General features: G+C 33.1%; 28 protein-coding genes, 2 long non-coding RNA genes, 1 other non-coding gene and 1 pseudogene across 41 annotated transcripts in view; 16 read left to right on the forward strand and 16 right to left on the reverse strand.

Moving 5' to 3' along the window:
* Positions 1-874: 874 nt before the first annotated feature.
* LOC140052383 (uncharacterized) lies at positions 875-3,623 on the reverse strand. The gene is made up of 4 exons (XR_011845623.1): positions 3,409-3,623; positions 2,506-2,533; positions 1,789-1,912; positions 875-1,227 (listed from the first exon to the last, which is right to left on the reverse strand). It is a non-coding gene; the product is annotated as an uncharacterized lncRNA (long non-coding RNA).
* A 456-nt stretch (positions 3,624-4,079) lies between these two features.
* Positions 4,080-10,004, forward strand: LOC140050980 (transcription factor A, mitochondrial-like). Its single transcript, XM_072096024.1, has 7 exons — positions 4,080-4,166; positions 4,798-4,967; positions 5,173-5,243; positions 6,721-6,870; positions 7,917-8,021; positions 8,436-8,492; positions 8,982-10,004. Exons 1-7 carry the CDS (start codon positions 4,081-4,083, stop codon positions 9,156-9,158), a joined length of 816 nt encoding a protein of 271 aa, XP_071952125.1. The 5' UTR covers position 4,080; the 3' UTR covers positions 9,159-10,004.
* LOC140050979 (carbohydrate sulfotransferase 11-like) lies at positions 10,001-14,363 on the reverse strand. The gene is made up of 4 exons (XM_072096023.1): positions 14,245-14,363; positions 12,663-12,770; positions 12,175-12,329; positions 10,001-11,041 (listed from the first exon to the last, which is right to left on the reverse strand). The coding sequence occupies exons 2-4, from the start codon at positions 12,766-12,768 to the stop codon at positions 10,205-10,207; spliced, it is 1,098 nt and encodes a 365-aa protein (XP_071952124.1). The 5' UTR covers positions 12,769-12,770; positions 14,245-14,363; the 3' UTR covers positions 10,001-10,204.
* Positions 14,364-15,276: 913 nt separating this feature from the next.
* LOC140050978 (E3 ubiquitin-protein ligase TRIM71-like) lies at positions 15,277-21,082 on the reverse strand. The gene is made up of 2 exons (XM_072096021.1): positions 20,830-21,082; positions 15,277-17,338 (listed from the first exon to the last, which is right to left on the reverse strand). Exon 2 carries the CDS (start codon positions 17,279-17,281, stop codon positions 15,284-15,286), a length of 1,998 nt encoding a protein of 665 aa, XP_071952122.1. The 5' UTR covers positions 17,282-17,338; positions 20,830-21,082; the 3' UTR covers positions 15,277-15,283.
* A 15,573-nt stretch (positions 21,083-36,655) lies between these two features.
* Positions 36,656-41,536, reverse strand: LOC140051875 (uncharacterized). Its single transcript, XM_072097206.1, has 8 exons — positions 41,221-41,536; positions 40,430-40,807; positions 40,143-40,200; positions 39,131-39,403; positions 38,344-38,613; positions 37,816-38,091; positions 37,449-37,706; positions 36,656-37,181 (listed from the first exon to the last, which is right to left on the reverse strand). Exons 1-8 carry the CDS (start codon positions 41,323-41,325, stop codon positions 36,850-36,852), a joined length of 1,950 nt encoding a protein of 649 aa, XP_071953307.1. The 5' UTR covers positions 41,326-41,536; the 3' UTR covers positions 36,656-36,849.
* Positions 39,515-39,588, reverse strand: Trnan-guu (transfer RNA asparagine (anticodon GUU)). The gene has a single exon. It is a non-coding gene; the product is annotated as a tRNA-Asn (tRNA).
* Positions 41,537-43,711: 2,175 nt separating the features above from the next.
* Positions 43,712-46,798, reverse strand: LOC140051957 (chondroitin proteoglycan 2-like). The gene is made up of 4 exons (XM_072097314.1): positions 46,597-46,798; positions 45,576-45,689; positions 45,358-45,471; positions 43,712-45,162 (listed from the first exon to the last, which is right to left on the reverse strand). The coding sequence occupies exons 1-4, from the start codon at positions 46,796-46,798 to the stop codon at positions 43,712-43,714; spliced, it is 1,881 nt and encodes a 626-aa protein (XP_071953415.1).
* Positions 46,799-56,214: 9,416 nt separating this feature from the next.
* On the forward strand, positions 56,215-78,177 carry LOC140051958 (uncharacterized). The gene is made up of 43 exons (XM_072097315.1): positions 56,215-56,299; positions 58,009-58,085; positions 58,232-58,421; positions 58,645-58,752; positions 58,964-59,077; positions 59,529-59,639; positions 60,240-60,353; positions 60,500-60,610; positions 60,791-60,901; positions 61,020-61,133; positions 61,394-61,507; positions 61,848-61,964; positions 62,344-62,457; positions 62,933-63,046; positions 63,390-63,503; positions 63,651-63,764; positions 63,961-64,074; positions 64,161-64,274; positions 64,568-64,678; positions 64,896-65,009; positions 65,820-65,933; positions 66,163-66,273; positions 66,475-66,588; positions 66,854-66,967; positions 67,101-67,214; positions 67,607-67,717; positions 67,905-68,015; positions 68,280-68,393; positions 68,528-68,641; positions 69,020-69,142; positions 69,330-69,440; positions 69,705-69,818; positions 69,952-70,065; positions 70,465-70,575; positions 70,763-70,873; positions 71,138-71,251; positions 71,385-71,498; positions 72,418-72,531; positions 73,032-73,262; positions 73,817-74,038; positions 74,466-74,597; positions 74,744-74,860; positions 75,059-78,177. The coding sequence occupies exons 1-43, from the start codon at positions 56,215-56,217 to the stop codon at positions 78,175-78,177; spliced, it is 8,139 nt and encodes a 2,712-aa protein (XP_071953416.1).
* A 25,492-nt stretch (positions 78,178-103,669) lies between these two features.
* LOC140050984 (protein obstructor-E-like) lies at positions 103,670-115,558 on the forward strand. Its single transcript, XM_072096033.1, has 3 exons — positions 103,670-103,717; positions 108,216-108,410; positions 114,791-115,558. Exons 2-3 carry the CDS (start codon positions 108,242-108,244, stop codon positions 115,168-115,170), a joined length of 549 nt encoding a protein of 182 aa, XP_071952134.1. The 5' UTR covers positions 103,670-103,717; positions 108,216-108,241; the 3' UTR covers positions 115,171-115,558.
* A 32,981-nt stretch (positions 115,559-148,539) lies between these two features.
* Positions 148,540-150,474, forward strand: LOC140051969 (uncharacterized). Its single transcript, XM_072097329.1, has one exon. The coding sequence runs from the start codon at positions 148,540-148,542 to the stop codon at positions 150,472-150,474; it is 1,935 nt and encodes a 644-aa protein (XP_071953430.1).
* An 11,427-nt stretch (positions 150,475-161,901) lies between these two features.
* On the forward strand, positions 161,902-178,787 carry LOC140050983 (uncharacterized). 2 transcript variants are annotated; one of them, XM_072096031.1, is made up of 5 exons: positions 161,902-162,237; positions 169,714-169,809; positions 170,365-170,478; positions 173,680-173,793; positions 178,408-178,787. In XM_072096031.1, the coding sequence occupies exons 1-5, from the start codon at positions 162,156-162,158 to the stop codon at positions 178,602-178,604; spliced, it is 603 nt and encodes a 200-aa protein (XP_071952132.1). In that variant the 5' UTR covers positions 161,902-162,155; the 3' UTR covers positions 178,605-178,787. The 2 variants fall into 2 exon arrangements, with proteins under 2 accessions (XP_071952132.1, XP_071952133.1); XM_072096032.1 differs by having other exon boundaries at positions 161,906-162,237; positions 173,680-173,808.
* A 2,971-nt stretch (positions 178,788-181,758) lies between these two features.
* On the forward strand, positions 181,759-187,316 carry LOC140051972 (protein obstructor-E-like). The gene is made up of 4 exons (XM_072097333.1): positions 181,759-181,840; positions 183,076-183,195; positions 183,320-183,433; positions 186,035-187,316. The coding sequence occupies exons 1-4, from the start codon at positions 181,759-181,761 to the stop codon at positions 186,805-186,807; spliced, it is 1,089 nt and encodes a 362-aa protein (XP_071953434.1). The 3' UTR covers positions 186,808-187,316.
* A 12,668-nt stretch (positions 187,317-199,984) lies between these two features.
* On the reverse strand, positions 199,985-202,912 carry LOC140051973 (uncharacterized). The gene has a single exon (XM_072097334.1). It carries the CDS (start codon positions 202,910-202,912, stop codon positions 199,985-199,987), a length of 2,928 nt encoding a protein of 975 aa, XP_071953435.1.
* An 8,263-nt stretch (positions 202,913-211,175) lies between these two features.
* On the reverse strand, positions 211,176-212,918 carry LOC140050986 (uncharacterized). Of its 2 annotated transcripts, none has more exons than XR_011845471.1 (4): positions 212,759-212,918; positions 211,956-212,057; positions 211,618-211,681; positions 211,176-211,354 (listed from the first exon to the last, which is right to left on the reverse strand). It is a non-coding gene; the product is annotated as an uncharacterized lncRNA (long non-coding RNA). The 2 variants fall into 2 exon arrangements; XR_011845472.1 differs by lacking the exon at positions 212,759-212,918 and adding an exon at positions 212,546-212,672.
* Positions 212,919-225,515: 12,597 nt separating this feature from the next.
* Positions 225,516-318,099, forward strand: LOC140050981 (uncharacterized). Of its 6 annotated transcripts, none has more exons than XM_072096028.1 (7): positions 225,516-225,686; positions 292,016-292,129; positions 292,580-292,675; positions 293,225-293,338; positions 293,731-293,844; positions 315,790-315,895; positions 317,372-318,099. In XM_072096028.1, exons 1-7 carry the CDS (start codon positions 225,605-225,607, stop codon positions 317,394-317,396), a joined length of 651 nt encoding a protein of 216 aa, XP_071952129.1. In that variant the 5' UTR covers positions 225,516-225,604; the 3' UTR covers positions 317,397-318,099. The 6 variants fall into 6 exon arrangements, with proteins under 6 accessions (XP_071952129.1, XP_071952126.1, XP_071952131.1 ...); XM_072096026.1 differs by lacking the exons at positions 225,516-225,686; positions 315,790-315,895; positions 317,372-318,099 and adding exons at positions 290,552-290,619; positions 291,230-291,389; positions 297,458-297,792; XM_072096025.1 differs by lacking the exons at positions 315,790-315,895; positions 317,372-318,099 and adding an exon at positions 297,458-297,792.
* On the forward strand, positions 233,761-235,700 carry LOC140051700 (uncharacterized). The gene is made up of 7 exons (XM_072096992.1): positions 233,761-233,829; positions 233,977-234,145; positions 234,337-234,462; positions 234,556-234,672; positions 234,767-234,886; positions 235,107-235,232; positions 235,576-235,700. Exons 1-7 carry the CDS (start codon positions 233,761-233,763, stop codon positions 235,608-235,610), a joined length of 762 nt encoding a protein of 253 aa, XP_071953093.1. The 3' UTR covers positions 235,611-235,700.
* Positions 237,845-245,110, reverse strand: LOC140050985 (uncharacterized). Of its 2 annotated transcripts, none has more exons than XM_072096034.1 (4): positions 244,740-245,110; positions 240,071-240,230; positions 239,616-239,738; positions 237,845-238,939 (listed from the first exon to the last, which is right to left on the reverse strand). In XM_072096034.1, the coding sequence occupies exons 1-4, from the start codon at positions 244,809-244,811 to the stop codon at positions 238,869-238,871; spliced, it is 426 nt and encodes a 141-aa protein (XP_071952135.1). In that variant the 5' UTR covers positions 244,812-245,110; the 3' UTR covers positions 237,845-238,868. The 2 variants fall into 2 exon arrangements, with proteins under 2 accessions (XP_071952135.1, XP_071952138.1); XM_072096037.1 differs by having other exon boundaries at positions 244,872-244,907.
* On the forward strand, positions 258,145-262,173 carry LOC140051702 (uncharacterized; annotated as a pseudogene).
* A 10,221-nt stretch (positions 318,100-328,320) lies between the features above and the next one.
* LOC140051975 (tyrosine-protein kinase receptor Tie-1-like) lies at positions 328,321-335,228 on the forward strand. Its single transcript, XM_072097336.1, has 6 exons — positions 328,321-328,430; positions 329,120-329,371; positions 329,787-329,918; positions 332,428-332,571; positions 334,709-334,840; positions 335,182-335,228. The coding sequence occupies exons 2-6, from the start codon at positions 329,182-329,184 to the stop codon at positions 335,226-335,228; spliced, it is 645 nt and encodes a 214-aa protein (XP_071953437.1). The 5' UTR covers positions 328,321-328,430; positions 329,120-329,181.
* Positions 335,229-336,771: 1,543 nt separating this feature from the next.
* LOC140051976 (receptor-type tyrosine-protein phosphatase mu-like) lies at positions 336,772-387,344 on the forward strand. The gene is made up of 34 exons (XM_072097337.1): positions 336,772-337,084; positions 337,348-337,418; positions 342,416-342,653; positions 343,138-343,443; positions 353,927-354,235; positions 354,555-354,878; positions 360,712-360,999; positions 361,247-361,540; positions 362,229-362,522; positions 363,236-363,465; positions 364,010-364,079; positions 364,934-365,040; positions 365,348-365,561; positions 365,833-365,923; positions 366,542-366,773; positions 367,526-367,556; positions 368,687-368,792; positions 369,013-369,062; positions 369,345-369,541; positions 370,308-370,395; positions 370,923-370,999; positions 371,803-371,839; positions 373,942-374,039; positions 375,426-375,542; positions 375,833-375,981; positions 377,004-377,139; positions 379,694-379,843; positions 380,012-380,111; positions 380,287-380,363; positions 382,458-382,592; positions 383,255-383,383; positions 383,808-383,959; positions 384,322-384,457; positions 385,026-387,344. The coding sequence occupies exons 1-34, from the start codon at positions 336,772-336,774 to the stop codon at positions 385,098-385,100; spliced, it is 5,421 nt and encodes a 1,806-aa protein (XP_071953438.1). The 3' UTR covers positions 385,101-387,344.
* A 443-nt stretch (positions 387,345-387,787) lies between these two features.
* LOC140051979 (PHD finger protein 24-like) lies at positions 387,788-396,619 on the reverse strand. Its single transcript, XM_072097341.1, has 7 exons — positions 396,047-396,619; positions 393,084-393,269; positions 391,975-392,053; positions 389,317-389,516; positions 388,808-388,980; positions 388,399-388,503; positions 387,788-388,092 (listed from the first exon to the last, which is right to left on the reverse strand). The coding sequence occupies exons 1-7, from the start codon at positions 396,617-396,619 to the stop codon at positions 387,984-387,986; spliced, it is 1,425 nt and encodes a 474-aa protein (XP_071953442.1). The 3' UTR covers positions 387,788-387,983.
* Positions 396,620-397,105: 486 nt separating this feature from the next.
* LOC140051266 (uncharacterized protein C1orf87-like) lies at positions 397,106-407,276 on the forward strand. Its single transcript, XM_072096421.1, has 12 exons — positions 397,106-397,216; positions 400,549-400,685; positions 400,882-401,008; positions 401,540-401,646; positions 401,926-402,342; positions 402,770-402,946; positions 403,435-403,488; positions 403,722-403,884; positions 404,313-404,407; positions 404,606-404,816; positions 405,213-405,468; positions 405,906-407,276. The coding sequence occupies exons 2-12, from the start codon at positions 400,561-400,563 to the stop codon at positions 406,073-406,075; spliced, it is 1,902 nt and encodes a 633-aa protein (XP_071952522.1). The 5' UTR covers positions 397,106-397,216; positions 400,549-400,560; the 3' UTR covers positions 406,076-407,276.
* Positions 407,277-410,422: 3,146 nt separating this feature from the next.
* On the forward strand, positions 410,423-424,854 carry LOC140051981 (uncharacterized; the record flags this gene model as incomplete). Its single annotated transcript, XM_072097343.1, has 14 exons — positions 410,423-410,500; positions 410,988-411,601; positions 412,066-412,244; positions 413,630-413,788; positions 414,477-414,580; positions 418,484-418,681; positions 420,076-420,277; positions 420,576-420,698; positions 421,262-421,434; positions 421,779-421,910; positions 422,463-422,527; positions 422,908-422,948; positions 423,399-423,595; positions 423,910-424,854. Coding segments are annotated over 14 exons (2,367 nt in total), but the record flags the coding sequence as incomplete, so codon positions are not given.
* On the reverse strand, positions 423,464-435,211 carry LOC140051516 (uncharacterized). Its single transcript, XM_072096760.1, has 12 exons — positions 435,092-435,211; positions 432,441-432,527; positions 431,586-431,759; positions 430,756-431,100; positions 429,942-430,160; positions 429,368-429,517; positions 428,717-428,803; positions 427,486-427,623; positions 427,093-427,182; positions 426,573-426,651; positions 425,898-426,167; positions 423,464-423,553 (listed from the first exon to the last, which is right to left on the reverse strand). Exons 1-11 carry the CDS (start codon positions 435,189-435,191, stop codon positions 425,945-425,947), a joined length of 1,692 nt encoding a protein of 563 aa, XP_071952861.1. The 5' UTR covers positions 435,192-435,211; the 3' UTR covers positions 423,464-423,553; positions 425,898-425,944.
* Positions 435,212-435,817: 606 nt separating this feature from the next.
* LOC140052222 (sulfotransferase 1C4-like) lies at positions 435,818-439,975 on the forward strand. Its single transcript, XM_072097687.1, has 6 exons — positions 435,818-436,201; positions 437,702-437,943; positions 438,341-438,470; positions 438,672-438,766; positions 438,996-439,173; positions 439,701-439,975. The coding sequence occupies exons 1-6, from the start codon at positions 436,054-436,056 to the stop codon at positions 439,808-439,810; spliced, it is 903 nt and encodes a 300-aa protein (XP_071953788.1). The 5' UTR covers positions 435,818-436,053; the 3' UTR covers positions 439,811-439,975.
* A 157-nt stretch (positions 439,976-440,132) lies between these two features.
* LOC140051090 (uncharacterized) lies at positions 440,133-447,756 on the reverse strand. The gene is made up of 14 exons (XM_072096182.1): positions 447,452-447,756; positions 447,024-447,152; positions 446,761-446,891; positions 446,230-446,345; positions 445,547-445,753; positions 445,031-445,185; positions 443,970-444,203; positions 443,661-443,749; positions 443,405-443,494; positions 443,026-443,091; positions 442,583-442,759; positions 442,055-442,186; positions 441,662-441,776; positions 440,133-441,411 (listed from the first exon to the last, which is right to left on the reverse strand). The coding sequence occupies exons 2-14, from the start codon at positions 447,138-447,140 to the stop codon at positions 440,830-440,832; spliced, it is 2,211 nt and encodes a 736-aa protein (XP_071952283.1). The 5' UTR covers positions 447,141-447,152; positions 447,452-447,756; the 3' UTR covers positions 440,133-440,829.
* A 268-nt stretch (positions 447,757-448,024) lies between these two features.
* LOC140051983 (protocadherin Fat 4-like) lies at positions 448,025-456,866 on the reverse strand. The gene is made up of 17 exons (XM_072097345.1): positions 456,722-456,866; positions 456,148-456,224; positions 455,570-455,654; positions 455,328-455,447; positions 454,732-454,830; positions 454,175-454,285; positions 453,645-453,837; positions 453,126-453,232; positions 452,786-452,932; positions 452,388-452,502; positions 451,372-451,659; positions 450,627-450,775; positions 450,054-450,249; positions 449,302-449,534; positions 448,884-449,063; positions 448,501-448,596; positions 448,025-448,168 (listed from the first exon to the last, which is right to left on the reverse strand). The coding sequence occupies exons 6-17, from the start codon at positions 454,259-454,261 to the stop codon at positions 448,025-448,027; spliced, it is 1,935 nt and encodes a 644-aa protein (XP_071953446.1). The 5' UTR covers positions 454,262-454,285; positions 454,732-454,830; positions 455,328-455,447; positions 455,570-455,654; positions 456,148-456,224; positions 456,722-456,866.
* Positions 456,867-470,774: 13,908 nt separating this feature from the next.
* LOC140051239 (vitamin K-dependent gamma-carboxylase-like) lies at positions 470,775-477,323 on the forward strand. The gene is made up of 13 exons (XM_072096379.1): positions 470,775-470,854; positions 471,157-471,322; positions 471,758-471,836; positions 471,973-472,079; positions 472,596-472,759; positions 472,883-473,262; positions 473,516-473,653; positions 473,747-473,901; positions 474,144-474,313; positions 474,509-474,639; positions 475,091-475,241; positions 475,706-475,841; positions 476,239-477,323. Exons 1-13 carry the CDS (start codon positions 470,824-470,826, stop codon positions 476,297-476,299), a joined length of 1,869 nt encoding a protein of 622 aa, XP_071952480.1. The 5' UTR covers positions 470,775-470,823; the 3' UTR covers positions 476,300-477,323.
* Positions 477,324-477,336: 13 nt separating this feature from the next.
* LOC140051240 (serum paraoxonase/arylesterase 2-like) lies at positions 477,337-484,981 on the reverse strand. The gene is made up of 9 exons (XM_072096380.1): positions 484,862-484,981; positions 484,350-484,420; positions 482,291-482,346; positions 481,810-481,954; positions 481,457-481,580; positions 480,333-480,530; positions 479,645-479,726; positions 479,402-479,530; positions 477,337-478,655 (listed from the first exon to the last, which is right to left on the reverse strand). The coding sequence occupies exons 1-9, from the start codon at positions 484,930-484,932 to the stop codon at positions 478,488-478,490; spliced, it is 1,044 nt and encodes a 347-aa protein (XP_071952481.1). The 5' UTR covers positions 484,933-484,981; the 3' UTR covers positions 477,337-478,487.
* A 3,341-nt stretch (positions 484,982-488,322) lies between these two features.
* On the forward strand, positions 488,323-512,314 carry LOC140051183 (piwi-like protein 1). The gene is made up of 18 exons (XM_072096317.1): positions 488,323-488,433; positions 494,455-494,682; positions 496,445-496,598; positions 500,182-500,377; positions 500,804-500,916; positions 501,433-501,627; positions 502,693-502,881; positions 503,199-503,295; positions 503,975-504,061; positions 504,650-504,790; positions 506,067-506,177; positions 507,065-507,253; positions 507,666-507,878; positions 508,036-508,124; positions 508,558-508,663; positions 510,965-511,156; positions 511,503-511,678; positions 511,923-512,314. Exons 2-18 carry the CDS (start codon positions 494,478-494,480, stop codon positions 512,077-512,079), a joined length of 2,610 nt encoding a protein of 869 aa, XP_071952418.1. The 5' UTR covers positions 488,323-488,433; positions 494,455-494,477; the 3' UTR covers positions 512,080-512,314.
* A 1,478-nt stretch (positions 512,315-513,792) lies between these two features.
* Positions 513,793-561,769, reverse strand: LOC140051987 (cadherin-23-like). The gene is made up of 62 exons (XM_072097348.1): positions 561,399-561,769; positions 556,467-556,553; positions 556,023-556,171; positions 554,705-554,758; positions 552,934-553,110; positions 552,041-552,145; positions 551,780-551,905; positions 551,433-551,624; positions 550,551-550,724; positions 550,259-550,408; positions 548,947-549,173; positions 548,461-548,710; positions 547,590-547,841; positions 547,162-547,413; positions 546,068-546,173; positions 545,475-545,605; positions 544,907-545,031; positions 544,390-544,489; positions 543,978-544,080; positions 542,084-542,322; positions 541,782-541,950; positions 541,490-541,635; positions 540,613-540,931; positions 539,502-539,996; positions 537,937-538,113; positions 537,321-537,574; positions 536,613-536,708; positions 535,941-536,192; positions 535,553-535,681; positions 535,228-535,356; positions 534,584-534,808; positions 534,230-534,451; positions 533,552-533,662; positions 533,209-533,386; positions 532,581-532,714; positions 532,170-532,376; positions 531,732-531,842; positions 531,490-531,609; positions 531,254-531,359; positions 530,889-531,080; positions 530,361-530,473; positions 529,468-529,921; positions 528,799-529,313; positions 528,149-528,268; positions 527,492-527,669; positions 526,839-526,948; positions 526,409-526,549; positions 526,187-526,280; positions 525,402-525,602; positions 524,995-525,212; positions 524,631-524,814; positions 523,969-524,192; positions 522,963-523,160; positions 521,718-521,952; positions 520,906-521,166; positions 520,072-520,349; positions 519,561-519,649; positions 519,100-519,313; positions 518,797-518,921; positions 518,109-518,189; positions 516,575-516,665; positions 513,793-515,526 (listed from the first exon to the last, which is right to left on the reverse strand). The coding sequence occupies exons 1-62, from the start codon at positions 561,583-561,585 to the stop codon at positions 514,555-514,557; spliced, it is 12,054 nt and encodes a 4,017-aa protein (XP_071953449.1). The 5' UTR covers positions 561,586-561,769; the 3' UTR covers positions 513,793-514,554.
* Positions 561,770-567,289: 5,520 nt separating this feature from the next.
* LOC140051432 (serine incorporator 3-like) overlaps positions 567,290-576,716 on the reverse strand; it is an 18,964-nt gene continuing 9,537 nt past the window's right edge. For 2 of the 3 annotated variants that reach the window (XM_072096644.1, XM_072096646.1), the window contains 8 exons: positions 576,406-576,579; positions 576,055-576,150; positions 575,311-575,485; positions 574,653-574,728; positions 571,133-571,184; positions 570,765-571,026; positions 569,424-569,591; positions 567,290-569,254 (listed from right to left, as the gene is read on the reverse strand). In XM_072096644.1, the coding sequence (XP_071952745.1) occupies positions 569,224-569,254; positions 569,424-569,591; positions 570,765-571,026; positions 571,133-571,184; positions 574,653-574,728; positions 575,311-575,485; positions 576,055-576,150; positions 576,406-576,579 (1,034 nt within the window). In that variant the 3' untranslated portion in view covers positions 567,290-569,223. Of the gene's footprint in view, positions 569,255-569,423; positions 569,592-570,764; positions 571,027-571,132; positions 571,185-571,881; positions 571,928-574,652; positions 574,729-575,310; positions 575,486-576,054; positions 576,151-576,405; positions 576,580-576,716 lie in introns of all 3 variants that reach the window. The other variant, XM_072096645.1, reaches the window with a different exon arrangement.

Consider the following 576,716-nt stretch of genomic DNA (forward strand, 5'->3'; position numbering starts at 1 on the left):
CATTTTCAGTTTTTTTTTGTTATCAATAGACCGAATAAATAATGAAATGAAATGAAATGAGAAACACCTCTCAACAAACTCATAATGTTCATACTGTAGGTTTTTGCATGTAAATATTATTGATTGAACGTTGTCTGCCAACATTCTGAAGTTATCGTTGTCGTTTTTTAAATGTGTAAACAGATATACCAACAAATATTTATTGTTTAGGAAAACGGTATATTTTTAAAATCTAACGCACTTATTAAAATCTCTTCTCTGTATCTTCAATAAGGGCCAAAATAAAAAAAAAAATTAAAAATCTTTCTCTGGCATTCCAAAAAAAAAAAATGGACTACACCATTTCATATTAACAGCAAACGGTAAAAAAAGGCCCAACATAAACCAATGGTAATTTGTACATTGTATTAGCAACATAGTTTTATGTAAAACTCCTGTTACCAAACATTTCCACTATAATTAATTTGCCACATATAGCGCCCTCTATATCGTCACACAAAAATGTTCTGCATGGCGTAATCACTATAATATCACACGTCACGTTGGTTATTTTTATAGAAAGTACATTCTCATTCATAACACTAAACATTCTCCAAGTCTGTATTAAATTTGTCTTTGTTATTTTAGTCCACCAGTCGACGTTTTTGTCTGGAAAATACAGATTCGAGTTTTATACGTTTAAAACGCCATTTGTGCCAAAATATTGATCTTTTATTAATATTAGGTCAAAACAGCTGTACTGTTGTTTGTCATACTGTTCAATAGCAGTATTCGATCGATACCTTAAAAAACACAAGTTCAAACCAAATGGAATACAACATATCTTTTATTCATTTTCTTTACTTAAACACATTACATTGTGAATTACCTTCCGGTTACAAGGTCCTGAGATATCAACTTTAGCCAGTCACGCGTAGTTTTCCTAAAACGATATGTTTATTATGGTGTAGCAAATAATATCTTAGACGACTGTTTCTTTCAAAGACGGGTTTGTTATAGACTAGGATGACGTCACTAAGATATTATCACGCTTCCTGGTGGACTTGTTTCCATTGTTGTATTTGAATTCTGATGATAGAGAAAGCATTGTGCCTAGGCGCGCCTACAAGTGATAATTTGGGGTAAAAATACCGTTAGCTAGTATTAGTATTATTTTTTTAATATAACGTTTTAATATAATGATTGATTGACGAGATGAAAATATTCTGAAACGGGTTGACACTCAATCTGAAAAATATAAAGATACATTTTTCTATTAATACAATATCTGAAGTTTGTATTTTTTTGCTAAGATAGTTCAAACAGCAGGGAACGTTCGATTATTCATGTATTATGTTCATTTATTTATCTTAATAGGAGTGGAATTCTGTATACTTCATGTTTTATATATCAAGGTGACGTAATGCATTTATGTAATAAAATGCGCATGTTTGTGACATCATTAACATATCGATTTTATAAAATCAAAGGACAGGGTCTGTATATAGATTCCTACTTAGAAAGAAATTGAAGATGATAAGCTCTCAAAATTGTGGACGTTGTCGTATTAAGAATACAAACATATATACTACTTTGAGTTAAAGAGCTATATAGTCAGATGTTTGCCCGACTCTTAAATAACCGTAGTAGATTAGTACATACGAGAACTAAAAAAAAAAGTAATTCTTGAGATTCTAACTCAGAACCTCCAGAAGTTGCATAATTTGAGTTCATCTTCTTAATAATAATACATTACAATGACGCCATAGTAGGGCAGACATCTGACCAAATAATACAAACATCACTTACACATTTTAAGTGCAGAATTTGCATGTCTTCCAGCAGTCATAGATCAAATTAACGTACGCCTCTTGATCGCATTTTCCAGCAATAGCTGAACAGTCCACCCCTGGTGTATCGGAGCAACTAATATCTACAAACAACACGTAAAAAAAGTATAAGAAAATATGTTGCCGTGTTTAATAAGTATATATTTGGTATACAGGCTAATATGGTGGTACGAACATACAGCGTGTATTCATTCAAATGACTGGAGATGTTGAAAGTCAATGGAGGAAAAGATTTCATGAACAATCTGTGCTTTTCCTTTATTAGTTTTTAAAGATGTATTGTCCCCCTGAAAAAAATAGTTATTAAAAAATGTTCTGTTGAATATGCCATTTTAATGTTATATAATAGTTATCCACTTTGACCAAAAATTAGATCGAAAAAAATGTATTTACCTGAAAAAATTTAAAGCAAAAAAATAAATGAATTTTTGGTTGAATTTAACCATTTATTTGTCATTTTATAAGTGAAAAACAATGTTTTTTGGGGTTTTTTTTCTACTGAAGTGATTAACTTTATTGAAACTACGAACTAACCTATTCAAAGTCTGATAATTAATCCTCATTTTTTATGTTTTTGTAGGACAATACATCTTTAAGTATTATTTATTTTACTAATTTATATATTCAATATGTGTATATTTACTGGATTGGACCACGTCATCAGTAGCTTACTTACCAGCATCGTTGACTCCAGCGCAGTATGCCTGTGGAAAAATCAGGATATTATAAATACTGTACTGATTTAAACAATGTTATTATACGCTAAAATCACGCATTATTGTTATAGTTGTTTTAGAGTAATATTAGGCCTAAACGTAATTCTCAGCTAACACAGAACGTAAAAAGAGATGTGATCACCAGTACGTCGTTCGTCTTTTATGTGACCACCACCTAATTCCTGCTGATTCATTCAAGTCGCTTTTTTGTCAGTAAAGGCGAAGGCTAATTACAGCTCTCTGGGTGCAGCATATACCCAGACTATTAAACTAGTAAAGGCGAAGGCTAATTACAGCTCTCTGGGCGCAGCATATACCCAGACTATTAAACTAGTAAAAGCGAAGGCTAATTACAGCTCTCTGGGCGCAGCATATACACAGACTATTAAACTAGATTTCTAAAATTACAATAGATATACAGTAGTTGACTTTGGTCTATTTCGGATCTAGTGACGGTCCTAAAGTACTACAACAAGGTAGGCCTACTCAGTATCCATGCTCCACGTTGTCTATTTCGGATCTAGTGACGGTCCTACAGTACTACAATACGGTATGCCTACTCAAGTCAAGTCAAGTCAAGTCAAGTATCATTTATTATCATTTGTTTTAGGAAAAACATAGAATTCTGTTTGCTCTGTTGGCGGAGCACAATATCCAACGGACACAACACGAACTCAAAAACAAAAACATTACAAAAAAAAAAGTCTACATCATATTTAAGGCTCTAATAGATCCTGGAAAGAAACTATTTGTACTCAGTATTCATGCTCCACGTTATCATTATTATTATTATTATTGGTGGGTGAGTGGTTGGAGGGGGTGGGGGGGAGCTGATTAATTATAATTTAAAAACATACACTTACCATTTGAATTATGCAAAGTGCAATCATTCCAACTAAGATAAATGCTAACGTCTTTGACATCGTGAAGTGAAAGTATCTTGTGATCTACTGGTTGTCTTGCAAAAGTTCTTTCAGAAGGGTGGTGTGTTTGCTCTGAAATCCGTACTTATATAAGGTTGGAAGTTGTCATAAAAGTAATAATCGTGTGTTCTCATTGGTTACATTAAATCAAAGTAAGGGAGTAAGTCCGATTATTACCATAATGACCGCATTAGCTAATCTTGTTTTCTCTCAATAATTCACCAAAACCATCTACTTAATTTGTTATTACTTCTCCCCGGGAATAAAAAAAATCACACGTAGACTTACATATTCACAACAACCAACCGCCCAGGATGAGTAGGGACATTTGATCTCAAATACAAACTGTTTTATCAAAGTTGTGTCCCACTTTTTTTAGCCGTGCGGCGTCTGAGCCTCTCCTTTTTAGAATTATTTAATAATGTTTTACTCTGCATAATTATGATATATATCAGGTGGTTGGATGCATAAAACAAACTATGTGTGATGTAACAATGATACAAGATACAAAAGAAAAGTTTATTTATTAAAACCTATTGTTTAATTTTTATAACATTTTAAAATACACGATGGATTTGGCGAAATTTGCATTTATTTTCTGGCAATCTTAAAATGGCAGCGCCCATGAAACAAATGAAGTCGTTGGTGTTATGCGCTATCGCCCAATATTCTAGGACAATATTGACTTTCCGTTCGAGGTTATTGAATTATGATAATTTATTATCTAGTTTTTATTTTTTAATGGTGTATTTTACATTCAGTAAAGTATATAAACTGGTTTGTTAAGCTAGGCCTAGCTAGGCTAGTATAGTAGTAGTTAGTTAGGACTGCAAATGAAGGGTACCCGCTTGGACGCGCCGGCACCGCCGTTGGAGATCGGTTCCACTGTACACTCTCGTTTAGGCTAGACCTAGCGCATGAATGCTTTAAATCAATCAGTATTTGTTTTATTTAGAGTCGATTAATTATCACAGATACAGTACATTACTATTGTCAAGTATTGTCCATACCATACTAGGCCTATGATAGGCCAGGCCTGGCCCTCTAGCTAGACTAACTCTAGTTTAGGCTAGAGTAGAGTTATGCCTTTTTTAGTTACGGCCTCATTCCAAACAAACCCGTTTTCCGGACTGATGATGAACAAGAGACATCATTTCATAATTCTCATTTCATAATTTAGAAACCTAGGCAGGGAGGTATTTTGTATACCCTCTGGATACTATTACTGATGACTACTTCTTATTTTTTACATTGATGCTGTGATTATTATATGATGTGAATATCTCTGTGAACATATTTGAACTAACTCATTTTTTTGTTTTGTTTCAGGCACGCTTTACAAAACAATGCATATTTTAGTTTATCACATGGGAATCACAGGCGCATAACAGATGCAACAATTTTATCAAGTATAATTCCAACAAAATTGAAAAGACCTGGAAACAGTTACGGCCTTTTCTTGGCTGATGTTCGAGCACAACTGACAGCCGAACACTCTGGTTAGCGAATGTTTTAGTTTTCAATGACAATCAAATAATAACCAATACAATTTAATGTTGTTTTTAAAATCTGATATTATTTTCTGTTGTGTCATTTGTTTCTCAGTAACTGTATCTAAATTCAGTATCATACAAAAATTCTTTAATACAGCAAATACACAGACTAGTAGCATAAAACCATAATCTTTTAACCCTTTTTTTGTAGATAAATCTTTTAAAGAAATTTCCCAAATGTTAGGTAACATGTGGAAGGAACTGCCTGAACCAGAGAAAGAAGTAAGTGGATTACACTATTATTTTTTACAATTACCATAAATCCTCGTGTATAATCCCACCTCTGGTTTAATCCCACCTCTGGTTTAATCCCACCCCTACAGTACTTTAATCCCACCCCTACTTTATTTAAAAAAAATTGACATAACTTAAACATTTTCCACTGCTCGATAGCATTAAGCACATCTCCAAATGAGAGGTAAAATTATAAATTTGGATCATCTATGGTCATCCTTGCTGACCAGTAATGGTTTATTATTCCTAGTGGTCAAATAAAAATGATTCATCATGAGGAACAATTACCATTAGTAGAGTCATTATATTCTTCACACTCCTTATTAGGAGTTATTAAATAGAGTAAATATTTTGAATTATGATTGGGTTATTTCAACTTCATCAATCACTTTTTAAACTCCCAATATAAACCCAAAATTCCAGCTAAGATTATTCCAGTGTGATATTAAAGAATGTCACGTTCCATCGGTATTACTGTTTATTCCCAAATCCCAATGGTCATTATGATTGCGCACACCATCATTATACTTGCTTAAATTACTTGTATAATTAGCCAACCTGTTAATCAACCCTCATTGAGTGCACTTAAGGTTAGTCATTTGGTAGGTTTTTACTGCTATGCATAAGTTCAAGTGTGCATGTGTCAATTGTGTAACATTAGTAGTTATTTATACATGAAATTAGGAATTGACAATTGATAACGAATTACATTAAGGAAATTTGATATTTAGTAGTAAAATAGCCTTAATCTCTGTCTACACAATCAAACTTTATATTTTATATGACAAAAAATGTGATGTGCTCTTATATACAGTAGAAATGATGATGTCATATCACTACCATATTTTAACATATCACTACCATATTTGGGTATGTCACACTTTTCTTGTCAAACTAGATTGATAGTGTAGACAGAGCTTTATAAAATTGTGTTTAAAAATGACAGTGTTTCTGTAAATTGTGACTGTAAATATGGTCACAGATTTTTTGCTCAGTTTCAAACGGTCCAAAATTCTTACCTATAATGAAATTATAATCGAAAAACCACACTTCTTTTGATTGTCCTGCCATTTTGTCAGCTATGGTGTAGGTAACTGACTACAAAACAATACAAATGGAAAAATGTTTTAAAAACAAAATTAAACTTATCAAGGACACTGGCAAATATAACTAACAGTATATTCAAAGACTATTACAAATAATTTAGTGGCAAAATGAATGGGTATTTTGTATACCAACACTACTTTAAGATCTTTATTTCACAATTTAAAAAAAGTTTACGTTACGTTAAAATTTTAGATTATATCAAGTAATTGGTCCTTGACATTTTGATATGAAAGCTGTAAATGCATCTACCATTATTAGCATGCTGAGATGAGCCCCACTTTTTTTTTCTTCTTTTTTACAATTGACCAACAGCTTTATGTCCCATCTAAAGTGTGAACAAAATCTTTGTTCTTTCTAGCAATACAGAGAACGTGCAGAAAAAATTAGATCAGAATTCAAACAACAGTTTGAATATTATAAAGCAAATTTAACAGAAAATCACATCAGAGTTTTACTTGAGATGGAGAGGACAAAACTCAGACGACGAAAACTGAGGAAGGGTAAACAGGTAATGCTATATATTTTGTTCATAATTACATATTCAATCAAGGAGTAGAGTTAATCTCTCCGTAGGCCTAAGTCATACGTTGACAGGAATTTCCTGATATTTCAGCTAATCCTCCCGCCCCCCACTAAAATACAATTTCTCCCGATTGTTTTATAGTATTTATGTTGTTAACCTGAAATGTGCCTAATTATACCCACACTGTTTACACTGGCACTGACATATTCTTGAAATTAGCCATTCAAAATCAAAAGTGTATTTTATTTCACAAACTCGCTCCCTTAATGACCTGCAGTGACCTTTTCGCAGCATATTCAAGATTAAAGTATGATTTAATGACTTCTGTAGTAATCTAAAGATGCTGATAAACTTCTAAGAAAAAGAGAATATACATCACAAAAATATGAAAAAGATCAGGCCGCCTGTTGTCTTTCACACCTACACTCACACACGCTGTCGGCCCTTGGTCGTTGACGTTATTGACTGAATTCTTGCGTCATATATACACATTTTTACTTTTATCTAACCTCATTGTGCTTAGATAAACTTGACACAGTCAGTTGGTTTTCTTTAATTGTGACATTTTACATCTTCATATTACTGAACATCAGTTAATATTTGTTTGTACTTTAAGTATTAAATTGTTTTTCTTAAATATTTTTTTTGGTTTCCAAGAGCTATCTGCTCTCTCATTTCATTGTTTTTTTAAAAATGTATTTAGCTAAGAGTTCATGTGTGTTTATGCATATTTTTCTTGTTTTACATATTTGTTTAGTTAAGTTTGTGAGTTTGTAACTTTTTATTTACGAACGCACCAATTGTCATTGATTAAGTGCCACCGATCTAAAGGTGTAAATTCAAATATATAAGTATAATATTACATTGGGTCATATTACATTTCATCATATTACATAGCGCCTCCTATTACTTCGCACAATACATTAGATCTTGCTTATTACCATATGCTGCTTTTCAAAATTCAAATTCAATCAAAAATTCATTTCACCCCAGGTGATTAGATGAAAAACAGACAGAACTTTATTTTACAGGAAATGAAAGAATTAGACAAACCAAAGCGGTTCTCTGGACCGTTTGCTTTTTACGCGCGAGCTAAACTGTCGGAGCTGAAAGCCGAAGGTGCAATAATCAGAAAAGTAAGTTTTAAGTCATTTTTCTTTATTAAATATAATTGAATGAATTTATCATTAGTTCTCGGGGCTCAAATTTATCAAACATGCATAGCAAAAAATCTTCTTTTAAATCAAATGATTTTGCTTAAGTCAGTTTTCAAAATAACCTAAGCAAAAATGTATTTTTAGGTATAGTATTTAAAAAAAGTCTGTTTATAAGATTAATATTTACGTTTTTTACTCACCATGTAAATAAAATAGATGGCAGTATAACATGTTTAAGTACTTTGCAGATACTGTATAGCACTTAGCTTTTAAAAATTCACAGGAATAACAGAAATTCTAAAGCATGTGTATTTGTGTATTACTATAGATGGCAGTATTGTTATTATTATTTCTGGTTGTGTTTACAGAAGACATTTTTGTATTTTATTTTAGGCTCCTTTAGCTGATGTTAGCCTTGATTGGAATGTAATGGATGAAGAAGACAAATATGTAAGTACAATTTGTGCAGTGACTTAAAGGGTAATGGGATGGGACATTTAGCTGGTGGTCTTACATTCATGAATACACATGTAAACATCAAAGTGGCATAGTGAAGAACTATTTGATAAGATGGATTGTTTCCCAGTTTTCCAGTCTACAGTGGTGACCTACGATTTTGCATTAGGGGAAGCCCAGGGCCCAAAAGTAGTGAAATGTAGTGCTAAACTTAATTTGATGTCCTATCTTTTGCATTTCAATTTGCGCAATTTAGAGGGGGCCCGGGCCGACAGGCACCCCCACCCCCACCTTGATTCTTCTCCTAGGTCGTGGTAGCTCTTTAGTATTTTCCATTATCCACATATTTCAGTATCCTATATACACCACAGGCACAGAATAAATCTAAACCACCTGGTGATATACTGAAATGGAATTAATTAATTTGAAACGATAAGATGAGGAAATCTGTCATATATATTTTGTTTTAATTATGCTGTTTAGGTTTATAAAGAGCTTGCAAAGGAAGATATGGTAAGGTACCGCAAAGAGATGGATGAATGGGAGCAAAGAATGGAAGCAGAGGGGAGATACGATTTATTACGCAAAAAAAAAGCACATCGTAAAGAACAGGAAAATGATACTGATAAAAATGATTCTGAACATGATGATACTACATGACATGTAGATAAAAGGAATGCTTTGATATAGTACTAATGAATTGATTTTAACTATACTACAACATGATGATGTACAGGGAGTAACAAACCAGTGTGTTGATTATGTGCATTGTAAAAACACTGTGCTGAAACAATGATAGTCATGAGCAAGACAATTGGGTTACGTTCTGGTTATGTAATGGGTCAACAGTGTTTGTGTCCTGAAGCGTGTTTTGAAAAGGTCCAGAATGAAACAATTTGATGGTGCTAAATGTTTCCCGACAAGATGGTGTTTGATATCAGCCTTTACTATTACATTCTTATTTATGAGAATAGAGAATATTGGAAACTGCAATGAATGAAACGTATTGTGTGGTCTACTATGTGGAAAAATAACATAATGTTATTGAGAAACAGTCTTTTGCATTGTATAAAGATGACGTCTGCTCTGTACTAGCTGATTCGGCTTGATATCCAGTTTGGCACATATGGCGTGTCATACCTATACTTGAGACGTAAAAATCAAAACGACCACTGGTGGCGATACGTAAAAGAAACTATCACTTCGTGCGTATATTTCTAAGTCTAATGAAATTACAACAACATATAAAGATGGTTAATCATACTCAATCAGTGATTTCTTTTAAAATATATTGTGGATGAAAATACAATAATTTTATACAAAATATCCTGTTTTGTGTTTTATATCGATTGACGTAGATTTCTGTGTAAAGATAATATTAAAGTATGCAGTACACATTTTTATTTCAGTAAAACAGTACAAATTAAATACACATAATGTAAATACCTTTTACGCTATGACAAAAATATCAAATTCTTTAATATAAAAGTACAGACCTACAACAAATATTCCAAATAAAAATTCTAAAAGAAAACATAACGTGTTTACGTGCAGTGCAATTGGACCTATTTGTATCAAGGTATCTTCATTTTAAGAATCACATAAATCAACATTTAGTCTTTATTGAAGTTAAAAAAGTACACTGCGAAAAAGAAGTTTACAAATTTCAAATGCATGACAGAGATGTTGTTAAATGATTTAGTTTTTTACATTTCTGGCAAATTATATCCAAACAATAAAAAATCAGGTTCATATATTCGGTACAGTTGTGCTATAGATTCTCTTGTCAAAGATGAGTAATATGTTTTGATTCGAAGTTTTTCACTAGCTGGGTCCGTGAAAGCCTTATGGTAATATGCCTTACCCCATATACCTATTTTCATTAAAACATATTTTATGTCATCGTTCGCGTCTTCTAGTTTACCAATATAATCAAAATCGATTTCACACGGACAGTTTTGTATATGTATCGGTGTCCAATGGACATTGGCGGTGTAGTGACCATCGGTCAAGTAATCAACAAATTCCTGGAAAGAAACATCAGTTCCGTCTATTTCGGACACGTTAAATCTAGATTTCCTATACTTTTTGATTATCGTTCTACCAATACTATTAAAAGACGGAAAATGATGATCCACAAACTTATCTTTATAAGCAGAAAGTATTCGAGAAAATGGATTTCGAACAAATATAAATTTAGTGTAGTTATGTAGACGCTCAATAACCTCCTTGTTTGTTAACTTTCCTGTCCATTTTAAAGCGTTATGTTTGTATAACTGTTGGTTTGGTACATTTTTATAGCCGGCCATTTCTACAATTATGCGTTCCCAGTTCGTAGAACCAACTTTATATGCGATACTGTAAAGAAATCTATTCTGGTCGTTTACAATAAGCGCCCTCAATTGTTGTCTGGGTTTCTCTGCAAGTGTTTTAATCTTGACACGATATCGGTTGTAACGATTTCCACAAATACCAGTCAGTAGTTGTTTTCTTACAAGCATCTTTTCGTCCATTAAACTCATCCATTTATCAGCGTCTATTTCCTGTTATAGAATGAAGTTAAAATTGAGTATTTTTTTAATAGGCCTAATGACAGAGTGTCAATTATTGTAAAATAGTCCTAGGTCAAAAGTGATTTAGAAATTATACACCATTATGTTAGTGAATCCAGGCTTGTCCTCACTAGCACGCAAGCTTGACCAATCACGACGCGACGGATCATCATCCTTCGCATGCGCTTTGTCATAGTGTGAACCAAACTTTCGATCAAAGCTATGACGTACGTACGCTCAATGAAAGTACAAACAAGAACTGTTGCCAGATTATTTTATTTATTAATTTCTGCAACAGCTGAACACATTATAGACTTTAAATGTAACAAGAAGTAGCAAAAGCGGCCGGGGGCCCACTGTCGCCATAAGGGGTAATTGTCGCTTGTGATTGGCCAAATCATTCGCGTTGCACCTTGTCCTAGTTGCAACCTAGTGAGAACCAAGCATAAAATCTTCCGGAACTGTTTCCTCGGTGAATCTTTTCTATCTGTGAAATCCAAGGAAGCTCTCATGGCTTGAATTATTTCCTGTAGGCCTACCAGCAGCAATAGTAAAACATGAATAAATTTATATTTATTTTTCTGTTTATGACCTTGCAATAATGTAACTATATGCCTTCATGCCATCTTGTAAATTCATATGTTAAGCTTACTATTGTTTTATTAGACATAGATCATAAATCTCAGAAAAGGCTCAATCCTGGGGCATTGCTAACTTTCTAATGTATTTATAAAGCGTCTTGAGCACCTTTGGTGGCGCGGCAAGTGCGCATTATATATTATATTAAAGCTAGGACGTAAACGCAACACGGTATTTTGACCAATCACAAGGGATGGATTATTCGAACTTTCACTTGTCCTTAGTAAACGTAACTCGCTTGCGTTGTGCACTTAATTTACATCGTTGCGTTGTATCCTAGTGGGAACCAAGCTTTAATGCAACGTTTTATGCGGAATTCGAAATGAGTTATAGTTATTCTCTAACATTCGCACCTATTTTTTTTACCATTTTGTCGAAGTTGTAATAGTTACCGTACCGTACATTTTTACACCTATTTTTAGACCCTCGATTTATAACTTAGGTCCTGTTTTATCGATCACCTTCCTATACACTAGCTTTCTTACCGTCGTTGTACTATTAACAAACTGTGTTTTTCTCTGTCGATCAAAACGATCTGAACTACCAATATGTTCTCGGAAATCCGGCGGAGGCTGCCTCTCCTCAATATACTTGTTTCGTTGAGCGTTTACCTGAATTCGTCCGAACAAGAAGTCTTTTCCTGTAATAATAGCAACAATGTAGCTTTATGTGGGATTATGACTAAATCTACTTAAGCACGTACTTAAATAATAATGGTTGGTGTTGATTTTCATGTTGTCCGTGTATATTATTTTTAGGGATGCAAAAGGTTTCATATAAAAGTACCTGATAAAACCGTGTGGTCAACATCAACACTAACTTTTTTACGTTCGGAGGAGTGGTGGTAAGGCGTTATTCTGAACCCTGCGTTGTGCCAATTAAATAATAAATAATACAAAATAGGCCTTTATAATGTGACATGTGTTATTATTTAATTAACTAGTAACGGATACAATTAAGCAACACGCCTTACTGTTATATATGACGTAGGCCAAACTTGAAAATATTCCAATGGCGTATACAGCTAATGTTCCAAAGACAACAATGACGATAAGACGTCTTAGTCGTATCCTCGGCATATCTACGTAAATAGTACTGTAGGTAAAATATTGTCTTGTTTATCTAGAAGTTGTTGCTCTTTTAATGTCTAGTAATGATTAACAAACACAATACATTACAGAAGTAATCATGTAGGACTGTCTGTCGTACTGATATCCCATCATTCAAGTTTCAAAACGTATGTTTCTGTGCAATGAGTGTATTAAATATAAAGTAGAACCCGAGGGGACAACTTCCGGACCCAACAAAGTACATAGGAGTGTCCCCTAAACATTGTGTTATCCTCACGGGGTGGTGTTAGAACTGATCAGTGTGTCTCAAAGGAGGGATCTACTCTACCTCTGCAATGTGTTTCAAAACCCTTTCCATTGTTTAACTCCCCAGTGGGTTACGGTGCGGTACATAACTTTCAACATCGAGTACATTACATAAATCAAAAGGACCAAAACAAGAAAAGAGTAACATAATTTGCACACAGGGGGGTTATAGTTTTACTTTTGAATGTTTATGAGTTTTTTCTAAATCATTTCCTTGTTATCGTATTATATTATATTAGGTTTAATGTTTGTGATAGTAATACTCATTTTCAAAATTCGTTAATTGCTCAAACATGACGTGCGCAAAAAAAAGACAAAAGTTGAACGTGTACTACTATACTTCATAATTTGAATACAGCTAGCGAAAAATAAAATAGTGAAAATACCATTGTTAGTTTGTTAAGCATCTATTTATTGTAGTTGATTGCATTGCATTGTTTTTTAACCATAATTAACATAGTCGAACATCATTTACGTCGCCTTAAATAATACTTAATTGAAAAATACGCGATATAAACACACAAATGATTTTATTTTATTATTTATTATTAGTATACATTGCTGTTGTAATACTAATTAGGCGAGATCCTAGATATGGGAGCATCATTGGTAAAACACGTGGAAATAGTTATATTGATTTATTGACGATAACAATGATAGTAATATGAATTAACGGCAAGATATGGATTTAATATTATAATTGCATCGCAGTCTACAAATAAGACAACAACGACTAACCCATTACACGGTAACTATTTCATTACAGATAGCACATCGATTGTCTGTTTAAAACTTGGAGTCTAAATAGGACATTTTCTTATTTTCATAATCGTATTTAATGTCAATGTTTCAAGATGCCATAATTTAAAAACAAAGACATAAATAGTATTAAATAGTGAAATATTATTTATAAAATTATTTAGATTTTAACGGACGAAATCAAATATGTTTTGGTTTGCGCAGATTGGTATGGCTAAATAACGTACAGTAGTACTGTACCTCTATAATAGATAATGTCGTATTGACAAGCTTTGTAGCCTACAACCCGTTGGAGCAAGGCAAGAAATGACTTCAACGGATCTCTGCAAGGGTAGCTACAACTATCGTGTACATACTAAAGGTAATTGCAAAAAAAAATCTGGAAAATGTGTTTGGATTCGATATCGGTTCAAGGCTTACCTTAAATGCTCTAGTTAATGTTTATATCTTCATATATATTCAGTATTATGATATTAGTCATAATGCCCTTAAAAGTAGTGTTAGCGTTGCTGTTTCTACCTGTCTACAACGCTACGTTAATTTAGCACAATATAGTAAAGTGTCAACAGTGTCCATTGTTAGAATTTTAGGCACGACAATAGATATAATAAAGCCCAACGTCAAGCTTAAATGAGTTATAATAAAAATGTAAACTATTGAAAGTCGAGCGCATGCGTAGTAGTCAACTCTCCCAATACCGGACTCTCTGAAAACCAGAAACTCTCCCAATACCAGACTTTTTTTGAGGACCAAAAGGTCCCAAATTTAATTTTACCATTAAAAACACATTCCGAATACCAGACTTTCCGGAAAACCAGACTTATTTGGCCGGCCCAAAGGTGTCCGGTATTGGGAGAGTTGACTGTACTACAATATAATGTCTATTCTCCTATAATAAAAATGTCAGAAGGCTAAAGTGAAAAGAATTAATTTCATTAATAAAGACTACTTTAAATACAAGTGTTATCGAAGAAGCTTAAACACTGGACTTGGTACATGGTTACATCCCTTTTCCCACCTAGCAAAACTCCAGAGTTTAAAACAACATACAAAACGCTGATCTTGAGGCAACGGTGAATGTGTTAACTCTAGAGTTTTGCTGCGATTCAAAGCGGTAAAGGCGTAAGACTTTCTCTAGGCCTACACGATAACGATATTTTTGTATAGAATGTCCGGTTGATATACAGTATACGCTATTACAGAAAGCACGGAAACATAAACAATAACTTATAATAAATAATAACACTTCAAAATATGAAAGACTAACTCAACAAGAGTAGGCCTATAGTTATACAAAATATGCAGCACACGAAAATATATCGAAGACATTTTGATAGTGGCATTGAATTCAAATGAAATGTGTGTAGTTTGATTAATACTGCAAGTTTTAGTTCTACATAATACAAAGTTAATACAGTTAATAAACACATTTACAATAGCAATCATTGATGGAATTTACTCATTGTTCAAATGTATCTTTGAATATTTTGATATTTGCCGTTTTTGACCCAAGGCCTCTCCAATTTGCAACTGCTATTCTGCCTTTAGTGATTGTTATCCCATACGGAAACATGATGTCATCATTTCGGTGGTCAAGTTGCGTCACAAATTGACCTGTCTCGTGGTCAAACAACTGTAATCTGTCACTGCTTCCAACAATAACGCGACCCTTGCCATCTAGTGCTACAGCTCTAGGGAACTCCAGTTTACCATTTCCATGTCCACGGCCTTTTCCAATGGTTCTAATGTATTTACCACCGAATGTAAAAACCTGCAGACGATGATTGAGACTGTCGGACACAATCAGTTGATCGTTTTTATCTATCACCGCAATAGAATGGGGAGTGTTCAGCTGACCATTGCTATTCCCGTAACCACCGATCTTTGTCAATAGACGTCCCTCATTACTGAAGCGGAATACACAGTGTGCATGGCAATCCACAACAAAAACTTCACTTCTTCTGACTGAAACGGCAATGCCCTTTGGATTCTGCAGCAATCCTTTTCCGAACTGTCGAACAATAGCACCATCTTGCTTGCAGATCAGTACTTCACTTCCTGTTTTTTCAGTCACTGCCATCAAGTCAAAATCAATACAATAAATACCCTGGATTTCTTTCTTATCTTCTAAGAAAACAGTGTTCAAGTAATTTCCTTGTAAATCAAATCGTAAAATTTGGTTTGTCGAACTGCAAGCGAGAAGAACATCATCTGTGGTGAAGCAGACGTCGTCGATGTTGCTTTTCTTTTTCGTCCAGAAATGTCCCGTATCGATGGTCTTGAGAAGCAACTGATGTCGAAGGCCAACCGCTTTAAACGGAGAACCACAAATTGGCTTCCCGAACACTTCTACATGAAGCTTGTATTCCGTTTCCCATTTACACAAACAGGTTATTTGAAATACACCTTTGGAAACCTTGGCTACTTCGCCAATCACCTGGCCACCATATTCGTTTTGGAGCACTGCAGAAATGGACTCTTCTATTACGTGTTTTTTCCTTCCATTGGAATCATTGGTCGTCAGTTTAAACTGGATAGTTTCGCCGACAGTTTTTTCAATCTTCCCTGTGATGTCAGTGCTACATTTAGATTGGTCCAATAATCCACCTTCGTAGACGGTACCTAACTTAAACCCTTCAATACATTCACGATCTGGGTCAAACTCCAGATTTCCAACGTTAATAGGGTGCACTTTTGGGATGTTTTCAAGAGCACTTTGAAGTTGTAGAAGTCCATCATTAATCATACAAAGAGCACCATTTGGGTTCAATGTTCCCATAATACCTTGATTCCGCAATCGCGCATTCCTCACGGTACCGTCAATCGATTTCAATTTTTGAATTTCATCGTCAAGTTGCTTCTCTTTTCTTGTACTTATTTCATTCATGCCCTCTAAGAGTTGATCTCTCGCATTTTCTAGTTGTTGCTGCAACCGATCGACATACGCTATGATATCTTGCTCACATTTTATTGTCGACGTCACCCATTTTCTGTTTGTTGCTTCTAATGTTGCAAGTTTCTCCTTTGCCGACTCTTCCTCCTTTAATGCACAGTTCACTAGCGTCTCAGCTGCGTTTTTATACTGTTGAAACGCGTCATCAACAGTTATAATATGATGACCATCGTGCGTTCGTGCGCAGTCAGCACATATAGGCGTCTCGCACGGTGATTTGCAATATGACGAAATCGGCGTATATCGGTGTTCAGTACACCAAGTGTCTTTAGAGTTGCGATGTTCCCAATTAAGAGTGTTCTTTTGTGAAATGGTACAAAATCGATGGGGATCGCTGGCTGGACGTTTCTCGTGGGTTAGCTTGCAACCGTTGCATAGTAGGTTGTTACACTGAAAGCAATGAAAATTTGCTGGATGTCCACAAACTTCGCATTTTCCGGTTTCGACCTTTTCTTGTAGACCACGATAGTCAAACATATAATTCATGAAACAGTTACCCGCCATGTTTTATCGTCTTCAACTCGTTTCGAATGTGTACCGTACAGCGTAGTTATGGGTTATCTGCGAATAAAGAAAATATTTATATCAGAATGGTAGGAATTTATAAGTATTAGGAAACGCAACCATATACATCGATCAAGATCAAGACTATAAAGTTCAGTAATTATAACGTTGCTCGTCCTCGTGATTGTGTGGGCCTATACGTATATGCCTATTATTTAAAATATTAATACAGTAATATAAATAATAGGAACCGATTTGACTCGACCTTTACCCAAACAGTGTCAAAGTCAATGAAATCAGGCCAAACACGTTAATACCTTGTCATTGTTTATGTTTTTAAAACTGAACAATAGGATCACGTTTAGAATTTATAGAATTGTTCTCGTCAACCTATTTTGGTCATTTTGTATATCAGTAGCACAGTGTTGTTTGTAATTGCCCAATGCACTGTACCATGAACTGGGGAAACCCTATTAACTCAGTGAGTCACATAACATATAATGAATATAGAGTTTTTATCATGTAAATTGGTTTAATTAATTTTGTATGAGAGTAAATTTATATAATTAATTAATTACGTAATTATATTACAGTAATTAGATCAACATTTGTCACAATTAACGTGCCGTATGTAGTACGTGTTGTGTTTGAAAACATCCTATTCTACTAAAATGTTCTTTTTGTTACGGAAGGTCAGTTTTGGTCGGTTTTAAAAATAGTATATTAGCAATCATCTAATCTTACGTCACATTACATACCCACATCATCGCAAACTAACTCACGTCGTATAGTCGCAATTTGGACATCACAAGGCAGGCCTACATAATAGCCGAGCCCGTAACACGATTTCAAATTATCACCACTCATATATCGCATTATACATATCACTTTACCCTATCATATCATCATCATCTTCGTCGCCGTCGTTTTATAACCATTAACTGATTCATCATCATCAGCATATCATCATTATCATCATCATCGTAATCACCAACTGATCCATCATCATCATATCATCATTATCACCATCATTTATCATCGTCATCACCAACTGAGCCATCATTATCATTTTCATCATCATCATCATCGTCATCACCAAACTGATCTATCATCATCATCATTATCATCACCAACTGACCCATCAGCATCACAATTAACATCACCATCATCGTCATCACCAACTGATCCATCATCATATCATTATCATCATAATATCATCATCACCAACTGATCAATCATCATCATTATCATCATATCGTCATCGTCATATCATCGTATAATGTCCTATAACACACTGCATATATACCTTAGCCTTACCTTCCCATCAATCTCAAAATACACTTAATATTAGAGGAGCTTTAAGTGTTATAAAGGTATACATTGTATCGACTACTATGGCAATCAAATACTATTATACACGTCGACTATTTTTCTCAATATGAAGGTCATATACGTGTCCCAGGTACGGAGTTAATCTTTGTAAGAGGCATGTCGAGGCCTGCATACATGATCATAAAAAACTCGAGCGTACAGTATTTATATTCTATCAAAAATATAACACTAAACAAAGAGAATTCCGGAACAAAGAAATCATGAATTGGAAACGTTATAAGCAAACAGTTTATTATAATCGTTCCTTGTTGTAAAGTTATTTGTTTATCCGCATAAATGAGTTGATGGATAAAACATATGCCAGCAAAATATTAAACTGGTAGGAAATGTTCAAATGTTAAAATAAATTATTAACCACAGCCTCATTTATGATGCGTCATTTTCCAATCAGCACGAACCAATAAAAATTAAATAATACCAAATTGTATACATTTTAACAGGGTTGTTTAAATAGTAGGATTAATTAGTGTCCTCTAATGTATTAAGCATCGTTCGGGCAGTATTTTTAATCCGGATCACAGAAATACCAGGGAGTTCCTTAATAAAAAAAGACGATGTACAGCTGGTATCTTATTCGATTTAGCCAATCAGTCACGTCACGGCAACTACGGCAACCCTTTTTACGCCCTAATTAATGGATTTTTCCGTGAACAAACGATCAGGGGAATATATTATATGATGTCTTATATTAAGGGGGATAAAAGTATACGGTAGGCCTATGTCGTAGTCTATGCAGGCAGGTATCTATCTATATATTGCCTTAATTAGGCCTATATTTGTACTAATTGTAGTATTATTGGAAAACATTCGGCTCAAGTGTGCTGGAGGAGATAGTGAAATGTCCTTCAGTAAATAATACAAATAACCATGAGAACAGATACACATTGTGTCAACATACACCTGTAGCATTGTGCAATAGTTTTAAAAGAAATACCACAAAACAAGGCCTATAACCAATATGATCAATCATTGCAATCATGATTTTGCCAACTTCATCGAGTCTAAATCAAAATCATCATCATCATCATCATCACCACCAGGACACGTCTGCTAATTCCTTTTAATTTACATTAAGTATGATATCGATCATGGTTTTAGGTGGTCATAGAGTTTTTTTTTTATAACTCTATGAGCAGGTCTAGGTAGGGAAGAAATAGACAAGTCTGGTGGAAAATATTAATGCCCTTGAAGAGCTACAGCACATCCTAGCCCAGTTCATGACCAGTTCAAGAACAAAATAATCTCTAACACGAAAAAGTGTTAATACAACGGTTTGAGAACAAGGTGAATACAACAATTGCAATATGGCATAACCTGATACAAAATAATTCAAGCGATGCCTCAATAAGGGAGATATTTTCATATAAGAATAACAATATTTCAATATGTATTGTTAATATTACCAGGTATAATAAATATAAAAAAACAGGTCAAGAAAGAAAATGTCACACTTATTTTTAGACAATACATATACGGTACGTCTGTGCCGTACCCACAATCTTCATTCATTTCATTTCATGATTTATTTCAATATAAAAAAAAAAACGTGGACAAAGAACAGAAAAAACATCACATAATACCAAGCAGAGACAGGGTTTCTGAAAAAGCGAACTTAATCACTATCTAGTAGAGGTCTTCTATTGCACTGATTGGATAACAACATTTAGAATATTTTCATAAAGCTTATCGTTAATACATACATACATACATACCAATCAGCACTGTTACTTTGTGAATGTACACAATTCTTATGATTCATATCATCAATCAATAATAACGGAAGTACTAGCAATGAGATGACCATTAATATTAATAGTGAGTTAATGTTAATGCTGGTTTTCATATGCAACGATTATACAGATCACTGGAGATACATAGGATATCGTAGGCCTAGCGAGAATGATTATTCAATATGATTGTAACAATAAAAACATAATGAAATTTAACCCACACGATGATGATTAACAAGGTACTCGACGACGAATCGAATATTTTAAGTTTCGTCAACGTTGGTAACAATGAAGACAGTGAGTGCTCACATTTTAATTCCCCACTAAAACTATAAACGTACCCCAATAGTAATACCCTAGTAACACCCTATATTATACAAATCGTCGAAATATATTAAAGATTTTAAATACATTATGTATACGTACCACACAGCTGACTGGAGGATGACAGAACACAAACGACTGAGAAGTATATACTGATGAATCGAGCCCAATACAAAATACGTCAATGCTCCATTTACTGTTAACAAAAAATTAAATTCAAAACCGCTTAGCAATTTGTGCATGGGTTGATAAATACACAAATATTATATATATAGTATGTAACACGGAGTAGACCAATACAAAAATACCAGATGCACATTACCCGAGTGTGTTTTCCGAAATTGCGTTTTAACAATGAGAGAATCGTGTATACATGCAAATAACAAACACATGAACTTTGACATATCAATATTCCGTACTGACCAATCAGATCACGCAATATGTGTTGCTACGACGAATGGTTAATAAGATCAAAAGAAAATTAATTAGGTGATAGTTCCCAGGGCAGTAAAATTAAGGATATTTCGTAACGTTACATGATTATTCCTAATGATGTGTTATTACCGGTTTTGTAAAATGAGACAAAGACAAAAAATTGTGGTTTTGAGGAATATTCTTGTATCCCTACCATCACAAAACAAAAGGTGTACGAAACAATGAAGTACAATAATACCGGTTTATTTAACAAACGGCTCAGCTGTTCGTCGTGCGAACCATAACACGTTTTTCACCTTGGATGCACTCGGTTGATTAGTAGGCCTAATCGTCATTAATACACTTAATAGCTTCAATATTTTTATATTTATCACTGGTATCTGATCTGTTTAAAATCATCATTTAAAAAATCATGTCCGCTTTGTTTGATCAATGCAGAAATAACCCGATCTAAAGTGGTAAACTGTATTTACTATATATAATGAGTATCGCTTCTGCCTTCTGCCCTTTGTCTTTACGTAGAGGTAGACATCATAGTCCAGTCAATCTAGTGATATTTAGAGGTAAACCCACCACAAATTGCAATAGTAACGAAACATTGATTTTTTCATTCCAACTGTAGTTTAGAATGACATATTAAAAGTCACCGAAAATTGAAGCATTGGAACACACTATTTTTTACGTAATCTCAACAACTATATAGGGATTTTATTCCGTAAATATTTTTGGGGTAGGGGGTAACATTTATGCCCGTAACTTGTGGTTTTATAATCCAATCTCAATAATCTTGATATCAGTGTGTAGAATATATATTTCTTTCTAATATGCAATTTAAAAAAACAAAATACAACACTTATTTATATAACTAGAGGTTAAAAGGTTATTGACCTTTTACAAAAACTCATTTTTTTCCTTTAAAAAATGATTAACTGTTATATCGTATGCCATAATTGTGGATGCATTTAATCAAAATTGTGTTTTTTCTGTACTTATCGATATATAAAATAGGAAACATGATGTTAACTAGAAGAATTTTAAAAGTAATGATGTACTATTCTTATTGAAATTGATTCTTGATCAAATGTAATGTAAACAATTTTTGGGTAGGGGTAGCGTTTATGCCTATAATCCATTGTTTTATAATCATATCTAAATAGCTTTAGTACCAATGTGTAGAGTATATATATCCTACTAATATACATTAAAAAAACAATTAATACAACAGTTATACTTAACTAGAGGTCAAAAGGTCATTGACCTTTTACAAAAACTCAAATTTTTCCTAACAAAATGTCTTATTCCGTAATTGCCGTTGCATTTGATGAAACTTGTGTTTTTTCTGTACCTATCGTCATATGAAATAGGAAAAATGATGTTAAGTATTTTGAATTAATTATGTACTCAAATAAAAATAATAATCCTATAATAATGATAAATTGTTATCAACAACAGGTAGTGTAGTAGTAGGTAACATTTATGCCTGCCAATAACATCTAAATAACTACAAATGTGTATAATATGTATTTCTTACTCTAAAAACTAATTGATACAACAGTTGTTCTGTAACTATAGAGGTCAGTGACCTTTTACGAAAACTCAAATTTTCTTTAAATAGCGTAAAACTAAATTATGTTTATGTATATTTTGCAAGTATTTGGTGCAAATAATGTTTTTCCTGTACCTATTGTATCGTTATGAAATAAGAAAAATGATGCTAGCTAGAAGAACATTGAAATTCATTAGCGGTATGTACTATTGTTGATTAATTAATGAGTCTTGATAATTTGGAATCAACTCATGATTTAACTATAGATAGATTTTTGATGATTTTAGTATCAATGAATGTACGTAATGACAAGTATTGGATCGCCCCAGGGTTGCGTCCTCTCTCATCTCCTGTATATTATATACACGGATGACTGTCGCAGCAAACAGGACAATAGTCATCTTGTCAAATTTGCTGACGACACTGTCTTGCTGTCTCTCCTTAAAAATTCACAGGACGGTCATGGTCCCGCATTAGATGGTTTTATCTAATTTTATGGAAACTCCTACTTGGAACTCAATGTGACCAAAACCAAGGAGATGATTGTAGATTTTAGGAAGGAGAAATGACGCAGCCCTCTGGTATCCCTCATAAATGACGAACCAGTGATATTGTCCATTCCTAAATACCTAGGTACTATATTTTGAGGACAATCTCAGCTGGGAATTAAATACAGAGGCAATAGTAAAGAAAGGACACCATAGACTTTATCTGTTAAGGAAGCTGAACCATTTTAATGTCGATAAAGTAATTCTCAGGTTTTTTTATAATTCCTTTATTGAGAACGTTTTAACTGTTTTCCTTTATATGCTGGTTTTTTAGTCTTAATAGGGTCAAAGAGAGAAACTCACTACAAAGAATTGTTAATTTAAGTTCTAAATTAATAGGTTGTCAACTTCGTAGCTTGTCTTCCTTCTGTGACATGCAAACTCTAGAAAAAAATAGAGCTATTCTAAAAAATGTTAACCATGCCTTGTTCAGTGATTTCGAGCTCATGCCTCATGGGCGTCGCTTTCGATGCCCGGCATGTAGAACAAACCGGAAAAGAAATTCTTTTTTGCCAGTTGCCATCCGACTCTTAATTTCTTGAACTTTGACTCTTGTTATATTGTACTGTGTATTGTGATATTTTTGTATATTTTGTAAGATCATTTTAATCCAGAACTTTTTATTTGAATTGCCCCGTGTGGGATGATATTCTTTAATCCTTCAAATAGAAATGGACTCACAACTATGTCATCAGTATCACTTTCTTGTTCGGGTATTAGTACAGTGCAATGCCATTGCATTCATCACATGTAGTTCTAGTTACCCCTGAATGCTTCAAGGAGATACTCAGGTGCTGGCTTTAAGTCTGTGTGTAGAGAAACCATGTTTCCATCATCTGATCTTCCATCCCCAGTCCTCGGTACACATATCAACCCCACTCCATTGCTAAAAGATAACTTGAACTTGAACATGATGTTAAGTACCTTGGTTGTGGTACGACTATGAAGTTGGCGATATGCGAGGTTGTACTTGTAGATGGGATGGAGTCAAAGGCATTCCACGCTGTCCAGGTCGTCCATTGTACAGACACACTAAATCATTTTCTCTAGCAACCACAATGTCATCCTTTGTATCTTGTTTGCATCTGAAGACTACAGCATAATGTCAGAAATAAGTGCAATGACAAGCTTTTTTTAGAGCCACTTGTTTTCCAATTCCGAAAACTCTGGATGTTGTGTCACCAGTATCGCATGAGCAAACAGAAGGTTATCACAGATGTCTCTAAAAAGTCATCGGATACAGATGTTTTCCTGTTTGCTGATTCAATGGTTTTTTTGTACTATCCGAAATAACATCTGCATCAGCAGCTGCATTCACTCATTGCCATGTTGTTCAATTACTAGTTACGAAGATTTATAAATTGTTGTTTGTTACAGAAAGTGATCCTATTTTGTGGAACATGTCACTGGTAAAATGTACAGGGACACTACCACATGACCCGCCTTACCATGTGCGCCGTCTTTGGCGCTTTCATAATCATCAAAGACTATGATGGCAGAGCAATATTTTTTACAGATCGCATCATAAGTCTCTACACTATTCCATGGAATGCTGTGAAGTAGAGTACTACCATCTAAAATGTAGGCTTACTGGACAGCATTCTGTGAGTTGGATGTGTTAGACTATTCATAAGAAGTTGTTTCCACATGGCATCATGTTGGTTTATTAGCTGAAAGTATTGTAAGTTGGTAGTTTCAAAAAGTGCTGGTGGATAACAAAGTTCATGTTCAAAAACTTCCTTGTTGTCACCTCGAGTCTCCTCTGGAACTGTAGGATCTATGCACACATATTTGCCTGTATGTACTTTATTGCCAGGATCTTGAATACATTGCAAGACTTTCTGGCCTAACATCCTTCCAAAATATTCAATGCTTAATACCGCATTGCCAATATTCCGAGTCACCTGCAGTAACTCCCATGTCAATGGTATGAAGTCTCTGAGTCGTAACCAAATGGATTTTTCAATTGCCATTGTGTTCCTGACGTGTGGCCACAAGGTCTTATGTTGGCCGCTGTTGGAGTAACGCCCTGATACTATTGCAAAGGCATTACATACAGCGCAGATTTGGTCTGAATGTACTCATTCCTAAATCTCTTGTCAAACCTGGTTTTCTTTGAGGCTTCTCATAGAAACCTTTTCAATCACCAGGTCTGTTGACAATCCAGCCCAGATGGTTCCGAATGTCATACAACATGGAGGTCATTGTCAAACTGCTGTTGAACATCTTTGTATTTCTACTGGTTAAAAAATCGTTAAAATACTTATACGTCCCAATATAAATAGTGTAACCATGGCAACACAAATGCCATCTGGAAAAAATGGAATGTAGATCATCGAGAAGTAACAGGAACGGAGATGTCACTCATCTGCATCTTGAGCTGGTCATGTGTATCGCTTTGGACTGAAATGTTCACCCCATGGGTATCCCTGTGTATATACCATTGTTGTTTACAGCGAAAACAACATTTTTAGCCAAAATTGAAACATTTTGTTGTGTTTTTCCGCAAAAATGACATGCTAAATAAAATGTTATGACTATAAGTTTGATATCACTGAATAGGAAATTTAATAAGCTTTCGGATGATATAAATCACACTTGTATATAATGTATTTCAAATGGTTAAATATATGTAATTAATGGGGCATATTAATTTTGACTTAAAATGACCTTTATTGACCTCTGACCCCTTGACCCAATGCTTGGATTTTCGGTGACTTTTAGTATGTCGTTCTACACTTTATATGGAATTCAAAAATACTTGCTTTGTTACTATTGCAATTTGTGGTGGGTATATCATTAGATTGACTGGACTATCACGTATGTATGGCCTACCTAATTAATACATTGAGTACATACACAACTACTCGTCGATTTGGAATTATTTCTTTAAAAATACAATCTTTATTGAAATCAACAATACGCTGAGAACAGACTTAAAATTGTGATTGATTTGTGTCAGGGTAGCAAAGTACTGCACGTGCGCACCTCAATTATGTTGCGCGTGCGTTGTGTGTCTATAAAAACTGATCAGGGAGGTATATAAATATAGACTGATAGACCTAGAGTGTTTCATTTAATAATAATTATAAGTTCAAACGACGGGCTTACGATTGACAGGAAGGCAGATTTCCTACTGGCCGTCATGCCCTGCCACTTAAACCTGTAGAAGAAATTATGCATCGGAAAATATCCCACACATGAGCCTAAAAAATGTAAAGACATATGTTATGTTTAGCAGAAAATACTTACAATACGTTATGGTATTGCACAACTGGTCATCAAAGATGTACACAATATGTGCGTTTAATCTGCCCAATGACAAATCGAGGTCGTAGAGAGTTAATAAAAGCTATTATATAGTTTTAAACTTGTTTACGTTTTACAAAACACACTGGTAATGAATAAATTGCATGCAGACTTAACGTGGACATTGTCCGAGTATCAATTGGTCAGTATGAATGACCAATCATTTTAGTGAAATCGTTGTTCCTAGGGAAAACTTTAGTGAAACAAACGTTTAAAATAAATGTAAATAAAGATCTTCAGTGGGCCTGTCGAAGGTAACATTGGTAAATGTAGAGTGTTTACTTTGTGTTTCTATCAATTTATACACATGTATTATTAGAGCCCCTATCAACTTTTTGTTTGATTGATTTTCCTTTCTTTGTTCATTTATTGTGAGTGGAGTGGTACAGTATGTGACGTGTCTAAAATAAGTCGGCTTAATGGCTTTGAAGAAAAAGCGCACCTGTAATACTTAAGCGTGGTTCCCACTAGAAACGCAACGCAACGTAACGCAACGACGTATTGACGCAAAGTGCTGTATTGCGTAATCACAAGTGGGAACCGACGATGCAACATTGCTGCAAACGTCGCAGGTTTGATTTCACGCAGGCGGGGGCAAACACAATTATTGGAAGGGAATTTTCTTACGTTGCGTAGATTGCGTTACGTTGCGTCGCTAGTGGGAACCAAGCTTTAGTAATTCCACATTTAATGACATTAGATGGACCACACAATGGATTCTATTCATATATAATCCATGACCACATTAAGAAACGCATATTTGTGTAAAACCTAGAGATCGCTATAGGTAAAACCAGAATGGTCAAAGTGTCAGAAACCTCAATGGTCAAAGTGTCAAAGACTGTCAATCTGTTATCTATTACGGTGAAAGGACCGGAAGAGTTACGTAACCTTCTTCTACATCTTGATGTTTCGTCCGGAAACTCGGTGTGGTTACTGCGCAGACGCAGTAGTTATGGGGAACCTAGATTTTATGAATTTTAATCACTTTTTTGATGTGGTTGATTTTCCTTTTGTTTTTGTATGACTTTTTCGTGTTTGATTGTTTTTTGCATAAATTTGTATTACTATAACGTATTGATATTTTTCTATGTTAATGTTTTGATGTTTTTGTGTACTTTTTATACTGATTTTATGTAAATGCAATACTTCTTCTGCTGCTTTTTGTATATATGTTTTTTTATACCGAAATAAATAAATAAATAAATAAATAAATAGATGTACTTACTGTAATCAATTTTAACGTATATAGCCATCGTTGCAATTAATATAGCTTGTTTCTCTTTAAATTATTTATTGTTTTTAATAACCACTCATTAGAGATTGCAAATTGAAAGTGCTGTGACTTAGTTATGGGAGTGAAATGAAAATAAAGATTTCTTTTAAATACGATGTATATTGTAGTTTCGATTGTACAGTAGAGTCGAACAAAGTAATATTATAAAAAAAAGATGGTACCGGATAATGAATTTGAGAACATACATTTTCAATAAAACTTTAATACAAAAACAGAAAATATTTAATTATTATCTTAATTTATTTTGGGGGCCGGATCGAACATTTCTATAGACTTAAGATTTATTCTTCTATTTTATTAGTTGTATTTTATCATGAAGATTATATTAAACATTCCAAAGTTTTCTAAATATATGATTATAAAAACAACGTACGTAAAAGCAATAATAGATTAGAAACCGGAGAAACAATCCATATACATGGATGATGCAGTCGCGTGCTCAAGTTAGTGCTTACCGACCAACCGACCAACCAACCGACCGACATAGTGAGCTGTAGAGTCGCGTGCAAACTGTATTCCGGTAGTATAACGTAGGCCTACAGAGTGCCTAATTGACTGTGTCTGTAATTAAGAAATACAGTGCTGCGGTATCTCATCAAATATAGTTGTGCAATAATCTTGAGTCATATCTATATTCTGAAATGAGAATATAATAACATTACGACTTTCGTTGCTTGTTTCGATTTCATCAGGTGTGTTTAATACAAAGCTAAAAACAGCAGTGAAAGCATTAAACACATAATTATTTGAAAGCAAGAGTATGGATAATTGGTTATGTTCATATTATCTGTAAATCAGAGAAAACAATATTATTTAGAAGAGTTGTTTGTTTGTTTGCAGGCCTGTATTTAGAAAAAAAATTTTATTGACATAGTACAATTAATGAGAAAAACATCAATATATCTTTCAATCCCTTTTAATTAATTCTGGGGACTTTGTTTGCCCGTTTGCCAAATCACTGAGTAGTATAGGCCTACAAACAATGGTTTAATTATATTCACAATAAAAGAGGCCACCTTGTAAGCCTATTAAAATAGTAGGGACTTGCCATGGAGTTACCGAAACTGATACAATTATAGATAAGATCTTAGCTGTTTAATTTCTAAGTACTTATAATGAAGAAATGCGGTAATTACCATTATGAAACGTTTTGTTTTTATTGTCAACCTGTCGGTTTGTCTGTTTGACGTCACAGCTTTCTTCTAGCTTTCAGTCAGAAATGATTAACTAACAAAGATCAGTCAAAACGTAAATGATTAAAACTCTTTTTTTGGGAGGTTTCAACATTAATCTGTAGCCTATTTGAAATGTCTGAGTTCTAAATTAATACCCGTCAACCTAAATATTTAAGTCCATATATTCTCCAGAAGACGTTTGTAGCAACCATTTGAAACACCGCAAACCTATTAATACTAGATTAGGCCTATTTTAGCCTAGAAATAATATTCAAGTAACATTCAAGTAAACACATGTACACCATCTCAGTCATATGACTTTATAAAATCACTAATTGATTCCGATAAGAAATTTTAAATGTCAAAACTCATAAGCTCGCTCATTTATCATAGTTGTTTCCTCATGTCGAATTCCCAATTATGTTTTTTTGACGTTATGTAAAATTGTGTTAAACTAAATACTTAAAGCTCAGGTACAGGCATGACTTTTAAACATAATATCTGGTTAATTGTACATAAATCAAATATTTGTAATAGAAATATAGAAGAAAAAACATTAATTTCCCTTAAAATGGTCAAATACAAAATTTGGTAAAATTCTGCTATAGAGGCCCTAAAACCAGGAAGACTTTTTAGTGATTTTGCTGTGTAATTTTATCTATCCCCCCCCCCCCCCCCACTGATATAAGAAAGTGCTTATTTGCAACAGGCTCGTGTAACACAAATACAATCCTAAAAATTATGAAACATAGTGGAAACTATATATCGATAATTATTGGAATGTATGATCAATAGAAATGTTTTGCCCGCACCTGGCCTTTAACACAAACACCCTTCCGTGATACTCGTAATCAGAAGCTGGCGCTTTCCATGATATGAAAGAGAGGCATGTTTTAACACTATAAACACCTATTATAGGGGACACTTTTCAACATACCATATTAAGGGGATTTGTTGGCCTAGAAAGACTTTTCACCTCGATAGGTTTTTTTACTGTAATTCCTGTGTTGTATGTAATACCATGTCCCGTCAACCATGTACTCTTTTTTGCTTGCATGAGCCCTAGCATTACTATGGAGTAATCACATCCTAATATTGTTATATGAATATGATACTGCACCACTCAAACATACTTAAGTAGGTCTACAGTCAATTAATGTTACACTAGAGTCTGTTGTGACCAACATTACGACTTCAATTTCCTAGTTTTCCTTCCTTCCTTATTTCCCAGTCACATTGAGGACCTGTATCTGATAATTACTTAACCACCCGATTCTCGTATAGGCCTACAGGCATTATCTGTCATATGCAAATTCTTAGTGTAATGCAATGTCACATATGTATCACATGGCGCCTGTATTATGTTAATTAATATAATTAATATGCATACTTATAGCCTATGATACAGGCATTGCGATAACAAATATCTACATAATTTACCTATGATAGAAACTGTGCCAATTTTATATACAGTACCAACAACCGGCTAGTCTCATACTTAAGCTTGGTTCCCACTAGGACGCAAGGACGTGAGTGATTTGACCAATCTCAAGCAATGGATTATTCGAAAAATCGCGTGTGATTGGTCAACTCGCTTGCGTTGCGTCTACGTCCCTGCGTTACGTCCTAGTGAGAACCAGGCTTTAATATAGTTAATTGTTGTTATACTTATTGGCATAATTGTGATCAACATTATTGTTTCAATTTGTTTTAATTACACATTAACAATATCAGTGTTGTTTATCACCGTTTACTATTGTACAATAGACCAGAGGATATGATTTCCTTGTATCTGAACGTATGGGATTGTTCAATATTGACTCAACATCTTTACTGCTCATTATCTGTCGGGTTTCTTACGTATGTCTAATACCAACTTAGTATTTCGAGACAGGTCACTTGGTTTCATAATGTTGAGCGAGACGTGAGACATTCTAAAATAATGGAACATTCGGACATATAGATGAACATTCGAACTCACTCCGCACTATTCATGGATGATATTGAACTACTCAATGGTGGCGCTGTGCAGTAAAAACGTATCCTCAATCAGTGGTACTTTCCTAGTGACAACAATATAGGTCCATGGCCATATAACAAAGTTCGTTTGTTGAAAGAATCAACCAAGAACCAAGGATGGCCATTGTATCTACACTTAAAAGTATTTTCTGTCAGTCCAACATATGTTTCAACTTTGTTAGTGTCATTTCTTGTGACAGTGGCCTGGTATACTACACCACTTGTTTAGCATTTCCCATCTAAAAGGCAAATCAAATACAAATATATAAACTGAAAGATACACAAATTATGATAAATAAGTTAACAAACGTTTCATAACTAAATAACTTTTTTATTAAACATGCAATATATTTTGGAGGGGGCGCTGCTCCATGCTGTGAAATGGCGTCGCCCAGTTTGACCTTTTAACCCTGTACTTCCGATACTGTTTTGAATGCAAATTGAAGAACAGGAGATTCTTGTGTTATAAGTTCTTTGGTATCAATGCAATAGAATCAGATTTGAGAATGGGTCTCCAAATATTGTCGATAATCGAATTAATGGTCTTGTTGGGCCTATCCCCAATTTTATTTTAATACGAATTAATTCTCACAATTAAAATCGAATTACCATAACATTTTCAAATCTATTGGCATACAATATTTATTCATTGGTCAAAAATAAATAAAATTATTAGATTAACTTTCTCAGGGACAGATTTACAAGGAGCGCTAATATAGTTTAAGAAGGCGGTCGTTATAGTTCACTCTTTCTGTTGCATTGTTTTGATTCTCTCAATCTCTTATGCTTGATTCCCACTAGAGAAGCAACGTTTGTGATTGGTCAACACACTTGTGTTGCGTTTACGTCCTTGCGTTGCGTCCTAACGGGAACCAAGCTTTACCAGTAGGCCTACGTATCCACATAATGATTTAAATACAAAGTTATATAATTAGAATATTGGATATTCATTAATTTATTGTAGCTATAAGTGTAGTGGGTACATCTACCCCATGAATCCGCCCCTCTCTGTATTAACAACTTGTATAATCTACGTACCGAGTTTTGAACTGTGAAACCTACACCAATTAGTTGGTTAATTGATCATTTTATTTTAGAATAACAAAATTCCATATCAAAAAAAAAAAAAGAAAAAAGGAAGATCACACTAAAATAGTATTTTCTCCCATTTAGTGAATAGATAAGAGCTTGGTTTACATTAGCATGACTCAACGTAAGCTGCGAAGTATGCGAATTGACCAGTCAAAAGCGATGGATTATTCTTCGCTTACGACTGGTCAATTCGCTTGCGTTGCGGCTTCGTCCTTATAATTATTTGCGTCCTATAATGACTGCCTGTAGTAAAAATGGATATGTTAAAACCAATTAATTTTATCACTGAATAATTTCCAATAAAATAATTCGAGTGTAACTCCAAATAAAAGAGACAGAACACATTTTTATCCCATTGTTTTGATTTGTCGACTTGAAATTGACTAATACCGTATAGCTTAAGACTTTCAATGAACTGACCGACCAATCAATGGTTTTTTAAGTTAAACTTATAAACCTCGATTTAGTAGATCATTTTAAACTTCAGTATGTTATAAGTGGATACGTCTTAATATCATTTCAAATGTAAACCGCATTACTAAACCGGTTTCTTCAAATGCATTATCAATATTGTTATATCAAAGTAATTTTGCCTCGTATTAATACGTGTGACGAGGAATCTAATTGTGTTTCAGTTCCGATTTACGACTTATTGCTATTATATGAGAAACCGCCAAGTAGAATTAAGCCTTTGATAGATAGATAACCCGGTGTTTTCGGAACAAGTCACCGACAAAAGTTGGCCGGATTGTGATTTTCACATCAAGCCAGTAATTACGGTTTGTCTGAGAATGTGCCAAACATGAATAGCTTGTTGATGAAATTGTACGTATTTTATCAATGCTGTATGAGCATCGTAATATCTAGGGTAACATTCAGCATACAACCCGTTGACACAACCGTAGATGTTGGCCAAGCCACGGTACTCTTCTGTTCCGTCACGGGTCGAAGTATATCACAACAGGTTGCCTGGGTAAAAGACGCAACTATCATCAGTTTGAATGGCCAGAACCCAACTTTTAGACCGCAAAACGGAAGATACTTTATCGATGCTAGTCCAGTGGACGGCGATTTTAATCTGGTTATAAGAGATGCAGACCCAGACGATGACGTCGGAATTTATTCCTGTTTTGTACCCTCTACAAGAGTTCTTTCCACATCTGCCAGACTAACTGTTAACTTCCCACCTGCCGATCAATTCCCAATATGTTCCACACACAAATCTGTTTATCGGGAAGGTAACGTTTTAAATGCCGATTGTTCATCGGGAAAAAGTCAACCAACAGTGGATGTTATATGGAGTGACGGCGAGAACGAATTACCGAGTATAGTAAAAGTGGATACAGAATCAAGTATCGGTGTGACGTCAACGTATCAACGTGTACTAACTTATGTTGACAACAATCGTGAATTTTATTGTCTACAAGATCACCCTTTGTTGTCGACAACAAAAATGTGTAAAATAGGACCATTAGATATACACTACGCTCCAAAGAATATTCGATTATTTGCAGCGAATGCTATTGTTGTTAAAGGTTCTGTTTCGGTTACCTGCCAAGCTTCGGCAAACCCGGAAATATTTGAGTACGAATGGGAGGTTTATGGATCTCTCTCCCCAGATCGGTTTAATATTCTCGACAGTATTTTAACTATAGATAGCATTAAGGCCTCTGACAACGGTACAAATATATCATGTAACGCTGTAAATAATTTTGGGTCAGGAAGTGCGTATTTTGTGATTGTCATTGACAGCAATATGTTAGAGCAAGGGAATGTGTCGACAGGTCTTTCCGCTGGGGCGCTGATAGCAGTTGTAGTAAGTGTATCACTTGTAGCATTCTCGATTCTAATTATACTATGCGTGTTCAGAAAGCGAAATACAGATAAACCAACACGGCCTGCTGTAGAAGCCCACTTGGAATCTGTTCTACAGAGGCATGTCGACACCCAACGTAAAAAATCTCTCACAGAAGTAAACACTGCAGAGAAGAATCCAGAAAACTTAACTGAGCTACAGTTACAGTTAAATACCAGTAAACCTACCGAGCCGAATAGAGAAAGTGTCAGACAGTCACCTTTGAATAAAGGGAGTATAAAATCATCGCTTTCTAAAAAAGACAGTAAGAAACCAAATACTTTGAATACATCTACTGGCAGTGTAAAACCATCTCATCCAATTAATAAAGGGAGCATAAAACCAAGTATTTCCAAGAAACCTAATTTAGGAGATATCAATAAACGCAACGTGCCAAAATCAACTATTGACGAAAGAAGGAAAGATGAATCCGCAACCGGTAGGATTAAAAAGTCGCAACAAAGTTTTAAGAAGGACAATTTAGGAGATATTCAAGAGAACAACGTGTCAAAACTTGGGGAGAGAAAGAAAGATGAATCAGTTAAAGGAACAAAACTATCTAAATCTAGAAAGAAACCCCATTTGGGAGATATGGAAGAAAGTGGAGTCAAACCATCTTTTGACGAAAGAAAGGTAGATGATTCCGAGACATATGCAATCGTCCTGTCTGGTAATTCAAATACTAGTGCGATTCAACCCCATCCTATCAATACCAGTGAGTACGCATCACCGGAAAAAACACCAGACAAATCTAATAAAAATGTGGAAGGGCTAACATACGCAGATTTAGATTTTGGAAATATGAAACAGTCAAAAAAATCACAAACACCCGAGCCAACAACGATATACGCTGATGTGAAGATTTAAGGAAATATTAAATGTGTTTAAAATAACTCAAACAGAAACTAGACAAGACAGTAATCAACCTTTGAATGCATTAGCAACGTTTGAGCTTCTGCTGCCGCAAATTTATCATTAACCAATGAAAATTACGTATGATAAGTTCAAGATTACTTGTAAGTACCTTAGATGAGAATGATTGTTATTAGTCATCGATGTTTTAACGGAAATAGTTTGTGAAATAAGCCGCATAGCAGATTTTGAACATAAACATTATTGTATGAATTGTTCCAGTTGGTCATAATACACAATGCGTATACAAGGAAGATTCATCAAAAGTAGAAGCTATAGTTTAAATGTATGAATGCAGTTTATGTTTGCATTAATAATGTGTAGGTCCATAATACAAATATTAAATATGTAGTATGGTACGCCAATGACGACGACACAGCCACAAAGAGACAATACATTTTATACGCACGTTCAGAGTTGGTAATACATACTGTACGCGCCAACCTTCGATACTTGATAAATACATGTTATTTAATATTACGTTACGATTATGCCAAAACAACAAACAGTTAGTTTATAGTTATTTCCTGGATAAGCCATTGAGTGACGAACAATAGGCCTACCGTTGTTATTTTACATTGTAATGGGTCTGCTTTTAAATATTTGTATTCGCACAGTAGCATGCAACGATCGTAAATGTTGGTGTACTGTTAGGCCTAAGTGAGTGAGTGAGCCTCGAACCCCTGCCGATGTTATGGTTACGTAATTACGGTTTCACTGTCTTAACCACTCCATGGTTCTGGTGGTAGAACGAGTCTTCTCGGATAAGGACTATAAACCGTAGGTCCAGTGTACACATCTAGCTCGTGTGCACTTTAAAGAACCTAGTACATCTTTCGAGACGAGTAGGGGGTTACCCCGGTGTATTAGTACATCACAGCCACTGATCACCAACTGGGCCCTCTGGGAGACCAGTCTTTGACTGAAGAGGTTACCCAGTATAAATATAAATATAAATTTCAATAAATATAAATTTCAATACACAATACTTAAACACTATCCAATCCAAATGAAATAGAGTGATTTTATTGCTATTCATCAATTAGAGTATAGATGTACAATGTAATCATTTAGTTTGAAATTTGGAGATGTTGATACAATTTTGAAATGTTAATATTTAAATTGAGAGTGCAATACTTCAACTGTTTTATTGAAATTTTAGTATTCATAAACTATATTGATTTTGATTTAGTCATTTTAATGAAGGTGTCTGAATGGGTTTCAAAACCACCACGTGCGTGGCTGTACATAGCTAAAACTGTGTTTCCACTAGGACACAATGTGCAATTGCAATATGACGGAAAAGCATCCGAACTGTCATTGTGATTGGTCACATGACTTACATTGCACGTATTTCTTTGCTTTGCGTCTAAAGTGAGACCCAAGTAAACCCATATATCGTACTTTGTATTATTGTACTGTTTGTTATGTTTGTTTTTACTATTTTTAAAATTTTGATTTGAGTTAGTAACCAAACAAAAAGATGTTATCAAAACAATGGTTCTAATTAGATTCATTTCTATTACTCAGTTGTGATACTGATTTCCGATGATTATATTTTGAAGTATAATTGTATCACGAACGAAATGAGAGGCCACCATTACACAGGCTAATTAGAGTACATAATATCAAATAAGATGTATACAATTGTTTTGAAATAACTATTTTTTTTATTTTGAACATGCCACTTGATAATACTCCATTAAAATAACATGATCCGATCAGTAACACGTATTTTTTATAACACAAATAAATGTATATTTGCCATTTGATTGGTTATTGTTGTATAACGTGTCGTGCGGTAGTTTTCACATTGCAATGATTCAATGTACAAGTAGATTTCTGGGACATGTTTTGTTTTTTTTGTTCGACGGGGTAGGCTGATGGTTATAATATACGATCGATACCCAAACTGTAGAGTGCGTCGATAATAATCAAACTTCGTAGGGCCTCAACCCGGAGTAGTAAAGTACTGGCCTAGCAACATCTAGAAACGTCTTAGCTGCGTGCTCAAACCCGCACGCAGTCAGACGATCAACGAACTTGGCAACGGTTGGTAAAATGCCACGGTCTCGACACAATGTGAGGGCGTTTGCCATCTGTTCTTGTGGATCTCTCTTATAACGTTGGATCTGATCAATCACTTTACTGTCCAATCCTTCAACCAAAGGCGATGGAATATTTTGAACGATTGACGGCCACTCATGTGCCCTGTTGACGTGCATCCAGCTACTGACGTAACGTAAACAGAAATCACAAAGTGCACCTATAATAGTAAAATTAAATTATTTTATAATTAATGTTTTACGTTTCTTTTGGCATAAAAATAACAAAACCATGCAATTTTCTCTTGCAAAACATGGTCTATAGGACATAATAAATAGGTGTCAGAATGCGCTCCATATTTAAAAGAACTTGTTCCAATTCACCTACGTGTAGCCTACAGCTTTTGAATAATTCCGTCGAAGAAGACAAACCCATTATTAATTGATGGCTAATAATCAAAATCTAAACTCAAAAAATATATATTCACCTCGTTTTGTATCAATTGAACCAATCGCATCAATCTGTGTGACAACAGATGAGAGCCCGACAGCTCGAAGAGCGCTTATCAGCTCCGTGTGCGTAGCGTATTTCCCACGTACCTCCTTCCAACGTTGGAGTAGTCGAAATCGCACTGCCTCTTCGAAGGTTCCCTCAGGGATTTGCATTTTCTCGATATCAACCCCCAATTCAACGGCTAGTGACTGGATATGTTCCGGATCAATTATTTTGGCTAGCTTGCTTAGCCCTAAATTAAATTCAACACATATTAATACATGTATGATCAATCTTTAAATATTGGTAGTGTTTATTCGTCATGTAAAACTTAAATTTGTATATAGGCCTAATGCACTTACGTTTTTGTGATATCAGTTCTTCGTCAAGTATATGCGCATTCATTTTTAGACCGATTGCTTTAGATCGCATAATTCCAAGAATGTGTTCAAATGTTACGTTTTCTCCCTTTTCCATCCATTTTACCAAACAATTCAATAGAAACATTCGCTTGTTGAAATCGATTCCGAAAGTACGTGTTATAGCGTCTATGTTGTCTTGACTAATCCCTAGACTCTTAACCAGACGAAAGATAGTTTCACGACTAGCATCCTTTGTTATGATGCGCAATATAGTGACTGGAAGAGAAAAACAGAAGTAAAACTTTATATTTCATGATTCTAATTTAGGCCTGACGTCTATCTACTTGCAAAAACAACATAGATAGCTATGGTAAGGTATTTTCCCGGGTACTTGCCTCCTATCCGCCAACGTTATCGATAACTGTGCCCATGATACCAACTTACCCCGGGGAAATACCTAAGCATATGCATATTTAATATGAAAATCGTTAACTGAAGTAAAGATTAATGTATAAATTAAAACTATACCGTCTCTTGTATCAACAGATGTAATTTCACCACATTTCTTTGCCAAGTTTTCTAGTCCAATGTTTCGTAGATGTTTGAGGAGGTGCAGGTGGCACGCTCTTGCCGACGACAGCCTCTTGTGCGTTCTCTCTTTCCATCGGCTTAGAATCTGGTAAGTGTGTTCGTTCAGTTCGTCGGTAAATTTTGCCTCCACTTCAGTCATCTTTATCTTGAAATGATCACATAGCTTTTTAGGGTCTGGTGGAAGAGCGTTGGCAACTACTTTCAGAACTGAAAAATAGATAATTAGCCTAGATATGGACATCTTTAAATCATGATCTTTTATTCTTGTTGTTTTATTGCCTCCATTACAAAAACAAAACACTGATATGATATGAAGGGACACAAAAGTTAACTGAATTTGCCGTAGCATATTTAGTCATTGCTCCTTATCACATAAATTACATTATTAATCATGAATAAGAACTATAGGGCCTAGATCATATCAGATATCAATGACAATCAAAGTACCGTATTGTTACATATAAATACAGATTTGTTACGTGTTGAAAATGTGAATGAAAATAATTATTTTATTAGACACTAGTATTTCCAACAGCGCGTACTAACTGGACCCTGTTTAAACACATTGTTTGCGCGTAATATTGAGTTAAGCAATATTCAAACACGATAAAATTTAAATCAGTTACAAAAAAAAAGTCTGATGATAATTGTATTTTGTAATAATCAATAAATTAAAATAAAATAAGAATTTAAATATGTTAGGCCTAGATCTAATGTTACTTACGATTATCTGTAAGTAGATTTCTATTCAACGATTGCGCCGGTGCTGTCATCCGGACTGCTCTGAAGGCCGCTATCAATTTCTCAAACGACGCATTCTCCCCTTCTTGTGTTTTCCATTTCTTTAGAATCAGGTATCTCTGTTCGTTGAAGTCGTAGTGGTTGGGTAGCAGATTTAAGTTAAAAATTTCTGTCTCCGTTAATCCAAACAGGTGCATAGCCAACGGAATAGCAAACCCACGGTGTATATCTTTCGAAATAGTGCGAAGAATAATATCTAAAATAAATAAAATAATTGAAAACGAAATTAAGTGAGTAAGAAGTATAAAATGAAGAAAGTAAATTACCTTTTTTAAAAGAAAAGAAAAAAATAGGTAGAAAAAAAATCCGTCCCTGGGTGGGCTTGAACCACCAACCTTTCGGTTAACAGCCGAACGCGCTAACCGATTGCGCCACAGAGACCCGGATGATTGCTAATCGTCACTAAACAATTCCTTATTATCTACCGGTACTTGCATTGCATGAGTAATAGATAAGTACAATTGCGATATAGGACATTATGTAATACAATGAAATAATAAGTACGTAAGTAAATAAATATGTGCTTTAGCAAACGTTAATTCTGGTTTGGTGTATTAATGAATTAGTATCGATATAATAATACTGCCTAATTACTTTAAAATATTATTATATCATCAATACGAAATCATTTTCTATTATTAACTATAGTTCTACATATTGTTATTTTATCATTAATTAGATATCACTGTTTGAATAGGCCATAAACTCCGTTAATTTACCTGCTTATGTACGTACGCCTTTTCTGGCTGGTAAATACAAAATGTTTTATTATTTTTGTTAAAAATGCATAATAACATTTTTGAGAATCAATTCCGTTCTGGTTAATGTCCAGAGGTAAATATCCTTTTACTTTCGACGTTAAGCCGTAGGTGAACAAAATATGTGGTTCCTAGTAGTAGGCCTAGTATTTTTGGCCTTTTTTAGTATGCACTCACCTTTTTTAGTTTCATCTTCAGTTCCCTCGATGTCTTCTGGTACCGGGTCATCAAGCGCCTTAATAATAATATGATAGTTAAAAATACGTAATGTTTATCCGGATGTGAGGTTTCGATATTGAATTTTAACACATAAGGCTTGTGCTTTCTTATTTCGCCTATCGAGCTTTACTTAGTGTTATCTTATTTATTTTGTTATTTTGAGGTAAATTACATTTTTTTAAATTAAAGTCAAATGTTTTAGTATTTAAAGCAATAGTGTATAACAATAACAACGTATGGTGTACCTTTGGTAAAACAATGGAAGCACTTGCCACAACCTTTCCTATAACACTTTCTAAATTGGTCATTCCGAACTGCCTGCCACTACCCTTATTGGTAGTGCCTGCGTGGATTGTAGTGCGATGTAGCATTACTTTACCAACATACTCAGGCTGGTATCTCCCTCTGTAGTATCCCTTTACGTAGAAATCTCGACGGTTAATACGATTCCGTAGATACTTTAACTGTATCCGATCACTTCTGTAGCTGTGTTCTCCAAAAGTTTTTATAATGACGTCACCGATGACACGAATGATGAACGATTCGTCTACCTTAGCGTAAAATGGATCTGACTTTATAGCTTCGCACAAAGTTGATCCATTTTCCATCATCGTGTCACACAACTGGTAACGAATTTATAAAATAAAGAAAATAAAATATTAAGGTTCATGTATTCCAATACTTTTGTTTGTAAGATAATAGGTTATATTAATTTTATTTAGTCAACATGAATGTATCATCAACAATAATGTTTTGCAATTTGATGTATTTTCTTTGTTGTTTTATTGTCTTGATTATGCCAAGCAAAACTCATTTCCATTTAATAGGAGAATAATAAAATGTCTTGAATCTTCACTTGTCTTGGACGCACGTGACAACGTAGGAGCAACGCAAGTGGTTCGACCAATCACAAGAGACTGGGCTTTCATCCCAATAAAAGTTGTCACTACGCATTTTTTTTAAGTGGAATATTTTTGAGTAAATCAAACTGCGAGTTTTGAGTTCCATGATAAGTTACGACGAGTCCATTTCTTACCTTTTTATATTCATCTTCTTTGATTATATGAGCAAACACTTCATTTGGATCCTTTTCCGTTTGATGTAGAACAAATCGAACCTTATCTCCCTGTGAGTCAGGCATGTTGTCGGCTATTTAATGTCTTAATAATCAAAATGTATACGAATGTATGAAAGTAGGCCACACTGTCTTGATTTCAAATACCTCTAAAATGCGTATGTAATATTTTATAAAAGCATGGACGGTCATCAATGTAACTAATTAGAAAACAAATCTACCTTTTCAAATACCTAGGAGGCCTAACTTAAAAATGTATTGTTCTTTGACTAATTAAAAAAAAAGGTTTCAAAAAAAGTGGGTCATTTCGAAGTATTATAATAGTTATTAACTTTCACAAAAAATTAGACGGAAAAAATAATTTAACTGAAATACAGACGTTTTTTTGTTAGAAAAATAACTTTGACTTCCAGTCAAAGTTTTCAATCAAAACATATCTCATAATGCAACGCGCTTGTTTGGCTACTCTGTATGCATAATCATAAAACATCCTCGCGATCTGTGTGAAAACACTTTCTCAACCGTGACGAGTTGTAAATAATCCTAATTAGCATCATGCATACTCATAGTTTGAAATCTTTGTTTACTTTCGTTCGCGACGATTTTCCAGACGAAATGTAATTAAATTAATTTACCTGTTAATTACGTAAACTTGTTTTTGGCTCGAATTTTCGACTTAAACTGAATAACTTTAATATTACTTTGATATGGGCAATTTAAATTTTGACCTTTATTTATTGTGTTTCAAGGGACAATACATCTTTAAATATAACAATATCTAATTCTTATATAACTCGTTCAGGCTCCCAATGTGCTGTACCGTAACAAAAAGTACAGAAAGAAAATCCTAAAGGCCTATTGTTTTATGCGTTGATTACGAAAAGTAGGCCTATCACTGTATGAAAAGGCACAGCTTTTGATCGTTCCGTCCAGATCTCGTGTATGCTTTCAGTGAATAAGTCACATTGGCCTAATAATATATGCTTTTATCACAATGTTTGTCATTTAACTATATTACAATAGGCCGATCATTGCTTGTTTATTTATTAAGCATTTGGGAATTATACGTGTACCTGCCAACCTATAACCTTGCCTATTCACCTTACCTACGGAGTGGAAGCGACAGACAATGTGTATAGGCCACCTAGGCCTACATCGAACCTCCTGCTAAGTCATAATGATTATCATCTTTCAACTTGATGCAGCTTTACAAATATATAGTATATTTAATGTTTAATATACGTAAACAGACAAATGTGTAGTCGATAGGCCTACCAACAAATTGTTAGAATGTTATATTAGGCCTAGCTAGACAACTTTTTATCAAGATTATAACAGCATATTACCTCAGTGTCTGTAATTCCTTGGTCTTGCCACACAGATAGTATGCCTCCGAGACAAGTTTGGTTTCCAAGACATGAAGTCAAAGGAACAAATGCGGTTTATTGTTTAAAAGACATCGGTGTTTGTCTAATTGTTTTTCTCTTAATGTTCTTTACCCGTCGCAACAAAGGCACTTGTATCGATTATCGTAAGAATTGTATTGTATCATAGCAGTGCTTAGTAATAGAGCTTACTTTTTCATGATGCACTATACCGCCCTCTTACGGACAATCAACTTTAAACTACAGTACATGATTGCTCGTAAAACGAGCACTGAAACTGTCGGGTCATTAACTAATTTTGGTTTGTCGAAATAGAATTTTAAAATAACTTTAAACTATATTTTATTTCCTATCTATTGGCAAATAAATTACATATAGAAATGAATAATGTTTGTGTTAATAAATTCGAATTCACTATATAACATTTGTAATTACTTTTATATTTTGTAGGCCTACCTGTACATACTAGTTTTCTTGTAAATAAGCCTTGTTCAATCACTTTTAGTAATTTACTTTGTCACTGTTTTAAAAGTGGAGCTTCCAAATAAATAAATATTTTTATTGTTTCATAATATATTATTATATTAACAGAAATACATAAGTAGGCTTAGTGACAACGTTTATCATCTTCACTTATTTGCTCTACATTGGTTTAGCCTGCTATAAGTTATTAGTCATTTAAAAAAACTGAACTTAAATCCATGAACGTTTAAAATACTTTGTGAGTAGAATGTTTTAAATATATAATATAATCGTACAGGCATTGTGGATACCATAGACTAAAGTGTTTATCCACGTTAAATCAATGTTAATTTTTTTAAATTTAACATATTGTATATTGTTTCTTTTAAACATGAATATTAATAGGTCAACTTATACTAATTTTTATTTTACTATTATCATCTTCTTTTTTGTGACTTTTTTTAAAGAATCAACTTATTTTGATTGATTGATACTGTGCACATGGCTCGTACTGAACCATTTTCCGGCAGTGTTTCAAAATGTGAGATTTTACCAATTAGTCATACCCAAGTTCATGGATGTACAATTGGATTTGTATATTTTTTCTACTCTTCTTCAACACATGGTTCACAACGTTTAGTTCTGTCACTGTATACCATTCCTTCTTCACATGAATGTTTATAACCAAAACCAGAGCTGCAGTAAATATATTTTCTTTGGTCACGTGGGTGAGGATAATTACCGTCTGGTTTACCTGTACATGTTTCGTCATAGTTGCATCCGGGAACTTGTGATTTTGGTTCGCACTTCTTTGTCTCCGATCTGTAGGCATACCCGTTGTAGCATTTACGGGAAAACTGCATCCCATCCTTACATATGTAAAACCTTGTGCAAGACTTTGGATCTTTAAACACACCATTGCCACGACCAGCACATATATTGGGTTCTTGTGGCGTACATCCAAAGATATGATGGCTTCCTCTACATTTTAACCGCTTTTCATCAAACGCAAGGCCTTCAGCGCAAGATAGATGATATGAAATATGTCCATGACAGCTAAAGAACTTGTTACAATCACTTGGGTCTCGGTAAAGACCGTTTGGTTTTCTATCACAAAAAGGGTTATGGACTCCTACAGGTGCATTACATGTATATACGTACTGCGGATAGTCGCATCTTTTTGTTGGTTCGTTGTACACAAGACCAGAGGGGCATGTAAAGTGATAAGGAATACCATTAGAACATTGATAAAATCGACCACAATCTTCTGAATCTCTGTAGAGTCCGTTAAACTTACCGTGACAAAACCCATTCCCTTTTAATGCAGAGCAGGCACCGGATGACGGTGGGTAGTCACATCTTCTTTTGGAGGCAACGAATACCAAGCCAGAGGGACAAGATTTTGTTAGAATGTTTCCATTCGAGCATTGATAGAACTTCTTGCAGTCTGATGGATGTGGATGCAAGTTTGTGGATGATTTTGAGCAGATGCCACAGTTAGTACACGAGCATTCTGGTACATTGAATGGCCAATCGCAGACTCCAATATTTTGATTATAAAATAGACCTAACGGACACCTGAACACGTATCGTATGTGTGACACGCAGGTGAAGAACCTCTTACAATCATCAGGATGTCTGTAATTTCCGTCAGGACGATTTGTGCAGAATCGGCCATCGGTCCCCTGAGTATATCTACACTCCGGCACGTTGTATGGATAGTCGCATCTGTCTTCATACTGATTGTAAACCAGACCTTTTTGACAATATTGTATAAAGTCCTCCCCACCGGCGCACTGGTAGAACCTTTTGCATTCTGTAGGATCTCTGTAATTTCCGTCCTTCTTTCTGTAGCAAAAGTTCGAGTGTAATCGGCAGTCTTTGATTTTGCCAGGGTAGTCACATGCGTCTGTATGTTCATTATAGGCCAGTTTACCTGGACAATGCTGTACAACGAGTCGGCCTCCGCTACACTGAATGAAGCTGGAGCAGCTTTCCGGGTTTCGATAATTACCATCCTTTTTCCATTTGCAAAAATTCTTCTTTCCTGTCAAAACTATGACAAAATAGAAAAACCTGTTTAATGTCATTTCTTTATAACTTCACGGCTCCTTATTGAATTTAAGTTGTTTATTATCTTTTTCTGTGAAATTACCATATTATATTATACACATTATTGTTAAGGTTAGGTTTTCCTTTACTAGAAGTAGTCGCCACTTATTTGGGCCATTTAATTGCACACAAAACTTACCAATTTCACAGTTTGGCCCAGTATACTTTTTAGTACACACACAAGTGTAACCGTTGAACTGGTCAATACAGTAACCCCCATTTAGACAAGGTGAACTTCGGCATTCGTTAGTTTCTAAAGATAATTACATTTCTGTACTTTAGTTGTATATAAATTATTAAGTCATAATATGACTTGATCGATTCAGATATTGTTAGCCTTCCATAAAGGATTCTTACCTCGTTCACAATTGACACCTTTATACCCGTTACGGCAAATACAACGATATCCATTGATCTCGTCTTGACAAATGCCTCCATGTTGACATGGCATACTGTAGCATTCATCTATCGCTGTAAATTTTAATAAGTATAAGCCTAAGTTAAATAAAATTGTTTAACAAATTTGGCACACTGTTATAATGTTATTATGTCAAATTTTTATTTGTTCTTCCTTAAATTGTATTATATACAAATATATATATATATATATATATATATATATATATATATATATATATATATATATATATATATATATATATATATATATATATATATATATATATATATATATATATATATATGAAAGACGCTAGTAAATTACCAACTGAACATTTTATTGCACTACAGGCTAACAATAACAATAACAATAACAATAATAATAGACTGTCCAGGAAATAGAGATGTGTTGTACTTGCTAATTAGCATACTATTGTTCACATAAACAGTTTGCCTTAAGACTTCATTATAGCTTTTTGTATTCACTTGTGACTATCATTCAGAGCCAAACACATGAAGATTGAGTTCATACTCATGAAACAGCCTGTAGTGCAATAAAATGTTCAGTTGGTAATTTACTAGCGTCTTTCATTTATTTATATTTGGCTCTACATTTTGTATCGAGCACTTTCGCTTTCATGGTCTGCGTTAAATTCACCACGATTTATATATATATATATATATATCATATTATATCTGAACTTCCACATGTACGTAGTAGGCCTACAGTACAGTTGGTTATTCATTTGAGTATATGACAACGAATCTAAGTATGAATGTTAATTTTTCAAATTCTGTATTGAGGCACATGAAGCCCGTTCATACCTTAGGTAATTTAAAGGACACAGTCGTCGCTCTGTGGCGGGTAAAGAACCAACTTACCCGTGGAAATTACCAAGTCAATAGCACAGTCGTATAGTTATCAGCAGGTTTAAGTCGAAAGTTTGTCTTACTTTTGTTCACGTTTTTTATTCATTACCTTGTTCACACCATTTTCCCTGGTAACCAAGTAAGCAATTACACCATACGTTTCCATTCTGGACAACACACTCTGCCCCATTTTGACATATATTTTGATCACATTGCCGTTCTTCAAACATGAAAAGACAAAAATTAATTTTGTGATTGCGTGGCTTGAAATTCCTCATAGAAACAGGATATTTAAGACCACCAATATCCATACGCGTATAAGTTGACCAAATTCTTTATAATTAATTTACGGATAAAGTTCATGCATCTCTCTGTCAGGTGGTTCTTGTCTGCTTCCTGGTTTTACCTGATGTAGTTAAGTTTTTTAAATTATATAAATAAAGGAGATTTAATAATAAAAAAAAGAATTTTGATATTTGGTGAATAAGACGTTTGAATGTTAATATTGTTGTATTATATATTATAAAAGAAACATCAATTTACTACCTTTTTAATGGTTTTTTCTGTGTAATGTAACTATACTGCGATGCAAATATATCAAATCAATAAATGTTGAAGAAGATAACTTTTATTTGACAGAGTAAAAAAAGAGTACAATTTTTTACTTACGATTTCCATAAGATCCAGAGGTCGATGGTAGTTTTTTTGATTGCACCAGCCCTGGTAATAGGAGCAACAAGTAGATAATGTTAAACATTTGGAACTATATAGGCCTATTTGAATAGAAAGAAATCTAACAGTAACATGAGAAACAGCCGTTATGAAATTGAGGTAGAACAATGTTTTCCACTTTACTTATAACCATTTTTTGTAAGCTACTTCAAAAGGTTGCGTTTTTTGTTCAATAATTTGTTGAGTACATACTCTGTCAAAGTGGGATGACAAATTCATCAAAAAATACTACTTATCAGATTAAATGTGCCAAGGTTTTTTGTTTATTACATATTTTTCATCCATGAAGAGATTATATGGTTCTTAGAACTTGTTGAAAGAGTTATAAATAGAAAAATATTCTTCAAAATAAGACAATGTAGGTATCCTGCTTAGATAACCAGATTTAGACTAGTTTTGATAGCTAATATATAAGAAAATAAAGTCAAATGAATTAGAGCATCCTAAATACATTGAATAAACAGCAAATGGAGTTATTTTTTGTATATACATTTGCAACAATGATAGGCCTATGGGTGTGTAGATCGCAGTGGAGATAGAAATAAAATGGGAAGAAGCTAAATGAAAACAAAACGATAAAGTAAAACATGCAGAAAGAAGTGTCAATCTTTATGAATAGACGGTGGATATAATAAGTTAGAAACAAAGAAGACAACAATTATTATCTAATTAAGATTTATTCTATTACAGTTTGGGCTGATACTGTAGTATTTACACATTCATTGGAACACTAACACCATAAACTTAATTCTATTGTAATATGACGTTATATTAATTATTGTGGTGGTTAAATGAACTTTATTCGAACCATTTCGTATTCAAAACACGCTAAGTTTTGGCCCATTATTATTGTGTGAAATGTAAGCATTAACGTTATAATGCGGTATATTCATATTGCTGAAACATGATATTAAATTTAATCTTCGGAATAAACTTCAAGTTGCTATTTGTAAAACCTGTTTTCCATTGGACGAATTAATTTGCGAAGAAAAAGGGGCGTTAGGTATTGCGCATGCATATTCATATTTCTTGAATGAGATTCTCACAAATATAATCGATGCATGAGGAGGAAATAATATGAATATTCATTAGTTTAAATTTTTAGCTAGAATAGAATGAGCTTTGAAGCTTAAATTAAACAATTTTTTTTCAAAACACGAGATCACCGTTATGGAGTTTTGACGAAATGATTATACTGTGACAAGCATGCTCCAATGGCGGGTAATGCATTCATGAATAATTGTATTATTATTTAAATTATCTGTACAATTTAAATCATTACATTTCTTGAACTTCTAGAAAGATCATAGTTTAAAATAGTATTAAAACACACTTAACACGTAAACTTGTGGAATTTAAAGATCGATAACACCTTTGTTTATCGACAGCGTAGGTGTTGTACTGTGACTCTAGTTAATAAGGGTTGTTTAGAATAATTGGGTCAATGAGTCTTCTAACTAACTAGCACTTGAGTTTAGAATACACCAGAATAAAAACAATTATGTCTAAACAAAATCGCAACGTCTGGTGTTTAATCAAAGTATTATTAATATATGTCGAAAAGTATTACTTGAAATATGTTTCCAGCATAGCGTAAGGTCAGTTCAACCTAGATAGGTTGTGAGGTTGTAGGATCACATGAGCATCCTATTTACAAACATTTATTTGCCCTCCACACACCCAAAAACATAAAGCCACACCAAAATGTTCAATAAATGACTGTACGGACCAGCGTGTAAATTCATTCCAGGCTTGGTTGTTCTCTAGCAAACCGAGAGAATCGAACTATTCACGAAAAATAAAATTGAAAAAAAGAAAGTAAAAAGTTACCTATTATATAGTAAAAGTCGATTAAAATCATAAATTAATGTGGTATACTGTTTGTAAACTAAACATTTGTGGAGAAAAGTAAGCCAAGACATATTTGTGTCATAAATAGGCCTAAGCCATAGGCCTATATAAACACTCCAGTCGATGTATAGTAAGGCAGGGGCGCCGTTTACCGTACCTAAAGAGCCAACAACAACATCGGCAAGGGTTCGAGGCCGACTCGCTCCTAGTTCTGGTGGTGGAACAAGTCTTCTCGGATAAGGACTATAAACCGTAGGTCCAGTGTACACAGCTATAACCTGTGTGTACTTTAAAGAACCCAGTTCATTATTCGAAAAAGAGTAGGGGGTTACCCCGGTGAACTGGTTCACACAATAGCCCCTGTATCAGGGGGATTACCACCTATCTGATAGGACAGTGATTAATTCACTATTGGTAATCCTTGGCCACATTGCCTAAAGACATAAAATAAATAAAATTTAAAAAAAAATGTATTACGTTGGATTATTATATGTAGTGTATTTGATGCTTTCTACGGAAATAAAACCACTGAAAGGCAAGACAAAGTTTAAAATATTGAACTGTTAACCTTCTTTAACATAATTCAAGAGATTATATTAACCGTTTAAAACATAATCTGTAAAAATGTTGGCATAACATTGAACTTTATGATATGCCGCTAACCGTACATTACTATAAGTAAGTATATACATATAATACACTGCAACTTTTCCTGGCTGTTTTACTTTATCGTTGTGATTTAGAGCATATTTAGGTGATCATTTAGAATAAAATGATCACCTATTGTTATTGTATGAAATCTTTATTATTATTAGGTGATCATTTAGAATAAAATGATCACCTATTGTTATTGTATGAAATCTTTATTCTTCTCTTTCTTATTATTTATTTCTCTCTGTACAAATTTGTGTAACAAATATCGCAAAAAGTTGAAAGGCAACGATCACAAAAATTCACAATGTCTTTCAAATACTTTAACTTAGCCATAATAAGCTTTTCAGCGTGATCACTCAACCGTGATGTCATTAATACGCGATTTTGTGAAATTACACTATCAATCATATCTCGATAACTCTTTATTACATATCAATAAAATTCACTATACGTAAAGTTCAGGTGAAGGGTAAAAACATTATCAAATAAAAACTTACGTGTTACAAGGTCATCCACGTGAAATTGCGTATTTAAATTTAAAAAGCTCAAAATTGAGTTTTGATCAATTTAGGGCATGAATTAGGCCATTTGCGTGTTCCTAAAAATTACTGCGCAAAAACACGTTTTTGCGCCCACGTTACTTAAAAAGCGTAAAAAAATAAAATTTGATGTATAAATCCCATTTTACGCACCATCCTTAGTACATTCACCGTTTTTTAGTCCATTTAGACCTAAAATAACGCTATACGAGCACGTTAAAAATGACAAAATGCGCACATTAATTGTACAAAAGTGCTAAAAATGGTAAAAAGTAGGCCCTTTTTAAAATGAATATAATTCTTCAGAATGGAAGATGACCCCCAATTTTTTTAACTTAATATGAAAGCAAATGAGTTATATAAATTAATTATATGAGATATAAATGTATATACATATTAGACGTACAAAATGATATGACGTCATCAAAAGGCCACTTGAATTAAAAAATTAGTAATTTTTATCTTTTTGTGTGGGTTATCACATTCAATAGAGCGCATCTCCGTTATTTAAACCCAATTTTTGCACAAATTTTAGTATGTGCTTGCTCAATTAATTAACTTTCTCATGAGTTGTCAACATTTTCATTTTGATGACGGCATCATGCGTAAAAACCTGAATAACCTAGGTCGTGTATTTTCAGCTACACCATACATTTGAATATCTTACAGCTCTTCAGAATTAAAGGTGACCTTGAAGATTATAATTTATTATAAAAGCTGATGAAATGTAGATATGAATTCATATAAAAATTAGGCCTATCGGATGTTGTGACATTATGAAATGGTCAGTTGAAGTTAAAAAGTAGTTTTTTTCTCTCTTTCGTCAAATTTATACAAATTTCAAAGAGCGCGCATTGCGCTTCTACGTGTCAAATTCTCTTCCAATCCGTATATTTATTTGCTCAATTCATTATCTTTCGAAATTGTCATCTTCGAGTTTATTACGATAATTCCATCATACCAAAAAATTAGAACATGATGTGGGTCCCATAATTTCACCTATGCTACACTGTATATAGATATACAGTATATACTGTAGATATTGTATATGACACTCGGACACATAATAGGTACAACTCAGCACTATAAGTGTATATGCATCATGTCATAGGATGGCGTACATCAACTTTTTACGATCGCATGTTAACGTACATGCATGTTTAAAAAATGTTAATTTCATTAAAATGATAAAAATGATCACCTATAATTCGTCAAAGTGACGAATTAAATTCTAGTTTTTCTTTTTTTTTTCTTTTTATTGTTTCTGTACACTATTTTGTGTAACAATTATCTCAAAAAGTTTAATGTCAATGATTACCAAAATTTCAGAATATCTTTCAAATAATATAACTTAATCCTAATCAGCTTTCCAGCGTGATCACTCATCCGTGACGTCATTTATACGCCATTTTGTGAAATCACATTATCAATCATATCTCCATAATTCATTATGACATATTAATGAAATTCACTACAGGTAAACTTCAGGTCAAGGGTAAAAATATTAGCAAATAAAAAGTTGCGCGTTTCAAGGTCATGCACGTGAAATCGCGCGTTAAAAATTTAAAACGCGCAAAATTAGGTTTTGATCAATTTAGAGCATGAATTAGGCCATTTGCGCGTTTCAAAAAATTACTGCACAAAAATGCGTTTTTGTGCGCACGATTCTTAAAATGCGTAAAAAATCAAATTTGATGTATAAATCACATTCTACTCACAATCCTTAGTACATTCACCAATTTTGAGTCCATTCCGACTTAAAATAACGCTATACGAGCACGTTAAAATGACAAAATGCGCACACTAATTGTACAAAAGTGCTAAAAATGGTAAAAAATAAGGACTTTTTAAAATGAATATAACTCTTCAGAATGGCAGATGACCCCCAATTTTTTTAACTTATTATGGAAGCCAATAAGTTGTAGATACAAATGTATATACACATTACACGTACAAAATGGTATGACGTCATCAAATGGCCACTTGAATTAAAAAATTAGGAATTTTTTTTTTTTGTGTGGGTTATCACATTCAATAGAGCGCATCTCAGTTATTTGAGCCCGATTTTTGCACAACTTTTAGTATGTGCTTGCTCAATTAATTATTCTTCTAATGAGTTGTCAACATTTTTATTTTGATGACGTCATCACGCGTAAAAACTTGAATAACCTAGGTCGTGTAATTTCAGCTACACCATACATTTGAATATCTTATAGCTCTTCAGAATTAAAGGTGACCTTGAAGATTATAACTTATTATGAAAGCTGATAAAATGTAGATATGAATTCATATTAAAATTAAGCCTATCGGATGTTGTGATGTTATCATATGGCCAGTTGAAGTTAAAAAGTAGTTTTTAAATTTCTTTAGTCAAAGTTATACAAATTTCAAAGACCGCGCATTGCGCTTCTACGTGTCAAATTTTCTTCCAATCCTTATATTTATTTGCTCAATTCATTATCTTTCGAAATCGTCATCTTCGAGTTTATTTTGAAAATTCCATCATACCAAAAAATTAGAACACGATATGAGTCCCGTAATTTTACCTATGCTACACTACTGTACATATTGTATGACACATAGGTAGAACTCAGCACTATAAGTGTATATGCAATCATGTCATAAGATGGCGTACATCAACTTTTAACGATCGTATGTTAACGTACATGCATGTTTAAAAAATGCTAATTTTATTAAAATGATAAAAATGATCACCTATAATTCGTCAAAGTGACGAATTAAATTCTAGTTTGCTTATTTAGTTTGTATCTCCACAAATTGAGATCCAGCCACTGATTCTCACAGCATTGCCATTTTTTTTCAGTAATTTGCCTTTGAATTTATAAAATACTGTATAGCCTATATAATGCAAAATATTAATAAGAGTTGCATTTTGAACTGTTCAGTAAAGTTTATAGTACTCAGTTACAAGTATCTTTTATAATTTAATTTGAATTATTATTATATTATTATAATTGATAAATCTTTATTTATAATATTATAGATAGGCCTATATAAAGAATGTCAGCAAGAATAAGACTCAACCGACACCCTAACTTGAGTTACCTGATAAATAAAAAGGACAATTAGATCATAGTTTATTTTTCTCCGATTGAATATCCACTCCTCTCACCCACAGCATCGTAGGCCTACTACTGTTAAATCTTGCTGGAGAGAATGCGTAGGCAGACATTAAGCTGTTGGTTAACGAACTATGTTAAAAGTGAGACAATTAGATCCAGAATGTATTGTTTTTTTTTTAAAGATTTTGTATGGAATTCTTTAGAAAATTCTTATTTAAAGGAACACATTGACTGATTTACTTTTGTTTAAAACACTTCAATCTAACTCAAGAGAAGGTCAGGCAGACGATATTTTTCTCGTTTTTAATAAATTTTATTTGGATTAAAATCTTTCCGGTTGCATTTTCAATAGCGTGAATTATTGATGACGATTCTAGGTAATTCTATGTGGTGTTTCTAGTAACTCATTTGCATTCCATCCAACGGATAAAGCAATGGGAATATATTAATAACCCTTTCACACTTGATATTTTATTATTCTGCTTTAATTAAATTACTTTACAGTTTATTACAGTTTAATCTTCTGTAATACACTAAATACAGAATGGAATAGGCTATCAGTCAACGCTAACAAGTATGGGAACTCTTTCTGTTGGTAGGCCTAGTAACCAGTTTAGTTACATAATTAATTAATACAATATAAAACTCCATAACACGAAATTTAAACTTTTTGTGATATGTATTAGAAGCCCTTGATCAATGTTAGGACCAATCAAGGTGCTTTAAACAGTCGTGGCTTTGTTTGTATCAAACCTGTTAGTGGCGGTAATTATCGCTGTTGGTTTTGATTGAATAAAAAAAATAACATATTAAGGACAGCAATGTTCCATTTTCAAACGTCAGCTCAGTATATAATTGCGTAGGTCTAATAACCTTCGTTCGTTATACTATTATTGTTATTTAACTTGAAGCTAGGTCCGTTTCAAACCTTAGGTCAATTTTTAGCGTATCTTAACCCAATAAGTTCCCGGATGTTCGAAATACCTGTCAAAAACGCGGTTTCACCTGGGTTACGCTGTATGCTGAATGCTGAATATTATGTCTGATTGAAATAATGACCTATATTCAATGATTTTATATCAGGGAGAGTATTATTAACTATTTTCTGGTTTTCATGTTGTAGGCCTAAATATGTATTGTTGATTGTTTCATTGCCCATTAAAATGCTCCTACCAGATCTATTTTATCACATAATGTTCAGTATTTTACCCGAAATTCCTGCAGCTGAATGACCGAGAAAATTCCGTGCGTCATTAACAATGTCTTAACTGTTAGCCATATTGATACTATTGTAATTACATTTATTCTGAACTTTTCTTGGAAAGGGATATTCACTTTTGATATATATTGATTCAGCGTACGTTTGTGACAGCAAAGGTATACGTACAGCGCATGCTAAACTTTGCAAAAAAGGAAAGTTGTGTTTTGTAACACGACGAGTATCGACGGGAACCGAAAACAAAGAATATTAAACACAAACATATATTTAATAAAGTAAATAAAAATTGTTTTTGTCCAATTTAAAAAACTTATCCTTTATATTATCCTCTTCAAAACGTTTTTCTTTAAATAAGCATGTATTTAGGTTGAAGTTAAATTTTTATTCTATGGATGTATATTTATTTATACTAATGTCGTTATATAGTTTTTTATATAGATTATATTTGTGTACCAAGTATTTTAGCCATGGTTCCTTCTTGGCTATTTAAAGGAAAATAAACCTTATTAGTATTATTTATTCAGGCAAAAGATACATTTTACAAAATATAATACAAATCAACAAATTAAACAAACACAACGAAAAAGAAAATATAAAATCAAAGTCACATAGTCATGCTGCTAGGAAAGCACTAAATGAGCGATAAGAATTATGGAATAAATATAATTGTTTTTATGGGTTGAAAAATTGCAAATTTTCTGGTCTGCCAGCAAACTAGGTCACCACAACACCACATAATATGGAATTAGCGGAATAATCAAGATGGTATAATCTTTGGTAATTTAGCTTTTGAATTGGTAAATAATAAATTCTTAACAGAGATTGCATTCACTTAACGAGGCTTTAGTTAAAATTCAGGGGGAGTCTGCTTATGTTAAACTAACCGATATTTTTTCTGATATAAATATTTTAGTAAATATAGATACTCAACCAACCTCCAAACTAAGAGCCCACCCCAATCACATATAACCCCAACCACCGTTTCCTTTCAAAAAACCCTTCAAATTTAGTAGCATTAAAACAAAATATTTAGTAGCTTTTTAAAATAGATAATCAATACCGGTAGAGTACCCTAGCTGACCCATAATTATTAATTAGCACTCGAGTCATTTTTTACAAATTTAATTATACTATCAGTTCATTGAAAATTAGGCTAAGAATTGTAGTTAACTTTGAGGTCACGTATACGCCGCTTTCAAGAGAGTCTTGACTCGCCGCTTATTTTTGAGGAGTTATTTTCTCTTCTTAATCAATTGTTTACCGACAAGTTGTTTTACAACAATGTAGGATGATAAAATAGACAAAATACCTTGTATATGAAGTATTCTAACAATTCATAATCTTCAAATCTTTTCATTGTTAAGCAAAGTTGTTCAGATAGAATACTGTCTTTATCCATGCAAATTATCAAATTAATCCAGATAAAACGTTGGATTAAAAAACAATGTTTACGTTGCTACGACTGCACAATTGGAGTCTGAAACAATTTTTTCTATAGAATCGGAACGTCAAAGCTTCCTGATAAAAATGGATTATTGGCCTATAGAGAAATATGTGTATATAAATCAATGTTTATTCTGTTCTTGTCATCTTTAACGTTTTGGAACCGGTCGCACTGGTCAGGTCCGCAACGAACTCAAAGGATCATAATGTTAGACAAATCAGTAAAGTGTTTCCTGTGTATATTATTTTTATCGGCTGTATCAGCCCAAGAGGAAGAAGTTGTTGTTTCAGGTAAAGCCTTCATATTGTTTTTTTTTAAATATTTTTTTTACGTTTGTCTACCTGATCAAGTGTTTTTACCCTAAAATTATTCTTTTTTAAACGGGTATATAATACGAATTCTCTTAAGAACCAAATCATTTGGTTTTTCTTCCTATAACAAATTTAGCCACTAAGCTCAGACTTGTTTTGCTTCTTAACCTAACCAATTCCCTGCTTCACTTGATCAAGTTATATAATAGAGATTGTAATCGTTATACCATTCAGTATTGGTAATGTTAGAGAATTACCTGATTTTATATTTATGTCATTTTATAATTTTGTAATTGTATAATAATCATAATTTAAATTACTAAAGGTAGTTTTAGCTAACTAATAGATAGACTATACTATATTATCTCGTCTGTTCCTTTGTGACTATTGTGGAGTTGCTACCATCTATATTCATTCTGTGTGCGATGGGAATGTAAAATAAATCTTAAAACTAAAATATATTATCTTTTCTTACACCCTGGGAATGCTACTTAACCGTACGGTATGACCAAATTATACTGGCGTATTGTTTAATTAAAGTATGCAACTGAATTTACAGTTTTAAGCATATTTAGAATCTGAGAAATCCATATTACACTTATAAGTCGGCCTATAAAAATATATAAATAATTGCACGGAAAGTTCGTAAGAGTACGTTCCTAGAAATTCTGAGGAGAGCCAATTCCAATTGTAAATTGTAACATGCAATTATTAATAGATAGCATATACCGCGGTGATTATTCTTGCATTCCAATTCATGTCGTGGTTTCAAATCATGGTTTCAGGTCAGGTGTGGCACGTGATCAACACACACATATTAAACAGTTTGAAATGTTTACGTTTATTAAAATTGAAAACAAAACAGATAATATACAGAAATACGATTTCAAGAAACTTCAAGTTTCAATAAACATTTATTTAAAGATGGTCATTACAAACAATATATAACAAACAATATTTCAATAAACAATAATCGTAAAATTTGTCTCACAATGACCCCTAAAATAAAAATAATAATAATTACAACAAAAATAAGAAGTTGCCTATTAAAAGAGTGAAATGTAATTTCACTCTTCCCCGATTGAAAGTTACTTAATTAAGTGGTTTGGAATAGATTGCAATTATTTTAGATACGATATTAGGCCTATATACTGAGAAAAAAGGTACATAGTTGTTAATACTGTATGACGTCAGTCAATCGGTTTGTGTATGTAGTGCACACTATGTAAGTGCAATTCAATTGTCATTGTACTTGGGAGTGATATCACTGAGTAATACAACGTTTAAGAGCTGCTTCAGCGTACTTGTCCTCTTTTTAAGCCAACAGTTGTTTGTTTGTATCGAGTGTGCCTTTATATGAATACATACCTGAACTAAACTAGATCTTATTATCATCATATTCATTAGTAAAGCTCCTTAAAGCCACCGTCCCACTCCCATTTAATGAAATAATGATTTAACGATTCTCAAGGAAATTGAATGGAGATGTTAGCTCTGTTACAACATAGGATTAGTTGTAACATCATTGGCTGATAATTGTTCTTGTATATGCCCGGTACATTTAAAAAAAAAGTTTGTGTAAAGCTAGAGAATGGTTGAATCATTTAATGTGTAATAACTGACATTTCAATCGTATAATCGATTTTAACCTTTTATATATTATCGAAAATGTTTATGTACTTTTGCAGAGGAATGGACAATATGGTTTGATAGTGACGATCCAGACGGTACTGGAGATCTTGAATTATTAGATGAATTAAGACAAGTAAGTTCATCGATCATCTCGAAGAAAAAACTGTTTATTATTAGCCGTACATAACACGTGATCACCTTTATGTAAATTAGTTATGCTGCTAGAAATACACTGACTTGTATGCCTATTATAATGAATCATTTTAATCTTTATTTCAGTTAAACCCATTTCTGATTTGTTCATTCCCTTTTGGGATTGAGTGTCAGACTACTTCTAGGCAGCCATTTACAGTCACTGGACAAGACGTGTCGTGTGAGGCATCTAGAGGTCTAGAGTGTCTGAACGCAGATAATCAGCCAGAAAATTGTCTTGATTATCGAGTTCGATTTCGATGCGCAGAACCAATAGGTAAGTGGTTTCTTTTTGCGCTTCAAAAATAGCTTCAAGAATTTATAATCAACAACAATAATCAAATTGTAAATAAGTAATATTAGAAAAACTTGCTGATGCTGAGACTTAGCAATATCTTTATAGGCTTCTAATTTCCTTCAGTTATGTTGTCTTGTTTCTTTGTATACTTTGAGTATATCTAGATTCTGGTTTATTTAATACAATTATGATTTTTTTTTAGATGAATGCGCATCGCAGCCATGTTTGAATGGTGGAACGTGCAATGATCTTGTAAACGAATTTGAATGTGTTTGTGTTACTGGCTATTCAGGATACCGGTGCGAAATTGGTAGGTTCCATTTACAAATCATACAAACATAAATTATAGTGTTAGATAGAGTCTCCAGGACGTTCGTAAATTGAACATGTCTTCTCATCTACGTTGGGGACCGCGACCCCTCCGTTGGAGGTACACGCCCCCTCGGGGGGAAACCATGACGTCGCCACTACCAACGTCAAATGAAATGGACTTCCACTGACATGGTTTATTCAATTTTTAGATACCAACGAGTGCGCATCAGATCCATGTCAAAATAGTGGGACTTGTGTAGATTTTCTTGGATTTTATGTTTGCAATTGTCAACTCGGATATCAAGGAACACACTGTGAAATAGGTAACAGACATTCACTATTATTCATTCATTCATTCAATATTTTATTTCGGAATCTCTGGTCCATAGAAAGTAAAAATTACATATAAATGAAATAAAATAAACAAGACAAATTACTACTACTCATCTCAGGATGGCATTCCACCTGGAGAGCATTTTCGACTTAACTAAGACGTTGCTTTTATTATTATTATATTATTATTTGGGGTAGATATTAGCAAATAGACCTATCAAGATTACATTTGTATTCAGCGTAGACTCAATTCACACTTTTCTGTCATATTGATCGGTCTCTTCTATTGATCGAGTCTGCTGCCAACTATATTACATATTGCTCCAAAATCACCGCCAAAATATAGCACGGATGTTCGCAACCCACTCCACTTTTGTACATCTCATGCATTGTTTGTATACATTGACATACTGTACTACAATCAAACTTGTGTTCACACAGATATTAATGAATGCAGTTCCAATCCATGTATCAACGGAAATTGTTTTAACCTAGTAAATTCATATTTCTGTAGCTGTTTTCAAGGATACACGGGAACAAACTGTCAAATAAGTAAGTGTTTATTTCAGTCGTTTATTGTTTTTACTCTTATTGTTAAAAGTAGCCGATTCTTGGTACTGTGTCTATAATCTGTGACGCATCAAGGGCAAATTATGTGATGCAGTGGCACATATTACGTATATGATAGGTCATACGCCTAACTAATCGATAACCTAATTAATACTTACTTGTTTACTTACTTATTTACTTGTTTCCGGAGCTCAGCTGTGCTGGGTCCGGAGTCGAGGCTAGGCTATGCCTATAAGCCCCTCTTGATAATTACATCAACTCTTGAATATGGCGCTAATTTAAGAGGGTGGTTGGACCATGCCCGTTCAAGACCGGACTTAAATTGATTGGTTGATCTTGAAGCTACTACATCCTCCGATAGCGCCATATGTGATGCTTGTGTCAGACTTAATGCCTCCTGAATACTGTCATATGTGGAAATACAGTAAAGAGAATTGGATGGTTAATGAAAAATATTATATATATAAACAGTGCTTTCGGTGCCGCTTAAATCATCAGTTTTTTTCAATTATATATACACTTTTATTATTTAACATTTCTACTAATAATCATTATTTAAATGTTATAATTAATGTATTATAGATATCAACGAATGCGCCTCCCAGCCTTGTCTAAATGGCGGAACATGTCAGGATGAAGTGAACGGATACCAGTGTGTATGTGTACTTGGGTACACCGGTGTTAATTGTCAAATAAGTAAGTTTTATTTCAATTAAACAAACTTTATCACTATATCCTGTTACCCCAGGTCACCATGAATGTCATAATGTAATTCCATCCTAGTGAGGAGGGGTTTGACCGTTTGACATTCATACTAAACGTTTTGTATGTTTCTTTATTAGATACAAATGAGTGTGTACCTAACCCATGTGTGTTTGGTTCCTGTACTGACTTGAACAACGGCTATTTTTGTTCATGTAACTCCGGTTATACTGGTACCAACTGTGCACAGAGTAAGTAGACATATTCTTTTTATCGTGTTCGCTTAATTCTCACTATCAAAATTCGTCTTTATATTCTTTTAGGACCTGGTTAGTTAATACCTCTCTTAGGTCACGATTTTTTTTGACGAGGCTTAGAGATGTGTTTGGTTATAAATACAAAACTATTTTCACTTTAAACATTGTCTTCAGATATCAACGAGTGTGCCTCATCTCCATGTTTGTTTGGCACATGCGTAGACGAGATAAACGGCTACCGGTGTGATTGTAATCCAGGGTACACAGGCCTAAGATGTGACATAAGTAAGCAAATCATTATTATAAAACATTCATTTAAACATATAAGGCTTCTGACTTCACCACCTTACCACAGTTTTCTTCTTATTTACATACGGTAATATTCTTACTTATTTGTCAACAGATATTAACGAATGTGCACCTAACCCTTGTTTAAACAATGGAAATTGTGTTGATGGCATCAATAGCTTTCTGTGTATCTGTCCATTTGGCTATGCTGGGACAATTTGTCAGGATGGTAAGTGGTAAAATTACAGTATGTAAATGTTTATCTGGTTGCCAGTACAAAGTAAATTTGTAATTTTAAATCAATCGTAAAAAACCTATACTTGGGCCTAAATGGTATTACTGAAAAAAAAATTCAGGATTACACCATTCATTTTTTAAATGTATTTATACAATCCTGAGCTCCAATGTCAATTTCCTATTATTGATATTGAAATATTATTATTAATAATACTATTTTTTATTAGCATTGTTAATTGTATCTATTTGCAGATATTGATGAATGTACAACCAGCCCTTGTTTGAATGGTGCTACTTGCTTTAACTTCGGCGGTGGCTACTTTTGTAGCTGCGTTCCAGGCTACACCGGCACTGATTGTGAAACAGGTACATTTTCGCCTCTAAAGATATTTAATTCACTAGTCTGCGCTGATCTAGTCCATGGAGGCATAACACATTGTCTCTATGTTTGGAAAATAATATAAATATGAAAAGACTAATAGACAGCTCTTGGAAAGTAGACTGCATAGCAATGGCAAGTAAAACAATAATAATTGAACAGAAACAAGTAATAAGCCAAAGTCTTAGATCCACTGAGGACAGATCGTTGCAGCAGACAGAGAATTTAAAATTGGGCAAGCAGGTATTTAATTGACTCATGCGCGTATCACTCTCCACTTCATGTTTCTTTCGATCTAACACGAATATATTTTGTTTTCCTTTTCAGACATCGATGAATGTGCTCAACCACAACCTTGTTTAAATGGTGGAACTTGTAACGATTTAGTAAACTCTTACCAATGTGACTGTCCACCAGGATACGGAGGCATAAATTGTGAAATAAGTAAGTAATATTAATAATTATATACGAGTTCTTGTATAGCGCCGATTCCTACGAATGGATCATTGCTCATGGCACTTTTCAAATGTTAGTTCAGCCACTTTAAGACAGTGTGCATGTGTACTAGTAGGCCTAAACCGGTGTAACTTCCTACTCATCTCGAAAGATGTACTCCACTGGGCCTACGGTTTAAAGTCTTTGAATTGCCACCAGCACCAAGGAGCGAGTGAACCCTGAACCTTTGCCAATTTCAATGCTCTGGAGTACGGATAACGTGCGTAGAAAATGGAAGAAGGAAAAAGCAGCCATAGATTATACACACAAAATTATTATTATTATAATACATCGTTACTCTAAAGTTTTTTTTCCAATGTATTTCTAGATATCAACGAATGCAGTTCAGCTCCTTGTCAAAATGGAGGAAGTTGTTTAGATGGAATCAACCAATACCTATGCGTCTGCGAAATAGGATTCCAAGGCTTCAATTGTGAAATCAGTAAGAACAATTTAAACACATGTAGGCTACTCCACTTGTAAACAAAGCAGTAACATGTAGACGTTATCGACCCATGATCATTTATTTAGTTTTTGGATTATTTTAAAAGTTATATATTCAATTTTAAATAAACTAATGTCTTTTATATGAATGAATGACACATTTTAATGGATTTCAAATCCTCAAATTAATTTGAAGAATGCTTTGCTTGAAGTGCAATGTGTTGTGTTTTGCGCGGTTATTTCTTGCTTTCAGAGTTTCCAATTGAGCTGGTAGCAGATCAATCCTAATAACATTTAAACAAAAAAATGTTTTTTTTTAAAGGATTTTTATAGACTTTTAGACTTTTTAACGTAGAACTATATTGTTAATCAACTGTTGAAGTCTACCTGATGGTATTGTTCCTAGTAGTGGTTTATGATATGATTATACATTTTCTTTAAATAATCGTGTCCATCTAACTTTGCCAATTTAGATATCAATGACTGTCTCCCGAACCCTTGCTTAAACCAAGGCACGTGTATCGACGGTGTTAATACGTACGTCTGTTTATGTATGGCTGGATACACTGGTTTTAACTGTCAAACAGGTAGGTATAATACTATAGATAACACAGTTCATTATACCGATTGTGTGCAGTTTGTAAAGTGAGTGTATTTTACCTGACTTTGTGCATTTTACCGATTGTGTTTATTTTACCGTCCTGATTTTTATATATTACCGATTGTTTGCATTTTACCGACCTTGTACAATTTACCAAATGTGTGTGTTTATAGATTGTTTAATTTACTGATTGTCTGTATTCAACCGAGTGTGTTCATTTTACCGATTGTGTACAGCTTTACCGGTACACTTTGCCGATATCGTTGCACATTTCACTTTGTGGTGGTTTAACGAAAAATGTGTGTTTTTACTTGTTTTTTTTTAACAAGATATTAATGAATGTGCATCGAATCCCTGTCAAAATGGTGGAACCTGTCTTGATGGTGTGAATGGTTTTATCTGTAGATGCATTCCTGGTTACGTTGGTATCAACTGTGAAACAGGTTAGTTATTTTCGAGAAATTTAGAATCAACAACTTATATCAACGTTGGTTTATTCGTGTAGTTATTGTATGTAGGACTAATAACTAAAATGAATCCAATCTCGTAAACGATTATTACAATATTGGATTCTGTTAATTTTTTTTCAGACTTGGATGATTGTGCCTCAAACCCATGTTTAAACGGAGCTACTTGTGTTGATAGAGTAAATTTCTATGAATGTGAATGTGTCATCGGATACGTTGGTAATAGATGTGAAATAAGTAAGTCATCATCATTATATTTACGCTTCCTCGTCGTTAAATAGGCATATCAGAGTACATACATAATTAATGTTAATTGTCATGAAAGAAATTACATTGGGAGCGGAAGATTACCATATATTATCATGTTTTGTTCATTATTACATATTTGCGACACATACAAAAGTAATAAACAAAAACTAATTTGTTATTACAGATTTCAACGATTGTTTCCAAAATCCGTGTCTGAACGGAGGCTTATGCACAGATCTGGTTAATGGATACATCTGCACATGCGTAGCAGGTTACAGTGGTGTTAACTGTCAAACAAGTGAGTTTAACTGAAAGCTTGACAATGGTTATTTTAGGTAGTCAAATTCATAATTTAAAATTTAAAAAATATTATATTTATTACAGATATCGACGACTGTGCATCTAACCCTTGTATTAATGGTGGAACGTGCAATGACGAGGTCAATTTCTTTTTCTGTACATGTCCTTTTGGTTATACAGGAACAGTATGTCAAATTAGTAAGTCAAAATGATTTACAACGATTAGGTTGCTTAAAGCTTAAAGCTAGGAAGCAACACAAGGACGAAACGCAATGCAAAGTGATTTGACCAATCTCAAGCGATGAATTATTGGAACAGTCTAGTCGCGTGTGATTGGTCAACTCGTTTACGTTGCGTCTACGTCCTTGCGTTACGTCCTAATGGACGCAAAGCTTTAATATGCGAGAATACACACTTAAAGTACGACTAATATCATTTGTTTTTATCTTTTTCAATAAAAATAGTAAATACAATTTTGTTTGTATCAACAGATATTAACGAGTGTTCCTCGAACCCCTGCGTCAATGGTGTATGTAATGATTTGGTCGGTGGATATTTCTGTCTGTGTTCTCCAGGTTATACTGGCACAAACTGTGATATAAGTAAGTAATTCGTTGTCGAGTGATCTGCTATTCACCCACAGGTGTATACTTATATAGTCATAAACAGAAACCGATTGGATTAGATACCGTAACAGAAATGTGATATAGGGCCAGCAAGCTAACTTTATGGTTTATAAGATCCTTAAAAATGAATTCATTTATTTTCTAATTACTTATGCAATGCATTGATGTCATCTTTATTAATAATTTTATTTAGATATTAACGAATGTGCATCAAACCCATGTCAGAATGGAGGAACGTGTGTTGATCTCATCAACGGATTCACGTGCACGTGTGTTGCTGGTTACATTGGTACTCTATGTCAAAATGGTATGTGGCACTCACTATTTATATTATATTTATAAATACAATTTTAGCTTTTGTTGTTAAGATGTTTTTGACAGGCTCGCGATCATGGGTTCAATCGTGTCTCATTTATTATTTACAGCAAAAAATAAATCCAATTAAAAATCGTATTCACTTTTTCATACATGCGCTTACAACGGCTATGTAGAAACCACCAGTCAATGAATAAAGCCTATTTTCGATCCACTAGGCGATTTTGTTCGCATGAATCGAAAACGTCAGCTTATAGGAGGCATGCGTAGAGATGGATTTGGAAATGGAAACATGAATACGCCAAGTGGAAAATAAGCTTGACGGCGTAAGGCTATGTCTACACTATCAAACTGGTTTGACACAAAATTGTGATTTACCTAAATATAGTAGAGATATGTTCAAATATATGGTACTGATATGACATCATTATGTCCATATATAGTCACATCACATTTTTGTCACAAAAAGTTTGATAGTGTATACAGAGCTTCAGAACGCATATAAACAAATAACAGAGCTCAAGAAATCATATTAATATCGTAATCTTTCCAGCAAAAAATAGGAACGTAAACTAAACTAGTACCATGATTCTGTTTACAGTAGTTTATCATTAATTTGTATTGTACATTATTTCCAACGTTTACATATTTAAAAATTCACGTCTGGTGTCTTTACACAATTTAATACATGGATTGTTGTGATCCTCGAAAGCTATGTCAAGCTAGCTATGTGCATTCATAATTCTATAATAACTTGATGATTTGTTTAAGCTTTTACACATTATCATTTAATCAATGACAGATTTTGATAACTGTTCACCTAACCCTTGCCTTAACGGAGGAGTATGTGCAGATCTTTTGGGAGGATACATCTGTAGTTGCCAATCCGGCTATACTGGTGGAAATTGTCAAATCAGTAAGTACTGACATGTATAAAAAGCAAAGCAAACGTTTAATGGAGAGTAGGAGGTTTGTATTAATGTAGGCTAGGTAGGTGTTTTCAGACAGCGTCTTGCTGTTGATTTTTTTAGTGCGTTATGTACAAAACAATTTTATCTCTCACTATCTTTTAACTGATCCTTGTGGAAGTCTTTTTTCTACAGATTGTCACCACCTTTTGTCATTTTTAACGTGCCTTATTACAGATACCGATGATTGTTCACCAAACCCATGTGCCAATGGTGTATGTACTGATTTGGTTGGTGGATACATCTGCGTTTGTTCTCCAGGCTACACTGGTATAAACTGTGATATAAGTAAGTAATTCGTTGTCGAGTGATGATCTGCTATTCACCCACAGGGAATTGACACCGATTGAATTAGGTACCGTAACAGAAATGTGATATAGGCCTAGCAAGCTAACTTTATGGTTTATAAGATCCATAAAAATGAATTCATTTATTTTCTAATTACTTATGCAATGCATTAACGTCATCTTTATTAATAATGTTATTTAGATATTAACGAATGTGCATCAATTCCATGTCAGAATGGAGGAACGTGTGTTGATCTCATCAACGGATTCACGTGCACGTGTGTTGCTGGTTACATTGGTACAAACTGTGATATAAGTAAGTACTATGCGAACCTTAAGACATACATCCTGTAGATGTTTGACCTGAATACGCTGCTGGTACATCACCATTAGTTTGCAAAATCCACTTTTCAAATGTCAACCTGCCCCTGTGATTGCCAATTGATTTTTAAATATTCATATAGATTTATTATTCTTTTTCTAATTTGACTTTCATTCTATAAGTAAAATATGCATTTTTACAGTACTTTATCTTATCACCTCTTTTATACTATAATTTACATTTTTATTTTGCCGTTTAGATGCGGATGATTGTTCTCCAAACCCATGTCAAAATGGAGGGCAGTGTACAGACTTTGTCGGTGGTTATTTGTGCACATGCATCGCTGGGTTTATCGGTCAAAACTGTGATACAAGTAAGTCAATACAAAATGTAATAAAGGATCAATCCAATCATAACATCAACGTAGTGTTATTCATCGATAAAATAGCAATGGGTTAAGTGGTTTTATGACGTTTATAATAATAATTTATAATTTTGCTTTATAGATGTCAATGATTGTTCTCCAAACCCATGTTTGAATGGTGGTCAATGTACAGACTTGATTAATGATTATTTTTGCGCATGCCAAATGGGGTATTCAGGGAGGAATTGTGAAACAAGTGAGTATTAGAATATCGTAACCATATAAGGAGTAGAAATAAGTTATGATTTTAACAGAAAAAAATGAGATTCGCCATTTTTCTAGTTTTACTTTCTTCTTGTTGTATTTTTCCTTGAAAACTTCTGCCAATAGAGTACAATAAACGACTTCCTCTACCGACTTTTGTTCCACCACCACCCTCCACTACATCACTACCTGTAACTAACTGTCTTGTTGTTCTAGTTTCTTACTAAACACGTTTTTGTCACCACCTTTTCTACGACCAGTTTTCTTTGTCTAATTTCGAACATCTAATCTATGTCATAATTTGTGAAAATCGAGAATCTGTGCGAACACAGTGTTTTAAAAACTTCGTTATAAATATTTACATGTTTACTTGTTTTTGTTTAGATGTTGACGATTGTTCTGGAAATCCATGTATAAATGGGCAATGTATTGATTTGGTTGGTGGTTATGTTTGTTCTTGTTTCCAGGGCTATACAGGAATCAACTGTGACATAGGTAAGTAAAGTGAGTGGCCGAGTGCGTGGCCGAGCGGTTAAGACAGTGGAACCGTAATTACGTAGTCATAACATCTGCAAGGGTTTGAGGCTCACGCGCTCCATGGTTCTGGTGGTGGAACAAGTCCTCTCGGATCGATATATACAGTTTATTTATTGTTTTACGAAAATCGAATTTACTTTAACAGATATCAATGATTGTTCGCCGAACCCCTGCATCAATGGTGTATGTACTGATTTGGTTAATGGATATTCCTGCGCGTGTTTCACAGGCTACACTGGTACAAACTGTGATATAAGTAAGTATTATGCGAACCTTAAGACATACATCCTGTAGATTTTTGACTTGATTACGCTGCTGGTACATCACCATTAGTTTGCAAAATCCACTTTTCAAATTTCAACCTGCCCCTATGATTGCCATTAAAAAAAAAATATTCATATAGATTTATTAATCTTTTTCTAACTTGACTTTCATTCTATAAGTAAAATATGCATAAGTACAGTACTTTATCTTATCACTTCTTTGATACTATAATTTAAATTGTTTTTTCGCCGTTTAGATGCTGATGATTGTTCTCCAAACCCATGTCAAAATGGAGGGCAGTGTACAGACTTTGTCGGTGGTTATTTGTGCACATGCATCGCTGGGTTTATCGGTCAAAACTGTGATACAAGTAAGTCAATACAAAAAGTAATAAACGATCAATCCAATCGTATACATCGACGTAGTTTTATTCATCGATAAAATAGCAATGGGTTAAGTGGTTTTATGACGTTTATAATAATAATTTATAATTTTGCTTTATAGATGTCAATGATTGTTCTCCAAACCCATGTTTGAATGGTGGTCAATGTACAGACTTGATTAATGATTATTTTTGTTCATGCCAAACGGGGTATTCAGGGAGGAATTGTGAAACAAGTGAGTATTAGAATATCGTAACTATATAAGGAGTAGAAATGAATTATGATTTTAACAGAAAAAAATGAGATTCGCCATTTTTCTAGTTTTACTTTATTCTTCTTGTATTTTTGCTTGAAAACTTCTGCCAATAGAGTACAATAACCGACTTCCTCTACCGACTTTTGTTCCACCACCACCCTCCTCTACATCACTACCTGTAACTAACTGTCTTGTTTTTCTAGTTTCTTACTAAACACGTTTTTGTCACCACCTCTGCGACCAGTTTTCTTTGTCTAATTTCGAACATCTAATCTTTATCACAATTTGTGAAAATCAAGAATCTGTGCGAACACAGTGTTTCAAAAACTTCGTTATAAATTTTTACATGGTTACTTGTTTTTTTGTTAGATGTTGACGATTGTTCTGGAAATCCATGTATAAATGGGCAATGTATTGATTTGGTTGGTGGCTATGTTTGTTCTTGTTTCCAGGGCTATACAGGAATCAACTGTGACATAGGTAAGTAAAGTGAGTGGCCGTGTGAGTGGCCGAGCGGTTAAGACAGTGGAACCGTAATTACGTAGTCATAACATCTGCAAGGGTTTGAGGCTCACGCGCTCCATGGTTCTGGTGGTGTAACAAGTCTTCTCGGATTGATATATACAGTTTATTTATTGTTTTATGAAAATCGAATTTACTTTCACAGATATCAATGATTGTTCGCCGAACCCCTGCATCAATGGTGCATGTACTGATTTGGTTAATGGATATTCCTGCGCGTGTTTCACAGGCTACACTGGTACAAACTGTGATATTAGTAAGTATTATGCAAACCTTAAGACACACATCCTGCAGATTTTTTACTTGATTACGCTGCTGGTACATCACCATTAGTTTGCAAAATCCACTTTTCAAATTTCAACCTGCCCATGTGATTGCCATTTAAAAAATATATTCATATTTATAGATTTATTATTCTTTTTCTAACTTGACTTTCGTTCTATAAGTAAAATATGCACAAGTACAGTACTTTATCTTATCACCTCTTTTATATAATCTAAATTGTTGTTTCGCTGTTTAGATGCTGATGATTGTTCTCCAAACCCATGTCAAAATGGAGGGCAGTGTACAGACTTTGTCGGTGGTTATTTGTGCACATGCATCGCTGGGTTTATCGGTCAAAACTGTGATACAAGTAAGTCAATACAAAATGTAATAAAGGATCAATCCAATCATAACATCAACGTAGTTTTATTCATCGATAAAATAGCAATGGGTTAAGTAGTTTTATGACGTTTATAATAATAATTTATAATTTTGCTTTATAGATGTCAATGATTGTTCTCCAAACCCATGTTTGAATGGTGGGCAATGTACAGACTTGATTAATGATTATTTTTGTTCATGCCAAACGGGGTATTCAGGGAGGAATTGTGAAACAAGTGAGTATTAGAATATCGTAACCATATAAGGAGTAGAAATAAGTCATGATTTTAACAGAAGAAAATGAGATTCGCCATTTTTATAGTTTTACTTTCTTCTTGTTGTATTTCTCCTTGAAAACTTCTGCCAATAGAGTACAATAACCGACTTTCTCTACCGACTTTTGTTCCACCACCACCCTCCTCTACATCACTACCTGTAACTAACTGTCTTGTTTCTTGTATTCTAGTTTCTTACTAAACACGTTTTTGTCACAACCTTTTCTACGACGAGTTTTCTTTTTCTAATTTCGAACTTCTAATCTTTATCACAATTTGTGAAAATCAAGAATCTGTGCGAACACAGTGTTTCAAAAACTTCGTTATAAATTTTTACATGGTTACTTGTTTTTTTGTTAGATGTTGACGATTGTTCTGGAAATCCATGTATAAATGGGCAATGTATTGATTTGGTTGGTGGCTATGTTTGTTCTTGTTTCCAGGGCTATACAGGAATCAACTGTGACATAGGTAAGTAAAGTGAGTGGCCGTGTGAGTGGCCGAGCGGTTAAGACAGTGGAACCGTAATTACGTAGTCATAACATCTGCAAGGGTTTGAGGCTCACGCGCTCCATGGTTCTGGTGGTGTAACAAGTCTTCTCGGATTGATATATACAGTTTATTTATTGTTTTATGAAAATCGAATTTACTTTCACAGATATCAATGATTGTTCGCCGAACCCCTGCATCAATGGTGCATGTACTGATTTGGTTAATGGATATTCCTGCGCGTGTTTCACAGGCTACACTGGTACAAACTGTGATATTAGTAAGTATTATGCAAACCTTAAGACACACATCCTGCAGATTTTTGGCTTGATTACGCTGCTGGTACATCACCATTAGTTTGCAAAATCCACTTTTCAAATTTCAACCTGCCCCTGTGATTGCCATTTGAAAAAAAATATTCATATAGATTTATTATTCTTTTTCTAACTTGACTTTCATTCTATAAGTAAAATATGCACAAGTACAGTACTTTATCTTATCACCTCTTTTATACTATAATCTAAATTGTTGTTTCGCTGTTTAGATGCTGATGATTGTTCTCCAAACCCATGTCAAAATGGAGGGCAGTGTACAGACTTTGTCGGTGGTTATTTGTGCACATGCATCGCTGGGTTTATCGGTCAAAACTGTGATACAAGTAAGTCAATACAAAAAGTAATAAAGGATCAATCCAATCATAACATCGACGTAGTTTTATTCATCGATAAAATAGCAATTGGTTAAGTAGTTTTATGACGTTTATAATAATAATTTATAATTTTGCTTTATAGATGTCAATGATTGTTCTCCAAACCCATGTTTGAATGGTGGGCAATGTACAGACTTGATTAATGATTATTTTTGTTCATGCCAAACGGGGTATTCAGGGAGGAATTGTGAAACAAGTGAGTATTAGAATATCGTAACCATATAAGGAGTAGAAATAAGTCATGATTTTAACAGAAGAAAATGAGATTCGCCATTTTTATAGTTTTACTTTCTTCTTGTTGTATTTTTCCTTGAAAACTTCTGCCAATAGAGTACAATAACCGACTTTCTCTACCGACTTTTGTTCCACCACCACCCTCCTCTACATCACTACCTGTAACTAACTGTCTTGTTTCTTGTTTCTTACTAAACACGTTTTTGTCACCACCTTTTCTACGATGAGTTTTCTTTGTCTAATTTCGAATATCTAATCTTTATCACAATTTGTGAAAATCAAGAATCTGTGCGAACACACAGTGTTTCAGAAACTTTGCTATAAATATTTACATGGTTACTTGTTGTTTTTGTTTAGATGATGACGATTGTTCTGGAAATCCATGTGTAAATGGGCAATGTTTTGATTTGGTTGGTGGTTATGTTTGTTCTTGTTTCCAGGGTTATACAGGAATCAACTGTGACATAGGTAAGTAAAGTGAGTGCCCGAGTTGAGAGGCCGAGTGGTTAACACAGTGGAACCGTAATTACGGCAAGTGTTCGAGGCTCTCTCGCTCCATTGTTCTGGTGGTAGAACGAGTCTTCTCGTATAAGGACTATAAACCACTGTACACATAGCTCATGTACACTTTACAGACCCTAGTACATCTTTAGTGTTACCCCGGTGTACTAGTCCACATAAACACAGCCACTGTGCAATTGGGACTGGACCATTTTAGAGGTATTTACCATCTGTTGGCCCAGATCCTTCACTAACAGAGTTAGTAAAAAGTTAATAAATAATAAATAATAAACATATTTAGTCTCCATCAATTACATTTCGCATTATTTATACATTTATTTATCCATTTACTTATTTATTCTCCTCCCTTGTTCTTTTAGACATCAATGAATGTGCTAGCTTCCCCTGCCTTAATGGAGGAGCATGTATTGACGAAATAAACAGATACACTTGCATTTGTTTAGGAGGAACATCTGGAGTGAACTGCGAAAATGGTAAGATATACCTTTTCTTCCATTTCATAATGAAAGAAATATTAAAATTACAGCGACAGATTTGACAAAACACAATATACTCATTTGAAAGATTTTAAATAATACTAAATAATAAACACGCAGTAATTTATGCGCTCAAAAACTGGGTGAAATATTGGTTAACTAAACACAACATAGGGCGATAAGCAAGATAAAGATGTTGATAAGATTAAAGTATTTATGTTGTTACAAATATATCTATTTTTCTGAAACTAACGCCCAACAATTCAGGACGATAATTTAAAAATTGAGAATGCTATTGTGAGAACAAACAAATATAACACAAAAACAGTACTATATATTTTTAAAATGAAGACTGTAATCACACATTCAATCAACGTGCTTTGACCGATGTAGACAAATCAAATTATTTTTAATTTATTATTTTGAACTTGAAGAGAAATGTTGATTGATTGAGATGCAAAACATTTACGTTAAATATGACAATACTTGTTTGATAGATGACAGTTGTGACGGTGATCCGTGTGATAACGGTGGTACATGCATAAACATTTCTGGCGCAGGACTCTTCTTCTGTCAGTGTATCCCTGGATATACTGGACCAAGATGCGAGGTTAACATTGATGAATGTGCCTCAGACCCGTGTCAAAATAATGGTCTTTGTATTGATCTGGTTAATGGATATTTCTGTAGCTGCACCGTAGACTATACTGGAACAGTCTGTGAGATAGGTAACTATACGCTTGTTTCACACTAAAAAGTTATTTCGTCAATCACAAGCGTCTCTTTCTTTACTTTACTTTAAAGCTCTGTCTTTACTATCAAAACAATGTGGTCTGCCCATATATGGCCACGACGATGTTATATCACTACCATATTTTGGCACATCACACTTTTTTGTTAAACTAGTTTGATAGTGTAGACAGAGCTTTAGGCTTTAAAATGCACTGATGTACTAAAGCCTTGTCTACACTATCAAACTTAATGTGACATAGGTAACAATGTGATGTGCCCATATGCTGTATGGACATGATAATGACATATCACTGCCATATTTAAGCATATCACTACCATATTTGGGCACAACACACGTTTTTTGTCAAACTAATTTGATAGTGTGACTATTTAGGCCTTTGTGCGTTTTTTGTGTAATTTAAACGTTGAATATGTTACACATTGGTTAAAAATCAAAGGACTCTAAAGTTAACGTCAAACGTATTATTGATTATTATATTACTTATTACTTTTTTTTATTTTTAAATAACTACAATTTTATTTATTTTAGGAGTTGATGCGTGCCAAAGTAATCCGTGTAACAATGGTGCCGATTGTTTTGATTTAACAATCGGATATTTCTGTCGCTGTCTAACGGGATACATTGGTTTCAACTGTGAAATCAACGATAATGATTGTGATCCTAACCCTTGTCTGAACGGAGGAACCTGTTTAGATGGCGTTAATGCTTGTCTATGTCCTTCTGGTTATACTGGACAGTTTTGTGAAATCCGTAAGTATTATTCAAAACCACCACCAATTTAACTAATGATAGACGTCAAGGAGGTCACCACAAGTGGAGCCTCGGTCTGGTCTCTTAGAGTGGATGTTCTGATTCTTAGCATACTGCCAAACATATCAAAATCGATATTTTGTAGATAATCTCCTTTCTTTGTGAACAGTAGGCTACAATGATAAACAAACCAGTCTCGTTATCCTGTATGAATATGTTGTTTTTATTATACCACCGAAAACTATGTCCGTCTAGTTCTGGTGCAGCAGCAATCAATGTGAAGACAAATGCATGATGATAACATAAATAAATGTGAAACAGTTTCTTCCAAAAGTAGGCCTAAATTTTAAAATCTTAAAATTTCATATGTATGCTTCTGAGTTTTTCACAAAACAATTTCTTTTCTTAAAACTTATTATTATTATAGTTATTGACCCCTGTGCCTCTCAACCGTGCCAAAACGGTGGAACATGTCAACGTCTTGGTTCCACTTCAAATTTCGTTTGTATCTGTACAAGTCAGTATACAGGACCAACATGTGAAACTTTCATCCCAGGAGGTATGTAAGCCTACATAGATGGTTAAACATAAACATATTTAAGCCTATTAGACCTTTAATCAATATTGATACATTTATGTGTCAACTAAGCCGATAGTAGAAAAAATGTTTATTTATAATCTGATAATTAACGTATTCTTTTTTAGGAGGAAATCCTTGTAACTCACAACCTTGTGCAAATGGTGGTACGTGTGTTCAGACCGTTGAGGGTGGTTTCAAATGTATTTGTCAAGGATACGGATTTGATTTCTACTGTAATGTCAGTAAGTGTAACTGTTTTAAAAACTTTCTTGCAAAGTTGTGGTATACATTTATATTATTATATATAAGTTTGAGCACACCGTATACATTTTAGTAAACTCGAACACATGATGGTTATTGTTACGAGTTTCATCACTTTACATTCAGATGACAATGTTAGATTGATCTGAATTATTATATTTGTACTTCTTACTTTTCAGATCCCGATCTACTGTGTTATCAGAGAGCGGATGGAAATTATGCTCATCCAACAAACTGTTCTGTAATCGTGGCCTGTGTAAGCGGTATTCCGATATTTATTACGTGTCCACAAGGATTGGCGTACAATGAGACTGCCGATATTTGTGATCGACCAGAAAACGTACCTGGGTGCGGTGGTACTGGAACCGGTACCCCATGTTCTGGACGAGCAGATGGCAACTACGCTATCCCAGGAGCGTGTAATAATTTCTTACAATGTGTTGCAGGCATAGACTATATTGCACAATGTGCCCCAGGTTTGGCTTACGATGAAATTGAAGATGCATGTGTTCAACCGTCTTTGGTTCCAGGCTGTGCTGGTACAGGCGTTGTAACACCTGGTGATTTCTGTTCAGGACGTCCAGATGGATTATACCCTAACGTAGATGATTGTCAATCATTCTTCCAATGCAGTAATGGCAATACTTTCGTGTTGCTATGTGGCGAGAATTTGGTGTACAACCCCATTGAGGAACAATGTGATAGTCCTATAAATGTACCAGGTTGTGAGGATTTCACTGGTGCAGATAATGAGTGTCGAGGACGTGACGATGGCTTTTATTCTGTTCAAGGAAACTGTAGTGCAATTCTTACATGTTCTGGTGGCACTCCCATTTACCTTGTCTGTCCAAATGGTCTTGCATTCAACGATACCACTGACATGTGTGAAAGTCCTCAAAATGTTGACGGATGCCAAGGAACCGTTGGTGGAGACTTCTGCAGTGTTCTTCCAGATGGAAATTATCCATTGTCGTGTATATCATATTATACGTGCGTATCCGGAACATCAATCATACAATCTTGTCAAGCCGGATTAGCTTACAACCCAATTGAAGATATTTGCGATTACCCACAGAACGTGGCAGGATGTACTAATGTTGGTGGTGATCCAGCTTGTTTTAATCGAGAAGATGGCAACTATGCTGTTTCTGGAAATTGTAGTGCCATCTTGAGTTGTGTTGGTGGATTCCCATTCTACCAAGTGTGTCCACAAGGAACAGTTTTTAACGAGACTGCCAATATTTGCGACCAGCCATCGAATGTTCCAGGATGTAACGTATTTCAATCTGGTATCTGTGGAAACCGCCCTGATGGCAACATTCCTAACCCATCTAGTTGTAGATCATTCTACTCGTGTATTGCCGGCCAAGAAACTATTTTATTCTGCCCATCTGGTCTAGTTTATAATCCACTTACAATGGAATGTGACTTTTCATCAAATGTGCCTGGATGTCAGCTTCCTACTACAGGAGATTGTTCTGGGCTACTAGACGGTAATTATGCTGTTCCTGGAAACTGTAGTGCAATTCTCTCTTGTACAGGGGGCGTATCAACATACCAGGTATGTCCAACTGGATTATCCTTTAACCAAACTGGTAATAGGTGCGACCGCAATGTTCCAGGTTGTGCCGGTGGTGGAAGTGGTTTCTGTGCAGGTCTCCCTGATGGAAATTATATTAATCCAAACAATTGTAGTCAGTTTATCTCCTGTGTAGGAGGTAACCCAATTGTACAATCCTGTCCAGCTGGCCTAGGCTTCAACGTTACTGGTAACAGGTGTGATGTAGGTGTCCCTGGATGTTCTGTAGGAGGCCAAGGTTTCTGTACGTCACGTGAAGACGGTAATTACGCTAACCCAATTGATTGCAATAGCTACTACGCATGTAGTGGAGGAGTAACAATAGAACTTGCATGCCCAGAAAGCTTGGCATTTAATGAAGCCGACAATGAATGTCAGCAGCCTGGAAATGTACCTGGATGCTCTGGTGATGTTGGTCCACCAGTAACGTGTACTGGTCGAACAGATGGATTTTACGCTGATGCTTCTAATTGTAACAGCTTTTATAGATGTGAAGGAGGTGCTATTGTTTCTTTCCATTCATGTAACCCAGGATTATATTTTAATGCTGAATTCCGTACCTGTGACCTACCAGAGAATGTGCCAAATTGTGGTGGTGGTGGAGGAGGAGGAGGATTTTGTTCAGCTAGACCTGATGGCAATTACCGAGATCCTCAATTATGTAACCAGTACATTGCCTGCTCTGGAGGCTCGCAAGTAGCAACATTGACTTGTCAAGGAAATTTAGTCTTCAATGAAATTGATAATCAATGTGACTTTGCTCAAAATGTTCCTGGTTGTGAAGATTTTGTCGGTGGCGGTGGAGATCCAGAATGTAATAACCTTCCAGACGGCAACTATGCAGTTGCAAACAACTGCACTGCTATATTGTCCTGCAGTGGAGGTTTTGCTGCTACTCTAGTCTGCCCCGGTGGTACAGCCTACAATAGTGTAAATGACACTTGTGATTTGCCTTCCAATGTTCCTGGATGTGAGCTTTCAGGTGGGTCAGCATTCTGCTCGGGTCTTCAAAATGGTAACTATCCAAACCCCTCTAGCTGTGGTTCCTATTATGCTTGTAGTGGTGGACAAGCTCAATTGCTTTTATGCCCAGACGGACTCGCCTTCAATTCGCAAGAGAATAGATGCGACTTTCCATCGACTGTGCCAGGTTGTTCAGGAGATCGTGGAGACGGTGATGGTAGCGGCGCTTGTTCAAATATACCTGACGGCAACTACCGCGTACCTCAAAATTGTAGTATATTTGCTGCTTGTGCTGGAGGTCTTGCTACATTCTTGTCATGTCCACCAGGTCTTGTATTTAACCAAACCGGAAACCTATGTGATAACCCAGCTAATGTTCCAGAATGTTCAGGATTCTTCCCAGGCAGTGGATTCTGTGCTGGGCTTCCTGACGGAAATTACCCTGACGCTGCTGACTGCTCTCAGTACTACGCATGTTCCGGTGGAGTAACTACATCACTCGAATGTCCAGCTGGACTTGGATATAATCCAGCCATAGACCAATGTGATCTTAGAGGAAACGTGGACAATTGTGTCGCACCTCTTCCTGATCTATGTGAAGAAGGACAGAGCGGACATTTTGCCGATTCTACAGATTGTAGAAAATACTACATCTGTACAGATGGCCAGCTTGGAAGCTTCACGTGTCCACCGCAGCGTGCATTTGATCCGGTCACGTGTTCATGTGTAGATTTTACTCTCGTTCCTTATTGTTAATATCGTTAGATAGTTATGGAGTTTATGTAATGTTCACGAAGATAATGTTAGTGTTCACAGCTTTTAATAAAGAAGGCCATGATGGTGACGGTATAGAATGACAATTCAGTTATAACTCTAATATTTTATTTAATGGCGTTTGTATTTTTATTTAATGGCTACAGTAATTATATTTAATGGTTTGCTATTTGTTATATTTATTTTTGTTTGGTATCCGGTAGTCTATTGAACTGTGTTTTATGGCTATTATAAAGTGTGCTGCTGTGATTTATCGCAGTCTAATTTGATTATTGGTGCTATATATAGTTTAAATGTTTTCCTTTACTTTCTAGACTATACCGTGTAAATTTCCTGATTAGGCTACTTCCATTGCTTCGGGATATTTATTTCAATATTATTATTTTTAAGTTCAAAATTATATGGTGATTAATAATAATGTTGTAGCTCTAAAATTGTTTTATTTATATACATAACTAATTTTATACAACTTATGTTCGAATAATAAAATATTCATAACAAATTGAAATGTTGTTCAATGACATTATTTGATGTTGGTGTAGGACTAGGATATATTTTGCAATAGTTTAAGAGGCAGGGATTAGTATCAGCAGCATGCCGATAGAACAGTTTCTAAGACATGAGATAGTTATTGCAATAATGATGACAATGACAAGGACAAGACATTGAGGAGGAAGATATGACAAAGTTGATGATAATAAAGTTTGTCAAACAATTATCCCCTTCGTACACGGACGTAATTTGTTTTCGTACATAAGTTGGAGACATTAGTGAATTGTAGTTAGATCAATTCATACGTCACATCTTATGGATATGACTAATGAATATTCATGTTTTATTTTTTGACGTTTCATGATGACGCCCCCAACATATGTACGAAAAGAAAATAGCTACACGGAAAATTACCCTCTGGACAGCCTCTTAGGATAATTACCCCAGGACAAATGGAAAATGGCAAAAATATTACCTTTTCTAAAATGTAATTATTATGCCATAATATCATATCATTGATGACGTCATACCGGTCATTGCAATGCAAACGTTTTCGATAAGTCATACTTTAATTTTCTTTCTTTTCATTTTCTTATTTTCTCCGACAACGTGACTGAAACAAATTGATTGATTACTTAATGAAAGTAAACAACTAAAGTTTCACTTTTAAAATTAAGACGTCACAAATTAATAGGTCAAGGATAACATTGTAGGACGTGCAGACATTACTGCGTAGCCTATCCATACCTACTGTACTATACTTTGTTGATTTCTCACATTAGGTCTCGATGAATTTTACTTGTGACGTTCATTATCACATGTATAACTATAACGTAAACAAAATGTAATAATCTTCCCACATCTTACATCAGTATGCATTTATATTATATATCATTTAGGCCTATACAAAATATCTCCACCTTATTCAATCTATTTGATATGCAGTCAAATTAATTCCATCATAACTTAAGTACTGTGTTCTAGTTAGATGCAAACAATAACTAATATGGTTGTTTTCTACACCAACAGTATAGTTAAAATGTAAAAAAAAAGTAGGCCTACTTTAACACAACTAGTAACTGCTGTCCGTTGATTAAACAAGCTACCCGGATGTCGTTTACAAATTAATTGATTTATAAACCCCTGGATCTAGTTGATCTTTACTAGGAAAAATCAACGCGCAGCCTCATATACATATTCGTATTTGTATGATTTTCAAAAAAACATAATGTATTATATTATAATTATATAAATGTATGTATAATGTAATGTATTTATGTGGTTTCTTATTTAGTAGGAAATTAAGCTTTATTTACATGACTTACATGACAATATATCAAATGTAAACAATTCTGACTTTAAACAATATATGAAAGAGAGTCAATCCCAATCCATCCATATATCCATAAGAGGTCATTGAAATAAATAGTCAAATCAAAAATTCAAATTCAGAAGGTGTTGATAACTTAAGTTATCGTATTCTAAAACATATTATTGCTGCTGTGGCATCTCCTCTTGTACATATCTTTAACCTCTCTCTTGAGACAGGCATGGTCCCTGATAGTATGAAAGTAGCTAGAGTAGTTCCAATTTTTAAATCGGGCAATAAAAGTGACGTCAGTAATTATAGGCCGATCTCTATTCTGCCTACCGCTTCAAAAATTGTTGAAAAAATTGTTCAAATTAGAGTAAATAATTATATCACAAAGTTTAACATCAGGCACAATATGGTTTCAGAAAAAACAGTTCTACTTTTATGGCCATTATAGATCTGGTTGAACGAATAACTGATGCGCTTGATAAGAAAGAAAATACCATCGGAATATTTATTGATTTGTCAAAACCTTTTGACACTATGGAACGCCGTTTACGCAACATTTCGATGATATGAATTTTATGACGGGTTATGTGAATGAAATGCATCGATATGAATTGAATGGCGCAATATATGAATGAAATGTTTTGAATTGAATGCTTTGAATTGAATATTTTGAATGAAATGTTTTGAATAAAATGTTTTGAATGATATGTTTTGAATGAAATGTTTTGAATGAAATGTTTTGAAATTTACTGTCTTGAATGTTGCGTAAACGGCGTTCCATATGACACCATCAACCATGATATTCTTCTAAAAAAATTGGAACACTATGGCATAAGAGGTACGGCACTTACATGGTTTAGAAACTATATTAGTGGAAGGAAACAATTTACGTCTATTGATAACACAAGTTCGTGTTTGATGGATATAAATTGCGGTGTACCACTGGGTTCTATTCTTGGGCCTCTACTTTTTATTTTGTACATTAACGATATATTTAATTGCTCAAACAAACATATCTGCATCTCACGAAAACTTGGATACGCTCATAGAGCTAGTTTTAACTAGCATATGTAGGCATACTATATAAAGTAAGACATTTTTTACCAACCAATGCTCTCTGGACAATGTACAAATCAGTCATTGAACCAGTATTAAGTTATTGCAACATGATATGGTGTAGTACATTTCCAAGTTATCTAGATGAGTTATTTAAGCTTCAGAAAAGGGCATTACGAGCTTTAACATGGTCAAAGTTTAATGATTCAATGACTGAATGTTTCTATAAATTGAAACTTCTTAAAATTGCGGATATCAATAAGTACCAAATTGGGCTTTTCATGTACAATGTTATTACTAATCAGGACGTGTGTTTTTCATCACTATTTATAAAAAATGCTTCTTGCCATAATCATAATACAAGATCTAAGGACAAAATGAGACTCAGAAAACGTAATCGTACTTATACTAGTTTTACTGTGTCATGTGTGGGACCCAAATTGTGGAATGACTTGAATTACGAACTACAAAGTACCAACTCATTAAATATATTTAAATCATTGCTGAAAGATCATTTATTATTATTTTACAAATAATTAAAAAAAATACTTGTTGCAGGATTTAGCTTTTATTATTATTTAAGTATTCGTTTTTAGGCTAGTTAGGGACGTACGTATGGGGACACAACTTATCAAGCTCTTTTGAGTGTTTATGTGTTTCCGTTTCATCTTATATTATGTATTATATTGTTGTATTTTTTTATGTTTGATGAATAAAGAATTTGAATTGAATTGGTTGTCTTTCAAATATTAACTTAACGTAACATTCTAATTAATGATCTCTCACAAATCCACAATCGAACCCTTTCTTTCGATTTGGAAGAGCTAACACACTAACCATTCTGTCAAACAGCTGGCTTAGGCCTACAGAAAAGCGTTGAAATAACGTATTTGAAAAAGAGAGGCATGTGTTTTACATAACATTTTATGAATATGTAATTAGTTTATTTTCAACATTTATTTTCTGTGAAAGATATTGTTGTATGTATAGCCATGTTGACAATGAAAACAGTCTCTCACGCGTTAGGCTTGATTCGTCATTCCGGTAAAAACGCGTAGTGACCGCGCAGAGTCACTGAAGTATATTAGCAGACAAGAAACTGTATTATACCTTTTGAGAGTTGGCCGATTAAAGCATCGTAATTATTATAAATAATATGCCACAGACCAACAAATCTTGTCCTAATGTCCTTCTCTAATTAATCTTATTAGTTTATTTATAAATATCCTAGGACTGCATACTTGACAAACCTTCTTGAATAATCTAAGTTGAGTATTAAAACATAATCTAATTTATTGAAACAATGAATTATATATAGGCCTATCATTGATTTTTAGATTAATCTGGTAAGTTGGGCGTTTGCCACTTGAGTTAATTCACAAAAATAACACTTATTCACTGTGGCCTATATATAACTATTACTACCTCCTACTACATTCAATTAGATTATGTCAGCGAAAGTTCTTAATAAATGTATGGAGCAATATAATATAAATAAATGTACAGTATAAATATTATAAATGTCAACGTTGTAGGCCCTATTACTATAAAATATACAATGGATCGATCAAGAGAATCGAAATACAGCTTGCTTGAACCACAAAAACCGTATCCTCTTTAAAAAAAAACATTCCACTGATATGCTGCAGCGGCCCTAATTTAATATGCATGGCGAATCGAACGCTTGTTATGTTATAAAATATCTATAAATTGTATCTAATGGTACTATTCAACACTGTTTGTATATTGTTTTAATAAGTATCAATCCTATATAGGTCATACTAGGAATTAATACTATTTGACCTAATTATGAAGGACAATCAATCCTATGGGATGACCATCGGAAATCACTTATGCGGCTTTTACCACTGCTTCCTGTACGAATTGTGGATTTATGCTAATCCGATATCTTTATTCCTTCAGCTTAAGATTATTATTATTCATTAAACATAGCACCTCCTACTTATATAATTCCTCTAAAATGACTTAATGTTAATATTTTGAATATAATACAGCTTCGTCTATTCCGGATTTAGCGTATTCCATTATTTACGGAATTATTATTATGGTTACGTCACAACCATAAGTAGGCCTACTTATTTTTTATACAGCATGTATGATTAACTTTTATTTATGAAAATAAAATATCTTTTTTGAAATTATTAACCAGTTACATCATTGCAAACACTTTAGACAAATACATATTGTATAGACAAATTTTATAAAGTATGTCACTATGATTAAGTTTTATTTATGAAAATAAAATATGTTTTTTGAAATTATTAACCAGTTACATCATTGCAAACACTTTACACAAATACATATTGCATAGACAAATTTGCTTTGTTTCACTTTGCCATTGGTTATTCCTTTCAACAAACATTAAATAATAATACTCAATTTTCCACATATTTCCCCGTGCATGGGAGGGAATACCGGAAGAAAATAAGAGATTCATTCATTTTAAATACAGGTATTAAGACTTTTATAAACAAGCTTAAAATGTATTGTAAGTAGGATTATTCTATTTATTGATGATTTTTAATGATATTGCAATATATTTCATGCACTTATAATAATCAGTGCAATTGGAGACCTACTAGAAAATGATTAAGTTCGCTTTTTAGGAATCCTGACTCTGCCTGGTTTTGTATGATGTGTTCTTGTTCTTTGTCGAGGTTTTTTTATATTGTATTTTTATGGAGACAAAATAAATGAAATTAAATGCAACACAAGGAAGAGAAGTGATGAGGAACATTACAAAAACAAATTTGATTACAAATTAGGAAAATTAAGAAACATCGGTATATTTATAAATCAATGAATCAATCTACATATCGATTATCAATGTTATTGTAATGTTTAAGCTAATATTCAATTAATTGTCTGTGATTTTAGTATATAATATATTGTATTAGAATTAAAACCGATGAATATCTACAATATAATAAATTTAAATTAAATCAAACGGCAAATTACTGGAAAAAAAATACATTCTTAAACTCAAAATAAAATTAAAAAAAAAACATATAAAGCGTCAACATGAATAAATAAATATAATAAAACAAATAAACATAGCCTAAACGATTATCTGTGTTTGAATTTATTGGAAAATATTTGTAAACTTTACGTCACGAATGGACATGGCTAAATTTGATGACATTTCAATTTAGATAATTTGTTGTGTCCGGATATTTGCCTAAACAGGAAATGTTGAGCCATACAAGGGGACAAATCTCCTTGGACATTAATCGCTTTCTGAAAAAATTTGTTTTCATAATTAAGAATCCCTAAACATATCATAAACCGCATAATGCAATGTAATCTAATAATCATTCACTATAACAAATTCTTGCATCTGATTGGTTATCGAGGAAGTTGTTTTGTGCCAATCAACTGCAGGCTTCCCAGAAGAAAGTTTGCAAAGTTAAGACATCAGGTAGGAATCATCTTTGTGTCCTGTTTCAAGTCAAGGCCAGGGTCGTCGATGTATGTTTATAAGAAGGTACGATGCCTAGCCTCAAACCAAACGAGAGATTTGAGTCTATCAGGCCGGTCGAAAAATAATGAAAATGATGTTATACCTCAAACACAGTCCGGTCTTTTTATGTGCAATATTTGCTGTTATCAGCGCTGTAAACGCCCAGTTTAATACATTCGCTCCGATTGAACAAGGTGAGTTATATTGTCTATCTTTTTAATAACATATACAATATGTATATTGGTTCAAATTAAAGAATGGAAAATTCGGTAATAGAAATTAGAAAAGCAAATTTCATTTGTAACCGTATCATTGCCTTGCATTTCTATATCTTTTATCTTCGTTTTATTATATTCCTTAGAGCATCTTACGGGCTGGTTTAACCGAGATAGTCCGACAGGTGAAGGTGATTTTGAAACATTAGAAGATCTTAAAAGGGTAAGATTACATATATTATATAATATTTATATAAACGTAAATAATATAATATATGTGACGTGAAATACGTACAAATCAGTTATAGGCAACTGAAAAGATTTTGAGACAGTGAATGTGAATAATTATGTGATATATAGGCCTACAACTAGACAAATACCGTTGCCCTACGATAATTTGATATCCTTTATTTAATTATATGATTGGTTCTATCTATCTGACAAAAAAATATTTTTTCCACTGACAATAATTATACTGAAGTTCAAACACAATTATTAGAAATTAAGTACAAATTGTCTGGTCTTTACAGGAAAATCCTTTTCTGTTATGCGACTTTCCATTTGGAATCGAGTGTCAAACTACATCTGGAGTTCCGTACACTGCCACAGGACAGGTCGTGAAATGCGAAGCATCAACTGGCTTGATTTGTCGAAATTCTGAACAAAAACCAGGAGAAAGTTGCCTTGACTACCGCGTGCGATTTAGATGCTCACATCCAATCGGTAAGTAATATTAGGCCTATTTGTAATTATATAAATTATCGAATTGTAATTAAACGTTTTCAGTTCTTTTTTTCTAAAAATATTTACATCGATTTTTTGTCTACTATAATCATAAACTTCGTCTCCTCAATGCAAATCGAAACATTTATTTTCCTTCTTGAATAAAAAAAGACACTTCGAAAACATTTAAAATTTTATAAAGAAACAAATAATTATTATCATATATAAAATAATTCTTCTGTAACGGCAATCTGTTAAATACTTAGTTACTGTATTGTTGAACTATGTTGTTAGGGATCAAATGAAATAAAATGAATATACTATGTATCAATATTTGTTTCATGATAGATGAATGTGCTTCGAATCCTTGTCAGAATGGAGCTACGTGTCGTGATAGAACGAATGCCTTCCAGTGCATTTGTCCTAAAGGATATGAAGGAGAAAGATGCGAAATAAGTAAGGTTCAATATTCCATTTGAGTTACGATTGTTTATTATAATAATTAATCTGCTATACATTTAACTCGTCTGAATATAGGTCTGGGTAGTAGCTAATTATTAAGAAGGCAATACTAATCTACAGTATATTAACATTTCCAAGTTGTTTCAAAATTTCAGCTCTAAATTTGTGCCAATACAATTCTACAGGCTGCTTTTTAAAATTCTATTTACGTTATAACTTATCAATTTTATTTTAGATATAAATGATTGTGAACCGAACCCATGTCAAAATGGTGGAAAATGTATCGATGCCGTATCAGCTTACAAATGTATTTGTGCCAAAGGCTACGATGGAACACATTGCGAGAGAGGTGAGTTTCAAATACCAGTGCTAATGATAAAGACAGGTTCTATACGAATTTGACATAGAGAGAGATACGGTACTGATTATCGGAAATATAATGCCTAAAAATGACTAGTTTTGTTTAAAAGCCATGTAAATATTCTCATAAACATGCATAGGTCTTTTAAAAATAAACAACCATTTTCGTTAATTCACTCAATTTATTAGGAAAAAAACCCAGGAAATCTCACTCTTCTTCGGAAAAAACAATGTATTTTTTTATATAAGTTATTTAAGAAAAGAAAGAAAACACTGCTAGTAAGGTTGAACATTATTGCATTGTATTGGAAACAGAGAAAAGATAATCAAAGTAAAACATCTTTAATCAACAAAAAAATAATGTTATATCTTTGTTTTTGCCTTTATTTTAGACATTAATGAATGTATCGGTAATCGTTGTGAAAACGGAGCTACGTGCAAAGACGTTGTTTATGGATATGTCTGCTTTTGTGCATCAGGATATGCGGGTTTATTCTGTGAAGAAAGTGAGTAACTTTAACTGACAACAATGACCATTGACACGCGCGCTGGGTAATCTAGAGATTGAGACCCTTAGGCTTACTTTTGAATGAAGTGTTCTATATCTAGCCTATGTAGGTCTAACCACTGGTTGATGTTTAACAATTCTGCCCATAAGAATCTAGATGTTGTTTAATATTAGGATTATTTACTGGTGCTTTAAATCCGCCTACCGGTACCGTATCCATACTGATAACGTTTTGGTAGAGGAGTTACACACTCCAGCTTTTGCCAAATTAAGATAATTAAGACTCGTTTGATGCATTGGCTTACTTAATAAATTGTTATAAATTATCTTTTAGATATAAATGATTGCGTGCCACAACCATGTCTGAATAATGGAAAGTGCCAAGATTTAATTAATGGATACAAGTGTTGGTGTGAGCCTGGCTACACTGGAGTAAACTGTGGAACAGGTAAAATTAAAAACCAAATTTCGTTTATTTTACGTTCTACCGTTTTAACAAAATTGTCACAAATGTAAAACTAGAAAACGGTTGGTAACGTATTGGTCATGTCAGACAGAAATGTCAGTCTCTCTCCATCCATCTGCCAAATATTTTCAATCTGTCCCAGCATCATATTATCGTCTAGAAATAATATAACCTTAATTCGTTTATTCGTTCCAATTTTAGACTATATAAGGCATACAATTAGATATTTTTATCATTTCAGATATTGATGAATGCAACCCAGATCCTTGTTTGGCCGGCACATGCGTTGACGGTATAAATGGATACACATGCGACTGTTCGACTGGATTCAGAGGCGATATCTGTCAAATAAGTAAGTATGCCGGGTTGGTTTTTGTTTGTTTTTTCATGTTAAACTCATTCATTAATTACATCATAATAAGTTAAAAGTGTGTATATTTAGAATAATCGCACCCTACTACTTGCACAGATCTTGGAAAACACAGCGCTTTGAAACCTTTGTCTCTTGCACTTTATAAATGTTATTTATTATTATTATTATTATTATATCAACTCAATATTTAATTATCTATTTAGATGAAGACGACTGCAACCCAAATCCATGCGTATACGGATCATGCATTGATGGTGTCGGAGACTATTTCTGCGCATGTCAAGCAGGATTTGAAGGGAAAAATTGTGACATAAGTAAGTACAATTTTAAAGAAGTTGTATGAGAGAAGATAGCATTTATTCTTTTTTAACTATTTGGTTTGGTTGTATAATACTTCGTAAGGTGTAGTTTACACTATTATCTTATTCTTATTATCATAATCTAGACACGGATGATTGTAGCCCTACAGCGTGTATGAATGGGGGAACGTGTCAAGATGGTGTCAATACTTACACCTGTATATGTCCACCTGGATACCAAGGACTAATCTGTGAAATCGGTAAGTTGCTTTTTAAAATTCATTCTGTAATTATGTATATTTAAGCAAATGTTGCAAACTTTGGATTGAAGAATTATTTAACAGTAATCGCAGCTTGTGTGGACATGCACAACAAACAGTAGAAGAAATAGACTTAGTGATTAACGTACTCTCAATTTCCAGGGTTCAATCCTGACCTAGTACCGGGGTTGTAACTCACGACTCTTTCAACTTCACACTCTAATCCTCGAGTGAGACTTAGTTTATAAGCACGATACATTCTAATATTTTAACCATTAATAATTGATGAGTTACTCGCTGTTTGATGCGTAAAAAAAAAATCATATTTATAGAATGAAGCAGTTGAGTGAAATATAAAAGTTTCTTAGAAACAAAAGACAAACATTTCTTTATCTATTTTATTATTCTATGTTTTTGTATGTTTCTTTATTTTCTATGAGATTATATCTTTATCGATAATGCTATAATTACAATGACATTATACAATGTTTATTTCTCTCAGATATTAACGAGTGTAACCCGGAACCTTGTCAAAATAAAGGAGTTTGTGTAAACAGTATCAATGCCTACTACTGCATATGTCCACCTGGGTATATCGGTATCAACTGCGAAATTAGTAAGAATAAAACTATTATTTATAATAAAACAAATCTTACCATATAAAGAAGTGTTGTCTAAAAATATTATTTACCTGATAAAACCGTAATGGAAAGAAAAAATATAGTCAACCGGAAACCGGAATCTTTATTTCTCATGTTTTTGTAGATAAAGAATTTTGTAATATCTCTGTTTTACCCTCTAATTGAATTGTATAATTGAATATATGTTATATTTTAGATGTTGACGACTGTGTCGGAGATCCGTGTAAAAATGGCGCAACGTGTGTTGATCGTATTGGTGACTACAGATGTGAATGTCCAACTGGCTACACAGGAAAAACTTGTGAAATTCGTAAGTGTAATATAATTTATTTTGTAAAGCTTGGTTCTCACTAGCACGCAACGCAAGGACGTAAAACGCAACGAAAGCGAATTGACCAATCAAACGCTAGGTTTTCTAACTGTTGCTTGCGATTGGTAAATTCGTTTGCGTTGCGGCATATTTCCTTGTGTTGCATCCTAGTGAGAACCAAGCTTAAGACAGTATGGGTTTTTAAAATACAAATATGATTCTTAATTCGTGGTAATTTGTAGGCGTATTATTCACATACTATCACATGGGTTATTTTCTTTATTAGCTATCAACGAATGCGCATCATACCCATGTCTGAATGGAGCAACGTGCTTTGATTTTATTGGCTATTATGAGTGTAAATGTAATCCAGGATACACTGGTGTCAATTGCGACCAGAGTAAGTATTGCTTATTAATTACTGAATAATAACTGATTATCCTATGTCATCCCAGAAACGAGTATATAATAATTTACAATTTGACTTGCGATTGTCAGTTAGAATCTGTTTGGTGACAGCTGCTGGCTGGCTGGCTTTGTGGTCATATTAATCTTCTGTAGTTGTTCGTTGTTGGCATATCTATCTATATTTCACCTATATTGTATCGCGTATGTTAATTATATTATCTGCTATAAGTTGAATTTATATTATTTTCAGATGTAAATGAATGTGAACCAAACCCTTGCTTAAACGGAGGAATTTGTCTTGACAAAGTCAACGATTATAAATGTCTTTGTTTAAATGGTTACACAGGCAAGAACTGCGACATCGGTACGTATTTTTTTTTTGTCAGGAAGACTTTAGGAGAGTTCAAGCCTGTTCTTTTAAAATGTTATAGCCTATAATTATTGTTGTATGGAGGAGAACGCCATTTCCCACTTCCTATCCACCTCTAGTGTCCGTTTCTGACATCCATGGGGTTTGTTTAAATTGATTGAAATCTATTTTATTTCAGATACAGACGAGTGCCGCTCAGACCCTTGTGAAAACGGCGGGACTTGCGCTCAGAGTCCAAACGGAGGCTACATATGTACATGCATTCCTGGCTACATTGGTGACAGATGTGAGACTGGTAAGTTATCAATAAATATCTAAACAATAATATTACACATCCATATGACTAATCGAAAAATAGTGTTAGTAGTAAAACTATAATACATTGACAGATATTATTAATCTCACAGATATAAATGAGTGCGACAGCAACCCTTGCCAGAACGGAGCTACATGCATTAATTTGCTAAACATGTTTTGGTGCAACTGCGCCCCTGGTTACCAAGGATACACGTGTGACCAAGGTACGAACGCTGATTTCATTCACCCAAAATATGTTGTAATGTCGTAATCAGGCATCATGTTTAATTTTGAATTAAAGTTATTTAGAATAAAGCTTTGTAAAATATATACTATCTTTAATTGATTGATTGATTAAGAAGCAGCATTTTGTATTATACCTATAAAACTGTGAACAATCCTTTCAACTGTATAGTGTTTCTGAATCTAAACCATAGTCTACACAAGCAGACTTTAAGCTTGGTTCCCACTAGGACGCAACGCAAGGACGTAAGCGCAACGCAAGTGAGTTGACCAATCACAAGAGAAAATTCGGAAAATCCATCGCTTTGTGATTGGTTAAATTGCTTACGTCGCACTTACGTCGTTGCGTTACGTCCTAGTGGGAACCAAGCTTTAGTTTGCAAACGCAAGTAACCTCGCAGTCAAAAGTTGTTTGGTGCAGACTAGGCTCTACTAGGAAACTTGATAAAACTTGTGTTTACAAACTGCGAGTTTGTTCGTTTTATCCTTTACATCAAGCGTGTGATAGGTTTAGATTTTTTTTCAAATGTCGTTATTTTATATTTTATTCAGAGATTGATGAGTGTTACAGCCTACCTTGCCAAAATGGTGCTACCTGTAAAGATGAAGTAAATTCTTACTCATGCATCTGTTTCCCTGGATACGAAGGACCAAACTGTGAAATCTGTGAGTTTTTTAAACAAACACAGCATTAGGCCTATGTATTATCATTTAATAGCAATTCTTATAGTATAACACGTCATATATACTGACACAAGGACCTTACGTAAACACAAGATAAACCAAACGTACAAAATACAAAAATCACAAAATAGGATAAGTTAATGAAAATTAAGAAGAAAAAAGTTATTAAATAGTTACACACATTTTAAAAATAAATATTACCTTAGGTTGCCTATATATTCCCTAATTTAATTGGGAAAACTTTTTAAATTCTATTTATTTAAAAACGTATTTATACAGGATAAAACATATCAGGTATAGATATTGCACTTGTTTTAAATATAATCCTGTTTTTTTTTAGATCAGTAGATTTCAAACATTCATTAAAAGAATTTAAAACTTACTAATATCACTATAAAAGTCACTATACAAAGTAACGAATTATATATAATTGTTTTTATTTTAGCTGTAAATGAATGTGATAACATACCATGTCAACATGATGGAGTATGTCTTACGACTGGTCCTGGAACTTACAAGTGCGTGTGTCCCACTGAATGGTTCGGAGATAACTGCCAATATCGTAAGTACTGTATTTAAAGATTAATTGTCATTTTCCTGCTTATTAAACATGTGTTTATAATAAGTCAGATTTTTCGCGAAGAGTTCTTGATGTACTATGTTGTCAATGAGAGACCATGAACAATTAGATAAATAAAGCTCGTAGGCCTACTTCTATTAATAGTGATTCAAATTGCTAATACGTTGTTGTCTTTATCTACTTAACAGACGAGGATATGTTCTGTGATCATAAGAAAGATGGTTTGTACAGTCACTGGGTGCTTTGTTCTACCTACATCACGTGTAGTAATTTCGTTACATACAAAGTTGAATGTCCAGAAGGTTTAGTTTTTAACGCTAAAGCAGGGTATTGCGACTGGCCATCAAGTGTTCCAGACTGTGATGTACCAACAGAATGTACTGGCCGTCCGGATGGTCTCTACAGCCATCCTTCTGATTGCAGTCAATATATCCATTGTGGCGGTGGAATTGAATACTTACGGCAGTGTCAAGTTGGACTAGTTTTTAACCAGGCAAAAATGAAATGTGACTATCCGTATAATGTTGTTGGATGTTCAAATCAGCAACAGGTTGATCCATTTTGTAACGGTAAACCCGATGGTAGCTACAGACATCCTACGGATTGTACTAAGTATTATATTTGCTCTTATGGAAGCCTTCAAGTTGCCTCTTGTTTTTACAACCTGGTGTACAACGAGCTTCTCAATAAGTGTGATTTCCCTACAAAGTTTCCAGAATGTAACCAAGCACAAACTGGTGACGTCTACTGCAATGGAAAAGATGACGGTAACTACGAATACCCAGGTGATTGTGGTAAATTTGTTCAATGTTCCGGTGGCGTAAGTACTGTCACAACATGTGTACCAGGTTTAGTCTACTCTGTTGAGAATGACGAGTGCGATTATCCATTAACAGTTGGACCATGTGCCCAGGCTGCTCAAGTTGGAGACTTCTGTTCTACAAAGAGTGCTGTCGGCTTATACAAGGATCCATCAAACTGTGGAAAGTTCTACCAATGTTCAAATGGCAAAACGTATCACCACAGTTGTCCAACTGGTTTAGTATATAACGAAGTAGTCGAAAAATGTGACCATCATTCCAATGTACCCGGATGTGCAGAACCACAAATTAAATTCGATCCATTTTGCTGGGATAAAGATGATGGAGCATACGCAGATCCAAGAAACTGCAACATGTATTACTGGTGTGACGACCAGATAGCTTTTCATTATGCTTGTCTTGAAAACCAGGCTTATAATGCGTATCAGAATACTTGTAACAGAGAAAGTGGTTGCAACAGCTTAGAACCTCAATACCAACAACTAGACGCAGAATGCGAAACTGCTAATGGTTACTTTCCAGACAACAATTACTGCAAAGGATACTACGTATGTATCCTAGGCTCTGCCCAACGCCTTGAATGTGATGGAAATCTGGTTTTCAATCCACAAACAAAGAAATGTGACTTTGTTTCCAATGTTCCAGAATGTCAACCTGAAGATCCTCTCTGTGTCGATAGACCCAATGGTAAATATCCTTACCCAGATTCATGTACCACGTATTTAGTATGTGAAAATGGATATTCTGACGTCAGAATATGCAGATCTGGTCTTGCATACAATGCGGACGCTCAAGAATGTAGAGCACCAGCAGACACACCATCCTGCTTTTGCGTCGGGAAGTTGGACGGAAGTTACACAGATACTTCCAGCTGCAATCGATACTATAGCTGTTCAAATGAGGTTACATCACGTCCTAACTGCTCACCCGCGTTAACATACAATGCTGCCATTGGAACCTGTGATTCATCGCCAAATACAGGAACACCAGCGTGCACATTCCAACAACAGTCACCAGATCCATTATGTTTAGGTAAACCAGATGGAATCTACGGATTCGATGACCGATGCGATCTATATTACCAGTGTACCTGGGGAGTGTCACAAGTCAATATATGTGTAGCAGGAAAGGTTTACAATCCGGCTGTCAAGACGTGTTCAGAAGCAACTAAAATAAACGGGCCTTGTGGAGTCCAAGCACAAGTAGATAACCAATTCTGTTTCGACAAGACTAATGGATATCACTACCATCCAACAGACTGTAATAGATTTTACCAATGTTACCAAGGTACAACATACCCTAAAACATGTCAGCCTGGACTTTTCTTCAATGGTGAAGTAACACCTGTAAGGTGTGACTATCCATCAAACGTACCTAGGTGTAATTAATTGTCTCAAATAATTATGTTTAAATTGCCAGTGGCATAGTAAATTTCAACAATGGATATTAAAATGTCCGATACTACGCTTTTAAGCTATTTATACTAGCTGATCCATATTTCATAATGATATATAATTTATCTAATTATTAGCTGGATAGTTTTTCTGTGGCGAAAGCCCTATAATAATAAAGAAGTATAGATACATTAAGGTATTTTGTATTGTAAATTGTTAATTTGAATAATTTAAACTAAATTAATTTGTACAACCAAAGAATAACACTTTTTGAAATAAAGAGATGTTGATAATAAGGTGTTGCTTCTTATATGCTCTTCTATTAATAACTGGAAACAACCATCATATTTTAAAATGTTGTATTGTAAATTGTTCGATCTAATAATACCTCAATGTATGTTAATTTGAATAATTTAAACTGAATTAATTTGTACAACCAAAGATTTTTGAAATTAAAAGATGTTGATAATAATAATGGTGTTGCTTCATTTTTTGCTGCTTTTCAATGACTAAATGGAAACAGCCATCACATTTTAAAAAAGTTTTTAAATTTGCTAGCGGACGATGAGGCTACTAAAACTACAACCAACTTATGGTATTGTTAAACTTTATAAATATATCAGTTTAGTGGGAAGGCAGTTTGTAACAATAATTTTCAGAGAATGTTTGGTGCACCAAATTTTACATTTATGTTCGTGTTTTTATTTCGGTAATATCTACATATTTGCATGCCATTGTTCATAACATTTCTGTAGGCCTAGATCAATTATATCATACCTAAACAATATGTTAGTTCAATTGGTCCAATACATTCTGGTATATAGTATTCTTCAGCCAAGTTTCAAAGTTTGTATATATAACATGTTACTTTATAACACGCATATTATGTTATGGTCATAATATATTCGCCTTCAATGTCTCGTATCAGTAAGATGGAGACAATTGTAGACCTACTGTATATGTATTACAAAAAAATTCTTTTTATTTGAGCACTGTTACCGAATAGTATATCCACATATTTGTGGCGCTGAATATTTGTTCAGAACGTCACATACAATATCACCTATAAAATATCACCTACTGTCTTGTACAATACCATAATTATTAATTACAGCTTACAACTGAATGCGTACTCTAATTGACAGTTGACACTGTGATTTATGTACTGAACTAAAATTAGCACCCTGGGAATTACTTCCGAAAGAGAAACTTGTCACAAAATGAGACCAATTGTTTAAGTCAAATTTAAACCAACTTAATTTGTGTTTTGTATGTAACATTAGGGTTGAGGGATGGGAAAGAGGATGGGTGCAAAGAGGAACAATTTTTAAATATATTCTTTATCCATGTAGTAACGAAATATTAATTGTTTTCATGTTTTACAAATAATATACCACTAAACACAGTAAAACATTGCGATGTAATACTTTGTGAAATTATCACCGTCCTAGTCGATTGAAATAGTACAGTACATGTAACGATACATCACTACGACGTGTATAATATGTTTATATAATGTAAAACAATTTGTGAAAACCACCCCTATTCGTGGCAAATCATAAATTCGATTTAATCGTCAATAAATATTAAATTATCTAACTCAACTTAATTAGTAGGCCTAATGGTTTTCAATTGTTTCTTAGAGCCAATTCATACTTAAGTTGGTTCCTAACCCTACCCACCAAAGTTGTTCTGCGTTTAGGGCATGTGATGCACCGTAGGCCTATCCTCTAGGCCTACTGGCTTTACAACGCTACTCATGCCAGTGAGGGAAGGGTGATGATGTCACGTGGGTGGTTTAACTGCAATAATAAAGATTTGTACATAATAAATATACGGCGACTGAAAACGCTAGCTCATTATCCGTAAAAAAAAATCTATATCCAACCTCTGCAGCACAAAAAAAATGGATCGATTTTCTGTTATGAGTATACAGTACTTGCCTTTACGACGCCTGAGGGAATAGACACTTGTGGAACAGAGATTGGAATGTTCCATTCATTTCAAATCAATACATTTGCATAAACTTTTCTTTCTTTCTTTCTTGGAGATCCAAGAAACATTTATTATATATGGCCTTTGGCCCAAATAATATACAATGTAATACAATATTAAATAAATATCAGTTGAGTGCGTTTAAAAATTCTGTTCTACGTTTAAATGAAAAAAATAAATATTTTCCAAGTTTAACAATAAGATCAGTATTTGTGGCAGACATAAGATAAATATATTTTAATTTAGTTGGGTTGTTTGTATAAAAGGAAAACATATATTTAGTTCTAATATCTGAATAAAATATATTAAATCTATCAAAATAGTATTTTTTAAAGAAAATCGGCCTGTCTTCAACATTATGATACTGTACTCGAGCTGTTCAACTGGTTTTCAGCTATTAAAAACAATTATCGTAGGAGGAGATAGGAAAATGCGAAGCCTCCTCGCATTTTTGTGGCGGGTATTTTTCAAGATGGACATCCATTAGACAGTGTATACCACGATCGGAAAACACCCCTATTTGGGGCAAATCGTTGAACCTAAATTCGTTTTAATCGTCAATAACTAATTATCGAACTCAATTTAATTAGTAAACAGGGTTACATCAGGTGGTTAAAATCAGTACCGAAAGTACGAACCAACTTTATATACCATCGAGTAAACATTCTAGAAGTTACGCGCGATTTACCGAATTTTGCCCTTACGTAAATTTATATATAGATGTCCGTGTTTTTTTCTCATAGTGACATAGGTGGTTATTCACTTCAGAAGACGGATTCTTACAAAAGATTCTAATGCTGTTATTCTTCCTATATTATTGTACAATAACCTTTTACCTATCAATGTATTTGTGAGATATTTGATAATAATATAGAATCTATTCTTCTTTTGTCGCATTGCTGTCATATTTAGGTATCATACGGTAATTATTAGTTTTCCATATATTTTATTTGTACTCCTTTACCTGGAAACATAATAAGAGGCCATTAACTCTTACTAAAAGACAAATCGTAGTTATATAAGGAGCCGATACTCTGGTTTCGCACAAATCTTTCCTGTTATTCTCTTGATTTAACATAGAAGATATGTTCATGTTTGGTACTTACCGGTACTAATATTGTAAGCAATAATAATGCTAATCATAATATCACACGATAGGTTATTGACATGACATATATTGTATAAAAATTGTTGGAACGTCTCCAAATAACTATTCATTACTATTCATTATATCTATGTATTGGTATGAAGATTTTTCCGTGATTTTGTCGTAATCTTTTACCTGGAAACCCATATTGTACCCAGATAGTTGGTCATTTACTTCAACACATATTTTTGAAGACGAATTCTTACCAAAGAACCTGATGCTGTTTTGTCTACCTTATTGTATAATTACCTTTTACCTACTGTAATAAACATAACTAGACATGAAACTCGTCACTTTGACGAGTTAGTTATCCGCACCACGATAAACGCCACGTGCACGTCATACGTTGGAATATTGCACACAGATAAAGATTATGGCATTATGACAAGAACTGAAGAATATGATATGCTGTTAGTGCTGAATTCTGTCAATTTTGTGTCATATAGTATATACATGCAAACACTACAGTATAATCTGTATACATATTACATACAGTGTAGAATAGGTGAAATTACGGGACCCGCCATTTATTCCAATTTTTAACATGGCGACGGTATCAAAATGAAACACTTAGATAGCAATTTCAGAAGGAAATTATCTTAGGAACAACATATTAACGTGTAGAAGAAATTTGAATACGTAAAATATAGATGCGCACCCTTTTAAATGTGATGAACTATTACGCAAAATATGAAAATACGACTTTTTTTATTCAACTGGCCATATGATGACGTCACAACATCCGATTGGCAAAATGTTTACATGAATTCGTATCTACAATCCAATAGCTTCCAGAAAACGTTTTAATCGTGATTATCACATTTTATTCTTACGAGCTATTACAGAATAAAATTTACTGTAAAGATGAAATTAATGACCCACGTAATTGAAATTCTTAGGCATGATGACGTCATAAAAATTAAAATATTTTTATCTCATGCTAAAGAAAGTTGATTGACCTACACAATATATAAATGTAGGAGAAAAAGGAATACAGATAAGCGTGATGCGCTCCATTGAATGTGATGAGCAATAACGAAAGAGACAAAAATCCTATATTTTACATTCGTGTGGCCATACGATGACGTCACAATGTTTTTTTAGCCTTATCGATGCATGATCCGTTATCTACAACTCATCAACTTCTAGATTTTGTAATAAAAATAAACGGTTCACGGTTTACTTTAGAAACTATGACTGTTTAAAAAAAGACAACATTTTGACGATTTTTTAAGCTTTTTCATAAAAAACGCGCATGAAATGTTTAATTCAACGTGTTCGTATGGCGTTATTTAAATTGAAAAAGGTCTAAATTGTTTTCAAAATTACTAGGAAAGGCTTGAAAAATATAATTCAAGAGAAAAAAATATGTTTTTAACGCTACGTGCGCACCGCGTGCGTAAAAAATTGCGCGCCCGTGGGAATTTTTGACATGTTCAAAATGACAAGAAACGCATAAAAAGTTGATTAGAAATTAATTTTGCGCATTTTGAAATTTTAAATGCGCGTGCGCGCGTAACTTCTTGTGAAACATGCCATTTTTAATCCGTAGAAAGTTTGCCCCTGATATGACTTAAATTTTGTCAAAGTGTCAATACTAAATGACTTTTGGTTTTTAATCTATGATCAATCATTGAAATTCATAAAATTGCGCGTAAGTCACGTTGCGCAACTATGACGTCATTCAAAAATAGGAGGTGCACAACTTCACGTAAATGCCCATATGTTGTCAAAGTTAAGAAATGTTATGTTTACACATTTTAGAGAAACGCGATCCACAAAAAGGAAGGATGGAAAGAAGAATAATACAGAAAAAAACTGTTGATCTCATACAATCACAAGGAGTTATCCGCTTGGTATACCAAGCGGATAACTAATTATTGACGCAAATAACGCAAGTAATATGTATAATTATACCATTAATAAAATCATTCTTCACACTTAAAGATGTATTGTCCCTTGAAACACAAAAAATGAAGGTAAAAATATTTTTTATTTAAATTGGCCATAACAAGTAATATTGCCAAAAACAACAAGTTTACGTGATTAACAGGTAAATTAATTTGATTACATTTTGTCTAGAAAATCGTCGTGAGCGAAAGTAAACAAAGATTTCAAACCACGAGTAGGCCTATGCATTATGCATGATGCTAATTAGGATTGTTTACAACTCGTCACGGTTGAGAAGGTGTTTTCACACAGATCGCAAGGAAGGTTTATGATTATTCATACAGAGTAACCAAACAAGTGCGTTGCATTATGAGATATGTTTTGATCGAAAACTTTGACTGGAAGTCAAAGTTATTTTTTGAACAATAAAAACGTCTGTATTTCAGTTAAATGATTTTTTTTCGACTAATTTTTTGTGAAATTTAATAACTATTATGATACTTCAAAATGACCCACTTTTTTTTCGAAATCTATTATTTTTATTTTTTTTTAATTAGTCAAAGGGACAATACATCTTTAAATGATTTATTATACCGTTTCCAACAACGTGAATTCTTGCATATGTTACACGTCTATTATGTTGGTTTTTTTTTCCACATATTGTTGTTGTAATCCCTACCTGGAAACATAATAAGAGGCCATTCACTCTACTAAAAGACGAATGGTTATAAAAGGAGCCGTTACTTTGGTATATCGTACAAATTGATAAGTTTGATTCTCTACAACTTACAAACAAGATGTTACTCCTCAAGAACAGCCTGTTCGTTCTATTTGTAGTTATCGGAGTTGCTCATGTCCGAGCATTCCCTCAAACTCAAAGTAAGTTCTGCGTATTTATTTTTCATTATGATACCATACCGCTACAGTCCAGACTAAGTATAGTTATGCCATTATTACAATGTTTGAAGTTTTAGTTTAGCTCCTTAGCAATAGTGCGATTTAAACTTGTAAAATTGCAATATCAATAGGAATTGCTCTATGGTGGTATCAATTACGATAGTTGATTTATTTTAATCGTCTTTAAAATTTAATTTTAGTTTCTTGTTTGCTTATAAATATTATTTGTTTATAGTTTCTTGACTTAAAGAGACAGTGAACCTCCATTCCCTTATTCCTGAACCATGAGTTCACTGTTGTTCGGGAAATGAAATAAATAAGTAAATACATTTTTATTTTTAATTCATTACTTTTTGCGGTATTTTATGTAGCCATTTTTCATGTTTGTGGCCAATGAGTCCTCTACTACCAATTTAAAAAAAAAAGTTATAATGCAATAATTTAATACATTTTTATCATGTTATTATATATCGTTTTAGTATTATTTTTGCGAATGGTCGCATATCTGTATTTCTGGTGTTCAATTATATGTATTGTTTGTCTGGTAATGTCTTAAAGACGCGCAATTAAAATGCTATATTGCGAAAAATCATTCTAAACATTTTCGATTTTTTTACATAGCGCGCGCAATTTTGCGCACGCAGCTCATAAGCAACATAGAAAGGCCGTTTTTTTGGCAATCGATTTTTGCTTTTCATATAATCTGTAGCAGATTGCATTCATTTTGATGAACTTTAATTGCAAAATAACGGCGCAGGTACACGTTGTAGGCCTACTTGAATAATCGTGTGTTTAAAAATGGATAATTTACTGCAACCTGTTTTAAATTCAGAATATGACTGGTGTCCTCCAATTTTAGAAAACAATGTTATTGGAATCTGAGTCGTAGATATGAATTAATGTAAAATGTATACCTACCGGATGTTTTTGACTTGACCATATGACCACGCGAAAATCAACGATTATAAATATAATGTCTTTGTTTAAATGGTTAAACAGGCAAGAACTGCGACATCGGTACGTAATTTTTTTTGTCAGGTAGACTTTAGGAGAGTTCAAGCCTGCTTTTTAAAAAGTTATAGCCTACAATTGTTGTTGTCTGGAGGAGAACGCCATTTCTCATATCCTATCCGTTTCTGACATCCATGGGGTTTGTTAACAACTCCCTGGTTTAAATTGACTGAAATCTATTTTATTTCAGATACAGACGAGTGCCGCTCTGACCCTTGTGAAAACGGCGGGACTTGCGCTCAGAGTCGTCCAAACGGAGGCTACACATGTACATGTATTCCTGCCTACATTGGTGACAGATGTGAGACTGGTAAGTTATCAATAAATATCTAAACAATAATATTACACATCCATATGATTATAGTTGTGACTAATCGAAACATATTGTTAGTAGTAAAATAATACATTGACAGATATTATTAATCTTACAGATATAAATGAGTGCGACAGCAACCCATGTCAGAACGGAGCTACATGCATTAATTTGCTAAACATGTTTTGGTGCAACTGCGCCCCTGGTTTCCAAGGATACACGTGTGATCAAGGTACTAACGCTGATTTCATTCACCCAAAATATTTTGTAATATCGTAATCAGGCATCATGTTTAATTTTGAATTCAAGTTATTTAGAATAAAGCTTTGTAAAATATATACTATCTTTAATTGAGGATTAAGAAGCAGCATTTTGTATTATACCTATAAAACTGTGAACAATCCTTCATAACGGTGACTGTCTAGTGTTCCTGAATCTAAACCATAGACTTTAGCTCCCAAACGCAAGCAGACAATAGTTTGTAAACGTAAGTAACCTCGCAGTCAAAAGTTGTCTTGTGTAGACTAGGCTCTACTAGGAAACTTGATCAAACTTGTGTTTACAAACTGCGAGTTACCTTACATCAAGCGTGTAATAGGTTTACATTTTACATTACATTTCCAGAATGTAACCAAGCACAAACTGGTGACGTCTACTGCAATGGAAAAGATGACGGTAACTACGAATACCCAGGTGATTGTGGTAAATTTGTTCAATGTTCCGGTGGCGTAAGTTCTGTCACAACATGTGTACCAGGTTTAGTCTACTCTGTTGAGAATGACGAGTGCGATTATCCATTAACAGTTGGACCATGTGCCCAGGCTGCTCAAGTTGGAGACTTCTGTTCTACAAAGAGTGCTGTCGGCTTATACAAGGATCCATCAAACTGTGAAAAGTTCTACCAATGTTCAAATGGCAAAACGTATCACCACAGTTGTCCAACTGGTTTAGTATATAACGAAGTAGTCGAAAAATGTGACCATCATTCCAATGTACCCGGATGTGCAGAACCACAAATTAAATTCGATCCATTTTGCTGGGATAAAGATGATGGAGCATACGCAGATCCAAGAAACTGCAACATGTATTACTGGTGTGACGATCAGATAGCTTTTCATTATGCTTGTCTTGAAAACCAGGCTTATAATGCGTATCAGAATACTTGTAACAGAGAAAGTGGTTGCCACAGCTTAGAACCTCAATACCAACAACTAGACGCAGAATGCGAAACTGCTAATGGTTACTTTCCAGACAACAATTACTGCAAAGGATACTACGTATGCATCCTAGGCTCTGCCCAACGTCTTGAATGTGATGGAAATCTGGTTTTCAATCCACAAACCAAGAAATGCGACTTTGTTTCCAATGTTCCAGAATGTCAACCTGAAGATCAGTAGTTAAAAGGCGTTTACAGTCCATTTATAGGCTGTTTTTACAAAATTGTAAATCAGTTGTACAAATTACTGAAAAACAAATTACTAGGAAGTATGAAACAATAGGTATTGTGTTTCGGGGTATATAACAATAGAGGTATTACCGTAAATAATTTAAATTAGTTACATGCTATCATGTTGTGTTGGTAAAATTTAAAGTGGGTTAATTCAGTATGTTGCCTACTATATGCTGTATAATTTAAATTGTACAACTTTTAGTCCAGTTTTACAAAGTACTGACAAGTTAATGACTACGGAAGTATAAAACAATAGGTGTTTTGATAGTATAAAACAGGTGTGATGTTTCGGATATATAACAATATAGGTATTATTTAATTTGATTACTTGACATCATGTATGGTCGGAAATTTGAAAAGGAGATACTTATGTATGCACGTGCATGAGTATTTTGATTAATTAAAAAATAAATAATAAGATCGTTAAAGGTGTCTTGATAGAACAGGCCGACATATAATTAATACTGGTATTTTATAACAACGACAAAAATAAAAAGATAAGAATATAATGAGTATGTCTTGATTGAACTATACCGGAAATTATAACAATAGAGCTTCGCGATGCATGAATTGTGTGACGTCAAGCAAGATGTTAGTTTCACTATTTTTCAAAAAAAGTAAAACAAATAATTATTATTTCTAACTTTAAATTAACTTTCATTTTCAGTTAAATGGTTTACGTTTTACATAGAGAATTTGTTGTTTCCTTTTAAAATAAAACAAAACGGAGGTAAAGAGGAACGCTACTGACATCATGCATAAATTATTTTAGTGTGTATGGTAAAGGATGACTAAATAGAGGCACGTAAAAGTAATGAAATAGATTTTACTCGGACGCTAATCAAATCGGATCAGCGGCAGATGATTTCCCCATATTTTAAGTTTCCAGTACACAAAATATCGAGAGAAAATTTAGATTGTGATTACATTCAACTTCTTGATAAAAGCTCAGCTGATACTTTGTATAAACAATGTGAGGAAGAGATTGATTATTTTAAGGTGATCTTGCAAAGGTGAAAGTGTTTGGTAGATGGTTTAATATACCTAGAAAACAGGTTAGTTTCTCTTTATATTTCTTCATGATGTTAATATAGGCTACATACTATTACGTTTAAAATAATGCATGTTTACATTTTAATTACCGGCCTACCGCACTGTTTCCTCGCGATCTGTGTGAAAACGCCTTCTTAACTGTTACAAGTTGTAAACAATCCTAATTAACATCATGCATAATGTATACTCATGGTTTGAAATCATTGTTTACTTTCGCTCGCAACTATTTTCCAGACGAAATGTAATACAATTAATTTAGCTGTTAATTACGTAAAATTGTTGTTTTTGGCTTGAATTTTCGACTTAAAGTGAATAACTTTATTATTACTTTGATGTGGCCAATAAAAATTTAGTATATTTTGACCTTCATTTTTTTGTCTTTCAAGGGACAATACATCTTTAAATAATTGCTCTTATTACTGTGGTTGTTAATACAGTATATATTCACAATAAATATCGAATAAAGTATGTTAACGTTTAAAGATGTATTGTATCCCCCTAAAAACGAATAATGTGTTTGTTTGAATATTTTAATGTCACATAATAGTTATTCATTCGCCTAAACAATATTATTTACCTGAAAAATGTAATTTAAAGCAAAACAAGGCCAACAGCCATAAGTCGCGTGCTAAAACGTATAGTGATACCGGACCGACAGACAGACCGACAGACCAACCGACCGACATAGTGAACTATAGAGCCGCGTCTGTCGGTCTGTCGGTCGGTCCGGTATCACTATGCGTTTTAGCACGCGACTTATGGCTGTTGGCCTTGTTATCTATGGACGTGATTTACTTTATCAAACCAAAATGACCTATATTATTCAGTGTTAATATATGTTTTGGTATCGGAAAATGTCATAGTTTACATGCATTAAATACACTCATTTTGATAGCTAAACGATTTATATTCAACTGTAACCTTTCAGAAGACCCACTGTATCTATATATAAATTATGGTTCATTCTGACATAGGCGAGCACAATGCAAAAACTTCGGCGGTACAAATATCCGCCTTGGATACCTACCTGATCTATCTCAGATGTACCGCGAAACGTAGATTTGATAACATTAGTTTTCACATCGACGCTATTGTTCCATATTTCTATCTTAGGAAGATATTATAAAGTTTTTAAACAAAATTTATGATTTCAACAGTAGATTTTCAACTCAATTTCCATTCTTCGCGGGTCAAAGTAATTTCCGGGTTCACCTTGCAACAACCTGGTTTCAACTATTTTCTCTCTTTTATAAACAAGGGAGCAGTTAAAATAATAGATTTGACCCTAAAGGTAACTGGAAACAGGCACTTTCCATCAATCAATACACAGTGTCCCTAGGGACTCCCTTTGGAAGAAGGAAGAAAAAAACCGATAGTAAGGCTATGTTCAGACCCATGACGTTAGACCGTTTTAGCGTACAACGTTACTAGCAAGGTCACGTTACAAACCGCATGAGAGAAAACAAGGCCAACAGCCATTAAGTCGCGTGCTACAATGCATAGTGATACCGGACCGACAGACAAACAGACCGACAGACAGACAGACAGACCGACAGACAGACGGACCGACCGACATAGTGAACTATACTGACCGAAATTACTGAACATGTTTAAAAATGTTGAAATGTTTAAAAACATTTATATTTCTTTAATTTACACGTGCGTAGCCTGTCACTTTTGACGTGCTCGTATAACGTAATTTCGAGTTGAAAAGTAAGTCAAGAAAACAGAAATCGGGCAAAAAGAGTGCGCAATAACATTTAACGCGCAGTGCGCGCGCAAAAATCTGCGCACTCATGGCAATTTTGTAAACGCTTAAAATTGCCTGAAACGTACTCTTATTTCATCGAAAATAAATTTTGAACATTTTAAGCGCGCGTACGCATGCGTTACATGCGCTACGCACGTAATTGTATTGCCATATGATGATTTATGCCCTGAAATTTATGAGTACCAAATTTTATTTAATTGTGATTCATGGTTGTTAAGATATGATTACAAACGTGATTTCGTTAAATCGTGCGTAGACCGCGTAATTTTTTATTGCTTCACCGTGAAAACATAACCACATCGATTCCTGGCCATAAGGAATATACTGTGAAAAATTGACTTAGCCAGATTAAACTGATATCAAGATAAGGTCATAAAGGGATAAAACGCATAGTGATACCGGACCGACAGACAGACAGACAGACAGACCGACAGACAGACAGACCGACAGACAGACCGACAGACAGACAGACAGACAGACCGACCGACCGACATAGTGAACTATAGAGTCGCTTCCACGCGACTAAAAATGATTGTGATTAGTCTATCCAGTCCAGTCAAAGATATATATTCTTTGGTCCAGTCGGTTGAAAATAACCCTTAACTTGCTAATAAAAGGGACACAGCTCCCCTGGCCGCGATTTTTTTTTTCGTACATAAGTTGGGGACCCCCTCATGAAACGTCACAAAATAAACATGAATGTGCACCCAAGCGTATAGCAACAAGAAGTGATTACACAAGTGCGGTACGATTCTAGGCCTATCTCCGCGCTGTTGTTGCGGCGTGCGATTCCATAGAAGAATAGCGGCGTTTTGTGTGGATTGTCGAAATAATCAGCCTTTAGTTTATGATAGTGTTTTTAATATAATTTATTACTAAAGAATTACGTGTTAAAATTATAGTTTCTATTAATACTATTAGGCCTAGGCCTAATTATTAGTCTCTAAACATATGTCTATTCTAGTAGAGCTGTGTGTGTGTGTGTTATAGGTATGACACAATCCGAGTAATAAGTCAGCAAAATTAAACAATAAACATTACACAAAAATACATTTTTTATTCTCGTGGGTCTAATCTTCCCATCTCATGTGTTCATATACGCGCATTTTTAAAGTTCCTTTGAGTACATGCATTGTTTGATAATAAAATAGCAGAATTAAAAAAAATACAGTACACAAATTATACACATTCTTTATTCTTGTGGGTCTAAATATCGTTCTGATGATTAACGAAGGTGACCATATCCTAAAGTTTTCAACTTATTTGGTCACTTTCCTCACTCATCATACTTTTTTTAATATCTAAATATTTAAGTAAAATGTATATTGATATGTGTGGAAAACAATTAATAAACAAACAAACAATGGTACAAAAAATGGCATTTGGTGAATGATGAATTATATGAAGATATTATAACCTTTCATCATTCACCAAATGCCATGACAGGAATCTATTTAGATGTTAGTATAATAATGAAAAGCTCACGTTATAGGTTATTGACATGATACACATAAAACCGACTCCTTATTGTGGAAACTTTTCAAAGAACCTAACAAATATATTGATGATTATATCCCTTTATTCAAATAAGTCTTCCGGTTTCATTTTTTTGTGTTAAACTTATTGAACCTTCCACTGCATTCAAACGTGTATACTTGGTTCAAGTAATACACTATTTAGCAAATAGCTTGCAATAATTGTATTATAGATATAGTTATCATAAAATACATAAAAGGTTTAGTCTTGGTATTAAGCATTTAATCCTATTATATCCATTTTATTGGAAAGTTTTAAAAGATCCAAATATGACTATTCTTACTATTCATTTATTTGTATGATGTCCGTGTTTTTTACTCATAGTGACATAGGTTATTCACTTCAGAAGACGGATTCTTACAAAAGAGTCTAATGCTGTTATTCTTCCTATCTTATTGTACAATAACCTTTTACCTATCAATGTATTTGTGAGATATTTGATAATAATATAGAATCTATTATTCTTTTTTGTCGCATTGCTGTCATATTTAGGTATCATACGGTAATTATTAGTTTTCCATATATTTTATTTGTACTCCTTTACCTGGAAACATAATAAGAGGCCATTAACTCTTACTAAAAGACAAATCATAGTTATATAAGGAGCCGATAATCTGGTTTCGCACAAATCTTTCCTGTTATTCTCTTGATTTAACATAGAAGATATGTTCATGTTTGGTACTTACCGGTACTAATATTGTAAGCAATAATAATGCTAATCATAATATCACACGATAGGTTATTGACATGACATATATTGTATAAAAATTGTTGGAAAGTTTCCAAATAACTATTCATTACTATTCATTATATCTATGTGTTGGTATGAAGATTTTTCCGTGATTTTGTCGTAATATTTTACCTGGAAACCCATATTTTACCCAGATAGTTGGTCATTTACTTCAACACATATTTTGAAGACGAATTCTTACAAAAGAAGTTGATGCTGTTTTGTCTACCTTATTGTATAGTTACCTTTTACCTACTGTAATAAACATATTTAGTGACGCAAATAACGCAAGTAATATCTAGGCCTATAATAATACCATTAATAAAATCATTCTTCACACTTAAATGATTTATTATACCGTTTCTAAAAACGTAAATTCTTGCATATGTCACATGTCTATCATTTGGGTTTTATATTTTTGCCACATATTGTTGTTGTAATCCCTACCTGGAAACATAATAAGAGGCCATTCCCTCTACTAAAAGACGTATGGTTATAAAAGGAGCCGTTACTCTGGTATCGTACAAATTGATAAGTTTGATTCTCTTGATAAGTGACATACAACTTACAAGCAAGATGTTACTCCTCAAGAACAGCCTGTTCCTTCTATTCGTAGTTATCGGAGTTGCTCATGTCCGAGCATTCCCTCAAACTCAAAGTAAGTTCTGTGTATTTATTTTTCATTATGATACCATACCGCTACAGTCCAGACTAAGTATATTTATGCCATTATTACGATGTTTGGTGTTGTTTAAATTTAGTTCAGCTCATTAGCAATATTGCGATTTAAACTTGTAAAATTGCAATATCAATAGGAAGGGCTCTATGGTATCAATTACGATAGTTGATTTTCTTTAGTCGTCTTTATTTTTAGTTCGTCTTGTTTGCTTATAAATATCATTTGTTTATAGTTCCATGACTTAAAGAGACAGTGAACCTATATAACTCACAATCTAAAGGTCACAGTAATCTAAATTAGCTTTCCTGTTATGTTTATAATATATAATATATAAACACAGCAGGCAAAGAACATTAATTATTAATCAATCACCCTGTGATATACTGAAACTTAATTAATTAATTTGAAACGATAAAGATGAGGAAATCTGTGAGAATGAGAAAAATTCGCTCCAACCGAGACTCGAACTCGGACCGTCTGCTTGATATGCAGTGGTATTGTTCAAACTCGATTGGATAGCGACTCTTTAACATTCTCGGCGTGGTACGGCGGTACGGCGGAACAGCACTAGTCCTCAGTTGTACGTACGCGCAACAGAGATCAAATTGATACCCCCTCATATTTCAGTATTTTTATTTACGAGGCGGGATCTCCAAAAAGATACTTTTATATATATAAACACAGCAGGCAAAGAACATTAATTCTAAACCGCCCGGTGATATACTGAAATTTAATTAATTAATTTGAAACGATAAAGATGAGGAAATCTGTAAGAATGAGAAAAGTCGCGCCAACCGAGACTCGAACTCGGACCGTCTGCTTGATATGCAGTTGCCCTAACCATTAGACCATTAACATTCTCGGCGTGGTACGGCGGAACAGCACTAATCCTCAGTAGCACGCACGCGCAACAGAGATCAAATTGATACCCTCTCATCTTTCATCTATATAATATATATATATATATATATATTTTTTTTTTTTTAGTCTGTGAACTAAACCCATGTCAAAACGGTGGAAAATGCGAAGTTGGCGCAGTAGTAGGTTACAGATGTGTTTGTCTCAGCGGCTACAATGGTAGACATTGTGAGAAAAGTGAGTTTTAAATACTGTGGATGAAGGCAGCTTTAGAAATTTTAAATACCGAACATATTATACAAAAACATTTTGCTTGTTCAAAACTATTAAAAAAAATCGTACATAGAATTTCCTTATTAAGGCCCATTTACACTATGAGGATAACGATCGACGATAAATAGACAAATGTTCATTTTTCATACATAAAACAAAAGAAATATAAAAACTTTTCATTCTAGAACTATAGAATAACCATCTATGCTTCCCTTGATGAAAATGATATTTTCACACGTCCAATCAAATGACGTCATGATTAGTAATATCGTGACAATACAACGATTTTATTGTTTTTATTTATCATGACGTCATTTGATTGGAATTTTAAAAATATTATTTTGATCAAAGAGAGCTTAAATGATTATCCTATAGTTCTAGAACGAAAACCTTTCTAATTTATTTTGTTTTATGTAAAAAAATGCATGTTTATATATTTATCGTCCTTCATTATCGTCCTAGTGTAAATGGGCCTTTACACTGAACGTTTTTTTTCTTTTTGGTGGGGGTGTCCCACATTTATTCCCATATGCATAAATAGGCCAATACAGATTAAATAAATAGGGTTATTACACTTAATGGGAAGCATTAAGACATGGCATACCAAATTAGCGTAGGTAGCCTATTTAAAAGCTTGCACTAATTCCCTGCTTTTTATATTTTCATTACAGAGTGTAACTTGCTATTTTTTTCTTAATTCATTACTTTTTGTTTGTGGGTTAAGAGTCCTCTACTACCAATTTCTAAAAATGTATAATGCAATAATTTATTAAATTTTAATCATGTTATTATATATTGTTTTAGTATTATTTTTTTAATAACTGCGAATTTTGGCATAACTTCATTTCTGGTGTATATAGTATTGTTTGTCTGGTAATGTCTTAAAGTGTATACTTATACTGAATGCTTTTTTGCATTTTTTTTCAATAGTAATATTATAATATTAGGCTTACTAAAATAAATAAAATACTTCGTGAATTTCTGCGCGTTTCAGGTCATTCTAAACATTTTCGATTTTTTACGTTGCGCGCGCACTTTTGCGCACACAGCTCGTAAGCAGCATAGAAAAGCCGTTTTTGCAATTGATTTTTGCTTTTCACATCATCTGATAGAAGATTGCATTAATTTTGATGAACTTTAATTGCAAAATAACGGCGCAGGTACACGTTGAACTTGAATAATCGTGTGTTTAAAAATGGGTAATTTAATACAACCTGTTCAATCCAGAATATGGCTGGTGTCCTCCATTTTTTTAAAATTATTATGGAAGCTGATGAGTTGTAGATATGAATTAGGCCTAATGTAAAATGTGTACCTACCGGATGTTTTGACTTGATCACGCGAATTTTTAAAACAGGATTTTGTCTCTTTTGCACTATCTAATCCCATTTAATAGAGCACATAGCGCTCATGCGTACCTCATTTCTCCTAGATTTTAATATGATCTTGCTCAATCAATTCTCTTTTACATAAGTTGCAAACTTATTTAATTACGCAAGGTACTTAATTTCATCCATACAGTATATATTAATCTGTTATAGCTTCTCAGAATGAAAAATGATCCACATGACTTTTAATGAAAGCTGTTGATTTGTAGATCAGAATTCATATAAAAATGTTGTCTATTAGATGTTGTGACGTCATCATATGGTCAGTGGAATTTAAAACGTCGGATTTACATCCTTTCGTAAAGATTTGTAGCGTTTAAAAGAGCGCACATATCGCTTTTACGTGCCCAACATTCTCCAAATTTTTATGAATGTAATTATTTAGACAATTATCTTCTAAAATTGTTATCTTTATTTTTCATTTTGATGAGGTCATCATGTTAAAAATTTGAATAGAAAATGGATCTTGTAATTTATAATATGTTAAACTGTATATAATATATTCAGTGTGTTCTGTAAAACTGTATACTGTATGACACAAAATAGACACAATTCATCACTGTGTAAACAGTTACTTCATATAAAAGAAGTTGAATTAAAAATATCGGTATTATTTATCGCCTTTCTTTTTACCTTCAAAAATTCAATCTTACATTCAATTTATTCCTCTCTTATTCTTCCTTTTATTACCTATTGTAATATTGTCTGGGCCAATAATTTTAAATCAAATCTCGATCAAATGCATAAGAAAGGCCGTACGCATTATGTCTGGCTCGCCACCCTTTGCTCATTCTGATCCCCTCTTTTATAATTTAAATTTACTAACTGTTTATGACATAAATTACAACAATATTATCTTTGTTTACGAAGCTTTGAATTCTCTTCTTCCATCCAATTTATGCTTTTTCCTTAAAAACTCAGATGTTCATTCCTATTCTACTAGAACCTGCAAGAAACTTCACCTTCCTCAGCCCAAACTTACGTTGCATCAACACAACGTCCGTTATAGTGGTTTTAAATTATATAATGACCTTCACTCCAGGACAATTTTCTCTCATAAAGCCACAAAAATGTCTTTTGTCAAAATATGATTTATAAAATTTGTTTATACCATCCTCAGCTTTTATATCACATGATTGTTTGTTCTTTTTTTTCGCTTTTTGCTTGCTCTGTCCTGTCTGTGTGTTTGTGTACATTAATGAATTTGTAATTTTCATTTATATCATTCATTTAGGGCTAGCTCACCTCAAGGTCTTTTGATTAATAGAATTTCTGTTTTTCATCTGGCTTTACTTTCTGAGTTTTGCCCTCTTCCTTCATATCACATATATATTTATATTGGATATTTGTTCTTATTTTTATGTGGAAGAAATAAATGTTGATTTGATTGATTGAGTGATGTCATAGGATGGCATAATCATTTTGGCGTTCATATTTTAACGTTATGTGCCATGTTGCGTTTGCGCGGAAAACCCGAACTCGTCACGGTGACGAGTTCAAATCCAGTTAGGCCTATTGTTCTTCTTTGTTTCTTTCTGTTCAAATTTTGTGTAACAAATATTTTTCAAATAAAAATAACTTAATCCTGTTAAGCTTTCCAACGTGATCACTCATCAGTGACGTCATTTATACGCCATTTTGTGAAATCACATTATCAGTCAAACTAACCCTGTAATATCCACAAACTTCGATCTGAAACGCTAAATTTTGTCGTTGTAAAAGACAAAAATGGAACAATAGCGTAATACTGAAAACTAACGTTATCAAATCTACGTGTCGTGGTATATCAAGATAGATGAGGTATGTATCTAAGGCGGAGATCTTCCCCAAAGTTTGTTTATTGTGCTCGTCTGAATTAAGCATAATATATATATGTAGGCCTATACGCTTCGCTCGCGTACCATCTAGGGGTCCCCACAGATGGTTCTCGAATACAATAGAACCCACGGGGACATTTTTGGGACACTAAACAAAAATGGAAGTGTCCCTTTAATCGGGGTATTCGGAAATAAAGACAAAATGACGAATACTGGATACCACAAAGAACAATCAATTGATGTGAACTGGGGATTGGGCGGCACGGGGGGGGGGGGGGGCTGGGTGGTGATGGAACCACGGTAATAACGTTGATTGTATTTATACACAGTATAAGAACCACACTAAATAAATACAGTAAGAAATTCGGCGATCGGAAACGCTAGCTCTTATTTAGTAACAAATTAAACTGTAGTCTACCTCTTATTAAGGTAGGGATTTTCATACAGTTTACTAAATATTTAGGGCTAATCATCGATTGCGGTGTTAAAATGCCTGGAAACATTTGTGTGAACAAAACTGGATCGAATTTCTGTCATGAGTACTGATTTGACGCCTAAGGGATCTATCTAGACTTATTTTTCAAATAAATGTACGTACCTATCAGATACAATTGTCTTGTGTCGTATAACAAATAAGTACTGTAATAGTTACTGAAGTTAGTATTACAACCTTGTCAATGAAAACAAAAATATGTATATGTTTATTCACTTATTTATGAAAATGCATACTATAAAGTTTCGTTTGTCTGTAAAATGATGTAATCAAGCTGTTTACATGAGTAATTAAAAACTAAAGTGTAGTTGGAGAAAAGAAACTACGAAGCATGTTTATGTTGTGTTGTGTGCCGTTATGTTTTCACCATTGACAGCCATTGGAGTGGAGCTGTATCATGGAAGTTGGTGTTTTCCTTCCAATCCCAAGGTCCGGGGTTCAATCCTGACTAAGTGCCATATATGGTTCAATCACTCACACTCTTTCAACTGCACTCCCTAAGCCTCAAATGAGATTTAGTTTCTGCATGATGCCTATTATATACTCTACGATAATCATTTGATTTCATAACTTTTTATTTGATGTTGTATGAGTAGGCCTAATAAAGTTTATTTTGTATTCTTGTTTATGTACGGAAACCATGCACACATCAGTAGGCCTAATTTATTCACTGGTTGCAGATCGTTACTGAAAACGTGAGCTAGTTATAGCCGCAAAAAAAAAAGATGACCTAGTTTAGTTCTTATAAGCCTAACGACACTCCCAGTTTGATGAATCTTTGTTTATCGGTCATGGATCTAAAATATCCGAAAGCCATTTTTAATGTTGATTAATTTTACTGTTCTGTATACAACACCCGACACTATTTTTAATCTAAGCATTTGTCTAAATAATGCGCCCTCTATTTACCGAGCAATTTGAAGCTTCAAATACAGATTGGAATGTTCCAATGTTTTAATACATTTGTATAAACGTATATTAAATCTGTCAAAATAGTATTTTTAAAGACAATCGGTCTGTCTTCAACATTATGATGCTGTATTCGAGCTGTTCAACTGGTTTTCAGCTATTAAAAATAATTATCGTAGGAAGCATCCTCGTATTATTGTGTGCGGGAATTTTTCAATCCCTTAGACAGTGTAAATCACGATCAGAAAACACCCTTACTTGGGAGTTTTATAATGTTTGCTGATGACATTAAACTGTATTTCTTGTTGATTCTTCTTTACATTTTTGGTAACATGTTGTTATATTGTTGAAGTGATAGACTTCTTAAATGTTATCGATGACGGCAAAGCCCTTATTACTATGTATGAACGTCGGTATTTGTTGCTTAGTTTTGTAGTATTTGATTCGCTTTCGGGAATTACAATCTGCCAACTACAATGAGTTTTATTTCGTAAATTTGGTGAAGTTCCTAAGTTGCCTCTTCTTGCTGATAGAAGAAAGTTTGTGGCGTTTATTTGTCTTTAATTTCTCTACGAAATAACTTTTTAGTAACTAGTCTAATATTCTTTACTATACTTTCAGAGCTTGGAGATCTTCTGTGTGTCAATAAACCTGATGGTAAACATCCTTACCCAGATTCACGTAAAAAGTATCTAGTATGTGAAAATGGATATTCTGATGTCAGAATCTGCAGAAATGGTCTCGCCTTCAATGATTGCGCCCAAGACTGTAGAGAACCAGACGTCACACTATCCTGCTTTTGCATCGGGAAGTTGGACGGGAGGTATACAGATCCTTCCAACTGCCATCGATACTATAGCTGTTCAAATGAGGCTACATCACATGATTACTGCGCTCCTGAACTAACGTACAATTCCTCTACTGGAACCTGTGATGAATTGCCAAAAACAGGACCACCAACGTGCTACAATGGCGTGGCGCCATTTTGGCTTGGTGGTTGACATGCTTGACAAGCATGATTTTCTCATCCTTTAATTGACTGTTGGGTGGTATAAACTAACATTATGAATATAATAAAATTGGTATGTCATATACCGGTACTTAATCTATTGACTAACTAAATAAGAACAACATTTCCGATGAATGATAATTCTAATGGTGTTAATAATATATTCTTGTTAATATTTTAGGTTTAATAATATGACCTTTCTCTCCACTGGAGTAAATCCAAAACCAATGATAATATGTATTTTCATGTTTTTTTCTTTGTATTTTACTGTAGCAAGGTACCCAGGTTAATAATATATTTTTAAAAGAGATGCTATCAAAACATGCATTATTTCAATCTGTAAACTTGCAACATTCGTATAATCTGTTTAATAAATGTCAATTATATATACTATTGGGATTGACTCACAGCTGTTCCCGCTATGCATAATTTTTCTGAAAAGTCCAGCGCCCTCAGACGGAGGAGAGTGGTAGCAGACGACGTTCACAGTGATTACGGAAACCGCGCGAGCCTTGAATTCTATTTACATTGTCAACGAAATCGGCGATTATGATAACACTTTTATCGTCGAAGTGTAAACATCATATATAAACATTTTGATTAGCGTATTCATACATGTTATTATAAAATAATCATTCTACCTAAGATTTAGGGTGAAATATTAAATAAATTATTATAAAGTGTATTTTTTCTAAATAAATCAACGACTATATATACGGAAGTAAAACAATAACAACGATGAACAGCGCCACATAGTTGTAAACAACGTAAGTTATTAAAATTATCCTTGAATCTGTACTTATTTTGTTTGCAATCCTAATTATTAAGTAATACTATATTTACTATGTGATAAATCAATATTATATAAATAAATAGGTTTAGGTTTGGTAAAAAAGTGACGGTAAAAAAATTGAATAAATCGCCCGAATGTACACCTCTCTTTCCGAACGAACTGTGTAACGGTTGGGTACACACGAATTAGAGGCGCGGGGATGACCGCGCCGAGCATACCTAATATGCTGGCCTAAACTCTAGGCCTAGGCATTGATTGTTAAGTTATTTTGTAGTCTACCTTGTCGAAAGTTGAAAGTGTTAATTTTCTGATATATCTATATGTTTATAAATTATTTTGTATGTTGCAAGTAGGCTGGTATGGTAATATTTATTATACTGAGGTAGGCCTACATTTTGAATATGTACCATTGTATAGCCTATTACTGTAGGCCAAAGACTATATCAACATTTTTTTTGTTTTGCAGATCATGGAGTTTCACGAAAAGGCGCTGTCGTCAATATGTTTCTGTTGTGGGAAAAAAATTAAACGTAATGATGAAAGATATAATTTAGAAAATATGAAAATCACACCACAATCATTTGACGTTGAAAATATTAATCTTCCCAAAGCACTATGTTCAACCTGCCATTCCAAATTTTGTAAGGGACATATTTTGACACCTTATCAGTTTCAATCGCATAGCGAAAATCATTGTGTAACCTGTTACTTGTATACAAATCAGCAAAGACCAGGCCCAAGACCGAAGCCTTCTAATCTAAGAAGCAAGAGTGGTATATTTTCAAAAGATATCACTCCACTTCCTGCAGTCAGTCGGCAGTTTGTTATTTTTAACCAAGTTGATGAAATCTATCAGTGCAATATTTGCAACAACCTGTTGTCACTTGATAGCATCCAGACACCCTGTTCCCATTTCTTTTGTACCTTCTGTGTCAACAAATTATTTAATGCCCTTTCGAAACCATCAATTCCTTGTTTTATTTGCGGCTTCAATTTTAACAAAGATAATTTGATCAAAATTCCAACAATTTTAGAACATTCATTATCTTCTGTTTCACTTAAATGTCGCATATGCAAGGAAGAGTTATGTTTAATGGGAACAGTAGGCCATAGTTGTAAGACCGACAAAGAACAGGCATTTACAGTATGACTATTCAAAATGCTGTGCATCAAATTGAAGAAACTACAGCTGCAAGTAATGTGTACCCACAGAACTGACAAAATTGGCTCATAAACTGGTACACAAAGATGTGACAAATGGGCAAATGTCTTTAAAAACTCAAGGGCGGGTAAGATTTAAATTCTGTTTTAAAATCAAATGCATCTTATAATATTTTTACAAAAATTAATACACTAAATGTTACTACAGTATTTTCTTCTGTATATTAATTCATAATTTTTTAATAATAAACTAGCCACTCAAGATGGTTACTAAATCACAAGCCTCCACAACTGTAGTGACAACAGAAATTAAACAACAACAAATGGATGGGATGAAATGTCTTGCAATTATGAATGCATGCAAGATTAATTGGTCTCAGCAAAGAGTATTACGGAGGTACAGTACTGTGTGTTTACAAATAAAATTACCCAACTTTAATTATAGAAAGTTCAAAACCTATTTGTATACAGGCCGCAATCTGAAATGTGTGTTAAATAAATCCTTTTGAACCAAAGTAGCTTTGAATTATGTAAAAAATAATTGTTACACATACTACTGTATATTAATATATTTTTAATTAGTAGCTGAATCACAATTTTAAACATTTTTCTATAAATATTTTAGATTTTGCCCAGGCTTGTTTGCATCTGAGAGGGAAATGAGGTCAATACAAGAAAAGATAGTTGGGGACTACTTAGTTAAATCTTTAGAGTATATGTTTGTGAAGAGAGAATGCGCAACTTCAATTGGAGGCCTGGTCCTGGAAGAGGTACCTGTTGTTAGGTTGACAAACATAAAACAGTTGGTGTTAGACTACTTAAATCAGTATGACATGTAAGTTCAACTTTATTTCATTATTATTCTATTATGGTTAACAATTGTACTGTATTATATCTTTATGTAACCTTTATACAATTTTAGATGCCAAATTTCTCACGTATACAATTATTTATTTAGGTCAGAACAACCGTTGATGGGGATATTTTTTTGAAATTTGGTGGGGACAAAGGTGGGAATTCAACGAAATTCGAGCTCCAACTTTGTTGTTTGGAGAAACCAAATGCTTTGTACAACATAATGGTTGTACTTGTCTTTGAGGCTCCAGACTTGACAGTCAATATCGAGAAGGGACTAGACCTTATATTAGATGAAATAATGGAGTTGGAAGGATGTCAGTGGACTTCCCCAACAACACAACAGTAAGTTAATGCAATCATCAAACCATCAGGGAATAATTTCGCCAGTGTAGCATAGCAAAAAGCTATACAAAACAACCTTTTTGCTACAGATTTTTAAATTTATGTAGCAAAAAATACAATACAAAACTATGTTTCTCGACTCAAAAATCAGTTTGATTAGCAATATTGCTAAACAAAATTTAAAAATGAAATTTTCCCCTGACCATGATTTATATTTTTTTAAACCCTACTGTATAAAGAAGAATAAACTACTATCATGTAATTTGGCAATGATTTTAATGACAGATAGTTAATTTTGTGTCTAATATATAAAATTAATTTTTTTTCAGAACCCACAAAATCAGATTGTTCGTGTTTGGGGATTATGACTTCCTTTGCCGGTTATATGGATTGATTGGGCCAAATGGTGAGTACATTTTGTTTATGTTTTTTTTGTTTGTTATGTTTATTTCACCAAATTGTAATTTCAGAATTGTATTCCTTTCAGGAAAGTACAGTTGTATTTACTGCTATGCCAGCCAAGAGGACATAAAGCATAATAAGAAGCCAAGTGAAAACAGGTGCCTTAATTCCTATAATAAGGACTTCAAGTGCTTTGTGGACCATGGCAGTGACCCCAAGAAAAGTAAATTAATATCGCACAGCATCATCAGGCCCTACATGCTAGGTATTGAATTAGACAAAGTGAGTAAACAATCTTCACAATTATTGTAGGCGTCGACTTATTGTTATTAACATTTTTGGATTGATAAAGGTTACAAAAAAAATATTAAAATTTGCATTACATAATTATCTATTTACAAACTACAGTATACTAAAAACCAATAAATACACTGATTATGTTATAATAACATCTAGTACGAAACTTACTCCAAATAATGAGTGAGTCATGATTCAACATTTCGGTCTTTATCAGGAATGATGATGATCCAAATAAAAATCGACTTCTCATTTAAATTTGGAATAAGCTTTATACTATGTAGTAAACAACAATCTAACATAAAAGTTAAACAGTTATACAGTCGACTCCGCCTAAGTCGAATTCGCGTAAGTCGAAAAATCGCGAAAGTCGAATTTTTAGGAAAGTCCCAATTCTTTCCTATACATTACTGTGTAATTTTTATTTGTAAGTCGAATTTTTCTAAGTCGAAATTCGTCTAAGTCGACGTCTTTTTGCGGTCCGAATACACACATTCTTTAGTAATTTATATCGTATAAGTCGAAGTCACAAATTACGCGGCAACAACGCGCTAAAAAAGCCGATGAAACGTACGTAATTCGATAAACAAACAACAGAGGGGATAATGTGGGACCCTATCGGTTCTCTCAAGCAGGTTGTATAGTATAGGCGGCGTCCTACAACTCGCGCTAGTGTATGTGTATGAGTTGTTTTAGATCGAGTTGAGAACTTGAGCGGCGTTTTGTGGGTACCTAATTTGTGCTAGACAGATTGTAATAAACAATGGATACCGATTTCGAATAAAAACCGAAATGTATTTATTATACGTTTTTGTATTGTTTCGGGCTTAAACCATAAAAGAAAATACAGTTTATCATTGCCGATAAAGAGGCTTAGCATTTATTAGGCCCAGCTAGCTAGCTAAGCAAACTCAATTCAAGAAGGCTCATCGCGTGGTGGGCCGCGATCGCGACAGGGCAGGGTCCACTAGGCCTAGCCATAGCGCGGCCAGCGAGTGAACCTAGGCCTAGGCCTAGCATTTTTTTGACAAATCTGTAAGTCGAAGTTCGCGTAACTCGAATTTTTATACCGGTCCCATTAGATTCGACTTAGGCGGAGTCGACTGTATTATTATTATTAGTATCATAACATTAACATGTATTACCTTTATTCTCCATTATATAATTCCATGTATTACAAAATTAATATTTTCCAGGTATCAATTCCAGCACTTCATATCTCGCTAGGTCTCTTTAAGAAGATGTATGATCAACTTGAAAAAGAAGTTCATAACTTAGATCTCATCATATTTAATATGAGACAGGATGGTGCTATTCAGATTGGTAAAAACTTTTTTTTTCTAATGAAATGTTTACATTTTTCCAGAAAAATTTCCAATTCATGATCACTATAAATTAACTTAATATCATTAGGTGGTAACCTGCCAGACTTTGAGAAGACAATTTTGCAAGCAGCATCAAAGCGAAGTTCATGTACACAAAAAATCAGTTCTGTAAATGAGGAGCTTGATGAACTGAGAAATACACTCTCTCTGTCACTAGTGAAGCACAATGATGCTAACGAAATTTCTGAAATCACCAACAAAATATATCTGAAAGAACAGAGTGTTAAAGACTCGGTTAGTTAATTTTATTTGTTTAGTTTACTACACTATTCAATTAGAAATAATCACTAAAAGCAAAATATGTATTTGTGTTTCAGCAATCTACTATGAATGAAGAAATCAAATATGCAACCGGACCATTATGTACAGAAATGGACAACATTTTAACAGCAAACAAAATACCCCGACAACAATATCACGGGAAAAGTTTTGTTGGCAATCATGTGTATAGAGCATGCAAAGTAAGTACTAAAATGGTCAAAGTCTCTTAATTAAAGAAATTATAAATATCTAATTACAAATTAAATTGACATACAGATGAATAACTTTCTTGCATACGCATTGTCCAACACTCAAAAATACCATTCTTTTCTCAGTTTAACATTATAGACAAGTTAATGGATGGATTGGAAATTGTATTGAAGCAACAGATGCATCATTGCAAAGACAAACACACAACCATTCTAGCGACAAAACTGTCGAAGATAAGACAGTCATTTACGCCACCATTTAAACTGTTTAGTCAAGTTCATGCATGCATCAACCATACACGATTCATTGATGATCCTGAAATTGATGCATATGGTAAGTCCAAAATAATTTTTTTTTGCAAAATCATGTTTAAAATAATGAAAAGGGGCATTGCAACCATCAAGAATAACAGATATACATAAGAATAACTCTTAATAATTTTTAATTTCTTCAATATAGAACATGCAATAAAGTCATTCTCTGTAGAGTACAGAAAGATTGCCCCTGGTGTGGTACAGCCGAAACTCCACATGTTGGAGCATCACTCTGTACCATTTATGCGTCGATGGAAGGTGGGCATCGGCCTACTTGCAGAACAAGGTGGAGAATTAATCCACTCAGAGTTCAACAGACGGAAAAGGGCCGTTCATGGTATAAGAAATAATCTTGATCAGCTAATGTCTATAATGAAATCCCATCTGACATTTACCTCTCCAGAAATACAGCAGGTACAAATACCAATCAAGAAATCCAGAAAATCAGAAGACTGAATAAAGAATGAAAACATGGGGATTTGTAAAATATTGTACATACATATGTGATTAAACAAGAAAATAAAATTTACCTCAGGGCTTTAATTTGATGATCTGGTATACACGCTCATCATACTTGGTACTGTTGGATTCAATTTGACTTCCTCTTTCACAAGTTCAGTTTCAAAACCCAAATGTGAAGAACAATTTAAAAAAAAACATTTAAAAACAAATTATACTACAGTATTTTATTCCAAATTTTCAATTTTATAGTTTGCCGTACTGTATGATGTAAGACAAAAAATGTCTTGATAAATTTCAATTCAATTTGTTGATTATTATTAAAATCAATATTTTTCATTTTTGCAATTAAATAGCCATTTAAAAAAAAAGGACAGAATTGGTTATGGTTTTATATATTAGTATACTTAAATTTAATGTGTGCTGTAAAACAATAAAGTGTTTTTTAATAGAAAAAATGACTTACCAAACACCAATTGTTTTTCACATTTCTAACAATAGCATACCATTTCTTCGTTTTCCGGTACTACTAGGGCCTAGGCCTAAACAAAAATAGTTATATTGTATCATTATGTATTATGAATATATATGGACTGGTACATGGAATGTGAATATAATGTTACTACAGTGTAAATAAATTTGTTGTTGCATGGTTAATAAATGTTTCACTAGGCTAGCCTACTACTACTACTACCATAGTTTACTAACGGTAGCCGATCACTCCGGCCGCGCTTCACTCCGGCCGCCGTATCAGTTTAGCGCGATGTTATGCACTCCGGCCGCTATTCAATTCGACTTCCTGTGCAAAGGGGCCGTTAGTATGGAGCGCCCATATCTACGTTTTCTATACTGTTCAGTGTTATAACAAATTCTTGGTGAATTTAAATGGAACTAGTTGAATATTTATTAGCAACAATTTTACTTGTTTCATTAACAATAACATTCAAAGAAGTTGGAACTGCTTTTTCTTTCAAACTAAACTTAACTTAATTAAATTCAATAATAAAATAATAATCAAATACCCGTCTAATTAATGCTTGAATAACAATATTTAATTTCTTTCTATGTACATTTATTTTTATAGCTTTACATTTATTAACATTAAAAATTAGTTAAAACCCTTATTTTTATAACACTTTATCTTGCCAGTACCCATACTTACTAATTATAGTTAATAACAATATTTACAATATTAATTAATTTATTTCAAATAATCAAATATCCGTCTAATTAATGTTACCTGGAATTGTATCAAGAATTAATATATCATTTTTGTACAGTCCAATTTACAATGATTTTATATTTTAATTTATATATGATAAAAATAATATGACATATAGGGTACATTGCAATAAATTACATTAATTAATCACATTACAATTAATATACTAGCCTATTACATTGGATAAAACACATAAATTATTTTGTTCTAGCATTAGACCTAATTTAAAACACTTGTGATGTTGTTGTGATCCTGAAAGAGAAAAAATATACTGTATTATTACAAATGTTTATTTTGATTCTCTACAAAAAACGTGTCTCGGTTGTAAAAGACTCATTGGGCGCTCCATAGCTGCGGCCGGAATGAATCGCGGCCGGAATGAATCGCGGCCGGATTTGAAGCGCGGCCGGAGTGAAGAGCGGCCGGAGTGATCTGTATTCTTACTAACTAGGCCTCCAAGCTTAGCCAGTAGTAGAATTAGGCCTGGAATTTAATCTCATCAAAATTTATTGTTTGTATGTGACTTGTAATTGTATTGTAAAATATAAAAATCCCTTACATCCACGACCAGTTAAACTATTCTCTCTACTCACTAAAACTAGGCCTAGCCACAGCTACACCGGGTAGGCCTAGTACTACTACAACAGTAGTAGAGTAGTACTACCCGGGGGCCTATAGACCGGCAGCCCAGAGACATTTGGTTAGATGAGCTAGGTACCAATATCTGACTATTTGAGTGTGTTGGGGGTCACTTGAAGTGAATGAAAATGGGAGTCTGCCGGGTACCCCCTGCTGCGTCTAGACCGGGGGGACCCCGAAACGTGCTAAAAAATCGGCACAGGTTAGATGAGAGAGATACCACCTAATTTTACCACCATGGGATGCCCATTGGCATCCTTATAACAGTATCACAAACGACAGACTTTTTCTCTGCTGCAAAAGGCCCGCCAGACCCCCCGAGGGAGGGCCTAAAATGGGGTTAGCATAGATGAGTGAGGTACCACTCAAAATCAATTCCAAACGAACAAGTTGTGTTCATACAATACTAAATGGATAACAACAGACTAATTGTCTGCTGCACCGCAAGTGCGAGACACCCTAAAGTTAGACTAGAGGCCCCCCTTCCCCCAACTAACCCAGCTTAGATATTGTAGATACCACCAGCAACCAATGTTATATGATTTAGCACATGTAGGCAATACCAAATGACCTATTACAGACTATCTGTACACTGCCTTGGCCCTGGCAGACCCCTCTAAAGTTAGACTAGAGACCCCTCTTTCCCCAACTAGCCCAGCTTAGATATTGTAGATACCACCAGCAACCAATGTTATATGATTTAGCACATTGTAAGCAATCACCAAATGACCTATTACAAACTATCTGTACACTGCCTTGGCCCTGGCAGACCCCTCTAAAGTTCGACTAGAGACTCCATTCCCCCAACTGGCCTAGCTTAGATCTTGTAGATACCACCAGCAACCAATGTTATAATTATGATTTAGCACATTGTAAGCAATACCAAATGACCTATAACAGACTATCTGTACACTGCCTTGGCACTGGCAGACCCCTCTAAAGTTTCCCCATTTACCCCAAGTATATAGCTTACCTTAGATATTGTAGATACCACCAGCAGCAAAAAAAAACCACCCAAAACAACATATTTAATTGAATAAAGTTTAACTTTAACCGAACTAACACAAAACAATTGAAAATATATCACATCAATGACGATAAAATGACCATTACCATTTTAAAGGGAAAAATAGTTTAAGAGTTTCACTTCAAACTTAGGCCTATATAAGCCAAATATAAACAAGTACGGATTCGAGTAAATTTAGCATTCCTGTTAAGAATTGTGAGGATCTGGAATTCCTTGCCTTTGAATGTCAAAGATACATTCGTCTGTAACTCTTGCAACCTATTTTAAGAGAAAGCTTAGTAATCACCTTAATCAAATTCAGGATTGTAGTAACTTAATCCAAAGTGATTTGATTAATTAATAGTTGGTAATTTTAAATGCTGTATATTATAATCTTAATCCTCTATATATATTTATATATATAAATCCAAAGGCAAATAACTGAAAAAATGACAATGCTGTGGGTATCAGTGGCTGAATCTCAATGGAGATACAAACAAAAAGTGAAAAGCTAAATCAAAAGGATAAAGTAAAACAGCCAGAAACGTTAGCAGAGCTTTCGGGCAACACTAGCCCTTCATCATTGCAAGTGAAGGATAAGAGCTGGCAAGTGCTGCCTGGGTGGACAGGAATAAAAGAAATACAACAAAAGGAGACAGGGTGGAGTCTGAATAAGAGTAGAAAACAAGGAAGGTAGCTTGGTAGAGATACAGTATAAACAATTTTGGAATGAAACTAAACATGGCCAACAGCTATAAGTCGCGTGCTAAAACGCATAGTGATACCGGACCGACAGACAGACCGACAGACCGCCGACATAGTGAACTATAGAGTCGCGTCCACGCGACTAAAAACAGCTTAAATGGTGGTTAATATTGAAACTTAAATTTAGGTAGACAATGGAATAATTTTACCAACCTGGGAGTATGTTTCTAATGTTAAGTACAAAAGGTTTTGTGGTTTTAAGTTGTAATTCCCAGTGGTTTTCCTTGTCTTTGCAAGTTTTGTCGCTCCATTTGACACATGGAATATTGCAATAACTCTGAAATTTGTTATCGAGTGACCAGATGAATTAAAATGTTCGGCTATAGGTTGAACAAGCTTTAATGTGTTGATAGCTGATCTGTGTTGTGTCATTCTCATACGGAGAGTGTTTTTTGTTTCTCCGACGTACTGTTTGCCACAAATATTACAGTATATGAGATAAATGACGTTTTTGGTTAGACAATTAATTGATTGTCTTATCCGAAAAATGCGGCCAGTTTGGTTACTCTTACATTTTTCAGTAGAATCAACCAATGAACAAGTTTTGCAAGATTTGCCGCAAAGGTGACTGCCCAAATTTTGACTGTCATGAGAGTTAATTTCACTCTTACATTTGGATCTGACTAATATATCACGAAGGTTGGGAGGTCTACGAAATGCAATAATGGGTGGTTCCGGAAAAACAGTCCTGAGACGTTCTGTGGACTGTAGAATGGGCATATGTTTCTCAATAAATTAATAGCCCCGTAATGGAGGCAACCTAGGTTGATAGGTTTGTAATTTCTACTCCGGAGATGTCCGGTTAGTTCTTCGGTACGATTCTGAAAATCTAAATCTGAAGAACAGATACGTCTAATAGGTAATGCTTTACTGTTCGGTATGTTTTTAGTACAATGTTGGGGATGACAACTGCTAGGGAGCAGGTACATATTTTTATCAGTGGATTTACGGAATAGGTCAGTTTTGAGAGTACCATTTTCTATGGTCACTATAGTGTCCACAAAATCAACGCTACTAGTGGATTTGGTAACTGTAAATCTTAGGATCGATGGAGTGTTTTTTTTTACCATCACAGAAACAGATTTTGCCACCTTATCCGCAATTTCCGGGGTGGGTTCCGTTGTGAGTTTACGATATATAATGAAGCTGTCTTAAGGATTCCTCTTAATAAAATTTGATGTCCATAGCAACAGTGGCAGGACCTTTATCAGCGGGTTTAATGATGATATCATTACACTGACGCAATTTGGCAATGGCCTGCCTCTCTTGTTTTGAGATTGTCACGTTTATCTGGACTCGGGACGTAGTTTTGTACATCCTCCTCAATAGCCTGGATAAATGTTTCTAAAGCTGGACAACGATTTTTAGGTGGATTCCAGGAACTTTTTGGTTTAAATTTGTTAACGTTGCCTTCGTTTTGTGTGGTGCTGCTGTCTGAATCAGCAAAATATTCACGTAATCGTAATCTTCTAGAAAAAGACTCTATATCCAAAGATACTTGTTGTGCGCCGACCTGCCTTGGTTTTGGGCAGAATTTAAGTCCTCGGGAAGGAAGTTTTTTCTCTCCTTCGGAAAGTCGACAATTAATTTCAACAACTGAATCAGAGGTGTTGCTCTGATTCTTGTTATATGTCCCAACGAACCTTCTGCAGGGTTTCCTAAAAGCCCTGAAGTCATCCGAAGGTAGAGTCATTTGTGTTGAAATGACCAAGTCTGCATGGTAGACCAAATTTGTGATGTTCCCTTCGGGCCATTACCGTTGATTGTTTACGGCAGTCATTGGCGATAATCCTGAATTTGTTTTGAAACTAGGATGCAGGAAGTTCTCTTTTCAACTTCTTAGTTCTAGAGTGAATTTCAACGTCAAACTCAGTGAGGATTTTGCGGCAATTGTCAATTTGGATCTCATTGAGATCTCTAATTTTGTTCAAATACCTTTTCAAATAGATACAGTACTACATATCTACATAAATAAAGTACATAAAATAAAATTATATATATTTATAATTTTTTTTTTTTATATTTTTTTCGATCGAGATACGGTAGTGTTCAGTCTATCTGAAGATCGTTTAACGTAAAACACCGTGTAATAGACGTCCGTGTTCCATCTACTTTATAAAAATATATATTCGCTCTTGATTCCAATTGAGCACGTTTGCAGCCTCAACGCATCTATATAAGACTTGCACTGATGAAGGGCTAGTGTTGCGCGAAAGCTCTGCTAACTTTTCTGGCTGTTTACTTTATCGTTTTGATTTAGCTTTTCGCTTTTTTTTTGTATCTCCATTGAGATCCAGCCACTGATACCCACAGCATTGTCATTTTTTCAGTAATTTGCCTTTGGATTTATAAATATATATATATACATATGAATACAGGATTAAGATTATAATATACAGCATTTAAAATTACCCACTATTAATTAATCAAATCACTTAAGATTAAGTTACTACAATCCTGAATTTGATTAGGGTGATTACTAAGCTTTCTCTCAAAATATGTCCAAGAGTTACAGACGGATGTATCTTTGACATCCAAAGGCAAGGAATGCTAAATTTACCCGAATCCATACTTGTTATATATATTTGGCTTATAATATATAAGTTTTAATTGAAACTCTTAAACTATTTTCCCCTTTAGAATGGTAATGGTCATTTTATCGTCATTGATGTGATATATTTTCAATTGTTTTGTGTTAGTTCGATTAAAGTTAAACTTTATTCAATTAAACATGTTGTTTTGGGTGGTTATTTTTTTGCTGCTGGTGGTATCTACAATATCTAAGGTAGGCTATATACTTGGGGTAAATGGGGGAACTTTAGAGGGGTCTGCCAGTGCCAAGGCAGTGTACAGATAGTCTGTTATAGGTCATTTTGTATTGCTTACAATGTGCTAAATCATAATTATAACATTGGTTGCTGGTGGTATCAACAATATCTAAGCTAGGCCAGTTGGGGGAATGGAGTCTCTAGTCGAACTTTAGAGGGGTCTGCCAGGGTCAAGGCAGTGTACAGATAGTTTGTAATAGGTCATTTGGTGATTGCTTACAATGTGCTAAATCATATAACATTGGTTGCTGGTGGTATCTACAATATCTAAGCTGGGCTAGTTGGGGAAAGAGGGTCTCTAATCTAACTTTAGAGGGGTCTGCCAGGGCCAAGGCAGTGTTCAGATAGTCTGTAATAGGTCATTTGGTATTGCTTACAATGTGCTAAATCATATAACATTGGTTGCTGGTGGTATCTACAATATCTAAGCTGGGTTAGTTGGGGGAAGGGGGGCCTCTAGTCTAACTTTAGGGTGTCTCGCACTTGCGGTGCAGCAGACAATTAGTCTGTTGTTATCCATTTAGTATTGTATGAACACAACTTGTTCGTTTGGAATTGATTTTGAGTGGTACCTCACTCATCTATGCTAACCCCATTTTAGGCCCTCCCTCGGGGGGGGGGGGGAGTCTGGCGGGCCTTTTGCAGCAGAGAAAAAGTCTGTCGTTTGTGATACTGTTATAAGGATGCCAATGGGCATCCCATGGTGGTAAAATTAGGTGGTATCTCTCTCATCTAACCTGTGCCGATTTTTTAGCACGTTTCGGGGTCCCCCCGGTCTAGACGCAGCAGGGGGTACCCGGCAGACTCCCATTTTCATTCACTTCAAGTGACCCCCAACACACTCAAATAGTCAGATATTGGTACCTAGCTCATCTAACCAAATGTCTCTGGGCTGCCGGTCTACTATTTAGACTAGGCCTAGCCCCCCCCCCCCCCCCCCTACCCTCCTAGTCAATTTATTAAACAACTGTGGTTAAATTTCCACAACGATTCTTATGATTGAATGGGCCTAGGCCTAGACCAGGTTCAATGTGCGAAATCGTAAGTCTCTAGACACAGTAGTTTCGAGACGTCCGCGTGAAGCTGAGGCTATACTAGTCAGCCAGCCACGGAATACACCAATCTCTAAAAAATGTTGTTATTCGTTTTTTTCAACGTCACCTTTTGATATCTCCCCTACCACAAGCTTCACAAATAACTAAGTTACCAACTATTACTAAGGGTTTTCTATGAAAATTAGGTTTTAAAAAGATATACAAAAACACATTTACTTACATTTCTAATCGCGTCAGCTACATAAATAAGGTGCGAAATTGGGTTAATTTATGATTAAATGCCCGCCCTGAAGAACCATGTGATTAATTGTGAAAAACATCTCACAGCGTCATAAGGCTTTGTTTCTTCATGAATATTCATGATTTCAATTATTTACTTCTCTGATTACGTTCTCATTGGCTATTTATGTTTACTAATTTTATGCACGATTGCTTCTCCTTGCCACACGTGTGATAGGTATTGCTTGTTTGTTTATATAACCACTCCACTAACGTTGGGGGCGCTTCGGTTTATGTCTGTGGACTGTACCGGACGCTAGAAAAGTAAAATAACATACCCGAATGCAACTCATTGTTTTGTGGCGAGGCAAGCGACGTCATTTAGTAACTATAATTTAATAAAGGCTTAAAAGTCTGAAAATTAAAAAAAAAAGATAAGGAAAATAGAAAGAAAAAGAGAACAACAAAAATAAAATTATAAAATGAAAAACAGAAAATAAAAAAGAGAAGAAAAAAAATAGAAAACTAACAATTAAAAAAGAAGACCAAAAAGAGGAAAGAAAACACAGAAAAGAAGAATAAAAGAAAGAAATAAGAAAATAAAAAGTGCTTTATAGGTTATTAACGTCACACAAAACAATAAGACTCGTATAATACTTTAATTCAACAGTTGGTCCACGTTTAATAGTTGCACGTTCTTCGCGAATACTGGGTATTCGATATTTGAATTTATCATATCATAATTATATCATATCATTTATTTCGCCAATATACAGAACAGTACAAAAAAAAAACAATACAAAAGTAAGTCAATGAGGCCGGATATTAACCTAAAAGTTACAAATAAAAATAACCGTCGAGAGGCTCTCCACATCGAAATACTTACATAAAATGAATAATACATGGATTCTATTAAAATTGAGATAAAACTATAAAATTCAGCAACGTGTTTTTATAAAAAAATTGTTAATTTAAAAAGATAGAATTAAGAAAATATCTTTAAAATATACATATGTTCAGATTAAAACAGATTGTTAAAATATTTCTTAAGGCTATGCTTAAAACAGTTTATATTAATTAAAAGTTGATCGCAGAGATCCGCAGGCAGATCTCTAAAATGTCTAACAAAAAAATTAAAGACAGAGTTATGAAATAAATCAGTCCGGGCTATAAAATTATTGCGCAACTTAAGGTTATTAACATGTCTGCAATTAATAGATAAATATTTAAAAACATTAACATCATATAATTTGTACATACATTTGGTAACAAAATTAATACATAAATACCTAATACGATTCTTAATGGACATCAGATTAAGGCGTTTCAAACGTTCAGGGTAAGGGAGACTGGCTGATCTTGGGAAGCATGTACGGGTGACCCTCCTTTGGACAGCTTCAAGAGCAGCGATGTCTTTTTTAAGAAAGGGGATCCAGGCAGGTAAACCGTAAGCAATATATGGTCTAACTAACGATATATATAGTCGCAATATAATAGCTTTATCACGACATTTGACAATACGTCTCACAAAACCAAACATGCGATTAGATTTGGATTTAACATATTGGACATGATCAGCCCAAGTGAGTTTGCGATTCAGGTGAATTCCAAGATATTTAATGGAATTCGTAACGGACAATCTATCATCTCCAATAAAATAATCACATGCTTGTTCAAGGCGACTGTTAGATCTAGTTATGTGCATCACAAAACATTTGTCAGTATTTAGTAGCATTTTGTTCGTCACACACCAGTTGTTAATAGCATGAAGATCCAACTGCAAAATCATTTCATCATTATCATTATGGTTATCTTTATCTTTGTTTTTGTTTCCGATGGCTCTGTATATGAGAGTATCATCAGCATATTGTTGTATCTGTGATTCAATGCAGGAGGGGAGATCGGATACAAAGAGATTAAAGAGGATTGGCCCAATCACTGATCCATGAGGAACCCCAGATTTTAACAATATATTCTCGGAAGTGGAGCCCCTAAATGTAACTCTTTGAGATCTACAGGATAGGTAGGATTTAAACCAGTCCAGCATTTAATCACAGATACCAAAATTATGTAATTTACTTAACAGAATCTTATGGCTAATTTTATCAAAAGCTTTCCGCCAATCGAGAAAAATCGCATCGATATGGGGGGCGGAGAACGCTCATCAAGTATTTTAGACCAATCAGTTATAACATCTGTAAGTAAGGTGGTACAAGACCTACCCCTCAAGAAGCGATGTTGTTTCTCGGAGAGAAGTGTATTTTCTTCAAGAAAAGATAGTAACTTTTAACTAACAACTCTCTCAAGCAATTTACCAATTGTAGAACATAAGGAAATCGGTCTATAATTAGAAACATCACTATAGTCACCTGACTTATGGATTGGAATGATGTTGGCTGCCTTCATTTCAATGGGAAACACACCAGTGCTGAGAGATAGATTAAATATTTTACATAATGGTTCAGTTGTGTAAATAGCAGCAATTTTAATCATAGTTGTGGTTATTCCATCAGGTCCAGGAGATTTACCTGTTTTTAGTTTGTTAATAACAGATATTATCTCAGCACCAGTGGTTTGGATATCAGTGAATTTGGGGTAGCCAGCATGCAAAATACAAGAATTATTCAAAAGGTGGTCAGGGTCGTCTTGAGAAAAATTAGCTGAGAATCTTTTATTGAAGGCTCAGCTATGATCTTTGGGTTGTTGACACAATTATCCTCAATGACAAAGGTATCAGTGCCGGGTTTAGCTCTGGAGCTTCTAACGAAGGACCAGAACTGTTTACAATGGTCGTTTTTTAAGGAAAGGTTCTTTAGATAACTTTTATATGATTTTTTAATTTTAGATTTCAAGTCATTACGACTACGTTTGTATCTATCCCACTTGTCCTTATTTACAGACCTAATAGCTGCTTTATAAAATCTATTCTTTTTTCTAATTAAACTAAGAATCTCCCTTGAGATCCAAGTTTTTTAGGGCATCTTTTGGCCGACCTTAGGGGTACAACATCATTAATAGCTGCAATAAATTTACATTTAAAGTTTAACCATAACTCATTCACGTCAGTGGTATCACAGTTCCAGTTAATATTTGCGAATTTGTCAATAAAACGTTGAGGACAAATTTTAGAATAATCATAAAAAGTACCCGCTGGTCTTGAAATGTTCTCCTTTGAGATACGAAGTTTGAAGGACTCCTTCGTGATCACTGTCGACACCTGGGTGAGGTTGAATTTCAGCTACCATGTCAGTACTACTAGAGTAAACATGATCGATAATTGTATTAGCCAAATTCTTATTGTAATGCGTGTAAAAATTAACACATTGCCTTAGATTTAAGACGTCTATTGTGTTTTACATATTTCGTTGTTTCGTTGAAATTGTGCCAGTAGATTGAAAATTAATGTTAAGGTCACCTGCAATAATTATTAAACTGTACAAATTGGCGTCCACTAACACTTGATCGACACATTCCTGGAGTTTTTCGAAGAAATCCACTCTACTACCCGGAGGTCTGTACAGTGTCCCTGCTAAAATAGTCCAGTTAGGCCATGGGCTGAACATCAAAATTGTTACTTTTCGTGGTGCCCCCTCTGGCAACTACATATTCTTTACATAAAAAGTTTGAAAAAAATATTTACAACATTAATCATAAACTTGCCATCGCCAATAAGGCACTGTTTTTGTAAAAAATGAAAAATTAGGAACAAATTATGAATTGTTATAAATAAATTATAAGGAGAGTTTTATTAAATGTTGACCAATGAGAAGCCTTCTGATATAGCTATTCGGTACACTAGCTTGGTATCAACAAAAAAACACTAGACGGTCACACACATGTTGTAGGCCTACTCTTTGTGACTTTTATGATAAAATATGCAGAATTAGTGTTGTATTGACGTATCTAACTCTTTGAAAAGTTTATAAAACTAGCAGCATCAATACACGCTAAATTTTAAGAATGTTACGCATGGTGGAAGCTACCTACTAAATGTTATGCATTTTGACTTCACTCCACCACCAGCAGCAGAGAGAGATAAAGGGCTAGCCTACTACTAGGCCTACTACTAGCTAAGCCTACCCTACTTGCTAGAGGGAGGCACCCTATTCGATTGGAAGATGGTTAACAAGCAGTACTCTATTTGCCTTCTACTAGGTAAGCCTACAAAAGAGGGTAATTTTGACAGCTATTTTATATAGGCCTATAGGCCTATTTGTTCATATTATTAATAAAATACTGTATAATAATTAATATTATAATAATAATGTACTGTATATTATTTATAGGCCTACCTAACTAGCCTAGTAGGCCTAGGTAGTAGGGCCTGTAACGCCAAAAGAAGTGACATTGCCAAATGAGGTTCGCGTGGCCTGTATCGCACAAGGCTAGGTCACTTAATTTGGCAGCACGTTTCTGGCGAGCTAATCGTGTTATAAATATTGATATTACTTATTTCCAAATAAACACAAACTGAAAATTATTAACCGGAGTATTTCTAACCTAATAACCTTTACTCATTGTATGAAATTAAACCATTATAACTGAAACATACGACGAAAATTTACTATTTTAGTGTAAAAAACGAAAGGCACTGTTCATCGAAAAATCTAGAAAACTCGAAATGCATGATGGGAAGCCTCCGACCCCTTTCTAAGCAGCTGGAAAAGAAGACTACTCGTTTTAGCGCCAAAGGAAAGTGTCTGAAGTCACGTCTGCATGTTATGCGGACATGGTCTGGGACAATTTGCCTTTGGCGCTAAAGCGTTTAGTGTTTGAGTTATGGGACGCTATTGCTGCATTATTTTCTAGTAATATTTTGATTTGACGTTCCTTTCGTCGGTACATTATTCCCGTTATTATTTTGTTCGGTTTTATGAATTTCTATGTTTATGTTTTCAAATTAAAATGATTATTCGTTGAATATGAATGTATCCTGTTATTCTACTGATTATTATATATATTTTTTGTTTAACATTGCTTACTATTTAATCAATTCCGTTTTTTTAAATGTATATGACCAATGTTATTTAGGCCTATGTTTTTTATTTATAAGTTCTTTGTCACTACAGTATAACACTATATTTACTTTGATGTCTGAAACATTAAAACATAAATTCGCAATACTATGGCGAACCTAAGTCGCAAATTGTTAGTTGGATATTCGTTATAATTTCATCATCTCATTTGTTACACATGTGTGTTTGACCTATAATAAATAAATAAGGGATGGTAGGCCTAAAGGTAGTCGAGGGGAAATTCATCAAATTGTTTCATCAAAACAATAACTCATAAGGTCGGAAACATTTAGATAATGGAACCAAATTTTGCAATAAAGATGAGATATTGCCTTGTTCTCTTCTTTTGTTATCAATCTTTTCATGTCACGTACCGTAATAGAATGTAACAGTTGAACATGCATATCACAATAAATAAATAATGGTACCTAATTAGTTCAGCATTTTCATAAAGTTTTAACAATATTTGATGTCGGAAACATTCCCAATAATTTAGACTAATTTTGCAATATGTTAGATATTTTATTCAGCTGGTACTTTTTACCTTGATGTCGGAAACATTTGAACATAAATTCGCAATAATGGATCATAATAATATGTGCAATGAAGTTGTCATCTCATTTGTTCATATCGATGTGAGAAACAGTTTGGATGGGAATGTGGTGAGCGAAATTCTAAGCAAGCTAAATACATGATACAGTTATTTTAAGGTTGGGAACACAACGTGAATTCGCAAATAATTGAACGTAATTTTGCAATAAAGTCGTCATCTCGTTTGTTCATATTACGATGTGGGAAACAAGTTTGGATGGGAGGGGTGGTGAACGAAATTCTAAGTAAGTATTACTTCGAAGTCGGAAACAACCTTAAATTCGCAATAATGCAATGGAACCTAATTTTGCAATGAAAATATGTGTAGTTGGTCGCTTTCTTGTCGATGCTTTTATTGTAGAACGTAATTTATTTTTCTCTGTTCTGGGTTGACCAACTAGCATAGGTGTTTAGCACCTGTTTGGTCTTTCCGTGCCTCCTTTTTTGTTTTGTCTTTGTTTATTTATTTATTTACCAGATTTCTTAGCGCCCTTTTCATGAAAACTCATGCTCAAAGGCGCTTCACATCATAAAGACAAACATCATAAGCAATAATTACAAATTGTAATTGTTATGTTTATGGCAGAAATTGAATAAATAAAAATAAAATAAATAAATACATTGTATAATCCGGGTTGTAAAATTAAAACAAACAATTGAAAATCTCACAAATTCTTTATGTGTAAAATATTTTAAAACGAAGAACATTAATGAAAATAGGAGCCAATACGGAATTCATAAATGTAAAAATGTTACTGATGAATTGTAACGACATTGGGAATTAACAAATGTGTTAAATAATATGATTTTATGTAATGACATGAGATAATATATGAATGTGGATAAAAGTGGTGTTTGCGCCACAAAAGAGAAAAAAAAGCTATCGATGGAATGGTGGGTACGAAATCCATGATAATTTAGTTACTTATCTAAAATAAATTCGACGGGAACCTGATTTTACAAGAGGACCTCTTATATGAGTTTGTGAGGACTCCGTTTATAGAGGACATCTTAATATCTGTTCTAAAGACTCCTTAATATCAGTTCTAGAATTAACCTTAATTCAATTCAAATTGATCAGTTCTTTTCTAATGAAGAATCTGGGCAATTTACAATCAAGCAACAACACCACATAATTCTACGTGAATTCTGCTGTACGTGAGCTAGCCTTAATAATCCGCCTGATTACGGTATATAGGCCTACCGTATTATTAGCTTCAGAATAAATGACGACGCATTCTACAGATATTAAAACAAAATGAAAATATTAAATTGGCTTCGTCGAAATGTTGTACCTTGATAGACAGACCCCCAAGCAGACAGCCCACATTACTGTACAGACAATCTGCACTGCAGCACAATCTATTGGTTTTAACTGTACACGCGGTGATTCAACTAAAAGCAGTAAAAACATTTTGGCACACAAGGCGTATCATATAATTTGCGGACCATGACCGAAGCACTTCCGCTTCGATCTATTCGACGAAAATAAAAAAAGGATAACTATTTTCTGCTTTATATTTAATTTAATGTAATAGCTTGATCTAATAACAGGCGTAACAACACAGAATACATATTGTAGTTTAATACTGGCTTAAATATGTTTGTTTTATATAAACTGTATTTAAAAAAATTACAATAGAACTTCATTTTGCAATAGTACCTAATTTGGCGCCTTAGACGCCAAATTAAGTGCGGTACCTCATTTGGCAGTGGTACCTCATTTGGCGTGACAGGGCCTACTAGCATGGCATTATTGTGATTGATTCTAGGCCTTGGGTAGGTAGGCCTAGAATCAATCACAATAATGCCATGGTGTTAATAGTTATAATACAGCTGAGTTGGTGGTCATCATGTCATTCAACATTGACTGACCATGGAGTATACCTCCATGCCATGGACTGACTGAGACAAGCTTTAGACCTCCAAGTCTACCCAGTGGCGTATCCAGGATTTTGAAGTTGGGGGGGGGGGGGGCAGGAATTGCCAATTTGCCGACAAAATTGGTGTCATTATCTGTACATACACGACGTCTCTGATCAATATATGTTCTAGGATTACATAGTCATATTGTCTTATATGGGATAACGATGCAAAATTAAAATATATGATAAAATGGCTAGGGATATTGATTTGCCCGAAATACCCGGCGGTATGCCTAAAGATATGATGCTCGAATATTTTCGAATGAAGTTCGAGGCCGAAAACAAAAAGTTAGAATTACAATACCAACAAGACCAATTAAAAGCAGATATAGAGCTAAGAAAAATTGAATTACAAGAAAGAGTGAAAATGATGGAATTAGAAAATAGGTCTAGCTACAGTAATGCTAGGAATATAGTAGATGAAATGAAGGTAAAGGTTCCTACTTTGAAGGAATCAGATGATATTGATATATATATTTTAGAACATTTGAACACTTGGCAGAAGCCACAGGTTGGGATAAGAATACGTGGTCCGCTAGGTTAGCACCTGAACTGTCTGGTAAAGCTAGGACAGCATATGCATCCTTAACCGTAAAAGAATGTGTGGATTATGATACCTTAAAGAAGGCAATCTTAGAAAAGTATGATGTGTCCACAGAGACTTACTGATTTAAATTTAGAAATTCAAATAGAGTTAAAGATATGTCCATCAGGGAATGGCTGAATGAGCTCTCCCATTATTTAAAATGTTGGATGAAATGTGCTAATGTAAAAGAAGATGATGCTGCAGGCATTATTGAAATGATTATAATGGAATAGGCACTTGATAAAATGCCTGAAGATCTGAGGCTTTATCTTAGAGATAACCAAGTAAATAAGAGCTATGATATGGCTATGATAGCCGATGATTATATAGCTAATAGAGGTGGCCGTGGCTATTGGAATGCCGTAAATTCTGAAAATAAGCCTACGTATTATAAGGGCCAAGAAAATAGTAAACCTAAGAATAGTACGACTCAGAATAACCCTGGAGCTAGGCAGCAAGGATACAATAGGTATCGCGGAAGGGAAGGCAAATTCCATAACTATGGTAGAAATTTCCAACAGAGAGAACCTTCAAATGAATGGATTAATGGCCTAAGCTTTAATTGTAAGGAGAAGGGACATAAAATAGGGGATTGTCCTAAGATGGTAGCAAAAGGAAAGACTAGTGACACTAAGAAGGGCCCGAATGTGAAAGATGGCTTAAGATGTGAAGGAATAAAATCAGATAGACCCCAAGTAGTTATGGATAGTGTAGAAAATAAAATGGAGAAGTGTACAATACCAGGAAAATTAGAAGGACAGGATATAACTATGCTAAGAGACTCGGGATGTACCCAGTCAGCTGTTAAGGAAAGTCTAGTGCCTAACAAATGTTACTTGCCAGGAAAATTGGTTACGTTAAGAGGTATAGGAGGCGATATTACCGTCCCCTTAGCTGAGGTAGCTATAGAAAGTAAGATAGTGACAGGAAAAGTGATTGTAGCCGTAATCGAAGGATTACAGAGGGACATGTTATTGGGTCATGATTTGGACCAGAATTGTGGGGAAACAATGGCTAAAGAAATGTTCGTCCTAACTAGGGAGCAAGCCAGAATAGAAAATGATGTTAGAATACAAGACGAAATGACATTGTTAGGGAAAGATAATAACTTTAAGCCGATAGAAGAGCCGCCTAAAGAAACTAATGTACAATTGTTGAAAACAGTAGTAAATGACAACAAAGTAAATAAAACTAAGTGTTTAGATGATATGAATGGAACAGAAATGAATAATTTGTTTGACGAAAATGAGGATAAAGCTAAAGATAAAACAGTCAAACGTAAAACTTATGAACAACAGCACAAGCTGAACCTAACTAAACAAGAACTGATCAAATTGCAAACTAAGGATGACTCACTCAAAGGAGTGTTTGACAGGGTAGTCCCTATAGAAGAAATAGGTCAGGTTTCTTTATGAGACAAGGTATATTGATGAGAAATTGGAGTAGTATTAAAGATAAGAATAACCAAGTGGAACAGATTGTATTACCCACTCAGTGTAGACAGGGTGTATTACACTTAGGTCATATTGTGCCATTTGCAGGTCACATGGGTGTTGAGAAAACTAAAAGTAGGGTCCTGAACCAATTCTATTGGCCAGGTATATTTAAAGATGTGGTAGTCTATTGTAAAGTCTGTAAGGAATGCCAAAAGGTAGATAAGGGTAAAAGTAAAAGGAAACATACTTTGATACCATTACCGATTATAAGTACACCGTTTAAACGTATAGCGATAGACATTGTTGGACCCTTATCTAGAACAAGCCGTAATAACAAATATATGCTTACTATAATTGACCATGCTACGAGATACCCGGATGCTATCCCGTTACCCAATGTTAGAGCTGAAACAGTAGCCAGGGCTCTAATAGAAGTCTTTACTAGAGTATGATTACCCGAAGAGATTGTACATGATCAAGGAACTAATTTCATGTCTTCAATTATGCAATCTATATGTAGTATGTTGGGGATTAATAAATTAAAGACTACAGTGTACCACCCCCAAAGCAATGGGCTTGTTGAAAGGTTTCACTGTACATTGAAAAATATGATAAGGACACTTACAGTTAAGCAAAGAAAAAATTGGGATAACTACATACCCCCCTTTCTGTTTGCATACAGAGAAGTTCCTAGTAAAGCGACGGGCCATTCACCTTTTAAATTGCTTTATGGTAGAGAGGTGAGGGGACCCTTGAGTTTACTCAAAAGTAATTGGGTAGAAGATGAAGAAACATCTACTGATGTTATCAAATACATGTTAGACATAAGAGAAAAAATGGAGGAATTAATGAAAGATGCTAATGTAAACAAACTTGAACAACAAGAAATTATGTCCCACAATTATAACAAGAATGCTATTTATAGAGAATTTGTAGAAGGGGACAAAGTGTTGATATTCCTTCCAGTAGGAAATAGTAAGTTAGACAGTAAATGGCAAGGCCCCTTCACTGTTACAAAAAAGGTCAATGATGTAAATTATGAAATATACATAGGAGGTAGAAGAAAAGAAAAACAAATTCTACATGGATGTTATGGTATGATAAAGTAGAAATAAGTAAAGATGGTTATTATGTAGTAACAAATGTTCAGTCGATAGAAGAAGTAGACTTAAATGAAACAATCCATGACAATGAGTTAGATAGTGAAATAGACATAGGATTGTCTTATCATCAATCACAAACATGGAGAGATGTTAACGTTAGTAGTAATTTAAATGATACACAAACTAAACAATTAACAGAATTGTTAAAGTACCAACAGAATGTATTCTCGGATGTACCAGGTAGAACTCACTTAGTGACACATGAAATTAAGACTAATGGTGAAATGCCTATAAGGCATAGGGCATATAGAACGCCCCAAGCATTAAAGGGTAAATTGAAAGAGGAATTAGATACTATGTTGGCTATGGGTATAATAGAACCTACAGTTAGTGCCTATGCTGCACCTATTATTGCCGTGAAGAAAGGCCAGAATCAAATTAGAATGGTGACAGATTTTAGATCACTAAATAAGACGACACAATTTGACCCTTATGTTATGCCTCGCATAGACGAAATGTTGGATGAGGTATCATCCGCAATATACATAACTACGTTAGATCTAACTAAAGGATTTTACCAGGTGCCTCTGGATCCTAAGACCAAAGACAAATCAGCATTTATTACACAATTTGGACAGTATTGTTACAATGTACTTCCATTTGGTATGCAAAATAGCTCTAGTACTTTCCAAAGATTAATGGATAAGGTATTACAAGGTACTGAGGGATATGCTAAGGCATATATAGATGACATATGTATTTATAGTCACTTTTTCATTTGAATGATGTATTAGAAAGATTAAGTAGTGCTGGATTGACAGCAAAGCCTTTGAAATGTAAAATTGCCTATGCACAGGTAGAATTTCTGGGGCATAAGATTGGTAATGGAGAAATTAGACCCATGATTGATAAGGTTGAGGCTGTGGAAAAGTTCCCCAGACCTTTGTCTAAGAAACAAGTCCGATCATTTCTCGGATTAACTGGCTATTACAGAAAATTTGTACAGAACTATGCCGATATTGCTAAGCCATTGATTGATTTAACTTCAAAGAGTAAAAGTAATACCGTTAAGTGGAATGAACAATGTGAAAATGCCTTTGTAACTTTAAAGAAACGACTTACTGATGATAATGTATTAAAAGCCCCAAATTTTGATAAGATGTTTATATTGCAAACCGATGCCTCAAATTATGGCATAGTTGCAGTGCTGAGCCAAATAGATGGTGAGGGTAATGATTATCCCATTGTGTACTTAAGTAGAAAGTTATCTGTACATGAGCAGAGATATTCTGTGCCAGAAAAAGAGTGCCTCTCTATTGTTTGGGCTATCAATAAACTTAAGTATTATCTGTATGGTTGTGAATTTCAAGTTCATACTGACCACCAGGCATTGAGATGGATGGACTCAATGAAGGGTGCCAATGTTAGACTTATGAGATGGGCTCTGTTTTTACAAGGATATAAATTTAAAGTTATTTACAAGAAAGGATCATTAAATGGAAATGCAGATGGATTAAGCCGTGCATAATAATATTATAGAGGTTTTATTTGTAGATAGTTTATAGTAAAATGGTTTTAAATGTTAAATTTTTGGAAAGATTGACACAATCTTTTTCCCAAAAAGGGGAATGTCATATTATTTATGTTCTGATTCCCTGTGTTTAGATTAGGATGCTTTAGACCAGGTCCGCCTTATATTATTAGCCAATCAAAATCGTATAATTTTTGGAGGGAAAATGTTATCCTCCTCTGAAGCCTAAAATTTGCATGTCCAGTATAAAAGTGGAATGTAATAGATATTAGAAGGGAAGAGAGAATAAGATCAGAGTAGATAAACGGAAAGATGATAAAGAATATATTAAGGCTTGACTGGTAGTGGTAGAAAGATGTATTAATCGAATTACAAGGAATAAAAGTTCTAGTTGAGTTAAATATACTTTTTGTATGAGTTATCATTCAGTGACAGTGTACGTCGCGTGGAGTTATATATATACGCCTGAGAAAGCTCGGAACCAACTAAAATAATCACTAGGCCTACACCAGACAAAAAAAAAAAAATTCTGTTGCAATTTGTTCTAGGTTCACCCTATTTTTGACTTATCTTTACTTAGGCCGTGTGGCTTAGTTTTTGAGTTTCGTGGTGATCCTCTGGCAGCTACCTCATCTTTTTTAGAATTGTTCTACACATATATCTTATCATAAAAACCAAACTCGCCAGTGAAAAAAGTTGCACATTAATTAATTAGAACGATTTTAAGATTATTAATTAAAAACATGCGCCCTCTATTGCCAAAATGTAAAACTCACTTTTCTTTTGCATTATACAATATCTTTGTTTGCCAATAGAGGGCGCATTTTTATAAATTAAATAAGCTCACAATACTGTACATGTCTGTATAGCAAATACAGTAGTAAGACATAGCAGTACCACAGATACTGTATTATATTACATTGGAAGTTGTTGATTTTGTATCAAAACGTTATAAATTATTATAAAATAGAGTATGTATCAAAACGTTATAAATTATAAAATAGAGTGGAAACGTGATTGAAAAGGATTATTTTATATCAATTTTAAAGAACAAACATAAAGATGATTTTTATGTCAATGTATTGTGTGTATAATAATTGTAAAATACTATAGACAACCTTTATTTATATACTCATCACATTTATTAGAGACTTGGTAACATAAATACTATATACCAAGTTACAATTATCACAACATTAATACATTTTACTTGGATATTGCATATATTATTACAGGATATTACGAACAGTTTTTTAAAAACACCATCAAAAAGATATGTTATGTATAGCATGTTAATTTTTTATGATAATATATTTATTAATATTAATATTTATTTCTACACAAATAAAAGAACATTATTAGGTGAAAATCAATTTAACATGAGTTGCTAAAATGTATAAAGTAATCATAATTAGCATTGCATTACTTACAATATATTGGTAAAAATGGTGTTAGTAATATTAAAGTACAAGATGTATGGAAAAAAAATCAATAAGTAATAGATATAATATTATATATATTTTTTTTGTAATTTGTTAATGCTATAGAATATTTCCTAATTAAATTATTTTTCCCAGCAATCAAAGGCAGATTTAAACCATTAACTGACTGTTGATCTGAAATTTCTTCTTAGATTGGTAGATACAGTACTTACACTCTAAAATAAAAGACAGAATGTTACGAATAAGATGACATGAGTTGTCTGTGATCAGCTGAATTGTGAACTTAACAAGTATAGTAACAGTCCACCCGATAACAAGGACTATAGTGATAATAATTTTTTATTTTGTATGACAAATATAAAGAAAACATATATGATAACGGAAGTACTGTAGATCATGTTTTTATGTGAACTGTATGTACTTACACTGTACAGTATATAATATAACTGCAAACTACTTTTTTTTGTCATTGTCACTGAATCTGTATTCAGTATTCTTCAGCTCTTTAAATTCAAGATGTTGTGGAATTCTTGTTGACTTTCTTAGAAAAAAAAAGAATAACGTTACAAAATAGAGGTAGACTCAGTGGCGTATCCAGTAGGGGGGGGGGGGGGGCCACTGATTTCGTTTCCGTCGGCACATCATCGCGGTCTATTTATTCTGACAATAATTGAACTGTAAACATAATTCTTTTGAGTGTTTGTTTATTTACATATCATATCATCATTGATCCCTTCAGGTCAACTATTTTTTATTTTCATTACATCTAACGAAACACGTAAAAAATGTGTAGCACGTACGTACGGCCGTACGCGGTAGATTGTTTACTCAAAAGTCTTTGACCTTACCCTAAAACCTTGTTTTTGCATGCAGTTGAGCCTATCATGACCTGGGATTTGAGATTATATAGTTCCACATGCCATGTGCTTTTTTGTCTAAGATATATTCATTATAAGTGCCAAAAACTCGTTTTTTTTCTCGATATGAGGCCTTTATTATTCAAATTTTTTTAAGAAAAAGCACATATACCATAAAAAATATCCATGTATTTCATTTTTGGAACAGAATATTCCGTGAGGCTCAACTACAAAACCACCATTTTGTGATATGATGTCATCGTAAGCCAATCAAAGCCGAGATTTCTCGCGATTGGCATTGCTCACGGTTGAATGATTTAGGATTCTAGCTGATTTGATTGGTTGATGCGAATCACCCGCAGCGGAATGTTGTGTGTACCATGAATCTCTCTGATCGTTACTACACAAAGTTAGAACAATGCATTTGTCCGAATTCCGTTAAGTAAACAACTTTATATATTTTATAAGCATTTAATAACATGTTTTATTGATATTTCCAATGGTGATATATAAAATAAATTACTAAAAAACGTAATTATATGTAATTATTCTAACCAAAAATGGCGTAGTTAATAGAATTGTCGACTGAGGCCGCAAATTGTTTTACTTCTTTCGTGGCTAAAAACGATCATTTTCGGCGATGTTTTAGACCCTATATTTCGAAAACTACAAATCAAATTTTCCTAATTCTTTCTTTATTGTAATATGAATACAACATACTAACAGATAATGTTGGTTTGGTTTCATTGACTTGGTCAACCTCTTCTTGGTCAACCATATCTTCCCTAGTATCTTTGTTTGACATAGTCTTATCTATATTTTTACCCGATCTTAAGGTTGTCATGCTAATAACAATTTTACTAATGAAATGTGTAAACTTATGTATACAAAATATGTTATAAAAGTATTTGTATTACCTTGATTCCATTCAGATATGTAAAAATATGAAATCCACATAAATTTTTAAATGCAATACAATATAAGACATTAATTTACTTCAAAGTCACAAACAACGTTCCAAGTTCGCTCCGTACAAAAACTTACTTTCGAAATAAAAAATAGTTTACAAAGTCAGCTTTGCAAATCTTCTCAAAATTTACTGGGCTTCCTTCTGTTACTTCAATCTTCTTCTTTCAGATCTCGGTGAATATATATCTCCGATGAATATCCAGCAGCCTTGAGCTCAACAGTACTTCTTCTTCGTTGTAAAATCCAAACAACGCACGGTATAAAAACTGTCAGGAATCCAGATCTTCGTAACCATTTAACTTTTTGGTTACTGATTTAACAGGCCCGTAGAGTAGGCACTGTCACTTCTTCTTCTTCTTGATACTTAAATCATGTATCTTAAACAAAAATTTTCACCGCTGCCACCATGTAGTGATATTTTAGTTGGTTCCGAGCTTTCTCAGGCGTATATATATAACTCCACGCGACGTACACTGTCACTGAATGATAACTCATACAAAAAGTATATTTAACTCAACTAGAACTTTTATTCCTTGTAATTCGATTAATACATCTTTCTACCACTACCAGTCAAGCCTTAATATATTCTTTATCATCTTTCCGTTTATCTACTCTGATCTTATTCTCTCTTCCCTTCTAATATCTATTACGTTCCACTTTTATACTGGACATGCACATTTTAGGCTTCAGAGGAGGATAACATTTTCCCTCCAAAAATTATACGATTTTGATTGGCTAATAATATAAGGCGGACCTGGTCTAAAGCATCCTAATCTAAACACAGGGAATCAGAACATAAATAATATGACATCTGGTAAATATGGTTCAAATGAATATCATATCCAAAGTTTACCAAAATCGGACATCGGGAAGTGGGTTAATTAGCATAAATTCAAAATGGCCGCCATTTGCTATTTTGAAGCCTCATATCTCTCTAACGGTTGGATTTAGACCACATAAGTGCATTACGAGTAGATATAAATGTGATATTAAACATTCTAATTAACATATTTAAATTTCCATCTGACGTACTTATGACGTCATATGGTAGTTGTGACGTCATATATTATGTTATAACTTTGTTTAAACGACATTATACTATTCGAGCAATTTAGAGAGAAAATGTGTCAATAAAGTGAATATAAAAACATATATTTAAAACATTTTGAGACCAAAATTAATTATCTGTGACTAGTGGTTCTCGAGATATAGGGTAATTATGAAAAATGGCCGCCATTTTTAATTATGCAAATTAAGGGCTTAGATGGCCGAATTTCGCTTGGGATCCGCCATATTCGTAATCAGCGATGTCAAAATATCCTAAATCAAGTGGATCTCAGCTTCTACCCAAAAATGCTTCTTGATTCGTTTTCTAGGCCGTTTTTTGAGAAATGGAACCTGTCTAAGATCATAACTCCTTCATTCAATGAATAGACTAAGTTTAGTATTCAAATAGTGTGAGTAAATTCCAACATGCATTTATTCTAGTAATATTCAGGCACTTATGATGTAATTGTGTAGGTAATTAATTAGGTATTTGTATACTCTAACAAAGTATACAGAGGCTGTTTAGTAGACGTGCCGTTTGATGTAATAGTCGCAGTCCTCAGAGAGAAACCTTTTTATTAGAGTCGCCTGTTAAGTTGAGGTCGTTACTAAGAATTAGCTTGTATTTTAGAATATTATTTACTTTTGTTTCTCATTGTATTTATTTTGTGGTTTTCAGGACCATACTGATCTCTATTGTTATGCTAAGAACAAATTAAAACCAAATACACCACCGGACCGTGGTAAAAGTGAGAAAAGGCGTGTTTTTCCTTTTGTGTTGTTGTCCACATCCTTACATTAATATTAATGGAAGTGTAGTAGGCCTATATGGCAGTGTCATCAGCATACATAGAAACAGAGCATTTATTTACAGCATTAGGCAAGTCATTAACATAAAGGAGAAACATTAATGGTCCTAGGATGGACCCCTGAGGAATTCCACATATACTGTGACTTTCATCAGAAAAATCACCATTTACATTGGTTATTATGTACCTGATTATGTAGGTCGTTTTCAAACCACTTAATAACATTTGAATGAAAATTGAAAGATCTTAGTTTATTGATGAGAATACGGTGATTTACTGTATCGAAAGCCTTTTTCAAGTCTATCATTACTAGCCCAATATAATTTCCTGTGTCAGGTCTCTGTGATATTAAGCAATGCAGTCGTAGTTGAGTAACCTGGTCTAAACCCAGACTGATTTTCATATAGTATTTTGTTTAGATTTAGGAAATCATAGACTTGTTCAAATACAACTTTTTCAAGAACTTTCGATAATATTGTGAGAATTGAAATTGGCCTATAGTTATTACATTCGTTTTTATTTCCACCTTTATGAAGAGGGCAGATCTTGGCCCTTTTCCATTGTTTTGGAAAAGTTAAATTTTTTAAAGATAAATTAATTATATATGTTATTGGATAAACAATTTCATCGATAGCAATTTTTAGAAGATTAGCTGGTATTTCATCAGTTCCAGTTGCTTTTTTTGATGAAAGTGAGTTAAGAAGTTTATGTATGTCTTCTTTATTAACATAAATTATTTTAAAATTTAATTTGTCGTTAGTATTATTTATATCATTAGTAAAGTTAGAGAGTTGATTAATAGATTGAATACTTTGAGCTAATGTTGGACCCACATTGGAAAAATACTTATTTAATACATTTGCAATATCTTTAGAATTAGTTACTTCATCATTTTCTTCATCATTTGTGGTTTTAATACTTGTTATATTCATGCTTTTAGTTTTGCCAGGAATAATTAATTTGATATTTTCCCATATCTTTTTCTGATCTTTTGTATTGAGTTGTTCAGAAAAAAATTTCTTCTTACTTTTTCGATGTTCATAATTAACTTGATTTCTTAATTTTCTATATTCAGGCCAAAGCTGAGGCCTAATTTTCTTATTTATTTTTCTTTTTAATGCATCTCTTCTTCTGATGAGAAGTACAGTATTACATTTTTAGTTAGCCATAGACTGTTTTTTTGGCGAACTCTTTTACGTTTAATGGGTGCATTTTTATTTGCAATATTAAGAAAGGTTTTTTGAAAGAAATCAACAGCATCATCAACATCAGTATACTTCTTAATTTCAGCCCAATTTGTATTAATTAAGTCAGTTTTAAATTTATTTTCATTAGAATGTTTATAATGTTTTAAATCTATGGTTACTTTTCTCTTTGTATGCTTTTCCAAATTTGATGTAGATAGCGGAGTGGTCACTAAGACCAGTATGGAGTACACCACTGTTAGTTATTTTTTCTGGCGATGAAACATAAATATGATCAATTAAAGTACTAGAGTGATCTGTAATTCTTTTAATTTTAAAGATGTATTGTCCCTTTGACTAATACAATTTTTTTTTTTTACAATATTTCGAAAAAAAGTGGGTCATTTAGAAGTATCATAATAGTTTTTAACTTTCACCAAAAATTAGTCAAGAAAAAATAATTTAACCGAAATACAGACGTTTTTTTGTTCAAAGTCAAAGTTTTCGATCAAAACATATATCATAATGCAACGCGCTTGTTTGGCTACTCTGTATGCATAATCATAATTATCCCTCGGAAGCGAGGGAAAAGAGGAGGGAGAAAGCTCAGGAAAAAAATTGCGGTGAGAATAACAAATCGTGACTGCGAAATGAGAGCTTTGAATCGTGGGGTTTTTAATAAGAACTTGATCAATGTTCAAGTAAAAAAGGCAAAGAATTTGAATAAAGGTTGTCCAAGATTGTTCTTAACCAATGCTCGTTCTATTAAAAATAAAATGGATGAATTTGAGGCCACATTATTAAAATACAAGATTGACATTGCTACGGTTACTGAAACTTGGTTAAATGATGAGATTGAACGTATTGCACACATTCCAAAATTTAAATGTTTGTTTAAGAACCGTAATCATCGGCGTGGAGGAGGTGTCGCTATTTTCGTGAATGACAAGTTTAACGAACACGAAGTGAATGAGCATAATTTGTGCCAATTTGAATGTTTATGGACAAATATATCATATGTGAATAACAATAAAACCCATAATATCTTTATTGGAGCTGTATATTACCCTCCTTCAGCCCCAGGTGCTGATGACATCATTGAACATATACTCAACACGGTTGACGAGATTCGTCTAACTAACCCAGATTCACCGATGATAATCCTAGGCGACTTTAATTATTTGAACATTGATAGTCTAACAGAACAACTTGGGATGGTACAAATCGTTGATTTTCCAACTCGTGACGTTTCGCTACTTGACAAGGTTTTTATGACCCATCCAGAACTATATACAAAGCCTAAAAAATGTACACCCCTTGGGCGTAGTGACCATAGTAGTATTATCATTCATCCTTGCCATGAGTTGCCGCCATCCAAATATATGCGTATGCAAGTTAGACCATACAGAGAGACGTCAGTAAGATCGTTTGGACAATGGATAACCAACTATAACTGGAACTGGATGTTCGATCGTAACTTATGTATAAATGAGAAAGTAAATGGTTTTTTCAATGTCTTAAAAGGTGCATATAATCACAATTTCCCTGTCAAGCAAATAAGAAAAAGAATAGCTGATCGTCCTTGGATGACTCAAAACGTTCGTCGACTACTTGATGCAAGGCAACGAATGTATAACAACTGTACTAAAGCTGAATGGAGAGAAACACGCAATGCTGTCCAGAGAAGCATTCGTTCAGCAAAGAAATTTTTTTATGATAAATCAATGCGAGGCCTTAAAAATAATGATCCGGCAACATGGCATCACAGTGTACGTAAACTGTGCAATCTAAAAAATCGAACCATGCTAAAATTCCCTGGCCACTCAAATCAAGATCTTGCAAATGATATCAATAACCACTTTGCATCTGTGTGCCAACAGCTTCCCCCAGTTGATGTAAATGCTCTTCCTGCATATTTTCCTTCACCTGAACCCCCGCCAAAAATTTTTCCTGGACAAGTCAGACGATTGATTAATAAACTAAAGTCAAAGAAGTCTAGTCACCCTGATGACTTGCCAATTAAACTTATAAAAGAATTCGCCTTTGAAATTGCTACCCCACTTGCCCATATTTTTAATTGTTGTCTTAATGAAGGTGTATTTCCCGAGTTATGGAAGTTAGCAACAGCCATTCCTGTTCCAAAAGTTCCTAATGTAACATCATTTCAAGACCTCAGGCCAATTTCACTTACCCCCATCTTTGCCAAGATGTTTGAGTCATTCCTTACTGATTGGGTGACTAGTGACATTCATCAACATTTAGATATTAAACAATTTGGTTGCCGTAAAGGCTCATCTACTAGCCATTATCTTGTGGACATGATTCAGTCTGTAATTAGTGATATTGTAAAAGGTGATTCTTTTGTGGATATTTGTGCCGTTGATTTTACGAAGGCCTTCGACCGAATTGACCATACGGTCATTGTTAGAAAGCTAGTCGACATCAGAGTGAGAAAATCTATTATTCCCACCATCTGTAGCTTTCTGACGGATCGTAAAATAAATACTAAACTTAGGTCAGAGCATCCAAAATGTTGTATACGTTATATATCCTTAGAAGGGCCAATGTACCAGTTCATGATATGATATCCGTTTATGTTTGTTATATTCGCCCAATCTTGGAATACGCCTGCCCTGTGTGGCATGGAAGCATCAATAAGGCCCAAATATCGACCATTGAAAGAGTGCAAAAGAGAGTTTTACGTATTATTCTGGGTCCCGCTTTCCTTACGTATGATTCAGCTCTTGAGCTTACTGATATGACCACTCTCGCATCCAGACGAGAGACGTTGATTCAAAAATGTGGAGAAAGGCTCTTGAAATCGGAATTGTACAGAACTATTTTGCCCGACTACCGCATTATTACTAGAGAGCTTAGATCAACCACGGTAGATAAACATCTAATTAATATACCTGTTTGCAGAACTAACCGTCTTAAGACTTCGCCTGCCCTTACCATAAGTAGAATCCTTAATTCAAACAGTACCTGATCACGCTGAAGATGGCTATGTTATAAATATTTACATATATAGGCCTATGCATTTGTATAAATTTGGTAATCTTTTTAACATAACATAATTTTATTTTTTTAACTGATTTTTTCAAATTTTTTAATGTTTTGTATAAATTTTTGTATTTTTTTAAATGTTTCTGTTTCCATATGTTTATATATATATTTTTGTAAATCAACAATTTCAGCCTTCGGGCTGCATGTTTTTTATTGTATAAACCTGAATAAATAAAAAAAATAAAAATAAAACTTTCTCGCGATCTGTGTGAAAACACTTTCTCAACCGCGATGAGTTGTAAACAAACATAATAAGCATCATGCATAATGCATACTCGTGGTTTGAAATCTTTGTTTACTTTTGCTCGTGACGATTTTCCAGACGAAATGTAATCAAATTAATTTACCTGTTAATTACGTAAACTTTTTTATTTTTGGCTCGAATTTTCGATTTAAAGTGAATAACTTTAATATTACTTTGATATGGCCAATTTAAATTTAGAATATTTTTTTTTTTCATTTTTTGTGTTTCAAGGGACAATACATCTTTTTAAAGTATGGTAAGATGGAGTTGATGATAGAAGGTCACAGTTGATGTCCCCAATTAAAATAATTTCATTATCAGTATTATTTCTTTCAATTTTTTTAAGAATGTTTTCAAATTCATCAAATGTATCAGTACATGAATTAGGTGGGCGATACCATGCAATAATTAAAATAGGTTTCCTCTTTAGCTTAGTTAATTTGATAAAAATTACTTCAAGATTAGGACTCAGTAAATTTTCTAAAATTTCATAAATGAAAGAACAGTTATGACTTATATATACTGCTACACCCCCTCCTTCTCGTTATCCTTCATAACAACATTAAAACCATTAATCTCAATTTCATTGTCGCTTATAGTATTATCAAGACGTATTTCATTTAAAGCTACAATGTCAATATTGTTATTTTCCATTAATTATTTGATTTCATCAAATTTTCCAGGGAGGGTAACGATGTTTAAACCTAAAATATTAAGCCCTTCTCCATTAAATACATTACCAATATTGTTATTTTCCATTAAGTATTTGATTTCATCAAATTTTCCAGGGAGGGTAACGATGTTTAAACCTAAAATATTAAGCCCTTCTCCATTAAATACATTACCAATATCTGTAATCAAATTATCCATAACAGAATCAATTTCATTTTCTGAGTTGATTGTAGAAGAGTTCGTATCATTTGTATTATCTGTGGCATTCTCTTCATCGCCTACTTTTCAGTTTCTGTTGAATTTCATATCACAGTATTTTGATTTGTGTCCTGATTTGTTACAGTCCCAGCAGACAATAGAATGGCCATGTCGACAAACTCTTCCATTGTGTCCAGTTTCCCCACAGAAGTGGCATCGTCGGAATTTTGCTCCTTGATGAACATAACTATCAGTGACTCTACGTGTTGGCAGTATTTCAATTTGCTTGTTGATGCTTTTTAGAAGAGCATCAGTGCCTAGTTGGTTTAGATGGAGACCGTGTTGTGTAAATTGTCTTGTGTCATACTTGCTCCCCATGATAAAAGCATTTGAGTTGTCAATATATTTTCCTTCAATATTTCCTCAAACAAATCAAGATAAGAAAAAGGCAGTACAATATAATTATCAAATGGCCATCCTCAAAATATTTGTTTTGGTAATATTCTGTGTTTTTTCGGTTGTCAATGGTAAGTTTTTTTATTTTATAAGCATCATGTTACCGTGTAGTGTTGTGAGCTTAGTTACAATATGAATCGTAGACGAGGCGATGATGTTTGTCTTCCTTGACCCAAACGTGTGCCTCTATAGACCGGGCGCCCGGAAGATTTATTCATATGAAAAGATACAAAATGTTTGATGATGTAGTTAGGTGCGTATTAGGGCGAGATGCAATATTCGACATTGCTGCCGGGTCACAGCCTGTACATGGGGCCTGTGGGGATCATAACATAGGGGGGTAAAAATGCATTTTTTCATGTGAAGCGATACAAGGATAAACTTTTTTAGATATCATTCGCAGTGGGCTACTAATGATTACATCACCAATGACCACGCCCAAATGGGTTTATTCATGTGAAGCGATACAAGGTTGAATCTTTTTTAATAGCAGCAGTACATATTGGGGATGACAAAAACACCAATGACAGCAACTTTATCCTGTACATAAGCTCAGGCAGCAGTTTCCCTTTATTCGGCTATATACTCGGCGCGTATGTCGTCTTATGGCGTTCAGCTTAGTTAGAAATACGTGATACGGACTCGGACTGACAATCTATATATAAATTTACGTAAGGGCAAAAATCGGTAAATCGTGCGTTATTTCTAGAATGTTTACTCGATGGTATATAAAGTTGGTTCGTACTTTCGGTACTAATTTTAACCACCTGATGTAACCCTGTTTACTAATTAAATTGAGTTCGATTATTAGTTATTGACGATTAAAACGAATTTAGGTTCAACGATTTGCCCCAAATAGGGGTGTTTTCCGATCGTGGTATACTTTGTCTAATGGATGTCAATTTGAAAAATACCCGCACACAATAATACGAGGACACTTCGCATTTTCCTATCTCCTCCTACGATAATTGTTTTTAATAGCTGAAAACCGGTTGAACAGTTCGAGTACAGCATCATAATGTTGAAGACAGGCCGATTTTCTTTAAAAAATGCTATTTTGATACATGTAATATACGTTTTTACAAATGTATTGATTTGTGATGAATGGAACATTCCAAATTATTTGGTTTAACCATAGAGATATAGATTTAGATTTATGGGCCCCCTTGGAGAATAAACATAAATAGTATTGCAATGCTGTACAATACTGTTAAGGTATTAACCACTTTTGATCGCAATTTGAATCGCAAATTTCTTATTGTGAGTGTTGGTACTGTTAGATATAATATAAACAAATATACAAATAAACTTTATTACTGTGAGTGTGGGTAGGCCCTACTGTTAGATTATAAACATATAATATACAAATAAATAAACGTTATTACTGACAGTTGCTTCTCAACGTTTGTATTAATTAATAATTTAAAAATATATAAACGTACGTAGTGGTGTATCGTTACATGTACTTCACTATTTCAATCGACTATGACAGTGAGAGTTTTAACAAAGTATTAAATCGTAAATGTTTTACTGTATTTAGTGGTATATTATTTATAGGCCTATAAAACATTAAAAACAATATTTCGTAACTGAGTGGATAAGAATATATTTTAAAATGTTTCCTCTTTGTACCTATCTTCTTCCCCCATACCTCAACCCTTAATGTTACATACAAAACACAAATTGGGTTTGTTTAAATGAGTCCAAATAAAAAAATTTGACTCATTTTGTTTCTCCCTCGGAAGTAATTCCTAGGGTGCTAATTTTAACTGACTACATAAATCATCGTGTATATTTATTCGTTTCTGTAAACGACAATGTATTATAGTCCTGCAGTACGTACATTTGAAATCTCCATTTTTTTCTCGCTGGAAAATACTGTGTATTCGAGAACCATCTGTGGGCACGACCTAGATGGTACGCGAGCGAAGCGAGCGTGCCATCTAGTAAAGAGAATTAACAGTAGAATGCTAAAACTATAAAGAGAGCAGTTGTTTCCTGTACCAAATCATCAAACATCAAACTCTTAGGAACTCGCCCAAAATGGGTTTATCCATGAAGTATGAATCATTTTTGAAAAAATGTGTTTTTTTTTCACTTTATCCGGTACACATCAGCTCAAATGCCCGAGGCTCCATTCGTGATCAACAATGTTGTATAAATTTTGTTGGAAAGTTTCCAAATTTGTAAATAACTATTCATTATTATTCGTATAGATGTATTGGTATGGAGATTTTTCCGTGATTTTGTCGTAATATTTTACCTGGAAACCCATATTGTACCCAGATAATTGGTCTTTTACTTCAAAACATATTTTTAAGACGAATTGTTACAAAAGATATGCTATTCATTTGCTACCTTATTGTATAACTACCTTTTACCTACTGTAATTAACATATTTAGTGACGTAAATAACGCAAGTAATATGTATAATAATACCATTAATAAAATCATTCTTCACACTTAAATGATTTATTATACCGTTTCCAAAAACGTAAATGCTTGCATATGTCACATGTCTATCATTTTGGTTTTATATTTTTGCCACATATTGTTGTTGTAATACCTACCTGGAAACATAATAAAACGCCATTCACTCGTCCACATTGATAAGTTTGATTCTCTTGATAAGTGACCTACAACTTACAAACAAGATGTTACTCCTCAAGAACAGCATGTTCTTTCTTTTTGTAGTTATCGGAGCTGCTCATGTCCAAGCATTCCCGACGTTGTTTTTTAGTTATATATCTAATTTTAAATAAGCTAATGTCTTTTATATGAATGAATTAACACATTTTATTAGATTTCAAATCCACAAATTAGTTTAAAGAATGTTTTGCTTGAAGTGAAATTTGAATCAGTGATTTTGCAGGATCACTATATGTTGTGTTTTGGAAGGTTGTTCCTTGTTTTAAGAGTTTCAAATTTAAATTTTAACAAATCAGTGTTTTTTTTTAAAGATTTTTATAGAATTTAGGCCTAAATTTTTAACGTAGAACTATAACTGTTAATAATGCTGTTGAAGTCTACCTGACAGTATTGTTCCTAGTAGTAGTTTATGATAATATGGTTATACATTTTCTTTAAATAATCGTGTCCATCTAACTTTGCTAATTTAGATATCAATGATTGTCTCCCGAACCCTTGCTTAAACCAGGGCATGTGTCGACGGTGTTAACACGTACGTCTGGCTATGTATGGCTGGATACACTGGTTTAAACTGTCAAACAGGTAGGTGTTATAATAATGGATAACACAGTTCATTATAAAGATTGTGTGAAGTGTATAAAGTGAGTGTATTTTAACTGAATTTGTGCATTTTATCGATTGGGTTAATTTTACTGTCCTGATTTTTATATAATACCGATTGTGTGCATTTTACCGACCTTATACAATTTACCGACTGTGTGTTTTAAAGATTGTTTAATTAAATTTACTCATTGTGTGTATTCTACCAATTGTGTGCATTTTACCGATTGTGTACAGCTTTACTGGCTGTGTACACTTTTCCGACATCATCGCACATTTCATTTTGTGGTGATTTAACGAAAAATAAACTAATAATTGTATCAAATACATATAAACAATACCTGTGTAGCAGGAAATGTTTACAATCGGGCTTTCATGACGTGTACAGAAGCAACTAAAGTAAACGGGCCTTGTGGAGTCCCAATACAAGTAGATAGCCAATTCTGTTTCGACAAGACTAATGGATATCACTACCATCCAACAGACTGTAATAGATTTTACCAATGTTACTGTTATTTATTGTGCTCTTGGAATGAATGATAACACTAAGTATTTCACTAAGAAATCAGACCATGTGCTAATGTTCAGCCATCTTGTAGAACTCTTTTATTAGTCTCCAATCCAGTCGTTAAATTGCTAATATGAATATATTACATTACTTCCTTCTTTTAAAATTGAGTCAAGTGATACAGGTATTGATTATAGTATGGCTATCTAACATAACATTCTAAAACTAAGTAACAATAAACATAATGAATATAACAAAAACAAGATCTTCTACATTTAAATTAACTATATAATGATTACATCTTATTTCCCTTTTCCTTTCTCTCTCTTTACATCAGATGTGGTATCCAACATCATGTGATTAGGAAGTATTATTTTAACCAATCGTCCAATTTTAACTTCATACTTTCTTGGACCTAATACCTTTATTACTATGCCATTTAGCCATTTGTCTTTTCCTTTACCTTGTGTTCTCATGTTTTTCACTTTTACTTTGTCTGACACTGAAAAGATTCTTTCTGATTGTGTTTTAGGATCTTTGTGTAGTTTTTGGCTATATTGTTTACATTCTATTCGTTCTCAAACCGATTGAATAATATCTTTTCTTCAATGGTGAAGACTATCCATCAAACGTACCTAGGTGTAATTAATTGTCTCAAATATGTTTAAATTGCCAGTGGCATAGTAAATTTCAACAATGGATATTAAAATGTCCGATACTACGCTTTTAAGCGATTTTTACTAGCTGATCCATATTTCATAATGGTATATAATTTATGTAATTATTAGCTGGATAGTTTTTCTGTGGCGAAAGCCCTATAATAATAAAGAAGTATAGATACATTAAGGTATGTTGTATTGTAAATTAGTCAATCTATTAATACCTTAATGTTAGTTTGAATAATTTAAACTAAATTAATTTGTACAACCAAAGATTAAAACTTTTCGAAATAAAGAGATGTTTATAATAAGGTGTTGCTTCTTATAATGCTATTCTATGACTAACTGGAAACAACCATCACATTTTGAAATGTTGTATTGTAAATTGTTCGATCTGTTAATACCTCAATGTATGTTAATTTGAATAATTTAAACTAAAATAATTTGTACAACCAAAGATTAAAACTTTTTGAAATAAAAAGATGTTGATAATAATAATGGTGTTGCTTCTTTATGTTTTTCTATGACTAACTGGAAACAGCCATTACATTTTAAAAAATTGTTAAATTTGCTATCGGACGGTGAGACTACTATAACTACAGCCGATATATGGTTGGCCTATTGTTAAACTTTATAAATATATCAGTTTGGCATTTCAATTTAATGGGAATGGCAGTTTATAACAATAATTTTCAGAGAATGTTTGGTGCAGCGAATTTTACATTTATTTTCGTGATTTTATTTCGGTAATATCTACATATTTGCATGCCATTGTTCATAACATTTCTGTAGGCCTAGATCAATTATATCATACCTAAACAATATGTTAGTTCAATTGGTCCAATACATCCTGGTATAGAATTCTTCAGCCAAGTTTCAAAGTTTGTATATATAACATGTTACCTTATAACACACACATTATGTTATGGTCATAATATACTATATAATATAGCCTTTAATGTCTCGTATCAGTAAAATGGAGACAATTGTAGACCTACTGTAAATGTATTACAAAAAAAATGCTTTTGATTTGAGCACTGTTACCGAATAAATAGATTCAGACACAATCGTACACAAACATTGCTTAATGCATACCTGGAAATAAAAAAAGAATATAAAACATTAATAAAAAATAAGAAATACAGCTATATTAAAAGATCACGTACAGAATTGATTAGATCATTAGGAGAAAAAAACTCCAAATCATTCTGGATTAAACTAAAACAAACAAAACCAAATTTTCCAAGTAACATATGTATTAATACATGGCGCACTCATTTCGAATCCTTATTTCATATTGATGAAAATAGAGATAATCAAAATGTAGAAAGTATCATTAATGATGAACCTGCTGTAAATGAAAACGAACCTAACCTAAATAATGACATTACAGTAGATGAGGTAATTCATGCCATTAAATCCCCAAAAAACAGGTAAATCACCTGGAATCGATGGATTATTACCAGAACTTTTTATACACTCATCTCAAAATGTAATCAATCTAATAACAAAATTATATAATATAATTTATAATACAGGACAGTTTCCACAGCAATGGGCAACCAGCCTTATTGTCCCAATATTTAAAAAAGGTGACAAAGAACAACCAGAGAATTATAGAGGAATATCACTTATTCCTGTTTTTGCTAAAATTTTCTTACATATTATCAATAAAAGATTACAATTTTGGGCAGAAGACAATAACATTCTACATCAGGAACAAGCCGGTTTTAGAAAGGGGTTCAGAACATCGGATAATGTATTTATTCTTAACACAATCATTAATAAATACCTAGGAAAAAAACGTGGGAAAGTATATGTTGCTTTCATTGATTTTAAACGAGCCTTTGACTCCGTAGGACATCAATACCTTCACATAAAACTAAAAAATTCAGGAGTAAAAGGAAAAATGTTAAACGTTATTAATTCAATGTACAATAAGTTATCAGCACATGTTAAGGTCGACGGCAATATTAGTAATTCTTTCAAATGTCTAATAGGTATACAACAGGGTTCGCCACTCTCGTCCTTTTTATTTAATGTTTTTATTAATGATTTGAGTGAAACATTAAATGAGGAAGGCGACGAGCATAGAATCCAAATAGGAAATCTAAAAATTAATCATTTACTCTATGCAGATGACCTTATGTTATTTGGTGATACCGTTTATGGTCTACAATATTATTTAAACAAGTTATCTACCTATTGTACAAGATGGGAAGTAACTGTCAATGTTAACAAGAGTAATATTATGGTGTTTAAGAATGGTGGTAATCTTAACAAATTTGAAAAATGAAATTACAATGGAAATACAGTTGACATTGTCAAATCCTTTAAATATTTAGGAGTTGTTTTCAACTCAAATGGTAATTGGAATAAAGCCAAAGAATACAATTGTCAACAAGCTAATAAGGCTTTGTTCACATTAAAAGGATTGACCCATAGACGTTTTGGTAACCTCCAAGTTAATATATGGAACCATATATTTGATGTTAAGATTATGCCAATCTTACTTTATGGTAGCGAAATATGGGGTTTAAATGATATATCAGTATTACAGAAAGTTCATCTAAGATTCTGTAAATACATTCTAGGAATAGGTAATTCTGCACCAAGTGTTGCAGTGAGAGGAGAATGTGGAAGATTCACTATCCAAATTCAAATTATCATTAATATAATTCGTTATTGGCTTAGAGTAATCCAAATGGATAATGACAAATTTATTAAACAATGTTATGATTTTCAATATAGAAAAGCTCAAAGAAATGAGCAATGTTGGGCCAATGACGTAAAACAAATACTATGCATAAATGGATTTGGTAACATATGATACTCACAACAGGTTAATAATATATATACTTTTATTTCAAATTTTAAACAAAGGCTTACAGACATTGAACGACAGAAATTCTACGAAGATACTAGGCTACACTCTAAGCTCCAATATTACAAGCACGTTAAATATAAGTTTGGGATTGAAGAATATCTAACAAAAGTAACAAATTACAAACATAGACAAATTATGACTAAGATACGACTAGGAATTTTAGAATTAGAAATTGAAAAAGGAAGATGGAATTGTATAAATAGAAATGAAAGATTATGCAAATTATGTGCTTTACAATCAATTGAAGATGAATATCATTTCACTTTAGTTTGTCCATTTTATTCAGATATTAGAACTAAATATATGTTTTCCTTTTATACAAACAACCCAACTAAATTAAAATATATTTATCTTATGTCTGCCACGAATATTGATCTTATTGTTAAACTTGGAAAATATTTATTTTTTTCATTTAAACGTAGAACAGAATTTTTAAACGCACTCAACTGATATTTATTTAACATGTATTACATTGTATATTATTTGGGCCAAAGGCCATATATAATGTTTCTTGGATCTCCAAGAAAGAATGAATGAATAATATATCCACACATTTGTGGTGTTGAAAATTTATTCAGAACTTCACATACAATATCACCTATAAAATATCACCTACTGTCTTGTACAATACCATAATTATTAATTACAGCTTACAACTGAATGCGTACTCTAATTGAAAGTTACTAAAGTTTTCAAAATATCCACTCCATGTTTTAGTGTTTTTTACGCACCAATAATATATAAATAATGAATGTTTATGAGTAATGGTACAAATAATGGCATTTGGTGAATGATGAAAGGTCATATGGAGAAATAGATATTTAGATGTTAATAATAATAATGAATACCGTAGCTCACGTTATAGGTTATTGAAATGATGCACATAAAGCGACTCCTTATTGTGGAAACTTTTCAAAGAACCTAAAAAATATATTGATGATTATTTCCATTTATTCAAATAAGTCTTTCGGTTTCATTGTTTGTGTTAAACTTATTGAACCTTCCTCTACATTCAAAAGTGTATACTTGGTTCAAGTAATACACTATTTAGCAAGTACCATACACACATTTTGCTTACAGCTAGTCATCATAAAATACATAAAATGTTTTGACTTCCCGAGAGCTCTACCAAGGAATTATTAACTATTAATTATTATTAACATATTCAATAAAATGATAATAATAATATAATTGTTCACATCATCGGTCGTTGACTTTACATATACAATATGGTATCGTGCTTAAAGTTGAAAATGACTCATATTGGTATTGAGCATTTAATCCTATTATGTCCATTTTATTGGAAAGTTTTAAAAGATCCAAATATGACTGACTTACTATTCATTTATTTGTATGATGTACGTGTTTTTTCTCATAGTGACATAGGTGGTTATTCACTTCAGAAGACGGATTCTTACAAAGAGTCTAATGCTGTTATTCTTCCTATCTTTATGTACAATAACCTTTTACCTATCAATGTATTTGTGAGATATTTGATAATAATATAGAATCTATTCTTCTTTTTGTCGCATTGCTGTCATATTTAGGTATCATACGGTAATTATTAGTTTTCCATATATTTTATTTGTACTCCTTTACCTGGAAACATAATAAGAGGCCATTAACTCTTACTAAAAGACAAATCATAGTTATAATAATAAGGAGCCGATAATCTGGTTTCGCACAAATCTTTCCTGTTATTCTCTTGATTTAACATAGAAGATATGTTCATGTTTGGTACTTACCGGTACTAATATTGTAAGCAATAATAATGCTAATCATAATATCACACGATAGGTTATTAACATGACATATATTGTATACAAATTGTTGGAAAGTTTCCAAATAACTATTCATTACTATTCATTATATATGTATATTGGTATGAAGATTTTTCCGTGATTTTGTCGTAATATTTTACCGGGAAACCCATATTGTACCCAGATAGTTGGTCATTTACTTCAACACATATTTTGAAAACGAATTCTTACCAAAGAACCTGATGCTGTTTTGTCTACTTTATTGTATAATTACCTTTTACCTACTGTAATAAACATATTTATTGACGCAAATAACGCAAGTAATATGTATAATAATACCATTAATAAATTATTGATTTATTATACCGTTTCCAAAAACGTGAATTTTTGCATATGTTACACGTCTATTATGTTGGGTTTTTTTTCCACATATTGTTGTTGTAATCCCTACCTGGAAACATAATAAGAGGCCATTCACTCTACTAAAAGACGAATGGTTATAAAAGGAGCCGTTACTCTGGTATCGTACAAATTGATAAGTTTGATTCTCTACAACTTACAAACAAGATGTTACTCCTCAAGAACCGCATGTTCGTTCTATTTGTAGTTATCGGAGTTGCTCATGTCCGAGCATTCCCTCAAACTCAAAGTAAGTTCTGTGTATTTATTTTTCATTATGATACCATACCGCTACAGTCCAGACTAAGTATAGTTATTCCGTTATTACGACGTTTGGTGTTTTAGTTTAGCTCATTGGCAATAGTGCGATTTAAACTTGTAAAATTGTAATATCAATAGGAATTGCTCTATGGTATCAATTACGATAGTTGATTTACTGTAATTGTCTTTAAAATTTAATTTTAGTTTCTTGTTTGCTTATAAATATTATTTGTTTATAGTTCCTTGACTTAAAGAGACAGTGAACCTCTATAACTCACAATCTAAAAATCACAATAATCTAAATTAACCTTCCGTCTGTCTAAAATGTGTATAATATTAACATATATATTCCTGTCTACCCAGGCAGCACTTGCGTGAAATTTGGAGGTATGAAACTTTGTTAATGAGTAGAACCAGCTTCCAGCATTAAATGTTAAAAATATGTTTATATTACTCAATAATTAATGATAATTATTAATAAATTAATAGAAAACTAGAGAGGGCACTTTTCGATCAGAAAATGAATGTTTTTTATGTGCGTTATAATTCCGCTCGAGTTTATTCAATGTACTGTAATGTACACTGTTATACTATTCTATTGGGAAGTAATTATTTTTGTGTGGATCTTCTTGGAGTTGTTTGAAAGCGTATCCACTTACTTCTTTTCTTCAGAAAACATCTAATTTAGGTCTTAAAGTGACCCCTATACACCTCACACAACCAACTTCCAACGTGGCATATTCTGCCCACACACACTTCATCTCTCCTGAACTAACATAGTACAGTATAAGTCAAAGTAATTGTTTTAAATTTTAAACAACCTGCCTCAAAAAATATTATATAATAGTAACAATAACAGAAAGGTAGATAGGTATTGTAATAATTTTTAAATTTAAAAATGAAAAAAAAAACTGAATAAATGTTTATACATACATTATAAATGAAATAAAATAACTACTATTTTAGTAATGCATACACAAGTACTGTGCTACAGACAGTGTACCGTGTGTTAAAAGTACAGCATTTATAGCAGACAGCAACGTGTATAACTTGCTATAGTTTTACAGATAGCACCTAGGGACAGTAGCAGAATCTGGTGAAAGTTTCCAAACTTGCAAATAACTTTTCCTTACTCTTCATTATATCTATGTATTGGTATGGAGATTTTTCCGTGATTTTATCGTAATCTTTTACCTGGAAACCAATTTTATGCCCAGATAGTTGGTCATTTACTTCAACACATATTTTGAAGACGAATTCTTACAAAAGAGCCTGATGCTGTTTTGTCTACCTTATTGTATAATGCCCTTTTACCTACTGTAATAAACATATTTAGTGACGGAAATAACGCAAGTAATATATATAATAATGTCATTAATAGAATCATTCTTCACACTTAAATGATTTATTATACCGTTCCCAAACAACGTTAATTCTTACTACTAGATGGCACGCTCGCTTCGCTCGCGTACCATCTAGGTCGTGCCCACAGATGGTTCTCGAATACACAGTATTTTCCAGCGAGAAAAAAATGGAGATTTCAAATGTACGTACTGCAGGACTATAATACATTGTCGTTTACAGAAACGAATAAATATACACGATGATTTATGTAGTCAGTTAAAATTAGCACCCTGGGAATTACTTCCGAGGGAGAAACAAAATGAGTCAAATTTTTTTATTTGGACTCATTTAAACAAACCCAATTTGAGTTTTGTATGTAACATTAAGGGTTGAGGTATGGGGGAAGAAGATAGGTACAAAGAGGAAACATTTTAAAATATATTCTTATCCACTCAGTAACGAAATATTGTTTTTAATGTTTTATAGGCCTATAAATAATATACCACTAAATACAGTAAAACATTTACGATTTAATACTTTGTTAAAACTCTCACTGTCATAGTCGATTGAAATAGTGAAGTACATGTAACGATACACCACTACGTACGTTTATATATTTTTAAATTATTAATTAATACAAACGTTGAGAAGCAACTGTCAGTAATAACGTTTATTTATTTGTATATTATATGTTTATAATCTAACAGTAGGGCCTACCCACACTCACAGTAATAAAGTTTATTTGTATATTTGTTTATATTATATCTAACAGTACCAACACTCACAATAAGAAATTTGCGATTCAAATTGCGATCAAAAGTGGTTAATACCTTAACAGTATTGTACAGCATTGCAATACTATTTATGTTTATTCTCCAAGGGGGCCCATAAATCTAAATCTATACCTCTATGGTTAAACCAAATAATTTGGAATGTTCCATTCATCACAAATAAATACATTTGTAAAAACGTATATTACATGTATCAAAATAGCATTTTTTTAAAGAAAATCGGCCTGTCTTCAACATTATGATGCTGTACTCGAACTGTTCAACCGGTTTTCAGCTATTAAAAACAATTATCGTAGGAGGAGATAGGAAAATGCGAAGTGTCCTCGTATTATTGTGTGCGGGTATTTTTCAAATTGACATCCATTAGACAGTGTATACCACGATCGGAAAACACCCCTATTTGGGGCAAATCGTTGAACCTAAATTCGTTTTAATCATCAATAACTAATAATCGAACTCAATTTAATTAGTAAACAGGGTTACATCAGGTGGTTAAAATTAGTACCGAAAGTACGAACCAACTTTATATACCATCGAGTAAACATTCTAGAAATAACGCACGATTTTCCGATTTTTGCCCTTACGTAAATTTATATATAGATAATGTCTATTATGTTGCCACATATTGTTGTTGTAATCCCTACCTGGCATAATAAAACGCCATTCACTCTACTAAAAGACGAATGGTTATAAAAGGAGCCGTTACTCTAGTATGGTACAAATTAATAAGTTTGATTCTCTTGATAAGTGACCTACAACTAACAAACAAGATGTTACTCCTCAAGAACAGCCTGTTCTTTCTTTTTGTAGTTATCAGAGTTGCTCATGTCCGAAAATTCCCTCAAACTCAACGTAAATTTTGTGTATTTATTTTCTATTATGATATCATACTTTTCAAGACTAAGAATAGTTATGTCGTTATTACGATGTTTTGTGTTCAGCTTAAATGCAATAGTGCCAATTACAATATCAATAGGAGGTGATTTATGGTATCACACGTGGAGATGAGGCACACTCGTTGATATCTGAAACAATGCATATACATGGCTGCAATCGCGTGCTCAAGTTAGTGTTTACCGACCAACCGACCGCCGAAATTCTAAGCGTTAGACTCGCGATTTGCACGCGACTAAAAAACAGCACCAAACAAACAGGGGTTATGCGCACTCATTTGTGTCTAATAATGAAAACATTAAAAATGTTTAGTGAATGAGTGGCCGAGCGGTTAAGACAGTGGAACCGTAATTACGTAGCCATAACATCAGCAAGTGTTCGAGGCTCACTCGCTCCATGGTTCTGGTGGTAGAACGAGTCTTCTTGGAGGACTATAAACCGTAGGTCCAGTGTACACATACTTTAAAGTACCTAGTACCAGACGAGTAAGGGGTTAACCGGGTGTACTAGTATATCACAGCCACTGATCATAATTGGGCCCTCTGTGTTAATTCAATTCAATCATGTGCGACTATACTCAAATATCAAATAAGATTCTGTACAGTATAGGAAGATCATGAAGGCTTGTGACTTTGCCAGTTTACCACTACTGTTCTTCGTATTCACATAATTTAATTTATGCTTTAGATTAAACTTATGGAAATATTCTTGTAAAAGAAATACTGTATATATTTATTCTGTTGATATAAATAAATGGTACGTATAGTACCGCGAATGATGATGATGATGATGATGATGATAGCACTAAGCCAACATTTGTTCCTCTATCTTCTCCCAAACCGCAAGTCCGATACTAGCGCCGTTTGAGCTGGGGCACCTTTTAATGCCCATTTATCCATAAGTCAACATTGGAACGGCAAATTTGTACAAAAATGTGTGTTTTTTAGACTAATATTTGAGGATTGAGGATAAGTATTCTGTGCCCATCACTTATTAAAAAATACATAAGAAAATATAACACATCAATCAAAGTACAATATGTAAAAGCGTGAACAATGAAATAAATTTTCTGTCTTACCTAACTTAAAGGACAACTTCACCGAGAACCATATTTTAAAAACGTCTTAGGGGATATACATATGATTTCAGAGCAATCGCGAGATTTACGATATCACCGCACGTGCTCGCCGCGCCGTACAGCCGTCGCCGTAAATTGCTGTGACGTCACAAGTGCATGGTAACATCTACCTCATTAGTTTTCACTGTTGTTGACAAGAGATAGGTACCGTCCCTTTAATTTCCAATTTGACCTCTATTATGATTACATTTTCCAGAACGTTTAGCCTAGAGAGAATTGACTATTAACCCACGGGGTAGCTAGAAGTATAACGTATGTGATTACACAATGGATTCACTTAACCAAAACACACTCTGTGGTGTCGGTGTGTGGTGGTGATTCTGCAGCCAGTTGATATGCCTACTAGGGTGTCTATGCCTAGCCTCCTAAGCTCAGCCTAGACTAGCTGCAATACTAGCTAGGTATAGAGTCTGTCTGTTTATTTTTGCCGCCGTTTATGAATGCCTAATTTCATGAACTGTTATAATTTACTCACCATCGTCTTTGAGTGTTAGGTCGGTGGATTACTATATTTATAAACGTCGATCGTAATCGTTTTTAGTTCGATATGGTTGAATGATTCCAGGCAGAGCATCTTACGTCATGTTTCCAGCTACTCTTTCGGGCCAATATACACATCTGGCAGAGCGTGATCATTTCTAGTAAACACAATTTTTAAATGAATCGTAAAAAATATAAATTTGGCAAATGTATAGCCTAATACAGGTCTAACAATTGGAGTGTCGGTGTCTATCAGCTCTTTTTTTGTATGTTAGCAACACATGAGGTAGATTTAGCCATGCACTTGTGACGGCAACGACTGTACGATGGCTCCAGGATGAATAGGATGAACAGAAACAAGTAATAAGCCAAGTTTTAAACAGATCTACTGAAGGCAGATTATGGAGCAGGCAGAATATCAAATTGAAAAAGCAGGTACTTGACTCAAGAACTTATCACCATCCTCAGTATATTTCTTTCGATCCAACACGATGTTTCATTCTGTTCAATTTCTGGTTGCATTACGAATACATGAATTCATTTCTCGAGTAACACTCTTAATGTACTTTATATTGATTAATAACATGTATGAGTTTTAGGAACATACAATTCCCTCATTGATTGATAATCGTCCTTTTAAATGCCTTAAAAAAAAATTGTGTTAGCTAGATATTGGTTGAATCATTTACAGTGGGAAATAGGTAACAAACATTCAATATTAATATTATATTATTTTGGGTAGTATTAGCAAATAGACCTATTAAGACTAAATTTGTATTCAGCATAGACCCAAATCACAACTTTTTTCTCATTCTCTTTTTGATGGAATCTGCTGCCACCTATATTACATTGCTCCATATTGTCTCCTGTTAATAATCAATTGTAATAAAAAAAACTTAGGCCTAAATAGAAAAGAAAGAAAAATTCTATAACTTTATCATTAATATTTGTGAAATATTTATACAAACCTATAACCAATGTTATTTTTTTAATCATATTTGATAGTTATTCAAATACTAGTTATTAGCATTGTTAATTGTATTTACTAGATGACTAGATGGTACGCTCGCTTCGCTCGCGTACCATCTAGGTCGTGCCCACAGATGGTTCTCGAATACACAGTAATTTCAGCGTTAAAAAACTGGCGATTTCAAATGTACAATAATGGAGGACAATAATATATGTCGTTTACAGGAACGATTAAATAGACACTGTGATTTATGTACTCAACTAAAATTAGCACACTGGGAATTACTTCCGAAAGAGAAAGTTGTCACAAAATGAGACCAATTGTTTAAGTCAAATTTAAACAAACTTAATTTGTGTTTTGTATGTAACATTATGGTTGAGAGATGGGGAAGAGGATGGGTGCAAAGAGGAACAATTTTTAAATATATTCTTTATTTTGTAACGAAATATTAATTAACATGTTTTACAAATAATATACCACTAAACACAGTAAAACATTGCGATGTAATACTTTGTTGAAACTATCACCGTCGTAGTCGATTGAAATAGTACAGTACATGTAACGATACACTACGACGTATGTTTATATATAATGTTAAACAATTTGTGAAAACCACCTCTATTCGGGGCAAATCATAAATTCGATTTAATCGGTAATAAATATTAAATTACGGCGACTGAAAACGCTAGCTCAATATCCGTTTAAAAAAAATTATATCCAACCTCTGCAGCACAGATTGAAAAAAAAAATTTCTGTTATGAGTATACAGTACTTTCCTTTACGACGCCTGAGGGAATAGACACTTGTGGAACGACACAGAGATTGGAATGTTCCATTCATCGCAAATCAATACATTTGTATAAACGTATATTAAATCTATCAAAATAGTATTTTTTTAAGAAAATCTTCAACATTATGATACTGTACTCGAGTTGTTCAACCGGTTTTCAGCTATGAAAAACAATTATCGTTGAAGGAGATAGGAAAATGCGAAGCCTCCTCTCATTTTTGTGGCGGGTATTTTTCAAGATGGACATCCATTAGACAGTGTATACCACGATCGGAAAACACCCCTATCTGGGGCAAATCGTTGAACCTAAATTCGTTTTAATCGTCAATAACTAATTATCTAACTTAATTTAATTAGTAAACAGGGTTACATCAGGTGGTTAAAATCAGTACCGAAAGTACGAACCAACTTTACATACCATCGAGTAAAAATTCTAAAAGTAAGGCGCGATTTACCGAATTTTGCCCTTACGTAAATTTATATATAGATTTGCAGATATTGATGAATGTACAACCAACCCATGTTTGAATGGAGCTACTTGCTTTAACTTCGGTGGTGGCTATGTTTGTAGCTGCGTTCCAGGCTACATCGGTACTGATTGTGAAACAGGTACATTTTCGCCTCTAACGATATTTAATCCATTATAATCTAGTCCGCGCTGATATAGTCCAGTGAGGCATCACACATTGTTTATATGTTCAAAAAATAATATAAATAAGAAAAAAGTCTTGGAAAGTAGACCGCATAGCAATGGCAAGATAAAAAAAAACAGAAACAAGTAATAAGCCGAGTTTTAAACAGATCCACTGAAGACAGATCGTTGCAGCAGACAGAGAATTTAAAATATTGTGCAAGCTGGTACCTGACTCAAGCACATTATAATTGATGAATGAGAACTACAAACAAATATCTCTTAATAGTTATTATTATTATTAAATCAACATGATATGATGGAAGATGATTATAAAATTTATGATTTATAAGAAAACCAATTGCATTCCATTTACTGCAATTAAAGTAACATTACATCAGTGATTATTCATCTATATTTTCTTAAGACATCGGCGAATGTGCTCAACCACAACCTTGTTTAAATGGTGGAACTTACCGATGCGACTGTCCACCAGGATACGGAGGCATAAGTTGTGAAATAAGTAAGTAATATTAATAATAATAATAATAATAATAATTATACGATTTCTTTTATAGCACCGATTCTACGAGTGGCTAATTGCTCGTGGCGCTTTGAACTTATCTGTGACACTTTTCAAATGTCAGTGCAGCCACTTTAAGACCGTGTATATGTGTGTACTAGTAGACCTACACTGGTGTACTATTCGTCTCGAAAGATGTAGGCCTACTAGGTTTTTTAAACACTGGGCCTACGGATTAAAGTCTTCATCCAAGAATACTTGTTCTGCCACCAGCACCACGGAGCGAGTGAAATTTAAATTTTTGCTTCGCCGTTAAGATGCTGATGATTGTTCTCCAACCCCATGTCAACATGGAGGGCAATGTACAGACTTTGTCGGTGGTTATTTGTGCACATGCATTGCTGGGTTTATTGGTCAAAACTGTGATACAAGTAAGTCAATACAAAAAGTAATAAAGGATCAATCCAGTCGTATACATCGACGTAGTTTTATTCATCGATAAAACAGCAATGGTTTTATGACGTTATAATAATAATTTATAATTTTGCTTTATAGATGTCAATGATTGTTCTCCAAACCCATGTTTGAATGGTGGTCAATGTACAGACTTGATTAATGATTATAATTGTTCATGCCAAATGGGGTATTCAGGGAGGAATTGTGAAACAAGTGAGTATTAGAATATCGTAACCATATAAGGAGTAGAAATAAGTTATGATTTTAACAGAGAAAACTGAGATTCGCCGTTTTTCTAGTTTTAATTTCTTCTTGTATTTAAACAAGTGAGTATTAGAATATCGTAACCATATAAGGAGTAGAAATAGGTTATGATTTTAACAGAAAAAATGAGATTCGCCGTTTTTCTAGTTTTAATTTCTTCTTGTATTTTTCATTGAAACGTCTCAGTCGGAAAGCCGCGTTGGTAACGCATCACTGATTTCATTCATTGTGAGGGCACGCTTCGTGGAAAATGTTGGAATTTTTGCTATTTTAGTACACTTTGAAAATTGTATAATTTTGATATTAGATGAAATCAATAAACGTATTTCAATAGTTGAACTGCAAGCGTAAATAATGATAAAAACTGTGATCTAAATTCCACAGTTTTTTTGTTTCGAAAAATATAATTATTTTGTGTATAAACTTTTTTATTTATATTTTTTTTTAAATGATGGTAAAAAATCATTAAATTTCATATTTTCTAGATAAGGTTTCAAAGCGAATTTAAAAATCCTTTCAAGATAAACTATTAAGCTATCTATTAAAATAAAAATCTAATTTTAAGCTTTCTTGGGATGCAACTCCCACTAATCAAACCAAACCTACTACATTTCTGTTCAGTTACGATCGAAAAACCGCCATTTTGAAACTTTGTTTACGTTTTACGAAGCTGGTACGAATCGACCCGGACCGAATCGTGTTAATCCGGTTGTTCATGCAGGCGTACTGCGTCACAGGCCTAAGGTTTCAATCTGCTGCCCGATTATTGTTCTATTTGGTTTCTGAGCTAGGAAAGGCCTACTTAGACTAGCTACTATAATTACTTACTTAACTTCTAGCCTAGCTAAGCCTAAAAATAGTATTTTCTAGGCCTAGTTAGGCTAGGTAATTCTGATAGTAGTTTGTGTTATAGTAGGGCCTATAGTAGCTGGAGTAGAAGTAGACATAATCTGGGTATTCCATAATCTAGGCTGGTAGGTCTATCCCAGCTCATATACCAAGCAAGAAGAAGCCTGAAGAAGAACCTAGGCCCAGAAAAACTTACAAAAAACTGTTAAAAAACAATAAATTGAAAAACAAAGTGCCAAAAGATAACCCATTTTCAATTTATATATAAATATGATGGGGAATGTTATTTATAAAATCAGGCATCTTTTGTTTGAGAGACTCAACCATGTATTTTTATATGGTCATGTTTTTAAAAAAGATAATTATTAGCCCATCATTTACTTGAGTATTGTTAATTGGTTGGTACTTATAAGTATATCAATATCTGGCAGTAAATGTCACACTTGTATACAGAAATATTCTATTACTTTATTAGATACAACTTACATTTCACACAAGCAATACATTTTTTCTTTTTATGTATACATATACAGAATGTGAAAAAATACAACCTTTCAAACAATTACTGATACAAATAGTAAATACTACTGTATATAAAAACTTCTAATAGCACCTTGTTCATCAGACATAACAAACTAGCTAGGCCTAATACTGTAAATATAAAATATGCCACCATATGTACTTTTTGAGATATCATTTTTACTTGAGTCTTACTGTTGTACTGATTTTATGATTGTTTTATGTTTATATTGTATGCATCTGTGCGACTCTGGTTAATAAAGTAAATCAATCAATCAATTGCAACTTAATTTATATCTTTATAAAAATTTACTGATCTGAAACACTTCTACAACTTAAATGAATATAAATTTATATGTTATATTAGCGAATAAAATGAGAAACTATCAGCAATGATATTGAAATCGAGAAAACCACTTTACAGCTTCCACCGTCCAACCTCACATTGAAGAACGAGATAGAAAATCTTGATACCAACAAAAAACCTGAAATGAAAATGAATAGCTGAAATGTAAAGAACTATTTAAATAATTGTCACTATGACAAAAACATTTTCTTAAATACTGTATAATTATATAATTATTCCACTACCTGAAAACATATTCAGATAAAATATGACTGTACTGTAGGCCTACCATAAAAAAGCACTAAACACAAAACTTCCTTGTGTCTGTATATTTATTGTATAATTATTAATACAGTAAATAAATTGAACCCATCAGTTGCCAATAATGAGGATATTTAACTATATGTCAGGCTGCGATTGGCTTAATTATCTTTTTAAAACCTTGTTCCCAACGCATCTTCAATATATAGTAGGATTAACGAAACTTTAATAATACTAAATTGTAACTAAAGTATTTTAATTATCAACATGTTACTAAGGCTAAGCCTAGGCCGATATTACGACAACGATCCACCAGGTCGTGCACACACCCACACCTGCAACAACCACAATCAACACACCATGCACCACACACGACGGAACTAGTGCCGCGAGACGTAACAATTATGTGAAATGAGGACCTTTTTTAAAATGTTCGCTGTAGGAAGCTTAAATAGGGTTTCAAGCCAATTTTAACGTAAAACAGACTATTGATACTTACTCTATCCATATACGCCGATTTTTTGGTAATTCACTGTATGGGATGCAAATCCCACTAATGGAAAATTTGTAAACAAACACAAGTTAGAAAACTTCAGCTTTGACGGCTGCACACGAACTTTGGAAAGAAACTGTCACTGACAACAAATCCAACAAATTATTCCGAAAATTAGGTGACCTGCGACATCTTAAACATATAAGGAACTGATCTTACCATATATGGTTAATTTTTCGCCTATTAATGTTTATTAAACAGCTATAAAATGACGTATACTTTATGCTAATGTTTTCGCGCGAAACGTTGATGCCTCTGTGCCGAGAGAGGGCTTCTAAAATTAATGACGTCATGCGAAGTCGAAAATTTCGCGATAACGGTCATATTTCCCAACGCGGCTCTCCGACTGTCTTTCAATAGAGTACAGTAACCGACTTCCTCTACCGAATTTTGTTCCACCACCACCCTCCACTACGTCACTACCATTATCTGTAACTAACTTTCTTGTTTTTCTAGTTTCTTACTAAACACGTTTTTGTCACCACCTTTACTACAACCAGTTTTCTAAGTCTAATTTCGAAGATCTAATCTTGATCACAATTTGTGAAAATCAAGAATCTGTGCGAACACACAGTGTTTCACAAAATTCGTTATAAATATTTACATGGCTACTTTTTTTTAGATATTGATGATTGCTTTGGAAATCCATGTGTAAATGGGCAATGTTTTGATTTGGTTGGTGGTTATGTTTGTTCTTGTTTCCAGGGCTATACAGGAATCAACTGTGACAACATACTTAAGTAAAACAAAAGTAAGCAATCTGTATAAACTATACAATACGTAAAGATAAGATATAGTACAACTTTCAATTTTATTTATACATTGTATAATAATATACATGCCATGATCAGTGTCGGCAAAAGAAGCTGACACCACTACCTTGAAAAAGTGCGATGCTAACGCACGAAACGTTGGTGAGTTCAACGTTAATTTTTACCTTCACTAAAAACGAAAATTTTTTTTCAAAAATATTTTGGAAAGGAGATGATTTTTTTCAATTTTATCCGAAATGATTATGGTCAGGATGGTGTAAAATTAGTGCGCCTAAAAGAGAAAATTGCGAGGAAGGCTACGCGCCTAAGAAATCACCGGATATTCCCTCTACACTGCAAACGCTTAGACATAACACCACTAATCCGGACAATGATACACAAACTCGTGGTAGTTGCTTTAACAGTTCTTTATTCTTCGGTAAAGTCTGAACACAAATAAACTCAATGAAAACACGCACAAGGCAGCACAGCTGCGTGTGCAAACAACCACGCAAAACAGCATAGCAGATACATACAGTCAAACTACTACTAGTACAGTACTACACGAGGGCTAGTCAGGCTTATGGCCAATTAGCCGATCGAAACACTTAACTAAATAGCCTAACAAATAATGTTAATGTCCAAGTCTAGAACATTAACACAACGTAAAGGTTATAATAACGTACGTAGTACTCCCACGTATCACTGTCAGAAATAATAATAATAAAATTACAGTATCTACTATTATAATAAGCGTTATTGTCACGAAACCTTGCCAATTTTGTTATACAGAAAACAATTACAAATTACTTCAAGCACTTCTATCGTTATTTTAATTTTTTTTTTCCTTTTCTTTTAAACATTTATACCTCAGGCTCAAACTAGCATTCATATGAAGTTTCACATTTAACCCTTCAATAACATCTAATAAATAAATACCCGTTAACAATAAACACATAAATAAATATCTTACAAGTTCCCTTTACTCCCTCAGTTATCTCTAGAGATGGCCTTTACCCCTTTCCTAATACTCAAAACCCAATTAAATACAATAAACAAATAAATGAATACAACAATAAATAAATAATTACTTCTATTCCAAATACACTCTACCCTAATTCCGCTATACGTATACTTGCATCATCGTTACACTTTACAATATTATTCAATTAATTTCATCATATAAATCTCGAATTACCCTCTTAAATTACTATCCCATTCCCTATGATCCAATTAATACAACACTTTCTCTATCTCGTCTTATATACCTCGATTATAAATCATCCATCTTCTAATATATTTTAGCCACTAATTTTATCAATTTTTCTTATTTATGTTCGTTTCTTTTTCACATAATTATATAATACTCGTTAATTCATAATTCAGTATCTATTCCATATTTATAATAACAAAACTTTGTTTCACACTATTTCTTAAATTCGTACATTATTCGATTCTTTCCCACACATATAATATCCGTTATTTCATAATTCATCTATCTATTCCATATATATAATTACAATAAGTTGTTTCACCATATTTCTTAAATTCATATACTATTCTATTCTTTTCCACACATATAATATTTGTTATTTCATAATTCATCTATCTATTCCATATATATATATATATAATTACAATAAGTTTACACGTTGATAATGCCATGTAAGTTCCAATCAGGTGGCTATTTCACACACCAGTAGCCGTTGTATATAACATTCCACGCATTATTTCTGTAACCGTCCTTCTTTTCTTTAACGTCTTTCTTTAATGTCTCCAATTCAATGGTGTGTCGTACTAGTAGTAAGTTTTTCCTTTCCGTCTCGTTCAATTCCAATATCGTTACTATTCTGTACTCACAAGTGTTCTGGTTGCCAGAGTCCTTTAGTTATAAATCCAATTAGTCAATCCGTTCTTCAATGTAGCCTACCACTCAATTAACAGTCGTAAAAAGAGACCTCAGATTAGAAATTAAGGAGTTATTTATTACACGACTACAATATCGCTGAAGTGTGCATCAAATATCTATATCTCTTACTTTGTGGTTTTCTTTATTTTCTCTGCTTAGCAACTTATCAATACAACAATAGTAGTTTGCCACACCCAATCAAGAAATGCAACACTCAGCTTACTCCCAACTCCTTGTTTCAACCTCGCGCCGTTCCCGCACACACTTTATATACCAACCCATCATCCAATAAGAGGCCGCTACGCATGAATGACCCCCCTCATACAGTACAATGAAACAAAAATTAAATCACTTGTGACAGTTATACCTTGCTGACAATTCTGTGTACAATCAAAATAAATATTTACGCCACCAACGTCAAAGTTCGAAATCCGAAACAACCAAGTCTAAAATTAAAATGCCAGATTAACACCACACGGGGACACGACATTATCAAAAAAGCGGAACGTAGTTTGATTAGAGAAAGAATACGAATCACTACAAACAGCATCGAAAAATTAGCTAAGAAAGAGGAAGAACTAAAAGAGAAAATAGTTGAAATAATCACCGATGACACAGCTCGAGCGGACGTTGACAGAATGCGAGAGAAAAGCGAATCCCCATATAGGGATTCACCCAGAGGTATTCAAGTAATCACTCAGAGATGGCGCATGTCACATCAACATCACGTGACTATGCCCATGATCAGTGTCGGAAAATCAAGCTGACACCACTACCTTGAAAAAGTGCGATGCTAACGCACGAAACGTTGGTAAGTTCAACGTTAATTTTTACCTTCACTAAAAACCAATTTTTAGTCGCGTGGAAGCGACTCTATAGTTCACTATGTCGGTCGGTCGGTCTGTCTGTCTGTCTGTCGGTCTGTCTGTCTGTCTGTCGGTCCGGTATCACTATGCGTTTTATCGCTTTATGACCTTATCTTGATATCAGTTTACTCTAGCTAAGTCAATTTTTCACAGAATATTCCTTATGGCCAGGAATCGATGTGGTTATGTTTTCACGGTGCGCAATAAAAAATTACGCGGTCTACGCACGATTTAACGAAATCACGTTTGTAATTATTATCTTAACAACCATGAATCACAATTAAATAAAATTTGGTACTCATAAATTTCAGGGCATAAATCATCATATGGCAATACAATTACGTGCGTAGCGCATGTAACGCATGCGTACGCGCGCTTAAAATTTTAAAAATTTATTTTCGATGAAATAAGAGTACGTTTCAGGCAATTTTAAGCGTTTACAAAATTGCCATGAGTGCGCAGATTTTTGCGCGCGCACTGCGCGTTAAATGTTATTGCGCACTCTTTTTGCCCGATTTCTGTTTTCTTGACTTACTTTTCAACTCGAAATTACGTTATACGAGCACGTCAAAAGTGACAGGCTACGCACGTGTAAATTAAAAAAATATAAATGTTTTTAAACATTTCAACATTTTTAAACATGTTCAGTAATTTCGGTCAGTATAGTTCACTATGTCGGTCGGTCCGTCTGTCTGTCGGTCTGTCTGTCTGTCTGTCGGTCTGTTTGTCTGTCGGTCCGGTATCACTATGCATTGTAGCACGCGACTTAATGGCTGTTGGCCTTGTTTTCAATTCGGTCGGTCGGTCTGTCGGTCGGTCTGTCGGTCTGTCTGTCGGTCCGGTATCACTATGCGTTTTATCGCTTTCTGATATCAGTTTAATCTAGCTAAGTCAATTTTTCACAGTATATTCCTTATGGCCAGGAAATCGATGTGGTTATGTTTTCACGGTGCGCAATAAAAAAATTACGTGGTCTACGCACGATTTAACGAAATCACGTTTGTAATCATATCTTCACAACCATAAATCACAATTAAATAAAATTTGGTACTCATAAATGTCAGGGCATAAATCATCATATGGCATTACAATTACGTGCGTAGCCAATGTAACGCATGCGTACGCGCGCTTAAAATTTTCAAAATTTATTTTCGATGAAATAAGAGTACGTTTCAGGCAATTTTAAGTGTTTACAAAATTGCCATGAGTGCGCATATTTTTGCGCGCGCACTGCGCGTTAAATGTTATTGCGCACTCTTTTTGCCCGATTTCTCTGTTTTCTTGACTTACTTTTCAACTCGAAATTACGTTATACGAACACGTCAAAAGTGACAGGCTACGCACGTGTAAATTTAAAAAATATAGATATTTTTAAACATTTCAACATTTTTAAACATGGTCAGTAATTTCGGTCAGTTGGTAGGTTGGTCGGTCGGTCGGTGAAAACTAATGAGCACGCGACTGCAGCCATCTACATGGCCTTGTTACTAATATTAAGACAAAACTCCGTCTGGAACACAAACTATATTGGAAGTATAATATCAGTTAGACTCTATTTTATTTATTTAAAAACCATATACGTGGTTACAGCATACCAGGTATAGATATTAAACTGTTTTACATTATGGTCCTGTTTTTAACAGCAATATAGAAACCGGCAGAATTTGGTGGTAATTACATTGGTCTACGATTTTTTCATCCCCATTTAACTTATTAATTAATCTTTCAATTACCCACACTTGTCTTACATTAATAATCTTTTTTTTCTTTCTTAAACATATCAAATGATATACTACTATCTTCCAATTCTTTTTTACCTTTAGGCCTAGATCAATTCTGTTCCAACAAGACTGATGGATACTACTACTACCATCCAACAGACTGTAATCTTTATTACCAATGTTACCAAGGTACAACATACCTTAAAACATGTCAGACTGGACTTGTATTCAATGGTGAAGTGACACCTGTAAGGTGTGACTATCCATCAAACGTACCTAGGTGTAGAGACTACGAGTAAAATTCAATAATAGTATTCATTAAATATTTCAAATAGGGTAATACTACTATACCTACACTAATTCATTAATTACGTAACTGTTCCAGTTTATATTATTGTTGGTAGTGATTTAGGTTTAATAATGATTTAAATAATTTCTCTTATTACTGTGGTTGTTAATACAGTAAATATTCACAATAAATATCGAATAAAGTATGTTAACGTTTAAAGATGTATTGTATCCCCCTAAAAACCAATAATGTGTTTGTTTGAATATTTTAATGTCACATAATAGTTATTCATTCGCCTAAAAAATATTATTTACCTGAAAAATGTAATTTAAAGCAAAACAAGGCCAACAGCCATAAGTCGCGTGCTAAAACGCATAGTGATACCGGACCGACAGACAGACCGACAGACCAACCGACCGACATAGTGAACTATAGAGTCGCGTCTGTCGGTCTGTCGGTCGGTCCGGTATCACTATGCGTTTTAGCACGCGACTTATGGCTGTTGGCCTTGTTATCTATGGACGTGATTTACTTTATCAAAACAAAATGACCTATATTATTCAGTGTTAATATATGTTTTGGTATCGGAAAATGTCATAGTTTACATACATTAAATACACTAATTTTGATAGCTAAACGATTTATATTCAACTGTAACATTTCAGAAGACCCACTGTATCTATATATAAATTATGGTTCATTCTGACATAGGCGAGCAAAATGCAAAAACTTCAGCGGTACAAATCTCCGCCTTGGATACCTACCTGATCTATCTCAGATGTACCGCGAAACGTAGATTTGATAACATTAGTTTTCACATCGATGCTATTGTTCCATATTTCTATTTTAGGAAGATATTATAAAGTTTTTAAACAAAATTTATGATTTCAACAGTAGATTTTCAACTCAATTTCAATTCTTCGCGGGTCTAAGTAATTTCTGGGTTCACCTGCAACAACCTGGTTTCAACTATTTTCTCTCTTTTATAAACAAGGGAGCAGTTAAAATAATAGATTTGACCCTAAAGGTAACTGGAAACAGGCACTTTCCATCATCAATCAATACAGTGTCCCTAGGGACTCCCTTTGGAAGAAGGAAGAAACGATAGTAAGACTAGAGCTTAAGGCCCTGTTAAGACCCATGGCGTTAGACCGTTTTAGCGTACAATGTTACTATCAAGGTCACGTTACAAACCGCAGAGAAAAAAAACGAGGTGTTCTGACCCATAGCGTACGATTATCGTCAACGGAAAGTATGTCATCCAGGTTGTTTCTAGTTGGATATTCATGTGCTCTTACCCACGTGTTTTCATCATTATTTCCACTGTATATAGGCCTAGATCTCAGCCCTACAATTATGACAAAATTTGCCGTAAATAAAACATACCTCATCATTTATTTAAGAAAAATATAGTAAAGCCAAATTTCTGTTTCTATTGTTACGGCTCTTGTGTTACGAAAATATAGCAGGCCTCGAAGAAAAAAATGATTGTGATTAGTCTATCCAGTCCAGTCAAAGATATATATTCTTTGGTCCAGTCGGTTGAAAATAACCCTTAACTTGCTAATAAAAGGGACACAGCTCCCCTGGCCGCGATTTTTTTTTTTCGTACAAAAGTTGGGGACCCCCCTCATGAAACGTCACAAAATAAACATGAATGTGCACCCAAGCGTATAGCAACAAGAAGTGATTACACAAGTGCGGTACGATTCTAGGCCTATCTCCGCGCTGTTGTTGCGGCGTCCGATTTCATAGAAGAATAGCGGCGATTTGTGTGGATTGTCGAAATAATCAGCTTTTAGTTTATGATAGTGTTTTTAATATAATTTATTAATACTATTAGGCCTAGGCCTAATTATTAGTCTCTAAACATATGTCTATTCTAGTAGAGCTGTGTGTGTGTGTTATAGGTATGACACAATCCGAGTAATAAGTCAGCAAAATTAAACAATAAACATTACACAAAAATACATTTTTTATTCTCGTGGGTCTAATCTTCCCATCTCATGTGTATATACGCGCATTTTTAAAGTTCCTTTGAGTACATGCATTGTTTGATAATAAAATAGCAGAATTAAAAAAAATACAGTACACAAATTATACACATTAATACCGTTCTGATGATTAACGAAGGTGACCATATCCTAAAGTTTTCAACTTATTTGGTCACCTTCCACACTCATCATACTTTTTTTAATATCTAAATATTTAAGTAAAATGTATATTGATATGTGTGGAAAAGAATTAATAAACAAACAAACAATGGTACAAAAAATGGCATTTGGTGAATGATGAATTATATGAAGATATTATAACCTTTCATCATTCACCAAATGCCATGACAGGAATCTATTTAGATGTTAGTATAATAATGAAAAGCTCACGTTATAGGTTATTGACATGATACACATAAAACCGACTCCTTATTGTGGAAACTTTTCAAAGAACCTAACAAATATATTGATGATTATATCCCTTTATTCAAATAAGTCTTCAGGTTTCATTTTTTGTGTTAAACTTATTGAACCTTCCACTGCATTCAAAAGTGTATACTTGGTTCAAGTAATACACTATTTAGCAAATAGCTTGCAATAATTTTACTTATAGCTATAGTTATCATAAAATACATAAAAGGTTTAGTCTTGGTATTAAGCATTTAATCCTATTATATCCATTTTATTGGAAAGTTTTAAAAGATCCAAATATGACTATTCTTACTACTCATTTATTTGTATGATGTCCGTGTTTTTTTCTCATAGTGACATAGGTGGTTGGTTATTCACTTGAGAAGACGAATTCTTACAAAAGAGTCTAATGCTGTTATTCTTCCTATTTTATTGTACAATAACCTTTTACCTATCAATATATTTGTGAGTTATTTGATAATAATATAGAATCTATTCTTCTTTTGTCGCATTGCTGTCATATATTGGTTTCATAATTATTAGTTTTCCATATATATGTGCTGTACTCACTTACCTGTAAACATAATAAGGTTTTATATTTTTTCCACATATTGTTGTTGTAATACCTACCTTAAAACATAATAATAGGCCATTCACTCTACTAAAAGACGAATTGTTATAAAAGGAGCCGTTATTCTGGTATCGTACAAATTGATAAGTTTGATTCTCTTGATAAAGGACATACCACTTACAAACAAGATGTTACTCCTCAAGAACAGCCTGTTATTTTTTTTTGTAGTTATCAGAGTTGCTCATGTCCGAGCATTCCCTCAAACTCAAAGTAAGTTGTGTGTATTTATTTTTCATTATGATACCATACCGCTACAAGCCAGACTAAGTATAGTTATTCCATTATTACGATGTTTGGTGTTGTTTAAATTTAGTTTAGCTTATTAGCAATAGTGCGATTTAAACTTGTAAAATTGCAATATCAATGGGAAGTGCTCTATGGTATCAATTACGATAGTTGATTTACTTTAATCGTCTTTAAAATTTAATTTTAGTTTCTTGTTTGCTTAGGCCTATAAATATTATTTGTTTATAGTTTCTTGACTTAAAGAGACAGTGAACCTCCGTTCCCTCCTCCTGTAAATGGTGAACCATGAGTTCACTGTTGTTCGGGAAATGAAATAAATAAGTAAATACATTTTTATTTTTAATTCATTACTTTGTGCGGTATTTTATGTAGCCGTTTTTCATGTTCGTGGCCAATGAGTCCTCTACTACCAATTTCAAAAAAAGTTATAATGCAATAATTTAATACATTTTTATCATGTTATTATATCGTTTTAGTATTATTTTTGCGAATGGTCGCATATCTGTATTTCTGGTGTCCAGTTATATGTATTGTTTGTTTGGTAATGTCTTAAAGACGCGCAATTAAAATGTTATATTGCGAAAAATCATTCTAAACATTTTCAATTTTTTTACATTGCGCGCGCAATTTTGCGCACGCAGCTCATAAGCAACATAGAAAGGCCGTTTTTTTGGCAATTGATTTTTGCTTTTCATATCATCTGTAGCAGATTGCATTAATTTTGATGAACTTTAATTACAAAATAACGGCGCAGGTACACGTTGTAGGCCTACTTGAATAATCGTGTGTTTAAAAATGGATAATTTACTGCAACCTGTTTTCAATTCAGAATATGGCTGGTGTCCTCCAATTTTAGAAAACAATGTTATTGGAATCTGAGTTGTAGATATGAATTAATGTAAAATGTATACCTACCGGATGTTTTTGACTTGACCATATGACCACGCGAAAATCAACGATTATAAATATAATGTCTTTGTTTAAATGGTTAAACAGGCAAGAACTGCGACATCGGTACGTAATTTTTTTTGTCAGGTAGACTTTAGGAGAGTTCAAGCCTGGTTTTTAAAAATGTTATAGCCTACAATTGTTGTTGTCTGGAGGAGAATGCCATTTCTCATATCCTATCCGTTTCTGACATCCATGGGGTTTGTTAACAACTCCCTGGCTTAAATTGACTGAAATCTATTTTATTTCAGATACAGACGAGTGCCGCTCTGACCCTTGTGAAAACGGCGGGACTTGCGCTCAGAGTCGTCCAAATGGAGGCTACACATGTACATGCATTCCTGCCTACATTGGTGACAGATGTGAGACTGGTAAGTTATCAATAAATATCTAAACAATAATATTACACATCCATATGACTATAGTTGTGACTAATCGAAACATATTGTTAGTAGTAAAACTATAATACATTGACAGATAGTATTAATCTTACAGATATAAATGAGTGCGACAGCAACCCATGTCAGAACGGAGCTACATGCATTAATTTGCTAAACATGTTTTGGTGCAACTGCGCCCCTGGTTTCCAAGGATACACGTGTGATCAAGGTACTAACGCTGATTTCATTCACCCAAAATATTTTGTAATATCGTAATCAGGCATCATGTTTAAAATGGACCTGAAATGGATTTTCGATTTTTTTCATTTTAGAATGATGTTTTGGGGGCTATTAGGTGTTGCTAGAATGTATATTGTTACAAAATATAAATTGGCCCTTTTGGGGAAAGACCCATTTGAAAATCCAAAAAATTCGCGGGTGACGTCACTTTGCGAATATATTCCTATACCTCCAATGGACAATTTGCAGTTTTTTGGCTATAACTCTTGAAATGTATGGAGTATTTTCTAAAAAATGCTTGGGCATTTGCAGAAACGTGTTTAGAATTTTTTTAGACAAAATTATTACCGTATAAACGGTTATTCATCGAGTAAATGGCGATTTAAAATCTTAAAATCAACGGTTTTTTTCTGGCAATACCGAAGTTGGCCTGGCAACGTTGTCCGGGATACAGCTCCGTGCGCAATGATGCGTATCCATATTTTCCGTTCGTGTATTTTGTATATCGTTCGTAATTTATACTGCTAAAATGTGTTAGTTTCTTTAGTTTTTAGTTTAGCAGAATTAAATTAGTAATAATAATGAGATGATAATTTATTTGTCACGAATCACAGTTCAAAAACAAATTTTATTCATATTTTACTTTGGCTTGACAATGAGCGCAGCAAGTTGTTGATATCGCTTTGGTCCTTGGATACACATGAAACGGAGCCTCGCCGCATGATGGGGTGTCACGAAACCTAAGACCACGAAAGCTCAGACCCCCTAAGACCTAAGATCACGAAAGCTAAGACCCAACACCTAAGATTACAAATACTAAGATATACTACAGCTTAAAAACAATACTTGTTTATCCAGACATAATTTTAAACACAGTAGGTTTCATTTATTACCATAAATATAATTTAATACTACCGCAAAACATAGATAAACTCACATTATTTTCGCCCGTTGAGTAAATGTATAAACAAACAAACTTGACGGGTTGTTTGTTGGTATATATTTACTCCATTATGTTGCTTCAGAGGATGTTTTTCTTACGCACCTGCCTTTCTTGTATTTTGACTCCAAATTTGTTGACTAACTTTATCCTGAACACCACACTTTAAAATTAGGACTTATAAGTACTTTCAGAAGGAGAAACACATAATAACAAATAAATAAATCCTTTAAATTGATGATTTTACAGATGTGTTTCTTTGTATACTGTAATGTAACTCCTTGAGCTCCCACCATGCTCAATGTTTTTGTTTCTATGGAGAGCCAAAAGAGCAAAAATAATAGTACAAGTATAAAAACAGAAAGAAAACGAAACAAAAAAACTTATCATGATTTTTAAATTAAACTTTATTTGCCAGTATTTATTTCTTCGTACTTGCATGATTATACTATTATCATTACAATTTTAATTTTACATTGTTCCATCCACACTGTAGATGGACTCCACAGAGTTTTCAGCCCTCTATATAATTTTTTGCTCTTTTGACGTTCCATAGAAACAAAAACATTGAACATGGGGTAGGCCTACTGTAGTACTGTAGGCTAGTCATTTTGTGTGCGAGAAAAACGTCTGTAAAATCATCAATTTAAAAATGTATTTGTTACTTTTTATGTGATTCTTTTTCATGAAAGTGCCAATTCTAAGGTGTGGTATTCAGAATAAATATTGGGAGTTAAAATACAAGGCAGGTGCGAAAGATAAATATTTGTAATCTTAGGTCAATTGGGTCTTAGCTTTCGTGATCTTAGGTCTTAGGGGGTCTTCGCTTTCGTGGTCTTAGGTTTCGTGACACACCCGCATGATGTGGATGGTGGTGGATCGACTCCGCGCGCTGGATTGGGGGCCTAGGCCTAGTAAAGGTTTGGGAGGTAGGCCTTCTAAATTCGGGTTTTAGAACAAACGAAGTACATTTTAGGGACCTATATTTCAACAACATTAGATATTGAATAAATTAGTATTAGTGTCAACGCTTCGCGTATCTTTCCAGGCCGTCGATCATTCACTGACTATCGGGCGGCATACACGCTCTCGATATCATTGTGTGTATGTGACGTCGTGAATATAGAGGCTTCCGACGGCCGTTGAAATAGAATATTACAATGGCGTGAGTAATTTTCGCTAATTTACAATGGTATCTTAAAATTTCGTTTTTACTCAAAATACTATACATTTTGTTTTTATTTGTATGGGTTTGTGTTAATTTGATACATTTAAATAACATGTGTGAATTTCTTGAAAATCGAAATTCCATTTCAGGTCCATTTTAATTTTGAATTCAAGTTATTTAGAATAAAGCTTTGTAATACTATCTTTAATTGAGGATTAAGAACCAGCATTTTGTATTATACCTATAAAACTGTGAACAATCCTTCATAACGGTGACTGTCTAGTGTTCCTGAATCTAAACCATAGACTTTAGCTCCCAAACGCAAGCAGACAATAGTTTGTAAACGTAAGTAACCTCGCAGTAAAAAGTTGTCTTGTGTAGACTAGGCTCTACTAGGAAACTTGATCAAACTTGTGTTTACAAACTGCGAGTTACCTTACATCAAGCGTGTAATAGGTTTACATTTTACATTACATTTCCAGAATGTAACCAAGCACAAACTGGTGACGTCTACTGCAATGGAAAAGATGACGGTAACTATGAATACCCAGGTGATTGTGGTAAATTTGTTCAATGTTCCGGTGGCGTAAGTACTGTCACAACATGTGTACCAGGTTTAGTCTACTCTGTTGAGAATGACGAGTGTGATTATCCATTAACAGTTGGACCATCTGCCCAGGCTGCTCAAGTTGGAGACTTCTGTTCTACAAAGAGTGCTGTCGGCTTATACAAGGATCCATCAAACTGTGAAAAGTTCTACCAATGTTCAAATGGCAAAACGTATCACCACAGTTGTCCAACTGGTTTAGTATATAACGAAGTAGTCGAAAAATGTGACCATCATTCCAATGTACCCGGATGTGCAGAACCACAAATTAAATTCGATCCATTTTGCTGGGATAAAGATGATGGAGCATACGCAGATCCAAGAAACTGCAACATGTATTACTGGTGTGACGATCAGATAGCTTTTCATTATGCTTGTCTTGAAAACCAGGCTTATAATGCGTATCAGAATACTTGTAACAGAGAAATTGGTTGCCACAGCTTAGAACCTCAATACCAACAACTAGACGCAGAATGCGAAACTGCTAATGGTTACTTTCCAGACAACAATTACTGCAAAGGATACTACGTATGCATCCTAGGCTCTGCCCAACGCCTTGAATGTGATGGAAATCTGGTTTTCAATCCACAAACCAAGAAATGTGACTTTGTTTCCAATGTTCCAGAATGTCAACCTGAAGATCAGTAGTTAAAATGCGTTTACAGTCCATTTATAGGCTGTTTTTACAAAATTGTAAATCAGTTGTACAAATTACTGAAAAACAAATTACTATAGGAAGTATGAAACAATAGGTATTGTGTTTCGGGGTATATAACAATAGAGGTATTACCGTATATAATATAAATTAGTTACAGGCTATCATGTTGTGTTGGTAAAATTTAAAGTGGGTTAATTCAGTATGTTGCCTACTATATGCTGTATAATTTAAATTGTACAACTTGTAGTCCAGTTTTACAAAGTACTGACAAGTTAATGACTACGGAAGTATAAAACAATAGGTGTTTTTGATATATAACAATTATTATAGGTATTATTTAATTTGATTACTTGACATCATGTATGGTCGGAAATTTTAAAAGGAGATACTTATGTATGCACGTGCATGAGTATTTTGATTAATTAAAAAATAAATAATAAGATCGTTAAAGGTGTCTTGGTAGAACAGGCCGACATATAATTAATACTGGTATTTTATAACAACGACAAAAATAAAAAGATAAGAATATAATGAGTATGTCTTGATTGAACTATACCGGAAATTATAACAATAGAGCTTCGCGATGCATGAATTGTGTGACGTCAAGCAAGATGTTAGTTTCACTATTTTTCAAAAAAAGTAAAACAAATAATAATTACTTCTAACTTTAAATTAACTTTCATTTTCATTTAAATGGTTTACGTTTTACATAGAGAATTTGTTGTTTCCTTTTAAAATAAAACAAAAAGGAGGTAAAGAGGAACGCTACTGACATCATGCATAAATTATTTTAGTGTGTATGGTAAAGGATGACTAAACAGAGGCACATAAAAGTAATGAAATAGATTTTACTCGGACGCTAATCAAATCGGATCAGCGGCAGATGATTTCCCCATATTTTAAGTTTCCAGTACACAAAATATCGAGAGAAAATTTAGATTGTGATTACATTCAACTTCTTGATAAAAGCTCAGCTGATACTTTGTATAAACAATGTGAGGAAGAGATTGATTATTTTACAGGTGATCTTGCAAAGGTGAAAGTGTTTGGTAGATGGTTTAATATACCTAGAAAACAGGTTAGTTTCTCTTTATATTTCTTCATGATGTTAATATAGGCTACATACTATTACGTTTAAAATAATGCATGTTTACATTTTCAATACCGGCCTACAGCACTGTTTTTGTTTTTTGAAACAGATAACAGTTAATCAGAATCCAACTGATTATAATTGTATATTCATAAGAGAAACATTTTTAATAGTAGGCCTATGTTTCAACTCGACAGGTTTCTTATTAGTAGAGGCTATATATGGTTTGACCTTGAAAAAATACTAATAAAAGGTCTTTTGGTATTTTCTTGTAGCTTTAGGTGTGAATAATTACCAAAAAATGTTTGCAGCCTTCTAGTTGCTGCGTTAGTGAGATATTGAGGGTCAAAGGTCAGTGACCTTTTTGTGGCATTTGATGGCTCATAACTCCTCAACTCCTAGGTTTAAAAAGATAAATGTGGTGTCTACATCTATGTTTTAATGGTCAAACAACAAAATAAAGTTTTTTTCAAATTTCGGGTTACTTGTGCCATTGGTCAGATAGTCGGGTCAAAGGTCCTTGACCTTTATTCATTAATAACTAGGACCTGGGTAAAATTTGTATTCATTCAATTTAGGAGAGAATATCTCAACTGTTATAGGGTAATTAGACCCCAAGGAACAACATGGGATATGTGCCAAATTCGTTATCTAGGGCGAACATGCCCAAAATCGGGGTCAAAAGTTAGAAATGTGTTCTTCTTATATCTCGACAACCACTTATCATACAGATTTGCTTTTGGTGTCAAATTGTTCAGAATATACATATTTATATTTGGTCTAACACAACTTTTACCAAAAAAAATGACCGGAAATGCTTTTACTGACCTTTGACCAAAAAACACATTTTCGGGTTAAATTATTATTTAAAATGTCAATGGACACACTGTATGGTATCAAATGAAAGCATATACAATAAGCTACACTTTGCTACCCAACTTGTATTAAACATTTTTTAATTAGGAATCTAATCTTATGGAAAATGTGTGCATATTTTGATTACTTTTATACAAAAATGAATATTTAGTAGCGTAATTGTTGTGCTTATTTATATAATATTAAATAATTTTAAATAAGTGCTTGGAAGAACTATTTGGTATCAAATAAAAGCCCATACAATATTCTATCCATTGCTATCCAACTTGTAATAAAAATCTGTAATTATGATGCTACTTTGGTGAAAAATGTGCATATTTTATCGCTTTTTGACAAAAATTGGTATACATTATCAGATAGTGTTAATTTATTTTGGTTTATTTATCAATATTAAATAATTCAAATGTTTGAAAAGACATATTGGTATCAAAGGAAAGCACATACAATATGATATCCATAGCTACCCAACTTGTTTTTAATTATGTGATGTTATTTTTGGAAAATATACATATTTTATTAAATTTAGACAAAAATGAGTATAAATTAATGTAAGTTTATTTTTGGTGAAATAATTCTAGCATTGTAATGAAATATTTGGTATAAAAAATAAAAGTCCATACAATATGAAATCAATTGCTTACCCAACTTGTATTGAAAATCTATAATTATGATGCTAAGTTTTTTGAAAATATTATTTTTTTTGACAAAAATGAGTATATGAGTATACATTAAGCATTGTAAATTTATTTTGGTTTATTTATAATTTATAATCCTAGAGTTTTGATGAAAGTTTATTAAAATATGCATATTTCCCCCCCCCCCCCCAAAAAAAAAGATTAATTTTCAATACATATTATAATCTGTATGTACTAGGTATCATGTTTTATAGGGTTTCATTTGATACCAAATTGTTAATTCAAACACTTGACTTAAATTTATAATAAACCAAAATATATTTACACTGGGCAGCTGGGTGGAACAAAAAGTGCAGATGGATTAGTGGTCCACCTAAGAGATCTTTTGCAAACTGAAGATCTACGTATAATTAAATTGTGAATATATTATGATTGTGATTTGTCGTGAAGAGATTTTTATGTAATTAACATTAATTTTAAAATAATGTGTTGTTTAATTGGAAGCCAGTGACGTTTATACAATATTGGTGTAATATATTATGCAAATCTTAAGTGCCGGATACAAGTCGAGCTGCAGTATTTAAAAGAATAAGTTGTAGTTTATTAAGTTCTTTATCTGGTAGACCAAGCCAAATGACATTGCAGTAGTATAACTGTGATGTTATTAGTGCATGAACAAGTTTAATAAGCGAGGAGTGGGTTAGGGATTTTCGAATTGTTCTTATGTTATGAAGGTGGTAGGTATCATATTTACTAATGTTGTGGATATGTCTAACCTCCAACGATGGTGTGATTGATGTTTCTAGCAATTTCCAATTTCTTGAAGTGTTTTGAATGAAGAAATAAGATTTCTGTTTTACCAGGGTTAACAAGAGCATGTTTTTAGTTAGCCAATCCTGAACATCAACAACACAAGCTTCGATAACCGACTTTGCCTCATTAAACTATGCTGGTTTAAAGCTGATGTTCAGTTGTTTATCATCTGCGTACACATGATATTGGACACAATGTCTCTTAATGATATCACTCATGGGCGAGATGTAAACTAAAAACAATACTGAACCCAGTATTGATCCTTGAGGAACATCGCATTTCAGGTCGATAGAGGTGGATTTGACATTACCAATCTGGACCTGCTGCTTCCTAGAATACAAATATGACTTGAACCAATTCAGAGCAGATCCACGGATACCAATAGACGAGAGTCTTGCAATAAGAATGGAATGGTCCATGGTATCAGACAGACAGGAGGAAGTACACAGAAAAAGAGACAATTTCCTTTACCCAGAGCTTAAATAATATCATTATGCACCTTGAGAATGGCTGACTCTGTACTGTGGTGCTTTCTATATGCTGATTGAAGAGGGTCGAACAGATTATTGTCGTCAAGAAAATGTATGAGATCTAAAGCAACGCATTTCTCAAGGATCTTAGATAAGAAAGCGACATTAGAAATAGATCGAAAATTTGCCATGGAAGTATGATCCAGTGAAGGCTTCTTTAAAGAGGTGTAACTAGACCCAACTTCAAATCATCAGAAAAGGTCGTACCAGTTGATAAAGATAAATTAATAATTCTAAATACTGAAGTCAATTATGCACATTTTCCATAAAATTAGATTCCTAATTAAAAATTTTCAATACATATATTGGGTAGCAATGGGTAGCATATTGTATATGCTTTCATTTTATACCATTAACATTTTAAAGAATAATTTAACCCGAAAATGTGTTTTTTGTCATTTTTTTGGTCAAAGGTCAGTAAAAGCATTTCCGGTCATTTTTAGGGTAAAAGTTGTGTTAGACCGAATATAAATATGTATATTCTGAACAATTTGGCACCAAAAGCAAATCTGTACGTTAAGTGGTTGTCGAGATATAAGAACCACACATTTCTAACCTTTGACCCTGATTTTGGGCATGTTCGCCCCAGATAACGAATTTGGCACATATCCCATGTTGTTCCTTGGGGTCTAATTATCCTATAACAGTTGAGATGTTCTCTCCTAAATTGAATGCATACAATGAATAAAGGTCAATGACCTTTGACTCGACTATCTGACCAATGGCACAAGTAACCTGAAATTTGCAAAAACTTTATTTTGTTGTTTGACCACTAAAACATAGATGTAGACACCACATTTGTCTTTTTAAACCCAGGAGTTGAGGAGTTATGAGCCATCAAATGCCTCAAAAAGGTCACTGACCTTTGACCCTCAATATCTCACTAACGCAGCAACTAGAAGGCTGCAAAATGTTTTTGGTATTTATTCACAACTATAGCTACAAGAAAATACCAAAAGACCTTTTATTAGAATTTTTTCAAGGTTACATAGGATAAATGTCACATATAGCCTGTACTATATGGTGATACGGGTTTAACATATAAATATTCAGGCAATATAGTGCCAGCCTTGCCATGGCCAACGTTCCTGAAAGATCTTCGAGATTAATTGAAAGCAGTCACAGGGTTCTACTTCAATTTTGTTTTGGTTAACAGGTACATATTTATTTACTCTAGTAGCTAGATCAACTTTCGTATGCACTTTGAGGTCCAGAGAATTTGACTTCAGAAATTGGTTTAGAATGGTCAAACAATCATTATTGGCTTGGTTACACATTTTGAAAATGTGGCGAAAGGTCAAAAGGTCAGGGTGAAATGTTATCAAACTAAACACCAATAAGTCCTTAAATCTCGACAACCACTGGTCACAGCGAGGTAATTTTGGTCTCAAATTGATCAGAAGATTTACATTTATATTCAGTCTAATGGGACGTTTTAGTCAAAAATGACCGGAAATGCCATTTCTGACCTTTGACCCACACCCCAGGGCATGTATGTATCTTCGTAATTTTTTTTTTTCTCTTTTGTGGCGCAAACACCACTTTTATTCACATTCATATTATCTCATATTACATAAAATCAGTACAGTACAGTATTATTTAACTTTTAAATGTCGTTACAGTTCATAAGTAACATTTTTACATATATGAATTCTGTATTACTCCTTTTTTCATTAGTTTTCTTATATTTTGTTATATACTTGACAGGATCATCATTATCATCTATCCCGTTTTAAAATAGTCCACACATTTTCATTTGTTTGTTTTTATTTTACAACCCGGATTATACAATACTGTATATTTATATACATGAAAAAAAAAAACAATAATAGCTCAGTACCAGTAACCCGTATCACTGTAATTCTTTTTCTGTTAATCGTATCAAATTAGAAATTATATTATCATAATCTTATTTCTTAAAGCTACCCATTTTTCTATACTTGTTTCTTTATTGTTACATGTTTCACATTCAATGTTATATAACATATTGCTTTTAAATGAATTCCATAAAGATTTACCCACTGGCTTATTTAGTGCAGATAACATTTTTATTCTATAAATAGTAAATGCTGCAAAAGTGTAAATATTATACAGATATTGACTGTTTAGAGGTTAAATATAAGATTTGACATCCCCGAGGGAATGATATTATGTTCGAGGGAATATATATTTCCCGAAGCGCCAGCTGAGGGAAATATATATTCCCCGAGAACTTAATATCATTCCCGAAGGGATGTCAAATCTTATATTTAACCGATATAAAAGGCAATATCTGTTATATACAATTATAACTTTTTTGATGGAGTAAGAGCAGTTTTCTGTTTGGGCTCATGCCTATTACTTGCTCCTGGCAAGATGAATTGTAAAATGTACTTTATGAACTTTTGCCGAATAAATATTATTATTATTATTATTATATATTATATAGCCAAGAACAGGTCTGCTGCTGGGTTGGGTGAAGCTAGGCTAGGCCTCCTATAGCCTATAGCTATAGTATTTGTATTGTATTTAAACAAGCCTGCCTAGACACCTTACCTTGCGAAGAATAATATACAGATAATTACTATATTAATGATTCCTTGGCAATAAAATATTCACTTAGGCCTAGGTCGTTTAAATTAACAGAAGAATTTCCATCAATAAGCCTATTAATAATAATATTATAATCAGGTAGGCCGAATAAACAATTCGTCTTCTTCTCTTCGAGGAGCCGAATCACCGGATGTTCAGCGCGTACTAGTTACTAGGTTACTACCGTGAGTATTGACCAATCACAAACAGTGTTTCATCACATTTAGGGTGGACTAATAACAAATGAGGGCGCTATGTATGCATAGCTTAAATAGTTTAGATGATTAATTTCTTCAAGCAAGCTACGTGGCGCAGCGGTTGAAGCGTTGTCTTGCGATGGGGTGACAATTCCACCCGAGTTCAAGATCGAGTAGATGACTTTTGTTTTTTATCGGCAACGCGAGTGTTGGCACACGAAAATTACACAGTCAATATCATCGTACTCGAGAATCTATATGTTTAATGACAGGGGACACGATAATTACGCGAAAATTACACAGTCAATATCATCGTTCTCGAGGATATATACGATTTACGATCCTCGCAGCGGTAGTCATGTGATGCAGTTTCAACCAATCACGTTCGCGTATTTACATAGGCTATGTAATATAATCTATTAGCTTATCTCCCGTTCCTAGTATTAATTGTTTAAATGATATATTATTGTGATTTAAACTTACAAAGATACTAAGCATTTTCCTCCAATATTTCTGAATAAATCTACAAATGATTTTCATTTTCAATTTCTCCACATTTGTCACACGTTTGTGTTTCCTTAACTTTCCACTGATACAGCCGTTTGTTGGTAGGCAGTATTCTATGTAACATCTTATAATTGAATTGTGCTAGTTTCTTATCTTTCATTTTACATACTTTCCGTAACCAAGAAGTTTTCCAATCAATGTTGTTATCATTGAAGTACTCTTCCCAATTTAGTTGTGACATTGGAATAATGAAATATTCTTTCACAAACCATGAGTATATTAGTTTGGTAGTACAGTATTAATCTCATACTTGGTCCCAACTAATTCATCATTATCATCACAATTGAAAATATCTACCTCCTTAATAATACGTTTCCATTGAATTGGTATTGCCTTGATAATGCAAAATACTCATTTAACCAGTTTGTTTTACATTGTAGTTTCACCAGTATTTCGTTTGATGTTAAAAAAGCGTTCTTATTAACAATGTCTTTAATACTGATAATGCCACTGTCAATCCAATGCTTGTAGAAAAGCAATTTTTTTTTTAGTTTAACGTAGTGGTTTCCCCACAGTTGCTCATTCATTATATCGTTATAAGTTTCAGGTTTTTTTTAGAGATTCTGTTATAATTTATGTTGGCTTTTATCATATTTTTGTAAAACAGTGGAATTTTATCAGAATTAACATCAATAATGTTATAACATGACATATTAAGTAAAACATTAACATCACATATTTTTTTAATATAATACATTGGAATATTTTTCCATTTAGCACCATCATCATTCATAATTTATTTTAACCAGCCACACATGAGTGTGTTAACATGAAGAGTAAAATCAGGCATTTTAATGCCTCCCATCTCAACTTCACCAATTAGAGTTTTTCTTTTTATCTTTTCCCTTTTATTGTTCCAAATAAAATTATATATTAGATTTGTAACTTGTGTATATACATATTTTGGAACATCAGTGATATTTGCAGCATATGTTAATTTAGATAGTGCAAGACTTTTCAGGATTATTATTCTACCAAAAATTGAGAGATTTCTAGCATTCCATTGTTTTAAAGTCTTTTCTAGCTCTATTAATTTAACATCCCAGTTTTTTCTGGTACATTCTTCTGTATTATACCCTACATATATGCCTACAATTTTGATCGGGTGTTTTACCCAATTTAATTCTAAAGGTCTATCTATTCTGTTCTTCCATTTACCAATCCAAAAAGCATTGGTTTTTTTTTATTTAGTGTCATTCCAGATACTTCACAAAAACGTTCAATTACACTGACTGCTGACTTAATACTTTTGTCATTACCAACATACAAAACAGTATCATCTGCTAATCGGCTTATTCTAGCTTCTATGTTATTTTCATTATTTGGAAGTTTAATACCCTAATAGTCATCTTTGTTTCTTATTCTAGATGCCATTACTTCAACCACTAAAATGAATAACAGAGCAGATAGAGGACAAACTTGTCTAATACCTCTTTCCATTTTAAAATTGTTTGAAAACCAACCATTGTTAACTGTGACACATTCAACGTTATCGTATAATACTTTTACCCAGTTACAAAAGAACATTCCAAAGTTAAACTTTTCTAGAACATTGAACATAAAATCTCTGCTAATAGAGTCAAAAGCCTTCTTAAAATCTACGGTAATTATTGCCCCTTCGATATCATTACACTCTGTATAATAAAGCAGGTCTTCTATTAACCGAATGTTTTCACCAGCGGAACGGCCTTTTATATAACCTTTTTGGTCTGAACTTACTATTGATTTAATAACCATTTTAAGTCTGTTACTTAATACATGTGCAAGAATTTTGTAATCGGTGTTTAAGAGGGTAATGGGACGCCAATTATTCAAATTTTCTCTTTCTCCATCCTTGTACAAAAGCGCGATTACACCTCGTTTTTGCGAAAAGGATAATTCTTGAGAATTATAACTTTCATTTAACGCATCGCAAATTAAATGTTTAATATTATTCCAAAAGAACACATAAAATTCAACACTTAGACCATCCGATCCAGGTGTTTTATTTTTTTCCATCATTGAAATGGCCTTTTTACATTCATCAATAGTGACGTAACCTTCACAATTTTCTTTTTCTATTTCTGAAAGCTTGTTTATAATAGAATTACAAAGGTATTTATTAATTTTTCCAGGGTTTATAACATTTTTGCGTATAAACCTTCGAAATGTTGTATTTGTTCCTTTAAAATATCAATTGGGCTCGTTGCTAAGCTTCCATCTTTAGTAATTAAACTTTTTATGTGTTTCTTTTTACTTTTGGATCTTTCTAACCCAAGAAAGTATTTTGTATTCCGCTTGCCTTCCTCGATCCATTTTACTCTGGACCTAATTTGCGCGCCTTTTGCTTCTACATTATAAATGTTTTCAAGCTCTATTTTTTTGTTTTCAATTTTATTTTCAATGGTTATATCACAATTTTGAGTATTCATAATTGTTTCATTTAAGTTTTTTATTTGTTTTTGTAATTTTTCTTTCTTTTTATTCTGGTTCTTATTTTTTTGTTTTCCGTATGCAATTGAAAATTCTTTTATTTTTGTTTTTACAAGCTCCCATAACAAACTTGCACTTACAGGTTCTCTATTATTTTTTAGTATTGAAACATCAATTATTTTAATTACTAATTTTGTAAATGTTTCATCTTTCAGAAAGCTATTGTTGAACATCCATAAACCAGGACCGCGTATTTTTTCATGCAAATCTATTATAATTGATACCGCCTGGGAGAATAGCTGGACGAATGTCACAGGCTAAAACATCTCCATTTGGTATCTTCGTAATTACTGTTTGTAGACACTTGAATTTGGTCTTAAATTGTTTGAAATAAACATTTTGTTATTTGTTGCACATTTTTAAAAATGTTACAAAAGGTCAAAGGGTCAGGGTCAAGGGTTATATGAACAAATATAAATAGATACTTGTATCTCGGCAACCACTTGTCGCAGCAAGTTAATTTTAGTCTCAAAATGTTCAGAAGGCATGCTTTCATATTCAATCTAATGGGACATTTTAGTCAAATTTAGTCAGAAATGCCATTTCTGACCTTTGACCCACATATCATGGTATCTTCATATCTCTGTAAGTACTGGTCGTAGAAACTTAAATTTGGTATCAAATTGTTCGAAATATACATATTCACATTCATTGTAATAGAACATGTGGTTAAAAGATGAACAGAAATACTATTACTAATGTTTCAAACAAAAAACAAATATCTACATAACTTTTCCAGTAATGTTATGCAATAACTGATACTTTAAATTGTTTCAATTTCAAGTACTAGTTATTGCTGTCCACGAGAACAATTTTGATATAAACGAGATAAAAGTACCTTTATTTATTTGTTCATATAACCCTTGACCCTGACCCTTTGACCTTTTGTAACATTTTTCAAAATGTGTAACAAATAACAAAATATATATTTCGAACAATTTAAAACCAAATTCAAGTGTCTACGACCAGTAGTTGCGGAGATAAGTACATGCCCTGGGTTGTGGGTCAAAGGTCAGAAATGTCATTTCCGGTAATTTTTACCTAAAATGTCCCATTAGACTGAATATAAATGTATACCTTCTGATCAATTTGAGAACAAAATTACTTCGCTGTGACCAGTGGTTGTTGAGATTTAAGGACATATTGGTGTTTGGTCTTATGACCTTTCACCTGACCTTTTGACCTTTCGCCACATTTTCAAAATGTGTAACCAAGCCAAAAATGATTGTTTGACCACCCTAAACCAATTTCTGAAGTCAAATTCTCTGGACCTCAAAGTGCATACGAAAATTGATCTAGCTACTAGAGTAATTATATATCTATGTTTATATTTGTTATAATTAAATAATGCAAACGTTTCTTATGGCTACATTGTTTAACATTGATAATGATTTATTCTAAATTTTACTCTCAAGATTGTATAATTGAAAAATATCAGTAATCAGTCTTTTCGTCAACTATTAGCATCTCTCACTTTTTTAACCGCACAAAACTGTGTTTAATTATGTTGTACGGTTTATTGTTTTTTATGCTAAAAATTTAAGTGGAAAATGGATATTTATGTAAATATTTTCTAGCTTAAATTATAGTAAATTTTTTAAATTTTAATTTATGTTTCTTTACTAGATATGCAGACGGTAATGATTCTATTGGTGAACATAAAGACGATGAGAAAGACATCAACAGATTTAGTTCAATTGCGTCCATTTCATTATAGGTGAAACACGAATGTTTAGATTTCGCCATGGTACTACACGTGGAAAGAGACACAACATAAGTATTGAACCAGTAAATGTTGATCTTAAACACGGTAGCTTACTAATGATGAATTATCCAACTAACGAGTATTGGTACAATTCACTGCCTAAAACCCATCCATCAAACTACCAAGAATAAATCTGACATTTAGAAGATATTAAAAGATGAGAAAAGGTCAGGATTACTTTAGAACGCAAATTTTATTCGTAACAATTCATGAACAATTGTTCTAAAATGTAATAGTTATTACATGTATCTGTGTTTTATCAAAATGTAATGGTTACCTATACATTATTATTGGTGGCTGTCAAAAACTATTTTTAACAATTCGTTTCTTGTTAACTGTAATTGTATCCTCCTTTTTTATTTATTATAAATATTTTATTGTTGTGTTTGATTTAATTTTATGATTTTTAACTTTTCAGACAAACAAAAAATCAAACAAAAACACTCTAGGCCTGTACTAATAATGATGTATACGATCTTCTCTCTAACCCAGAGGTAGTGGTAAACGAGAAGAAAAAAAAACGTTGCAATTGCTGCCTTCACCTAGGCTACAGCTAGGTTGAAGTTGTATGAATTACTGTATTTGAACAATTACAGGATCGTGTACTTTATTACGATACGGATTTATGTGTTTCCATTACTAATAAAACTAAGCCCTGATGAGTGACAACCATCGCTTGGCACACAAGACAAAAAAAAAACCATCGCTTGGTGATTATTTGGGTGAACTAACAAATGAAATAGATCCCAAAGACGATAAATATATTTCTTGCTTCGTCTCGGGTGGCCCAAAAAATTACGTGTATAAATTAGATTCATGTAAAACTGTTTGCAAAGTCAAAGGTTTGACTTTAAATTTCAAAAATTCAAAGGAAGTCAATTTTGAAATAGTTAGTAGCATGGTACGAGGAATCGGACCGAAAAAAAACTAATCCTAACAAAATAACCCGTAGGCCTAAACCAAAATTTGTAAAAGTAGTTTCCCTATTTTAATTCATGGTAAATTTGTTTTTTTCGAATTAATTTAATTGTTTTCTTTTCTGTTGAATTTTTATTATTACGTTTGTAAAGTGTATTGCAATAGATTGGTTTAATGAAATTAATTATGTTTTGGCTTAATTTATGTCAGTGTAAATTTGTAAAAGTAGTTTCCTATTTTAATTCATGGTAAATTTATTTCTTGACTTAATTTAATTTGTTTTCTTTTCTGTTAAAATATTATTATTATGTTTTGTAAAGTGTATTGCAATAGAATGTGTATCTATATATAAATTTACGTAAGGGCAAAATTCGGTAAATCGCGCGTTATTTCTAGAATGTTTACTCGATGGTATATAAAGTTGGTTCGTACTTTCGGTACTGATTTTAACCATCTGATGTAACCATGTTTACTAATTAAACGATTTAGGTTCAACGATTTGCCCCAAATAGGGGTTCAAGTTCAAGTTCAAGTTCAAATTTATTGTCAAATACACAGTAAATGAAATTTGCCTTCCAAGGTTGAAATTACAATAAAAATAACAACAGTTAAAAACATACAATACTATACAATGGATAAGATAATATATAAGAAAATATGCTATGTATAAAACATTATGAACAGTATAAATATTAAAATACTATATAAAGAATAAAATATAAAACGTCTCAAGTTATCTTTTAAATTGCTTGTTGTATTGCTTGATTGCACACGGAAGAAATGATTTATTATGACGCTCAGTCTTCTTAATTGAAGGAATCATCCTTCCGGATCTACTGAAATTTATAAAGTTAAAAAGAGGATGAGACTGGTCGTTAATTATACATTTTAGTTTTTTCTCCATAACCTTATCGCATATATCATGGATAGATGGGACGTTTGCACCTATTACCTTCTTAGCCATTTTGATTATTCTCTGTAATTTATTTGAGTTATTCTTAGATAAACTATTTAGCCATACAATACAGCAAAATGTTAATATGGACTGTATCATAGCCTGATGGAATAGAGACAGCGCATCTCTGCCAATCTTAAAGTTTCTTAATTTCCTTAAGAAGTACAATCTTTGGTTTGCCTTCGCATAGACTTTGGCAGTGTTGGCGTTCCATGAAAGTTTTTCATCTATCCATACTCCTAAATATTTATGTTCACTAGTTGTGCGGACATCATTATCTTTGATATTTAAAGGTATAAGTTGCCTCTTAATTTTACGAAAGTCAAACACAATTTCCTTTGTTTTATTTACATTAATACTTAGACAGTTCATATCACACCAGTTAATTATATTATTAACTTCAGTTCTATACGTGCTCTCATCATTGTTTACAATTAAGCCTGTGATACAGGTGTCATCAGCAAATTTAACTATTTGACATGATTCACTTCTAAGGTCGCTTGTATATAATGTGAACAACAATGGAGATAACACGCATCCCTGTGGGGCACCGGTGTTTGAAACAATGATATCAGACAAAACATTATCAATTCTAACACGCTGGGTTCTGTTTTTCAAGAAATCTCTGATCCATAGACAAACAAAAGGATTAACATTCATACTAACTAATTTATCAAGAAGTATGTTTGGTTTCATTGAATTGAAAGCCGAAGAAAAATCTAAAAATAACGTCCTTACATATTGCCTAGGTTTATCCAAAGTTTCATAGATTGGATGCAAGAGGGTAGTTATTGCATCGTCGACACCTCTATTACTACAGTATGCAAACTGATTATTATCAACAAAAGGCAACGTTTCTTTAATCAATACATCTTTAAATAGCCTCTCAAAGCACTTTGTAATAATTTGGGTTAGAGCAACAGGACGATAATCATTTAATATTTTCGGCTTAGGTACTTTATTTATTGGGGCTATTATTGAATACTTCCACATGCATGGGACACAAGAAGAGCTTAACGACCAGTTAAATAATCTACAAAAGATAGGCGCAAGTTGTTTATAGCATGACTTTAAAATATTGCCAGTTAGTTTATCTGACCCAGCTGCTTTATTTGGCTTAACACCCTTAAATACTTTCTCAACTGAAAGCAGATCAAATTCAGGTACATCAGATTTGGTTGTATTTAACTCTAGGTTCAGTTTAACATCATTATCATTAGTATTATTAATTTGGTCATCATTATCAAATCTGTTAAAAAATATATTCAGTTTATTTGCAAAGTCCAATGGGCGGGATCCGGATGGAACTATTGTTGTGTTCTGCCTTTTTGCGTTTCCAATAACTTTCTTTAATCCATTCCATGCTTGCTTGGGGTTACCGCTATCAAAATCATTCTTTATTTTCTCTCCAAATTTGCGTTTGGCATCATTAATTCGCTTTTTCATTAACTTCTGAATACGCTTCTTTTCCATAACATCATTATTGCGGACAGCTTGTTGTTTTTGCTGTAAAAGTTCTCGGATATCCTTAGTGACCCATGGTTTACTATTTGGATAAATTTTTATTTCCTTCTTTTTAATGATGCTAGACTCACAAAAATTAATATATTCAACAATTGTTTCCATAGTGGCGTCAATAGAATCTGTATTCATAAACACATCCCAATTCGTAGCTTCAAGACATCCTTTAAATTCCTCCATACTATCATTTGTCCACACTTTGATTTCCTTGACCATTGGTTTACTTTGTTTTAACTTTTGTTTATAAGCTGGTATTAAATGAATCATCTTGTGATCTGATTTACCAAGACCTGCCTTAGGCGACGACTTGTACGCGTTCTTTATGTTGCCGTAACAACAATCAAGTATTTTGTCACCGCGTGTGGGAAAGTCTACGTACTGATAGTAATTCGAAACCTTCTTGAGGTCGCACGAGTTAAAGTCACCAGTGACTAACTTAACAGCATCAGGGGATTCTGTGTCCAGCTCACTTAATATGGTTTGAATGTCAGATGCAGCTACTTTCATATCAGCTCTCGGGTGGATGTAGACTACTGTGACAAAAATGTTATTGAACTCGCGAGGAAAATAAAATGGACGAAGCGAAACAGTAATGAGTTCATAGTTAGTAGTACACCGCCGATATTTCACCGTAACATTGTTGCACCATAGACTGTTGACAAAAACGCAAACACCGCCTCCAATGGATTTTCCAGAGTCTAGTGTTCGGTCAGACCTTTCACATGAGAATCCATCGATGTTTGTATCAAACTCAGAATCAGTATCTGTAAACCATGTCTCAGACATACATATCAAATTTGCATCACGATAATCCTTGAGATAAAGGGTGCATGCTTTCAACTCATCCAGTTTATTGCGGAGTGATTGAGCATTCCCTGTTAGTATAGAGGGTAGCGGAGCAGAAAACTTACGGCGTTTAAGTCTAGCTTTAAGACCACCTCTTCTCCCTCGTTTCCTATTTTTGATCTGCGCTCCTAACGTGTCAGTGTCAGTGGCACTAGGCCTAGATCTACGTTGCACGCCGGGTAACGCAGGTCGGAGTTGAATGAGCTCCTCGCGGCTATACGTGATGTAGCGGGGTGGGTAACTCGGCCTAGGTGGTACCGTCGACAAACAACTACCAATTCCATCGAAAACCAACAGAAACCAGAGCTCGAAACACGATATAACTATACTTAGATACATAATGAAAGTAAAAATAAGGCAACTGGATACAAAAATATCACCGAAACAACAAATTTAAGACGATATAACAAGACAATTTCCGAACCTTGGTGGTCGCCCTCAGTGTAGCGCCCGGTGTTTCGTGGTCGTGGTATGCACTGTCTAATGGATGTCCAACTTGAAAAATACCCACAGACAATAATGCGAGGATGCTTCGCATTTTCCTATCTCTTCCTACGATAATTGTTTTTAATAGCTGAAAACCGGTTGAACAGCTCGAGTACAGCATCATAATGTTGAAGACAGGCCGATTTTCTTTGAAAAATACTATTTTGATAGATTTAATATACGTTTATACAAATGTTTTGATCTGCGATAAATGGAACATTACAATCTCTTCTGTTCCACAAGTGTCTATTCCCTCAGGCGTCGTAAAGACAAGTACAGTCATAACAGAAATTCGATACATTTTTTTCCAATCTGTGGAATCTTTTTTTTAACGCATAATGAGCTAGCCTTTCCAGTCGCCGTCTATTATATACAATCAACTTTATTATTGCAGCTAAACCACCACCAACACCACCACCCTTCCCTCACTGGCATGAGTAGCGTTGTAGAGCCAGTAGAGGACAGCCCTACAGTACGAAGGATCAGTACATGCCCTAAACGCAGAACAACTTTGGTGGTTAGAAAACAACTTAAGTATGAATTGGCTCTATGAAACAATTGACCATTAGGCCTACTAATTAATTTGTGAGTTATATAATTATTTATTGACGATTGAAGCGAATTTACGATTTGCCCCGAATAGAGGTGTTTACTTTATTACTGACAGTTCCTTCTGAACGTTTGTAATAATGTAACTTCAAAAAAATATAAACGTCGTATTAGTGATGTATCGTTACATGTACTGTACTATTTCAATCGACTATGACGGTGACAGTTTCAACAAAGTATTAAATCGCAATGTTTTACTGTGTTTAGTGGTATATTATTTGTAAAACATGAAAACAATTAATATTTCGTTACTAAATCGATAAAGAATATATTTAAAAATTGTTCGTCTTTGCACCCATCCTCTTCCCCATCCCTCAACCCTAATGTTAGTACAAAACACAAATTCAGTTTGTTTCTTATTTTGTGACAAGTTTCTTTTAGTAAGTAATTCACAGGGTGCTAATTTTAGTTGAGTACATAAATCACCGTGTCTATTTATTCGTTCCTGTAAACGACATGTATTATTGTCCTGCATGTACATATTTGAAGTCGCCAGTTTTTTTAACGCTGAAATTACTATGTATTCGAGAACCATCTGTGGGCACGACCTAGATGGTACGCGAGCGAAGAGAGCGTACCACCATCTAGTCATATATAAATTTATGTACGGGCAAAATTCGATAAATCGAGATTAATTTCCAGAAGTTTTACTCGATGGTATATAAAGTTGGTTCATACTTTCGGTACTGATTTTAACCACCTGATGTAACCCTGTTTACTAATTAAATTGAGTTAGATAATTAGTTATTGAAGATTAAAACGAATTTAGGTTCAACGATTTGCACAAAATATAAATTTATGTAAGGGCAAAATTCGATAAATTGAGGTTAATTTCCAGAATTTTTACTCGATGGTATATAAAGTTGGTTCATACTTTCGGTACTGATTTTAACCACCTGATGTAACCCTGTTTACTAATTAAATTGAGTTAGATAATTAGTTATTGACGATTAAAACGAATTTAGGTTCAACGATTTGCACCAAATAGGGGTGTTTTCCGATCGTGGTATACACTGTCTAATGGATGTCCATCTTGAAAAATACCCGCCACAAAAATGCGAGGAGGCTTCGCATTTTCCTATCTCCTCCTACGATAATTGTTTTTAATAGCTGAAAACCGGTTGAACAGCTCGAGTACAGCATCATAATGTTGAAGACAGGCCGATTTTCTTAAAAAAATACCATTTTGATATACAATATACATTTATACAACTGTTTTGATCTGTGATAAATAGAACATTCCAATCTCTGTTCCACAAGTGTCTATTCCCTCAGGCGTCGTAAAGATAAGTACTGTACAGGCATAACAGAAATTCGATCCATTTTATCCAATCTGTGCTGCAGAGGTTGGATATAGGTATTTTTTTAACGGATAATGAGCTAGCCTTTCCAGTCGCCATCTATTATGTACATTGATTGATGGAAAGTGCCTGTTTCCAGTCACCTTTAGGGTCAAATCTATTATTTTAACTGCTCCCTTGTGTATAAAAGAGAGAAAATAGTGACTTATAAGTTTTACTGCATGTCCTATTATTAACAAAACTGACACCAGTTTTTTACACCAATAGACAATCAGATGGGCAGGAATTTGGCTTGGTAGGGATCTACATCTGAATATTGTAGCAGAGAGATATAATTATAGTTCACTATATCTTTTGATTATAGATACCTGAAATAACTTTAGTTAGGAGTTGAATGGAATACAAAGATTATAAAGTGTTATTAAAAGTCATAATCAATCAAATATATTATATATTTATATATAATTATAGATAAACAGGTTGTTTATTTATTATTATTAATCCCATTGGGGCTACTAGTGACCTACATGGGGGTACTGTACAGTACAGCCACAGGACAATTAACATTCTTGGTTTGGTGACCAGTGAATACACTTGCTTTTAGCACAGTTCAGATAAAATCAGAATGGCAAAATTAAAATTGTCTACAGAACTAATTGATTATTATCGGGAAGAAGAAGAAGTGTTATGGAATATTCTGATGCCAGAATATAAGGACAGAGATAAACGAAAAGCGGCGTTAAATAAGAATAGAAAATAACCCTAAACCAACTTAAATATGAATTGGCTCTAATCTAAGAAACAATTCAAAACCATTAGACCTACTTATTAAATTAAGTTAGATAATTATTTATTGAGGATTAAAGCGAATTTACGATTTTCCCCGAATATAGATGTTTACTTTATTACTGACAGTTCCTTCTGAACGTTAATATTAATTAATAATCTAATTACTGTACAAAAAAATATAAACGTCGTATTAGTGATGTATCGTTATATGTACTGTACTATTTCAATCGACTATATGGTGACAGTTTCAACAAAGTATTAAAAAGCAATGTTTTACTGTGTTTAGTCATGGATGTATAAATACCTCCATGGTTTAGTCAGGGAGTTGTTAATCTAATAACAACTCCCTGGTTTAGTGGTATATTATTTGTAAAACATGAAAACAATTAATATTTCGTTACTAAATGGATAAAGAATATATTTAAAAATTGTTTGTCGTTGCACCCATCCTCTTCCCTATCCCTCAACCCTCATGTTGCATACAAAACACAAATTCAGTTTGTTTCAAAACAATTGGTCTTATTTTGTGACAAGTTTCTCTTTCGGAAGTAATTCCCAGGGTGCTAATTTTAGTTGAGTACATAAATCACCGTGTCTATTTATTCGTTCATGTAAACGACATGTATTATTGTCTTGCATGTACATTTGAAGTCGCCAATTTTTTAACGCTGAAATTACTATGTATTCGAGAACCACTGTGGGCATGACCTAGATGGTACGCGAGCGAAACGAGCGTACCATCTAGTCTATATATAAATTTACGTAAGGGCAAAATTCGGTAAATCGCACGTTACTTCTAGAATGTTTACTCGATGGTATATAAAGTTGGTTCGTACTTTTGGTACTGATTTTAACCACCTGATGTAACCCTGTTTACTAATTAAATTGAGTTAGATAATTAGTTATTGACGATTAAAACGAATTTAGGTTCAACGATTTGCCCCAAATAGGGGTGTTTTCCGATCGTGGTATACACTGTCTAATGGATGTCCATCTTGAAAAATACCCGCCACAAAAATGCGAGGAGGCTTCGCATTTTCCTATCTCCTCCTACGATAATTGTTTATTTTCTTTAAAAAGATACTATTTTGATAGATTTAATATACGATTATTAATGTATTGATTGCGATAAATGGAACATCCCAATCTCTCAGTCTGCCAGAGTTTGGTTTAACACAAGTAGGTAAATTTATGAGCCCATGGTTTAACACATACGGTAGGTAAATATATGGGCCCTTTGAGAATAAACTTGAACAATACTATAAATACTTATTACCTATTTTTGTCGGGAAATGTATAAAACAAGAAATATTTCTTACAAAAAACGCTGCTCGCTTATTGAAAAATATTTTTTATTTCAATTGTTTTTGAATGTGTCGTTTTATTGTCACATAATAGTTATTTTACCTGAAAAAATGTAATTTAAAGCAACAAATACTTAAATTGTCTGTCAGACAATGGTTTTTGGGTTTCTTTTCTTTTTTTATGTGAATAAATATTATTTTTTTGTTACAGAAGTTAATACTCAATTTCTGTCACTTTAGTTAATTCTATTGCTAAGGTCAAATCTTGGGGTCATTTCATCACCCTAGATATTTCAATTGTGAAGTATCCTATTACAAACACAAACTTTAATGGACTGTTTCGATAATAATTCAATGAATATCTGACAGTGAATATACCAGAAATGCTTAGGGATTTGTAATTTTAGCGTGACATGTCCTAATAGACTCTTTCCCAGACGTTTTGTGGGTCTACTGTAGCAGCTGGAATCAATAAATCATAGTGGAGTTTCCATTTTCACAAAACTGTCTGTCCTTAGAACTATAACTGCTGCTTGCTTTAGCTTCTGATTGAGTAGTCCTAATGGGACGTAGCGGGTTAGAGCAGCAGCGTGAAAAATTGTTTAAGGAAATTGTAACATATAGAAACTAATTTTGTCAAGAAATGTGTACGATAAATTTATTTGTGTCGAGAAATTTACAACATAAAATTATAATTTGTCAAAAAATGTACGGAACCGAATGCAATTTTTAATCCTTAGTATAGTGAAGAGATTTTATAAAAAAAAAGTGTCTTCGTGATGATATGAAGGACTGAACGGAAATTAATGATTGCAGATTAGACATATAGAAATGATTTGAAATTGGAAATCCACATGATCAAATAAAAGAAATACACCGTTCCGACAGAAGCTAATGACAATTACAAGAGATGACACAGTGTGCATATAGTAAATACCGAGTAACATAATTAAGTTTTGTCAAGAAAATTTCAAAAACAAAAAATAATAATAATAATTAAATGTACTACACTGAATTTACTTTGTACGTTTATTTAATTTAGGCCTAATTAGGTTTGTTGTTTATTTATAATTGTAAAAAAAAACATACGATTAAAACAACTGTAAACAAATAATGATTCATAACAATAATTTTGTAAAGAAATTTGTTACATACAATTATATTGCAAATAATTAGTTGCATAAATTAATTTTATCAAACGTATGTAACATAAAGAATTATGTTGTTAAAAAAAAATAGTTTGTAATTCTGTTTATTTGCTCAGTAGTTCGTTTAAGTTTTTAAGTATTATTTGTGTAGGCCTAATATTCTTGTAAATAAGAAAACATTTTTTTAACCTTTGTAATTATTTTGTAAATATCATTTGTGTAATTTTTTTTTTGTAATTAATATAATTTATTTATACTTTTTGCGCCGAAATAATTGAAATTAAATATCATTATTTGCTTATAAATTTAATTGTGATTATAGATTTTATCTTTATTTAGGATGTCGATTAATCAGAATCAGAAACTTGTCACATAAGAAACAAAAATTGTCATGAAATTCATTGCATAAATGATTTATCAAGTATCTTTTTAAATAAATTTTATTTTATCTTTAAATTTGATATATAAAAACATGTCAAGATACTTTTATATATATAAAAAAATCAGGCATATCAAGCAGAAGGTCCGAGTTCGAGTCTCGGACTTTTTCTCATTCTCACAGATTTCCTCATCTTTAACGTTTCAAATTAATTAATTAAATGTCAGTATATCACCGGGCGGTTTAGAATTACCTTTCTTTGCCTGATATGTTTTCTCTTCGGATATCCCGCCTCGTGAATAAAAATACTGAAAAAATGAGGGCGTATCAAGTTTATCTCTGGTGCGCGTGCGTACAAATAAGGACTAGTGCTGTTCCCCCGAACCACGCCGAGAATGTAAAAGAGTCGCTATCAAATCGAGTTTGAACAATACCATGAAAGCCCCAGTGGTCTAATGGTTAGGACAACTGCATATCAAGCAGAAGTTCCGAGTTCGAATCATGGTTGGGGTGACTTTTTCTCATTCTCACAGATTTCCTCATCTTTATCGTTTCAAATTAATTATATATATAATATATATATAAAGTCAAATTACTGAAAAATTGACAATGATGTGGATATCAGTGGCTGGATCACAATGGAGATACACAAAAAAATAAGCGAAAACCTAAATCAAAACGATAAAGTAAAACAGCCAGAAATATTAGCAGAGCTTTCAGGCAACACTAGCCCTTCATCATCAATGGCCTATTGTACGCAATAATAATGCTAATCATAATATCACACGATATATTGTATTGTATTGTATTGTATATTGTATAAATATTGTTGGAAAGTTTCCAAACTTGCAAATAACTATTCATTATTATTCGTTATATAGATGTATTGGTCAGGAGTTTTTTTCCGTGATTTTGTCGTAATATTTTACCTGGAAACCCATATTGTACCCAGATAGTTGGTCATTTACTTCAAAACATATTTTGAAGACGAATTCTTACCAAAGAGCCTGATGCTATTCATTTGCTACCTTATTGTATAATTACCTTTTACCTACTGTAATTAACATACTTAGTGACGCAAATAACGCAAGTAATATGTATAATGATACCATTAATACAATTCTTCACACTTAAATTCTTGCATATGTCACATGTCTATCATTTTGGTTTTATATTTTTGCCACATATTGTGTTTGTAATACCTACCTGGAAACATAATAAAACGCCATTCACTCTACTAAAAGACGAATTGTTATAAAAGGAGCCGTTACTCTAGTATCGTACACATTGATAAGTTTGATTCTCTTGATAAGTGAACTACAACTTACAAACAAGATGTTACTCCTCAAGCACAGCCTGTTCTTTCTTTTTGTAGTTATCGGAGTTGCTCATGTCCAAGCATTCCCGACGTTGTTTTTTAGTTATATATATAATTTTAAATAAGCTAATGACCTTTTATATGAATGAATTAACACATTTTATTAGATTTCAAATCCACAAATTAGTTTAAAGAATGTTTTGCTTGAAGTGCAATTTGAATCAGTGATTTTGCAGGATCACTATAATTTTGTTGTGTTTTGGAAGGTTGTTCCTTGTTTTAAGAGTTTCCAATTGAGCTGGTAGCAGATCAATCCTAATAACATTTAAAGAAATCAGTGTTTTTTTTAAAGGATTTTTTTTAACGTAGAACTATAATTGATAATAATGCTGTTGAAGTCTACCTGATAGTATTGTTCCTAGTAGTAGTTTATGATATGGTTATACATTTTCTTTAAATAATCGTGTCCATCAAACTTTGCTAATTTAGATATCAATGATTGTCTCCAGAACCCTTGCTTAAACCAGGGAATGTGTATCGACGGTGTTAACACGTACGTCTGTTTATGTATGGCTGGATACACTGGTTTAAACTGTCAAACAGGTATAGGTGTTATAATAATAGATAACACAGTTCATTATAAAGATTGTGTGCAGTTTCTAAAGTGAGTGTATTTTACCTGAATTTGTGCATTTTACCGTCCTGATTTTTATATAATACCGATTGTGTGCATTTTACCGACCTTGTACAATTTACCGACTGTGTGTTTTAAAGATTGTTTAATTAAATTTACTCATTGTGTGTATTCTACCAAGTGTGTGCATTTTACCGATTGTGTACAGCTTTACTGGCTGTGTACACTTTTCCGACGTACCTCTCTTAAATTGGTGGACTGAATATTCAATCGATACGGTTGATTTTTCAACTTTTGGCCGACTGTGAGTAGGGACAAATCGGATTGATTAAAATAACGATTGAGAATGTTTCAATCGATTCAAAGATTGAAAAATTTCAAACTAAGATGATTGGAAAAATTATTTTTTCAACCAAAATCGATTGACTTTTTGTTTAAATACGATGCTTAAAAAAGATACGTTTCTTATATATATATTCCATTTTGATTTTATTGAACATAACAAATAACAGTATATTACAATAGTCAAGACACTGCTGTAGTCTTTGTCTTTCAGTATTATAATTATAAATTCAAAAACTATCTTATATGCATTGGTGATATACCCTAATTCTTGGGAGGGCATCTACAAAGTTCACAAATATCATCCAGGAAAATATAGTGCAGCCTAAATAAAAGCCCAACCATGGCTTCTATAATGTGTCTGAATGAAAGTACATGTTGAGTTATGATTACCGTCCAATTGACAATAAATATGGCTGTCGGTATTGCAAATTTTTGTCCTGAATACTCTTTTCTAACATCTGTTGCATCCTGTAAGAATAACAAAAAGCATAACAAACTGTTATTTATCATAAAATATTTGATAAATGTATGCATCTTTAGTAGTAGTACTGTACTATATTTATCATTGAAAATTTTTTATTTTTAATATGGTCTTAAAAAGCAACGGTGAATAGTTTTGCTATTCAATCAGAAAAGAGTATCATATAAAACTCTTTTCTCTAATTTAAGTAAATTTTGACATTCGTAATTTTTAAAATGAAAATAAAAACTGTACTATTAATTATGCTTACATGGATATGTTGAATGAACAAATTCACAGCTTCTGATTTGGTCCATGCTCTGTATAAGATTGGTCTAGTGCACAAAATAAATTATAAAACATTAATAATAGTAACACAAATAGTAAAAATAATAGGCTAGTTCAGAATCAGTCAAGCCACCAATAATTAGGCAATCTTTTTCTAGCATCAGGTCGGTATGTCGAGTAGTTTCTTCTAGGTTGGAAATATTTTTTAATCCAGTCCCTGTTCAGTTTTAAAGCTTAAAAAACACGAATATACACAATTGACATGTATAAATACATTACAGTGATTTAAATACAGATATACAACATATTATTATTACTTACTATCAAAAAATAAATATAAATAGTTCAAGATGATGTCCATGTTGTTATTGTGAATGATTGCAGCCCGAAATATCATTGACATTGTGTAGTCAAGCATTTTTCCTGTGCAATAGATAGAAATAATATGTTTCTACTAAATGTTATAGTACTGTACAGTATACACAGTATAGCCTATCGTCATTATTTATTAATATTACAATTATTAATTATATCATAATTTATTCGTAGGACGCCTAGGCTAGGCCCTACTAGAGGTTCTAGGTCTAGGCCTCTAGGGCCTAGTCTAGGAAATAGAATTAAAGTAGGGCCTAGGCTTAGTAACTAGCCTAGGCTATGCCTATTTATTATTAGACCTAGCTCTTCTCCAGCTAGACCTACTAGTTAGGCCTAGCCTACTAGGCTAGTACTAGCCTAGGCCTAGGCTAGCTAGGGTAGAACGTCATCAACAATATACAACAAATACACAAAGTAACGTTTTTTAGTATTCATTAAAATGAAATGCCTATTCAACTAGGCTAGGCCTAGCCTAGATAGAATAATATTCAAAGCATAACACATTTGATTTAGTAAATCTAACCTAGGCTACTCACTAGCTAGGCCTAGGCCTATAGCCTAACTCGATAACCGGCAAAAATAAACTCGAGCCGTAACAGTACACCACACTCGCTGCTGTCACGTCAACTAGCCTACTAAACTAGATCTGTGCTGCTGTGGCCAGAAAATGTGCGCGGTGGTGGTGGTGTGAATGTAGGCCTCAATGTAGCGTATGCCTTAGATTCAATTTAAAATAAATGATTACCAACCTTCTAAAATAGATATTGATTCAATTGGCATATGTTACGAATACGGTAGCTCGTAAATTGTTGGCAAAGAATCTAAAATACGATCGAAGAGCATGAAGACACTGACTCTGAAGATCAGGCGGGTGGCCGGGCGGGAAGCGAGGATCGGAGGGAATTGACAAACTTTTGTTGTCCGCGCGCTTTCACGTCACAATATATTAGGCGCTGATTGGATGTTGTAATCAAACTTTCTATCAGTTGAAACTTTATTTTCAACTGGAGCGTATTTCACGTTCATGAATACCATATTCAGTCTAAAAAGTTTGGTTTTAATCATCAAACGTAAATACGATCGAAATTTCCAATCGATGAATTTAAGAGATCATCGCACATTTTATTTTGTGGTGATTTAACAAAAAATAAACTAATAATTGTATCAAATACAAATAAACAATACTTGTGTAGCAGGAAATGTTTACAATCCGGCTTTCATGACGTGTTCAGAAGCAACGAAAGTAAACGGGCCTTGTGGAGTCCCAGCACAAGTAGATAACCAATTCTGTTTCGACAAGACTAATGGATATCACTACCATCCAACAGACTGTAATAGATTTTACCAATGTTACTGTTATATATTGTGCTCTTGGAATGAATGATAACACTAAGTATTTCACTAAGAAATCAGACCATGTGCTACGGTACTGTTCAGCCATCTTGTAGAACTCTTTGATTAGTCTCCAATCCAGTCGTTAAATTGCTAATATGAATATATTACATTACTTCCTTCTTTTAAAATTGAGTCAAGTGATACAGGTATTGATTATAGTATGGCTATCTAACATTCAATTAAATTCAATTCAATTAAAACTTTATTATCCCCATGGGGAAACTCTGTTGGCCTTTTCAACAGTACAGTACATACAAATATAAAATGGATACAGTACATAAAATATAAAATACGATAAAAAAAGCCATACAAAATATACATATAAAATCCTAAAAAGTCGATTTAAAATACTACAAAAAATAAAACTAGCGCATAAAATACGATTATACGATAATATAATGAATGATATTATCATTCATTATATAATCGTATAGCGGCAGGGACGAATGAATTGCCATATCTATTTGTTTTAATTTTTCTTTGAAGGAGTCTGTCACAACGTTGACTTTTGTTAAATTTATAGTGCAGAGGATGAGCGTGGTCTTTTAAAATAATTTTCAATTTTTTAATTACTAATTCCTTATATAAAACTTCAGGTTGAATTTGTTCAGAGCCTACTATTCTACTGCCTTGTTTAACTATTTTATTAAGTAAAAGTCTATCTTTAAAACGTGAATTACCATAATAACATATTAGGCAAAAACTAAGTAACAATAAACATAATGCATATAACAAAAACAAGATCTTCTAGATTTAAATTAACTATATAATGATTATATCTTATGTCCCTTTTCCTTTCTCTCTCTTTACATCAGATGTGGTATCCAACATCATGTGATTAGGAAGTATTATTTTAACCAATCGTCCTATTTTAACTTCATACTTTCTTGGACCTAATACCTTTATTACTATGCCATTTAGCCATTTGTCTTTTCCTTTACCTTGTCTTCTCATGTTTTTCACTTTTACTTTGTCTGACACTGAAAAGGTTTTTTCTGATTGTGTTTTAGGATCTTTATGTAGTTTTTGGCTATATTGTTTACATTCTATTCGTTCTCAAACCAAATTTTCTTAGCTTAGAATCTGTTGTCGATTGAATAATATGTGATTTAATCTCTCCACTAATATCATGGAAATCAAACTTATCAGCTTGTTCACGTAGTCTAATATGATACACGTCAATTCTCTCAAATTTATTTTGCTGTAACTTTCTAAATTTCGATCTTTCAAATTCACTGTTCGATGATGGTAAGAAGTAATTTTTCAAACTTCTTTTGCCTGTACGTATGTCGTACCTTTATTTGGTAGCATTTCAAATATGTTAAAGTTACCTGGGCCAATGAAGTGTAGCAGTAGTGCTCTCTTCCTTACGTCAGCAGTCACGTTCGCCGCCACTAAAGCTTGGTTCCCACTAGAACGTAACGCAAGGACGTAAACGCAACGCAAGCGTTTTAACCAATAACAAGCGAAGTTATAGACAGTTAGCAATCACAAGCGAATAAGCCATCGCTTGTGATTGGTCAATTCACCTGCGTTGCGTTACGTCCTTGCGTTGCGTCGCTAGTGGGAACCACGCTTAAGTAGTTATCAAACCTGTCGATCCATCTCACCCATTCTTGTATGGTTGGATCAAAATACTCCACCGATATGTTAAATTTATACATTATTGCTTACTTATCATATTCACAGAGTTCACTTATCCACAATTCTCGTCGCCAATGTTATATATTGTGCTCTGGGAATGAATGATAACACTAAGTATTTCACTAAGAAATCAGACCATGTGCTAATGTTCAGCCATCTTGTAGAACTCTTTTATTAGTCTCCAATCTAGTCGTTAAATTGCTAATATGAATACATTACAGTTACCAAGGTACAACATACCATAAAACATGTAAGCCTGGACTTTTCTTCAATGGTGAAGTAACACCTGTAAGGTGTGACTATCCATCAAACGTACCTAGGTGTAATTAATTGTCTCAAATATGTTTAAATTGCCAGTGGCATAGTAAATTTCAACAATGGATATTAAAATGTCCGATACTACGCTTTTAAGCTATTTTTACTAGCTGATCCATATTTCATAATGATATATAATTTATGTAATTATTAGCTGGATAGTTTTTCTGTGGCGAAAGCCCTATAATAATAAAGAAGTATAGATACATTAAGGTATGTTGTATTGTAAATTAGTCAATCTATTAATACCTTAATGTTAGTTTGAATAATTTAAACTAAATTAATTTGTACAACCAAAGATTAAAACTTTTCGAAATAAAGAGATGTTTATAATAAGGTGTTGCTTCTTATAATGCTCTTCTATGACTAACTGGAAACAACCATCACATTTTAAAATGTTGTATTGTAAATTGTTCGATCTAATAATACCTCAATGTATGTTAATTTGAATAATTTAAACTAAAATAATTTGTACAACCAAAGATTAAAACTTTTTGAAATAAAAAGATGTTGATAATAATAATGGTGTTGCTTCTTTATGTTTTTCTATGACTAACTGGAAACAGCCATTACATTTAAAAAAATTGTTAAATTTGCTATCGGACGGTGAGACTACTATAACTACAGCCGACATATGGTTGGCCTATTGTTAAACTTTATAAATATATCAGTTTGGCATTTCAATTTAATGGGAATGGCAGTTTATAACAATAATTTTCAGAGAATGTTTGGTGCAGCGAATTTTACATTTATTTTCGTGATTTTATTTCGGTAATATCTACATATTTGCATGCCATTGTTCATAACATTTCTGTAGGCCTATATCAATTATATCATACCTAAACAATAATTATGTTAGTTCAATTGGTCCAATACATCCTGGTATAGAATTCTTCAGCCAAGTTTCAAAGTTTGTATATATAACATGTTACCTTATAACACACACATTATGTTATGGTCATAATATACTATATAATATAGCCTTTAATGTCTCGTATCAGTAAATGGAGACAATTGTAGACCTACTGTAAATGTATTACAAAAAAAATGCTTTTGATTTGAGCACTGTTACCGAATAATATATCCACACATTTGTGGTGTTGAAAATTTATTCAGAACTTCACATACAATATCACCTATAAAATATCACCTACTGTCTTGTACAATACCATAATTATTAATTACAGCTTACAACTGAATGCGTACTCTAATTGAAAGTTACTAAAGTTGTCAAAATATCCATTCCATGTTTTAGTGTTTTTTACGCACCAATAATATATAAATAATGAATGTTTATGAGTAATGGTACAAATAATGGCATTTGGTGAATGATGAAAGGTCATATGGAGAAATAGATATTTAGATGTTAATAATAATAATGAATACCGTAGCTCACGTTATAGGTTATTGAAATGATGCACATAAAGCGACTCCTTATTGTGGAAACTTTTCAAAGAACCTAAAAAATATATTGATGATTATTTACATTTATTCAAATAAGTCTTTCGGTTTCATTTTTTGTGTTAAACTTATTGAACCTTCCTCTACATTCAAAAGTGTATACTTGGTTCAAGTAATACACTATTTAGCAAGTAGCATGCACAAATTTTGCTTACAGCTAGTCATCATAAAATACATAAAATGTTTTGACTTCTCGAGCACCCGATTCTGCTACTGTCCACAGGTGCTATCTGTAAAACTATAGAAAGTTATACACGTTGCTGTCTGCTATAAATGCTGTACTTTTAACACATGGTACACTGTCTGTAGCACAGTGTGTGTTGACAATTTACAATGATGTACAACCATAGGCAGGTTTTCGTACTGCCATGCAAGAATGGATAGGTGTTTTCCGCCGCTTTTAGGCCTTCTAGTCAATTATTGTTATTATTATACGAATTACGTAATTAGTCTAGTAGCTCATCTACCTTTTTAGCAGGGCATAATGAATATTGTAGCTAGGCTAGGCCTACTACTAGTCTAGCGGGAAATCAACCAATTATTTGGTTGGATACGAGTTTAGGGTAGGAAGTTAAGTACGAGTTGGCATGGGTACGAGTCGACCAGGGGTGAATCGACCTGAGTACACCCGGCCGCCCTACTAGAGCATAGGCTACAGGCCTGCAGGAATGGGAAATCTGTCCTAGCTATAGGCATAGGCCTACATTGGGACGCCCAAAAAAGCCATCCTATGAGCATAAAAAGGCCTCGTAGAGCCAGACATGTATTGTTAACATACACTACACAGTACTACGTCTACCATTTATTATAGTTCCATGGTACTACGGATCACTACTATCTAGGTCTAGTAGGGTAGGGTTCCAGTACAGTCGAGCAGCAAAGTGCTCATTTAACCGTTAAAACGCTGTTTTTTAACTGCGCAGGTCACTGAGCATCGCCAAGTTATAGTGACTTCCGGTTCGCTTTTCACTTCGCGGCAAGCAATTTGCATGGGAATACCCTTACAAATCTGCTGCAATTTCCACCATCCGGGTTAAATTATATCTTTCTATATTTGGAAATTGTTACTCCTAATATGGAAGATTATTCCCGCCACAAAATTTTGGTATAAATAGCCCAGGAAAGGACGACAGAGCTTATTGAAGAAAAAAGTGCAGATGGAGGTGTTCGTTGAGGTAGGCTACGTGATTTATTTGTTTGGTTTCGTAGGGAATCCGGCACTTTTCTCATCAGCACGGAACCTTTATAAAAACCTAGTGGTTGGTTATTAGGTTATTAATCTATCTTTTCTGAAAGTTTAAGCTTGGTTCAGCTTGTGGGACGGATTCAATATCCGTTCAAAGCTGGGGATATATTCTAAGCAGACTCCATCTTGGATTCGTATGTTTAGTACAGGCCGTGTGGTTGAGTAATTTCAATCCTTCAAAATCACTATGTGCAATCCGTTTTTAAACCAGTTAATATACCAAAATATGTTATTAGTAGCTTTATTATTTTGGATTTGGTGCTAGTTTGGTAAATATTGCAATATAATTGTAGATTATTTGGTTGTAAAAAAATGTACCAAACTTGTAGTATTATCTAGGCCTAGGCTATAGGCCTAGCCCATTTGACGGAAACCCAGTGCTATTTGTAGGCGGATAGAGAGGGCCGCAGGCTAGTTTTTAGTGGCATATCGCCGACTTATTATAATCAATGTGAAGCCATATTATTATTATTATGTTTAAAATGTTGAATCTATATCCACTGGATTATGGATATATATCGTTGGATATTTAAAGAAAGGCCTAGGCCTAGACCTTTTTATTTAATTAATTTAGGACTATATTACGGGAAATTCTTTGCCAAAGAAAAGAAAATACGTTATGGCTGTTGGAGGTTTGTAAATATATGACAATAATGTAGCCTAGGCTAGGAAAGACTGTAGGTAGGATGAGGTAATTTGGATGGTCGTACATATGATATTTATATATACAGTATTGTGTATAGTAGTGATCATGGCGACAAAATTTAGGATGACTAAAGTTGACATTCAAATTATTTAACTATGTATAGCTCATTATTGGTGTTTTTTTTTTCTTTCAGGTTTCTAAGAATAAACTATCCGACTTGTGATTCATCTTGTGCTGCAAAAACAATCCTATTTTGATATTTGTAAATTGATGTACGTAACAGATGTCTTTAAAAATAAAAAAAAAATAAAAATTTTTATTATCGCGATGATTTAACTCAAATATTGACATATATAACTTGATATTTTAGCCTGAGCAAGATAGTTTGATAGGCATATTTTACTTCGATGTAAATAAGATATTACATGTTATACTGTATGTAAAATACTTTTTTGTAAATAAAATTATTTAATGGTGGTTAATTTATTAACTTGTTAATTTGTTTGTTAGTTATGATGTTATACTATTAATTATTTAGTTAGTAACCAAAGTGGAGTGGATTCGTGGCAGTTGCAACTTGACTGTAATATGCATATATATAATAATATTTACTTCTTCTTGGATAAAGTTAAAGCAAAATAAGCAATAATAAAAATTAAATATTTATTTTGCCATAAAGAAAGCAAAAACTAAACATACAGTACTATATGTACAGTAATACCATGGACCTATAGGTCCATAGTAATACATACTGTAGTATTGAGCACCAGTAGCAGAGATGTCTGGACAATCGAATATAATCGTTATCAGCTGTCTGGGTACCCAAGGCTAGTGCTAGAAAATGGCGAAAATTCGTGTATTCATTCGCCGTCAGCGAAATGAATCCGGCACTTTTCTCATCAGAAGCAAATCAACAAATCCTTTTATCAGTTTGTTTTGATATATAATCTGGATAATATATATTAAAATGGCCTTGGTTCAAGCATGTTTAACAGGTAAAATCAGATTTTTTCCTACCTAGGCCCCTTAGCACTGCGGTACCCTACGCCGTGTGGGGGAACCGATCCCGGCAGTATTTCTTAAGTAGCCTATCTTTCGTAAAATCCTTAGTTGAATTTTATTAATATAAATTTAATTGTATGAATATGCTATTTAAATGTTATTGACATTTTTTTTTGCTGCATTTTGTAATTCCGCACTACTTGCTTTATCGCGATTCCAAGATGGCGGCAATTCAAATTTTGATTTGGTAATAATTCGCGAGGTCAACCACTTTGCTGCCCGACTGGTAATTTCGGTCGCGTTTTTTCAGGAGGGCATGTGAGAGGTGAGGTAGGTTAGCCCAGCTAGGCTAAACTAACATGTAAGTTGTATTCTACCATGGGATGGGAACGAGTCGGCATGGGGGTACGGGTTGATCTTTATCCGTATTCTAGGGTGCTGGTCAACCCGTAACGTACCCATGTCAACTCGTACCAAACTTGGCTAACTCGTACCAAAATAATTGGTCAACTCGTACCAATAGCTTTATAGCTTTATTGATAGCTTGGTTCAAATCTAGGTTGGGACAGTTTTTTCTCATTCTAAAACAGATTTCCTTATATAAATAATAAAATAATATCGACCTATGAATTTAACTGTAATATTGTATTATATACATAATATTAGTAGTAATAGTAATTCCCATTGCATTTATTATTATAATATATTTTACGGTTACCCCTTAATTATACTATAGTATAACTTCCTTGTTATATTTTACAATATTTTCTTCATAATTCAACAATTTTTTTTCACAGCTAATTATCAAACTGAATCATCACACACCAAATCTCATGAAATATCTCTAGTGTATTTCTCCAAGCTAATCCAGCTACATGGTATTGCCTTGAGGCTAAACTACACTGTATACTGGGCACTACCATCATTCCTGGCCCGTCAACCTGGACCACATTATGGTCCAACACAGTCGTGTACTACTGATTCCAAATAGTGAATTACATCCTGTGGTCAAGGATTTATTTGCACTTATGCTTATTTCCTCCAACATACAGAGTACGTAGGGCGTTTAATTTGCTTTTATACCGGTTAATTAAAAAATCGTTTATGCCTATTGTTGCATAAAGATCAAATTTAGACTGTAAATACTGGGATGATCACCCTAAATTTTCTTTTTCATTTAACAATTTTATATTTCACAGCCAGAAAAAAGCATACAGGGTTTTTTTTATTCATAACTGTTGAATTGCATCCCAATACATGGTACCTATTGGTATTATATCTATAATAATAAAGTACTCTCTTATAAATAGATGTATCTTTCCAAACTACTCCAACTACCTAATCTAATAATAGTACTATTAGCATACTACTGTACACTTTGTAGACAAGAAATAAGTTGTATCCACCTAGAGGACTTATGGTAGTACTGTACAGTCGATCGTCCTCTCACTGGCCTGGTCAACATAATCTACGCCTACATTATTACAGTAATTAAAGTAGCCTACATTATTACAGAGATTTTTTTTTTTCAGAAATCAAAGTTATGTGTATAGAAAGCAGTACTCGTATTAAAAACTAAGCAGGTTGTACTCTTGAACGCAAACTGGCAGGAAAATTTTGAATATTTTTTGTTGTTGAAATGATGGAATCCTAACTTCAATTTCCACGAACTGGAGACGAAGACATATTACGACCCTTTTATTTAAATTTATTTGGATAGACCTCCATGTAAATTCATTAAAGGCTATATGATTGTTTTATATTTTAATATGTGATAGTAGAAAATCATTGTGTATAATGAGGACTATGAATCTGATATTTACTTGCATTCTCATCTTTTTTAAATTGTATTTATAATGCTGGTAATGGATTTACTATTGAAAAAATCATGTGTCCACTTATCTCAAATTGTGGCACACCTCTAACCTTGGTAATAATAATAATAATAATAATAGGATTTTTATAGCGCACATACCACTCCAGAGTGCTCAAGAACTGACTGTGTTCTATATGAGTACATTTAATTTACCATATAGTAGTGTTTCCACCATACTTCAACCTGGTAATTGAATACATTTCATCGGGGTAAAATTATCACCTTTAACATAAAGTATCCTCCTGAAACATGTATTTGTACTGTACTGCATCTACTATTCATTTTGTACTGCATCTACTATTCATTTAATTACTTAATACTAATTTGGGTGATTTATGTCTAACTTCAGGAATGATCTGAGGCTAGAAGAACGAATTTCTGCACATATAATTTATATAAAAAATAAACCAATGTTTTCCTAAAAATTTAACCCCTACGTTGATAACTAACAAAGAAATTATTGAAATTGTGTTCTCACAATATATGTGTACTGTATCTACATATGCATACTGCTGTACTTGTTTTTAACCGCATAATGGCATTAAAAAAAAGAATGTTTTATAATTATTATGTTATTTCCAAATATTAAAGGTCTGAAACCGAAACTAAATGTTACCAAACTATGTTTTTGAAAATCTCTATGATATAATATAACAATATGAACATAATATTAAATTATATTGACTATTTTTGATAATCATCATGTCCTTATAAATTCATTTATATTTCTTTTGTGTAATATAGTTCATATATTATGTATTAAATAAATTGGTAAGGCCCTATACTATTTATATTTAAGGAAAGTTTATATACACTATTATTTTATGCCTACCAATATTAGTATTAATTGTTTATGTAACTATTTTGTCTATAATTGCATTGATTTTTTCTATAGGCCAATGGCATTAATGTTTTTCTCAAAGCAAATTAGCCTAATAATGCCATATTTAGACACATAATTCATTGATTTCTGATATTCTGTACTTGTGTATGCATTACTAAAATAGTAGTTATTTTATTTCATTTATAATGTATGTATAAACATTTATTCAGTTCTTTTTTTACCTTTTTAAGTTTAAAAAATATTAAAATACCTATCAACCTTTCTGTTATTGTTACTATTATAATATTTTTTGCAGAAGATTGATTTCAATAAAAAAAATTTAAAACATTTAATTTGACTTATACTGTACTATGTTAGTTCAGGAGATGAAGTGTGTGTTGGTAGAATCTGGTGTGTTTGAGGTTGGTGATGTGAGGTGTATTTTTGTGACTTTAAGACCTAAATTAGATGTTTTCTGAAGAAAAGAAGCAAATATGCTTCCCAATAAAATAGTATGTAATAGTGTATATTAAAGTACATTGAATGAATTCGAGCGGAAAAATAACACACATAAAAAAACATTCATTTCCTTGTCGAAAAGCGCCCTCTCTAGTTTTCTATCCATAACCCTAATTTTTAATGTTCAATGTGATATTTATTGAAGTGCTTTGAATACGTTGACGAAATTTTGAGGTATGACACCTTGTTCGGAGTAGAATCAGCTTCCAGCATTAAATGTTAAAAATAAGTTTATATTACTCATTAATTAATAATAATTATTAATAAAAAAATAGAAAACTAGAGAGGGCGCTTTTCGACAAGGAAATGAATTATTTTTTATGTGTGTTATTTTTCCGCTTCCGAGTTTATTCAATGTAGTGTAATATACACTGTTACATACTATTTTATTGGGAAGTAATTATTTTTGTGTGAATCTTCTTGGAGTTGTTTGAAAGCCTATCCACTTACTTCTTTTCTTCAGAAAACATCTAATTTAGGTCTTAAAGTGACAAAAATACACCTCACATCACCAACCTCCAACACACCAGATTCTACCAACACACACTTCATCTCTCCTGAACTAACATAGTACAGTATAAATCAAATTAATTGTTTACCATTTTTTTTATTGAAATCAATCTGCCTCAAAAAATATTATAATAGTAACAATAACAGAAAGGTAGATAGGTATTTTAGACGTACTAGTACTGTGTAGTGGATGTTAACAATACATGTCTGGCTCTACGAGGCCTTTTTATGCTCATAGGATGGCTTTTTTGGGCGTCCCAATGTAGGCCTATGCCTATAGCTAGGACAGATTTCCCATTCCTGCAGGCCTGTAGCCTATGCTCTAGTAGGGCGGCCGGGTGTACTCTGGTCGATTCACCCCTGGTCGACTCGTACCCATGCCAACTCGTACTTAACTTCCTACCCTAAACTCGTATCCAACCAAATAATTGGTTTGATTTCCCGCTAGACTAGTATGCCTAGCCTAGCTACAATATTCATTATGCCCTGCTAAAAAGGTAGATGAGCTACTAGACTAATTACGTAATTCGTATAATAATAACAATAATTGACTAGAAGGCCTAAAAGCGGCGGAAAACACCTATCCATTCTTGCATGGCAGTACGAAAACCTGCCTATGGTTGTACATCATTGTAAATTGTCAACACACACTGTGCTACAGACAGTGTACCATGTGTTAAAAGTACAGCATTTATAGCAGACAGCAACGTGTATAACTTTCTATAGTTTTACAGATAGCACCTGTGGACAGTAGCAGAATCGGGTGTCTCGAGAGCTCTACCAAGGAAGTATATGAAAAACATATTGCCATCTGTAAAACTAATTGATACCAAGACAAAACAATATATACGACAATTAATTTAGAACAAGAAATAAAACATGCAATCAATTAAACAAGAATAGAACATAAAATATATTTACATAAGAGGTACAGTATGTTACATTTTTTTTTATTATAGGCCTACCATTATTGTAGTAAATTTTAGGCTACCCATTATTATTAACATATTCAATAAAATGATAATAATAATAATATAATTGTACACATCATAGGTCGTTGACTTGTATCGTGCTTAAAGTTGCAAATGACTTACCTTGGTATTGAGCATTTAATCCTATTATGTCCATTTTATTGGAAAGTTTTAAAAGATCCAAATATGATTATTCTTACTATTCATTTATTTGTATGATGTCCGTGTTTTTTTCTCATAGTGACATAGGTGGTTATTCACTTCAGAAGACGGATTCTTACAAAAGAGTCTAATGCTGTTATTCTTCCTATCTTATTGTAAAATAACCTTTTACCTATCAATGTATTTGTGAGATATTTGATAATAATATAGAATCTATTCTTCTTTTTTGTCGCATTGCTGTCATATTTAGGTATCATACGGTAATTATTAGTTTTCCATATATTTTATTTGTACTCCTTTACCTGGAAACATAATAAGAGGCCATTAACTCTTACTAAAAGACAAATCATAGTTATATTAGGAGCCGATAATCTGGTTTCGCACAAATCTTTCCTGTTATTCTTTTGATTTAACATAGAAGATATGTTCATGTTTGGTACTTACCGGTACTAATATTGTAAGCAATAATAATGCTAATCATAATATCACACGATAGGTTATTGACATGACATATATTGTATAAAAATTGTTGGAAAGTTTCCAAATAACTATTCATTACTATTCATTATATATGTATTGGTATGAAGATTTTTCCGTGATTTTGTCGTAATATTTTACCGGGAAACCCATATTGTACCCAGATAGTTGGTCATTTACTTCAACACATATTTTGAAAACGAATTCTTACCAAAGAACCTGATGCTGTTTTGTCTACCTTATTGTATAATTACCTTTTACCTACTGTAATAAACATATTTATTGACGCAAATAACGCAAGTAATATGTATAATAATACATATTAATAAATTATTGATTTATTATACCGTTTCCAAAAACGTGAATTTTTGCATATATTACACGTCTATTATGTTGGGTATTTTTTCCACATATTGTTGTTGTAATCCCTACCTGGAAACATAATAAGAAGCCATTCACTCTACTAAAAGACGAATGGTTATAAAAGGAGCCGTTACTCTGGTATCGTACAAATTGATAAGTTTGATTCTCTACAACTTACAAACAAGATGTTACTCCTCAAGAACCGCCTGTTCGTTCTATTTGTAGTTATCGGAGTTGCTCATGTCCGAGCATTCCCTCAAACTCAAAGTAAGTTCTGTGTATTTATTTTTTATTATGATACCATACCGCTACAGTCCAGACTAAGTATAGTTATTCCGTTATTACGACGTTTGGTGTTTTAGTTTAGCTCATTGGCAATAGTGCGATTTAAACTTGTAAAATTGCAATATCAATAGGAATTGCTCTATGGTATCAATTACGATAGTTGATTTACTGTAATTGTCTTTAAAATTTAATTTTAGTTTCTTGTTTGCTTATAAATATTATTTGTTTATAGTTCCTTGACTTAAAGAGACAGTGAACCTCTATAACTCACAATCTAAAAATCACAATCTATATATAAATTTACGTAAGGGCAAAATTAGATAAATCGCGGTTTATTTCTAGAATTTTTACTCGATGGTATATAAAGTTGGTTCGTACTTTCGGTACTGATTTTAACCACCTGATGTAACCCTGTTTACTAATTAAATTGAGTTAGATAATTAGTTATTGACGATTAAAACGAATTTAGGTTCAACGATTTGCCCCAAATAGGGGTGTTTTCCGATCGTGGTATACACTGTCTAATGGATGTCCAACTTGAAAAATACCCGCACACAATAATACGAGGACGCTTCGCATTTTCCTATCTCCTCCTACGATAATTGTTTTTAATAGCTGAAAACCGGTTGAACTGCTCGAGTACAGCATCATAATGTTGAAGACAGGCCGATTTTCTTTAAAAAATACTATTTTGATAGATTTAATTTACGTTTTTACAAATGTATTGATTTGCGATGAATGGAACATTCCAATCTCTCGGTCTGCCAGTTTGGTTTAACACAAGTAGGTAAATTTATGAGCCCTTGGAGAATAAACTTGCAATACTTTGACAATACAGTACTGCAAATACCTATTAACCATTTTTGGTCGTCATTTGAATCGAACATTTCTTACTAATTCTGGCTGTTTACGCAACATATAAAAGACGTTTCAAATGTTTTTAAATACGAAAAGTATTTTTTTATCGATGTTTTTTATTATGTTTTTAAGCAAAATTCTATCCAAAACACGAATTTGTAATGTTAAATGTAATATTTATTGAAGTGCTTTGAATACGTGAAATTTGGAGGTATGAAACTTTGTTAAGGAGTAGAACCAGCTTCCAGCATTAAATGTTAAAAATATGTTTATATTACTCAATAATTAATGATAATTATTAATAAATTAATAGAAAACTAGAGAGGGCACTTTTCTATCAGAAAATGAATGTTTTTTTATGTGCGTTATTATTCCGCTTGAGTTTATTCAATGTACTGTAATGTACACTGTTATACTATTCTATTGGGAAGTAATTATTTTTGTGTGAATCTTCTTGGAGTTGTTTGAAAGCGTATCCACTTACTTCTTTTCTTCAGAAAACATCTAATTTAGGTCTTAAAGTGACCACTATACACCTCACACCACCAACTTCCAACACGGCATATTCTGCCCACACACACTTCATCTCTCCTACTAACATAGTACAGTATAAGTCAAAGTAATTGTTTTAAATTTTAAACAACCTGCCTCAAAAAATATTATATAATAGTAACAATAACAGAAAGGTAGATAGGTATTGTAATAATTTTTTAATTTAAAAATGTAAAAAAAAACTGAATAAATGTTTATACATACATTATAAATGAAATAAAATAAGTACTATTTTAGTAATGCATACACAAGTACTGTGCTACAGACAGTGTACCATGTGTTAAAAGTACAGCATTTATAGCAGACAGCAACGTGTATAACTTGCTATAGTTTTACAGGTAGCACTTAGGGACAGTAGCAGAATCTGGTGAAAGTTTCCAAACTTGCAAATAACTTTTCATTACTCTTCATTATATCTATGTATTGGTATGGAGATTTTTCCGTGATTTTATCGTAATCTTTTACATGGAAACCAATTTTGTGCCCAGATAGTTGGTCATTTACTTCAACACATATTTTGAAGACGAATTCCTACAAAAGAGCCTGATGCTGTTTTGTCTACCTTATTGTATAATGCCCTTTTACCTACTGTAATAAACATATTTAGTGACGGAAATAACGCAAGTAATATATATAATAATGTCATTAATAGAATCATTCTTCACACTTAAATGATTTATTATACCGTTCCCAAAAAACGTTAATTCTTACTAAAATGTCTATTATGTTGCCACATATTGTTGTTGTATTCCCTACCTGGCATAATAAAACGCCATTCACTCTACTAAAAGACGAATGGTTATAAAAGGAGCCGTTACTCTAGTATCGTACAAATTAATAAGTTTGATTCTCTTGATAAGTGACCTACAACTTACAAACAAGATGTTACTCCTCAAGAACAGCCTGTTCTTTCTTTTTGTAGTTATCAGTCCGAAAATTCCCTCAAACTCAACGTAAATTTTGTGTATTTATTTTCTATTATGATAACATACTTTTCAAGACTAAGAATAGTTATGTCGTTATTAAGATGTTTTGTGTTCAGCTTATTTGCAATAGTGCCAATTACAATATCAATAGGAGGTGATTTATGGTATCACACATAGAGATGAGGCACACTCGTTGATATCTGAAACAATGCCTATACATGGCTGCAATCGCGTGCTCAAGTTAGTGTTTACCGACCAACCAACCGCCGAAATTCTAAGCGTTAGATTCGCGATTTGCACGCGACTAAAAAGCAGCACCAAACAAACAGGGGTTATGCGCACTCATTTGTGTCTAATAATGAAAACATTAACACAAATACAAATTAATTAAATTTTTTATATATTCTGTATATTTTATATTCATTTTTAACTTGTATTAAGTTGTATGTTACAGGGATTGCGGACACAAATGTGTTATGGCGCTCTGTTGCTGTCGCAACCCCTGGACCGCTTGTTGTCGAATAAAGAAAAACAAAACAAAAAAAAAACAATGTTTAGTGAATGAGTGGCCGAGCGGTTAAGACAGTGGAACCGTAATTACGTAGCCATAACATCAGCAAGTGTTCGAGGCTCACTCACTTCATGGTTCTGGTGGTAGAACGAGTCTTCTTGGAGGACTATAAACCGTAGGTCCAGTGTACACATACTTTAAAGTACCTAGTACCAGACGAGTAAGGGGTTAACCGGGTGTACTAGTATATCACAGCCACTGATCATAATTGGGCCCTCTGTGTTAATTCAATTCAATCATGTGCGACTATACTCAAATATCAAATAAGATTCTGTACAGTATAGGAAGATCATGAAGGCTTGTGACTTTGACAGTTTACCACTACTGTTCTTCGTATTCACATAATTTAATTTATGCTTTAGATTAAACTTATGGAAATATTCTTGTAAAAGAAATACTGTATATATTTATTCTGTTGATATAAATAAATGGTACGTATAGTACCACGAATGATGATGATGATGATAGCACTAAGCCAACATTTGTTCCCCTATCTTCTCCCAAACCGCCAGTCCGATACCAGCGCTGTTTGAGCTGGGGCACCTTTTAATTCCTCTTTATCCATAAGTCAATATTGGAACGGCAAATTTGTACAAAAATGTGTGTTTTTTAGACCAATATTTTTGCAAATGCCGAACGATGCTGTACTGATTTATTTCGAAAATAAATCCTGAACCGGATTGACGATAAGTATTCTGTGCCCATCACTTATTAAAAAATACATAAGAAAATATAACACATCAATCAAAGTACAAAAAGCGTGAACAATGAAATAAATTTTCTGTCTTACCTAACTTAAAGAACAACTTCACCGAGAACCATATTTTAAAAACGTGTTAGGGGATATACATATGATTTCAGAGCAATCGCGAGATTTACGATATCACTGCACGTGCTCGCCGTACAGCCGTCGCCGTAAATTGCTGTGACGTCACAAGTGCATGGTAACATCTACCTCATTAGTTTTCACTGTTGTTGACAAGAGATAGGTACCGTCCCTTTAATTTCCAATTTGACCGCTATTATGATTACATTTTCCAGAACGTTTAGCCTAGAGAGAATTGACTATTAACCCACGGGGTAGCTAGAAGTATAACGTATGTGATTACACAATGGATTCACTTAACCAAAACACACTCTGTGGTGTCGGTGTGTGGTGGTGATTCTGCAGCCAGTTGATATGCCTACTAGCGTTTATGAATGCCTAATATCATGAACTGTTATAATTTACTCACCATCGTCTTTGAGTGTTAGGTCGGTGGATTACTATATTTATAAACGTCGATCGTAATCGTTTTTAGTTCGATATGATTGAATGATTCCAGGCAGAGCATCTTACGTCATGTTTCCAGCTACTCTTTCGGGCCAATATACAAATCTGGCAGAGCGTGATCATTTCTAGTAAACACAATTTTTTAATGAATCGTAAAAAATATAAATTTGGCAAATGTATAGCCTAATACAGGTCTAGCAATTGGAGTGTCGGTGTCTATCAGCTCTTTTTTTGTATGTTAGCAACAGTTTAAACGCATGAGGTAGATTTAGCCATGCACTTGTGACGGCAACGACTGCAGTGGTGGCGCCAGCGGGGGGGCTACGGGGGCTCTAGCCCCCTCGTCGGGGAGCCTAGCCCCCCCCCCCCCCCCCCCCCCGTCGGGGAACACGGGTACTTTTTGTCGGGGAATATAACATACAGTAAAAAACGTTCGCGTTCACTTCATATAGCTTCAGCGCCTAGAAAACCACGACGTTCCATTGACCGTGAGAGTACGTCAGAGGGCACTTTTATGCATTCATTATTGCCAGAGATCTAACTACTAAACAATAGCTAGTACGCACTTGTTTGGCGGTATCCCTTTGTACAAATCGTTCACCGTTGGGTCGAGACGCGTGATATCATGTTGTTCCATCCAGGGACCAAAATGTGTAATGTAGTTATTTTCCAGGCGAAGTTTACCGACGGTTACCGAAGGGAACACGGGTACTTTTTGTCGGGGAATATAATATACAGTAAAAACGTTCGCGTTCACTTTGTAGCTTCAGCGCCTAGAAAACCGCGACGTCTCATTGACCGTGAGAGTACGTCAGAGTGCTATTATGCAATTTATATGCATTCATTATTGCCAGCGATCTAACTTACTACTAAACATTAGCTAGGTACGCACTTGTCTGGCGGTATCCCTTTGTACGAATCGTTCAACGTTGGGTCGAGACGCGTGATATCAAGTTCCATCCAGGGACCAAAATGTGTAATGTAGTTATTTTCCAGGCGAAGTTTACCGACGGTTCGGGTACTTTTTGTCGGGGAATACAATTCGTTCGCGTTCACTTCGTAGCTTCAGCGCCTAGAAAACCTCGACGTTTCATTGACCGTGAGAGTACGTCAGAGTGATATTATGAACTTTATATGCATTCATTATTGCCAGCGATCTAACTTACTACTAGCTATAGGTACGCACCTGTCTGGCGGTATCCCTTTGTACGAATCGTTCAACGTTGGGTCGTGATATCATGTTCCATCCAGGGACCAAAATGTGTACTGTAGTTATTTTTCCAGGCGAAGTTTATGGGGCGCCATAAGCAACAAAAGTGTGTAGCTGAAAAATGTATGTGTACATTTAAAATGTTTGTGTGTGTGATTGCAAAATGTATTTGTAAACCTAAAAATGTGTGTGTATTTGTAAAATGCATGTTTGTAATTGTAAAACGTAGTTGTACACTTTTAAAATGTAGTTGTACACTTTTAAAATGTAGTTGTAACAAGAAATGTATACTTGTAACGCTTGGTTAGAGATCTCTAATCAAGCGTGAAGACCATACCATTTCTCAAGAGGGGTATACCATGGAAAATGGCTATCTGACCGGCGGCCTGCGGCGATTTTTTTTTCGTACATAAGTTGGGGACCCCCTCATGAAACGTCACAAAATAAACATGAATAATTCATCAGTTAAATTTGTTGTTCCGTGTGCACCCAAGCGTATAGCAACAAGAAGCGATTACACAACTGCGATACGATACCTTCTACAACAGTAGGCCTAGGATTCTAAGTCAATTCACGCGATTGCCTTCGCGCACTCTTCTTCACACAAAATGTGTCGAGTCGAGGCTAATCGACAGCTAGGCAAGACATTAAACTAAGTAGTAATTCATTGGACATAGCCCAAAGAAAGCTTAGACCCACAAGAATAAAGAATGTGTATAATTTGTGTACTGTATTTTTTTTAATTCTGCTATTTTATTATCAAACAATGCATGTACTCAAAGGAACTTTAAAAATGCGCGTATATGAACACATGAGATGGGAAGATTAGACCCACTAGAATCGTACCACACTTGTGTAATCACTTCTTGTTGCTATACGCTTGGGTGCACACGGAACAAGAACATTTAACTGATGAATTATTCATGTTTATTTTGTGACGTTTCATGAGGGGGTCCCCAACTTATGTACGAAAAAAAAAATCGCTACCGGGATGCGGGATATTTTGACGCCATATCTACAATGTCCCTCTCATATTGGTCTAACTCCTCTCTACGTTGCGGATAAGCTCCGCACAATATATTTTTATAAATGCCAAAGGCATATATGAACTTGTTTAACCTTATATCTTTAGTGTGGGCATTTGCACCATCCTTGTTGTTGGATTCGATGGATAGACCAGAGTAATACGGAATCATTATTGATGCTAAATTAACATCCCTACCTGAAATGATCTGTTGCCGGATTGCCGGAGAGATTGTTTCCACTAATAGACAAGTTCTATTTCCTCTGAAATATGGTGTAAGAAGCATTTTTGGGTAGAAGCTGGGATCAACTTGATTTAGGATATTTCGACCTCGCTGATTACGAATATGGCGGATCCCAAGCGTTTAATCTATTTAACCATATTTTACATTATTCATTCTGTTAGTTCGCTACAATACAATTTCAAAGCAAATTTTTATTATAGTTTATACACAATACCATCTGGAGTAACCCGCGGACTCCACTACAAGGACATTGAATATCAATAGATAATTATACCTAGTGACCTCACACAAGGTTACCGTACTAATAAATTAAACGTAAAAGACTAGGCGACATATTTATAAAAACAGGTGTCCCTATCAAATAGATCAGATTCACTCGACACGGCCCTCCAAGCATATAACGCTCCTGCGAACAACAATACCTCAAGGATGTTAAAAAAACTAGATTTGGATATTCCGCCAAATCTCTATCATTATAGACAGGTTCCATTTCTCAAAAAACGGCCTAGAAAACGAATCAAGAAGCATTTTTGGGTAAAAGCTGGGATCCACTTGATTTAGGATATTTCGACCTCGCTGATTACGAATATGGCGGATCCCAAGCGAAATTCGGCCATCTAAGCCCTTAATTTGAATAATTAAAAATGGTGGCCATTTTTTATAATTAATTACCCTATATCTCGAGAACCACTAGTCACAGATAATTAATTTTGGTCTCAAAATGTTTTAAATATATGTTTTTATATTCACTTTAATGACACATTTTCTCAAAAAATGGATGCAAGTCTTATTTCTGACATTTTGACCTTTATTTTTTAAATATAATTTATTTGAAATTGGTAAAACCAATGACAATTATGTTTGAGAGGGTCCCTTAAACACAGAAAGACCTACATTCCTGTGTTTGAATTTTTCATTTAGCTATTTCCATTGAGGAGATAATTGTATATACACTTGTAGGTGTAGTAGGAGAAAAATCTGTATTGTAATTAGGTAATAATATGTAATTGTAACCCAACAATGACTTTAATCTTCAAATCCTTTGGCAGAAAGATGTATACTTTTAAATATGCTATAATTAAATTTTTTTTTTTTTTAAATATTAATTTTTTTGAAAAATAATTAAAATTAATTAATTTATTATTTTTGTATAAATTAAAAATTATTCTTAACATGATGCATATCATATGAAAGTGCATGAAAATGTCTTTTATATAAAACATAAATCAACTCAATAGGCCCATGTTCAGGTGTTTTATGAGCCAAAAGAAAAAAATTTATTCAGCCACCTTTTAACGCTAATACTAGAAATATAAACTAACTTTATTTCAGGCTATATACCCGTTGGTGATCCTTGTCTAAATCACCGATGTGGTGACAACGGAATATGCGTTGCAAATGCGTGGGGAACGGGATATTACTGTCAATGTGTGGGATCGTGCTACAGTGGTGCATACTGTGATATATGTAAGTTTATTCTTTTTCATTACTAGTTAAATTATGGATAATGTTACAGTATAAACAACTCACTCACTGTCATCCTGATCAAAGATCTGTCAGCAAGCAGCTTTATTTTCATTTTTTTCATATTTATGTTATGTTTAACATCACCAGGTCCATACCCAATTTAAATATAATGGAATTATACACTTTTTTCTTACAGATAATGATCCTTGTCATGATTATAGTAATCCATGTCAAAACTCTGGTCTCTGTATTTCTGAGGGTTGTAATTTTTGGTGTAAATGTCCCACATGCTATACTGGTGACAGTTGTGAAAATGGTAAGACACTGTCTAACATCTTACATATATTACATGAGTTCTTTGTCAGAAAACGAGTAAAATTTAACTAATTTTAGAGATAATGCCTAAATAAAACAAACGATAGATTTTTCATTGTTGTAACTATTAAACAAAAATCTAAATCTAAAACTTTATTTCATTTGATGACATTTTACTTTATTGTTTTACAGAAATTGATCCTTGCAGTGATATTGACTGTAATGGTGGCAAATGTGATGTAATCTCAACTAATTCAGTGTGTTCATACCAATGTATTAATTGTCCTGCTCACTATTCTGGAGATAACTGTGAAATATGTAAGTTACTTAATTCTACATTCATTAATCATTATCAAATAATATTCCATATAAAATCATTTGTGCTTTAATCATCTCTATTCTATTCTTCAGATACCAATCCATGTGACTCAGTTGATTGTAAAAATGGTGGAAATTGTTACATTAATTCTTATTACCAAGTTTATTGCGCGTGTCAAGATTGTTATTCTGGAACATACTGTGAAAAATGTAAGTTTGTTGAATTTTGAATTCAAAATTATTTACTGCAATTACTTAAGTTATTTGAATTATAATTAACAATTTATACCCATTTTTGTTACAGATAATGATCCTTGTAATGATGATAGTAATCCATGTCAAAACTCTGGTCTCTGTAATTCTGAGGGTTGTAATTTTTGGGGTAAATGTCCAGCATGCTATACTGGTGACAGTTGTGAATATTGTAAGAATCCTACCCACATACATACAACGTTCTTATATTAATTATAATTTTACAATTAAAATACATTTTTCTTAAAAAATAATAATTAATCATTTCAGCATTATTTTCAAATCATTTTGAAAGGTCTTACTTTCCATCCTCCTATCTGTTGTAATTGTAATTTTAATTGTGTTTGTATGAATTTATTTCACTAAATTTTAATAAATTATTTTCTGCTTAGACATTAACCCTTGTGAAGATGTGAATTGTAATGGCGGGCAATGTGTAGTTATTTCAAACATCAGTCAGTGCACATATGAATGTACCAACTGTCCATATGGCTATACTGGAAACAATTGTGAAACTCGTAAGTACAGTATTCAATTACTTGTTAAAGCATGCCATTTGGTTATAAATTCCCTACAGGTGTTGGTGCCGTCGTGGAACTACTGGCAATAGATGTCAATGTAAGTATGAACACGGATTACAAAATGTATGTGTTTATGCGTTTGTTACCTAATTAACAATGCCTCTCGGAGTACAGTGATTTATTTGTTACTAACAAGACTCCTATGTCATAATTAACATGCCTCTCGGTCTCTACAGTGATTTATTTGTTACTAACAAGACTCCTATGTCATAATTAACAATGCCTCTCGGAGTACAGTGATTTATTTGATAAGACTAACATTTTACAATTTTACTTGCAGATACTTCTGGTTACTACGCCCCATACGGAGGATAATATCCTAAAAGAAAATAATAATGAAATAAATATTATATAAATAAGCAGGAATTGTGTGAAAACAATGTTTAACACGATTCTATTTCTATCACATCTCCAATAATCATTCAGTAAGATATTTCTAATATTTGTAAATTTATTTATATTATATAATATATTAGGTAATTTTAATACTATTTTATAAGAATTTATATTAATAAATGAATAAATATGTAAAAGATAATTTATCTTCATCAAGATAATAATAATAATAGGGCCTAATAATACAATACATTTTTAGAGCGCATACAGGGTAAAGCCTCTTTGCGATTAACAATAGAAAATAACAAATTTCCAATAAAATAAAACTGGAACTAAATATTAAATAATATAATATAAGCATTAATATAACTTTTAGTTTGATTGTAGCTAGGGACGTACTGTATTTTGAATTTAATGTTACAGTATAATTAATTTGTTACAATGAAATTCATGGGTTTTTGTAAAACCAGAAAAGAATTATTATAATTTATTTATATAAACGGTGTTCAGTTTGAACTAAAATATAAAATAATATGATATTTGATTTGTTGTGTATTTGTTTACAAATAAAAATCTAAAAGTATGTCTAGTAGGACATTTGTTTTCTACATTTTAATAAACGTACTTTTAAAATTAAAATTGTGATTACTTCGTTATTTTTGTTACTCCATAATCAAATAACTTTAAATTAGATAATAGGAAATCTAACAATTATTTAAAGTTGTGAACGTCTAATTAATTATAGCATTTCTAATGTGTAATGTATTTCATCGATCAGATTTTAAAGATGTATTATCTCCCAAAAACATGACGGAAAAATGAAGATTAATAAAATCAGACATTGAATAGGCCATTGTATATTTTTAATTAAGCTGTAGAAAAATGAAAAAAAATAATGGTTTCACTTATAAGAAGCCAAATTAACTAATTGTCTGAGACAATTTGAGTATTTTTTGCTTTTCAGGTAAATAATTTTTTTTTTCGATCCAATTTTTGGTTAAAGTTTAATATTTAAAGTTACATTAAAATGGCATATTCAACAAAAACATGTTATGATATAGTCAACTGATTCATATCTAATGCAAAGTAAACAATGGAATTCACGAAATCTCCACTACAATACCACAAAGCTAAAGAAGTCCTTTTACTTCATTAAATCTTGTGTACAAAACAATTCATTCGAGTTACTACGATACCAACCAATTGTTGCTGTTCTTACCTCGTGTCTAATATCATTGGTCTTTATGATTCATATTAATCTTTATTGGTCTAATCATAAAAAAAAATGTAATACGAAAATGTTTATAAACTGCAAATAAAATGTAAAAATATACATAAATATGGTTAATAACATCTCATTAAATTGGTGGTATATTATTGTAAAATGCTTCACTAAAAGTAACATAAACATAATCACTTTACGATTGTCATGGTGTCATTTTTATGACATTCATGACAGACTACAATTTATATTGTCACGTCATTTTCGCCATGACTATAGTCTTTATTGTCATCACCATTGAACCACCATGACTACGATCATTATCATTATTTGTTATCATAATCATGGTTACAGTCATTGTCATTTATGTTATGTTATCATCACTGTCAAAACGGTCCAACATGTCTAGCTCCCCAGCTAGCAATCACACGTTGTACCGACGTTGGCGTAAGGTCAACAGTTACGTTGGGCCAACAACTTTAGGCGACGTAGGCCCGACGTAATTTTTTCCATCGGCCCTTAGTGGGCCCAACGCGTTGTACAGACATCGGAACAACGTGTTGGGGCGACGTCGGCCAAACGTCGTCGTTTATGGTTGGCTTGACATCTTTTACCGACGTAGGCCCGACGTTACTGTTACCAACGTAGGCCCGACGTAATTTTTTCCATCGGCCCTTAGTGGGCCCAACGCGTTGAACAGACATTGGAACAACGTGTTGGGGCGACGTCGGCCAAACGTCGTCGTTTATGGTTGGCTCGACATCTTATACCGCGACATAGGCCCGACGTAATATTTTCCGTCGGCCCTTAGTGGGCCCAACGCGTTGGACAGACATCGGAACAACGTGTTGGGGCGACGTCGGACAAACGTCGTTATTTATGGTTGGCTTAACAACTTTTACCGACGTAGGCCCGACGTTACGTTTACCAACGTAGGCCCAACGTTATTTTTTACATCGGCCCTTAGTGGGCCCAACGCGTTGGACAGACATTGCAACAACGTGTTCGGGCAACGTCGGACAAACGTCGTCATTTATGGTTGGCTTAACATCTTTTAACGATGTTGGCCCGACATGTGTTTGGTTGACGTCGGCTTAACGTCATATACATTACGTTGGTCTAATAACTTTTGATGACGTTGGTTCAACGTATTTTTTTATTTGTCGTGTCTAGGTTGGCTCAACGTGTTGGGTTGATGTCGGCTTAACGTCATTTATATTACATTGGTCTAACAACTTTTGATGACGTTGGTTTAACGTAATTGTTCTTCGTTGGGCATTAGTTCGCCCAATGTGTTGGGTCAACGTCGGCTTAAAGTCATAGATTACGTCGGTCATCGTATTTTGTATTCGTCGGTTATGCGTGAGCACAACGTGTTGGAGTAGCTGTGTTAATTTACATCGATTCACCGTAGTAAATAGATTGTACCATCGAATGAATATGAATGAAACTTAACAATTAAATAATGCCGGTACTCTGCAAATATTGGATTGGAAATTGTTTTTATTAAAGGTATAATTATTTAATGATAAACAATTTAAGTAAAACATTTAAAAACTAGACAATTAAAAATCAAATAAACTATATAGATTTGAACTCGTCTCTTAAGAATGTAAAAATGTATAATTAATTGCAACGTTTGATTACATTTTAATCAAGTTTTTAACATTTCATCAATTCGGAAGTTAATTTGAGCACACATTTAATCATGAGGGCCACTTTTCATCCTGAGGGGCTATAGATTACAATTTACTATATAGATTAAATTAATTAACCCATGTTGTTCAAATGTTGAGACATAATGAGGTCATCAAAATTAAAAAGTTTACTACTCATGCGAGGAATGATTTATTGAATAAGAAAATATTTAAAGCTGGGAGAAATGGGGTATCGATAAGCGAGATGCGCTCTTTTAAATATGAATAATAGTACCAAAGAAAAAACAAATCCTATTTTACAAAATCTACTGGCAATATGATGCCGTAAAAGCATCCAGTATACGGATAACCAACAATTCAAAAAAAAAGTTCATCATCATCATCTATGGTATCTTCGGCTTCGTCGGTGTTTGCTGCTGCTGCAGCTGCTACAAAGAGAAAAGAAAAGCAAGTTATTGTCAATTAACTGTAAATTATATGCGTTTACTAAATACACACATAGTGATTACAAACCATAAGCTATAGTAGAAAGCTTATCGCATTGCAATTTATTTAACACAATGTTAGTTTTTAGTAAAAGTTGTACAAATTTCAAAAAGCGCGCACCGCCGCCCTTTTACGTGCCCAATTAATTTTATTCCAAATCTTTTATCTTTTTGCTCAATTCATCATCTTCATGTTTACTTTGATAACGCCATCATACCAAAAAAAATAGAACATAATGTGGGTCCCGTAATTTCACCTATGCTACATTGTATATAGATGTACATATGCTGTAGATAATTATAACTCAGCACTATAAGCGTAAATGCATCAGGTCAAAAGATGCCATAATTATACAGTATCAACATTTTGCGATGGTATTTTAACGTAAGTGCATGATTTGTTTTAAAATAAATGTCAGTAAAATTATAAAATGACATCACTTATAATTCGTTAAAGAGACGAATTAAATTCTAGTTTGAAAATTAGTAGTCGTAATAAATAACCACCAGCATGGATTATTGTTGTTGCCGTCATGATGGTGGTTTAAAATGACTTGATACCTGATTTACAAGTAAAGTACAAACATCTTTAAATACTAAATTTAACTATTGAACTGACCTTTCTTCTTTTGTTCCCTAAGTTTTCTTCCCCCAGCTCTGTCCTTGCTGTATTTCAGCCAAGATTTTATTTTATTTTCACATGTGGCCTCCGTCATTCCGGTCCATGATCTTCTAGCTGAAACTGCAAAGTGTACAAACATTGTGCATCAACAGAATACTTTATCTCATGTGAAAAATATATAATCAAAAGCCTCTTGCTTCCCTATTAGCAAGATAAAACAAGCAATTATGCATTTGAAATAATTATTTTAATAATACTAAATAAGATTTTTAAAATATTATTTTGAAAACGAGGAAGAGACATCCAATTTTATGTGTGCATCTCCGTCCAAAATCAGTCAGACGGTAATTCATATACACACTTTGAAACACCAGTTCTCGTCAAATCACCGAAGCAATGTTGGGACCAGTGTATATCTTGGAATGGCGGGTGCTGTTTATTAGAGTATTTACCTTTTACAATTTTTGAAAGCTTTAGTCCTCTGAATCCCTTCTTATCCCCTCTTCCCATCCAATTAAATTCTGAGGCAAGTGTGTTTGAAAGCAGATGACCCATTATCCTATTGAGGACATCTGTTTCATTGTGGCCACCAAGACTGCATAATCGCAAAATCTAAAATATAAAAATAAAGAAATTGTTAAAACAAGACATTTTCAACATAACGTAGATGAAAAACATTAGTTAATATTGTTGATTAAAGTTTGCGGCACACCACGTAAATTAGTTCTGAAAAGAACTGTTGAGTTTCTCGACGTTTCGATCAATGTGCTTTAATCTTCCTCAGGAGGCCCATTCTCACTCATGAGGATGATCAAAGCACAAAACGCAAATTTGATTTCGCCATGCAAACCTTCAAACAATACATTAATCAATTTGGTTTAACATTAATTGAAATATTTGAATACATCCTATGTAAAGCAGAATGATTAATTAATTGAGAACGTTGTTATTATTATTTTAAGTAAAATATTAAACCTACTAGGGCCTTTTGATTTGCCTTTTCTTTAAGGCTTTCTTCAATATTCTGGATGTCATCCATTGAAGCCGCCGGCAAATCAAAAACATCATTAGTGTCACTGGCTTCCTCCGACATGGTACCTCTTTTTAAAATTGCTTGTAACAACAAGGAATTTTGCCGCACCTGGCCCTTTATTTCTTCAAGTAGCGTAAACATCTCATGATCTATTGATATGAAATAACGTTCTTAATACTTAAATTATTTATGTTTAAACAAATGTTGTAATAATTAGTAATGTTACATTGAAGCAGACAAAAACAAAAACCCAACAGTTACATCTATGAACACTATAATGACTTGCTTGCTGTAGTTATACAGTATTCTAAAAGTCTCCCTCCGTTATATTTAATTTTTTTTAAATTTATTCTGATTTTAGGCAAATTGCACAAACATATACACAAGATGCTCTACATAAACAAGAACTTATTATTAAGTCTTTGGGAGTGGAGTTGTAAATTGTCATGAGAAAAAAACCCTGACATATGACAGGGCTTGAACCCAGGACCCTTAGATTGGTAGACAAGCATCATAACCACCAAGCCACAGCTAAGTGTGTCATATTGAGATAAAATGGAAATATTATAGATGAAAAATTGAATATTTCTTACCATTACTTTTTGTTTCAAGTGAAGACGTACTTGCTATAAAAAGAAATGAAACGTAACATTATAACGTGCAATATAACCTTGATCCTATTATTGTATCTATCAGTATCTATATGCCTATTTGTCTATTCCCTCCTCCCCTGTACTAGAAACATAACATACCGTACGAATCCATGCTTTCATCGAGTGGTGGGGTGGTAGAAATGCTGTCATTTTCAGGCTCAAAATTAGGAAGAGCAGGTAAGCCGGGAGGTAGGCCCAAGTTTTATTTGGCTGGCGTGCTTGTTCTTGTAGCTTTATCGCTTTCAAAAAATCTGGCAGGTAAACTAAACAAATATATAAATGAATTAAATAATTAGAAATACTGTATCATAAACATTAAGTATGGGATCTCAAATTGTTATGGACCTTGCATGCTGACGTGCTTATTCATTCATTACTGTAAATCATTTAACTTTATTTCGGCCTTAATATCCATAGAAAACATTACATACAGTATTAACAGAAGTTCATCCACAAACTAAACATGAATTGATTTAACTAAAGGAAAAGCTCGTACTGATGTTACGACGTGCTGATTATAAGATCTAACATAACATGAACAATCAAAACCTTCAAATAATGAAAAATGCTGCTGAAAGGGTACAATAGTTCGTAATATGAAGTACTTAGTCTTATACCTTCTCTTTCTGGGCATTTCAACCTCACTGTCTGTGGTTTCTAAGTCTGACGTTTCTGTAGCTTTCTTCAGTTTTTGCCTTGCCCTCTCATATGTAGCTATACAAAAGAAGACATATACTACCAATTACTATACTAATTACTAATATGATGATTATTTTCGTCTACTTATGGTGACCAGTACGATCCGATTTAAACACTTTACCAATATTTTAAGTATGGGCCTAATAAGAACATTAAAATATACCTGTCTCTTCTAGGACCCGTATTTCAAACTCCTGCCACAGTTCTGTTGGTTTCTCCTGTATTTCTATTGCACGTTTTACTTTCTGGATGGACCGGTAATTAGGCCACCAGCATTTATCTTTTCTTGCACTAACCCAAGAAAGTGGGACGGCTTCCACTTCTTCTGAATTGTTAAAAACAACTACTGCATACATCTGCATTCATCAAATCCACAAAGAGCAATTCATAAGTTCTGTCACACATACAGTATTAGCAATAATGTTTGACTAATTTAGTTGTTTTTTTTTAGACACAATAACTATGAAGATAAATAATAGCCTATACCATGAAAAGAACTCTCCATAATGTTTAAATAACCTCTCTGTATTATGTATACAAATTTAACACCATGTTCTGTGAAAATTAGTAATATATTGCTAATTGAATACGTAGAACAAATTCATACAATAGAATTATCTCACAAGAGGTGAACAACAATTATATCGAGTAATAAAATGAAATATAAAATGAAAACTAAGTAAAAAATGAACACTTACAATGAATTTACAAATTTGGAGTAGAATGCCTTTATTATGCATTTTTAGTTTAGTTCAAAGAAATATTAACATCCTGTTTGCATTAAAAAATACATCAAGATGCGAACATATTTATTTAGAGGTCCACCTTAAAATAATGTAGACCTACCAACCGAGACTCAAATTCATAATGAAAATCATGATCATAATCCTAAATTGCTATGTTCTGTGTGGATTAATGGAACAGTTACAAAGCCAGCCTTGTACGGTAGTAATATGATCTTGGCTCTTATATCTGAAATTGAAAACTGGTAAAAGTGGCGCTTTAAACGTTTAACATATGCTATGTTTTATTTCCGTGAATCTAAAGGATATTGAAAAAAAGATGACGGCTCTCTAAATTTTACACATAGTAATGTTGGAACTGAATCAACAACAAGGATATTTTTGACCTGAAAATAGTCGTCACCAACAAGAATGGTATTATCACCTTGTTTGATTGATAGCGTGTACTCATCTTGAGTGTGTATTTCTGTGAATTGTAAACATCTGGGGAAATTAAGTGGAAGAGGACCTGAAAAATGTTGCTTTTTAAATGGGTTTACCTGTTTTTGCGTTGGAAATGGCCTATTAATTTCTGCTTCCTCTGATAATCTGCGAATTACTTGCTGAATAGGAAACTGTGGTTTCTTTATCATTCTCTTAATTTTTTTAAGATAGTTTTCATATGGGAATGATGAAAAATTATCCAATGGCCCAAATTTTCTTACATCATTTGCTAAGTGGATTAAAGCGTGAACATTATATATCAGCATATCTGACCCATACAACACTTTGCAATGTTGTACGAAAGAGCGAATAATTTGTTCTGCATAGCTACAGTACTTCATGCACATTGAAGGACTACATAATATTCTTATTCCTACATGGAACAATAAAAAATGATAGTACATATCCTGAGACAAATTATCCTTTAATGATATCAATGAAGAATACAGAAGAAAAGTTCGAAACTCTGTAGCTTTCCATCTATCCACCTCTGACAGCGAACGGCCCTTTCGAGCTAATTCGCGTGGCATATATGGAATAAATGAGACAATTGAATCAGATATATTATCAACTATGCGCCTTCCTAATCTAGTTTGCAAGGGACCTTTCATCCAAGTATGTAAAAGTCGTTTCATTATACCTAAACAAACCAAGTGCATAATATAATCTAACGGGAACTGTGAAACCATACCTATTTTGATTTTTTGAAGGCAGCTTTCTTTATGGTGATGATCCTCAGTTACCTTTTTATCGAACATGTCATCAGTTCTAATTTCCGCATTCATTTCAGGAAATGTCATTCTGTGATTTTTATACTCACCACTTTGGACACATTTATCACAGCCATAGTAACCATTGTGAGCTTTTGTACACTTTACAAATGACCTGGCAGGGGTGTCACAAATTACGTTTAAAATCGTAACATTAAATGTTGTGTCATGTACAGTAATCCCTTCAGTTTCAATTGTCAACATTTCCCTAACGAATTCATCTAGGTATGCATTTGCATCTGTTGGCTTAGAAGTTCCAACATACAACCCAATTATGAAAGGGCCAGTACTTTCATACAATTCCAGTCGGCCAAGTATTGGCCAAAATTGGACATTACTACTTTTAAAAAGTGGTAAACCATCAACGAAGATTTGTAGACGTAAACTAGTGATACCACAAAACTTGTCATCGACAGAAAAAATAGAAATTACATTTTTGGCAATTCCGAAATGATGGTATGTCCCTCCTGCAATGTCCTCTAGTCGGTATGAAGTAAGTGTATGTTTTAATGTTCGTGCATCTTTTGGAAGATTTGGTACACAAGTTTTAAGAATACTAAGAAGTGAAGTAACATGACATGATGGTGTTTGGCTCTCAATAGCCCATCTACAGAGTTCATTTCTTATCGTAGTTGAAGGATTAATGTTGTCTTCCTCATCATCGGACAGAGAACTAGAGGAAGTATTGCCCGGACTACTTGAAAAATAAGGAGGATGAGATAGGCTAAAATTACTACTACCCCCACCACTGGTAGTAGTGGTAGTATTAATAATAGTAGAACTAGTACTACTATTACTACGATCAATATCATTTATACTACTGCTGCTACTACTGCTGCTACTAATTTCAATTCTGCTGATATTACTACAACGTTTGGGACTATTTTTAGTTAGGCTACAACTGGAAGTAACACTACTACTACTTGCTTTATTAAGACTACTAACACTCTGGTCATCATGACTAGTAGTACTAGTAGTGACATTGTCAGTTTGGCTATTATCAGAAGGAGGTAGAGACGGAGTAATATTGACACTTCCGTCGTCAACGTGTTCATCATTATAATAACGTGGATTAATAGGCCTAATTACATTATCCGTATCAAAATTCACATTAGGCCTAGGCCTACCAATTTGCCCTACAATCTCATTAGCCCTTCTTTTGGCTCTATTGCGGAGAGTTCTTTTACAGTAAATTTTACTATTTACATTCATAGTTACAGTAATACAGTACTGTTTTAATAATTGTAAAATGTTGTTCAAATTAATATAATACAAATGTTCTATTATTACTCACTGTATTTGAAGAAGTCGAACAATTGATGAAACAGAAAAGGTCAATCAGGAACTTTTAAATAATATTTCAGTAGGCCTACAGTTTCGATGACAAAAAGTTTTTGAGCAGCAAGTTCTGAGCGTGATAAAGGGACGACAGCGTGTGCTAGAATGTTTTTTGGTCTTTTCAATGGTAAGCTACCGTCAAAATCAATCACGCTTGTAAATCAAATTCCAACAGGCAAGGACATTCGCGGACTGGAAAGTCAATCACAATCCGTTCATGATAAACGAATGCAATGTAAAGTAGTTTGACAGTAAGGTACCCATGTTACCCACATCATAGAATTTTGAAGAATGTTGGATTTGTATTCTATATATTATTATACTGTACTAGGCTCATCAACTAGATGACACGTACAAATAATATAGGCACTCAGTACTAAAAGTGTATATACTGTATATGCATCAGATATGCATCAGGTCATATCATAGTATATCGCAAACATTCAATTCAACATTTATTTCTACCAAAATCAAACATCAACATATGTATATTTAATAAACAAAAATATAGTAATAAAAATAAAAACAAAAACAAAAAGCATCATTTGGTCGAGGCAGAGATTCCATACAAAAAAGTATTACATCAAGTACACATAGACCCTGATGATTAAAGATTAAACGAACTGTTTGACAAAAATCCTAGCCGAATGAGAGAACGGAATAAGAGCAGTATGTATAGATACAAAATAGAATTAAATTAAATTACTGCAGTTCCATCACCACCACCTTGTCCCAATTCTTCTCAATTATTTTCTTGAGTCCAGATAAATTATGATTCATTGTAGTATAGGCTTACAGTATTCGTTTTTCCCGCGATAACTCCTATTAGGAGTTGCGGGTCGGAAAGTGTGAGTTGCGAGTCGGAAAGTGCGAATTGCGAGTCAGAAAGTGCGAGTTGCGGGTCGGAAAGTGCGAATTGTGAGTCAGAAAGTGCGAGTTGCGGGTCAGAAACTGCGAGTTGCTAGTCGGAAAGTGCGAGTTGCGAGTCGGAAAGTGCGAGTTGCGAGTCGGAAACTGCGAGTAGATATCGGGGTTGACAACATGCAGAATAAACACAAATACATGCTTTGTTCAAGTACACGTACAGTACATGATTGTAGGCATATGTCAAATGTATTACGTGTATTTAAAGTAACTTTAGCAGAGTACAGGGCCCACAACTACAATGTAGAAGGGATTATTATTACTTATACAGTATTGTTTGATGAATGTGTGATACAGTTGTATTTTAGTTGTTGTTCAACTCGATGATAAAATGTACACAAACTAAGATTGTAAAATGGGTGTAGCAATTATGACCTCATCGCATAACTTTGATATATATGAGTTAGTTTTTGATCAAACTGAAATAACTCATCATCTTTAAGAAGAAATTTAGATTATTATATTTTATTTTATTAATTTCGGCAAAAACAATTATACAAACATAACAATACAAAAAATAGCTAGATTTTGCGCCATGGAGCAACAAAAGAGGCTAACACAGCTTCTGTCGCCAATTAGGCGTGCCACAAAAAAGATGACATCTTACTTTAAGTCACAATCCCTTAATTGGTATAGCACACAACAAGTGTCCATGACAGGTAAATTTATTGGCCCTTTGGTTGGGAGAACCTAGTACAAAAGTCTGCATATAGACTTATTTATTTATTATGATTTATGAAAATGATTGTACAATTTAATAAAGTTAAAAGTAAAGTATAAAATAAAAATGCATTAAAATCATCTGGTATGCTAAACTGTCAGACTTCTTATATTTATTAGAAGGTAGCAGACACAAATACCTGCCCCAGGGTGGGAGTTATTTGCTTCATGGAGACCATGCATGATTGCAATGATTGAAATCACAGGTTAAATCCTTCACAGAAGAATTCATTTTGATTCATTATCTCTGAATCCCCATCCAACCACCAACCCCACCTCAGCTCATCCTCTCATTCTCAACCAACATCCACATACCATACATCCTTGAGATGGTTCAAATGTACACTTTAAATCAGATTATTTTGATACAACATTACCCCTAAATGCCAGTTTTTCCTTATTTTTGTACATGAACCTTTAAACAAAGAAAAATCTGCGAGATCTATCTTTTTGTATGAATGATGGTTATTTCTTTACCATGAAAGAGTTCGTCGTTTTTTTAATATTTACGGTTTAAAAACAAGAGTATATCCAATAACAATAAGCAATACAGCAGACGGAATTGTAATTTATAAACCGGGTTGGGGTAAGAGTCTCCACCAAGTCACATATAATTATACACCATCATTATCGTCGGTATAATGTTAATGTGAAATGTAAAAGAATATTTATATCAAGCACCTTGATTGAATTTGTTGTATTAAAAATCATTGTCAATTCAATGCAAGGTTTCGATTTTACATGAGATTATCATTCTTCATTGATCATCACATTATATATTGTTTATCTATCTATACATTCAAATCTACGAGTAGTGGTGTTCACAGAATGTCTACCCAGGGAGTTGTATACCTATGTACATTCTCCTTTGTGTTTAAATTAAGCATTTTGTAATCAAAATGTTGAGCTATTTGCTAGTTCACCATTCATATCATAACCTTGAATGATCTGTCTTCTGGGACTGTTTAGTGACCTTTGAGATATAAACACAGGATTTTATGAGAATTCTATGCAAATCATGCTTATTACAGTGTATTCTGTTTTCGTAAATGACCGATTGGACTCCAGGACATTCATATCGGCATGTGAATAAAGTAAAAAACAGAGAGCTATGGAAAGTTACAAATACCCAAATCAATTACAAAAAATAGACCCTTTTATCATTCATCATTGCAAAGTGTTAAAACAAAAATCAGTACATTGTTTATTGGAAAACATATCAAATAATTTACATAAATACATAGTCAAATATCGTATGCGGATAAAAAGGTATACATTCTGAACTCATTAAATTATTATTAACCAAATAGGTTTGATTGAATTTCAAACGGGCTAAACGGATGTTCACTGGTATTTGATATGGCCTAATTTTCTATTTATAATTAAATAAATAATTTCTATGTATAATATTAATGACCATTTATTACACTATCCAATACTGATAAAAAACCAAACTATTATGTATAAGAAAATCCTAAAATTGATTGTATTTGTAAAATAAAATATCACTGTATTATTTTACGAAACCTCATTAGGGCTTTTGTTTGTTGATTATGCCCAGTCGAATTTGAAAAACACTATGAAAGCACCAGCATATCAAGCGAGGGTTCCTAAATTTTTCTTATTCTCACAGATTTCCTCATTACATGATCGTTTTAAAATAATTAGTTAATTAAATTATATCACCGGGCGGCTAAGAATGAATGTTCTGTACCTACAGTGGGTCTGGGGTGTGTGTGTTTGTGTTACATTTCAAATGTGTTGTTTGGGCTGTATATATTTGAACCGATACATTTCTTTCATTTTTCTGTACATAGGTCTAATAATATAATTATGAATTATTACAATTGCCCAATTCTACTTAAAACATTCAATAGAATGAATTGAGTATGATTGGACATTAAAGTATGTATTGATTTATATCCAAAGGCAAATTACTGAAAAAATGACAATGCTGTGGCTGGATCTCAATGGAGATACAAAAAAAAGAGAAAGCTAAATCAAAACGATAAGTAAAACAGTCAGAAAAGTTAGCAGAGCTTTCGGCCAACACTAGCCCTTCATCAGTGCAAGTGATTTATATATATATATCGTCTCTGGCTTTTTTTAAAAACATTTAGGAGAGTACATCCGGGCATCCGTGTCAAGTCGACTCGATTTACACGTGGAATTAGTTACATATCCCATTCCCAAGAATACCTACAGTAATGCATTTTTGCACGCTGGTAGGAGTTTTTTTTTTATTTGATTTGAGTATTTAAAAACTTTAATTACTCTCTGTTTTTGCATACGCTGTTTTTGATACTTTATTCACATGCCGATGCGAATGTCCTTCAATCCTGTCGGTTGTTTACGATATAAGCATTGGCATTCGGTTTTCGTAAACAACCGACAGGATTGAAGGACATTTACATCGGCATGTGAATAAAGTATCAAAAACAGCGTATGCAAAAACAGAGAGTAATTAAAGTTTTTAAATACTCAAATCAAATAAAAAAAAATCAAATTATTTTATCATTCATCCTTAAAACACTATATGTTTATTTGGAAATGAAGTAAAAAACATGATGGGCCAATGTCGTGGAGACTTTTTCGCACCTCCAAATATGTTCAGTTACATCCATCAAAACTTAACATCCGCGTTTTCGAAACGGCCACCCGCACACACTTTTTATGTATCTTAACTGAAGGGGTATACGAATGTAATTTAAATAAAATGTTCTGCTGAATGAAATACATTAATAGCTAAAACGAAAACTAAAGAGCATCTCATCAATTATTTTTTAGAATTAATATGGTGTGAACTTTTAATTCGCTACTGCCCACAGTCCCACGTATCCCTCCAATTTACTGCGGACTGTAGCACCCCACACACCATTCCCTATTGTCAAACTATAATATCAGCTCACAGAGTTTTAACACGTCACGGGTCTCGCATTTTTAATGAAACACACATTTCGCACAAACACTGTGTAGGCCTACGCGCATCTTTTGTTGAACTTACGCATTACAGTATCTGTTGCTCCGATATTGTAATAAACGTCAGGTTGGTAATTCCCCCTCCTCCCCCAACCGGAGCCAATGCGTATATGTAATGTTGCATACAGCGCAAACAGAGAGCAATTTAAGTTTTTAAACACAATGTTTATTTGGAGAAATGATTTAGTACAAATATCGTACAGTACATATGGATAAAAGTAGTATAATTCGTATTTAATAATTTCAAAATCCAAACAAAATAAATAGTGAAATTAGTACATTTTAAAGAGAAGTACCAATTACGAAATCATTTTTTAATATATCCCCGCAACATGTGTAGGCCTAAATATTTTTTCATTCAGCTTTTTTTTTTATCATTTTCAATTTCGGTTTTTGACATAGGCCTAATAATAAGTGAAAATATGCTCAAAATGGTCTAAATGTACTTCATTTCATTTTCTATATATATGTTTTTTGTTTATAATATTTACAAATAGTATACATGTATTAAGATACGCGCCTGTTGTTTATTTATTTTGCTGTCAATCACCGATTTAAATGTGTGTTGAAATAAATAAATGAAATTGATTATTGAATTGAAAATGCAGAATTATTAATATGGGTGAAAACATGGTAATGCTATACAATAATAGGTGTACTATTATCGGTATAAATTATAAATGTATCGATCAAAGTAAATGGCTAAATATTTATGTTAAAAAAGTATGAACCATATATTTCTATGAATGTGTAAATTAATGTATTCCCAATAAAATAGTATAATAATACAGTATGTTGAATAAACTCGGGCGGAATAATACCGTACATAAAAAACATAATCATTTTCTTATCGAAATGTTTACATTTATAATGTAAGTAAATATTTATTCATTTTTTTACATTTTTTAAAACAAAAAAAGTGCACTTTTCTGTTGTTTTTTGTTTAATTAATTTTAATTAAAAATTATTACAACAAACCTATCTAACCTTTCTATTATTGTCACTGATAATATGTTTTGAGTCAGATTGTTTTCAATAAAAAAAGTTAAAACAATTCATTTGACTTTCAATGTACTATGTTGGTTCAGGAAGTGTGTGTGCACATTTAAGACCTAAATCAGATGTTGAATCTGAAGAAAAGAAGTATAAGCGGATACTCTTTCAAAGAACTCCAAGAAGATTCACACAAAAATATTTACTTTCCAATAAAATAGTATATTACTGTAGTATACAATACAGTATGTTGAATAAACTCGAGCGGAATAATAACGTACATAAAAAACATAATCATTTTCTTATCGAAAAGTGCCCTCTCTAGTTTTCTATTGATTTATTAATTATTTATAATTAATTAATGGGTAAGGTTAACATGTTTTTAACATTTAATGTAGGAAGTTGGATCTACTCCTAACAAAATTTCATATCTCCAAATTTCAACAACGTTGTCTAATTACTTCAATAAATATCATATTTAACATCACAAATTAGGGTTATTGAAGGAATTTTTGCCTAAAAACATATATAAAAAACGTCGATAAAAAATACTTTTCGTATTTAAAAACAGTTGAAACTCGTTTTATATGTTCAATATAGGTTGCTCTATTCACAGAAACAAAATTGCTTTCATAACCCTTTTCTGTTGGTTTTTTTTTTTTAAATCGTTATTAGGTTGAAAAAATGAGTTGGAATTGTATGGTCGTTCATAAGTGTAAATTTTGTAAAAACGTAAATCACAACAATCAGTGAATTATGGTTTGATATTTATTTTTCTTTAGCAATATGGATAGAGCAACTTATATTGAATATTCACACCAAGTATCAAATGTTTTTAAATACGAAAAGTATTTTTTATCGAAAATTATTAGCAAAAATTCAATCCATAATCCTAATTTGTGATGTTAAATGTGATATTTATTGAAGTGCTTTGTCTACCTTGTTGAAATTTGGAGATATGAAACTTTGTTAGGAGTAGAACCAACTTCTAACATTAAAAGTTAAAAATATTTTAATATTACCCATTAATTAATTATTAATAATTATTAAATCAATAGAAAACTAGAGAGGGCACTTTTCGACAAGAAAATGAATGTTTTTTTATGTGCGTTAATATTCCGCTCGAGTTTATTCAATGCTCTGTAATGTATACCATTATACAATTTTATTAGGAAGTAATTGTTTTTGTGTGAATCTAGGTTAGATAGGAATTGTTGTGATAATTTTAATTAAAATTAATTAAACAAAAACAACAGAAAAAGTGCACCGATTTGTTTTAAAAAAATGAATAAATGTTTACATACATTATAAATGAAACATAATATAACTATTTTAGTAATGCATACACAAGTACAGAATATTATATCAGAAATCAATGAATCATGTGTCTAAAAGTGTCTTTAATTTGCTTTGAGACAAATTTGATGCCATTGGCCTATACACAAAATCAAGGCAATTAGACAAAATATTTACTTAAACAATATTAATACTATTAATAGGCATAAAATAATAGGGTATATCAACTTTCCTTAAAGAATAACAGTATAGGGCCTTACAAATTTATTTAACAAGACAAATAATATATAACATATGAACTATATTAATACTTTGTTCAACAATTTATACACTGCTTACATAATAATGTATTATTTTAATTTTATGTCTTGCGCATTATTTCTTTCTTTATCCACATTTTTGTATCTCATCATTTTTTGTTTTACGTTCGGTAATTTAGAACATAACATAACATAAGTTTATAAGCCCAAATAGTTCATTAACATTCATGTACAATTTTTATTTTTACATAAATTAAATTTGAAGCCTCTGTAGAATTTAGTTACTTTGGAGTATATAATATAATACACACATATATCTTACTACGAATTAAACTTAACCTATGCCTACTTTTTAGTTTTTATAATATCAGCGAACATTACAGATCATGAACGTTATAACATCGTTTTCTGAGACCGTTTATTGTTTGACCATTTGTCAATTCGTTATTAGCTTCTCTTATATTGCGAAAAAATGGAGGTGTATTCCCAATATCTATCTTGACAAATGTTTTTAAATAAATTTAATGTTAGGCTGTTGAAATGAAAATGCAATTAAACGTATTATCAGTGGAATGAACTTAATCGTTTTTCTTTATTTTGCATTTATGATGTATGGTGGTATGGTTGCATTTTTCCGTTTAGAAAAATAGCCAAGTACATATTTCAATATTTATCTTTTAATACCAATAATTGGTTCCTTGTAAATTGTAGATTTTGTATTTTCATTAATTTTATAAGATCTTTGATTACATTCAGTTTCTTGAATGGGGGCGCCATTTATTTTAAATGGAACCATAATTAGGATGACCATCATTAAATCAATCATTCCATTTCAATAGCTGCATTCAAACGATAAGTGTACAGACATTCTCTTAATATATAAAGTTAGATGTCCTAATTAATGTTCAAAAATATTTAGAAACAATCTAAAGAAGAATATAGGCCTACTTTTCTTTAATATTCATATCAAAACATAATATTGCATTTTGTTTGAATCAACTTTTCTATGTGGGGTATTGTATTATTTAGTAAGTTGTCAATCAGTTACTCTATCAAGTTTGGAATAAACACGATATGTTTGTAATATTTAAGCGTTGGTACGACGTTTAAAATCCGACTTAACCAGTAATACAATTGTTACTATAAAGTCAATGTGAAACAAGTCAATGTAATGTCGTTGACAATTGCTGACGTTGGCTTAACAAACTTTTATTTGACGTTAAACTGACGCTAGAATAGTGACCATAAATGATTGTATTTTGCATCAATTTCAAGCGTTGGCACGACGTTTGATATCAGACTTAACGTATACAACTATAAGCCAACGTCTGCATGACGTGGAACAAGTCAATGTAATGTTGTTGACAATTGCTGACGTTGGCTTAACAACTTTTATTTGACGTTAAACTGACGCTAGAATAGTGACCATAAATGATTGTATTTTGCGTCAATTTCAAGCGTTGGTATGACGTTTGATATCAGATTTAACGTATACAACTATTAGCCAACGTCTGCATGACGTGGAACAAGTCAATGTAATATTTTTGACAATTGCTGACGTTGGCTTAACAACTTTCATTTGACGTTAAACTGACGCTAGAATAGTGACCATAAATGCTAGTATTTTGCGTCAATTTCAAGCGTTGGCACGACGTTTGATATCAGACTTAACGTATACAACTATTAGCCAACGTCTGCATGACGTGGAACAAGTCAATGTAATGTTGTTGACAATTGCTGACGTTGGCTTAACAACTTTTATTTGACGTTAAACTGACGCTAGAATAGTGACCATAAATGATTGTATTTTGCGTCAATTTCAAGCGTTGGCACGACGTTTGATATCAGACTTAACGTATACAACTATTAGCCAACGTCTGTATGACGTGGAACAAGTCAATGTAATGTTGTTGACAATTGCTGACGTTGGCTTAACAACTTTTATTTGACGTTAAACTGACGCTAGAATAGTGACCATAAATGATTGTATTTTGCGTCAATTTCAAGCGTTGGTATGACGTTTGATATCAGACTTAACGTAATACAACTATTAGCCAACGTCTGCATGACGTGGAACAAGTCAATGTAATATTTTTGACAATTGCTGACGTTGGCTTAACAACTTTTATTTTACGTTAAACTGACGCTAGAATAGTGACCATAAATGCTAGTATTTTGCGTCAATTTCAAGCGTTGGCACGACGTTTGATATCAGACTTAACGTATACAACTATTAGCCAACGTCTGCATGACGTGGAACAAGTCAATGTAATCTTGTTGACAATTGCTGACGTTGGCTTAACAACTTTTATTTGACGTTAAACTGACGCTAGAATAGTGACCATAAATGATTGTATTTTGCGTCAATTTCAAGCGTTGGCACGACGTTTGATATCAGACTTAACGTATACAACTATTAGCCAACGTCTGTATGACGTGGAACAAGTCAATGTAATGTTGTTGACAATTGCTGACGTTGGCTTAACAACTTTTATTTGACGTTAAACTGACGCTAGAATAGTGACCATAAATGCTAGTATTTTGCGTCAATTTCAAGCGTTGGCACGACGTTTGATATCAGACTTAACGTATACAACTTTTAGCCAACGTCTGCATGACGTGGAACAAGTCAATGTAATGTTGTTGACAATTGCTGACGTTGGCTTAACAACTTTTATTTGACGTTAAACTGACGCTAGAATAGTGACCATAAATGATTGTATTTTGCGTCAATTTCAAGCGTTGGCACGACGTTTGATATCAGACTTAACGTATACAACTATTAGCCAACGTCTGTATGACGTGGAACAAGTCAATGTAATGTTGTTGACAATTGCTGACGTTGGCTTAACAACTTTTATTTGACGTTAAACTGACGCTAGAATAGTGACCATAAATGCTAGTATTTTGCGTCAATTTCAAGCGTTGGCACGACGTTTGATATCAGACTTAACGTATACAACGTTTAGCCAACGTCTGCATGACGTGGAACAAGTCAATGTAATGTTGTTGACAATTGCTGACGTTGGCTTAACAACTTTTATTTGACGTTAAACTGACGCTAGAATAGTGACCATAAATGATTGTATTTTGCGTCAATTTCAAGCGTTGGTATGACGTTTGATATCAGACTTAACGTATACAACTATAAGCCAACGTCTGTATGACGTGGAACAAGTCAATGTAATATTTTTGACAATTGCTGACGTTGGCTTAACAACTTTTATTTGACGTTAAACTGACGCTAGAATAGTGACCATAAATGATAGTATTTTGCGTCAATTTCAAGCGTTGGCACGACGTTTGATATCAGACTTAACGTATACAACTATTAGCCAACGTCTGCATGACGTGGAACAAGTCAATGTAATATTTTTGACAATTGCTGACGTTGGCTTAACAACTTTTATTTGACGTTAAACTGACGCTAGAATAGTGACCATAAATGATAGTATTTTGCGTCAATTTCAAGCGTTGGCACGACGTTTGATATCCGACTTAACGTATACAACTATAAGCCAACGTCTGTATGACGTGGAACAAGTCAATGTAATGTTGTTGACAATTGCTGACGTTGGCTTAACAACTTTTATTTGACGTTGAATCGACATAAATGAACAACCCAAATGCTTAAAGTCTTGTATCCAATTTCAAACGTTGGGTAGACGTTAAAATGCCTACATAAATTTTACAACCATTAGCCGATGTTGGTGCAACGTGAGGAAAATGACTTTAGTGTGTCGACATTCGCTAACGGTGAACCAACGACTAATGGCGACGTTAAACCAACAATAATTTGCCGACTTGATAAGTTGTCATATATTGGCAAATTGTCAACGTTGTGACGACGTTTGATTGTTGACAACTCTTTACAACGTTTTGCCAACGTTGATGCGACGTGTCAAAATTACTTTAATATGTTGACGTTTGCAGACGTTGTGCCAACCAATGATAACGACGTCAAACTGACGTTGGATTTATGTAATCGCAAGGCACATTTTTTTGTCAATTTTTCAACGTAAATACGACGTCGGCAGGACGTTAGGTTAACAACCATTAAATTCACGACTTATAGTACACGTTGTAATAACGTTGTAATAACGTCGGCAATTTGCCCGCGACTTTGTCAACGTCTGCCGACGCTTGCCGACGTCGGGCCAATGTCAAATTGCTAGCTGGGTCATCTGTCATCTTTTGTATGATTAGTCCTAGTATAAATCGTTATTAATGCATATTTTAATATTAAAGTTGATCGTCTTATAGGCCTAATTCGCTTCTATACCCGGACCCGGATGCGATTTTTTTTTCGTACATAAGTTGGGGACCCCCTCATGAAACGTCACAAAATAAACATGAATAATTCATCAGTTAAATTTGTTGTTCCGTGTGCACCCAAGCGTATAGCAACACGAAGTGATTACACAACTGCGATACGATTCTTTCTACAATAATAGGCCTAGGATTCTCTAGGTCAATTCACGTGATTGCCTTCGCGCACTCTTCTTAACACACACGTCCACTATGCAAAATGTGTCGAGTCGAGGCTAATCGACAGCTAGGCAAGACATTAAACTAAGTAGTAATTGGACATAGCCCCGAAAGCTTAGACCCACAATAATAAAGAATGTAATTTGTGTACTGTAATTTTTTAATTCTGCTTTTATTATCAAACAATATGGATGTATGTACTCAAAGGAACTTTAAAAATTCGCGTATATGAACACATGAGATGGGAAGATTAGACCCACGAGAATAAAAAATGTATTTTTGTGTAATGTTTATTGTTTAATTTTGCTGACTTATTACTCGGACTGTGTCATACCTAACACACACGTCACACACACCCACCACACAGCTACTACTAGAATATACAGGGGTTTAGAGACTAGTAATTAGGCCTAATAGTATCAATAGAAACTATAATTTTAACACGTAATTCTTTAGTAATAAAATAAATTAAAAACACCACAAACTAAAGGCTGATTATTTCGACAATCCACACAAAACGCCGCTATTCTATTATGAAATCGCACGCGGCAACCACAGCGGAGATAGGCCTAGAATCGTACCGCACTTGTGTAATCACTTCTTGTTGCTATACGCTTGGGTGCACACGGAACAAGAAAATTTAACTGATGAATTATTCATGTTTATTTTGTGACGTTTCATGAGGGGGTCCTCAACTTATGTACGAAAAAAAAAATCGCCGGCCGGCCGCCGATGGTATATTTATTTCCTTTTTATCGTTTAATAGCATTGGCGTTTTGGGAGTTTTGATTATTGAAAAGCGACGGCGAAACACTGTTGTCGGTCGTCTACTAAATAATAGAGAGTTTACGAAACACGACGGAGAGGGACGACGACGGATTACCAGTGCGCGCTGATGCGTGAAAAGCTGGTTGTCGTCCACTTTAAAAAGTTCGTTTACGATACGCGATGGGACGACGTCGCGTCACGCTCGGCTTGATATGTCTGTAAACAATCATCATGGCGTTCGTACAAGATGCATTAAATATCGCACTTTACGATGATATAATTGACCCTGAGGAGTATTTACTTTTGTATGATTTTAATAAATGCAATAATATAAATGTACAGTACAAAGATTACAATAATTTTAATCTTGCATCGTACAATGACGACGAATGCAACGTGTTTTTCAGGTAAGTCACCACCAACCAATCATTAGTAGGGCCTAAGTAAAGCCTAATCTAGTAAAGCCTAATCTAGTAAAGCCTAATCTAGTAAAGCCTATATTTTATGAAAGCAAATAGCTGATAGTAGGTCTAAATTCAATTGAATTTACGTCAATAAGTTCATTACTAATAAAAGTAGTGTAATTTGATAATTAAAAACAAAAATCAAATTAAATTAATTATTTATTTATAGGCCTAACTAAGCCTAGGGCCTAGGCTAGAAAGTAGGCATTTATACTAGCGAACTAGACTTACCTTGTCTAGAGATAAATGGAGAAAATCAAAGAATAGTTTATAATGGTTATAAGCGTGTTCACTCATTAACATTTCAATCAGTCGTCACACCAAATGGACTTATAGCAAATCTGTTTGGACCCATCGAAGGATGTCCCGTCAGCGATTTTTTTTTTCGTACATAAGTTGGGGACCCCCTCATGAAACGTCACAAAATAAACATGAATAATTCATCAGTTAAATTTTCTTGTTCCGTGTGCACCCAAGCGTATAGCAACAAGAAGTGATTACACAAGTGCGGTACGATTCTAGGCCTAGCCTATCTCCTCTGTTGAAGAATAGCGGCGTTTTGTGTGGATTGTCGAAATAATCGGCCTTTAGTTTATGGTGTTTTTAATATAATTTATTACTAAAGAATTACGTGTTAAAATTATAGTTTCTATTAATACTATTAGGCCTAATTATTAGTCTCTAAACCCATGTCTATTCTAGTAGTAGCTGTGTGGATGTGTGTGACGTGTGTGTGTGTTAGGTATGACCAAAGATAGTTACACTATCTTTGGTATGACACAATCCGAGTAATAAGTCAGCAAAATTAAACAATAAACATTACACAAAAATACATTTTTTATTCTCGTGGGTCAAATCTTCCCATCTCATGTGTTCATATACGCGCATTTTTAAAGTTCCTTTGAGTACATTGCATATTGTTTGATAATTGATAGCAGAATTAAAAAAATACAGTACACAAATTATACACATTCTTTATTCTTGTGGGTCTAAGCTTTCTTTGGGCTATGTCCAAGGGTTCTAGGACACCTACCCCCTAGACAGTTACCCCCCGGATATTTACCACCCGGACAACTACCCCCTTAGGACAACTACCCCCCGGACAACTACCCCCCGGACAACTACCCCCTTAGGACAACTACCCCCTTAGGACAACAACCCCCCGGACAACTACCCCCCGGACAACTACCCCCTTAGGACAACTACCCCCTTAGGATAACTACCCCCCGGATAACTACCCCCCGGTCAACTACCCCCCGGTCAACTACCCCCCCCCCCCCCCCCCAATCCAAAAGTAGACAAACGGTTTCTGTAAAAATGAAATCATCTGTTTTTAACGGGTGTTTCGAAACTAGAGACCCGAGACCAGAGACCTGACACGAGACCCAATACGAAAAGGGAGACCTATATTTGGGTCTCCCTTTTCGTATATTAGGGTCTCCCTTTTCGTATAGTGTGGTCTCTCTTTTCGTATAGTGGGGTCTCCCTTTTCGTATATTTGGGTCTCCCTTTTCGTATATTTAGGTCTCCCTTTTCGTATATTAGGGTCTCTCTTTTCGTATAGTGGGGTCTCCCTTTTCGTACGTGGGTCTCTCTTTTCGTATATTTAGGTCTCCCTTTTCGTATTGGGTCTCGGGTCTGTAGTTTCGAAACACCCGTTTTTAACCGATTATTCTGTTTAACAGCACGCTAGACCCTAGATGTGCTAGATTTAAAGTACCGTATTTATTGACAAAACGGCCTGGGCTGTTTATTGTTTAGGTGGTTTTTAGGTGGACATTTATTGGAAGAAAGTTGTTTATTCAATGGGAGGGGGTATAATCTAATGGAAATAGACGCCGATTATTAATTCCATATGATGTTTCATGGGAGTGACATGATCACCGTTTATTTGAGGGGAATTTATTTAAAGATCGCCGTTTATTCGGTGAGTGAACATTGAGGTCAAATATCAAAAGTGATATTATTCTTCAAGTGTACAAAAATACATAGGCCTATATGACAAATTTGAGACAAAAATTAATTCTTTTAAGACCAGTGGTTATCGAAGCATTGTCCTGACGCAAACATTATTATTATTATTAGCGAACCCAGTCTTTACAGTAAATACAGGGAGTACTATATAATACGTTCGACTATCCTATGATCATGTGTGACAATCTTCAGTTTAAACCAGGCTATATTTATGTTCAATCTTTTACTTTTGTTTACAATAATGAATAGTAATTCGTCAAAGTAACGAATTAAAATATAGTTATTAATTCCTATTATGCACTGTTGCAGAGTCAGGTTGTTGAATGGTCTGGGTGGTAGTTGTCCGTCCGGGGGGGTAGTTGTTCTAAAGGGATAGTTTTCTGGGTGGTAGTTGTCCAGGGGTTAGTTGTCCTACGGAGGTAGTTGTCCTAAAATATTATTTGCCCTCGGAGTATTGTCCAGGTCCAGGAGGTAGTTGTCCTACGGGGAGTATTGTGTCAGAGGTAGTTGTCCGCGGGGTAATTACCCGGGGGGGGGGGGGTTGTCAGGGGGTAATTGTTCCTAGGGGGTAATTGTCCGGGGGTAATTGTTCCTAGGGGGTAATTGTCCGGGGGTTAGTTGTCCAGGGGTTAGTTGTCCTACGGAGGTAGTTGTCCTAAAAGATTATTTGCCCTCGGAGTATTGTCCAGGAAGTAGTTGTCCTACGGGGAGTATTGTGTCAGAGGTAGTTGTCCGGGGGGTAATTGTCCGGGGGGTAATTGTCCGGGGGGTAATTGTCCGGGAGGTAATTGTCCGGGGGGTAATTGTTCCTAGGGGGTAATTGTCCGGGGGGTAGTTGTCCGGGGGGTAGTTGTCCTAAGGGGGTTGTTGTCCTAAGGGGGTAGTTGTCCGGGGGGTATTTGTCCGGGGGGTAGTTGTCCTAAAGGGGTAGTTGTCCTAAGGGGGTATAGTGGTCCAGGTGGTGGTTGTCCGGGGGGTAGTTTTCCGGGTGGTAAATGTCCAGGGGGTGAATATCCGGATACGATGTCCAAGAACGCTTGGGTGCACACGGAACAACAACTGCGATACGATTCTTTCTACAATAATAGGCCTAGGATTCTAGGTCAATTCACGTGATTGCCTTCGCGCACTCTTCTTCACACACACGTCCACTATGCAAAATGTGTCGAGGCTAATCGACAGCTAGGCAAAACATTAAACTAAGTAGTAATTGGACATAGCCCAAAGACACAAGTCACACACACCCACACAGCTACTACTACTAGAATATACAGGGGTTTAGAGACTAGTAATTAGGCCTAATAGTATCAATAGAAACTATAATTTTAACACGTAATTCTTTAGTAATAAACTATATTAAAAACACCATAAACTAAAGGCTGATTATTTCGACAATCCACACAAAACTCCGCTATTCTATTATGAAATCAGCGGAGATAGGCCTAGAATCGTACCGCACTTGTGTAATCACTTCTTGTTGCTATACGCTTGGGTGCACACGGAACAAGAAAATTTAACTGATGAATTATTCATGTTTATTTTGTGACGTTTCATGATGGGGTCCCCAACTTATGTACGAAAAAAAAAATCGCGTCCCGTCATGATGCCTTCATGTTGAGGGAATCATACCTACTACACAAGTTAGGACGCAATGCCGTACGTCGAAATGGAGATCCCCTTTGTATCTATGCATACCCCTTCGTGTTCATTTACAGGCTCCGTTTAAAGGAAATTTAACACAGGCTCAAGTTGACTGCAACAGATATATGAGCCAGGTTAAAGTATCTGTTGAATGGCATTGTAGAAAACTGGAAATTTGTAGACTTTAAGAAAACACAAAAAATAGTGCAATTGGGAAAATTTATGTAGTTTGTTGTCTGTTGTCAAATGCCCACACTTGTCTTTATGGCAATATTACGTCAAGAACCTTTCAACTCGATCCGCCTGCCCTTGAGGAATATTTCCGATAAGTTACACAAGCAATACAAGTTTTAATTAAACAAAAATGATTTTAAAACGTTTAAAATGTTTAAATATTATTAATTTTAATACAGTAATAATCCATTCAGATTACTCAGTAAGTTTTGTATACAGTATAATATTGTTCACTTTAAAAGTTGTTATTGCATTTTTTTAAATATTTCATATTAATTTACTAATTACTTATTTATACACTTTTATTGACAATGTGTATTACAGTGTAGGCCTATTACAGTATATGCAATTTGTTTAAAATATATTTATGTTAAGTATAGGAAAATTTCATACTGTAACAATAAAAAAATGCATTTATAGTACTGTAAATTTACTCAAATGTTTAGATTTTATATTGCACATTAATGTTTACTACAGAAAACTTTAAAAGTTGTTGATATTGCACAATTATAATTACTTAATATATATACACTTTTATTATTAAACTTCATGACCTATAGGGTCTGATACAGAAAAGGCTAATTGAGTCATGAGAAATATCATAAGACCATACTTCATGGTCTTTGGATGAAATGTAAATAAAAATATTACTAAGCACTAAATGTACAAAGTGGTCTCCAGAAAAGGATGACCAGCTAGTGGAGATGGTGAGAGGAGATGATTATACTGGATCCTTTCCAGTACAGAGAAAGAACACAGCAACGTGGAAAAGTATGGAAAGACATTGCAAGCAATAATTCACCATCTTTTGACATCAACTTAGATGGAACAGATGTGAGGGATCGGTGGAATATATTAAAGGAAAAGTTGAGGGCAAAATTCAATAATGAGATAAGGGGGAAACATAGAAGAGAAGATTTGCTAAGTTAATATAAGATGAATGGAGTGATGGAGCACAAGCTGCAGGTAAAGCGGTTCATTTCAGACTAAATCATTGTAAAAACTGACAGAAAAACAGGCTTAAGAGGTAGAGCATTACCTTTTTTCAATTATACGGAGCATGAGCTCCATTTGTTTATTCATTTGAACGTTTTGATTTTGTATCTGTTGACGAGTTAATTCCATTTGTTGTTTCATCATCAACATACTTGATTACGTCTCTTCAGCTTTCTTCTTAGCAGCAGCATCACTCTCCATTTTCACTTTTAAAAATTCCATGGTACTACTTGCTCTGCTTTTTTTGGCATTTACCTCTCTGTTAATATATAAAAATAAAAATATATGTCCAAATAATAATATTGTGCAATTCTTTTTCATGTACAATAAACTATGACTGCTCATAATTATTGGTATACTTAGTTTTGGGAAAAAATAGACATGATATCATGTACATTATATAGACAGATAGAAATGGTTTTGTCTAAAGTACGTACTGCTTACCATACCTTTCAAGTTTTAATTACATCATCTCTGTCTACATTTTGTCTTTGTATTGCTTTACTTTTAGTAAAAACATGTAAAAAATGGATTAAATATGTCTTCAAGATCAATTTACCTTAATTTAGTCTGAAATGTCTCTAATGAGCGCTTCCGAACCTCTTAACCTGCAGCTCGTGCTGCGGCTGCATCACTACTCTCTGATCTTATGTTTAAGGCATCTTTCTCCTGACTTAGCAAATCTTCTATTGCAGCTTCTGTTTCTGATAATGCTGGTGGAGCGATACCAGACCCTCTTATCTCATTATTCAATTTTGCCTTCAACTTGTCCTTTAATAGATTCCATCTATCCCTTACATTTCTTCCATCTAAGTTAAAGTCGAAAGATGGTGAAAGATTGCCTGCAATGTCTTTCCATACTTTTCCGTGTTGCTGCGTTCTTTCTCTGTACTGGAAAGGATCCAATGTAATCATTTCCTTCACTAACTGGTCATCCTTTTCTGGAGACCACTTCTTAGTTGGAGATATTTTTTTTGGTAAAATAGGATAAAAAATGTATGTAATATCAATCAATAACACTACAGAATAAAAGTATTCTGTCATTGATGTTGTTATATCTCAGTATATTATAGTAGGCTAGGCCTCAAGGGTGCATGTCAAGTCGGCCCCAAACCGTCTCGGCCAAAGTCAAGTCGGCCCCACGTCATGTCGGCCCCAAGTCAACTCGGCCTCAAGTCAACTCGGCCTCAAGTCAACTCGGCCTCACGTCAACTCGGCCAAAAACTAATCGGTCAACTCGGCCACAATAAAGTATGGAACGCAAAAAGTGCTTAATATTATTACGATTCTTACTATCCACGTTTTAAAAAAAATGAAGAAATAAAAAATATAATATCATATAAAAAAATGAACTCATTGCCGATATGAATAGAAGTACCCGCGTGTTACAAAAAACACGTGCAGATACTGTATTTTAGGAAATCGAAGACGGAGGCCTACGTTCCACCATTTGGCCGTAGAAAAAATGATCGTACATCGCTTTTGTGCATGATTTGCGTTTTTTAAAAAGGGGAATCCCCCGGTCAGCGAAAACACGTAGCAGTTGTAGATATCGAAAAAGCTGGCAAACGCGCAGGGAGGCTCAGCTACGAAATTTTATTAAACGTAAATTTATTTATTTTTATTTATTTTATGTCTTTAGGCAATGTGGCCAAGGATTACCAATAGTGAATTAATCACTGTCCTATCAGATAGGTGGTAATCCCTCTGATACAGGGGCTATTGTGTGAACCAGTTCACCGGGGTAACCCCCTACTCTTTTTCGAATAATGAACTGGGTTTCTTTAAAGTACACACAGGTTATAACTGTGTACACTGGACCTACGGTTTATAGTCCTTATCCGAGAAGACTTGTTCCACCACCAGAACTAGGAGCGAGTCGGCCTCGAACCCTTGCCGATGTTGTTGTTGGCTCTTTAGGTACGGTAAACGGCGCCCCTGCCTTAACCGCTCGGCCATATGACTCACTCTAAAATAAAGGAAAGTTGGTGAAATCATTCCTATTTTTTTTGCTAAATATATTATTGTCTAAATAATAATATTCATTAAAAGTCAGAATTATTCATAGTTAAAAAATTGTGAATATTATTTTATCAATCCCCTTCATTTGCACTTTTTGCGTTCCATACTTTAACGGGGCCGAGTTGACCGATTATTTTTTGGCCGAGTTGACGTGAGGCCGAGTTGACGTGAGGCCGATTTGACTTGAGGCCGACTTGACTTGGGGCCGACTTGACTTTGGCCGAGACGGTTTAGGGCCGACTTGGATCGAAACCGGCCTCAAACCAAGTCTAGGTATAACCAATGTAGACAGGTCTGGATGAAAAATGACTGGTATGACCTAGCTAGTCTCTAGAAGTAGGATGGGTTGCGCCAAAAGCTAAATTTGTGTGTCTTGCTCGAGCCTACTAGCATATAGCTAGTACTATACTTAGGTATGTTAGAATCCGCGTACTTCCTGGATCGAATTTCTCCATAGTTGCCTGCGGCTATATTTAGGGAATTACTGAAAGGGCTTCCCTTAAAATGCTTGTTTCTTATTGGTCAAAGAGGTAAATCCTATTATGTTTTGTTGATGACGTAGAGGAAAGTCTCATCTGTCACTTCCATTTTGAATTTTTAATTTCCGACGAGTATATCGATTTTTACGGCGCTACTGCAGTTTCGCACCACACTGTTATATCTTCGATTTCTTGCTTCATTTTTTTCTCGCACTCACATCATACAATTTTGGGCCATTATGTAACATGTTCCCATGATTTAGCCACCGTTATATTACCTTTATCACAATAAAAAATGCCTTTCAAAACAGCTCCTTTTTTCGCGAAAACTTCGATTGAACTGTGGCCATTTTAGATTCAGAAAATTGCCAGAAATCAATGTATGTTTTATTTTCTGTTTTTATTTTTAAACTGCAAAGAGTGGTTTTATAAAGAACCAGCTGTACATATCAAAACGGTGACGATATGAGTCCGTACATAAAACATTGATAGGAACCATTAATATAAATAATAATAGTAATACTAATAATTAAATATTAATTTTTTATTTCGCCAGCTGAAAACATTTCTTGCTTTTCAAAACTAAATAGGGTAGGCCTATATGTGTAATCGGATTTTATAACACTGCCCTCTATAGTTTCTACAATTTTTGGGGTAAAATGAAGCATAAATTCTGGCAATTCAGTGATAAATATAAGATGGCGAACATTTCGCAGTGTGTTGACGGCGAGTTCAGTATTGTTTAAAATGTTTTGAAAAGTATTGTTATTTTAAAAAAATTACTTCGTAAGTGGTCGAATCGTATAAACATGTTACATAATATTATGTTGTGAGTGTAAAAAACGAAAGTTTAGGTGAGAAATCGAAGATATAACGGTGTGGTGCGAAACTGCAGTAGCGCCATTTTTACAACGCACCGAAACATTTTGCCTAACTTCAGACGCTAAATTATCATACTTCTACATTACGGACCTTAATCATAGTAAGTAGTTGTTTTTATCATTCTTTTATCTTTATAATTGTGAAATTTTAATTACAATCGGGCGTTTCGAAAGAAAGTTATTTCACCCTACAAACACCCATGTATTTGCGATCCATTCAGGCTGTAGTGCAAGCAACGCGACTGTAGGTCGTTTACATTCATATCGCCCAGTGAAACTACGCTTGAATTTCGGTGTTTATGAAAACAAATATATTATATTTGTTACTTCCATGGACAATTTAGGTTTTATAGATATAATATAAAAAGTTTTTGTAATGTATTTTAAATAAAGTTAGACGATGTTTAGGGATTTAATTTACGTATCAAAATCACATGAATGCAATGTTTACAGTTGACTACGATCACGTGACCACAGTCAAACGTTCTGATTGGGTCTCGTCACAATGTGTACCAAAATTGCTAATTCTGATTGGCTGTCGATGATGTCATTATTGTCTATACTGTAATAATTTCTTTTTACAATTTTAAATTAAAATTAATTAAATTGAAATTAATTCTTTTATTTGTTAAATTGTTATAACTGAAATTAGCAGATATGAAATAACATTTTATGATTACGCATTTACACAAAATTATATTTATTTTGAACATGAATAAATAAACATACATGAAAAAATAAACAATTTACTGTATTAAATTAATATAATTATTATTTCAGGATTAGTGATGCCTCCGAAAAAGAAGCCTAGATACGTAAATCCTGCACATGCCCGACCTGGTATTGCCAGGAAGCATATTTTGGACACATTTTCTTTACTTCCTGAAGATGTTGCTGATTTCAGAATGGGTGCTCTACATATTTATAACTGATGGAAGATAACAAGAGTCGTGCAGCTACAAAAAATGTTCTGAAGTTTTTTAACGACAGTGTTATCTTTGAAATTAGTATGTTAGTGTAAATAAATAAATATTTATTTATCTAGTTTGGATGTTATAGAATTGGTTGTTTGTTGTTGTTCAGCCTTTTTCCTGAAATAAATAATAAAACTGTATTATAGTTAACGTATATTGTCTACTGTCTTATTTTTGCAATTAATGTAGTGGTTTTTTAATGTTTTCCGGGGGTGGGGAGTCCTGGGGGAGGGGGATGGGGGTCATGGGGAGTGGTGTTTTGGGGAAGGTTTAAGCCTGCTGTTGAAACCAGGGTATATGTTACAAATCCACTGCATTCTATTCAGAACTATTCATTTAATTTTAGTATCTTCAATTATAGCCTATTTGGGTCACAATGTTCCTATACTCTGTAGTGTTATTTAGGTATTACAATATCTCGAAAGTTAATTGACAATAACTTTATTAATATTGAAGGTACAGAGATGATTTTGGTATTAAAATGTTTCTTTCACCAAGCTCTATCAGACAACATTGGTTTATAAAGGAAATAATGAAGTTTTGAAAAAAATGTAACATACCTACTATACTACTAGGCCTAGGCTAGGGCCAGTAGGCAACCTAGGTAGGTGGCCTACCATTAGAGGCTAGTCTAATGCTAGCCAGGCTAAACATATATATTCAACTTGTATTGCCACAAAAATATATAGGCCTAGCCTAGCCTGGCTAGGCCTACCTATAGGCCTATATGGCAATATGAAAAGGAGGTTAAAAAATATAGGGCCTGTCACACCAAAATCAGTCCGGGCCAAAATCGGTCCGGCGGACCAGTTTTGGCTGCCAAAATCAGTCCGGGGGACCATTTATGGCTGCCAAAACCTGTCCGGCCGGACCAATTTTGGCCGCCAAATCTGGTCCGGCCTGGATAAAATCGGTCCGGGCAGTACGACTGTTTTTGGCCGCCAAATATGGTCCGGTCTTACAAATATATGGTGCGCAAAATGAGTCATAATGTATATATCATAAAAAAAAGGCATGATTAGTCATTATTGAAAACTACGGGGATTTATTTGTTATTTTAATATTATAAATTAAGCCTGTTTTTTTTAAATTATCATTATTAGTAGTAACTCATCAATAATTAATACTAATTGTTAAGCTTTTTGTATACAATATGTATCTCTGCCTGTTTTTAATCCATTTTTTCTTTTTTAACATCTTCGTTTCCCCATGATGTTAAAAACAATTTATTTTTTTTTATTATTTATGGTTAATCAATCAATATATCAATTCAATACAATTATTATAAAACAATTATCCAATATTGATTAGGCTGAGGAAGGAAAAAGGCCTCAATCATAAATAAAATCTAGCTGGCAATATCAGCGTCTCATACCCGTTCATGTGAGTGTGTGGCAGGCCGAAATATGAGTGAACACCTAAGTCATGTTTTTAGATAAAATACATTTATTTATAGTATTTATCCGACAAGATAACTTACTAATATATATCATGGGATATTTTTCTAGCCATAAACAACTTAAAACAGCATCATAGGCCTAGTAATTCAATTAGACAGAAGAAAAGCCCGGACCGATTTTGACGGTGGCGGACTGCTTTTGGCCACAATTTTAGAGCCAAAACTGGTCCGGCCGGACCGATTTTGGCCCCGGACCATATTTATCGTGCCAGGCCTTCCCAGCCTAGCTAGTGACTTAGTATATGTAGGAGGACTAGGCATAGAATAAGCCGTAGTTTAGTTAGGCCTAGTAGTAGCCTAAGCTTAGATAGTAATAGCTATTAGGCCTAGGGGTAGTAACAAAGTGCGAGGCAGCGAGGCACGCGAGGCAGGGAAGGCATGCGAGGCAAGTCAGAAATTTATGCGAGGCATCGTTTTACCATCATCAAAAAATGCGAGGCATCATTTTATCATTTCTCAAAATTGCAAGGCAGGAAATCACCGAAATTGAAGTAGCCTAGGCCCGCTAGGCTAGTTTCCTTTTGCACCTGCCTTGTACGTATTTTAACCAACTTTATCCTGCATACCACAGCTTAGAATTAGTAGGCCTACTTTAATGAAGAAAAATCACATAAAAGTAACAATAAATCCATTAAATTGGTGATTTTACAGACGTTGTTTTTCTCGCATTTCGCACACTCAATGTTCAATATTTTGGTTTCTATGGAACGCCAAAAGAGCAAAATTAATTAGAGGGCTAAAAACTCTGTGGAATTCATTTATATTTAACGCATTATTTGGTGAAAATCAAGTACAATTTCAATAGATTTTGTCACTGTCAGTAAGGAAAAATGTTACTGTTGATAATGTACACGGTTTCGTTAACCTTTTAAAGAATAAAATAGAAAAATTCATCATAATATCCTTAGTAGGATGTCCTAGGTCTAGACTAGGTAGTGATGTTGATTTAGGATCGATTATTATTCTTTGAAAACAGAACAGTATCAGCAGTAACATATTACAACATTTTTATTGACAAATTAACAAATATATTGAAATAAAACGTGTTTTTCACCAATAAATGCATGAGAAATTGACGCATTCCACTGAGTTTTAGTCCTCTATTATCGTTGCTCTTTTGGCGCTCCATAGAAACAAAAATATTGAACATTGAATAAGTGAAATTCGCGAACAGTGTGCGAGAAACACGCCTGTAAAATCATTAATTTAAGGATTTATTTGCTACTTTTTATGTGATTCTTTCATTAAAGTACTCATGAGGTATACTTCTAAGGTGTGGTATTCACACGATAAAGTTAGTTATTTATCAAATTTGGAGTAAAAATACAAGCGAAGGAAACTAGCGCCAGGTTTATTAGTACGTACATGGACAACAATAAATAAAAATCGTTCGTAATATACCTAGCTTACTAAAACAGGAATAGTGTATCATTATTAAATATTACACCAATTATTATTTTATCAAAATTGATTAAATTATTTTCTACATAGGCCTTTTATCTAGGTTAGGGCTAAGCATATTAGCTAAAGTTTAATTTTAGGCCTAGTATTACAAGTCTTTTTTCACACGCGCTCCAGAATTCTGTCGCAATTTTTTTCTTTGCGGCATGTTATTGGATCGGCATATCAGTTAACTTTTATTCACCGCCAGTTATTGAACTTGTCCTGGCAATCGCTGTTCACCTTATTTGCGAGAGAGGTACACGTGTTGTTCCTAGAGAATGGAATGTCAAAAATGTCTTTGGCACGCCGCTCAGAGAGAAGTCTGTGCGCGTTGCTGCTGAAACCACGTGCTATAGGAGGGGAATGCACCACAATCCTCTGAGCTGAGGGCTGAATCATTCCGCTACCTGCTAAATAGTAAAGAGAGATTTTCCATCTCTCGGGTCTACCGGATCTAGGCGCAGGGGTGTGACAAAATATTATTTTCACTCTGCAATGTTCGAGAGACATGTGAGTGAACACGCTCAAAATGCCAACAAACATTGCAGTCATTTGATGAGTGTGTCGCTATAACAATTATTGTTTATCGAAAGTTGAAGACTGTCGTTCAGATTTTTGAACCGTAGTTTGGGCACTTTTGTAAAAGTAAAATTTGACACGATATGACTTGAATGAAAAAACAATCGTTACATAAAAATAAACAACACGATGAGTGTATACACGAATCTATTTAGATACGCTTGTATCGATTGATTATTAGGCCTATAATATAGCATAATAGCACGTTAAGATATGCCTCGCACCTTTTTGAAATTGTAAACTATATGCCTCGCATGCCTCGCACTTTTGGAAATGATAAAATGATGCCTCGCACAAATATTTGGCTTGCCTCGCGTGCCTCGCTGCCTCGCACTTTGTCAACACTCAGTACTACTAGGCCTAGGCTACTACTGCAGAGTACTAGCTTTAGTCTAATAGGCCTAGGTTTATTTATTTGCTATTGATTCGCCTTTATCATTCATAGTTGATTTAATGTTGTAAAAAAATCTTAATACAGTAATTAATAAATAGTAATGGCAATGCTGCAACCCCTATCATCACATCATATATAACTGTAAAAACAGTGTATCTGACATTCCTGTTTATTCAGCTGCAGGTGTATGTGTACAAATGCCAACAGCACGAGAGTCCATTTGCTATGGAACGCCTCCTCTGCCTTCAGTTCACAGTGGTCATGCAGTACACACCAATCGTCATGCAGTACACACCAATGGTTATGCAGTACACACCAATGGTCATGCAGTACACACCAATGCTCATGCAGTACACACCAATCGTCGTTCACATTTATCATGCAGTACACACCAATGGTCATGCAGTACACACCAATCGTCATGCAGTACACACCAATGGTCATGCAGTACACACCAATCGTCATGCAGTACACACCAATCGTCATGCAGTACACACCAAACATCATGCAGTACACACCAATCGTCATGCAGTACACACCAAACATCATGCAGTACACACCAATGGTCATGCAGTACACACCAATCGTCATGCAGTACACACCAATCGTCATGCAGTGAAATATTGCGTAATTTATACCGCCACCTATCGACAAAATCGAATATCACGTGACGTTTATTAGACGGCTGTAAAACTAGGCCATCGACTCTAAGATTTCTTTTATGTTTGACATACTGTACTTATTTTAACCGCTACACATCTCTGTGAATGCTCTGTTTTTTATATATACAATAATTTATTATGCGAGACACAGGCGCGGCTAGGAGGCCATTGCGATTATTGAATTCCATAAAAGAAGTTTAAATAGTCTTAGTTTTACAGCCGTCTAATAAAACTCACGTGATATTCGATTTTGTCGATAGGTGGCGGTATAAATTACGCAATATTTGACTGCATGACGATTGGTGTGTACTGCATGACGATTGGTGTGTACTGCATGACAATTGGTGTGTACTGCATGATGTTTGGTGTATACTGCATGACGATTGGTGTGTACTGCATGACGATTGGTGTGTACTGCATGATAAATGTGAACGACGATTGGTGTGTACTGCATGACAATTGGTGTGTACTGCATGACGATTGGTGTGTACTGCATGACGATTGGTGTGTACTGCATGACGATTGGTGTGTACTGCATGACGATTGGTGTGTACTGCATGACGTTTGGTGTGTACTGCATGACGATTGGTGTGTACTGCATGACGATTGGTGTGTACTGCATGACCATTGGTGTGTACTGCATGACGATTTGTCTGTACTGCATGACGATTGGTGTGTACTGCATGATAAATGTGAACTGAAGGCAGAGGAGGCGTTCCATAATTTTCTGCCAGGAAATTGCAAAGACCATGAGAGAAAATGGAGATGAATGAAGAGTGTTTAACACGCCATCCAGGATTCGGAGAAGTCTGTTTAATGAGTGGGTGCTACAAGTAGCATACCTGTCATATAAACAGCAGTATGGCGCAATGGCTGCTTTACCCCACACTAACGAAGAGTAAGTTGAGCTGCTCTATGTATAATACTAATACTAGGTGCAATATGCTTTCATTCCATTTTCTTGTATCTTGTTGAACATATTGTATTTTTACAGGAAATTTGTTATATTAAACCTGTAATTTTTAACAATACTTTCACAGGCAGTAGAGACATGTTGCATACAGGAACCTGGTGAGAATCTGTTGGGGCTACCTTGGTAGGGAAAATAGAGTTGTTCTCTCGTCATGTGCAGTGGATTCGAAGAACCTTCCCAAACCCAGAAGACGATGGCTATACAGGCTGTAAATTAGGCAATATTGCAGATATTTAATTTTTTTTCAAGTTGTTATTTATATGCTGTTTATATACGTTTTACAGTACATTACTGCATATGAAAGAAGTAAAAAAGTAACGGAAGACAATGCTATCCCTTGTTTATACGTTTTACCATAGAGATATTATAGTTCACTATAATATCTCTATGGTTTTACAGAACATTACTGTATAATATGAAAGTAGTAAAAAAGTAACAGAAGACAATGCTATCCCTTGTTTATACGTTTTCCATAGAGATATTATAGTTCACTATAATATCTCTATGGTTTTACAGAACATTACTGTATAATATGAAAGTAGTAAAAAAGTAACAGAAGACAATGCTATCCCTTGTTTATACTGTATATATTTATAAATTAAAATGAAAAAAAAATATCAAAAGACAATGCTATCTCTTGTTTATATACGTGCTACAGTACATTATGGAAGTAAATTGAAAAAAATGGTGGCTCTTGCTCTTGTCTACTTTGCAAACCATCATTTGTAATCTGAAATTGCAACATCTTTATCTGGCGGAACGAAGGTTGAGCACACAGGTGGTGATGGTGAACTTAATTCAGGAATTGAATCCGAAGAATCTTTCTTGCCACTACTGCACAAGTATAATGTTTCTGAAATAAGCTCATCAACATAAGCTGTGGTTACAAAATAAATTCAATTGTCAATAAATGAACAAAGTCATCAAACAAAATAGTATACAGGTTGTCAATCAAATTTTTTTGGCTTACCAAATGTTGCATCTGTCAATAATTTCTGTAATTGTGTAGCCACCACTTTTTGCTCTTGGAAACACCATCTCTATCTTTTGCTGCTGCCCTGCCAGAATTTTCTCCTAAGATACAAAATTGGATAGTTGATATTTTTATGTTAACTTTTAATATGCTACACCAATAGTAAGTGTAAGGATAAATGACAATAGTAGTACTGTAAGTACCTGCTTAAAGATGTATTGTTCCTTTGACTAATTCCCAAAAAATAAAAAATTAAAGATTTTGAAAAAAGGTGGCTCATTTTCAAGTATCATAATAATTATTAACTATCACCAAACATTTTTCTTTTTAAATTGAGTCAAGTGATACAGGTATTGACTATAGTATGGCTATCTAACATAACATTCTAAAACTAAGTAACAATAAACATAATGCATGTAACAAAAACAAGATCTTCTACATTTAAATTAACTAATGATTACATCTTATTTCCCTTTTTCTTTCTCTCTCTTTACATCAGATGTGGTATCCAACATCATGTGATTAGGATGTATTATTTTAACCAATCGTCCTATTTTAACTTCATACTTTCTTGGACCTGATACCTTTATTACTATGCCATTTAGACATTTGTCTTTTCATTTTCCTTGTGTTCTCGTGTTTTTCACTTTTACTTTGTCTGCCACTGAAAAGATTCTTTCCGATTGTGTTTTAGGATCTTTATGTAGTTTTTGGCTATATTGTTTACATTCTATTCGTTCTCAAACCAAATTTTCCTAGCTTAGAATCTGTTGTCGATTGAATAATATGTGATTTAATCTCTCCACTAATATCATGGAAATCACACTTATCAGCTTGTTCACGTAGTCTAATGTGATACACGTCAATTCTCTCACCTTTATTTTGCTGTAACTTTCTAAATTTCGATCTTTCAAATTCACTGTTCGATGATGGTGTCATATTATTTATGTTGTGATTCTCTGTGTTTAGATAAGGATGCTTTAGACCAGGTCCGCCTAATATTATTAGCCAATCAATATCGTATAATTTTTGGAGGGAAAATGTTATCCTCCTCTGAAGCCTAAAAGTTGCATGTCCAGTATAAAAGTGGAATGTAATAGATATTAAAAAAGAAGAGAGAATAAGATCAAAGTAGATAAACGGAAAGATGATAAAGAAAATAAGGCTTGTCTGGTAGTAAGATGTATTAATCGAGTTACAAGGAATAAAGTTCTAGTTGAGTTAAATATACTTTTTGTATGAGTTATCATTCAGTGACAGTGTACGTCGTCGTCGCGTGGAGTTATATACGCCTGAGAAAGCTCGGAACCAACTAAAATAATCACTACATGGTGGCAGCGGTGAAAATTTTTGTTTAAGATACATGATATAAGTATCAAGAAGAAGAAGAAGAAGAAGAAGAAGAAGTGACAGTGCCTACTCTACGGGCCTGTTAAATCAGTAACCAAAAAGTTAAATGGTTACGAAGATCTGGATTCCTGACAGTTTTTATACCGTACCGTTGTAACGAAGAAGAAGTACTGTTGAGCTCAAGACTGCTGGATATTCATCGGAGATATATATTCACCGAGATCTGAAAGAAGAAGACTGAAGTAACAGAAGGAAGCCCAGTAAATGTTGAGAAGATTTGCAAAGCTGACTTTGTAAACTATTTTTGAAAGGAACGTTGTTTGTGACTTTGAAGTAAATTAATGTCTTATATTGTATTGCATTTAAACATTTATGTGGATTTCATATTTTTTACATATCTGAATGGAATCAAGGTAATACAAATACTTTTATAACATATTTTGTATACATAAGTTTACATATTTCATTAGTAAATTGTTATTAGCATGACAACTTTAAGATCGGGTAAAAATATAGATAAGACTATGTCAGACAAAGATACTAGGGAAGATATGGTTGACCAAGAAGAGGTTGACCAAGTCAATGAAATATATGATAAAATGGATAGAGATATTGATTTGCCCGAAATACCCAGCGGTATGCCTAAAGATATGATACTCGAATATTTTCGAATGAAGTTCGAGGCCGAAAACAAAAAGTTAGAATTACAATACCAACAAGACCAATTAAGATTAGAAGCAGAGATAGGCCTAGAGCAAAGGAAAATTGAATCACAAGAAAGAGTGAAAATGATGGAATTAGAAAATAGGTCTAGCTACAGTAATGCTAGGAATATAGTAGATGAAATGAAGGTAAAGGTTCCTACTTTGAAGGAATCAGATGATATTGATATATATTTTAGAACATTTGAACACTTGGCAGAAGCCACAGGTTGGGATAGGAATACGTGGACCGCTAGGTTAGCACCTGAACTGTCTGGTAAAGCTAGGACAGCATATGCATCCTTAACCGTAAAAGAATGTGTAGATTATGATACCTTAAAGAAGGCAATCTTAGAAAAGTATGATGTGTCCGCAGAGACCTACAGATTTAAATTTAGAAATTCAAACAGAGTTAAAGATATGTCCATCAGGGAATGGCTGAATGAGCTCTCCCATTATTTAAAATGTTGGATGAAATGTGCTAATGTAAAAGAAGATGGTGCTGCAGGCATTATTGAAATGATTATAATGGAACAGGCACTTGATAAAATGCCTGAAGATCTGAGGCTTTATCTTAGAGATAAACAAGTAAATAAGAGCTATGATATGGCTCCTGTAAGGAGAAGGGACATAAAATAGGGGATTGTCCGAAGATGGTAGCAAAAGGAAAGACTAGTGACACTAAGAAGGGCCCGAATGGGAAAGATGGCTTAAGATGTGAAGGAATATCAGATAGACCCCAAGTAGTTATGGATAGTGTAGAAAATAAAATGGAGAAGTGTACACTACCAGGAAAATTAGAAGGACAGGATATAACTATGCTGAGAGACTCGGGATGTACCCAGTCAGCTGTTAAGGAAAGTCTAGTGCCTAACAAATGTTACTTGCCAGGAAAATGGGTTACGTTAAGAGGTATAGGAGGCGATATTACCGTCCCCTTAGCTGAGATAGCTATAGAAAGTAAGATAGTGACAGGAAAAGTGATTGTAGCCGTAATCGAAGGATTACAGAGGGACATGTTATTGGGTCATGATTTGGACCAGAATTGTGGGGAAACAATGGCTAAAGAAATGTTCGTCCTAACTAGGGAGCAAGCCAGAATAGAAAATGATGTTAGAATACAAGACGAAATGATATTGTTAGGGAAAGATAGTAACTTTAAGCCGATAGAAGAGCCGCCTAAAGAAACTAATGTACAATTGTTGAAAACAGTAGTAAATGACAACAAAGTAAATAAAACTAAGTGTTTAGATGATATGAATGGAGCAGAAATAAATAATTTGTTTGACGAAAATGAGGATAAAGCTAAAGATAACACAGTCAAACGTAAAACTTATGAACAACAGCACAAGCTGAACCTAACTAAACAAGAACTGATCAAATTGCAAACTAAGGATGACTCACTCAAAGGAGTGTTTGACAGGGTAGTCCCTATAGAAGAAATAGGTCAGCATAGAGTATGTTTCTTTATGAGACAAGGTATATTGATGAGAAATTGGAGTAGTATTAAAGATAAGAATAACCAAGTGGAACAGATTGTATTACCCACTCAGTGTAGACAGGGTGTATTACACTTAGGTCATAATGTGCCATTTGCAGGTCACATGGGTGTTGAGAAAACTAAAAGTAGGATCCTGAACCAATTCTATTGGCCAGGTATATTTAAAGATGTGGTAGTCTATTGTAAAGTCTGTAAGGAATGCCAAAAGGTAGATAAGGGTAAAAGTAAAAGGAAACATACTTTGATACCATTACCGATTATAAGTACACCATTTAAACGTATAGCGATAGACATTGTTGGACCCTTATCTAGAACAAGCCGTAATAACAAATATATGCTTACTATAATTGACTATGCTACGAGATACCCGGATGCTATCCCGTTACCCAATGTTAGAGCTGAAACAGTAGCCAGGGCTCTAATAGAAGTCTTTACTAGAGTAGGATTACCCGAAGAGATTGTACATGATCAAGGAACTAATTTCATGTCTTCAATTATGCAATCTATATGTAGTATGTTGGGGATTAATTAATTAAAGACTACAGTGTACCACCCCCAAAGCAATGGGCTTGTTGAAAGATTTCACGGTACATTGAAAAAATATGATAAGGACACTTACAGTTAAGCAAAGAAAAAATTGGGATAACTACATACCCCCCTTTCTGTTTGCATACAGAGAAGTTCCTAGTATTAAGCGACGGGCCATTCACCTTTTAAATTGCTTTATGGTAGAGAGGTGAGGGGACCCTTGAGTTTACTCAAAAGTAATTGGGTAGTAATTGATGTTATCAAATACATGTTAGACATAAGAGAAAAAATGGAGGAATTAATGAAAGATGCTAATGTAAACAAACTTGAACAACAAGAAATTATGTCCCACAATTATAACAAGAATGCTATTGATAGAGAATTTGTAGAAGGGGACAAAGTGTTGATATTCCTTCCAGTAGGAAATAGTAAGTTATACAGTAAATGGCAAGGCCCCTTCACTGTTACAAAAAAGGTCAATGATGTAAATTATGAAATATACATAGGAGGTAGAAGAAAAGAAAAACAAATTCTACATGTTAATATGTTAAAGAGATGGTATGATAAAGTAAAAATAAGTAAAGATGGTTATTATGTAGTAACAAATGTTCAGTCGATAGAAGAAGTAGACTTAAATGAAACAGTCCATGACAATGAGTTAGATAGTGAAATAGACATAGGATTGTCTTATCATCAATCACAAACATGGAGAGATGTTAACGTTAGTAGGAATTTAAATGATACACAAACTAAACAATTAACAGAATTGTTAAAGTACCAACAGAATGTATTCTCGGATGTACCAGGTAGAACTCACTTAGTGACACATGAAATTAAGACTAATGGTGAAATGCCTAAAAGGCATAGGGCATATAGAACGCCCCAAGCATTAAAGGGTAAATTGAAAGAGGAATTAGATAGTATGTTGGCTATATAGAACCTACAGTTAGTGCCTATGCTGCACCTATTATTGCCCTGAAGAAAGGCCAGAATCAAATTAGAATGGTGACAGATTTTAGATCACTAAATAAGACTACACAATTTGACCCTTATGTTATGCCTCGCATAGACGAAATGTTGGATGAGGTATCATCCGCAATATACATAACTACGTTAGATCTAACTAAAGGATTTTACCAGGTGCCTCTGGATCCTAAGACCAAAGACAAATCAGCATTTATTACACAATTTGGACAGTATTGTTACAATGTACTTGCATTTGGTATGCAAAATAGCTCTAGTACTTTCCAAAGATTAATGGATAAGGTATTACAAGGTACTGAGGGATATGCTAAGGCATATATAGATGACATATGTATTTATAGTCAAACTTGGAAAGATCATATTTTTCATTTGAATGATGTATTAGAAAGATTAAGTAGTGCTGGATTGACAGCAAAGCCTTTGAAATGTAAAATGGCCTATGCACAGGTAGAATTTCTGGGGCATAAGATTGGTAATGGAGAAATTAGACCCATGATTGATAAGGTTGAGGCTGTGGAAAAGTTCCCCATACCTTTGTCTAAGAAACAAGTCCGATTATTTCTCGGATTAACGGGCTATTACAGAAAATTTGTACAGAACTATGCCGATATTGCTAAGCCATTGATTGATTTAACTTTAAAGAGTAAAAGTAATACCGTTAAGTGGAATGAACAATGTGAAAATGCCTTTGTAACTTTAAAGAAACGACTTACTGATGATAATGTATTAAAAGCCCCAAATTTTGATAAGATGTTTGTATTGCAAACCGATGCCTCAAATTATGGCATACTGTAGGTGTAGTGCTGAGCCAAATAGATGGTGAGGGTAATGATTATCCCATTGTGTACTTAAGTAGAAAGTTATCTGTACATGAGCAGAGATATTCTGTGCCAGAAAAAGAGTGCCTCTCTATTGTTTGGGCTATCAATAAACTTAAGTATTATCTGTATGGTTGTGAATTTCAAGTTCATACTGACCACCAGGCATTGAGATGGATGGACTCAATGAAGGGTGCCAATGTTAGACTTATGAGATGGGCTCTGTTTTTACAAGGATATAAATTTAAAGTTATTTACAAGAAAGGATCATTAAATGGAATTGCAGATGGATTAAGCCGTATATAATAATATTATAGAGGTGTTAAAATGGTTTTAAATGTTAAATTTTTGGAAAGATTGACACAATCTTTTTCCCAAAAAGGGGAATGTCATAGTATTTATGTTGTGATTCTCTGTGTTTAGATAAGGATGCTTTAGACCAGGTCCGCCTAATATTATTAGCCAATCAATATCGTATAATTTTTGGTGGGAAAATGTTATCCTCCTCTGAAGCCTAAAATTTGCATGTCCAGTATAAAAGTGGAATGTAATATATATTAAAAAAGAAGAGAGAATAAGATCAAAGTAGATAAACGGAAAGATGATAAAGAAAATAAGGCTTGTCTGGTAGTAAGATGTATTAATCGAGTTTACAAGGAATAAAGTTCTAGTTGAGTTAAATATACTTTTTGTATGAGTTATCATTCAGTGACAGTGTACGTCGAGTGGAGTTATATACGCCTGAGAAAGCTCGGAACCAACTAAAATAATCACTACAGATGATAAGAAGTAATAATTTTCAAAGCTTCTTTTGCCTGTACGTATGTCGTACCTTTATTTGGTAGCATTTCAAATATGTTAAAGACCCCTTCCCTGCAATTTTGGACGTTTTTTGGAAAATAATACATATATATCACTTTAAAAACATTAAACCATGTCATTCCTTGTCTTAAATGTACGTTTTATGGTAAATTATGATAAAAAGTGAGAAACAATGCACTACCCAAGTAGCTCGCGGCGATCGACCTCTCTTAGGCCTAGCCTAGCTAGGCTTAGTTTTGTAGGCCTAGCTGGTAAACATCGGTAACGTACGAACATCGTAAGCGAGCTATATACCTAGCCTGACGTTGTATAGTTGCTGCATTAATTGTCTTTCTATTTTTGCCAGACTCCGTTGATACAAATTGGGGAAAACCCGGTATTTTCGCTGAAAAGTTAGTAGTCTTCCATTTGTTTTGGCCTCACGATCGATCGAAAAGTGGGCGAATTACAGGTGAAAAACAAAAATATCAATCCGCGCGCAATGCATTTTGGGATTTATAGCGGGCCGCTATAATGATTAGAATCGACTTATTTTTCACATTTTTAACCGTTTAAAGACGAAAAAAGTTATCGCAATAGGACCATATAGTATTATTTTTACATTAAATATAGTTTTTGATCTTAAATTAGATCTAAAAAACGTAGGGAATGGGGCTTTAAAGTTACCTGGGCCAATGAAGTGTACTAGCAGTAGTGCTCTCTTCCTTACCTCAGCAGTCACGTTCACCGCCACTAAGTAGTTATCAAACCTGTCGATCCATCTCGCCCATTCTTGTATGGTTGGATCAAAATACTCCACCGATATGTCAAATTTAGACATTATTGCTTACTTATAATATTCACGGAGTTCACTTATCCACAATTCTCGTCGCCAATGTTATATATTGTGCTCTGGCAATGAATGATAACACTAAGTATTTCACTAAGAAATCAGATCATGTGCTAATGTTCAGCCATCTTGTAGAACTCTTTTATTAGTCTCCAATCCAGTCGTTAAGAGCCATTGTCTGTAAGAATCAAAGAAATATCAAAAAGAGTGGCAGACTCAAAAAAATGGATTTCTTTCAGATTTTGCACATGGCTATATATGTGTTGAGAGAAATCAAATATGAAGTATTTTTTATTTCACACGTATATTTCCATGGCAACGGCCAAATTTGTGTTTTTGACAAATGTTGTCCTTTTTTAAGGTTTTTAAAAATGGATATTGGTACTACTTTGATGAACGATATTTTTGTGTTGTTCATTTAATTATAAAAAATAATTAGTGTATGCATAATAACAATGCATTGTGTACCTGTTTCAATTTTTTTTATTTTTTTTTATTTCATACTTTGGGAGATACCATTTATTTAAAAAGGGGTGTTTTTCACTTTTTTTAAATTGTTCAATGCAACTAAACTTTACTTCACCATAACACCCAAAGTGGTGTATTTTTTTAGCTGATTTATTACAAATAGGTAGTTCTAATGTTTAATAATTGATTTCTAAAATAAAATACTGGGATAAATTTAAAATCTACAAGCAGTGTTGCGAGAAACATAGGCATTTTTATAAAAAAAAAAACATGGTATATTAGTAAAAACATTTTATTTTCTTTGATTATTTGATTTGGTCAGAAAAATTCTTAATGTTTTATATAGTTCTAGTTGTGTTGTGAGAAAAAAATTAATTTTTAATTATAGATTCTGTAATTCCCAGTTTTAATGTCGTTTTATAGGTTATATCCTCTGGAAATTTGAATAAATTATAAGATCGTTGTGAATTTTAATCTTTGCAACAGATTACTCCTCTATAATTTTGAAGCTCCTCTTTCATTTGTTTGCTTCTTTTATTTGCTAACCTAAGCAGATCCAACATGCCCATCCACCACCACTTTCGACTACCACCCCTCCCCCCCCCCCCACCCACCCCGACTATAACCACAAAAAGATAAACTGCAACACTTTGGTCGATCATCCACTATAGAGTTTCAAATGCATGCATTCAAGCACCACCCACACTGCCGCTACTATCGCCCCAATGAATAGACGGATTCAAACTCCTCTATCCCACCCCCTCCCTCTTTCTCCAAGCCCCCACCCACCCCAAGTTAAAAATTACAATGCAAAAGATAGGACATAAAGTTAAGTTTTTAGACCCTCGCCTTCAACCCCCTAACTATTTAAAAGTCCTGGATCCACCACTTTCCCCTCCCCAAAATAGAACCAATCAAAAGTCAATGATATACTCAGGTATGTTAATGCTACATAACAAATATTGAAGCCCTGATTTGAAATTTCATTTCATTTAAGGTCAGCATGTAAAATATCACACTTTATTATTAAATATTGGTTTTAAATTCTATATTTTTTTTACTGTGATGGTTGGATTCAGTATTAATTATTAATCAATAATTATCTGATAATTATTTAATTTCCCTTAGTTATGCATAGCAACAGTTACTATGGTAACTAAAAATGAGATATTCTTTAGATTTTGTATATTTATCTCATACAAATTTAAATTTGTAGATTATTAGCAGGCATGCCTTATTTGCATTTTCAAATTACCGTTTCACAAGGTCATATTCGTAAGCACTTTCTTCTGTGATTATTTTTATTCATGAAAACCCCATATTTTATTTACAGCGACCACCTCCCTTGACGGACGCACTTTGAAAAGCCTGTTTGTTCTTCCTATCTAATTAGTGCATTTGGTGCTTACCGTAAGCAGCTGCGGGCACCTTTTTATACTAAAAATGAGATTTTTTGTAAGCGGCCAATCGAAAAATGTGGTACTTATTGCATGGACCTATGAATTAGAGGTGAATGTTTATTGTATTTCTTTATATATTAGCTTTATTTTGAAGAGGTTTTAAAAACATTACTGTGAAGAGATGAGAAAACTACACAGATTTTGACCGACCATTTTTCATATGATAAAAGTTTTTAAAATTTGTCTGAAAATGCTAAAAAATACTAAACCACCTGATTATAAATAATAATAGGCCTACAATTAGCTGGAAAAATGAGAGGCTCGTTTCGTTAAGAATAGCGTATATAGCCATAATAAGTGATTTTGGCCCTTTATCGGCAGAAGGGCCAAGAACCGCCCGTAAGCGGCCACTTTTCCAGGTCCCGAGGGTGGCCACTTACGGGAGGTTCAACTGTATTTAAAAAAACAATTATCCTTAATTACGCATAGAAACAGGTTCTAAGATAACATAAATAATACATTTTGACATAACTTGACCCAACAAATTACCCTTTCCCAAGGTCAGACATTTTCTGGGATTCAGTAGATAAGTAAATTTGGGAAAAGGTAGTAAAGCTATGTGATCAATTGTTTGTAGTCATGAAACCCCATATTAAAAATATTGTACTTAGTTACGTATAGAAACAGTTGCTACAATACACTATAGGTAAAATGTTGATGTCATTTGACCTCAATATGTAAATTTTTTTTTTTTCATGAAACTCCATATTTAATTTTTTTTTTAAATATCATTTGTTACGTAAACAGGTTTAAGATAACACTAAAGGTCATTTTTTTTACCTTTATTCAGATTCGTCAAGACTTTCTTTCTGAGATTATTAGGATTCAGTATTTAAAGTAAATTTGGCAAAAAGTAGAAATGTAAAACTATGTAGAAAAAATGTTTTGTATTTATGAAAAACCCCTTATTTTTTTGAAATTTTCGCATAGAAACAGTTACTATGGTAAAATGTTGACCTCAAAATGAATGAATTTACAAGGTCAAGTTTGTCATTAATGGAATGCAGTAGAAGTAAAATTGAGAAAAATTACAAATGCAATCAATTCTTTGTATTTATAAAAACGCCATTTTTTACATTTTTTTTTAATTACTTTCCTTAGTTACACATAGAAATGGTTGCTAAGGTAACACTATAGGTAAAATATGAAAATTGTTGATAATTGTTATGAACTAGTTGTAAATGTTGATCAAACATGAATAGTTGTAGTAAACTGGGGACCTGTCCTGTTTTGCATTCTGACCCCTTTTGACCTCAAATGACCTATTTACAAGGTCAGATTTTTTGGGAGGTCTTTCTGTATCTCTTTACACAAAATAGATTTAAAAATTTATAAAAACCATTGACGAAATTATTTCCAAGTTTAACATTATTTTCCATCAACTAAATATTTCAATGCAAAATACTGTTTTTCTGGCAATTAATTGAAATAAACCTGGCAACACATTCTCCTATTTTATCTAAACTATTCGTATGACTCTAGTAGCATTATGACAAGCCACAAATACATTTTATTATTGGATTAGCCATATTTAAATTGTGTTTCATGTGTTTTGTTTGTTGATATTTAGTTATATTTTTTGTATTTTTCGTATTTTCCTGGCATCACAAAACCTATGTACGAAATTTACCCCAGTGTTTTTTTCGTGATTATTGTTGACAAACCTATTGACTATCAAATTAAAAAACCTCATTGATTTAAAAACACCACTTTGGAAGTTATAGGTACGTTTATGAGGTATACTTTTATAAAAAAAATATTTTTTAAAAACACCCCTTTTTAAAATAATGGTATCAACCAAACTCCATTTTGTAATTAATTTTTTTTTCTACATTAAATGGAACTCAATACATGTTGTTTACCATGCTATAAACAAAAACTGTATACTGTAAGTATTTTTGGTTAAAATAAGTATACAAGTTTGTACTTTTTCACTATAGAATTTCTGTGAAAAATGGCAAAAACATCACAATTTGGATAATTGACCGTTGTCATGGCAACGGAGGCTAAAAATTAAAATGAATGTTGTAGATATGCTTTTTATTGAAATGTCTATTCATGGTAAAAATTTGAGAGAAATCCATTTGTTTACATCTGCCACCAAATCTTTGATTTTTACAGACAATGGCTCTTAAATTGCTAATATGAATATATTACAGTTACCAAGGTACAACATACCCTAAAACATGTAAGCCTGGACTTTTCTTCAATGGTGAAGTAACACCTGTAAGGTGTGACTATCCATCAAACGTACCTAGGTGTAATTAATTGTCTCAAATATGTTTAAATTGCCAGTGGCATAGTCAATTTCAACAATGGATATTAAAATGTCCGATACTACGCTTTTAAGCTATTTATACTAGATGATCCATATTTCATAATGATATATAGTTTATGTAATTATTAGCTGGATAGTTTTTCTGTGGCGAAAGCCCTAAAATAATAAAGAAGTATAGATACATTAAGGTATGTTGTATTGTAAATTAGTCGATCTATTAATACCTTAATGTTAGTTTGAATAATTTAAACTAAATTAATTTGTACAACCAAAGATTAAAACTTTTCGAAATAAAGAGATGTTTATAATAAGGTGTTGCTTCTTATAATGCTATTCTATGACTAACTGGAAACAACCATCACATTTTAAAATGTTGTATTGTAAAATGTTCGATCTGTTAATACCTCAATGTATGTTAATTTGAATAATTTAAACTAAAATAATTTGTACAACCAAAGATTAAAACTTTTTGAAATAAAAAGATGTTGATAATAATAATGGTGTTGCTTCTTTATGTTTTTCTATGACTAACTGGAAACAGCCATTACATTTTAAAAAATTGTTAAATTTGCTATCGGACGGTGAGACTACTATAACTACAGCCGACATATGGTTGGCCTATTGTTAAACTTTATAAATATATCAGTTTGGCATTTCAATTTAATGGGAATGGCAGTTTATAACAATAATTTTCAGAGAATGTTTGGTGCAGCGAATTTTACATTTATTTTCGTGTTTTTATTTCGGTAATATCTACATTTGCATGCCATTGTTCATAACATTTCTGTAGGCCTAGATCAATTATATCATACCTAAACAATATGTTAGTTCAATTGGTCCAATACATCCTGGTATAGAATTCTTCAGCCAAGTTTCAAAGTTTGAATATATAACATGTTACCTTATAACACACAAATTATGTTATGGTCATAATATAATCGCTTTCAATGTCTCGTATCAGTAAGATGGAGACAATTGTAGACCTACTGTACATATGAGCACTGTTACCGAATAGTATATCCACATATTTGTGGCGCTGAATATTTGTTCAGAACTTCACATACAATATCACCTATAAAATATCACCTACTGTCTTGTACAATACCATAATTATTAATTAGGCCTACAGCTTACAACTGAATGCGTACTCTAATTGACAGTTACTAAAGTTGTCAAAATATCTATTCCATGTTTTGGTGCTTTTTACGCACCAATAATATACAAGTAATGAATGTGTATGAGTGTAATGGTAAAAATAATGGCATTTGGTGAATGATGAAAGGTTATATGGAGATAGATATTTAGATGTTAATAATAATAATGAATACCGTAGCTCACGTTATAGGTTATTGACATGATGCACATAAAGCGACTCCTTATTGTGGAAACTTTTCAAAGAACCTAAAAAATATATTGATGATTATTTACATTTATTCAAATAAGTCTTTCGGTTTCATTGTTTGTGTTAAACTTATTGAACCTTCCTCTACATTCAAAAGTGTATACTTGGTTCACGTAATACACAATTTAGCAAGTAGCATGCAAACATTTTGCTTACAGCTAGTCATCATAAAATACATAAAATGTTTTGACTTCTCGAGAGCTTACCAAGGAAGTATATGAAAAACTGGTCATGTCAAGTAGTAGTACGGTAATATTATTTCGTAGTTAGATGACGCAATTGCCTTTTCTGCTAACATTTTGCATGTATGTACATGTTCGGTAGTGCTTCGTCCTCTGCGATACGCGGCCTGTGTTACAGGGACATGTTCATCTAATCTGTCGTTTATCCTATTTAGTAAGCATATTGCTAGCATTTTCCTAAGAACCAACAGTAGGATGATGGGTCTTCGTTTGTTGTTATACCGAACTCTGTTTCTACCACAAGTCTTTTATTTTCGTTAAGTTTTAGGTTTTTTACTGCTTGGTACATTCTTGTTGAGTCATTCTTGTTGAGTCATTGGCAATAGTACGATTTAAACTTGTAAAATTGCAATATCAATAGAGATTGCTCTATGGTATCCATTACGATAGTTGATTTACTTTAATTGTCTTTAAAATTTAATTTTAGTTTCTTGTTTGGTTATAAATATTATTTGTTTATAGTTCCTTGACTTAAAGAGACAGTGAACCTCTATAACTCACAATCTAAAAATCACAATAATCTAAATTAGCCTTTCGTCTGTCTAAAATGTATATAATATTAACATATATATTCCTGTCTACCCAGGCAGCACTTGCCAGTTCTTATGCCATGACTTTATCCAAATTCCTTCACTTGCACCGATGAGCTAGTGTTGCCCGAAAGCTCTGCTAACTCTTCTGGCTGTTTACGCAACATATAAAAGACGTTTCAAATGTTTTTAAATACGAAAAGTATTTTTTTATCGATGTTTTTTATTATGTTTTTAAGCAAAATTCTATCCAAAACCCGAATTTGTAATGTTAAATGTAATATTTATTGAAGTGCTTTGAATACGTGAAATTTGGAGGTATGAAACTTTGTTAAGGAGTAGAACCAGCTTCCAGCATTAAATGTTAAAAATATGTTTATATTACTCAATAATTAATGATAATTATTAATAAATTAATAGAAAACTAGAGAGGGCACTTTTCGATCAGAAAATGAATGTTTTTTTTATGTGCGTTATTATTCCGCTCGAGTTTATTCAATGTACTGTAATGTACACTGTTATACTATTCTATTGGGAAGTAGTTATTTTTGTGTGAATCTTCTTGGAGTTGTTTGAAAGCGTATCCACTTACTTCTTTTCTTCAGAAAACATCTAATTTAGGTCTTAAAGTGACCACTATACACCTCACACCACCAACTTCCAACACGGCATATTCTGCCCACACACACTTCATCTCTCCTGAACTAACATAGTACAGTATAAGTCAAAGTAATTGTTTTAAATTTTAAACAACCTGCCTCAAAAAATATTATATAATAGTAACAATAACAGAAAGGTAGATAGGTATTGTAATAATTTTTAAGTTAAAAAATGTAAAAAAAACTGAATAAATGTTTATACATACATTATAAATGAAATAAAATAAGTACTATTTTAGTAATGCATACACAAGTACTGTGCTACAGACAGTGTACCGTGTGTTAAAAGTACAGCATTTATAGCAGACAGCAACGTGTATAACTTGCTATAGTTTTACAGATAACACCTAGGGACAGTAGCAGAATCTGGTGAAAGTTTCCAAACTTGCAAATAACTTTTCATTACTCTTCATTATATCTATGTATTGGTATGGAGATTTTTCCGTGATTTTATCGTAATCTTTTACCTGGAAACCAATTTTGTGCCCAGATTTATACCGTTCCCAAAAAACGTTAATTCTTACTATAATGTCTATTTTGTTGCCACATATTGTTGTTGTAATCCCTACCTGGCATAATAAAACGCCATTCACTCTACTAAAAGACGAATGGTTATAAAAGGAGCCGTTACTCTAGTATCGTACAAATTAATAAGTTTGATTCTCTTGATAAGTGACCTACAACTTACAAACAAGATGTTACTCCTCAAGAACAGCCTGTTCTTTCTTTTTGTAGTTATCAGAGTTGCTCATGTCCGAAAATTCCCTCAAACTCAACGTAAATTTTGTGTATTTATTTTCTATTATGATAACATACTTTTCAAGACTAAGAATAGTTATGTCGTTATTACGATGTTTTGTGTTCAGCTTATTTGCAATAGTGCCAATTACAATATCAATAGGAGGTGATTTATGGTATCACACATGGAGATGAGGCACACTCGTTGATATCTGAAACAATGCCTATACATGGCTGCAATCGCGTGCTCAAGTTAGTGTTTACCGACCAACCGACCGCCGAAATTCTAAGCGTTAGATTCGCGATTTGCACGCCACTAAAAAACAGCACAAAACAAACAGGGGTTATGCGCACTCATTTGTGTCTAATAATGAAAACATTAACAATGTTTAGTGAATGAGTGGCCGAGCGGTTAAGACAGTGGAACCGTAATTACGTAGCCATAACATCAGCAAGTGTTCGAGGCTCACTCGCTCCATGGTTCTGGTGGTAGAACGAGTCTTCTTGGAGGACTATAAACCGTAGGTCCAGTGTACACATACTTTAAAGTACCTAGTACCAGACGAGTAAGGGGTTAACCGGGTGTACTAGTATATCACAGCCACTGATCATAATTGGGCCCTCTGTGTTAATTCAATTCAATCATGTGCGACTATACTCAAATATCAAATAAGATTCTGTACAGTATAGGAAGATCATGAAGGCTTGTGACTTTGCCAGTTTACCACTACTGTTCTTCGTATTCACATAATTTAATTTATGCTTTAGATTAAACTTATGGAAATATTCTTGTGAAAGAAATACTGTATATATTTATTCTGTTGATATAAATAAATGGTACGTATAGTACCACGAATGATGATGATGATGATAGCACTAAGCCAACATTTGTTCCTCTATCTTCTCCCAAACCGCAAGTCCGATACTAGCGCCGTTTGAGCTGGGGGCACCTTTTAATCCCCCTTTATCCATAAGTCAATATTGGAACGGCAAATTTGTACAAAAATGTGTGTTTTTTAGACCAATATTTTTGCAAATGCCGAACGATGCTGTACTGATTTATTTCGAAAATAAATCCTGAACCGGATTGACGATAAGTATTCTGTGCCCATCACTTATTAAAAAATACATAAGAAAATATAACACATCAATCAAAGTACAAAAAGCGTGAACAATGAAATAAATTTTCTGTCTTACCTAACCTAAAGGACAACTTCACCGAGAACCATATTTTAAAAACGTCTTAGGGGATATACATATGATTTCAGAGCAATCGCGAGATTTACGATATCACCGCACGTGCTCGCCGTACAGCCGTCGCCGTAAATTGCTGTGACGTCACAAGTGCATGGTAACATCTACCTCATTAGTTTTCACTGTTGTTGACAAGAGATAGGTACCGTCCCTTTAATTTCCAGTTTGACCTCTATTATGATTACATTTTTCAGAACGTTTAGCCTAGAGAGAATTGACTATTAACCCACGGGGTAGCTAGAAGTATAACGTATGTGATTACACAATGGATTCACTTAACCAAAACACACTCTGTGGTGTCGGTGTGTGGTGGTGATTCTGCAGCCAGTTGATATGCCTACTAGGGTGTCTATGCCTAGCCTCCTAAGCTCAGCCTAGACTAGCTGCAATACTAGCTAGGTATAGAGTCTGTCTGATTATTTTTGCCGCCGTTTATGAATGCCTAATTTCATGAACTGTTATAATTTACTCACCATCGTCTTTGAGTGTTAGGTCGGTGGATTACTATATTTATAAACGTCGATCGTAATCGTAATCGTTAGTTCGATATGGTTGAATGATTCCAGGCAGAGCATCTTACATCATGTTTCCAGCTACTCTTTCGGGCCAATATACAAATCTGGCAGAGCGTGATCATTTCTAGTAAACACAATTTTTAAATGATAAAAAATATAAATTTGGCAAATGTATAGCCTAATACAGGTCTAACAATTGGAGTGTTGGTGTCTATCAGCTCTTTTTTTGTATGTTAGCAACACATGAGGTAGATTTAGCCATGCACTTGTGACGGCAACGACTGTACGATGGCTCCAGGATGAATAGGATGAACAGAAACAAGTAATAAGCCAAGTTTTAAACAGATCCACTGAAGGCAGATTATGCAGCAGGCAGAATATCAAATTGAGAAAGCAGGTACTTGACTCAAGAACTTATCACCATCCTCAGTATATTTCTTTCGATCCAACACGATGTTTCATTCTGTTAAATTTCTGGTTGCATTACGAATACATAAATTCATTTCTCGAGTACGACTCTTAATGTACTTTATATTGATTAATAACATGTATGAGTTTTAGGAATATACAATTCCCTCATTGATTGATAATCGTCCTTTTAAATGCCTGGTACATTAAAAAAAAATTGTGTTAGCTAGAGATTGGTTGAATCATTTACAGTGGGAAATAGGTAACAGACATTCAATATTAATATTATATTATTTTGGGTAGTATTAGCAAATAGACCTATTAAGACTAAATTTGTATTCAGCGTAGACCCAAATCACAACTTTTTTCTCATTCTCTTTTTGATGGAATCTGCTGCCACCTATATTACATTGCTCCATATTGCCTCCTGTTAACAATCAATTATAATAAAAAAAAAACTTAGGCCTAAATAGAAAAGAAAGAAAAATTCTATAACTTTATCATTAATATTTGTGAAATATTTATACAAACCTATAACCAATGTTATTTTTTTAATCATATTTGATAATTATTCAAATACTAGTTGTTAGCATTGTTAATTGTATTTATTTGCAGATATTGATGAATGTACAACCAACCCTTGTTTGAATGGAGCTACTTGCTTTAACTTCGGCGGTAGCTATGTTTGTAGCTGCGTTCCAGGCTACACCGGTACTGATTGTGAAACAGGTACATTTTCGCCTCTAACGAGATTTAATCCATTATAATCTAGTCCGCGCTGATATAGTCCAGTGAGGCATAACACATTGTTTATATGTTCAAAAAATAATATAAATAAGAAAAAAGTCTTGGAAAGTAGACCGCATAGTAATGGCAAGATAAAAAAAACAGAAACAAGTAATAAGCCGAGTTTTAAACAGATCCACTGAAGACAGATCGTTGCAGCAGACAGAGAATTTAAAATATTGTGCAAGCTGGTACCTGACTCAAGCACATTATAATTGATGAATGAGAACTACAAACTAATATCTCTTAATAGTTATTATTATTATTAAATCAACATGATATGATGGAAGATGATTATAAAATTTATGATTTATAAGAAAACCAATTGCATTCCATTTACTGCAATTAAAGTAACATTACATCAGTGATTATTCATCTATATTTTCTTTTAAGACATCGGCGAATGTGCTCAACCACAACCTTGTTTAAATGGTGGAACTTACCGATGTGACTGTCCACCAGGATACGGAGGCATAAATTGTGAAATAAGTAAGTAATATTAATAATAATAATAATTATTATACGATTTCTTTTATAGCACCGATTCCTACGAGTGGCTAATTGCTCGTGGCGCTTTGAACTTATCTGTGACACTTTTCAAATGTCAGTGCAGCCAGTTTAAGACCGTGTATATGTGTGTACTAGTAGACCTACACTGGTGTACTATTCGTCTCGAAAGATGTAGGCCTACTAGGTTTTTTAAACACTGGGCCTACGGATTAAAGTCTTCATCCAAGAATACTTGTTCTGCCACCAGCACCACGGAGCGAGTGAAATTTAAATTTTTGCTTCGCCGTTAAGATGCTGATGATTGTTCTTCAACCCCATGTCAACATGGAGGGCAATGTACAGACTTTGTCGGTGGTTATTTGTGCACATGCATTGCTGGGTTTATTGGTCAAAACTGTGATACAAGTAAGTCAATACAAAAGTAATATAGGATCAATCCAGTCGTATACATCGACGTAGTTTTATTCATCGATAAAATAGCAATGGTTTTATGACGTTATAATAATAATTTATAATTTTGCTTTATAGATGTCAATGATTGTTCTCCAAACCCATGTTTGAATGGTGGTCAATGTACAGACTTGATTAGTGATTATAATTGTTCATGCCAAATGGGGTATTCAGGGAGGAATTGTGAAACAAGTGAGTATTAGAATATCGTAACCATATAAGGAGTAGAAATAAGTTATGATTTTAACAGAGAAAAATGAGATTCGCCGTTTTTCTAGATTTAATTTCTTCTTGTATTTTTCATTGAAACGTCTGTCAATAGAGTACAGTAACCGACTTCCTCTACCGAATTTTGTTCCACCACCACCCTCCACTACGTCACTACCATTATCTGTAACTAACTGTCTTGTTTTTCTAGTTTCTTACTAAACACGTTTTAGTCACCACCTTTTCTACAACCAGTTTTCTAAGTCTAATTTCGAAGATCTAATCTTGATCACAATTTGTGAAAATCAAGAATCTGTGCGAACACACACAGTTTCACAAACTTCGTTATAAATATTTACATGGCTACTTTGTTTTAGATATTGATGATTGCTTTGGAAATCCATGTGTAAATGGGCAATGTTTTGATTTGGTTGGTGGTTATGTTTGTTCTTGTTTCCAGGGCTATACAGGAATCAACTGTGACAACATACGTAAGTAAAACAAAAGTAGGCAATCTGTATAAACTATACCAGGGCATCACGTATGCAAAACCCAGGAGAGCAACAAATCGCTCTCCTCAAATCACCGAGGAGAGCAATTCGCTCTCCTTGAAAAAATTTTAAATCGCTCTCCTCAAATGTTTATGTAAATATGTAAAAAAATTACAATTATTAATTTTTTGTACACATTTTTTTTGCCCGACAGGGGTGGGGATAACCCCCCCCCCCCCCCCCTCCCCCCGCCGGGCACAACAAATGTATACTGTACCTCTCCCCTAAAATCCCCCACACCCACCTTCACACAATATTTTCCGTGGGGATCGTATTATTCTACAGTAAAAAAACTCAAGCCAATTTTTTTTTTATGGCCTGGGTAGATTGGGTTTCAGGAGCCTGGAGAATCCTGTCCTGGCCAACTATCTATATGCCTTTACTTTAGCCTAGCTTTTCTAGCCTAGCTTGTTGGCCTAGAAATCAGACAGAAAACCTGAAAAGTATTTACCTGCAATTCATAAATTATACAATTCTAACATGCAACAGCCATTAAAATATTGATAATAAGTTACAAAGTGTCATTTTAAAATAATTAAGAAAGATATTTGATCGTGTTTACATGTGTCACACATGGGCGCACGCACAATAGGGGAGGGCTGAGAGAGAGCTTCTAGAAGATGCTGACGTCACACGTCAGCACGTGTTTTGAGGAGGATTTGAGTGACCAAAATTGGTTAGAACTTTCGAAGAAATAATCCATCTTCAAAATGACATAATTAAAGCAACCAGCAGCTAAGCTTTTTTAAATAATAAACATTATATTTAGGCCTCCTATATTAATGTTTCCTTTTAAAATTAAATATATTTTATTAACTCGTTCCATAAAAACATAAAGGGAAAAATTATTGGTTGGGACATGATCTTCCTGTAAAGGAGCTGTTTCTATGACACCGTACTGGTTGCACTATGAGGCGATGAAGTAAACTCGCCCTTGAATGCGCGCAGGCAGGGGAATCCCCTTTGTTGGTACCTCGCACTGGAGCGCGATGAATTGCTCTCCTTTTCGAAGGTTGTTGATTGCGATCGCGCTCGCGATCCTTAAAAACGAGGGACTGCCATTAGGCTTGTAGCTTTATAACTTAGCTTATATATTAGCCTAGGCCTAGATTGGTTTTAACTTTTAAAAATCCACGTGTTTTTAGGCCTCTTGACAGAAAAATCAACACTGTCAAAAGCTAGGCTCTATTTTGAAAATTAAGGAGCGCGATAAATTGCTCTCGTCGAAGCCTGTTGAGGAGCGCGGAGGAGCGCGGTCGCGCAGGCGCTCCTTATAAATGATGCCCTGCTATACAATACGTAAAGATAAGATATAGTACAACTTTCAATTTTATTTATACATTGTATAATAATATACATGCCATGATCAGTGTCGGCAAAAGAAGCTGACACCACTACCTTGAAAAAGTGCGATGCTAACGCACGAAACGTTGGTGAGTTCAACGTTAATTTTTACCTTCACTAAAAACGAAAATTTTATTTCAAAAATATTTTGGAAAGGAGATGAATGTTTTCAATTTTATCCGAAATGATTATGGTCAGGATGGTGTAAAATTAGTGCGCCTAAAAGAGAAAATTGCGAGGAAGGCTACGCGCCAAAGAAATCACCGGATATTCCCTCTACACTGCAAACGCTTAGACATAACACCACTAATCCGGACAATGATACACAAACTCGTGGTAGTTGCTTTAACAGTTCTTTATTCTTCGGTAAAGTCTGAACACAAATAAACTCAATGAAAACACGCACAAGGCAGCACAGCTGCGTGTGCAAACAACCACGCAAAACAGCATAGCAGATACATACAGTCAAACTACTACAAGTACAGTACTACTACACGAGGGCTAGTCAGGCTTATGGCCAATTAGCCGATCGAAACACTTAACTAAATAGCCTAAAAAATAATGTTAATATCCAAGTCTAGAACATTAACACAACGTAAAGGTTATAATAACGTACGTAGTACTCCCACGTATCACTGTCAGAAATAATAATAATAAAATTACAGTATCTACTATTATAATAAGCGTTATACCTTGCTGACAATTCTGTGTACAATCAAAATAAATAATACGCCACCTACGTCAAAGTTCGAAATCCGAAACAACCAAGTCTAAAATTAAAATGCCAGATTAACACCACACGGGGACACGACATTATCAAAAAAGCGGAACGTAGTTTGATTAGAGAAAGAATACGAATCACTACAAACAGCATCGAAAAATTAGCTAAGAAAGAGGAAGAACTAAAAGAGAAAATAGTTGAAATTATCACCGATGACACAGCTCGAGCGGTCGTTGACAGAATGCGAGTAAAAAGCGAATCCCCATATAGGGATTCACCCAGAGGTATTCAAGTAGTAACTCAGAGATGGCGCATGTCACATCAACATCACGTAACTATGCCCATGATCAGTGTCGGAAAATCAAGCTGACACCACTACCTTGAAAAAGTGCGATGCTAACGCACGAAACGTTGGTAAGTTCAACGTTAATTTTTACCTTCACTAAAAACCAATTTTTTTTTTCAATTCGGTCAGTCGGTCTGTCGGTCTGTCGGTCGGTCTGTCGGTCTGTCTGTCGGTCCGGTATCACCATGCGTTTTATCGCTTTCTGATATCAGTTTAATCTAGCTAAGTCAATTTTTTCACAGTATATTCCTTATGGCCAGGAATCGATGTGGTTATGTTTTCACGGTGCGCAATAAAAAAATTACGTGGTCTACGCACGATTTAACGAAATCACGTTTGTAATCATCTTCACAACCATAAATCACAATTAAATAAAATTAGGTACTCATAAATTTCAGGGCATAAATCATCATATGGCATTACAATTACGTGCGTAGCCAATGTAACGCATGCGTACGCGCGCTTGAAATTTTCAAAATTAATTTTCGATGAAATAAGTGTATGTTTCAGGCAATTTTAAGTGTTTACAAAATTGCCATGAGTGCGCATATTTTTGCGCGCGCACTGTGCGTTAAATGTTATTGCGCACTCTTTTTGCCCGATTTCTGTTTTCTTGACTTACTTTTCAACTCGAAATTACGTTATACGAACACGTCAAAAGTGACAGGCTACGCACGTGTAAATTTAAAAAATATAGATGTTTTTAAACATTTCAACATTTTTAAACATGTTCAGTAATTTCGGTCAGTTGGTAGGTTGGTCGGTCGGTCGGTGAACACTAATGAGCACGCGACTGCAGCCATCTATATGGCCTTGTTACTAATATTAAGACAAAACTCCGTCTGGAACACAGACTATATTGGAAGTATAATATCAGTTAGACTCTATTTTATTTATTTAAAAACCATATACGTGATTACAGCATACCAGGTATAGATATTTAAAAACTGTTTTACATTATGGTCCTGTTTTTAAGAGCAACATAGAAACCGGCAGAATTTGGTCTACGATTTTTTCATCCCCATTTAACTTATTAATTAATCTTTCAATTACCCACACTTGTCTTACATTAATAATCTTTTTTTCTTTCTTAAACATATCAAATGATATACTACTATCTTCCAATTCTTTTTTACCTTTAGGCCTAGATCAATTCTGTTCCAACAAGATTAATGGATACCACTACCATCCAACATACTGTAATCTTTTTTACCAATGTTACCAAGGTACAACATACCCTAAAACATGTCAGCCTGGACTTGTATTCAATGGTGAAGTGACACCTGTAAGGTGTGACTATCCATCAAACGTACCTAGGTGTAGAGACTACGAGTAAAATTCAATAATAGTATTCATTAAATATTTCAAATGGAGTAATACTACTATACCTACACTAATTCATTAAACGTAACTGTTCCAGTTTACATTATTGTTGGTAGTGATTTAGGTTTAATAATGATTTAAATAATTGCTCTTATTACTGTGGTTGTTAATACAGTATATTATATTCACAATAAATATCGAATAAAGTATGTTAACGTTTAAAGATGTATTGTATCCCCCTAAAAACGAATAATGTGTTTGTTTGAATATTTTAATGTCACATAATAGTTATTCATTCGCCTAGAAAATATTATTTACCTGAAAAATGTAATTTAAAGCAAAACAAGGCCAACAGCCATAAGTCGCGTGCTAAAATGCATAGTGATACCGGACCGACAGACAGACCGACAGACCAACCGACCGACATAGTGAACTATAGAGTCGCGTCTGTCGGTCTGTCGGTCGGTCCGGTATCACTATGCGTTTTAGCACGCGACTTATGGCTGTTGGCCTTGTTATCTATGGACGTGATTTACTTTATCAAACCAAAATGACCTATATTATTCAGTGTTAATATATGTTTTGGTATCGGAAAATTTCATAGTTTACATGCATTAAATACACTCATTTTGATAGCTCAATATCTATATATAAATTATGGTTCATTCTGACATAGGCGAGCCCAATGCAAAAACTTCGGTACAAATCTCCGCCTTGGATCCTACCTGATCTATCTCAGATGTACCGCGAAACGTAGATTTGATAACCTTAGTTTTCACATTGTTCCATATTTCTATCTTAGGAAGATATTATAAAGTTTTTTAACAAAATTTATGATTTCAACAGTAGATTTTCAACTCAATTTCAATTCTTCGCGGGTCAAAGTAATTTCCGGGTTCACCTTGCAACAACCTGGTTTCAACTATTTTCTCTCTTTTATAAACAAGGGAGCAGTTAAAATAATAGATTTGACCCTAAAGGTAACTGGAAACAGGCACTTTCCATCAATCAATACAGTGTCCCTAGGGACTCCCTTTGGAAGAAGGAAGAAAAAAACCGATAGTAAGACTGGAGCTTAAGTTGCATAGCCATTTCAGTTTGTTTTTTTATTTTAGGAACGGACCGCGCGTGTGTGTAGGTACAATAGTTAAAAAATAAAAATTATACTGCAAATTAATAAAGATCAAATTAAATATATGCCATAAGGAATCGGAATATATTATGGGAAATAGTATTATAAAATTACATAGGGAGATTTGATGATAAGACATTTTGTTTAAAATCGAGTGAAATCCCGATAGCTGAGTTTCATTAAGTAAGCTGGCAGGAATAACTGTAGGCTATCTGTGTCCCGTTAGGACCGAGATGTCTGCCCATGTTGCAAGCCGTAATGTCTTCTTTCTTGGGCCCACTCTGTCACGGCAGTTTCAAAAGATGTTTAAATTAAATAATGTATTAATAATTATTAGGATGTGATTTATTTGAATAAACGCCTCTTCAATAAAACATCCATTTGAATAATAATCCCCCCCCCCCCCCCCACAACCCAACTATCTAATAAACGTCCATACACATTTATAATAACACAATTATACTATTTGTAGTAGAATTCATCGCACTGTTATCTACAATTTACCAAGCATTTGTTATTCTTTTTTACCACTTTTCATATCTATTACAGGATTTCATTTGATTATAAATGTTACCATATTATTAAAACTAAAAAAATTAACATATATCCCTCGAATAAGCACCTCCCTCAAATGAACTCCGCCTCCCCAAAGGGCCCTACTAAACAATAAACACTATACTTTAAAATGTTGTTATCATCTAAAACACTGTGAAATAGTTTTACGAATGTCAAGCATTTTCAATAATGGTAACCGACAGAAAACGTACAAGGAGAACATTTTTATCATTCCTTGAACCATCGTCTACACTTCTTAGAGGGGGAGCGAGCGAAGCGAGCTCACCCTCTAGTTTTAACAAATTTAAAGGCATTGTTAACAGAAATGTAGAAATAGAAAAATATATTGCTTTTGAAAATGATAATCTGCATGCATATAATTTAAATGGAAAAACTTAGGAGTATAGTCTGCCATTTAACTACTCTTGATTTGTATAATTTGTTGCTTAATTTGTTTTTTGTTTCATGTTGAGAACCATTTGTTTTGTTGCCACAGCTGGTTGCGCTTTGTGTTTTTGAAAAATAATTTGAAAAAACTTAAGTTACTAGTCAATCAATAAAGATTGGTTTCCAATAAGACACAACACGAGGACAAGCTCAAAGTAAGTGAGGGATTATTTGAACTGTCGCTTTTCGTAATTGGTCAACTCATCCCTCGCGTACTTTCATTGCCTCGCTAGTGAGACCACGCTTCAATTCTGTGATAATACCAATCTGTTTCATCTAATCTGTAATTAATAATATAGACCTAGCACAATTTGCTAATTATAAAAAAATAATGTAACTTACTGTAAGCCATACTTAGCGCATATGATCAATACTTTCTTTCCCTTTTCAGGGAATTTATTAGTTCAATGTATATTGGCCTTTGGCCCTAATACAAACAAATAATAAATAACTATAACTTAAGATAATGATTTCTTCTTTGAAAAGCAAAGTAGACGTATTTTCCTAAATTATAAGTAAAAGTTGGAAAGTAATAAACATAGCTTATTAATAGAAGGAAAAACACGAATAAATCTTGGAATAAAACTTTTTCTTAAATCGTTATAAAATGTGCATTGCAAAATAAAATGATATTCATCCTCAATAATGTTCTTTTTAAATAATGTACACGTTCTCTTATACCTTTCTACACCCTCCCATCTGCCCTTTTCAATTTCTAGCTCTAATATCCCTAAACGTAACTTAGTTAATAATCTTCTTTGTTTAAAATTAATGATGTTGGTCAAGTGATAACTTAAACATATTTCTTTTTTATAAAGAGAAAAGAGCCTTAACCTTATTGTGTAATCTAAATTTTTGAATTCATTTTTGTTTTTCAATATCACATAAGCGCAACTTAAATTCTCTAAAAAATAAACCTTTACTATTAACATATTGTTGTAACCATATATAACCAAAACCAGTAGAAAAAAGTAAGTGTTTGACCTGTTGTGCCCAACAATTCTCATTACGGTTAACTTTTCTAAGTTGAAACTCATAACACTTAAAAATGAATCTGTCATGATCTAAAGTAATAATATGTAACCAAAATCGTATAACTGTAACTAAACAATCCAAAGAAAGTGGTAATCTACCTAACTCAGAAGTAATAGTGGCATTTGGTGCATTTTTCCCAACTTTCAATAAATATCTACAAAATTTAGTATGTGTTTTTTCAATACTGTTTGTGCTATCTGACATTCCCCAGATTTCGCTTCCATACGTTAAAATAGGAAGTATTTTCACATCAAAAATATGGTTCCATGTATTAATTGGAAGAAAAGATAAGTTACGATAAATAAATGATTTTAAGCAGAATAAACTTTGATTTGCTTTTTGTTGATTATGTTGCATTGAGTTGTTCCATGCACCATTTGAACAGAAAATAACACCAAGATAATTATACGAATTAACAATTTTTAATTGAATATTTTTATACTTCCATTTTTCAATGTTCCTTAAATTGCGGCCATTTTTAAAAACCATAATTTTGGATTTTGTAGTGTTTACAGTAAGTTTCCAAGTATCACAATAAAGTTCAAGTTTATTTATTAATTTTTGGAGACCTTTCACCGTATCACTAACAATTGCACTAAGTCATCTGCATTAAGAAGATGATTCATATGACAATCTCCAATTTGAATTAAATCGTTTACCTGATTAAGTATACCACTCAAATCATTAATGTAAATATTAAAGAGTAAGGACGACAACGGAGAACCTTGTTGTACTCCAATCGAACAATTAAAAGATGGACTAAGTTTGTTGCCAATTTTAACATGAGCAGATAAGTTTTGGTATAAGGAATTTATTATGTTTAACATTCTGCCTGATACACCGATGTCTTTCAGCTTATGTAGTAAAAGTGTATGATTTATAGAGTCAAAGGCACGTTTAAGATCAACAATACAAACAAAAATCCTACCCCGCTTTTTATTTAAGTATTTAGAGATGACGGTATCTAAAATGAATATTATTATCTGTCGTTCTATATCCCTTACGAAAGCCTGCAGCTTGTTCCTCATGAATTAACTTTTGGCTATTTGTAAATTGTGTTAACCTAGAATTTAGAATATGTAAAAATATTTTTCCTATGATTGGAATTAAAGAAATACCTCTATAATTTTTAGGTTTGTTTTTATCTCCATTTTTTAAAATTGGGACAATTAAGCTTGTTGCCCATTGTTTGGGAAATTGTGCAACTAAAAATATAGCGTTAAAAAGAATTTTTAAAATATAAAAAATAATGTTGGGGCGTTTAGCAAGAATTCAAATTCATTCCATCAATGCTGGGAGCTTTTCCACTATATTGAAAATTAAATGCTCTATTTATTTCATCCAACGTTATGTCGTGGTTTAAATTATCATTGTCCTCATTCTGTTGGCATTCTGTGATTTTTGGCAACTCAACACTAACAATAGACTCATCGTTTTTAAATAGGTTCTAAATGAATATAACATTGATTAATAGAAAGTTCACAAGATAATTTCTGTTTTGTCTTCAACTTCATCCAAAACGTTTTGCTATCCTTTGTATTGAGTGCATCGATAATTTGTTTTTTGATGAAAGTTAATTTGTTGGCATGTTAATAGCGATTTATATTGTTTTTTTTCTGAATATAATTATTTAAAAAAGGTTGAATGCGCATAATTCTAACGCCCGTATTCTTAAACCAGACTTTAGTCGTAGTTCGAGCTAAAACTAAAAAAATGACGTCATTTTAATTCATAAACCGAACTTCAACTAAATCACCGAGTAAATCAGGCCAACCTCGACTAAATCGAGACGGATTTTGATCGATTTTTTTAGTCCTGGAGGGGGCAGACTAAATGGTCGACTAAATGGTTTTTAAACGATGTTTATAAAAAACGTAACAGTCATTGAGTTGTTATATTGGCCAGATATTGAAGAATGAAATATCTATATTTATATTAGCTTAATTAAATATACATTGGTATAAATTATAATAATGAAAATCATCTTTATTTACAACTGTATACAAATTACATTATTTTCTTCGCGCAAGTCCGACTTGAGCTACGTCACGCCATAGCGACAATGGGAGATGCGGCAATTCACCACGCGATGGAATGTTTAGGGGGCCTAGCGCTTTCTTGTCACGCTATGAAGTGCGTGGTTCGTGGCGATCATAGTTTGTTGGGGGCCTAGAAAATATAAAAGTTACCGTACCGCCATGGTTCCTAAATATATTTTTAAGATTTTATTTGTTGTTAATCAAATATACTTCACTGTTAAATTAATACTGATATTGTTCTATTAATTAACGATTAAAATTATTTTTCATGTATATAGTCCTGATGCGTAAAAAGTGTTGTAAGAAATGGAAAGTGATATCAATGCGCAAAATTTCGTCTGCTCCTCAATACTCTCTTGTCATTGGCCAATGTATAGCCTTTGTTACCCAGACGTGTGCAACTCGACTAAAAGCTTGACTTCATTAAGTCGACTTGCAAACTTCGACTACTAGTCCAAGAGCATTAGGGTTTGACCCGGAAATTTCTGGTAACAAGCTAATTTTTTCAGGAAAGGTCGAGAACTATGATTGGAACATCATACTAAAAGTCCCGAAAAATCCTCCTTGTGCTCTCCGAGAAATCCAAGATGGCGTCCAAAATGGCTGCCATTTTAAATTGATCCATAACTTTGTAACCGCTGGTCGTAGAGTATCGATTTTGGTGTCAAATAGTTCACAATATATACATTCCTATTTGCTCTAACAGAAAATTTTGTCAAAAAATGGCCGCTACTACAGTTTCTGGCAGTTTGACCTTTGACCTGGTCTTATCATATCTCGGTAATGGCTTGTCATAGAGAATTAAGATTAGGCCCAAATTGTTCAGACCATGCATATTTTTATTTGCTGTAATGAAATATTTTATCCCAAAATTACCGGAAGTGAGGTTATTGACCTCTTATTGACCTATTCATATCTCTTTACCGTATCTCAAGAAATATTTGTCGTAGAGCATTACTTTTGGTGTCAAATTGTTTGGAACATATACATTTCTATTTAGTCTAATACAACAGTTTGCCCTAAAATACTCGGAAGTAAGTTAATTTATTGAAAACTTTAAAAATCAAAGAGCTACATAGGCAGAGGAAATGAATACTGTAGAAAAAATCTAAATTTTAACTCTGCCTTAAAACACGTTTTGGGCGTAGCACATTTTCTTGTATGAACTATACAAGAAAAAAACCAAAATAATCATTTATTTAACTTCGATAGAACAAAGAATATCATGGGACACGTATTGAAATTCTCATACTAGTTATGGTTGAAAAGTTATTGCTAGAAAATGTCACCTATATGTAGATGTCATGAATACATTTTAAATGCGTTATTCGTCTGTAACTCGCATTACAGTACATACGCGAAGTGCTTTTGTTGAAATCACGTCATTATTTTTATTATATATTATAGAAATTATGATAATTATTTTTGTTCAGAGAAGTAGAAATTTTATGTAATTATAGAAATGTATAGACTTTATGATACTGTGAATGTGAGAATGAAATGTTAAGGTCCTATACATTTCGCATGGAAATGCTCAATTGGCAGGGAACACTATGAACATGGCATATATTATACTCCGGATTGTCAAAAACCTAATGAAGCCCCGGAAGCAACGCGTTCTAGCGTCATTTGAGGTCATTTTAATCAGATTTAGGGTAGCCATTTTTTCCATTTTTTATAATGCATAAATAAAATACTGCGTGCAAAAAAACGATGCGCGATGACTGTTTCAATCCATATTTTTCAATTTAAAAAATAAAAGTTCAAAGAAAATTTAGAAAAATAGAGTTGGAGGTCCCGGAAATTGGACTTATTATACTACAAAACATGAAACAAAATATATAAGTCCCTATCATGGTTGTGACTGAGCTACGAAATGTTTGAAAAATAGAGATGTTAGGTCCCGGAAAATGCCATTCTTCTACTTCAAAATATGACCAGCTTTATTGTTGGGGCTGAGCTAAGAAAATGTTTAAAACTAGAGCTTCAGGTCTTCAAAGAATTGCATTTTATACTTTGGAAACATCAGGCCTAGAGGCTTAAAAAACGCAAGCGTAGACCTTTTTCAGTCGGGGAAATAAGTTTATTCCTCCCAAGTGTATGCGTGCGTGTGTATGACATACAGGACATTGAAAATGTAATAACTTGGCTGTAAGAAGATGTTGGCTAAGCGAAAATGGCATGTTTTTTTGTTTAGTAATGGATGAAATATTTATTTTAGGTGCCCCACGGTACAGAAGGTTGCTTGTAAATTAAAAAATTGGTGAACGTGTAGCGTACGTCGACACAGTACACGACGTAACCGTCGGTAAACTTCGCCTGGAAAATAACTACAGTACACATTTTGGTCCCTGGATGGAACATGATATCACGCGTCTAGACCCAACGTTGAACGATTTGTACAAAGGTATACCGTGCGTACATAGCTATTGTTTAGTAGTAAGTTAGATCGCTGGCAATAATGAATGCATATAAAGTGCATAATATCACTCTGACGTGCTCTCACGGTCAATAAAACGTCGCGGTTTTCTAGGCGCTGAAGCTACCAAGTGAACGCGAATGCTTTTTACTGTATATTATATTCCCCGACAAAAAGTACCCGTGTTCCCTTCGGTAACCGTCGGTAAACTTCGCCTGGAAAATAACTACATTACACATTTTGGTCCCTGGATGGAACATGATATCACGCGTCTCGACCCAACGGTGAACGATTCGTACAAAGGGATACCGCCAAACAAGTGCGTACTAGCTATTGTTTAGTAGTTAGATCGCTGGCAATAATGAATGCATAAAGTGCATAATAGCCCTCTGACGTACTCTCACGGTCAATGGAACGTCGTGGTTTTCTAGGCACTGAAGCTATATGAAGTGAACGCGAACGTTTTTTACTGTATATTATATTCCCCGACAAAAAGTACCCGTGTTCCCCGACGGGGGTGCTAGGCTCCCCGACGAGGCGGATAGAGCCCCCGTAGCCCCAACAACACCCATACAGATGAACATGATGATAATGATGTGAAAGAAGCAACAAACACCAAGATGTTGAAGATGCAACATCAGATGATGAATGACTGTAACAGAATGCTGCTGATCAATGTTGAAGTGATTTAAAGACCCTTTATTTTGCATATTTTTAATATTTAATAAATCATATATAGGGCATATGGCGATACTTTTTCCATCTTTAAACAGTTAAATATGTAACTGGGGGACTAGCTCAAATGGTAGAGCTCTCACTTACCATGTGAGAGGTACCGGGATCATTGCCCGGGTATTCCAATCTATTTTTCATAGATTTCAGCAAGGACCAAATAAAATCTGAATCTGGAAAAGAAAGTCTATGCATGCCGAATAAAGAGCGTTTGACGTGAAATACCTAGGGTATATTCTCTTTTTATCATAAATAAGCCATACAACGAACATTTAAAGCAAGGAATGTTTTAAAATGCATTATTTTTACAAATTCAACAAGGCCATATACATGGCTGCAGTCGCGTGCGTAATTTTGAGTTATTGTTTACTGACCGACCGACCGACCAACTGACCGAAATTGCCGAAAATGTTTAAAAATGTTCACATTTTTAAAAACATTTATATTTTCCTCCAAGTATTAAATAATATCCAGTGTCAAAATAACGAAAAAATATGAATATGAGTTAGTGTTTACCGACTGACCAACCGACCGAAATTGCTGAAAAAGTTAAAAAATGTTGAAAAATGTTTAAAAACATTTATATTTGCCTACAAGTATTAATATCCAGTGTCAAAATAACGAAAAAATATGAATATGAGTTAGTGTTTACCGACCGACATAGTGAGCAATAGAGTCGCGTTTGCACGCAACTCAAAGTTGCATATAATTGGTCGGATATGTGCTGTGTACATAGGTATTTGCCAATTGTCTTTTGTTTACTTAATTAACCAACTTTGATTAGCCACGGACAGTTATTCTTTGTAATTAATTTATATTTTCTTTTTGTAACAATTCACTTTACCTGATGATGTGCTATGCCCAAAACATGTTTTAAGGCAGAGTTAAAACTTTGATTTTTATTTTACCTACATTATTCATATCCTCTGCCTATGCAGCTCTTTGATTTTTTAAGGTTTCAATAAATTAACTTACTTCCGAGCATTTGAGGGCAAACTGTTGTATTAGACTAAATAGAAATGTATATGTTCCAAACAATATGACACCAAAAGTAATGCTCTACGACAAATATTTCTTGAGATAAGGTAAAGAGATATGAATAGGTCAATAAGAGGTCAATAACCTCACTTCCGGTCATTTTGGGATAAAATATTTCATTACAGCAAATAAAAATATGCATGTTCTGAACAATTTGGGCCTAATCTTAATTCTCTATGACAAGCCATTACCGAGATATGATAAGACCAGGTCAAAGGTCAAACTGCCAGAAACTGTAGTAGCAGCCATTTTTTGACAAAATTTTCTGTTAGAGCAAATAGGAATGTATATATTGTGAACTATTTGACACCAAAATCGATACTCTACGACAAGCGGTTACAAAGTTATAGACCAATTTAAAATGGCAGCCAATTTGGACGCCATCTTGGATTTCTCGGAGAGCACAAGGAGGATTTTTCGGGACTTTTAGTATGATGTTCCAATCATAGTTCTCGACCTTTCCTGAAAAAATTAGCTTGTTACCAGAAATTTCCGGGTCTGCCTATACTTATGAACTAATGCTCTTGGACTATACTTCGTTTTTGAATCGAATTTGAAGTAATAGCTTGAACTACGACTTTTCCAAGTCGAACTTCGAACTACGACTAAAGTCCAGTTTAAGAATACGGGCGTAAATCTCTTTAATGATTCTTTAACCTGCATTTTAAGGTCCTTACAATCTTTATCAAACCATTCGTTTCATTTTGTAAAAGTTGAAGATTTACTTGTTTGTGTATACTTAATTCCTTTACATACGTATTCAAAAATTTTACATAAATGTGAAACTGCCTCATCAATTTTATTTTGAGAGATGCATTCATAAAATCATTATCAATAGTTTTAATGACATCATGTTCCCATCTGACTTTGGATGCATTAATGTAACTGTTGGACCATTTGAACGTACTCTGGGTAAACGTGTCATCTTCATTGACAATCAATTTAGTGTGTTCTTTGTCTTTGAATTGAATACTAAAGGCAATTGGCATATGATCCGATTCAACACGGTCATCAATTCTTAAATAAGATATTAGTTTAAAGTTGTTTGAGTTAGTAAGAAGGTAATCACATACACTTTTACCTTGTGAACTGATAAATGTAAAATTACTGGATGATTCTTTATCAATTCTACCATTTGTGATTCGCATACCAGTTTCTTTGCAAAATTCTAATATATCTTTACCGTAGCTATTTAGTATACAATCAGAATTCGTTCTACTCCAATACAATGTAATTCAGCTTCCTATTTTTGTTCCAATTCATGTTATTCTGCTTATTCTACACTTTGCGGATAACCCCTTGTTATTGACACGATCCTTTTTCTTACCACGAATTTTGTTCGCAGCGTATCTATAATTCTGGTCAACATAAGATTGCATAACTTTGTCATAAGATTGACGTGTAGCTGCAGATGTGCAAGAAACTTCGTTATATGACTTTAGAGTTGCGCAGCGCCAGTAAAGCACGATTTTACGAAATTTTATGGTTGCTCATAAAGCTCATGAAACTTTACGAAAGTGTGTTTCATAATATGGAGCAACTTTTGCACATGAAAAAAATTGCGCGAGTACGCGTATTTGAAATTTCAAATTGCCCAAAATTAATTTCTAATCAATTTCGCGTACATTTCAGGTCATTTTGAGCATTTCAAAATTGTCTACTTTGTTTGCGTTTTGCGCATGCACTTGTAAGCACAGCTTGTAGCCTACAGAGCGTAGAAAAATGTTTTTTTGCAATTGATTTTTGTTTTTCATACCTTCTGTAATAGATTTCATTCATTTTGATGAACTTTTATTGCAAATTAACGACGCACGTTAAACTTTAGAAATCGTGTGCTAAAGAATAGGTAATATAATGTAAATTTGTTAAAAAAAATATATACCTATTTTTATTCAGTTATAGCTCCTAAGGATGGCTGGTTACCCCATTTTTAGATTTATTATGGAAGCTGATGAGTTGTAGATATCAATTCATGTACAATTTGTACCTACTGGTTGTTTTGACGTCACCATATGGCCACTCGAATTGTTAAAATTGTATTAGTTAATCCAATTTAATAGAGCGCATCGCGCTAATCCGTTCTCCATTTTCTCCTAAATTTTAATACGTTCTTTCTCAATCAATTCTTTTTCACATGAGTTACAAAGATTTTATTTTTTGTTACTTCATCATATAAAAATATTAGAATAATGTGAGTTACTTAATTTCATCTTTACAGTATATTTTAATCTATTATAGCTCATCGGAATGAAAAGTGACCCACGTGATTAAAACTTATTATGGAAGCTGTTGAATTGCAGATATTAATTCATAAAAATGTTGTCTATCTGATTTCATGACGTCATCATATGGCCAGTTAAATTTAAAAATTCAGATTTTCATCTCTTTCGTAAAAGTTCATCGCGTTTCAAATAAAGCGCATCTCAGTTTTATGTGCCCAAAATTCTTCAAATTTATATTAATGTAATTATTTAGATAAATATCTTCAAAAATAGTTATCTTTATATGTCAATTTGATGACGTCATCGTGTTAGAAATTGGATTTGAAAGAGGGGTCTCGTAATTTCATCTATTCTACGCTGTATATAACATGTACAGTGTATTCTGTAAATACTGTAATAAGCTGACAGCACTGTAAACATATTTAATTCATGTCAATATCATAAGATGGCATAATAATTGTCGGCGTTCATATTTTAACGACTTATGTGCATGTTGCGTTTGCGCGGATAACCCGAACTCGTCAAAGTGACAAAGTCAAATCTAGTTATTGGTTTATATTTTTCATTAATTTATTTTGTAAACTATTTTTTTTCTATATCATTCGATTTTTTCATCGTTTTCTTAATATGTTTTATCTTCATTATACTTTATACCTGTACCATAATATACTGTTTACATAGTGTTTATATTATTTGTTTTATATAACATAACTGCCTATTGGAATGCATGATACAAAAGTAACGGTATGTTACTTCTGTGTAACATTTACGTTTACCGTATAGAGTTAAAGAATAATATGGTTAATGTATTATGCATAAAGAGCCCGGAGAGTGAGCTGTATAGTTCCATTTGTTTACATTTTAAAATATGTGCTTTGGAAATACAGAAACACCCAAAAGAGAAAATGTCACGTGGTCGACACTGTTCCGTTTCCTGTACCACGAAAACTATTTAAAATTTGATATCATCTTTACGTGGTGAAATATCCCCATATTTCTAACACAATTGATAGCATATCTTTTCACGTTATCGGTCGTTAACTTCATACATAAAATATGCTAATCGAGATTGCGCCCTGTATAACCTACCACTTTGTTGCAAAGTTCATTGTTGTTTTTGTACATTGTTGATCCATCTATTGGTACATGAGTTTTTAATGAAATAAAAAAAACACTAATCCTGGTAACATATAATATTAGTGGTCATTCACTCAAATTTAAACAAATTATGTCGGCCTAGACGTCACATCATTCTTATGTTGGAAATTGTTAAAGAAGTAATCAATCTTTTACCTAGTAACGTCAGTGGTATATGTAGTTTTCCGAATTACACACGCCCGGTATACAGCATTCTCTCCGCATGATAAACGTGAGTTATTACTGTACATTTTATGTTTATCATGATAGGCCCACTGGTCCGAAATTTAGAATGTAAAATATCGAAATAGTAGAGGCTATATATGGTTTGACCTTGAAAAAATTCTAATAAAAGGTCTTTTGGTATTTTCTTGTAGCTTTAGGTGTCAATAATTACCAAAACATTTTTGCAGCCTTCTAGTTGCTGCGTTAGTGAGATATTGAGGGTCAAAGGTCAGTGACCTTTTTGTGGCATTTGATGGCTCATAACTCCTCAACTCGTGGGTTTAAAAAGACAAATGTGGTTTCTACATCTATGTTTTAGTGGTCAAACAACAAAATAAAGTTTTTGCAAATTTCGGGTTACTTGTGCCATTGGTCAGATAGTCGGGTCAAAGGTCATTGACCTTTATTCATTAATAACTACTGCTAGTGTAGGACCTGAGTAAGATTTGTATGCATTCAATTTAGGAGAGAATATCTCAACTGTTATAGGATAATTTGACCCCAAGGAACAATATGGGATATGTGTCAAATTCGTTATCTGGGGCGAACATGCCCAAAATCGGGGTCAAAGGTTAGAAATGTGTGGTTCTTATATCTCGACAACCACTTGTCATACAGATTTGCTTTTGGTGTCAAATTGTTCAGAATATACATATTTATATTCAGTCTAACACAACTTTTACCCCAAAAAATGATCGGAAATGCTTTTACTGACCTTTGACCAAAAAATGACCAAAAAAACACATTTTCGGGTTAAATTATTCCATAAAATGTCAATGGACACACTGTATGGTATAAAATGAAAGCATATACAATATGCTACCCATTGCTACCCAACTTGTATTGAACATTTTTTAATTAGGAATCTAATCTTATGGAAAATGTGCCTAATTTGATTACTTTTATACAAAAAATGAATATTTAGTAGCGTAATTGTTGTGCTTATTTATATAATGTTAAATAATTTTAAATAAGTGTTTGGAAGAACTATTTGGTATCAAATAAAAGCCCATACAATATTCTATCCATTGCTATCCAACTTGTAATACAAATCTGTAATTATGATGCTACTTTGGTGAAAAATGTGCATATTTTATTGCTTTTTGACAAAAATGGGTATACATTACCAGATAATTTATTTTGGTTTATTTATGATATTAAATAATTCAAATGTTTGAAAAGACATATTTGGTATCAAAGGAAAGCACATACAATATGCTACCTAACTTGTATTTAATTATGTGATGTTATTTTTGGAAAATATGCATATATTTTATTAAATTTAGACAAAAATGAGTATAAATTAATGTAAGTTTAATTTGGGTGAAATAATTCTAGCGTTGTATTAAAATGAAATATTTGGTACAAAAAAGAAAAGAATTAGTTGTAGTTTATTAAGTTCTTTATTTGGTAGACCAAACAAAATGGCATTGCAGTAGTCTAACCGTGATGTTATTAGTGCATGGACAAGTTTAATAAGCGAGGAGTGGGTTAAGGATTTGCGAATTGATCTTATGTTACGAAGGTGGTAGGTATCAGATTTACTAATGTTGTTGATATGTCTGGACATAATCATTGCTGAGTCAAATACAACTCCGATATATCTAACCTCTAACGATGATGTGATTGATGTTTCTAGCAATGGCCAATTTTTGAATAAATAAATAAGATTTCTGTTTTACCAGGGTTAAAAAGAGCATGTTTTTAGTTAGCCAATCCTGAACATCAACAACACAAGCTTCGATAACCGACTTCGCCTCATTAAACTCTGCTGAATTAGAGCTGATGTATCATCTGCGTACACATGATATTGGACACAATGTCTCTTAATGATATCACTCATGGGCGAGGTGTAAACTAAAAACAATACTGGACCCAGTATTGATCCTTGAGGAACACCGCATTTCAGGTTGATAGAGGTGGATTTGACATTACCAATCTGGACCTGCTGCTTCCTAGAAGACAAATATGACTTGAACTAATTTAGAGCAGATCCACGGATACCAATAGACGAGAGTCTTGCAATAATAATGGAATAGTCCATGGTATCAGAAGCTGCCGACAGGTCGAGGTACACAGAAAAAAGACAATTACCTTTATCCAGAGCTAAAATAATATCATTATGCACCTTGAGAATGGCTGACTCTGTACTGTGGCGCTTTCTATATGCTGATTGAAGAGGGTCGAACAGATTATTGTCGTCAAGAAAATGTATGAGATCTAAAGCAACGCATTTCTCAAGGATCTTAGATAAGAAAGCGACATTAGAAATAGATCGAAAATTTGCCATGCAAGCATGTGAAGGCGTCTTTAAAATAAGTGTAACTAGACCCAACTTCAAATCATCAGGAAAGGTCGTACCAGTTGATAAAGATAAATTAATAATAATTCTAAATACTGAAGTCAATTATGCACATTTTCCATAAAGTTATATTCCTAATTAAAAATGTTTAATACAAGTTGGGTAGCAATGGGTAGCATATTGTATATGCTTTCATTTTATACCATACAGTGTGTCCATTGACATTTTATGGAATAATTTAACCCGAAAATGTGTTTTTTTTGGTCAAAGGTCAGTAAAAGCATTTCCGGTCATTTTTTGGGGTAAAAGTTGTGTTAGACTGAATATAAATATGTATATTCTGAACAATTTGACACCAAAAGCAAATCTGTATGACAAGTGGTTGTCGAGATATAAGAACCACACATTTCTAACCTTTGACCCCGATTTTGGGCATGTTCGCCCCAGATAACGAATTTGACACATATCCCATATTGTTCCTTGGGGTCAAATTATCCTATAACAGTTGAGATATTCTCTCCTAAATTGAATGCATACAAATCTTACTCAGGTCCTACACTAGCAGTAGTTATTAATGAATAAAGGTCAATGACCTTTGACCCGACTATCTGACCAATGGCACAAGTAACCCGAAATTTGCAAAAACTTTATTTTGTTGTTTGACCACTAAAACATAGATGTAGGCACAACATTTGTCTTTTTAAACCCAGGAGTTGAGGAGTTATGAGCCATCAAATGCCACAAAAAGGTCACTGACCTTTGACCCTCAATATCTCACTAACAAAGCAACTAGAAGGCTGCAAAAATTTTTTTGTATTTATTCACACCTAAAGCTACAAGAAAATACCAAAAGACCTTTTATTAGAATTTTTTCAAGGTTACATAGGATAAATGTCACATATAGCCTGTACTAAAAGTAGACTGTAATATTTGTTTTATTTTTCCAGACAGACACGCGTCAATCCCACTAAACGTTTAAGTTATTGTTATATTACCATAATATAATCGAATCCAACTAACCTTACACAGTGTTAAATTGTTTTAATATTAGTACCTATATATATATATATGTAGCCTAACCCTGGATTATATTTAACAGTTTAATTCTGTATCTTGTAACCTACCAGAGAATCTTCCAAATCGTGGTGATGGTGGAAGAGGAAGATTTTGTTCAGCTAGACCTGATGGCAATTTAGTCCATGGGATTTAGCTAAAAAATGACCGTTTTCTCACACAAATTGCAAGAAAAGGTTTTTTTGATGAAATGTGCTCTTTAGACCCTACTGAACACATTTATCAACGTTAGGACATTTTTCGATAACGGGAAGTAGTAAATTAGCATAATTAAAAATGGCCGCCATTGTTAATAACGTACTCTGTATCTTGGAAACCGCTAGTCACAGATACTTAATTATGGTGTTAAAATCGTTAGAATATATGTTTTTATATTCACTGTAATCAAAAAGTTTGTCCAAAAAAGAATGGAAGTGCTATTTCTAACATTATTGACCTTTGACCTTGAATTCTCATATCTCAGCAACCACTAATCGGAGATATACAAATTAGGGCTTAAATTGTTCATAAACTACATGTTTATATCCAGTCTAATGGCATGTTTTTGCAAAAAAATGGCGGATTCTAACATTATTGACCTTTGACCTTGATTTATCATATCTTAGCAACCACTAATCTAAGAGACACACAATATGGCTCAAATTATTCAAAAACTGCATATTTATATTTAGTCTAATGGCATGTTTTTGCAAAAAATTCTAACATTATTGACCTTTGAACTTTGCACTACATAAAATTGCATAACTTTGAAAATATTGTACATATGAAATTATTGTTCAGAACATACATGTTTCTATAGAGTCCAATGACACATTATGTCCAATAATGGCCTACCTATTGTATGGTTAGTAACATTTGAACTATATTTGAATAAGGATTTTTAAACCTATTATACCTATTTTTTAATCAGTGCAATTTAAATAAATGTGTGCTGCTGTGCGTTTTGAGTGAGATGTTTATTAATGCAGTTCGCAGTGGCCATACAATCATCCTTCTCAACGTTCTGAACTTGAATTGTGGGATCACTTTTGGTCATGTTAGCAAGCAATTGCCTGTGCCAAGATCTGGTTTTGCAAATATCGAACTTTATTTTCATTAAACATTCTTACATTTCCTAATTTCTCTAATTATATTATTTCTTATTTTCTTTCTAAGTTTTTTTCTCCTTTTTTGAAAGCATCTTCTCTTTGAGAAATCATATTTTGCTAGTCATCCATGAATTGGAATTACTATGCGTTTTAACTTAAGGAAATAATGTATCAATGCTATAAGGCGTAGTTTCATAAAAATTAGCCTGGACATTTTGGTTATTGAGGACACCTTTCCAACTCTGATTGAATCCACCTCTCATTATCTATGTATTGGTACGAAGATTTTTCCGTGATTTTGTCGTAATCTTTTACCTGGAAACCCATATTTTACCCAGATAGTTGGTCATTTACTTCAACACATATTTTGAAGACGAATTCTTACAAAAGAACCTAATGCTGTTTTGTCTACCTTATTGTATAATTAAACTGTAATAAACATATTTAGTGACGCAAATAACGCAAGTAATATGTATAATAATACCATTAATAAAATCATTCTTCACACTTAAATGATTTATTATACCGTTTCCAAAAACGTAAATTCTTACATATGTTACATATATTTTTGTCCACATATGTTTGTTTTAATCCCTACCTGGAAACGTAATAAGATGCCATTCACTCTACTAAAAGACGAATGGTTATAAAAGGAGCCGTTACTCTGGTATCATACACATTGATAAGTTTTGATTCTCTTGATAAGTGACCTGCAACTTACAAACACAAGATGTTACTCCTCAAGAACAGCCTGTTCTTTCTATTTGTAGTTATCGGAGTTGCTCATGTCCGAGCATTCCCTCAAACTCAAAGTAAGTTCTCTGTATATTTATTTTTCATTTTGATACCATACCGCTACAATCCAGACTAAGTATAGTTATGCCATTATTACGATGTTTGGTGTTGTTTAAATTTAGTTCAGCTCATTAACAATAGTGCGATTTAAACTTGTAAAAGTGCACTATCAATTGGAAGTGCTCTATGGTATCAATTAGGATAGTTGATTTACTTTAATAGTCTTTAAAACTTAATTTTAGTTTCTTGTTTGCTTATAAATAGTAATTGTTTATAGTTCCATGACTTAAAGAGACAGTGAACCTCTATAACTCACAATTTTATTTTATTTATTTTATGTCTTCAGGCAATGTGGCCAAGGATTACCAATAGTGAATTAATCACTGTCCTATCAGATAGGTGGTAATCCCCCTGATACAGGGGCTATTGTGTGAACCAGTTCACCGGGGTAACCCCCTACTCTTTTTCGAATAATGAACTGGGTTTCTTTAAAGTACACACAGGTTATAACTGTGTACACTGGACCTACGGTTTATAGTCCTTATCCGAGAAGACTTGTTCCACCACCAGAACTAGGAGCGAGTCGGCCTCGAACCCTCGCCGATGTTGTTGTTGGCTCTTTAGGTACAGTAAACGGCGCCCCTGCCTTAACCGCTCGGCCATATGACTCACTCAATCTAGAAGTTACAGTAATCTAAATTAGCCTTCCGTCTGTCTAAAATGTTATGTGTATAATATTGATATATATTTTTTTTTTTAGCATGTGATGTTTTTTAATAATTGCGAATTGTGGCATAACTTCATTTCTGGTGTCCAATATAATATATAGTATTGTTTGTCTGGTAATGTCTTAAAGATGTATACTTATACTGAATGCTTTTTTCATTCTTTTTTTCAATAGTAATATTAAAATAAAATAAACAAAACAAAATATTTCGTGACTTCGCCATGTTCGGTCGTATAATTAGGTGATCATTAAGAATAAAATGATCACCTATTGTTATTGTATGAAATCTTTATTGGTTATCCGCAACTTTTTTATTGTAACTTTAAAAAAAATCATAATTTATATACGGGGTCGGTCGACCGTATATGGAATAAAAATGGCTTTTTGCACAAGAAATTACGCGCGCACGTGCAAATTAAATTTTATATTGCGAAAATCAATTTCTATTTTCTGCGCGCTTCAGGTCATTCTAAACATTTAAACATTTTCGATTGTTTACGTTGCCCACGCAGCTCGTAAGCAGCAACAATTGATGTTTTGCTTTTCATACAATCTGTAGTAGATTGCATTAATTTGGATGGATTTTAATTGCAAAATAACGGCGCACGTACACCTTGAACTTAGAATAATTGTGTGCTAAAAATTGGGTAATTAAATGCAAATTTGTTAAAAATATATAATCGAATCCAACTAATATTACACAGTGTTAAATTATTTTTATATTATAATATTTAAATGTTTAATTCTGTATCTTTTAACCTACCAGAGAATCCGACAAATCGTGGTGGTGATGGTGGTGGAGGGGGAGGATTTTGTTCAGCTAGACCTGATGGCTTTTACCGAGAACCTGGATTATGTAACCAGTACATTGCCTGTTCTGGAGGCTCGCAAGTAGCAACATTGTGTCAAGGAAACTTAGCCTTCAATGAAGTTAATAACCAATGTGCTCAAAATGTTCCTGAGGGTTGTGAAGATTTTGCCGCCGGCGGTGGAGATCCGGAATGCAATGAACTTCCTGACGGTAACCCTACTGTTAAAGACATCTGTACTGCTATTGCATTGTCGTGCAGTGGAGGTTTTACCACTTACCAAGTCTGTCCCGATGGGAAAGTATACGATAGTGTAAATGAATACTGTGATTTTCCTTCCAATGTCCCAGGATCCTCGGATGCCAGCTTTGTGGCTAATAACATCTTTTCAGTCAAAGAAATTTAGTAAGAAAGTTGAAAACCAACGTGATTTTGCTAATATTGTCTGCTTGATATTTTATGGTGGCGGTGAGATCTAACATATAAAATTGTTACTATCTAGATATCGTCAGTTCAGTCGATATAACATATTCACAATAGCGACTTTGGTAGTAGGTCAACGGATCTTTTCTCTCTTCACTCGTATTCTGATATGTCACCCTTAATAATTAATTTTTAACTCTTTGCCTTATTATATTGTTTTATTATTAATAAAGTATGTAACCAGGTTAAATAAAGATTAATAAGGTGTAAAATAAATAAATATTGTGTATGGATTCATTACTATTATTATACAGTTTTGATTTTTCTTTTCCATGTAACAACGAACAAAGAATCAAAGACATAACTCAAGTGTAATTGTAAAAAATGACAACGACGAATCATTTGCGCAACATGAGACAATTGAGACAAATAGAAATATCTAGTCATTAAACCAATAACAAGTTAAGTATGTGGAGAATATATGACTTAAAACATCGACAATCAAATTAAACATTTAGGATTGATTAAAATTGCTCACTGAATGTTATTTTTATTTTAATGATGATGACGACATTATAGTTTAGTAATTGTCGGCGCAACGGTAAAATAAAACAACTACTAAATGTATATAGTAAACTATGCAATTTATTCCAAGTGAATCAAGTGAGGATTCTCAATAAATAGATAAAATATACAATATACAATGTTTGATAAGACAATGCAATAAAACGGTGTAGCTACATGACTAGTTGAGAAAAGAGTGTGTTAATAATGTGGTCAGTGCATGATAATATTGGGCTTGGCCCATCTCATCTGACCAATTAGGATTAAGAGAATTAATGTGGTTTTCTGTTAGAGTCATTAACATTCTTAAAATCCATTAGCTATAAAAGTGAAGGTAACCTGTCAATGTGAGGTTAAATAAAGAGATATATAGAGGATGTATAAATAATCAAATTAAAAGTAAATGTTGAATTGTTTAAAAGCTATGTGGTAGGTTTGCTACAGGAGCCCCCTTCCAGTGAAAGAATTAATGATAGAACAAGACAAAACGTTGAGGGAAATGAACATGTCTACCAGAACGAGTAGTACGGGGAGGGGTTGCCAAAATGGGTGAAGGGTTGTTTGGTTTGACTAGGGGTGATACTTGTAGCTTGGGAGTGAGGGTTTGCTCTTGGCTTTTAAATATATCAGTATCCAAATGAGCTACCTTTAAGCGATCAATACTGACTGTGTCCTGTCGACCATTTAGATCGAGAACAAAGTGTTTGTCTGTTCGACTTAATACCTTAAATGGACCATCATATGGACGTTGTAAGGGTTTTCGAACAGAGTCCTTTCGAACAAAAACATGGGTACAATTAAATATTTCTTGATTGATATAGGATTTACGGTTAGAGTTGGTGCGGGTAGGGGTGGGACGTAGTTTACTCATATTATCACGCAATCTATCAATATAATCAGAATAATCACAATGTTCGAAGTTTGAATTAAAGAATTGTCCAGGTAATCTTAAAGTAGTGCCATAAACAAGTTCAGCTGCACTATGACCTAGATCAGCCTTAAAGGCTGTACGAATGCCTAAAAGTACTATAGGTAAATGTTCTGTCCATTTAGTGTGATCATTATGTGCTTTGAGAGAACCCTTCAAATGTCGATGAAAATGTTCTACAAGTCCGTTCGCAATAGGATGGTATGCAGTTGTATGAATGTGCTTAGTTCCTAGTAAGTTGGCGAATGAATGAAATAATGCAGATTCAAATTGTCTTCCTCGATCTGTTGTAATGGTTGAAGGTATTCCGAATGAAGCGATCCATCGATTGACAAATGCGTGTGCGACAGTATTGGCTGTGATATCCGGAATAGGTACGGCTTCGGGCCATCGAGTAAAACGATCGATACAAGTGAGTAAATAAGAAAAACCATTTGACGGGGGGAGAGGTCCAACAATATCTATATGTACATGGTCAAAACGGGCGTCAGGTGTAGAAAAGGTAGAGAGTGGCAAAACGGTGTGCCGGTGTACTTTGGACATTGAATGCATGTTTGAGATCATCGTCGTACATCACGATTGATTGCTGGCCATACAAAACGGTCAGTAATTAAACGTTGTGTTGCTCGTATACCAGGATGTGATAGCGAATGTAGAGTGTCAAATATTATGCGTCTGAATTCTTGTGGGATATATGGACGTGGATTGCCTTTGGAAATATCACAAAGAACTGTAGAGTTAGAAGTTGGAATTGGAAAGTTTTGAAATTGAAGTGAAGACGGTTGTTCAAGTAGCTTGTGCAATTCATCGTCATTCTTTTGTGCAGCAGCAATAAGACTGAAATCAACAATGTTAGTTGTGTTGTGACTGAAAGTATTAAGTTCGATTCGCGACAATGCATCAGCTGCTGCATTAGCTTTTCCACTCACATGGCGTATGTCCGTTGTGAATTGAGATATGAAATCGAGATGACGGATTTCGCGTGGCGAGTGACGATTTGGTTTGGCGAGTAAAGCATACACAAGTGGCTTATGGTCAGTAAAAATATGAAATGAGCGTCCTTAAATTGAATGACGAAAATGTTTAACTGAAAGGTATGCCGCCAAAAGTTCACGACCAAATGTGCTGTATCGCGTCTGCGCTGGTTTCAACTTCTGTGAGAAAAATGAAATAGGTTGCCAATTGTTGGCAATGCGTTGTTGTAGTATACCCCCTATGGCCACATCCGAAGCGTCAACCATGATACTTAAAGGTGCATCTGGCTGCGGATGGGTGAGAAGTGTAGCACTTGCGAGTGCGACTTTAATATTATTAAATCCCAATAAAGCTGCGTCGGTCCATACCAGATCCTGTTTCTTACCACCTGCCCCAACAAGTAGAGCTGTGACAGGTTGTAAAATTTGGGCACACTGCGGTATAAATCGCCTATAAAAGTTATAAGTCCAAGGTATTCACGTAGTTTGCGTAAAGAAGTTGGTTGTGGAAAGTTTTGTATCGCTTCTACCTTTACTTGAAGTAGTCGGATACCTTGCGAATCAACATGATGTCCAAGAAACTCGAGTGACGAAACTCCAAATTTGCATTTCGCTGGGTTGAGAACAACGCCATACTCATTAAGACGTGTGAATAGTTGATGAAGATGAGTTTTGTATTCCTCGGCGTTGGAACTTGCAACAAGCAGGTCGGATCGTCGATATAAGCGTAGCAAAAATCCAATCCACGAGTTACCTGATCAATAAAACGTTGAAAAGTTTGAGCGGCATTGCGGAGGCCAAATGGCATTCTAACAAATTCAAAAAGTCCAAATGGTGTAGTAATTGCAGTTTTATGAACATCAGCAGGCTCAACTGGTATCTGATGGTAAGCTCGAACGAGATCAATCTTAGAAAATATAGTGGATCCGTGCAGAGATGCTGTAAAATCGTGCATGTATGGGATAGGATACCGATCTGCAACAGTAGCATTGTTCAATGCGCGATAATCCCCACAGGGACGCCAATCCCCAGGAGTTTTCTTAGGCACCATATGTAAAGGTGATGCCCAGTTACTTTTAGAGGGGCGTATAATTCCCAGCTGCATCATGTGTTCAAATTCATGTCTGGCTGTTTTGCAGCGGTCATGTGCGAGCCGTCGAGGATGTGACGAAATTGGTGGACCATGGGTCTGAATATGATGTGTCACATCGTGTTTTAGCGACGCTTCCTGATAACAAGGGCGTGTAATGTTTGTAAGAATGTAGTCCCAATTGGACTTAGCTTCAAGGGTGGTAAATATAAGACCGAGAGGCGAAGTTTTGGATGCGACACCTTGAATACTCAGGTTGGTGGTAGTGTCAATGAGTCGTCGATTATTCATATCGACTAACAGTCCAAAATGTCTTAAAAAATCAGCCCCTATGATGGGGTGTGTGACGTCTGCAACAACAAATAACCATTGAGATGTTCGTCTCAAACCTAAGTCTAAGGTTACAGAGCGATGTCCATAAGTGTTGATAGATGGATGCGGGTATGACTATGATTTCTCATATCTCAAAAACTATTTCTACGTCGTCTTTTCACTTACGAAACATCCAAAGGATTCGAAACTTTATTAATGAGGCAGCAGCTAAACAACTTGTTCATGCTTTTGTCACTTCACGACTGGATATGGGAAACTCATTGCATGCTATATGGGCTACCACAAAAACAACTCCACAGGCTTCAGCTAATTCAAAATACAGCGGCACGAGTTGTTAAAGAACTACCAAGATATGCACACATATCAAATACCTTGGAAACTTTGCATTGACTTCCTGTTAGGTACCGCATTGTTTTTAAAATATTACTCTTTGTTTTTAAGTCTATTAATGGCATGGCTCTTGAATATATTTCTGACATGCTTAGGATGTATGTTCCCAGACGGAATCTGCGTTCTAGTGATACGCTGCTTCTACATCAACCAAAGTCTCACCACTCATGGGGAGACAGAGCTTTCACCGTTACTGCTCCTCGTCTATGGAATGCTCTACCGAGCTCTATCAGATTTTGCAAAACTGTTGATACTTTTAAAAAATTATTAAAAACACATTTATTCATTAAGGCATATGGAAATCATGAGGTTTCTTTAAAGTTGAGCAGGAGGTGAATGCCTACTACTCGATCGATTTCGATGTCGACTTGTGCTGCGACTTTGATATCTGTTGTGCCGTCGGTCAGATTTCAAGGAATTAACTTGTGTGGACAGTTGTTGAAACTGTTTTTGCAGGTTTTCAAGGGTCGTAGACAAGGCTGTATTGTCCGTGTGCACTTGTTGGCGCAGTTGCAGTTACAGAGACTTCAATAATTTTGTCAGCCAATGATGTCAAACTTCCCAGGTCCAACTCATCCTTGGTTGAAGCTAGGATAAGCTGTACATTAGTTGGGAGGCGACTTAAGAATAGTTGTTTCATAATTGAAGATTCGAGTGGCCTGTCGACTAAGAGTTGTAACATCCGTCGGTATAATTGCGACGGTTTCCTATCCCCAACTCCTCGGCCGTCAGGAGTTGGCGGAGGCGCTGTTGGTCGGAGTCAGTTTTCCGACGTATTAAGGTATCTTTCAAGTTCACATACCTGTTATCAGTAGGCGGGTTGAGTAGATCCCGAACTTCCTGCGCAATTTCAGGTTGCAATGATCCGACTAAGTAAGCGTATTTTGTAGCATCTACTGTAATCCCACGCGTTGTGAACTGTGCTTCCACTTGGGTGAACCACAATATCGGATCATTGGGCCAGTATGGAGGCAGTTTCAACGCTACAGAAGAAATTGGCCTGTTGACGGTTGCTGCGTCATGAGCGGGCACCACAGGTTGTTCCTGGTGCTGGGGTTGTGCTGGAGGTTGCGGTAGCTGTCGTTGTTGCTATTGTTCTTCCATTTTAAGTTAAATTTGGTATAAGAAAGTCGAGGGTCACCACTTTAGTATGGATGAATGACACTCTCAGTTCCATGCTTCTTTAGTCGGGGTCACCACTTTAGTAATTGTCGGCGCAACGGTAAAATAAAACAACTACTAAATGTATACAGTAAACTATGCAATTTATTCCAAGTGAATCAAGTGAGGATTCTCAATAAATAAATAAAATATACAATATACAATGTTTGATAAGACAATGCATTAAAACGGTGTAGCTACATGACTAGTTGAGAAAAGAGTGTGTTAATAATGTGGTCAGTGCATGATAATATTGAGCTTGGCCCATCTCATCTGACCAATTAGGATTAAGAGAATTAATGTGTTTTTCTGTTAGAGTTATTAACATTCTTAAAATCCATTAGCTAGAAAAGTGAAGGTAACCTGTCAATGTGAGGTTAAATAAAGAGATATATAGAGGATGTATAAATAATCAAATTAAAAGTAAATGTTGAATTGTTTGAAAGCTATGTGGTAGGTCTGCTACAATAGTAAAGTCTATTTTAGGTCGAAGTATTAAATCGAGAATTGTCTCAGTCGCATTGCTTTGAATAAGGTATGTATTCTAATAAGTAATTTTCCTTTTTCAAACTTTATTATTTCAACATAATTTCTATTTGTCAAAATAGATCTATATATTGTTCACTTAAAGCAGGGAAAAGTAAATGTAATTTAACTCTTCCCTGCTTAAAGAAAATGAAGAAATAAAAATCACAAAGTATACTTTACTGCATATTGATTATAAAAGAGACGTGACGTAACCGGGCTCCGGGCCAATACACAAGTTAAATCAAACTGGACTATAGAAACCATTGTGTAAAGGCCAACTCAGAAGCTAAATATAAACAAGGTAATTGCAGTATACAAAAATGTTTCAATAACATTTTAAATAGCACTTTGAATGATAGTAATGATAAATTGATGATTATTATTTTTGCATTATTGTTTGTTTTGGAGTTGGATAGACACACTCTTGGATATTTGTCATTGACAACTCTTTTCACGTCTTCGTGCTATTAGTTTATATTTCGCTGAAAAAAATAAATAAATAAGTATGTCCATTTTCTATTTCAAAATAATAATAAAATCGTACCTTTCAACTACATTTTTCGACAATGGTGAAGAAAATAAATAGGAACTCTAAGTCTACTTCTGAGTTGTTTATGTATATAATATCATATTTTGAAATAGTTTAATATAATTTTGTATTTATTTAATTAATCACAGTCTTGTGAAATACAAGACCAGCCAATTCTGGCTTATGAGTGAATATATAGAATAACAATTATAAATAGACACGGATTAAAAACATCAAATAAAATAACTACGTTTAAACAGACTTACTACAAATAACCTCATTGTTTTCCTTTTTTTTTTCTTTTACCGAGTAGAAGGCGAAAAAAGTGTATATGTAAATAAATATGTTATAAACTACTTGTTAAAAACAATGGACTGGCATAAGGAGAGCAATTGATAGGCACATTTAGCAACTGTAGAACAGTGGTTGCCATCACACATAAATTTGTTAGATCTGAAAAGGATATGATATGTAATGTTATACAAATAATGAATTTTTATGAGTGGAAATGTACAAATAACGTAATGAAGCGAATGATGAAAGGTTATATTTCCAAAAACACTTCACACAAAACGCTCCCCTGATGTATTTGTGTCCAATATCTGTCTTTTTCTATCCAATTGTATTTTGAGATACCTATAATGTAATATAGCCAGGAATATCTATGTCTCCCTCTATCCTATCCATGCCATCCCTTGATTGATTCAGGTCGGTCCTCGACATGGCTTGTTATTTTTCCTTTTAATAAATACTTCCTCATAAAGGCCAGATCCGGAAAACATGTATTTCTGTTCATCGTGTTCATGAGTCTTTATAGTAATATTCAACCGTGTTTCCGGGTTTAATACGTAACTGGAATATTTTAAACACACAATTTTAAATTATTCCTTAAAAGCAAAAAGGTTAATAAAACCTGAAATTATGCTGGTTTTCTAAAATAATGGTTGCCAACAACTAAAAAATGTTTATTTATGCGCTAGGCCTAGTAAAACTCCTTAATATTTGTATTATATATGTATTAAACTCACTTTTCTACCGTTTAATTTATTGCAATCATTATTTATCTACCTTTTTTTATTTTATTTCTGATAAAAATAAAAATGATAATATTATATGGATTTTTTAATGTATTGCATCATGGAAAATATTATGAAATTCAATCATATATATATTAATATGTATACGAATTCGCTGACTTGTCTACTATCGTAAGCATACTCAGGAAACATACAAAGCTTAAATTGGCAGGAAATTCTAACCTAACTATTTAATAGTTCCTGAAACAATCTACATGTATTGTAACTAGTTTTAAAATGGAGGTAATACTTCTTATATGATGTGCGTGTGTGTCATTTGTGTGAAATTAATTCCAAAATATTGTATTGATAAAATTAAAAAATAGTAACTTTAATATTATTGATTTATCGATAGGTGTATTTTTTTAGTTATCTACAAAGTTAACTTTTTCTATATGTAACCATCATAAGTTTGTTTATTACAAACACGATGAAACAACTATATATAGGCCTAAGCCTATTATATGTAGAAAAGTTGACAGGATCAACATTAAATTGTTCATCTTCAAATGTTTAACGGTGTCTCGGATAATACAATCCACTACGTCACACTTCACATTCAAATAAAATTAATACATTTAACAACAAAAATGTTCAAAATATAATAAGTTAATAATTTTCAGTTTTTCCGGTTGAATCATGGCCAAAAACGTTTTATGCCGGTTTAAAGAACGAGACATCGTGATCAAATAACTTTTAATTTGCACCACGTGACCAATTATCACTATCATAGCCTACAGCTTAACAATAAATACACTTAACTATTGTTTGAACAGATAATAATATACACTGATAACAGTGAGTGATCATAGGAAACAACGTAAATATGCCTGCGGTTAATGATAAATTTACGATTAAACAATCTTCGTTGATTATAAATCGTATGATAGTAATTAAAACCTAGATTCAAGTTATACTTGCTATTTATTATACTAAGTATAAATGAAACAAATAAACACAATATTTAACTTGAAGGCGAACTTTCATTTTTTCAGAGAATGGTTTAGATTTGAATTTCATATTGTATATACTGTATAACATTTTATTTGTAACATATTTTGTTGGCGATCGTGTTTTTTCCCCTCTTCTTCTTTTATTATTATCTTAAATCATTGCGGCTGCCGTCCTGGTCACTCAAGTTTCAATTTACATATTCATTAGGTTTAATTGACTTATCGACCAATAAGATTGTTTGAGCCAAATTTGACGGTCGGTTGCACTTACAGCATTTGCGTAGGCCTACTTTTGGTAGACTTCCGCAAAACAACGAAGTTACTATCTTCAAGAAGATAAGAAAAAGGTAGTACAATTATCAAATGGCCATCCTCAAAATATTTGTTTTGGTAATATTCTGTGTTTTTTCGGTTGTCAATGGTAAGTTGTTTTATTATTAGTATAAGCATCAGGTTACCGTGTAGTGTTAGCTTAGCTTATTAGATACAGTATGAGTGGTAGACGAGGCGAATATGATAATGTCTTCCTTGACCCAAACAACATGTGCCTCTACTAGCCTACTAAGGTACTCTGATTTCAGCTTTGGTATATTCTCTGTTGAACCAGGAAATAAACTCAAAATTGTAATCAACGTCGTTTTCAAATTAAAGCTCTAAATGTTGGATCTAGTTTAAAATATAAATGTGTGGTCAAAAACTACAATATTTGTTTTATTGTTAATGTTATAAATATAACATTTTGCATAAATTAAATCAAAATAGAATTATATATGTTTTTGGATATTACATTGAGTGTTAGGCCTATATAATCGTTTAATTATTCGATATTAAGACCCTGTAGCACCACTTTATATTGACATTTCTTATTTCACAAAATTCGTTCTGCTAAATCACTGTATATACATCTTTTATCACTGTTTATTTACAACATTGCAAAATGACCTGATGCAAAACCTTGTAACCAGGGAAGAGTGTACTTTCATCTGCTGTTACTATGATTCCATATATAGATGAATCTACATGTCTATCATGAAAACAATTTAAAACATATAGTTTAAAATGTCATTAGTGAAATTCATGTCGAAGAAATACTATTATTGCAGAAATTGATTTTTTTATATACTTTTTATCGTGCAATAACACAAACAAATGTGATTTTTCAGAACACAATTGTTTTACATGCTCATATTTATTCTTTGATGCTACATGAGGTTTTGCTACATGCACAATTTTGAAACCAAAATCAGTGTGAAATCCTAGAAAAGGTCACCAAAACCATGACAAAACCTTGTATGCCATTTTAAAATATAAAATAATCCAAAATACGTATTAACAACAAAATTGTATTCATTATATTTTATCAAAAACTGGGGTATTTTTACAATTCATTATTAATTTACAACACATAGGCCTATACAAAAAACATAAGACAAAGATTTTGTGTCCTGTAAATTTTGTGAGGTAATAGGTATATGGTAAAGATGAGAAAATCTTGAAGAAAAAAAATAATAAACTGTTATCATTCTGTTATTTGAACTTGGTGTAGATGGATTACTGTCTTTTGTATTACTTTGGCTTCACATTACACTTACAGTATTTAAATCTGATATTCGATGCAGCACTTACACTATTTATATACTGTATCCTCATCCAGATGATAATATTGTACACAAAATTATTATTTTTTTTTTATATAAAGAGAATGTTTTTTACATTTGTTTAAAGGTAATATTGCTGATCAAACATGTTTTACTAGTAAACCTGTTCGCTCACTTGGTCCCAAAGATGATGGTGCTTTTGTTGGTAGCTATATTGAGTATGTAGAAGATCCACAAACACTCAACGTAACATTGGGGCGGATACTGGATACTGGAGGTGGTGCTATCATACAAAAAGCAGATTCAGAACCATATGAAAGACATTTTAAAAACAAGCGCTATGTTTACAGGGAACTTTTGTCAGTAGAAACTGGCACTCACAGAGTTGGTGCTTTCTTTTGTAATGTGACCGGGTTGAGAAATCAAACGTCACCATCATACATTCCTGTAATTATATTAGCAAAGGACGGTTAGTCTTTTTAAAATCCATTGATTGACATACCATCATAATTGTAATGAGATATAGTTCATTAATTGTAAACTAGTATTTTTTAACATACGTGTCAAGACAGTTTTGTGAAACTGCCAGCTAGACCGGGACTTAGACTTATAATGTTTAATAATAATTGTAATACTAATTGTAATAATAATTGTAATTACATGTTATTGGCAAGAGTATCAAGTAATGTGACACTCACCCATTAAAAAATAGCATATTATTCAAGGCTGTGTTCGGACGTAAAATCAGTTTACATGTGTAACTTTACATGTGTAATTAGTGATCATTCGGACGATGAACAATTTACACGTGTAAAGGTCATATTTCATGCATCTCTTTACACTATTAAGGTCAAATTGCTCCTTATCTTGCGGTTAATCAGCTTGCGGTTTAAGGTGTAATTGAAAAATCCACCTCATGAGGTGGATTTTTGAAACAGCAAGTTTACCTCAAAATTTACACCACACGCGACCATTACACGTGTAAATTTGTTCCGTCCGAACGGGCTCAAAGTGTTCACAACCAATTTGTATAGCATACAGTAACACAAGTCCTTTAGATTATTTTCTATGTGTACAGTATATACTTTTTTTTTTCTATTATATTTTAGTGATAATCAGTAAAAATGATTAAAAAACTCGTAGTAATTGTTTTTGCAGCATATATAAAACCTGAAAGGCAAACACAGACAGTCAGTTTTGGGGAAACTGCTACAATACAGATGACTTTAACGGAAGGTGATGCAGTTAACCTGAGATGGCGACTCAATGGAAATGTTATTGACATTTGGTCTGGTTCCAGCGATATCACAATTCCATATGTCACAAAAGACGACATTGGTATATATGAATGCTACCTAAATGACAGAAGAGACGAAAGTAAACATGCCATTGTAAGACTTATTGTACGAGGTATGTATTAAATTAATGAAGTTGTTTCACATTCTATTATATGGCTCTCATCTAAATTATTAACACAATAAAATATGTCTTTGGTTGTTATTCTTCCTGACTAATGTTTTTCTTTTCATATTATTAGACTACAGTAGACTTCAATATTCATATTCTTGTGTGGAAAGAATCATATCGTATCTATCATACATCGTATTACTAAATTTGATCTAATCACCAACCATAATGAAAATCTGGTACATTTTTTCTACTACCAATTATGTTTCCAGTTGACTGATTACAACATTTTTGGAGTACAGTACTTTAATACTTAAGACTATTTCCATCAAAGGTTACATAAATCATCATTAAAGCATTGTGATACATTTCTTAATTTTCATAATTTATTCATTCATGTTTTTAATACTTTTTGCAGGTTGCTCAGCCTCTCATTATGGTACTGATTGTCAGAACTTCTGTCCTACATGTTATAATGGTGGTGTGTGTGATGATGTCTCTGGACTCTGTGTATGTCCACCAGGATTCAAAGGAGAAGACTGTAGTGAAGGTATAGAAAAATACATGTGTCATTGATTAATAATGGTATTTTTAAAATTTGGTACCAAATAATATAATAGGGAGGTTTCGCAACCTTACGAATACGATAACGAAAACCGATACCTCATACATTTGTGAAACTTTTGAGCTGATCCTCATTTCATATTCCTAAAGCGTATTCGTGTTGACGAATATCACCAGTCATATTCGTAACTAAAAAACGAGTATAGTTTTTGATCTATTTTGCACATTTTGCATTTGAATCGGGAATGATTCATGATTATAATATAATTATAGATTTATTGAAAGTAATTTACTAAAGTAATTTACTAAAATGCCAAGTAAATTTTGATAAATAGCAGTTTTTAAAGTCCTCACTCGCTTTGATGTTACGTTAGGCCTAGGCAGCCAAGCACCAAGCAACACGTACTTGCGCTTCGCTCAAATTTACCGCAGTCATATTTTGGACGCGCCTCGATATTTCGTTGCCATGCGAAACAGATTTTTTTATGGCTTACGAAAACGAATACGTGTGCGTGACGTATCCGTTTTCGTTATCGTATTCGTAAGATTGCGAAACCTCTCTATATTTTTTTGGATTGGCAACAATCTGCCCAACTAGTGCACTGTGTCACTTTCACAGTCCAAATACACTTGTTTGTTATTTGAAATAAATTTTGGAAAACCCACTCACCAATAGTACAGAGCAACATGAAACCTGTAAGTAATTAATATAAACAATTTATATTTGGTTTTATATTTTTATATAAGTGTGGAATCTCTTGGTTTTCGAGATTTAGATGCCTATGTTTGTTTGTTCCTCTATAATCTCTTTGAATTCATACAGGCTGAATTGTAGTTGTTGGCCAGACCAGTTTATACATTAATATTAATGATTGTTCAGATAGCAATTGCATTTTTATAACACTTTTGTTAACATTTTATTATACCATATTTTTCTATGTATTTTTCTAAATTTGTTAAATGTCGGTTTTATTGTATCGTTGAAGTTGACAGGGGCTGGTCAAGCACATCACAAGATGACAGTTTTATACTTTTGCTTTTCCGCTACTCCCCTGTTATACTTATATGTTTGTTTTTTTTTTGCTATGTAGAAAGATTGACAATAAAATACAATTCAGCCCACACTTGATATTATTTTGACGTTTAAAACTCTCACAGTATATGCTCTATTACAAATATTTTTGTAAAATCGTGACCTCATGTTTTTTGCTGTGGTGGACATTTATTAGGATCGATTGTAGAAAATTTATTTATCTTAATTTTCTGGACCAGATCAGCTTTCTTTCTTCCATTAGTATTGTCAAATTTAAATCCTTAAGTCTGTACTCATATTTCTTAAATCGCTAACCAATATAGTTGATCTCTGTTTGGTCACAAACAAGGGAGACCAATAACTACCACCATACTCAAGAGACGGTCTTATTATAGACCTATACAGACACATATATCCTTTGCTAATGTTTAAAAGATCTAAAAATAATGGTACTGTATACTTACTGTATTACACTACAGTATTATATTAACATTTTTATACCTATTACAATTATCAATGATGTTTCAAAAAATGTCCTGTTTCTGAGGGTATCTAGAAAACTCAGATCTCAGATTTATCTGAGATTTCTTGATCTAGAAAACTCAGATATCTGACTTTTCTAGATCTAGAAAACTCAGTTATCAAGATCTGACTTTTCAGATCACCAAATGGATCATTCCATTATTATCAGAGGGTAGCTTGTTTGAAATACTACAGTATTATACGTTTTCTTACTAGGCCCTAGTAATAAAAATGATTGTAACTTGTAGTAGCAGCCTACAACTTAAATCATAAAGAAATACAGTATACACCTTTTAAAATGTAGTCTTGACATTTAGGCCTAGCCTTTAGGCCTAGCCTTTAGGCCTAGCCTTTAGGCCTAGCCTTTAGGCCTAGCCTTTAGGCCTAGCCTTTAGGCCTAGCCTTTAGGCCTAGCCTTTAGGCCTAGCCTTTAGGCCTAGCCTTTAGGCCTAGCCTTTAGGCCTAGCCTTTAGGCCTAGCCTTTAGGCCTAGCTAAGCAAACTCAATTCAAGGCTCAACGTGTCGGCGCTATCGTGATGTATCGCGAAGAGTAGGCTTGGTCCTAACCCCTGGTTTTAACGGTAACATGCACTGTATTTTCTTTATGATTTCAGCCATATGCCGCTTCTACATGTCACAATATTAGTAAGAAAACGTACACAGTAATCAGTTTTAATAATATTTTAGTATTTCAAATGACCTACCTTCTGATTAATAATGGAATGATTCAAATCATTTGATGATCTGAGTTTTCTTGTTCCATTCTGGTACTAGAAAACTCAGATATATTTGAGACCTGAGTTTTCTAGATCTGAGTTTTCTAGACACCCTGTTTCTGATAATAAAAAACTAAAATTTATTGTGAAAATGGTATCTCAATTTACTAATACTATATTTAAAAAAAAAGTATTATTAAAATGTAAAATTTGTTTAATGATAGGTTGTGGAAATAACCATTGGGGAAGAACATGTGTCAATCTGTGTAGCAGTCGCAATCCTGGTTGTCCGGATCAAATGGGATGTGTTCCTGATCCATTAGGATGCTCTTGTATGGCTGGTTATAAAGATCTTGACTGCAAAGGAAGTAAGTAATATAATGCATTATTTCTTTAGGTTGGCAATAATACAATTTAAATAATATTTTTCTTTACGCTTTGCAAATGAGATTAAATTTGTAACTCTGTAGCAATTCTATTATACATTTACAAAAGGGAATAATTCAGTAATCACGCATTACGTGGTATAGGTGTCATGTCAAATGTTCCAATTTTATCATTACTATATTTTGTAATAAAACATATGTGGCTACACTTTTTTCCAACTGCTCCCCTTGATGAAATAGTAATATTTTTCACAATTAAAAGCAGATTTTTTCTAGATTTGTGTTTTTTTAAACAGCCATACAACCATAATTATATCTATTAAATAATGTATATTTTATTGTGGATAATTTTCTGACCTTGTGGAAAATAAATACAGTAGCAAGGATCTTATATTCTCACTTTACAAAATGTAATGTATAGTAGAATAAGCTCCAATATATTAACATTTTTTTATTTTAACAATAGTACAACATTAATATTTTGAGTGAATTATTGTAGGAGATCCATTGTTCAAATATTGTTACATATAGTACAACATGTAGTATTTTATACCATTTTAACAAGAATTCTATTCCACTTTAAAATATATATGCTTCATGTAGTACTAGTATGTACTGTTTAAAAAAAAAGTTATATTTGCTGAATTTAACCAACTAGATGGTACGCTCGCTTCGCTCGCGTACCATCTAGGTCGTGCCCACAGATGGTTCTCGAATACTATACACAGTAATTTCAGCGTCACAAAACTGGCGATTTCAAATGTACGTAGGCCTACCGCAGGACTATAATACATTGTCATTTACAGAAACGGATAAATAGACACGATGATTTATGTAGTCAACTAAAATTAGCACCCTGGGAATTACTTCCGAAGGAGAAACTTATCACAAAATGAGTCCAAATCAAATTTGGACTCATTTAAAGAAACCCAATGTGTGTTTTGTATGGGCTTTTTTATATTAGGGTTGAGGGATGGGAAAGCGGATAGGTACAAAGAGGAACAATTTTTAAATATATTCTTTATCCACTCAGTAACGAAATATTTGTTTCGTGTTTTATATGTAGGCCTATAAATAATATACCTCTAAATACAGTAAAACATTTGCGATTTAATACTTTGTTAAAACTGTCACTGTCATAATCGATTGAAATATTAAAGTACATGTCACGATACACCACTACGACGTTTATTTTATTGGTAATTATTAATCAATTCAAACGTTGAGAAGGAACTGTCAGTATAAAGTTTATTTGTATATAATAATGTGTTTATATATCTAACAGTAGATCCTATCCACAATCTCAGTAATAAAGTTTATCTGTATATATTTTTATATTACATCTAACAGTACGAACATTCACAGTAAGAAATTCAAATGAGGACTAAAAATAGTTAAAAAATAGGTATTTACAGTATTGTCAAAGTATTGCAAGTTTATTCTCAAAGGGCCCATATCTTTACCTACCGTATGTGTTAAACCAAGGGCTCATAAATTTACCTACTTGTGTTAAACCAAACTCTGGCAGACTGAGAGATTGGGATGTTCCATTCATCGCAAATCAATACATTTGTATAATCATATATTAAATCTATCAAAATAGTATTTTTTAAAGAAAATCGGCCTGTCTTCAACATTATGATGGTGTACTCTAGCTGTTCAACCGGTTTTCAGCTATTAAAAACAATTATCGTAGGAGGAGATAGGAAAATGCGAAGCCTCCTCGCATTTTTGTGGCGGGTATTTTTCAAGATGGACATCCATTAGACAGTGTATACCACCATCGGAAAACACCCCTATTTGGGGCAAATCGTTGAACCTAAATTCGTTTTAATCGTCAATAACTAATTATCTAACTTAATTTAATAAGTAAACAGGGTTACATCAGGTGGTTAAAATCAGTACCGAAAGTACGAACCAACTTTATATACCATCGAGTAAAAATTCTAGAAGTAAGGCGCGATTTACCGAATTTTGCCCTTACGTAAATTTATATATAGATACAATTATTGCACATTAACATAGAGTTTTCATTTTTCGTAATGAAATGTTTTATTTTTTAAATACCACTTAAAACTTACAAACAGCAAAACAATTGTGGTTATCATATTTTCCACAGCCTGTGGAACAGGGTATTATGGATCAACATGTAGTGAACAATGTCACTGTGCTCCTGGTGTGACATGTGATCCAAGCAGAGGCTGTCCAGATGGACCATGTGAGGCTGGATATTCTGGAACAAACTGTCAAGGTTTTAAGACTTATTTTTTTATTGAAGTAAAATGTTATCTGTGATTGAACCATTCTCATTCATTTATGATAAAAAAATTTCAGACAAACTATGCTTACCTAATTATAGACTTCAAACATCAACATCAAATATTTGTTATTTATATACAAAAATATTAAATGGACTGGTAGAGTATTTTTTGTGCCTTACCTGTGTATATACAGACAAAAGCCTTTGTCTACGAAGTGAGAGATGCAATATGGAAAATAACACAATGGCTCATTGGTATATATTCCCACTTAAGTTTGAGCTTCCCAGACTGTAAATAGAACTTTTAACTAAAAACTTATCTGTTTATCCAGGTAAAGCAGCACTTACAAAGTACCAACACCAATGTTATGTTGTTTAATAATTATTGACCATAATTTATTAAAATGAAAGTGATAATTTTGATGTTACTTCAGTTTCTTCATGACATGCACTGAAATTGTGTCTGTTGTTAAATATTTTATTTAGTTCCTGACAGTTGCACTAATGGACGGTATGGGGAGCTATGTAAGTACCAGTGTCATTGTGATGATGATGGACCATGTGACAGAAACACAGGAAGCTGTAGTGATAGAAAATGTAAACATCTTTGGATAGGATCTGATTGCCAACTTGGTAAGCAATGCTGTTATCAATTTCCATTTGAACGTTCAGATTTTGAATATTGTTATAAAAGACAAAACCTGTACAATCCTGTTTAAAGACGTATTGTCGCCCTGAAAAAATAAATAATTTTGTTGTTGAATATGCCATTTTAATGTCACATAGGCCTAATAGTTGTCCACTTTGACCAAAAATTGGATAAAAAAAAATTTGTTACCTGAAAAAACGGTAATTTAAAGCAAAAAAACATTCAAATTGGCTGCAATGGATTTTTGGTTGAATTTAACCATTTATTTACTCATTTTTATACAGAAGTAATTACCTTTATTAAAAATAACCTATTAATTTGATTAAATTAATCTTTATTTTTCATATTTTTGGGGGACAATGCATCTTTAACAAATTTACAAGATTTAGATATTTTGTAATGTTTTCTTAATTGCTAGTTTGTTTTACAGTTACTAAATCTGTGAGATTTGAAAGCCTCTTTTCGGATTTTGGTTTATATTTTTTTTTCAGATGGAAGAACAAAAGTCACATTAGAAGATCCTTCTAGCAACCGAGGTGTAACATCAGTGACAATCACATGTATTGTCCAGGCTAATCCAATACCTAGTGATGAAGATATCCAAGTATTGCATGGTGATGATATTCTCGAGAATGGTGTGTCTACTGCAACAGAATTGAGCTATACAAAGACCATAGTTTTTAGTAATATTACTATTGCAGAAGACGATGTTTTTAAATGTCAGGTGCAATCAAATATTTCTGGTGATGCACGAACTGAGAAAGTTGTAACAATTTATGGTAATTTTTTGGGATTTCAGGTTTATTTATATTTGATATATTGCTTTTGACTTTTAAAGACCACAGATAAAGGATAGTGGAAAAAACTCTTGAAATTGTTAATAATAAACCAAACTTTCGTTATACAGTACTTCAGCCTAAACTAAATACAAATGACATTTTAATCTATAAATCAAACTTCAAAGTAATCTACAGCTAAACATTTTTTTTTCATTCAATTATTGTTTGAAGTAGATTTTTTTATTATTTGTTTTTCATATTGGCCAGAAATAAAAAAAAACACATTATTAAAGGTAGTGGCATACATTTTGATAAGCTAGATTCAATTTGTATTAATTATTTTCAGTTTTTAATAACACTGTAAAATGTAATAAATAAATAAGTAAATAATGAAATAAATTTTAGAAAGTAAAGTTATTTCAAATAGAGGTTGAACGTTTAATTTAGTATCCATTTTTTTTCAACATCAAATTTTGATTTCAGATCGGCCAGTAATGACAGTAAAACCCAGTGTGATAGCGTCAAATTCTACAGTTACAGTATCATGGAACGAATGGACAAAATCAGAAAATAATGGAGATGGTCCTGTAATAGGATATTATGTCTGCTATAAACAAACTGGAGAGACCTGGGAATCATGCTCAAATACAGTTACAGGGTTGTCAATTGTTTTCAATATTGATGGCGATAATAATGATGGTTTTCAACAGGGAGTAGAATATGAGTTTGGAGTGGCAGCCATACGGCCTGGAAGCCTAGGAAGTGGTATCATCAGCCCTTTGACACAATTCATTATTCCGTGTCTTCGTAAGTAAAACACCAAAGTTAATTGCATGAAATAAGAAAGTAGTGTATTAAGGTTTCGCCATCCTAGTGATCTTTTCAAATGTATAGTTTAAAACCTCCCCAGAACCATTGCGATAATTTTGTAATATGTGTAAAATAAAACAAATTTGTATAAAGAACAAACATACAAATGCTATCTATAAATTGCCATTTTTATGTTCTTAATTGAAATAATTCAATTTCAAAATCAAGGAAAATTTACCTTTGTATTTGTGTTTTTATAGCTCCTGTCATAGTGCCTTCCAATGTTCAAGTTTCTGTAGTTTCTGATAGTGAAATTGAAGTACAGTGGCAGGTAATAAAGCTTTATGTGTTTTTTTTTCACATTCAGGACAAACAGTAAGAAGTAGAAGAATTAGTCTCACAGTGACAGCAATTATAGATTAACAATCTATTCTCCAAATAAATATACATTTGTTTCATTTTTTTGCTATGGAGTATAGATAGAAATAGCTAAGAATAAAACCCCTTTTACACCGCCGAGCTTATAACAAACCCGGGTCGTGTCCGGATAAATTTCCATTTCACACCTGATTCATTAACCCGGGAATGACACGGGTTTCGTGTATTTACACTGCAAAATACCAACCCGTGTAAATGTTCTAGATCATTCGAAATATCGCCCTCTCACGCACGAAGAGAGACCCTAGTAACGGTTTGCTCATTATACCTCCTACAATTTTGTTTTATGGCAATACACACAAAAATTGAATCTACTCGTGAAGAATAATATCTTGAAATAAAAATGAATAACAAATAATCATAAGTTTAATTTATTGAATAAGTGAATAAACAAAATCAATCTTATCCTAATTTTATGTAAATTAAATACTATAGTGAGCGAGGATAGTAAACAAATGGGTAAAGATACGCTGAGCGTTTTACACCGCAAACACGGGTTCATCCCGGGTGCGTCCCGGGTTGACTTGACGCTGAATACATTCCGCATCACTTACCCGGGTGATTCAGCGACCCGGGTAACTTTTTACGTCGTTTACACCGGCCTACATTTCCGCATTTTTGCATCCCGGGTACGACTCGGGTTATACAATTCCGGATCAACTCCGCATTTTTACTGGCGGTGTAAATATACATGTTAAATGTGCCTACTTTAGATCACAGAAAATTATAATAGGGAAGGTAAACCATCTTGTCAGTCATGTCACAATTCAATCATTGACAATGTTGAAACACGGACACATTAGTTGTCCATTTTCATCCCTCTTAGTCCAGGAGTATTAGACTTTGAGGTAGAAATAAATATGCTAAAGCTGAATTTTTCAGGATAGGTCCCTAATGTTGTCTGAAACAACATACTAAAAGTCCCCGGGTTTCCCCATTGTGCTTCAACTCGATTGGGCCATTTTTCAAAATGGCGGCCATCTTAAAATTATTTACCATATGCTGACAACCAGTAGGTGTAAGTAAACAATCTTGGTGTCAAAATACTCAGAAGACCCATATTTATATTCACTGTAATGAAAAAGTTTAACAAAAAATGGTCAGAAATGCCTGTTTTGACCTTTGACCCTAAATTTGGATTATCTCAATATCTCATCAATGAATGGCCGTAGAGACTTCAAAGTTGTCCCAAATTATTCAGAATGCCCAACTTTCTATTCACTTTAATGAAAGAAAAATACCAAATTCCTTTAGAAACCTTCTATTTTGACCTTTGAACTATTGACCTAGACATATTTTAATTTTATAGACATCTTGGTGATCGATAGGAGTACACAAGCGAAATTGCTGTCAAAATACTCAGAAGACCCATATTTATATTCATTATAATGGAAAAGTTTTTAAAAAAATGACCGGAAATGCATGTTTTGAACTTTGACCCTAAATTTGGATTATCTCAATATCTCATCAACGACTGGCCGTAGAGACTTCAAAGTTGTCCCAAATTATTCGGAATGCCCAACTTTCTATTCACTTTAATGAAAGAAAAATACCAAATTCCTTTAGAAACCTTCTATTTTGACCTTTGAACCCTTGATATTGATATTTTATACCAAAATTGTATAGAAATTTTGGTGATCTGATCGATAGGAATACATAAGGGAATTTGGTGTCAAAATACTCCAAAACACCCATGTTTCTGTTTACTCTTATAGAAATAATGTACTAAATGCGATTGAAAGTGTTTTGACCTTTGACCTTAATCATTACATTTTAATGAGAATTAGACCCCATTTACACTTACGATTTAGGCCGGCCCTGGGTCGGCCCTGGGTCGGCAATTGATAAGTGTAAATACTCCAAAAAGTTAGGCCGGCCCTGGGCCGGACGCAGATCTGGGCCACCTCTCCAGGTAGGTTCAGGAGCGGCTTTTACGTTTGGGCCGGCTTACGCAGTGAACCGTGAACAACGTTTGACCTTTTTATGAGGTTGTTGTTATGACGATCCGACATTCTCAGTACATACCTTCCTCCTTTTCGGGCGACAATTTGTTTTCTTCATTATATATTTAAATTTATTTTCAGACATCTTCTTTCAATAAAGTATTCCTCCGCTTGTTTCGCATATACATAAAATATAGCCATATTATATATAAAACAGTGGGGTTCATTTTGTTTTTAATGGGACAAAAAACAACAATACAGTACTATAAATATAAAACGGTCGGTTCGCGCGGAGAGTTGAATTGACGATCGAGAGAGAAAAATGTAAACAAACTGTACTTCGTATCCCAGCATGCAATGGTACTTCCGATAAAATTATTTACGACCAGTAATCTGCGTCGGTAGTGTAAACGCTCTGGGCCGGCCTAAAAAGTAAATATTTGCAACCGGCCCAGGACCAACCCAGGACCGGCCCTAGACCCAAACGAAAGTGTAAATGGGGTCTTAGTCTTACTTCGTGCCTAGCTTACCTGTATAAACCGACAATAGCCCGTGCTCTCCAGAGGGAGGGCTTAGATGCAAAAATTTAAATTTAAGTTGACATAAAGACAGACAGAATCTAACAATTCATCAGTATGGCCATTGCCATGAGAGGTAAAATTCATTCCAAATTGCTCAGATGCTAAACAGACAAACCAAGCCCCAATTTTAAGCTATATATATATATGATACATTTTACTGTCTGTTTGGGCTTTAGCCTGTTTTCACTTCTTTTATTCATTAGTAACCAAACAAATTTTATTATTTATTTATTCTTGAAATAAAGGTTAGAAATTAGTCCTCCAAAAAATGCCACGCCTTCTCTATATGGATAATGTCCATGTTTAAACTTTGGAGCTATACCAATTCTGAAATGTTCCTCTTCGGCAGTGCCATTTAATATATAGCAGAGACCACTACTGGTTGATAAGACACACACTTATTGGTAAAATTGTTGTTTTTTTTTCAATTGAGCTGCACTATTAAGTATTACATTTCTTTGTGTATATAGGTCTGGAGTACATAATTCATCTTATAACATTTTTTAAATTGTCTAAAACTGCACACTGTACATAGTCACCCACCCAACCATTTATCAAGGTCTCAGTCTAAGTCTCATTTTAGACTCTAGTCATACCTCCGATTCTAATCTGATATGATGCAATTTAATTTTAAAAGAATTATTGCATTTATCTTTAAGATGTGAACATTTTTCTCTACGGTATTTTTTCTAATCAAAATTCTCTAAAAATCGAAAATACTTCAGGACTATAATTATGATGGTTAATAAAATAAGGGCATGAAAATCTGTTGAAGACCATAACAATTCTTTATAATCCATCTTGATAGATTTGTAAGAGTTTCATATTGTATTTTATTATTTAGGTGATTTGTCAAATGACACATTGTGACCCTTTGATACCTGAAATTATGGCCTCATATCTATATTGATGAATATTATTATTCGTCCATCGGACATTTTTTCTAGGCTGTTTCAGATAAATTTGACATCTCATGGCATGATGAATGGTATGATATGTCCATCATGCTATTTGGGACTTAAATTATTAAATTATAATGTAGTGATTAAAGTCAAAGGTAAAAAAACATGGGTGTGGAATATTTTGACAACAAATTCGCTTATGTATTCCTATCGATCACCAAGATTTCTATATAATTATGATATAAAATATTGTATTGTCCAGATCAATAGTTCAAATGGCAAAATAGGTGGTTTCAAAAGGCTTTTAGTATTTTTCTTTAACTACAGTGAATAGAGAGTTGGGCACACTGCTTAATTAAGGACAATTTTGAAGTCTCTACGGCCAGCAGTTGATGCGGTATTGAGATAACCCAAATTTAGGATCAAAGTTATAAATTTTGAAACCAATTTCGTATCCTATCGATCACCAAGATGTCTATTAAAATAAATATGCCTACGTCAATAGTTCAAAGGTCAAAATAGAAGGTTTCTAAAGGTTTTTGGTATTTTTCTTTCATTAAAGTATAAATAGAAAGTTGGGCATTCCGAATAATTTGGGACAACTTTGAAGTCTCTACGTCAAAGTTCAAAACATGCATTTCCTATCATTTTTTTAAAAACTTTTCCATTATAATGAATATAAATATGGGTCTTCTGAGTATTTTGACACCAATTTCGCTTATGTACTCCTATCGATCACCAAGATGTCTATAAAATTAAAATATGCTTAGGTCAATAGTTCAAAGGTCAGAATAGAATGTTTCTAAAGGAATTTAGTATTTTTCTTTCATTAGAGTGAATAGAAAGTTGGGCAATCTGAATAATTTGGGACAACTTTGAACTCTCTACGGCCAGTCGTTGATGAGATATTGAGATAATCCAAATTTATGGTCAAAGGTCAAAACAGGCATTTCCGGTCATTTTTTTAAAAACTTCTCCATTACAGTGAATATAAATATTGGTCTTCTGAGTATTTTGACACCAAAATTGTTTACTTACACCTACTGGTTGTCAAAATATGGTAAATAATGTTAAGATGGCCGCCATTTTGAAAAATGGCCCAATCAGGTTGAAGCACAACGGGGAAACCCGGGGACTTTTAGTATGTTGTTCCAGACAACATTGGGGACCTATCCTGAAAAATTCAGCTTTAGCATATTTATTTCTACCTTTGGCCCTTTTTTTGTCTAATACTCCTGGACTATCTGCAGATATGTTTTGTATATGCATTTTTTATCCATTCACTTTGATCAATTTAAAATGATGGACAGCAAGTGTAATTAAATTGTTATCGACAAAACATGATAGCTGAAGAGTATTAACGATAACATTGAACAGAGGCACTTAAGTTTTAAATTCCAATTTGCATGCTATCCTTAAATAATTTATAAGCATCACAGCTTTGTTTTATTTCTACTTATTTAGCCAATAAGTATTAGTCCAGATAGATGTAATTCACTTAGTAAGTATACATTGAGATATACAAATGACAACATATCACATCAAACGAAAACCGTATTAGCAGCAGAAACCATGGAAGTCGTAAGTTCAATCATCAGTGATCTGGATCCTTGTACTGCATACGATGTCCGTGTTGCAGCTACTAATTCTGCTGGTGATGGACCTTTTTCTGATGTAGTTCTAATTAAAACAGATTCAGAAGGTAATGTACTATTCTAAAATACAAGTTTTATAAATCAGCAAATGGCAAAACACTGTGGTAATGGAAATCGATTTTGAATTCAAGAAAACCTTATTTGTATTTTGCACTAAAAATGTTTTTTTACAATTAACAGTACAATTAATGATATGTAATAATTTTTACCTAAACTTATATATATTACTAAACCAAAGTAAGAAGTTTATTCATATTTATTAAACTAGTACTTTCAACCATTTAATCAACATCATAAAAACATATTTGATAAAACATTGTTGTTAAAATATAGTTACATTTGTTGATTTAATAATGAAGACTGAATTATATTATAGAAGTAAATTTGTGAGGAATTACTTTTCTTTAGCATGATATTAATCTGGCCTTTTGTGAGGTAAGAGTTCGGTATTCCAATGTAAAATGTTTCTAATACAAAATAGAACAGAAGACAATTTTTAATTTTCATATCTTCATAACATTTTTCAATTAGTTCCCAATGCTGTCAAAAATCCCAATCTTGAGAGTGGAAACCGATCTATTACTGTAATGTGGGAAGCACCAGATTATGAGCATTGTCAGATTGAACACTACAAACTAACATACCAACTTGAAAATCAGGGTTTATGCGGTGAAAATGAAGAAGCTTTTGAAGAAACTAAAACGGTAACAGAACTCAGCCACACCATTGATAACCTTGAGCCGTATTCAAGATATATAATTGAAATCAGTGCTGTCACTCATCATCAAAGCAAAGAAGGACCAATAACAACCATCAATGCAACAACTAATGAAGGAGGTTTGTAACCACTTTACTTCAACATTTTTAAATAATTGTCTCTGATAATAACAATGACATAGGAGGGAGCTTTCGTTCGCTGACATATTATGTATGGTAGTGTAGACTAGGCTATGAATGAGGTAGGTGCCACCCGGAGAGGTAGAAATTCTCATATGACTTTTCTAGACCAGTTTTTTCTGGGGAATCCAAATATATTGGGTAAACGGGCTGTAACCTGAGAACTTTCGCGTGAGGGCGCTTTTTTCAAAATGGCTGCCAGTTACAGTAGACTATGATATCTTGGCAACCACTGGTCATAGAGAGTTGATTTTGGTGTCAAGTTGTTCGGAATGTACATGTTCCTATTTGATGTAATAGAACATTTTGTCAGAAAATGGCCGGAAATACCTCTATTGACCTTTGACCCAATATCTAACAGATATCATATCTTCGTAACTACTCGACACAGAAAGTTGTAATTGGTGTCAAACTTTCCAGAATATAGATGTTTATATTCAAACTAATAGAACATTATCTGTAAAAATGACCGGAAATAACGTTACTGACCTTTGACCCAAAATGCAAGACATTTCTCCCATCTGATCACGTTAATCTTGTCAATTAATTCATTTTGTGCCAATTGGAGGTTGACATTCTCATATTATTTTCTGGACCAGTTTTTCATGTGCAATCCGAATATATGAGATAAATAAGCCATAACAAGGCCAAGAATTTAATTCTCTTTTACTACATACATGCTTCCCTTTAGTGTTTCAGACTGTATGTCGTGTATTAATCTTCAAGATCGCTCACATCACTGCAATCTGAAAAGTCTTCATATTCATTATGTGTAAACAGTTCCTGGACATCAGTGGGAATCACTGTCTCAATCCATTTAGGCTCCATTTGTTCGTTCCATCCATTGTGTGTACTGTTGTTGACAAAATCATTGACGTCTGCTGATTGCCATTCTTTAGTAATGAAGTTTGCTCTAAGTATATGAAACTCAAGGGTCTGCTGACATAGTGGCAGTAATGATATATCTGTAATCTTGTTGTGTCTGGAAAACTTTCTGTTGAAGGTATCATATCTTGCTTGATTTACACTTTTCCCCTTCACTCCATACAATAGTGAAACATACTCTTCAAATTCCTCATACAACTCTTTTGATGGAACATCTGACACTCCAAGGTTGCAGAATGCGTCAACAAATTTTGCTTTTGATTCCAGAAGCTTCCAGCAGGTACGTTTTCCTTTCCGAATGAAAGCGGAGTTATAATCGTTACCTGTGAAAGCATGGAATCCAATAAGGGATGATTTCTGCGCTTTTGTTAAATCAATGTCACTCAATTTCAGTACCTTTCGGTATTTCCCAGTGTTTGTATCAATAATTACCCTCTGCCCATCATCTATGATGAGATAGTGCAATGACTGGAATATCAATGTCTCCAGAATGGGAACGAATTATTGCTACGCCTTGATTGTTATTTGTTAAAGCATGCTTTGCATGCAGGATGACTTTCGTGTAGGCTTCTTCTTCCGGCTACTATTAAGCTCCGGAACCAATACAACATCTCAGTTAGTAACGTAGATGCATTCTTTGTACGATGAAAAGTAGGTAACATCAATCCTCATATCTGTTAGAATGCTTTCTTTCTTTGACACTAGTACACAGCGAATAAGCTCAATCAATCTGGTCTTGTTCTCGCCGTTGGCAAGGAAATTGTTGAAATCACGGCCAACTTTGATATTGTTGAGCTTACAATTACTTTTGGTGCAATACCGCGTATGTTTCTCTCAACAGACTTAATGCTTTTTGGCAGGTATGCATCGGTAACAATATCAACACGCTTGTATCCTTTAGGGATGCTGTTGAAAACCTTTGCTACAAGATCCTCGTACGTATCAGGGTAAGATGTAAATGTTCTGATTAATGCCATCAAGTCAACAACATAGGCAATGACAGTAGCCTTTGCTGGCAGTGCCCGACCAGGATCTATAACATCTGTTGAACTTTCGATGAGAATTTCCATTAGGACACTTTTCTGAGTTGTTCGTCTTGTCCCATCTGCATTAGCAAGGCTTAGCGGGACAGGGGTAAGTGGATACTCAAAGGCTTTCTTAAAGTCAATTATTCTACCATGCTTTGTTGAGGTGGCAAGAAGCTTTCCTAAAACATCCCGATTAGCTTATATTACTTTTACTTTCCCATTTGCCTTGATTTCTAGTTTCTTCCCACTATTCGAAAATAAAGTGAGATGATGTTATGGATCCTGGTCGAGCACTGCGAGAATCAGACGCGGTATTGCACCAAAAGTAATTGTAAGCTCAAAAATATCAAAGTTGCCCCGTGATTTCAACAATTTCCTTGCCAACGGCGAGAACAAGACCAGATTGATTGAGCTTATTCGCTGTGTACTAGTGTCAAAGAAAGAAAGCATTCTAACAGATATGAGGAGTGATGTTATTTACTTTTCATCGTACAAAGAATGCATCTACGTTACTAAACTGAGATGTTGTATTGGTTCCGGAGCTTAATAGTAGCCAAGAAGAAGCCGACACGAAACCCATCCTGCATGTAAAGCATGCTTTAACAAATAACAATCAAGGCGTAGCAATAATTCGTTCCCATTCTGGAGACATTGGCATTCCAGTCATTTCACTATCTCATTTCATAGATGATGGGCAGAGGGTAATTATTGATACAAACACTGGGAAATACCGAAATGTACTGAAATTGAGTGACATTGATTTAACAAAAGCGCAGAAATCATCCCTTATTGGATTCCATGCTTTCACAGGTAACGAGTATAACTCCGCTTTCGTTCGGAAAGGAAAACGTACCTGCTGGAAGCTTCTGGAATCAAAAGCAACATTTGTTGACACATTCTGCAACCTTGGAGTGTCAGATGTTCCATCAAAAGAGTTGTATGAGGAACTTGAAGAGTATGTTTCACCATTGTATGGAGTGAAGGGGAAAAGTGTAAATCAAGCAAGATATGATATCTTCAACAGAAAGTTTTCCAGACACAACAAGATTACAGATATATCATTACTGCCACTATGTCAGCAGACCCTTGAGTTTAATATACTTAGAGCAAACTTCATTACTAAAGAATGGCAATCAGCAGACGTCAATGATTTTGTCAACAACAGTACACACAATGGATGGAACGAACAAATGGAGCCTAAATGGATTGAGACAGTGATGCCCACTGATGTCCAGGAACTGTTTACACATAATGAATATGAAGACTTTTCAGATTGCAGTGATGTGAGCGATCTTGAAGATTAATACACGACATACAGACTGAAACACTAAAGGGAAGCATGTATGTAGTAAAAGAATTAAATTCTTGGCCTTGTTATGGCTTATTTATCTCATATATTCGGATTGCACATGAAAAACTGGTCCAGAAAATAATATGAGAATGTCAACCTCCAATTGGCACAAAATGAATTAATTGACAGGATTAACGTGATCAGATAGGAGAAATGTCTTGCATTTTGGGTCAAAGGTCAGTAACGTTATTTCCGGTCATTTTTACAGATAATGTTCTATTAGTTTGAATATAAACATCTATATTCTGGAGAGTTTGACACCAATTACAACTTTCTGTGTCAAGTAGTTACGGAGATATGATATCTGTTAGATATTGGGTCAAAGGTCAATAGAGGTATTTCCAGCCATTTTCTGACAAAATGTTCTATTACATCAAATAGGAACATGTACATTCCAAACAATTTGACACCAAAATCAACTCTCTATGACCAGTGGTTGCCAAGATATCATAGTCTACTGTAACTGGCAGCCATTTTGAAAAAAAGCGCCCTCACGCAAAAGTTCTCAGGTTACAGCCCGTTTACCCAATATATTTGGATTCCCCAGAAAAAACTGGTCTAGAAAAGTTATATGAGAATTTCTACCTCTCCGGGTGGCACCTACCTCATTCATAGCCTAGTCTAGTGGTAGTGATGATTAACCATAATATTAATAATTTTCGTTTTCATATGGAAATTAAATTAATTAACTTAATTTTTTAATTTTCGAAATTAATTTTTTTTCTTAAAATAAATTTTTTACTGGGTGGATGATGACCTATCATAATTAACCATAATCTATATATAAATTTACGTAAGGGCAAAATTCGGTAAATCGCGCCTTACTTTTAGAATTTTTACTCGATGGTATATAGGGTTGGTTCGTACTTTCGGTACTGATTTTAACCACCTGATGTAACCCTGTTTACTAATTAAATCAAGTTAGATAATTAGTTATTGACGATTAAAACGAATTTAGGTTCAACGATTTGCCCCAAATGGGGGTGTTTTCCGATCGTGGTATACACTGTCTAATGGATGTCCATCTTGAAAAACACCCGCCACAAAAATGCGAGGAGGCTTCGCATTTTCCTTTCTCCTCCTACGATAATTGTTTTTAATAGCTGAAAACCGGTTGAACAGCTCGAGTACAGCATCATAATGTTGAAGACAGGCCGCTTTTCTTTAAAAAATACTATTTTGATAGATTTAATATACGTTTATACAAATGTATTGATTTGCGATGAATGGAACATTCCAATCTCTGTTCCACAAGTGTCTATTCCCTCAGGCGTCGTAAAGGCAAGTACTGTATACTCATAACAGAAATTCAATCCATTTTTTTTTCAATCTGTGCTGCAGAGGTATATTATGTACAAATCTTTATTATTGAATTTAAACCACCCACATCATCACCCTTCCCTTACTGGCATGAGTAGCGTTGTAAAGCCAGTAGAGGATAGGCCTACGGTGCATCAAATCCCCTTAACGCAGAACAACTTTGGTGGGTAGGGTAGGAACCAACTATGAATTGGCTCTAAGAAACAATTGAAAACCATTAGGCCTACTAATAAAGTTGAGTTAGATAATTTAATTTTTATTGACGATTAAATCGATTTTATGATTTTCCCCGAATAGAGGTGGTTTTCACAAATTGTTTTATATTACATAAACATACACGTCGTAGTGATGTATCGTTACATGTACTGTACTATTTCAATCGACTAGGACGGTGATAGTTTCAACAAAGTATTACATAGCAATGTTTTACTGTGTTTAGTGATATATTATTTGTAAAACATGAAAACAATTAATATTTCGTTACTAAATAGATAAAGAATATATTTAATATATTTAAAAATTGTTCCTCTTTGCACCCATCCTCTTCCCCATCCCTCACCCCTAATGTTACATACAAAACACAAATTAAGTTTGTTTAAATTTGACTTAAACAATTGGTCTCATTTTGTGACAAGTTTCTCTTTCGGAAGTAATTCTCAGGGTGCTAATTTTAGTTGAGTACATAAATCAGTGTCTATTTATTCGTTCCTGTAAACGACATGTATTATTTTACGTACATTTGAAATCGCCAGTTTTTTAACGCTGAAATTATTATGTATTCGAGAACCATCTGTGGGCACGACCTAGATGGTACGCGAGCGAAGCGAGCGTACCATCTAGTATTAATAATTTTCGTTTTCATATGGAAATTAATAAATTTAATTAATTTTTTAATTTTTGAAAATTAATTTTTGTCTTAATATAAACTAGACATGAAACTCGTCACTTTGACGAGTTAGTTATCCGCACCACGACAAACGCCACGTGCACGTCATACGTTGGAATATTGCACACAGATAAAGATTATGGCATTATGACAAGAACTGAAGAATATGATATGCTGTTAGTGCTGAATTCTGTCAATTTTGTGTCATATAGTATATACATGCAAACACTACAGTATAATCTGTATACATATTACATACAGTGTAGAATAGGTGAAATTACGGGAACCGCCATTTATTCCAATTTTTAACATGGCGACGGTATCAAAATGAAACACTTAGATAGCAATTTCAGAAGGAAATTATCTTAGGAACAACATATTAACGTGTAGAAGAAATTTAAATACGCAAAATATGAAAATACAACTTTTTTTATTCAACTGGCCATATGATGACGTCACAACATCCGATTGGCAAAATGTTTACATGAATTCGTATCTACAATCCAATAGCTTCCAGAAAACGTTTTAATCGTGATTATCACATTTTATTCTTACGAGCTATTACAGAATAAAATTTACTGTAAAGATGAAATTAATGACCCACGTAATTGAAATTTTTAGGCATGATGACGTCATAAAAATTAAAATATTTTTATCTCATGCTAAAGAAAGTTGATTGACCTACACAATATATAAACATAGGAGAAAAAGGAATATAGATAAGCGTGATGCGCTCCATTGAATGTGATGAGCAATAACGAAAGAGACAAAAATCCTATATTTTACATTCGTGTGGCCATACGGTGACGTCACAATGTTTTTTTAGCCTTATCGATGCATGATCCGTTATCTACAACTCATCAACTTCTAGATTTTGTAATAAAAATAAACGGTTCACGGTTTACTTTAGAAACTATGACTGTTTAAAAAAAGACAACATTTTGACGATTTTTTAAGCTTTTTCATAAAAAACGCGCATGAAATGTTTAATTCAACGTGTTCGTATGGCGTTATTTAAGTTGGAAAAGGTCTAAATTGTTTTCAAAATTACTAGGAAAGGCTTGAAAAATATAATTCAAAAGAAAAAAATATGTTTTTAACGCTACGTGCGCACCGCGTGCGTAAAAAATTGCGCGCCCGTGGAAATTTTTGACATGCTCAAAATGACAAGAAACGCATAAAAAGTTGATTAGAAATTAATTTTGCGCATTTTGAAATTTTAAATGCGCGTGCGCGCGTAACTTCTTGTGAAACATGCCATTTTTAATCCGTAGAAAGTTTGCCCCTGATATGACTTAAATTTTGTCAAAGTGTCAATACTAAATGACTTTTGGTTTTTAATCTATGATCAATCATTGAAATTCATAAAATTGCGCGTAAGTCACGTTGCGCAACTACGACGTCATTCAAAAATAGGAGGTGCACAACTTCACGTAAATGCCCATATGTTGTCAAAGTTATGAAATGTTATGTTTACACATTTTAGAGAAACGCGATCCACAAAAAGGAAGGATGGAAAGAAGAACTAGACATGAAACTCGTCACATTGACGAGTTAGTTATCCGCACCACGACAAACGCCACGTGCACGTCATACGTTGGAATATTGCACACAGATAAAGATTATGGCATTATGACAAGAACTGAAGAATATGATATGCTGTTAGTGCTGAATTCTGTCAATTTTGTGTCATATAGTATATACATGCAAACAGTATAATCTGTATACATATTACATACAGTGTAGAATAGGTGAAATTACGGGACCCGCCATTTATTCCAATTTTTAACATGGCGACGGTATCAAAATGAAACACTTGGATAGCAATTTCAGAAGGAAATTATCTCAGGAACAACATATTAACGTGTAGAAGAAATTTGAATACGTAAAATATAGATGCGCACCCTTTTAAATGTGATGAACTATTACGCAAAATATGAAAATACGTCTTTTTTTATTCAACTGGCCATATGATGATGTCACAACATCCGATTGGCAAAATGTTTACATGAATTCGTATCTACAATCCAATAGCTTCCAGAAAACGTTTTAATCGTGATTATCACATTTTATTCTGATGAGCTATAACAGATTAAAATTTACTGTAAAGATAAATATAAGTGACCCACGTTATTTACATTTTTAGACATGATGACGTCATAAAAATTAAAAAAATTTTTACTCATGGGTAAGATAGTTGATTGACCTAGAAAATTTCAAAATCTGGGTTAAAATGGAATACGGATAAGTGGAGAGGCGCTCTATTAAATGAGATGCGCTATGACGAAAGATACAAAAATCCTATATTTTATATTCGCGTGGCCATACGATGACGTCACAATGTCCCGTTTGCCATATCAATGCATGATTCCTTATCTACAACTTATCATCTTCCTGGATATGTAATTTAAACAAAGTTCACCTCGTAGTTTAGAATCTATGATTGTTTAAAAAAAGGTATAATTTTGACAAATTTTTGAACTTTTTCCTCAAAAACGCACATAAATTATTCAATTCGACGTGCCCGTATGACGTAATTTGAAGTCGAAATTGTTTCAAATTTGGTAAAATTACTATAAAAGGCTTGAAAACATAAATCACGAGAGAAAAATTGTTTTCAACGCTACGTTCGCACCGCGCGCGTAAAAAAAAGCGCGCGCGTGGGAATTTTTTACATGCTTAAAATGACATGAAACGCGTAGAAAGTTGATTATAAATTGATTTTTCGCAATTTGAAATTTTAAACGCGCGTGCGCGCCTAACTTCGTGTGGAACATGCCATTTTTTCTCCATAGTCAGTTAGCGCAAGATATAACTTAAACTTTTTTTCAGTTTCAATTTAAATTGTTATATGGTTTTCGATCTATGTTAAATACGCGAAATTCGGAAAAACGCGCGTAAGTCATGTTGCGCAACTCTGACGTCATTCAAAAATAGGAGGTGCACAATTTCACGTAAATGCCCACATGTTGACAAAGTTATGAAATGTTATGTTTACACGTTTTTGAGTTATGCGAGACACAAAAATGACAGAAAGAAAGAAGAATACAGAAAAAAAAAAAAAAAAAGATGATGAAACAGGACAGTTACAAGGAGTTATCCGCTCAATGCGGATAACTAACTAGACATGAAACTCGTCACATTGACGAGTTAGTTATCCGCACCACGACACACGCCACGTGCACGTCATACGTTGGAATATTGCACACAGATAAAGATTATGGCATTATGACAAGAACTGAAGAATATGATATGCTGTTAGTGCTGAATTCTGTCAATTTTGTGTCATATAGTATATACATGCAAACAGTATAATCTGTATACATATTACATACAGTGTAGAATAGGTGAAATTACGGGACCCGCCATTTATTCCAATTTTTAACATGGCGACGGTATCAAAATGAAACACTTGGATAGCAATTTCAGAAGGAAATTATCTCAGGAACAACATATTAACGTGTAGAAGAAATTTGAATACGTAAAATATAGATGCGTACCCTTTTAAATGTGATGAACTATTACGCAAAATATGAAAATACGTCTTTTTTTATTCAACTGGCCATATGATGACGTCACAACATCCGATTGGCAAAATGTTTACATGAATTCGTATCTACAATCCAATAGCTTCCAGAAAACGTTTTAATCGTGATTATCACATTTTATTCTGATGAGCTATAACAGATTAAAATTTACTGTAAAGATAAATATAAGTGACCCACGTTATTTACATTTTTAGACATGATGACGTCATAAAAATTTAAAAAAAATTTACTCATGCGTAAAATAGTTGATTGACCTAGAAAATGTCAAAATCTGGGTTAAAATGGAATACGTATAAGTGGAGAGGCGCTCTATTAAATGAGATGCGCTATGACGAAAGATACAAAAATCCTATATTTTACATTCGTGTGGCCATACGATGACGTCATAACTTCCGAGAGGTAAAAATTCTGCATGAATTTATATCTACAATTTATCTTCTTGCATAATAAGTTAAAACAAATTGGGGTCACCTTTGATCCTGACGAGCTATAATAGATTCAAAATAGGCATAATTTTGACAATATTTTGTCACTTTTGCAACTAAAACGCATGCAAATGGTCTAAATCAACGTGTACGTATGACGTCATTTTAACTTGAAATGATGTCAATCTTGTTTAAAATGACTACGAAAGGCTGGACACTCAAAATTCCAGAAAAAAAACATGGTTTTCATACTCCGTGCGCCCCTTACGCGTAAATTTTTTCGCGCGCGTGGGAATTTTTGACATGCTTAAAATGTCATGATCAGCGTAGAAAGTTGATTAGAAATTAATTTTGCGCATTTTAAAATTTTAAATGCGCGTGCGCGCGTAACTTCTTGTAAAACATGCCATTTTTAATCCATAGAAAATTTGCACTTGATATGACTTAAATTTTCACAAAGTGTCAAAACAAAATTACGTTTGGTTTTTAATCTATGGTCAATCATAAAAAATCATAAAATCGCGCGTAAGTCACGTTGCGCAACTCTGACGTCATTCAAAAATAGGAGGTGCACAACTTCACGTATATGCCCATATGTTGACAAAGTTATGAAATGTTATGTTTACAAGTTTTTGAGATACGTGAGACACAAAAATGGGGGAGAAAGAAATAAGAAAAAAAAAAAGTAACAGGACGATTACAAGGAGTTATCCGCTACTAAGCGGATAACTAATAATACAGAAAAAAACTGTTGATCTCATACAATAACAAGGAGTTATCCGCTTGGTATACCAAGCGGATAACTAATTAGTTACTGGGTGGAAGAAATTTAGGCTTGTTTCAATACATACATTTTGGCCCATTGTCTATCTACTAATAGAAACTATAGGCATGACTTTTATTGCTGACTTTCTGTCTATTTCTGATATTTTAAGGTGTGTATTGCTGAGTACACTAATGTTTAATCTTTTTTTTAACAGAGCCCCTTGATGGCCCAGAAGACATAGAAGGAATGATCACCATTAATGCAACTAATGAATTTCCTGGATCAATCACCATCAATTTTGGCTCAGTTTCCTGCCTAAAACGGAGAGGAGAAATTACAAACTATATTGTTCAAGTTGTTGATGAAGATGGAAATATAATTGGCCCAGAGAAAACATCCGCTCAACATGCAACAATTACAGGAATTCACCCCTGTGAAACTGTGACGCCACACGTAGCTGCATGCACATTAGTTGGCTGTGGAGAATTTGCTACTGGGCCTGATATTACTATGAATACTGCAGGTAAGTATGCCACCTGTGCATTAAAAACAACCATATTACCTGTACATTTACATTTATCTTAAATTATAAAACTTTTTGTCTGTTAAAGTGAAAACTGTTTATTTCCTTCCTACATTGGAGGCTTTTAATTTACTGTACAATGTTGACATATATGTATGTGTATAAACGAAGCCACAGTGCTGACAAAACCAGTATAGGCTTTTGCTTAGTCAGGACAGGCTTCATGGGCAAATGTTTTACTTACAATGTCACTTTTCTTTTTTGTATTAATGTATCATTGAACGTACGTCTTTTTTTATTTTTTTATTTTTTACTGTAGCTCCTGGCAACGTCTCTGTTAAAGTTCAACATCATCAAAAAGTTAAAAAAATGAATGTGACTTGGTCAGTGCCTGAGGTAGTCTACTGCCCAATAGTTCTGTACCAGATAATGTATAGGAGAATATTACTTGATGGATGTCAAAAAGAATCACATGCATATACCATTAAAAGTGTTAATGGTTCTACGACCAAGTATATACTAAAAGATCTACCTCCATTTTCTACTTACGAAGTGGTTGTATCAGCTGGAGTAAATAAAAGTGATAATGACGGTATTATTTATGGATTTGGTAGAGCTGGTTTTAACACTACAAAACAACAAGGTAAGCGTAGGAGACATAATGATAACTGGGCTGGAACGTCCCATTGAAAGTTCGCTGTTGGAGTACCCGGGTCTAGAATATTATTTTATTGTTTGCATCCTAGAGTAAATTGAATATTAAATAATGATAATTCAATATTTTAACATTAAATTATTTGATCATCAAGAATAAATAGATTTGAACTCGTCACAATGACGAGTTAGGCTATCACGCAACACATCGTAAAATACAGATGCTATTTATTAGGCTTAGCCTACAGTAAACTGCACCACAACAATTGTACAAACAGCATAGCAATGATCAAATTCAACAAGCGTCAACAGTTGACTGTATTGGCATTGTAAACGGTTTAGTTGACGATTAGTTTTTATTTTACACCACCCACGTTTATTTAATTATTTGAATATGGTGACATTTTCAAATTAAAAATAAAGTTCATGTGTCTGAAGGAGAATGTTTTTAGTAATTGAAAATTGATATGCGCTCTATTGAATGTGACAAACTGTGCCGAAAGAGATAAAAATTCACACAATTTGAATATACAGTATAATGTATACAAAAAAAATATTAAGCAATTTATCGTTAAAGATGTATTGTCCCCCTGAAAAATAATTGTTAACATTTTTTTTTTAATATGCCATTTTAATGTCGCCTAATAGTTATCCACTTTGACCAAAAATTGGATCTTAAAAAAAATTATTTACCTGAAAAAACTGTAATTTAAAGCAAAAAATTGTCAAATTGGCTGCCAGCCAAAAGATTTTTGATTGAATTTAACCATTTATTATGTTATTTTATAATTGAAAATATTATTTTGTTAGGTGATCATTTAGAATAAAATGATCACCTATTGTTATTGTATGAAATCTTTATTATTATTATTTTTTTTTAGTTATCCGCTTAGTAGCGGATAACTCCTTGTAATCGTCCTGTTTCATCATATTTTTTTTTCTTTTCTGTATTATTAGTTATCCGCTTAGTAGCGGATAACTCCTTGTAATCGTCCTGTTTCATCAAATTTTTTTTTTTTTTCTGTATTATACTTCTTTCTTTCTGTCATTTTTGTGCGTCGCGTTTCTCTAAAACGTGTAAACAGAACATATCGTAACTTTGTCAACACATCGACATTTACGTGAACTTGTGCACCTCCTATTTTTGAATGACGTCAGAGTTGCGCAACGTGACGTACGCGCGATTTTATGAATTTCAATGATTGATCATAGACTAAAAACCAAACATAATTTTGTTTTGACACTTTGTGAAAATTTAAGTCATATCAAGCGCAAACTTTCTATGGATTAAAAATAGCATGTTTCACAAAAAGTTACGCGCGTACGTGCGTTTAAAATTTTAGGATGCGAAAAATCAACTTCTAATCAACTTTCTATGCGTTTCATGTCATTTTGAGCATGTCAAAAATTCCCACGCGCGCGAAAATTTTTACGCACGCGGTGCACACGTAGCGTTAAAAACATATTTTTTTCGCGTGATTTATGTTTTTTCAGCCTTTTCTAGTAATGTTACCAACTTTTAAACAATTTCGACTTAAAATTACGTCATACGAGCACGTCGAATTACATAATTTGCACGCGTTTTTGGTGAAAAAGTTCAAAAATTTGTCAAAATTATGCCTATTTTTAAACAGTCATAGATTCTAAACTACATGGAGAACTTTTTTTTAATTACATATTCTGGAAGTTGATGAGTTGTAGATATCGGATCATGCATTAATATGGGTAACCGGACATTGTGACGTCATCGTATGGCCACGCGAATATAAAATATAGGATTTTTGTCTCTTTCGTCATAGCTCATCACATTTAATAGAGCGCATCTCCACTTATTCGTTGTCTATTTTCACCCCGATTTTAATATATTCTAGGTCAATCAACTATCTTTTGCATGAATTAAAATTTTTTTAATTTTTTTAACGTCATCATGCCTAAAAATTTAAATTACGTTGGTCATTAATTTCATCTTTAAAGTAAATTTTAATCTGTTATACCTCGTAAGAATAAAATGTGATAATCACGATTAAAACGTTTTCAGGAAGCTATTGTATTGTAGATACAAAATCATGTGTAAATTGTGCCAATTGAATGTCGTGACGTCATCATATGGCCAGTTAAATAAAAAAAGTCGTATTTTCATCTTTTGCATTATATTTCATTACATTTAAAAGAGCGCGCATCAATATTTCACGTATTCAAATTTCTTCTACACGTTAATATGTTGTTGCTGAGATAATTTCATTCTGAAATTTCTACTTTTGCATTTCATTTTGAAACCGTCAAGATGTTAAAAATTACAATAAAATACGGGTCCCGTAATTTCACCTATTTTACACTGTTTGTGATATGTATACAGATTGTACTGTGTATACTATATGACACAAAATAACAGAATTCAGAAATAACAACATATCATATTCTTCAGTTCAGGTCATAATGCCTTAATATTTTTCTGTGCGCAATATTGTAACGTATGACGTGCACGTGGCGTTTGTCGAGCGGATAACTAACTCGTCAAAGTGACGAGTTTCATGTCTAGTTCTTCTTTCCTTCTGTCATTTTTGTGCGTCGCGTTTCTCTAAAACGTGTAAACAGAACATATCGTAACTTTGTCAACATATCGACATTTACGTGAACTTGTGCACCTCCTATTTTTGAATGACGTCAGAATTGCGCAACGTGACTTACGCGCGATTTATGAATTTCAATGATTGATCATAGACTAAAAACCAAACATAATTTTGTTTTGACATTTTGTGAAAATTTAAGTCATATCAAGCGCAAACTTTCTATGGATTAAAAATAGCATGTTTCACAAAAAGTTACGCGCGCACGCGAGTTTAAAATTTTAACGTGCGAAAAATCAACTTCTAATCAACTTTCTATGCGTTTCATGTCATTTTGAGCATGTCAAAAATTCCCACGCGCGCAAAAATTTTTACGCACGCGGTGCACACGTAGCGTTAAAAACATATTTTTTTCGCGTGATTTATGTTTTTTCAGCCTTTTCTAGTAATGTTACCAAATTTTAAACAATTTCGACTTAAAATTACGTCATACGAGCACGTCGAATTAGATAATTTGCACGCGTTTTTGGTGAAAAAGTTCAAAAATTCGTCAAAATTATGCCTATTTTTAAACAGTCATAGATTCTAAACTACATGGAGAACTTTTTTTTAATTACATATTCTGGAAGTTGATGAGTTGTAGATATCGGATCATGCATTAATATGGCTAACCGGACATTGTGACGTCATCGTATGGCCACGCGAATATAAAATATAGGATTTTTGTCTCTTTCGTCATAGCTCATCACATTTAATAGAGCGCATCTCCACTTATTCGTTGTCCATTTTCACCCCGATTTTAATATATTCTAGGTTAATAAACATTCTTTTGCATGAATTAAAAATTTTTTAATTTTTTTAACGTCATCATGCCTAAAAATTTAAATTACGTTGGTCATTAATTTCATCTTTACAGTAAATTTTAATCTGTTAAACCTCGTAAGAATAAAATGCGATAATCACGATTAAAACGTTTTCAGGAAGCTATTGTATTGTAGATACAAAATCATGTGTAAATTGTGCCAATCGAATGTTGTGATGTCATCATATGGCCAGTTAAATAAAAAAAGTCGTATTTTCATCTTTTGCATTATATTTCATTACATTTAAAAGAGCGCGCATCAATATTTCACGTACTCAAATTTCTTCTACACGTTAATATGTTGTTGCTGAGATAATTTCATTCAGAAATTTCTACTTTTGCATTTCATTTTGAAACCGTCAAGATGTTAAAAATTACAATAAAATACGGGTCCCGTAATTTCACCTATTTTACACTGTTTGTGATATGTATACAGATTGTACTTTGTATACTATATGACAAAAAATAACAGAATTCAGAAATAACAACATATCATATTCTTCAGTTCAGGTCATAATGCCTTAATATTTTTCTGTGTGCAATATTCTAACGTATGACGTGCACGTGGCGTTTGTCGAGCGGATAACTAACTCGTCAAAGTGACGAGTTTCATGTCTAGTCTTTTTATTGTTTCTGTACACTATTTTGTGTAACAATTATCTCAAAAAGTTTAATGTCAATGATTACCAAAATTTCAGAATATCTTTCAAATAATATAACTTAATCCTAATGAGCTTTCCAGCGTGATCACTCATCCGTGACATCATTTATACGCCATTTTGTGAAATCACATTATCAATCATATCTCCATAATTCATTATGACATATTAATGAAATTCACTACAGGTAAACTTCAGGTCAAGGGTAAAAATATTAGCAAATAAAAAGTTGCGCGTTTCAAGGTCATGCACGTGAAATCGCGCGTTAAAAATTTAAAACGCGCAAAATTAGGTTTTGATCAATTTAGAGCATGAATTAGGCCATTTGCGCGTTTCAAAAATTTACTGCGCAAAAATGCGTTTTTGTGCGCACGATTCTTAAAATGCGTAAAAAATAAAATTTGATGTATAAATCACATTCTACTCACAATCCTTAATACATTCACCAATTTTGAGTCCATTCCGACTTAAAATAACGCTATACGAGCACGTTAAAAATGACAAAATGCGCACACTAATTGTACAAAAGTGCTAAAAATGGTAAAAAATAAGAACTTTTTAAAATGAATATAACTCTTCAGAATGGCAGATGACCCCCAATTTTTTTAACTTATTATGGAAGCCAATAAGTTGTAGATACAAATGTATATACACATTAGACGTACAAAATGGTATGACGTCATCAAATGGCCACTTGAATTTAAAAATTAGGAATTTTTATCTTTTTGTGTGGGTTATCACATTCAATAGAGCGCATCTCCGTTATTTGAGCCCGATTTTCGCACAACTTTTAGTATGTGCTTGCTCAATTAATTATTCTTCTAATGAGTTGTCAACATTTTTATTTTGATGACGTCATCACGCGTAAAAACTTGAATAACCTAGGTCGTGTAATTTCAGCTACACCATACATTTGAATATCTTATAGCTCTTCAGAATTAAAGGTGACCTTGAAGATTATAACTTATTATGAAAGCTGATGAAAATTAGATATGAATTCATATTAAAATTAAGCCTATCGGATGTTGTGATGTTATCATATGGCCAGTTGAAGTTAAAAAGTAGTTTTTAAATTTCTTTATTCAAAGTTATACAAATTTCAAAGACCGCGCATTGCGCTTCTACGTGTCAAATTTTCTTCCAATCCTTATATTTATTTGCTCAATTCATTATCTTTCGAAATTGTCATCTTCGAGTTTATTTTGAAAATTCCATCATACCAAAAAATTAGAACACGATATGAGTCCCGTAATTTCACCTATGCTACACTGTATATAGATATACAGTATATACTGTACATATTGTATGAAACATAATAGGTAGAACTCAGCACTATAAGTGTATATGCATCATGTCATAGAATGGCGTACATCAACTTTTAACGATCGTATGTTAACGTACATGCATGTTTAAAAAATGTTAATTTGATTAAAATGATAAAAATGATCACCTATAATTCGTCAAAGTGACGAATTAAATTCTAGTTTATATTTTTTTCTGTGTGAAGTGATTAACTTTTAAACTACAAAATAACCTATTCAAAGTCTGATTTAAATAATCTTAATTTTTCCTGTTTTTGGAGGACAATACATCTTTGAATGTCAATGCTTAATCAAGCACCAATTAAAATGCTATAAAACTCCTGAACTGAAATGTTAAAATTTATATAATTTCTACACACAAGCTGTTCGACTAGGATATGTTTCATTACAATTTATTTTCTATTTCTTTTAGCCCCTATAGCAGCACCAGAGAATGTTGCCTATGACACAATCAATGCTCGCTCATTCAATTTTACATGGGAAGAAATTCCATGTGGTTCTAGACAAGGTAGTATAGATAGATATATCTATGTATTGAAACATGGTAACAGTGAACCGAAGAAAGGTACAGTTGAAGGTGACCTATATGTAGTGTTAGATAATCTAAGCCCATGCACAACATATGATTTTAAAGTAAGAGGTGAAGGAACTGCTGGAAAAGGGCCTCAAGCAAACATTCAAGCAACAACTATATCTGAAGGTAAAGTTCTATTAGTTGTTTCTATGTTTATTGATCATCTATTGAATTCTTTGTTGCAAAGCTATAAACTAAATTTAACAATGAATGTCTAAAAGTAGTAGTTCAATAAGTTGAACATAGAATCAAAAATATATTAATTGCGTGCTTTATATTTTTTAAAATATTACAGCCATTTTGAATAATATATATTAATATATTGTTAATACAAATTTTGATTTCTTTTTATTGTATTTTTTATTTTTACTAGTACCAACAAAAGTAGGAAATGGATTAATTATAGAAGATGGATTAACCTTTGAATGGGACAGACCACGACCTTTGGCCTGTGAGATAGTAAAATACTACATTGAAGCAAATTTGACCAACAAAGATATGTGCCATGCAAGCACAACTGATGATGCACTCAGTTTTGAAGAACAAGATACTAACATAGATTTATCAGATTTAGAACCGTATTCTGAGTACGTTGTCACTATTAGTGCTGAAACAGATGTAGGCATTGGTCCAGCATACATCCAGAATATTTCAACTCCAGAACAAGGTAAATATCAATAGTACTCCAATTTGGGTTATTATTCTCAAGAACAAGAAGGAAAATTGAGAAACAATAAGTTCTACAATAACCTCATGTTCAGAAAAAAAACCAAATTCACTTCACAGCCCTAATAGGGAGGTTGATATGTTGTAAAATGTATATATTTTATATATTTTTATTAGTATTAAACAAATGTTGGCTTGACCAAAATAGATAGAGTTACATAGAGTACAACAAAGCAGCTGACATTACGATACCATGTAACATGCTTTTGTTGATATGCAACTCAGAGTTGCGTTGAAGTAGTTTACAATACACATAACTCACACATGTAGTTCTTCAATGTAAATTTAAATCTTCAGTCCAGATTAATAACAAATCAAAAAAAAAGTTTATAATTTATACAATATCAAAACCAACACAAATATGGCTATGATTGGCAAAAACACAAACACAATAGTTACTTTAGAATTTAAAGGTTTTTTAATTTGGTTTATATCCTTGTAGGAAATATTAACTAAAATGTCCTGTTCAGGTTAGTGATCTGCCATACTCTATGATCACTACAGTACAGTACTGTGGTCTGACATCACAGTAACATTGTGTAATATAATTGCTACTCATATTCGAATTTAAAACCTTCCATTCGAAATCACTTTATGTAGTTTTTATAATTGTGTATTTTCATACATAGCTCCTCTAGCTGGTCCAAGGGACCTATTCAACACATCGTTGTCAAGTGAAAATGCTACTTTTAAATGGACTGAAATAGAATGTGGCTCCAGAAGGGGTTTTATTAGAGGCTACAAATTCAGTATCCATACCACGGTTGGTGAAGAAGACATTCTCACTGATGATGATGTGACAGATCGTGAATATCATGTAACCAACCTTAAACCATTTACTGAGTACATAGTCCGTGTAAGGGGATTTAATTCAATTGGTGACAGTGACAGCAAAGAATTAGGATTTATCACAAAAGAATCAAGTAAGTACTAATATATTTGTTTGAATATATCATTGTTTTAGTTTATTTCAAGAGATTTAAATCTAAAGCTTATAAACTGAAAACAACTGAACTAAAATGAACTAGTTGCTCAAGAGCACTTATGTTAACTTTTGATGTTAATTTGGATGGGTTTATTAAACATAAAATGTTAATAAAGAAAAAAATATGTTTGTTTTGGAAAATGTGTAATATGTATTTAAAAAAAAGAAAAATGCAGTACTAGTAAAGTGTATAGGTAAATGATGAAAACAAAAAACAATGGAAAATATGATAATATGTAAAGAAATTAATACAACTTTTTAAAAAAAGTGCATGTAAACAGACAAAGTGTAATGAATCCACATAAAGAAGGAACCAGTGCGAGTCTGTTGGTTACGATACCATGAGCATGATGTGATTCATAGTAGAATAAAAACAAGTGACCACGAGTTGTTTGTCAGCATCGAACTACTCGCTATTGGTTGCGTTTATGTGACACAATTATAAGTTTTCAGTTGCAGTTAGTTCATATAGTTCCGTAAAATGTCATTGCATAACTTTGAGTTAAGATCAGTTAGATACATAAATCGAATCGTCTTGATGTTGTGACTTTATATATAGTGTGTTTAAAATTTTATCACAAATTGGTTTGATATTATTCTTGAAATTGATTAATTTAATTGCCAAAGTTTAAATTCAAAATCTTCTATTAGCTCCTACAGTTCCACGAAATATTAATATCCTAAATACTGACACTGTGTCATTCCTGATTGAGTGGTCAAGACCAGAACCAGCCAATGGGATTGTCATAAGCTACCAGCTAATCGTTGTAGGAAATGAGGAAGTTCTAATAGTGTATAACGTATCAGATGCAGAAAGGGACACACTTGCATTTAGTTATGAAGTCCGAGAACTTACACCTAACACAAATTACACAATTCAGGTATGAACATATAATTTATACTTAGAGTATATTATTTCAATATGGTTCAAAAACTAATTTCAATAAATATTACCAATTATTAGTAATTCTAAAGTATTGATCAATCATAATTAATATGTGTTATATCAATGAATTATTAATTTTCTATACTGTATATCAAATTTTTTTTAAATCCAGTAAAAATTTTCACAAAAAGTTCCATTTTAGAAGGGCCACGAGGTGGCTTAAAAAATTGAAACGATAATTTAGCATTGTAAGCACCTTTGAACATGGTTTAATTTTGCTGAAAATGTGTGCGTCTTTTTTCGATCACAATAAATTTAATGTAAATCCTTTGTGAATTCTGGCAACACAACAAATGTTTGCTGTACTAATATGTAGTTCTAAAAAGAACTGTTTGCATTTGAATCAATATGTTGGAAGATCAAAGCATATTACTCACATCAGTATTTTTAAATACATACACAGTGCACAAATAAGTTAAATATTGAAACTAAAGTTTTTTTTTATACATAATTATTTTAATTTGTTTCTATTTTTAAAGGCTGCTGCTTTCACATCTGTTGGTAGGGGACCTTTGAGTGATATCATTTATGTTTTGACTATTCCTGGTAGTAAGTTTATGTGCATAAGTTTTTATATTCTAGTACACATTTAAATAATAATCTATAACAAATAATAAAGCTCCAATATTTTATTGTTGAAATATTATATTTATACTGGGCAACCTCTTCAGTCAAAGACTGGTCTCCCAGAGGGCCCAGTTATGATCAGTGGCTGTGATGTACACTGGGTAACCCCCTACTTGTCTCGAAAGATGTACTAGGTTCTTAAAGTGGACATAAGCTAGATATGTACACTGTCCTTATCGAGAAGACTCGTTCTACCACCAGACCCATGCTGCGAGTGAGCTCTTAACTGCTCCACCACTCATTCACCCAACCGCCACTCACTTAACCGCCACTCACTCACCCAACCGCCACTCACTCACCCAACCGCCACTTCACCCAACCGCCACTCACTCACCCAACCGCCACTCACTCACCCAACCGCCACGCAGTGCACGCACTCACCCAACCGCCACTCACTCACCCCAACCGCCACTCACTCACCCCAACCGCCACTCACTCACCCAACTGCCACTCACTCCCCCAACCGCCGCTCACTCACCCAAACACCACACACTCACCCAACTGCCACTCACTCTCCCAACTGCCACTCACTCTCCCAACCGCCACGCACTCGCCCGACCGCCACGCACTCACCCGACCGACCGCCACTCACTCACCCGACCGCCACTCACTCACCCGACCGCCACTCACTCACCCAATCGCCACTCACTCACACAACTGTCACTCACTCAGCCTACCTATTGGTTATCTATTTATAACCTGCATGTGGTACCATGACACCAACTGTGTAATATTCCATAGTGTATTGCGTACATGTCATTTTTTCTTACCTTTAGAACCAGGTCCTGTTAGCAATTTTCAAATCAATAATACTGAAGAAAAGAGTGTAACAGTCTCATGGGGAAAGCCAAAAAACCCTAATGGAGAAATTCTCAAGTATACAGTGAGTAAATTATTAATATTGATTGTGTTTATTTTATTCAGTTGTATAGTATTATTTTATTTGATTAACAAGCACATTTAATTAAAAATGAATGAAATATATATCATATTTTTTTCTTGCCTTTTGAATTATGCCCTACAATATATACTTAATTGTTTTGACCTAGGTCATGTGCATCGTTAATGTTTTTAAATGTGTATAGCACAAAATACAAACAGTCTGTTCTGTTTAACAGAAGTGTAAAAAGAAAGAAAGTGTTATAATAGAAATATAACACAACCAGACAAAATTGTCTGTTTATCATTAGTTAAAATATAGAATACTAGAAAAACTGTTTGAGCCTGATGCAGATATAACCGGAGAATGGATTGATGCAACAGAATGCAAGGGGGCATTGAATAAAAATTGCACGATAGAAGATCTGGAGCCTGCTACCAAGTATGCGATTGAAGTCTATGCCAGTACAGAGGCTGGAGATGGCAAGCACTTGACCAAAAATACTACTACAGACACCCCTCCAGGTTAGATTAAAAATAAGAACTATATGATTACAATGGTGATTGGCTAACCTTCGAGAGATTCATATGAGAGTGTACGTGTTGCTTCTTATAGCCAAACATACGTGCCATTGTCTATATTATAAAAGTATTTTTGTATTTAATGTTGATTTCCATTTTTATGTTTCACTAGCTATATTGTAACTGTAACTACTAAATAATACTTTGATTTAAAATAAGCTCATTAGTTCAAATGTCTATTTCTACTCAAATGTATGTTTTCTTCTTAATATAGTTCCAAAACAACCAACGTTAAAAGTGGTGTCGACAACAGACTCAACTATTACAGTTGAGCTTTTCCCACTTGAAGATTTTATCTACATCAGGTTAGAAAAAAGGGAGCAATAAATATATATACATAAAAACTCTTTCAAAACCGGGATGATCTGAATACTGGAAACTATTTTACAATTACAATTTTCAAGGCTTCAAATCATCTTATGCTTTACTATGTGAAATGCATTATGTAAATCAGCATTATGTTTGATTTTGAGTTGACTGTATATATTATTATGCAGTATAATACAGTACTGTACCTTCTTCACCCCTGTTCAGGTGACAACCTCTGTTAAGGGGACACCTGTGAAATGAATGAGAGTCATTACAGGGCAGCACATACAGATTGAATTTGGTGCACTATTTCAGAATAATTAATCTTAAAGTGCAGTAGCTGTGTAACATGGCTACAAGTCACAGGCGATTGCAATGAATTAATTGAGTCTGCCAATGGTCTGTAGCACGCGTAGATGTTCCCTCTGTCTTGGACTTTGGACCCTTTTTAAAAACCGAAGATTTATCTGAATATACAGCATGCCTACTATACTCTCATTTAAACTCAAATTGTAAATTTTACAATTTATTTCATACATATTCAATGCTAAATGTATTATGTGAAAAATTACAATTCAGATTTGTTTAAATATTAGTTTATTTTTCCTCTTCAGTAATTATGTAATACTTGTAGAAAAAGAAAGTAGTGCTAAACGTCGAAATGCGAAGGAAAAGCTAACACATAAAGATTCACCTGATAAGTACATCAGTGCATCTTTTCCAAGAGATGAAGTGCCAGACCTTTTCATTATAGGAGATGGAAAAGTTCATAATGGTTATTACAATGCTCCCCTAAGCAAGGACAACAAGTACTTTCTTTCTTTTAGAACTGATGATGCAATCGATGTAAGTTATATTTTTATACTGTTTAGAAAGAGTTTCATTGTTACTATATAATACATTTTGAAATATATACCTGGTAAGAGGTGAAATACAAGATTTGACATCCAAGAGAGAATGATATTTTTGTTAAGGGAATATATATTTCCCAAAGTGCAAGCTGAGAGAAATATATATTCCTGAGAGCAAAATATCATTCTTAAGGGTATGTCAAATCTTATATTTCACTGATATAAAAGGCAATCTGTTACATTATATAGCCAACAACCAGTAGAATATTTGCTGGGTTGGCTAGCTAGGCCTCCTTTATGTAATAAGCCTGCCTAGGCATTGCATTCATCTTACCTTCCAAAGTATAAATGCAAAATAATTACTGATTAATGATTCCGTGGCAATAAAATATTCACTTAGGCCTACTACATTAACAGAAGAAATTCCATTAATAATTCTACACTTTACAGTAATATAATGTATTATAGGCCTACTTTACAGTAATAATTAACAATTAGTTTTTTTCGAGCCGTATCACCGGATGTTCAGCTCGTGCTCATACCAGGTTACTACCGTGAATTTTGACCAATCACAAACAGTCTTTCATTGCATCTATAGAGGGCGAATAACAAAATGAGGGCGCTGTGTATGCTGTATGTTTAAATAGTTTAGTTATTTTTGCAAACTTGCTTCATCTTCTTTCCAATGTTTTCAAAAGATATTTGTATTATATAATACATTGTTTATTGAAAGAAACTTTTTTTCAGGATGAAAGCCGCAGCGGAAAAGCAATTCAACGTAAGTGATAACATTTTGTTGATATATCAGGGAGAGTTAGACCACCACGATCAAATAATTCACGTTTTAGACTATCTTTTGTTCCAAATGCTATTCATATTTTTAATTCGCGATTTAAGAGAAGTACCATACCTGTGCAGTATATTATAAATATTTTTGTGTAATTTGTTTTATAAGTATAATATGTTATATATGGTCTTTTTATATTTATGCCAAGGAAGACAATTTTCATAATGTAATTTTATTTATTTTATGACTAATAACATTTTATCTATCTATCTATCTATTTTATATTTACCTTATTTTACAAAATAATGCTCCTCAATGTTTAATTGGTATATACAGTAGCGTGCAGTCTGGTTTTATGAATATACCAAGTTGTTTATACTGCATTTTGTACAGCAAGTACTTTTTTTAGCATTTTGTATTCCATAAGACACAATGAATGGCAGAGAAAATAATGCACTATGTAAAAAACAATGAGGCGTAAAGATACTGTATATACATAAACATTGAGGAAATATGTATACATTTCCTCCATGACATAAACACCACATGCACAGACAAATTTTTCTAAACCACCCCGTTATATACTGAAAATTTATTAATTGATTTTTACGATAAGATGAGAAAATATGTGAGAATGAGAAAAGTCACCCCAACCGAGATTCAAAACCAGAATATATCATAAGTCTAATATGATTTTTATCATTTCATTCAACGATGTTATTTAATAATGATTACTATGTATATAAATTTCACATTAATTGATTCAACAACAAACAAACATAGCAGTGTACACACATTGGACAAAAGTTGTAACAGTGTCTAAATTGTAAGCAAAATGATACCACTACACACTTTTAATTAGCATACACATCTTGGAAATATGTTTTAATAATTTTAAACAAGAAATCATGAAAAATTACATTGATTTCCTTCATTCATATTCATCAATTTGGTATTAATTTCTCCATGGTTATCTAAAGTTAGTTTTTGAAAAAAATAAGTGCACTCTTAAAAATGGCTGTACAGTATCTGCTTGGTTGTAATTTGTTATTTCATACAATAGTTAACCAAAAAACACATGAATATTAAATATTTAATATGATTATTTTTTTACCTATTAGCTGGATCAAACGACACATCCATAGGCATGATTTTAGGAATATTGTTTGGTTTTATTGTGGCTGTTCTTGTTCTGGGTCTGGTCTGGTTTCTTAAATATAAAAGAAGGTAAAAAAATAAATTATATTATCAAATTCATTAATTTATTTTAATTATTTATGTTTTGTTGATTCTAGGTAAGTTATTAAATCAACTTATATTTATGTGAGATCAGATTGATTGTTAAAATTAATATTTTTTTGTTGGTGATATAATGTTACATTACAATTAACATAAGTAGAAACATCTGACTTTATTTAAAGGAATTTTTAAAATAACTTTTTTTAAGGGAAAAAAATCCACCAAAACCTATGCTTCCGATGTCAAAACTGAAAACAGGTATGTTATCATAAACCATGCTCAAAACATTAAATATACATCATGTTTTAAATAAAGTATTGGTAATATTTGAAAAATATGACATGCAGTTGTAAGTAAGGAGAAAGATAAATAATCACATTAAATATACGTATGATAGGTATGATACATTTATATTTAATAAGATAATAGGGAAAATTAAGAAGACTGCAAGGTCTTCTTAGGGCTAAGATTTTACATCAAAAAAGCATTGAAAAAAATGCAAGGATAAGCAACAGACTTTCCTAATTAATTTTATTATAGAAAGTAGACTACCTCATGTTCCATCAGAGGACACCATTGCTGATACCATAAACAGTTACACAAAGCCACCGTTAAAAGCAAAGCCAGAGAGTTCAAAGGCTACAAGAGTGCATCGACCTGTTAAAATAGAACATCTTGTAGCATATGTGAAAAAGAAGAGGATGGATAAAGAGGAAGGATTTCAAAATGATTTTGAGGTATCGTATATTAGTACATCAATATTTTGAGTTAATTCTCATTGAAAAATATCCTTGCCATTTGATTGGTTACTTGTATATAACATTTCATTCAGTATAAGCAACGTAATCATCTAGGTGTATAATAGTGTCAATTCAGATGGTTCATTCTCACAAAAAGTCTTCTAGTAATCCATCACCTTATTTGCCGTGCTATAAGGTAAAGGTATTTATATTTGTCCTCAAGCTTAACTGGAAACTGAGGAAATTCAGATTTGCCAGCAATACAGCGCCTACTAGATCAGCACTCGGGATACGATCCCCTACTCTTTGCAAATAGTGTACCAAGTTCTTTAACATGCACTATGTACACGGGACCAACGGCTTTACCTCCCATCCGAAGGACGAGGCAATGAGAGTAAAGCATCTTGCCTAAGGATACAGTTAGTATGGTTCAGATAGGTTCGAACCAATGCCTAATCTGATATTGTCATTACACCATCACTCCAACACCATATACTCCAGTATATACAGCACCCGCCGCGATTCCAGACTGTCTCCCATCCTCCGAACCGGGTCCAACATTGTTTAACTTTGATGGTCTGACGAGAACCGGTGTTTCAACACTGTATGGCCGTATATAAAGATACCTATAAACTTCTATGGCTGTATAAATGCAGTAAAATGTTATAAAGTATATACCGTACATAAAGTTTCAGAGAGAACCAGCTGATAAATGGCAGTATTAAAAAACCAATCGATGCATTTTGATTTTTTTTTTGTTCAGTCTTTGCCGAATGAACAGATTCACTCCTGGGATGTAGCTAAGAAATCTGAAAATAAAACAAAGAATCGTTATGGTAACATCGTTGCATGTAAGTTGAAATTAAGAAATATAGTAATAACCTATTCCAATAGGCGTGATGCTTCGGTTTTTTATTCTTTCTTATTTCTAATACCAGAATGTAATGTGTTTGTAATTTTGTTTTTTGTTTTACCTTAAGTGTAAATATAATAACTATTTACCTAATAGCTAATGTAAATATTACTGTAGTATAGCTACAGTAGATACACTAACATTCTCTGGAATACAGTGCTTCTTTAAATACTGTATTTCATTTTAATTTTATAAGTGCCCTAAGATTTTTTTTGGTATATGCCTACCTAAAAGTTTGTGACTATAATAAATAAACAAACAAATAGTACCATTTACTGAAGTGAATAGAACTGTTTCACATGATATAATATAATGCTTAATATTTTCATTACTAATATTTGTTGGAATTGGAATAAATATATTTCTATGAATGGTGATGGATAAATACATTTTGCTTTTTAATTCAGGCGATAGTAGCTTCTAATATGGGTACTTCTCTTCTTCTCTTTGCTAATTATCTTGTAGATGATCATTGCCGTGTTGTTCTTGAACCTTTGCCTGGTGATCCACACTCAGATTATATCAATGCATGTTACATTGATGTAAGTCTCTTCTCTTTCCTAGAGAGTATTCTTTTTCAGGTCATGATCATGTCAAACTTATTCTACTAAAGTAATTAATTTTTTACTGGAATAATATTTTAGATTTTATTTCACGTTGAAGATTATGAGGCAATTTCACTGCAGTAAACAATGTGTTTTTATGCCCAAGAGAGAGTCTTACTGATAAATATTTTACATAAACAGGTAAAAGATAGATACTGCAGTAGAATGATTTTGGCATGATCCCTTACTATGTTCTGTAACTTTTATTTATGCATTTTCACTTGCATATAAGGTATGTATTATTAGTCATTTGTCATTTATACTATATGTGGAAAAATACCAAATTGTTTAAAGGAAAATCTAAATCCATAATTTGTAATATAATATAGCAACCAAAGAAATCAAAGTTGAGAAACAATTGAAGTATGTGTATGCTTACCAATATTCAATTCCTAAGTTTCTATACTATGGGCAAAAATAAACAACAAATTAATATTATTATATTATTATTTTTTAATACCTTATTCATTTGTTTTATTATTGATTGAAAGAAAGAAAATAAATGTTTACGTTGAATTGAAAAAAAAAAATTGAAAAATTGAATTATGCAATGGTTTTGCTATTACCAAAACATACTAATAAAAACAAGATAAAGAGTCTAAAAAACTATTAATGTCAGTACATCCTCCTGAAATGTATGACAGAACCAATCGAAATACAATGTATAATAACATACTTTAATCAGTATGGCATAGTTGAAAAATCATGTTGAACTTATTGTTGTATTTATTGTTTTGTAGGGCTACAAACAGAAAGTCGCTTACATTGCTACTCAAGGTAAGAAAATCTTGCTATATAGATGTAAGCTCTGTCTACACTACCAAACTAGTTTGACAAAAAAAGTGTGATGTGCCCAAATATGGTAGTAATATACCCACATACATAGTATTTTTTGTCACATATATTTTGATAGTGTAGACAGCTTTAGTATGGATGTTGTTTCATTTCATTTCATTTCATTCATTTTATTCATCAAAAAAACATAAAAATCATAAAACATGTCAAAGATAAAATGCATAAAAGATGAAAAGGATCAACAACAAAAGCTAAAAGCTTGTACAAGGTTGAAGACCTAAACAAACTAACTGCTAAAACTATAAAAGGATATATACAATATATTAACATATAAAAATAAAATAACAATGACATCGGCAGAAATTAAGATTTTTACTTATTAATTAGATTCAACTTATACAATTTTTTAAAAACATTGATAGATTTTGCATTTTTAAAAGTCATATCTAAGTTGTTCCAGACATGAGGACCCGAAACAGCAATACTATGCCTTGCTGAAACTAGTCTTCGAAGAGGAGGTCGAAGTTTACATTTTCCTCTAGTATTGTACTTATGACCATTACCATCAGTAAAATTGTTAAAGTTTAAAAATCGTAAATCAGGGTTATTCAATATTCGGAACATAAAAATGCCAATTTGGTAATTATGAATATCGTCAATTTTTAATACATTATGTATGTGGAAGAGAGGACTTGTTGGTGCACGATAATCAGACCAAGTTATAGCTTGTATCGCTTTTTTCTGGAGTTTAACAAGTTTATCAGTATAAGAAGCATATGAATTAAACCAAATAATGTTACAATAGCTGATAAGAGGTTGCACAAGTGACTTATAGATTGAAAGGAGTGCACTTAAAGGAAGGTAGTGACGAATTTTGAAAAGTAAACTAACATATTTAGATATTTTTGAAGTAGTGAGATCAATATGAGTTTTAAAATTAACAAATTCGTCAACAAAGACTCCTAAAAACTTATACTAATTTGTTTGGGATATAGATTTATCAGCAATTTTAATGGATATATTATTAACATTAATTTTACTTCTTTTAGTTCTAAAAATTATATATCTAGTCTTATCACAGTTAAGAGAAAGTTTATTACACCTAAGCCATTTATCAATTTTAATAAGTTCAGAATTAACAATATCAATAAGTGTATTCAAATTGGGGTTTGATAAGAACAGATTTGTATCGTCAGCGAATAAAGTCATGTTTAAAATATTTGAAGAAATAAAAATATCATTTATATATATGATAAATAATAATGGCCCAAGAATACTTCCTTGTGGTATTCCATAATTATTAGTTGTGTGTTCAGAAGAAATTCCGTTAATGACTGTATATTGCCTTCTTCCATATATATAGTTTTTAAACCAAGATAGTGCAGACCCCTAATACCATAGTATTCAAGTTTCCATAATAAAATCGAATGGTCAATCGTGTCGAAAGCCTTACTCAGGTCAATAAATATTCCAATAGCAGTATCTCCTCTATCTAAGGCAGCTTGTACTTTTTCAATAAGATTAAGTATAGCCATAAAGGTTGAAATGTTTTTAAGAAACCCATATTGTTCTTTGTGGATGATTGCAAATTTATCTAAAAAGGAATACAAACGGTTATAAACAATACGCTCTAAGATTTTTGATAGAGCAGGTAAAATGGATATTGGACGATAATTATTAAACATGTTTTTATCACCAGACTTAAATAGAGGAAATATCCTTGCTATTTTGCTTAGCTCAGGTACAACACCACTTTCAAGTGATAAATTAAAGATGTATGATAAAGGATGGAATAATATATTTAAGTAATTTACTGCTAATTTCATCAATGCCTTCAGAGTTAGATGGTTTCATTTTATTAACAATAGAAATAATTTCTAAATCATCAGTGTACAAAAAATGTACAATTGTCTACTAAAATCTGTACAAATAGTTAAGATTTGCCAACTCTAACAACTAAAAAACAGAAACCTCTCCCAAAGCCAGAAAGTCCCAATGATAAAGAAGACATTTCGAGCCAATTCAATCAATGTGGTTCCGGTTTTCACTTTATTATTACTTTTGAATATGTTTCTTCAATTTAGGGCCTAACATTGCATCTGTTGATGATATTTGGAGAATGGCTTGGAAAGAACGTAGCTCTATAATCATCATGGTTACTAATCTATTTGAAGCAGGAAAGGTAAGAAACAGACAAAACAGAAGGACTTGCAACAACCTTAGATCAAATGGTTCATTATTATACAAATAATGAATGTTTATGAGTGTAATGGTACAAATAATGACATTAGGTGAATGGTTATATTTGCCGAGTTGATATATAACCTTTCATCATTCACCAAATGCCATTATTTGTACCATTACATGGATATAAAACATTCATTATTTGTTTTAAAACATGCCATCTAAATAGATTCCTGTCATTTTTTAATAAAATAAAAGGTAGGCCTAGCCAAGACCTACATTTGATTCAAATTGATTAAAACCGTAACATTTGGTTTTTAATAATATTATATTAAATATTATATTCATATGGATTTTATGAACACACCTACCGTAGTGGTAATTATGTCAACAAACGATCAAACAATCCTAGGCCTAGCAAGGCTTAAAATGCCTAGTACTAGCTAGGCTGAAATGCAGCAAAATACAAAAACTTCAACTGGAACTCATCTAGGCTAATTATCTTTTTTCCAACAATTCCACGTCTTGTAGAGATGTTCCCATTAATTAATCAAAATCCTACAAACGATCTAAAGCTAATTGCCTTTTTGATCTAAATTACAGTACATATATATCTCTCAAAAAATGTACTTCCATTGCGAAACATGGCTTAAAGGCCAGGTGCGGCAAAAAATTTCTATTGATCATACATTCCAATAATTATATCTATAGTTTATTAAATCTATAGTTTCCCCTATGTTTCATAATTTGTTTTGATTTTTTTGTGTTACACGAGCTTGTTGAAAATAAGCACTTTCTTATCAGTGGGGGGGGGGGGGGAATAGTTCAAATAAACACAGTAAAATCTCTATTCTTTTGTACACAAATTTTGTAAAGGCATTTTAAAAAGCTATGAAAAATAAACGGTGTGGTAAAAAATGTTAACAGATGACTAAATATAGGTAATATAAATTGAATTTTACATTTCTGGTATTTTTATTCAACTTCAGATTTTTATTTTCATGCTATAGCAAAAATTATTTCTGTTTCAAATATTTGATTAATTAATTCCCGAAAGTACAAAATAGGTGGCGCTGTTGTATTTCAAAAGCAATAGTATAAACAAAATATTTTCCAAACACGTAAAGATTTTTTTTTCGTACACGGAAAAAAGTACTTTTAAACGATCGTTTAATAGTGCATACTATTGCATGCCATGTGACCCACAATCATCCAATCAAATGACAGGAATTATTTAGGTGTTATATAAAATGGTTTAAGATGATGGCTATGTGATTGGCTGTGATGATACAACAAGCCAACCTAACCAATTACAGGGCAGTCAATTAAACATAAGTTACTATTACTTGTAATGTGGTGTGTATTACACTTTTGGTTTTGATAGAAAAAGTGTGAAAAATACTGGCCAGAGAAAAGTCAGACATACGGTAGAATTGATGTGAAAATAACTGATGAAGAAGAGTGTCCACAGTACACCATAAGGAGCTTCAAAATGACAAAGGTACAGTACAGATCTTAAATTAAGTCAAGTTATAGATAAACTTCTCCCCCTTGTAAAAATAAATAAAAAGCATAAAAAGAAAAATAATAATAATAATAATAATGATAAAAATATAAAATAAAATAATATAAGAAAAATAAATCCAAACACAAAACCAGCTTTAAATACTGCCACCACACTGACTTAGTTCTGTGATAATCAACATGATGATTGTAACGATGAAGAGATCAATAACATGATTGAATGATTTTTTTTTACATTTTTTAATTTTTTTTCTATTATTCTGACAGGATGATGAAATTCGTGAAATAAAACAGTTCCATTTTACTGTTTGGCCGGATATGGGAGTTCCAGAGTTTGCAAATGACGTCCTCAGATTTATTGACGTTGTAAAAAAGAATGGAAACTTCGACACAGGGCCTACCATTGTTCATTGCAGGTAGAGGATTTGGAATTGAATACAATTTGCTTAATTTGAGCCTCTGGGCAATCCATTAGTTTCAGAACCTTAATATTTAAGATGTATTGTCCCCCTGAAAAAATATTTTTTGTTGAATATACAAATTTAATGTTACAATTGTTATTCCCTTTTACCAAAGATTGGATCGGAAAATTGCCAGCCAATTTAACCGTTTATTTTGTCTTTTTATGTGTGAAAACATTATCGATTTTCCATTTTTGTTTCTATGAAAGTAATTAACTTTATTAAAGCTGCAAAATGGACTATTTAAAGTCTGATTTTATTAATCTTTAAAATTCATGTTTTAGGAGGACAATACATTTTTAATACCCATGATTAATAATAAACAACTTTTTAGTATGTGCTTGATATTATTTTTATTTTTTGTGAGCCCTAGAAATACTTCAACTTGGTTTAAAAAATGTTGTCTGTGTGGCAATATACTCTATTAAGCTCTGTCTACAACATCAACCTAGTTTGACAGTGTAGACGTGCCCAAACATGGTAGTAATGTACCCAAATATGGTAGTTATATGACATATGACACGACATGTCCATATATGGCACATCACATTTTTTTATCATATAAGCTTAAAGCTCTGTCTACACTATTAAACTAGTTTGACAAAAAAATAGTGTAATGTGTGCTCAAATAATGGTATTGGTATGACATCATCGTGTACACCCAGTGTACTATGATGTAACCCCCTACTCGTCTCAAAAGATATACTAGGTTCTTTAAAGTGCACATGAACCAGATGTGTACACTAGACCTATGGTTTATAGTCCTTATCTGAGAAGACTCGTTCTAACACCAGAACCTTGGAGCGAGTGAGCCTTGAACCCTTGCTGATGTTATTGCTACATATTACGGTTCCACTGTCTTAACCGCTCGGCCACTCACTCGCTAAAGGTTTGACAAAAAAGGATTAAGGTTTTGTAAAGACCACCAGATCTGTTGTAGTTGTACAAATCGACATCCTTTTATTTGTTATATTCAGTGCTGGTGTTGGAAGAACTGGAACAATGATTGCCATCAATGAGATGCTGGATATGGCACGAGATGAGGGAAAGATTAATGTCTTCAATTTTGTCAATCAGATGAGGAAAAACCGAGTGAAGATGGTGCAAACATTGGTGAGATTTTCAATTTGCTTAACTCCAATTGTAATACAGTCTACTCTCCCAATACAGACTTTTCTCAAGGTTCAAAAGGTCCCAAATTCATTTTTACTTTTAAAAACATGTTCCGAATACCAGACTTTCCGGAAAACCTGACATATTTGATCACCCTAAAGGTGTCCGGTAGGCCTATTGGGAGAGTTGACTGTACGAATTTACATAAACAATGGTGCTGCCATAGTTGTGTTAGCCATACCAGTGTGCAGATTTGGTGATGATTGTAATTATTGAAATTCATTTTTAGAATTTAATTGACTTTTTTGTTTATAGCCAAGCATTCCTATCTATTCACATAACACAGACAGTTTTTATTATTAGATTTTTAGAATGTTGATTTTTTCTGTATTCAGTAATTTACTCTTTACTAAACTAACATTAGACTTGCTCCAAGTCTGTATTTATTGTCTTTTTTATGTCATTCCACACGTCGTCGTTTTGATTTTTGTCTGAAAATACAGACTTGTGAAACACGTATAGAAATCGATTTGCAGACCGCAAACATCCGATAAGAATGACATAGGTTATCATACCGTATTTGGCTATATGGGGCGGGCGGGATGTAAATATGGATTTCGAATCAACCAATGATCAATTGGTTTAAAAATGAAAAGATCGAGTACGTTCAGTCAAAGAATATATATCACAAGAATGAGTATTCCGCGATTTTTGCATGAGAAATTTGTAACAGAGAGCTCCAGTGAGTGATGCCCGCCCTCATAAGGGCGGATGTATACATACTAAATAAGACTTGATTTAATAGATATTATACATGTCACATTAAATAGAATTATGATAATAGTTTTTGCAATTGTAAACTATTTTATAATACATATTTATTAACAAACTAGTGTACATTCACTTTTACAGACAATTATTTACTAACATGCTAAGTTAGTTCACAAAAAAGGCCTAACACAGCAACACCAAAAATCACGAATCGTTACTCAGCACGGCCTATTCTTTACCATTGCCGTGTACTACTCTATGCCCGGTAAATTAAGTATTGTTTTTATGATATAAATTAGTATAAAATACATGTTATTAATTGGACAAAATGTTAAATGTCATTAACATTTATTTGTTTTACCAGAAAGAAGTTAAATATAGGAATATTATTAAACTATCCTTTGTGAAAACGCGTAAACACCAACACGCCCGGTCACGCTATCGTAGCACCCGGTTGATAAAGCAAACTGTTTATACGGCAATTTTTACTAAATAAATTGCATAAAACGAACAATTAAATATCCAAATAGTATTTAACATGATGTTGGCATGTAATTGATAACATTTATTATCATGAAAATACTACCGGTGGTCTAGCCTTTGATTATTGAAACCGTCACAAAAGGTTGTATACATCCCAGATACATCCACACTTATGGCGGCGCCCTACCACATGGACAATATTACTGTTACAGGGAAAATTGTTCGTTTTATGCAATTTATTTAGTAAAAACTGCCGTATAAACAGTTTGCTTTATCAACCGGGCGCTACGATAGCGTGACCGGGCGTGTTGGTGTTTACGCGTTTTCACGAAGGATTGTTTAATAATATTCCTATATTTAACTTGTTTCTGGTAAAACAAATAAATGTTAATAACATTTAACATTTTGTCCTATTAATAACATGTATTTTATAATAATTTATATCATAAAAACAATACTTAATTTACCGGGCGTAGAGTAGTACACGGCAATGGTAAAGAATAGGCCGTGCTGAGTAACGATTCATTGATTTTTGGTATTGCTGTGTTAGGCCTTTTTTGTGAACTAACTTAGCATGTTAGTAAATAATTGTCTGTAAAAGTGAATGTACACTAGTTTGTTAATAAATATGTATTATAAAATAGTTTACAATTGCAAAAACTATTATCATAATTCTATTTAATGTGACATTTATAATATCTATTAAATCAAGTCTTATTTAGTATGTATACATCCGCCCTTATGAGGGCGGGCATCACTCACTGGAGCACTCTGTTACAAATTTCTCATCCAAAAATCGCGGAATACTCATTCTTGTGATAATATTCTTTGACGTGATATATATTCTTTGACGTAACATACTGCATGCGCATCATCTTAGTTGTTGTGAGTCTTTGAAATTCTAAAATATGAATATTAAAACAGCGTACGAGTGAGTAGCCAATCGCATGCGGCTGAAACTAGTCAACTGGATAATCTATGCACCAAGAATTCTTGGTGTCAAACCATGTGACTTGTGCTTGTTTCCCCAGACGGAGTATCCAAACTCAAGTAATACACGTATGAAACGCCATATGTGCAAAAATATTTATATTGTTACTAATATTAAGACAAAACTCCGTCTGGAGCCCAGACTAAACTAACATATCAAAGCTAACAATTATTTGTATTAATTGATTTTCTAATACAGTTGATACAAATTAATCACAATAGTCATACGTTTTCATTTAATTGTGAAAATTGCATCTTTAAGATGGCAATTATAATGTGTATTTTCATTATAAACTTTTCTTGCGTTCAGGACCAATACTTCTTCATTTTTGATGCGTTACTGGAAGCAGTAGTGTGCGGACAGACTTCAACAAAAGCAGCAGACATAAACCCTTTCTACAACAGTTTGTTGACATCAAATACTCTGACAAAAAGATCATACATATTGGAACAATACAATGTAAGAAAAAGCAATCAGCATAATATTATATAAACAAATGAAATAAAAGACATAGATTGTTTCTGCTTAAAATATGATTAATAAATTATTAATGTTAGGGTGATGAAGTATCTGCAAGCAATATGCTATTTATTCTTATTGTTCCTATTTAAAAATAATCATTTTCAGGCTTTAGAAGCAATGAATGCTGTTATGACTGAGGAAAATACAGCTGGTGGAAGGTTACCAGCCAACGTGGCTAAAAACAGGTTTCTCTCAAGAATTCCAAGTAAGGACTATTGTTTTTATTTATACAATTTGATGTTAGTGACAAGGGATTAAAAAAAAAGGAATTGATGAATTTTATGATGTTAGAGTATGCTAATTAATTAAATATAGCATGATTGAACATAATATGTTTATTAAATAATGTTTATAATAATATTATATTTGTTATATTATAGTTGATGGATCAAGACCGTATCTTATGACACTTTCATCAGAGGACAGTACAAACTACATCAATGCATCTTTTCTACATGTACGTGAGAAAGTAACATATTAAGTTGTGTAGACTTTTCACTTCAGAGAAGTTTTTTTACAAAAACCTGGCAAATTTCTAGATTTTAATATATATAGTCTAAACACTTAGAGGAATGGCGAGAGTATCTGCTGTCGGAGGAGGCACTATGATGCTTTATGATAATACAGTAATATGAAATTGTGAAATATTATTGTATAAAGAACCATAAATGCCATCTAACATACTATATGTTATGATGATTGAAAATGTTCATCTGGTTTGTAGGTATAAGTATATTGGAAATATTCTTTTTTTTTTCAAACCAATAATTAGTAAAACTAACCTTGACAGTTTCGCTGTCCTGATCGGACAGCTTCTTCAGAAATAATGACGATCTATCATCAAACAGACTGACCTCTAGAGGGCCTATTCTGTTTAATGACAGAGTCATACACGCTACACGCTACACCTAAGATACACAAAGAAGGTAAAAAAGACCTATTGTGGACTATACAGGATCCATAGCATATGAAACCGCTAAAGCCATTGCTGATATTCTCTCCCCTTTAGTAGGAAGCACACAACATCACATCAACAACTCAAAACATTTAGCTCAAGAATTTACGGAAGTCATGATAGAGGAGGATGAAATTTTCAACTCTCATGATGTTGTTTCTCTGTTTACCAACATTCCAATAAAAGATTCCCTGACCGTCATAACATCTCGACTACAAGAGGATAATGACCTTAAAAACAGAACACTATTGGACATAGATGACATCATGGAGTTATTAAAGTTCGTCCTAACTACCACCTATTTTACATTCCGAGGGATTATTTACCAACAAAGATTTGGGGCAGCCATGGGGAGCCCAGTCTCTCCCATTGTAGCGAACCTGTATTTAGAATTTCTAGAACAGAAAGCTATAGCGTCAGCACCCTTAGAATGTAAACCTCGGTTATGGAAACGCTACGTGGATGACGTTCTTGAAATTGTCAAACAAGACCAAGTTGAAAATCTCACGACATCTCAATTCATCTGACCCAGCTGGCACCATAAAGTTCACCTACGAGAAAGAATATGAAAACAAGATTCCTTTCCTCGATTCTCTCATCATTAGAAAACCAGATGGATATGTCAAACTTTTAGTATATAGAAAACCGACACATACGGACCAGTACTTACATTTTGATTCCCATCATCCTGTACATCAAAAACTGGGAATAATTAGAACACTATTTGACCGTATGAATTCTATTGTCACTATGGATGCAGATCGTAATACAGAAGAGGCCAATATAACATCAGCCCTTTCTAGATGTGGCTATCCTAAGTGGTCATTCAACCAAGTAAAGAAAAAAATGAAAGAAAATAAAAAAGTAACATCCAAGAAGAAAGAAAACACCATGGAAAGTAAAGGATTGGTTGTTGTCCCTTATGTAGCAGGACTTTCGGAGCGAGTTAGTAAAGTGTTTAAGGAGTTTGGCATCCACAGCTATGAAACCCCACACTTCATTACGCCAACTACTTGTCCACCCAAAAGACCAAGTTGACAAATTGAAAGTGGCTAATTGCGTCTACAAAATCTCATGTGCTAATTGTGATCACACCTACATTTGAGAAACGAGTCGCTGTTTTGACACAAGGTTAAAAGAACATAGAAAAGAAACAGAAAAGATAACCCAACAGAGAAAGAACTTCACTCGTCAATCACACCGAGAATCAAAAAATGAACTGAGCAAATCAGCTATAGCAGATCATGCCGTCAAGTTAAATCACATAATAGACTGGACACAACCTAAAATCATCGACAGGGAACCAGATACAAACAACCGACGCATCAGAGAAGCTATCTGGATCCGCCGACGAGGAAACCAAATCATCAACAGAGATGAGGGCACCCACCAACTCAGTCACGTGTATGACCCTGTCATTAAACAGAATAGGCCCTCTACAGGTCAGTCTGTTTGGTGATAGATCGTCATTATTTCTGAAGAAGCTGTCCGATCAGGACAGCGAAACTGTCAAGATTAGTTTTACTAATTATTGGTTTGAAAAAAAAAAAGAATATTTCCAATATATATATGTTATGATGTTTGTTTATTTTACAGGGTTATCGTGGCAAGGATATGTATATATCAACACAAATGCCATTGCCAAATACAATAGCTGACTTCTTGTGTATGGTTTATGATTACAAATCAAAACTGATTGTAATGCTTAATGATGATCCAAGCACTGACCAGGTAATGAATCGGCAAATTCTTTACTTTAAGTATATATATTTTTAATTATTTTATTTATTCAACTTATCACTAAGATGTAAATTAGTGAAGGATGGGACCAACCGGTGGTATACACCTCTAAAACAGTCCAGTCCCAATTGCACAGTGGCTGTGTGTGTGAACTAGTACACTGGTACTCCCCTGCTTGTCTTGAAAGACAAGAAGACTCGTACTCCCACCAGAACCATAGAGTGAGTGAGCCTCGAACCCTTGCAGATGTTATGGTTACGTAATTATGGTTCCACTGTCTTAAACGCTCGGTCACTCACTTGTTTAATATGTATCTATAATAATATTTATATCTTTGCTTATTTTACAAATGAATTTAAATGTATATATTTATTATCACTTGCACTGATGAAGGGCTATTGTTACCCGAAAGCTCTGCTAACTTTTCTGGCAGTTTTACTTTATCAGTTTGATTTAGATTTTTTTGGTATCTCGATTGAGATCCAGCCACTGATACCCACAGCATTGTCATTTTTTCAGTATTTTGCCTTTGGATTTATATATATTTATTATAAATATATCTCAAGTCATAAAAGATAGTGCATTTCTGCACAGCAGAACATACATTTTAATATTTGTACTCAAACATTTTTATTACATTTGTTTCTTTATAGACATATGGCAAATATTGGCCAGAATCTGGATCTGAACAACATGGACCAATGATAATTGAACATGTTTCAACAGAAAACTCAAAGGCAGCCATCTGTAGAACATTCCAGTTAAAAAATACTTCAAGATCGGTATGTGAAGTACATGCAAGTGCAATAGATGATAAATACATATCAATAATAAATACATTATATTAATCATTATTTATATAATGATAAGATAAGATAAGATAATTCTGTATTGTCATTTACCACAAACATAGGCGAACTTGACGTTTAGATTCCTGATGCTTAAAACTGGTGTGAAGTGCCCAAATATGGTAGTTATATGATGTCATCATGTCCTTGGGTACATCACATTTTTTGTCACATAAAGTTTGATAGCGTTGACAGAGCTTAACAACACAACTACTGATACCTGTAGACATTTCCCAGTTCATAATATACCTTTATTATAGTAATGTATAATTATCCCTGTATATAAAGATGTGAATTCAAGATTTAAATACATGTTCAACTGAATATAATCTAAGAAATATATAAATTCTATTTTTAGAAAGAGAAACCACGTGAAATCAAACAATACCAGTACCTTGGCTGGCCAAGTTCAAGCAAGATCCCATCATCTGCAGAGTCTGTACTTGAGTTTCTAAAACTTTTGGACAGGGAAGATATTCCCAGTGATGCTCCCATCACAGTTCATTGCAAGTAAGTACATTCACAGTGACATTAGTTTTGTCAATTAATGACAACTTTAATCTATGGTTCAGTGCTTACTGATACACCCATTTCTTTCCACATATAATAAATAATAATAAATAACATTTATAAAGCGCAAGAGACAAAGGTTTCAAAGCGCTGTGTTTTCCAAGATCTGGCATTGTATGTCCAGTGTCACAAGCAAATTCTACAATACAGGTATCACATGTGGCACCTGTGATATGGTAAGGTTTAGGCCTTTGCCACATGTGATACATATGTATCACTGTCACAGCATATGCCTATGATACTGTAAACATTATAGAATGTATATATGAATGAATCTACATAAATTATTATTTTTTTACTAGAAATGGAATGGAAAGATGTGGTGTATTCTGTACCATTCACAGTGTTCTCCAACAACTGCAACATGAACAAATTGTTGATGTTTTCCACACGATTAGAAAATTCAGACGGAGCAAACCAAATATGGTGTCACCAGTGGTAAGAAAAATTTATAAACAGTGTATCCTTGTCATTTGATTGGTTGATTTTAAATCATGTGGTCTTAATTATTTTCTTCCATTTTAATGGGTAAATGCACAAATCAATCAATGTTTTTTTTTAAAGATTATTGTGCGATAGACATGATTAATGTGCGACAGAAAGTGGGTTTTTTTTGTCTTGTGTGAGTTCATCTCACGTTTATTTAAATTCTCAGTGATGAATATATTATATACATATAAGTACATTTGTGACAGAAAGTGTTGTTAACAAACATGTAGAGCCGCCTGTAACTGCTTTCTTCAGAGGTCAAAAGCTGACCTCCACTTTATTGCATGTCTTCAACATCAGATCCATGGAAGAAACAGGTTAATTGAATATTAATAGGTTTACTTTGTCTTATAAAACAAATAATGAATAATATCGTTGAATAATAGAACAGTCAACTCGTGGAAATATTCTACCCAATTTCATTTTGTTTAAATTCATAAATGTTTGTACATTTTATATATGTAAAGTTTAATAATTTATTTTTTCCAATAACCATATCTATTTTTTTTTCTTGTAGAGCCAGTATGAGTTTTGCTTCAATACTGTTCGCTGTTATTTGGATGCTTTTGAGATTTATTCAAATTACAAATAAGTCATCATGTTCTCCAAAATATTGTATACAGCAATGTAAGCACACAAGAAAGTAAAAATAACAACTTTCGTAATGACAGTGAATGAATGTGAAGGATTTTTTCTTCTGATTCAGAAAATCATGATTTTGTTTTATTATTGTCCGCTCGCTATACCTATCACTTATCGCGGCTGTATTAAGGATTCCTTAATATTTATATTGGCAGTAACGCTATGCACTTAATATTGATTTATTTATCGTGGCAATGTATGTCTTGGTCAGTCTGTTGTTTTTCCCAGCCTATTACTTTAGCATAGGCTTAACCCATCATAATTTGAAATAAGAGTGCAACAAATTTGCTATGTAACTATTCTATTCTCACAATTAAGTTGTTTACAGAGCATTTCTTACAGTTGTTATGCAGGGGGATAACTGTGTCTGCCACAAAGTAGTATATAAATAATTTTTAAGACAAGTTTTCTGGACAAATTTATATTTTTCTCATTTTTAGTATATTACGAGTATATAATTATATTTTTTAAATACCGCAAACATATCTTTCTATGCAAGTCAGCTTATGCAATAAACTAGAATTTATACTTTTTTCATAAATATATAAAATATATTTTTAGTAAGTTTTTAATGTAAATTTTGAATAGACTTTTTACCATGTTTTATATAATAGTACTAGAAATCAAAAAGTTTGTATTTTTATAATTGTGCTTATTATACATATTTATAACATTTTAAATATATTTAGTATTAAAATGTCAGTGTGTACTTAGTAGTGAAATCCAAAATCGAATAAAGCCTGTTCCTTACTAAATCACTACATATGTAAATACATATTTTAATGTGTATTTATATATGTAGTGTTATTCCATACTATGCCGGGTACACTAAAACATCATAGCATAACATCTGTACCCTGAAAATAATAATAATATCCTGGATTTATATAGCGCCTAATGTTGTGAAACCTCTAAGCGCTGAACATTATTACCCCAGTCATTTTTTTGGATCAAACACTCCCATAATGCAGCTAGTAATCAGCGCAAAGTTGTGTCTTGATCTAACCGAGTACCCATTTATACACCTGGGTGGAGAGAGGCAAATGTAAGTAAAGTATATTGCCTACGGATACAGGTAATGCAGCAAATGTAAGATTCGAACCTCGATCTCACGATCAGTAGTCCAACGTCCAACACACTGCGTCACACGCCAAACATTACCTCCGCCAAGGATGTTATTGTTATATTTATATTATTATTTATGATTTCTTATTATTTATGATTTCTTATTATTTATAATTATTTTAAATGTCTTTCATGTGGTTTATGTTTGTTTTCATGTTTTTTATACTAAGCCTGGTACCAAGATAACATAGCATACTGCATATTATCTCTACCATCTGGTACCAAGATAACATAGCATACTGCATATTATCTCTACCATCTGGTACCAAGATAACATAGCATACTGCATATTATCTCTACCATCTGGTACCAAGATAACATAGCATACTGCATATTATCTCTACCATCTGGTACCAAGATAACATAGCATACTGCATATTATCTCTACCATCTGGTACCAAGATAACATAGCATACTGCATATTATCTCTACCATGAAAATACAGTGAATTGACAATTCATTAATATTTCTTATTTATGTTTTCTTATTATTTATAATTAATTGAAAGGTCTTTTGGCCTGTGATAATTTATACTGGTAATTTTGTTATTATGTAAATGGTAGCAGATATGCTACAGTATGTGTTCAGTGATGTACATTTAAAATATTTGATTTATTTTGAGCCGTTATCAATTACAGTAAATGTAGCTTTGTACCCAACTTTGTTTGGAGCTTTAGTAACTAAAACAATTAAATAATATTCACAATTGGCAGATTAAGATATATTATATGTATATAGATTATGACACATAATCTGCACAACTCAGCACTATAAGCATTGGCATCAGTTCATAGGATAGCATACATCAACATTTTTGCGATCATATTTAAGGTACGTGCATGTTTTTGAAAATGAAATGTCATTGTCATTAAAATTATAAAAATTACGAATAAAATTCTAGTTTTGATTGGATCTGTTTTATATAACAATTCAATATTTTCAAATTGTATGTTTTTTTGAATTCTGACACGCAATAAACCACTGTCTACACCATTACTATATATAATACAGAAAATCCAAATTTATTTACAATTATACAGTATAACTTTGCCTATTGAAGATATTAGTAATTAAGGTACGTAATGGCATAGTGCCCTTTTATTATATTGTTAATGTACACTATTTTTCTGATAAAGGCTTTGATACAACTATCATTTTATATCTTTGGCTTGCTTTAATCATAGTTCATCACTACAAACATATTACTGTTTTAAAAGAGGGAACACAACGTTCTATTCAATTCATAGGTTTTATCATTTTCCTGATACGATTTTAGTTACTAATACTAACAGTTACATTTTTTACACAGTCAACATTTTCTTTTCCTGATCAAAATATTATATAATATATACAGTTTATATTTACACTTATGAACCATTATTAAAAATAAAAATGTATATTACTGAAGTGATGTGTATAAAACTTTTATCAATGCTGCACTATCATCACTATCAAGCAAGTGGGGCTATAACCAGGTATTTGGGACGTTTGCCTTCAGGATTTACTTCAAAAGTTAATTTAAAACAATTTAATGTTACACTGACTTCTTTCCGAAAAGATCTTTAATTTTCTATGAACATTTTATTAATAAAATAATGTACCATATAAAGGCTTTGGTTGTCTATAAAAAAAATATTTTAATTTAATTCTGAATTATGTAACACTTATTTCTCTTAGCATGGAAAGTTGCCTCCGACAGTGTAAGGTTTTAAACTTTAGAAAACGGTTTCTTCTTCAACTCTATCGGACCAACGTTCGGACGTGCCGCAATGATGTACAATGCTTGTTCGTTTAAATACTCCTCCCATGATACGGTACTGTGGTATATATAATAATAGCAAATGATTAAACATGATAAAAAAAAGTTAAATATGAGATATGTATTATGTTCTCATAATCGTATTTTAGCAAGAAGAAACTGATAAATGTGGCTGAGATAGTATTTTTATTCAAGAAGAGAATCAAGGGAAAAATGTTATTGTATAGCCTTATATAAATAAAACATTTATGTACAGAAATTTATGACACTCGGCATCACACGCATTTTATACATTTTTGTTTCATTTGACCTAAAATTAAAAGTAAAGAAAAAATGTAAATATCATACATGACAAAATACATACCCCGAATCGTCCTCGTCAGCACTCATCAACATACGGGTATTTGATGAAACGTGTCTGGATAAATCTATGCTATTTGTCATTGAAACAGCGCTACTGATGCGACTTCTGAGTAAATGAATATAGAAAATATTGTTATTTTAAATATTTGCACCTGTAGCCTACTCGTGATCACTCAAGTGTAAATATTTAAATATTAGTGCACTTGTAATACGCATGGCAACGTTCCCCAAACCTTTCTGAGTACATACTACAACACACCAGAAAATAATGTAAGTTTTATCAGCCTGACGTAAATGTGCCTTAGAGATGGTAGAACAACAAAAAAAATTGGAATTATACAGCACATTTTACAATACTTTATTTGCATGGATATTGTTTATCTTTGATTGTAGTTATAAAGGAATCTTACTTTTGCCTTGGTACCATAGTTTCAGGGTCTGAAATGAAGTTTGAATACCATCTTTTGTAAGCTCTCTTAGCTTCGTAATCCGTGATGCTTCCATCACCGTCTGTATCAAAGGCTCTGAATGTCTCTCTTGCTCGCTGAATCTCTTTCGGTGCCAACAGATTCACCAAATGCAACTAATGTAAAGTACAAATAGGAACATTTATTTATGTGGAGAGTCAGCATAAGAGGTTCGAGACGACTGCAGTGATATGACATCATCATGTCAATATAATATGACATCACATTTTTTTTCACATAAAGTTTGATAGTGTAGACAGAGCTTTAGAACCGAATTCAACCAATGGTATTGCAATGCAGTTAGGTTAAGCCTAACACTCTACCATCAAGTCATAAGATTTTCAGCACCATTAAAGTCGATATATTGCTGACTAGATTTGGTTACAAAGTTTCTTTCAATAGATATTTCAATAGATAGTTTTAAGATTTACGGTAATTTAAAGTTCAAATACCTTTGGTAGTGAAGCTAAATGCCTGACAGATTCGTGATTCAAAAATTCCCACCAAGTCAAAGAGCCAGTCATGTCAGTATCGATGGCGCGAAATAACACCAGCTCGTCATCCTCCTCATCGGCTGTCATTTCACGTCCCTCATTCTCCTTGATCAAATTCCGTTTATATTTCAAGAATTCTTCAACTGAAATTTCCGCATCTGTGGAATAAAAATAAAGTTGACATTTTCTACTTCTAGCTTGAATATCAACTGCTTATCTTTTTTGTTGCCTCCATTTTCGTAGTCGAAATTCTTTCCCTGTGGGGCCTTTTATAATTCTGCATCTCTCTCTCTCCTCCTCTCTCTCTCTCTCCTGGTCTATTTGTTCGTTAGATTCATACGCTCGGTAGTAATTGTTGAGCTTATTTGTACACACGTATTACTAGCGTCTAAGATAACCCGAACACATTTTCCTTAATATTGTAGTCATCGAACTTTAGAAACAAACATTTCGATGGAAAAAATTATCGAACTCCCAATTCTCAGTACACCCTAACTCTACTCGGTCTGTTAAAAGTTATCTTTAAATAAAATATTATTATATTATTAATTAAATATTATTAGGCCTATATTAATTTATTATAGGCAAACTATCGAATCGATCCGAGTAAGCGAATGGTGGAACTTCTGTACGAAAAATAATCTAGCGTCCCGAATTATAAAGTTTCAAATAGTGTTGTTTGTTCATCACAATCAAGATTTTTGAACTGGTGACAACCCCCGTTGAACAATCACTATTGATTCTGTATTGTCACTGTAAGACTTTGTTTAGACAGTTTTTGTTGCTTTGCTTCTAATCTTAAAATAGGTATATAGATGAGGAAATCTGTGAGAATGAGAAAAAGTCGTCCCAACCGAGACTCGAACTCGGACCGGCTGCTTGATATGCAGATGTCCTAACCACTATTAGACCACTGGGGCTTTCATGGTATTGTTCGAACTCGATTGGATAGCGACTCTTTAACATTCTCGGCGTGGTACGGCGGAACAGCACTAGTCCTCAGTTGTACGCACGCGCACCAGAGATCAAATTGATACACCCTCATCTTACAGTATTTTTATTCCCGAGGCGGGATCTCCGAAGAGATACTTTTTATATATATAAACAAATCAGGCAAAGAACATTAATTCTAAACCGCCCGGTGATATACTCCAATCGAGTTCGAACAATACCATGAAAGCCCCAGTGGTCTAATGGTTAGGACATCTGCATATCAAGCAGGCGGTCCGAGTTCGAGTCTCGGTTGGGGCGACTTTTTCTCATTCTCACAGATTTCCTCATCTTTATCGTTTCAAATTAATTTATTAAATTTCAGTATATCACCGGGCGGTTTAGAATTAATGTTCTTTGCCTGATTTGTTTATATATATATATATATATATATATATTTATATATATAATCTAAAATCCAATGTTTAACCACTAATGTCTATAAATAGAAATTTTAAATGAACGCATGTCTGGTATGGTAAGTAAATCACCGGAATCTTAAATTATTACTTTTACTCTTCGCATGCCATCTGATGTGCAAACAATCTTTAATGTGTATTATTAACTGAAAACATTTGCGCACGACATCAAAGTGACATAGAAAATATGATTTAACTATTAAAAATTGCTCGTTGTGTAGAAAAGGAAATTCTTGCAATTTCCCCTGGAAATTATAGTAAGGTTTTAGCATTCTACATCAAATTATTAGTTGGTGTATTTGTGTATAATTAATTTTATTTATAACAACATTTATTGATTTTCATTTCCACGCAATACAATTGAGGTCAGAAATATATAATCATAAGATATACTGCACAGATGTTCCAAACTGTTTTACCATTATCATAATTACCATTATCAGTTATTTGTTTAACTTTGCATTTTTTGTTAAAGAAAATAATCTCGAAGAAGTGCATTCACCGAATTTACGTTATTATATCATTAATATTGTCGTTACTATATTATCATCATCATTTCGCCACTGTTGTCGTTATCGCCATCGATGTGTTATCATCGCCTTCATCATCATCATCATCATCATCATCATCATTATCATATTACGCCATTGTCAATGTCACCCATTGTCATCATCATCGTCGCCGTCATCATCATCGTCGCCGTCATCATCTTTGTCTTCATCGTCATCATCTTCTCGGTGTGTGTACACATCTGACTCATGTGCACTTTAAAACCTAGTAAATCTTTCGAGACGAGTAGGGGTTACTAGCCACTGTCACATACAGACACCATTGATTGTCAACATGTACGCTGTTTAGGGCCACCCTCTATAAATAAGGTTAAATATAAAAGATAAAAAATCTTCGTCGTTGTTCTCGTTCGTCACGACTCGAGTATAATGACTAAAGTCAATGTAATTGGTGCCATTGAAATGTTTCAGGTATAATAGCATGAGAGCAGTTTATGTAAAGATTTGGTCACGGATTAGATATATTTGAACCGTAAGCTAAGTGGCGGATCCACGATTTTAAAATTGACCTAAAATGGCAAAATTAAGTACTGGACGTAACCTAACATACTTTTGCATTGCATTGCAATTTCCGAAATATCTAAATATATACTGATAAATAAAGATTAATGGAATTAATAATAATGAATTAATAATACCTGAGTCTACGTCACATTTTTCAAATGAATCCATCAACTCGAACATATCCTCTTCATCTAATAGATTGTTTAAGCTCTCCTAAGTAAATAAGTTAAGAAAAATAAGCAAATATAATAAATAACAACAGAGTAAACAACACATTTTGTATGCCATGTCAAGTTAAACTTGGAAACCGGAAAATTCTAGATAGTATACTGTATTTAATAATTTCACATGAGAATGTAATGGAAGAAAATCAGTCGCCAAAAAAGAACAAGATATGAATAATATATTTGTTTCTTTAACCTATATATGATATTATTATGTTATTTTAATTGTTAGTAGGACTAATTCCATGTAATATAATGTGATGATATGATAATGGACAAATTTAGATAAACAGTACCACGAATTCCTGCATCGTACAGTCACATGTGATATTCTGTATTAAAAATTGTGCATTTGAAAGTTTAACAAAATTGTCATTTTATTATACATCACTACAATGCGGGTGTACATCCACGGTTTCGTTTTGAGCACTCATTAGAATCTGTTCACGGACGCATATTCCATACATTTTACTTGCGGCAAAATGAGTTTTAATATGAGTAGATTTAAATAAAAGTTACATTATAGAGACGCAATTCGATAACAATAACCATGTGTGAGTAGTGCCGTAATAAGTAATTTATGAGTGTTGATATAAAATATGAAGTTTTTAATAAAGAGTTTAATGACATCACTTTCATGAGGACAAATACAAATAAGTAAATATTATTCTATGATAAAAATATTAACATATATGATAGCAATGACCTACTACCACAAAACGATGTTGAATCACCAACACGAGTTGATCTGTTGTCAAATACATTTAAGTGTTGTCAATTTCAACAATATTTTTAGAAAGTATAGTTAATTAATGCCATTCAATACATTTACATTAAGGCCTGTAGAAGATAACATTTCGATTGCGCGTAAATTCACAGATGAAGAACAGAAACAGACCAAAGCGATTATAAACACAAATAACTTGATTTAAGGCAAGACTGTGAGAAAACGGAGTCACATTTTCTTCTAACCCCCTTTTCTCTATCAGAAAATATTCATTGAATTTGCTTTTACTTACGCAATCGTGACACGACCATCCTATATTCATGTTTGCTCGTTTAAACTGTTGCAATGATGCACTGTCCTGTATGTGTCCAGAGCGTCGTAAACATGGTGCATGGAACACTTTGGTACATATTCGGCAAGGGAACAGCTCTCCTCCAGAAAATTTATTGCACACAGAGCAATTTCTGTCGTTTCTTACCTACAACATTAAAAGATAACAAAGTTGGTACTTTATTGAATGATTAGTGCACATTAAATTTTACATATTTTCAGTTGGGTCTTTTTGGTGGTGAAATTGGGAATTGAAAGTAGGGCTACCTCTGGGGTTTTGGTCGTGTTTGATATAATGTTAAATATCGACGCGTTCTTGTTTTACTTCCAACGTGGTACGAGGATGGGATATACCACAACTCATGGATGTATATATATATTTTAATTATTATTAATTTAATACTATTTCATCGGTTCTCTTTTTATTATACTTCTTATTAGGGCTATGCTTCAAGGAATTATTTTCCCCACACATCATTATTAGATCATGTTGAGTTAATTATCAGCAATTAAAAACTGTGTGCAAAAGGACACACTTTTCAATATATTACTATATTATTATATACTATATTATTATGTATATATTATTATTACATTTGTATTATACCTAAATCTACTAAATCTAGACAAAAAGTGAAAGTTCAGTATTTTGCATTTTGTCAAATAATAATTTAAACAATAAAATATTATTTTTATTTTCATTTTATTTTTTCAATTAACATTTTTGGGAATAAAGATATGATATATGTTGAAGATTATCTTCCACAATAGCAGTTAGGCCATAATAGTATTTAGGAACAGTAAAGTACCGTATGTCTTGATAAAATAATTTCAGTCATTTATCAGCCACCTTCAAAGTTTATAGTGTTAAAAGGTGAGCTCTCGAGCCACTTTGATAATAGTGGCTTTGCAACCAAACATGTATTAACGAGTTAATTTGAAATTTGGAACGCTTTTCTCAAGACATCTTTCCAACATGACTCTGAAAGTTTAATAGGTTGACCTGGTTCATGTATAGTTTAATGTTACCCTAGAACATTGATACTATTTTTGTCGATAATTTTTTTTTTAATCGTCTGATATCCTGTCATTGCGATTTTCTGTTTTTTGCAGCTGCTAGTAAATGTCATATTGGAGTAATACGATATGAATATCAATTGATTAAAATATATAATTTGTCATGCCACTTGGCTGAAGGTTTCACCCAAGGAGGCAGGCAACTGAAAATGAAAGAAGTAGTCTAGTAGCCTAGTGTATGATGGTTTAAATATACATTAAAAAATATCTATTAAACCAAACAACTAGAGTTATAGGCCTTTCCGATTCAAAATCTTTAACAAATATTGGACCTTACTGCATATTGTATGGTTACATATACTATAACATATATTTATCTTCTCGTTATGATAAAAGTAGTATTGCCGTAGCCTGTAAAGCGATTCTTTATATAATATGAAATAACATGGAAAGATCATTTCTTCAACAACAACAAATTTGTAACGATCTATAATGTTGTACAAAATAAAAATCCATGTAAATATATATATATATATATATATATGTAGGCCTACTTTAATATGGATATTATCAGTGGAAAATTTATAACCAAATGAACGTGATCAAGCCTACCTTTTATTTTAAGATTGCTTATTAAATTTGAGTTGACAGACCACTGCATATGGAGTTAATAATTAACACTTTAATCATCAAGTATTTTAAGCCTTAGGTTATTAGGTAAGGTTGTCTCGTAGTTTTATTGTGACGGTACTAATCCATCTTTTGCACGATCAATGAATGATGTTGCACAATGGTTTGGACTAGAAGTCGTAATAGCAGAACAATAGTAATTAATAGACAAGGTATTGTGATAATACAGGTTCCCTTGATTTCTGCATCCATAGTTACAGTGACCAATGTCAATGTATTGATTATACCCTATATCAATAACAGCTCCTTTCAGTAATGTCTATTTTCTAAAATACTACACACATTTGTTTGCCTAATTTTTATTTGACAAAACTACAAAATATTTAGAGAATAATAAAGTTAGCATTACTGTTGTTTTCCTTGTTGTTTCCCCTCTTCGGAGAGTGGAGATATATAATTAATTAACCATTATTCATTATTCTTTTTATTCATACTTAAAGAAAAATAATATTTGATTTGACTTCGATCAACAAAGACCGTTGAGGGACCTTTACAGTCGGCTGTAGGCCTACAACCCCTCCCAGTTCGATGTCAGTTTAGTGCACTTAATCCCCAGAGACGCATGTATGCCTAGCTACCAATGGCCTAATCACTATTCAATTTGAAGGAAATTTACAGTCGGCTGTAGGCCTACAACCCCTCCCAGTTTAGTGCACTTAATCCCCAGACGCATGTATGCCTAGCTACCATGGCTAATAACTATTCAATTTCAAATTTAGTAAGAGAAACAATGCAAACACATTACATTTATACGAGAATTTTCCGGCACCAGTGCATTATAATTCAAACCAAACAATTTACACATAACAAACGATGACGTTTAAACAAATATATAAAACCAAACTTATTGCGGAAGTATAGATAACGAGTCTCTATAAACGCCTACGTAGGCATGATGTCATAAGACATATTCTGAGAGAAAATAATACATTTAAAATCTAAACTACCGAATTACTTAGGCCTAATATTTGGAAAATTACTTTCTTTAGAGAGAGGTAATACATCGTGATGTCATAAGACATAAACTGAGAGAAAATAATACATTTAAAATCTACTACGGAATTACTAGGCCAAATATTTGGAAAATTAATTATTATAGAGGGGTATTATAAGAAAATTCTCCACATGATATTTTTTAAAGAATTTATACCACCCGTCAGCGTAATTCAATCATATAGCAACGAAATGTTAATATTATTTTTTGCTAATATCTCTTACCTTTCCATATTTCCAACCACCCGGCGGTTCGTAGGGGATAGAAAACTCCAACTGTTCATGTTCACCAGTCTTTGAAGCAAGTTCTGGAAGTTCAGAAGAATTATAAATAGGTTTATCATTAGAACTAATTTTCCGTCTCTCCACCGTTTTATGTCCACCGAGAGAAGAACTGATCATGGTTAATTCCGTAGAAGGAATTTCATCAGGATTCGGTGATTGTCCATCTCTTAACGCTGCCCAAGCATTACTCGTGTCTCTGTAGACAATCGTTCTGGAAGAACCAGATTTGTTAGATACCAAGCTAGCAGTAGATTTTCCAAGGTAGATTGTATTTCCATTTACGCTATCTTTAATGTCATGAACAACAATATCGTTTTCAATTTCATTTTTTAATAGTGTACTATTTTCAATTAATTCATTTGTAGGTCCTTGTACATTAATAGTCGGTTGCGTCTCCTGCTGACGTGTTGACGTCTTTTTAAATGCAGCAACAGTAAAAGCTGCTCTGCGAAAGGTTTGTACGGCTTTCTGTTGATTTGTTTGCTTTTTTTGTTTTCCAAGTGTAACTCCCATGATGGCAAAAATATTTCATTTCAACTCAACATTATAAACACACTATTAGTAAATGGAACTTGAGACAAGTGCCAATGACACCTGTTTGACTGGAACCAAAATTGTCCTCAAACAATTATTTCGTGTTTTCTTAACTTCTTAAAGTGTGACATCGAAACAACCAGTTCATTATGTTGTTATCCGTTGTGATCTTCGTTAATTATTAATTTCCGAAACAAAGTTAAAATAGATTCAATACAGTGCTGTTACAAACAAACAGTTTGACAGTTAGAGTAGAGAATGACCAATGATCTGGTCAATTATATGCCTAAAAAGCAATACAATTAAGCATCGGACTTTGTTCCCTGATCGTCCAATCACACAATCCAAATGGAAATCAGCTACTCAGAGTAGATTATAAGATCTTTGGTAGTGTAGTATTTTTTGGTATTGGTGCCCTCTATTGCACAAGCACAAACAAAAACCAACTAACTCGAGCGGAGAGGTGGTTGTCAAAGTGAACCGACGCTCAAGGAAGACAACAGGATCAAATAAATAAATATTGGATGATGATTTGGTTTTATAACCTTTTGCCATATTATTAGTGAAAAGGGAAAGGTATATTTGTTATACAATGATCAGTATTATTATATCGAAATTATAAGTGTAGGTCTAGGCACTAGGCCTAGGAGGGTAGTGGTCGACGTGACGGATCTGAAAAGGTCCTGGGCTGGGCCCAACCTTGGCCAGTCCAGATCCTACTCTAGTAAGCTAGGCCTAGGCCCTAGTCTAGGCCTGACCTTCCTAACTAAATGATACTTTCAGATCAGTCAATGCTATTTGATATCATTCATACATACAGAGGGTGTGACAAAAACCTGTCACGTTTGAAATCTTTTGTGATAACTTCATTCATTTGCTAGGCCTATTGTTTATTAATTAACAATAATATAGGTAGGCCTAGGCCTAATGTTTGAAGTTATTTATTATTATTATTACGAAAAATTTTAACCTTCTATTCTAAGAAGGCTTCTTGTTTATTTAGGCTTATAATAATATAGTATGCCTAGGTTGCATGCATGAGCTTTCTTTAACCAACCAACCAATAAGAGCTCGGCTAATGGATTTACAGTATGTAGAAGTGTTGAGTATTAGGCCCTATGTATTCTATTGAAGTCGTCTCTTTCAGCAGAGTTGTGTGAATTGTTCCACATACCCGAGTCTTGCATACTGTATTGTAGTTCAAGTTCAAGTTCAAGTTCAAATTTATTCACATAATGCAAACATATACAAAATATAAAAGATACAAGTGGTTGGAAATTAAGTAAATAATAGTTGCATTATGCCTGGAGAATACCATTTAAACCCCAAGGGGCTTTAAGCCTGGATCCACCAGAAAGAATAAAAAAGTTAAAAAAGATAATAATAAGCAAAGTGATGGTACGCTACTGACAGACAGAGACGGACATGTACGACGATACAAACACGACAAGGACGACAGGAAGGACAAACTGTATTTATATGATTTGCCTAATTAAATTTAATTATAAGTTATTAATATGATCAAAATAATTAATTTATTTTATATTTTGATATTAGATAAGATTTGTAGTTTATTTTTAGAGTATTATTTGTTTTGCTATTAGTTATTGACGGATTAAGAGAGTTCCAGAGTAGGGGACCAGTATGTAGTATAGAGTTAAGTATTTGCTTACTGCTATAGTTTTTGGAAATGTAGTTGTTTGCGTTCCTAGTGTTATATTTGTGTAGTTCGTTATTTTTAGTGAAGAAACCGTTGAAAGTGGATGGTAGTTTGTTATTTGAGTACCTAAACATGAAGAGGGCAGTTTGCAATTTATTAATGTCAAAAATGTTTAGGGTATTTAGGGTGTGAAAAAGAGGTTTAGAGTGGGAGAAGTATTTTGAGAGAGTGCAAATGCGAAGGGCCTTTTTTTGGAGTTTGAAAAGTTTGTCTATTTTGGTTGTTTCCGTGCTGGTCCATGGACAGAGAGTTCGATGTTTTGAGTTAGTGGCTGCCCATGCAATGTTGCAGTAAGAGAGATGTGGAAGTATTAGAGTATTATATAAAGAAAAAAGGATGTTAGACGGAAGAGTGAATTTAAGTTTATTTAGTATGCCAATAGTTCTTGAAATTTAGTTTGATATGTTATTAATATGGAGATTCCAGTTCAGTTTATTATCAATAATTACACCAAGAAAATGGGTGTGGTCGACTGGTTTGATGGGTATATTATCGATATAGATATTTGTATTTGTAGCATTATTATTGTTTTTATTTCCGGAAAAGTGAATGTAATTTGTTTTGCTGATGTTTAGTGAAAGCTTGTTGATTTTAAACCAGTTTGAAACGTTTCGGATTTCTCGGTTGAAAGTTTGAATTAAAGTGTTAGGATCTGGGCTGGAGAGAAAGATATTAGTGTCATCTGCAAATAGAACATAAGAGAAATAGTTTGAGGCATAAATCAGATCATTTATGTAGATTAGGAAGAGAAGGGGACCAAGAATAGAACCTTGAGGAACGCCACATTTAACAGGAAGGATGTCAGAGGAGTGAGAATTAAAAGAAGTGAATTGCATTCTGTCTTGAAGGTAGTTAGTAATTAGGGATAAAGGAATTCCACGGATGCCATAGTGGTTAAGTTTAGATAAGAGGATTGAGTGGTCAATAGTGTCAAAAGCTTTGGATAGGTCGAGGAATAGGCCAATGGTGTGATGTTTATTTGATAGTGCGACAGAAATTTTATTTGGGATGTCAAGAAGTGCGAGATCAGTGGAATGTTGTAAGCGGAAGCCATACTGGTTGTTTTGAAGAATGTTATGGGTAGAGAAGAAATGATAAAGTCTGTCATAGATAATGCGTTCTAGTATTTTAGAAAAGCAAGGTAGGAGAGAGATAGGTCGATAGTTTGAGAAGGAATGTGGGTCGTTCTTTTTGAAAACGGGGATTACTTTAGCAGTTTTTAGGGAGGAAGGAAAAATACCAGTAGAAAGAGAAAGATTAAAAATATGAGTAAGGGGACCGGCAATAAATGGTGCAATATCTTTTAAGACCTTAGGGTCAATGTCATCCGGCCCAGAGCTTTTGCCGTTTTTAAATTTTGATGTGATGTCGAGAATTTCTTTGCTAGAGGTGGGGGAGAAGAAGATAGAGTCTTTGGTGGGGTTGTTGAGAAAGTCAGAGAAATTTCCACCGTTGGATTGGATTTTTGAAGCAAGCTTGGGGCCAATTTCAGTAAAATATTGATTAAATTTGGTAGCAATTTCAATGGGATCAGTTAATTTAATGTCGTCATTTAGAAAAAATGTGGCTGTTGTCTTTTGGATGTTTTTCCCTAAGATATTATTGATTGTTTGCCATGTTTTTTTTATGTTGTTTTTGTAATTATCAAATTTATTTGTAAAATGTTGTTTACTTGAAATTCTAATCAGATGGGTAAGTTTATTTCTGAATGTTATATAGTTGGTTTTATTGATTTGGGTAGGTGAATTTATGTATTTTTTATATAGTTTATTTCGAGTATTTATAGATTTTATTATTCCATTTGTTATCCAAGGTTTGTTTAGTTTGCGTTTATTTATTTTAATTTTTGTCCTTGGAATATTAGTATTGTATAATAAAGAAAATTTATCATGGAATGATTTATATGATTCCTCCGCAGAGTTGTTTTCATATACCTCATTCCAGTTTGTGTTGATTAAATTGACACCTAATGATGCAATTGTTTTAGAATTAATTTTTCTTGTGGAGTACGTATTTTTAATTTGTATCTGACGAGTATGAGAGTTACCATTGGGATTATTTGGTATTTGGAATATTGGGAAGTGATCGGAAGTAGTCTATCTAAGCTTAATTCCTTGTGTTTAAAGAGAACACAATTTGATATGGTTTCGATAAGTACAATTTTCTATTAATAAATGTTTACTTTCAGCACTATGATATCATGAGTCGCAAGAAACACTCGGCGGCGTGCAATGCTCCATTTGGGACCGACGTTCAACCAACATGTGACATGAAAATTATTGGGGGAAGAGCAGTGGAAATTCCTATGGAATCACCGGCAGTGAGGTAAACAAAATTCCAGCATTTTTTTCAGAACATTTAAATATACTAAATAAATTATGCACTACAGTTCGTTATCAAATCCATCTTTCGGCCAAGTATCTCTACTGTGCTAATTCACCATCTTGAACCTAAACTACCATTTTGTTTCTTGAACAAATACTGTACATTCTTTATTTATTTATTACCTTTACTTATTTAGTGCAAAGAAGAGTGGCAGAGATTTACCTCCGGTGCATAACAGTCCAAAGGAAAGTCCCCGAATACCAAGCCAGTTCAACTACCAAACCTTTAATGATCTTTCACAGAATAAGCAATCTAAAGAACAGGTAGGTTTAAATGATCTGATTTTGGAATTATGATTGAAATCAACTGGAAAAGATAACAAAGAAGTCATGTCATGTAAATTTATTGTTATTTAAAGTAATGACATTCTCAGGAAGACGATTGTATCATAACAACTGATATGTTGAGAGATTCTCAACCATACTTTATTTCCTTTTGTGTACTGCAAACATAAAGGCCAACTAAGACAGCGTCGTCGAGTTGTCTCGCCGGGAGAAGATTAAACATGTTTAAAGTTCTCGCGACAACCTAAAAACTATGCATATTTTGTCGTGCCTCATCGTACGATGCTGTTTGAGTTGGCCTTAACTTTACTCATTGTTCTTCAAAATTGTTGAAAATAGGGATTTTCTTATACCTAAGTTGGATATTCTTACATATTCTGAAATATATTGACAACAGAATGATACAGATACAGATTCCTTTTCTTATCCAATATTAAATGGAAATTATAGATAGATAGATTCTATTATTTCGCCTAGTACTATTTGATTTTAAAAATACCCCTTTTTCAGCAAGAACGACTGCGAGCAATTGCTTCTAGAACATCTCCACCAGATAAGAGTAACTCCCACATACATGGTATTAGGTCAAGGTCAGGAAGCCTTCCAGGTGCTCACAGGTCAGTAGAAAAACTTGATTCACTTAAGCAAAATGTGTTATTTTGATTTTGCTTAAGCAATATAAACTTTGTTTACTTGCTTAAGAATAGTTATTTATACAGTATACAACAAGTAACATTTCATATGTTAAAGTTACCTGTGTAACTTTAACCTAGCCATGCATATCTAATAAACCAAAATAAACAGAGAAAGTGACAAATTTGCACATGTAGTAGATTGCATTATTAAATGATCTTTAAAGGGCTATAGAAATTAAATTTAAGAATATTTACTTTCAGAATTCTTCCTCCAATACCCAAGTCTGATAGGCCAACCTATCCCTCTAGCGAGAACACACCATGTTCAACTGAAGTAATCTCACCAAATGAGATCCAAGACAAGTCAAAGATATCAATGACTGTTCAGTTACAAGGCATGCTTAAAGAGTTTGATCCAAATTGCTTTAAAGACATGTACAAGAGCCTAGCAGAGTTTGATCACAGGTTAACAGGCTATGTAAACCAAGCTCAACTCAACATGATAGCACTGCGGCATGGCTTACCTATTCCAACAACCATGTTGAGACTGCTTTTTAGTAGCTTTGCAAAGGGTAGTAACCCTGATATGGTCAATTATGAGAAGTTATTACAGTACCTTGCCAGGGCACAACTGGGTTCAGCCAAGGCTGAAACTATGCTTCATGAGTCGATAAACAGGTACATTTATTGGAATTTCCAGATTTAATCTTGTACTAACTTTTTTTATATTGGATCTTTTTGTTCCGGCGGTAATGACACTGTATCCTTTTCCGTGCTATGCTAACTTATGCCCATTCCTTTGTAGGTTCCTTCTCCTAGCATTACCTTTTTCCAATTCTTTTAAGTAGTTTTAATGGCTTTCGTATATTATCTGATCCTCAACACAGTATTGTTTGACTCAAGCTTTGAGATAAAGAATTGGAAAATATGTATTACATGAAAGAATAGAAACATAAACTTCAAATCTTAGATTTTGTGCCAAATATATATATATATAGCAGAATATTGTCTGTCCACCAGATCAGACATAGTTCAATGATTGCCTGTAAAGCAGCACTTCTCATTAAACCAAACCAGATGTTCTATTCTTTTTATCTATTTCTAGATTTGTGAGTGAAGTAAAGACTCTGGATGGTCCTGATGAACAAGTTTCCTTAGATGAGAAAATGGCAAAGTTTGAAGCAATACTCATCAGAAATAAACAGATGTCGCATGAAGAAATTGCTTTAACAGAAAAAAGCCTCAGTCGACAACAAGAAGACTATCAACAGATTGAACAAAGGTAATAATTGTTCTGCATGAATTTAATAAGCTACACCTGAGTCATAGCCACCAGTACTACAGGTGGTGAGGTTCACATTCAAATAGAAATAAGTGAATTTACCCTAGACAATGGATGAGTATTTGCTTTTTTCCAACTTTTAAAATGTAAAGGGAAAACACCATACTATATACAGTATAGCAGGACTCTCTATGGTACAATTTGACACATTACTGTAAGGGAAAACACCAAACTATATATAGCAAGCATAGTACAATGCGACATGCGAACAATTAAAATTATTAAGATTGTTACTATAATAGTTCTTTCTCTTCTACAGTATCTTGCACTTACTACACTACTGTGCTACCAAATACTCCTCACCCCTCTTTAATCTGCCTCTGAATTACACCCTTATTATCCTAGCTACATCTCTGAACAAGAAAAATATCATAACATGCAAAATGGATCTATGATTTATGAAGTAATTTAATTGATTGTTGTTTTAGGGAAAGTAGGCGTTCTTATGAGAAATCTGAAATTCAATCACCAATTATTTATAAGTAAGTAAAACCAGAAATTTTCCTTCAAAAAGCTTTATCTTTTAATTTCAACCATCCTACAGTACACAATAGCTATAGATTTTCTATTATTAGTGATTATTTATAAAGTGCCTTTCCAAAAGATAAAAGCGCTGTACAGAGAATTAACAGAAACAATGTACAGATAAGATATATATATATAGTGTATACGGTATGATTTTAGTAATAAATATGATTCCACTTTCCTATGGTAGAAAACCAGTAAAGGTATTTTCTGAGCGAGATGATGCCATGTTGCTAATGTTAATTGAACAACAGATTATTCAAGGTAAAGAGGATAGCATAGATTTGGCAGAGATCAGTGATACAATGTCAAGTTATGACAAATATAATGATGGAACCATTACACAAAAACAGGTAAATCAGCTTGCAGTAGAATTGTTGTCATTAAAATATTTTTTTCATTGTGATATACTGTACAGTAACTTCTAGATAGCTGTCAATACCATTTTCTAAGACTACAATCGGAAAACAACAACTACTTACTAATACCATAAATGGTCTTATTTGCACTGTGTTCCTGTTTAAGGCACTCCTTGACCATAGTTATTGTGGTAGTACAAGTCTTCTCAGATAAGGACTGGAGGTCCGATATTACATCTGGCTTTTGAGCAGTAGGGGTTAACCTTTCTACTAGTGAATTTTGAGACTGAGTTGTTAGTCATTACTAACAACACAGCAGTTGAATCGCATTGTTACAGCTCAGAAACCACAAGAATGTCCCATTGGGAAGAAAAGAAATACATATTAGAACAGTTGAATAACACTAACTGTTTAACAATTAGTTTCAGGAGGTTTGTTTAAAGCATAGACTACCATTCCAAGGATCTGTATTGGAGAAGATGTTGATGCGATGTGACACAGGTGATTCAAAGTTAAGGTATATAGACACCATCAACTCAATAGCAATTCCAACTGAAAAAATTACAATTTCGTCCCAGTTCACCATATTTTTTAGCTAGATTCAGTAACCTATTTGTAAAGTTACCTGGTTTAAATGGTTTAAATACTGTGTATGTACAGTGATTTGAGAATGGGTCAAGTAATTTAAGTTTGATTCTTTTTTTTGTCATGTTAGTTGGATAGCCTTCATTGATTTTCTAAGCAAGGTACAATCTATAAAAACATCGCAAGAACAAATGAATGGGTCCAGTCGTCCAGGCACATGGCCATCACTTGGTATAAGGAAGACGTATGAACAGGATGAACATAATCAACCTCTTGCACAGAGCTTCAGGAAGGCACAAGAACAAGTTGATGCTCCATGGCAAAAGAAGAAACCCCTAGGGGTAAAATATATATAGATATATATTCTATCTAGCTTTAAAGTAGAAATTAATTATACAAATATTGCCTGCTTATGGGTGTAATATAAAATTTGAGGGATTTATATTTTAGGTATTTCATATTCTGGTAGCACTAAGGACAAATATAGTCCTATAAAATACAATTCTCAATAATTTTAAACCAATAGAAAAGGCAATATTTGTAGCTAAAGCGTTTCTGTAGTCCGCAGGAATAACATGGCCTTATGGCTTTTCACCCTCCTTACCTCAACAAAGAATGACCATATCAATGCAAGTAATTACTATTTCATTGTCCTTACAATACTGAATAATTCTTCTTCATTAATAAATTTACACTTAGCTTTATAACTACAAACTCTCTTGTTTCCAACCTTTCAGCCTGTCAGAAAATCGTCAGTAGAAGAGTATGTAACCAGAGATGACACACCATCACCTGCTATAGAGTCATCAAGTGACGGCGCAGAGGATGTCTACCAGCGTAAACAGCTGACTTATCTTGCCAAAAAGCATCAAGCATTGAGAGATCAAAGCCAAGAAATGATGGATGCTGTAGTAGACAATGAAGTTGAGCCATGGTTCTCTAGGTTTATGCACCTGGCCCAAGGATTGTACAACAGTGATAGTACAAACACAGGTAAGGTAGGCAGGCTAGGCCTATAATTTAATACCATAAAATAGTAGTTATGATGCTGCCATTACTCTAAAGCTTAGAGTGCTAAAACTTATAAGTGCTTTCTATAATCCACTAGCAAAGTTTCACAAGTTAAGCTGTAGTTTGGTTGTTAATATGCATATATACAGTTCAATCCTGGCAACCACTGCACCACACTCCCTTGGCTTCAAATAGGACTATAAGGTTATCGTTCCTTTAATTGCCAAGCAAAAGCAAGAGATTTAGGCCTTCCAATTTCAAGTTCCAGGGAGACTTGCTGTAATTGGCGAGTTACTTGCTCTTGGATGTGTTTGTAAAAAACAATTCCAAAAATCAAAATATTATAGCCATTTTTGTTTAGGCACGGTAAAATACTTTCAAGAAGATGATATTAAAAAGAAATAAATATATTTTTGCAGGTTACCTACCAAAGGAAGAAATGTTACGCCTTGTAAACAACTACAATTTGATATACAACTTAAAGATACCAGCGGAGAGAATATATAAAGTGATTAACAGCTGTGTGGGGGTCAGAGGTCAAATAATGATTGAACCAGTTCTTGAATCACTCAGGTTAAGTATATACTGAAGCAAACAACAAGTGTTATATTACTTTACAGTTATTATACTGTTATTGCTATACTATAGAGTGGCTGGGTGTGCAGTAGTGTTTAATATAATATACTGTACATGATGTGTCTTGCATGTGCATATTTGTAGCACTAAATTAATAACATACTGTAGATTTGGTTGGTCATTTTTAATCGTTGAAAAGTTGCTTTGTTGTATTCAATGCATATTTTTCCCATGGTTTTGCTATTGAGTTTTGTTATTGTTGGCTAAACTTTCTCTATATACAGTTCTGTGGTCAAAATGGGTAAAACTGCAAACGCTAAGCCTTGTATGCTAATTTGCATAATAAAAGTTTGTTATCAATTATATATAAATCTTAATTTGACTCCAAATGTCACTTCATGGAGCAATACACCGTTTAGCCTATGTTTAGTGTCCGGCTGATGTAGTGTAAAGACGAAGGTATTACTACATTATTTTATATACAGTTTAATATTACAATGTTATTCACCTATAAATGTATTTGTTTTGTAAATGATTTTTTAATAGGGAGGTTTCGCAACCTTACGAATACGATAACGGATACGTCATACATTTGTGAAACTTTTGAGCTGATCCCCATTTCATATTCGTAAAGCGTATTCGAATATCACCAGTCATATTCGTAACTACAAAACGAGTATAGTTTTTGATCTATTTTGCACATTTTGCATTTGAATTGGGAATGATTCATGATTATAATATAATTATAGATTTATTGAAAGTAATTTACTAAAATGCCAAGTAAATTTTGATAAGCAGTTTTTAAAGTCCTCACTCGCTTTGATGTTACGCTAGGCCTAGGCAACCAAGCAACACGTACCTGCGCTTCGCTCAAATTTACCGCAGCCATATTTTGGACGTGCCTCAATATTTCGTTGCCATGCGAAAAAGATTTTTTTATGGCTTACGAAAACGAATACGTGTGCGTGACGTATCCGTTTTCGTTATCGTATTCGTAAGATTGCGAAACCTCTCTATTATATTACAGTATTTATTAATAACATACAGAGTACAGTATTTATGTATATGCCAAGAAATGTCTACAATATTGTATATATCTTTTTTCTTATGAAACACATTTTCTGTAATGATATTAATTTAATATTATGTACATTAGGTCTTTCAGATATTGTAGTATTATTGCACAGTTTTTAAAAATAATATAAGCCTTGATTTGTTACCACTTAGACTTATGAAACAGTCAAAAGTGAATATAATATCTAATTTTAATAAAAACATAAATTTCTAATCTTTTTGTTTGTTTTTTTTATATATAATAAAAGTATAAAACCTACAAAATGTAACATCAACTTGTCACTGTTCAAGTATTGTTAAGTGAATGTTTTAATACAAAGAACATATTATGTACAATATTAATGTATTTTCCATGTGAGTTATAACACATGGCGATAACTGTTTTAAAAAATATAATACTCAAGTTTGTAGGCTACGTAACGCGGCGCTCTTGTATACTTCAATTTGATCATTTTAAATAATTAAAATGCATACTAAATTGATTTTTTAATACAGCAACAGCTTAAATACTCTACCAAATGATTAATTTAAAAGACCAAAAACCAAATGTTTACTTTTAATTGTTTAAAATTATTTCTAATAGTTGCATAGCAACCACATCATTCACCAAATTGTTCATAAAGGATCAAATAACACCAGATGTTGAAAATGCACAAAGCATAGAAAAGCAAATATAGACTTTATTAGTAACCTGTTGATCAAATAAATCTGGATTGTTAATATGCTGTAATGAACAGTAGAGTAGAGAGTTCTTTAATAACCTGACAAGCATGTACTGTTGTGAATGTGAGTATAGGCCTATTTTTTAAATGTTTTTATTTATTTGCATATTATTCATGAGACAATATTTTAAACTTTTGTTCTAGTTTCAGTTGGTAAAATATTCCATTCTGTATTTTAAGGTTCGTTTACCTTGAAAATTTTCCAATTTGGTGTTATTAATGTTTTACAACTTTGCCTACGGGTGCATTTGGCGTTGAGGCAGTCATTAAACTTAAACATTGAGGATAAATATGATGGTGAAAGGCCTTAATGCATCTGAAAGTTGTAAATAGTAGATATTTCCCTCCATCTTTCATTTAGTTTAACCCAATTAAGTGTTTTAAAAATATCATTTATTGGTGTATATATATCAGCGGATAGCAGAACTCTACCTAATCTATTTAATAATATTTGAAGCGTATTTAAATTTTTTGAAGAAGTAAATACAGCTTTATGTATTTAGAATATTATACTATAATGATTGTTTACCTCATGGAATTATTTGTTCCATTGCATTAAACAATTCATTATTTGTTTTATAACACACCTCCAAATTGGAAAATTTAGTTAGAAAGCATATTACTACAGGTTAATCGAAAGTCAGTCGACCACAGCCTAGCGTCTTGACTTGCATGTGGTTGCTTAATCGATGTGTAACAAAAATAAAGGTGCAGAACAACATTTCAGTACTCGCGTGCATATAACAACATTGCACTCTTTATGACGCAATTAAGAGTGCTATCAAACATTTATTTAACATCATGTGACCCACAATCTTCTAATCAAATTACAAGCTACTTAAGCTCTGTCTACACTATCCATCTAGTTTGCAAAAAAATGTGATGTGCCCAAATATGGTAGTGATATGCTCAAATATAGTAGTGATATGACATCACCATGTCTATATATGGGCACATCATATTTTTTGTCACATAAAGTTTAATAGTGTAGAAAGAGCTTATAGAAAGATCAAAACACTGTTGTATATATACTACTGAAGGGCATCATTTACATATACCTGTATTTTCTATTTTGTGCTCCTTAGTATGACTATGAGTATTTTGTTTCAAAATGCATACATATATTGTAGGTAGGTCTATTTTGTGCACCAAACATCTGTATAATGTGCATTTCTGTGCATTGGAAAACATACTTATTTTTGTGCATTTTAAATTGCAAAAGATAGTCATCCATAATTGAAAATAAATTAATAGATTATTCTTCATATACAGTGAATAAAAGTAATTTCAAATTGAATGGAAAGTAAAATGAAACCATATTTAATATGCCTTAGACCCCACTACAATACATCTACAAGCTGTTTAAGCTGTGTAGTGTTACTACAAATTAAATTATTGATTTTTTTTAGTCATCCACTACCACCACAAGCCACAATTTATTCATCACTGAATGCTTTTATTTAAATTTAGATAATTATTCATATTTCTCATCTGTATGAAATTGGATATAGAATTGTTGTTTAATATTCAGTCAGACAATTTATATTCTGTGCACGTATCGGTTTGCTTCGGTATAATTTTACAGCCTAGTTTTTTTTCCTCACTGCAGTTTATATAACATTCAATTTAATGGATGGATTCTATTTTAAAAATCTTCCCCCACGCCAAACTTTTCCTCACGAAAACAACTCAAAATGTCAATCTTTGATATAACCAAGGCAATCTATGCCTTAAAAGTAGTTGTATGACACTATTGAATAATAAATACATATATTTTTAGAATTTAATTACTATTCTCTGTATGTTGCATGTCATAAGACCATGTTATCCAAATATAACAAATATATTAACAGGTTGCAATGATGCCTATTTTTCGAAAAAAATGTTTTAATACGATATTATGTATTATGTATCTTTCATGTTTTTTTTCATAACCGGTTGTTATGCGTCTATGAAGATAATAACATGATATGTTCTCATACATAGCAATAATATTGTATAAAAAATTCTATATTTTGGCTATTTCTTTAAATCTCATAGTAGTTGAGAGATAAATACTAAAAATGTGTACTTTTCTGGATTTAATGTACTAATATTTCTAAATGTGCCTTACGATCATGTTATCATATAAATGATATCTATTTTTAGAAAGAAAAAAATCATGAGCTGTTACTACACAAGGTTTATTTAAAAATTACTCAAAGTGTGGATTGGATTCAATATAGGCCTACGTAATTGTGTCCTCATCCCCCACCCCCACCAACTATTAATTTAAGAGTAGAAAGTTGTTAAACCTATGATACAGTTTACTTATAGAAGTAGATGCAGCTATTAAATTATTCAAATTTATTCATTTATATGTTTAGATTACATTAATAATTGTTATTTTTATGTCACAGTTAACCTTTTTTTATACACTGTATTATATTAGATGATGACCGAATTATTTTATTATGCAAGTTCTACTGATCAAACGCTTTCTGCTTGGACTTGCTACAGTGCTCTTTCACCTGTCATTCGTTAACACATCTGGATGTAGAGATAGCGCCTGTTTTCCACAAACTGTAACATTCAGTCAAATCCCAACAACCTCCATAACAGTTTTACCACCAGATGTAACATGTGACAACTCTATTTGTAAGGTACTGTAGATAAAACAAAATTAACAATAAATAATATGTATAATTCAATTAGAAACATAGAAATCAAAAAGAATTCTACCTCAATATCTATAATTAGAACTTACATTACAATAATCAATAATCAACTGAAGTATAAATAATGATGATCTCAAAAGACAATCAAAACAAGCTGTTGGCTGTCTGCTCATCAAAGTGTGTGAACAATGTTTGTTGAATTACAACATTACATTGGCAGCACAGTAATCACATTACAATGTCTCGGTTGGGGCAAATTTTACCCTTTAGATTGACAGAATTATATCCCAGAGAAACATCAACAGTATTGTACTGTATTACTTGTCTGCCCATGTTTGCTATACATTGTACAAAAGGAAGAAAATAAAGAAATAAAATAACAGTTTATTTAAACTCCAAACTGTACTTCCCAGTTAAAGATAATGTAGCATTTAATTGTTTAAGTGTATATTTTATATTATATTCTTTTTAGATAAGTCCAATATCTGAAAAAGTTGTACCAGAATTAATAATTGACAATGAAGGAGAAGACACTACGACTTGGTCAAGTAAAATATGGTCCAGTACATCGACCATTCCAGAGGTCATCATTACTGTAGATCTCGAAAAAGACCACAGTTTAGAAGATGACCTAACTATAACGTTTCGGTCTGAGCTTCCAGAAGCAATGATACTTGAAAAATCTAGCGACTACGGAGAAACATGGAACACTTTACAATTTTACTCAACAGATTGTTTTAAAGATTTTTCAGTGAATGAAAGTTCTCGTAGCTCTGATGTTCAAAAGACTACAGATGTGTTATGTGTTAATCCATTTCAAAATCAAATTGACAATGGTGTACAGTATGTTTATTTCTTGGTTACGCAAAGGTTTGAGTTGCTTTCACCAGGCTTGTCAAATCCAGAAGAGCTTTTTACGGGTTTAGAGGAGGATGTTGCATTAAGAGAATTCTTAAGCCTTACGAATCTAAGACTGAGGTTGTCTAGACCTACATTTAAAAATCAAACCAGTTTTGATCCAGGAAACACATCAATGATGTATCATACAGCTCAATACGCAATTTCAAACATTGAGACTATCTTAAGGTATTTACAGAATTCTAACACTACTTCTTCTGATGTCAACCAAACATCTCTAAAGCTGACCTTCCACATAAATAATTCTAAAAATACTGTACTAGAGCTCTGTCTACACTATCAAACTAGTTTGACCAACAAAAATTGTGGTGTGTCCAATGGTAGTGATATGCTTAAATATGGTAGTGATATGGCATCATCATGTCCACATATGGGCACATCATATTTTGTTGTCACATAAAATGTTATAGTCAGACAGAGTTTTAACGCAAAATCTCATTTTACAATACACATAATTAGTGAGGAGCCATAACTGTTAAAATTGTTAATAATAAAATCCTTATTTATTCCAAAACATTTAACAATAAATGTTATGCTAAGAAATATATTTACTATAGTAAAACCTAACATGAAAATTATTTACTATAGTAAATATAAATATACATTTTCTTTCTTTTCTTTATAATTTTCAGTTGCAACTGTAATCTACATGGCAACTACTGTGATTTAAAAGATGGTGAATTGTCTTGTCAATGTCAACATAACACAGAGGGACGGGACTGCCAAAAGTGTTTACCCACCTATGATCTTGTGCCATGGCAACCGGGATCTTTTTTACCAGTCACTAAAGGTACTGCCAACAGCTGCAAATGTAAGTTTACAACTAAAGTCTCCCTGTATATTGAATTTAGTGGTGTTGTGTTGAGAAAAAAAGTGATTTGCATAAAATATGTGACTTGGCAGCCATTAGATCATTCACCCAATATTGAAAAAAAATATTTCTTTTTCTCCATAATACTCTTATAGAATACAATTTTACATACAATGAATGCAATTATAAAAGGCTAGTTTGAATAATTTTCAGTTTTATAAATAAACAAAAAAAACCAAAAAACTGTTTGCTATTATTACGAGTGAAAACTTGACAAACATAAATTGATAATTAAGGACCGGGTGTATTATACCCATTAAATGTGATATTGATGATATGATTCAAATAACTTTAAGATTACAAACTATAGAGGGTGGTGTACAGGGTAGGAAAATATCCTTTGGGGCATGTAGTGAAGAGTTTTGGGAAAGGGTTCAATAACTTTTCCAAATTTAAAAACCCATAAAAACCATTTAGTAGTAGTCGGATTTATTTTAAAGTATACATGAGATGAAACAAATGAACTAAATTATGATTATGATAAATTTATGGTTGGTAAAAAGGAATCATATCTGGAATTATGAATATTTATATCATGTTATTTTTTAAAGATTAATTTTGGCTCAGCAAGCACACCCATCAAATAATGGATAAGTCCAAACTCTTATTGTGTATCAATGCATGAATTGTTTGACAGCACACAAAATTCCAATTACATCACAATAAAGGAACTACTTTTAAATCTCACTATTCTTCCTACCATCATCTTTATGACAATGCTTACCGAAGCGCAACCAAACAATTCATTCAGGTATAGTTAGGTTTATTCCAGTCGAAAGACCAATCCACCTTGATAACGCTTTCGTGACACTTTATTAACATATGGACTGTTTAACCAAAGATGTCTGTGAGAAGTTTAGTTTAAGATAATAGGAATTTATAAGTGTTTATGTTGGCTGTCAGAATGAGACACAGTTGTAGTAACTTTTCTTGCTGTATTATTTTGTATGGCTATGCATATTATTATTATTTTATATGTATTGGATTAACACACAGTCAACAAGGTAAGAAAAGTGGTTGTATATCACTATACTAGAAATTATTTTGTTACTGACAATGCACAATTAAAAAAAAATATGTTATACCATATAACTACAGTAATTACAGTTATATAGGCAGACTAGAAGCAGGTGACATATAGCCATTCAAATACATATAGTATACATAAGATTCTGGAGTAAATCAAGAAAGAGAAGATACTGTGATCACATTGGTGAAATCAATGAAAGTACACTTATCAAACTTGAAAACTTGTTCACAAAATCAACTTAAATATCACCTCAAAATGTTTTAAATGATTTTGCTATTCTAATGTTCGTTTTCAGTAAGTCCTATTCAAACCACCATAGCATCTATACAAACCACAGCAGCAGCTGAACTGCTTCCTACCACCTCAATATGTGAAACAGAGCCATGTGAGAATGGAGGAACTTGTCAGAAAACAAACAATGGATTCTCATGTCAATGTACTGAAGCATACACAGGTAACATTTTTACATTTCTCTATTATATCTTATTGTATGTCAATAAGAAAGTAAACAAACACTCTTTAGAGTTTACTAAGTATGCTCCTTTGTTTTAATATACAATAGAATTGTAACACAACTAATCAAAGGTTTAAGGCAAATCTCCGCCGCAGTTGGCGCAAATGTAAATGGTCTGTCAGTTTATACATTTTTGTAGTATAGTCAGTAGCGTTACAGAGAAAAGGGTCTTTCACACCTGTTCTGGCACGGTTTCAGTCCGACACCGGCAAATCCAATCGAATGTCAATGTTTCGCTTTTACGCGGCTACGCGCATATCGATTGCCGCACAGCCGTATGGAGCGACGTGAAAACAAAACATTGACGTTCGATTCGCCGGACCGGAACAGGTGAGAAAGACCCTCAATACATTACTCTGTGTGTTCATGTTGAAAGGTAGCGTGCAAAGTTGGCTCTCTTCGGCTCATTCATTCATCAGTGGAAAATTACTTTGTTTAATTGATTGTTTACATGTTGAATAAAGTTACAGAACCAAAAGATGTGTGTGTGTGTGTACCTGTGCTGTATGTTATGTGTTGTATTCAAAACAAGCTAAATATAACAATTTTAATATAAAAAGAAGAATTGGATACAAGTAAATTACCAATTCACATTTTTACCGGTAGTCATGCTTTTGTTGTTTAACAGGAAATAGCTGTGAGAATGCTGTAGACCCATGTCAAAGTAACCCATGTATGAGTGGTCATATTTGTACTAATGACAACAATGGATATATTTGTAAAGTAGAAGATGTAAGTACACAATAATTACTATCACCACATACTGTAAAGATATTAGCAGGCTTTTTAACAGAAGAAGCAACACTGTGGTATATAATTCAATTATTATACTGTTATTATTTAAGTTTCAATGACTATGGACTTCGTCAAGTGAAGACGTGTTTTATCTTTATTATAATTTAATTTAAATTCATTCTGGTTATACGGTACTTCCAGAAAGTGTCCGTTGCCATTTGTTATGTCTTCTGCTGCTGTTCACTATAAATTAAATTGAAACTTTTACAGTTTTTGCTTTATTTTGTGTTGAAAATACTGCAATAAATTTAGGCGAATAAATGATAAACTGATACTTTAACACTTATTTACATTACCTGTTATTGATTATTATTATTAAAATATAGTTCTATATAAAAGGTTGGATATTATAATGTATGCACTTTTATAAAAAAAAATATTTTACCAACTAACTAACCAGCAAATAGCTTCTTTATTTTTTTGTTAATAGTATATTCAAACAATTGTTAATAAGCTTTAAATATGAAAAAAAAAAAAAATAATGGAAATTCTAGAGCAAATAATTATTAACTTGGATACCTTTAAATGTCATTACCATAGATACACAAAGCAACATTTTCCAACATAATCACAAAATAGGTTTGTTGGGTATATTATAATAATACCATGGAAACGTATACAATTGCTTTGGAATTTAATTTTAAAAGTAATTTTTATGCATTTGTATTTTTTAACTATATAAATATGAATTGGCACTATTCATATTTTTGTTGTACAGTATATTGATTACTAAAAGTTTTCTAATTTGAATGCAATGAAAGATGATAAACAGCAGTCTAGATTCTAGATAGCATCTTGACTTACTGTACACTGTAATATTGATAAAAAGATAAATATTTTGGCATATATGGCGTTTCATACATTAATAGACAAAAATATATGCCGACTCAGCTGGTGGACATCAACATAAAAAAAGACAATAACTAGATACTGTACTTTGTATACACTGTCCTTGAATAATTTTGAAGTAGTATTTGATAAAGTTAGTACTAACTCAAATACTGGACACGTTTTTTGCTCGCCCAAAATGGTTTCCAAATACAATTTCAATAGTATAAACCTTTTTAAAAATTCTGGTCAAAAAGGTACACTGAAATGTCTGAAATAAAAACTCTGAAATCATACACGTGTTCCAACATGTAATATACAGAATTTTGAAACATAACCATCTAGCTTCTTACATGCGGCCTAGGTCTATTCAATTCTGGCAAGACGACCACAAACGGCAATTATTTAATATTTTGAAACATAGAGGAAAATCAAATAGAGAATAACAAAATAGAACACAATCATGCTGACTGTTCAAAGTCTCTGTAAATCATTTGAACAAACAAGAAACAGGGAAACACTGAAATCTCTTGGGAAACATTTTCTAATTTCTCACTACTAGTTAACACATCAGATATGATACTGGAAAAAATCAATAACCAATCAATTTAAGATTGACAATATCTTGTAGGATTTCCCTTTGGAAAAAACAGTGATGAACAGTTAAAATGGTCATATCCTAATGGTCATCTGTGATCTGTAGATTACTGATGTTTTTATGATCTGGTATTTCTGGATCTTTTATACTATATATGGTCAGTGCCAACCTAAACAAAACTATTGTATCTCAGGGATTAATTGTCTCCCAGGGATTAATTGTCTCCTGACAAACCACTTAATAATAACCTTGGAAATTCGTAAAATAATTTCCAAGGGAAGATTGAGGGGGCTTGCTCCCTCATTTTGTTAGAGCTTTAATGTTCAAATGCTTATAAGCCATGTGTAATTAAAATTTACCGTGAAATAAATGAAGCATGGTCCGGCCGTAGAGATAGAATAGCCTTCGGTTTTATTATACCTATACTGTAGGTCTAATCAGTCTGCCTTAAGTTTTAGTAGTGTACAGTATGTGACTGATGAGCTATAGCAGCTACTGTAGACACTATGGGCTAAGTACTCAAAGTCATAATCTTCAAAGTTATATATTACTGTATACTAATGTGGCTACTTAAACAAACTGTTATTGATCCAAAAGAAAACCGTAAGATACATAGCAAATGCTCCTCCTTTATCCCATTCCAATCCTTTATTTTCTTTATTTGGTCTTCTTAAAATTCAGGATATTAACCATCTTCAACAAAGTGTTTTCCTTTATTCATGGCTAAACTCGATCCTGCCATCACACTTTGATGATTTATTTAGTTTCAATCTTAATTTTCATAACCACACTACTCGGAGCGCTAATTAAATACGTATTCCTTTTTTTAAAACTACTTCTTTTAAACATAGCATTAAGTTTACTGGTCCTAAACTCTGGGATAACGTACCAGTTAATATAAAAAGTGCTTTGTCTAAGAAGAGTGTTTCTTTTAAATTGAAACGGCACCTCTTATCTAGTTATGTTTAATTATCCTTTCACTCATTGTAGTTTTGATATTTAGTCTTTTCGGTACCCTGAAACTAAAAGTCTTCATTACTGTTTTTGTCCTGTTTCCGGTTCCTGTGTTGTCCTGTTTTATTTTTCAGTTTCTATGGGCTGCCTTATACAAGCTTCGCTTTCTAGGAATGTTGCCCCTCTTATTTTAATCATATTTACTGTTAATTTTTATTTTCTATGAAAGACAAGAAGAGAAATAAATGTTACTTTGATTGATTGATTGATTGATAATTAGTAAATTACAATGCTACAGTACTGTATGATGACATAATGAAATGCAGTACAGTACTGTATGATGACATAATGAAATGCAGTGTGTATTTACACATTCACTCTACAATGAATTCAAGCAATTAAAATAGGCTCTTGGGGTTAATTGAATAAAAGTTCCTTAAAAAAGACTATCTATAATAATGATACATAGATATCTATATTATTATGCATCAGGTAAAGTAGCTAATTGAATAAGACAAATGTGGGTATGCTCTGACGAAAGATTTAAGATCTACCAGAGTATAACTTAAATGTTTTAAATGTACTGAGCACTGGTACAATTTTAATTATAAGTACAGTGTATTATAAAGTAAAGTGTGTTCTACAGGTAAACCATAATTCCGAAAATATAATTTGGTGTACATTGGTGGAGCTCAATTCCTTCATACACTTAAAACTTTTAGCGCCACCAATTTTTACCAGAGGTTAAAGGTCATTATGTCTAGATATTTTTAAAATGCATGTCTAATTAAAAATCAATACATCTGGTATCAGTCATATTGTTTATAGATTGTCTATTTATATCTGTGTTTGATTTTGTCACTTTTTAATTATTCGTCACTAAGCTTTTTAATTAATCAATATAATATATTGAGCTTTCATATTGTAATTTAGATTTAAATTCTATGGCATTTAGTGATATGTTACACGTTTAGGGCATGCAAATATAATTAGTGTGTTTATCTGGTAAGTCAGAATTAAAATTGTTCTATAGGCAAATATTTTTATTTAGTAAATGTTTTGTAGATATTAGTGTTACAATGATGTAGTACTGTACTCTAATGGTATAATTGTTCTATAGGCAACAGTTTTAGCATGATACGACTATTTAGTCTTTCTTTTAGAATGTTATACTGTAGTGTCACAGTGACATCTGTTAATGAGTAGTATAATTTTGTTCAAACTTATCTGATATTTGAGTCATCTCACCGACTTGAAATCAAATCGTTTTTGTATTTTTGTGGATTAGTGAAACAATTAAAAATCAGAAAGAAATCTTCTTTGTTGGTTAAATTTTACTATTATGCCTCCTTTAGTATAAAATGCTTACATTTTTTAGATTATAAAAACACATTTAATTATTTCAAATATTCACAATACTATTAACCATTATTTATTATAATTTTTATATTTCTTAACAGGAAAGTGGTTTATCTAAGAAAACTATCATTACAATAGCAGCCGTATCTGGTGGTACTGCAGTGTTCATTGTATGGGTGTGTTTTATAATTTACTACGGAACTTACAGACAAAAATTGCAAACGATGAACCGCAAATCTCAGAAGTATAATGTACAAACAGCTAAGGTAAATGGTCAGTCTATGTCCGGCCATTACACTGTAAGTTAAATAAAAAATATTGATAAAAAGCATATACCCCCCTCATCAATGGGATTCTACCCTTGCACCATTTATCCTGCTTTAACCTTTGACATGGTGTAATGTTATTTTTTTTAAACTTTTAACCAGCTAGTTAAAATTTACACACACCTATATATTACCCACTAACACTCATACTTGATACAGCTACTGTAATCTACACTGCATTTTAACTTAATATTATTAAGAAAAATATTTTGGCACACATGCCATTTCATACGTAAGTACTTGACATTGTAATTTACAGACAGGATACCAAACATAAAGAAGATAGACAAATACAGTATGGCCTATTTTAATAATTATTCCATGGTAATACTGGATCCTTTAACACAATGAAAGAGCATTAAATGAAATCTAGTTTACTTAAATATACAGTCTAGAACACTTAAAAGGGATAGCCATATTTTGGAAACAAACAAACCAAGTTAAAATAATCATTTGAGTTTCAAAGGTTCTTAAAAATGACTGAAAATATTTAGTAAACAAAGTTTAAACGGTATATTTTCTTATTAAAATGAGCTGTTAAGCAAACAATATGGAGAAATTGACCTTTACTAATGAATCCTATCTGCATTAGTAAAATAACAAGTAATGAACAATACATTGTTAACAAAAATAGCCAAATTAACATAATTTAAATAGTTTATATTCTATTGTTCCCTTTTTTTTGTTGGTATTTTGGTAAAAATTACTTTTTCTAACTGCATGGTATTTTATTTACCGACCTTCCTCCAAACCTCAATTACTGGTCTTATTTCTACTCTACTATCTAAAAATTATGAATTACTATTCAGAATATTATATACTACATTATAACAACAGTACTGTATATTAGTTTCAACAAAAGCTAACACAGCGCAATATTAGTCTATATCCATTTTCTAATACCCAAATATGCAAGTGCTTCATTAACTTACAGTTATTATCATAAAGCAATTTTGCTATTGGCGTAATTTATATATAATATACAGATAACAAATTACTATAACTGTAATTTATAATAGCTAGTAAATATGAAAATAAAAGACATGATATTTTTTTTTTTATTTAAGAGCATTAAGCAATCGCAATTGCTTGGTGAATGAAGATTAAAACCAAATAGTAACTTCAAATTGTATGCAATTTTGTGTTTATTGGGTAAAGATATTCAACAGAGGGGTTTTAATATAATATAATAAAATAATAATAATATATACTAATATAAAATTGGAAAAGCACTTTTACTTTAATATTTTCATTAAAATAATAGAAATTTAAAATAACAAAAAATAAAGATAGCATTCTGTATACTTCACGCTTGTATAAATATTATAAAATAAAGCAAAATCCTACTATTGTTATTCCAACCATAGAAGAGTACAGATTTGTTGATACCTGATGGTTTAAGCTCTGCAAGAGTGCATGAACTCCAAGACAAATGGAACATCAAAGAAAACAACCTGATGTTGGGTAAGCTGCTCAGAAGCGGCAAGTTCTCATATGTGTGCGAGGGATCGCTGAAAGAAGACGATGATACCGTAGCCGAAACCAAAGTTGGTGTCAAGTTACTTAAAGGTATCAATAACACATTTTTAATGATCACAATCAAAAAAAATAATATTACATATAAATATAAAAACAATTTATAATTTTATTTTTATTATTATCAATGAAAATTTCAATTTAAAAATCCGCAATTCTGGCAAGATGTTATAAATATTTTCATAGAATCTTGTTATGTATTGAAAATACAACAAAATATAAAACTTTTACATTTTGACTCATATTCTCCACCAAAATACACAACTTCTTGGCGTGTCCAATGGTGGGAATAATTGATTTGATTTTAGTAAATTCTTTTAATTGTTTATAGATGAAAGCGATGAGACAAGTAAAAATGAGATGTTAAATGAGTTTAGTATTTTGTCTACTATTGGCAAACATAATAATACAGTACATCTACTAGGAATGTGCACCAGAGTACTGGAACAATCAAGTAAGTCAACAGCAAACCTTTTCCACAATCTGTGGCCTAATATTCACAAATCTTAAGAAATATATTAAAAAAAACTTAAGACACCAAAAAACACTTCATGGCGAGACAGAGGTCCAGTGGCTAACATAATAAATATTTAAGGATTTGTCTTATGATTTGGTACTGTATTTTAATGTAAATTTGTCCAAGCCGAGTTGTGGACGCCGAGCCACTGGACCTCTGTCTCGACATGAAGTGTTTTTTAGTGTCTTAAGTGTTTTTGCAGAACTCCATTTGGTTGACTGAAACATGGAGTTTTTTCCTTCATAATTGAATGTCTATGCGATGGCATAGCAATTAATCAATCAAAAGATTAAGTGACATTGGACATTTAGAAGGCTTTTGCATATACAAAAAAAAAAATATCCTTTTCATCATAAATACAGTTTTATTGAGAAAAAAAATTACCTTTCCATGCCAGTACAGTAGTTGATATTGACTGAAAGTTGATATCAACTAACATCAATGTATCAATAAGTTTGTCTGAACAGTTTTAATTGTAATGCAATCCATTCTTGTTTCAGCTCAACTTTGTTTAGTATTGGAATACATTTCTAGAGGAAATATGCTGAGGATTTTGAGAAGGTGCAGAAGCAGGCGAAGGGACCAGCCCCCGATAGATGCCCTCCCAGAGGATGAACTGCTTGGATATGCTAATGATGTCATCCAAGGTCTCAAGCACTTAGATTCACTAGGGGTAAATTATCCTTTTTTATATTCAGACTATAGCATACAATTCATGAAAAGGTATCAGACCTGTGAGATTACATATTCAAATGAGTAACAATTTCTACAATAATAACAAATTTGGGAAAACTATTCTAGCAACATTAAAAGCATCACAAATATAATTTTAAAGCATCCTGGTACCTGTTTTGATAAAAATTTGCTATACATTTTCTCTATGTGTTTTTTAACATTTTTGATGCAGATTCCCGATAGCCACAACCTACCCTTAAAAATCCAATAACTCTGCGACAGATTAGAATAATAAATAAATATAATAATTATTTCTAATGAATTATAAATTGTTTTCTCTAGATTCTTCATTTGAACATATGTGCAGAAAATGTTCTCATCACGTTCAACAATAAAGCAAAAATATGCGACTTCAGACGATCTGTTGAGATTCAAGAGCCTGAGCAATATATTAAGTACACTCCTCATCATGATGTAAGAATGCTATGGATTTATACAGTCACCTTTTTCCAAATCGAACTTTTTCAAAAAAGATCTGCAATTCTTTCCTACTGTTCAAAATGTATTATGAGAGACTTTCTAGAAAAAATACATTTTGTCACGTATGTGTTAGAAAAGTAAGATTATAGAGGATAAAAACGATTAATATCGTACTTGAAAAAAAATGTCAACTTGACATGATTGAGGCTATGTCAAAAGAGGACCATCCCACCTCCCTCAGTCAAAACAAGATTGAGCCTTCAATTGTTCCTTTTCTGCCAGACCAAGGGGTTTGGTATTATGAGAGTTTTAATACTTACATATCTAAGACACCACCACTTTTGTATGTGCAATAGATATCAATTATCATAAAAATTGTGCAGAAAATAAAACAAGATGGAGAAGCAGGGACACACCATGATATCCCATGTTCCACAACCGACACAGTTGAATTACACATTTTTTCTTCTATCATTTCAAAAGAAAAGCTTGCCATTACATACTATATGTATGAATATAAATGAACAATAATTTCTCTTTACTTAGGAACAAAAGAAAAGGTGGATGGCATGTGAAACACTAGACGGAATCTACAACACCAAAAGTGAAGTGTAAGTCGCTGCTATGCTTTCATTTAATTTCATTTAAAACTTTATTACACAGTACAATGCTTTATAATACACCATAGTTTTTAAATTTAAAATATCAGATACTAACTAGCAAAAATACCTGCCAGTGCCACCCCACACCCACACTCCCCTCGCCATCTAGAAATATTATGGCAAGATGGGATTTGAACCAAGCATGTCAACCACAAACCTACAACGTCACTCAAAAATTATCTTTCTAGCAGCACACAGCAGTGTGTATGCTTCTGAGCTGCATGTAGTGTTGTAAAAGAAGTGCAGTAACTTCTGGGTGTCATTTTTAACTTCTCCATAAACAAATTCAATAATAAAAAGTATTAATTGTATTATTATTTATTTCATAGCTGGTCATTTGGAATGTTATTGTATGAAATTGTAACATTAGGTAAGTACAGTACATTTAAGACACTACATAGGATATTATCAAGTAGACATTTTGAATTGAATTAATGTGTGAAATGCCAGATGAGATAGGCTTCAGTATAACAGTAGACTCATCATGAAGAAAAAAAACAACAAATTCTTCATTCTTCTTCTCTTTTATATGGTGTCACCATCACCAAACTTGGAAAGGAATAACAATAAAGTATGATGATAGTGTTGATGTGTACAGCATAGAGCCTTACATTACAAAACATTCTTCTAAAGCTCTGTCTATACTATCAAACTAGTTTGACAAAAAAAGTGTGATGTGTCCAAACATGGTAGTGATATGACGTCATCGACAGTATACAGTATAATAAACTGTGGATTCTCAAAATGTCAATTTTTTGGTACACAAACATTAAAAGATAAAAGCATACCTTATCAAAACCATTTACTACTTGCTTCTCAGGTGGAATCCCATATGCTGATATCAAGATACGGAACTTGAAAGAGAAGCTTAAGGAACACCATCGCATGGAATGGCCACGGCACTGCTCTCAAGATCTCTACAACCTTATGCTAAGCTGCTGGCATCGGCGTCCAGAAAGTAGACCAACTATCAACCTGTTGTCCAAAGAAATGAAGCTTTTTAAATCATCAAGCAAGGTATTAATACAAATTTAAATCAATGTAGTAATATATACAAAATATTGAATGTAAATTATTTGTATAACACATAAACTATACTATATATATCTATACTACAGTATACTGACAACCAATGACCTAACTAGGTCAGATCAATTGATAAATTCATCAAAACTGTGTCGAGCGTGTATTATCCCCGCTCAATGAATTAACATGACATACTTTGTTCGTCCATTGTCTCAAATCAAAAGCTTCCTAATAACAAATTCATAAAAAATGATTGCTTGTTTTTTAAAATAGTAAATTTACTTTTCTCCTTTTTTTTCTTTCAGAAAAACCTCTGTTTAAAGGACTACCCTTTCCAAATGTATGTGGCTATCAGATATCCAGAGGAGTTTGATGATCCTATGGCTATTCAAGACTCATTTGTTTAAACTTTTTTGTGCAATATTTTTACGCCTTGATTAACTATCATAAGAGACATCCACTATTTGCAGCAAAAAGTTTCAAATATTCAATTACTTTATTTTTACTATTACTATCAAAGAACAACACATAATTGAAGTAAAACATTTTTTTTGAAATATGGAATAAAGATTTGATACTCCAATATAGTATCAATTTTATCAAGTTTTGAAACAACAACAACAAAAAAACAATATCATTTGGACATGAAAAGGAGAGTAAAATACTGGTAACAACAACAATCATTCTGTTATAAAGGAAGCTTTCCTAAAATTACCATACACACACTTGGGCAAGATGAAAATGTATCCCTTTAATTTCTGAAAAGTCACAATTTAAAAATTGTCCGGCTTATCTTAATTTCCAGTTAATGAATAATGTCCAGTGTTTTAAGTATTAACTTCTAATGGTAACTTAAGTGTTTATACCAAATACTCATAATCTTTACATGCTGTCATTGAGCAGGCATTAAGTATTTAAATTTAATTAAGATGTTGTACATTTTTAATACTAGGAATATCTTTTTCTAATTTAGCTTTCTTTTTTCAGACAAGACATTAGTACAGTTTAATTGAATTAAGATGACAGATAATAATATAACTTTCAGTAACTTACAACTTGTGTTCATATAATTTTAAAGAATTTTATAGTAAACTAAACTGAGGAAATAATAAAAATTATTATTATTAAAACATTATCAATTATTAGTATGATTTTAAAATGTATTACTTTTAAATTATAATAGTTAATTTATTTGAACAAAGATATATTATAAGCATAATAAAAAAATACAAATAGGTATTGCTTTTTCCTTGAACATTTTTTTGAATAATTTTAATAAAGATATTTGACTGTTTTAGTAGTAGTCTGTATTCTGTATTTTTTAACCACTTCTAAACAATAGGATAGTGAATTACATAAATTACATTTTTATGAATCTACCACATGAATTTCCACAGAGTTTGCGATAGTTATTGAATTGAATAGCCCAAACCTATTATTCTTTGGACACAATTTTCCATACGGACTAGAAGTGCATCTATCTCAAGGCTTTACCTTTGGTAATGCTCTAATACCTCCATAATCAGATGATTGTTGTGCGGAAAATGGCATTCAATTCTAGTCAATTTAATAAATACTTATCCATGGTATACCTCCCCTATTAATTTTTGCAATGTCTCATTTTCTGGAGAATCACCAGAAATTGTAACATCTGGTTGATCTACCTAACTTCTAAAAAAATAAATCAGACTGTTTTTATAGCAAAATATTAATATATATCTTCTTATTTTTATAGTATCTGGTATAACAACCTAATGTATTCCAGCATCAATTTTATTCCCATGACAGCACAGTACAAAAGGACATCCATGTGTTTCTATCCTAGCCTAAACTTGGGATTTATAAATAGGGCATATACTGACCCCAAATAATACTCCTGGTTCTAATCGTATGCCTTTTCTCTTCCTGTGTTAATCCTGTACAAAGTTAGCGAGATTTCTTTCATAATATTTCTTTCAAATTCTGTATTTTAAACATTTAATATTCTAACTTAATTTTTTTTTCTTTGGGGGGTTATTTTTGTTGTGATTTCTGTTGTGAAACATTTTTCATTTATGGTAATGTAACCAAATATTATATCTGCCTGTACCTTAAAAGGATTAAGAAAGGATTAATCATGCAACAGCAATCATGAATGTATTATTAATTCCAGCTATCATAAAGTCTTAAGCTCTGTGTACACTATCAAGCTAGTTTGACAAAAAAATGTGATGTGCCCATATATGGACATGATGATGTAATATCACTACCATATTTGGACTTATCACTACCACACATTTGTTGTCAAACTTACCTTTGAATATTTAACTACATCGATAAGTGAATGCCTGCTGTAGCACACTACATGTTAGCCACATGATCCGTAAAATCAGTTTCTATATCCTCAGAAGGTCCAGCAAGATGAACTGTAACAATTTCATGTAGTGCTTTGAAGTAACTGGATTCATTTCCTACAGTATAATTATGTTGAAGTCGTAAATGTTCCAGTGTCAATGGTATAAAACTTTGTTGAAGTTCTATACCAAATGTCCGCAAACCTTCTGATGATATTTTACTATTGAAGCTACAACAGAATAAATAAGCGTTAATATTTAAAACACTTTTTCTTTACGGACAAAAATGATTAGTACAATTTTTAGAATAAAAAAAAAGTGTGGAATCGTATCTTGTATGACACTAGTGAGACACACCAACATTTGTACTCTTGATAGAAACTTTCCTATATTTGATATATCAAATTTATACGATGTATTTTTAAACAGTACAGCACTATAATATAATTGACATTATACTATGGTATCAACATTTTTTAAATGGTTAAATGTCTGATGTTGCAGGAAATGTGGGGTTTTATTTAAAATGAATGCATTTTGAATGTTAAAACTAATTTAGTATTAATGAAATATTATGAAAATTCTTGTTTTTTTGGGAGAAGTCATTTGAGAGAGTAAACCGAAGAAAGCTGTACCTGATATCCATTCTATTCAATTGAGAATTAGATGACTCATCTGTCAGTCCTTCTGCAAGTTTCATGAGACATGCATCACCTGCAGATAAGGCATAAAACTGTGATATCAGGTCTTCATGAGCGCCTTAGGTGCTAGTTACGCCCGGTTGAGTTCAAAAACAGTGTTTTAAGTATTAACTTCTAATAGTAACTTAAGTATTTTCTATTTGCAACATTATGTTCACTATTATCTAGATATTTCCAAAAATAAGTCAAAAAATGCCCAGTGAGTAATTAGGTTTATTCCAAAATTGAAGTATGGCAACTATTATGTGAAAGAGATTACAGATTTAAGTTGTCACAGCTACGACTTCAAACTGCATAACAATTGCATTAAAAAAACAAAATTAACATTATGTTATGGTCGATGGCAGCCGCCATATTGTGCGGTCCCGGTCCATGAAGAATCACTTTTTAAACTGCAATAACATTTGAGTCTGCCCTCTAGCCAATCTATAATACCTCAATGGTGACAACTTACTTAACAAAGTAGAAGCTAGACCCAGATACTTTAAGTGTTGGTTATTCATCATAGCAGAAAGCAGTTGCATTACAAAATCTGTAGTAATACCTGCAAAAGAATGTTACTTCTTAGCAATTAGTCTATACATTCCCAAGGTTTCAATGTAACACTTGAAATTCAGAAAAGCTTAGTAAACTTGTAATAAAATATATGAATATTTAGTATTTCTTAAATTCTTAATGTTTTTTTTATTTAAAAGATCTAAAATACTTTCTATTAAAAACAATAGAAATATTGAAAACTATACATTTTTCAGAATTGTTTATTTTTGGCCAGTTTGTTCGGTTTTCTTTGTCATAGAGTAAACCATATATATACATATACCAAACACTGGTATTTTTTTAAACTTACCTTGATCCGAAAGTGTAAACTTAGTTTGGCCTAGGTCAAGGAATTGTAAGCATCCATCTTGGAACAGTTTTACAAGTGATGACTGCATGCTGTTGGCTTGATTGCCATGCACACTTAAAAAAATGATTTTCTTGTTTTCTGAAAAAGTAAACACTCTAATATTAAACAAGACCTTATATTACATAGCCTATGTAAATACGCTAACGTGATTGGTTGAAACTGCATCACATGACTACCGCTGCGAGGATCGTAAATCGTATATATCCTCGAGAACGATGATATTGACTGTGTAATTTTCGCGTAATTATCGTGTCCCCTGTCATTAAACATATAGATTCTCGAGTACGATGATATTGACTGTGTAATTTTCGTGTGCCAACACTCGCGTTGCCGATAAATAAACAAAAGTCATCTACTCGATCTTGAACTCGGGTGGAATTGTCACTCCATTGCAAGACAACGTTTCATCCGCTGGGCCACGGAATTTGCTTGAAGAAATTAATCTTCTAAACTATTTAAGCTATGCATACATAGCGCCCTCATTTGTTATAAGTCCACCCTAAATGTGATGAAACACCGTTTGTGATTGGTCAATACTCACGGTAGTAACCTAGTAACTAGTACGCGCTGAACATCCGGTGATTCGGCTCCTCGAAGATCGAGAGAAGACGAATTGTTTATTCGGCCTACCTGATTATAATATTATTATTAATAGGCTTATTGATGGAAATTCTTCTGTTAATTTAAACGACCTAGGCCTAAGTGAATATTTTATTGCCAAGGAATCATTAATTATCTGTATATTATTCTTCGCAAGGTAAGGTGTCTAGGCAGGCTTGTTTTAAATACAATACAAATAATAGGAGGCCTAGCCTAGCTTCACCCAACCCAGCAGACTTGTTCTTGGCTATATAATATAACAGATATTGCCTTTTATATCGGTTAAATATAAGATTTGACATCCCCTCGGGAATGATATTAAGTTCTCGGGGAATATATATTTCCCTCAGCTGGCGCTTCGGGAAATATATATTCCCTCAAACTTAATATCATTCCCTCGGGGATGTCAAATCTTATATTTAACCTCTAAGCAGTCAATATCTGTATAATAATTGATGGTTATTGTACAAAACATAGCAGCAAAATACATCAATTAATCAATGTACAAAATAAATGAAAACGAAAATTGAATAATCACATAGATATAAATTAATTGTTTCTTTGTACTTACCAGATACTATTGAAAATAGTTGTGACAGCATCAATGATGTCATTGAACAAAACTCCAATGAAAGATGGGTAATAAAATTGCTTGTTTCTAAATCATATAACATATTAAATCATAAGCAAACTTGAAATCATATTTTCCAAGGATGGAATGGACATTGATAAGAAAAAAAAACACTTGCATATCTTGATTTGACTTAAAAAGCATAATATAACTTTTTCTCTCATCAGTATCAATTAGTAATAGTTCTCTATTATGTTACAAATATTTAATGAATAAGTTATTCTATTATTCATATGCATATTAAAAATGCATAGTTTAAAGTGATATACAATTCAATTCAATAAACTTTATTGTCTAACTCATGAATGGCTTGAAACTTTGGCTGAAAGTACACACATTAACATTGTCTAAAAACATTGTCGCACAGACAGTAAAATAGAATAAAATCACATAAAACAGAGAACAAGATGTTATATAAAAAAGTTAAAAGAGGACACACAAAGTACAAATTGAGTTAAAAAATAGCTAAGATACTTATTGCGGTTATCGTTTCCACATTAAATTAAAATGCCTCATAGCAGATGGGAGAAAGGATCTACGTAGGCGTTCAGTGTTCCAGCGAGGATATGTAATGCGCCCAGACCGGCTTACCTGTAATTCCTTGATAACGTATAATTTCTTGTAATGATTTAAAACAACCTGAAATTATATTTTGTTCGTAGCTGAAAACCGACGGTAATCGTTGTCCATTATTCACACTTAGCCCTAGACAACTCAAAATATCAACACTGCTTGATATATCTATAGAAAAAAAACATGGTAAAGGGACAAAATAGAAAGAAATACTACACCATTATCAAAATTCTAAATGCAGTTACTGATTTATAATTTTTTCATTTTTCAGAATATATAGGATTTGTTTCATGCCTGTTTATAAAAATATTTGGATCCGGGTTGGTTACTCTTAACTTTTTTCATATGGCGAGGTGCCGCATTTACGGGGGATAATTTCGTGGGCACAAGTGTGGAAAAATATGGGAAGTTGAAGCATTTATGGGGTATATTTTCAATGATTTGGTAGCACAAGTGTTGGAATTGTTCCATAGCCATAGCTTCAATTAGAGAGCCATTCAAATAATATATAATAGACGTTCCAGTCACCCAGTTAGGGACCATGTCAAAATTATTCTACTGCACTTACTGCAGTACTGTAACTATATTTTACCATTGTCTATAAGTTCAAGTTCCTCCAATCCATCAATATTCGAAAACAGGTCCCTTAATGTGTCCATTCTTTCAATTAGAAAACCGACACCAATAAGTGAAATTTTTCTGAGTTGAGAAATGGCGCTGCAGGGAAGAGGGTCTACCTTTAGATCGGATCTGTCATTTTTCATACGCTTTTTAGGAGGCTCGGCTGAAGAAGACATTAAACATTCTGGCACTGAAATAAAAAAAAACAAAAACACTAATTAACATTTGAATTTGTTCAAATATAATTTACTATTAAAGAAAGTTAAAATAAAGAGAAACTGAAGGCAGGCATCAATAAGGGTTTGTTTTTGCTGAAAAGGTATTTTTAAGAAACCATTGGTAATTTGTTACAAAAACCTACATAAAATAAAACTTTTTTTCATTTATTGATCGTTGATGGTTGGTTTTTATAATGACATCATTATTGTCCAGAGCAGTCAAATGTTCACTCCTTACAGTAATCTTATGAAGTTCATAATAATCATAATCTTGGTTTAACAAATTGAAGTTTAAAAAGTTAAGTCAAATTGAGACTTTGATTAACTATGTTGCAGCTAAGAATTGTTCCAAGAAAACCAGTATTTACAATCAAGTTCACAGTCAATTATCATTTGAAAAAAAAGTTGGCGTTTTTGTGTGGTAGTGCAATTTCTAGTGAAAGCAGAAATAGGCCCGAAATAAAGTTATAGTGGGTAGGGGATTTTATATATGAGTGAAATTCTACAATCAGATAGAATACAAGAATAAAAAAAGAAGCAAAAAATGCAGACAACTGCAGTACTTACACTGATGTTTTCTTGATACAAGATATAGAAATTGATCTAAAAAATAGTATTTCACATCCTTCAAAGTGATTGTATAAAGATGACCTTTCTGTAACAACTTGTGAATTATATCAGCAACAGCTTCAGATTCAGAGGGAAATAGTAAATGTTCAAATGTAATTTCTTCTACATTATTAGCAAGAATTTCAAGAGCAATTGGATTGTTTGCCAGGGTATTGCAAGTTTTCCCCCAAATATTGATTGATTTAGGAGTATACTTATAACAGGATTTGCTTATGTTTAAACAAGCTGGTTGTACTAGAGGGTCTGTCAACGCTTTAATGACTCTTTCATCTTTCTTGTTATCTGAAAGAAAAAGACAACATCTTTTGATAATAGGTGAAAGAAATTAAAACCATTGGTTTGATTAAAAAATTGCAAGATTACTGTTATGTAATAGTATAATTTCAATATTATAGAATTCACCAGACATTTATACTCCAATGACCAATGTAGTCTTCACAAATTCGTCATATAGACATTCCCATAAAAGAATTGACCATGAGTTGTTTATCAAGAAATATTAGAACCAATTCATCATATTTAAGGATCAACAGCTTTGGAGCAAATATATATCACAACAACAAAAAATGATGTACAGTCTACTGTTAAGACACTATCAAACTAGTTTGACCAAAAAAGTTTGATGTGCCCAAATATGGTAGTGATATGCTTAACTATGGTAGTTGGTAGTGATAAGACATCATCATGTCCATATATGTGCACATACCATTTTTTTGTCACATATCTGTAAGGTTTAATTGTGTAGACAAGGCTTTAAAAGTACTGACCATCAAAAAACATTAGCTGTCTCAATAACATGTTAGCCTTATTGTCATGATACTTCTGTCTCCAATCACATTGACTTATATCACCTGGCAACCGAAACTCTCTTCTTCTGTTGTACTTGTTGATCTTGCATTTCTTTTTAAAGTGTTTTATCCATACATACTGTGAATTGATGCCTGAAGTTTGTAAAAAGCATTATTGTTATGGAAAAACTTAAAAACACCTTTTCAGAACTTAGGCCAAACATATGTACAAATGTTTTACTTGGTGTAATATTTTTTGTATTTCGATGTTTTTTAAGGGGCAACTGACTCTTTGAGTTATAGTAATTGTTTTGCTTTAGTTGCCCCTGACCATTGTGCTCTGTTTCTGTTCTGTTCTGTACCTGTGTATTGGTCGAATAAATAAATGAAATGAAATATGTGTTATAAGTAAAATTACACAGCCTGAATGAAAATACAATTTGCTATCTTAGATGGACTATAATTCATTTTTACTTTAAAGCTTTTACACAGGTAATCTGTGAATTCCACTTATTATTTTTAGGCATACTGTACATGGGTAAAATATAAGACAATAACTGGCCCTATGTGAACATTCATGAACGCATGGCATACGACTTCACTCAACATCATTGCAGGGGGTAAATGTTTCCAAACTGTGTGAAAGCAGACCTCCCAACAACTCTCCTTTTTCCCATGTTTATCAAGATAGCAATATCTTTCTATTTTAATAGCGCCCTCTCTGGTTTGAATAAATGTTATAGTGTGCCCTCTATAGTTTCGACATGCTTTCAATAATCCTTTTTTTCCAAGTTGGGAGGTCTGCGAAAGAATGGTAGAGCCGAAAATACATACCCTTAACATTTAAGTCATCATGAAAGGCATTCAAACAGCAAATGGGCAAAAGATGAATTAAATCACAAAGAACATGATGTGGCAAATCTAAAAAGAATACAAAATAACATTTATTAACAAATCCCTTTGTTTTTGCACTTGATTTACATATTTCTACTTATACTACTCTCTCTATCTATGGCCTGTTTAAATAATTTTAAAGAGGCCTAGCCTAGCTAAGCTAAGCGGCGCTTTAGACCTAGCTTAAGCCTAGGCCTATGCTCTCTGGTTAGTAGAGGCAAATATAATAAATAATAGTTAATACTGCTGAGGCCTAACTAAACTAGCTAGCTAGAGTAGCTAGCTATAGAGAGTGTTGACAAAGTGCGAGGCAGCGAGGCACGCGAGGCAAGCGAGGCATGCCAAATATTTGTGCGAGGCATCATTTTATCATTTCCAAAAGTGCGAGGCATGCGAGGCATATACTGTAGTTTACAATTTCAAAAAGGTGCGAGGCATATCTTAACGTGCTATTATGATATATTATAGGCCTAATAATCAATCGATACAAGCGTATCTAAATAGATTCGTGTATACACTCATCATGTTGTTTATTTTTATGTAACGATTGTTTTTTCATTCAAATCATATCGTGTCAAATTTTACTTTTACAAAAGTGCCCAAACTACGGTTCAAAAATCTGAACGACAGTCTTCAACTTTCGATAAACAATAATTGTTATAGCGACACACTCATCAAATGACTGCAATGTTTGTTGGCATTTCGAGCGTGTTCACTCACATGTCTCTCGAACATAGCAGAGTGAAAATAATATTTTGTCACACCCCTGCGCCTAGATCCGGTAGACCCGAGAGATGGACAATCCCTCTTTACTATTTAGCAGGTAGCGGAATGATTCAGCCCTCAGCTCAGAGGATCGTGGTGCATTCCCCTCCTATAGCACGTGGTTTCAGCAGCAACGCACAGACTTCTCTCTGAGCGGCGTGCCAAAGACTTTTTTGACATTCCATTCTCTAGGAACAACACGTGTACCTCTCTCGCAAATAAGGTGAACAGCGATTGCCAGGACAAGTTCAATAACTGGCGGTGAATAAAAGGTAACTGATATGCCGATCCAATAACATGCCGCAAAGAAAAAAATTGCGACAGAATTCTGGAGCGCGTGTGAAAAAAGACTTACGTCCGACAATTGTAATACTAGGCCTAAAATTAAACTTTAGCTAATATGCTTAGCCCTAACCTAGATAAGAGGCCTATGTAGAAAATAATTTAATCAATTTTGATAAAATAATAATTGGTGTAATATTTAATAATGATACACTATTCCTGTTTTAGTAAGCTAGGTATATTACGAACGATTTTTATTTATTGTTGTCCATGTACGTACTAATAAACCTGGCGCTAGTTTCCTTCGCTTGTATTTTTACTCCAAATTTGATAACTAACTTTATCGTGTGAATACCACACCTTAGAAGTATACCTCATGAGTACTTTAATGAAAGAATCACATAAAAAGTAACAAATAAATCCTTAAATTAATGATTTTACAGGCGTGTTTCTCGCACACTGTTCGCGAATTTCACTTATTCAATGTTCAATATTTTTGTTTCTATGGAGCGCCAAAAGAGCAACGATAATAGAGGACTAAAACTCAGTGGAATGCGTCAATTTCTCATGCATTTATTGGTGAAAAACACGTTTTATTTCAATATATTTGTTAATTTGTCAATAAAAATGTTGTAATATGTTACTGCTGATACTGTTCTGTTTTCAAAGAATAATAATCGATCCTAAATCAACATCACTACCTAGTCTAGACCTAGGACATCCTACTAAGGATATTATGATGAATTTTTCTATTTTATTCTTTAAAAGGTTAACGAAACCGTGTACATTATCAACAGTAACATTTTTCCTTACTGACAGTGACAAAATCTATTGAAATTGTACTTGATTTTCACCAAATAATGCGTTAAATATAAATGGATTCCACAGAGTTTTTAGCTCTCTAATTAATTTTGCTCTTTTGGCGTTCCATAGAAACCAAAATATTGAACATTGAGTGTGCGAAATGCGAGAAAAACAACGTCTGTAAAATCACCAATTTAATGGATTTATTGTTACTTTTATGTGATTTTTCTTCATTAAAGTAGGCCTACTAATTCTAAGCTGTGGTATTCAGGATAAAGCCTTGGTTAAATTACAAGGCAGGTGCAAAAGGAAACTAGCCTAGCGGGCCTAGGCCTAGGCTACTTAAATTTCGGTGATTTCCTGCCTTGCAATTTTGAGAAATGATAAAATGATGCCTCGCATTTTTTGATGATGGTAAAACGATGCCTCGCATAAATTTCTGACTTGCCTCGCATGCCTTCCCTGCCTCGCGTGCCTCGCTGCCTCGCACTTTGTTACTACCCAGCTATAGATAGAGGGCCTTGCCTCTACTAGGCTTCTTAGGCTAGCTAGCCTCTCCTAGGCCTAGGGCCTAGCTAGGACAGTAGCCTAGGTCTATATATTATATAGATTGAGGCATATGGCTAGCTATAGCTAGAGCCTCTAGTCTAGTAGAGGCTAGCCACATGCATGGCCTGGCCTGGCCCTAGATAGCTAGGCCTAGGTCTATTGTTTCCATAATATGGAGGCTTTCAGCCTACCTTTAACTAGATTCCATCCCAAGCTATCACTTAATTCAGCAACAGTCAACAAACATTTGTCATACAATGACATAACCTGCAGTAGCTCTATCCTCTGCATTTTGTTTTGTTTTCCTTGCTTGTTTTTAAAACGCACACGTGCTTTAAAGGTCATAGTTCACAGTGTTTATGAAGTACAAATGTTGACAAAAAATCTAATAAATGTTATTGAAATAACAGTTTAATACTGTTAATAATAATACACAATTAAATAAATAATACGCACTTAGGCCTATATCAAATCACCCTAAATAACGACTGATTCACAAATGGTTAACTCTCCCTTCAAATTATATGGTTTTTACTTGAAATCATGAAGATCCGTGTAAGCGCGTTGCATTATGAGATATGTTTTGATCGAAAACTTTGACTGGAAGTCAAAGTTATTTTTTGAACAAAAAACGTCTGTATTTCAGTTAAATGATTTTTTTTTTCGACTAATTATTATGATACTTCAAAATGACCTACTTTTTTTCGAAATCTTTTTTTAAAATGTTTTCGGAATTAGTCAAAGGGACATCTTTAAGTTTAAGCTCACAAAAAGGAAGATACAAAAACATAATATAATCGCCATAATATTTTTACACAAAAGAAGGTTGTAGGCACACTCCGCGCTCCATACTGTTTTAATTGTCGTATTCGATTTAGACTTTCACCGTTGAGTACAGTTTTTCCGTTCTTTTGAGATTGTTCTTAACGAAAAAGCTTTCGTTGTCAACGTTTTCTATTCGAATGACTTTCTGTTGAGCACAAATTTACAATTCGAATACAAAAAGTACTCAACGAATCTTTACGTTGACAACGAAAGTTCCCAATCGAATACGACAATTGTGTGTGGAATTGTCTACTTTTTAAGAGGGAGATCAAGTCATACCGTCTATAGAAGCTCTGCATTTTGTATTTGAGACAAAACAACATTCGAAATGGACCACATGAAAGCCGCATTTGATACGTGGAACTACGAAGGAATAGAGTTGCCTGTGTTTGTCAAGAAAGATGTTTTGTTAGGTCCAGTAAAAGATTTTGAGGTAAAAGACGATGATGTTTGGCTTTGTACCTATCCAAAGTCTGGTGAGTACAAGAGTCGATATATAAAATGATTAATTGTCACCCACAAATGTACAGTAGTATAAAAATACGTCAATAATATTGATGATAACACATACACAACTGTATAATTATTACTAATTTACTACAGTGAGTTACAGGAGCTTAAATTAATGTGAGTGATAGCTCTTTGCAACAGGAGCAGTGTTGGATCTTTAGTTGTGCTTAAAAAAAGGATCTCCGGGGTTAAAATGTCGTGCTTATTCTGCTTCACTGCCTCACAGTAAACAAATGGAGATGGTTAATCAACATTGTAACAAAGGTTTTATACCTTACAAATACAAATGTTATCTCCGGACCTGCCCTTTAAGCTGTCAATAGTAACACAAACGACTATAAAACAAGAATATTTCTTACAAAAAACGCTGCTCGCTCGTTGACGTAGTTTTTTTTTAAAGATATATTGTCCCGCTGAAAAATATTTTTTATTTCAAATTTCTTTTTGAATGTGTGATTTTATATTATTTTCACATAATAGTTGTTCACGTTAACCAAACAATTATTTAGGCCTACCTGAAAAAAAATGTAATTTAAAATAAAAAATACTTAAATTACGGTCTGTCAGACAATGGTTTTTGGGTTATAATTAAAAGTTTTTTTCTCTTTTTATACATGAATAAATATTATTTTTTTGTTACAGAAATGAATGTACTTTTGTATTTGAAGTAAAATACAACAAGAATTCATACTTTGTTATATGTCATAATTGTGCAATTGAAATTGAAAACTAAAAATACTGTATAAAAAAAACACTTTACTATTAAATGGACTGTTTTGATAATAATTCAATGATTATCGGACATCGAATTACAGTATTATAATATCGGTCTAGATTGACAGTAAAATCTAAAATGGGACTCATTGTAAATACCATAAATAATGTTTTGATTATTTTACAGTGAATTATTATAATAGGCCTACTGGCCTAGGTTGACAGCAAGAACAAAGTCATTATTTATTGAACATGATTTTACAGATTACTGTCTACATGCATCTATACAATCTGTATTATCAGCAAATTGTTTCATAGACCTCTTCTCCCAGACGTGCTTTGGGGATTGTAATTTTAGCATGACCTGTCCTAGTTTACAAATTATCAAAAACGTCAGCCTCTAGAACTATAACTGCTGCTTGCTTATAGCTTCTGAATGAGTAGTCCTCTTGGGATGTAGCTGGCTAAGGCAGCATGAAAATGTCCTTCTAAATATTCACTTCACTGGATAAAAATAAGGCGTATAGACCTACATACCCACGTCCTACTATTCCACAATCTCCAATATGAAACAAAACTAGAACTCTCTAATACTTCGTTTCTATACTTCTAAAGTGTTTAATACATTATGCCTAACTTGAAAATTTAGGCCTACCAAAGATATTGTATTTTATAAATGTTGTTAATTAACTTATTATATGGTGGTCAGGCAATTTTATGAGCAATATGTTCATAACATTTTGTTCTTCTAGGAACACATTTTACCATGCAAATGTTAAATTTATTACAATTTGATGGTGATTTTGCTCAATTAAACAAGCACACTGAATCTATTCCTCGTGGACCAGGGCCATTTGGAGTATCAGTCCCTCAAGCAGATGGCAGTACACAACACACCCACGAATACTTCGGAAGTTTACCATCACCGAGGATGATTGTTACCCACCTTCCATTCCATCTTCTACCCACACAAGTGTTTGAGAAAAAAGCAAAGGTATATCAATGCTGCTGCAGTCTAAGTGACTATTTCTATAAGCTGCTGTTTTTGTCAGGCGTGATTCGTGTTACTTAAGCTTGTTTCTTCCAACTAGAGAAACGCACCGCAAGGACGTTTGAGGCGCAACGCAAACGTGTTGACCACCAATGACAAGCAAAAGTTTAGTCGAATAATTCATCGCTTTCGATTGGTCAAATCACTTAATTTGCGTTACGTGCTTGTCGTGTTGCGTCTCCAGTACATTGGGAGATTAGGTTATTATACGCATTGATTTTACCAATATACACATGATTGCTCCAAGCTCCTATAACTGTTTGCTTCACCTCCTTCTTCGCCGATATTTTGGGAGCAATGTTCACAACATTAATAGTGTGTTTATGTTTTTACCTTGCAGGTAATTTATGTTGCTCGTAACCCAAAAGACGCGGCTGTATCGTTTTACCATTTCATACAACCATCCATGAAAGCATTTGGCAAAGATTTTGAATGGAATGATTTTATAGAAAGATACATGTCAGATAAAGGTAAAAACAATTCTTTTCCGACTATGGCGACTTTGATTTTTCCCCTGAAGTCGTAATATAAGTGTTTTTTTACTTAGGCCTAATATAATTGATTTTAATAGTAGGCCTACATCGCTTAACTATCAATATTTCAGATACGTTTCATTTCAAGTACAAATAAAGTTGACTATGTTTTATTTATCTTATCGGATTTTTTTCCAGCACATATAGGACCGTGGCATTCTCACGTTCTACCGTTCTGGAAACGTAGAGCCGACGAAAATGTTCTGTTCCTAAAGTTTGAGGAAATGAAAATGGTATGTGCTTAGAACCTATACATGGAGCCTTTGTGTCCGCAAAGCTGGCTCCCGACAATACCAATGCGTGTGCGCGAGCCGGCCTTGATATGCCGTCAAGTTTCGTTGGTAATTACGTCCTATGAAAATGATTCCCTATAGTAGGCCTACGTTATTTTAAGCAGTGAAGATAATAAAAAAAACTCTACCGTAACAGCACTCTGCATTCATGTTGTATTTATACATTTAGGACAAATATGAAGCAGTCAAGAAAATTGCAAAATTTGTTGGAAAAGCAGTTACAGAAGATTTACTAAATAAAGTTGTTGAAAATTCATCATTAAAAAAAACCAAAGAAGCAATGGATTCCGAACACTACCGAAGCGGAACAACTAGTGCGGCTAAACTTGGATCATTTGTGAGGAAAGGTAGGCTAACTTGACAATATTACGTTTTATTCAAAGAAATTGTAAGTGACGGAAGCAACAGCAGCGGCAACAAGCAAGAGCGCGGCAAAACAGCAGAAGTGTCGCAATCAGCAACTAGAATCAGGCAACACCGCGACTGACAGCAGCAGCGGCGACGGGTAACAGCGCGGCAACAGCAGAAGCGCCGCAATCATCAACTAGAATCAGGCAACAGCCCGACTGACAGCAGCGCTGCAGCGGCAATGGGCAACAGCAGAAGCGCCGCAATCAGCAACTAGAATCAGACAACAACAGGCTATTCCATAGGTCTACAACAACGACGATACATATCAATGTTATTTTTATTGCTGGTCATGACATGATTTTAATTTTTTTTTTATATTTCCAGCGACAGCGATATTTCGTCGTTCAGTATCGTCCGTTGTATAAACGACGGGCATTTATTCAATTGAGACAGTTCAAATTCACAATAACCTAAATATTTTGTTAAATGTTTTTTTTTAAACATATATTTTATATTTTACCAGGAACAATTGGTGATTGGAAAAACGAATTTACTGTTGCTCAGAGTCAACAATATGATATGATACTCGAAAAAGCGCTAAAAGGATCGGGATTAGTCATGCAGTTCGAATAAAATCAAGAACTTGAACTTAAAAGCATAACGATTATTCAACATAAATAGAGTCCAATCATATCAATTTTATTGTGACTAACACAGAGGCCAGTCAATGTTTTTAACAATACTATCAGGATTATCATGACATAAACATTTTTAATTTGTCTACAAACTAAGCCTATATTAAATTAATATCATATAAAAATCTACTTAGGACTTTTCAAAGTCACTATTGACGAAAACCTACCTCAATCATTGTTTGTTTTTTGATTAAATTGTATACAATGGAGAATTATGTTTTAAAATAGATTATATGAAATAAAATAATTAAAATATGTTATGATATACTTTATTTTTATTGAAATAATGTTCTCTATATAGATTTATGCTCTCTCTAAAATAAGCGCCGAACAAAACTAAAATGATATGAGAATGCCACACACATATGGATACAGAGACACAGTACCAACTACCAAGGACCTAATACACATTCAAAGTTTTTTTCTGTGATACATAGGCCTACATGTATGATGCATAAAGAAGAAGGTTAAGCACTTAGCAGCTTCCTCAAGATGAGCATGTGACTATCATTTCACGAGTGCGTTAATGATTGGAGGGTCTTTACAAAAACATATGGTTATTAAAGTGTTTTACAAATGTTCTATTATACTACTTAAGCTGTGAAGTAAAAAAACAACAAACGTAGGCCTACATGATAGCCAAAATCTTGAAGAAAGTCTCCCTCAAAACAGGTGAATCCTCCACTGACATTTTGAATTCGGCTTATCTATAATTAATTAGGCCTAACACGTCAAACTATAGGGGCTGAACTACTGTATTTTATAAACTAAATAATATTGATAACAATTTAATTTTAAAATAGTTATCATTTTAGAACTTGAAACAATACCGAATTTTACGCAATTAACCAATTAAGCAAACACACGTGATTATAGGAAAACAAGTAAAAATAAGAAAGCAATAAGAAAAAAAAGAAAAAAATAGAATTTCGGTCTGAATACGACATAAAACATGGCTTAGAGAGCTGTCATGTCATCTTCCGTATCGTCATCATCTTGAACGTCATCCATAAAATGAACTTTCTTTAACTCGACATCTGGAATATCAGAAGAACTTTCAGAACTCATGGGGATAGAAACGAAATCATTTGACGTTTTCTTCTTGCCAAATTCACCAGTGTCATCGTCTATAATAACGCCTGAATGGTCTTTGTGGTCTGTGCCAACCTTATCTGGTGAATCTCTAAACACCTCGTGGTCTTCTGACACGATGGTTTCATCATCAGTTGTCCCGTCGATGGTACCAGGTGCAATGATGAATGAATCACTGTATTCATCATCAGCTCCTTCTTCTTCCTCTTCTTCGTCTTCTCCTTCAGTTAAGTCTCGGCTATTAGTTTCTTTTGTCAAACCATCGTCACCATACCCAAATGAATTGAACCCGTGACCCTTACCACTGTCAACGTAAACTCGAGCGACAGTGGTTTTTCTAGTGCCATTTGGAGTCATGGGAACAATGGCATTGTCCCAATCGATGGTACTAGGATCAAAGTTATCATCGTTGCCATCGTGTTCATTTTGAAATTCTGTTAGTTGTTCCTGAAAAAGAAAAAGTGTGTTTTTATAATGAAATCCTTAAAGGATAATATTTTAAAGGGTTGCTCTGGGTTGAAAACTTGTAATGTTTATTATAATATATAAGCCTTTGTAACAAAATAACCCCATTTATTTTTTGAGAAAATATTGTTGTTCATCAGAAGTAAAACAGAACGAGCATCATGACATGAGCATATTTTTAAATCTGTGCTCAGGAATAGCCTACATTCATAAGAATAATGTTAACTCTCACCATTGATTCATAAACGTTCTCAGTCACATTTGTAGTAGGACTAGTAATCAGTAAGTCATCTTCTCTATAAACCATATCTTGTCCAACTTCATCTACATCTGTCTTTAATGTATTACTGAAATGAAAGCACGTCATTTAGTACTTATTTATTAGCATCAATGATGTTATACACGCGTACTGGTATAACTTAATTAAATGCCGAATTAACTTTTTTAAGAGGGCATGCGTCCACCCGGCTATTGGATTCGAACATCCCAAAGTTCATTGACTATTCTACACCAGGTAAGCCAATAGAAAGGATACGTGTAGAATGTCGCATGTTCACTCAAGAACCTTAACTGAATTCCGTACACATGGTTTTAGTATAAGCATGTAATATTACGATTGGCTTACCTCTTTTTAACTTCCATTCCTTCACTTATATCGGATTCATTTTCAAAAGCAAAATTCCTAACACCATTTACATAATGTTTCTTCCTTATCATGCTTTCACGTAATACATTGTTCCTCCTTGCCTGTTCATACCTGAATAATAGTATAAATGTTATAAGTTAGGCCTAGATGGTAAATTGCGAAGGAAAATTGATCTGTTTTTTTAAACGATTCCCCTTCTTGTATCGTTGTTCCCATTAGGCCCTGCTGAATCAAACGATTTAAAGCTTGAGTTAAGTGCCTTTATGGCATCATGCCTTCTGGTGTTAGGTATACAAACGGTTGCCACTGTTTGAAGGTTTTGCTTACTAGAAGCTGTCCATCTTAGGATCACTTACTGTAGTTGTGTGATCCTCGGATGGACAAGCTTCTCAAACTCGTAGAGTTTGAAATCAAAATGGAGAATGTTAGGGGATTAGGATAATTGTCAATTTGTGATTCGTTTGTCATCACACTGCCTAAATACGAATTATAAAAACAGTAACTTACTCTTCAAATGAATATACAATGAAATATAATAGAATACAGGAACCAACTAGAATAGTGGAAGCAAATACAATCATCACCAATCCTAGGACATCATTTTGTGTTGAGGACAATTTCTGGATTGGAACCAGTTTACAATCATCAATATCCTTTGTACTTTCTTTATCACAAGAAGTTAAGCTATGAAAAATAAAATGTATTAATAATAGTATATATAAATCCAAAGGCAAATAACTGAAAAAATGACAATGCTGTGGGTAACAGTGGCTGGATCTCAATGGAGATACAAAAAAAAGCGAAAAGCTAAATCAAAACGATAAAGTAAAACAGCCAGAAAAGTTAGCAGAGCTTTCGGGCAACACTAGCCCTTCATCAGTGACATATAAGTGATATATTATCAATTTGATTTTTTTAAATAATTATTAATACAAATAGTGTGTACTTACTTTTTAAACTCGTCATAAGTATAAAAACGTCCTTCATTTGATAAAACTATCACCATCATTTCAGATCTGAAAATTAATTTTAAACTTAGTATCTTTTATCATTTAAGAAAAAAATAACTGGATTTTGAACAATATTTAGCGGCTTATAAAGTGTTCCAGTATTCCAAATCAAATCATTTAAAACGTCAACACAAACGGAGTATTGCTTGGCTACAACTTTACCAATTGTACGTTTGGTGTAAAATAAATGTTGCTGTAAAATACGACCGCGATTGTTTAAAGACTGAATGGATCAACGTTCTTGTCTCTTTAATTATTTTGTTATAATAATAAGGTACAATCAGACACTTGTAAAGCATGGCCAAGTTATTCAACTTACTTTTCAGAATCAACCTCAATTGGCATATACGTTGTACGTGGCGAAATACTTTCTACAAATATATTTACATCAAAATTGTCTTCTAAATCTCTGTAAAAAATTTAAGAACAAAACAGTCAGTGCTTTACGTGGTATTGTACATTTTTTTAATTTAGAAATTTATATATTATAATTTATATAACAATCAGAAGCTAATTAACATTTTAAAGCACACACAATATAAATTCATAGTTATTAATAAGATATTCGCACTTACTTAACAATATATTGTTGCTCATCTTTGATAGATTCAACTGATTTGTTGAAAATCAACAGAATGTGCTCAAACCTCGACAAGATTCTAATCTATGAAAAACGAAAACAAATATAAAATAAACAAGTTTATTGGTACCGTAAAGATATATGGAAATATAATAGACTAGGCCTAGAACTGCAATAAAAAGTCAAAGTCACATTTTTGTCAGATCGAAACCCAAATAAATGGTTTTGTTACTTTACTTACATACTTTATTGAATAATAAAAAATAAAAAATCGTCTAAAACAAGTTGCCTTCCCATAACGTACTTTCGAATTGGTTGTTGTTGTACTTTCTCCAGTTACGGTACTATTCTCATCCGTTACTTGTATGGTATACTCAAATTCTTGTTTCTTCCAATTATCTGGATTAGAGTAATCAATGTCCTTGTACAGAAACCCCTTACCAAATACCTGTCCAGTGTCTGAATCAATCATAAACAAGCTGTTGTCAGATGGTGACATGCTATACTCTAGCTTGGACGTTGTATCTTTATCTTGTGCCTGTAGGTTAATTAAAACAGTCAATACAAATGTACGGGGTAAAAACATATCAGAACTGTATTAAATTTGTCCAGTACAGGAAAATATCATGCTACAAAATCACATATGTTTCACAGTGCAGGCCTATCAATTAGTATTCCTTCATTTATTTCTTTATTTCGGATATTACATCCCTATATAAATCATACAAACAAAAAAAGAAACAATTACACCCGAAAATTAAAAATATATGCAACTTCCATAAAACCAACCTACAATATCCTAAAAAACAACACTGATGTAGGTTGGATTGTTGAAGTACAGCAAACTCTAAATGAGTTCACAGTACCTTCATTGAATTTACTCCATAGAGTCATACATTATACATTAACGCAATACGTTTCAAATAACTGAAATTTCACTTCAACGGAACATTTGCATGCATTATGTATTAGTTCTGATACATAGCTCGATACTGCTTCTTATATCATTATCATCATTCATAGAGTTACAAATCACATGACCCAAGTATGTTATACAGTCAACAAATTCAAGGTCAATGGTTTAGCTTAACACTGGGTAAACCTGTTTTTGTATTGTATCACATTCCATAAACTCATATCTCTAATAACCTAACCTTACATGATACAGGTATCAGATGTGATAGGCCTACAAATCAAATTCCGTATTACCAAACATTCCTATGATACTGAGAAAATATTGTAGTATGTATCACTGATAATCGGGAACTTTATAGCAGTGGTATACATTATCTCTTTCAATCTCGTAAAACAAAATATATAAAAAGGGTTTTAGATTTGCGAATTAATACTATTAAATTCACCAACCTGAACTTGAAATAGCTCATAACCATATTCGGTGTCATCTCGGACACCAGCAATAATGTAACCATCAATGTTATCGTTTTCAATTGTTGGTGGTTCATCGTTAATATCCTCAAGAATGATAGTTAGCAAAATTTCATTTGAAGTTAAAACAGTATCTAAATTCAAACAAATCATAGTTCATGTTAAGAAAAGAACAAAGTACAGTACTAATTTCATTATATGAAATATAGTTTTAGTCGTTTCTCGCCACAATTAATGACAGATAAGGCCAGTCCGCAATTTCATTTTTCGTACATTAGTTGGGGACTACTTCAAAAATATAACTAAACGTAACCTTCTAAATAATCTCTCTCTCACTATAAAGTAAAAAAGAGGTTGCTCATGGGATTCGAACTTCATACATCAACATGTAAAGTCCATGGTCTAATCCACTCGACTACACAGACGGCTCGGCCTTTCTATGGTACACAGATATGACAAACGTGAGGAGAGGGAGAGAAAGCTACGCTACATTACCAGAAGATGGATATGTTTGAAGTGCAGCGACGTGTTTCAAATCGTTACTTTCCGTTTCGCAATCACTCGTCAGATTAGAGCATTCGTTTAGTGTATAGTTACAGAATTCAGCAGCTATTATCAAAGTATATGAGGCATTTGCTTCTCGATCTAGTTCATAAATTGGTCTCAAGATGTTAACTAGTGGGTCGGGTATACAGAAATCATCTACCAGAAGAAGAAGAAGAAAAAAAAATAATAATCTTCTAAATTATTCGGTCACTACAATGCGTTCAGTAGTCAAAAGGCATACCATTTATTATTAGCTTTATCAATACATTCCACAACCCGTAACATGAAGTGGCGTAATATGCTATTTATTCAAGAAGAACGGTAGCAATACAAAAACCGTAATATATAGCCTATACAAAAATAAATAGATTTCCTCAACAGCAACAAAAGGTTTCCATGATATTTAAAAATGATGTAGGCCAAAGAAGAGTAAAATTAGCGATTTCACTCTTGCTGTTTCAACCAATAAATTTACACACGATGATACAAATAAAAAATATATTGCACACATAAATTACAATAGTTTATAATTGACGAATATAGGCCCCTAATACCGTATTCTATATATTCCAAAGTGACGAATTAAATTCTAGTCATTCTTTTTTTCTTCAAATTGAATGTGAAAAACTTACCAACACCACTTCCCCCTGTAATAGAATAGGTCACATTCCCTTCATTTCGATTTTCATCAGGAAGTTCTGCTGCTGGAAACTGTTTTTGATCCGTTGATTCTTCCATGATTTCCAACCTATGTACACAATATTTTCTTTCTAGTTAGTTATTTGTATTCCTTTCAAACTTATCCAACAACAAATACTGTAATAATACTGGGTGAATAAACTATAATATCTTTTTTTTAATAAAAAATTAATTGAGGCTTGTTGTGTGGAGAAAAAATACCAATCACACTTTAGGCTAAGGGAAACATCCTTAAAATTAAGAAAATCTCCTATCGAATTGAATATAATTTAAACCCTTATCATACCGGATTCTTTTTAAGAAAAATGCTTAAATATTTATTGAGTTAAGTGAAATACTTTTATTTAAGAGAAATATCTCACGTAAGTGTGAACAGGCCACTGGATACATTCCTCGTTCTTACTCTTTTGATATTGTTGTTTTTCTAAGCACCAGTGATTGTCATAATAATAGTGTTTGCTTACGTTTGCTTTTCTGGTGTACTTTTATTAAATTTAGGCTGGCCTGGTTTTGATAACACAATTTCAACTCCAACTTTATCTGACTTCGGTGGTGATCCTTGATCTTCAGCGTGTGCTACCAAGCTAAACGTTGGCTGCGAATATCAAACGTTTAATGACATTGTTTAAACAATATAATCTAATAATAATAATAATCTATATACACATATTTCGCAAAATAAATAAACTTATATAATATAAATTAATTGATTACTATGTTATCTTACCAACTCTCCGAGTAGTTCTGGAGAAAACATGCGTTTAGTGGTAATGACTCCCGTAGATTTGTTTACAGTAAAGTATTCCAGACTTGAATCTTCTGCACTTAATGAATACACCAACATACTATTGAACCCCTATATTGTACAAAAATATGAAACATTTTATACTGTATTGAAATTACAACCTAAAATTGAGCTTTTTTCAAATTATTGACACGTTTTCTCTATTCTTTTTAATACATTCATACCAGTTTTGTGAGAGACTGCTAATAAGAGTCACTCCCTATTATGCCCGCTCTTTAGTGAGTAACACGCGGTGTCATAGTTAGCGATCAGTTTGAACGTAGTTTAAATGCCTGTTTCTCATAGTTCTATATTATTTGTAATTTTGTTCAAACTCTCCAATCAGTTTTATTTATTCAATTTAACATTACCTGATCTACATCTTCTGCGTGGACTGTCAATACATCAACTCCAATGTTATCATTGTAGTTCGTAAAATACGTTTTATAGGATTCTTGATCAAACTTTGGTTCGTTGTCATTTACGTCTAAAACCCTAATTAGCACGTTAGTTGTATTTTTTTCAAATTCCGTATCATCATCAATGTAAGATTGGATTATGTTGAATGCTTCGATCGTCAGGTTAAATGAATCTGTAGTTTCGCGGTCTAATTGATCTTTAATGTATATTTTTCCCGTAAAAGCATCGACACCAAAGTATTCTGCGTTATCTGAAGATAATTATAGTTATATGTTGTTAATCAACAGTCAATCTATATCTAATGTATCTTACACCATCCGTATTTTGTTTTTAAATAATGGATCATAAAAATATTAGTAAAAGCAAGTAATTTGTAGTGATCGGCATTAGGCCCTATATCATCATCATCATCACGGTGATTATAAGTGATTAAACTAGCATTACAATGGTAAATATTGTTTCTGATAATAGTAATTTACATTAAAATGAACATATCCCATTCTCACTTGTGGAGGCCACAGTCACTAAGACAATGAATTCATACCTAATAGTTTGTAGTTGACTGTATTTGTGTTGTTTGAAGAACCAATGTCGTCATCATATGCATAAACGTAACCAACTGTGTCATTCACTAAATGGTTTTCAAAGACGTCAAACGCAAATGACTCCTAGGGAATAATTAATGTTTATATTAAGAATAGCAACATCTCACATTAATTGCAAATGACATAATAATGCATTGTAATTTAAATTGATAAAAAAATTAATGTTTTAGAAATTTACAAAAATTAATTTTTGCAGTTTTTCTGAAATACCAGTAAACCAGACAATACAATAACGTACACTGTCACACTAGCAAATGAGGTAGGCTCTACACACAGTTGTTACACAAACAGGCCTCTATTATTTAAGATTGACGTTACAATCACCGTCTTTTTATGTACTTATTAGTGCAAATATATATTGTTCTCATTGTTTAATGTAAACTGATAAATGTTACCTTAAATGTTGGTAAATTGTCGTTTATATCTTCGATATTGATCACCACTACTGCATAATCTTTCAAGCTACTTGGATTGCTAACAACCACTACGATCTGTATATTCGGTACAATAATTTAAAACAATTATTTCTAGTTTTGTTTATAAGAAGTGACTCACATGGAGTACATAGATCACCAACAATGAACTTTTTTTCCTATAATTTCGGTATATAATACACATCAATACATAGTCGTAATGCTAATTGTTCTTACAACCATAAAGAAGCAAATGTTCGGCATTAGTCACAAGCGTCATTAAGTTAATGGAAGTAAAAGCCTATTAATTGAAGAAGTTCAGGCTTTTTGAGTATTGTTTAAATATTGTTATATACTTAACTGACCTCAAAATTACTGTCTCCTTTTTCACAGTTAAACTTTACTTTAGAAGAGACATTTCCATCATTGTTAATCTCGAAGAATTCTGCCCCACTTCCATCTAGTTCAAATGATAGAGGTCCGTCAGACGAAGAAGTATCACCATCTTTTGCAGTAATTTGAAATAAGTACATCGGATCTTGTTCCTTACATAAAAGATTTAGGCTTATAGTATCAAAAAATCATCCTAATTATATGCTTAAAAAACCGGCAATGACAGGTGAGAAAGCGTCTGGCAATATTTAAATTATTGATGCCCACAAAAATAGTAGTGTAAATAATATCAATCTATCTACTGTATCTTATTGTTTACTCTAGATTGTTTAGAGATCATTATTAGGAGTATATAATAATAATCAAGGTAATAATCAAAGCAATAAATACCTCTTTTAAATAATACTGTAACGGGGCATAAGTAATAACTGGGCTGGGGCTTGGTAGTTGAATTCGGAACTCTAGCGTTGCGTTGTCCACACCGGACACGACGCTTAAGTCATACACCTGAACATCTACAGTAACATTAATTATCGTCGAAGTATACCTGGTTGCTATAGAGATTTCTGCTGGACTTAGTAACAGTGAAATTGATCCGCTTGTAGGGTTTATAGAGAAAATACCTGTAATGATATATACAAGAATATGTAATTCTTAAGCATTTAAAGTAATTTTATCCCTACATTAATTTATTTTTACCAAAGCATGGGTTTGCCCTTTATCAATTTATTTTTATCAATATAGTTTAGCATAGTTTTGCCTTTGTTATCGAAGGAAATCTTGTATTTTTAATATGCAGACGTATTGTGATTATATCAGGGAGCTGTAAGTAGAACTCTAATTACAACTCACTGATTATATCACCGAGTTGTCTTTGTATAATGCTTAGTTGCAACGCAAGGACGTAAGCATAACGTAAGTGATTTGACTAATCACAAGCGATGGATTATTCGAACTGCCATTGGTCAATTCTCTTACGTTGCGTCTCTAGTGGGAGCCAAGCTTTGCTGGGTCACATAGTACGCTATAGGTTTGGACATCTGTGTGCGAGAGAATCCAATATCTAGTACTACTGTAAATACATGCATTCTAATTAACAAATAGAAACTCTATAACCTCCCAACGTAAATAATGTTACTAACGTTGGCCATTTGTTATATTTTCCTCTTTCGTAATACTATACATGATTTCACCATTTCCAAGCTCGGGATGCTCTTTATCTGTGGCATTTAGTTTGAATACTTCTGTTTCTATCTTCGTGTCACTTTGAATTAGTGGGGGCACAGATTCAATAAACTTTGGAGCAGTATTATTGACAGCCACGATGGTTATAAACACCTGGAAAAAACCCCAATTTCACTTTATATAATCAATGAAAGAAAGTTACATTAACAAAATATGATGACAAACAAGACCAAAATAAATCAGCTTTCACTACTCCGGTTTTTGCCTTACGTAAAATTCATTAATCATTAACACAATGTTAATTGCAACATTAGTTTAATAAATAAATTTAAATATAATAATATATAACGTTATTCATCTTAAACGTAAAATTAAAGACACCAAATTTTTAAATATTTTTTAAAAAAATTACTTAGATAAGCTGGTAACTTCAGAACATTTAGCTTAGGCCTATTGTATGTCTACGGTATATTACTAATATTGAATCACAGACAAGTTTTAATATCAACATTTAAAAATATATATCTTACAGTTTCTTGATCGTAGATCGATTCTTCACTGATGTTAAACGCCTTGACAACAGTAACGTAGCGTCCCATACCAGCGCTACTGTTAATTGACAGCTCACCATCCGTGTTAATAATCAACATAGTAGATACAATCGTTTTACTACCAATTTCTTTAAAAGAGAGGAAAGTATATGTATATATATATATATAAATTCACCGTTGTATATATATAAAAATACTGAAAGATGAGGGCGTATCAATTTGTTCCGCCGTACCACGCCGAGAATGTTAAAGAGTCGCTATCCAATCGAGTTTAAACAATACCATGAAAGCCCCAGAGGTCTAATGGTTAGGGCAACTGCATATCAAGCAGACGGTCCGAGTTCGAGTCTCGGTAAAGGCGACTTTTTCTCATTCTCACAGATTTCCTCATCTCTATCGTTTCAAATTAATTAATTAAATTTCAGTATATCACCGGACGGTTTAGAATTAATGTTCTTTGCCTAATGTGTTTATATATATATATATTAATAACAATTATAATCATACTTTACACAAAGCCTAATAATATTTAGGTATTTATATTATAACAATCGTCATCATTTGTTGTCACAAACACCTTTCTTTGAAGTCATAAAATCACAACTACGACATCCAAAAAACACCCCTGCTACCATACACGAAAACTCAAAGATCACAAGAAGCAAAAGCACACTTATAAAGATATTTCACAGTGTTTACATTGTGTCAAAATAAGTTAAAATACCTTCTTGAAATGTTTCTTCAATAATTTCGAACGATATATCTTCGTCATTTCCGTATGAATCTGTTTCTATAGACAGTGTGAAATTTCCAATCTCCTCACGATACCAAGTGGTGTTCTTGACAGGTTCAATGTTGATGCTGTATGTCGGATTGCTTATAATGTAAATTGTCAGCGTCTCCTTTACAGCATTGATGAGCTCTGTGCCGTTGATATTTTGTACTGTGATCGTCAATTCATATGGTACACTGCTGACATTAACTTTGCTGATCTTTAGCGTTCCTGTAGAATCTGTGCAAAAGAATACCTAACCATTAAAATACAATGGTATATTGTTAAAAGTATACTTATTATGTAACTATCATCACCACCACCATCATTATCATCATCAAGACATTATCAGACTGTGTTCATCCATTGTTGGATGAAGCCCTCCTCCAGCAATTTCATTTCATTTATTTTGTCTGCATAAAAATACAATTTACACAACAAGGACAAAGAACAAGAAAAAACAACACACAAAGTCAGGCAGGGACAGAATTCCTAAAAATAGAACTTAATCACTATCTGGTAGGTTTCCTATGGCACTGGTTGGATAAAAACATTTATAATATAATTTGTATAAACATTAAAATTGCATAAAAATACTATATCAAAATAGAATTGAAATATATTGCAAGGCCATGTTCTTCTGTCATAACTCTACTTAAACTAGCTAAATATAGACTATGACTTGGAATCTTCATATATGGAGATCAGGGTTAAAATAAAAATGAAAGGAACAAATTTGAACTCTGGTCAGTCCAAGTTTAAACGAAACATAAAATGGAAACAAAGCTGAGATAGGCTCCAACATGGAGAGTAACGTTGTAAAAGCAACCAGCTCATTCCGCCTGTTTCGTCAGTGTCTGCATTTGAGTCTGGCGTTGTGTAGCCATCGAAATCATTAATTAACTGTATACTGTAACTTTAATATAGGCATACTTAACGTTATTCAAACAAAACCTCAACATACTTACCCGTAATATCATTCTCAATATAGAAATGATTATCATTGTTTGGTGACTCCTCAATTGTAAACCATACAATATTGTTTGGATAGGTATCGTTATCAGTCGCGGAAAATGTGTGTATCTATAAAGTTGAGAGTAAAACAATAATTTCCAATCATAAATATCCAAGCTTAAATACAATGTCTGTCGATCCAAAGAAAAATACTACTTATGTGGATGAAGTTAATATTAGTTTAACGGAATACATTAGACGAGATTACATATTCTCCAGATAAAGGAATACAATACTATGAATGCATCTTTTCAGTTACCAATGCAATCATACAAAACCTGTGAAATGACGTTAACTCAGTATGTAGAGTGTGAACGAATTGTTCACAGAAATAATTTGAACGAGAACTTACCGCTGTTCCAAACTCAGCAAACTCTTCGTATACAATAAATTCAGTAACCATACTCTCTGTTGTAAATGTTGGTTTCTCATCATTTACGTCATCAATTACTACTTTAATTAGGCACACATCCGATATCACATTGTCAGGATTCAGTGCCTGGAATGGCAATGATAAAATTAAATAAATCGATAATTGATCAAACACCGATACAAAAAATCGATACAATAACAAACATCATTACAAGCAAGACTACAATGACTGCAACCTTATAACATAATAATATTATATTTCATTTACAGTATTTCAAATTATCTAACTACAACTAGTTAAATTCCTATTCAAATCATACCCAGATAAAAAGTGAAAAGTTTGTGTGAACTTCTCGATCAATTGGTACATTAGTTGTGGACAGTTCACCTGTCGTATCGTTTATTACAAAGTAGGTAGAAAAGATATCTGAAGCAGAAGAATAAAGAATTCCTTTTAAAATTTAGTATCATAGACTTCATACATCTGCAATGTATTTATCAATGTATCAATGAATAACATAAAATTCAACATAATAAAAAAAATGCTTATTAAGCAAAATATATTGCTGTATAACACAAATGAGCCATGTACTCCATAAGCAAATAAGTAAAAGTATACAGGCAGTGTTTGTTCCAAAGATTTCCACCCAATTCTGCTTTCCTGCAGGTTCTAGAATAATTTAATACACATTTCACGTTATACATTATCTGCAGATAGAACTGACAGATAGCATGTAAGTATTTAGTACACCTAGACTTGTATCATAGCTGACTGTCACTAGTCAGTTAGATATTATCTAGTGACTTCTACAGAATCGGGTAAGAGTGTAAAAACCTACCACTTTCTGTATTGTTGCCTAATTGATATAATATTTGGGAGTTTAGAGAATCCTGTTCATCCGCATCATATGCTTGAACCTGTCCTATTGCTGTTCCTTCTGATGTTCCTTCTGAAACGTGGATTACCGAAGAATTGCATTGGTTGTCAAATACTGGTGGATTATCATTCTCATCCAGAATATCCACTGTAACCTAAAACGATGAAAATAATTATTGCATATCTCCAACCCAGTGCTATATTGATATTAAACAAATGTTACCTAATGCTATTGTTGAATAACTTTAACGTCATTGTTAGTAGGCCTATGTTGTATGAACCAGTGAAAGCATATGAATGATAATACTACTGTATAAATAACAATCGAAAGCTTTTTAATAGAAATGAATATCGTTTAGATGATATGTTAAATAAAAGGAGAGAACCACACAAATCAAAAACAGAATGAATCGGGTGTAGTATACATGGTATTTCTCCTAAAGGAATAGTTAACAAACAATAGTAACAAACTTCTCATTGGCATTGGCTTACCTTGGTAAGGTTGTATAAAGGCAACATAGTAGCATTATCTCTTATAATTATCAGGACATCGTAGCTACTTTGAATCTCTCTGTCCATACTCACATTAGTTGTAAACAAACCCTAAAGGAAGAATAATAACATGCTAGATATGTAAGTAAAACGTATTTGGAAAATTTATTGGGAAAGTGAACTTAGTTACAAACTTAAGACTACACATAAACATTACAAAAAAGCTTGAAATAGATCAATCGTTTTAGATTTAAAGGTAGGCTTAATAATCGTATGTATGTACAAAATCTAAAGTAGTATATATAAATATACATGCTAATATATTTAGCCCAGGCATAAATTCAATAATTTGTTAGACCAGTAGTTTTACCAAAAACGGCAGGCAGCAGGCAAATAACAGATTTGTTGTAGTGTTGTATTATTTATTCGTTTCACTTCAATAAAAAATGTGTCACTCTTTCTGTCAGTGACAGGACCAACACATGTTTTGATTATCAAGTTAACTTGTTACTAGTAAAACACGTAGGCCTATTGTTAATTAATGTTTCACATAATACCGTTTCAGTATCGAGAGAAAAGTATTGGGCGAATGACGGATCATACAGATGGTAACTTAGTTGTTGATTCTCCAATGCATCACTGTCAGTAGCATTAATCTGTGAAAACAGAAACAAAATAGACTGTTGATATAATAATCATTATGGTTGTTATTGGTACATTGTATCTTTCGATGTTTATGTCGAGTGCCACCATAAATAAAATATAAGTCGGCCTAATCAAATTATATTAAAGATACACTGGCCACCTGAAAATAAAAAAATTATTTACAACTGTAATTTAAATTAAAAAAATTTCAAATTTACTGGAAGTCAATGGGGTTTTGTTTGAATTTAACAATTTAATTTGTCTTTTTAAAAGTGACATTATTTATTTTCCTAAAAAGTGATTAACTTTATTAAAATTCTGAAATGGCCTTTTCAAAGTCTTTTTTTTTATTGATCTTAATGTTCATGTTTTGGGGGACAATACATCTTTAAGTAAAATGTTTATTGAATTGTTGTAACATTTATCAAGTTATACAGCGTTGGATACAAATGGTTCGCCGCCTTATTGTGAAGTGTTCTCGCATACAGGCCTAAACAATATAACTTACCACGATGTCCTTATATCCTGCGGCAAGATTTTCTTGAATTTCAAATTCGAAAGCTGTAGTAACTTCTGGGTAGTTATCATTTGCATCCTCAACGACTACAGTCAGGTTAAGCGTAGTAGTCTGAAAGAAATAACCCAATGTATAAGGATCCTAAACTAACTAAAACAAACTCAGACATCGGACACCATCATCGGTATAATAAACCCAATCGCAGGCTATAAAAGAATCAGAATAATACCTACATTGAATCCGTCTGTTGCATCTATATATAAATTGTATTTAGATGCGACTTCTCTATCCAACGGGTTGATTCGTGTTATCTCGCCTCTATTAAAAATGAAACAATAGCAATACGATGATATGAATCTAATCTAACCAATCCGGAATTCGGTGTTTTTGCTAATCCAATGAAAGCCATCAGTTGAAAAAAGCAGCAAAAGAAAGCATAACATTACTGTGGAGTAGATTTGCGGCAGGGACTTGAGTAATTGGTCAGATGTTTTGCCCTACTATGACTTTATACTAAGTGCATTGAGAATACTTGTGAAAAAATATGCAAGTAATTCTCATGTAAGACTTGAACCCACGACCTCTCACGGCTACTGCACCAATTGGATTGTAATTGTTTGTAACTACTCCACACCATTTTCGCAAGTATTCTCAATGTACTTAGTATAAACTTATAGTTTTAGACTTTTACTAGAGTTAAACACTCAACATTATAATCATTCTATGAAACATTTGCAATGTTGGTTACAATTAAGCAGGTGAATTTACAGGTTATTGATAACTAATTGTAATAAGCGAAATTTAAACTTACGTTACATTGTCAATTCTAAAATTATCACTCCCACTCAGTGTATATATAATATTTGCAGTAATGTCGTCATCAGTAGCCTGAACAAAAAACCACATTAAATAATTGATTCAATACGTGTACAGCATACCGTATGAGATGGCTCCACTTTGAGAAAACTCTTAGGTTTGCTACCTGACAAATAATCTCAGCCCAGTGGTCAAGCCATACCAATGCTTGCTTTATATTCTTATAGATTATTCTCCAGTCACTCTAATATTAAGTAACATATTTTTACTCTACAGCTCACTATGTCGGTCGGTCGGTACTCTAACACACTAACTCAAATTTGGGCACGTGACTGCAGCCATGTATATATGGCCTTGTTTAAGGTAGGTTCTCAATATGGAAATCATGACAATGTTTAAAGTAAATATACACAAAGCTCCCCTTCCTCCACAATTGCCTCATTCAAACATGCCAATACATGATGTTGTTGCTAAATGAAACTATATACGGTTCTCTAAACGTTTGGAATTATTACCTTGATAATAAGGCTGTTACATTATTTGTTATACACATATTTGAATAAAATTACCTTGGTAGTAAAAATAAGTTCAGTGTGCTCGTTTTCATATACTTGAATTAACTTCGAAACTTCTGGAAATTCAGGGGAATACTCATTCACATCTTCAACCGCAATCACAACATCAGTAAATGCACATCGTCTGCGCAGGCAAGAGAAAAATTACAAATACCGTTATCAATTATTTAACTTTACTATACCAGTATTAATGTAATTTATTTAAGAATTACAAAAGAAAAGTTATTACAACAGTCTGTTGTCAGCATTTAAAATAGCAAATTTGTTCTTTTAGCCTCAAATGAGTATATACTGTTTAAGATAACTAAACAAGTTCAGTGTAAATAATAATATTTTGATTACATTTCTATCAGTCTATTACTGTTGGGGTTTGGAAATATTGTATGGCATGGTGGGGTGGACATGCTACAGATGGAGATAAGGGTAGAATTCATCGTGTGGAAAGAAGGGTTGAGCGGATGTCTGGTTTGTGTCAGCAGTCGGTGGATTCAGTTTTGCGAGAACCTGGACAGGCTTTTTGGGATTGTGTTGAGGGATGAAAGTCATCCTCTGAATTCCAATTTAGGCAGTCTCGGGAGTGCTCGCAGTGAAAGATTGCGATTCGCGGCTCCTGGAACAAATCGATATCTTTTCTCCTTTCTGCCCACAGGTATCAGGAGACATCAGCGGAATTCATCCAGATGAGCACCATGGAATAATATGTTCTTGTCATGAGTTTTTAAACTTGGTATTGTTTCATATTGTTATAAATATTGTAATTATGATGTATTTTAAGACGAGCAATGTAATGTTATCCTTGTGGGAACGAATAAAGATTATACTTGATAGCTTGATGGGCAAAATCTATTTTTCTCTTTTTCTTTCTGTTTTATTAAAAAATCTTGCGTAGATTAATTACGATAATATGAAACTGAGTTACAATACAATTTTAAAGTTATAGTAAATAGCAATATTAATTGTATTATCATGTAAGGTAACAAAGCACGAACGTTATTTTTCCATTCCTCTTTACAAGTATTGAATTGTAGCAATCCAAAATAGTGACCATAAAAGGTTATTCAGAGAATTTTTTAAATCTAAAACTAGCGGTTTGTTGCAATCTTATGCAATTATAAGTATACTGTTTAGTGACATAAGCCTAAAATATACAGTTTGCAAAAACATGTTACCACCTTTGAAACATCTTGGATTTGTCGCATGCTTGAACGACCAAGCGGTACTCTGTTCTCTTCTCTGCATCTAATTCACCCGAAAGTTGCATCACTCCGGTTGTGTTATTAACAGTAAATAGGTTCATATACTCCGATACAATGCTGTATTCTATATCCCCATCTATGCCGGAGTCATTGTCTGTTGCGGTTATCTAGTTAGTAAAAACAGAATATTATATCTAGGCATGCCAGATGATTTTGTTTTTCTATATATTCACTTTTAAATTAAGTGTTGTTAAAGGTTTTATTCTACAGTGGACTATAAAACTTTACCACACGTTTGTCACTGGTTTGCCTACACGAAATTGTTATTATGTCTATCTGAAGGATCATATTATTGCAAAGCACTCAAATACTTTCTGCAGTTTGCTTGTGTAGCTTGTAGACACACAAGCAAGTTTTGGGAAACGTATCCTAGCCTAGCCTAGCCTAGCCTAGCCTAGCCTAGCCTAGCCTAGCTATCTTGCTAAACTAGTAGATTGCAAACTAATGTTTTCTAGTGTAAAATAGGCTTGGGTAGCAACAATGTCGATGACGATTATTAACCCTTGATAAGGTCGCAACATGTACGTTTTAACGAAGTAAACACAACAACGAATAAATAGAGGTAAACGGCATTCAAACTTGCTCACGAAACGGAAGATGACCATTATTAGAAAAATGGCGCTTTCTTAAACAGACAATTTCTACTATACCTCAATAACATCAGATGCCGTCCCCATATCTTCTGCTACATTTATATTGTAGGTATCTTTGAATACTGGATTATGATTATTGACTTCAACAAGATGAATCGAAACATTTGTTTCTGTCTTGCAATTATTATCATCTGTCAAAGTAATCTACACGCATAAAAATTATATTAGGAAATCAACAATGAAAATGATTAGTTCTTTGGTTTTTAAACAAATTTAAACTCTTTAAACTTTCGGATATCAATAAGTCCCAAATTGGTCTTTTATGTACAGTACATTGTTTTAACTAATCTTGATGTGCGTGTTTCATTATCACTCTCACATCAAGCTCATTTCGAGTTTTTATGTGTTTCCTTTTCATCTCTTTATCGAAATTTTTCTGATTTTTTTCTTTATATTTTAACGATTATGAATTAAAAATAAGGTAAGTACAGACTTACAATGATTTCAAACACTTTTTCACAGTTCAAATACAATGAGCAATTCAAGGGTTCACCATCCTTCACTCGTATTCTAAATGAGTCTGCGCTTAAAGAATCCAACTCAAATTCTTCGCTATCAGTCTTAAAGGTTCCATTGAATTCCTGTAGGAAAATACCGGTCATCATATATTGTTATTCAAATTTAATATGCATCATACTATTCTAATAATCCCACTACGATAAATTTACTTGGTTACCTAAAACTGTGAATTATGACCTGTAGACCTACAATGTTAAAATAAACTTGTATTCGTTATATTTAGCGTATAATAATTTATATAATGGATAAAAAGTTAGTCATATTCTGTAGAAATTGATGGTCAAACCCTAATACTTCAAACGACATAGATACATTTGTCTACCCAGTAGGCGTAAATGGACGTAAAGGCGTTTACAAATCAATCAACGAAAATGTCTTTTTTTCTCTCTCTTTCGTTAATTAAATTATTCCATTAATTAAATGGATAAGAAAACGTATATACAGAGGCGTAAGCTCAAATTGTAAATTCGGAACTATATAAGACTCACCAGAAATAGAGCTGCTAGGTCCCCGGAAATTGCACTTATACTTTGAAATATATGAAACGAAAGTCTCGCACTTTGGCGAGCCAGCGAGACATACAATGCATGCCATTCACAAAAATTCACAAAAATTCACAAAATCATAAATACAAACAACGCGAGCCACACACAAAACAACAAATTATAATTACTAATATTACGATAATTATGGTATGTTAAAATTTTAACTATCCGGATGTTACTTAAAAGTTTAGGTGGGGGTTTTCTCTACTTAAAAAACCCCGGTGGAGGGTTAGTCTAACTTCGAAATTAGTCTAAACATCGGCATCTTTACAAAATGTTCTACATTTGTTCATAATCTTAAAATTAAGGGCGCTAAACATAACATTTTCAAGATCGCATACGTGGCGCAAACATCTTTAATATTCTATAATAATTCGTTCATTATAACGTGGTTCTTAAAAATTGAAGGCGCTAAACATAACATTCATGAGATCAAAGGAGGTGACGTAGGCTACAGAAAAAAGATGTTATGGTGTGCTATCCCTGCCTCAGCACTAATGTCCTGCCACAGCCTTGGGGTCGTTTCCACATCATACGCATTGATGTTGCCGCTTTGTGATGTGGTGGTGGAAAAGGGGGACGTACAATTCTGTGAACCCCAAACACAGTAGCTCGCATAGCTTTAACTCTATTTACCATTTCCGACCAGCACGGGATTCGAACCCACGACATTTATGTTGTTAACACGACCCTCAGTTGGATGAGCTAACCGATCATCTTGTTTATAAAAAAGGTTAATACAAACTTCGTTGCCTAAAAATGACGTTTATGAATATGCATATTTATTTATGACGTAACGATGAATAACGTAATATGAAGCACGTTTAAATAGACAATTTTCAGCTGTTCAGTCCATTGACACATTTGAGCTGTTTAATGCATTTTCTTGTAAGAAGTTAAAAAACAAAAGTTCAAAAACATAGAAATGCACAAATTAGCCTCGAATCATAGAAAAACAAATCAAAGTAGATTAAAATGAAAGCTTCATATTACGTCATTCTAATAGTTACGTCATAAATATGCATTCATGAGCGACGAACCTAGTAATAAACAAGATGACCGGTTAGTAGTGGATGGAAAATAAGGTTTAACCTAGAAATAATTGCGTACAAAGGTTTTTCAACGTTTTTGGATTCTACTCTATGTCATTAGTCACAGAAAAAAAGTCCCGAGAAATCGGACCCTCCGAAGGGGTCATTTGAGGTCAAATTAAGTGGAAATTAACATAAATTAATTAAAATATCTTAATATCAATCAATCTTAGGCAAACTTTGTGTATTTATCATATGACTAAAGTGAATTCCATTGATCATCTTATTTATCAATAATCATGTTACCATAGCAACCGTTGCTATGCGTAACTAAGGAAAATTAAAATAATTAATAAAAAATAGTTATATTGTGTTTGAAATGTTAAAACTGATGAATTATGTACTGAGAGATCCCCTTATATCAACACAACATATTGCCACTGGAATAGGAATGTGGTTGCCATGGTAACAATAACAAATAAATAAATAAAATTAAATAATTAATAAAATAAAATTTAATGTTTTCAGGTCTATCAATCTTATTCAAAATGTGCATGTGCATTGTTTGTTCATGTGCAATCATATTGATGATAATATTTTATAAATATGGCATTACCCTAGCAACCGTAACTAAGGAAAATACAAATAATGAATAAAATACTATAAATAATGTTTAACGATAGTATTTAACTATATAAGATTGTAATGACTTACTATAATAGTAACTGCTTTTGAAATGATAATTTACCATCACATGATGATGTTTTGATCAAAACCATTACAATCAAACAGCAGTATGGCAAGTGGCAGTGGTTACCATCCATTTATTAAAGCATTTTATTCCACATTTAAAATTGAAATTGTATCGCTCTCTTTAACACAGTGTACATTAAAATATAACAGATAATTGCATACATACTATTTGGAGAATTTACTTATCATCCTCTAACACCATCAGTTGGATACACTACTCGTCATCACTTTCATCATCATCAATGTCGCCTTCGATGTCAATTATTGGGCAATTTTCGCATCCTTCTAGCTGGCATGATCCACATGTAGATGTACACTGTAGGCCATATCGTCTGCAGCCACATCGAGGTGTACCACATCCAGTCTTACAATTGCAATGTATCATTTTGAGCAGATGAGGTGGTGCAGCATCCTCGGTTGTCATTTGTGGAACTAGGCGGTTGTCTTCTTCCTTCCATCCCCACTCCGATAACACCATATCTGTATCATTCATAGACCATGTCATAATCTGCAAATATACCCTTTGACTATGAAAATCGGTTGCACAATCAGTAGGTGGTAGTCTTTCAGGCCCAACAAATGATTTGGAACCAGCAACCTTCTTGTTAAAAATTTTCCTCCTCGAACTTAATAATGTTTCACTGCTACTTCCTCCAAAGAGAGCCACCATCGCTTTCCGACCATATTTTTCAATCTTTTTCTTAGTTTGACAATTGGATGTCAAGACTTTGGCACAAGAGCTTAGAACTTTATCATCACCAAGCAGCTTTTTAAAAGCTGCCTTCTTTCCAACGCCATATATTCTTGAGGTCGTATCGCATCCTGTAAGGGCATGACAAAACAGGAGCTTTGAACAAAGGTTAGATCCAAGTGCTTTCTTTAAGGGGATGATATCTGTCGCTTTTGTAGCTGATGCTTTGTCGGATCTAAAAATTATCCTATTCAAGCTTAGACGGGTATGATGCAAAAGGAGGATAAGAAGGTCTGTATCCTCTCCTATGAGTGTGACTGATTTATTCTTGGCAGCATTAATAGCAGTAGTTGCTATGAGAACATCAGCATCACCCGGTGCATGGATGACTTCTACACCTACTGACTCAAGCTCTTTTCCAAGCATGTTGATAAATCTTTGTTTGTTGTTGGTATTACTCAAAAATTTCTCTTTCTTTGTGTCAAATACTGTAGATTCGTCAAATTTGACATCTAAGTGGTCAGCTTTTCCACGCCTCAAGTGTGTAACATCTTTTGTTGTTGGTGTTCCATAGCCATCAAACACTACTATTGTGGATGCATACTTTCTAACTAGCTTGCAATAAGACGTAATAATTTCATGGTATAACTCGCCCTTCTTCCATGGCAGTCGGTGTATTAAAGAACCTCCATCGAAGACATAGATGTCAGTTTTGGGGACGGCATTTTGACATAGTAATATGTCTGACGATTTCTTTTGTCCTTGATCAATAATTGCGTGAAGCAATTGCGGCTTGTCTGCTTTCCGGAGCAAATTCTTTCCTTCAAACAATGATGGGGGAAAGGGACTCAGTTCAAACGTAAGCATTTCTTCCAAAGACAGGCTCCCAGTTTGTGACACAATGAGACATCTTTGAAATAAGAGTCCAGGATCTATAGCCGCAGTCGACTGATTCATTCTAAGACAATTTTGAAAGATAGAGCTGCTATGTTCTCCCAGCCTACGCCCTGATATATATAACCTAAGACAAACATCTATATGGATTTAATTAGCTAAATATTATGTTGAGCTATACACTATAGCTTTGTAATGTTATGTTGAAGATATATATTTTATAGGCCATAATTAAATTATAGGGCCTAATTGTATGTAACTTACCTTATCTGGATCAGTTGCCTTGATTACTAAAGCACCTTTGAAAGTTTCATCTACGGCAACCAAAGCATTGTCTACGGCAAACAATGCGTCATCCATGTCAGACACTTCGTAGATGTAACCTGTATAGGACGAGTTCTGGATAGTGGGACAGTTATCGTTTATATCCGTTACATCCACGTGGATTCTTGCAATACCTACCCTTTGGTAGTTATCCAATTGTGTTGCCTGATATAAAATACATTTTTTTTTAAAATAAAATAAATATTTAGCATTTTATTTTTATTATTTAGTTTTAACGAATGATAATGTTTTGTTGATGATAATAATTTTCATAACATTCCTGGCGGCACTGCAACGTTGTTATGTAGTTTTTGTTGGCGGATCATGCTGACCGTATAGATCAGTTAGTAGGCATGTACATATTCAAGCGATTTGTACGATTATAAGATAACATGGAGCTAGGAATAAGCAGATATATTATAATCATTGTGGTTGAATGTATTGATTTTGTCGAGTACTGATAGTATAATAGTAGTAATATTTCGACAATTGAAACTACTATAAAGTAGGATTGATCACCTGAACAACCAAAGGGTTTAAGTCAGCTCCTGTAACTTCCCAATCAATGGGGCTAGTCATGCTTAACTCACCAGTCGTAGAATTAATTTTGAACTCACTGGTAATGGGATCTCCTAAAGTAGTTAGAAAAGTATAATAATAAGATAATTTGTTTTAAGATGTTTAAAAGATGAAAATTAATATTTCGCTTTGGAGATTATTGCAGCATTCACTTCTTCTCTTGGGAAAAAACTATTTTATGCAACAGATTCAAATTATGGAATAGGACCAATCAGGAATTACTGTACATAAGTTACGGAATGAGGAATTTTTCAAATTCAACAATGGCATTTGCAAAGGTCTCTTCCAAAATAAAGATAAATGAGGCATGATAACACTAACTGGAAAACTACTAACTTAATGAATAGCTAATTGTAGCGTTGATACCACGATCTTGATCAAATGCGTAAATCTCGTTGGTGTTCCAAGTCGTTTGATTTTCAGCAACAGTAAAGTAGTAATCTTCTGTACTGAATGCCGGATTCAAATCGTCTTCATCGATTACAGTTACTACCAGTGACATATTTCCACCTGTTTTTGGTTTACCCTCATATTCATCCTGAAGTATAAAGAATAACATTCTTGTTTTATTCTCATTTTAGGCAATTGCCAAGGATAAGCACACGTTAATTCATTCACTATCCTTCTCAAAGGTGGTAATCCCGTTTAGAAGATGCTCTTAGTTGGTTGAAGTAAACTAGACACAATTGAGGTATTGTTGCGATAACTGTTATATTTATATTGACTAAAGCGATATTTATATTGACTAAATGTATTTTATAAAATTATAGGCCTATCTGTCAAAGAAAAGATTGTTTGAATGGAAGAATATCAAAATGAATTGATTTCGATTTGAGTGACAGGACTTGATGTATTGTGATTGGTTGGTCGGGGAATCAGCACATCCCTAAGTCTACGAATGCGTCACGAATGCATCGATTCCATTATTCAGGTCAAATGTGCAATCTAGTCGCAAATTGAATGGTTCCTATTCTAATATATTATAACAGCTATTTAAATACCATGGGTTACTATTAAAAGTAGCAAATATAATATCAATAAGGCTTATCTTAAATAATTCTCACTCACAGAAGCTTGAATAATTAGGTTGTACTCTGGATACTTTTCGAAATCAATGATAGAATTGACCTCTATTATCACATCTAAATTATTACCACGAATGATAAATGGTGAATCTTTCTGCCAAAAAAAAAGTAAGAAAACATATTTAAAAGCTTGTTTATAATAATGAATGATATATATGTCTCATATCTGATTGGAGTAGCGGGCCTACATCATTTATTTTGCAAAACAAACATACTGTATTTTCACTGAACATCGGGCCTCTCAGAATTAATTAGGTTTGATGTTAAATAATTGGATTATTGTTAAATAAATGTATGTTTAAAATACATTTTCTGTCAATTTTGCAATCGTATATCATTTCTGATTTCTTTTGTCTTTTTTTTACATTGTTGTTCGACATTCACAGTATAACTTATGGTATATACATTTTACTAATATTTATTAATCATCACCATGATAATGCATTGCTGTAGTGGGTCTATTGTACCTCCTCCCATATGCTATGATTATGCGCAATGTAGCCCTAAGCAGTATTTTTCTCATTTACATCATAAGCATAGCCTACTGTACCTTAATTTATCACATGGCAATACGTCGTATAATTATTATATATAAGTATTATCTTATCGTTATTATTATGAAATCTTAATTAAACTTACTGGTTCAATAATTTCATAAACTACTTGTTGATTATTTAAGTTATCCTTGTCAGTTGTAGCGAAACTCACATTCTTTAGATCCAATTCTTCTCCTTCTCGGGCAAACTAAAAAAAAGTAAAATTAGATTGCAGAAGTCATGATTGTGATTTAATAATAAATATTATTGTAATAAAAATACAAAACTTGTTATTCGTATCTAACAATTATTTTGGCTCGATATATCGCCCTCTCGTTTGTTTGTTTGTTTGTTCGTTCGTTGTTCATCAATTTATTCAACATTATGCCATCCATCGATGATACAGAGACAATTTAGGCATATCGACCGATAATTCTTGCATTACCTCAAACACAATAGCGGTATTAGGCCAATCGCTAGTGAATGTTGGTCCATTATCATTTTCATCAACTAATTCGAATTTAATGTTCTGCAAAAGAAAACTGGTAATTATATCATAATACTGTACAATATTTCAATAAGAGAAAATATTTCTTAGCAAAATATGGGGAGGGGGAATTACGGATATTGATGTATATCTCGATAAAACGGAATGTTGGTTCGGCTGGGCGGCGCTAAGATCGGACTAGTAATAGGCCTACAGTATAATAGTAGGCCATAGCAATGCCTAACTTAAAAAACTATTAAAAGTATTTACCACCACATAACCGTATTCAAGAATCACACTCAAATTCAGCTGTTTTATTCCTAACAATTTTCCTCCCTGTATAAAATGAAACATGAATATTGTGCTAAATATCATATATATCACAGTCATGGATAATAAAAGTATGTTAGCGTCAAACAGAATACCGTTATGATTACATTGAATAGTACAAACCTGATCAATATCAATGATATCTCTAACAATCAATTTGTTTACATCATGATCAATGTATTCTGTTGAATTAACAGCATCGCCTGGAACATTATTTAATCCGGAAATGTTTCCTAATGTTTCGTTAAACTCTAAGATTACTTCACCTAAAATAAACCAAACTCATATTAAATGTAACAATCTGCTGTTATCTCTATTCATACATTGTGTAGAATGCCATGAATGTACATTATCAGAATTTAGTGCTATAGGCCTATGTATAAATCTTCATACAAATATAATTGCAAACGTAACTTATTTATTTAAAAAGTAGCTAATCAAACCATTCCTTCCACGATCTAACCATGGTAGTAGTGGATTGTAATTTCACTGTTCTACGCATCCACACATTCGATTACTCACCCGTCCGTTCACTTTATTTGTTTGTGTATAAGTTATTTGAGACTTATAGATTTCCACGTCGACTATGGCGACTGCTACCTTAATATGTAATACGTTTACTGGCACGTCAACGTAATGTTCACATATATCACACATAGTAACAGTCGACTACGACCCATGTGGACGTGACGACCGTCGTGTGCACGTTCACTCAATCTAAAAGTCCCTATTATCTTAACTCATTCATATCCATATCACATCATTAGTAAAGTCATCTGAAGTCCATGGTCTGTCAACCAGGGAAGAGAGTGTAACTTCATCTTGTCTAATAAATTTTCATTTTCCTTCATTTAATACATTCTTAATAGACAAGCGAACTTACCAATGTCATTTTGCTCATACAGATAACAGGAATATGAACCGTTCGTAGTAACGGTCTCGTTTCCACAGACTAAATTAAGATAAAAATCATTCACGAAGATTAAAAAGGAATATAGTTATTGTGGTGTTTTAGATGATATTTTTAATACACTTTACAGATGTTTGAATCCACCATCAATAGTACGAATCTTAATTTTTATGTAGGCATAATGGTTAGTCACAAAAAAATGGTAATTCAAACCTGAATGCGAAAAAACCCTACGGTCCATAACAATAATATTCGTTAGAACATCAATAAAAACTGTTGTCACCAGCAAACCCATTTTTGTCTCATCAACCGACATTAAACTTACATTCATGAAAATTAATCTAAACATTTGTTTCGTTCTTTTGTTTTACAGACCTAACTTATATTTCATTTATTATTGAATTCATTGCTATGGCAGATATTTGCTATCGATGACAACGATAGCTAAAATGTATTATTAATATAAAGAGTTAACTTGCTTGTTATTTGTGCATCTACCGTTGTGATAACTACTGCTGAAAACACCACTAGCCAGATAAAGCTTAACTCAACCGCATGGCCCATTATCTAAAGGGAAAACAGCACGCTTTAATATATTAGTAACTGGTGCATTCGATACAAATATAAATGAAAAACCAACCAACCTTTTCCCTTTCTTAAAAATAGGCCTATATAGGCCTGAACACAATAATTTTTGTTTTGTTTTTGCTGAATATTCTATTTTAATGTCCCGTAGACACAAAATTAGGATCGAAAAATTATTTACCTACATAAACACTGTAATTTAAAGCAAACATAGTCAAGTCAGGTCACGTCACACAGAGTTTTTGGTTAAATTTAATCATTAGCCTATTTTATTCGGAAGTGAATAATATGAAAACTACAAAATGGCCTATTCTGACATTTTTCATACTTTTTTTAAAAGGAATAGCCATCTTTAAAGGAAGGCAAGTACAGTATGTATGTTAGGCTTATAACATTAAAATAGACGGTGGTGTTCATTTATTTTAAATTAATGCGTAGGCCTATATATGATTATGATGGACTAATATAGGCCTATACTCGCTTTCACGTATTTTCAAATCCTAGCCTAGTGATTAATGATGCCTACAACAAAAATGAATATCAGGATTAAACTTACGGCGGTAGTCAGTATTTAGGCCTACTAAACCAAATATAGCAGTTTGTGGTCTTGTGGTATATTTTCCAGTACTATAGCCTACCAATACGATAAATTCCGGGTGTTGTCTTCTTTATCCAGGTAATTTACTCTATGTAATCTACAGACTGTAAAGTCCCATATAATTATTTATGAATAAAACAAGTAAGGCTAATCAGATAGTGTGTTTACACGACACTTATGTAAAGAGACATTGGTGATTTGCATTGGGTTTGGTTAGAAACTTTGTACTTTGTATATTACCGATCAGTAATTTCTACAATATGATTGTGGACTACTATACAACCTAATTGTCGGCTATTCAAATAAATGTAGTTAGTTACTTAATTTAATAATGTTATCATTTACCATGTTGTCTATTTACTTTATTTACAAAAACGCATTTTTTTTTCTTTTTACAGAAAACAACATTATGGAGGAAAAATTATTAAATATTATAAGTCATAAAGCGCAGGTCCACCAGCTTAATGATGATAAAATGTTGTTTCTTGAAATTTCCTCACTACTGTCATTCCTGTACGATCTTATATCTTTAGGAATTGTTTCATATTGTGCTTAGTATAGGCCATCTTTTTTTTTTGCAATAGGCCTATCACGTATTTATTTTTCAATAGGCTTTAAATAATTAAATTATCGTTCAAAATTAGATTTAAAATTTAAAATACATGAATATTTAAAAATTCAAAGGCCTACGTAGGAACACATTAAAAAAGGTTCACAGTGTGTTAATAATTAATATATATGTATGCTGTATACTAATAACCATACTGTAACCAAGGCACTTTGATTGCTGTATCACATCAATCGAGTATCATTTTGAAAGGTCATCCCCTGACGTCATAATCGGTTTCACGCTTGAATTGGTATGTATAAACAAACGTTGCCGAGTGTATTGGTTGATAAAATAAAAATTATAGATAGTAATATTAATAGTATTAATATTATTCCGATTGTGTAGTATTTTTAAAGTAAGGTAAGTGACTAATTAATTGGTAATTAAATTTATAGCTCTGTAATTATAAAAATCACATCTCATAAAGACGACGGACACAAGTTTTAAGCCCAGGCCTAACAAGTCTGCATTTAAGTACAGTACGAAGTCTTTAAGAAAGGAATACTTCGATTGTAGCGTAAGCCTTCCAAAACTAGCCTAGGCCTAGTAGTAGTAGTATAGTAAATGTTTTTAAATAAAGCTCTTAATTTTTTAGGATGCGTGTGTTCATGGTGTAAACAGTATAGCATGGTACTTTAATCCCCCTTTATATTTTCAAGTTATTGATAATAATTTTAAATAATTATCAATAACTTAACTATGAATAACTTATATTAAAATAATAAATAGGTCTATATATGATGATCATTGTGGTAAAAAGATTCTGAATGAATATACTAAACCTAGAAGGGGGTCAATTAAATTTTATCTGAGAAAATTATTATTATTTTTTTTTTAACAATGTTTTTATGTTCAATAATGGAAAGAGAAGAGAGAGTGGATGTGGGCTTACCTTCCCCAATAAAGAACCTATGCTTTTGTAGATTGGTCATTAAAATTATAATAATAACTCTAACATATATAGTTTTTTTAATTTTTTTATTTCAGTACCGGTAATCAGTTTTACAATGAAACTGTGTAGCAGTTCATGGTACCAGAGACTAAAGATGGCTATAAGTTTGAGAACTACTATCTCATTTGATAACATTATATATCTTCTTCATGAACCTAGAGATTCAGCATCATTAGCTGTCTGGCGTGTTTTATTTGGTATGTATAATAAGATTTCAATTAAAAGTATTATAAATGTCTAAAAGTAGACTATATGCATTGTATTTACTGGAGTTTCAAATTTCCTAATTTACTGCTATGTGTACGTGTACGAGATGCTGCTTTCCAAATTGTTGATTAATATATTCCTACTGGATGGCTATTATAGATAACTCTACTATATGCTATGATTTCTAGCAAAGATTTTATTTTTGTTTATTTTCAGCCATTCTTAATTTTGAGGATTGAGTGAGATTCTTATATTAAAGTGTGTTTTTACAAAAAAAAAAGAAAAGTGCACACATGAGACGTGTATTTTTCCCTCATTTGCAGTCATTTATATTTGAGGTAGCTTATAATACATATCATTAGTCATGCTTGGCTATTAGTTCATCTTATAATGGATATGTAATGACTTTGGCATTTTGTCTCCTAGGTTTCATCATTCTAATTGATATACCTCAAGAACGTGGCATGGCCAGTATCAGTAGCAGGTGGAGTGATCCCTATCGATGCAATTTCCCACTCTTCCATTTTTTGGCACCACTCCCAGTTGACTGGATGTATGTGGTTTACCTGCTGATGTGTCTTGGTAACATAAATTTTGATTTTTATTTTGTATATCTTATTTACATTAATTTCAATGATAATTTTCAAAACATCACCTTTGATAGTGCTTAGGTGCTTATCAGCAATCCTTAAATAAATGGAAGTTCATATAATTCAATGAAAATTCCAATTGAGTATTATAGTACCATATTCGTCGAATTTCCATACCCTACAGTCGATAACCATTCTTCATAAACCCAAATGCATTTCCAAACATAAAGCTAGGAACCTTGTATATTAAAATCAAATGCACTTAGTATAGTATTTTTTCATTATAACCTATAGGAGCCTTGGGGCTAATGTTTGGATTTTTATATCGCCTCAGCTGTCTTACATTTGTGCTCACATACTGGTACGTCTATCTACTGGACAAATCTGTATGGAACAACCACTCCTATCTGTATGGACTTCTTGGATTACAGTTCCTATTCATTGATGCAAACCGCTGTTGGTATGAATCTTATTAACACAATATTAAGTCTGATAATATTTAGAAAACTAGTTGAATTTAGCTTTTAATGAATGTAAATAAGTTTTCGCCAACTTATGTAGTAACCATTATGGTAATTTACATGAACTAGAGACGTAAGTTTTACGAAAAAAATAACATTCTAACGCTCACCACTATGTCAGTCTGTTGTTCGGTAATCACTAACTTGAGCATGCGACTGCAGCCATGTATATGGCCTTGTTAAAAAGTACTTAAAAGTGAACATGATTTGTTCATCACTCACCCAATAGAACTTTAAATTTCTACATAATTCTTAGATGTTCTGTTATAAATAACATTAAGTAAACAAACTCAGTAACTTTCACACAGAAAATTTTGAAATGAACAATAATAATAGATTCAAGATTAATTTACAAACAAAATATCTTTTTTTAGGTCGGTAGATGGACTTATAAGGCCATCTATAAGAAATTCACATGTTCCACTTTGGAATTATGCCTTAATACAATTTCAAGTAAGTTATACGGATTTATGTGAAAATTCATCAATATTTATTGTACAAATCTTTAAAATTGATCTTGGTTTGCATTTTAGAAAATCACATTAAAATATAATGACTGATTAATAAAGTACTTTTGTTTTACTTTTAGATTTTTATAGTATATTTTATTGCTGGTTTGAAAAAACTTGATAAAGATTGGATAACAGGGTATTCAATGGACAATCTCGCTCTCAACTGGATATTTGATCCATTTAGGTATATTTATCTCAATTACCTGGATGCTAAGAATAATATTTGCAGAACCAACCATCCCATGAAATTAGGAGTTTTGCTTCTAAATATGGGAGTACATTACAGAAACACAAGAAATAAGTTTTACTTTGTCCATGTGAATACATCATCTTTAAATAAAAAATTCAACTGATAGCTTAATTAATTAATATAATGGAAAATGTGCTGTTTAGTAAAATGTTTAAATGTCTAATGCTCTGTCTACACTATCAAACTAGATTACAAAAAAGTGTGACGTGCCCAAATATGTTTATGATATGATGTCATCCTGTCCATATATGGGCACATCGCATTTTTTGTCACGTTTGATAGTATAGACAGAGCTTTAGGGAATAGGCTTGTATGGTCTGTTTGCTTATGTACACATAACATAATTAATGTGCACTCAGTATTAACCAAACATCTTTCCTGACATGTGTCAACAAGGAATCAATTTTTGTTTTCACCAAATAAAAATTATCTTTATTTTATGGTTTTCAGGTTATTTCTGACGAATGAGCATATTGATTTGTATATTGTTCATATAGGAGGTTTAATGCTAGATTTGATGATTGGTTTCTTGCTATACTTTGACAAGACAAGACCAGTGGCTGCTTTCTTTTGTGTCTCCTTTCATGCAATGAACTCTCAAATGTTCCAAATAGGTAAGGAGAAAAACTGGAATGGATGCCATTGGCATTTAAAATGAAAATTATTTCTGTGTAATAGTAGCTCTGTGTAATAATGTTCTTGCTTCATTTTTTCTAATATGTTGTTGTCCTTATTAGGAATGTTTCCATACACTATGCTTGTATCTATCCTAATGTTTTGTTATGCTGACTGGCCAAGACAACTGTTTAAACGCTTGCCACAAGTATGCCACATAGTTCTTCCGTTGAATACGCCACTTCAGAGCAGTAAACATTGCTTGTATCAAGAATCAGATAGCCACCAACAACTAGATAGCCACCAACAACCAGATGAGGTCATCAGCCCAATTAGAAAATCACACAAACAGAAACGAAAATCAAAAGAAGAAGTAATCATTAAAAGAACCAACGATGAAACAGAAAGTACAATTTATCTTAAACACAGAATCATTTTCGGAGTTCTTTCAGCTTATTCATTAACTCAAGTGATCTTGCCCTATTCACATTTTGTTACAAAGGTGAGTGCAGTATGCTATTGTAGTTTTAGTAGAGTTGACCACCATTTTTTATTTGTCAATTATCACCACAAAAGAGGTATCATTGTTGATTATTGCAATGCTTTTTATGTTAATGAAAGACCCTTTGCTGGACAATAGATTGCCACAAACCGCTTGTCTATGTAAATTGGCCTTTACACAGATTAATACACATCATAGGAACCACAGTCACCATCGAGGTCTGGTTTTATTTATTTACTTTATCTTACTAAAGGGATACAACAACTGGACAAATGGACTGTACGGCTACTCTTGGGACATGATGGTTCATAGCTGGTCAAGTCAACATATTAAAATTACCTTTGTAGACAACAAAACTGGGGAAGTCGGCTACATCACTCCAGGTGTACATGTAAGTATATTTGTTTGTACTGAATCAAACCATGAAATGAGTATTTTGTTCCGTTTTACTGTATAGGTTTCTACTGTTTGTTTTTTGTTATAGCTTTGGGAAGGTGCTAGTGAAAGATGGAGTGCCCATGGAGACATGCTAAAGCAGTATGCCATGTGCTTAGCTGACCACCTTAAAGATCATAACATACACAATACACAACTTTACTTTGATGTTTGGCGATCATTGAATGGAAGATTTCAACAAAGGTTTGTACGGAAATCTATATTTAATAACTAATTCAATAAACATAATGAAGAATTGTTGATTAAATCTACTTTCATTGTTTTAATTTTTGCTGGCTTGATACTGGTTGGTTTGTTTAGATTTGCACTTTAGCAAAAGACATTCCAATTATGTTTCCTTGATTGCAACAAATGTGTTATAGTAACATGTTGAATACATTCTTGTTCAAAAGAAACTAAATCTTCATCTTTAAATCCGTCTGTAGAATGTGGAATCCTAAAGTTGATATCGTTGCAGCTGATTGGTCACCATTTAACCAATCAAGTTTCCTAATGCCTCTTCTCTCAGAATTATCGCCATGGAGAACAAAGTTTGAAGAGATTGAAGATTCTTTGGACAACCATACTACAGTAGTGTTTGTGGCAGACTTTCCTGGTAAATTTCCATTTTTATAAATTATTACATATCTGAAATAAAACATGATGATGTAGGAACATTCAAAAATATATATACTGATAACAAATTTATGATATCAAGCTCTGAAAATCAGTGTGGAATATCAAGTGATTATTTTAAGAGACATATTAATTTCTGAAAGGGTAATATTAATGGATGATTATTACTTTTTAGGCTTGCATCTTGAGAACTTTGTAGATCCAAACCTTGGCAACACAAGTATTCAGGTTTTAAAGGGTAGTTTAGTGGTTGAAATTACAGATTATAAAGAAAATATTACATTACATGAGGGCGGTAGTATACAGGTTTGTATATCAGTTGCTGCAATTCTCAATCAGATGGTATTGTGGGAGATTGGTTATTACATGGTCTTCTGTTTATATATGATAATAGTTACATAGTGCATATATAGCTGGCTGTCAATGCACTGTACATGAAAATAGGATATGGCAAAATTTAACAATTGAAAGCTAGTTGGATAAGAAAATTCTGCAGCTGCTGCTTTGAGATATTTTTATTTATAATACACATGTTTGTATTCTTGCAATTTGATTGATTAATTGCGCATCACGTGTCATTTGAAATTAGCCCTACTTAGTGGAAAAGTGATATCTAATGATGATAACGCCCAGCATTTTGAGTTGTCTGATCCTGTTCAGAATAAACTATTCTCTATAATACAACTATTATCCTCTTGTCCATCGATATTTACCTTCTGGTACATTTTATACATGTTTTTCTCCTCTCAAACAATAGGTGCCTTCTGGTAAGTTTCATATTGTACACACAGTATCAGAAGAACCTTCTTGTTACATGTACTTGACCGTTAATACAACAGATGTCGCTATTAGGAAGAAATTTAACGACTTTAAAGAAATTCGAAACAGCAATGAGTCTAGTTTGGCAGGTATTTTGGATATTTTGCATTACAATGAAGAAAAAAACAATTATAATGTATTACCTTTAATTTATTTATTCAGATAGATAGAAATACTAAAATCTCACTTGTTTCAATAACTAAATCAAATCAATTCAATTTTTTATTTCATTTGTATAAACTACATAGTAAATTGTGTTGCTATGAAACTAACAGCACAATACAATACAACAAAAGTAGAAACACCATTACCCATCATTCTCTAACATTCAGTGCTCTAACGGCAGATGGCTAAAAACTATTACTATATAACTATTATACTGTTGATCATTTTCCTTGAAACAGCAGTAAATAGAGTTCATAAATGTTGTTTGTTAGTATTATGGAGGAAAAAAAACATCTTAATCCATAAATTATTTATATAATTCGAATGTCATTTTCATATTTACTATTATATTTAAAATATCTTTATTTTTGTTTTGTTTATTATTTAGAGTTTTCTTCTAAAGAACTTCAAATATTCAAAGATCTCCTAGAACATGAGAAACTTATAGAAGAGTACAGGAACATGACATTGTTTGATCGATTTAGAGATTTCTATGAAACAAAGTTTTCGTTGTTCGCCTCAAGGTACAGTGCTTTTTTTAAATGTTTTTAAATAAACATAACTTAGTATTAGCAAGGCAATCTAACAACAGGACACTGAGCTCGCCTTGGTAAGATAGCAAGCAGTCCTTTGATCATATGTCTGGCTGTGACAAATACCACAGTACTGTACTATGTACATATTTTCCGCGGCACAAGTTCCTGTTAAGGGGCGTGTAACTGATCGTATCACAACCACAGATAAGCCCTTTGATCTCAAGAGCTCAGCAATCAGCATCCTGTTGTTAGATTTCCTTGGTATTAGTGCCTTGATAGTATTGTATTTAGTACCTTCTGGTATTAGTGTCTTTTGATAATTCGCAGCATTCTTCCGTACCTACTGTAACATATACACAATGTCTTTTATTGGATTCTCTTTCAGTTTTAATAGTGCGTTTCAGGCTGTTCATAACATTGCCAACTCAGCATCTTTCAGACTCTAATTTATGCAGCTCATATTTCAAGCATGAGTTAGTTACTTACATCGTGATGCTAAAACTGGTTTGCAATATTTGAGGCTGCTCCTTTACAAAACAATACTAGAGGAACATTTACATACCAGATGCAAATAAGGGCCAAGTAGACTTATTCTTAAAGAAATCCCTTACTTTATTTAACCTCAAAAAGAATATCCTATAATCTTAAAAGAAGCCCGCATATTTAGTCTAAAAACGAAATCTGTGTGTGCTAGATATGTATTAATTAATTGAAAATGAGTTCTTGTATTTGTTGTTATGGAATAGCAATTCCAAAACCAGTATCTACATCGTTGATGGTTAAAATAGTGCAATAGTTGGAATAGGGCAAATATTTGCAATGGGCGTGCCTAAGTTCAGGTAACTAATTTATGTTATATTATGTTATATTTGTTATACCATACCTAAATTTTGAAATTTCCAAAGTGAATGTGCAATGCAATTGTCGGTTCTAATTCTTTTTTTAATTTCCTTGACTCTGTTATTATCCTAGAATAGAGTAACAATACACATTTACTTTTATTATACGGCTTTATACGGCTTTACCACGTTGAAACGTCAGATCACCGAAGTTAAGCGACGTTGGGCCTGGTTAGAGCTTGGATGGGAGACCATCTGGGGAAAACGGGTGCTGTATACGGAGCTGGGGTCCCGTTAGGCATTTGAAATCAGCACTGCTGACTCTTATGGCAGCCCCTGCATCTAGTATCTGCCTCAGACCTCTGGTCAAGGTGGGCACTGGACGAGAGAAACCCTTGATCAATGTTAGGACCAATCAAGGTGCTTTAAACAGTCCTGGCTTTGTTTGTATCAAACCTGTTAGTGGCAGTAATTATCGCTGTTGGTTTCGATTGAATAAAATAAAATAAAATACTCTTTGGTATTTTGATTATACACACAACCCCTCCCATCCCACACACACACACACACACCCCTTCCACACACGCACCCACCCCTCCCACACACGCACCCACCCCTCCCACACACGCACACACCACTCCCACAGACACACATTGGTATGAACCATCAATGTTTGTTTGTGCTATTTTTCTCCCTGTACTTGTTTCTAGTAATGATAGAAGTTAAAACGGTGCCTTAACGGTTTCAATAGACTTTTAATAATGTTATTTATTAACTTTAGCATTGAAGAACTGTGGCGCCTTATGTTTGTTTAATGTATGTAAGTAAGATAACATGTATAGGACCAGAGATATTATTAATGATTGTATGAATATTGTCTGTTAATATAGTTAATGTAATTCCTTTATGGTGCAATATTAGAGTAGGCTTACGTCCGTTATTAATAAGCGTATGTATTTCTTGTTGTAGAGTTTTGCAATATTATAGTAATATTACACAACAATTATGAATTTAAACAATTGCATCATTATCATCATCATCTTCAGAGATGAAGAAGGTGGACATAGCAATTAGTATATTAAATGCAATTATTGTATGTACTGCAAGTAATCATGACAAACAAATAAATATTAATGTTACATCTCCGATTTGTGTATCTTCTTTATCATTTAGTTGGTAAAGGTCAGTCAGACACGCCGAATGACCTATTCTGAAGCGTGGTTCCCACTCTAGAACGTAACGCAAGGACGTTAATAGAACGTAACGCAAGGACGTAAACGCAACGCAAGCGTTTTAACCAATGACAAGCGAAGTTATAGACAGTTTTGCAATCACAAGCGAATAAGCCATCGCTTGTGATTGGTCAATTCACTTGCGTTGCGTTACGTCCTTGTGTTGCGTCGCTAGTGGGAACTATGCTTTAATCTCTGATTATAAATCAAATGTTATCTTTTTGGCGCATTATAACAATTTACAAAAGAATTGTTTATCATTAATCTTAACTTCGTAGGCCTAACTTCTGATTTAAATATTTGTTTTTATCAACACATAAATATTTTTAGTTTTGATACCATTACTGGACAAAAAAAGAGCTATATGATAGCATAATATATTATAAAATCCAACAACAAAAGATATTCATTACCTTGCTCACAGTACCCATTAATTATAAATTTTTGTTTAATATTTATAAATATTATCGAGCAGGATAAGAAATATCAAACATTATATAGGTGGAATTATTGCAAACAGTAAATCAGTTTCTATGATGCCCAAACAATAACAACTTTTTAATTCAAAACCCACGAACATCGCAGCGTAAGAGATGTCCGGTTATGCTACCAACCAGCATTTGGTTACCGTAGAAACTTGCGACGCTTGAGCCCTTAAAATTGTTACCATTATCTGCATACACCTCACGTATGGTTTCATTCCAGTCACCATCAAAATGTATATGTAGAATCTGAAAGATAATTAAACATTATACAGTTGTTAGTCATTTAGCTTTAGAGCATTAATAAATCAAATGTAAGATTCAAGATTCAATTTTATTTTGCCAATTAAAATGGAAATAATATGAGTACATTTTCAAAATTTTAAAATGTATATTAATAAAATTATTATTATATACAATATTTATATTATTTAAAACAATCAATATATCAAAAATAGACATGAATACTACAGGCATACAACATTTTAAAAGTAACATAAGAACATCAAAAATACTATAAACATTACATTATACAGCCTAATTTATTATAATTTATTATTATAGGCCTAATATAGATTATATATTATTGGCTTTAAAAATAAATTTTACAATTAATTTAATAATTAATTATATATTATTATACGTTAATAGTATTGATATAAAGTATCTAATTTAAATTGGCTGACAGCATGTTAATGACGATATTGAGTATAAAAGTCATGGTAATAATTCAGTATCTATGATAGTAGTGGATGTAATAGACGTGTTTTGTATGTTTATTTCAGTATATTCATCTTATGTGTCACATAACGACAATAAATCATAATGACTATGTTTTATCGACGTAATTAATTTATTTTATCTGTGAGTCCATCCATGGATAAAATAAGTAGAAGGATTGGTATCGATGGTAACATCAAAATAAGTTTCCACCGCGCTCGCCTATAATACCACTAGGAATAAAACAATTTATTTTATCATCAATACCAACTTACCTGTGAGGCTCCTTTAATGCGCTCTTTACTAGACAGCAGCTTGTGTACGAGTGGGTGACACCCCACCAACAAGTCGCCTGTCGTTGGATCAACTTCAATGTTGTCCGGTGCCGTGTATATATTCAAAATCTAAAAAATAGGCGATTAAATCATAATATAAATTATACTATAATTATATATTTAAAATAGTTTATATTTTATTTTAGGTCTTAATAATAATTTTAATTATAGGCCTATACTAACCTTCACCGGTTCCAATGATGAATCTGTTTTACGTGAGTAAACTCGAACTTGATGACTAAATGTGGTAGCAACGTATACTGTCCTATAAGAGAATTATTCATTTTATGCAGGGAAGCATGATAATCCAACTCTTTTCTCTGATAAGAGCAACTTTATAACATAACGGCATCAAACTGCGTTACTCTAAAATTAAATTCTCTTAAAAATATAGTAGTCCTTGATCTTTTCATTCTTGACATATTAAATACATAAGACGCGCATAATTTTTTAATTTTTAGTGTTTTAGAGAGTTATTTACTAGGCCAGTCCTCTACTGTTTTTCTTCCGTGGCGCGAAATTGAATGTATTTAGTTTAAATACCAATTTCACTAGAACAATATTAAGAAGCACTTCAGGACTATATGGATGTCCACTAAAGGAGGGATGTATGTATTAAATGTATTTCTCGTCATTTCATAGGGTGAGTGTCCAATTAAAGCTGATTAAATTCTTTAAAAATATCGTTAAAAATAGTCAAATTGGCTGCCAACCAATGGTTTTTTGTTTGAATTTAATAATTATTTTGTCAAGTTTTTTTATTAAAACTACAAAATAACATATTAGTCTGACTTAATTAATCTTCATTTTTCATGTTTTTGGGGAACAATACATCTTTAATGTCCCTAAATAGAAGTCCCAAATGACAAACCGTTTATCGGGAGATATATTGATTCCATTTGCTCCCGATAGCCCTGTAGCAACAAACGAGGCTTTCTCTCCATCATAGAAAACAACAGACGCAAACGACAAACGAAGTATTTTGTCAAGTAACATATATTTGTATCCGAAGAGCAGGAAATTAGTAGCGTAGAATGTATCGGGTCCGGTGGCCACTACGTCATTTAGGCTTAAGTAAAAAAACAAAATATGCATCAATGATAACATCAGGATCTATACATTGATATAGAAAAGTAAATTAAAGATGGTGGAATGAAACAAAACAAATCTATATTTGTATTGTTGTCTTTAGGCCTAGCCTACCATCGATACGGCAGAACCAGTACATTCCAACATCCTGTCATGCATGTTATCGTTAAATTTCTTTTAGGGCCTAACAAATAATAGGAAAACTACATTTTAGTATTTAAAAAAAACAATTATTAAATCATACCCGATTCTCGGTACTGTTTAGGGTAAATCATCGGTATGAGCGAGTCATATGGCCGAGCGGTTAAGGCAGGGGCGCCGTTTATCGTACCTAAAGAGCCAACAACAACATCGGCAAGGGTTCGAGGCCGACTCGCTCCTAGTTCAGGTGGTGGAACAAGTCTTCTCGGATAAGGACTATAAACCGTAGGTCCAGTGTACACAGTTATAACCTGTGTGTACTTTAAAGAACCCAGTTCATTATTCGAAAAAGAGTAGGGGGTTACCCCGGTGAACCGGTTCACACAATAGCCTCTGTATCAGAGGGATTACCACCTATCTGATAGGACAGTGATTAATTCACTATTGGTAATCCTTGGCCACAGTGCCTAAAGACATAAAATAAAAAAAAATAAAAAAAAAAAAAAATAAAAAAAATAAAATAAATAAAAATAAAACACAGGTGGAAATAAAGTTTGTTTTAAACTGTTTTATACATGTTTAGTTCGATTTGTAATGGATGATAATTGCATAGGCCTATGCATCGAGTAAATTTGTTTTTTTTTCATTTTGATGTTTGTGTGTGTATGTGAACCATTGAGTATTCCATCATTACTGTAGACGGTATAATACGACTGACTGAAATATTTCTATTTTTTTCAAATACAAAAAAATAACGTCTTATACCTTGTAAACAATGTATCTGTGATCGTTTTCTTGTATGATAACGTGTTTTCTGCTTCATTGAAATCAAATATAACAACAGCTTCACGGTCTGGAGAATGGTTGACTAAGAACAAAGTCACCTTTCCTTTAAAAAAAATTATATTCAAAATAAAGATATCTGAAGATATTTATGATATTTTTTAGTAAATATTATTGGACAAATTTTCTCTGCGACAATCCGTACTTTACGGAGACGTTATATATTCGCAGTGTGCGTACATCATGTGAACAAGATCGTACATTAACATAATATAATTTTATAACGTAAAGAAAACTTCAATATTATCTGAAACTGAAAAAAAACAAACTCTAACCTGATTTTGGGTCAATCCATGTAGACATACCATGCGGGTACAAATTAGATCGTTTAAAGTTTACCAACTTAACTTCTTGTACGCCCTTGTCTGGATTGTTGAAATTGTATGTGTACAAATTACTAGTAGGAGGTCCATACAAACCCTGTAATATCAGTCATGTAAAAATGTTTAACGATATACACATAGGGCTACATAGAATACCCGACAAACAACCAGTATCATGTTTAATGACAACAAACATTATGCAGTATTATGTCTTCTGATAGGAACTTTCATCCCATTATGTGATATAGACATAGGTTCTTCTGATACTATACAGTTGATTGTACTAAAAAATCGGCTCAAACATTCTATGGATCTTTTCTGTGCATTGGATCGCTTCGCAGTTTAAAAAAAAGATCACACGCACTACTTTAGGACGGAATTGCAATCCACATCTATCTAACCAATTTTGCCCGGCTTATACCATGATACTTACGGATGATATAATCGCTATACCACTAGGTAGAGTTGTAATGTCCTCAGACCCATATTCTAAAAATAAAAAAATATATATATTTTTTAAAACCCATTTTTTAAACAATTCAACCGCTTGTTTGTAACGTTTTGACACACTCGTCCATTACATTAGGGAACAGACCGCACTCCTTTGACTTCTGTCTTACATTTTTCACAGTTAATAATTGTTCTAATGTTAGTTAATACATTGTTTATTTCATTCTTATACATCTCAGTAAAGTCGAACGGCCTTGCATGGTTAATTTAGCACCACTGTCTTAGGCCAAAACATTACACACAATTTCATTCTGTGTATTTCTGTTGTATTAGAGCAATATAATTGTATATATTGCAAGTAATTTGAGACTAAAATTATAACTTTCTGACTAGTGGTTGCTGAGATATTGATATGACCATTTTCTTGACCAATGGTAAAAAAAAAGTTCACGGTCATTTTTTGGCAAAAGTTGTTCATTAATGTGAATAGAAATATGTATCTTCTGAGTATTTTGACACCAACTACGACCATATCCGCCTAACAATTTCTGAGATATGAAAAGTGTGCTCTAAACCAAAAATGTTTGTGCCGGCTAAATTAATTAAGAACAACATTAAGGGTTTATTAACAGTTTTATGATTTTTATTACATTAGAACAAATTATAAACATATACTTTGCGAGTAATTTGAGACCACAATTATCACTTTCTGACCAGTGGTTGCTGAGATATTCATATGGCCAATTTCTTGACCAGTGGTCAGAAATGGGGTTTCCGTCCTCCACTTTTGTCAAAAGTTTTCCATTAGAGTGAATAGAAATATGGGTCTTCGGGGTAGTTTGGTAGTAATATTCCAATACACCCAGTAGTTACCAAGTTACGCAAAGTTTTAACTTTGACCATATTGACCTTTTGGACCCTGTACTGACCAAGCATCCACATTTTTTCGGCCTACAGCAAAAAATGGATTTGTATTGATATAGGCCTAAGGAAGCAAAAAAACATTATTGGCATAGTTTGCTAGAGGGTGCAGGTAACCCTATTTCTGGCTCCCCAACTATTTCAAAATCCAGGATTCGACACTTGAAGGGTTTTTAAAATAGTTATATGAAACTCTCCCATTCCTTTCCCAAAAAGAGTTGCCACGTCCAATCATGCAGTAGTCGTGGAGAATTCCTATCAAGAATTCCTTCCCATTTATTATGCATATTTGTAGTCCACAAACTGAACATAATAGTTAATTCTCACATGTGATTTATGCAAATTGTGCATTCCAGAGCGTGACAATGACACTATTCTTATGATCCGTGGTTCAGGTCTTTGCTAATTAAAATGGCTTTTTAGAACTTAAAATCAAGTAGCTCGTATGATTATTTTATTCGATAAGTTCAATTTATGAGGATCTAGCAGCTCTATTTTCCAAGATGTGTGCGACAGTAGGAAGTTGCAAAACAGCAATTTCCTAAATTAACACTCTAAATATCTCTCTTCAAAATATAAGAAAAACAATATTTATTTTCCATTTTAAAGCAAACAAAAATTAATCAGAAATTAATTAGAGATTCGTACACGGGCTGGAGCTGTGATTACTCAAAACAGAGCATTACCGGATACGCTACAAAGTACATGACTGAACAGCTGACAATATTTACTTGCTTCATATTACGTAACTAGGCATATGAATCTGAATTTTTAAAGTAGAGAAGAATCGCATCTGGATATTAAAACTAATAATTGTGTTGTTTGTGGCTCGCCGCGCTGGAGTGCCCTTCTAGTTTGCCAAGTACTTCACTCAGTTTCTGAGTGGTTTCATTTACTAGTCATTGGTTGAAGGTACACTGCTAATTGGTGACAGTGTAGCTTAGGCTGCTTTTGTGCTTTCATGGCAGCTAGTAACTAATGGTATGTTTCTCCTTATGTCGTGTTTGTTTAATTTGTTGATTTGTATTATATTTTGTAAAATGTATCTTTTGTCTGAATAGATAATAATAAAGGGCAATTAATATAGGTAATAATAGATGAAGTATAGTTAAAATACTCACCAATCGGAGGAAGTTTGCGACAAGGTCCCGGAGCATGGTCAAACAATGTTTTGTGAAATCCAAAACCAACTCTATGTAATGATAATAGAATAATAAATCCATATAGCGTGTACGTTTATTCAAATGTTTCCCGGATCCCCGTCTATGCGTTTGTTAATCACGGGACTATTTTGTAAATTACCGTTTCCTATCATCACATAGGACAACTATTGGACATGCTCTATACAACATTTAGAAACAAGACGCTTATAGTAGTATAATATTTAAACTCGTTTCAGATTTTTGATATGATTTTTTTCTCGTATAAATTGTATGTAAAACAAGAAACTGTTATACACCGTACACATACAACGGTGTACCCGCAAAACTTCTGATTCTGCGCCAGTCCTAGTATAGTGTAGGCCTATATACCAAAGCAGATAAGGTGACAATTGTCTAGTAACTAAACATAATTGTTATAACATATGGCAGAATCGTTTTTAAAATAATATACTTCAGTACTAGATACTTACACAACATACATAATACGCTGTACAAGCAAAACTAATCCAGCAAACAGAATACATTTCAACATAGGTGTCATTGTAGGCTCTTTTCGACTGTGATGTGCTGCAATCGAGGACGTGTTGTTGTATTCTGGATCAACCAGCAGATTTCACTGATCTACAAAACGTGCATAAAATCGATTATCTATAGTTAATAAACGGGAAGCGGAAATCATATACATAGTATAATCAGACAGAATAATGATTTTGTCTATTATACAGGGAGGTTTCATAGTCTCTCCACTAATGGTGTTAATTACAATACTATGACCCTAACCCTTATATTTATGACGAGGAAAATACCTTTTCCATATGTAGACCTACCCCTTTTTATATGGAGTAAATAAAGATTGGGTTTTGATTAAGTTTGATACAGCACTCTTATCAATGATATAGAGGTTGAAATTAGAGATTAACAGTAGGCCCTAATATTCATTTTTGTTCCATATACACGCCCATATGCAGCATTTATAATGGGGGGGGGGGGGGCTGCGAGCGAAGCGAGCAACAATGACTGGGGGCCAGGGGGCCGCCAAGGGCCCCCGGTCAGGGTCCAGGGGCCGAAGGTCCTGGCAAAATTTGCCTTATTTGACGTTCTAAAGACTGATTTAAGACTCTCTGTTGTGGCTTGGGCTAGTTGAACGATGGACACCAACTTATAAGCGGAGTTCCAATAGCTTGTTTAGAGAGCTCCCATTGCCATGTTTCTACACACTCAGCACACCAACTTTTTTTGATAGCTACTACCCTTAGACACAATAATCACGAGGTGTGCCGTTGCAAATTTACTGCGGCCATCTTGAAATCCAAGATGGCGGAAAAAATGGCCGCCATTTTATAGTGATGCACTTTATTGTTCATAACTTAATAAATATTTGATGTATTTTGTTGACATTAATGTTGATTAATAGCTAATTACATTATCTATTCAATAAAATATTTTTATTTCAACTTTATTGAAATTAAATTACTTTTTTTAAGCAAAAATGCAGAATTTTAGCAAAAAAATTAGCAAAATCTGTGATATACGATATTTATTATGTTAATTAAGGCAAGAAGCCATAATTATTTTTTTTTTCAGATATGCAAAAAACCGCAGTAAATTTGCAACGGCACACCTTGTGATTATTGTGCCTAAGGGTATTAGCTAACAAAAAAAGTTGGTGTGCTGAGTGTGTAGAAACATGGCAATGGGACATGTTAACGAAGCATCATTTTGGCACTTGGACCTCCGCTTATTAACGCTTTCATGATGAGGCCAACTCAGACAGCGTCCCTTGTTTAGGCGCCGTATTCGATAGTGTCTGTATTTCCCGCAAACACTTTACCGCGTACCGCGTACATGAAGCGCTAAGCTATTGCTTGTCGTCACATGATCGACTGCGCATGTTTTACATCAAGTTTGTAGTCAGTTCAGATTCCGTAATTTAATTACCGGTATTTTTTCATTTTATATTAGCATATTTTTGTTTGTATACCATTGATAATGTAAATTTTGTATATATATATAATGATATTGTCTTTAGTTAAACAAGACAAGAAAAAATACCAACCGAGGAAATAGTGGACCTTTTGGGACTTGGGGGGGGGGGGGGAGGGGGCGTCTGCACCCAACGCACCCCCCCCCCCCCCTGGATACGGGCCTGATATAACCAATCCTATTCAAGTTAAGAGAAGCTGATAGCAAAAAGAAAAAGCGTATAGTAACAAACAAATTCGTACAAAAACAAAACAAATTTATTAAAAATAACATCTTGGGATTATATGTTTGTTTAGGGTTTAATTATTCTACGCAAGTGCCTTTTTAATTGTTCAAATTATGCAGTATTTGGGCGCTGAGGATTGGTGTGTTAACGTTTTGTGTAGTGTATGAGTATTTTGTCCAGTTCCGAATTGTTAATATCAAGCCATTGAGTTTTCCCTTAAAATAATGTTCCCCCTCAGAGTATTGACTAAAACTTATTGGAAAAGCGGAGGCACATGACGAGTTTGCTGATAACTCTTGTACCCTTGATTGTAATGACTTTTGCGGTATTTATCGCTTGACTACACGTCGCTGAAGAGTTTCTGCTGGTCATTTTAATATGCATTATTTTTCAAATGTAGCTTATACCTTCCAATACAATTCCTGTCATTTGATACACCATGGATGCACCCGTGCAGTAGGAAAAAGTTGTATAACGAACAACTGTAAAATCCGTCCGGTTCTTTGTTATATAGTTATATAAGCAAAGATATCCTCCAGGGTGGATTTAAAATTAAATAAATTACAAGACTATTTTGGTTACCAATACATTTATTGTGCAATTACTATTGTAGCCAATGAACAAATATGATATGCCTATAAAAGGGCACTCTATACTCTAGTAAATAGGTGTCATAATGGCCATTAATGAATATTTATACGCTCTATTTAACGCTACAGACCGGTGAACTGGGCTGTAGGAACATTGTAGTATTATAGTCTGTTTATGTTCTTACACAAGAAAGTAAGTATTGTATTAAAGTACCACAGAACAAGAATAATATTTTGTTTAATCTTGTAATTTCGTACATATCACCTTGCACAATATCATATCGTACAAAACAGGTCTTTTTTCCGTACAAGTTCCCCCCATTCGTTTCAGAGCTACTTACCTAGCAGCTCTAATTTTCAAGAATTTTCTTTTTTTTGTGTCCATTTCAAATTAAGTGATTTTCGGTCATCGAGCAGCTATTTTTTTCCCTAAAATTTGTCTTACCTCAACCCCGGCCATGGTGGGGCTGAGGTCCTGGAGACACTATATATTTTTTTTCATATTTTCAATTGTGCCATTTCCGGGCATCAGCCCTAGTTTTTAAAAATAAATTGTCTTACCTCCTGGAGACACAAACACATGTTTATTTCATATTTGAAATTAATTGCCATTTCCGGCCCCATCGAGCAGGCTCTCTATTTTCCAAATTGTCTTCAGCCTCAACTATGGTGGGGCTGAGGTCCTGAAGACATTAATATATTTTCTATTTTAATATTCGTGTGCTATTTCCGAACTCAAAACTGGCTGTGATAGGCCTACTAATAAAAGGTTTTCTTCTTTTTTTTTGTCGGATTGATATCGTTTGAAACAATTAGTGTACCGGTACCATTTTCGCACCCAAAATATTGCGAGAAATGATTAATGTTAGTTACACAAACTAAAAATATAAATTTTGAAGAACATAGTCCCTATTTTGTTGGTTTTACAGACACTTTTTAGGTATGCAACCGTTGGTGGCGCTACTTAGGGACACATTTTTGGGAATTTGGCATTCACATTATTTAGCCCAATCTGGAATTATTTGAGACACAGGCTATAACGACATAATTTAAATTTTATCGCTGGCAACGCTGCAAACAACAACCAACACTTACGCACTCTATCGTCGACGACTACTCTCTCTCGAGCTGCTGTGGTGGGGTGCCAATGAAAACATCACACACCACGCTTTCGAAAAGCCAATTCTTTTTCTTACTTTTATGGTGTAAAAATATAATTCTACAAGTAGCCTAGGCCTAGTGGGTAAGTTTAGTATTTTAAAATAATTAAAAAACAATCTTCTATTGTTCTTTTCATGTATAATATTAATAAGCTTAGTAATACTAGTGTGTAGGATCGGAGGAGGGATGTCATCGATCGGCGATTAGGCTCTAGGCTAGTAGGGCCAGGCCTAGCCTAGCTCCTAGCTAGGCCTACTCCTTTCTGGGCTAGGCCTAGCCTAGTCTCTAGACTAAAGGCAAGATAATAGGTAGCGACTAGCAAAACCGATAGAGGGCAGCAGATATTTAAAGGGAATAGAAAAGTGTGACCCTTAAAGCCTGTTTACTTGTCGTATTTAAAATCGTTAAAGTTAAAAATACCGATGATCAAGCCGGACCGCTAATATTTACACATTTATGGTTTCTTGGTTGTTTCGAGCGTTCGTCGTACATGCGGATGTGAAGTGTTGCAAAACCAAGGCAAGGCCGGCCACCATGCACGCGCAGCCTGGCCCGCTTCAAAATTGAGTTATGGGTTTTGATGCTTCAACACAGTTTCTTTTATTTAGAATAACTGAAAATTTGACTTCATATGTAAATTTCAGCTCACTGGAAAACTGAAGATGAACATTTATTAGTGTATTTATTAGTCTATTCTACACTAAATGGATAAAAAAGTTTTAAATTATTTTACCAATTTTAATTAATAGCTACTTAAATAGTTGTAACGGACGTTACATAATAGGTGTCACGGATGTGACACTGACAGACAATCAATACTGGCTATGTATGAGTGCTTAATACGGATTAAAAATGGATAGCAACATTAAAATATTTTTCAAAAGACAAAAATTGTGTATTATGACTACTTACACGATTATAACTTTTTAGTGGGCTACAAACAAGCCTTTGCCCAGATTATTAAAAAAGTTCCTACAGGTTCAACACAAAAATTGTTGACTTGACCCAACAACTAAGATGATGCGCTATGTTACGTTTAGACAATGTGTACTTGGGTAAATGATAAAAGTTTCTGAAGGCTAGAAATGATTTTATATGCATAGTAGTCTGGTAAACATTTGATGGGATTTTTCCCAAGAACATGAAAACTTGTCTTGATATGATAGGCTAGGCTAGGTTCTCCGCAAATCAAACATTGAATGGATCATTTATTAATTATGCGGAGATAATTTGATTTAATTCCCACACAGACCCTGTCCTGTGTGATGGTGTAGCTCTGTTGTGTGCCAGTGGTGATATGTACCTTATCTGGGGTAGCACTAACATTTCATTTTGTTTAGCCATTTGGCGAAAGTCAAAATATTTTTTTTAGTCAAATCATTTTAGCTATAGCCAAAATGGCTAAAGTCAAATTTTTTTTATTTAGCCAAATGAATCGTTTTATAGCCAAAATTTAAAATTTTTGAAATATAGTGGTCAAAACATTTTAGTCAATTTATCTATGTCAACAGGTCTATACACTGTTCCCTGAACATTTTTGTAAGGCATTGAGATAAAGAGCCATGCCTAAATCACTGTATGATTAAAAAAAATATTTTTTTTGGTATTTTTTTTACATGATCAAAACAATTGTTCAAATTGTTTTTAATCATACAGCATTTATATACAGTTATCAATTTAATAAGAAACATTTTACAGTTTTCTGAAATCCCCTGAACGCTATGTTACTTTTGTTTTTTACGCTTGGCTGGTCATGTTTGCGTGTGACGGCTTCCATGGCGTACCAGGCGAAAATCGTGTCCTAGAATCACTCAGAATTACCGCCGCGCAGCGGGTTAATGTTTTTAAATTGGGTATGCTCAAGAGGTGAGAAAGTGCAGAACCGCCGACCTAGGCCTACAAAATTATGTACAACAACGCAACGGTATATCGTATGCTAAAAATATTGAGGAAAATTCCTAGCAAACGAACACTCGTATCGTTGTTAAACGTAAGATAATATAGGCCAAAGCACAGAGTACACGTCTTTCCATCCCTCAAGGCTGCGCCGAAGCGTTTCTGTCAGGGCGAGAAATTTATCCGATTATTATTTATTTACACAACAACACAGAAGCCGGCGGCCGGTCCCGCTCAGATGCACGTGTGTGTTTAGCTAAATCCCCGTTAGACACTACCATTTCCCGCATGTTGTTTTGTTTACACTGACGCACGAGGGAAGTTTATTAAGGCTAAAATATGAAACATTAAATTGGAAGACTCTAAAATGCATAACGCATACATTTTTTATTTCGATAAGATTAAGACGTCATTCATCAAAGATACTGTAATGTTTCTTTTTAATCTGAAAAGTACACCCCTATCGAAAAATAGACAATCCCGGTAATTAGCCGACCGGCCGTCGGCTACGTAGTCGATCGTTTGTGCAGCGCACAACACGTGATAGTTTGGGTAGACTTCATCATCCATGTGTCGTGTAACGTCTGTCTCTCTGTGCAGTCTACCTCTGCTATCTCCATCTTTTTTAAATAACAAAGAGACGCCTGGTACAACGAAACAAGTTGACGAAAAATGGAGCTTGAAGTATAGTAAACAACGTGATAACGAACAAAATAAATGCTTGGAGATCGACAAATGGACCTTTTAGTTGGACTTTATGCTTTCGCCAAAATGATTATTTAATTATCTATTTTATCATATGTCATCGCCAAAATGGCTAAAGTAGCCGTTTTATTTTTCGCCAATCTAGAAATGTTTTCGCCCATGGCGACTTGGCGATCGGCCAGTGCGAGCCTAGCTTATTGGCGTTTTATTTGGGAGGTCATACACGGGTTGAGTAGGTCTACGAAGGAGGAGGACTAAACAATTAATAAACAAAACAACTTGGCAACACGATTTTATATTTCAGTTATATACTGATACATTCAGCACTTTTATGTACTCGATCTTTTTCATATTTACATACCGCCCGTCCCATATGATAACCTACGTCATTCTTATCAGATATTTGCAGTCTGCAAATCGATTTCTATACGTGTTTCACAAGTCTGTATTTTCAGACAAAAGTCGAAATAAAAACAAATAAATAAAAAAAAGACAATAAATACAGACTTGGGAGTTTTCCGGCTTTCTAATGATATAACACAAGTTGATTCAACAACATTCTAGTTTTTACCTTATGGTAGCAGTTAACAAGGAATTGCCCACAATACAAACATTAAATTTAATTGTTTTGATATTATAATTTAGTTTAACTTACACTTCTTATTTGGAAAAAAAGGTGAAAAACATTGTTGCATTCAAGAATTGTTAGCACATACAGTACCTATTTTTCCACAAATAAACCATCGTGATTGATAGCCATAAAATTGTGGAGAGTAGGCACGCTTGAATTAGGGATAACGATGTAAAAGTTGTTAATTTTCAACCAAATTAGACATTCCTGTGTTAGCCTAGTATTTTGTATCAATATTGCAATAAAGAAAAAATCACAAAAATCTGACTTGTGGTTTTCAATATAGACCTAGTAGGATCTACTCTACGACATTGTCGAAAAGGATCATTTTTAGCCAGGAACGATGTACTGTAAGAGTATTTTTTTGTCACGGACATCACACGGTAGAAAGTTTGAATTGTTACTATCTAGCGAACGAATCTATGAAAACATTTTTTGGTTGAATTATTACTTATATATTGAAGTTTAAGTATAATACTTAATAGGTATAAAAAATGTGTAAAAAAAATGTTTCAAAGTTACTGTAAATGCTGAATATGTTAGCGTCACAGACTCTACTGTACATGATCGCGACATGACACATGATGGTCAGTTTAACTGATTTCAGATGCCGTTTTAACCTATTTAGTCACTTTACTATTTTGCACTATTGAAAAGCAGCAAGCAACAAACGTCAAGCTTATTGTAACTGGTTTCGGAAGTGTTTACAATATTGACAGCTAAGAACCAAGCAGCGGTGGTGTTCACATTCAGATTATTTTCGCCGTTATCGCCTGTAAGACCTGCTGTTGGGTGTTCATCAGGACATGTCACGTCAGTGGTGCATCGACATGGGGGGCTAGCTTTAGTAGTAAACTAGCCTAGACAAGTTAAGCGCCTTGCGGTGTCACAGCTAATTTCTAGCTAACATTACATGGAAGATTTGCTGTGATGTTTGGGATTAAATCCAAAGATTGAAAAAATGTAATATGAAAGGACTGGAATAAATTAAATAAATAATTAAGAAGAGCCAATAGGATTATATATAAAATGTAAATAAAACTATGTATTGACAATAATAAGCTAGTAGGCCTACATCCATAATAAAAATATATAAGGCCTAGCCCAAAATACAATTGAATTTATGACGTGAATTGTTTTTTACTTGTCTATTTTACTATAGAATAAACAATTGCAGAACACTTTACTTTTGAATAATAATGTAAAATGGATGAGCTTTATTTTGATGTGTGACCTTTCAACATTGTGCAGCGAACTGGCGATCAAAATTTGGTCAAACTTGGCCACTTTCAACTGAATTTATGCAAAATTTAGCGTAGATCGTGAATAAATCGTTAGGCATAAGGAAAATGCATGTTTTTAAAACTCATAACTTTATGTATTCTTAAATAGTGAAATATTTTGAAAATGCAAAAACATGTAATGGGTAGTCGATTTGGACGTACTGTATTTTGACTGATTACGTAAATTTCTAATTGCCGACAAAGAGAGGGTTTTGCCAGACCGGGTCACAATTAATCCTTCATATATCACATATTTAGATTTTTGTTTTAAGTGTCAAATCCTTAATAAAAATGTTTTTTTTATTGATATTTTATTGTATATAAGCTGTGTCACAGAGATTACATTTATATAACGAACATTACAAATTTGTCTATTCCACAATTGTACCTAATAAAAACAAAACAATTTTAAACCTTTAATTCATAAGCCTGTGTTCAAAATGTGTTTAGTAAGTAAACACGGGCAAATTCCACAAAATTAAGATTGCCAGCCTTGAAATCCAATGTTTGGAATCGGGTTCTTTGAATCGTATGTTCATAAGCTCTAAGTAACCATTTTCACTTTAAATACTTTTACAGAAAACTGAGATTTTTGGCATAACCAATTTCACAGGCTATTACTATATTAGCTGCCTTTAAAAATGTTAGTGATGCGTACCAGCTATGCCTGTGCATGATGGCTGCCAACGTTCATTGATGACATCGCTAACTTCTTAAATGTTTACTATGATACCAACATGAGTATTATTCTTTCAAAAACCTTAAAAGCTTCTTGTTCAAATGCAAATTTGGCTTTTGAAGAATTGCTTATTTTTGTAATAGGCTGTTTATAATGACGCCCAGTATTTAAACAAAAGCATTTCTTAGGCCTTTGTTTCACAAATTAACAGCCATCCATCAACTGCCATGTCAAGCACACATGTGTGACATTGTATTGCACATGCCACAATATGTGTCAGTAGAGTTGGGCAGTGAGTGTCCACCCACTAGGTGAAAAGGACATTACTCTAAAAAGATTTTTACATGCAAATGTCAGTGAAACATTTGTAGTGGAGAAAAAGTCAAATTTATTAACAAAATTATCGTAGGCCTAGGTGGCTAGGCTATACCATTGCCCATTGTTTATTACTGAACATATGCTGGTAGGTAGGCCTGGCCTAGAAAACTTTGTGTTGGATATCCCAGATGGTGTACTTTTTGTACAACTTAATATTAGCTTATAGCACACCCTCAATTGTTTACCCGAAATTTCTTGTTTTTTTTTTTCAATTAGAGAACTCTGAATTCATTCAGTAGAGAGAGACCATGTGAGAGAAAACATTCCGCTGTGGGTGATTCACATCCACCAATCAAATAGCCAAAAGTCATGCAACCGTGAACTCTACCGATCACGGGAAAGCTCAGCTTTGATTGGCTTACACAATGACATCATAACAAAATAAAAGCAGCTACAAACTTGTCATCTCCTAGCCTATGCAGGATTTTAAGGCAGCGTTTGCATTATCCATGCTTCTAAAGGCTACAGTAGTTGTCGCCCTGTTATCCTGCAGTAAATAACCTATAATTATTTTTTTATTTTAATTCTCAGTTGGGAACCACAGTTTTTGAAGAATGTCTGGGTTTGGACGTGGAGGTCGAGGAGCAGCCCTCCTAAAGCTTTTAGAAGAACCTCGTCGTCCAGGCCAACAAAATGACAATTTTACTCAATCTACGAATGGTGCAAATGGCCACTCTAAACCTGAGTCAACCAAGTCTAAAGGAAGAGGGCTCATGTTAGCTGCGCTTGGAGAGCAGCTTAAACAAGACTCAAATGGAAGTTAGTACATGTCACATCATTATTAGTTATCCGCTCATGGCGGATAACTCCTTGTAACTGTCCGGTTTCATCATCTTTTTTTTTCTGTATTCTTCTTTCTTTCTGTCATTTTTGTGCAGAGCGTATCTCTAAAACCTGTAAAGTTAACATTTCATAACTTTGTCAACATATGGGCATTCACGTGAAGTTGTGCTTTCCTATTTTTGAATGATGTCAGAGTTGCGCAACATGACTTATGCGCGTTTTTATGCATTTCGCGTATTTAACATAGATCGAAAACCATAAAACAATTTAAATTGAAACTTAGCAAAAGTATAATTTTTATCTTGCGCTAACTGTCTGTGGAAAAAAAATGGCATGTTTCACAGAAAGTTACGCGCGCACGCACGTTTAAAATTTGAAAATGCGAAAATTCAATTTCTAATCAACTTTCTACGCGTTTCATGTCATTTTAAGCATGTCAAAAATTCCCAGGCGCGCGCAATTTTTTTACGTACGCGTGCGCACGTAGCGCAAAAACACTTTTTTTTCGCGTGATTTATGTTTTTCCAGCCTTTTCTAGTAATTTTACAAACTTTTAAACAATTTCGACTTAAAATCACGTCATACGGGCACGTAGAATTGGATAATTTTCGCGAGTTTTTGATGAAAAAGTAAAAAAATTTGTCAAAATTTGTCAAAATTATGCCTTTTTTTAAACAGTCGTAATTTCTAAACTGGACGGTCAATTTTTTGTGGATGACATATTCTTGAAGTTGATGAGTTATAGATATCGGATCATGTATTAATATGGCTAACCGGACATTGTGACGTCATCGTATGGCCACGCGAATATATAATTTAGGATTTTTGTATCTTTCGTCGTAGCCCATCACATTTAATAGAGCGCATCTCTACTTATCCGTTTTCCATTTTCACCCCGATTTTGATATTGTCTAGATCAATCAACTATCTTTCGCATGACTTAAAAATATTTTAATTTTTATTACGTCATCATGTCTAAAAACGTTAATAACGTGGGTCAATTATTTTCATCTTTACAGTAAATTTCAATCTGTTATAGCTCGTCAGAATAAAACGTGATAATCATGATTAAAACGTTTTCTGGAAGCTATTGGATTGTAGATACGAATTTATGTAAACATTTTGCCAATCGAATGTTGTGACGTCATCATATGACCAGTTAAATAAAAAAAGTTGTATTTTCATCTTTTGCGTCATAATTCATCACATTTAAAAGGGCACGCATCAATATTTTACGTATTTAAATTTCTTCTACACATTAATATGTTGTTGCCGAGATAATTTCCTTCCGAAATTGCTATCTTAGTGTTTCATTTTGATACCGTCGCTATGTTAAAAATTGGAATAAATGGCGGGTCCAGTCATTTCACCTATTCTACCCTGTATGTAATATGTATACAGATTATATTGTATAATAATGACACAAAATAACAGAATTCAGCAATAACAACATACAGTATCATATTCTTCAGTTCAGGTCATATTGCCATAATCTTTTTCTGTGTGCAATATTCTAACGTATGACGTCTACGTGGCCTTTGTCGTGCGGATAACTAACTCGTCAAAGTGACGAGTTACATGTCTAGTTAAAATTATTTTGGTTTCTTTCATCCTGCTTTATTTTAAATAGTCTGAATGTTTTTTGTAGATTTTACTATAAAAGATAGATAATATATAGATGATTAAAAACATTTAACAATAATATTTTTGACATTATTTTTTCCTTTAAATAACATAGACACTCAGCGAAATCCATCTCCTGAGATAAAAGAGTCACGAGTTCCAGAAAGACATTCTCCTTCTAGTAGCATGACACCGGATACATCTGTAACAGACAAGATGACAAAGTTGCACTTGCAAAAAGATAAGAAGATTGGAGTGTATGGACAGAAGTAAGAAATTTGTAGACTATTTAAATTGTCTTAGGGTGTGTTTCTGTTTTAGGGAGCTATGACTTTTTAACACTGTAGATGATAAATTGTTTTTCCATGATTTTTTTTACAAATTGATTATCAATGAGCAGCCATTGTTCATGCGTGAATTCACCTGATATCCGGTAGTCGTGTTTTCTGTACATATTATACAATGACGTGCACTAAAAAATACTCTACATTTAACCATGATTTTATTGAATTACTCAATATACCATCCACTCACTGCTTACGGCGTGGTGTTGTTTTGTGGGGAATGAATTGGGAATTGTCTTATTTTCAAACGACGATGACAAACCGACCTGTACAATGAAGTTTAACCAACAACATTGTTTTTGTTCATCGACGAAGCGAAATACTTTTTTTTATTATTATATTTTTTTCTTTATGGGCATTCCACACTATTTGGTCCGTGGGTTTAAAGTGGAGCTCCACCCAGAAAATTACTATTTTTCATACATTTCAACTATTATTTAAAAATATCATCGCTTATACTTCATATTTTTTTGAAATTTTTTTCAATGAGTACGATTTTCTTAAAAATCACGCCTTTTTGCGTTTTGGGGGGATACCTTGTAATTTCCTATTCTTTGACATGCAAAAGGGGGGTATATTTGAATAATCCTAAAAAATTCATTTCTTCACCAAAAAAAAAAATGTAAAATGTATATTTATGTAATTTTTCCAGATCTTTCTATTTCTGGTATTTTTATCACGTATACATTGCGCAATTTTGCGTAAATAGACACTTTCCCCCGTTCGGGTCCAATTGGGTTTTTTATTTTGCTAGGGAGTACGATCACGTGACATTTTTCACAATCACACTACACTGCAGCTGGCGATCTGTTATTTTGTCGCGATGTTATTTTTGACGGGCGAAAAGTATATTAAAACATTCTGAATGTGACCCTATTATGTTTCACAGTGTAATAATGTGATTATGAGACTATTACTAAATGTCAAATTTAACGAGATTTGAGAAAGACGTGGCTATATATTCAATAAAGCTAGGCCTAGGCCTACTAGAGTGTAGGTATGTACCGATGCTGCGTGGCCTCTAGCTAGGCTAGGCTGACAGCAGTGAAGTTTGTTTTGCTGGCACCCGACCTTGGCCTACCCATGGGCCATGATAGGGTGCCTGAATAGTTGCTTTTCAGTCAGGTCTAAGCTTGCACATCGCTTTACTACTCTTGTTCTGTATACTATAGGATTTTGTGTTTCACAATTCTTAATGTGCGAGAAAACCCAGGAACGATAAATGGGGCGAAACGACCATGCCTATGAATACATAGGCCTCTAGACAAAAATTCAAGGCTAGCTAGGCTGAGCAGAAGCTGAGCTAGGCTGAGCAGAAGCTGAGCTAGGCCTAGCCCTAGCTTAAAGTTAAAAGCAATCTGATAAGATTATTATGCTGTTGTTGTACAGTGAAAATCATGAGGTTACATGTAAATTATAATGACATTCTTATCGGAAATATTACTTAGGCCTAAACAAATCGTATTAATTAATTGTGTGTATAAAATTTATTCCCCATTTTTCGACACATAATTTACCAAAGGGGAGACATTTCATCAATGCGTTGACCGGTGACTAAAACGCGTCAGTCGCTAAGTGTAACGCGTTTGCGACGTATTGTAAACTAATAACCCCTAAGTTACTGAAAAACTGTAATGTGTTAAAAAACACTATTTTCTGACCAATTTTTTAGAAATGATTTTTAGGAAAATATTTCCGTATTTTTCCTGTTTTTTTTTATGTAATCACTTTCAATTAAACATACTTAAACATAATATAAGCTGAGAAAGTCTGGGTGTAGCTCCACTTTAAACATTTCATTTACTGATTTTAATGTAACTCTTGGCCATTTCTCAAAGTAGACATGTTGAAGTTTATTAAATAACATTTGTTTTATTTTTCTGATATTTATTTTTTAAGTTATTGAATTATTAAATATGAAAAACTATATTTGATGTTACGGACTGGCATTTGTAACCCTATTTATTTCATAAACTATGCATCTTTTTACTGTTTTTTCAATTTTTACAGTTAAAAGTATTGGTACCACAATTTAATATTTTGTTTTCTCCTTTTAAAAACTATGCAATACATGATAATCAAATATTTTGAAACTTTTGGTGAAAATATCATATTAAAAAATTATTATTATGACATTTTTCATTTAAACGGAAAAGACATTTTTGTTAAGGATGGGAAAATTGTGAACTATGTTGCAATTGTCGATGACATTCCCAGAAACAAACCTGAACTAAATATTATTCATTTATACAAATTTGATAAAGAAGGGAAAATGTTTGTTAGGGTCGACTTGGTTGGAACTTAAAGCATAATCAATATACTGTAGATCAAGTTTTGTCTATACTTTCATTTCAGCACCAATAAAGAATTGTGTTCTTTATTATTCTAGTAACATTTAAAACTCCAAATACTGTAATTATAGTATCATTATTTGTTTTGATAAATCATAAACTTATTTTTTCAATTTTTTAACCTGGACAAATTTGCAGTCAAATTTGTATAATTAACATCCAGTTACCTAAAACAACATCTGCCAACATAATACAAAACAAATTTTAAAATCTCTTTTAAATGAGGAGAAATATTAAAAAACGTAAACCATCTTAAAAGTCATGTCCATTTGCCGTCCTATCCGCGACGCATACAATTTTCATAATAAAAATTTTTGTCTAGTCTTTTTCTTTTTTTGACTTTCATAATTAACATTGGCCATATATATGTATACATTTATTCTACTGTGAATCTTGTATTCTTTTTTATTTCTAAGATATGTCTAGTTGTATTCTAAAAAATGTTCTGTCCGTAACAAAAAAATACTGTGGAATGCCCCTTTTTAAATTTATTTCCTCCCAAGAATAAAATATATACAGCAAAAACAAGTATAATATAAACACAATATAGAACTAAAATTTAATTTGAATTATAGGTGATCGTGTTTCTATAATTTTAATGAAATTAAAATTGTTTAAACATGCATGTATGTTAACATATACAGGATCGTATAAAGTTGATGTACGCTATCCTATGACATGATGCATGTATGTAGGGCTGAGTTGTACCTATTATGTGTTACGGGACCCACATCATGTTATAATTTGTTGGTATGATGACGTTATCAAAATAAACTTGACGATGATAATTTCGAAAGATAATGAATTGAGCAAAAAAATAAGGTTTGGAAGAAAATTTGGCATATAATGCCAAATTTAAAATTGTTGTAAATGTGACGAAAGAGATGAAAAAACTACTTTTTAAATTCAGCTGGCCATATCATAACGTCTGACCACAACGTAGTGCTAGAAACATGTTGTAAGTTCGTTAATTATCGCTTGTATTAAGTTATTACTGCAGACTCTGGAACAGAAGTCGAGCGTTACATAATTGCCATTGTTGACAAATCACAGTGCGAAACATTGGTGATAGGAAAATGCTTTCTTCGTTAGGATTGGATAGGCATTGCAATATATTCCATAGCCATGTTTCAGTTGAATTGTTTGTTTTTCCCCAGAGTGAATCTGTCTTCAAATTATGTACGTCTTCAGTGTGATACAAGCGCAGTGTATCAGTATGCTGTGTCATATGAACCACAAATTGACAGTAGAAATATGAGAGCACATCTACTTTACCAACACAATGATGTGATTGGTAGTGTTCGTGCATTTGATGGTGCTACCTTGTATCTTCCAGTTAAAGTCGGGTCTCAGGTAGGCAAAATGTTGGATAACAAACATGAATTGAATTTTTGTATTTCACATTTCTTGCTTATTAATTTCTTGTATATTAAAATAGTAAATAACGTATTTGCTCTGTGGTTCTGCTTATTCAAAGGGAGTGCTTTTAAGGTGTAAAATGGTTACATAACTCAAATACAAGAGAAACACTGATAAAAGAATACAAATTGTATCAAAATGCTTTGTAAATTTCATCATCTACAGGAAATAACTTCTACTGCAACTAGAGTATGCATTTTTTGTAAATTAATGTGTATTTATTTGAGGACAACAAATAAATTCCTACAGCATTTATTCAAGGGTTGTGGGCGTTTATTGCAAGCAATGTTCCATGTGGGGTGTTTATATGTATAAATACTGTAAATATTTCAATCTGTTTTTATTTGATTTTTTTTACAGAGTTTCCAGTCCATCAGACCGACTGATAAATCAGATGTTACAGTCACTATTAACCTTGTCAAAGAACTTGCACCAGAGGCTTGCGTTAGTGTTTACAATGTCATATTCCGAAGGTATTATTTTGTTATATTCTATGTTTCTGATACCATAGGTTAGTTTACAAAATGCATTTTTACTGAGGGCCACCATTTAATTTATAACAGGCTTTTTTGATCATCCTAGTTTACAGGCTAAGTTTGAGCCCTAGGGGAAAATGTGATCAAAATATCAATTTGAAAACTTTAAGTTCCTCTAGAAATGTGGCAATTATTTGTCGTATTTTAAGTATGGAAATCAGGCAAGTCAAGGCCATTACACAATCAAAGAAAATTCTTAACAAACACCTTAGTAGGCTATTTGGTGCTGAATAGGTTTTCGACTCCAGTTCCACGACGTAGAAGAGGAGGATCCCATATCTATGTATGTATATAGGAATGACGGGTATACTATTATAGTTCTGTTGGGTCATTCCGATGTTTCACTTGTTTCATAATCTATTCATATTGTGTTTGTCATAAAAGATTTAGTTTTTTATGTGTTATGACATTTCTTTTTATTCAAATGTTAATAATGAAGTGTTTTTTCCGCAGGATAATGGACAAATTAAAATTAAAGCAAGTTGGGCGTCATTATTTTGACCCTTCAAGGAGTGTTGAAGTACCTCAACACAAACTTCAGATCTGGCCTGGCTACATCACAGCTATTCAACACTATGATGGTGGTCTCATGTTACAGACAGATATTTCACATAAAGTATTATGTTATGAAACTATATTGGACTCAATGTAAGTTTTCAAATCCAGCATACTGTAAGAGTACAGTCAACCTTTTTATATACCGCTTGGTCTGAGAGGCATTCGTAAATGAACAAGTTTATAAATGAGAAGGTTCTGAAAAAAGCGCCCTCTATTAAAATCAGTGGTAAAAACATGCCCAAACTTATTGTGCATAGTATAGTAAGAAGAAAAAACAGTACTAAAAATACAGTATAAAACAACAGTTAAATGTAATATGTAAATTAACACTGACTGCCAAAAAGATTGATATTTCTGCTTTTACTTACACACATTCTCTGTACCAAAATTCCATCAATATTATTGCATATTTTGAAAAAAATGTAATTTTTACAAATCTGTTTATGAAGTATTAATATTAAATCCAATCTGGACCACTTAATTTCATATTTTGAAAGTTACTACAATCTAGTGTGGACAGCAAATAAATGGAATTTCCAGAAAAATGGATACGCGGCAACTGACAGCAAAGTTTTAAATTGTTAATAAATGAGAGTCTAATGTAAAAATATGCACAAACCAAACTAAATTGTTAGTATGATCATCATAGCTAGCATTTTTGCAGTTTGTGATCAACCTTTGGTTTTTTCAAAAACATCTGCAGGGTGCTCTTCATGTACTCTAGCAGTGGGGATGATTTCCTGGTCACTAGCGTAGGGGTTAGACAACTTTTAGACTCAAAATAAACAGATTACATTTGTAATAACCTTTGCTTTATTTTTTGAAATAATTGTTTTGTAATAGTTTTATAAATAAGACAATAGTAGGTATGTAAAAGTTTTTTTATGTTACTTTTTTAAATTGATTGATAACGGCATCGATCGAACGGCGTTCGTAAAATAGAATGTTCGTAATTGAGAAGTGTGTAAATAAGCTCTGAAAGTGTGCCAATTTGGAATTTCAGGTCATACTGTGTGATCAATACACTTAGTTTAATGAGTTTTTCGACTGCTTTATAGCAAGTTAATGATTATGTTCATACACTCTAAACACGCTTATTCAATTTTGTTTTGTACATTTGTAACGTTTCTTTTGTTTTACTCTACATTTCTATAGGTCCAGCATTATTCAGCGAAACAGACAGAATTTTCGTGACATTTGTACACGTGAATTAATTGGGTGCATTGTTTTGACACGTTACAACAATAAGACATATCGTATTGATGATATCGCTTGGGACAAAAATCCACAGTGTAAGTTTACTCTACATAATGGACAAGAAACCTCATTTGTGGATTACTACAGGTCAGTACTCTATTTTGATAAAATAACATATTTTTTTAATTGAGTATATCAATAATATTGATATATCTTGAAAAATTCTCAAATATTTTAATATGTAACTTTTTTTTACTTGGCCTAATGTGACTTCATTCAAAATAGGTTACTGTAATACTTTAATGTAACATTTAGTTGCTATACTAAAATTTTTCTTTTTTTATACATCGATTAAAATAATATTCTATTCAATCTAGTCATTTATGCGGATATTAAACCTAATTCAACCTATTGCTAAGTTCTAGTTATCTTTATGTTTACTATATAATCAATCATTTTTATAGACGTGCATACAACAAGGAAATCAGAGACTTAAATCAACCATTATTAATCAGCAGACCAAAGAAAAAGGATAGAAACCGACAAGGCACAAATGAAGGGGTATATATTTAAGATAATAACCAAGTATTCCTTTAACTAAAATAGTTTATTCTGTTCAAAACTTGTACAATTGTATTGATTTTATGATTGAAGACTCTCGATTAGAATTATCCCACAACATATACCATACAGTCAACCTTCCCAATATTGCCCACTCATTGGCTGGCCTAACATTCTCGATTGAAATTATTTGTTCCAATGCACAAATATAAGATCATTATTTCACTGCGCTCCAATTTTGGACCACAAGTTGAACAATTACAGACAGCGCACATTACAAGTGATAAGTCAACAGCCATGTGTTCCACATGGTTGCTCACTGTGTAACAAGAATGACAAAATTCAATAGCCATAAAATGAAATTACACTTCACAAAGTTCCACTCTGACAGAAGAGTTCAATGAACTAATAATATTGTTTGATACAACTGTATATCTATCAACATTCTCACTCCTGAGGACGATCAAAGTATATTGATAGAAACGTCAAGGAACTCAACATTTTCTTTTAAGAACTAAATATACACATGTGGTGTACCACAAACTTCAATGAGTAGTAGTAGTATATCATGTGACCCACATACCTACTCGGGTATATACTCAGGTGTATTACAAAAACTGTTATGGCACAGTACAAGCATTATTTAAAGAAATATATCTTGTTTTTATATTTTGATTAGCAAGAGGAGGTGATTTGTCTTGTTCCTGAGTTGTCATTTCGAACAGGTTTAACTGATGCTATGAGAGCAGATTTTAGAGTCATGAAGGTAGGTTTGCCAAAATATTTTAAGAAATGTTTAAAATCAAATGCTTATTTCAAAAGCCCTGGCATTTCTGGAAATTCACCTACTAATATTTTTTTTAATTGAAAGGTTGATCCAGTTAATTTTGGATACTATAGAACCCCTCCTTTGTGACACCCCTATTAAGGGCATACTTTTCCATGAAACAAACAAGATGCAATATATTGTGTTTTAAACACTACAGTCAACCCTTATTCACAAATTCAAAGATTGTTGTTATTAAATTTAATTGATTCTATTTGAGAACATTTTTGCAACCAAGTAAAAGATATATATTGACACTGTTGATTCGTCTATTTGTTTTTTAAATATTTTTATATAGTTTATTTTATATCATTGTTGTTACTTTGGGAGTACGGAACCTGAACTCTTGTTATAGTGATTAGGTTCACTTTTAGGTTCCTGCCTACTCCCTTAGTTTCTGTGTTTTGTTTGTTTGTAACTGGTTTTTGGCAATAAATAATAATAATAATAATAATGCTGGATAATTATATTTTTTAGATGGATTGAAATGAATTAAATAAATTAAAACTAGATATTTGTTTATTTCAGGATCTTGCAACTCATACAAGAATCACACCAAACCAAAGACATTATGGACTTAAGCAGTTTGTGGAAAGGCTGTATAGTAGTCCAGAAATTCTTGAAGAGTTACAAAAATGGAACATTATACTTGACAAAAATCCAATCATGGTAATAACTACTTATACATTGAATAATCTAAACCCAACATAAAATGGCCAAATTATTTGACACTATTATAGCAAAACTAGCTCATTATTCTTCTACTCCATTTTGAAGGATCCATATTTTTTTATATATATTTCTCAGTGAATCCAACATGCATCTTTATTTACCTTGACAAGAGATTAAGATGAGGGAAATTAATTGGCCCCCAATAAAATAATACTGCTGTAAATAGGAAAATTACATTTTTTCAAGATTGTTGAATTGTTCGGCTTAGGGGCATCCATCTTATAAATGTAAATTGGTCATATAGCCCAAAAAATGTCCATAAATATGAACTAAATATTAGAGTTGCATATTATATTATATTCAAACATAAATGCCAAAAAAAATGAAAAAGATTACAACATTTCTTAGGTAAATTTTTATGAAATGTATAGTGTACTTGCTTGACGAATCATTTGTCCATTAAATCATATAATAAGTTTGTGGTTCCATTTCAAGATTGTTGAATTTTTCGGCTTAGGGGCATCCATCTTATAAATGTAAATTGGTCATATAGCCCAAAAAATGTCCATAAATATGAACTAAATATTAGAGTTGCATATTATATTATATTCAAACATAAATGCCAAAAAAAATGAAAAAGATTACAACATTTCTTAGGTAAATTTTTATGAAATGTATAGTGTACTTGCTTGACGAATCATTTGTCCATTAAATCATATAATAAGTTTGTGGTGCCATTGCATCCGTTCGTTGCTGTAGAATCAAACAATAATTTGGTAGAGTATATTAATTATGGGGGTGTTCACTATTAAACACTGTGTAGCCAAAATGTTTATTTACAATCTCATATTCTTTAATTTTACTGATGCTATTTAATTGTTTGACGTTCACTGTGGAGATGAAATAAATTCGCCAATTTGGTTCAGCAAATTACACAAGAAACTTGGATCGCAAAAATAAAAGGAAATAGTTAAAAATGTATAAACAAAATTTAAATAGACTAGTAGTACCAGTTTTTTAAATCACCACTGGTGAAATATTTGTATGTGTTTTACTGTTGGAAGTGGATGTAATCTGTAACTGTTCTGTATATCAATCATATTGTATAGCGTATTATGTCCACTTTTTATAAAGTTGTAGATACAAAATCATAGTAAAAGTTAATTAATATATTTTTCTATTCAAACTATGGTTTTGGTTATAATAATGTTCTTCCAATTTTTTAGGGCAGTATAACAAAATAATAAAACAATTATAATAATTTTGTATTCAGTTGGAAGGACGGTGCCTTGGTCAAGAGAAGATTCATGTGCGTGGTAGAACTCTATTGCCACAAATAGCTGACTGGGGAAGGGAAGTGTGTAGAGAGAAAGTCATTTCTGCCGTAAGTTTTTTCAATTTTAGAGTCAGAAAAACTATAACATGTCATAATTATAATATCTAAATTAGTGTTACCATCATCATAAACAAGTGGCTCCCGATTTTATTCTATGTAATTGTTCTTGTTTGTTTTTCATTTATCATTATGTTTTTTGTATATCTCAGAGCAAACATAATTTCTATGTATATTTATAAATAGAAATTATTTTCCACTGATGCTATACCATTTTCCAGTATCGAATATCATTTTATTACAATACAATTAATGTCATTTTATAATATTAAAATCGCTAAATTCCAACCTTGGACTATGAAAGTGGCCCACATATACACTTAATTGTGTGCAATAGGTCATCCCACTCTGTTGTTTCTTTACACTTTCCCTACGGTTTTTAAAACAAACATTTTATGTAAAAATAAATACTATGTGGGCCTACAGTATTGCAATAGTTTTTTAAATGTGAAAAATAAGTTGATTCTAATCATTTAAGCTGCCCACTATAAATACCAGCTCACAGTGTGAAGAGAAAACAAATGGAAGAATAGTTCTTCCCTAATTTTTATCAACAGATTTTGCCAATAAAGAAATCGTTTTTCTTTTTTTATCATAATATTAATAACCATTAAACGCACATTTAAAGCAAGGAATGACCTGATTTAAAGTTTTTAAAGTAATATATGTGCATTATTTTTAAATAAACATTAGCAATTGCAGGGAAAGTGTCTTTAAATACTAATAAGTAAGTTTTATATCACAAAAGACTATTAATTTTCCCAATGTACTTTGAATATTTGAAATGAATGTAATTTCTAATACATAATTGTTGTTCGTGTATACACATAATATAATTAACATTAGATGTTGTTGACATATCAATACTTTTTTTAAAGGTGGACCTGACTGACTGGGTAGTAGTATTTACCCGTCGTGATGCACAAAAGACGACGGATTACATCCAGATGATGTTTCAAGTAACACGTCAAATGGGTATCAATATCTCTGATCCTGTGCGGCTTGAACTACAAGATGACAGAACAGAGTCATACCTCAGAGTTATCAGGGATGCTATCAACCCAAGGGTAAGTCAGTCAGTCCTATGGAGAATATTTTGTTTATCCCCAAACATTTGCCTGTACTGCTGTAGTTCCAAGGGGTTACTGACTGTCACTCATTCCAGGCTGCTACACCATCTCTTTCTGTCTTGCGCATCATGATCCTACAAACCAACTTTTCTCTTTCTTTCTTTTTTTCTTTACCGTATCTTTCCACATCACCTTTGGCCATCCTCTTTTATACATTCAACTTCAACCTAGACATTCCATGATCTCCTTCGTTTTCTTCCTTTCTTCCATCTTAACACCACACATCTTTCTTATCATTGCGCTTTCTGTTAGTGTAGTTAAAATATAAATTAAAAATACTAATTTTACAATATTAAGCATTTTCATGTTTGTGTTGATCATTCATAATGAATATTGTTTGTCCAAACAGCTGCAACTAGTAGTAATAATCTTTCCAACATCTCGTGATGACCGCTACAATGCTGTCAAGAAACTTTGTTGTCATGAGAGTGCTGTGCCATCGCAAGTAATCATTGCCAAGACGATCAGTCAAGCCAATAAGCTACGAAGTGTAGTACAAAAGATTGCACTTCAGATCAACTGCAAACTTGGAGGAGAACTTTGGAGTCTGGACATTCCGCCAGTAAATACTTTTAAATTATAAAACTTTGTCTACCATTGTCAACTACTTGGATAGTTTTCCCAATTCTACTTGAAATTAAAAGATGGTTTTGCCTTTCTGAAACAAGTTTGTTATTTATATTTGATAATTAATTTAATTACAATGGTTTTTTTTCTAGAAAAATCTGATGGTAGTTGGCATTGATGTATACCATGACTCACCAAGAGGAAAGAAGTCTATAGGAGCATTTGTAGCCAGCACAAACCGGTAAGGAGTACATACCTTTAATACCCCTCTAATATTTCCTTGGGATTCCTTATCCTGGATTTTCTACATGAAGTACATTAAGTGCTGAATTTAATCTAATGTTGATGCTTGTTTCCCAGCATTAATATGATAAAAAGAAGAAAGCTTATATTATCGTAATGTAAGTGGGCAATATGACAGATCTCTTTTTGGGTCCCCTTTTGTGTATAACATTAACAAAGGCAAAACATATTACAACACAGGACTATGATGTTAATTGTTCTGAAATTTTTCTGTATTAATGAGAACAGTTTTATGCAATAATGTATATGTTTTAGAATTGATCAGGTGTATTTAATCAAATCAAGTTACACCCGCTATCAGCTAGGCCTGAAACTTACTGAATCAAGTGCCACATACAATTTTTATTATGTTTCCTATCTATGTTGTTCAGCACATTGACCCGTTGGTATTCAAGAGTATGCTTTCAACTTCCAGGACAAGAATTGATTGATGGCTTGAGAGTTTGCTTCATAGCAGCAATTAAGAAGTACTCAGAGGTAATGTCTCTTATTCCACATAAATATCTGCTGTTCTTGATATGTTTTGTGATGTCGGTTAATAAGAGTTAAGATGGTATACAAAAATGATTTTTAAAAGTTAGCAATATAAGTTTACAATCCATGTATATACAGTCAACTCTCCCAATACCGGACACCCTTGGGCGGGCATATATTTTCCGGTTTTTCGAAAGTCCGGTTTCCTGAAAACATATTTTTAAAATCATCACGTTGTCACTGAAAATGCTTTGAATCACCGGTCCGAATGATGCCCGGAACGGTCTAGCGTAGGGAAGGCCTAGGCTATGATTGTGTCAAGCTAGTTTTAATTAAATAAATACTGATAGGCCTAGGCCTACTTTATTAATATTAAGCTAATTCAATTTACCTTTTTTAAAAGTTACATTATTTACTGTACCAATAAAACATGTTACAATAGTAAATTATTGTTTCTCAATGTGTTTTTAACGGCAAAAAGGACGTACGTACGGTGAACATAATTTCGGTCTGTTTATTGTTTTTCGTGAGCTAGCTAGCACCAGCAGCATGGGTGATAAAAATAGCAAAGCGGGGCTTTGATTGATGCGCATGTGCAGAGGTGTCATAATCAAATAAAAACGCCCACACCTAGACCACATGTTTTTTAAGCTCCTTTATTTTGACGTAATTTGATAGCAATGATGAAAATTGATTAGGTAAACGAGCCAAGCAATAATGACACAATAATTAATTGGTAACATTTCAAAATTTATTAACACTAGTTAAGTCAAGTTCATTCCATTTACGTTTTGCCATAATGATTTCCAAATTTATAATGATGCACATTTTTAGTGAAACATTCCTTTTTAAAGTCCTATTGCAATTGTGAATTTAACAATAATTTAAACAAAACAAAGACACAAAGTGGAATGTAAATTGAACTTTATTAAAAAACAATTCATATGCTAAAAAACAGGGAGTTGTTAACAACTCCCTGCTAAAAACAATAGACATTAAGACATAGCGCTTCGATGTGAAAAAACCCTAGCCCACCGCAGTTCGATACGCAACAAAGCAATTGCCGCCTCGTGGGTTAACAATGAACTGACCTGTCAATCACAGTGTAGCGCTCCATAGCAACATTATTTGATCGTACCGCGAAACGTCGCACACTTCATGCATGGTCAGGGTATGGTTAAAAGCTTTTGTACATTGTGAATCATATTGAATCCGAGTCAGCGACGACTATGTTACGTTGTTTTCGTAAATATTTGGAGTTTTTTAACTGTCAGTCCGGTTTTCAGACGCTAATTTTCGTGTTTTTTACTTCATAATTTGTCCGGATTCCGGAATTGGGTATTCCGGTTTTCATAATAAATTACAGTACATTTAGAATAGGGACAAATTAGGCCCTCCAAAAAAGTCCGGTTTTTCGTGAATTCCGGTTTTGGGAGAGTTGACTGTATTCCTATTTCTTGATGCATTGTATTGCCAAAGTGCAAATGGAAATTTATACAAAGGAAAGTGTTAAAAAATATCAATAAAATATGACACGTAGCAAGGAGGACAACCAACCACACATATAGAGTATCACGGTGTGACGTCACAACGATAGAGGGCGCTGCATGGTTGCTAGCCAACCAAAAAATGCGTTCAGCGCTACTACTATGTTGATAAACAGTAAAGATCTGTATTTCTATCAAATTATGTATCTTAGCTTGATTTTTTTCAACTTAAACTGTAGTTGAAGAATAAATAGATTATTAAGAACAAATATTTAGTGATCTTTTGAAATTTTAACAAAAATTATTAAGTTTTAAAATGACTACTTCAATAAGCCTATTCCAAACTATTGGTGACCTTGGAGTAACTCAGGCAGGCTGAACGCATTTTTGGTTGCGCTAGCAACCACGCAGCGCCACCTACCGTCGTGACCTCAGCACCGTGATACTCTATGCCAATATCAGTATCTCTCATTCACACAGGTCAGACTTAATAGCATGAGATAATAAATTGGAATACAGTCAACGCTCCCAATACTGAACTCTCTGAAAACCGGAAACTCTCCCGTAAACAGACTTTTTTTAAGGTCCAAAAGTTCCAAAATTCATTTTACCATTAGAAACACATTACGAATATCAGACTTTTTCGGAAAACCAGACATATTATGCCAGGTGTCCGGTATTGGGAGAGTTAACTGTACAACTGAAATTGACTAGGTCCACAGGTAGTTGTTTTTACCTATTCACACATAAGACTTTTTATTCATGCAATATCATTTTCCACTCAATTTTTACATATTTACTTTACATTTTCATTTAGGTAAATCATTGTCTACCAGAAAAGATCATTATATTTCGTGATGGTGTAGGTGATGGCCAGCTTGGTATGGTAGCTGATTATGAGCAGAAGCAGTTGTCTGCCAGCTTTGCTTCGTTCGGGGCTGACTACAACCCTAGCCTAGCAATTGTCGTTGTGCAAAAACGAATTAACACAAGAATCCTGGCTGCAGATGTAAGTATGGGTGGAATAGACTATAAACAATTTTATTTTAGAATATATTAACATTGAATTTAAGCAATAAAAATAAAACGAATTATTAGTTATGCTAGGCCTATTTTTATTCATTTCTGTTGCTTTTTGATTTTAGTTGAGTTAAGCAGTTTACAAAACAAACACTGGAGTATAACTAACAAATCATTTGTTTGATTATTAACAATTAAACTTAGCTGTATTTTAGATAAAATAATTACATAAAACATATTTAAAACCTTTTTTAAATTGATATTTAGACCTTTATAAAGTGGAACAATGAATTAAATTCGTCTTAGATAACTTCATATTTATGTTTTTGGTATAGCATAAGGGACAGATGAATAACCCAGCATCAGGAGTAATAGTCGATCATTCAATCACACGTAGAGACTGCTATGACTTCTTCCTGGTCAGTCAACATGTACGCCAAGGCACCCTGACACCAACGCACTATGTGGTTGTCCATGATACAACCGGCTGGATACCAGATCATATGCAAAGGTACACATTTCTTTTCTTTAAAAAAATGTTTTTTGTCAAATCAAGTCAATTTGTACAATAGGTTATTGACTGCTCCATGCTGCTTGGAATCCTGTTCATCATTACCATATCTTTCCATGTCCCGTTAATTTGTACATAAACACAGATGTGCAGTTTTTCCGAGATTTTTGCAACACAAAAAGAAGAAGCTTATAACTCAAGATTAGTAATTCTTTTATCAAACAATTTTTTTTTTGGTATTTAGATTGGCCTACAAGTTAACTCATCTGTACTACAACTGGCCAGGCACCGTTCGTGTTCCAGCACCATGCCAATACGCACACAAACTTGCATACCTTGTCGGCCAAAACATTCAACGTGAACCACATCTATCTCTGTCAGATAAATTATTCTTTTTGTAGGTACTACTGGTATTTTAAAAGTGGAAGATGATGATGAAGTGGGGAACAGTAGTTACTTATAGTTAGTTACAAATTATTCTTTTTGTAGGTACTATTTTGACAGTGGAACTATTTCAAGATGTTACTGTTACTAGTTTATGTTATTAGTAAAATGATTTACTTTTTAATGCTTTGCAAATTAATTTCAAGTAAAATGTATGCATCATTAGTTAACTCTATTAACTTGCATCTAAAACCATGCAAGTTGTTGCAAATTTGTAACTATGTCTGTCAATTATTTTATTGTGAACCTTCAGATACAAAATTGGACATCAAAGTAGAGATGCAGACAAGTATTCATATATACTCTTGACCCGATTTGTTGCATTTTGCATATACTACAGATGTAGGTAATTCCTTAAGTATTATAGAACCAATAGGACCAAATTTACCAGTGAATGTTTGCCTCAGCTTTTAATTATAAAAGGCTTGAAATTGTATTTTGGTTTTGCAAAATCATTTTAAAAAGTGTAAAGAGTGTGTAAAGTATAGTGCTGCTTATTTTATACTTTATTACTACTTTTGATGTTGATACATTTTAACTGAAGTTGTACACTAAATATTAAGCCAATGCAGCATCGTACCAACTTTTAATATAATGTAAAGTTCATTTATAGCTTTTTAAAAGTGTTTTTTTTGTGTATTCAGTTTTAGTATTACTGTGTAAGATGCAGTTTGTTTTCTAATAAGACTAAGTATAGGTACAGACGAAAAGAAAGATTATATTTTAATACTGTTTTTAGAAAAGAGTTTGTTTTCATGTTAACTAACATTACAAAAACTATATTTGTGATTTGATGGATTTAATGTTGGTTTGAAATTTTGATTGGAAAACAAAATCTAGAATATTCGGTACCTAAATGTGTTTTTTTTTTACACACTACCATAAACATTCCAGCGGCAGTTGACTGCAAACAATAGTACAGTATTATTCACTGTATTATGTTATCATTTGTAGGTGTAGAAAGCATATATTTATATTTTCTTATCAACCTATCAATTTGCTCATTTAATATAATGTATTTTGTTAGTTGTTAAACCACTTTTTTTATGTTTTTCAAATTGGTGCTCAGTTTTATAGTAATTTTAGTGTTAGTGATAATAAAAATAATTTAATAAAAGTGAAATGAAGTGGTATATGACCTTTTTCTGGTTAATGGCTGAAATAATTTTGTAAGGATGTGTTACACAGTGTGTTCTGATCCAACATTTGTGTATCCTTAGCCAAGACACTTTACTGGAGTTTGCTTCTCTCCACCCAGGTGTGCAAATGGGTACCTGGTAAGGTCAAAACACAATCTGCGCCGATTAGACTAGCTGTTCATTATAAATTCATTACATTGTTTCATGTGATGGACAACCAATGCCGAGACTTTTCCTTTCCTGAGTTTTGCAGTTCGATTTGTTTAACAACATAATCAAAATCAGTGTTATAAAATAGTTTAAACCCTGCAAATGTAATTTTCACACAATAATAATAATAATGCATAATGGTACCATGCGGTAAAAGATTCAGTTCTGTTCCCCCAAGAAACTGTCATAGTACCACAAAATTGTGTTAAGAACCAGTCATTAAGTCTGTGCATGCCTGCTTCTGAGGCTTTCAAAGACAAATACTATCACTCTCAAGTTAATTATGAAAAAATAACTTTATTTTATAAAACATATGTCATAGCCTCTTTTGCATAATGAAATGTACATTATTTATTTACTATATTCTTTTTTACAAAAATTAATTTAACATAGTACAGTAATAATTTGATGTACTTGGTACAAATGTGAGCTTTACCCTGCTTCACTATCCTCATGGTGACTGATTTTGGACACAAAATTCATTCTTTGTAGCAAATATTCTTCACAGTAAAACAGAGAAAGAATAACTGATTTAATTTAGATTTTAAAGTATTTCAGTTTCTTCTTTCCAAAAACAAATATTGTATTTACATCTTTAGAAGCATTTTGTGATAATATAGTATTTAGTAAACAATATAAAAAATATGATTTGGTACAACATTTGCAAATACCCAAAAATTATATTGTAGCATATACTTACAACAACTTAGAAGGCACTCTGTCAAGTATGAGAACTTGCTCATGCTTGAAACCCCAAACCAAAATATATTTTAACATAACTATTTGCAAGATTCTTTCAATAAGCAATTAATCCCCTGTTTTCAGTGTAACATGTTAAACCTTACATGGCATATTGCATATCCCCAATTACAGGATTCTTTAATTCTGCTTTATGGCTGAAAATACATTTTTATATATATATGAAAAATAGATTCTAAAAAAATTAATAGAAAAATTACAAACTATTATGATTTAAAGAAGTTATAAACAAATGTTTTAAAAGTTGTATAAAAAATGAACACTTAAGTAGAAACAATTACAAAAATATGAATGAAACAATCCATGTAATTTCCTCATTTATTTTTAAAGGTGGGTTTCTTCTTCATGAAATGCTAAGTTGGTATACCCACTGTTAGCATTGTAGTCAGAAATCTCCTGCATCAGTTCAACTGAAGAGTCATCGCTAAGGGCGACTTCGCCACCCATATCAATACGAAGTCTTTTATTGGCCTCCTCAGAGTCCTCATCCGATTCGTCATTTCCATTTATGGTATATATATATGTTTTTGCTTTTGCAGTTGTTGTGGAGATATCAGAGTTTTTATCAGATTCATGTGTGGATGATTCGTCATCGTCACTAGACCCATCAGCAGATTCATTGATAGTATATGTGTGTTTTTTACAACCATTTTCTGAATCTGAGTCAGACTCTAATTCTGTTATATGGCCATTTGTAACTTGTTCACCATTTTGAACATCTTGTAATTTATATGTTGTCACACTTAACACTGTAGCTTGTGTTGATGAGGATGTTGAATCTGAAGAAACATCTCCACATTCTGTTACCTCTTGGATGGTGGCTGGTTTTTTTAAAGTTGCATAAAGGTCATAACTTTGTAGCCGATTTTCTAACGATGAGCCATCCGTCAATGATGAGATCATTGATGCCTCTTCCTCGGCAATTGTGCTTAACTGATTATCATATTCAAGTTCTGATCGATATGCAGCTGCTGATAGAGCAGTTTGTGAATCTGGTGATGTTAAATCATCTAGTATCTGGTTAATTTCCATTACCCTCTGTGATGTCAATATTCCATTGTGGCTATCCTCAAGACCAGATTCATGAATCGGAATAGCACGAGGTTCTTGTGATGCCCCACAGGCAACTAACTCTCGTTTTAACAGCTCAATTGAACTGACCTCACTGTTGTTGCTTGAGGATTGTCCTGTTGGAGGAGGAGGAGGTGGTGGCAAGGCCTGTTGGATTGTGCCATTCTTGGCTCTGTGGTTGGAATCAAATGTGTTTGTACTAGAGAAAAAGTCCATTGGTCCATCCTAACAAAAAATAAGAAAATATAAAACAATGTAGAATTATTAATTTGATCAATTCATTTTTTATAACATTAATAAGAATTTATTGCGCTTGCAACAGACAATCATATCTGTAGTTTCTTTTTATTAATTTTCATACTCTTGACAGTCGATCATCCGTCACAGTTTGGAACTCGCTAGGTTGTTGCTTTGTGATCCTTTTAGAAACGGTGGTATCATCCATGTATGTTGTTAATTGTAATTGTGATTAGTTGGTAAGTCTTTGATGAAGACAATGAATAGAACAGGGCCGAGCCACGAACCCTGCGAGACTCCGCCATTCAGGGTGAGCTATGATAAAAGACATTTTCCTATATTCACCCTTTGCAATCTTCAATCAAAAAAGATTTAATCCATTGGATTAAAACATTGCTAACTTCTATTTGGATTAATTTGTCAATTAGAATTTGATGATCTACAAGGCCAAACGCTTTTTCATCGTCTCATCTCCTTGGTCGGTGTTGGAAAACAGATCACACATCATAGATACAAGGTTATCAATCATAGAAAGACCTTTCATGCATCATATCTTATCATAGATTTCATCGAGAACTAGTCTTCCGATTAACTTCCCACTTACTGATGTCAGTGAGATTGGTCTTAGATCTGATTCAATATGTTTGGGGAGTTGACTTTAGGAATAGGGATTATATTAGCGGACTTCCACTCAGTCGGCACAAAAGACCACATTACCACTTATATGGTGCACATTTATATGACATTAATCATAACAAGTTTAAAGTTGTTATTAAATTGATTGTAAATATATAAAATCCGTCTTTATACTTTCTAAGCTATGAATTGGTCAATTATTTATTTATCCCACTGTGAATGGACTATGTGGCAGATTAGAGATATTGTTAGCGTTTGATTTCTCTAATTACTACAAAGAATCAAAATGATGATGGTGATGATGATGATAATAATGATATCCTGGATTTATAAAGCACCTAATGTTGTGAAACCTCTATGGTCATTTCTGGATAAAATAATGATGAATAATATTACTTACCCTATATGGTACTTGACGACTATCAATCAAAGATATACTGTCCGGCCAATCACTCATACTGTCTTCTCTATCAAGCCACATTGGATTATTACTACAAAATAGAATTTAATTACAATAAGTATAATAATAAGTTTACTAATAACATATTTAGTACATTTAATGACATGTTGATGAGTAAATCTAAGGAATAAATAAAACACACAAGTGAAAGCCAATAAATAGAAGAAAAATGCATCTTATTCAAAACCCATCATCATCATCAGTTGCTTTAGATGGTACTGTAAATACTGTAAATATTGAAACATTCATTGGATTCAGAACATTCCAATTATTACAGTGTAGCACCATAGTAAAAAATGTGTCAAAATTATATAAAAAAGTTAAGCTCCAAACAGAAAAAAATAAATGAGCTCCATTGTAGGAGACACCTACAAGTAATACATGTTAAAAATAATGCATGCAATTTAAAATGAAGTAACTGAAAAATAAATATGGGTGATAACAAAATGCATTTAATTGCCTATTTAAAAACTGCGAACCGTTTATAAACTAAACATCAAGTTTGTAGTTGCTTATAATGTGTTTATTATAACACACCTAAGTAGATAATAGTAATTTGATGAATGTTTTATATTCGTGCAATAGGGAAAATAATTTTATGAGTTGAAAGATGAAATGTCATATACACCTTAGGAAATATAATTTTTTATCTTTCACCTCATGAAATTATTTGCTCTATTGCATTTGTTATTTGTATAACATGAATATGCCACTATGATGTTCCATAATAGTTATTTACTTCGACAAAAAATTGGATCGAAAAAAAAGAAGATTTATCTGTAATTTTAATAAAATAATTAAGCTGTAATTTAAAGCAAAAGTCAAATTGGTTGCCACTCAATGGTTTTTTGGTTGAATTTAACCATTTGCTTTGTCTTTTTATAAGTGAAAACAAAAAATCTCATTTAATCTTCATTTTTCATGTTTTTGGGGAACAATACATCTTTAATTATTGCTGTGTCATCAAATTAATCATAGAGATAAAAACATTTTTATAAAAATGAAACATAAGAAAATGCATGCAGGGAAGGATGACAATTCAAAAACCAATGTAAACATTCTAAAGGAATAAAAGTACAGTCTTACATGCACACACGAGCAAGTTGATGTTGGGATCAGCAGACAAACCTTAGGGGTTATAAAATTGTTTCCGACATATACATTAGAGACCCATTTCCTTCAAAAATTGGGTTTCTGTTTTTTATTTTACGGTAGGCATTGGTAAGAAAAAGAAAACGGTGCAAATGAGTTAGTTGCAAAGTATACAAATGTTTTAGAATGTTTAATTTGGATTATGATTTATTCTTTTGCTATTAATTACAAAAACCACTTTAAAAATACAATATAAAATTAATAATACAAAATCATATCAACAATATGATGTATATATTGCTGTCCATTCTTCATAGATTGTTTTTATTGTTGCCAGTGAATGTGCTTAAATGCAATTGTTTAAAGTGAAAACTGTTCTTACCCTTGGAAATCATATGGGTCCATTAGATTCTGAGAGTTTCCATAGCTAACACCATCACGCATACTTAGTTTTTTTCTGCTGCTGTTATAAAATATATGATTTACGTTGATAAATGTATTCATTAATATATATATATATATATATATCCTAGTAGTTATATCAGACCGTTGGGATAAGTGCTCGATACCATAGAGCATCAATAAAATATCAGCAAAACTTGGTTACTTCATTGTTATATTCACTCACTACAACATTGTTTCGCATTTTGCATAGCTGGCCATATATGACAGCATGCTTTATATTTCACCTGATGAGTGTGGCCAGCTATGTTTTACTTTAAATATTGTGCCAGTTTTGCGGTACATATCATTTCAAAACATGAGCTGATCGAAACATTACTGTCTGCAGATTGGATAATATTATTACTTTTGGGTTGTGGTCCCACAATTTGCATCAATCCAATTTCAATCACTGAATAGCCACCAATGACTTGAGTTAATTTTTATTTTATACATTCATTATGTTTAAAATGTAAAAAACAACATTGTACAAAAAATATATATTATATTTCATTGTATTTTCCATTTTGTCTAATTGATTTCAAGAGGCAATTCTGTGTTTGCATGATCAATTAAATAGCATTCAATTAAACATTAAAAATAATAAAAAATAAACATTGTTGACTTACTTTTTCTGCAAGAAACAGATTATAATACAAAAAGCAAGTGTGCCTATAAAGATGAGAATTGCAATAGCAATCAGTGCTATCTCCATTAGAGCCCAATCCTCTCCTCCTGAGTTTGTAACCAGAGGCTATACAATAACAAACAGTGTATTAATTAAATATACATTTTTATATTGACAAAAGTGGATGTAAAACGTTAGAGTGGTGATTTCTACCAGTGCCATATATTTAACAAAAAATGGAAAATATGATACTGCTCTTAGTCTTTCAATGGATTCTACTATACTTTTTCAATTCTCAACTTACATAAACTTCAGCAATTCCAAACAGCGCATTGATCAAATCAGAATTTTGATCGATTCTGCTTATAATGAGATCAGCAGGCATAACTTGGTTTGTTTCTGGATCAATAACGTTAATGCTAACGGATGTCATATCTTGAGCGACTTTACCATCCTCGGTAGTGTACAGGAGAATGTCATCAATAAATACTATCCCTTGTGTGATATTGCTCAACAATCTATAAACATTTATGAATTTTAGTTGCTTTATGTTGAGATACAAGAATCATTTTGAAACAATACCTATTGTAAAATTACCAAGCATGTTAAATTTATATAAATAATATTCTTATAATAATCAAGATATGATTTTCAGAAATACTCTTGCACGCAATCAATGCCCTAATACTCATAATCAGTATTTGGCTTTGAATTACCCCTTCCTTTAATATATTTGGTAATAACCATTATTCTAAACTAACTTACTCAATGAGTTGTTCCTCTTTGGCTTTAACTTCTTCAATTGGTGCATTTATAACAATCACGACACGCTGATTAGGGTCAAGCACATATATCTAAAAATATGTTGAATATTTGAAAATATCTTCAGTCAAGTGTACCAATTTTTAAAAACATTTTATTTAAATTCTTGTTAGGTTTTATTCACTTAATTCTTTCTGATATTTCGGTTCAACCTAAATGTCGACTGGCACTCAGAGATACCTGTAATATTCTGTTTGTTTACAGGCATTTAAATCATTATAATGTCCTCTTATCTCACTTTGGAACCGCAATCTGTTGACGACTCAAAAACTATTTCATCATCAATAACCTTTTGCAATATAATACTACAAACAACTTAAGTGAATTTTGTTGTTGTAATTTGTTTGGTTTGTTTAGGGGGAGGCTGCTTAATTAGCCAATAGGGATATCTGGCCTCTCTGGGAGACTTATCTCTAAACTAAAAACGACATAAAAATAAGTAAAAAACAATTACCTTCAAAATTGCCAAAGAACTTATGCCAGATACGGTGTCTATCGCCCTCACAGTAAGATCAAAATAGTCATAAGCATCTTGATTAACTTGCTTGTTCAGGGTAACCAGTCCCGTGTCTAAGTAGATAATGAATGTTCCATCTGCCTCGGCTTGCGCATTGTTCTTATTGCTAGCGGTAGCTAAAATGGCGTATTCAGTTGATGTGTGTTTATCACTATCAGGATCTTCAGCATTCATTTGATAAACCTCAGTACGAATATCAGCCTCTGCAGCAATTCCTTTAAAACATAATAAATTTACATAATTTAAAATGATCAACCTAAAGCCTTGTTTACACTATCAAACTTTATGCGACAACAAAATGTGATGTGACCATATATAAACTTGATGATGTCATATCTTTACCATATTTGGGCATATCACACTTTTGTTGCCAAACAAGTTTGATAGTCTAGACAGAGCTAAAGAGCTCCTGAAAAAAAAGACAGTGGAAAAAGTGGCAAATGGTTCACTGTCTACAAACTCTTATTTTTACTTTATTTTCAATAGTACTAAAAATAGGATTCCAGAATTATATCAAGTCTAGCTAAATTTTGTAAATTGTCAGGCAAAACCTGTTGGTTTGGATTAAATATATTTTTTTGGGTGTGATGTTTACCAAATATAGCTTATTTTAACCTATTTTATCTAAAACTTGTGAACAGTAATTTGTAGGTTTTTATGATAATTTTCAACACTTTCTAACATTATTTGTTTTTTTGAAGATTCCAAAGACAACTACGTGAATTTGGTTATGATTATTTTTATTTATTGTTTTCAGAATCGAGTGCATACCTGCAATATATTCATCTTTTGCAAACACAGGGCCATTGTCATTGACATCCTCCAAGTTGACAATGACTTGTAACAAAGAAAGGTCAGTTTGTAAGTTAAATGTTGACCTTCTTTTCCTTTGTGATGTCACTGTGTAGTTTGGATCACTAGACACCTTGATGAGAAGAGTGATTGATAATGTAGCTTCACGATCTACACTTCCAATCAAGAACAATTCACCAGACTCTTTGTTTAAGCTGAATGTCACAGGGTCATTACCATCTGCAAAAAGTAACATTTGGCAATTTTACTAACAAAAATACTGATAATGTAAACTCAGTAGCCATTCTAATTTACACAAAAGATAAACGCTGCTTGTATCAATCTACACTACCAGTATATACAAATATATATCACCGGACAGAATTCAGTTGGATCCGAATCAACTGAGCAGAGTTTGCTAGTGATAGTGTAACAAAGACAGTAATACAGTATGTATTCAATGTGCAATCACCATTGACTTGAATGTGTGCTACCCACTAAGCCCTCTAGAGTGCAGCACACATAATTTGCCTCTTTAAAAGATAATGTTAACAACAACAAAACACAATTCAAAATGACTGGAACACTGACAATCACCTACCGACTTACACACTGATTTTTTAATTAAAATAATGTCATGCAATTTGCTTTCCCAGAGAACTGATTTAACTAACCTTATTTTGCTTATAAAAAAACATACCACTACATTTTACTCGAATAATACTGTATATGTGTTTCATTTCTGTTTGTTGAATATTAAATTAACAATAAGACAATAATATAAATCCTACCAACAATGAAGTAGTAAAAATTTGATCCTTCATCTGGATCTACAGCTGCCATGATGGTACCAACGTAAGTTCCATCACTAGCCCCTTCTTGGACTGACAGTGATTGTACAGGGTAAACGGCAGGGTCTTCTCTAGCAAATCCTGGTTCATTGTCATCTACATCAGATATCTCTATAATAATTTCCTGCTGGGTGGTTTGTCTAGGTACACCATTGTCTTTTGCAGTTAATATCAACTAAAAATGTATAATACTGAATTAATGCTTTGATTCTGTAAACATTTAGATAAAAATGTATTTCTTTAGGATTTTAGGTTTAAGATTTGGCTGTGGCTGTTTGCAGTCAAAGATCAGGGATCTTTGCTCAGAAATTGCCTATAAGTTTTTAGTCGCGTGGAAGCGACTCTATAGTTCACTATGTCGGTCGGTCGGTCTGTCTGTCTGTCTGTCTGTCTGTCTGTCTGTCGGTCTGTCTGTCGGTCTGTCTGTCGGTCTGTCTGTCTGTCTGTCGGTCTGGTATCACTATGCGTTTTGTCGCTTTATGACCTTATCTTGATATCAGTTTAATCTAGCTAAGTCAATTTTTCACAGAATATTCCTTATGGCCAGGAATCGATGTGGTTATGTTTTCACGGTGCGCAATAAAAAATTACGCGGTCTACGCACGATTTAACGAAATCACGTTTGTAATCATATCTTAACAACCATGAATCACAATTAAATAAAATTTGGTACTCATAAATTTCAGGGCATAAATTATCATATGGCAATACAATTACGTGCGTAGCGCATGTAACGCATGCGTACGCGCGCTTAAAATTTTCAAAATTTTTTTTCGATGAAATAAGAGTACGTTTCAGGCAATTTTAAGCGTTTACAAAATTGCCATGAGTGCGCAGAATTTTGCGCGCGCACTGCGCGTTAAATGTTATTGCGCACACTTTTTGCCCGATTTCTGTTTTCTTGACTTAATTTTCAACTCGAAACTACGTTATACGAGCACGTCAAATGTGACAGGCTACGCACGTGTAAATTAAAAAAATATAAATGTTTTTAAACATTTCAACATTTTTAAACATGTTCAGTAATTTCGGTCAGTATAGTTCACTATGTCGGTCGGTCCGTCTGTCTGTCGGTCTGTCTGTCTGTCTGTCAGTCTGTTTGTCTGTCGGTCCGGTATCACTATGCATTGTAGCACGCGACTTAATGGCTGTGGCCTTGTTATAGCATATATATGGTTTTCTTACCGTGTATATTGCTTGTTCTTCCCTGTCAAAGGTAGTGTTGCTTAGTAAAGTACCATTGTTGGGGTCGATTATAAACTTCTCAAGTATTTCACGATCTTGCATACGTGAATCATCAAATCCATATGTGATGATGCTGCTACTGCCATCATCTCCATCTGTAGCTAATACTGTCGCGATCAAGTATCTGGCTTCCACATTCTGTACAATCAATTTAATTATTCAAACATAATTAAAGATGTTTATAATAAAACTTTATTAGACAAACAAAATGTAACACAAATACTAATATTTTCTTTTTCAAATTTTGTGATATGTATTTTTTTTGTAATGCACAAATGAGGTTGAAAGGCAATGCTCTGTATTAAAAACATATACTAGCAGCCCATCTAAGAGCTTCTACTAACAAACTTTATTAATTGATTAGCAATTATAACACTGTACTTTGTAGTTGTATGGCATTAGTTGTTTAAAGATGTATTGTCCCCTTGAAAAAATAATTCTGAATATGCCATTTTAATGTCACCTAATAGTTATCCACCTTGAGAAAAAATTGGATAAAAAAAAAATGTATTTACCTAAACAAATTTATTTTAAAGCAAAAATCGTCAAATTGGCTGCCATCAACCAATGGGTTTTTGAATGAATTTACCCATTTATTTTGTCATTTTATAGGTAAAAACATAATTTTTTTTCTACGAAAGTGATTAACTTGATTAAAATTACAAAATAATCTATTTAAAGACTGATTTTATTAATCTTTATTTTTCATGTTTTTGGGGGACAATACATCTTTAAAAAAAACTTTTTACTATGTAAGATAGTCACTTTGATGGATAGTAAGTTAATTATGATTTTTTTATTCTTTTAGCGCTTATTTTAATTTTAAGGATGCACCATCGAATGATGTACCATTTCACATGTGTATGTGTTCCTTGAAATCAAGATATAAGGTGAAAATAAACAGCAGCCTTTAACATAATAGACACAATCTAAATTTCAAATTTACCTCAGGAATGGTTAGCCTCTGTCCAGCCACTGGGTACACAAACACTGGTTTATGATTATTCTCATCAGTGATTTTGACATCAACTATGATTGTACTTGATAATGGATTGTTACCTCCATCCATTGCCTTCACTACTAGTTGAAAGTTGAATATCTGTGGATTTTGCTCATATAGTAATTTACCAGTTGAAATAGTACCTGACTGTTGATCAATAATGAATACATCTAAAAATATAAACAGTTATTTTAAAGAATTAATGACAATAATTAATAAGCAAAAATAACACTACAGTCTGTTTTTGAGGAGTCCATAACCTCAACCCTACGATGGTTGTGGATTAGGTGAGAACATTATAAAATATGATGCTGAATTGCAATATAACACTATTCAGCTGGTGTTATGTTCAGAAGTTTTAAAATTTAGCACAAATCTAACAAATGCATGTGTCAAGAAGTAGTGGCTGAGAAATGGAAATTGTTTATTGTAGGTAAAACATGAAGATATTGCGCAGAGAGGACTTCATTCTATTGACCAACAGGCTAACAGGATTAAAAGGAGTGATCAAAATATTATTGGTTTGTAAGATTATCTTTACATAAAAGAATTGTATTTGTACTAGTGAACATATTCCAGAATGGTTATAGTTATAATATTGTGTTTACCGCCAATATTTCCATCGATAATGCTATATGCAACCTCTCCATTGGCTCCCGCATCCTCATCATTAGCAGCTACTGTGACAACAAAAGAGCCTACACTAGCACTTTCCAAAAGCTGGTAAGTTGATTGAGAAAGAGTCTCAAAATGAGGTACAACATCATTAATATCTTCAATAGTTATTGTGACCTGAAAGAAGTATTTTTAATATCTGCCATGAGTAAAGAATGGTTATAAAAATGTTTCAAACCTAATATATATGATCATATTAATATTATTTCAAAAACCATATTTAAAAAGTGTAAACTTCCTCTTAAACCATTTTATTGGAGAAACACCACCCAAACAAATCAGATCTTAGTTAATTACTTGAGTTGTCTTTGCCAATCCATCTTTGTTGCTGGCTTCAATGATGAGGTTGTATTGTGCAACAGATTCTCTGTCAAGCAATGCTATAGTCTGCAATATGCCTGATAATGTGTCAATAACAAACTCCCCTTTACTCCCTCCAATGATGCTGTAAAGCACTTGTGATGAATCAGTTCCTGCATCACTGTCAACTGCACTGCACTTTCCAACTTCATGACCTATTAGAAATACATTTTTAAAGAAATACTATCGATTTTTATATATCAAATATGAAAGTTTAAAACACTAATTATTTTTTGAAATAATTTATTCATGTAAACCTCATTTAAAATGACCTATAATATGATAAGTATGACACTAAGTATTTACTATGTAAATGTGCTATAATGATAAGAATAACTTCATACCTATTGTAACATTTTCTGCAACAAAAAACGCATATGGAGCATTTAGAAAAACTGGTGAATGATCATTGACATCTTGTACACTGATGTCAAGTATAGTAGAACCAACACGTCCACCACCATCATCTGCTTCAATATGTAGGCTAAATGCTCTTATTGACTCAAAATCAAGATTTTTTGCTGTTATGACGAAACCACTGTCAGCTGTGAAATAACAAGTTTTTTGTTTTATACAATGTAGTTTGTATATCGGCAAAAACTGTAGACATAACATTATGGAAAAAATAAAATAAGGAAGAGCATTAAAGCTTAACACCACCAAACTATACCATAAATTCTGTTTTGGTTGGTGTCAGCAAGTAGAATTGCAGGTGTTGAAAAACAATTCAGCGTGACTTACATTTGCAAATGATTTACAATTATTAAAACAAATTTTTTTCTAGTTTATTTATTTAACTGAAATGTCACTTTTAATACCCGACGCTGACACTTATCATTTATCTGAACCTAACCCTTTGTTTGTGATTCACTGTATGGAAGGAAGTATGGGCCCGAGTTGCTGTTGACCCAACTTGACGCGGGGCCGAGATGGTTTAGGGTCGACTTGAGTACCTGAATTTTGTTTAATATAAGTAGCCTAGTTTATCCAATCCCATCCTTATATTGACATTTTTAGTTTTGACCTGAAATCTTAGTTAATGTACATATTGTTTTAATTAAAATGGATTTTGTCAAATCAAACATATAGAAATAGATAAGACTGTAAAATAAATTGATTGCAAACTTACAGAGTATTTTAAAAGTACCATTGATGTTTCCAGACGTTATACTGTAGGAAAGCTCACTATTTTGATCAGCATCTATTGCTGTAACTCGAGCAACCTAAAACAAAAACAAATGCAGGGTCACTACAATAGTTATATCAATAATGTATCTCTAAAACGTGTTTCTATGCATGTATTACTCTTTATCATATTTCATGATTTTACAATTGTAAAAATAATAATTACCACATTGTCAATTGAAGAATCTTCAGAAATATTTGCATAATAAACAGATAAAGAAAATGTTGGGTTATTGTCATTGACATCACTTATGATAACATCAACAAGAGCTTGTGAAGACATCTGTGGTACACCATTATCAGAAATCTTTAAAAAAAAAAAAATTTTTAATTATACGTGTGGAATGCTATCATGTTATTCAATATCATGATTTCATTTATTTTGTCTCCGAAAACAATAACAATAGAGAGAGACAGGATTCCCAAAAGCAAACTAAATCAAACTATCAAGTGGTGATGGAATAGTTACATACATACGGTCATCTTTTTAGTAGTAAGTTTAGGTTTAAAGCTTAAAAACCTGTTTATTTATGGTTAAGATCATGTTCATGATTTGTCATAGGTGTACAATTTCATATTGTAATACATTTCCTTACATTAACTGTCAATGTTATGCTACTTGGATAGATTAATGACTCTCTATCCAACGAAACAAGTGTGAATAATTCTCCAGTAGATGAGTTGATTCTTAATAAAGATTGAAAATCTGTAAAACAGAAAAAAAAGGAATTCCTTGTTGTATTAAAAAATTGTTTATGGTAATTAAGCAAGTATATGTACAAATCATTACTATGTAAACATATTATTTGACTATAGAAAAAGGAATCCAACAGTTTCTGATATAGTTCATGCATGCCCACCGTCCCACATCTCTACATTATTAGTGTTATATATTAGATATATATACAGAAAATGAAATATTCTGAAGCGGCTTAAAGGACTACTTTATCGAGAACCATATTTTGAAAACGTATTAGTGATGTACATATGATTTCAGAACAATTGCGAGATTTACGATTTCACTGTGTGTGCTTGCCGTACAGTCATCGCCGTAAATTGCTGTGGTGTCAAGTGTGCTTAACAAAACCTCATAAGTTTTCACTGTTGTTAATTTGGCCTGTATTTAGGCTTTGCCAAAATGTTTAGTTGTTATTTGAAGAAAGACACATATAGCAATTTACTATAAAGTTGTCCTTTAACAGATTTCTATTAATATTATAATTACTAATGTTATATAGTAAATTATCACCTTGATATGTTGTATCTATTATTGAAAATGTCAATTGGCTTTGAGAATCATCTGGATCAATTGCTTCTATGTGACCAATACGAGTAGAAGCAGGTAAGTTTTCCTGGATATCAAATATATAGTGGTCCATTGATGGCAGTGGTGGAAACTCATTGACATCATCTACAGTAACAATAACCTTTGGGAAGACATGACATGAAAAAGAAACATGTTAGAAAATTGAGAAAATTAAAAAATGAAAGTATCTGGTACAACATTTATGTTATTAACATTACTATTATATTTTGACACATTAATTATGCCCAAAAAAATGGGAGACAAAATTAAACTGATATTTCCAGAGTCCATTATTTATTTACCTGCCATACTACTGTGGTCAAAACTTGATTGATGCAGTTCTCCTGATCTATATTTTATTGATACAGTCTGAGATTCTCCCTTATTTTGCCACTAAACAGCAGGACATGTAAAAGGGTTTTTACCGATTCAAGTATGTGGCAGGGTTGGTAGGGTACATATCATCTGAGACAGGTTGGGTACATATCTGAGACAGATAGGGTACATATCTGAGACAGGTAGGGTACATATCTGAGACAGAGTTTGAGTCAAAACGATTTGCTTTTGATTAGATTATAGTGCAGACGGATTATTTCATACCTGTGTTGAACTCTCTCGTCTGTTATTGGCTGAACCAGATGGATTATCTCTTGCTGTCACAGTGAGAGTATACACAGCTTCATTCTCCCTATCTAATGGAGCTGAAACAATTATTTGACCCTGTCAAGAAAATATTTAAAAAAGTGTGAGTGAAAAGGCATAATAGTTGATGGTTAACTCATGGAGATATAAGGTTAACTGTTGATCAGATTGGAATTTAAAACTATATATATTGTGCCACTAAAAGCTAAACTAAAAGTGGTTTTAATTTCATTAATTTCAATAAAATTAACCCTTTGAAGACGTGGCCCATATCCCATATAGGGTAATTTACTGTCTCAGGACGCGAGGCCCGTTTATGTACGGGTTGACTTTTTGGGGTCACTCCATTTGACCTTTGACCTAGGTAAAAAAAAAAATTTCAGAAGGCCAAAACATTTCACATAACAATAAAACCAACAATTACAGAAAGTTACAGTCATGAAAATGTATTTTGAATTTTTCCAAAACCTATTAACAATACCTTATTTAGCCTCAGTCACTTGGGGAAGAAACTTTGTGTCTTCAAAGGGTTAAAATGTAAAAATAACTTTCTTATTTAAAATAATATAAACAAAGATACAATGGCTGAATAAAAAGAAGGTACATACAGTCATTTTATCAATGCTAAATTTGCCTTGACCTCCGGACAAGCTATATTCAACCATTCCAAAGTTTCCTTCATCAATATCATCAGCTTTCACTTGTAAAACAGGGGTACTGACAATTACATTCTCAGAAATTCTAACATGATATTCTGTCTCATTAAACACTGGATTGTTGTCATTGATGTCAAGAATCAACAGATCAAACTGTAGCATTCCAAGTAGGGTTGGAACACCACCATCTGATGCTTGAATCAAAAAGACTAATTTCTCAGTTGATTCTCTGTCTAATTCTTGGTTAAGAGTTACTTGACCAGTTGTGTTGTCAATTATTATGATATCTGTGGTGTTTAACAAAGTGTACATAACTTGACCATTTATATCAGCATCAGGATCATAGGCCATAATGTTCAGGATGACATTACCAACTGGAGGACCCTCTGTAACACTCTCAGTTACAATGGGGCTGGCAAACATTGGTGCATTATCATTTTCATCACTGATTTCAATACGCACAACAGCTGAAAATTAAACATCAATATGGTAAATAAATTAATTAAAAATAATAACTGAGCATGAACAAGCTATATAAACCAACCGACTGTAGTTTTGTAGACAAACTTAAATACACTATTTTTTACAAAGAGAAAGTAAAAATGAAATAGTAGTTATTACCGTTAGGGTCAGAAGTACTAGGAACAATAAGAGTTTCTAGGTCCTCGGCTTCCACAGTTATTTCCAAGCGTACAGCAATCTCGCGATCTATACCCTCATTTGTGTAAATATCACCTGTAAGAGATTCTAGATGTACAAAATCCTGAAACATACTTGTATCCGATATTAAGTTACTGTTACCATCAAATGCAGTTATAGACACAATTGAGTAGGAGATGTTTGAGTTTGTATCATCATCCTCAGCATAGACAGTACCAATCAACATCTGGGCCGCTGAGTTTTCCTGGATGACGTAATTACTAATAACAGATGTAAATCTTGGAGGACTGTCATTGACGTCCAGTACATAGAGGTTAACCATTGTGTATCCTGTTTGAGGTGAAACCCCAATATCCGAAGCCGAAACAATCAGATTGTAAATTTGTTGTTGTTCAAAGTCAAGAGGATTGGCAACCTAACAAAATTGAATGATTTGTAAAATACATATGTAGTAAACAATATTATATAACGCCTAAATAAATTCTTGTCATTGGACAATTGTGGGTGACATGGTGTGCAATAGTACTCACTATTAAATGATCGTTTAATAGAACTTTGTTTCGTGTACAAAAAAAAATCTTTTCGCGTTTGCAAAATATTTTTTTTATACTACTGTATTGCTTTTGAAATACAACATCGCCACCTATTTTGTACTTTCGCCACAAAGAATGAATGTTATGACTGGTTTTGCAATGGAAGTTCATTTTTGGAGACGAGTGTTTGGATTCACGCCCCTACTAAGGTAAAACTACTATTACCCTCATTTACTTTATCTGAGCTGAGGTAGGTGATTTCACTTTTATTCTTTGAATTGTGTGGAAATCTGCTTACAAAACTAAAGAAAAATACCTTACCTTAATGATACCATTTGAATCAATAGTGAACTTATCCAATGCACCACTGTCAAGTTTGAAGGTCAGAGAGTAACCGTCAGGATCGCTTGCAAAAAGCTGAATAACATTTGTACCTAAAATAAAATATATACTTAAAAGCTTATTTAATTAGAACCTGAAATGAGAGAGTTCAATGTTCTGAGTTTTTTATAAATTAGAAATGAAATTATTTGAATAAAATCAATATACATTTAGTGATGGACCACAGAACTTACAGCCAATCAACTGGCCTATTGTACTTCATAACAAGATTTTCAATATAGAAAAGATAACATATTTTATCTTAAATAACTTAGATAATAATATGTAACAATCTATTTAAGAAGAGTAAGAAAATAGTGAGGAAATAAACTATGTTCATAAAATATAGTATGGCAATAAATTACTGAGTTAAAAAATAAAAAATTTGTAACAACAGTATAAATAATAATCGAAAACATCTCAGTAATCAGAGAAAGAGTAAATATTTTATCGATAAAATCATTTTACCTTGAATGGCATTTTCAGCAATAGTTACATTAAGAACATCTTGAGAGAATACTGGAACTTCATCATTTACATTGGTAACCGTTATATTGATAGTAGCATAAGCTATATCACCTCCACTTTGTATTGCCTGTACATTAAAATAGAAAGATGCATCTTCTTCATAATCCAACACAGAGGAAGTTGTAATTATACCTGAAAAGATTAATCAATGAAACAATAATAAAACCCATCAATCGCAAATCACTGCATATTTCAGTAAATCTAAATATTTGTATTGTAGTGGTGTAACAATATTCCAAACTTTAATCTCTAAAAAAGCTGACGATTATTTTAAAACTAAATAAAGATTTTAACAACACCATTACCTGTTTTTTGATCAATAGTGAAAAATGAGGAGCCTCGACCCAGTAAAGCATAAGTAATATCATTACTTGAACCTGTATCTCCATCTAAGGCATTGATTGCTGTAAGCTATTTTAAAAACATAAATTTGGTTTAGATATAGAAACTGAATACAAATTGTATTCCAACTTTTGAAATGTTAATACTGCACATTTTGTCTAGAAATTATCATAATAAACCGATATATTTTAGTACTTACCATTTCAATTAATGTACCACTTGGCTGGCCCTCTTGTACTTGCCCATAATAAAGTAATGTTGAAAACTCAAGTGGTAACTCATTTATGTCCAATACTGTGATTGTTACTGTTGTAGTTGTCTGAAATTAAACATTAGGAATTAAACATAAATGTTTAATGAAAGAGATGATGTGTCAATGTACGGAAAACATATTTGAGAGAACCTATATGTTATAGTAATCAAGAATAACTGTATATTTACCGTTCTACTGTCTCCAAGGTTGTTAAAGTTATCTGTAGCAGTAATCACAAGTTCATATAAACTTTGAGTCTCGCTATCCAAACTTCTGTTGACAAATAACTCTCCACTCATCTAAAAGATTGAATAATAATATATTCAAGTCTGTAAACTGGGCCGTAAATTGAAATAGGATGGGGAATTTCACTTAACTAAACGGGACATTTCTCAGCTTATTTGGAATTTTCAGAAGCAGCTCCAAAACATAAACCTGTATTTAGTATTATTCTAATATTGTTTTGAATTATCAAATATATATATTGGAATTTTGTGAACTACAGGTATCATCATAAATTTAAAAAAAGGTTGAGAAATATTCAACATTCATATTCAATATAAAAATAATTACATATATTGTTTATAAATATATAATTATTAATTTATAATAATTGAAAATTATACCTCATCCATTATAAATGCACCATTAGTATTTCCCTCAAGTATACTCAATTTGATTGGTTGAAATTCTTCACTGTCAATATCGTATGCCTCAACTTGAAAGATGTTAGCACCTACACTTACATTTTCTGCAACACTGACTTGATATGGAAGGTTGATGAACACTGGACTGTTGTCATTTTGATCCATTACTTGAACATTTAATATCATCTAAAATATATTAAATTGATTAACTTTCGTTTTCAGTTGGCCACATTAATCTTCAGTGGCATCGCACAAGATTTCCAAAATAATTACAAACAAATATGTAAAAGAACCATTGATTGGAACATTACAATGCAATTAAATTAAATAAACGGCACATGAAATATTTAAAAATTCAAATGCTATAATTAATTATAAAGAAGAATGTACCATGCCAACTAGTGAAGGGCTTCCCATGTCTGCTGCCAAGATGGTGATATTGTATTCATTCTTCATCTCGTAATCCAGAACTACATTTCCTTTTATTGATAGTATTCCTGTTATAGTATTGATACTGAATGTATCTGAAAAATATAGATAGATTGTATTTGTTAGTTGTCGCAAAAATATTTTGTTTTGTTTTAGGTTAACTATACTACATTATAATAAATAAATTTGTATCCTCATCAACACCAAGTCCAAGTAATTACAAATTCGTTGAAGGTTTACTTAAAAACTATTAAGACAGCTTATTATTTATATCTTTGTCCAACCAATATCACAACTGTTTTGGAATAATAAATTACCTTTGAATAGGAATAGTATATAGAAAAACCTACTTATTTTACATTCATTTTCTTTCCTTATTTTTCCTGAATTTTTCTTTGTAATTATATTTTTTAGATTTTTATCTTAAATTGTTATTATTTTTAGGCACGTCCTCGAGCAGTGATTCAGTTCGCTTCTGACTTTCCTTGGCATTTGTTTTCCTTATATTGTTTTGTATTTTTCAGTAATTTTTGTTGTGGTGAGTCAGTCGCATAAATTATTAACATCCTTTTCTTTGATTCATAATTACCTGATGATTCATTCCCTAATGAATAAAGAATGCTTCCACCGAGTCCAAGATCTGCATCTAGGGCAGTGTATGTTCCCAGGTATTCACCAGACCGTCCTTCGGGAATGACGATAGGACCAACAAATGAGGAGGGAAATGTTGGGAAAACATCATTGATGTCGTCTACTTCCACTGTTAGCTAAAAACATTATGAAAAGTTGTATATCAAAATGATAACCTTTTAACCATCACATTTTATATAGGCATTTACTAATATCAAATCTTCTCCTGGAGAAAAAAATATGGAAGATGTCAAGTGGAAGATTATCAAATGTAATTTATTTTATTTATGTTATTTACTTACAGTTGTCGTGCCAGTTTGTCTGTTTTTATCACTTTGATCATTTGCTGTGACTATAAGTAGATACTGTTCAGTGATTTCTCTATCAAGAGCCTTTATTGTTTTTATTAATCCCTAAAATAATCAACATTGTTCATAATTATTATTTTTTCATAAAATCGGATGTAAGTTAGGCAACTACAGACGTCCCAAAATTGGACAGCTTGCTTGGTGAAATGTGCCAAAACATAACATGATCATGTAACATCACTGTTTAAAGAGTTGCATGCATTAGCTGTGGAATCCTGCTCTTCAGATGCCTGTTTTGCAGTGCTCCCAAATACCTTTCTGAATTATTATCCTTTGAAGTGAGGAAAAGAGAACTGAGATCGAGCAATCAAATTCTCTTGGACATTCCAAGTAGAAAACATAGCTAGGGTTCAGTACCGTTGGGCCTAGACTCTGGAACAATTTGCCTTTACATATAAGGTAATCAAAATCTTTGGACAGTTTTAAGTCACTTCTAAAAACTCACATTTTCTTGTTGACAGTACTTAGGAGCAATGTTCATTGGAATGGTGCTTTAAAAATGGAACGATTGATTGATTGATTATGTAAGGTTGCTGTATGATTTTGTTGTTGTTTTCTATCATTTCTAAAAATATCCAATATCTGTACTAAAATGAATATATTTTTTCTTACCGTTGTAGAGTTAATAATAAACACATTGTCAATGTTCCCTTCATTGATTGAGTATTCAACATCTCCATTGCTTCCAAAATCTGGATCATTTGCCATCATCATAGCAACCACAACCCCAACAGATGAGGGACCCTCAGCAATAGTGACTGATTGGCTGGCTGGTTCAAATACAGGTGCATTATCATTGTCATCCAAAATAGATATGATTACATAAGTTGAAGCCTAAAAGTCAAACATATATTCCATGTGACATCAATGTAAAATCTTGGAAAAGGTACATCAATGTAACACTTAAATAACGCAGCATTATTTGCGGATTTGTCTTTTTCAAACATAAAAATATAAGTCTCTAACCTGCATTGGTGGATTGCCAAGATCTGTAGCAGTAACAGTAAGATTATACAATGCTTGAACTTCTCGATCCAAGTTGATATAAGTTGTTGTGATGTTACCCGAAACTGCATCTATAGTAAACACACCAGGATTTCCTTCAGTGATATCATATCGAATGTCACCATTCCCAACACTATCGGCATCGGATGCTTGCACCTGGACCACAAATTTATTGGCCAAAGAGTTCTATAAAAGAAATTTAAGAATAAAGAAACGTATGAGAAAGACATTTTAGAAACATTAAAAAATGAACAGGTTTATATAGACGTAAAATATGTTAAATTAGTTGAGACTCAAAAGTCAAGGAAGAGGGAAGGACAGGTTTATTCAGTCAAGAAGGTTGCCTTCTTATTCAAGCAAATCAAACAAATTATAAGTACACTACACTATATTACATTTATTTACTACATACTTTAGAGTATAAATTTCTAATATGTATGGTCTGGTATTGTTGGTCAGTTACACACATACTACAGGTTTAAGGCTGTTAAGAAAACATCAGTGTTGCTCTTTTTTCATTTAAAATCTAGTGCCTCCACTAGGAGAAACAATGTAAAGCCTATGAAAACTGAGTGGCTGTATACCATATAAAAAACCATATATACCTCAAGAATGCTAGCAGTAATATATTCCTTGACAGTAAACTCTGGAGCATTATCATTTACATCCTGAACTAAAACTGTTATCAATAAGAAATTTTGCATTGAAGGAATCCCTCTGTCTGAAGCAGATACCTAAACAAATATTAATAAACATTATTTGTTTTATTTGAATACATTTTTATCACGCTTATCTTGTGCGTCGGTGAAAACAATATTTAATACTGTACTGCAAATCAAGAAAATCAATTAAAATATACTAAATAAATAAACATTTTAAAAAATGTATAGATATAGTGTTATATTTAAAATTCTGATATATAGTACTTACATTCAGTAAAAAGGTTGATTTTGTTTCTCTATCAATTTCAGATGTTGTATTAATTTGAACCCAGTCATTAGTTAAAACTGATACACTAAAAAAGTCATCTTCATTCCCACTTACAAAATTATACAAAATCTACAAACAAAAGATAATTGTAATAAATTTATGAAGTACTATACTGTATTATTGTTTAGTGTTTAGTTTAGTTTTTGATTGTGCATTAATCATCAGTCTACTGCGTAGTAAAAAATGTAAATAAAAAGCTGGCCATTTAAATACAACCAGTACAACTTTCTCATAGAACTAAATAACCAATAGCATGTGATACAAATTAACCAATCAAATGTCAATCCGTGTTTTAATAATTAATCAGATATAACAAATTGAAACAAACCTGTGAATTTGGACCAATTTGATCTTTGTCTGTTGCTATGAAGGAAACAACAAGACTACCAATTGGGCCATTCTCCATCACTTCAGCAACGGTTTGGGAACCAACATCAAACATAGGCTTATTATCATTAACGTCAAGAAGTATTACTTTAAATAAAGCTGAGCCTCTCTCTATACCATCAGATGCAAAGATTGTAAATGATATATCTGAACTAGCTTCTCTGTCAAGAAGGGCAATGGTTGTAATTTCACCCTAAAAAGCAATAAAAACACATACGTATTACTTAGGATAGGAAATAAGTAGGCTTACTTATTTGTATTGGCATTAAAAATGAAAAATTATTAACTTATATCAAACAATAACTAGACATCTCTTGCCCAATTGGGACATAGGGCCACTCTTGTGGTGATTTACGTAACTGATTTAACTAGTAGAGTTGTTAGACCAATAGGGGCTGAAAACATGACAATTAATTTATAGGAATCCAATGGAATTGGGGTCGAATTGGGGTCGTCTGAGCCTATTTGTGGGTAATAAATGGTGTTTTTTTTAATGAAACAAACAATAGTGTGTTATAAAGTGTTAACAAAATTCATTAGTAAAAATAGTCAAATATGGTACATAGAGTATCAAGTTATAGACATTTTAAACAAGAAATTGTAAATATTGTACCGTAGCAGGGTTTATCTCAAACAGGTTTCTAGCATCACTATTGGCATCAATGCTATACACAACTGATGTCTGTCCATCCCCATCCACTGCTGTTACCTACAGACATAAAAAGCAAACAATTATAACAGTTAAAAGCATTTCAGCAATTATTACTTTTGGTCTAGATAGTTATTTGTATATATAGTATGTTACATTTTTATATGCTGTTAGCATTTAACTACTTATTAAAAATGACAAATTAACTTCTAGTAAGTAAATATATGTCTTAGTTGGCTAGTTCCTGTTCCTTAATTAAATTAAAGGGACAGGTAAAATGTATAATTAATGAAATACTAGTTAAAAAAACATGCAGTTATATAAAAAAGCGTGGTTCCCACTAGCAACGCAACACACGGACGTAACGCAACGCAAGTGAATTGACCAATCACAAGCGATGGCTTATTCGCTTGTGATTGCCAACTGTCTATAACTTCGCTTGTCATTGGTTAAAACGCTTGCGTTGCGTTTACGTCCTTGTGTTACGTTCTAGTGGGAACCAAGCTTTAGCAAGCTGGTTCCATTTTGAACTGACTAGGTTGGGTTCAGCTTTTATTGATCACATAATTAAGTGCACTGAAAAGCTTAAGTAACACCTTCACCTTTTCCACTTAGAGGAAGGAGATTTAAGTGTCTGAATAACTGCAGAAATAGGATACTACACTTGCATACCTGCATAACTAAATGTCCAATCATGACATTTTCACTAATATAAGCTGTATAAACTGTGTTCTCAAACAGTGGTACTTCATCATTCACATTAACAATCATAATCTCAACTTTTGCATATCCAACATTGTTGGGTGGTGACTGATCAGTTGCTGCCACTGTCAGTGTATAATTGCGATTGGTTTCATAGTCAAGACTTCTTCTTAATGATAAAGATCCACTTGTCGGGTTCAGGCCAAACATATCCATTTGGTTGCCTACGTGAAAATACACAACTTTCAACATGAAAAAATAGATATTACTTCAAGACATTGCAGTCCACTGCAATGACCACAAAGTACTATTGATCATTATACAAATATAAACATAACTTTATTATTAGAACAGCTTTAAGAAATCAAAGGCTTTATATAGTAACGAATGGTTGCGCAGAAATACACAATCTTTGAAATAGGAATATGCCTAAGAAGTGAAAACACCTTGGCTATTAAGGAATGCAATACAAAAAGAAACATTTGCACACCTTCCATTAAATAACATACACTTTCTAGTTAAGTGTTTATAACAATCTGTTATTTAAACTACAAGTTGTTCATGTGTATATTTTGTAATAAATTACCATTGACAATGCTGTATGAGACAACACCAGCATCACCACTATCTGAATCTGTTGCAGACACCACTACCACAACATCATTCACTTGAGCATTCTCACTTAAATCAGGTCGTTGATAAAGTTCTTGGGTAAACAGTGGCACTTCATCATTCACATCAATGACAGTAATGCGGACAGTTGCTAAAATAAATTAAGACATTAAAACCATAAGAAACAATGGAATAAACGACAAAAAAAACATTTCTTGCTTACTTACTGTTATATCTATATATCTCATTGTATATGTGTCAATGAAAGACAAATGTTTTTTGTTATACATTTAGGCGAATTACCCAGGATTTCATTCAATATCTTTCTTAAAAAGTGACAATCCTGTTCACAAGACAAACATATAAAAAGATGCTCTACATAAACAGTCTTCATGTGTGTATATTTTTGTACTTGACGACAATAAAGTATCTACTGATTGGCTGATGCTTTAAAAATATTGCCAGTATCAGCATGGTAACCCTGACAATTAATTAGGTACAAAAAGGAAGTTTCAGAAAAACAAGGCCAACAGCCATTAAGTCGCGTGCTACAATGCATAGTGATACCGGACCGACAGACAAACAGACCGACAGACAGACAGACCGACAGACAGACCGACCGACATAGTGAACTATACTGACCGAAATTACTGAACATGTTTAAAAATGTTGAAATGTTTAAAAACATTTATATTTTTTTAATTTACACGTGCGTAGCCTGTCACTTTTGACGTACTCGTATAACGTAATTTCGAGTTGAAAAGTAAGTCAAGAAAACAGAAATCGGGTAAAAAGAGTGCGCAATAACATTTAACGCGCAGTGCGCGCGCAAAAATCTGCGCACTCATGGCAATTTTGTAAACGCTTAAAATTGCCTGAAACGTACTCTTATTTCATCGAAAAAAAAATTTTGAAAATTTTAAGCGCGCGTACGCATGCGTTACATGCGCTACGCACGTAATTGTATTGCCATATGATGATTTATGCCCTGAAATTTATGAGTACCAAATTTTATTTAATTGTGATTCATGGTTGTTAAGATATGATTACAAACGTGATTTCGTTAAATCGTGCGTAGACCGCGTAATTTTTTATTGCGCACCGTGAAAACATAACCACATCGATTCCTGGCCATAAGGAATATTCTGTGAAAAATTGACTTAGCTAGATTAAACTGATATCAAGATAAGGTCATAAAGCGATAAAACGCATAGTGATACCGGACCGACAGACAGACAGACAGACCGACAGACAGACCGACAGACAGACAGACAGACAGACCGACCGACCGACATAGTGAACTATAGAGTCGCTTCCACGCGACTAAAAATGGATAAATGAGATTTAGATAGAATAGCAACGATTGTAAAATAAAAGAAGAAATTGCATATAGACAATTTGAGATCCATGTTATTATTTCTAAATAAAAGTTTTGCAGGCTTTGTGTATATTTTCTGATATTTTTGTACAAAAATGGCTTTACATTATCAGTGAAATTTTCCATAAAAACTAAAAATCATCAATTTATCATTTATTTACCAGTTGATTGTTGACCATCTGGATTAGCAGCCAGAACAAGAAGACTATGCAAGCTGACCGATTCAAAATCAAGTGCATTAATTCCCCGCACAATCTCACCAGTTGTACCGTCAATCATAAACATTGCATCATCATTTCCATTTATAATACTAAATGCAATAACGGCATTTACACCTTCATCTGCATCACTCGCAGCAACTTGAATAATTGTAGTACCCATTGCAACAGTTTCTGCTATATTTGTTGTGTAGATATCATTTGTAAAAATAGGTTTGTTGTCATTGAAATCAAGAATTTGAATCATGACAAATGCAGTACTTGTCATCTGATCTGCTGTTATCGCACCATCTGTAGCCTGGATACTGAGGTTATAAGTAGAGATTGATTCTCTGTCTAGAGTGGTGGCTAGATACAAGCGACCTGTTGCAGGGTCAATTCTAAATACATTGCCAATGTTGCCATTCAGAATTGAGTAAGTTATTAAACCGTTATCACCTGGAATAAAATGACAGGTTAACATAATAATGTCATATACACTATATTAATTAAAACCGTATCCTCATTTCAGTGTTTATAGTATCATTGATGTATAAATTTGTCTTGTTCACTCGAAGTGTTTATAAACTAACTGCATCTTAAGATAGTAACTACTTACATTTGAGATATTCTAAAATCAATTAGATTTCTATTGTTATGTGTTTCTTATTAATACTTGATGTATGTATTATTTTTTGTTGTTGTATGCAAAATAAATTCATTACTAAATTATACATGTGTAGCATTCCTAAATCTGCGCTGGTAGGAGTTTAATTTATAAGAGATAAAAACGAGGTATCTTTCAGCGGTTACCTAACGCATTTAATAGGTTGCTTGTTACTTCTTTGGATATTGATTTATTTTATGATAGTTTAAATGTATTTAAGGGTAAAATTGTTAAATCTTTTTCATGTTGTTATCTTTGTTTATGTTTGTGTTGTTTATATGAATACATTTTATATTTATTATGTTTAGATTCAACCTGTTAGTGGCGGTTTCATCGCTGTTGGTTGACAACTGAATAAAATAAAATAAATAGTAAACATACAAACAAAAGTTAACATTATTTATTTACCTTCATCAACATCTGAAGCAGATACTTCAGTAAGCAATGCTCCTGAAGCAGCATTTTCTCCGACTGACACATTATAAATTTCCGGAGTAAATTGTGGTGCATTATCATTAACATCCATCACAATGATTTTGACTGCCACATCTATAGAGTACTTTCCATCATTTACCAATGATTTGAGGGAATACTCAGAGATAGTTTCTCGATCTAATGAGGTTTTTGTCGTAATTTCTCCAGAGGTAATATTGATTGTAAATTCTGTTGATGTGTTTATGAATAAAAATGACAAACTTGAGGTAGAGTCTATATCTGAAACTTGTACCTAAATTAAACAGAAACATTCATTTGCTTTAAAATAACAGGATAATTTCTTTCACGTTTATGCTAAAGCCACTAAACTAAAGTAGAACAATACAAATTGTCCTTTTTATAGGGATTGGCCGTAGTGTTAAACATTATAAATAGCCCTCATTTGTTACATAGAAACTTTTCCACTAATAAGGGTCCCAAAGGAATGTACAGAGTACTACTACTGTCACTCCAGTTGTTTATAGGCTTATTTTGATTTTGACAAATTAAGCACATAAAACAATATGTACATTTTTATAAAACATCCTATCATATTTTTTATATGAACAAAATTCTTTCTGATTTTCAATGTTTATTTTTGAATATTTCTTATATATTTTTATCGTTTTCTTGAATGCTTTGTATATAATTATGATTGTGACCAAACCAATGAATTAATTAATATATAAAGTAATACATTGCATAGATTATTTACTACATATAATGTCTATTTAATTGCTTTGTTTGAGGTACCTAGATAGGCATAAAGACAGAAAGTAAGACATTATCTAATACATAACTTAATCATTACCATTCCAACTGAAGTCCCTATTGGCGAATTTTCATTTACTGTAAAGATAAATTCAGAAAGGAGCGATACTGGAGGATTGTCATTGACGTCAATAACCATAATTGAAATTTCAGCCAAGTTTGTGGCACTTTGAGACACATCTCCACCTGAAATACACAAATAAAATACAATTTTTCAGTACAAATCATTTAACAGTATATACAAGTTGGAGCCTTATTAATTAGTTTGCCATATCATCACATTTTACAAGTGAGATTCTGTAAACCTTTGAAAATAACCCCAAAAAACTTACTATCTCTAACATGAACAAAGAGTGTGATGAAGCTAGAGTCTTCTCTGTCAATTTCTGTCACTGTAAACAATTCGCCTGTGCTATCATTTATGAAAAAGGCTACATGTGGAGGATTTAGTGTGTATACCAGATCACTATTTTTCCCTTCATCAAAATCAGTTGCTTGAACCTATAATTAATAGCATGCAAGATTATTGTGATTGGTATAAAAGTGGTTTTAGATAAAAGAGAAAATAATGTAGTAATTCTAACAATCATAACACACAAAAACCTGGAAAAACAAAATTGACAAATGACTATACCTGTAACAATAAAGCAGGTGAACTTCCCTCGGTTAAATTAACAGAGTAAGAGTCCTGGATCCATATGGGGAAATTATCATTTACATCCAATACTGTGATTATAACAGTAGATTCTGTGTGCAGACTAGGCTGATGAAAATCCTCAGCTCTTATAAATAAAATGTACGATGCCTTTTCTTCACGATTTAGATGCTTGCTAAGTATTAAGTCACCTCCAGATGAACTCAGAGTAAATAATTCTGAAAATAATTAAAAATATACTTATTAGGTATAGATTATCAGTCTTATGCACATTTCGAATTTAGAATGAATGAAGTATATCAAATAAGATTCCTCAAGTATATTGGAAACATTAAATTACAGCATTGATATTTTTAACATTATCTGGTTTTGAGATTTTTTCATCTGTCAGAGATGATAAAAAGATGGAAGAAGGAGGGCTCTCTCGATTTCTGGATAGGTAAACGTTACATACTGACTGTCTATGAAGTATAACTTTCATTTTTTCATTGTCTGTTTCTACACTTGTTAAGAAATGTTGATGTATTTTATGATATTTTTTTTCATGTTGCTTATGATTTGCTTTTGTTAATTTATGAGTATGTTTCTCTTTAAATTTTGAATGAAATGAAATTCACTGAAAAACTGCAGAAAGGTGAAGTGGAGTGGAGTTGTGGCCTGGTGGTTATGGAGTGGAGTTGTGGCCTGGTGGTTATGGAGTGGAGTTGTGGCCTGGTGGTTATGGAGTGGAGTTGTGGCCTGGTGGTTATGATGCTTGGCTGCCAATCCAAGGGTCCTGGGTTCAAGTCCTGTCATATGTCAGGATTTTTTCTAATGACAATTTACAACTCCACTCCCAAAGACTTGTAATAAAGACTTTGTTTATGTAGAGCATTGTGTGTATATGTTTGTCTTGTGAACAGGATTGCCACCTTTAACCCTTTCACTGCGGAGCGTTATTCCCACCTCTGTGCGTAATATATATTTAAGAAAAACATATGATATTTTAATTAATTGCAAAAAAATACTAATTGAGATAATTGTGTAATTATTTTTGTGGCGTGTGATGGGCAAAGGGTTAGTCTACAGTTAGGTATTAAAAAAAAAAGTAATTTGCATATTGATGACGTCATGTGACGTCATTACAGGTATTTTGGATTTCGTTTTTTTTATCAAATCAATGATAAAAACTATATTTTCTATAAGAAATTCTTATGGAATACGTTTTTCCAACTGGATATTGATGAAGATACGTATAAAAAATAAAAATATAAAAAAAAATTGAATTATTTTTATTGTTTTATAAAAATTATGCACAAATCAAAGTTTTGGGTCAAAATCGTGAAAATAATGACATTTTCGAAAAATTCCCTATAGTACAAAAACTAACTATTTTTTCAGAATTTTTTTTTTTTGCGTGTTGTGATAAACACCATGTTGCCCTATTGGAGCTGGTAAATTTGTGTTACTTTCAAAATGGCCGCCATTACGCTACTCAACACAACTTTCCATAATAGAAATACTATTATATACTATACTATATATAATATAACTATAGAGGGCGCATTATTTTCAAGACGATAATACAACTATAGAGGGCCGTTTTTTTTGCTGGAAAAATTTTTTAATGACTTCCAAAAATATTCAAGTTCATCGAAAAAATACAGAGGGTGCTATATATTATAGGCAAATACGATTAAATCATTGTTTTGCCCATACCCGGTAATACCGGGTATACGTATTTCAACGACGTCTGTTTATACCCGGTAGTACCGGGTATACGCAGTGAAAGGGTTAAGAAGGATAGTGATTGAATTTGCTTATGGTTATCCTTGGCAATTTGCTTAAATATATAAAATAAAATAAAATAAAAAAAATAACAACAAAATTTTACCATTCTCATTGCCAGAAATAATTGAATATTTGATTTCAGCATTCAATATTGAATCTGCATCTGTAGCTGATACTTTACCAATAGAGGTATCTGGCATCAAATTCTGTATAAAAAGATGTATGAAATTTACATAAATACTGTAGGTCATTGTAATAATAACGATAACAAAATTGACAATTATATATCCTATTATCCTTGACATGAGAAATAACTATTGATTATGTTTGGTTGATAAAAAGTGTTATTTTCTAAAATATAATTCAAGATGGTCTAAAATTAATGAAATTTAATTGTAAAAAACATTAATTTAATGTTATATAATTAGTAACAAAATTATGATTACTTATTATAAACTAATGCTTACATGCTTAACAATTATAAAATATAAATCCGTAAATGTTAAATGTATTACCTCCATGACTTCAAAATTGTACTGTTCTTTGGTGAATACTGGAGCATTATCATTCACATCTTGAATGAATATTTCAACAATAGCTATTGCCATACCAGTCCTAAAAACACCAATAACAACAGTTCATATTAGTAACAGCAAAAGAATCAACCGTATTCTCCGTATTGTTGATCATTTTGAACTGTGAAGCTTTTTCACCTTTCTATTTAATGTTCACAAGAACCAATAAATGTATATTTACTTACGCAGGTGGAAATGGCAATGATATAGCTTTAAATGTACTTTTTATTTACTTACGCAGGTGGAAATGGCAATGATATAGCTTTAAATGTACTTTTTATTTACTTACGCAGGTGGTACTGGCAATGATATAGCTTTAAATGTACTTTAATTATATTTACTTACGCAGGTGGTACTGGCAATGATATAGCTTTAAATGTACTTTAATTATATTTACTTACGCAGGTGGTACTGGCAATGAAATAGCTTTAAATGTACTTTAATTATATTTACTTACGCAGGTGGTACTGGCAATGATATAGCTTCAGCACGAATTGTTAATGTAAATAAAGCTGTAGTCTCATAATCCAGTCGTCCAGTAGTAGATATATTTCCAACTAATGAATCAATAATAAAAAGCCCCTATAGAAACAATAACAACAACAATGTAAATTATCTTTTTACACAATGTATGTTGAATTTATACCATGCAATAAAAATTACTATAAATTATCAATGATATTATAATAATTACTCCGAAAAAAGTTAGGCAAACCATAATGAATGTTTTTGAATATTTATGAGTACAATGGTACAAATAATTTCATAAGGTGAAATATAAAAGACTATGCGCATGAACGCTAATATAACAAAATTCAATAGGAACATAACAAAATCGCACTCTTGATATAGAAAGAGTTCAATTGAGTAGATATTGAATATCATGTGACCCACATTCCTCAAATCAAATGACAAGAATTTATTCAGATGTTCTATGATAATCATCCATGTTTATTAGTGGACCCTTTGAAAAACTTCAATGTTATAAATAATAAATTTAAATCAATAATACAAGATTATTTTACATCATCATTTCCGTCAATAATTGAATAAGTTACAGCTGTGTTGTTGATGAGCTGGTCCCTGTCATTAATGGTGACTATGTAAACTTGTTCTCCTACTGTTGCATTTTCAGGTAAATATGCAGTGATTAAATCTAAGAACAAATATAAAAACAAGTACAACTTATAGCTGTTTCTTGGTTTACTAAGTGGTTTTTATATATGTATAAATTCATTACTATAGGAAGTCTAGAAAAACATATGTATGTCAATCCTGTACAAAAACATTCAGGCTCATCATAGCAGATGACGAAAAGAATGAATAAAATTGTTTGTCATTTCTTTGTACAGTACCACCATTCTGGCATTCTCTTACTCAGAGACGGTGTGTAGGCCAGAACAAGGAGAAAAATAATATAGATTACTTTTTGAAATTTATAGTAATTTAATGAAGTAATATAGTGGATATTATATCACACACATTTTTAAAATTGATGATCATCCTTTTTGTCATATTTTGCATCTCATACCTCATATAAATATGATAATAACAATTAATGATCAAACTTCAAATGGATATTTTCTCATTTTAATCTTTATTTGTTCATATTACTTACGATCTTCAAATACAGGGTCATTATCATTGACATCTGTAACTGCAATTGTAACAATAGCAAAAGATGACATCTGATTTAAACCTTGACCTCCATCCATAGCAACAACCTATGAAACAAATTAATCAAATTTAAATATATTTAAATCAATCAAATACATTTTCATTGATCCATCATAATTCATGGGATAGATTGGCCAATTATATGGCCAATTACATTTGGATACTTATTTCAAACCTTGCAGTTTCCTTGTGTTTATTACCATAGAAGATCACTGTTTTCGAATGTGCACAGATTTTTTTTTTTTAATCAAAATCAAAAACCCTTATAGATTAAATCATTTTGTTGCTAGGGGCTCCTTTCCATATTATATATAACAATCTTAGAACACGCCATGAGTTCGGTATCCCTAGATTTCACGAGGTAATCGTTCAAAATTGTTTATTTATATAATCTGTTAGTGTTTCTGTGACATCTGTAAATTATATTTTAAATTGAACAATAGAATTTCAATCTTCTAATGTTTTTAGTCTACGTATATTTGATGCGAGTGTTATAACATTGATCATAGTGACATTGTTATTTTTTGTATCATTTATAGGTTTTAATGTTTTTTATATATCTATATACTTGGTTGTAATTTTATGGTGTGAAAAACTATTATTGTTAAACTTCAATATTTTGTTGTTGGATTGCAATAAAGTTATTCGTACTATATTGGTACTGAAGTTAGGAGGAGGATAGAGACTTAATAATCATAAAAAGGGGCTTTTATCAAGAATTTTATCTCTAATTTTCTATCGTGATAGATTCCGCAATTAAGCGGCTGCTGACATGATGAAGCGTTAGCAAGCCAATCAACCAATAGAGAGTGGGCGACCCAAGTCATGAGACTGCGGTATACAGCAGAGTTCATTAACTGTGTCATTTGATATAATCAATGTCTCATTTCAGGTTTTCTGGTACAATATAACTAATTTTTATCCATTTTTTTTTTTTTTTTTAAATAATTTATTTTATTTTTATTTATGCCATTTCTGTCATTTGCCTTTGGAATTGAATTAGAACTTTGTTATGAATGTATTATTTTTACTCACTTCAAAAACAATTGTATGCATTTCACCATCTGCATCAAGGGCTGCTATTGAGGAAATTTTTCCAGACACAGCATTTACTGTAAAAAAGCTATTTGGTTGTCTCAGTGAATAAAGAATTGATGGTGTTCCGAACAAAGAACCATCGTTATCTGTTGCTGAAACATCCAACACTGTCTCTCCATTTGCTAGATTTTCTGGCACAATTGCTTCATAGCTTGGTTGCTCGAATATAGGTGCATTATCATTTATATCCTTTGTAAAAAACAAATACAAACATGACATAGTTAATGCTGCCAATGAGAAATAAAAGCTGCCAATGAAGAGGTTTGTATTATTACCTAAAGCTGTTTTGCATTCATTAATTTGTTAAATAATAATACATTCCATAAAACATTTCTGAAAGACCATTATATAAATTAAATACTCACAGCAATATAGACATTTATAGTAGAAAAATCTTGTAGACCTGCTGAATCTTCAGCTACCACTGTCATAACAACTGGATTCATAGTAGTAACCTCAAAGTCTAAGGCATCTATTGTGTAAACATATCCATTGCCATCATTGGTTGTTGTTATGATGAAGTTGTTGATGGATGTAGTTGTTTCTTTAGTTCCGTTTGAAAAAGTTTGTAAGAAATAGTATCTTACATAATTGTTGGAAACATCTGGATCATTTGCCTAATAATAAAATGCTTTGAATTAATTTTCCCAATCCAAAAATTAAAAACCTAGCCTTATTAATTAAATCTATCGAGTGAAAACAAAAATGAGATTAAAAACAGAATACAAATACAGTGATTGTATAACAACAATGCGCTCGGTAGTGCCCGGTATTAAACTTGAACTGTCTATTTGGCAGTTTTTTATTACTAAATAAATTGCATAAAACAAAAAATTTAACATCCAAATAGCATTTAACATGATGTTAGCAACATTTTTTATCATAAAAACCCTACCGGTTGTCCAGGCTTAGTATTAGTATGACATTCTATATACTGTATCCCAACAGCGTACTGTATATAACTTATCAAACCAAGCCTGCGTACCACCTACATGGCTTGGCACATGACCAACAATATTCAAGTTAAGATGGAAGTGGGGAATAAATTTAGAAATAATAACAGTAGGTGTGTTTGATCCATAAAATAAAATAAATATACTTTGCCAATGTTTCTGGTTAAAACTATGGGCCTTGGCAGCTAGGGCTACAATTCAGTGATTGCCTACTATTTTGGAGACAATTCCCATAGTTTTAATCACAAACTCTCAAGACAAAGAGTATTTGTATACGACTTACTCGGACAATTGTAACTTCCTTTCCAACACTATACATTTCATTTTCATTAATGTGAGCCTCATATAATTGCCTTGTGAATTGTGGAGGATTATCATTGACATCCATCACATTCACTGTTACATTCTTAAATGCGCTCTTGGGTGGAATGCCACCATCTACTGCAGTCACTGTCAATAAATAGTTTTGTTTCTCTTCGTAGTCGAGTTGCTGTTCCACTGAAATTTCACCAGTTGTTGAATTGATCTCAAATCTGCAAAAGTTTCAAAGTGTTGGAACTTTTTAAACACAAATCATTCTGATAAATATTGGAACAATATATATTATTATTAGTTTGCTGTATAATCATAATGCTTTTATGAACATTTTGTAAGTAGTTTATGTCAGCTGCTGCCTTGATGGATTTCTTAGAGAGTTTTTCCAACTTGAGTACCTAAGTCCTCGATTGACACAGAAATGTTTAAGGCGAGAAGAAATTATGGTGCATACCTGTCTGACCCACTTAATGTGTAAGTGACCTCACCAGGTAACTCCAGATCATTGTCTATAGCATTGACCTTTATTACAAAGTAACCAATCTCAGCACTTTCATAGAGATCAGCAAAGTATGTTATGGAGGGATCAAACGTTGGTGTATTATCGTTTTCATTGATTACATTAATCATGATTGATGCTTCACTGCTCAATGTTTCAGTGGTAGAATCTGTAGCAATAATCTGTAAGAAAAAATATGTTAGTCCCAGATTATCCTTCTTCTCTAAATGTTCATATATGGTTTAGTTCTCTACATTCCATATTAAATCCTAATTTTTGTCTAATTAAGACGCAATAGGAGATTGAATGAAGCTGAATACGGGCCAAAAAATACAGGTTAGGTAGGTTTCTTTTTTTCTTCTCAAAAAAGTGTAGCTTAGCTAGGTGAGAATATTTTCTAAATATTTTCCTGAAATTGCACTCTTCTCTAAAAATGGTGTTCATTCTGGAGGGAGACCATATGAAAATCAGGGCGGGTGCTGTATATACCAAAGTGATGGTGTACTGATAATATCTGACTAGCACGTGATAGACTTGGGTTTGAACCTATCTGTACCATACTAATTGCATCCTTAGGAAAGATGCTTTAATCTCATTGCCTCGTCCTTCGAATGGGATGTAAAGCCATTTGTCCTGTGTACATATAGTGCATGTTAAAGACCTTTTTACACCATTTGAAAAGAGATGGGGATATTGTAAACCTGGAATTTGGTTTTTTTTTTCAAATTTTTTGTTGAATATGTCATTTTAATGTCACGTAATAGTAATTCACTTTAACCTAAAACTAGATCGAAAAAAAAAAAATGATTTACCTGAAAAAATGTAATTTAAAGTAAAAAATACCTAAATTGTCTGTCAGACAATGGTTTTTGGTTAAAATTAAGTGTTTTGTTAAATAATTTTTATTTTTTTTTACAGAAGTGAATAACTTGATTAAAACTGCAAAATGGTGTATTTAAAGTCTGATTTTATTAATCTTTATTTTTTCATGTTTTTCGGGGACAATATATCTTTAACAAATCAACCCCACCATTGTACTGAGGTTTTTGAGAATATGAATCTCGTGCCCTCTGACATTGCACTCTTACCTTGTGAGTGTGAGTGTTAAGCACTGGACCAATGTCAAGCAAAACAATGCAGTGCAGCTCAGGGTTTTTAGCATCGCATGTACAGTTTTAAAAGCACAAGGAAATAACAGAGTAAACCTATAAATTTCCTTTTCAACAACGTAACATATCATTTTTTTAATGAATCAGAGTATACTTACTTGAAGAGAGTATGATTGTCTACTTTCATAATCAATGGATTGTAAAAGAGTAAGGTTAACCACTGTACTACCGGTAGCTTGCAGTGGAATCGGACTAAAAAGCTCAGAATACATGCCATGGAGGCGCAGTGTGAAATCTGCATTGGTTCCCTGATTATAAGATACAAACAAATACAATATTTCAATACCGCACAAATTAAGTTCTAAAATGGTAAAATGTTTTGTTATAATAAATATAGTCATTTGAAATAAAGTATGTTAAAGTATAATGTTATCATCATTGTTAACTTACCAAATCTGCATCACTCACTACAATCTGTAGAGGTAACTGTTGCCCATGTTGAGCAAATTCTGATATAGAAATATTATATTGTGATTTGCTGAAAGTAGGTGGCTGATCACTCACATCCTCTACCGATATTGAAAAAGTGGTTTTAACAGTAGCATTACCACCTACTTCAGTAGCCTAAAAATAGATTTTGAAATAAAACACATTTATTTTCTTTATTTACTCTGGTTTTTCACTCTTTGAAATTTAAAGACAATATCTATGCATTTTTTCGATATAATTTAAGGTCACAAACTGCAATTTATGTAACAATAAATACTACATGTGCCTATTGCGATAATAATTTTCGCCTTAAAATGTGAAAAATAAGTTGACTATAATAATTTAATAAGCTCGCTATAAATACCAGCAAGCATTGCGCATGGATTGATATTTTGATTTTGCTTCTGTAATGCACCCACTTTTGGTGGGATCGTGAAAATACCAGGTCTTCCTCGACTTGTATTACAGACTCTGCCAAAAGACAATTAATTCAGTAACAAAACAAAGCCAGGCTAGGCCTACAAAACTGAGCCTAGCTTTTTATCAGTAAATAACCATAGAATGTACATTTTTTTAGGATTACCTGGTTTAATGTTTTTAATATATAATAATTTTTTAATATATATATATGCAATATTTTCAGAAAATGTCAACAATTTAAGAGATAGTGTCTTTACAAATACATAATCTTTGTAAAATGCTTCAACTGACAAATTGTACACCATTCTGAATTGATGGGATGCACCTATATGGTGTGTTTACAGAGAAAAGCAATGAGAAACAAATCACACAATTTCTGTGATTTATTAAGAATATTTAGGAAACATGAATGTGTATAATTACCATCACTGTAAGTTGTATAATACCAGAGAAGCCCTGCATTTCTCGGTCAATGACATCAATAACAGTTATGTTGCCAGTAGTTGGATCAATATGAAAGAGGCCTGCCTCATTTCCCTCAACAATACTGTAACTGATCATGTTTGGAACACCAGTGTCTTGGTCAACTGCACTGACTGTGGTGACAACAGTACCCTAAAAGACAATGTTATATATTACATAATGCTATGTGTGAGGAATGATAGAGAATACAGAACAATGATGATTCAATTTAATGGGTTGGTGAACAACAATAATGAAAAACAGATCAAAACTGTAATATACTCTCTTTTTTTATGATTTTCACTTACTATTGGTGCATTTTCTTGCACTGTTGTAGTATAGGGTTTATTTACAAAAACTGGCAGAGAGTCTTGGACATCTAGTACATCCAAAATAAATGAAGTGGTATTTTCAAGAGGTGGTGTTCCAAAGTCCTGTAAAAGTAAATTATGCATTTCAAATACTCAATTTATAATGTTCATGTTATAAGTAAGTCATTGTACTATTGATATTATAATATAGTACTACTTAAGCATTACAAACTATATGAGCTATAGAAGTTAACTTACATTAGCTTTTATTGTAAACTGGTAAGTTTTTGTGACCTCATGGTTCAATGTTTCCCGTAAGCGAACTTCTCCAGATACTAAATCAACTGAAATAACTGAAGTATTCTGAAAATACAAATATTGGCAACTTTGAATACAATATGAGTATAAGTACAGTAGTATCTCAAAACAAAAATGTTATTCATTTGATAAATGCTAGTATAATTAGTAAATTATTAACTATGTCACTAGAAAACGTCACATGTACTTGTTGATTATCAATGATATTTACTACTTGTTGATGTATCAATGATATTAACTACTTGATGTGATTATGAAACAAGTATCTTTGGTAAATGTAGCATAACTTGAATTTTTACACGATGGTATATAAAGTTGGTTCGTAGTTTCGGTACTGATTTTAACCACCTGATGAAACACTGTTTACTAATTGAGTTGAGTTGGATAATTAGTTATTGACAATTAAAATCAATTTAGGTTAAATGATTTGCTCCAAATAGGGGTATTTTCTGATCATTTATTTGCGCTATATAAATCTATCTATTATTATTATTATTATTATTATTATTATACAAACATATTGATTGGCGATGAATGGAACATTCTAACCTCTCAGTCTCCAAGTATAAATATTTGGTATAACACAAAGTAGGTACATTTATGGTCCCTTGGGGGATAAACTCAAAACCTTTGACAATAAATACATAAACCATTTTTTGTTGCCTTTTGAAATGCAAAAATGTCTTACTGTGAGTGTGGGTACTGTTATTTTTAGATATATAAACGAACAAACTTTATTATTGACAGTTGCTTCTAAACGTTAATTGTATTAATTAATAATTCCAAAAAATATAAACATTGTAGTCGTGTATCGTGTATAAATCGTGCCATACCTCAAGTATTCGATATTCAGCACCTGTAATGCCTGTATCACCGTCAGTTGTTGAGATAGTAGTGATGACATAACCAACAGGTGTATCCTCCGCTATTGTAAATATATATGGTGTATTTACAAATTGAGGAGCATTGTCATTAATATCTAGAATAATAATAGAAGATGGAGCTTCAGTCTGTAAGAAGAAAAAAGCATTAGAGAATATTACCAAGTGGATTAATATACAAATAATGAATGTTTATGAGTGCAATGGTACAAATAATGGCACGAGGTGAATGATGAAAGGTTATATCAACGAGGCAAAGCCGAGTTGATATAACCTTTCATCATTCACCAAGTGCCATTATTTGTACCATTACACGAATACAAAACATTCATTATTTGTTTTATATAACATCTAGACGTTTTTTTTTCGTACACAAAAATGTTTCAAAAAGTACTATTTAACGATCGTTGAATAGTGCGTACTATTGCACGCCATGTGACCCACATTCGTCCAATCAAATGACAGGAATTTATATAGGTGTTATATAATACTGTATACTGTACATAGAATATGCAATTTAACCGCAAAGTTATTAGCATTTATATAACACCTAAATAAATTCCTGTCATTTGATTGGATGAATGTGGGTCGCATTGCGTGCAATAGTATGCACTACTAAACGATCATTTAATAGTACTTTTTTTCCTGTACGAAAAAAAAAAATCTTTTCCCGTTGGGAAAATATTTTGTTTTATACTATTGCTTTTGAAATACAACAGCGCCACATATTTTGTACTTTCGCCATGATTAGAATATTATGACTGGTTTTTGCGAAATGAAAGTACATTTCTGGAGAGATATATGTATGTATATACTAATTTAGATCAAATTTAGATCAGTTGTAGGATTTTGATTAAGTAATGGGAACATCTCTACAAGACGTGGAATCGTTGGAAAAAACATAATTAGCCTAGATGAGTTGATTAATTGTCTGTCTAAGTTTTGCCTTTCAGCCAAGCTGGGCCTAGGCCTGTTAGTATATTAGGCTAGGCATAGCCTACAGTAGGCGTTTTAGCCTTGCTAGGCATAGGATTGTTTGATCGTTTGTTGACATAATTATTACTAAAGTTGGTGCGTTTATAAAATCCATATAAATATAACATTCAATATAATATTATTAAAAACCAAATGTTACTGTTTTAATCAATGTGAATCAAATGTATGCATTTGGCTATAAGGGCTACATTTTATTTGATTCAAATGACAGGAACTATTTACTGTAGATGTTATATAGAACAAATAATGAATATTTTATATTTGGTAAATGATGAAAGGTAAAATATCAACTCGGCTTTGCCTCGTTGATATATAACCTTTCATCATTCACCTCATGCCATTATTTGTATCATTAGACTCATAAGCATTCATTATTTGTATAATATTAAATTAGTGATTACATATTCCAAAATGAAGTAGCAAATGAAATTCATTATTTCTATGAATTCATTTACATTAATTTAGTATATTTATTAACAACAATTAATTCTACAAAAAGACTAAACACTGTTTAAGTCATGTAGTGTATGTACTGTATACTATACTCACTAAAATGTCAACAAGAACAAAAATTAAGTTTCATGGGGTTTGCTAATTTTGCTTGTTGGGAGTAGTTGTCAGGATTCGATCATGTAGGCCTTTCATGCACATTGGTTAATTGTAGGTCATGTGTAAAATGCTGAAATTATTATTTTTTTTTTTATGACAAAAAACATTATATACTTACAGGATTATTTGTACCATCACTAATTGTAAATGAAACACCTATTACTATATCAGTCTGAAAATGAATCCACAAATTACATATTATATTTAACATTGATATTACAAAAAAATAAGTAATGAAAGGACTCAGAAACTGAGTAAGTACTTGGCAAATATATCAGGGAAAACATTATTCGGAGAGAGATAGGGCTCACTCTTGATATTTAAAAAAAATGCGGGAATAACCTGCAACTTGCAGCATACTGGGCTGAATTACGCAAAGGTGTGGACGACACAAGCAACAACTTTCTTCTACACTAAAGGTCCCTTCGTGTCGAGGGCTGCCACCTGTTCGTCTGTCCACAACGACAAGGGATGAATAAGGTTTATCGCAAATTGTGTGAGCGATGCATATGGGAAGGGTTTGGGAGCCATAGCACCACCACCAGTATATAAAGTTTGTATTATACGGTGGCGCTATTGCTCCTAACCCTTCCCATCATGCATTGTGCAATGACAATTCTCACGAAATCAAGGTATTTGCGATAAACCTTATGGACCTGTGCACTGGGGTAACCCCCTACTCTTCCAAAAGATGAACTGGGTTCTTAAAAGTGCACACCAGATGCACTCTTGATCTCCACCTTTAAGTCCTCCACAACAATGGTCAAGGAGTGCCCTCTTGAACCTGTGCCGATTGTATAACTATGGATTGGTGCTCTCCCCGGCGGCCTTAGCCACTTGACTGATGTTTTGGTCCATGTCAAAGAATATATATCCATATTAAAAGAATACAGAGGGCGTACTATTTAATATATCTTGTATGAATAACACTTTTTTTATTTGTGAAGTTCATGAACAGATTTCCTTGAATTTCAATAGACATGTTCTGTAAGATATCTATTTACATATACACTGAAAAATGATACTATACTGTACTTAGCAAAATTCTATTTTACAAGTAAAAATAAACAAGCGGTGCACAATTCACACAACTTATGTAAATGAATAAGAGCTGGAACCAAACTATTACCAACCAAATTTGAATAATTACCAATCAAGCATACTGCTTATTATGGTGTTAATGGTATATGCACAAATTAACCTATAATTTGACCATGCACTGAAATTATAGCTTGCTTGAATACAAACGAAATTATTACTGTAGTCTTGAAATAATGCATGCGAATAGTGTAACAGTCAAATAATAACTATTGTAGGTATGAGTCACGTAAGAATGATATTTTGCAGTTATATAGACATCATATTATTTCCAGTAGGCTGGTTGCCTATGGCCATAAACACATATTTTCTATTTTTTTTTTAGAAATAAAGTTTACCTCAGCATCTAATTTCTGGAGAATTCGAACTTCACCATTGAAAGGTCCAACAGATAAATAGTTAGGTTGTGATTGATCCTGCTTTATTATTCCATAAGTAACTGAAGCACCCTCTGGATCACTTCCTGATAGTGTTAGTATCAGACTCCCTATAAAAAAACAAAATAAAATAATAATTAAAAAATCATAATAGATATTTCATGAAAAATGCATGTGTTGTAAATGAAATCGTAAAGCTGTTGCTGTTACACAGTAGACCATTTTTTTTTTCTTATTCTTTACTGTCAAGAGAAACATACAAAACAGACAGAAATAAGTTATAATTATAATTATTAATAATAAAATGAAATTATAATGCTAATAATAAACTGCATTTTATTTATTGTAGTTCATTTAGTTTTTTGCACTTGATTTTTAAACCTAAACAAATTTAAAACGTCTTACCAACTGGCTTATCTTCTTCAATTAGATATACCGTTGCTGGTTGGCCTAAAGTATCAAATTGTGGAATATCATCTGTGGGTGCATTATCTGTTAAAAATATTGATTTGGATCATTTAATAACAAACTATGATTAATATAAGAGTACAATGGTACAGTAATGAAAAGTAAATTTAGGTAATGGCATTGCTAATAAAAGTAAGAAGGAATATTTTTAAAATACATAATAACATAATAATGATTCATTGTTAAATATTTAGCTATGCTGAGACTCGGCTTGACAGATAAACTTTATGTCAAGGGTCAACATAAAACTAAAATGTGTTCTTCGCATGTGTAATGTGTGCATTGAAATTTTGAAATGCTCAGATTATTTCTAATCTATTTAAAGAGCATGTTTGAAGAGATATAACAGTGACTTTTTATTGTTAGGCACACACATTTTTATCCTGTACAGCATGTACAGTAGAGTAAGTAATCTAGAAATACCATTCTTGCAATTGATATTTGTTTTTCATATGTGATAAATTCCATTCATGTTCATGAACTCTGAATGTAAAGAAACAATAAGCAATTTAATGCAAATTTTGTGTAAATGCCCATTTAGAATATATTTTAGCTCCTCAGAATGAAAGTTGAGCACCTATTTTTGTATGCATGTGCAATTTTGGCATATCGTATCTCACATATATTTTCTCGATTTCAAATTGTTATTCCTGAAACTTTCATGAGATACAGTAGTTAACTGTGCCCAGACATTACCAGAACCAGATGACTGCGACATTAGATTGTTTATTGTACAATCATATGACATTTTTTAATTATTATTTATATTTTGAAATATGTCATGTCGAAGATTGAAAATTTTACATCATAAACATTGCATACAATTGTTATGTTTATGATATGTACTCTTTATGATTTGTAATGGTTTTTAACATAGTTGTAGCATATAAAAAAATTGTTAAAAACACATCATTATCAATGATAATTTTAACACAAAAAGAAAAAAAAATGTTACAAGACATGTTTCAAAAGAACTGAGTTTTCAAATGGCGGGTGTCGTTGGGGAAAAAATTAGTCACCTGAGTACCAACAAAAGCCTATGCATACACATAAGCAGTTCTTACACAACCTATTGTTTGAAAATTTAGTTTTTGTGGGTCTGTTGTCAGTGATGATTATGTAATGCCTTTGACACAGATATAACCGCTTACAGTATTATTACAAACTTTTTTTCTTGCTGCTTAAAATTCAATAAACAATAATTGAATAAAAAATAAAAAGTTTTTGTTGACTAGTATACTACTAGATAAATCAATTCAAATTTTCTAAAGTGTAATATCTGTGACGAAAGAGTCTTGAATGAGTTTAGTATTGGGAGATTTGACAATCAACTCATCATGATAAATCATCATTACAGTACGTTAATGATTTTCTATGGATCTTGTCTTTTTATACTGTACATTCACTACAGTACTGTAGGTTAATACTTGTGTACTGCCATAATCCTGGCAGGACAACAATCACTTAATATTGCTCTTATTTGGTAAAAAAAATAAAGAGCATTGCAATATAGTTAGTACAGTAAAATATATATCATCATGTTTCTGCTGCAACAAATTCATAAATTATGTTTATATTGTACACATGAGAAATTTCAGAGAAGATACACAAAGAAACCAAGTTATTAAAGAATTCTCACACTGTAAAAGCAGATAATATAGAGAGAGTCAAATCACTATTCAACATGCAAACTAACATTAGTTATTGAATTATCATCATTATAAGTCATAGATATCTATAGTTGGCTAGCACTTTAAGAACCTTGTAATGAAAGAAAACATTAGTAATAAAAACAATATTTGTTTAGAGCAAGTCTATGAAAAAGAAACTAAGTTTAATGACAAGTGCAAGCAACCTTAAATTCTTGAGCATTATACCAACTTGATCATGCGTCTCAATTTTCTAAAGCTTTAGATTTATAAGCGTGAGAAAATTGTCAAGATTCATCAATACCCAGATTTGTATTGTCATTGTCTAAATAGATTCGTCTACCATTATAATCTGTTTTGACTTTTCAATGAAAAGCCAAATAGGTAAGATTACTGTCTATATCCTTTAACAATATTATACAATTACTGTACAAATATATACAAAATTTGTATATTGTTAAAGAAAATGTAATTTTTATATTGCTTATGGCTGTTACAGCAATCTTAAGCATTGTAGTTTGTAGTCTTCTCTTTCTGGCTAAACATTTTAATAAAAGATTCTATTTTTGCAAGAGTTTGTATATCAGAATGCCAGCGATGGTACTAACTGATACAATCTTTTCCAATGTTATTATTATATTGACCCATAGAGAGAGGCCTATCAGTATTGACCATCAACTAAACAATTTGCATTGATAATAAATTTAAGTAAATTCTTAAATGAATGAAATAAAATGACTTTGCAATATGTCATTTAAAATTTATTCAGTAGACATAGATGCAGCATTTATTAATAAGTCATTATCTATTTAAAACTGTTGACACTATTAGTATAAGAAGCATTCAAATTAAAGAATTAAAATTATGAAACAAATATTATCATTTATCTAGGAAAAACGTAGTACTTTTATCATGCATCAAGCTTGTGTTAATATAAATACACTGATAAGTATTATTACCGTATTTATTCGAAAAAAAAACGCCCTTCATTTGGAATAAACACCCCCACCCTTTGAATAATAAATGCCTAGAAGCAATTATTTATTTCCTTGATTAAACGCCCCAACCACATGCACATTACACAATATTGTACATTGACATGATCTACAATTTACTAAGAATTTTTTATACAATTTTTACTGTATTTTATAACTTAATATCAATTGTGTTGTATTTATTTGATTACTGTATACAGTACTGTACATGTTAAGTTCAACGTAAATTATTTTCTTTCTTTCCTAAACTATTACAATAATATAAATTAATAAGGTACTTAAATAAGGTACAGTAGGTTATCATATTACACCAAAACAAAAAATAAACGGCTCTTCCAAATAAACGCCTCCTTCGCATAAAATCCCAACCTAAAAACCCTCTTATATTAATACAATATACTGGCGTTTATTCGAATAAATACGGTATACAATTTAAATAACTACTTTCTAAGCCTTAATCAAGGGCGGATCCAGGGGTAGCATTTCCGCTTTATGACAGAATTTAATTATGAACAACCTTTTAATATCTATTTTTGACATACTATTAGTATTATATCTTAGCGCTCCTATAAAAGATTCTGGATCTGCCCTTGATACTAAAGGTACATATAGTTACTGTTAAGTATACCCAGATGTGAATAATAAGCCAAATGAAGTCCCAGAACTGTTTCCCTACAATACTTAGTCTACTCTAGCAAAGTATAAATTACTTTATTCACCCCAACTCACACAAATCACAGTTTTTTCCGATATAGTTAGGTTTGCAAGTGCATTCGTACGATGTACCATTGTCAGTACAGGTTCCACTATCACAAGGAGATGGGTCGCATAATGAACGCGCTGAAATGGTTTCCAAATATAGACATTTGTAATAGACATGTAATGTAATAACAGACTAGATTAATTATCAAGTATCAACTATAGTAGTACTGTAGGCATACAGTATAGAATTGAGTAATCACTTTACAATTATAGGAATAGAACAGGTAATCAATATCATTAAACTGTGTTTATTAATTCAATAGTTATAAACTATACTAGCAGTAGGTTACTATCAGATTCATGTGTAAGCAGTAATTGATGACATTACTTAATGAATTGTGTAAAACAAGAGGGGAAGTCGCATAATAAGTTGAAGGGGTCACTAACAACTGGGTTCATATTCACACAAAGGCCTAGGAGAGAAGAATTGGCGGAGCCAGACAATCTGCTTATTGCATTTCACCATGAAACCCATATTTATATATTTTTTTTTCAATATTAGGGCGACCATAGTGTTGCCCGGAAAAACTCTTGAGTCCTTAAAAAATGTTACTTAGCGTCAGTATGCTTTATTTTAAGTATATTAAAGGCAAAAACATATTTTTCTATAATTATTTTAAAAACTTACACAATTCACAATTCAATCCCACAAATAAATCTGGGCACTGACAATTGTAGAAAGTGTCTAAAGGTACACATGTACCACCATTAAGACACGGAGAGTTGTTACACACTTCGCTATCTGAAACAGTTAAATTATTCCTTAGAGGCCGGTTAACACAACATGTAGCAGTGAATGTAATGCTTCCAATCAAACATTCAATTCAGTAACAATTTCTTTCCCAAAATATGTTTTTATTATGATTCGAGGCTCTTTTACATTTTGTATAATTCACTGACCTCTTAAGTCTGAGGTGGGATTTGAACCAGACATTGAGTAAGCAGGTTAATCACATGTTAGCACTCTATTATTGTATTGTTTGGTCCACCCAAACCTCCCCCTAACCCCCGCCTACTAAAAAAGAGACAGTGAACTTAACATGATTCTTTGAAGTGAATGACCCAATAAATCTATGCAATACTGTATCTCATTCATAACATTACTAGCCTTAATAATAAACACACTTAATTTGATATAAAAAAACATGTTGCAATATAATCGCTACATAAGAATTATTATTATTATTGAAATACCAACAAAACTATTTAATCAAAGAAACATGTACTACAGACATGATGATACTATACTATAATGCCTCCATAAATAACCAGTATAACACATCCTCCTTATTAATTTGCTATGAAGCATTATTTGAAATCAGTAATATTTTGTTATAGTATAACCAACTCCCTGGTATAATAAACATGAAAGAAGAAAAAATATGAATTATACTTTATATACTTATTGAAAGGATTAATTTAAAATTAAACATTGACAAAGTAGATACAGATTATCAACTTACAATTATCACAGTCTTCTCCAGAAAATCCTGTGATACAAGTACAAGTATAACTATTAGAAGATGCTGTAAATGTGCATATACCATCATTCTTGCAAGGATTCGGCTCACAACCTATACCAGATGAAATTGGAAAAAACAAACACATAATAACAAATAAAATAGTCCTCCGTTGCATTTTCAATTTCATTTCTGCTAAACTTCCAGGAAAAAAATCAAAATGTTATCCTTTACATCAGTCTTGCTGATTTAATAATACATGATGCTTTTGTTGATATTGCAATATTTAACTATCGAGTTTTCTAGTTATGTAATATATAGTCCAAGTGAAGTGGTATCGCTGATGTGACTTGCTTTTTCTGTATCCGACTCTAGTGATTTACTTCTGTCAGATTGGGAGAGAATAGGCTGTACTCATTTGCATAACAACTGTCAACTAAACAATGCTTTAAGCACAAACTGAAATAAAGCCTGTCCAATAGTACTAGATTTCACACTGACATTAAACAGAGTTACCCTGATCAGCAAATCAAACACAAGGATAGCCAAACAATACTTGCGTGCATCAACACACCCAGTGTATGAGTAATTTTGTGCTTGAACACACATTTATTCCATAAGCAATTAGGACCAGTTGAAAACAAAAACAAATACATTATGTTTTTGACACTAATATACCATCGACCTCAATGATATACCATCATTATAAAGAACATAAAAGTGTCTAAATTAATATTTAGCGATGTTTGCAATTTCTTTCAAAATAGACAATGCTTAACATTTTGTTCTTGTATACATGCAGTAACCATTTGTTCTATCATGCTAATGAACATTAGATACACATAACACTCATTTGTCTACTAGGCCTATATCAATTTCAACAATTTGATGTGTGTTTATATTTGAGTAAATCATTAACACAACATATGAAAAAAAAAAGATTAATCAAGTGAATATTATTATATAAATGTTAGGAAAGAATGCCATACCATATTTGGGTGTTGATCCACATCCATTATGAATAATAGACCTATGGTAATCAGTACAACTGGCAACTTGGTAACAGCAACTAATAACAAGGTAAAAACAATAATTAAATTAAAAAGTATATTTTGTTGTATAATACATATATAAAATGATATTAATTCTTGTTGTTAGTCAATATTACCATTTTGGTCCCTTACCTTACATTATGCTTATTTGTCATATTTAGGCTACTTGCTAGTCAATTGGTCAAGCGGTTAAGGTAGGGGGTGCCAACGGTTACCGTACCTAAAGAAGGGCCAACAATATTGACATGGGTTTGAGGCTGATTTGCTCCTAGTTCTGGTGGTGGAACAAGTTTGCTTGGATAGCTATAAACCAGTCCAGTGTACACAGTTTGCCTAAAAACCCAGTTCATCATTTAAGGTGTGAACTCACCCAGTGTACTCACCCAGTGTGCGCCCCCAGTGTGTGTAAACACTGGGGTTTACAGAAAGGTGTAGAAATCATACCATTAAAACAGTTGTGAAAATTTATCTAAAATTCTCAAGCATTCCATCAATGTTTTATTGCTACACAAACAAGTTATTGGCCGCATATATATTATCCATCTCTACCTGCCAAATTTATTTCTATATTTATTGTTCATGCTTTTTTTATTTTGATGTATATATTTATATTTTTCTACTTTGTTTTTTCCCCCCATTGTTTGCTCAAGGTGTTGCCACCTGTTCATCCCTTTCTTTTTGCTGCCTTTGTGCTTTGTATTTCATGTTTACCAACCTCAATGGCTTTTTGCTAATTTTTCTATAACAAATACCGTATATTCCAAATAATTTAAAACAAAAACACATTATTATTTTTGGCTACAGGGCCCCAAGAAGTAGGAATTTAGAATTTAACCATTCCGTATAATCCCAACCAATATTATGACTGTACATTACTATATGCCAAAATATTGATTAATTGTATTGTTTATAAAACAAAAGTTACTAGGCTTGGTACATTTCATTTTTTTTATTATTCCATATTGGACTTTTCAATCTACTGTATACCGCTTTCGGGTACAAAATAGATTTCTGCTATGACGTTTTCGGCACCATACATTAAAAATGTTTATACTAAAATTAATATATTCAATTATAAAATTAAAACAAAATTATTTTATACACAAAGTAGGTAGCTTTACAACAACAATAATCGACATCATCATCTCAATTTATACATAATCCGCAACAAAAGTTGTTTAATCAGAGACAGATTGTCTGATTCCATTGACTCATGTAAGGTGTGATTGTTCATATTTTCTTCATTTCCATTTTACCAGCACATCCTTCCTTCGTCTAATTTAGAAGGGGTGAATAACTTGCTGTAAAGAGGTAGGAGCAGATGTGATACACACAACATGCTACATATGACCATGATCAATCATTCATTATATCTAAAAATTATCAACTTTTGTGTTAACAGAATAATCAGGTGTTTATTATTGTAAGAAAATCTTTCTAAGAAAACATTTTCACACATATTAAATAGCAAAATAATGTCACTTGGTTAGTATGTGCTGCATATATATCTGAAATGGTAATCTTATGAAAATATGATCATGTAGATACAGTGTTATGAAATCATTGGTCATAAATTAAAATTCAACACAACACACAAGTCAGTTTCATATCAATAATATATCAGTTCTACAAAAACATTTTAAAGTGCCTGTGAGTTTTATTTGAAGTTGTACTCGATACAGAAATGCAAACATATTATGTTTTAAAACAGTAGCCACTTTCAATTTGTATCGATAATATGTTCATAAACATCGACCTCACAAATATGCTCAGGAAAAACTTAACTTAACTTACGTGATTGAAAATAACTTCCTAAGATTGTTACTGAATCTTTATTTCAGGATGTTTATTGTTCAGGAGGGGTTTTTGTTTTTTGGGGGCGGGGAAGAGTTGATTGTAGGGTTGGCGTTTAATCGAGGGAGTGTTTTGGGTGTAATATGGTAACATGTATAATTACATAAATTCCTCCTAAAAAAAGTACAATACTTTCTGTAAACTTTTGAGAATTGTTGCCATGCAATGTTGTTGACTGATCGGGTTCGGAAATCAACTTGTCTGTGTGCACAGTCTATAACTCCGTGTATAAAGTTATAATTTTGAGATCTATAAAGTAAAGTACAATACTTTCTGTAAACATTTTGAGAATTTTTGCCATGCAATGTTGTTGACTGATCGGGTTCGGAAATCAACTTGTCTGTGTGCGCTGTCTATAACTCTGAGTCTAAAGTTAGAATTTTGAGAATTTTTGCCATGCAATGTTGTTGACTGATTGTGTTCGGAAATCAACTTGTCTGTGTGCGCCGTCTATTAAACTCTGTGTCTAAAGTTAGAGCACTGCCTTTTTAATGGCCTAACTTCACGGCCTATAGCAGCATTCGTCAATGATTTACGATGGATAATTTGAACAAAACCAATAATTCATGTTTTGTAAGGAGAGACTATTTCATTCGATTTTCAACTGATGAAATATTCTCACCATCCAACTCATAAACATTCATTATTTCAATAATACTGGGTATATATGCATGTGATGGGACATTTATCCAAGGAAAAAGAGTAAATGCCCTGGTGCGTTTATTCAAAACAGGTACAGTATTTGTATGAACAGTTGACTTGAAATAAATGCCAACAATTAGTTTCTATGAATTTGTCCATGAGCTTAACAAAGCTTTGTGTTTTTTTTCTGATCAGTTTAGTCATGGAAAATGTCAGTGATTTTGCCAATATATTATCTATTGTTTGTAATGTATTACATATTGTATACCAAACATCTTTTACATTGCTATTTTTTTTTCTATTTTACCAAGAATTGAACACAAAATCCAAGAACCAATACATGGAAATAAATTATGCACCTAAAAACAGTAAATTAAATTTATAATTTTGGTGTCATTTCTCATACTGCCTCTGTAGAATACTATACTAACGGTGTAGGATGTGTAGGTAGTTAGTAAAACCGTTGATCAAGATAGACTGATGTTAGTTACACCTGTGGTCAAGATAGACTATGTTAGTTACACCTGTGATCAAGATAGACTGATATCAGTTACACCTAATGTTAGTTACACCTTTGATCAAGATAGACTGATATAAGTTACACCTGATTATAGTTACACCTGTGATCAAGACTGAATGTTAGTTACACCTTTGATCAAGATAGACTGATATAAGTTACACCTGATGTTAGTTACACCTGTGATCAAGATAGACTAAATGTTAGTTACACCTTTGATCAAGATAGACTGATATAAGTTACACCTGATGTTAGTTACACCTGTGATCAAGACTGAATGTCAGTTACGCCTTTGATCAAGATAGACTGATATAAGTTACACCTGATGTTAGTTACACCTGTGATCAAGATAGACTAAATGTTAGTTACACCTTTGATCAAGATAGACTGATATAAGTTACACCTGATTATAGTTACACCTGGTAGTCAAGACTGAATGTTAGTTACAAGATGTTATGATAGTTATTAAATAGTTAATATAACAATGTTGTGAGTGTGGACCACCATAATCTAGTTTATTATCATGATTTGATTTGATTAACGCCATCATCATCACCGCACCAGCATACTGTAGTTTATATTAAAACATTCCTAAAAAACATTTAATATTAGGCCTATTAGATAGTATTAGACCACATTTGAAAATGCAATGCTGGCAAGAGGGCAGCATCAAATTGTATTGTTTGTCTGCAAACACATACAAAACCACAACTTTCTTTAAACTATACTTTCTATTTGTTTCAAAGCACCTGTTTATAAATGTCAATACATAACAGTATCTTTATATATTAATACTACTAATATTACTCCTTCGAAACCGCTAAATGATACATGCTCACATTTGGCACACTAATGGCTATGTCACTTTCCTGAATTTTAAGCATAAACAGATAGGCAAAACAAAACCACAGTAATTTGACATCTCAGCGGTCATGTTTTCGCGAGTTGCTATGTCACATATCAACTACGCTGCCGTTCCACAATCTATGGGTCACGACTCAATGTTTGGGCAACGAAAAAAATATTATGGGTCGCGAAATTGTTTTCGATGCTGAAACTTTTTATCAATTATACAGTGATCTAGATGTCAAATGTTCTCAGAATCTGCAACACTGATTATACATTTTAAATCTACAGTTTGAGTTGCGTACCGCACATGGGGAGGGGGGGTATGTGGCTCAAATACGCAATGTTGGGTCATGCAAACCTCCAAAATAGGATCATGGGGTCGCGGTCAAAAAAGGTTGTGGAACACTGAACTACGCAACCTCCTCTGTTGTGTACTGTCATGGCCGGATCTACAAATACCATGACAGGCCTCCAAATTAAAACAGTGTTTAGTCTCGGCAGTCGGACAACCATCGAATGATTGCGTGATTGAAGTTATAATTAATTACACTTACCCTTTGAACAGAATGAATGTAGTAAATCACGGTTTGGCTCAGTGAGTAAAACGCTGTGGCGATTGACATCAATACTTAGTACATTTTGAATTTTTTGAAATTGAGTTTGAATTTGCGAAACCTGTAAATAATAAGTATTACCGCTTAAAACAAAAAAAGTAAAACAAACAAAAAATACACCCAAACTATAGTTTGGTATTTTATACTTTCGCTACGCACGCATCATCTAATTTCGACTACCACCATGTGCCATTTTTTGTGTTGATTTCAAAGTTCGTAAGCAGCTGTAGTTTTATTATTCCAATACTTCATATATTATTTCTATAAATTACCTATTTATAATTTATCATTGAAATGTTTGAAACTGCCGACTGATTTACGTGTAATAATATTCACACAGCACAATATTTCTTTAGCGTACGTCTTTTATTTTCATAAAGTCATGAAAAGTCAAAAGTAAAGTCTAAAGTTCCATATCCAGTATTGCTTTCATTTTTAGAGCTAACAGATATTTCAGAGTGAAGGGATAGTGTATAACAAAATCAATGTTCGTAAACAGTTCCTAATTATATTCTTGATAGAATTTGTTTTTATTTTAATAATTTTTATTTTTATCAGAGTTACTCCCAAAGTTTATAACCACATATTAGGGCAGAAAAAGACCATGCAGTACACAGGTTAATGCTGGTACAAATAATAAATGTTTAAGAGTGTAATGATAATAATAGTTCATTCTTATATAGCGCATTACAAGCACTGCAGAGTTGAAATATAATCTTTCCTTATTCATCAAATGCCATTGTACCATTACACGAATATAAAACATTCATTATTTGTTTTATATAATATCTAAATAGATTACTGTCATTTGAATCAGATTGTGTAGTAGGTCTACATTTGATTCACATTGAAACAGTAACATTTATTTGATTTTTTGTAAATATATGATTTTTTTTTATAATATATTAAATATTATATTTATTTGGATTTATAAACACATCTACTGTAGTGTGAATATGTCAACAAATAATCTTAGGCCAAAAGCTATGCTAAAATCACATAGGCCTAGTCTAATACAATTAGGCTATGAAAGCAATTCCATTACAAAACTTCGACAGGCAACTGGAACTGATTTAGGCAAATTTTTTTGTCTTCTACAAATGTTCCATTAATTAATCAAAATCATATTATCTCTCCAAAAATGTACCGTCGCGATACACTCGTACCAAGAATCACTGCGGCGGAAAAATAGGCGGACCTGTTGGATTTATAAAGTAATGGTCTAAAAAAAATATTTTTCAAACGCAAACAATTTTTTTTTTCCTACATGGAAAAAATTGTAAAAAGTACTATTGCACCCCATGTGACCAAAAATCGTCAAATCAAATGACATGAGTTTATTTAGGTATTATATAAGTTATATTCTATTTAATATAGATATTGATTATCTTACTTATTTATTCATACATGAATACATTGTTCATTTTAATTTATTACTTATATTTGTAAATTAATATGTTAATAAATTAAGACTTTTCTTTTTTTCTGTCAACGTTGAGTTGTAATGAGTTGCATTGAGATACACTTAGTCAACAACATTCAATGATTTTACAGGGAAAAGAGTAAGTTGCAGGCTGTGTTTGGGTTATTGAAGTTTCAATGATTGATATGAATGTGGTGCAAAATCAATGCAAGATATCATAAAGAATATTCAATAATTGTTGTAAGCATGTGAAAAAAAATTATCTAGAATATCATACGGTATATGGAAAAATATGGCCTAAAGTGAGATACACCCACACATTGTATTTGAAAGACACTAATTCTTTTAACATATCACCAGCCTACTGCTGCTACAGCTACACTGCCTATTTCAGCACCCTGACTGATAAGAGGAGACAAATTGATCAAGCTTGAAGGACAAGCAGAGCTGTTCTGCACCAACATACCTTGCGTTTGAACAAGAGAGTACTATCCAGATATGACACATTGACAAGCATCAGGCTTTGAAAATGTACTCAATGACAGATTGCCAGTAACAAAGAGAGAACACATAACCTGATTGGTGCATCCATTAAATCTGACTGAGTTGAATGGAGAGTTTTTTTATTCGATTAAAGATTAACTGTTAACTCTCAATTTCTATACAGGACACAGTGTTGTTGTGCTCAACCAATTCTAAATCCCAATGCAACTAACCACAACTCAATGTTGAAATAATATGAAAAAGATGATAAAAACTGCAATCAACCATTTTCAATCAAGACATAAAAATATAATTTCTTAAATATCAATTCCGTTGTTATTATATTACAATTAATATAACTTTAAAATAGAAAATGTTTCAGCATGACATCATCTTATACATTAGTTACACCCTTGTAGTTTGATCTGAAAAGAAAAAAACATCGAAAACTAATTCTTTTGTCCAGCCGAGTATTTTACTGCACATAACATATCAGTCAGAAATAATTAAAATCCAGTTTCATAAACTAAATATTATTAAATATTAACATTAACTATTCCTGTAAATGTATATCATATTAACTATTAAACATACTTGGACGGTGTAGTTGGCTTAGTTCCTCTTCTTCTGTCACAGTCTCCACAGAATATAGGATCAATGATGTTCCAAAAAAAGAGGATACCACAAACCCAACTGGAAACCATCTTCACATAGAATGGAGGCCATGTTCGCTGAAAGTTTTCTAGTTTTGCATACTGAGGTCTTTTAATACAAAAAAAAACAATAGTACAGCTCACATTATTATGCATTTATTATTATATTGTACACAATGTCGTTTTGTGGATGGTTTTTTTGTGGAAATACAGTAAATTGAAATTGTGTATGTTTGTAAGATGTAGTCCCTTGAAACACAAAATATGAAGGTTAAAATATTCTAAATTTAAATTGGCCATATCAAAGTAATATTAAAGTTATTCACTTTAAGTCGAAAATTTGAGCCAAAAACAACAAGTTTACGTAATTAACAGATAAATTAATTTGATTACATTTCGTCTGGAAAATCGTCGCGAGCAAAAGTAAACAAAGATTTCACGAGTATGCATTATGCTAATTAGGATTGTTTACAACTCGTCAGGGTTGAGAATGTGTTTCCACACAGATCGCGAGGAAGTTTTATGATTATGCATACAGTGTAGCCACAAGCAGGTTGCATTATGAGATATGTTTTGATCAAAAACTTTGACTGGAAGTCAAAGTTATATTTTTAACAAAAAAACGTCTGTATTTCAGTTAAATTATTTGTTTAAACTAATTTTTGGTGAAAGTTAATAACTATTATGATACTTCAAAATGACTTTTTTTTCAAAATATTTTATTTTTTTGGAATTTGTCAAAGGGATAATACATCTGTAAGTTTTATTTGGAGTGCAATTCTGATTTAATAACATCAATTTTTGTTGCCTTGTTGTCATTTGTAATGTATGATTTGAATGTAAATTTTGGTGCAATTCACTGTTTTCTGCAAGGCCATTTTATTTAGGTATTTGAATGAAACAGAATTAAATTGGTTTTGGTGAAAAATTATTCACAATGTATGTTTAAATGTATGCTGTAAATGTATGCTGTAATACACCATTTTTGTTGAAAATTCTATTTTCTGCAATTTTAACCAATAACCTTTTTTTTTATTAACGTAAAGAAGGGTTGTAGAGGAGAGAAACAAATGGCAAATCATTTGTAACATATTTTCAGTTTACTTAGATAAAAATAGCCAGAAGTGTAATTGATCTTTGCCATAAATAAATGAATTCCATATTCAAATGAGCTACTTTTGGTGTCCATTTATTTACGATGTCACGTGTATGTTATATATCTTTTCTAATTCAATGATTTCCTATATAGGAAAACATAATAAGTTAATGAAAATGTACCTACTTGTACCAATTTGTGAGCGTCATCATTATATAAAATGATGCCAACATAAAGACAAGATGAAGGAATGAATAATTGTATACAACGCCTTCTTCTTCATTGTGAATTACACCTGAAACAGGTCTCTTTTTCGATCCCTTTTCTTCCTGAATTCGTTTATTTTTCTGATCATTTTTCTTCTTTTTCTTTCGCTTATTTGATGGCTGAGAACATTCTTCTTCGTCACTGATTCCCTTGCTTAAGTGCTGTCTAGCTAGAGGAAACTCTTTAAAAAAAAAGGAAATAGGTTTGCAAATGACAACAAAATCCTGATGTGTGGTTTTAATAGGCCTATCATATTAAAAATGATTATGATAGTAATATATTTTTACCCTCAAGTTCTGTTTTTTCTCCAAGTGGATCACATAGACAGCAAGCACCTTCCTAGTAACATATATAGAAATACATGATTAAATCGGTATATTTATGGGTAAAATGAATAAATTAGTAAACTCATTCAAAATTAGACAATCAGAAAACAAATGCAAAATTAGTCGCATATATTTCTTTCATAATTACTCTAGTAGCTGGTTAAATAGCAGTCTATCTTTCAACTCATGAAATATTATCCACCATCCAATACAAAACATTCATTATTTGTATAATAGGATTTCATTATTTTCCTATAACACACACGAAACATGCACTGGATGATCACATTTTTCACTGACATTGACAACATATATTAAATGCATTGTCTCCTAAGATACGATAAATAAAGATGAGTAAAATCAAACTTTGAATAGGCTACTATAGGTTCTATTAATATAACACACAAAATAATGATTTTGCTTGAGAGAAAGACAAAATAAACAGTTTTAAATGGTTTATGAATTCAATAGTGAATAATTAAAATAATTAACATTATTTTTTCAAGGGGAAAATGTATCTTTAATAAAAAAAAATCTGATGAAAATGAAAGCATACAAACAAAAACGTCAATACTCAATACCAACTGTACACAGCATAGCTATCCAATGTACATCAATATTAAAAAATTTGTTTTATTGATGTTTCACGCCAAATTACAGACAGTACAGTATACGTACAAAACATCTTATAGTTCATATTAAGTACTTACAGTTCCACGTCGGGGGAAACAATGCCATCGTCTGGCATTTACAACACTGTTGGTAAGAAAAGCAAGAAATAGTACATGCCAAATAAAAACAATTTATGAGCATCAATTCCCATTGAAAATAAATATAGAAACTAGAACTTTGAACTTGTCACCAGAACGAGTTGGTGCAAGTGCAACATATTATATTAGCTATATGGTTCATATTGTATTACATTTATAATCATGTATGTATATTTGTTTGTAAATAGAGAATAAGACTAGATTAGAAAGAGTGTGCAAAACGACCTCTGAAATAATTGGATTATTGCTTAAACTTGTTATTAGTGATATGTATAAAAAAAATTAAATTTATACCAAAATTATGAAAAGTTGTTTTATTGAAATTCCGAGAAAGAGATTCAAAATAGACATGTTCTTTACATTCAATTTCCCATTGCAGGATTTGTGTTATTATTCAAAAATCAAGTGGAAAAAATCTTCCAATATTATGTGCTGTGTGAGAAAAAATATGAATTTTGACAATTTCTAAATACATAAAATTGCCTAAAAAAAGCTCCAAATTGAACAGTAATTAAGTGTGCACATATGCAACTAAGATTACTGCTTATTTTGTTTAGAGCAACCAACATTGTGGAAAGATGATTAATTAAACTTAGATGGTAACTCTTAGCATGATGGTGATGGCCACTTAGGGTTTGGTGATGTGTGAAAATAAGCAACTTGTTAACAAAAAACATGCTTAAAAATTAGGTGTATAATTCTATTACTAACTTGTAAGTTTATGGTATTATTGTGCTGAATTGTATATTAAATATGGTAGGTAATATTACTCTACTCACTACTTTATTCGTCATCAAAATGAAAAATGAAGATTGTGAAAAGTATGGTTCGGCAAAACTTATGTGGGAGAAAATTAAGCATGGATAAACAACCAACTATGATGGAAGAGAATAAAATAAACAGTTGTAAAATGGAAATGGCCATACATCACAACAAAATTGTACATGAAGTCATCTAAAACTCCAGTACCTTCCATTTAAACTAGATTTGAACTTAAATGATTGGTCTGTAAACATACCTCCTCTAAGATACTGTACTAGCTATTCATTTCTTTGTAAACATAAAATAAATATGAAAATGCACATTGTACATACAGTGAATATATATATATATATACACACACTGTATTTGCAGTTGATCTTTGACATTGACAGTTATTTGACCCAAATTGTTCGTGAACATACGTTTATATTCAAATGATACATTTTGGTAAAATGTGACCGGCGGACATTACCTTTTATTGACTGATCGTCTTGCATCTCAATTGTGCCAAAAAGTGACTGGAAGACATAGGCCTAATACACTATAAAACACATTGTTAGTGCCCACTGAAAGTAGAGTGTTGGAATTAGTTAGCCTGTCTGTAAATGTTAATGCTATAGGCTTACTAAATTAACATTTGAGCAAATTTGAAATAGATAGATAGCTATTAAAACAAAAGGTATTTTTAGAGAATTGCTGTGCAGTAATCATGGCGGTATGCTAATAAACATGACGTTATTGTTATTTACCATGTTTACATAGGTTAATTTATTTCCAGTTATGAATTGAAATGAAATTATTATTTTACCTTAACTTTTTCTGAAATTCTAAATTAAGAGCTGAAGAGTGTGCATTTCTTGCAATATTGCTATCATATTCTATGTGCGTACCACCTAATTCATTCATGGTGTATTATATTTCTAGTTTTAAACTGCAATTGGTTTGACTGTTTTGCCTTGTGTTCCTAAATAGAAGGATGGTCTATAAAAGGCTAATCTACAGATAAAGCGTGGAGAATTCCATACATGTACAAGTTGGAAGTGGTGCGATAGACAGAAAATTATCAATATATACAATGTGTTGTCCACTCAGTAAGGACCACACAGCAGAGTGGCCATTCACCTACTCACTTTAAACCATATACTTAAAGGAAGTTGAAGGAATCAAAACAAAATTTGAGTGTTTTTGAGAAAAAGGAAGCACCTTCAGAAATCTGAAAAATGCTTAAAAAGTGCAATTAAATGGTTACTGACAACAAATCATTCAATACATCATTACACTGTAGGGATTCCAAGAGTATAGTTTCAGTTTTTGATGAGTGCAAACTGTAGTAGTTTTTGCGCTGAGTAATGCATATATCAGAGCATAATGGTAGATACCTCAGAATGACTAAAATGACCTAAAATACCTTATGAGGTTAGAAAATATAATTATCTGCATTTGTTGAAGGAATTATCTGCATTTGTTGAATATTTGTTGAAAGATATCCAAGAGATTCAGATATGTGTCATCTAATGCACTTCCAAGAGTGGCATCACAAGAAATATTGACTTTGAATGAACAAGTTCAGAACGCTTCTGGAAAACAACATTGTGTTCATTTGTGAAGGCAACAAGCCTCCACAAATCTGATCAGCCTGAACACAGGTTTTGTATAACTTCTTATCTTTGTAACAGCAAACTCATAAAATTAGTTGACAAATTTAACAAAATAACAGGCAGGTTTATACTGATTGTTGAGTAGTACAGTTATGAAATACAAGACATATACATGCAACAAACGTAACATCTGATATTATTCAATAAAAATTCATGCACCTGCTGACCATTAAAAACGTATAACAAACTATTATACCTCATCCTTTGCGAAAATGCAGAAAATGAATTACAAACGCAATACATATTATTGAAAGTAGCAGGCCTGTATGCATCATGCATTTGCTCCCTTACTATTGCTCGCACAAGACACTTCCCAATGAGTGGGATGCGGGATCCTACTGCCGCTATCATTTTTTCATTTTCAAAACTACAATACAACCAAAATTATGTCATGTGTGAAGAAGTGTCAAGAATCTTTTTACTTCAGTAGCATAAAAATGCACATTGGAAAGTATTACTGGATAAAATGTCATGAAAAAATCCATGATCACATACAAATTAATGACAGCTACACACAGTATTTAGACAAATAGAATCGGAGAGATGAATGAATCAATCTGGCACAAAAAAGCACAACATGGCATTATCATAAATGGTTGGCTGGTTCATGTATGGTAGTGTAACAGTCAATCTAAATTTTCAAGTACATGCATGTTCCTCTATTAGGTAAATTAAACAGATCCAGAAACCTTTTGAGGAAATATTAAAATTTCAATTTTATGTTGGAAATAAACAGTAGTAATTAATATCTGTAAATTAGGAGAGAGAGTTTGTAGGTTGTCTGTTGCTATTGCACGCATGCATATACATGACATATTAAAATGAAAAGAATTATATAATTATTATAAATGAACAAATTCAACTAAATAAATAAAAAATACAGATTCTACAGTTACAGTACACATCAATCGATTAAATTAAATTGTTTAAATGTTTAACAAAAACAAACCTTGCATAAACTACCATTACAATCATGATGGTGGCATCTGCAATTGCCTTAATAAGATCATTGTACGAGTTGTTGATCAGGTTTGAAAGCACAGAATCTCCTGGACCACAGAATGTCTGGTTATATTTAAATTGGGTTTCTCCAGTCTCTTGAGAAATGCCATTTGGTATCTTATCTACAAATATTAATGGAAAATGTGAATGGAATAAAGAAATCTACATCTGAATCCTCACAACATGTGAATGTTGTAGAAAGTAAATTACAAATAAAAAGACATCAACAATAAATATAGAAAGACTAGTCTAGTAATGTAGTTAAATGTCATAGTATGTCATGATCATTGTACAGATAGTACGCGCTATTTGCAAGAGTGAAGATAGTGGAAGACCACTTTTAATACAATTACAAGCCTACTGTATCATGTAAAACTACTGCAAATTTAAACTCACAATTAGAACCTCATTGGTTCATGATTATATATTTTAATTATATATAAATTATAAAGCTTTTTTTAATGTCATGATGCATATTCAGACTCTGGAGACGTGTCATGCGTTAATAATCAGAAATAACTATGCAAAGCAATATTTGTATTTCTTTGATGGAGTCCTATTTATAAATTGTTATAATCGCTAATAATATTACTATTTTCAACCCAACTCCCAAATCAAAAATGAACTTGCACCAGCAGGCTAGGATACACATTCATTCTTTGGGCGTGGGTTTTTATTTACAACAACTTACTAATTACTGGTGGTTCAATAGACATGGCTGTCCAGGTGAGATAAATTATATATAGGCTTATAATAGATGACTGCAACAGGCAACAATCCGATTGCTCTAAAAGTAGTAAAAAATAATTACAATTACTTTATGTAACTAGACAGAGAAATGCCAAAATAATAGTAATTAAAAGTGTCCCCTCCATACACAAGAAATCAACCCGACATGATTTGTTTCCAACAAAACAAGCCCCTCAAAATAAGGGACTTTGCGACAAACATCGGGTTTAGCATGAAATATGGATTTCTGGGTAGTCCGTATTAGGGAGGTACACACTGTACATATTAAAATTAATTATTAGGAAAAACTTACTTTTACGAACGGAAGGTAACATCATTAAAAGAGAAAGGATCAAACAGACTGCAGAATTAGTAATGATGAAATACAAGTTTAAGGTGCAATGACTATCAAGAGCAAACTGTGTGATAAGCACGTAGATACCAACTAGTACACCAGCATAGAACACTATAATAAACAAACTTAGAACTGAAAAAGCAAAAACAAAATACAGGTATTAGTCATTTTGTCAGTAATAATGTAATTTAATATTTGTGTACTAATGTAAGTAATATTGTACAGTAATAATACATTTCTTGTTAGTCTCCATATTTAACAATGGTATT

This window comes from Antedon mediterranea, chromosome 6, assembly GCF_964355755.1.
Source record: "Antedon mediterranea chromosome 6, ecAntMedi1.1, whole genome shotgun sequence".
Lineage (NCBI taxonomy): Eukaryota > Metazoa > Echinodermata > Crinoidea > Comatulida > Antedonidae > Antedon > Antedon mediterranea.

Bases quoted from the DNA above. Each gene is read 5' to 3' on its own strand.
- LOC140050980 (XM_072096024.1), top strand. From the start codon at position 4,081: ATGGCAGCGCCCATGAAACAAATGAAGTCGTTGGTGTTATGCGCTATC. The intron at 4,968-5,172 runs GTTAGCGAATGT...CTTTTTTTGTAG, and splicing joins ACTGACAGCCGAACACTCTG to ATAAATCTTTTAAAGAAATT. The intron at 8,022-8,435 runs GTAAGTTTTAAG...ATTTTATTTTAG, and splicing joins AAGGTGCAATAATCAGAAAA to GCTCCTTTAGCTGATGTTAG.
- LOC140050979 (XM_072096023.1), bottom strand. From the start codon at position 12,768: ATGCCGAGGATACGACTAAGACGTCTTATCGTCATTGTTGTCTTTGGA. The intron at 12,330-12,662 runs GTAAGGCGTGTT...CTATTATTACAG, and splicing joins GGCCTACGTCATATATAACA to GAAAAGACTTCTTGTTCGGA. The intron at 11,042-12,174 runs GTAAGAAAGCTA...ATTCTATAACAG, and splicing joins TTGTTAATAGTACAACGACG to GAAATAGACGCTGATAAATG.
- LOC140050978 (XM_072096021.1), bottom strand. From the start codon at position 17,281: ATGGCGGGTAACTGTTTCATGAATTATATGTTTGACTATCGTGGTCTA.
- LOC140051875 (XM_072097206.1), bottom strand. From the start codon at position 41,325: ATGCCTGACTCACAGGGAGATAAGGTTCGATTTGTTCTACATCAAACG. The intron at 40,808-41,220 runs GTAAGAAATGGA...ATTCGTTACCAG, and splicing joins AAGAAGATGAATATAAAAAG to TTGTGTGACACGATGATGGA. The intron at 37,707-37,815 runs GTAAGTGCATTA...AATTTAATTTAG, and splicing joins AGAACTGATATCACAAAAAC to GGCTAAGCAAGCTAGCCAAA.
- LOC140051957 (XM_072097314.1), bottom strand. From the start codon at position 46,798: ATGGATATTGGTGGTCTTAAATATCCTGTTTCTATGAGGAATTTCAAG. The intron at 45,690-46,596 runs GTAATGAATAAA...TAAAATTTACAG, and splicing joins GGGAAAATGGTGTGAACAAG to CGATAGATGAATGCTACAGT. The intron at 45,163-45,357 runs GTAAGTTTTGTG...ATTTTGTCATAG, and splicing joins TGGGCCAAACTGTGAAATTG to TTTTGACAGGAAAGAAGAAT.
- LOC140051958 (XM_072097315.1), top strand. From the start codon at position 56,215: ATGTTAGACAAATCAGTAAAGTGTTTCCTGTGTATATTATTTTTATCG. The intron at 61,508-61,847 runs GTACATTTTCGC...TTTCCTTTTCAG, and splicing joins CGGCACTGATTGTGAAACAG to ACATCGATGAATGTGCTCAA. The intron at 69,143-69,329 runs GTAAGTAAAGTG...TTACTTTCACAG, and splicing joins AGGAATCAACTGTGACATAG to ATATCAATGATTGTTCGCCG.
- LOC140050984 (XM_072096033.1), top strand. From the start codon at position 108,242: ATGGTTATAAAAGGAGCCGTTACTCTGGTATCGTACAAATTGATAAGT. The intron at 108,411-114,790 runs GTAAGTTCTGTG...CTATACTTTCAG, and splicing joins AGCATTCCCTCAAACTCAAA to AGCTTGGAGATCTTCTGTGT.
- LOC140051969 (XM_072097329.1), top strand. From the start codon at position 148,540: ATGAGAGCTTTGAATCGTGGGGTTTTTAATAAGAACTTGATCAATGTT.
- LOC140050983 (XM_072096031.1), top strand. From the start codon at position 162,156: ATGTTACTCCTCAAGAACCGCATGTTCGTTCTATTTGTAGTTATCGGA. The intron at 162,238-169,713 runs GTAAGTTCTGTG...TATTTTCTTAAG, and splicing joins AGCATTCCCTCAAACTCAAA to ACATCGGCGAATGTGCTCAA. The intron at 170,479-173,679 runs GTGAGTATTAGA...ACTTTTTTTTAG, and splicing joins AGGGAGGAATTGTGAAACAA to ATATTGATGATTGCTTTGGA.
- LOC140051972 (XM_072097333.1), top strand. From the start codon at position 181,759: ATGTTACTCCTCAAGAACAGCCTGTTATTTTTTTTTGTAGTTATCAGA. The intron at 181,841-183,075 runs GTAAGTTGTGTG...ATTTTATTTCAG, and splicing joins AGCATTCCCTCAAACTCAAA to ATACAGACGAGTGCCGCTCT. The intron at 183,434-186,034 runs GTACTAACGCTG...TTACATTTCCAG, and splicing joins AGGATACACGTGTGATCAAG to AATGTAACCAAGCACAAACT.
- LOC140051973 (XM_072097334.1), bottom strand. From the start codon at position 202,912: ATGTATCTAAGTATAGTTATATCGTGTTTCGAGCTCTGGTTTCTGTTG.
- LOC140050981 (XM_072096025.1), top strand. From the start codon at position 225,605: ATGTTACTCCTCAAGAACCGCCTGTTCGTTCTATTTGTAGTTATCGGA. The intron at 225,687-292,015 runs GTAAGTTCTGTG...ATTTATTTGCAG, and splicing joins AGCATTCCCTCAAACTCAAA to ATATTGATGAATGTACAACC. The intron at 292,130-292,579 runs GTACATTTTCGC...TTTTCTTTTAAG, and splicing joins CGGTACTGATTGTGAAACAG to ACATCGGCGAATGTGCTCAA.
- LOC140051700 (XM_072096992.1), top strand. From the start codon at position 233,761: ATGCGTGGGGAACGGGATATTACTGTCAATGTGTGGGATCGTGCTACA. The intron at 233,830-233,976 runs GTAAGTTTATTC...TAACATCACCAG, and splicing joins TGGTGCATACTGTGATATAT to GTCCATACCCAATTTAAATA. The intron at 234,887-235,106 runs GTAAGAATCCTA...TTTTCTGCTTAG, and splicing joins TGGTGACAGTTGTGAATATT to ACATTAACCCTTGTGAAGAT.
- LOC140050985 (XM_072096034.1), bottom strand. From the start codon at position 244,811: ATGATATTGATCGTAGTAATAGTAGTACTAGTTCTACTATTATTAATA. The intron at 240,231-244,739 runs GTAGTAGTAATT...TTTATATTTTAG, and splicing joins CACTACTACCAGTGGTGGGG to ATTTTGCGATTATGCAGTCT. The intron at 238,940-239,615 runs GTCAGTTCAATA...TTCTCTTTGTAG, and splicing joins TAGGGAACAAAAGAAGAAAG to CAGCTGCAGCAGCAGCAAAC.
- LOC140051975 (XM_072097336.1), top strand. From the start codon at position 329,182: ATGACTTTAACGGAAGGTGATGCAGTTAACCTGAGATGGCGACTCAAT. The intron at 329,372-329,786 runs GTATGTATTAAA...TACTTTTTGCAG, and splicing joins TGTAAGACTTATTGTACGAG to GTTGCTCAGCCTCTCATTAT. The intron at 332,572-334,708 runs GTAAGTAATATA...TATTTTCCACAG, and splicing joins AGATCTTGACTGCAAAGGAA to CCTGTGGAACAGGGTATTAT.
- LOC140051976 (XM_072097337.1), top strand. From the start codon at position 336,772: ATGACAGTAAAACCCAGTGTGATAGCGTCAAATTCTACAGTTACAGTA. The intron at 363,466-364,009 runs GTATGAACATAT...CTATTTTTAAAG, and splicing joins ACACAAATTACACAATTCAG to GCTGCTGCTTTCACATCTGT. The intron at 375,543-375,832 runs GTACAGTACAGA...TTATTCTGACAG, and splicing joins GGAGCTTCAAAATGACAAAG to GATGATGAAATTCGTGAAAT.
- LOC140051979 (XM_072097341.1), bottom strand. From the start codon at position 396,619: ATGGGAGTTACACTTGGAAAACAAAAAAAGCAAACAAATCAACAGAAA. The intron at 393,270-396,046 runs GTAAGAGATATT...TTAATGTTGTAG, and splicing joins GTGGTTGGAAATATGGAAAG to GTAAGAAACGACAGAAATTG. The intron at 388,981-389,316 runs GTATTTGAACTT...ACTTTACATTAG, and splicing joins ATTTAGCTTCACTACCAAAG to TTGCATTTGGTGAATCTGTT.
- LOC140051266 (XM_072096421.1), top strand. From the start codon at position 400,561: ATGAGTCGCAAGAAACACTCGGCGGCGTGCAATGCTCCATTTGGGACC. The intron at 401,647-401,925 runs GTCAGTAGAAAA...ATTTACTTTCAG, and splicing joins AGCCTTCCAGGTGCTCACAG to AATTCTTCCTCCAATACCCA. The intron at 403,885-404,312 runs GTAAATCAGCTT...TTTAACAATTAG, and splicing joins GAACCATTACACAAAAACAG to TTTCAGGAGGTTTGTTTAAA.
- LOC140051516 (XM_072096760.1), bottom strand. From the start codon at position 435,191: ATGCAGAGGATAGAGCTACTGCAGGTTATGTCATTGTATGACAAATGT. The intron at 431,760-432,440 runs GTATGTATTTTC...TACAAACTTCAG, and splicing joins TGATGACTTAAATGTTAAGG to GCATCAATTCACAGTATGTA. The intron at 428,804-429,367 runs GTAAGCCGGTCT...TATATGATTTAG, and splicing joins ACGTTATCAAGGAATTACAG to AAACAAGCAATTTTATTACC.
- LOC140052222 (XM_072097687.1), top strand. From the start codon at position 436,054: ATGGACCACATGAAAGCCGCATTTGATACGTGGAACTACGAAGGAATA. The intron at 437,944-438,340 runs GTATATCAATGC...TTTACCTTGCAG, and splicing joins TGTTTGAGAAAAAAGCAAAG to GTAATTTATGTTGCTCGTAA. The intron at 438,767-438,995 runs GTATGTGCTTAG...TTATACATTTAG, and splicing joins AGTTTGAGGAAATGAAAATG to GACAAATATGAAGCAGTCAA.
- LOC140051090 (XM_072096182.1), bottom strand. From the start codon at position 447,140: ATGTTGGTGTATTCATTAAGTGCAGAAGATTCAAGTCTGGAATACTTT. The intron at 445,754-446,229 runs GTAAGTTTTTCA...TTCTTCTGGTAG, and splicing joins TACAGGGGGAAGTGGTGTTG to ATGATTTCTGTATACCCGAC. The intron at 441,412-441,661 runs GTGAGAGTTAAC...TTTCTTTTTCAG, and splicing joins AGAACGTTTATGAATCAATG to GAACAACTAACAGAATTTCA.
- LOC140051983 (XM_072097345.1), bottom strand. From the start codon at position 454,261: ATGGACAGAGAGATTCAAAGTAGCTACGATGTCCTGATAATTATAAGA. The intron at 453,838-454,174 runs GTAAGCCAATGC...TCATCGTTTTAG, and splicing joins CTTTATACAACCTTACCAAG to GTTACAGTGGATATTCTGGA. The intron at 450,776-451,371 runs GTATTTTAACTT...TCTCTTTTAAAG, and splicing joins TGAAGAAACATTTCAAGAAG to AAATTGGTAGTAAAACGATT.
- LOC140051239 (XM_072096379.1), top strand. From the start codon at position 470,824: ATGTATGTGGTTTACCTGCTGATGTGTCTTG. The intron at 471,837-471,972 runs GTAAGTTATACG...TTTTACTTTTAG, and splicing joins ATGCCTTAATACAATTTCAA to ATTTTTATAGTATATTTTAT. The intron at 474,314-474,508 runs GTAAATTTCCAT...ATTACTTTTTAG, and splicing joins GTTTGTGGCAGACTTTCCTG to GCTTGCATCTTGAGAACTTT.
- LOC140051240 (XM_072096380.1), bottom strand. From the start codon at position 484,932: ATGACACCTATGTTGAAATGTATTCTGTTTGCTGGATTAGTTTTGCTT. The intron at 480,531-481,456 runs GTATAAGACGTT...TTTTTACTTAAG, and splicing joins ACAGATACATTGTTTACAAG to CCTAAATGACGTAGTGGCCA. The intron at 479,727-480,332 runs GTTTGTCATTTG...ATTCTCTTATAG, and splicing joins AATATATCTCCCGATAAACG to GACAGTATACGTTGCTACCA.
- LOC140051183 (XM_072096317.1), top strand. From the start codon at position 494,478: ATGTCTGGGTTTGGACGTGGAGGTCGAGGAGCAGCCCTCCTAAAGCTT. The intron at 500,917-501,432 runs GTATTATTTTGT...TTTTTTCCGCAG, and splicing joins TACAATGTCATATTCCGAAG to GATAATGGACAAATTAAAAT. The intron at 511,157-511,502 runs GTAAGTATGGGT...TTTTTGGTATAG, and splicing joins CAAGAATCCTGGCTGCAGAT to CATAAGGGACAGATGAATAA.
- LOC140051987 (XM_072097348.1), bottom strand. From the start codon at position 561,585: ATGAAATTGAAAATGCAACGGAGGACTATTTTATTTGTTATTATGTGT. The intron at 554,759-556,022 runs GTAAACTTTATT...ATTCATTTTCAG, and splicing joins TCCAGAAATTAGATGCTGAG to ACTGATATAGTAATAGGTGT. The intron at 546,174-547,161 runs GTGAGTAAAAAT...TTTGTTTCATAG, and splicing joins TGCATACAATTGTTTTTGAA to GTTGTTGCTATGGATGGAGG.